The following is a 495783-nucleotide window of genomic DNA, read 5'->3' as shown; positions in this document are numbered from 1 at the left end:
TGACCTTTATTAATTGGAGAATTGTTCTGAAATCAACAAGATGAAAGTCAATAAAGATAAGTGCAAAGTACTACACTTAGAGAAAAAGAATCGAGTGCAAATATACAAAATGGGGAATAACTGGCCAGGCAGTAATACTATGGAAAAGGATCTGGAGGTTCTAGTGGATCACAAATTGAGTTTGAGCCAACAATGTGAAGCAGTTTAAAAAAAGGCTAATCATTCTGGGATGTATTAAGAGGAGTGTTATATGTAAGATGCAGGAGGTAATTGTTCCTCTCAGCACTGATGACAACCCCAAGGGGGCCACTTTGTCCCATTTTGGGCACCACATTTTAGGAAAGACATGGACAAAGCCAAGAGGAGAGTAACAAAAAAGAGAAAATGTTTAGAAACCCTGACATATGAGTAGGGTCTTACTAAATTCACGGCTGTGAAAAACACATCAAGGACTGTGAAATCTGGGTTTTTTGTGTCCTTTTACCCTATATTATAGGCATCATTTCTCAGACTGAGGGGGCATGACCTAAAAGGGGGTCACAAGGCTATTGTAGGGGGATCACGGTATTGCCACCCTTATTTCTGCACTGCCTTCAGAACTGGGCACCCACCCAGCAGCCACCACTGGCTAGCCGCCCAGCTCGGAAGGCAGCGCAGAAGGAAGGGTGGCAGTACCACAAGCCCTCCTATAATGGCACTTTTCATATTTATATTTTGCTGTTTTAAAATACATATTCATGCTTTGTTACAACACCATGAAATTTAAGATTTAAATATCTGAAACCATGAAATTCAAGATTTTTAAGATGCTATGATCGTGAAATTTGCTAAAAGGAACTGTGAATTTGGTAGGGCCATGCATATAAGGAAAGGTTAAAAAAACATGGACCTTTTTAGACTTGAGAAAAGAAAACTGAGAAGGGAGTGGGGGAGCTCAGTGTTCACAATTTACCAAGTGTTGTGGTAGATTCTCCATCACTGGGCATTTTAAAAGCAAGATTGCATGTTTTTTTTCTAAATGATATGCTCTAGTTCAAACAGGAATTAATTCAGGGAAATCCTATAGCTTTTGTGATTCAGGAGGTCAGACTAGACGAATACAGTGGTCCCTTCTGGGTTTATAATCTACAATTTTTTGTGGAAGCACTTGAGACATCTCTAATTAATTGAAATCTGTCTAACAAATGTAATGTTCATTAGCTAATCAAAGCATTACCAGTAGCATGTATTTTCCATTTTTTTTATTTTGAAGAAGGATGCCATCGCATTGACTAGCAGAAATTATGATGCTAAGATAAAAGACACATGTTTCACATACATAGCGGCCTGTTATCAATTTAAAGCTAATGGACAATATTATTCAATGCTGAGCCCTAACTATGTGTGAGATTGAACGAGCTGATGATAATCACAGAATCAGAAAAAAGGCTATGTGCTGCATTAGATGAATAACTCCATTAGCAATTTAATGTTAATGACTGAGCCTAATAAATATAACTCTCAGACAAAACTGTCCTTAAAAGAATATTCAGGTTGTGAATTGAACCCACAAATTTATGGAAGCTTGCAGTTAAGCCAAAAACCAGCTACAGCGCATGGTTATAATAGCTAACCTTAAGAGACTAGCCTGAAGGGCTTAGATAATGGAGGTTTGATACGTCTGCAGATTCACATTATAACCCTTGAGAAAAATGATCTATTTTACGCTGCATAGTGCTCTGGAAGGTCATTGAGTAAGAAGTAATTCTCAGCATCAATAAACTGTGAAATGTGTTTGCTTTTTTTAAAAAAAAAATTAATTACAGTTGGTATTTTGAAGCTGATGTAATGTTGGCCACCTTGCAGAAAAGTGATATTTGTGCTACTGGCCATATTGATGGAGACCAAGGTGCTGTTACCATTAGCTCCAGAGACCCAGGTCTAAGGCCATACCTTGACTCAGGGTCCTGAAGCAGTAGCACAAGAGAACCAGTTCCAAAAGGGATGTTTCTTTCTTCTCCCAGAACATGGTTCAGCTGGTTGACATTTCTTTCACATCCCCACCCTACTGTAGGGAGCTTTTTTCAGTTTGTTCTCAGCATGCAAGCGCCTCTTCTCCCAAATGCTGGCTGAGTGTGAGTCTCAGACAGTGCCAGAAGAGATTAGCCAGGAGGTCACACGAGATGACTGGGAATTAAACTGGTATATTCAGCATAATTCAAGGAAAGGGCATAAATTGTAACCATGCACTCTATCAAAGGGATGAGCCTCTACATGTTACGATTGTGTAAAATGTTGTGTCTACCACTCATAGCAGCAGTGACCAGAAACACCCCGTTTCGCTTCAGCTGCCCAGCAGCTGATTAAGCCCGATTTTCTCCAAGTCTCATACCTGCTGTCCACATTCCCGCACATCCCCATCTGCCTCTTCAGTCTACCTCCTGCTCCCCACTCTCCCCTAACCTCTTCACAGTTTCCAACCTATAGAGTACAGAGAGCAGCCATCTTGACTGAGGACAACCTGTGACCTCAGTCCCTTTGCAAGTAATGGGAGAGAACAGCCATTTTGTGTAAGGGCAAATGTTTGCAAGAATAGCCATTGGGACATCAGGAGAACCATTAAAAAGATCAATATACATCTGTGAGAGCAGGTATTTCCAAAGAACAGGTAGGGAAATAGGAGGGCAGGCAAAGGAAAAATATGGATACACAGTAATTTATTTCTTAATGATAAGGCTTGTTATAAAATATTATCCCTATATGTAAAATATCTTCCCCCCCCCACCCACACACACACTAAACTCCTTTTCCAGAGCAATTGCCCCACTACACAAGCCTTTCCCCACTAGCCTCATTCACCAACCCCAGTCTTCCTGAAAACCTTCCAGGCTCCCCCAAACAGCCACCCACCTCCTTGAGCACAGCCTCTCCTCCACATCAACCAGTGCATAGGCATCGCCTGCCTTAGGGATGCTTGGAATCTGCTAGGACCTTCTGCTTTTTGAATCATCATGTGGGATTCCAGGATCCAAACAGTTAAATGTTGCATGTTCCAATGCCATTACAAGGATCTGGAGACTGTGAAGGCCATGGCTGAGCTACGTGTCCCACTGATCTGCCATCTCCTAGTGCTATTTCTGGAAGCCAGACATCTAACCCCACCCATGTCTTTCTCCATATGAGGCTTAGGGCACGTCTTCTCTGACAACGTTTTAACCACCTCCATGAGGGGTGTAGCTACCAGCGCTGGGAGCACGGCTCCCAGCCCTGGGGCACTGTCTATACTGGCGTGTTACAGCGCTGAAACTTGCAGCGCTCAGGGGTGGATTTTTTTCATACCCCTGAACAAGAAAGCTGCAGCACTGTAAAGGGCCAGTGTAGACAAGCACTTAATATTTTACGTTAGCAATGCTTTGAGCTTGTGGGCTGCAGAAACATGCACAAGGCATTAAAGGGGCTTGTACACAGGTTGTCACATTGTGGAAACAAGATTTGCATTTTAGTTAATCCAGCCTGATGCCATTAATTGTCTTAATGGGAAATGAGTACACTTATAGCCGACGCTGTAGAAGGTCTCTGAAAGCATTCCAATCTTACATGAAGTATAAAATGTTTTCAGGATGCTGAAAAATGATTATCTATGAGTAATATATACTTGATATACATAATATTGATATTTGTGATGTGTAACTAGGAACATGGTAATGAAAAGTACTACTTACAGGACCAAACAGTTTTGCTCATGCAAACACAAGTATGGCATTTTAATATAATCTACTTAAGCATTTTATCACCATGCTTTTGGCTGATTAAATCAGTTTGTTATACTCTAGGACATAAAATCCTGCCTTCACGCACTCGAAACGTCTAATGTGAGCTGGGAGGGAGGGGTCAGTGTTCAGAATGAGTGTCAGTAGAAATTAGAGACCACTTAGAAGTCTGCCTAGCAAATCTGCTGCTTCATGCCAATTTTGTTAGGTTCACTGTGCTGTCAGGGCAGATAAGATTTTAAAGACGTTTACTGCTGAAGGTAATAGAGCCTGAAGATCCTGGAGAGTAAGAACTCCACTTTGTGACAGTCTACCCCTTCATTAGTCTTATACAAAAGGGAACAGCAGGAACGGTCTCCAAAAGGAAGTCTACAGTTTATCAGCAGCACCTAGAATGAAATACTGAAGCCACTTCCCAAATTTTCCCTGCAGGAATAGTAATTGCAGTGCCTTCACTTCCCAACATTTCTGATCATGAACAGCTTGTTCTGATCAGGTGTTTCCTAATTTTGGGGCCAGGCCTGACCTCCTTATTTAGGAAAAATTTTCATAGACTTCAATGGATATTTTAAATGGCTAAGGACTGCAGTACTTAACACATAACTACTTGCGGGATCGGGGGGGCAGGGGAGGGAATCTAGTTTTTGGAAGCCAAAAGAAATTAAGTACTCTGAAGTACTTCACCTAATGCAGAGTTCCAGAGTAGTCCCCGATTTTGACATCCTGTATGTACCCACACTGAATGCATCCGATGAAGTGAGCTGTAGCTCACGAAAGCTTATGCTCAAATAAATTTGTTAGTCTCCAAGGTGCCACAAGTCCTCCTTTTCTTTTTGCGAATACAGACTAACACGGCTGCTACTCTGAAACCTCGGAATAACTAGCTGTGTAGACAAACCCGAGTGGCCTATAGCGAACAACTTCCTTCATTCCTTTACCCTTTTCTTTCCAGCCCTCAACAGGCATTTAACATTGGCTGACATCTAGCCGGAGCTCATCATTAGTTCTTAGTAGACCTCGTAGTTTTTAATTTTACTTTTTTAAAGTAATTTCCCTTGTCTCATGTGTACAATATGCATGGAAAGTACAGAGCTGCACAGCTAGCACTGTTAAGACATGTAGGCAGGCCTATTCAGGCTCAGATAATGAAGGAGAATACATAGCCAAAGCTGAAAGAATTGAATTTTTATTCAGTGTTCGGGCTGAGGCTGGTTCCTATTTTTTTGGTCCAAACTACAAGCAGCCTTCGTGCGCAAAAATGTTCTAAACCTGAGAGCCCAGCTAATTGCATTAATGTGAACTTTGTCTATGTTCAGGAACAGGGTAATGTATCTTAAAGACACAGTTCATAGCATAGTGGGTTATTCATGCTTAATGAACCCAGCAAAGTAAAATGGTAGACATCACTCATGGCCCGCTATATATTTTTATTGGCCTGTTAAAATGTATAGTAAAATCATTTACTAAGGAATAAAGGCAGCAGGAGGTTGTGGTTAATGAGAGATTGTGAAATACACTTTGCATATAATGCGCCTTTTGATACTATGTTGTATTTTTCCTTTGGTTCTGAAAAACAACATAGTGGCAGGGAACATCACTATTATGCATATATATGTTGTCTTTCTATCCCATGCCCAGGAAGCTGATATCTTGGGATTCAGTGAAAGCTGTTTAACTTCTGTAAGAAAAAAAACCTGTCCAAGTCCTTCTGCACACTAATTAATTTTTCAGCCTTTGTATGACCTTTTTAGCTGTAAAAAACAAGTGAAGTTTTTAATTAATTTGGCTTTTCCTTGGACATTTTTGTAAAGACATGACATTTTCTTAAATATTTCTATCAGCCTTAGGTTGGAGATGCATGATGAGCCAGTGAGTAGGGCACTATAATAGGGCTGGGGAGACCCGGGTTCAAGTTTCTAATCCAATACAGACCTCCTGGGCAATTCACTTAGATTCTGTCTCTCATCTCCTCATTGAAGGCTAGCAGTACATTGGCGGCACATGACCAGGAGTTGTCGCCGTATTGAACCAATACTGTTCAATGTGTACATCAATGACCTGTCAGTGACTCTCTTGCACAAGTTTATATATGCTGATGACAGCTGCTGCAGCTACCCAGCTCAGTCCTTCTCAGAAATTGACAAGGTCTTGAATGCTTACATGAAGCTCGTGGTAGACTATTGTAGTTGATGGCTCCTGCAGCCAAGCTTTTCCTGTACTGTTTCTAGTGTATTTCACCTGCATAAAGCAAGCGCAAGCCACGAGTTAAATGTTTTCCTCAACAGCATGATCCATACTCGGTTTACCTCGGTGTGACATTGGATAGATCATTAATGTACTGCAACCACTTGAGTAAGACAGCAGCCAAAGTCAGCTCTCAAAACAACCAGCTCAGAAAATTGGCCGGTTCAACTTGGGGTGGGAGTGCCTGTACGCTGAGAACATCAGCCCTTGCCCTCTGCTATTCAACTGAAGAGTACTGTGCTCCTGTCTGGTGTTGCTCATCTCACACGAAGCTGGTCGATGTAGAGCTTAACAAAGTAATGTGTATTGTTACTGGGACCTTATGGGCAACTCCGTTGCTATGGCTACTAATACCTAGAGGCTATCTCATGGTGAATATGAAGCGGTGCTATGTTACTGTCATGCTGCTGGCCAAGGTCCATGAGAATAGTGACCTGCCATTGTACACAGGCCTCTTCAACCACCCACCAGCTCGCCTGTCTTCTAGACATCCTTGATGGTAATTTATGCCACGACAGGACATGATGGTGGAATCTGCTTAGTGCAATGAGTGGTCAGCAATGACGGTCATTAAGCACTCTCTTGTCATTGACCCACCATCTGTCCATCAAGGCACCTGTGATCATCTCTGAACCAGTTTTGAACAGGACAGGGCAACTGTGTCACCAATCTCTTTAAATGGGGATTTTTTTCTAATGACCCTCAGTGCAGCTGTGGTCAACATCAGACTATGTTGCATATCCTTGATGAGAGCCCACTGACTTATTCTGATGGCGGGCTACCGGCTCTCCACCTGGCTGATGATGATGTCATCAAATGGGCTGGGCACATTGTGCATAGATTGATATTGCCCATCAGTAAAATGGGGATAATAGCACTTCCCCACTTCCTGTGGGTGTTCTGTGGTTAAATACATTAAAGATTGTGAGTCACTCAGGTACTACAGTAATGGCGGCCCTAGAAGTACTACGACAGATAGATACTACAGTGATGGGCATTATAGAATTTAAGGCTTGATCTACACTACTAATATCAGTATAACTATGTCAGTATAATGCCCAGCCCTGACCGACGCCGTTATACCAGCCTAACTCCTGGTGTTGAGAGTGCTGTGCTGACAGGAGGCCTTCTCTTGTCAACTTAGCTACTGCTTCTCCATGAAGCTCTGCCATCTGCGTAGATAGCACCTTTACTAAGCCCTACAGCACCGCAGAAGCATCAGTGCAGCTGCAGCCCTGTAAGTGTACACAAGTCCTAAATATAATTTTTTCTTTATCTTCTCCATCATTTCCAGCAATCCACTGCTGCATGACAATCCCTCTTTTGATTCATGATGTTTATTCTTCCCGCTTTACCTTTTATCACAAATGACACAACAAGCGAACAATCTCAGCCAACCAAATGTAACAAAAATGAAGCAAAAGTGTTTTTAATCTTCTTTCTGAGGCTTGGGTTCTTGAGTCACACTCCTATTCATTTGTCAGCCATTCTCGATTCTGAAGACCTATCTATTTCATCCCACTGCTGCTCAGATTGCTGAGCCCCCAACATCAGTACTAATAGGATGGCAATGATAACGTACCAATGTCCCATCCCTGACATGTTTCACTTTGGGGACAGATGAATGGACTGAAAGTCTATATATTTGTTCTGAAGCAATAATATCTCTGGCCTGGAATGCTCTTACATTAAATATTGTCTGTGTTTGTTTAAAACACTAGATTTCAGTGTTTAATCAAACTTCAAAAGCTATTTATTGCTCCATATCAGTGAATACTATGCCTTAATTAACCACATCAACTTTGACTATCATTCTGGCAACCAATTTTATTGGAATCGATGTAAGTCGTGTCTTAACTGACAGGTCCTTAAGCACACATCATTTTTCTGTATGGAATTCTTTTGACAATAATCAGTTTCAATCAACTGTCTTTAACAAGGAAAACTGCAAATGTGAAATGAATTAATGTCCAATATTGTTTTCTTGCACAGCTACTTTTCATACCTACTCTCACCCCTGGAGGCAAACACTGGACCCCAGCTGTTAACTGCTATGTGGATTATTATTACAGCTGGGTGGGGAAATTGTATGCAGGGCCATGAATGTAGGGCTGGGTCAGGGGTTTAGGGTGTGGGAGGGAGTGTGGTGTGCAGGAAGGGGCTCAGGGCAAGGGGTTGGGGCGCAGGAGGGGTTCGAGGTGTGGGCTCTGGGGTGGCAGCAGTGTGCAGTGGGGCTAAGGCAGGCTCCTTGCCTGCCCTGGCCCCTTGCTGCTCCCAGAAGTGGCCAGCATGTCTGGCAGTGGCTCCAGGGGGTGGGGGTGGGGCAGGCAGCTCCACTGCACACTGCCCTCGAATGCGGGTACCACCCCTGAACCTCCCACTGGCTGAAGTTTCCCATTCCCGGCCAATGGAAGCTGCAGGGGGAGGTGTCTGCAGGCGAGGGCCACGCACAGAACCCTCTGCCCCCGCCTTCCTCAGGGGCCACAGGGGCGTGGTGCCAGCTGCTTCCAAGTGCAGCGCAGGGCCAGGGTAGGCAGGGAGCCTGCCTTAGCCGCACTGCGCCATGGGGCTGGCAATCCCACGGGCCTGATTGAAAGCTCTGATGGGATGGATCTGGCCTGCGGGCTGTAGTTTGCCCTCCCCTGTCCTAGTCTGTATGCATTACAATAAAGTCTGTAACTACATTATCTCATACTATTTTTTTTCCACAAGTTTCCCCAGGCTCCTCATCCAGTCTTAGTCCATTACCCACTGCCCAGCCAGTCCCAACCTCCCTCGCCTCCTCATCCAAACTATTTTCCCACCACCACTGGCCTCCAATCCTTCCCTTCCATTTCTCCCTCACCAACTCGCTCCTAGTCTCCTTACCCAGCCAGTCCCAGGCACTACTTCCCTGAATAATCATCCAGTTTCTGTCTTCCTCCCACTACTATCTCCCAGCCCCATCCTCACACACTTTCGAAAAGATATATGCAAATTGGAAAGAGAGTCCAAAGGAGAGCAAAAAAACTGTTAAAAGGTTTAGCATGTTTAGCCTTGAGAAAAGCAGAGTGAGGGAAGGAACCTTATAACACTCTACATATTTGTTAAGGGTTGTTATTAAGAGGACAGTGATCAATTTTTCTCCATGTCTACTGATGAGAGATTTACATTAGAGATCAGGAAAAACTGTCTAACTATAAGAATATTTATGGACTGGAATGAGTGTCCAAGGGAGGTTGTGGAATTCCTGTCACTGGATACTTTAAAGATCAGGTTGGATAAACACCTGTTTACTTGATCTTGTCTTGGCATACAGGGATGGAGTAGAGGACTTTTTGAGGTCCATTCCAACCCCACCTTTCTATGTTTCAATACCCCCCCCCACAAGGCTCCCTGTCCCAGTCTCAGCTAATTACTTCTGAGCAAGTGTCAACTCACTAAAACCCGGAGCTAGAAATCTCCCTGGTATGTGATGCCTCACCCCATGGAATTGGAGCAGTGATCTTCCATGTGATGCCTGATGCTTTGTGCTTCCAGCAGACTGCAACTATGCCGAGAAAGACTATGAAACCTTGCATCTCATCTGGGGAGTTAAGAAATTTCAACAGAATCTGTATGGTAGTAAGTTTACATTTGTGACAGATTGTAAACCATTGTCCATTTTAACCTCAAGAGGGGCATTCCAGAAATGGCCACTGCTCATGTTCAGAAATGGACTTTATTCTTGGCAGCCCATAAATAGGCCGTCAAATGTAAGGGAATGGCTCGACATTGTAATGCTGCTGAGTTATCCCGACCACCACTGTTGGGTACAAGTTCCACACAACAAGATGAACTTACAGCTGTTGAAAAGTTCTATGTGGAACAAACTGGCATACTTCCTGTTACTCAGAGGATACCAAAACAAACAACAAGCAAAAAAATACCTTAGTGGAGCCATTCATCCCCCAAAGTAATAAAATCACAGTTGCTCAAGGTTGTTTAATGTGGGGAATTTGTGCCATCATTCCTATGAAACTACAGGCAAGGATCCCGGAAGAGAAAAATACAGAACACCTTGGTGTAGTCAAGATGAAGACATTGGCTAGAGCAGGGGTGGCCAAACTGAGCCTGAGAAGGAGCCAGAATTTACCAATGTACATTGCCAAAGAGCCACAGTAAAACGTCAGCAGCCCCCCCCCCCCCCCCGCAGCACCTCCTGCCCACCAGCAGCTCCGCCGATCAGCGCCTCCTGCCTGCCGCAATCAGCTGTTTCTCATGTGCAAGAGGCTCTGGGGGGGAGAGGGGAGGAGTGAGGGCATGGCAGGCTCAGAAGAAGGGGCAGGGGCCTTGGGGGAAGGGATGGAGTGGGGGTTGAGCAGTGAGCACCATCCAGCACATTGGAAAGTTAGCATCTGTAGCTCCAGTCCTGGAGTCAGCGCTGTCAAGGTTCCTCCCCCACTCTGAACTCTAGGGTACAGATGTGGGGACCTGCATGAAAACCTCCTAAGCTTACTTTCACCAGCTTAGGTTAAAACTTCCCCAAGGTACAAATTAATTTTATCCCTTGTCCCTGGATCTCCACTGCCACCACCAAACTCTAACTGGGTTTACTGGGAAACGTAGTTTGGACACGTCTTTCCCCCCAGAATCCTCCCAACACTTGCACCCCATTTCCTGGGGAAGGTTTGGTAAAAATCCTCACCAATTTGCATAGGTGACCACAGACCCAAACCCTTGGATCTGAGAACAATGAAAAAGCATTCAGTTTTCTTACAAGAAGACTTTTAATAGAAGTAAAGAAATCCCCTCTGTAAAATCAGGATGGTAGATACCTTACAGGGTAATTAGATTCAAAACATAGAGAATCCCTCTAGGCAAAACCTTAAGTTACAAAAAAGACACACAGACAGGAATAGTCATTCTATTCAGCACAGTTCTTTTCTCAGCCATTTAAAGAAATCATAATCTAACACATACCTAGCTAGATTACTTACTAAAGTTCTAAGACTCCATTCCTGGTCTATCCCCGGCAAAAGCAGCATACATACAGAAACAGACCCTTTCTTTCTCTCCCTCCTCCCAGCTTTTGAAAGTATCTTGTCTCCTCATTGGTCATTTTGGTCAGGTGCCAGCGAGGTTACCTTTAGCTTCTTAACGCTTTACAGGTGAGAGGATTTTTCCTCTGGCCAGGAGGGATTTTAAAGGGGTTTACCCTTCCCTTTATATTTATGACAAGCGCCTATGCAAGAAGCCGCATCTTAACCTCTGAAGAGCCGCATATTAACCTCTGGAGCCACAGGTTGGCCACCCCTGGGCTAGAGAATATGTCGGGTGGCCAGGTATTGACCGATAGATTGAACTGTTAGTAAAGTGAGTGCAAAATATGACTCGCTTGGCACCACTTCACCTTTGGAACTGGCTGACTGCTCCCTAGATTTTGCAGGCCCATGATTGGGTATCAATTTTCTCGTAGTAGTGGGCAGATATTCCAAGTGGCCTGAACTTTTCTGCAGATCATCCATGACTAAGGCTACAATTTTGTCACGGAATTCGTGAATTCCAAACACCTCTGTGACTTCAGCCCCAGCGGCTGTGAGCTGCAGGGTCCCGCCGCCTCCTGCAATGGCAAGGAGCTGTGAGGTACCCCTGCCACCTGAGACAGTGGGCCCCCAAGCTCTGAGCTGGCATGGGCAGTAGAGGTACCCCGCAGCTTCCACCCACTGCAGGCAACGGGGATTCTGAATGAGTTCGTTTCAGTCTCAGTCTTCTTCTTCCTCCCACCCCTCCAGGTAGGGGGTGGGGCTGAAAGTTGTGAGGGGAAAACTCACATCCCCCCAAGCTGAAAGCTGTGGGCAGGAGAGTATGTATGGGGGGTGGGGGGAGTGGAAATATAAGGTTGTTCCTATAAACTGAAAGTTAGGGAAAGATGTCCTGTCAGCCCTCTTAAAAATTATGCCCAATTATACCCATCCCTCAAATAGAGGGCAAATCCACTGGAAAGAGCCATGTCTTGGCCATATTTATCACCCAGTGATGCCCAGAATGCCCCCTTTAAAGCTATCAGTAGACAGAGTAAGTTAGAGAAGCCTTTAGGCTACTGTAATTTTGTACTGGGGAGGGAGGATGCAGGCTGGGTATAGTACAGCCCCAGGATCCAGGACTTTCTAAAATCCAACTTTGTCTTCCTCCCCAGATTTGCACTGAGCAAATCTGACTGATTTATAGAAGTGTGCCCGGGGACCCACATACCTTATTTCATACCTGGCCTGCACCACCATGGCGGGGGGAAAGAGTCTATTTCATAGAGAACATTGAATGCATTGACCTATTTTCAACTGCTTTGTAAAATGTAAATGTGTCCTTAGTGTTTTCAGAGTGCCACACAGTGTGTTAATTCGGCACTGTGTGAACGTCAACAGCAGGAACCATGGGACTGCATAAACTCCACATGCTATTTGGCTAGTTCACTTTAGACCCAGTCCCCTGACAGGTGTAGAAGAAGATATATTTGTCTGTCCTGAGCATGGTTTGGTGTTCCTTACTGTAATGCCCTTTTGAGCCTAAACTACAATGGTATAGACTCAAGAGTGCTAGGATACACCTTCCAACTTCTACTTTACAAGGCACCCAGAGGGGAGGTACTTGCTTCCATACAATGTGCCCTCTGCCCTCTTACACTCTGCTAACCTTGATGTCTAATCAAGCATTGGAGTGAACTTTATAGTTCATTGAACTGGGGTCACATAAATTGTGAAGTAGTTTATTAATTGACCAGACAGGGCGTCGCTACATTAAACCCAGTATTCCCAGGGACCTCTTTGCCGCTCTGCAGCTCACCGCTTGTTTCCCCTGTTCTAGCAGGCTGCAGCATCTGTTGTGTGAGTACATAGCCATACTGTAAACTACTAAAGGGTTTTCTTTTTTGCTCAGCAGCCCAGCTGGAAATTTAAGATAATAGCCAAAATAATTAAGTAATACCCACAGCACAGCTCATACCAGTATTTTCTGTATGACCCATCTTCAAGGGGAGGTGTGTGAAAAGGAGACCGAAATATCAGAAAGCTGACAGCAGAGGCAGACATGAGAAGAATTATAGGCATTCAGCAGATATTAAAAGGACAATAACACACTGGCTTATGGCTATTTATTTTTTATGAGAGACTTTGGCAGTGTTTTGTCTGAAGTTTTGATGGCCATATGTTTTCCAGGGAGGCATAGCACTGTTTGTAAATGGCGCTGTAATTGAAATTGAATTTCATGAAGTCTATGTGAAATATGATAACACATTAAAATACATATCCTTTGGAGAGTTTTCTCAATGATTTTTGTTGCATTAAATCTGTTTACACATCAAATGACAAAATTACATTCTGTCTGTCTTCATTTCAGTCACACCCGTGCTTTTGTTTTCCAGAGAGTACACACGGCAAAGCACAGTGCTGTGCTGTACATAACACTTCCAACACTAACACTTCTTTTAGTAAAATGATGCCTCAGACTGGAATTGAGCTCATTTTTCCATCTGCTTAGCTATTTCAAGTCCTTTCTCTTCAATGCTTTAACTATATTAATGCATTGGGCCCAATCCATTGAAACTGATGAGAATTGACTTCAATAGGAGCAAGTGCAGGCCATGTCGATGTACACTAGCTGAGGATCTGGCCCCAGCATACGACACAGAACATGTTATGATGTGAGATTTATGTTAGATTGCATGTCTCAACTATTGTTCTAAAGACAGATTTTTCTTTAAATGGATGGGTGTTTTTTGTACGCAAATGTCATTGTTTTGTGTGAGAGTAAAGTGTGGTAAAGGAGTGGGGGGACTAATACTGGCTCTTTAAATGAACCCCTATGAATCTTCAAAATAAAAGTGAATGTGTTGCTGGGATAAAGAAACAGAACTTTACTCACAAAGATGTCTATCACTTCATCAGCTCTATTATCATCCTAGATGCATCCTAGGTTGGATGTGATGCTGGAGTGAGGAAGTAGAACACAAAAACTCATTTTTCAGGTACAACAAGCATAAGATATTTTGATATTTTTCTTTGTCCGTGTGGGGAGAATATCTAACTGACTACTGAATATTGGATTTGTCACTGAATTTAAGCCATCCTCGTCTCCCTGAATCTTATTTTTCTTTCACTTCTACAAGATTATCAACCATGTTATTAACTCCTCTCTCAGCAATATATAGTTTCTGTCTTTCAGGAGACTTTTTTTCCCCTCTGATTTAGAGAGATAAAACTTGCTGTAGTGGATTGGCTCGTTTGACCACCCAGGCTGGTAACCTGACTCCAACACAATGGCTGCTTCCCAAGGAGGGTGGCATCTTTGTCCCCTGCATAATGCACCTAGCCAATTATTCAGTGTTCTTCATTGTGTAGAGATAGAGGGAGCAATCCTTCCTTCCCCCTTCAGCATTCTGCTTATGCCCTGGAACATTGCCTGTATTATCGGAGCTTGTGCTGCGTAGCTGTGAATCCTTTTATTGATGATAAAATTATCAAATCGCTTTTAAAATCCAGCAGCAGCATGTGACTGTATCACCTCCTGTGTGAGTAAATACCAAAGAATGTCTACACAGTGTGTACAGCATTTACTCTCTGTCCTTGCCTTTCTCTGGTGCGTTTGTGTTTCAGTTTTTATTTCCAGTTGTTTTGACTGTGATTTATATAGGAAAACACAGTTCCCATATAGTGTATCCACACTGGGGGCTAAGGCTGACAGAGACACAAGGAGATCAAGTTGTGACATTCTGGTGATACAGTCCATGTTCTGAAAACAGAAATAAAAAAGTTAAACTCGTACCTAAGTGTATTAGAATTTGAGCCATGGATTCAGGGTGCTGGTGTGAAAAATGGAAGATAATGTCAGGAATCCTTCTTAAAATGTTCATTCTAGTTTTTAGAGACAGTAGTCCCCATCTTAAGTAGATGAAAATATTGTTCAAATAGAAGAACCTTTCAAAATGGACAGAACATTTAAGGTGTGACCATTATGAAAGATCATTACAGAAGTAATATGTTCACTGGCTTTTATTTAATGGATTGATTATTTAGGTAACCAACACACACACCTCCTGGGTGTGGTGTTCTGGCACCTCTAGTGGCACCGAGACCACTTAAAGAATCTGCCACAGCCTTAGCTAAGAGACCTGTCGCTTTTAGCTCATGCAGTAGAGGCTCATGCATTTAACTCCAGAGGTCCCAGGTTCGATCCCGCCCGCCGACAATCGGGGTCTCTCAGTGTTACATTTCAATATATACTGTGATAGAAAAAACATGATTAAAATATGAAATTTTACACAAACAAGTTTCCCTATTTACTCTCAATTCACCATACCTTTACAGCTGTAAAATTTAGAAATAAACTGAAGTCTCTCCTGCCCCTTTCCCCCCAGAGTCCTCTCTCCTCTGCTCAGATTCACAGAAATGTTCCCACTCCCTAAGGGGAGAAAACTCTGCCTATTTTGGACGAAGAGGGAGTGAATTCTAAGGGCAAGGGGCCCTAATGGAGATCATTCTGCCAGCAGTCCCCACTCTTTTACAGCTAAGGAACTACAGCTCAAGTCTGTGGTGGAAAAATTAACCACGCGTTGTGTTTGGATCAGAACAAAGCCTGAGGTCCTCTTTATTTAAGCATGCGCATACAGAGAGAGTAAGCCGGAGCTGCTCTGCCATGAACAGAAAATACAGGAGCTTATATAGCTGAAAACCACAATCTGTTAAGCACACTTCCTTCAACAGCATTTTCCTTATTTGGCATATAGTACAAGCTTCAACGGTAGCTTTGCCTTATTTGGAATATAGAAAAACAAGTTTTACCTGTTATTAACTCGTGCTTCCTTTGTGGTTAACGGTGTTTTCTAACTTCTAGTGGTTGTGGTTACATTTTTAAGCTGAACTGTTGCTATCTGCCTCTTAATGGAATTTTCCTCACCCTCTTCTTATGCTTTATACACACAGTTAGCTTGATCAAAGTTTTAGGCCTATTAGTTTAGGCCTACTAGATTTTTCTTCCACAAGTCCGACTGATGGGGCATGTGGCTGTATGTAATGGGGAGAGACGTTTTTCATTTGAGCATCTCAAAGCCCTCTTTGTAAAGGATGGCAAGTCTAACCGTTTACAGCTGGAGAAACTGAAGTACGAAGGGTAGGATTTTCAGAAATGCTTAAGTGACACAGGAGCACGTTGCAGTGAAATACAATGGGACTTGTACTCTTAATTCACGAAGGCACTTTTGAAAATTCCACTTAGTGAGTTTAAATGATTCGGCCAAAGCCACACATTGAGCCTGTGGTACAGCTGGGAACAAAACCTAGGTCATATGCTCCCCTAAAAAGCAGATAAAATGAAAGACTTGGAGTTAAAAATAATTAAATAGGACTGAAAGAAAGTTGGGGCAGGGGGGAGGAAAAAAGTGACCAGGAAACAGAAAGGAGAGAGATTCAGAAAAGCCTGTAGGGACTGAGCTGTTTTGAGACCAAGTAGGCAGGCAAATTGGTATTAATGGGGAATCACAATATCTGAATGCTGTGAAAGGAACTTTTGAACTGCCTCACCATGCTGAAATACAATTAATAATTTCATATAAAACATTAATAATATCTCCTCTTTTGCCCGAAGTATCAAATAATACATTAATAATTGCTGTGGCTGCATATATTCAGTGCAAAAAGTTATAGTATGTAAAAATCTTCTAGGTGAGGCAAATTATAATCCACATTTTGTCAAACCACATAATAACCCACAACGTGGATCATGGAATCATAGCATATCAGGGTTGGAAGGGACCTCAGGAGGTCATCTAGTCCACCCCCCTGCTCAAAGCAGGACCAATCCCCAATTAAATCATCCCAGCCAGGGCTTTGTCAAGCCTGACCTTAAAAACCTCAAAGGAAGGAGATTCCACCACCTCCCTAGGTAACCCATTCCAGTGCTTCACCATCCTCCTAGTGAAAAAGTTTTTCCTAATATCCAGCCTAAACCTCCCCCACTGCAACTTTTGACCATTACTCCTTGTTCTGTCATCTGCTACCACTGAGAACAGTCTAGATCCATCCTCTTTGGAACTCCCTTTCAGGTAGCTGAAAGCAGCTATCAAATCCCCCCTCATTCTTCTCTGCTGCAGACTAAACAAGTCCAGTTCCCTCAGCCTCTCCTCATAAGTCATGTGTTCCAGTCCCCTTATCATTTTTGTTGTCCTTGGCTGGACGCTTCCCAATTTTTCCACATCCTTCTTGTAGTGTGGGGCCCAAAACTGGACACAGTACTCCAGATGAGGCCTCACCAATGTCGAATAGAGGGAAATGATCACGTCCCTCGATCTGCTGGCAATGCCCCTACTTGTAAAGCCCAAAATGCCGTTAGCCTTCTTGGCAACAAGGGCACACTGTTGACTCATATCCAGCTTCTCATCCACTGTAACTCCTACGTTCTTTTCTGCAGAAAAGGATGTGCGCATATGCACACGCATACACACACAGAGTAAAATTAACCTTTATGGTCACCCTAGCCAGGCTCTGTACATGGATTCCTCACCTTCCTCTCCCCCCACAAACAAACACCAATCAATACTACTAGAAATAATAACCTGTGTATGTATGTGTACATAGGGACTATGGCCAAGGCATATTCCGCAACACTCTGGAACCTGAATGGTTCATGAAAAATCACCTTCTCCATATGTTTTAGGGGAGGTCACAATCATGGCAGAATATATCTGCTATGCACTTGCCCCTGTTGTGCACATGTTTTCTGTTTTTTCTGCAGTGCCTATTGACTATAGAATACACTTTTCCCCTTTTTATTTAAATAAAATTTTGTATATGGATAACTGAGCAAAGGTGGACACAACAAACTGGCTTGTTTGCTAGATCTCATTGAAACTGAACTAAAAATTAAGCCCAAAGATGAATGAAGTCCATGAGAACCAATAGGACTATTCACAGCAGTAAGCACTATGCTCAATGCTAAGAATTTGTAAGATCAGGTCCATAATGTGTCTTGCCCATGCTTTGGAGTAGGAAATAAGTCTTCAGTTGTGTTTATACAATACCTACCACAATGAGACCATCATCCTGGTTAGAGCCTGATAATTATTATTAAATCATAATGATCATATAGGATGTATTGTCTTGAGATTACGGCAAAAAAAGTGGGGGAGTTAGGACTTCTTCTGCTTTGTATTCTTAGCAAACCACAAACTCTTCAGGCCTCTGTGGGACTTCAGGGTTACTAATATTTGTCACTAAGCCCACTGGCCCAGATCCTCAAAAGGTATTTAGGGCCATTGAGAGTTAGGTGTCTAAATACCTTTGAGGTTCTGAGCCTCAGATACTACTGTGGAGAGTACCATAGACTTGCCTATAAATAAATGTGTCCTCAGAAAGTTTTAATTTGTCTAGCAATCTGGGAAATACTCAAGATATTATGTTTGAGCTATTAAATGAAGAAAAGTTAGGCTATTCAGAATTACTGTATTTTCCTGCAAAAAAACTGGTGTATGTTCATTAGGCTATGGTATTACATTGAATAGCCATATAACAGCTATATTGCCATTTTAGCAAATATGTATCTGGCAAATATAGATTAATTATTTATTGGGGTGATGGCAAATAGGCGGCTGGTTATTATTGATGTAATGCTGCGTAAATGTAGATGTTAATAAATTTTATAGTTCTGCTAAATGTTTGCCATGAATTGTAAATTAGCTGACGTTAAAATAGAAAAGGCTAATACATGAGTTTTTTTCTTGTAACTATGTATATTGCTTAACGTATTTATGACGTTATTTATCTTTCCATTTACAGAAAAAATAAAATATAAAGTACTGAAAGATTTCTAATTTTTCTTAAGGATAAATAAAAGTGGAAATGTTGATAGCTCTGATGACCGCATTAAGTCAAAATTAGTTTTATAATAATTGATACTGTTTTATATATAAGTATCTCTTAAGTTTAACAGATCTTTAAAGCTGAACTATAGTCAAAAGAAAATGCAGTGTGTAAAATAATATTAAATCTTTAATGGCATAATTATGTCTTATTAATGTAATTGTTTTATAGTTCAGATTAAAAAATTACAAGGACTGTTTTCCTTTTCATTATATGTTATAATGTGTTATGAATTTTCATAAATATTTTGGTTCTGATCCTGCTATTATGGAACGCAATGGGAGGTTTGCATATGACTCAGTGGAAGTAGGTTAAGCCCTTTTTTGTTGTTGTTTTTTAGTTGCAGTGATGATGAGCCTAGCCAGGCAACCTTCTTTGTCGAATTAGCCCTTGCTTAACTGAGGCAAGAAGGACTTTGCTACATTTTCCTGCTGCTCTTATATAGTGCTTTAAGGCTCATATTCTGTATTTTCTATGTTCTGCAAAGTTCTATTAACAGTCCATTTATGGCATTACTTACATATTTATTATTAATAATAATCCCTATACATAACCAACTGTGGTATGTGACCTATGCAGTGTCAAGCCACACTGACATGTTGCATAGACAATGTGTGAGATACTTCAAGATGTGGGAGTATTACTGTTAGGATATAGATATTCAGGCCTGTCTGTAAAGGCCTGTACTTTAAGAATTTAGGGGTATTCTTATCACTTGGCTAGTTCTAGAAGTATAAAAGAAAGAATCAAAATCACTGTCTGCTGGTGTAAGGGCCTTCTCTTACTGTGACAGTTTGAGGCCCTGTTCTTAGGCTAAGGCCTTTGGCTAAGCAGCAGAGGCAGCCATAAGCTAGGAAGCGACAGGTCACATCCTCACATTCCAAACTAGTCACATTGAAAGAAGGTGCTATTGGGCTGTCCTGAATACAGTCCTGTCCTGAATACAATCCTGTCCTGATAATGCCTATCACCTCCAGAGAAAGGGAAGTGCCTAGAAAATGTAAAAGGAAACAGCATCCTGTCTGGCAAGAACTCACTTATCAATACTGGGATGTGAAATCCTCACTTCTGTATTGTTTTGTCATTATAGTTCCTACTTTGCTATTGTTTGTCTGTATAATCTCTGTCTGGTTCTGTGATTGTTCCTGTCTGCTGTATAATTAATTTTGCTGGGTGTAAACTAATTAAGGTGGTGGGATATAATTGGTTACATAATCATGTTACAATATGTTAGGATTGGTTAGTTAAATTTCAGGAAAATGATTGGTTAAGGTATAGCTAAGCAGAACTCAAGTTTTACTATATAACCTGTAGTCAATGAGGAAGTGAGTGGGCCTTGGTGGGAGGGGGTGGGTGTGTGTGAGGGAGAGATGGGAACAGGGTATGGGGGTGGAGAAATTGGAACCATGTTTTGCTAAAGGGGGAAATGGGAACAGGGAATGAGGGTAAGGAAATTGGAACCATGTTTTGCTAAAGGGGGAAATGGGAACAGGGAATGGGAGTAAGGAAACTGGAATCCTGTTTGGTTAAAGGGAGAAATGGGAACAGGGACACAGGTGTAAGGCTCTGTGGTGTCAGAGCTGGGAAGGAGGATACTAAGGAAGGAAACTGGAATCATGCTTGCTGGAAGTTCACCCCAATAAACATCGAATTGTTTGCACCTTTGGACTTCGGGTATTGTTGCTCTCTGTTCATGCGAGAAGAACCAGGGAAGTAAGTGGGTGAAGGAATAGGCCCCTAACAATTACCACTTAGCAACCTAACAAAGGAAGACAATAGGGCATCAAGAAATATATGGTGTCATGTTTATTGTTTAATTGTACCTTTCCTTAGTCTGCCATATTAAATCAACAGTGAGAGGAGAAAGCAATTGTGTCTGCTTTGACCTCAGAGTCCATTCATTTAAATCTAAGTATGGGCAGAAGAGAACTGAGCATGTGAAAGGGGAATACAATTAAGTGTCTTTGTCAGCCTCAGTATTTGTCTCTCTGAATCTCTCTGTGGTTGTTTTTTAATCTAGCCATTGGCTTAGAAATACTTCACAACAATTTCTATAGGAATTGTAATGAATTTTACTGGAGCTTGATAATATGCATCACTGATCCAATAGATATTGTAAGTGACATTAGATCCAAAGGTCAAAGCATCCCTTAAAACTGCAAAACTTGTAGAGGGAGCAATTTTTCAAGGGAGTGATATGTGCAAGGTAGAAAGTATAACATGATATCCTCTTCCTCAGCCTGGATTGACTCTGCTATGAGATTTCAACCTTAGATTGCTTGTTGTGCTTAAAAAACTGGCGAAGCATGAGTTTAGCTTGTGGGAAATGCTGATGCAAAGGATACTCCACAAGAAAAATGATGGTTAGAAAATGTAATTTATCTTGACCTTCCATTCTACTAGTTGAAATAAAAATAAAAACAAAACAAATCACACAATGGATACAAAACTGAACAGACCAAGTAATCCAAATTGCGGTTGTTAATATAGTAACTGCTAAAGGTAACAAAAAAAATCTTTCAGAAGTGCAAGATTTTGTCATTTTGCTGAAGGACTTGTTCAGCTTTTTGCAGGGATTGGTGCAGTTATGTTGGAACAGGATATTAGAGAGACACGATGGGTGAGATAGTAGCTCTATGTAACTCAAAAGCTTGTTGTTTCATCAATAGAAATTGGTCCAATAAAATACATTACCTCACCTATCTTGTCTCACTAATTTTCAGCGACTGTAATTTTGTAATAAAAAATTCGATGTTTGGGGAAAAATAGATTTTGCATAATATAATATTAGTAGAAATTATTTTCATTTTTTTCTAATTTTAATTGAGATCGTTTTTTATTTGAACTTAAATATGCCCCTGCAGTCAGTCCCTGCTCAGCCCCAGACCCCCTGCCCCACTTCACCCCTTTCCCCAAGACCCTGCCACCATCCTACCTCTTCCCACCCTGTTCCACCCCTTCCCCCAAGTGTGCCCCGCCCTCTTTCTGCCCCTCCCTCCCCTCAGCGTCTTCTGCACACCGCTGAACAGCTGATCCCCAATGGATGGGAGGCGCTATGGGGCAGGAACAGATCGGCAGGGCCCACCGGTGGGTGCTGAGCACTCATTTTTTTCCCGTGGGTGCTCCAGCCCCGGTGCACCCACAGAGACAGCGCCTATGTCTGCGCTATTTGTCTATCAAATGCTTCAAAACTGTGCTAGTTCAGGAAACCCAGAAACTGAGAGTGACTGGAATTCAACCTGTCTAGTTTCACTGCCAAAGCTCAGTGAAATGCAAAAGATGAACAAACAGCATAAATGTTGAAAAATAAATATTATTTCACTTTTGGAAAGCTATGGTTGTATGAATAACAGAGGTGAGGGACTGTATTGTCATAGCTAGTGCCCATATAACATGCAATTCAAGTGCATTCATTCAAGCAAAAGGGAACATATTCATAAAAATCTGTGGGCCAGATTTTATGCTGCTGTAAAACCAGCAGTAATTCTGTTGAAGACATTGAGGCTGCACCAATGTAAAACCAGTGCAAGATCAGAATCAGATGCATTGTTACATGGCAAGGTAATACAGCAGTCTACACTTACACCCACATGCTCTCTCTATTTCTCTCCATTGTTGTTTTCACATAACACCTGTTGAGACAGGGAACCAGAAATTTTAAAATCCCAGTTGTGAATTTACTGACAGATCTTGGTAGGCATGGGGAACACAAGCACTATTCCTCTTAGAAAGCTGTTTAAACTTGACAATATAAAATATAAAGGTATTTAGTCCATTCCATTTCTTGGTCATCAGTAAGAGGAAATCTTCATGATATAATTTTAGTTTTATATAGTTCCAAAATGTTTACAGAAGACTGACTTCATCTTCCACGGAAATGTATTCACCTCTGGGGTGGAACACAGTAAGCCTTTAACAGCACAAAGCAGTTTATTCAGGAATGGAAGAGTAGATTACCCCGCTGAACCTGCCAAGGGACTTTAAGGAGACAGAATGTTGGAAATTGGCTAGAACACCAGGTTACTTCAATAGGGAAGAGAGTAAACTAGGCCTAGCCTCCCTTTTCTTACAAAAAAGTGGCATAAGATCTTTCATGATCACAAAAGTCGGAACCTCAATTTTACATTTTATTCAAAAGCCAGACCTCCATTATCAGTTTCTCAGGCATTGTGCTATAGCATTGTCTCAGTACTGACTGTGGGCAAATACACCATCTTTTACATTACCAATAGTGCTTGCTACAGCAACGGTTAGGGTTTTGGAGGTTTCCTGTCTCCTGATGTATCCCAAATCAGCTTAGCTTGTGAGCACTAATGAGATCACAACCCAGTGCAGTATGGTACAGGCAACATTGGCAATTGCCAATGCTGTTAATGAGAGTACTGTGGCTTTTGGCAAACCTTAAACAAAATATTAGCTTACATCACTGCTGCTGGAAACTAAAAATGTCCATTCAAAGCTGTTAATTACACAAACATATTCACAGTTCAATCTACAGTAATTGCAATTTTCCTTCAGCTACTGTGTCTATGTGTTAGCCTTTCTTGTTGGTGTGAGAGATAACAAATGTGTGAATGACATTTCAGCCCAGTAAGTGGTGCCATTTATAGTGCTATGTTAGTTCTTGCGGTCTACGGGATGTGTTGCTGCTCTTACATAAGGATCAAGCACCTCATTAAAACTATAGTATTGAATGCATGGCCTGGATTCTTGACTTCAAGATGATTTTTGCTATGTAATACATAAAGGATTAATGGATTTGAATCTCCAGTACCACCAAAAGCTGTGGCTTTTAAGACCCCAAAAGCAATCCTTTAGGCCCTGTTTATACTGGGTTCCTAGTTGATTTAGGGAATTGTGTTTAAGGTGTTTTGTTTTGGTGTTTCCAAGTCTTAGTCCTTGTATCAGTTTGCCAAAGGGGGCAGTTTAGCAGTCTAAGCAACAGACTCCATGGAAACAGCTTTGTGCCCTGGCAGGATTGACCTTAGCTCTTTTTTCAGCATTGTAGGTCAAATGTAGTTTACTGTGTGGAGATCTACCTGAGAAACTCAGGTCCTGTCAACTGCATACAGTACAAAGTTCTCATGGCACTTGCTGTATAAGAACAGGTTTGCCACAGTACCCTGGGCCAAGTTTCCTCCACCACACAGACATGTACTGTTGCACAGTGTCTGCTGCAAGATAAGAAGATTTCAGTGATTCCTCCATGTAAAGACTGGACCATGGCTAGCTCTGCCTGGGCGTGCAAAATGGAGGCGAGGGTATGAAGAACACAGTCTTGCTTCTTGGCTTCTCAGCACACAAAGATGACCTTGCGATGGTGTGGCCTGCTCCTTTTTGCATGTGCAGCCAGCTCCACAGGTAGGTGCAGAGGTGGTTTGGAACCTTCTCCCCCACCCTTTTTTGGCATAATTTGTGCTCCAAAAGGTACGGGGGGAAGTTGCTGAGGTCCCCTATCATGTGTAGGAACTATTATTGGCTCTGGCCTGTGTGTGGGATACACAAAAGTGGGGTGAAAAGGCTCTTCATACTTTCCATCCTGCACTAGGGTCAGAGACAATGTAGTCTAAAAGGTTTGTGAGTATGGCTGACATAAACCATTTCAAAATATTTGTCAGTCATTGGAAAATGTTTGCTGCATCTGTCCAGCTCTAAGCCATTCTCTGATACCATCAGGTGAATAAATTTTTTATCTGGATAGATTTGACAAGCCTCTTAACTATCCATATATCTGTATCTTGAAAGATTTCCACACACTAACACACTGAAGAGCTGCATCCAAGTCTCATTTATGGTTTTGGGTGCAATGTGACCATTTTGTGATCACTGAAACTGTTCATTGGCCCAAAGGTAGACATGTATAGGAGAGCTAAATTAACTAGACCAGTTGAGATTGATAAAACACCCTGAAAAAATTTATATAAAGATACCAATTGCATTTTGCATTATGCCAACAGTGGGATGAGGCCCTATCTATTATTAGTGTTCAAAAGTTACTGCAAAATGTGGCCTTTCTCTAAAGGGTTTTGGAGCCAGAAAAACATGTGAAACCAAAGGCCTATAGCCCTTTCTGAAGACGTTGCAATCATCCTTGTGCATTTAATCATTGTGTTCCAGTTGAATTTTCTGGGTGAGTACTTATCCAATAATCATTGTCAGAATTCACTGGAACGGTGGACAAGTGTTTGAAGACTCTTGGGAGGGAGCAAACAAATTTCATGCCTCTTGCACTTCCAGGCATTGGGTCAAGAGGACTTAATGAAAAAATGCATTGATGAAATATGTGAGTAAATCCCAGGCACTTAGAAGAGGGAAGAGATGAATAACAATATCACCCACACCAGTGACATCTCCTCAGAAAACAGCAGCTGTGTCACAATTGAAAAATCATGTGCAGGGTTTTATTGGTTTTCAAATAGTTGTGACATGCTAAACAGCAAATAAACATATCAAGTGAGGTTCAGAGACAAGTGGTACATATAATCATGGCTCAGGAGGTTACCACTTACATTTTGTACCTTACTACAAGAACACACAGGGCCAGCTTTTGTAAGCCGGGTGGGACAGCAGCACACACATCAATGTGCCGATGCTCCCGCAGAGCTTCCCACAGCAGGCCATTTTGTGTGTGACGGGTACATAGCTCTTACACATCTGTGGGAACAAATTTTCATTGGCATACAGGAGGGGCAGAACTACTGCTCCTTTCAGGCCATGGCTATGCTATGAGCGAGGGGTAGGATTCCCCTGCACACGTACACACTGAGAGCTAGTGCAAATATGTGTATGTGAGCAGGAGAATCGCACCGCTAAGCTTGTAGTGTGGATATAGCTGTACCCTCCAGCCAGTGTCAGCCTCTGCACACCAGTGGGGGCAGAATACGGTTGGGTCTTGTGCATGCTGCCATCCCACACTGGTGTGACCCTCTGGAGCATGCTGCTCCTGAGGCTGCATTAGGCTGACTGCCCCCGCACACAGGGAGTTGAAGTACTACCATTCCAATGGGTACGCCGTGGGGAAAGAGCTCCTTATGTTCTGCTCTTGCCTTGTGTGTCCACTCAAAGAGCAGCCACAATCTGACCACTTGACTGCTTCCTTAGTGAGTACACTTAGGGGAGTGACTTCCTGCGTCCTCTTCCCCACTTTGATGCTCACAAGCTGGGGCTGCCAGAATCTAGCTGTTCAGAACAACTGTTTAATGCTTGGGTGCCTCAAATTAACCCCCTGAATCTCGAGGGAGTAGGAAAAGTTTCTCCATAATCTTTATATTAAATTGGCTGTTTTATTAGGGCTCTGGGAAATGCCTTGAATCTCAGCTCATTGAGCGGGATGTAACCACAAGCACACAAACCATCTTTTTTTATTGTTTACCTCTACCCTATCTTATGTGTCTTCACTAAAAATGAACATAAAATGAAAGTATTCTATCTTCGTAACCTTTGATTTCACAAATGCACAGATGTGGCATGATCATTTTTCACATATTATCCACAAGGCACAGTCAGCCAAGTTCTGTTCTCTTTTGCGTGGGCGGCACTCCCACATGGATCAGCTGAGTTGCAAAGGTATTGCTGAGAGCAGAGTATGGGCCAGTGAATTTTCATCTTTGTTGAAATCAATGGCAGTTCTGTTTACAGGGTATTGCATTTACAGGTGTGTGGTTTTTTTCTCATAGCTGATGGCATATATCACATTAGTAGATGTGCAGGTGAATGAGCATCTGATGGTGTAGCTGAGTCCTATGATGGTGTTGCTAGAGTAGATATGGGGACAGAGTAGACAATGGGGTTTGTTACAGGGATTGGTTCTTGGGTTAGTGTTTCTGTGGTGTGCCTGCCTCCCAAGGCCTCTGAGAGTAGGGGATCCTTTTCCAGGATAGGTTGTAGATCACTGATGATGCGATGGAGAGGTTTTAGCTGGGGGCTGTATGTGATGGCCAGTGGTGTTCTGTTATTTTCCTTGTTGGGCCTGTCATGTGCCAGCAATGCTCCTCTGCCATGTACATTGGCCAAACCGGACAGTCTCCACCTAAAAGGATAAATGGACACAAATCAGACAGCACGAACGGTAACATACAAAAGCCAGTAGTAGAACACTCTAATCTCCCTGGACACTCAATAACAGATTTAAAAGTAGCCATCCTTCAACAAAAAACTTCAAAAAGAGTCTTCAAAGAAACCACTTAGTAGGCATCCTACTGAGTCGGGGAGCTCTCCGACTTCAGCATCTCACTTTCCTTTTTTACAGTTTTCCAGGCAAGGTGACATAAGGATGTTTGTACCTGAGAAACTTTGCTTTATTTGTGCTATGTGCTGGATAAAGAAGCCTAGCTGAAGGTGCAACATCCTCCCGGGGCTTGATGCTCCCCGCAAAGGAATAAGTAAGGGATGGAGAGGCAATTGAAAAGACTTCTGAACCACCACGTATCAGTACAATGAGATAGATCCAAATATGAATTTGACTAAATTTATCTGGCACCACAGTAAAACAAAGCCTTGAAATGTTAACACAGAACAAGTCTGTGGATTATGTCACTCACTTCTTTTTATAGCTTTAGAAGAGCACAACGATGAGGTGACTTATTTTATGGGGATAAACAAACTAGACAAAAAATAGAGAGAGGGCCAGATCACAGAGTTCAGATCAGGAGTTGTCAGACTGCCACAAAGCACAGGGAAGTTTCCACATCCCAAGTTCCAGTATAGGCCAATTACTGGATAACTTCAAGTACTTTGCTGACTGTCACTACAGCTGACCCCCTCTCTTCCTGGTGGCCTTTGTGCTGCTGGAGGGGCTTTGCCCATTGTGAAATAACTCTTGTTATGATTCTAGGTCTATAAAGGGAATAAACAAGAAAAACATACAAACCCCAGCCTTAGGATTACAAATGTACATAATATATAGAAATATACAATATATAGCACGAAACCCCCACCGCTGACAAATTGCACATAGGAAACAGATTACCTGTAAGTCATTTACTTTTGTGTACTTTTCATTGTTCATTTCTTTATGAAAATCTATTAAAAAAAGAGTCAGAAAAAATATACACTCTCCCAACCTTCCTCACCACACACATACTCCCCTGCCCCCCTCACCACAGACATATTAACTCACCAGCTTCCAGTCCCAGTCTTCTCTCCCTTTCAACCCCTAGTTCAGCCTCCTTGCCCAGCCAGCTACACTTCTTCTCCCCCCTCCAGTTCCAGTTTCACCAGACTCCTCCCAATCTATTGCTTTCTCTCCAATGTGGTCCAGTTCTTGTAACCTCCGCATTCAAACCAGACTGCTTCCTTCTCCATTCTACCCGGGTGCCAAAAGGAAGGAGCACTGGGAGCATTGGAGAGTGAGGCTCCATATTGTCTGTCCAGGCCCAGAGCAGCTGGAAGCAGCCATTACACAGAAAACCCTTCTGAGCCCCTGTAGCCATGGACTGGAAGCAGGGGACTGTGCGTCCTGAGTCCGGTCAGTACTAGGAGCTGTAAGAGAATGCTGTTCAAGTGAGGATGAAATTTTTGGAAATTCTTGCTGCTCAACTTGAAGAAGGATCTCAGCATGTGCAAAATGTAATTTTTCAGCTTCTTATAACTTGGCCAAATCTCTGAGATCTTTGAGCCATTAGTGATTATCTTTGAAAACTCTTGGAGGACAGGAGAGATCCCAAGGAATGAAAGTGAGCAAATCTAGTACTTATCTATAAAAAGGAGAATAAGAACAACCCAGGGAATTATAGGCCAGTCTGATTAACTTTGGTACCCAGAAAGATAATGGAGCAAATAATCCATTCCCAGCCAATGGGAGCCGCGTGAAGCCACAGGGATGTGGCATAGAGAGTATGTCTAGAAACTTTGCGAACAATACCAAGCTGGGAGGGGTTGCAAGTGCTTTGGAGGATAGGATTAAAATTCAAAATGATCTTGACAAACTAGAAAAATGGTCTAAAATAAAGAGGATGAAATTCAACAAGGTCAAATGCAAACTACTCCACTTAGGAAGTAATAATCAGTTACACAAATACAAACTGGGAAATGATTGCCTAGGAAGGAACACTGTAGAAGAGGATCTGAGGTTATAGTAGATCCTAAATGAAATATGAGCCAACGATGTCAAATTGTTTAAAAAAAAACAAACTTCATTTTGGGATGTATTAGCAAGAGTATTGTAAGCAAGACACAAGAAGAAAAGGAGTACTTGTGGCACCTTAGCGACTACCCAATTTATTTGAGCATAAGCTTTCGTGAGCAACAGCTCACTTCATGGGATGCATCCGATGAAGTGAGCTGTTGCTCATGAAAGCTTATGCTCAAATAAATTGGTTAGTCGCTAAGGTGCCACAAGTACTCCTTTTCTTTTTGCGAATACAGACTAACACGGCTGTTACTCTGAAACCTGTCATTATGCAAGACACAAGAAGTAATTCTTTCACTCTACTCAACCCTGATAAGGCCTCAGCTGGGTTACTGTGTCCAGTTCTGGGTGCCACATCTTCAGAAAGATGTGGGCAAACTGATGAAATGCCAGAGGAGAACAAAAAGAATGATTAAAAATCTAGAAACCATGACCTTTGAGTAAAGATTTAAAAAAATGGGTTTGTTCAGTCTGGACAAGAGAAGACTCAGGGCGAGACATGACAGTCTTCAAGTATGTACAAGGTTGTTATAAAGAGGAGAGCTGTAAACTATTCACCTTATTCATTGAGGACAGGACAAGAAGCAATGGGCTTAAGTTGCAGCAAGGGAGGTTTAGATTGGACATTAGGAAAAACTTCCTAACTGTCAGGGTAGTTAAGCACTGGAACAAATCACCTCGGGAGCTTGTGGAATCCCCGTCACTGGAGGTTTTTAAGAACAGGTTAGAGAAACACCTGTCAGGGATGGTGTAAATCCTACCGAGTCCTGCCTCAGTGCAAGGATCTGGACTAGATGACCTTGTAAGGTACCTTCCAATATTACATTTCTATGATTTTATGACAATTGGATGGATTTTCATGGGGTTAGCAAAAGGCACATTCATGACACAAAGGACTGCCAAATTTCAAAGTCTTGCTCCAAAGTATGAGGATGCAAGAGTTGTTCAGAGAAATGGTCACAAGCATTTTTTTATTTTTATTTTTTAAACATGGGAAAAAACAATTTATTTTCCCCTACCCTCATTCTTAAACAGCTAAACCATTTAAAATGTAATTTAAACAAAAAACAAAAACAAAAAAACCCACCTAACCAAACAATCAGCCTGCATCAAATATTTGCCATGTAAAATGTCAGCCAAAATTATTAAAGCTCGGCAAAGTTATACACAACTGAAAACATGGTTTTATAATGAGAAGTGTCAGGTAACCTTAATAATAGCAGTGCTATCAGCTGGCCTGTTATACAGGCATGACTTCATTTGTCATTGAATTTCAACCCCCACATGAAGCAACACACAGCATTTGGAGAGAATGTGAACAATACTTCATCCTTTTGAAATTAGAGGGGAATAAGAAAAGGGAAAACTAGAATTTGAACAAGACACCATCTAGTATTTGTTCCAAAGCATCATTTCTCTCACATACTTTTTCCAAAATATTTTCACATTATGCCATTTTATTTCATTTATCAACTGTCTCAACCACCTGTAAGAAGAACATAAGTCTACATAACATTAGTAATCTCTCATCATGCTTTTTATGTTAAAAAAAATCCTTTCAGATCAAATACTTTCTTACACCAAAATAGCTGTCACACTATGAAAGTAAGGATATTGGAAAAGTGCCAATGATGATTTCATCTGGGACAGTCTTCCTAGAATTTAATGAAGGATCTTAGAAATTTCAGCACACTTCATGAAAAGCAGTTTGAATAAACATAACAAAACTAGTTTTCTAAATCATTGAGCAAACTGTTAGTTTTACCACAGAATTTGATTCAAAAATATAAATCCCACTGTGGAATGCTTGTGACGTATATAGTACAATGTGATACAGGAATTAAAGTAAAAGGGAGGCTGGATGGAGCTGTGGTCCTCCTCTTCTGACAACAGTAGAGAGGAGTTTCCTTTCCTATCCCTGCCTTGCGGGAGCAGCACAATAACATCCCCCTTCTCTTTGGATGGTGTGCCAAGAGCTCCCCCTCCTGTGTAAATCCACTTTAAACCATTAGCAGTATATATCAATCATTTACATTACTCACTTCCTTGCTTTCATGCTGTTAAATTACAGGTGCAAAAATACTTCCACACAGCTCAAGTTCCAGCTTTCTCCACTTTGTTCACCAGAGACTTCACCCTGTCTGGAAGTCTATGCAATACACAGAGACACTGGGTGACTGGATAATATACTGCAAGTAAACATAGTCCTAAGAAGATGATCCCCATTAGAAAGTTGTTCAGGTACCTCTGGGAAACATTTGTCTCTTCCTTCAAAAGGCAGTGGTCGTGATCCTGTCTCAAATTACATGAAGGTCACATGATCCAACACACACCTATACTATGGTTTATTGAAGCTATTTGTTCTGACTGGGATCTTCAAAAACAGAGGAAGTAATAAACAAACATAACTAGTGCTTTCACACTTCTATTTATATAGGTTCGTCTACCATCCTCATCTCCACAGTATCTGAGCACCTTCCAGTAGCGAATTAACATTTGTCACATGTGATTTCTACTTTCTCAAATTACTAGATTTAATAATTGTTGACAGCAAAGCAGTTGTCATGGTGCCTCAATTTTCACTGTGCTACCCAGAAACCTAAACTCACACATCTGCCCATATTCTCAAATATTACAAGGAAATCCCTTATCATTTGTTTCATTCATCAATAAATACTAGTTTCTGTCTGTCTCTCTGTCCCCTATGATGTACCATGGTCATGTTTACCCTGTACCTCTTTCTCTCTTTTGCAAAGCATGCCAGCAGCATCTCAAACCCTTTTCCATTCATGTGGTATCTGAGCATCTGTGCATCCAGCTTTGGTTACACTGGATGCTTTCACATGATCTAAAGATTTCTCCCCTGCTGCTTCCCCAAGTCATTTTTGTGGCAGCCTTTGCAGTGCTTTAGCAGACAGTGAAATAGTTTTAAGTGCATACTCTGCACTCCAGCTGGGCCTCACTGACTATTCACAGGACAAGTTACATTCCCTTAGAGGTACAGAAATGATCAAGTGCACATTATCAAGTCCTTTGCCCATGCAGTTTGGTGGATATTTCTTTTCTGCTGAACACAGTTGGAATGGTGATGTCTAAGGGAGACACAGGAAAATGTGTCAGATGGGGAATGGGATGTCTGATCCTCCCAAACAATGTAAAATAAAATAATAATTAAAAAACAAAAACAAAAACAAACCCTGTGTGCAGGAACAAGAGATGTACCAAAAAATGTGCACCAATGAAGTGGCACTCTGCTGGCCCATGAAAAACATGTCACGCCACCACTGGGCATTCATGGGGAGGTAGAGTTTCTGCAGTGCATTAGATCCCTGGTAGAGTGAAGGGGGAGACTACAACTTCTGCAAAAGAAAAAGCAGATACAGCTGAGGGCATCAGCCACCCTTGGTCACAGGAGTTGATGTGGTTACCAGAACATGGTTTGATAGGCCCTGTATTCCACAGGCGTGGGAGCAGAATGGGTGGCAAGACTGGCCCCTGACAGGCTGGCAAAGTAGCTAACCAGACTGTGCTACTGACATAAAAATGAACACCACAAAGCTGTAATACACAGGCCACTAGGACCACTAGATCTGCTAGGGAGATAGCAAGCTTTGGTCCACACTGGTGCAGAAGCCTATCTTCCACAAATAATAGTAACCACATGGCTCGTTGGCCAGTGTAATCTGGGTTGTTTCAAGCTCTATAAATTACTGTATCCTACCACTGTCTCTAAAGGAACACTCCACTGTTTCTCTCTGTCCATCCCCATTTTCTGGGCAGCCGGTGTATTCTACTGCCCACACTGCATTGCATAGGCGCAACATCACAGCGCTGCTAGCTGTATAAACATACAATTGTAATGGGCAAGAGTATGTGTGCGCTGAGGTAGTTTTATACAACTATTATACTCCCATTTTACTGAACTTTATCTTATCTCTATGCTGAGCCACTGGCCAGAGTACTGTCTATGCAAAAAAAGTATTACACAGAGTTAAGCATCAGAGCTATGATATGCAAATCCCTAAATGTAGGCATTAATAACAGTTCCCAGTCAGCTTCAAAGGGGGATACAATTTCTTAGTAAACAAAACAACATAAAAAAGTGTGTTAAATAGCATTTGGAATACTTAGAATTTTTTTTTTAAACAAAACCAGTTAGGCAGCAAATTTACTGGTGGTCTTTATTCAGCTTTCTCCATTTTGCTGTGGTTACATATATTTCTGGGCAAGGGTTTGACACTTCTATACTTGGGTACACACATACAAACATGTTCCCCTTTGATCTCACTGGGGTAATTTCTCAGGCCCTGTAGCATTGCCTCAAAATGTGTGCATCACCTGGATTCCCCAGAGTCTAAAAAGAATGGCAACCTATTAATCCCTTCAAACACTCCAGAATCATCCAAGCAAAACAGTGCAAACATCCTTACAGCCAGCAGCAATTACATTCCCCAAGACAATAGCTGCCTATCTTGTAAGTTTCTAACAGCACTGGGAATCCATAGCCTGTATCCAAAGTGGTACAGGTATTGGGATGCAGCCTTCACAGCAGACATACCTTAACCTTACATTAATCAGCCACTGACTTCACAGGGCTGGCTCCAACGCACAAGTGCATAACCTTCTTGCCTCCCCACCTCCAAGCTCTGATTGGTTCAGCTTTCAGAAGGCAAATGTGTGGAACCGGCAAGATTGGTTGCCCTTAATGGAAATTTTCTGTACAGCTTCAGAAGCAGCTACCTAGAATGTCCAGTAATTATCATGCCCTACTTCTGGATGTTTCTGGGCTCTCTTAACTTAGGGCTAGATTCACAAGGGAGACTTGGGCATTGCATTCCCTGCTGCCTAGTGGAATTCATAATACCAAGTTAGGGTATGCCTACACTGCAATTAGACACCTGTGGCTGGGCCGTGCCAGCTGACTTGGGCTCACAGTGCTCAGACTCGCGGGACGGTTCAACTGTCGTGTTCGGGCTTGGGCTCCAGCCTGAGCTTTGGAATCCTCCCACCTCGCAGGGTCCTAGAGCCGAGGCCCCAGCCTGAGCCCTAACTTCTACACTGCAATTAAACAGACCCTGTGAGCCTGACTCAGCTGGCATGGCCCAGCTTTGGGTTTTTAATAGAAGCGTAGACATACCATAGAAAACTAGGCTTCCTATACAATGCGTTGGGAGAGCTAGGTGCCTAAAAAAAGGATATATAGAAGTCAGCATGCTGAGTGGAGAAATGCCTATGTTAGTCAGCAGGAAATGCCAAGGAGAGGGGTGTGGCTTAAGACTCTTCCCTCCAGGGACTTAGGCGCCTAATTGTGGATTGGAGGGAGGTGCAACAGAATTCACAGAAGTGAACCCTCTCTTGGAGTTAGGTACTTAAGACGGTAAGTCCTTTCTCAAGAAAAAACAAGGACGAGGAGCCTGAGCTTATAGCCTAGTGGCTAGATCACTCACTCTGCCTGATTCAGAGCAGGGTCTTGAAGCCAGGGCTCCCAACTCCAGAGTGAGAGCTTTAATCACTGGACTGTGGTCATTCTCACTTGTTCTGTGGCCTAATGAATATTTAGTTATTTCATACAAAGTGGAATGATTTCAGCAGGAGAGAATGACAGATCCCTACCTAGAATCTCCTAGTGGTTGTGGACTCACCTGGGGTAAATCCCACCTCTGAATCAAGTAGAGTGACGATTTGAACCTTTGTTGTCCATATCCTAGATGAGTGTTCTAACAACTGGGCTTTGAGGTATACGGGGGCACTTCCACTTCAGCTCTGAGGTGATCTTTGAGCACACCTACTAATTGGCCCCACAGGAGAAGGAAGCTGGGGAATGCCTAATTTGTGACTCCCTCAGAGTTGAAACTGCGCTTCTCTGCAATGTCAGGACTTTATGCATGCCCAGCATCAGAAATCTAGGTGCCTCGGGGACTTTGCTGGTAAAAACATAAGCACCTAGGGGCTTTACGTGCCTACAGAATTAGGTGACCGCTGAGCAGGAGTTTTGTGGATGACAGTGGTGCCTAAATGTTGGGCTTAGGCACCCACGGGGCAGTAGGTACCTAAATGTAGCTCCAAGTTGCTCTGTCTTGCTGTTTGCAAAGACATGGAGGATTCAACTAAAATCAATGTCTCCTTCCCTTCTCTCACTTTGTCTGCATGTTAAAAAAATCAAGTGCTGAAGTATAGGCATGTGGGTTGCAGACTGAAAACACAGTAAGAACTCCAGCTATTGAAGGGATGTGTACTCAAAGAAACTGAGGAAAGGGAACAAAAGTAGTCAAATTAGGATGGGCTTCTCTTTGAGTGGGGGCATGGCATTCCAGAGTGTCATTTTAAAAAGAGACATTTCAGGACTCTTAACAGGCTGAGGTAGCAGGTAATCATTTTGCTTAATTCATTTTTAGTTTCAGTATTTTAACACAACTAATGGCCCAATTGCTTCTGGCAAAACACAACTGTCAGTGCAGCTTCTGTATTCTGTTATTATTTCCAGTACACTGAAGCATCCAGCTGAGCATGAGACGTTGGCAGGATTTCTGCACCTCACACACAAACACATGAAGTTGGCACGGTTTTTGCATCTTGCGCACAAACCTAGCAGGGTTTCTTTGTTGCTCACCCTCTCATACACAGTTGGTCTGATCCTCATCTCATGGAAATCAGTGACAAAATTTCCACTGATTTTAACAAACCCAGGACCAGTAAGATTATAATTTCTGAAAAGTCTATTCACTCCTAAAAGAATAATTCTCTCATGACATTGCATACACAAATGAACAGATCAATGCAGTGACCCATTTTCCCCCCAGCAAACCAAACCTATGCAACTTTAGTGCAGCTAACTTCAAGAAAGACGTAAATTGTTCCCAAAGCAAAACATTCCTATTCAAGTCAACATTTGTGTTTGTACACTACGAGTCATTTTTTCCCTTTCTTTTCATAAAGTATTTTCTTTCCCTCTCTAAATTTCCCTTTTCCCCAATTGCATAGCACACCCATTGGCCATGCCAGTTGCTAGCATTTTAAAACTCCTCGAGACCAACATTTATTCATTCATTCATTTTACACCAGAAAACAAAGTTAACCTTTTGAGACGATCAGATGCATTTCCTGTTTACGTATTACTGCTCTGAGTAGCAGAGTGGGTGTAAAATTTAATAACCTAGAACTATAATCTGTATACTTGAGATTTTCAAAGGAACCAAAGGGGGCTAGTTTTCCAACTTCCAATGGCCTGCAATTCAGTGCTGGACGGTCTCCCACCCAGTGCAAAGCTGCAAACCTCTTCTCTTCAAAAGGGAGGATTCTGGGGAAAATCCACTAGGAGGATCTCTCAGAACTTCCAGCACGAGTTTTTCCTCACTTTTTTCTTTGTTTCCAACGGGGAGAGAACACCAAGGCCTTAGGGCCTGATTCAAAAGCAATTGACTTCACTGGAAAGATTCCCATTGACTTCAATGGGTTTTGGATTAGGCTATTTGTTGGTAATGCAGAATCTGGCTCCCTATCCCACAGCTAACAGGATTACAAAAGTAAAGGAAACTTGTTTATTTAAAATCATCAGATACTTCCAGGAAGCAGAGATGCAGCATAAGAAGGTGCAATTTTGAGAGTGATGTGTCTGATCATAAATACCACTTACAATAATACTGAAATGCTCTACTTTCCAGTGATTTCTAATGAGACCTGTGTTTTACAGCCCTAATCAGCCTCCTGAGGCTGTCAAAAAGGAAACTTCCTTGCAGACAATTAGAAAAAAAATAGTGGCCCCCTTTTTCTGTAAGTAGTGGTAGCATAGAGGAAGTGGGAGCGGCAGTGGGGGCGTTGACACTGACCCACAAGTGGACAATGGCCCACTGAGGTGAGTCAGGGAGTGGAGGTGGCACTCCTTCTCTGCCCCTCGGATGGGCAGGCCTGGAGCCCACCGCATGGGGCTGGCACGGGCCATTTGGCATCACTGTTCACCCCCGCCCCCCAGAATGTTCCGCCACACACCACTGGAGGGGGTGCCCCACAGGTTGAAAACCTCTGATATTGACTGTGTGGTGTGTGACATGAATTGGAATTGTGGTATTACCCTTTACTTAAACCCCCTCCCAACCTGCAGGGTCCTAGAGCCCAGGCGCCAGCCCCAGTCTGGAAGTCTAAAGAGCAATGAAAGAGCACCCCCAGCCCAAGCCCTGCGAGCCCAAGTCAGCTGGCACAGGCCAGCCGCAGGTGTCTAGTTGCTGTGTAGACATACACTAAGATTCTTCCACACAAATATCTGTGCAATTATTCTTTCCCTTCCCCCTTTCCTTGTCTCTCCCCTCCCCACTCAGTTGTAAAACTGACTACCGCTCACCACATGGCTGAGACTCCAGATTTTAAAAGATAACACGCAAGAAGAACCTTTTTGCATTGACCTTGTGCTTTGCCATGACATACACATTTTGTTTTGAAAACTACATTTTTCTGCGAGCAAAAATGTCTGAGATTGCAACAATACCTAGTATTTAACTGGCAGTTTCTTAGTTTCAATCCACAGAAAAATGTGCCTGAAGAGCTCTACTTAGGTTCCATTTAAGAAAAAAGTGAAGATGATTTTCTCTTTTAGTTCTCATGTGAAAAATCTGGATTTATTAACTCAAACAGTAATTGACTGCTGGCACCATTTCCTTAGGCCCTCGTTGGATTTAATTGGCCTCACTTATTCAAAGCATACACTATTTTAAAAAATGAAGGCAGTCAGTGCAGGCTGGTATCATACTGCCAACTTCAATTTCCTTTTTCAGAGACATTCACATAATATTCTGCCTACCAGGACTAGTGGGGGTATCATGTGGATGAAAAAATTACAGCTGATTTGGATCTATGCCTTCTGTATCTTCTGGCTTGTATAAAAAAAGGGTGAGGCTTTTGCTCTCTGTTTGGGCTTTTGATTGATCATAACTGACCTGTAGCATTTAATCTGAAATGCAAGTTTCTCCCTAAAGCTGTTTTGTGCGTATGTTGTGTTGTTTTCTAAACTGGTTAACAGCTCCATCTGTTTGGCAATCTTCATTTTCAAACATCATAATGTGAGAATTTCAGGAACAGTAAAAGGTCATTCAGGCCTTGCAGCTTTGTTCTGTGTATTTCTAGATTTTTTCTATCCTGCTTGTCTAGTCTCTTGTGCATTTTATTTTAATAAGTCTCTCATGCAGAACTTAATTATCTGCATCTGAAAATCCAAGCAGTCCCTTTTATAAAGCTTGAAAGGGCTTCTAAAAAAAACCAGAGGCCCATGTTTTTCTTAATTGCAGTGTGTTTTCTGTAGTAAAGATCAGAATATGGCCCAAAGTGTTTATAAGCAATTATTCTATGGTTTGTGGTGTTATTATTTCTTAAATAGTTACTCAACGCTGTGCAAATCAGACAGAGGCTTCTCCACTGTATGGTATTGCATGTCCGCTATTCCCAGTGTCTTCAGTGGGTGTTGAGGGTACACATAGTGTCCGCATGTAACCCTAAGCACTTTGTGTGTTCTGATTCCATCATCTGCATACTTTCAAAATGTATCAAACAGCTTAAATGTGAAATGATATGTTCAGTGATTTTGGTTTTATGGGGCTCAAGTTATCTGCTGGTGTAACTCTACTGAAATCAGTGAAGATATGCCAGCACTGAATCTGAATTGGTTTATTTCACATATGGCGACAAATTTATTGGATCTGCCTCAGGGATAAATTGCCTGAATAAATTTTTTTAAATGGTTACCTTGAGGTAATGTTTCCCTGTATAAACTCAGAAGGTATGAAACTATACTAAGTACCTGATTTCTAGTCTAAAGTTCTATCTGAAGTATCAAATCACGATTTTAGGACTTTTTGTCCCCTTACAGAATTTATATAGTTGCGACTATAAGAATAAGAAATGAGGCCTAAATGTGGGTGTGTGAGAAAGGATAAGCTTTCTTCATTTAAAAAAGATGGCTGCATTCCACATCTCTCTCATTTCAATTATGGTAAAATCTCAGATGTACACAGTGTAAGTGAAGTTAAAACTAGAGCTTAAAATTCTACAATTCTTTACTTAAAAGCCGATAACAGCATCTCTTCATCTGCTATCAGTTCATTATTGTGGTATAGTACTAGGTAGAGTACGGACGTGGATCACTTGCACTTAGAGCAGGTTGTTGCGAGAGCACAAGAATCAAAATCCATTTAACTGGATGAACATTACAGTACGGTCCACTGAGAAAGCAGGTGGGGTAACTTTTAAATTGATTTTCCAGAAACTAATTTGTAAGGAAGTGTGACATGGTTAAGGTGGGACCCGTCTGATGCAGGGCAAGTGCGTCTGCCACATGCCTAACTCCCTCAGCTCAAGTCCACACATCTGGGCTTAGCTATGGGGTAGAGTGGCCCAATGGCCAGAGTTTACAAAAAAGGCCCCACTCATTTGGGGTAGTACAGCCTAGCGGCCAGAGTCTATGAAACTTGCCCCTACTGTCGGGGCAGTGTGGCCCAATGGCCAGGGTCTATGGAAAATGCCCCGCTCATTCAGGGTAGTACAGCCTAGCAGCCAGAGTCTATGAAACTTGCCCCTGCTGTCCAGGCAGTGAGGCCCAATGGCTAGAGTCTATGCAAAATGCCCCGCTCGGTTGGAGTAGTATGGCCTAGCCACCGGAGTCCATGAAATTTGCCCCTACTTTCAGGGCAGTGTGGCCCAATGATGAGTGTTCATGGAGGCCGCTGGCAGGGGAGCAGGTGGCCCAGGTACGGGGGCCCAGGCCCACCCAACTCCACTGGGCCCTGACCCAGGGTCCTAGTAGCAGTGGTATGACCAGCTACAAGATCAGCAGGGAGTCCCAACGAAACACATTGAGCTTTCCCCGGTGGCAAATACCACTCCGACACCGCCCCTGGGTCACTTCCTACTGCAGTCTCGGGCATTGCAGTCCAGGAGGCATTGGGATCTCTTAGTTCCCCAGCACCGGCTGCTCTCTAGAGCTCCATGGGCTGCTGGAGTCCGAGGCTGTGGTCCACGTCTCCACTCCCCTCTGGCACAGGCTAGGGGCTGTCCTCAACATGAGCTCCTAGCACACATCTTTCACCACCAGTGTATCCTCCAGTCTGACCTGGATTGCTCTCCTTTATACTGGTACAGCTGGAGCATGCCCGGTAGGGAGATGGGGTCGTGGCTTCCTCAGCCCACAATGTGGCGTTAACCCCTTCCTGTCCAGTGTGGGGTGAGTGCACCCCATCACAGGAAGGCTTCTGAGGATTTGTAATATTTATGTTTGAAATATTTATTTATGCTTAAACATAGTTCAGGATCTGATATGATAAAACAACCCCCTAACTCTTAATTTAACAATTGAAATGGGTTATGTCTCTAGCATGTTCCACTGAGAAAACTTCTATCATTTCATTCCTCTGATGCTTTCATAACAAAAACAATGGTCAGACTGATGCCTTAAATGAGACTGCTCACGTGCATGTAAAGTTGTGTGTGTGTGTTTGTTTGCAGGACTGGGATCAAAATTGGTATTTAAGATTTTAAATTGGAAAATAGTCTGTCATCAGTAGGTTGCTAATTGACCCAATGAACACTCCACTTTGAGGTGGATACTTACGGCATCTTACTTGCAATCTATGTTTTGTGAAATCAGAATTTTTAGCAAAAGAAAACTCTTTAAAAGAATGTTGTTAGCTCTAGGATAATGAGGTCATGCAATCGACTGAAGAAGCAATGATCTTCAGCTGCCTTAGATAAAATAAGTTGGTGAGAGATAACATAGAGATCCACTAAACTTCTGGCATGCATGGTATTGATTAAGTTATGGTAAAGCTCTATGTATTACCAATCAGTGTTGGGATAAACAAACCTCAAACAGAATCTTATTTAACAATACTCAGATATAAATTTCTATTGGCTCTGGTTCACATAGACTGCAACGAAGTAGGCCTTTAAAATATAAAAGCTAATCTCTCTCCCCTTACCTTATCTCCATCCTAGTTCTTAGCTAACACACCTGAGATGATTTAACAGGCTTGCTGCATATATGTCAGAGGTATGATGAATAAATTATAGGCTGCATGAGACCTTTTTCCAGTAAGACTAGTGCTTAATGGTAATTACAACTCCCAATATCTCTATTTTTGTGGCACCGTAAATTCTGGTGAAAAGAAGGAAAGACTGCCTAAAATAATCTACCCTGTATATTTCCATGATTGCTGGTAACAAAATGAATAGTGTTAGTCACTCTGTTTAAATTATCTCTCTTTGGAGGCATTAGCTGGAGACATGAGTTATAGTTAAGGGTCTGTTTAGGACATTGTCCAATCCTAATATTTTTGTATAGAAGAAAATTACTCTGATGTGTCAATAAGAGAGAAGGTATATTTCAAACAATCATTTGAAATGGAAAAAGAAAGAAACAGCCTTACTGAAATTCACTGGCGTTTTCTGATTTGTGTAGCTCCTTAAGTCCTAGTCTCCTTTTTTTAACAGCATGTGTGCAAACAGTGGTCATATACGTTGTACTGATTAGCCTGACTGTTTGAAGGATTAGCTCAGTTTGATGCCTAGCCGTGAATGCAATTAAGAAAAGAGGACCATATGCTATAAAGGCCTTAGTTGGATAATGAGAGTGGTGAGATGTGAATAATGTGTGCCAAAGTCTCAGTAATGTGATAAATTTAGCAAATGGAGACAGTCAAATCTACAATTAATAAACTGAGGAGAAAAATAAACTTAGGCTTATTGGATATAGCTGCTATTATAGACATATCTAGAGAACATTTGTGGGTTAGTGGCACCATTGACAATCTTAGAAACCAACCCCAAATGACATGACAAAGAAGTACTTACAAGGGTTCCTTCATGCACAGAAAAAAATAGAGTATTGTCAAGTTCCTGGTTCTGTCCGATAGGCAAAAAATAATACTTTTATAGGTATGGATAATATATTTTAAAGTATGTACACACTGAACCAACACAGTTGCTAGTAAACTATAAGAATTATAAGCGTCTTTGAAAATGGTGTTGGGGGGGTAGGAGAGACAAAGCAATTTGGACTCTGCTCGCCATGTGTGTGCGTGGTGGTTTAGAACGTAGAAGTTTTGATGGTAGTGAGTGGGGGTGGCTCTTGAATATATATTGAAAATTATTTATGAAATGCATGGGGAGTGGTGCCTGATTATCAGATTAATTGGAAGAGCAGCCAAGGTGTTTGGAGGCCTATATGTCAGCGTATTGAAAGAATTGTACGGGGAAGATGGGCAGTATCTGACTATGTTATGCCTGATTCTGTTCTATTCTGTTCTGTTCTATTAAGCCCTGTTTCTGTTGCCACTGAAATCAATAGCAAAACTCCCATTGACATCAGTGGGAGCAGGCTCAAGCCCTTAGATTTGTTATAATTAAAATAAGGCTTTGCTGAAAACTGTCATTTAAATTGGGATTTTGCATCTGTGAAATCCTGACAGAACTGTTTCTGAAGAAACGAGGTGAGTCAGTCTGTCTTCTGATGCCTGCCACACTGCAGTTAGGGCCGATGGAAGACCTGGGGTCAAGTCCTTGCACCAACTGAGGCAGTGGGGATTCAAATCAGGCAGTGGGGATTCCCAGGTATGGGTTATGACAACTGGATATAATGGAGATGTACGTCAGCCACCCCACAAAATTCCTGACCTGCTGGCCCCCGGCTGTTTTTAGTGTGGGGCTTGATCTATTAGGCAGCCTCTGAAAATGCCTGCCAAATCAGGCCCTGTGGCAAGATAGATGGGGGAAGCCTAGTCTGAGACTCCTGCCAGAATTAAGTGTGAGCTAGAGTGCTGAGCAGCTCAGTGGCATCAGGATTTAGGTGGTTTTATGTATGCCCACTGATGCAAACTTAGGTATCTATGGGATTTTAGCAGTGGAAACTTTGAGTGTCTCTAGACTTGGAGCTGGAGGGGATTCCCAGCTGGTGTAGACATACTCGCAGTAGCTCTCATCAAGTTAGCATGCTAAAAATCATCGTGTAGCGGGGGTAGCATGGGCAATAACGAGCAGCAGCAGTATGAGCTAGCAGTGCCAAGTACAACCTCGTCTGAACCCCTGGACACATGCTCAGCACAGCTAGCCCTTGCTGCCGCTCGCTGTTACCCTTGCCACCCTGGCTCCAATACTATGTTTAGTACAGGTTTCAGAGTAACAGCCGTGTTAGTCTGTATTCGCAAAAAGAACAGGAGGACTTGTGGCACCTTAGAGACTAACCAATTTATTTGAGCATGAGCTTTCGTGAGCTACAGCATCCGATGAAGTGAGCTGTAGCTCACGAAAGCTCATGCTCAAATAAATTGGTTAGTCTCTAAGGTGCCACAAGTACTCCTTTTCTTTTTATGTTTAGTACATTAGCTTCATGAGACTTAGTGCGAGCATGTTTACACGAGCTGGGAATCACACCCCTATCTCCAACGGTAGACATAGCCTGAGGTGCACAGGGGAACTTTAGGCACCTTCAGGGTTAGGGAGCAGCTAAGCAGTGGTTTTGAGGATCTAGTGGCATCTAAATGTTGGCCTTATGTGCCTAAGATGCATTGCAGGTACAGCCACTCGACACTGCTGTAATAAACATAATAAATTTTTTAAAATGAACAATTTAACACATCAAACGGAGCAAGCATGTGCTGGAGCAGATTTTTAATAAAGTCCGATGTGATTTGTGTATAGCATTTGATAAAATATGACTCAAGCTGAGTTTAACGCTGATGGAGTTTTGGCCCCAAAAAAAAAGGGACAGGGATTTTTTTTTGTTGGAAAAAAACCTAAATATTTCATGTAGATGATTATGAAATGAATATTTGATTTCAAATTTTTGTTCTGAAATGTTTCATTTAGAAATTTAGCTAAATTTTAAAAACATCTCAAACCAAAATACTGGGGAAAAATTCATTTTGGGTTACACTCCATGTTTTCTTTGACCTGAAACAATTTGTTTTATTTCGATTTTTGTTTTTTTATTTCAGTGAGAAAAACTGGTAAAAATATCAGCTTCAGTTTGGACTGAACCAAGGTTTTTTTTCCTGAGTTTTTGGCTTGGCCCCTGAACCAGAAAAAGTCAATTCTTTGCACAGGTCTATAAACAATTTCCCCACAACTGAAAATGTAGGTTTCAGACAGGCTGGTGGAAATGTCATTGGTGATAGAAGGAGTAGGTGAGGGTTTGAAGTGGGGAAAATGAACAGTTCAGGTTAACCTGGTGAATTTGCACTCGTTTTTTCCAGGAAATTTCCCACTGTAGCACTATCGCAAGTGCAGTTCCATCAATAAGCGCACTGTTGGAATGCCAGCGTGGGCAGGGCACCAGAGCTTTACGGTCTTTTTTAAGTCCAGTTTCAGTGATGGGAAGATGTCCAGATGTTTACTTTAGCTCAACTTTGTCCATCTTTTGCATTTTGTCAATTATACCTGCTTTATCGTTTATTGTTATAAAAAATGAAAATGAAGAGAGAACCAAGAATAGTACATTGGAAGTTACTATCTCAGGAAGAAAATATTAGGGCTGTGTGCAGTCTTGTCTCATGAGCTTGAGAGCAAGTCCCAAAACATGTTTTCGTTATTCAGAAACTGAGCCGTTCACTTTAGTTTGTCAGGCATTTTGTTTCCTTTCAAAGGACAGAGCATATGACCAGTATTACTCAGGCAACCATTTCACTGCAGTGAACACACAGTTCTGGATGAGACAATGCCCAACATCAATATATAATTTAGTTTCCACTCAGTGCACAAGCTTTGACAGAAAGAGTAAGTGGAGCTGCTATTTGTTTCTGCTCAGTTGGGCTACCCACTATAATTGGCACTACTGACTGCACTCAAGAGGGTGTCATGGCCTCTTCCATCATGAAGAGATCCTTCCAGCCAGAAAAGATTTCCATAGGAGGATACAAGTTGTATTTTACATGTGAGAGCATTATTTTGAACCTGGTTGACAAACACCCAGGTATCAGCCATGGTGGTTATGTTCTATAGGTGCCCTAGCTCAACTAGCTAGTAAGAATTTACTGTAAATAAGTTAAGTTTCTTTTATCTTGTTCTATCTGTCTTAACACAAACACACACACACATTTATCAGCATTTGTTTTCATGGGTTCAAAAGCAATGCAAGTAATTTCTATTTGCTGTCTAATAACATGCCATTTTCCTTTGGATAACTAATTAGTTATCCTCAGTATTGCATTATGCAAGGTATATTCTATAGTGAGCATAAACAAGTGTAAGAGAATAGTCCAGAGTTTGAGGTAATGTTTATTTATTGGAGGTAAAACTGGCAAGTTTTGCAATATCACAACTGTTTGCCCCAGAGCTGAAGACCACTGCCCCTTCTTAATTCATTGTTTTGGGGGGAGGCAGGGTGGACAGGGAAAGATGGTGGTTTTTCTTTGTAACAGTCTATCAAGAGTTGGCAGTTTTTATACCATAGTGCAATATATAGGCCAAGAGGGGATGAAGGCTACTGTATCTCACATAATTATTGACTTGTCATGCATGCCATGACTATGACACAGGAAGTAGTAAACTGAAAACAGAATAAATAGAGAGCAACCATTGGCAAAAGCTTATGGAGCAAATCCTGCACTCACACAAATGTCCCACTGGGGTTTATAAGAGTTTTGTGCAAGTAAGATGGGCAGGATTTGACAATGGGTGTTGTCTCAACTATTTATTCACCCTCAAAAACTGACGGAATGAGACATTGCTAGGCAAATGCATCCCATAAATTAACCATGGTTTGGATCAGAAAACATTGGAGAGAAGCGTAAATGGCTCTGCAGTAAATTAATAGCTGTGGAAGTCAGGGAGAAGGATCTGGTAGGGGTGTAGGAGGAAAGGAGGAAAAATGGTGGTCAGAAAAGGGAGGAGACAAAACAAAAACTTCAAAAGAACTGTAGGGTTAACCCAGCTCTTATTTCAACAAAGCACAAGGACAGGAAGTTGTCCATGTAACTGGGTTCTCCCTGCTTAGGACTGCTTCTCCTTCAATACCTGCTCCTACCGATCTCTTGGTAACCTGCTCCTGCATATCTCAGTTTTGCCCTCAGGCTCTGACCTACTGGTATCTGACTTGTCCTGACTTCTGCTCCAACCACTAGGTCAGACCGTCTATGCCCCAGTCATGACATTATGAGAGCATCGGTAGAAGATATCTTACCTGATTATAAGCTATGGTTGTAGAGCTATTGGTCTTTATAACAATTCCTTAATAATTTATTTTAAAAAATCTATTTTTCATCTGTACAGACAGAGCTGCTTGCTCTAGAGCAGCCTAGAGTGATTGTCAAGGATCATCCAGGCCTCTGACAACTACCTCTATGCTATCATCCATGTGGGCATTAATGATACTGCGAGGTATGACCCTGGGCAGATGAGAAGTGACTACAGGTCTCTGGGAATAAGGGCGAAGGACTTGGGGATGCTGGCGGTGTTCTCTTTGATCCTTTGGCTTCCTTGACCATGGGCTGCTGTTCTGGGCTGCTGTTCCGGGAAGAAAGCCTGCCAAGCAGAGATGGGGTCCACCTATCAGGGACATATTTGGATACAGACTGGCTAATCTAGTGAGGAGGGCTTTAAATTAGGCTTGATGGGGGCAGGAGACAAAAGCCCACAGGTAAGTCAAAAACATGGAGACCTGGGAGAAGGGTCAGAATTATAGCAGGGATAAGGGAAAGAGAACATGGGGGGAAATCAAATCAGTATCTTAGATGTCTGTATACTAATGTGAGAAGTATGGGGAATAAACAGGAAGAACTAGAAATGATAGTTAATAAACATAACTATCACATAGTTGGCATCACAGAGACTTGGTGAGATAATACACATAACTGGAATATTGGTATAGACCGGTACAGCTTGCTCAGGAAGGACAGGCAGGGAAAAGGTGTTGCCTTATATATTAAAAATGTACATACTTGGACTGAGGTTGAGATGGAAATAGGAGACAGACTTGTTGAAAGTCTCTGGGTAAGGATAAAAGGGATAAAAAAAGTGATGTCATGGTAGGGGTCTACTACAGACCACCTAATCAGGAAGATGTGGATGAAGCTTTTTTTAGACAACTAACAAAATCATCCAAAGCAGAGGATTTGTTGGTGATGGGGGCCTTCAAGTACCCAAACATCTGTTGGGGAAATAATACGGCAGGGCATAGATTATCCAACAACTTCTTGGAATGTAACGGACACGTTTTTTTTATTTCAGAAGGTGGAGAAAGCTACTGGGGAGAAGCTGTTCTAGATTTGATTTTGACAAATAGGGAGGAACTGGTTGAGAATTGAAAGTGAGATGCAGTGTGAGTGAAAGTGATCATGAAATAGTAGAGTTCTTGATTCTAAGTAATGGTAGGAGGGAAAACAGCACAATAAAGAAAATGGATTTCAAGAAGGCTAACTTTAGCAGACTCAGGGAGATTGTAAATAAGATCCCACGGGATGCAAGTCTAAGGGGAAAAACAGTTCAAGAGATTTGGCAATTTTTCAAAGAGACATTATTAAGGGCACAAGAGCAAACTTTCCCACTGAACAGGAAAGGTAGGAAGTATGTCAAGAGATCACCCTGGCTTAACCAGGAGATGAATATAAACAAATAACACAAGTAAGTAGGGACAAAATTAGAAAGGTCAAAACACAAAACGAGATTAAACTAGCTAGAGACATAAAAGCTAAACAAGAAAACATTCTACAAATACACTAGAAGCAAGAGGAAGACTAAGGACAGGATAGATCTGTTACTCAGTGAGTAGGAAGGAACAATAACAGAAAATGTGGAAATGGCAGAAGTGCTAGATGACTTTTTTGTTTGAGTTTCCACCAAAAAGGTTAGTAGAAATTGGACATCTAACTTGTCAGTGAAAATGAGGTAGGATCAGTGGCTAAAATAGGAAAAGAACAATTTAAAAATTACTTAGGGCTTGTCTACGCTACCGCACGGGGTCGATCTAAGATACGCAACTTCAGCTACGTGAATAGCGTAGCTGAACTCAACATACTTAGATCTACTTACCACGGTGTCTTCACTGCGGTAAGTGAACAGCTGACGCTCTCCCATCAACTCCGCTTGTGCTTCTCGTTCTGCTGGAGTACCAGAGTCAACGGGAGGGCTCTCAGCGGTCAATTTATCAAGTCAGACTTGATGAATTGACCCTCTCACTGGCTCGATCACTGAGGCAATATCTGAGCCATTAGCGATTACCTTCGAAAAGTCAAGGAAGATGAGATTCCAGAGGACTGGAAACGGGCAAATATAATGCCAATCTATAAAAAGGGAAATAAGGACAACCCAAGGAATTACAAACCAGTCAGGTTAACTTCAGTGCCCAGAAAGATAATGGAGCAAATGATGTAGGCAATCAATTTGCAGACACCTACAGATAATAAGATGATAAGTAACAGTCAGCAAATCATGACAAACCAACCTAATAGCTTTCTTTGATAGGGAAACAAGCCTTGTGGATCAGGAGATGCGGTAGATGTGATATATCTTGACTTTAGTAAGGCTTTTGATATTGTCTCGCATTACCTTCTCATCAACAAACTAGGGAAATACAACCTCGATGGAACTACTATAATATGGGTGCATAACTGGTTGGAAAACCAATTCCAGAGTGCAGTTATCAGTGGTTCACAGTAAAGCTAAAACGGCATATTAAGTGGGGTCCCACAGGAATTAGTTCTGGGTCCAGTTCTGTTCAATATCTTCATCAATGATTTAGATAATGGCATAGAGAATACACTTATAAAGTTTGTGGATGATACCAAGCTAGGAGGGGGTTGCAAGTGGTTTGAAAGATAGGATTAAAATTCAAAATGATCTGCACAAACTGGAGAAATGGTCTAAAGTAAATAAGATGAAATTAAATAAGGACAAATGCAAAGTACTGCACTTAGGAAGGAACAATCAGTTGCACACATACAAAATGGGAAATGACTGCCTAGGAAGAAGTACTATGAAAAGGGATCTGTGGGTGATAGTAGATCACAAGCTAAATACAAGTCAACAGTGTAACACTGCTGCAAATAAAGCAAATATAATTCTGGAATGTATTAGCCGGAATGTTATAAGCAAGACACAAGAAGTAATTTTTTTGTTCTACTCCACGCTGATTAGGCCTCTACTGGAGTATTGTGTTCAGCTCTGGGTGCCACATTTCAGGAAGGATGTGGACAAATTGAAGAAAGTCCAGAAGAGAGCAACAAAAATGATTAAAGGTCTAGAAAACATGACCTATGAGGGAAGATTGAAAAAAATGGGTTTATTTAATCTGGAGAAGAGAAGAGCGAGGTGGGACACGATAACAGTTTTCAAGTGCATAAAAGGTTGTTACAAGGAGGAGGGAGAAAAATTGTTCTCCTTAACGTTTGAGGATAGGACAAGAAGCACTGGGCTTAAATTGCAGAAAGGATGGTTTAGGTTGGACATTAGGAAAAACTTCCTAGCTGTCAGGGTGGTTAAGCACCGGAATAAATTGGCTAGAAAGGTTGTGAAATCTCTGTCATTGGAGATTTTTAAGAGCAAATTAGACAAACATCTGTCAGGATATGTAGTCCTGCCATTAGTGCATAGGACTGGACTAGAAGACCCCTGAGGGCCCTTCCAGTCCTATAAGTCTATGATTCTATCTATAGATCCATTATTACTATTTATAAATGGAACCTTAATATAAATGTTTTCTGGGGCATGGGCTCCTGTTAATAAAGGTTTAACAGAGCAGCTGAGAACATTCAAAATCCAACATTTTGTGATAGCTGACCCTGGCCTTTAATCTACTTTCTTGAGAGTTCATCTCAAGTCCATGGTCTTTTTTTCCAGAAGAAAATATAACTATACCTGTATAGTTATACCTGTATAACTTCTGCGAAAACTCTTATTCCAGAAGAAGAATGCCTTTTTGCTAGTTTAGCATATGTCACTTCCAAAATGATTTAAGATAAACTGGAAAAAGCCACTCCTGTTCTGGAATAACAGTGTCCACAGAGGGAATCACACTGGTATACAATGTTCCCTGTAATATTTTACATCCATGTACGGAATGAATTTTGTTATGTGCACCAATATGGAGGTGATGTGTGGCGGGGGTGGGGCCGAGGGGTTTGGAGTGTGTGAGGGGGCTCAGGGCTGGGGCAGAGGGTTGGGGTCCGGGGGGGGTGAGGGCTCTGGCTGGGGGTGTGGGCACTGGAGTGGGGACAGGGATGAGGGATTTGGGGTGCGGGGGGGGGCACAGGGATGGGGAAGAGGGTTGGGATGCTGGGGGGTGAGGGCTCCAGCTGGGGGGAGGGCTCCAGCTTTGGGTGTGGTCACTGGGGTGGGGCCAGGGATGAGGGGGTTAGGGTGCTGGAGGGGGTTCAGGGCTGGGACAGAGGTTTGGGCTCCAGGGGGGTCAGGGCTCCGGCTGGGGGTGCGGGCTCTGGGGTGGGGCCGGGAATGAGGGGTTTGCAGTGCAGGCTGCCCCGGGGCTGCAGCGAGGAGAGGTCAGGGGCTGGGGGAGGGGCGCCCCTCCCTGCCGCAGCCCTGCACGCAACTTACCTTTCTCCTTCTCCAGTCCAGGCCCTTGTGGCTGAGCTCCTGCGCAGCCCTTGATAGCCTGCTGTGCGGCTGCGCAGCTTAGCTTAGCTGGTAGAGCTGTATAATTATTTCTGTAAAGTTCTTTCTGTAGACAAGCCCACAGATTCCCACCAAAGGAAATGTTTCTGCTTTACCTCTGAAGAATTGCATGTGTAGCTATTCTTTTGTCACTTTACTGTTTCTAAAACAATATGTTCAGGCTTGTTACCTTGACAAGTTTTGTCAAGGTAGCACATTGCTCTAATATGAAAGAACGCTCCTAATAGGACCAAAATGAAAATGGAGCATTACAACTAGGCAAGCTACACATACTTCTCACCCACACAATTACCTATCAATATTACTGCATCTCCTTGCCTTACATTCATTTCACAAATTCATGGATATTTTTGCAATGCTGGTTTAGTGATCAGTACAGAATCCCTCCCTTTTCTTCCTCTTTTGTTTTTGATGTAGTCATTAAATTTGGACACAGCCTGTCTCAGATAAATAATGTCATTGATGATATCATGAAACAGGGATCTTGTTTTAAACATGATTATAATTCTCTGGGTTTTTCAAAGGAGCCCAAAGATGTTAGGTGCCTAACACCCCTTGATTCGGTGCCCAAGTCCCTCAGGCTCCTTTGAAAAGTTCTGCCATTATTTATATAGTGACCCACGTTCTGCTAAATGACTTGCACACAAATATGAAGAAGGGATCTCTGCTGTCTTACATTTTGGGTCTGATCCAAAATCTTTTGAAGTCAGTGGGACTCTTCCTATTCATTTCAATGGGCTTTAGATTACTCACTTTATGAACATTTATATTTCATATTGACTAGTATGAAGTTCCCCTCAGACTTTCCTATAGAGGGTGCTGTATGAGTGGTGCAATTCCTCCACTTTCCTCAGGCTAACAACTTGATGTATGATGCACCAAATCATTGATCTACACACATAAAACTGATCTACACACATATACATAAAACATAAGCTCGTGAGGGTTTCAATTATGAAAGAAAACAATGTGAGATCAATTTCATGGAGACTAACATTTTTAAGACAGCAGCATTTTCTTAAAAGAACACATTGAACCATGACTACAGATCAGGAAGGAATAACGGAAATATCCATTTCAATACTAAATAGCCAAATGTTTGCATATCTGCCCTCCTCTGATCTAATTCTATTGTGAAAAAATAAACAACTTATCACCCCATATTGCCTCAAAGCTTAAAGCTGCTTATTTTTCCTCAGTTCCTCACACGCACATTGCTAGGGATAATCACCCTTGTTTTATAGAACGAACTTTGCAATACGTTGCTGCTGCTGTTTTATCAATACGATCTTGTACTCATAGCAGAGTGATTCAAGGGATGAAATGAAGAATATGAGAAGCTAATATCTGCCATTTCCCTTAGCCACACACAGATCTGCAAAAGGATACCCAAGTGATCCCTGCTTGGACTGACTCCACTAACTGTTCAATAGGAGTCAGATCCAAATCCTACCAAAATCAAAGGAAAGGCTGCCACTTCAATTAGCTCTGGATTGGGCCCTAGGAGAGTGTGTATATATATATATATATATATATATATATATATATATATATATATATATATATAAACAGGAAGATACTTCTGATGAAATTTGTATTTGTATTTAATTGGTATATTTGACAGATGTCATGATTCTAAGGAAAGGAAGAAGTGAAAGCAGCAGAATGAGGACAATGGAGTGTTTAAAAAACAGACTGATGAACTCAGAGAACTGGTAGGTAAGGTCCCATGGGAAGAAAATCTAAGGAAAAAGGAGTTCAGGAGAGCTGGCAGTTCCTCAATGAGAAATTATTGAAGGTACAACTGCAAACTATTCTGATGCAAAGAAAAGATAGGAAGAATAGTAAGACACCAACATAGCCCTATCAGGAGCTCTTTAATGACCTGAGAATCAAAAAGGAATCCTACAAAAAGTGGAAATACGGTCAAATTACTGAGGAGGAGTACAAAAGAACAGCACACGTATGTAGCGACAAAATCAGAAAGGCTAAGGCACAAAATGAGTTACATGACCTGGCAAGGGACAAAAGGCAATAAGAATAGGTTGTTTACATCAAGAGAAAAATGAAGGAAACTGTAGGTCCTCTACTGCAGAGGGAAGGAGAGTTATTAACTGATGACATCAGGAAAGCTTAGGTGTTAATGTGTTTTGCTTCAGTCTTCACTAAAAAGGTTAATGATGACCAGATACTCAACACAATTAATATTGATAACCAGGGAGAAGGAATGCAAGCCAAAATGGGGAAAGAACAGGTTAAAGAACATTTAAATAAGTTAGATGTATTAAAGTCATCAAGGCCTGATGAAATTAATCCTAGGATACTTAAAGAACTATCTGAAGCAATCTCAGAGACATTAACAATTATCTTTGAGTACTTCTGGGGGACAGGGAGGTCCCAGAGGACTGGGGAAGGGCAAACATAGTACTTATCTTTAAAAAGGGGAACAAGGAAGACCCAGGGAGTTATAAACCAGTCAGCCTAACTTCAATACCTGGAAAGATACTGGAGCAAATTATTAAACAATCAGTTTGTAAGCACTTGGAGGATAACGGGGTTATAAGGAACAATCAGCATGGATTTGTCAAGAACAAATCATGACAGACCAACTTAATTTCCTTCTCTGATAGGATTACTGACCTAGTGGATAGGGGTGGGGAATAAGCAGTAGACATGATATACCTTGATTTTAGTAAGGCATTTGACAACAGTTCTGTATGACATTTTTATAAGCAAATTCGGGAAATGTGGTCTAGATGAAATTACTATAAGGTCGATGCACAACTGGTTGAAATACTGTATACAAAGACAACGAGCAGTCTGGTGGCACTTTAAAGCTTAACAGATTTATTTGGCCACTGGAGGAAAGTCCAAGAGGCAGGTGGAAGGCTTCCCTCACCTCACAGCATATACACTGGAGAACACAAGTGGTCGAGAGCTCCATGTGCTGGCTGAGCACCACGGGGTTCACCCAGACCCTCCAATTGTAATCCAGGAGATCTCCGAGCCTGGTGGCACCATCCAAGACCAACTTCCTGTGCACTGAGAGGGACTCCACCACCTGCACACCAAAATGATGGTTGTGTATCAGGGGCTTGCCGGATCAGCTTCCAGGTCTGCTTTGTATGAAATATATCACAATTATACTACGGGGTAGATATGGGGGTTCCATGATGCTGCTTTGAGGTATAGAGTGACACACCTTACTCCACTGCCTCCAAGGACTCTGGTATGACCAGCAGCTCTTCTACCTCCATCCAAGGGGTTTCCGTGAGAACTCTCCAAGCTGCCGGTCTTCTGCCTCTGTCACACAGACACACACTGTCTCTGTGTCACACACACACTGTGTCAAACACACACACACACTGTCTCTGTGTCACACACCTCCCAACACATACTTGTTTTATTGTTGTTACTTCTTGGTAGTTCCTGCAATGAACATATATTCTCTGTAATTTTATTCTTTCAAAGCGTATTATTTTAGTATTTTGACTGGTCTGTGCATTTCATAATTTTTATTTCTCTTACACTTAAATTTACTTCTTTGAGTAGTGAGTTCTATAATGCCTAACCTGTCCTGGCTGGAGTAATTATCTTTATTCAACTTTTTAAAAATATATATTATATCTAGGTTTTTTGTTTCTACTGGTGGTGCACATCTACACATACCAAAATTTATTCTGCACATGGATGGAAAAAATTAGACGGAACATTGCCCCTGGCAGGCTCAGGGAGGGTGTTGAGCCAGTGCCAAAGTATCTGATGGAGGGGCACCTATTGAGCATCTGTGTCTAAGGGGAGGAGTGACCAAAGCTTAGGCTCAAGTAATTCTGGGGGGCAACAAATGATAAAACAGGGATGGGAATGACGGTCACAGGGTCAAAATCAGGGAGACAGAGGGGGGGACACACAGAAGAGAACCCCAGACGGCGCCCACTGCTCCTTCAAGGCATCCAAAGAGCCAACAGACATGGCCCAGAGAAACTCTGCCCAGATATGTGACCTGAGAGACGAGTGGAATTAGGCCCCCCCAGTTGCAGAGCACCTCCCCCTCCAACATCCTTCTCTTGGTATGGCGGACAGCCACCTTGGCCAGCACCAGCAAGAGGCTGACAAGGAGGTCTTGTGATTTCATGGGGCCACGGGTGGGGTGAGTGTATGTCAGGAGGTGTGGGGGAAAATGCAGTGAGCCTGCCCCCATCTAAAGGCCTCTCCCCGCAACCGAAGGCGGGGAGCTCCTAAATCCAGAGCCCAAATGAGTTTGCGGGACAACTAATGAAAAAAGACAGGGGCAGCTGAGCGAGGAGCTCCGGTTTAGTTGCAGGTTTGCCTCACACTTCACACTTGTGTAAGTGCACAAGTGAAGGCCCAGCTACAAATGTATCCCTAAGTGAGGAAAAGTTTTTAAAACATTTATTTAAAGGCCTTTGTCTTTTGGAGAAAATGTGAAAGTTGCCATTAGCTAAGTTTATTGTTGTTTATAACAGGAATTATAAAATGCATAACTATTGATGTGTATATTTGTTACCTGCTTGTCTGGAGATGTAGGATTTAAAGTACATTAATATAAATCTTCAAAACACTGCTTATGTCTTCTGTTTACTCATATAAGAAATTACATTCAAAATCCAGTAAATAAACACATCAAAATTCCTGCTGCAGAGATAATTCTTCAGCAATTTAGTCCTGTTTGCAAGGTGTCAAAAAGCATAGAGCTATTTTTCCCATATATTTGGATTTGGGTGGTAGAATAGCTGTAAGGATAACAACAATAACAACAACACTTGGCATTTCTGTAGTAGTTTTCATCCAAAGATCTCAAAGTGCTTTACAAGCATTAATTAATTAGACCTCAAAACTTTGGGGAGTTAATTACAAATTATCAGGCATAATCTCAAACTGTTTTCATTGTAAAAATGTGGTAATCTTTCCACAGGTAAACAAAATGTGCCAGTTTATAACATTGAGACATTTCCTTCCTCTATTTCATGTTGGGTGCTTAATTAGTTAAGCATTTGACTTTATCAAATTTTAAAGGAGAGTTAATAAAATGACTGCATCAGCAATTAATGTACAGTATTATGATTCCCTACATCTGCAGTGAGGTGATTTTTTTTTCATTTAACCATATCTAGAAATTCTGTAAAGAGTTTTTTAGATGTGCCTGTCAATATCTCAGAGCTCCAGAGAGCTTTAGATTTGTTATTGTTCCACTTTCGCTCATGTTTCATATGAGTGTTTTCCTCAGAGTACAGTATCTGAGCTAGATATAGCCTTTAGTTCTGGTGCACTTGACAGTGGGAAGAGGGGCAAAAGCTTCTTGCTCATACCCAAAGTGAATTATACCAGGGCACCACAGACCTTGCTCATACCTGTGTTGGCCCTGAAAATATAACTGCCAGAAAATGTTGTGTCTTAGATGGTAACAGTTGTGAGAAACAATGACAATTAATGTGATATTTTCAAACTGTGCATGAGACTATACAGTCAAGCATGGACAGGCAGTTCTTTGTTTATGTAGATTGAACTGTTCTCGTTTGATATTTTTAAAAGATGTTATTCTGGTCGTTAGTTAAACAGAACAAAAGAGACAGCCTGGCTCAAAAGGAATAGACTAAAAATTCACAGAGACAAGCAATGTAAGAAATACCATAACAGGAACCATACTATAGCCTCACCAACATTATAGTACAAGACTAGATATAATTCCCATATTGTCAAAGACCAGCAGTTGTAATTTTACCTTTATCTCATAAATCATAGTAGTAATCAAAAACCCCTTTATTTATGTAGGTTGTGTCTGTTGTTACAACTCAGTTATTGGTCTGCCTTTGATGTAAGATGAAACTAGATTATGTAATTATCTAAAGGTAAAGGAAGCTTTGTTGTCTTTTCATATGCTGCTTCTCGGGAATAAAAAAGAAATAATGATAGTCTTATTTGCATGGAAAACAACTTGTGAACATTCTGTTTTCTGAAAAAAAGTGCCAAATATTTTAGAATAAAAAATATGGTAGGCATGCAGGTTTATAGAGTACATGTTCAAAAGAAGAATGCAAAGCCAAGGGGAACAGTTCTACTTAATCCTTGAAGATGGGACATTAAAAATGAAGACCAATACTTTTGGTCTGTCAAGGGACGTGATTACCCAAAAGATGGCACCATCTGTGTGGGACTAAAAACAGAGGAGAACTTTTTTAAACTTTGTATTAGTAAAATTAATTGAAAGTCTCATGTTCCTATTGACTAGAGGTGGTGAGAAATGTGAAGTGGAAGTAATAAGCATTGAAACAATCAGTGCCAAAGCCTAGAGCAGTGAAAGGCTCATGGACTTTGTTAAAAAAAATCATGTCAAACCTCCCCAACCACCCGCCGAAAAAATCAACAACATTTAATGATAGGGGTGGGGAGAATTCCTTTACCAGTAAACTTACACAAAAAGAAAATATTTTAAGGATAGTTGAGAGAGCTAGGTGATAAAACTCTTGGTTTTATACTATTCCTTTAGTCAGGCAGGAAACAGAGCTAATTCAATGAACGTATGATTTTTTTCCCTGCAAGGTGCTAGTTCTATAAAGGGAATTAGCCTCTGCAACACAGCATTTTAATGCATAACTTTTCGATGCCTGCCACCCAGTGGATTTATTAGCTTTGTATTAGGCACCTAGGCTTCCTGTACAATACAGGGAGAGAAAGATGCTGTTTCATTTATGAAGTGTGAAGCTGAATGCAGTTTACGTTGAACAAGTGAAATTTTATTAAACCCTGTGGACTGCTCGGCCCATATGACGAAGTTGCTTCCAGCCTAACTCCCTGCCTTTCCTGTGTCTCGTCAATAACAATCCCTCTTGAGGAACATTGGCCCTCTAATTTCAGTTCCAGTCATCATGATACAGGTGCCTAAGAATGGGCTCCACATACAACAGAATGCTGAGTTGGGAGCTGTCCAAGTTAGGTAATGGGAAATGCTGTGGAGATGGGTGTGGCCTGAGCCTTAGCCCACAAAAAGTCTTAAGCATGTGGTTTGTGTAGTCGTGGCACAGCGCTGGGAGAGAGCGCTCACAGCGCTCTAAAAAATCACCTCCACAAGGGGAATAGCTCCCAGTGCTGGTGCACTGTCTACACTGCCACTTTACTGAAACTTGCAGTGCTCAGGGGGGTGTTTTATCACACCCCTGAGCGAGAATGTTGCAGTGCTATAAAGTGCCAGTGTAGACAAGCCCTAAATCTAGGCTGGAGAAAGGCTCCTATCTCTTCTTGGGATTCTCAGCCAGGAACCTTCTCCTGGACTTAAGTGCGTAAACCCTTCCCCCACTCCTCTCAAGAAATGCCAGGGGGAGGAGGAGGAGGAAGAGGAGGAGAATATAACCAAGGATCTCATTGTATTCTGCTGTCGTACAAATATGCAATCCCACTGAAATCAGCAGCATTGCACAAGTGAAAGCAAGAGGACAAATTCTATCCCAAAGTAAAATAGAAAATAGTATTGTTTATTTGTATATTTTTTTAAGAACTGTTACCAAACTAATGAGAGGAAGGGTGGTTGGCATGAATTCATTTTGATAAAGACTCTAAACATTTATTGGGCCAACAACTCAGAGGCATATACATAAGTTTAGTGCTATTGAAGGCATGATGAGAACAAAGCACTAGAAAGTCCTAGAAAAATTTGAACCCATAATGAGAGAACGAGATTGTTGTTTTGAGCTGTAAAATGTCCATATGCAAATAAACATGTTAGCTGCTCAGAAATTCTGCTTTTCAAATAAAGTAAGAAATTACATGGTAGGAAAAATTGTTGGCAATTACATTTCCAAAGAGCCACTGTGGAACAATATCAATCTGAAGAATTTCCTCAAAAACATTTATAAGAAATTGCAGCTCTGGAACAACATTCACCAGCACAAATGAAACCACATAAAATCCCAGATATGAATGCTTGATTGGCAGGCCTTTCCATTGGAAACATCAAGCAAATTAAAACTATCAGCACTTAGGGCATCAAAATCTGTAAAAGGAGGAGGAGCATCTGGGAGTCAGGAGATCTACAGTCTATTCCTGTAAAAGTGGATGCATCCGATGAAATGAGCTTTAGCTCACGAAAGCTTATGCTCAGATAAATTTGTTAGTCTCTAAGGTGCCAAAAGTACTCCTTTTCTTTTTGTGGATACAAACTAACATGGATGCTACTCTGAAAAGAGACCTGTGGCACCTTATAGACTAACAGACGTATTGGAGCATAAGCTTTCGTGGGTGTATACCCACTTCGTCAGATGCATGTAGTGGAAATTCCCAGAGGCAGGTATAAATATGCAAGCAAGAATCAGGCTAGGGATAACGGGGTTAGTTCAATCAGGGAGGATGAGGCCCTCTTCTAGCAGTTGAGGTGTGAACACCAAGGGGGGAAAAACTGCTTTTGTAGTTGGCAAGCCATTCACAGTCTTTGTTTAATCCTGAGCTGATGGTGTCAAATTTGCAAATGAACTAAAGCTCAGCAGTTTCTCTTTGAAGTCTGGTCCTGAAGTTTTTTTGTTGCAGGATGGCTACCTTTAAATCTGCTATTGTGTGTCCAGGAAGGTTGAAGTGTTCTCCTACAGGTTTTTGTATATTGCCATTCCTAATATCTGATTTGTGTCCATTTATCCTTTTACGTAGGGACTGTCCAGTTTGGCCGATGTACATAGCAGAGGGGCATTGCTGGCACATGATGGCGTGCAGGTGAATGAACCGGTGATGGTGTGGCTGATCTGGTTAGGTCCTGTGATGGTGTCGCTGGTGTAGATATGTGGGCAGAGTTGGCATCAAGGTTTGTTGCCTGGATTGGTTCCTGAGTTACAGTTACTATGGTGCGGTGTGTCATTGCTGGTGAGAATATGCTTCAGGTTGGCGGGTTGTCTGTTGGCGAGGACTGGCCTGCCTTCCAAGGCCTGTGAAAGTGAGGGATCATTGTCCAGGATGGATTGTAGATCACTGATGATGCATTGGAGAGGTTTTAGCTGAGTTCTGTATGTGATGGCCAGTGGAGGTCTGTTGGTTTCTTTCTTGGGCTTGTCTTTCAGCAGGAGGCTTCTGGTTACACGTCTGGCTCTGTTGATCTGTTTCCATATTTCCTCATGCGGGTATCATAGTTTTCAGAATGCTTGGTGAAGTTCTTGTAGGTGTCGGTCTCTGTCTGAGGGGTTGGAGTAAATGCAGTTGTACCTCAGCGCTTGGCTGTAGACAATGGATCATGTGGTGTGTCCGGGATGGAAGCTGGAGGCATGAAGGTAGGCATAATGGTTGGTGGGTTTTTGGTATAGGGTGGTGTTAACGTGACCATCACTTATTTGCACCGTTGTGTCTAGGAAGTGGACCACCTGTGTAGATTGGTCCAGGCTGAGGTTGATGGTGGGGTGGAAGCTGTTGAAATCGTGGTGGAATTCTTCCAGGGTTTCCTTCCCATGAGTCCAGATGATGAAGATGTCATCAGTCTATTCCTGAGTTCTCAAGAGGCCAGTTCTCTTACACTGGACAAATTACTTATCCTTTCTCTGCCTCTGATTCCCCATCTTTAAAATGAAGATAGTGACTCTTACGTACATCAGAGATATTATAACCATTAACTTGTTTATGTTTGTAGCACACTTTGAGGACTGTGGATGGAAGCTGCTATTGAGTTTAATATGTGTATTGCTACCAAAATTAAAATAAGCCAATATAATGAGCTGTTTGCTGTCAAACCTCTTAAATTCTTATGGGATCCAAGGCCAAGTCTACACTATAAACCTATATTGGTAAAACAACATTGCTCAGAGGTGTGAAAAATCCACACCCCTGAGCAAAGTAGTTATGCTGACCTAACCCCCTCCGTAGACAGCACTATGTTGAGGGGAGAACTTCTCCTGCCAGCATAGCTACCACCTCTTGGGGAGGTGGATTAACTACTCTGACAGGAGAAACTCTGCCATCAGTGTAGGAGTGTCTTCACTTAAGTGCTGCAGCTGTGCCAATGCATTTGTTTTTAAGTATAGGTTTACTCCAAGTCACCCTTCTCCAATCACTCAGAGGTAACCAAAATAAAAATTGTGCAATTATTGAATACACAGCAATTCAGATTCCACAAGAAGCCAAGTTCTCAGTTATGGGCAAAGAACTGAAATCTCATATTTGGACATTCAGATTGACATATAGTTAAATAAGTGACTGTTTTAGATGCATCTGTCTTTTTAAAGATAAAATATGGACCTCTTATCAAGGTGAAAATTGAACTAGTATTCACCAAGTGTCACACCTAATTTATTTGAAAGATGAAATTAATAGCAAAAGTTAAGTTTTAGATATCATAAAATATTACATTGACTGGAAATTGAGATATTTAATAGTGTAATGAATGATCTATTTATGACCAGATTTTCAAAGGTTTTTAGGCATTGCTATTCTATTTAGATGGCTAAGTCCCATTTTCAAAAGCAAATTAGGTACGTAAGAACGTAAAGTTTCACTGAAAGTCAATAGGACTTAGGCTCTTAAATGCCTACAAATAAGTTACTTCAAATGGAACCTAGCCAACTAAATCACTTGGGCCTTGCAATGCTGAGCAGAGCCATGCATAAATAACTTTTCAGATCTGGGCCCTAGTTACTAGGTAATAAATACAGAGCAACACCAGTAATTAAACTGTAATTTGTGTCAATGCTACTATCACATCTCCTAATAATTGTAATGATCCAAATAACTTGTGCATAACTATACATGAAAACAAAAAAAGGCTATCCAGTGGTAGAGAGAGTGATGCAGTGATCCAGTGGTAGAGAGAGTGATGCAGTGGAATAGGATGTAAGTAGGCCTTAAATAAAGGACAACAGGTCTGTGGGGTCCAGGGACTCCCTTGGGTCCCTGCTTCCAGTCCTTGATAGTGTCTTTCTCCCCATACCCTGGCAGACAACCAAGGTTCTTCAAGCAAGCAAACAAACAAAAAGTCCTCTCCCCTCTTACTTCCCTTATGAAAGAAGGGAGTCCGTAGGAAAACAGAGGCAAGGGTGGCTTGGATATCAGGTGGTCTTCCTGGGTCAGCCCTTTGGGCTTAGTCTAAAATCGGGGTTTACCTCCATTCCCTTCTCTGGGGGCATTCTGATTTGAGGCTGGATCATGGAGCTTTTACAGCCGTGAGGCCTGTTACTGTATCCCACTCAGCAACCCTGTCTCAGCTGTCTGAGGCAAGGCAGCCTTATTCCTGTTCTCCAACCCTTTCTGTGGCAGGGTTTCCTTTTTAAGATCCCCTGCCCCTCCTTCCAGACAGAACAAGAATTGCAGGTGCACCTCATTAGTGTTAAACAGGCCCAGAGAAGCTTGTTAGGCTTCTCTCCATCAGAGTAAGGGTGTGTCCCCTCACATGGTCATATCCCCAAGTAACAGAAAACATGACTCTCTGGTAAAAGACTGGTAACACAGAAATTAGGAGTTGCTAAACCACAATGGAATTTTTCCCACCTTTCTTTCTGACCCCATGAAATCCCCCTCTCCCGGTTCCATGGCTTCGGAACTGTGGCTACGTAGGAATACTACTGTCCATGTAATCATCCCTCTGCAGACTCACCAGAATATTCCTGCAGAAGAGGATGATGACACTCAGCAACACTTATACACGGCTTTATTTGGGGGAACCCCTTGCCATTTGGCATTGGGGAGACTCAGGGTATTGCTAAAAGAGAATTGCCTCCACCCAACTATCAAACCCCCCTGCTGGGCCCTCTTTGGACACGTGTGGATTCAAGACATAACATGAAAATCTGTTAAACCCCATTTTCCAACATGGAGCTCTGTAAAGATGCAAGAATAACTTTTTAAAAATCCCCCCAAAAAATGACACTGTTCCTTTAAAAGAAGATAAAACAGAAATAATACAACAGATTTTTTTTTAAAACAAAGCAGCAGCAGCTGTATTTCTAATGCTTGGGCCAAATTCCACCCTCATTATTTACTCCTGAACAAGCCCATTAACTTCAGTAGCATCATACCTGTATGACTGAGGGCAGACTTTAGCCCTGTTCAATTTAAAGATCTGAATGGCAACATAACAAATTACTGTTTTTCTCCTGTTTCCCAAAGTGAAGGGAAATACTGAGTGCTTGTTATTGTACAATGCTAGACAGTGGTAACTGAATCTGGATAATGGGAAATGTTATTTAATGATTTTTAGAGCCCTTTTTCCTGACAGGTCTCTTCTGAAATGTTTCCTGACAGGTCTCTAAAGAATAACAGAGAAAGAAAGTGGGTTGTGCTGATAATGTGATTGTATGGGAGGAAAGGTAATCGGTTGCTTTCACACAATCTGATGTGAACAAAATATGAGCTGTGCAAAATCTGCCCACACATAGTAATAAGAAAGATGCACAATAAGCACTCGGTGTGATTAATTATCTTAGTAAGTTTGTATCCAATTTAGCAGCGAAGACTGACACAGTCAGAATACTCTGTCTGTGCGGGGACCAGAACATAAGTATGAATGAAAGGGTCTGAAGTGTATTCTCGCAAACATTGCGTTTAATGCATTTGGTTTAGAATTTAAAGCGTTGGAGGTAATTTGTACACGTAGTGCCAATAGCAGTATGTACATGACTCCCATTATTGTTAATGGCGCATGTGTGTTTAATTCCCTGAGCGCTCTACTAAAAGTTTATTGAAATAGTTTGAAAAGTTGGCCAAAGTGCATATGCCTTAAGAAAACAGACTGCTATGGTTAGATTCACAAGGCAGACATAGTTGCCTAGCTACCCATTTAGATATCTAAATCCAGTGTTTAGGTGTCACTGGCATTCATAAAACCACTACTCAGCTGCTGCCTAACCCTATAGGTGCCTAAATTCCCACAGTGCCCAAGTTTCTACTGGTAAAGTCCACTAGGTGCCTAAGTTTATGCTGACAGGCATATGCAAAGCCACCTGCGACTTGACACTGCCGAGCAGCTCCCATAAGAGCAGAGCTGCAGAAAGCCACCTGTACTGATGCAGGGCTGGTGACATCCAATCCCTGCAGACACAAGGTGTGGGGAAGGCTGCAAGGTGTAGCAGAGGCCCCGGCCAGGTCTGCAAGCAGGAGGAAGGGGACGAGCCCCCGGCAGCCAGGGAGGCCACTGCATGTCTGAAGGGCTCCTGCCTGGGACAGAGCCATTCAACAACTAGGCTCATCCTCTTCCTCCTCACAGTCCTCGCTGGGGAGGTCTCTGCTATGCGGGGCCACAACCGCAACCTCCCTAGCACCTTGCATCCCAGTGTCTTCGCTCCCTCGGCCATGTTGGGAGTCCCCTGCAGCCCTGCTATTAGCACTGTCTTAACCCTAACCTCAACCTTGCCCCTCCTTAATTTTCAGCAACTGTAAAAATAAAAATAGTTAAAAATCTAAAAAAAATCTTAAAAATCAATCAAAATAGAAATAAAATTAAAAATAAAATTTGATATTAATTGTTGAAATTAGAAAAATAAAAATAAAAGTCTGCAGGATCTAAATATATCACCATAAATACACCATAATGTAATTTAGAAAATACTGGGTTTGGGGATAAAGGTAATAAGGGAACCCTCCTTCTGCTCCTCAACCTTTTGCAAGAAAAGGTTTAGGCTTCTAATTTCGGGAGGAGATACACAGCTGTGAATCCCAAGAGAAGTTAGGTGTCTTTCTCCGAACTGAACTTAAGTACCTCCTTTGAGGAAATGCATTTAGGCCACACCCCTCTCCTCAGCATTTCTTATTGGCTATCTTAGGCACCTCCCCACTCAGTTTGCAGACTTTTCTGGATCCAATTCTTAGGTGCCTCACTCTCTCCATGCGCTATATAGGCAGCCTGGGTGCCTAACTTGGATTCCGCTGGAAGGGCACCTAAACATTATTCGTTGCAATAATGTGTCTAAGTTCCCTTTGTGGATGTAGTGATATAAAAACATACCAGCATACATTACATACAGTATTGTTATACTGTATATACACTTGAGTTCATAAGTACAGAGCTAAAAAATATTTTACCACAAGTTTAGGAAGTATTTATAGCCCAGATTAGTTACAGCACATCAACCACAATTGGAAAGATATTTACTTTAAGTTTTGTGTATTTTAATAATAATAATTTATCAAATAGTTATGACACTTATGTATCTGATGAATAGTTTATTAAATTGGTGTAAGTGATCAAAAAACACTGCAAATGCATTCCCCTTAATGTTTCATGTTACATTAGAAATGGCCGACTAAACATATCTAAGCCATTTATGGTTCAAAGTGCAACCCTACAAATATATTTTTAGTAGGGCTGTCAATTAATCACACTTAACTCATGTGATTAACTCAAAAAAAGTAATCACGATTAAAAAAAATTAATCGTGATTAATCGCACTTATGACAATAGTAGACTAATTGAAATTTATTAAATATTTTTGGATGTTTTTCTACATTTTCAATATTGATTTCAATTACAACACAAAATACAAAGTGCACAGTGCTCACTTTATATTATTTTTATTACAAATATTTGCACTGTAAAAATGATGAAATAATATTTTTCAATTCACCTCATGCAAGTACTGAAGTGCAATCTCTTTATCGCGCAAGTGTAACTTACAAATGCAGATTTTGTTTTCATCGCATAACTGCACTCAAAAACAAAACAGTGTAAAACTTTAGAGCCTAAAAGTCCACTCAATCCTATTTCTTATTCTGCCAATTGCTAAGACAAACAAGCTTGTTTACATTGATGGGAGATACTGCTGCCTGCTTCTTATTTACATCACCTGAAAGTGAGAACAGGCATTCGCATAGCACTGTTGTAGCCAGCATTGCAAGGTATTTACATGCTAGATATGCTAAACATTCGTATGCCCCTTCCATGCTTTGGCCACCCTTCCAGAGGACATGCTTCCATGCTGATGATGCCTGTTAAAAAAATAATGTGTCAATTAAATTTGTGACTGTACTCCTTGGGGAAGAATTGTATGTCTCCTGCTCTGTTTTACCCACATTCTGCATATATTTCATGTTATAGCAGTCTCAGATGATGACCCAGCACATGTTCATTTTAAGAACACTTTCACAGCAGATTTGACAAAATGCAAAGAAGGTACCAATGTGAGATTTCTAAAAATAGCTACAGCACTCAACCCAAGGTTTAAGAATCTGAAGTGCCATCTGAAATCTGAGAGGGACGAGGTGTGGAACAGGCTTTTTGAAGTCTAAAAAGAGGAACACTCTGATGAGGAAACTACAGAACAAAATAAACTTCCCCACACTACTATCTGATAAAGAAACTGGAACCCAAGCATTTTTATAAGGGTCAAAAATTTTGTCTCATTTTAGTTTCCAACTCTGCTTTTCCACATTCCAACCTTGTCTGGTAATGCCAAAATCATCATATATTCAATAGGTTTAAACCTGAGGGTGCATTTATTTTGGTCAACTGAGGCAAAGAAGATTTTTTCATTTGTAATTGCCCACATAAATACTCCATTTCATAGATGAGATAGTCATTGTCAGAGTAACACCTATGCTAGAAGTTGTTTTCCTATATTATTTACATTTTAAATGTCCTTAAATATAACCTTTATCTCAACAGTTTCTATTATCTGCAGAGGAAAATCTGACTATGGGACACATTGAAAGATCATGGTGGAGCATTTCAATACCAGTCTCTGGCTCTGTTAAGCTCTAAATTATACCATTCTTGAATTAGCCACTGTCTATCTTCCATAGTTTTCCATTACATGGGGTCAGGCACAGGAAGAAATGGTTTGCTAAATCAGAAAAGAATACTAAATGACACAGCAGATAAATATGAACAGCGGTGCAGAAGATTTATTGAGTAACATGTTATATTGATAAATGATAACATTTATTTGCAATTTGAAGATGTGACCCAAATGACACTCATTAGCTTGTCTTGTGTAGAATGGATTCGTTTTGTAAATTTATTGTTTGTCTGACACTATTGGAAGAAGAGTATTTTATTTTTTAAAAATTCATTGGAAGCCTCATTTACTTTTGAGAAGATTATGTATTCTGCTCTTAATTGCATTCTGTTGCTTCCTCCTAAGTGTTATGGTGTGAAAGTCTCTTTACCAGATCAGGAGAATGTTTAGTATCTCACTGAAAGATGGTCAGTGATGGGATGGAAATAGAGAGTGCTTCTGTTGCCCACTGGGTCTCTTGGGAAAAAACTGGTAGTGAACTGGTATAGGAATTAGCCAGTCTCTCATAAATTAGCCTGCCTTACTTCTGTTTGTGGACCACAATGACACAACAGCTCAATCTCCCACAAAGGGACAGATTAAAGGCCTAATTCTAGAAGGTGTGAAGCACCCTCACATGTTATTAGCTTGAATGGGGGGCAAGGGTGCTCTGCAACAATGTAGGTGCCTAGCACCTTTCTGGATCCCTAATACCAAAGTGTAGTGGCCTGGAAGGCACAAAGAAACAGTGAGAAACCAGGCACCAGTGTTGGGTCTGAGCAACACCCTTTCTGAAAGAGTTCCATCGAATTTAAAATAAAACATTTTTCTGCAGGCTGGGTCTTTTTTTGTTGTTGTTGCTATTGTTGTTGTTGTTCTGAGGGGCAATCGATACAATTTAGTAGAAAATTATATCCCTGCTATATAATTCCAAGAGTTGGTTAAAAAAAACGTAGAGAAAGACCCCCCATTCTCCATTACATTTTACCAAGTGATTTAGATAACTGTTTGGGGGGAAATAATTTGCTCAAGAGAGGTGAGACTGAAAGTCTGTGTACAGCATTACAGGAGGAAGTCTTCATATTTGAGGGAGGAACAGTCTGTACAAGTGGCTGAATTTGGGAAGAAAGTGGGAACTGAAGTTTTTATGGGTATTGGCCTCATTTAATCTTAACCCATCCCTACTTCCCTCTCAGAAGCCAATACCAGGGTTTGAACTACTGGAGAGATAAGAGGTCCTCTTGTTTCTATAAATCTTTCATGTATTATATGCAGATGGATTAAGATGGGGAGTTTCTCTTTAGAAAGTTTATCATTTTGGGGCCCACTGTGGTTTCAAATAGGAACATTTCTCTTAAGAGTGACAGCATTTTCTATTTCCAGGACAAAGTACTGGTAAGCAGAGTGGGGAAAGCTGCTCAAAATGGTGCGAGAAACAGACTTGGTCCTGATGAGGAAATCAGTTCAGGAAAAATAAAAATCTGCTTGACTCTCTTTACCTGGTTATATAGAAAGCGGAAACAAACCTTTTGGAAAGCTCTGAAGCAGTTTAGTTGTTTTCCTTTCTCTGCATTTTTTTGTTTGCTTTTGCATGCCCTTCTGCACTTCCAAACTATGACCAAAACTAATTGTGTTGAAATACAGCTACACAGTGCCCTCTAGCTCCATGCTATGGCACTGATAGAGATTTGACTCAAATGAAAAAGAGAACTTCTTACTGTAATATAAGTGCTACTTTCTGCAATACCTATTAGAGGTGTTCCTTATAAAGTCTCCCAAACAAGCAATGGCTTGTCCTGACCCGCCTCAGCTTATGGGAACATTGCACAAATTTGTCTGATAGCAGCATAACCTATTCTGAATACAGGACAACATGGCTCTTTGTTAATATTACAAAAGGGTTTTGTGTGTGTGTGCATGTGCATTGGGTGATAAACGTTTTCTAGAGTAGATACAAAGGGAAAATTTGTTACACATACACACACACACACACACTATAAAATTGCATGTGTCAGCCTTTCTGTTTCGTGTTTTGATTGCCTAAACTTTGGGGGAAATCTCAACATTTTAATTGAGATTTTTAATTTCTTTCATAAGAGATTTTTATAATGTAAAGAAACAATTTCAGTCTATGTTCCATAATGGACATGGTCGAGTAGAACAAGTATTGCCTGATCAGAAAGTGTACTATTTCCTTATTGTGTGCTTCAGTTTTTCCACCACACAGAGGGGATCAACAATCCAGAAGACAGAGTGCTCATGATCAGTGGTACATTAAAAGATCAGTAGTACATGATCAGTGATACTGATCCATTTGCTAAAGGCAACAGATCTATTTACTTATCACCTTTTTACCACAGGAGACATTTCTGGCACAGTTATGGACAAATTATTAAATCTCCACCACCACCACCACCACCCCCAATAAAAAGCATGACATTAAAATGCTGTGTCTCAGCAAAACCTGCGGGGGAAGAGCTGCAACATACTTAAGCAAAATCATGAAGTCCATTTGTCAAGGTTCCTTCCCCACTCTGAATTCTAGGGTACAGAGGTACCCTGCATGAAAACCCCCCAAGCTTATTTTTACCAGCTTAGGTTAAAACTTCCCCAAGGTACAAACTATTTTACCTTTTGCCCCTGGACTTTATTGCTGCCACCACCGATGAAGTGAGCTGTAGCTCACGAAAGCTTATGCTCAAATAAATTGGTTAGTCTCTAAGGTGCCACAAGTACTCCTTTTCTTTTTGCGAATACAGACTAACACGGCTGTTACTCTGAAACCTGCCACCACCAAACGTCTAACAAATATATAACAGGGAAAGAGCCCACTTGGAAACGTCTTTCCCCCCAAAATCCTCCCTAACCCTACACCCCCTTTCCTGGGGAAGGCTTGATAAAAATCCTCACCAATTTGCATCGGTGAACACAGACTCAAACCCTTGGATCTTAAGAACAATGAAAAAGCAATCAGGTTCTTAAAAGAAGAATTTTAATTGAAGAAAAAGTAAAAGAATCACCTCTGTAAAATCAGGATGGTAAATACCTTACAGGGTAATCAGATTCAAAACATAGAGAATCCCTCTAGGCAAAACCTTACGTTACAAAAAGACACAAAAACAGGAATCTACATTCCATTCAGCACAGCTCATTTTATCAGCCATTTAAACAAAACAGAATCTAACGCATATCTAGCTAGATTACTTACTAAGTTCTAAGACTCCATTCCTGTTCTGTTCCCAGCAAAAGCATCACACAGACAGAGAGAACCTTTGTTTCTCCCCCCCTCCAGCTTTGAAAGTATCTTGTCTCCTCATTGGTCATTTTGGTCAGATGCCAGCGAGGTTATCCTAGCTTCTTAACCCTTTACAGGTGAAAGGGTTTTTCCTCTGGCCAAGAGGGATTTTAAAGGTGTTTACCCTTCCGTTTATATTTATGACACCATTAAAGAAGCATAGCCATAGAAAATAAGTTTGATTGAACCACAAGATGACTTTTTCCATGCCATCACTCCCAATGCCAGTGAAAACGCCACAGTTAAATTATTTGTCAGGCATCTTCAAGAAAAAGGGCAAAATATAATGGGCAAAATCCTGGTGCAGCTCCACAGACACACTAAATGATGTTTGTGCTACTCCACAGTGGGATTCCTGATTGTGCAAAGCCAGTTCTACGATACCCTCAACCCCTTTCAATGGAGAGGACATGTTGGGGAAGGAGGGGTTGTGACCAGACCATGCTGGCTTTGCAGTGGGGACCTGAGCAGTGAAACCCTCCCCAAATCTGCCTCCTGCTGTTCCATGGTCTAATTTGTGAAGCTCCTGATAGACTGAAAAATAGTCCATCAAAGCTGATGAGCAAAAACAATGCTTTTGCTTCAGAACTGAATTCTCTCCCCTTCCCATTCCCCTGATTTAAATTACCTTCTCTCTGCCAGGTCCTTCTTTGCTACCTCCTCCCTCCCTGCTATTTTCTCCTCTCCGGTCCCCATTTTCTCCCCAGTTCTGCCCTGGGTCCCACCTGTTCATTCTCTAATCCTAGCTAACTTTTATATTTCTCCAGAATCATATTTCTTTATGCAGCAGCTATTAAAGTCCTGGAGCTGGCTGGGGTGATTACCCTGCCGTAGGTATTGTATTAGCTAGCCTGAGTCTGCCCTCTGAGGTCCCTTGTCCACCTTCCTGTAAATCCTGGCATAGGAGATGTGCAAGGGCCATGTGTAAGGCCAAGGGCTGGAGGGAGTAGGGACACGCGCCCTAGCACCTCAGCAGCTCTGGCTAGCACCACCGCCTGCAGTCAGCTTCAATTGCACTCCTTGAATGCCTGAATTATGCCAGGGCAATTTTACCTTGTGCAGCAAGATGAAAACAGGAAGGCACAAAAGTGGTTTAAAGCTACCTTTGCCCCACCCCTTCCCCGGGCTTTGAGGTTTGTGCCAAACCTCTAAGGATGTCTATACTGAAATTAGACACCTGTGGCTGGCCTAGGCCAGCAGCCTCAGCCTCGCAGGGCTCAGGCTATGGAGCTGTTTAACTGCTCTAAGACCCCGTAAGGTGGGAGGGTCCCAGAGGCCAGGCGGCGGCCCAAGCCCGACAGCTACACGACAGTTAAGCTGTCGTGTAGCCCAAGCACCATGATCCTGAGTCAGCTAGCATGAGCCAGCTGTGGGTGCCTAATTTCAGGGTAGACATCCTTAGAGGTACGGCACAAAAGGGCACCTAACTCCTTTTTTGATTAAGTATCATAGATTTTAGAGTAACAGCTTTAATCTGGCACTAAATTTTCAGCAATGATTTATTTTCATTTGCTATTTTAAGTGTCTCAGTGTGCAAACAAATCAGTTCCTTCCCAGTTGGTGGAGGTAGAAAACGCTGTATGGCTTTGAATGAAAATGTAGACTTGCTCTTAACTATGGAGTTGCTACTTATGCCTCTGTAATACCATTATCCCTTTTGTTGTCAACACTTTAAATGTTCAAGGCAAATTAATGCCAATGTAACATTTTTAAATAAATGCTATTAGGGTTCAATTTTATGATCAGATTCTCAGAAATGCTTTGGTGCAAGGCTGGAAAATGTGGTTTTGTGTTCAAAAAGGAGATTCCAGCCAGATCTGAATAAAATCAAGCCAACAAATGCAAGTTTCCTAATGCTTATCACTTTTAGTTAGTGCCAGTCTGCCAGCATTAAAATTTGTCTATGATACTTTGTGTATTAAATGAACTTTTTCTGTTGAGAATCTCTGTTTTATATGAATACCAGTAGTACAAAGGAGGACTATTGCATCCCAACAAAGCACCTGCAGAGCATATACGAAATCACAACTTGGAACAAATGTTCCAAAGCGACACTTAATGCGTGTCCATTCTTGCCATAATACTGAATCTGAAGCTCCACCATTATCTATCCTGCAACTGCTTGACCTATTGCAGTGGTGTGGCTGCTCCTGGTCTTGGCTCCTTTATGTTGACTCTGCCACTTTCTGTTATGTATCTGCTTATTAATATCTTACCTCCACCAAAAAGGCAAATCAAAATGTGATAATTTTCACATCCATGGAAAATGGCCTCCTGCTTATTTCTCTTCCTTTCAAAGAGTACAGCTGAATATTTTTTTCTCTAATGCTAAACATGCAGGCTCAGTAATTAAATTAAAACCAAATGCAGCATTTTTACCTCTGCTTTCATTTTCTAAGTATGTTATCTACAGCATTCAGGAATGTGGAAAATAAGGGTATGGTGCTTACACTGAAAGCAGTAAGATTCATTTAATCACTAACACACAGATGACAGCAAATGTACAAAGTATTATTATTATTATTACTACAACACCACTGATGGGCCTGGTGCTTTACAGATGTGCCCTTTAAAAAAGGATACATTTTTTCACCAAAGAGTTCATAGCTCGTGCTCAAATCCTGAGATGTTTGCTAAGTATTTATTCAAACTTCCGTGGCTCCATGCTCTGTTCACCTTGAGGGGAGAGGGCTAAAGTAGCTTTAATCCACCTTTTCTCTGTCAATATCCTAGGGCCACTGAGTGATGGTCTAATCCTTAGGTGCACTTTAGAGCAAGTGCTTATGGGCCTAGGTGCTGTTCCACATCAGCAATTGCAGAAGTGTGGAAATTTCCCATTTTCCCTGGCCACACTTTCTACATCCCTTAGATGGCAAAGGAGCCTTTGTGGCAGCTCTACGTTAGCCAGCATTGCCCTAGACAGCGGGAATTCTCAGCCTGACAGAATTTTCAAGCTGGAGCAGTGCAAAGCAGCCTTACCAGACTGGAGCAGTTGGCCCAGTGAAAGCTGCAGGTATGCAGCACCTATCAGGATTTGGCCCTAAATTGGAGAAACCATAACTTTAAAATAATAGATTAAGCTCAAAAAGTAATATGGTATAAAAGCTAGACTACTATGTACAGTGTTGGTTCTTTAGGCAAGTTTCAGAACAATTCAGAGAAGGGCAGGAAAGTAGATTTATACTGAAAACTGTCACATGATGCAAAGGCTTAAAAGATTTTACATGTTTAGCCTGAAAAAAAAAAGGAAACTGGTAGATGATCTCTTTACTGTTTTCTAGAGGGAATATAAAAGGATCTGGACATGACCTGTTTTACCAACATAACTGGAATGTGTGAAAGTAGTGGAAAGATATAACCAATAATAAAGACCAGTGAAACCAGAATGAGAGGAACATGGAATTTATTAACAATATTCTTTGAAGATGGGCTGGAATATTATGTGTTTACATAGGAACTTTACATAGGAAATGCACAGAAATAGTTTGACAAATAATACAAGCTTAGTTATTAACAGTACAGATGAATGAGCAAGCATATTATCTTATAAGTGTTTATTATTTCTTAAGAACCGACATTGTGCTAAGCACATATATCAAGACAATTCTGGGGAGTTTATAATCTTTGCATAGATATACAAAAGCCTATATACTATGATGTATAAGAAACACCTTTGTACGGCCTAATTGACATGCTAGAAGGAAATGAGAAAGGAAAATGAATGACTATATAATGCATAGAATAAGAAGGGGAACAGAAGAGTGCAAAGGAGAAAGTGATACCAGACAGGTTGACTCAGTGCTGGTTCTCAGCTGATCCACCTCCAAACCAGGTCATGAGTAGCTACTATAGACTCATAGATGTAAAAAGTGAGGGTTTCTCTATAACCAGTTGTAACTTCTAGTTGGCATAACAATCTGAAAAAGGGCTCAAGGTCTGGCCGCAGGAATTCATATTTTATAGGTTTTTCAGTAAATTAAAAATGCCATTTATCATGAAGAAAAGTTTAGTCTAGTAGTCAGTGAATCAAAATAAAGAACACATTAAATAAAATGCTCACATTGGAAAGGAATTTAATAACCAGGGCACACGGCCACATAGCCTAAAAATTAGGAAATTAAGAGCAGCAAGGGAATCCTTTCAAGCAGAGCCATTTCACTCAGGATGGAAAACACACAGAGTAAGTTATCAAGTAAGGTCATAAAAGCCAATGGCATAAATGAATTTAAGAGACAGCTAGACATTTTTATGGAGAGAAGGGATTGAAGCATTCAGAGCCAGTGACAAATCAGGGAGATGGGGCTGAGATAAAATTAACGAGGACAGGCTTGCTTGCGGCCAAAGACATTTTGCTGTCCAGCAATGCCTTATGTCCTCTGTCATCACATCCTAATCTGATACTGACATCTGAAGGTAGCATGAAATCTAATACACCTCTCTTGGTATATTCAAAAAGAAAAGGACATCAAAATATTTTTTCACAGAGGGAAGAACTCAGTTTTGTCTATTCCCTTTTCAATACATGCACATAGTTCTAGTTGATGCTAACAAAACGCAGTTATTGAGTGCGCATTATGATGTGCATTAGGAACACTAAATGTTTGTCCCCAGTTGTTTTGAAATTCTCCAAAGAGCCCTATAAGGAGAGAAATAGCATTCAAACACATGGACTTCAGCTTTCATACAATCTTTTTCTTCTTCTTTTTCTCCCTCAAACCTTGGACAGGAATCTGAGAGATTCCCAAACCACTGCAATACTTCCCTGTGGTTATGTAGTAAGGGTAGCTGATTCAACTGGCCTGTGATCATTGAGATACTTCTATATGAAGATGCTATGCAAATGTAGTGGCAGATTGTGGCAGGATCCTTGAAGCACCAGCATCCAGACCCTGAGCTCACATGTACCCTAGGAATTTGTAACCATACAGCACTGGGCTACATGAATGTGATACCAGTGTTTTGGAAGCAGCAGATCAGGCCATGGGTTTGTCTTTGTTAGGATATAGATATTCAGGCCTATCTGTAAAGGCCTATACTCTAAGTGTATTCTTATCATTTAGCTAGTTATAGAGGTATAAAAGAAAAGAATCAAAATCACTGTCTGACTGTATAACGCCTTTTCTCACTGTGACAGTCTGAGGCCCTGTTCTTAGGCTAAGATCTTTGGCTAAGCAGCAGAGGCAGCCATAAGCTGGGAAGCGACCGGTCACATCCTCACATTCCAAACTAGTCACATTGAAATAAGGTGCTATTGGGCTGTTAGGAATACAATCCTGTCCTGATAATGCCTATCACCTCCAGAGAAAGGGAAGTGCCTAGAAAATGTAAAAGGAAGCTTAGTTTGATAGCATCCTGTCTGGCAAGAACTCATTTATCAATAGACACAGCTGGGAAACCCGTATGTCTTTATAGATGTAGTTGTGAAATCCTCATTTCTGTGTTGTTCTATCATTGTAGTCCCCACTTCCCTACTGTTTGCCTGTATAATCTCTGTCTGGTTCTGTGATTGTTTCTGTCTGCTGTATAATTAATTTTGCTGGGTGTAAACTAATTAAGGTGGTGGGATATAATTTGTTAAATAATCATGTTACAATATGTTAGGACTGGTTAGTTAAATTTCAGGAAAATGATTGGTTAAGGTATAGCTAAGCAGAACTCAAGTTTTACTATATAGTCTGCAGTCAATCGGGAGTAAAGGGGGGGAAATGAGAACAGGGAATGGGGGTGGGAAATTGGAATCATGTTTTGCTAAGGGGGGAATGGGAACAGGGACGCAGGTAAGGCTCTCTGGTGTCAGAGCTGGGAAGGGAGACACTAAGGAAGGAAACTGGAATCATGTTTGCTGGAATTTCACCCCAATAAACATTGAATTGTTTGCACCTTTGGACTTCAGTTATTGTTGCTCTCTGTTCATGCGAGAAAGACCAGGGAAGTAAGTGGGTGAATGAATAAGCCCCCTAACAGTCTTCATCAGTGGTGAAAGAACTGGTAAATGCTATGCTTTCTCTGCCTCAGAGCAAGCAGAGAGCTGTGTGCCAGGAAACTCGATATACCAAGTGAGAGGATGCAGGAAAGAAGCCCTAAAATTTGAGGAAGGTAGCATGTCACTGAGCTGGTTTTGAAAGTACAAAGGCCTTCAAGAATAGGCATCTTCTCCAGGAGGCTGAAGATGTCTCAGCTGGGAGAAGCTGAATTGTAATGCTACTGGTAGAAAGAGGCATTTCAGATTGAAAGGTTTCAGAGTAACAGCCGTGTTAGTCTGTATTCGTAAAAAGAAAAAAGAAAAGGAGTACTTGTGGCACCTTAGAGACTAACCAGTTTATTTGAGCATGAGCTTTCGTGAGCTACAGCTCACTTCATCGGATGCATAGCATATCGTGGAAACTGCAGAAGACATTATATACACACAGAGACCATGAAACAAAACTTCCTCCCACCCCACTGTCCTGCTGGTAACAGCTTATCTAAAGTGATCATCAGGGAGGGCCATTTCCAGCACAAATCCAGGTTTTCTCATCCTTCCCCCCCCCCCCCACAGACACACATACAAACTCACTCTCCTGCTGGTAATAGCCCATCCCTCTTTGAAACCTCTCTTTATAATGCGCATGATAATCAAGGTGGGTCATTTCCAGCACTAATCCAGGTTTTTCAATTTCAGATTGAAGAACTCTTCCATGCAGACATTCAACCACCAGATAGGTTTTTGTGATCTGTTTCTTTCTTTGGCTCCACCGTGTACCTCCGTGGCATTAGAGTAGAGAACACACTGCTTGACATTCCATTTCCCTTGCCCAGTCACAGACAGATGTCTCTAAGATCAGTGAGACAAGATACCAGTCAGTATGCTCCTAATTCTGACAAAACACCAAGAGCCAATAGTCTGCCAGTATGACTCTATTGACTCAAGCATTGTATAGTTGTGTTCCAGCTACCTCTTCTGTCCCTCCTTTCAATGAGTGGGAGAGGGAGGAAAGGACTTTCTAGCTCTGATCATGACCATATTGATAGGAGAAGGAAGAACCTATTAGGGATCGTGATTGGTTTCTGGAGTGGAGAGGGCAGACACCTCTTGATAAATGTTAAAGGCACCAAATCCAAACACCCCTTAATTCTACTGAGAATCTGTGCACATTCTCAGTCATGACAGTACTGGTGCTCCCAGAGTAATACTTTTTAGAGGGCGACCTCCTGGAAGTGATTAAAATAAGAGAGCAGCTTTCTGTTCATTTATATCAGGTATTTAAGGAGTATTGTCGTCAGCTGGGCAAGTGTATGTACATAAATTCCAGCCCACCGCTGATCTCAGGTTAGCGAATGGTGGTGTGCATGGATGGGAGTTGCTAAAGTGAGTTTTAAGATGCGTATTTTGTAGACAATCACTATTATTCTTAGATTCTGAAACTGTTGTGAGGCTAATAAAACTTAAAGCTTCTCCCTATTATTGACACGGTGGTTTTTTTTTTCTCTGCTTATGGATAAAGTAATCCATATACAAGCAGAAGCTACTTCCTGATTAGAATTTTTCTCCCTAATACATTGTATGTTTCTCTCTAAAAATATAATGGATCCCTCTCACTAGGTAGGCTTAAAAAGAATCTTAGAAAAAGCATTAATGTAAAGTTTCTGTATTGAGTGTATAATATAAAGTGTTTATTTTACTCTGAGATATATAAATGTTGATACAGTATGAACTTCTAGCTGTGGTACTGAAAACTAAACTCAAAACAATACTAATTTGAAAAGTGCCTGATGTGATTAGACTTGCACGGAGTGCAACAATAAAAAGAAAAAAGGACTTATTTTGTTTTCTCCTTTGCCATTTCCATAATAATTTGCATACTAAAATCTTACATCCATCAGAATCCCAGCATGTGACACACCTGTGTGCAGAACTTCACTTTTAAAAATAGAATGAAATAGACTGTTACGGGCCATCAGGTTCTGGGATCTCTGCAAGATCAATGTGCTTAGCTCCTGTGGAGGAGAAAGAGGTGGAAGTACCTCAATTTGCTCTTGTCTTAAACAACCACCTCTGACTGACCCAGGAACTTTATTGATAGATTCTGAAGGAAGCTGAGGTCAGCTCTGCTTGGGTGGAAAGATTAGTCACTGGAGTGGTATTTAACTAGCAGCATCATTAAGATACCTAAAGACAATGATAATAGCAGCATCATTGTTAAACATGTTTCAGAATCTGCCGTTAGAAAAATAACTGCATAAACTAAGCTCCCTTGAATTTAAACTCTCTAGTATATATTAAAAAAACAAGGCTGCACAGGCACAAATAAAAAACTGAAGACAAATCAAAGTTTGTCTGACATTTCCATGAACTTCTAACCACTCTTCAGTGTAGTAGTCATGGAGAATGAGCTTTTCAGAGGGCTTTAGAGAGAGCAAGAGAACAAAATTCTACTACAGTCGCACAATATGGTTTTTGTGATGCCATGATGCAACAGAATAAAATTGTGAATTCCAACGCTTAGAATGGTTGTCCTGCCCTAGTTGGATGTATAGAGAACATCTAGTATGATACAGAAAATGTTTCTGGGACAATTTTCTTTGTCTTGTCTCATGGTTGAGTGGAGAAATGCTTTGAAGGAAAGCAAGGAAAGTCAAAAGAAATATGGTCAGAGCAGAGGAAAGGGAGCTGGGAACACCTGATTTTCTAACCCCTGCTCTGATGACACTTCTTCCTTCTCTTGGCCTGGGACAATTCACTCTATTTGTAGGTACTCTGATTCCACAGATATGACAGTGGTGTAAATCCTAGATAGATTTCTCATATCCTCAGTTACCTCATATCCTCCATAAAAATGGAGCAAATAATAATAAGCTCCCACATAGGCAGTTTTATCAGGATTACTGAGTTAATGTGTGGAAAGCACTTTGAAGATGGGAAGCATTGTACAAATACTGCGATTAGGTATTATTATTAAATACAGATCTTATGTCTCTTAAACCAGCTGTCTCGGTTTTCTTATTTGCATTGCTGTTGTAGCAGGGTTCATCCCAGGATATTAGAGACAAGGTGAGTGAGATAATGTCTTTTATAGGACCAACTTCTGTTGATGAAAGAGACAAGTTTTCTAGCTTATAAAGAGTTCTTCTTTAAATCTGGGATCAGAGTGTCACGGTTAAATACAAAGTAGAACAGATTGTTTAGCATAAATAGTTAACACACATTGCAAGAGACGATTCAAGGTGAAGTAGACAGTTAACAACCCTGCAGTCATAGGATAAAAAAGGGGGTGGGTGGGTGGGTGGGAAGTGGGTTACAGATTGATGTAATAAGCCATAATTCCAGTGTCTTTATTAAGTCCATGATTTTAAGTGTCTAGCAAAATTATGAATTAAAGCTCCAAGGTATATCTTTTAAAGGAGTTAAACAGGTTTCCTTTGAGGATGAGACTGAGAGGTCAGATACAGAGTGATTGCTTTGTGAAAAGTGTTCACCCATGAGTGATGTGGTGTGTTTGTCTATCATTTTTCTGCGGGAGAATTTAAGGGTATCCTCAAATGTCTGTCCAAACAACTCTAAGAGAAACTCTACAACTACATCTCCTACAAACCCACCCCACAAACAAGGCAACCCAGGCAGACCCATCATATCTGTATTTTTATTGAAGGAATATCAGGACTCAGAGAAACCATCCTCAAACCACTCACCAAACAAAGGGCCAGCTTCCTCCAGGTCACAACTGACTTCCTCCACAAACTCCTCAACATTAACAATGTCCCTCAGAACACCATACTTGCCACCATGGATGTCATCTCTGTATACACCAACATCCCTCACAATAAAGGCATCGCTGCCTGCCTCAAATATCTACAAGGCAATGGACAACCCTCAGATATCCACCCCAAACACATTGCCAAACTCATCCATTTCATCCTCACTGATAACAATTTTTCATTCAGCAACAAACACTTTGTCAAAACCATGGAAACAGCCAAGGATACTAGGATGGCTCTTAATATGTGAACATCTTCATGGGCCACCTTAAGAATCATAGAATCATAGAATATCAGGGTTGGAAGGGACCTCAGGAGGTCATCTAGTCCAACCCCCTGCTCAAAGCAGGACCAATCCCCAATTAAGGAAGAATTTCTGGAACAATGCTCCACAAAACTAAAGCTATACTTGAGATACATTGATGATATTTTTCACCCACTGGACAGACAACCTAAACTCCCTCATACATTTACACCATAACCACCACTTGTCCGTTAAAATCTCTCTAGAACACTCCCACACTCACATCAACTTCCTGGACACCACAATCAATTTCAATATGGAACCCTACAGTCAACTATACGCAAGAAACCCACAGATCACCACTTACCTTCAAATATCCAGTAGCAACCCCAAACACACCAAGAAATCTGTTATCTACATCCAGGCACTCAGATAACACAGAACATGCTTTGGAAAAAAAATCCGAGATACACACCTTAACCCACCTTCACCAAACAAGGACACTTCACCAGAGACGTAGATCACATCATGGAATGAGCCACCCAAATACCCTGAAAGAATTAGCTTCAATATGGAAAACAAAAAACAAACCCTCTTATTGCACACCCCTAGTTGTCACCTACTACCTGCACTGGAATCTGTATGGGGTGTCCCTTAAAAAGTTACTTGATGGGGACCACATCCTGAAAAAAAGCTTTCCTGAACCCCCATTTCTGGCCTTCAAACAAACCCCTAACCTCTCCAAGTTCATCGTCAGACGTGAGCTCCCCAGAGACCAGGACCCACCAACTCAAAGTGGCACCAAATCCTGCCACAACAACAGATGCAAAACCTGTAGATATAACTCCACTGCTGTCATGGTCAATACACTCCACAGAAAACCTTTCAAGATTCATGGATCCTACATATGTCTATCACAGAGAGTGGTGTACCTTATCAGTGCACTAAATACTCCAATAACAGCTAGGTGGGTGAAATGAGACAATCACTACTCTCTCAGATAGAAAAATGATAAAAACCCAAAAACACTGTATCACACGTGGACAAACACATTTCACGAAGTGATCACTCCATATCTGACTTCTCAGTCCTAAACCTTAAAGGAAACTTGCACAGCACTTTCAAAGGACACGCCTAGGAACTTAAATTGATAACTTTACTAGACACTTAAAATCATGGATTTAATAAAGACACTGAATATATGTCTTATTAAACAATCTGTAACCCACTAACCTCCCTTTTTGTGCTATGACTGCTATTCACTGGCCACTTCACCTTGCATGGTCCATTGAAATATTTGTTAACTACTTATGCTAAAGAATGTGTTCCACCTTGTATTTAGTTGTGACACTGTGAGGGGCTTGTCTTCACGTTCAGCACCACTGTAGCGCTGTAGTGAAGATGCCACTAAGGTGACAGGAGAGCTTCTCCTGCCAGTGTAGTTAATCCACCTCCATGAGAGGCAGTAGCTATGTCGACGAGAGAAGCTCTTCTGTTGACATAGTGCTTTCTACACCAGGGGTTAGCTTGGTAAAACTATGTTGTTCAGGGGTGTGGATTTTTCACACCCCATAGCGATGTAGTTATACGGATAGAGATCTATAGTTTAGACCTGGCCTGAGTATCTTTTCCAAACCTAAAGACGAGCTCTGGGTACACTCGAAAGCTTGTCTCTTTCACCCACACAAATTGATCCAGTAATGATATTTCCTTACCCATCTTGTCTCCCTATTTTCTTACATTTATTTATTTATTTTTACATGGTGACACAGAAAAAGTCTGACTTAAATTTCTTGTTTTGTCATATCAGAATTAGCTCAGTTTTTTTCTTAACACTGAAAACTTCTGTTGACTAATCCCTGCCTTATGCAGAAGTGTTATTCTCACCAACATTTGCCAAGTTAATTTAGATCTTACTATCCCTAAGTGTATGTGATAACATTAAGAAAACATGTCAAAGAAGCTTACGCATCCAATTCCCAACCAACACTATCTGGAACATTGCCCATTGATCTCAAATCCTAGAAAAAAAACTCAAACTTGTATGTTCAAAAAACTCTTTTGTGCATCCACTAGTAATTTAAATGATATCTACATTGTGTATTCAGTAGAATAATACATCTGAAGTGGAGAACTCAAAGGACTTTGGAGAAATAGTAGTTATCCAGATGAAATGATTTAATAAATGCTTCTTTGGGAATTAAATATCCCTCCATCTACCTCCCTCAGTGGTCCAAAAGGTTTTTCATTCTGTGGGCCACCTTGTCAGAGAAAGATTCTTTCACTGATTTCCTCTCTTTTCAACACCCCAATTCCCATTTTCTTAGGTCCCAAGTCTTTCATTCTGTAGACTACAGAAAGGCTCCACAGATGACTGATGGTTCCTGAATGACAATTTGAAAATGGCTGACCTAGTTCTCAGAGGAAAGAAGGCAGCATCTGCCCAGGGAAGTGCCAGAGTGGGACAGGGTCAAATTCTGCTCTCAGTCAAACCAGTCATGAAGTTAATAGGGTTAGCTTGAATTTATCTGAAAGCAGAATTTGGCCCACAGTCTTCATTACATGTGGAAAATATATGCTGGCTGCTATGGACTTCACAGGGGAATTCATATTAAGATCCCTGAATACCTTAAAATAATCCTACTTTTCTTTTTTGTAATTAATAGAATAGAATTCCTTCCCCAGACCTTTTTAGCATGGGCAGCAGGTATAATAGGCCAGAGAAGGCTATGCCTTTCCTGGCTGGAGCCGCTGCTGCAGAACGCTGGGCTGGGGCTGTTCGGGCCACGGTGGAACAGGGTAGAGGGGCTTAGGGTTCCTGCTGCAGGGAGTGGGACCTTATGCGGATGGCGTGGGGCCCATGCTTTGGAGGAACTGGAAGTGATACTGTTAAAGATTTAACAGCTTGTATTGTCAGTATAATTTATCTTTTTAGATCCTAACTCAATAGTAAATATTTAACGCCTGATATGTTTAAGAAAATCTAAATTTACTGCTATAATTAATTTCCTTTGGTGTGGGGTGGAGAATGAGAAAAAAATTGAGGGAAATCTGGCACCAAAATGACTAAACAACTATATTGCTTTTGTTTCAAGTAAAACTACAGACGTGTTTTAATCACCTGGAAGATTGTGTGATGGTTTCCTGAAACAGTGATAATGATAGTCCGTGTGTAAATCATCATTACTTCTTGCAAAGGTGCCAAATGGTTTCTATTTTCTTTCCAACCAGAGACTGAGTAAAAGTGAACTCCAGCCAAATATCTAAAATTGTTTTCTTTGTACTAGCTTTAATACTTTAAATGTCTGTTTTTTTATCAGTCCTCTTTTTAATTTATTTAAAGGTTATACAGTAAAGGACTAATTGTGCCATATTTAAAGTATCTAATGGTGTTGATGACAGAAAAAAACCTGCAAAAAGTAAAGAGATGTTACAGCATAAATCAGAAAAGTGATTTAATATATGTAAATGAGGAAGGAAGGAAAAATATGCAAGGATTTCATTGAAACTTTATATTCTTAAAAGTAAAGACATCTGTGTGGGAGATTAAATCTTTTTATAAGATGTTTTGAATTGGATAGGATTCCTTATACCTTTTGTGACCTCTGAAAGCTGAAAAAGGATGCAGCTATAAAAAGATTTTTTTTTAAATAAGTAAAATTAAAAATTTAGGAATTGAAATCTTTTAACTGAATATTTAAGTTCTATATCACATACCTTGTTCATTTCCTGTATGCTAATTACTGTCTCCCTACCCCAGTCACCAAAACACAGGGTCTGAAACATGACAGACCTGTTCCACGTCCATTTTACGGGGAGGGGAAACACCATACAAACATGCTTTGTATCTGTGTGTGTACCAGTGCAATGCTGCAGTTACCTCTGGAGCATTGTCGATTCAGCCCCTATTTAGAGAAGGCCAGAGGTGCGGCCACTGTGTCTATGAACTATCAAACTCCCCACATACACAGCAGGGAGCAGGATTAGCACTATGCCGTGAAGGCTTCATGGGAATCCTATTCCCTAATGTTGTTTGGGGGGTGGGAGGGAATTCCAACACTAATGCACATACAACCTCCACATAGGTCCCTTCTACAGGATCTGTGCAGAGGGATGAGTATTTGACTAAGTATGTGTGTTGCCTCTATTCCTCTTAAATAAGTCAGCTTAACATCAGTTATCTTCAACTGATAATAATTGTTTCATTTTTGCAAGAAAAAATTTAGGAGTTATAAACTAAGCCCATAGGAAAGCAATATCCCTGATGCATGCAATATATGTTTTAATTTCTAGCTTGCATTTTAATTCAAAGAGTCAGTGGAAACATCTTGTCCTTTTTGTAACTGGATCATCATGTCAAAAATAAATAAATAAATAAAACGAATGTCCTCAGAGCCACAGCTGGATGTAAAATGATGTCTAACATAAAAGTGACAGTCACATCACTTGTTTTCATTTACCCTTCTGTACACTGAGAAATAAATATTTTGACAAGATAAAAACATGTAGCAAAAACAGTATATCTGCAGTATTTGGCTATCTTACTTTTTTCTTCCCTCTTGTTCATCTTTATCAAAGATTTGTGTGAAATATGGATGCTCTTCACTCTATTGTTGGATGTTAAAAGAAACATATGGTGCTTTTCAACAAAAGATTATTAGATTCCTTGTCTGCCTTCAGTGCTGTACTTTGCTAATATCCTTTAATGGAGTTTGCAGACAAAATAGGCAGAATAAGTGAACAATGACAGAAAGGCTTAAGAGGCTTTCAAGGTTCCTTCCCCACTCTGAACTCTAGGGTACAGATGTGGGGACCTGCATGAAAGACCCCCTACGCTTATTCTTACCAGCTTAGGTTAAAAACTTCCTCAAGGTACAAACTTTGCCTTGTCCTTGAACCCTATGCTGCCACCACCAAGTGTGTTAAACAAAGAACAGGGAAAAGCCCACTTGGAGACATCTTCCCCCAAAAATATCCCCCTAAGGCCTACACCCCCTTTCCTGGGGAAGGCTTGATAAAAATCCTCACCAATTTGCATAGGTGAACACAGACCCAAACCCTTGGATCTTAAGAACAATGAAAAAGCAATCAGGTTCTTAAAAGAAGAATTTTAATTAAAGAAAAAGTAAAAGAATCACCTCTGTAAAATCAGGCTGGTAAATACCTTACAGGGTAATCAGATTCAAAACACAGAGAATCCCTCTAGGCAAAACCTTAAGTTACAAAAAGACACAAAAACAGGAATATACACTCCATTCAGCACAGTTTATTTACCAGCCATTTGAACAAAAGGAAATCTAACACATTTCTAGCTAGATTACTTACTAACTTAACAGAAGTTCTGAAGAGCATTCCTGACCTGGTCCCGGCAAAAGCATCACACAGACAGACAGACCCTTTGCTCCTCCCGCCTCCAGCTTTGAAAGTATCTTGTCTCCTCATTGGTCATTTTGGTCAGGTGCCAGTGACGTTATCTTAGCTTCTTAACCCTTTACAGGTGAAGGGGTTTTGCCTCTGGCCAGGAGGGATTTTATAGTTCTGTATACAGAAAGCTGGTTACCCTTCCCTTTATATTTATGACAGAGGCCTTAACTAAAGGTTCTGAGCATTTTTCGTTTTATTTCCTGGAACACAGACACTGGCACACAGATCAAGTCAGTGGTCCATTCGGTCCAGTCTCCTATGCCCAACACTTTGGCAGTACCAGCTGCTTCAGAGGAAGGTGCGAAAATCTCCATAGTGAACAACTGTGGAATAACCTGCCCATAAGGAAAATTTCTTCCTAACCAATCTCACATAATGGTGCCTTATGACCACAGGCACAAGGGTTCATATTCCTTAAATTTTGCATCCTATCTAATGTAGCAGTGCCTGTTCTTGTTGTGATACTGGCAACCCAAGTGCCAGCTCTGGCCAAGGCCGTAGGCATTAGCTAAGAACAGACAAACTCATAGCTGGAAACCAAACCAGCTCACTGATTTGTTAATTTTGTTCAAAACAGATATTAGTCTTATTAAAATGTGTTTAGACTCTGTGAAATGCTTGTAAGTTGCTCCATGCATTAATCTCACTTGTAATGTCTGCATTCCGTGGTATAAGGAAATATGTAAATTTTGCTTTATAACTTTGAAAATGTTTGCTCTGAACTTGTAAACCTGGGCACAGGAATCATTCCCCTCTCCCCCACCCCATCCAAGAGAACTATCAAAAATTAAGTGGGCCATCATAAGACAAAACCTTTGTTAATTGCCCTACCCACCTAGGGAGAAGTACATGCAGAAGATCCCATCCCATCCGTTTGAATGCTGGAAGAGGAAAATAAAAATAGTTGACATGAAGATTTTTCATCTCTTTGCTATTTGAACTCTCACAGGGCCAGAAACATTAAATTAAGGCAGAGATCCCCAGGGGTTATCCCTGGATCTATCCTGAAAGGCATTTTCAATTGACAGATCATCACATCTGTGTCATTTTTAGGAATCATAGATGGTAACCCATTTGTGTGTATATGTTTGCTTGCTTTAATTTGTAAATAACTGACATTTCTTTTTCCTAGTTAATAAACCTTTAGACAGTTTATTACAGAATTGGCTCCAGGCATTGTCTTTGGTGTAAGATCTAGGCTACCAATTGGTATGGTGTAAGTGACTGGTCTCTTGGGACTGGAAGCAACCTAAATAGTTTGTGATTTTTGGTGTAAGTAACCATTTATCACTAAGTCCAGCTTGACGGGGTGGAAAGATCGACTGGAGAGTCTCAGGGGAATGTCTGTGACTCCCTCATAAGACTGTCATAGTGATCCAGGAGTTCACATTTGTCACTGGGTTGGTGAAATCTAATTACAGAGCATACTACCAGTTTGGGGTGTCTGCTGTGTTTTTGGCAGTCTGCCCTGTGGTCATGAGTCATACCAGACAGCATGACACTCATTGTCCATATAAATGTCTAACCCTTCATTTAACTCCTGGTATCTCTGATATCTTGTGGCAATGAGTTCCACAGGTTAATTATGCACTGTGCAAATAAAATCAATACAAATTTAAAAATCCATTTATTAGGTTTAAATTTTCTTTTGCGGAAGTGACAATATTGAAATAAAATACAAAAATATTTTAAAAGAAGGATTCCATCAGAAACCTGTTTGCCTGCTCCCAACTTGCCTACCTGGCACTCTGGATAGTGTGGGGCTTGGGAGCCTGGGCTCCTAGAGATTCCAGGCATCGCAGCCTGGACTCCCTGGCTCCCCGCCTGACCTTTTAGGTACACTGTCTTGGAGCCAGGGCTTCCAGGCTCTCCAGGTTGACCAGATTACTGCTTGGCAGGTTGCCAGGGCTCCAGGCAGCAAAAGGAGCCTCAAAAACATTCAATAAAGGACAAAATGACATGTTGTTTCAACTTTATTAAAAGAAAAATTTGGAATTTCCATTCCAGGTGAAAATTATAAATTTCAATTTTTTTTCCTATTTGGAACAAAGTTTTTGTTTGAAATTTTAGGATTTCCTGTGGAATGGGAATTCCAGTTTCCAGCCACTCTGTAGCTAACCTCACTGGCAACCTGCAACAAAACAGAGCCCCAAACAAATGACCCAATTCCACTGAACAACAAGCCTCTGCCTCTCCAAAGCCTCAAATAAATAGGTCAACACACGCAAGCAATTTGGGACCTAGGGTTGTGTGCCTTGGGGGTAGGGAGCAGTTTCCAAAGCTGAGGTCCCCTTATGGAAGACCCATATCTCTGAAATTGGGAGAGGCTTCAGCTTGAACACCTCCACCCATCACAGTTGTGTCAGTAAGCACTAGGTGAGAGGCATTCTCTCAAACAGGCAAGTACAAGCCGTAAAGGTCTTTATAAATCAAAACTAACACCTTAATTGCGACTTGGAAACCAGGCAGCCAGTGCATAGCCTGTGTCCTTTCTAATAAACATAACTCAGTAAGTGAGCTGCTGCATACTGCTCTGGTTTCAGTTTCCAGGATGACTTAAAGGTATGTCTACACTGCAGTCGAAGGTGTGAATGTAACTAAGGTAGGTGTACCCACTGCCACAAATGGCTGACACACATGCTCAATTGATGGGGAGATATAGTCCTTGACTTATCAACTGGTTGCTTTCCCAGACCTACCAATAGCACCTCGGTGTTATCTGAATTCGTTATTGATACAAATAGTGCACAATCACACTTCATATTATTCCAGTTATTCCTAGCCTAATTTAACTTTTAATAAGTGTTAAGAGATGCACGCTATCATATATTCTTAATCATTATGCTTGTGGTAGCTCATGTTTTCATTTCTGATTGTTTTATTAAATAAAACAAAATTTATAATCCAGAACAATAACCTCCCGGGCCTGATTTTTCAATAAGACAAGGACAAATTCTCTTTTCATATGTATGTTTTAACTTAGAAAAGTAAAAAGACATTGGCTATAAAGTTTTATGTGTTTTAATATTTTTATACAGACCCATAGCTATTACATTAAGACTGCATCTTGCTTTGAGTCATTTACTATTCTCTTATACTGTGATTTGAAGAATATGTGTGATGTTTTACTTCTTAAGGCCTTGTTCTTTATATAAATATTTGCTATAAGTCTTTGCTTAAAAACTCAGATTTTAATTATGCCCAACATCTATTTATAAGGCAAAACATGGTTGTCTTTGGAAAAATATATTTTATGAGCTGCTTATAGAGGACTTTTTCCTCAAGGACAGATATGTCAGCCACGGCATGGTTTGAAATCTCATCTTAATAACAAATGTGAGAATAAATATATGTTGTTAAAAAGAACTGAATTTATTCAAGAAAAAAATAAAGGGAAGAGTGAAATGATACCTAGTAATCTAGCCATAAAAAATTGGCTCATAAAATAGGCCCCATCACAATCTCACTTTTAGCCTAGTTAAAAACAAAAACAAACAAAAAAAACCCTCCAAGGACTAGGATTAGAAAACATGGTGGTAAAAACTCCTAAGGCCTGTCTATGCAATAGTTTCCATCATCAGTACTATTAGAGAAGCCGTATTGGTGCTGAATTACAGATCCCATTGTTACCAGGGTCAACAAAGCCTCCGAAATGAGGAAAGGGGCTAGAATAAAATGAAATCAAATGTAGTGACAAAGCCCTGTTGGAGAGTAATGTTAAACAACTGGTGAAGGAATACATTTCTGAAGGGAATAGTTTTCATGTAAACAAGACTAGGAGGAAGTCTGGGTTTGGCCTGAAAGGGAGCAGTGTGTCTAAGGGCTTCTCTACTCGGTTCCTTAGTCCACATCAGAGAGGTGTAAATTCTAGTGGCACTCTAACTAGCCCACATGGACACTCCTAGTGTGCACTAAAAGTTCCTTAGTGCACATTAATGTAGATCTGTTTCAAATGAGACTACATGAATGCACTAGCAGGGTCTGCACAGGTCAGTTTGTGTGTGACCTGCTAGTGTGCACTGACATCCTGGATCCCTATCCCTCCATGTCAGGTGCACCAAGATAGCAAGCAAGAGGGACAGTGTCTCACATGTACACCCAGTCGTGGTAGCCGATCCAGGTATGGGGCAAGCAGGCTCAGCCCAGCAGGATCCAAGTGTGGATGGGCTTAATGGCGGGGGTTGGGGGGAAGAGAATCTAGTTGTGGAGTGAGAGTGTTCTGTGTGGGGTTATCTGGGTGTGGGTGGCTCAGTGGGTGGTCTGGATACACCTGGGCTAATTAGGGGTTGGAGTGCAGGGGGAATGAGACTCTGCAGGTGGCGTCCAGGTAAAGGTGGTTGGGGCTCAGCAGAGGGGTCTGGATGTGGGGGGGATGGGGCTCAGTAGGGGGAGTCTGAGTGTGGGGGGGGCCTCATCGGGCAGGTCCAGGTGCTGTAGGAGTGTGGCTTAGTGGGGTAGGGGTCAGGGTGATCCAGGTGCAGGGGGGTGGGGCTTGTCAGGGTGGTGGTTTGAGTGCAGGGCACTCAGCAGGGGGATGGTCTGGGTGCAAAGGTGGGGGGACCGGATGCAGGGGGAAGGGCTCTGCAGGGGTCTGGATGCGGGGGCTGGGGTTCAGTGTGGCGGGGGCTGGGTGCAGGTGACTGGGGCTTGGCAGGGGGGACCAGGTGCAGAGGCTCCATTTGCAGGGGCTAAGGCTCAGCAGGGGGGTCTGGGTATTGGAGTCCAGATGCATGGGGTTGGGTGGACAAACAGTGACCCCCTCCCCCCACAGCTGAGGACTGATGGAGGCCGGAAGCAGGTGGGGTATGTGTATAGTGCTTCCTGCAGCTGGGGGAAGTTTCTGGGAGTGGGTCTGACCTTACCGCAGCTGCTCCTTGCAGGGGAAGAGCAAGTCCTGTCCTCTCCCACCCCCAGCTCACCCAGGACTAGTAACTGAATCCAGCATAGGGTAGGAGCCACCGGCTGGGGCATCCTCCTCTGCCCCCCCACCCCCGGCAATGATTTACTTCTTCACTTGCTGCTCCAGGAACCCGAAATGATGTGCCCATACTGCTGGGGAGGGATGTGTGAGTGCTCTTGTGGCTTCTCTTTGCTTCCCCCATCAGAAAGTAATTTTTCAGTGGAGAAGCAAAGAAATCTGTGAGGGACACGAATTCTGCGTACACGCAGTGGTGCAGAATTCCCCCAGGAATAAATTGCAGGGCTTTGTGTGGACAATCCTGTCCATCTGGTCTCCTTCATTTAGGATTGAAAATAGCAAGATCAGGGTTAAAACCTTTAAATGTGGTTTATTTAAAGAAGGGGGTAAATATATCAATTGAGAAGTAATTTATATCAATACTGTAGTTATGATTTTAACTGTCATAAAGAATGTCAGCACACGGTAATATGTTCAGTCAAGCACAAAGGATGGTATAATGTGGAAAGAATAGACAGTAGGGATGAACAAATTCAGAACAGATGTTGGAAGTAATTTTTAAATTAGGAAACATGGATAGAATAGCTTAACAAGTGAAGGTCTGAGGGTTGGTACAGTAGTACAATGTGAGATGCCATACTCCAAGAGAGACAGCTCCCTAATCTCATGCAAAGAGAGTTCCCTAAGATCACATGCCAACACAGAAAGAGAACAAACCAGAAAGGATGAAAAATGCCCATAAAAATGAATACCTGCAGAAATAAAGCCTAAAGCCTAGACTTATTGTTAATACGATTATTTATCTGGGGAAAAGACTCCAAAAGAAGGAAATATCTGTAATGAGGACCTTTTAAACTGGATAAGATATGTAATGCAAGCTGCTCTTTCCACTTGAACAGAGCAGAGCCCAGACTTCTTGAAGCCCAAGGAATGGGTATGTTTGCCAGCTACTCATGTGGAATACCTGACATACTGTGCTAGAAATAATTTACTACCTCTATTATTGTTGCCTCTAGTCACTGCCTGACCTAGACCTAGAGCTGAATGTGTTTACTCACCTAACATCCTCTCAAGCCATTTTTTCCCCAAAGGGAAGAAAGTTTACAGCAAAAGAGAATTAATGTGCATAAGTCATATAGAAAGATTACTACTTGGTGTAAATGCCAAGCTACAAATATTTGAAATGCCGGGTTGGCATGCACAATAGGTATTGTCATAGGCGCTGACTCCGTGGGTGCTCCGGGGCTGGAGCACTTATGGCAATAACCAGTGTTATAAAAATAGATGCACAAGAAATTATTCCCAAAATGGTGACGGAATTATATAGATCAATAAGAAGTACAGCTAGTTTCCAGTGTTTTAGGATTTAACTAAATTGCACATACATTATTTTTATGAATAAGGCTCTTTATTATATCAAGTACTTTTACTTCTTGTTCATATTATTTATTTCTCTCCAACAGAAGCTACTGAAGATCCAGATCTCTCTCTCCTATGAATTTGATGACCTCTTTCTCATTTGTCTGTTCTTCTTCTTTGCAAGCTCTTCCCATCTACCCCTCATCCTTTCCCAAGTTTGCTTCCTTCATTTCTTTACCTTTCTCCTCTTCACAATCCTCCAGTGAGCTTTAAGGAATTTTCTTCCTTTTTGTCTTTCTGTTTTCTACAACCTCACTTTACTTTCTCTGCCATTCTCTCACTCTCATTTTTCAATGCCCATTCTCTGCAGTCTCCTATGTAATCCTTTTTCTTCTCTTGGATCTCCCTCTACAAACCCCAGGCTTAAAGATGTTCTTCCCGCTAACCACCCTAGACTGAAAATAAATATTCACTAGACCACTTTCCTATGCTAAAACTATTCATCTGATGTAGTCACGGCTGGGTTATTATCCATTGTTTCCACACATACCACTATAATGATCTATGGAGGAACCATATCTCATTTTAGTACCAGTGTTTTGGAATATCTAAAGACGCTTCTTTCTCATAACAGGAAACTTTGATTGCTTCAGTTCTATTGGATCAAGTTTACTCTAACACATTCTCCCATGTCTATTTGTTTCTTTCCTGCAGTTTTTTTAGAGTACTATAGGCATTTTGATGAATGAACTGATGAATATAGTTTTATATAGTTCTCTGGGTAGATCTGACGTACGGTCAAACAGCCAGACTTGCAGTCTAGGAGAGTGCTAAGGGTCTGCTATAGACCCCTAGGGTCAACTCAGATATGGATAGAGATCTCTTTAATATTATTAGAAAGATAAATACTTTTGGAAATTGTGTCATAATGGGAGACTAATTTTCCAGATATAGATTGGAGAATAAATGCTATGAATACGGATAGGATTCTGTTATTCCTTAATACGATAGATGATAATTTTGTTCCTCAAATTGTGGTGCGGTAATGCAATTTTGGACTTGGACTTTGGTAAGTAGTGAGGACATCATAGAAGAGCTGGTCAGAGGAAATAACCTTGGATCGAGTGATCATGCATTGATCATACAGTTTAAATTAATTGGAAGGATAACTAAAACCAGATAATCAACTATGATTTTTTTTATTTCAAAAGGCCAGACCTTTTGAAATTAAGGGAACTAGTTAAACATCTTAAATCGTATTGAAATGTTTAAGGGTTTAAATGTGGAGGAGGCTTGGAATTTCTTCATATCAATTATGCAAAAATGTATGTGAAATTTGCACCCCAAGCAAGAGGAAAAAACTTGTAGGGAAGGGCTCCAGACCCAGCTGGATGAATAACCACCTCAAAAAAGGTTATTAGGAGTAAGCAGAGAGCCTATAGAGAATGGGAAAAGGGGCTGATCAACAAAGAAAGCTACAATATTATAGGTAGAGGTTAGAAAATGTAGGAATGAGGTGAGAATTGTTAAAAGTCAAGCTGAATTAGCTCTTTCCAAAAAAATTAAAATAAGAAGAGTTTTTTTAATTATATAAATACAAAGAGAATGAGGAAGGATGAGAATCAGCAGCTATGCAGTATGGATGGGAAGGAGATTAAAGATAACCTAGGTATGGCCCAAAAACTAAATGGATATTTTGCCTCTGTTCTCAATACAGATGATAATATGGAGCATATGCATTGTGGCAGTACAGCTGCTCGAAATGAGTGTTTAGAAATGGAAATTACCACATCTGAGGTGGAATTAAAACTTAAAGAGCTTAATGCGCTCATATTGGGGCAACTGGATAATTTCCATCCCAGAATACTGAAAGAACTGGCATATGAGCTTGTGAGGCCCCTAGCAAGGATTTAAATAAATTTATCTATTTGGGGGTAGTACCATATGACTAGAAAATAGCCAATGTCATATCTATATTTAAGGAAGGGAAAAAGGTGATCTGGGCAATTACAGCGCTATTGGTCTGACATTAGTAGTATGTAAGGCTTTAGAACAAATTATGAAGGAAGGAATAATTACCTTCTTTGAGGTAAATAGTAAAGGGGATATAATACAACATGCGTTTACCAAGGGTAGCTCATGCTAGACTAACCTGATTTCCTTCTTTGAGAAAATAATTGTTTTTTTAGACAAGGGAAGTGCAGTAGATCAAACATAGTTGGACTTAATTTCCCATGTGGTAGCATGTCAAATGCTTTATTAGCTAAATTAGGGATGATGGGGATCGGTACAAGAATTATAAAGTGGATAAGAAACTGGCTTAAAGGGAGAAGGCAATGGTTTGTGCTGAAAGGTAAATTATCAGACTGGAGGGAGGATATTAATGTAGTTCCTCCAGGATCAGGTTTGGGACCAATCTTATTTAATATTTTTATGAATGCCCTTGGCACAAAATGTTGGAGTGTGTTAATGCTACACAGTTGGGAGGCATCATCAATACAGAGGAGGATTGAAATATTAGACAGGAAAATTTGGATGACCTTGAAGACTAGAGTTAGAAATGGGAGGAAATCCGATAGTATAAAGTGCAAGGTCATTTACTTGGGGTCTAAGAAGAAGAATTTCTGCTACAAGTTGGAGCATCATCAGTTGGAAGCAACAGAGGAGGAGAGAGACCTGGGTGTATGGGTTGGTCACAGGATGACTATGAGCCACCAATGTGATGCAGCTGTGACAAAAGGCAAATACGATCCTAGGATGCATCAGGAGAGGCATTTCCCGGAGAGAGAGAGAGAGAGGCATTCATGCCATTCTACACGGCACTGGTAAAATCTCATTGGAATACTGTGTACAATTCTGGTGTACCGTGTTCCAGAAAGATTAATTGAAACTGGAACAGGTGCAGAGAAGAACTACTAGGATGATCAGGGAACTGGAAGGCCTATGTTAGGAGAGGAGATTGGAAGCAGTTGGCTTGATTAGCAAAAAAGAAGGCCTACAGGAGATCTGATTGCTCTCTAAAATTACATTGGGGAGATAAACACCAGGGAAGGTGAAGAGCTAAGAGACAATGCTGGCACAAGAACAAATGGGTATGAACTGGCCATAAACAAATTAAGGCTGGTAATTAGAACAAGGGTTCTAGCTGTGGAGGGGTGAAGTTCTGGAACAGCCCCCACTAGGAGTTGTGATAGCAATGAACTTAATTTTAAGAGAGCTGAACAAAGTTATGATGGGCTGTTTGTGATTATAGGGAGCAGGGCTTAGCAGCCCTGAGGCTCACTTCCAGCTTATGTCTTATGTTCCTAAAAGCTCATGATTCAGTGTTTCAGCCAGGCACCTGCAGGGGTCAGGAATGGATTCCTTCTGCCCCCTCCTCCCTGTATGCTGGTTTTGTTTTGTTTTTTAAATCTCCTTCCTCTGAATCATCAAAGATAGCAATGGCTGGAGATGGGGCATTGAATGCAGATGGGCTGGATTCCTTCTGCCCCCTCCTCCCTGTATGCTGGTTTGGTTTGGTTTTTTAAATCTCCTTCCTCTGAATCATCAAAGATAGCAATGGCTGGAGATGGGGCATTGGATGCGGATGGGCTGGACTCTGAGGTGGCACTGAGAATTCTCCTAGATGCTTGGCTGGCTTGTTCTTGCTCACATGCTCAGGGTCTAACTGATTGGCATATGTGGAGTTGGGATGGAATTATCCCCCAGGTCAGATTGGAAGTGATTTTGAGGGCAGGTTGCCTTCCTCTGCAGTGTGTGGGTGCAGGTTGTTTGTCAGCATTTTCTAGGTATATCTCACTTATTCCAGTGCCATTGCAGGGGCCTCAGGCACTGATGTACCTTGATTCCTCCTATTCTCTGCCTATGGCACATAATAATCTAGTCTCCTGTGGGCTAAAATACTTTGCTGGGCTTAGTGTGCAGGTGCTGAGTGGTGCTGGTGGCCTGTGATATACATGAGGTCAGACTGCATGATCTGGTGGTCCCTTCTGGCCTTAGATCTGATGACACCATTGTGTTACGATTCAGCCTTCCAAAAAATTGCTCATATTGAAAGATTCTCATCTATCCAGCTAAATGTGCCATATGCCTGTAAATGTTCAGAGTGCATATGCTCAGAAAGCATATAGATTGTGTAATAAAAGAGTAAAAATATGGGGCCAAATTCACTAGCCTACTCCATCCCATTTGTTCTAGAGATGCCCAACAAACTTGTATTACACTTTAGTTGGAAAGGGGGGATGTTAATTTTATTGTATCTGGTACACAGATTAAGTTCAATTTCCCTTCCACCCCCAACATTGATGCAATGAGCTGCAGTGGATTAAGTGCAAATTAGAGTCAAATTTAAGGTGTTGGTCTTTATCTTCATCGCGTTCAATGGCCTGGGCCCAAGATAACTAAAAGATCACATAAAGCTCTGGGATGAAAACTATGATTAACAATTCCTCTTCTCCCACACAATGTAACTTTCTTCAGTAAGAGTAAAGCTTATCTATGTACGAGACACAACTTTCTTGGGAGGCTAGCCCAGGACTGTGGAACAAACTCCTAAAGGAGCATCACAGACTTCACCACCTTCTGTTGCAAGGGGAAGGCGCACTGCTTCAACCTTACCATCTTTGACACAAACACAGAGTAGGGTGTATGTTATCACCCACCTCTCGAAAAACCCTACACAATTCTCCCTCTGGGGAGTGAATGAATGGAAGAACAAACCACACATGACAGACATTAGTCATGTGGCTTAATTCATTACTGGATGGAAACAAGTTATAAGGGCAGTATAAGAACCTATGCTTGTGTTAGCTGAGACCACTGGTCATGAGTGGGAGGCCACCCCCCAGACTAAGAGAGAGAGAACCTGTAAGGTAAGATAGCAGAGCAAACCCTATTAGGGGAGGACGCATTCAGTTGCAGTAGCGGGCTTGTATGGGAGTTTCCAGATGAAACTGCCTAAGAAACATGCTGAACCAGAGTGTGCCCTTGACACCTTTGCAACCCCTCTTCCCCAGTATTCATTGGCCACTCTTGGGGTGGTGCTGACTGGCTAAGGGCTTCATCGAGAGAAGGGAGTTGTGGGTGCATTATGCATCTATACCCTCAGGGCCCTATACCCTGGATTATGCCATCAGAATCAAGGGCAATCCAGCCCATAGTTTAGATAATACAGAAGAGTAACTGTGAAGTGGCTCAGCACAACTTTCGTAAAATGTAAAATGTGACTGTGCAATCCAACCAGCTGTTTTTTCTCAGTAGGAAGCTCTCAGTAGCAGAGTTCAACTTCTCTCAGAAGAACCAGTTATGATTCATTGATATGCACACATTAGAAAAAAAAAACCTCAGTCATAAATCCCAACTGTAGTCTATGATAGCAATCCTAGATTTAAAAATTTGACTCCTTGCTTGTCAGGGTGAGTAATCTGAAGTTCTACATTCACAACAATGACCCTGGGTTGGAATGTCTTGATATATTAGGTAGTGATTCCAAGAGTAATGCTGAATTATCTAACCTTTCAGCTAAGACAAATAAGTTGCTTTCTAACCATATTAGCAAACTGAAGAGTAGAGACTTATAACATGCATATTTTGATGTACCCCAAAAGTTGAGTGAGGGAGACACTACTCATGTATTCAAGTGGAGGATTTTAGAAGCCAAATGGTGATGGGATAGAAAGTACTTTCAGAATAACACAATGGAAGCATCTGGGACTGAAATGATTCACAATTGCCAGGTATCAGCACTGACAACTGGAGAGGTAAAGCAAGGATATTGGAAGGGGCAGAGAAGACATCTGAGATTTTGTGGAATGCGGTGTCTGGTTTTTTTTCCTCTCGGCTACTGTGTCTGGGGTTAAGCAGAAAACAAAAGAGGGTTCTGACAACAGTGAAACATACTGTGCCTCTGCCAAAGCAGAATCAGAGGAAACAAACTGTCCTGAAAAGATTTAGATCTGGCATTTGAATAAATTCTTGAAGCCTTCAACAAGCAGAACATTTGTTAGAGAAGATAAAGAACCTGAACTTGAGCTCTATCTCATACATGACCCACATATGTGGATCTTTTACTTCTTATTTCAGACAAAATCCTGTTTTGTAAGTGCCTCTGAGGGATTGAATTGCTTAGAGAATTCATGTTGATGCAGAATCCTTCACCTGTAAGTGATCAGAGGAAGCCCTAGGTTAGTAGTGTTACTCTTTGATGGCTATTTAATGACCTATGTGAAGGATGTTAGGACTGTTCACTTTCCTGTGGACACAGAATCATAGAAAAGTAAGACTGGGAGGGCTCAATAGGTCATCTAGTACAGTCCCCAGCACTGAGGTAGGGCTAAGTATTATCTAGACCATCCCTGACAGGGGTTTCTCTAACCTGTTCTTTAAAAACTCGAATGATGGAGATTCCACAACCCCCTTAAGTAATTTGTTCCAGGGCTTAACTACCCCTGTACTGAAGACGTTTTTCCTAAAGTCTAACCTAAACCATCAATAACTACTCCGTGAGTCCAGTTTTCCAGCCAGTTGCGCATCCACCTTATGGTAGGTTCATCTGGGCTATATTTCTCTAGCTTGTTTATGAGACGGTTGTGTGAGACAGTATCAAAAACCTTATGAAAGTTGAGGTATATCACATCTACTGCTTCTTCCCATCCACAAGGCTTGTTACCCTATCACAGTAGGATCGCTCTGGGGCTTAGGTACCAGAAGCCTAGAGTGAGGCAGCAACTCAGGCACGTAGGACCTTTTACTGGAATAACTTAAGGGTTGAGTAAATTTAAGTGCCTACAGGATTAGTCAGTAGCTGACTGGGATTTCTTGGATCGCAGTGGCACCTAAAAATGGGACTTTGGAGCCTACATCTGGGAGTAAGAAGCTAGGCCTGTGTCTCTCCAGGGAGAAAAAACCTCAAGCACATTTTTTTCTGGAAACTTCTATTTTTCCCCCACTGTCTTTATACTGGATCTTTCAACTTCTCAAGAGATTCATTGGAATGTAACATTGACACAGAAATCTGAGCAGATATTACTTGCAGGAAAAAAAAAGCCTTAACAGAAATCCTATATTTTTCAGACTCATTCTGGGCACAATTATAGAGTGTTCAGGCTCATGCTGGCCAACAAGTGCTCCTTCAGGCAGATATGTAAAATATTTGTAAATTATGTAGGGGGATATCTAATAGAAATACACTCATAATGAGGCTATTTATTACATGTAGTTTTAATTGGTGGTAACAGGCCTTTTCTGGGATTGCTTATGGCAAGTAAACTAAGTATAGGAGTTCCAACTTCTGGCATTTCCATTTCATTTCTTGCTTCATTAATTTCATTAACTTACAAATTGATGAATACATAGAATTAAAAAGTCATTTACTTTTAATATTTTTTTTAAAAAATCACTTTCTCCAAGTTTTCAAACCTTTTAATCTGTACTTTTAAGTTCTAGTTCTAATTGTTTTTTATCAGAGGCATAATTGAACTTGTCTGAATTGCATGTCAATGAGACTTGGTGTCAGAGAGCTAAACACAGTTTCTTTCACCAGATAAAATGCAATAGTTTCTTAAATGTTTGATATGCCAGTTTGCTTGCAGACGCAGACATTTAACTAAGTTTTTAGCATGTGTGAAATGAGGTGTTGGTGAAGGATGAGCAAGTGTGGATTTATATGGGGAAATCAAATCTGGGCATGGGGAAAAGGTTCCTTTTTTCCTTGTACAAGGACAGATTGCATGGAATTTATATTGTTTCCTATTTAATAGAGGTAGCCTTCATTCTGATGTTTTCCCACAACAGTGACAAATGGTGGCTAAGAAAAAATGGAGAGAATGTAATCAATCTTAACACCTTTACAATAGTTGAAAACAGATGAATAAAGACAGAAGAGAGGAAATAGTTTAAAATAATTATCTGTAGGGTAAGGAAATGGTAAGAGAAGAGTTAGGGAAAAGCTGTATTCTAGGCAGAGATAGAAACTGCTGTTCTGCCACCCCTGAATGCATGGAACACCTGCTGCCATAGACATGGGGGTGTTACATGTATGGAGAATAGAATATTGGAGTTGAACAAGACTGTGGGAGTCTGAGAACAAAACATCTGCTGGCAGTAAATTAGGAGGCTTTTCTTTTTCAAAAGTTCCAGGGTATCTATGTCTACTGTGTGGTGACAGCAGAAACTGCTGCAAATTGGGCTAAAACATACAGTTCAAGAGATGTCTGCAGTAAGTCAATTAACCACTACGCATATGGATTTTACGGAAAGAGGAAGCCCACCATGTCAGTAAAACTACGTCTGATGTACCTGAGTGAGATTTCATGGACACAATGAGATTTCATAAGCTACAAAAATTACAAATCAGAAACTTCAAATTTGTCTTCAGGAGTCAATTCCAAATGTTCATATTATGAATAAAAAATCAAAATAGGGATGGTCCTGATCCAACTCCACCAAAGTCAGTGGAAAGGCTCCCACTGTCTCCTGTAAGAATTGTATCAGAATCAAGAGTATACACACTTGTGCTGAAATAAGAGGAGCAGATGGAAACAAAGAGCTCATGAAGCTATGTGAATTCAGGGGGATCTGATTAGTAAAAGTGTATTTTGATATTCAGAGAGCCAATCTGTTTTTCATAGATTACTGAGTGGTTCCTATAGACTTATATTTTCAAGGCACTCTAACCAAACTTCCTTTTGTGTTTGCCTAAGTACCTGCACAGATACTTTTTGAGCGATACTGGTGGTAGATACTGGTATTTAGAAGCACAGGTATCAGGTCTTCAAAAGTGCACGGGCAGGTGTTTGCACTTGCAAAGTTGAGCTAAACCTTATGAAAATCAAGCCATATCTTTGTTATTTTAAAAGAGAATCTTCAACTGGTGTATTTTTTAAAGACAGTATCAAGTATTGTTTTAGTCTGAATTCAGTGTGTGTCTAACTAATGTGCTGCTGTACCAAGCACAGCAGGAATACCTAAGGATGAATTTTCAGTCTTAGCTGAGCGGATATTTTTTCATGGTTTTAATGCAGACACTTGGGCGGATATTTTTACGTGAGATCTAGGGATTTACCTGTGTAGTTCCCACTAAAGGCACACTTCCTACACAGTCAGTAATTTAAGGCCCCCCTTTTTTAACAAAAAGATATATCACAAAAACCACGTGACTGGAATTATTTTCATTCAGTAAAGCAAAGAAAACACCATGGATAATTTATATATTTTATATTTATGGAAACCTTCCCCTACAGCATTGGAAACCTAAACATTACACCACAGTACAATCAGTGAAACTATCAACAGACGCTAAAACTTTATAGCACAGATTATTGTGCTTTTTCAGTGTAGGTGCAATGGATAAAATATTACTGAAAATTATGTACAGTGGCAGGACCAAGCCATGTAGCGGAATTGTAATATTTTCTAGGGACACATTTTCAAACAGAATGGCGGTTAGGGGGCTACTGAGCTCTGAAAAGTAGAGGGCTGTTTGTGCATTCTGGTGAACGTTATTCTTCTAAAACTAACCTAGTGTCAGGGCTTCATAATACAATTTTTAGGCTTTTCGTATTGTCCTTTGAGGCTTACATTCTATAGCACTTGTACATTCCAGTATTACTTGCACTCCAGCCTCCCCACATCAGCCGCTTTCAACTGATGTTTCTTGGCTGGAGGAGGCCTGCCTGAATGCGACTCCTCTGTTTTCACTGATTCCCTCTTCATCCTTCACACCCTATAGCAGGATGGTTGCTACCCGCGTGCCCCCTTGTAGCCAGGGATTACTCACCAATGCCCACTCATCTAGCAATTAGTAGGCCCTCTGGCCCCCACTCCCAAACAGTCTCCAAACACACAATCCCCAACAGACTATGCTGTAAACTTTAAGCAAGCTAAAAGAAAAACCAGATAGACAGACAAGCTCACCTACTGACTCCAGTGGATGAATACATCCCATTACATTCATACTTAGCTCTGTTCTTCTACCACACCCAACGTTCTTCCTCTGCCAGTCTGCTACACCTGAAGCCCCCAGTCCCAGATCTTTCTGTCTGGAGCACAGCCTCTGGCACTGGCTTCCTTCTCCTTCAGTATCTCCCCTTGTTCGGGGGAAGAAGGCAATCTATCTAGGACACTCCTCCTGAAAGTTCTTCCCAGTTGGCTGGAAGAGAAAGGAACCGTGCCACACCCTACGCCACGGGGCTCCTAATTATGGGTCCTTAAAGGAATAGTGTCCTGTCATCCAACTTCTAATTCCCTGGGACTGCTTCCTCTACCAAGTCCTTTTCTGAGCCTTTGTTCATTTCAACACTGGGAACAGGGTCTTCTGCCCCCCTCCACCCATTCTTAAAGGGCCAGTACAACCCATTACACAACCTACTTTTAAGTTCTCCTCTTTCCTATCTCACCCCTTTGGCTATCCTGTGGAGCGGCGGTTCTCAACTGGGGGTCAGCAAGCTGGTTCAGGAGGTCCACCAAGCAGGGCTTGTGTTGGATTCGCTGAGGCCCAGAGCAGAAACCTGAAGCCTGAGCCCTTCCGTGTGGGGCTGAAGCCCATGCGACTTAGCTTTGCAGGGATCCCTCTGGCATGGGGCCAAGGACAACTGCCCTGCTTGCTACCCCCGAATGCTGGCCCTGGCTTTTATATGCAGAAAAACAGTGGTTGGGTACAACTAGGCCATGGAGGTATTCATAGCGGGGGGGAGGGGGAGGGGGGGCGCTCGGAAAGAAAAAGGTTGAGAATCCCTGCTGCGGAGATCTGTATGCCTGTTGCTGCTAGACTATTTTCAGACATGCCTATATCGAGCTCTCAAAATATTGCCGGTCAGATTTGCATTGCATTTACATAACCATGTAGGCTAATTTGCATGCTTATGATTATATAATTTGTGCAATCACTGACAGTGTGAAAACCATGCATTCTCTAGTCACTCTTCAAATTTCCTCAACTCTGTATCTACCCACCACCAGCTCCGTGCTGATTTCTGGCCTCATTCTAGCTCTTTTCCACTGTTCTGTCCCCATTTGCTCCCGACTCTCTACTTTTGTTTTTGCTCCTCAATAATCAGCCCACTGCTTTTTGCCTTCTCTCAGCTCTCATGCCCTGTGCTTCCCTCCATAGCTCTGTGTCCCTATTTCTATTCTCATGTTTTTGGTTTACACCGTATGTTTGCTTTCCAACTCTGCTGGTTATTTCTGGCCTCCCCCCTACCACTCTGTATCCTAGACCCCACTTCCCCAGCTGTTTCGCCTTCCCATTACTGGCTTCTCTCCTCTGCACCCCCTGTACAGGTCTCCTTCATGCTGTATTTGCCTCTCCCCCCAAGCTCTCTGTCCTTCCATTTCTGCCTTTCAGCTCTCTGCATTCCATCTCTCTGCCTCACTCCCATCTTCTATTTTCTTCTCCCATCTCTCTATCTCCATTTCTATTCAAGTCCTGGTCTCAGTCCTCTTCCTCCTCCCCTCCACCCCATAGGTTTTGAAAGTCTACAAGGGAAGACAGGCCCCAGGGAGGATAATCATCTTGCTGGTGCAGATCTCTCTTTTTCCAAGCTGGCTCTTCATAGGCTCACTTCTAGACCAAAAGGTGACAGTCCCCAACCAGAGGACTAATGGTCGTCAGGAGGGAAAACTCCTTAAAATACAGCACAAGTACAAACACATTTCTAATTTTCTGCCACAAAGCCAGTATCTCCACAGGGAGATCAGGAGCAGGAGATAACAGCATAAAGCCAGAGCCTCCAAGCAGAATCTAGAGCATGGACAGTTCTGGCTGTGTCCCGTTTGTGCTCCTTAGTAGGCTGTTGCACAGAGATACAGTGAGCACTGAGAGGAGGCCAAGTAACCTCTGCAACCCGCAGAGCCTCTGCAAGAGAGACCTTTGCTGATGAAAGGGGACAACTCTGTCACCTATGAGACCCCAGAGCAAGGAGAGAGCATAGTGGGATTTGGGTTTAGAATGGAAATCCATGACAGTTTCAGCAAAACTGGGGATTGTCAATTACAGATAAGACCAGGCCCTCATGAGTTTAGCAAATATCAGAAGTGTCTTTCAAATGGAACTTAAATTATAAACACCTGTTGTTTCCACTGTTGTTTCATGATTCTTCCTGAAATAGCAGAAATATTTATTTTAGAGGTTAATTATTCTTGAATATTTTTAAAGGGATATAAGGTATTTTCTTTTTCTCTTGTGATTTGGTGATTGAACCATAAAGACTAGCAAAGCAAACTGCACTGTAAGAATTGGGGGAAACAATTTAAAGCACAGAAAGAATGCCACATTAGATGTACTGGTATTCTTACATGAAAATCAGGCTACTAGCAAATTAAATTAACTTTTCTGCGTTGGAAGTAACTTGTGACTAACTCCTCCAGTTCTGCCTCTGAAATCTAAATGAGTTTCAAATGTGAAGTGGGATTATTTTTTACTTTAAAGAAACATTCTCTGATCTCAGGCATCTGGAATGGCTTCAATGGAGGAGGCAAAAATAATGCTGCATGGTAGCAAGATAGGATCCATTTAAAATATAACAACAGGCCAAATCCTGAAGTTCATACTCAGTTTTGACTCAATTAAAATTCTGCTTGTCTTAAATGAGGGTTTTGCTTGAGTAAAGCTGGAATAAATATTGAATTAAGACTCTAGTTATTTTTTGGCCCAATAAACATAAATTATAACTTTTATTCCATCAGGAAAATGAAGGTCCTAATCCAAAGCCCACAGTAGTCAATGAGCTTTCGACAGGACCCTAACTGAAGAGAACATCGAGGTTGCAAATTAGAGAACTCAGGAAACAGCCAAGTGTAGGCTACATATGCTACTTTAATTCCGTCTTTTTGTGTGTATGGGGGTCAGTTATGATGGCAGTTTTTCTCACCAGTCCCATAAACAACAGATCAAGACCACCAGCTCTTTCTAACTCAAAGAGAAGGTATAAATGGTCAGTTTTCAGCATGGCAAAAGGTTAACAGTAGGGAGCAAACAAGATTCTCTACTAGGACCCATGCTATTCAACTCATTTATTAAGGAGTGGAAAAGGGACTGAGCAATTATATTCTGTATATGTTCTTATAGTGCCCTCATCATTGCAGTATCCGAGTGCCTTCCATACACCCCAGGGAATTATGCACAGAAAAAAAATGCAAGCAAAAAATGCAAATTATGTAAAAATACAGTTACTTTGTTTACAGTTTAAATACAAGATAACACTACTAATGTAAAAAAACCAAGGAGTACTTGTGGCACCTTAGAGACTATCAAATTTGGGGGGGCATAAGCTTTCGTGGGCTAAAACCCACTTCATTGGATGCATGCAGTGGAAAATACAGTAGGAAGATATATATATACAGAGAACATGAAAAAATGGGTGTTGCCATACTAACTGTAACGAGACTAATCAATTAAGGTGGGCTGTTATCAGCAGGAGAAAAAAAACTTTTGTAGTGATAATCAGGATGGCCCATTTCAAACAGTTGACAAGCTGTGAGTAACAGTAGAGGAAAAAATTAGCATGGTGAAATAGTTTTTACTTTGTGTAATGACCCATCCACTCCCAGTCTTTATTCAAGCCTAATTTAATGGTGTCTACTAATGTAGCCTCTTTAGAAAGATATGGAGGCCAGCTTTCCTGAATTTTGTATTTATATAGTACATTTTATCACAAAAGCTATCAAAGTGCTTTATCATCAGTTAACAAAACATTTGGCGCTAAAGCGACCCAGCATGTGTGTTTGTGAAACTAAAAACTACTTGTTAAATAGTGACTACTTAAATGAAGAATACTTTTTATAATGAATTTGTACAAAACATTACTGTTTTTCTACAATTCCCCGCCAACCTCTTCTATCCCCAGCCAGTGTCCTTACCCAGTCCACTCCATCTGGAGCCAGACACCTCTTTCCTCTCCCCATTGCATTATCATTGCCCAGCCAGGTGCTCCCCCAGACAACCCCCATGCCCAGCCCAGCTGACTCAGCTGCCCCCTTTCCAGTTTCACTTGGAAGATGAGGGGACTCCCTGCTCCTATGAAGTCTGCTCTACCCTCCCAACCCAGCTGGCCAGGCTCCCTCAACAGGGATTGGACTCCTACCAGGGTGAGGAGGTGAGCAACACCCAGCTGGACCAAGCAGACTCTGTTCCTCCCTTTCTGCCACAGTATGGGGAGGGGAGAAGCTGTGTGCACCATGCCTGACAACTGGCCCTGTTCCCATTGGCCAGGGACTCTTCAAACTTCCTAGCAACCATTTTCTCATTGGCCAGCTACTTAGTGGGATGGCTTTGCCTATTCATCCACAGTGGCCAATCAGAAAACCGCAGGGGCAGAGGGGGAGGGTGGGCGACTAGTTTGCTCAGTTGGAAGTTATAGTCACAGTTTCCCCAGAGAGAAAGCCCCTCCTGTTCCAGAATAGCCATATTATACAATATTATGCACCTACTTGTAATGACACTAATTATGCATAAAATAATGTGGGCATTTAATTACATAACTCCTTGGGATGTACTTCCAGAAGTGACTCGTGTGTCATGTTGGTTTTTTCTCTCTCTAGTTCTCTCCCCACCAATGAGGTTGGCAAAATTTGTAAGTGACACAAAGGCTAGAATTTTCAAAAGCACCTAAATGGAAGTCAGTAGGGGACTTGTGCTCCGAAGTCATGTAGACATTTTTGAATTTCCCACCCGTTAGCTAGCATAGTCAAGACTAGAAAGAAAGAAAAAAAAATACTATGAAGAACTTCACAGAGACCTAAGAACAGAGTTGGCTGAAGAAAAGTTTTCATAATTTTTGAAAACTTTCAAAACTCAGGGTTTTTTTAAACAGCTTTAGAGCTAGTTGAAAATAAGAATTTTTTCATCATTTTTTGTGTGAAAAAAGCAGTGTCATGCTGTAATAGTGTAGCAAGGCATGCAACAGCTCATTTGTGTGCCTTAGGCAGTATGAAGTTGTGTCCTCCATGTGCCATGACCTTGTACATGTGGAACATGCAAGGTCACCCTGTGCAGAGGACACCATTTTGTTCTATAAAATGACATACTCCCTGGGAACCTGACAGAATTGTCTCACAGGCCATCAGCTTTCTGAACAGACCTGTAGTCTTAAAGATGCATGAGTCATACACCTTCCCTGACCACCTTCGCTGATGTTGGTAAAATGTCCCGGAGACCCACCAGTGCTTGCAATATCAGAAAAGTAGCCCTTTCTGTTGATGGCAAGGTGGTCTGGTGCCAAAATAGGGACATGTGTGCCATCTATTGCCTCACCGCAGTTTGGGAACCCCACTGCTGCAAATCCATCCACTATGCCCTGCACATTGCCCAGAGTCACAGTCCTTCGTAGCAGGATTTGATCAATGGCCCTGGACACTTGCATCACAGCAACCCCCACCCCCACTCAGTGGATTTCTCAACTCCAAAATGATTCCCTGCTGATCAGTAGCAATCTGGCATTGCAAGCTGCCACACAGTGATTGCCACTCACTTCTCCACCATCACTGCAGCTCTCATTTTGTTATCACTGCACCAGAGGGCTGGGGCGAGCTCCGCACATGGTTCCAGGAATGTAGCCTTGCACATCCGAAAGTTCAGCAGCCACTGCTCATCATCATCCCATATAACAATGTGATCCCACCAGTCAGTGCTTGTTTCTCGGGCCTTGAACCAGCACAAGAACCAACTTGAAATGTTTTTTTCCATGGCACACAGAAAGCCAGCCTGCAAGGAATTGTTATTTTCCTTGCGGCTCCTCTTGCGGCTCTAGAAATACTGCAGGATCAGGTGCAAGGGTTCACAATGCCCACCACAAAAGTGCAGAGCTATGCAGGATCCATGGCCTTGTGTATTGTGCAGAGCAGTGTGCCCCTGTTGCCAGGAAGGCTGTATTATAATGGGCTGTATTAGTAGGAGCACTGCCAGCAGATGGAGGGAAGTGATTATTCCCCTCTATTCGACACTGGTGGAGTACTGCATCTGGTTTTGGGGCCCCCGCTAGAGAAAGAATGTGGACAAATTGGAGAGAGTCCAGCGGAGGGCAATGAAAATTATCAGGGGTCTGGGGCACATGACTTACGAGGAGAGACTGAGGGAACTGTTAATGATCTGGAGGATGGCGTGGGTTGCACCCTCAGCAAGTTTGCAGATGACACTAAAATGAGAGTAGAGGTAGATACGCTGGACGGTAGGGATAGGATACAGAGGGACCTAGACAAATTAGAGGATTGGGCCAAAAGAAATCTGATGAGGTTCAACAAGGACAAGTGCAGAGTCCTGCACTTAGGATGGAAGAATCCCATGCACTGCTACAGACTAGGGACTGAATGGCTAGACAGCAGTTCTGCAGAAAAGGACCTAGGGGTTACAGTGGATGAGAAGCTGGATATGAGTCAACAGTGTATCCTTGTTGCCAAGAAGGCCAATGGCATTTTGGGAAGTATAAGTAGGGGCATTGCCAGCAGATCGAGGGATGTGATCGTTCCCCTCTATTCGACATTGGTGAGGCCTCATCTGGAGTACTGTGTCCAGTTTTGGGCCCCACACTACAAGAAGGATGTGGAAAAATTGGAAAGAGTCCAGTAGAGGGCAACAAAAATGATTAGGGGACTGGAACACATGATTTATGGGGCGAGGCTGAGGGAACTGGGATTGTTTGGTCTGCAGAAGAGAAGAATGAGGGGGGATTTGATAGCTGCTTTCAACTACCTGAAAGGGGGTTCCAAAGAGAATGGATCTAGACTGTTCTCAGTGGTAGCAGATGACAGAACGAGGAGTAATGGTCTCAAGTTGCAGTGGGGGAGGTTTAGGTTGAATATTAGGAAAAACTTTTTCACTAGGAGGATGGTGAAACACTGGAATGGGTTACCTAGGGAGGTGGTGGAATCTCCTTCCTTTGAAGTTTTTAAGGTCAGGCTTGACAAAGGCCTGGCTGGGATGATTTAGTTGGGAATTGGTCCTGCTTTGACCAGAGGGTTGGACTAGATGACCTCCTGAAGTCCCTTCCAACCCTGATATTCTATGATTTTATGAACTGGGCTTGTTTAGTCTGCAGAAGAGAAGAGTGAGGGGGGATTTGATAACAGCCTTCAACTACCTGAAGGGGGGGTTCCAAAGAGGATGGAGCTCGGCTGTTCTCAGTGGTGGCAGATGACAGAACAAGGAGCAATGGTCTCAAGTTGGGGAGGTCTAGGCTGGAATTAGGAAACACTATTTCACTAGAAGGGTAGTGAAGCACTGGAATGGGTTATCTAGGGAGGTGGTGAAATCTCCATCCTTAGAGGTTTTTAAGGACCGGCTTGACAAAGCCCTGGCTGGGATGATTTAGTTGGAGTTAGTCCTGCTTTGAGCAGGGGGTTGGACTAGATGACCTTCTGAGGTCTCTTCCAACCCTAATCCTCTATGATTCTGTGATTCTCACAGAGATGGCGGATGCAAGAGTTTGCAGGACTTTTGAAGAGGCACAAAACATTATGGGATGCAGATAAAATTATGGGCTTGAGAAAACTGCATCATGGTACATTGAAACCATGTTCCCAGTCACCTGTGTGTGACTCGTTTGCCCCATGAGGCATTACAAACCCTTCCCTTTGGAAATCCTGTTATTTCCTAGGCTAATACTTTTGAATGTCCTGCTATCATTATCATCATATGCATTCAGTCCTAAACAGGCACAGAGGTTTAAATGTTTTGGCAAGTGTTCCTCAGAGGCTACTGATGTGTGCTCTAGTGTGAGGTGCATTTACAGTATTCAACACATTTGCATCAAGGAAAGCATGTTCATGTTTCTTTAGCTGCCACTCCAGATGTCTCTTCAGTTGCTGGATCCTCTTCTGGAACATTATTCCTCATCACCAATAATGATTATGGATTTTCTCCCAGCAATTACTCTACTTTATTTTAAAAGGATATTTATTTAGTGTATGTCTAACACTGCAATTAAAAACCTGAGGCTGGCCTCGTGCCAGCTGACTTGCGCTCACTGGGCTCAGGCTAAGGGGCTGTTTAATTGCAGTGTAAACATTCGTGCTTGGGCTTTATCCTGAGCTCTGGGACCTTCCCATCTCTCCGGCTCCCAGAGCCTGGGCTCCAGCCTGAGCCTGAATGTCTACACTGCAATTAAACAGCCTGAGCTGTTTGCCTGAGCCTTGTGAGCCCAAATCAGCTGGCACAGGCCAGCTGCGGGTGTCTAATTGCAGTGTAGACATACCTATAGTGTTAAATATTCTTTATGTGGTCCAAGAGTGACATTGATACATACTTTTATTCTTTCTACTAATAATGAGAATTTTCCCCACTTATGATTTCTTCCTACAGCCCCCCTTGGTTCAAACTTCTGTTTTTGTTGCCTTATTAGGAGGGGTGAACTTACTGCATGCTTGGTTGCTTCTATTCCTTCTGTCCTTGTACAAGCCCTTTTGTTTCTGAGGTTAATACCAGTATCATTAAATCTTCTTTGATAAATGGCAGTGAAATCTCTTAAAAGTCTCAGGTTCTCAGTAACTTAAATCCTTTAACCTTTTTAATTTTAGTAGCTTTTGGATGGATTTGAACCAGTGACCTAGTGGTGAAAGTTTCTGTGTTCCATCATGATCATTTGTCTTTGTGATATTATCTTTACCAACTTTGGCCTGGATGGCATTTTCTGTTCCATAGGCCTGTGTGCATGAAGGTTAACTGTTAGGAATACTCTGTCGGCTGCTTTTCTCTCGTAAATGTAACTCACTAGAATCCAGCAATGATTTTTGACACATTCTTTCATTTATTAGCATCTAGAAAATTGATCTTCTCAAGAGCAAAGTACTGACTATGACCAGTTATAAAACAGGAAATTTAATGTTCTGGGATATGAAATTGAAGCCGAAAACCTAACAGCAGAACAAGGTTTGGCACGCCCCTCAGACTGATCCATCAAAAACAATCATGTCTTTTCTAAATCAGCAAAATTGCCAGTGGTGATGACTGAGTGAAAATGCTTCCTGTGTGAATAATATAAGTAACTCTTATTTAAAGTACTGTGCAGAAGTTGAAAGAAAAAAGAAAAAAAAACGTTCTTAGCTTTTTTCTCTCAGTCTGAAGGGATTGGGGGATTTTCTTATAATAAAAGAAAGATTAGGGAAAAGGGGCCATCTGATGGTACAGATTAAGTGATTTGTGAATTACTTAAAAAAATTATTCCACCTCCACTGAACAAGACATATACTGGTTCCTTTGCAATAAGAATTTTTGATATCATGCATCTTGGTGAAAAAATAAACATTTCAACTTCATTTTCAAATTATTTTTTACAATAAGCATTATTCAGGGAATGGATTTATTTCCTTTCTTGTTATATCTCAAAATAGTGGAAACACTAGAATTAGTAATAAAAGAAGCACGAGAATAGGTGAGGTTGAAAACCCTACAATTTAAGTTATTTAAGAGCTTGGCTTTAGTTTATTACTTACAATCTAACAATCTTCATGTGGAATCTAAAACCTTTAATTCCTTCTCTTGTAGAACTCCCTGAAGATGCACATCCCAGAAGACTTACAAACTACAGAAATTATAGAAGAAAAATAGACCATAGCAAGTGCCTTCACAAAAGCTCAGTTTTGTCAACTGTTTTGAATGTTTTTAAGATTTCATTTGAAAGGGAAGTTACACCAATGGGCACTAATTATTTTTTGAGGCTTTGTAACTGCCTCAGAGATATTTACAGTGTTACTGAGACCAGCAGCGTTGCTGCAAAGTCGTATGGGTATCAGACAGTTAATCTATCTGGATGATATGTTAATAGTGGCTCGATAACAGAAACGTCTTTCTATTCATTTGAGGATTCTGCAGCATGCTAGTGCTTCTTACATAGAAGTCTTAATGTCTGGCACTGAATTTGGTCATTTCTAACAAATATGCATTAGGTAATAAGACATTGTATTACCTGGTAAGGAGACAAAGCGTGAGATTCATGACGGTTTTATTAGCCTGGTAATGATTTGAAACATCTTCCACCCTTCTCTTCTCTCATTTGTATGATTTGCCCAGCCAAACTGGGTGATTGGAGAGTAATTCTGCTTTTAAATTCTTCAGAGTTTTCATTAGGCTGTAGGGGGCTTGGGGGATTCAGAAATCCCCACTGACTTCTGGTTTGTTTGTTTTTTAAACCAGGAAATATCTTTTCCAACTGGCTGCAGTGATAAATTATGTAAACTTTTTTTTTAAGAGACTCAAATACATCAAAAAAATAAGAACTTAAAGTTTTTGCTGTGGGGCTATGTACTATGTGTGACAGTAAAAATGAATTGGTTTTGATAACTACTGGTACACAGTAGTGAGCTGTGGGATTTTGTTTTATTTATATTATTAGAAATCTCTCATATAGCACCATAAATTTACAGAGTGCTACAAATGTAGAGTCATTTTCACCACTGGAATCTGGAACTCTATTGAACTGAACCCATTTACATCAAAGGTAATTTTGGCCCTATATTTTTCGTCTGGTATTATTTCATGTCATTCCCATAAGCTGTAGGCCAGCAAAGCACTTAAGCACATGCTTAAACTTTAAGTACATGAGTAATTCCAGTGAATTCAGTGGGGAAACTTGTATACCTAAAATTGTGCATATGCTCAAGAGCTTCACTTGTAGTTTGTAAAGCATTTTGAAATCCCACTTAGAACAACACTTCCTCAGCTCTCATCCCCTAGCGCCTCTCCTCTACTTGCGCTACATTGATGACATCTTCATCATCTGGACCCATGGAAAAAAAGCCCTTGAAAAATTCCACCAGGATTTCAACAATTTCCATCCTACTATCAACCTCAGCCTGGACCGGTCCACACAAGAGATCCACTTCCTGGACTCTATAATAAGTGCAAGTAAGCGATGGTCACATAAACACCACCCTATACTGGAAACCTACTGACCACTATGCCTACCTACATGCCTCCAGCTTTCATCCAGACCACACCACACGATCCATTGTCTACAGCAGGGCTGGCCAATCTGAGCCCAAGAAGGGGCCAGAATTTATTAGTGTACATTGTCAAAGAGCCACAGTAATACGTGAGCGGCCCCTCATCAGCTCCCTCCCACTGCCTCCCACCCATCGGCAGCCCTGCCAATCAGCACCTCCCCCTCCTCTCTGCACCTCCCGATCAGCTGTTTCATAGGGGGGAGGGGGAGGAGTGAGGGCACAGTGGCTCAGGGGATGGGGCAGGAAGGGGTAGAGTGGGGGCAGGGCCTGTGGCAGAGCCAGGAGTTGAGCAGTGAGCACCCCCCGGCACATTGGAAAGTTGGCACCTGTAGCTCCAGCCCCGGAGTCGGTGCCTATACAAGAAGCCGCATATTAACTTCTGAAGAGCCGCATGTGGCTCTGGAGCCACAGGTTGGCCAACCCTGGTCTACAGCCAAGCCTTAAGATACAACTGCGTTTGCTCCAATCTCTCAGACAGAGACAAACACCTACAGGATCTCTATCAAGCGTTCTTAAAACTACAAAACCCACCTGGTGAAGTGAAGAAACAGATTGACAGAGCCAGAAGGGTACCCAGAAGTCAGCTACTACAGGACAGGCCCAACAAACTACAGAACACCATCAACCATTACCTACAGCCCCCAACTAAAACCTCTCCAGCACATCATCAAGGATCTACAACCTATCCTGGAGGATGATCCCTCACTCTCACAGACCTTGGGAGACAGGCCAGTCCTCGCTTACAGACAGCCCCCCAACCTGAAGCAAATACTCACAAGCAACTACACACCACACAACAGAAACACTAACCCAGGAACCTATCCCTGCAACAAACTCTGTTGCCAACTCTGTCCGCATATCTGTTCAAGGGACACCATCATAGGACCTAACCATATCAGCCACACCATCAGGGTCTCATTGACCTGCACATCTACCAATGTGATATATGCCATCATGTGCCAGCAACGCCCCTCTGCCATATACATTGGCCAAACTGGACAGTCTCTACGCAAAAGAATAAATGGACACAAATCAGACATCAAGAATTGCAACATTCAAAAACCAGTAGGAGAGCACTTCAATCTCCCTGGACACTCAATAACAAACTTAAAAGTGGCCATTCTTCCACAAAAAAACGTCAAAAACAGACTTCAATAAGAAACTGCAGAACTGGAATTAATTTGCAAACTTGACACCATCAAATTAGGCCTGAATAAAGACTGGGAGTGGCTGGGTCACTACAAAAAGTAACTTTCCCTCTGTTAATACACACTCCTTCTTGTCAACTGTTGGGAATGGGCCACATCCACCCTGATTAATTGGCCTTGTTAGCACTGACCCCCCCCCCCGCACTTAGTAAGGCAACTCCCATCTTTTCATGTGCTGTATATTTATACCTGCCTACTGTATTTTTCAGTCCATGCATCTGATGAAGTGGGTTATAGCCCATGAAAGCTTATGCCCAAATAAATGTGTTAGTCTCTAAGGTGCCACAAGGACTCCTTGTTGTTTTCACTTAATAAAAGTATTTCTATAAAAGAAAAGTTTTGTTCTCTTAACCTTGGCTTTTAGTAATCTGTCTCCATATGCTGGCTGGGGAAAACTGTAACCCAAACATCTGGAGCAGTATAAAAGATTGTGAAGAAGGGGAAACTTCCCTTTCTTAGCACTAAAGAAACTGTTTTCTATTTATGAAGGAACAAAGGAATTGCCATGGTCATTTTTGTCCAACATCCCATCTTTGACAGTGCTGAGCACCAGATGCTTCAGAGGAAAGAAAGAACCCTGGAGTAGTCAGATGTATGAAAATTTGCCACTCTCATAGGTCTCATCCTGATCTCTAGTAATTAGAGATTGGCATAAGTCCTGAAGCAGAAGGTTTAATGTCCCTTCCAAAAATTTTGTTGTCATAAATTATAACTCTGGATATGCTTGATAACAGGAGTTATTTAAAAATGGATCAAGTATTTATATGGCCAAGTCTTGGCCACTATGACTTCCAAAGTAGTCTTCCCTAAAGAGTCTTTTTGGCCCAATTCACAACCCCATCAAAGTCATAAGTGAACTTCAGTTCGATCAGGTTGCTGACAGGGTGTTTGCTTTTAGAAAAATTTCACTTTGGCCATTCTCTATGTGCTGAGGCTACCGGTGAAACTTTTAAACATAGCTGAGCTCAACACCGAACAGTTCTTGTCTTGTGTTCTTATGTAGTTCCTTACAGCCAAGGGAAAAGGAAACTATAGGCAATAGTCTTATGGCATTACCATCTATTAAAAAGGACCATCTATTGCAAAGAACAATACCCCACACCTCTGCTTGTGCTATGAAAGGATGATCCTAGGAGTACAAGTGAAACAGAGTTGTAAAGGTTTTATAGTGTGAATTAATATTAAACTCTGTCCCTAGAGACTGGGTGTTTGTCTAAATCAGAAAAACAGCAACCAGAAGAAGCAGCCTGGGGAGCTCTAGGAATTGCTAGAGTGCACTAAGCTACAAACACTGATTGGAAGGGAAGACTAAGATGATCCTGGATGGATTTTGCTTGGATCTACCCAGTGGAAACTGGACCCTCATTTTTATAAACGCCAAGAAAAAGGCAATAAGGATCACAGTGAGGTATTTTCGGTAATGAAGAATGACAATAATGATGCCCCATTGCACTAAATGTTTAATGAGAACTTTTTTTTTGTAATGAAAACACAGTAGACTGGGGAAATTTAATTTAGGGAACTTTGTGCAGTAAGAAGCAAAAAAGCAATTCCTTATTTTTAACTACAACCTGCTAGTAGCTGTAAACTACAGGAAGGAAAAGCAAACTTGGATACTGCTTTGAGGACACAAGCCCACTAGGTTCGTAAAGACTAGTGCGCCAGTCTTCAAAGGGATCTACTAGCACAGACACTTACTGCTGCCTGGAGTTCCATTGACACCAATGCAAAGGGCCTGCCTTTGTGCATCCCTATGCAGGATCAGCTCTTCGAAGACGCAGTGTGGTCCGGTAGATAGGGCAGTAGAGTGGGGCCTAGAAAACCTGGGATCTACTCCTGGCTCCTGCTGTGACCTTGAGCGAATCATTTCCCCTCTCACCCTTTAAATTGCCTATTTAGAATGTAAGATTTCTTAGGCAGGTACTATCTTTTTCTAGGGGTTTACAGAATGCCTAGCATGATGAGGCCCTGATCTCTTTTGGGAACTTTAGGCTCCACCCTAGAACAAATAGAGCTGAATTTCCAAAGAGGGAGAGAAAAAGTCAGTTCACATAACACCTCTAGTTCTAGTTAGGCCTATTGTATATCTTGACCATGCCGTACCAGCGAGCTTGCCTACTTAGGGCCTGACCCAAGGCTCTTGGAGTTAAGAGGAGTTTTTCTGAGTATGTCAATGAGCTTGGATCTGGCATCTTAGGAAGATGGCTGAGAATAAAAATGCATTTGAAAACTCCATAGTGCTCTTGAGTCGTAGCAGACATGCTTAGTTTGGGGGACCTTGTCCTTCAATTTAAGGAGAAGTAATTCCCTGAATAACTGCTACAGAAATGTATTGCATGGTGTGTAAAATGACTTGGGTGAATTAGCATGTCTGAAAGCAAGGAAACTTAACTAGTATTCAGCAACGCATCTGATGGATAGTCCATATGTCCAGAGAAATAGGTAATTTATAGTATCACATTTTCTTTTGATCTGTCACTTGCTCTTTCTTGTCACAGTTATATTGCTTCAGAATGCACAAGGGAAGTCAGCAAAGTCTTTTTATTTTTAATTAGAATGTGCTAAATGGTAATAAAGTAATGTGAATACAGTGGAGACCTCTTAAATCCATAACAGTAAATCTATTGCTGCAACAGGTCCATCCTTTGATATTCATTTAAGAGGGTTTCACCTGAAGTGTAGCAGTGACATAAACTGATGCTAGGAGAGTCATGTATTTAAATAATTCAATAAAGCATCTGTTGTGAATTGTGATATGCCTTGTAATTTAATTGATGGAGGTTTGTTTTGTCCTGACATAAAATGCTTAGGTAAATGGCTTGATTAGCCAGTACTTTTAAAAAAAATATATGCACTCATCTAATATCTCATATTGTTCACATGCTGTTGGTCTTTATGCAAGAGGATTTTTTTAAAAATTTGCTCTTGAAAAATTACATTTTGCTCATTTGACAAACAATTTCTACTATTGCGGGAAGGGGAAGAATTTGAAGAATATATGTAATTCCATTTGTGTGTGTGCTGGGGAGTTGGATAAGTTAATGCAAAATAATATTTCACAGCACTGTGTGCTGCTGCATAGTAAAAGATATTATTGTTTAGGAGGCTAAAAGAGTTCTATGGTTCAGAGCATCAGAAAATGTATCTGTCACACACAGCGCCTTGATAGACTGTCCCCTTCTGGATACTACAGAATGCTGTGTTTGTAGACTACCTCACTGGGCCCTGTGTGCCTTAAGATTCCCTGGGACTGAGTAGGCCGCAGCACTATCTCTTCCTCGGCCTTCCTGGCACAATTCTTGGGCATAGGTGCTCTATTACCCCTTCATGGAAATGGGACCATGCAGTCCACCTGCTCTAGCTCCTCCAAGACTGGTGGTGACCCCTCAGACTCCCCAGTAGCTTATGCATATCTAGAACTCTAACATGTGGATGCTTTGGGTTTACAGTTTAACTCTGCAGGGGCACAGGATAGTGAAGCCAACAGAGACACAGACAGTTTGTATAGGATTCTAAAACAAAATACTCTTTACTTAGATAGCACGAGATAAACACATCTAGACAAAACGATAGAGACACTGTATGCCTTTCCTTGCCCACTACTCTGGAGCATTCTTTGGGCATAGGACAGAGTCCTCTAGGGTGTCCAGGATCCTTTCTCCTCCAATTCATGGTTTCATCCACAAATCATACAGTCTCTCTCTGCTCCATATCAGCTTGTTTCCTTTGACCTTGGCTGGTGCCACAGTTAAACAGGACCCTGCCCCCCACCCACTATAAAAGTATGCCCCTCTGCCTTGCCCAAAGTTTCCTTTCCATGCTATTGGGTTTATATGTCCCACCTCCACTTGGTTCCTTTGTTCTGCTATTGGATTTTTTACTTTCCACTCCCTGCAGAGAAGTTGGAGATATTAGTTCTCCTAGCTTCAGCCAGTCCATTGTCCCAAGACATTTCCACCTAAATAGGTGACCATTAAGTTCTAATGACCCACCACTGTACCTGGTGAGAGGGGAAAATTATACAGCCCTGACAGCAGATGGTTGACTCCACATTCACTGAGGCATTCCATGATACAGTGATTTCATATGAACTGGAGTTTATAGATCATAAGGCCAGGAGGGACCCCTGTGATCACCTCCGGCTTAACAGAGACACAGGACTTCCCTAAGGCATATCTTTCAGAAAAATGTCCAATCTTGATTTTAAAATTGCCTGTGATGCAGAATCCATCATAATCCTTGGTAAATTGTTGCAATGGTTAATTACCTTCACTGTTAAAAAATTGCACCTTATATCCAGTCTGAATTTGTTTAGCTTCAATTCCCAGAATGTTATACATCTAATTCTGGGTTAGCTCTTTGATAATATATCCAAGGGAGTCCAGTGCTTCATTAAAGGTGACCCGTAGTGCTGAGTGGTAACAGGCAGCCTGTTATTTTTCTTGTAATAGCTGTTCTTTTGGATTTTGTGTGGGTTCATCTGCTACTGTTGTACTGGAGCAAAGTGGCTTGCACAAGGATGCTTGGAGGGTGAATCAGTGGAATGTGGCCCATAGTATTTTTTTAAGTGGCAATTAAAGCCATAGTTTCAAATAACATTACTTTGTTTCATTTTTATGTCTATGTCAGTTTGTTTTATTTATTTCTTTTGTTTTGATCTCAGACTGCCGTAAGCTCAGCAAGTATATGATAGGCATTATAAAACTCCATCCCATTGTCAAGCAGAGTGATGTGCTAAAACACTGCTTATGTCACCAGTCCCTGTAGTAAGGACGTGACATTGTTACTGAGACTACCAGCCAGCATAAAAATGGGGCATGAATTCTTTTATCCAGACTGTGCTATTAAGCCACTGATTCCACTGAGTGGGAATAAACCTTGCAGTAGGACTCCCCCAAGGATTACAAAACGGCTCAGCCAGAACTCCTCTGAAAGAGTCCAGAGTGAATCATGCTCTTCCTCCCAAAACTAGACCAGCTGACTGGCATGAAAGGGAGTTGGGACTGTGACTACAGGTGCAGACTTTGTCATTTTCCTGGGGGGGTACTTGACCCCTGCTTCACCCCAGGCCCTGCCCCCACTCCACCCCTTCCCCCAAATCCCCACCCCTTCTCACCCCCACACCACCTCCTTCTCTGAGCGCACCCTGCCCCTCTTCCTCCCCCCGCAGCTGAACAGCCAATCGCCAGCAGGTCGGAGATGCTGGCGGGGCAGGAGCTGATTGGGGCCCACTGGTGTGCAGGAGGCAGTGGGGGGGGGAGGGGGAGAGAGGGAGGAGCTGATTGGCAGGGCTGCCAGGGGGTGCTGAGCACCCACTATTTTTTTTCCATGGGTGCTCCAGCTCCCTTATTGAAGGGGAATGCCACTGGTGGTGCTAGACTAGCACAGTACCAGGGGTGCATGTGGGAGGGAACGCTCATTGTACGTACCTCAAGGCACACTGTTCACATGCACAGGCCAAGCCATCATCTGACCCTTTGTGGGTTGTTACTACACTATCTCTGAGTGCTTCCAACAATCAATCATTTCTATTTTACAATCATTTTACACCATTGAAGACTTCAATGAAAACTACCATACCGATCGTTTAAAATGTCCCTAGCACCACCATTTCTGCTATATACTTTTTTAAAGCAAAGATACTAACACTGTATTTTTCTAATAAAGTAGTTCAATAAAAAATTTATCTGTTGTACAATAAATTTAGGCTTGATCCCAACCTTGGAATTTTATTTATTTAGGTGGCGAACAGTTTAAGGCCATCAGATAGGGAAGGGGGAAACGTAATGTTTTATAAACTGCTACCATTAAAAGCCAAAGAAGTATCTTTAAAAGCAGTCATCAAAGAGCCCCAAACAGCCACAGTTGCAGTCCACATATTTGCTTAACCATTAGGTACAATTATTCTGTTCTTTGTGTGACTTCATTAGTCTTCTTTAAAAAGTTGTATTGAATCTTTAGGCAATTAGAATGAATAACTATCCACATCCTGTATAGCAGGAATGTTAAAAGTGTCTATTCTAATTTATGGGCTGTTAAAATATCAGATTTTCAATCTAAAGTGTTAACAGTTCAATTTGAAATTTGCGACACTTTTTGCCGTTAAATAGGTCACAGTGGTATCTGAGACACTGCAGTATTTCCCTACATTCAGAAGAGACATTAAATTGTAGTATCTGGGAAGGTGTTGTGTGGAAACTGTGGGTAAGTGTTGAGTTTTTAATTACACCCCCTATAGGAGGATACGTTTTAAAATGTATTTGATGTGGAACTTTTTGTAGCATTTAAAATGTGCACTCTTCTGCTAGAGCACTGTAATTTGCAGATACCAAACACTTTCTATTACTTTTGCGTGAGCAGTTACCTGAGCAATATTTTAAATATTAATATTTTAGATGTTTAAAATGATGCAGTCGAAGTATATTCTAATTACAATACACATTTCTGAATACTGAATGGAATTTATGTAAATAGATGCAATAGATTTCAAACAGAGGTGTATAGGAATGCATACCACAATGTAGTGCAACCTTGGTTTATAATATTTGTTTAGCATAGTTTACAAATAACATACCATACAGAAAAAGAGAAAGATATCCTGACTGCTACAATGTAATACAGTATTAGAGTTAAGCCCTATGTAACAGCCAACTATCATTCATTATTTGATTTTCAAACTACTCCTAAACTGTACCTCTCAAACCCAATTCTTTAAAAACAACCTAGACCCATGAACCACATTCATTGCCATTTTAGTTCTCTGAGCACACATGTATAAATTACCTAATTGCAGAAACATAATATATTCCTAGAATGGATTGTTAGAGGAAGGATGAACTTGTGACTAAGGTACAGGTCTGAGAGACAGGAAATTTGGCTTCTGTTACTAAATCTGCTCCAAAGCTCCAGTGTGATTTTGAGTAAGTCATTTTATTTGCCTGTGTCTCCATTTCTGTAAAATGAGCAACACCTCTCTTCCCTCTCCTGTGTCATCCACCTCTCTACCTTGTCATCCAGTTGGAGACTGCTGCTGTTAGCAGTTGCCACAATGCTCCTTCTGGGCCCCTCCCCTGTTCCAAGAAGGCTTTGCTCCTCCCTTGACCCAATGTCCTTCCCGGTACAGGCTATTCTGGGGACACCGTATTCAGCCTCTGTGCTCTCTCTTGAACTTCAGCATGCAGAATGCCTTTTTGAAATGCCATATATTCACACATTAACTCACACCCAAATACTGTGAGTTTTTTCACTCTCTATATTCTATTCTTCTTATTCAAGAGAAGCAGAATCACTTTTTTGTGCTAGTTCAGGAGAATGGTTGGTACTGATTATACTAATCATGCTTATTAGGGTAGTTCCTAAGAGCCAACCAGGAATGGGGCCTCATTGTGCCAGGCACTGTACAAACACAGAAGATGGTCTCTGCCTCAGAAAGCTTACAAATGAAATAAATAAGAAAGCCATAGTTTAGGAAAGGGGATATAAACACAGAAGCAGAGCGAACATTGTAATGGCAGCAAACGTTAGTTTCATGATTTTGGTGGTGGGGATAAGCTAAATGGAAAAGAAACGTGAAGGAAGAAGTGTTTTAACTACTAGATGTTTTATAGGATATTCTGATATGGGTCTCCTTCAATCTCTCCAATGGAAGATGTTCAACTTTAATTAAATATTAATTGGGCCAGAGAAAGAATGTCTCTATAACCTAGTGGCTAGGGTACTCACCCCAGAGGTGACAGATCCCTGTTCAAATCCTCACTGGGTAGAGTGAGAGGTCCAACCACTAGGTTAAAGGTTATAAGGGAGATTCTCCTACCCCTGTTTGTGTAGATCCAGTTGGTCTCTGAACAGACCTACTGGATGGGGTCCCACGTGCAGGTTAGGTGGAGGAGTGGCAGTTTGCTAGCAGAGAGAGGTGCCTTCTTGCAACTCATCTTTAGGCACTGAGATGGGCAGGACTTAAGACACACGCCTCTCATTGGCATCTCTCAATGGCTAGTTTAGGTGGTTCCCTGCCTAGTGTGATGGCTTTGTGGAAAGCATTCTAGGATACTTATCTCCCCCGTTCATTGTATAGGGAGCATAGGTACCTAATTAAAGTTTTGGGGATTGCAGTGTTGTTCCTGTGATTTTCTAGGCACCTAAAAGTTAGGCATTGCAATGCTCAAGTCCCTTTGTGGATCCAGGCCCTAGCCTCTAGTTGCTAACTAACCCAGATATCTCAGTCATGAGTGCTGTGTAAGTATCTAAATAGATTAGAATAGCTATGCGGACACCTTGATGCTTACAAAACAGAATGTTTTAAAGAAATACAAAGAAACACATTAGCAATCTCCATATAAAAGGATAATTTAGCTGTGTGTACCTGAGTTACTTATCTCTCCCCTCAGAATACTCAGTCTCATCTGGCTGTCTAAAGAGCAAGGCTCTGAATTGCCACTGCTCGGTTCAGTACACTGGTTAAAATCCTCATTATGTCATCCAACATGGTGATGTCATTTTATGAAAGTACCAACCTTAGGGCAGAGAACACAGGAAAATCAACACCACAGAACAGGGCAGGATCATGCTTTTCACAAAACAGCTTGCACCATCAAACCACCAGATTTACCAGATGATCTGGAGATAGGCAAATACTTCAGTGATGGCAGCCACACGATGCTGATTGAACCCATTGCACTCTTCTCTAATAAACATGACTTTTCAATCCCAGCTGTGGTAATATAGTGATCGCTGCATGAGAACAGCTCATTACAACTGTGTGATACATCTAGATGTATCCTTCCTGACAAATGTCTCCAACATGACTTGTTAGCCACTTGATCATTGCAGAAGCTATTAGCGATTAAACTGTTAACCTTTTCAAAAATTAGAAGAGCACGAGTGTAACTGGAGGTACAATGGCTTCCTGAACACTAGAGCACACGGGTGAAAGATCATCCTACCGAGACATTGGTAATGGAGGTATTATTTATTTAGTACGTCTGAAGTGTATGTGAAAGATGGAGTCCCTGTCTGGAATGCCTCCTCCTTTCTGTGTGATTGCTTCAGCTAAGGTACAAAAATGGGAGAGAGAAAAAAATCTTCCAATATGCTGCAAAATATCAGGCAAGTTCCTAACAATGTAGTCTCATAGATGTAACACAGGACTAGAAGTCAGGAAACCTTCGGTTCAACCCTACTTCTTCCAGTTTTGGTTATAATCTGGGCTCAAATCCATAGTGACCAAGCAATCGTATCAGAATAAATCATCCTCCATAATTTGGGACATTCAGATTTGTGGTTTGTTTTTGGGTCCATTCATCAGAGACTATATACAATATTTAGTATATTTCTTCACTGAACAATATATGTAAAGATATAGCAGAAAATGCTCTCACAAGTTGACAAACCAGGGGTATAGGATATTATTCAGAAATTTACTGGTAAAGAACAAATCAGAACCACTTAGACTATGATACAAGAGGGGTCTTTGTTTACTGATAAAAATAATCTGTAGGATACAAGTGATAAATAATAATAAATAATCTGTAGGATACAAGGCAATAAATCCAAATTATATATAAAACAATGACAGAGTCCAACAATATTCACTACACTTTACCAAGTCTACAGTGAAAACATCCTCAGGACTGCTTGCCTGCTGTGACTGTCAGAATGCCCAGGTAAGAAATTACAGTTAGGATTTTAGTAAATTTATTATATTTTACACCTTGAGCCCTGCATCCCTTGGTGGTGAGGGGAAATCTTGGGAACAGAAGCTGGCTGATTCCTGCATGAAGAGAATCCCTGTCAACTGAGATAATCAGCTCCTCTGCAGCTGCTGAGGAGTCCAGATCCATCTCTGAACTGGAGGATCATTCACGGAGCTGTGAGTGCTCTGTCTTTTGGTTAGATGGTCAGGGAAAGTGTTTGGGAGATGCCCTCCCTTCCCCATTCCCTGAACTGCGTCTTCAAGTCAGGGGGTAAAGGCCTGCGGATTTTATTACCTACTGCCAATTAAACCTGTGGAGGGACTTACCATCTTATCCCACGTGAGTCTTTTTGTGCTGTATTGAACCCAGTCAGCCAAGTTGCTTTGCTGATTCAGAAGATATCATTGTCACAGATCATCAAGGGGCCTTTACAACGCATGCATACCAATGGGACACTAAATTTTACTCTTGCTCTATCAGGTCACATGACTGGGAAATTCAGTGGGCACCAGTGACCCTGAGAGTAGTGTTTTATCCTGTTATGTTATATTTACTTTGTTTAATATAATTACTCTGTTGAATATCTATTGTGTGTTTAAGTAATTTCTTGGGGATCTCCAACTATCTAGCAAGTAAGTCGGGGGTTACCTTGTGGTTAGAATTTTCCTTCCAAGCTGCCCTGGTTACCTTGCCAGGAAGTAGCGAGCGGAGTGGGGGCACCACCAACAAATTCATATAGGAAGAATATAAGGAAATTACACCCTCCTGGGCTGGAGGTGGGATCCAGATGAACGCAGGCCTGTCCATCAAAATCTGTAAGGAGAGTGGCTTTAAAGGAGGTAACTAGGTGGATGGTGCAATATAAAATTGAAGACACAGAATATTTGCAAAGTCTGACTTCCATTAAAGTTACATCTGTCACATTACTCAATATCTGTAAGTAATTCATGGTCTTCCGACAATAACTGGCAAAAGAACCATCTAAATGATTGTGTCCTAATTAATACTTTTTCCCCTCAAGTCAGATTTTTTTGTGTTAGGAATCATCCTATTAAAAAACTGCAAGGGTCTGTAGTTTGCCAATGAGGAAATTGAAATAGGGGAAACAAACAACGAAAATCCAGAGAGAGGGAGAGAGAAAGAGAGAAGCACAGAAAGAAACTAAAAACTATCCAGTCTAGAAACTGTGGTTTCTCTTCTCTCACTATTACTAAAATATCTTCCATAAAGACTCAGATTTTGTGAGAGAAAGGAGGGGGTACAGTTGATTCAGAGATAAAAGACCAGTTTCTCCCTTTACCAGGGAGGGCACTTGCACGCACTTCCTAGGTCTGAACTTGACCCAAAACAATCAGCGAAACAAAAGTTTTCTTACCCCTCCAACACCCAGTCCTCCTCCTTCTCTGTGTCTATAAAGGGAGCCGCTCAAATGTCTGGCTGGAAAATAGCACAACCACAACAACAAGTACTACTATTACTCAATCCGTATGGAGACTCCAGAGACTCTGGATGGAACCTGATGCCTGGGAACCCCACAATGGGGGTGTGTAAGCCAATATCAAGAATCACCAGCCAGTGAAGGAAAAATAACAGCCCCCACAATAATGCACATCACATGCCTTTACTTAAGGATTGCTTTATTTCCGGACATATCTTTCAAACCCAGATCAACTCAAACTACCAGGCAATAGCCACCCAAGACCTTTCCAGCTGGGTAGGCAGCTGGGAAGACAAAAACCAGTGTTTCCCTGTGACAGCCTCCTTTACCACTCCAGCTTTCCTTCACCTTTTATTACCCTGCTTAGCTCAGCCATGAACCCAGTAATCTGTTGCATGCCAGAGCATCTTTATCCCTGGTCACAGAGTGATTTACACTGAACAGAGACCTCTCATATCAGTATGTGTGTTCTGGGGTCAGGTCCACTATTTTCTTCCAATTATATATTTTATATATTCCCTTCAGATACTTCAGTCAAGTTCCCAGAAGTTTAGGAAAATATTTGGCCATGAAAAGAAGGGAGAGAAGGAAATGGTAGCTTATCCCCAAAGGAGTCTCTTTTCCTTTATAGTGACACGACCTTAACATAAATGAGGATGTTTACTAATTCAGCCTTCCCTCCCACCCACTGCATCTGTCTAGCTGGGCTAGTCCTGGGTTATAAGTATTGAACAACTCCTAGAAACATTATCAAAAAGGGAATATGGTGGAGGAAGGGAATGGGAAGGCCAGTTTTGTGGGATGAGGGATCTGAATATTATCAACACAACACCACTACACTGCTAAAAAGAACTGCCAGTATATTACCACCTGGCACCCTACATAGCTCCACCAACAAGACTTGGTGTAGTGGTGGGCAGAAACAGCTGCAATAGCTAGGAATATCCAACCCACGGTCTTTACCAAAGCTGTTCAAGCAGGATAAATCAGTTGAAGTTGCAAATATCTCAGGCATATCACTTCTCCTGAACGGAGACATAAATTTAGTACCATTCAGGAGTAAAATTATAAATAAGAGGACAATACTAAAACTATCAGCTACAAAATTACTTTAGTGTTGTGCATATTATTTTCCCAAGCATAAAGTCAGATACATTGAGAAAAAAATTCTATAAATATCCTAGGTAATAAAGAGTGGAATTAAAAAAATTCGGGCAAAATTACATTATGCTTATAGGTGTCATCAAAATATAAAAGGGAACATTAGTCTTCTAGAATTTAATTTTGTTAATTTACTGCTTTAAAATGCAAGTTGATACTCTACAATTTTAATCACCGCGCAAATAGGTACTTTTTATCTGAGGGTGCCGCCAGGTAATTTTGACAGTAATAATGAAACGACATTGAACTTTGTAAGTACCTTTGAAAAAAAGATAGAAACAAATAATCAGTTTACAGTTGCTGTTTCTGGAGCTGTGCCTAATTCAAAAGGTAGGTAGCAGTGTGGAACGGAACACAGCTAGGGTTCCTAGAGAGATTTCTCTGAATAAGGACTGAAGAAATGGACTTCTACTGTGTGATGCTGTATGATTTAAATATGACCATGTATAGAACTGTTGCTACCAATATGTAAGGGGTCAATGGAAAAGGTAAGATTTGCTAAGTAGGTTTATATCCATTTGTCATCACTGTATCTGAAGTTGTGAATATTGGCTATATAGATCTATATCCCAAATGTGTTTGTTCCTGGGGTAACACCCACCAGATAAAAATCTACTTTGAAGCCAGACAGCTTTGTGTTGATAGCGCATCAAAGGCAATTGACTCTCACAATGGACCATAGAAGAAACTCATTCTGCCCGGATGGCTCTTCCTGCAGATGCCAGTGGCTTGCCCCTGTGAGTCAGCAAGCAATGTAAATGCTGGAATGCCTAAGGAGACTGCATTTTTGACATCTGGTTAACCAGTGTGGTGAGACAGAAGTCTACTTTTGTTACAAGCTTGGTATATCTAATAATAGAATAACCACCAGTTTGGGGTGACTCTGCCCTATTTCTCAGCACTTTGTCCTGAATCCGATATTCTCAGCTGTGACCCACTGAGGCACAGCAACATACTGATTACCTGATGGTGCGATACATCCAAAGGTGATCCTGAATATGTTCCAGTTCCCTGAAGATGAAGACTGGAGGATTTCATATCCAAGCAAGTTTTGTGATATTTGGTGATATGAGGTTCATTTTAACTTGTTGAAACCACATATCTCTCTTCCCCAGTCCCCTGGGACTTAACGCTTGCCAACACTTTAGTGGCAATATACTTGCTAAGTCTTCAAGAACATCATTATGTGACCTGGTGGAACTCTTCTGAGCTCACTGGCAAGGAAGGAGATGCGGAGGTGAGTCCCACTGTGCCAGCTGGGGTCAAAAAAGGTGGCACCGTACAGCTGGGAATGGGAGAGTATGAGCAGAGAGCCAGAGCTCCCTCAGTCTCCTATTGTAGGCATGGGGGCAGGGGATGGGTGAAAGGGAGCTGTGAGGGAGCTGTAATAAGTGGGGGTGGAGGGTTAGAGAAAAGTCTCTATAAAGGCCAGTGCACTACATGACCTGGAGAAAAAATTCAGTATTACTATACCGCAGGTGCTCAGATAGTAGTGGTGGAATCCACATATATTGCTAGGAAGATATTGTTCTCTCTGCTCTGCATTTTATTAATTTGGTGTCCTTTTTCTCAATCTCAATTCTAAATTGCTTGTACCAAAACAAGACAGGCAGAGAGTAACTAAGGGCTTGTGAACACATCTCCACATGGAGATTTCCTTATTCAGGAATAAACAAGTTCACACATGGAGTTAAACAGCAATTTTAAACTTTAAATCCATTTTAAATTCACACCTTACTTTATTCTGGATTAATTTTCATGCGTAGACAAGCCCTAAACAGCCATCACTGATGGGATGTTGTTTCTGGGAAGTTCTGCCTTGGAAGATTTGTCAAGAAAGCACAGCTCACACTGTTCTGAGGAGTTCAAAATAAAGGCAGGTTCTACCAAAAATGTCTTTCTGCCAAGACACTGAAGTGTATTTGACCAGTTAGTGGAGTTCCCATCTGGGGCCTGTGATCATTGAACCTATGTTGATGTTCTATACCATGATACTGAATTGTATACTCTTGTTGTCTAAAGACAAAGCTGAGAAAGAGAAAAGCCACCATATGCTTTAGTTCCTAGAATGTGCTACATTTGTCTCAGCTGGAAGTTCCTCTTTGCATGTCTTACACAGAACATATGGGGCAACTGGACATCGTAATCCCAACATGTCTCTAATTATGATTAAAACAGAACCTTATATTTCATTTCTGAAGTTGGAATTGTGTTGCTAATTATTAGATAAAATGCAAAGATCATTTGATTTTGTTTAATATATATATTACATAGTTTAACTATATGCAGACAACTAATGTACAGAGGACAGGATATTTAAAATGCATTTTAGTTAACGTAATGGATTTTTCAGAAATAAATGTGTGCACAAAGTAACGTGTATAATTATTTCCCCATACAAATGGGTAGTCAAAAGAATTAGAACTCAAAAATATTATTTAGTCAATGCCATAGATGTTCATGACACTTTATAGACTTATAGGATGTCAGATCCCTGACCTTGGGAATTTACAAATTAGGGTCCTGCTCCCACTGAAATCAATAGCAAAACTCCCATTGACTACAAAGGGAGCAGGCCTGGGCTTAGACGAGAAACAACACAGAAAGGGAGTACAATAAAGAAAGGGAAGGAGATATGGGAAATGAGGGCTACAAAGGGTAAAACAGGATGTCAGAAAGAAGCTTATAGTCTGCTTCTGCTTCCACTGAAGTCAGTGGGAGTCTTGCCATCAGCAAAGGAAATAGAATTTTTCCCACATGCAAAGAGTTAAAGATTAAGCAAAGGAGATATGGTCTGTTCCAAAGAATGCTGTATTTCTTTTCACAGCACTGTTTTGCTGTACTTGTTTTCCCTAGCATTAAACATGGTGACAATATGTAGCGCTAGGATATTTAGTGCTAAGAGTGCATGAGTATGGCAGGCCCAAAACTAAAGAGATGCAGATAAACTTCTCTCAAATGGAACGGTCCCTGCACTCATCTCTACCATTTTGTGCCCTCCTTCCACACAGCCAGCAAAAAAATTCATTCTGTGTTAGTAGCCATAAATATATTAAATAAATAACTATTCCCCCCAATAGTTTGAGTCTCAAGAAACACATTTTTCTATGTTGTATCATAGCACCTTATAACTCCTGTTCTTACATTAATACGAACAGGGTCAATGCACTGTCTATTTATAGTGGTATAAACAATGGTGAAGGGCTCCCAGTAAGGCAAAGTTCGCTCCAGGAAATCTGCTGGCTCAGCAGCTCCATTTTGAGACTTGGGTGGCAGAGTTCCTATGGAGCCCCATAAGTTAAAGCTCCCTGTCCCAGGCCCAGCACGATAGAGACAGAACCCCCCCCCCAGTCCTGTCCTCCACAGGGTGAACCCTCCCCACCAAGGTGCAGTGCGTTTAGTAAGAAAAAGAATGTGTGCTTCATATCCCCAGAGCCACCTTTGCTGAGTTTTGTCCACAGTTCATTCAGATTGCTAGCAACCTCTATAATGCATTGTTAGACCTACTAATAAGAAATATATTCTGTACCCACCACCGAATTTCCCTCAAAATTATTTTTAAAAAAATATAGCATTAAACATTTAACAACTAGACCTGCCGGATTTTTTTATATATTATATCAAAAGAGACTACATACAGTAGTGTCAAAATAGTGACAAAATGGAAATATCTTCTTTGTCAGAAAACATGTACTAATTTTAACTTTCATTTTATATATGAGCCCATAAAATGTACAGAGGGAGAAATTAAATGTATAAAAAGATTTATAGGTGGATTAAAAAAAAAGCTTGCAGTTTCTTAGTTTCATACATCTTCATGAAAACTGTGATAAATCTCTGTAACCTAAATTGCTTACCTAAGTTCTACAGAAACAGCATAAACAGAGCAAGCAATTATCTGTAATAAACTTTTTCTTTAATACAGTGGGACTTATACCTTTGTAAGGCACATATATTAATTCATCTTGTGCTGTATCACACAGTCAGAGTTTGTATGCTAATCCCACACATTTCTTGCAGTCGTGCAGAAACTATTCTCTGAAGAAAGATAATCCAGTCATAAAACACTGAGGGAATGTATTCCGTAAAGCTCCAAGCTGTTCCTTTTGAATAATGCTGCTTTTCCCCCCAAGCATTCTCCAACTCTACAAAGTTCCTTCTTTAACCATGTCAACTGAATTGTTTCAAAATTCAGTTTTCACAATTCAATTTAGACATGGATTTAGCCAGTCAATGCTTTCTGGGTGTCAAACCAAGGATAGAAAATGATTTCTATGCTACATTTAAGAGCATTTGGTGCCTTTCACAGCAGCCACCCAGACATGTTCAAATCAAACCACCATGAACTGTGTTAAAGCAGAGATCTACAATGATTCATACTAAAAATGTTTGAAGGTGAGATTTTCAAAATTCTAACACCGGTCCCAATGAAGTCAGTGAAAGTTTAACCATTGACTTCAATATTGTGGTTATTTGTACAGTATTGCAATAATGCCCAAGATCTCAAATCATGAACTCAAATCAAATACAGAACAAAAAGATAGGCCCTACTCTAGGAGCTTTCAATCCAAGTAGTGAGAGCAGAGTTAGGCCAATACCAAACACCTTTCAAATTCCCACCCTAAAGGCCCAGAGAAGTTTTTTTGGCTGAAAATGATGGAGTCTCCCATTGAGCTATGGATTCTCCAACTGAGTTTGCTGAAACTCATTCTTTATAGACTGTGAACAAAATTCTGATCTCATCTGAGATCAAAATTTGGCATGGAAGGGCTTTTGAAACAACAACAATGGAGAGAATAAAAAGTAAGACATCAAGTTGAAGATGAATGTTACATAGATGTATGTGAACATAAATTATGATATTTTACACAATGAATGAATGGGAAAATACAGTACTAAAATGGCAATAAAAGAACCAAGAAAAAACCCCCACAAATAATTCAGAATAAAATACAGGCTGTATTCTCAAAAAACTGTGCTTAGAAATTACAAGAGTTTCAGAAGAATGGGAAGTTGTATAACGTGTACTGCAACATGTAGGAACTTTGGGCAGGCTCACTGGTGGAATACCAGTTTTATCCCTTACCTTTGGCAGTTAAAATGAGGAACACAATTTTACACGTACAAACATGGCACATGCCTACATCTGAGCACATAAATGGGGATTTGCGCACTCTGGTTGGATGTCTCACTACCTGAATTTCCATACATAAAGCTGGGTTGTGCACATGCAAAATTTCTATGCACAGTTTGAGGCCAAACTTGATAATTTAACATTAATGTTATAATCCCACTGACTCTGGCTGTACAAACAGACATTACAGTGGATGGTGTCAGAAATGGCATTGTCAACCGCCAAAAGGCAGGTCACAAAAAGGCACATTTTTGTAGTCACATCAGTAATTGCGAAGAGCTTTTACCCTCCACAAACCAGAACTTTACACTGGCCATTTAGATGACAATGATATAAACACATGCACATTACATGATAATAATAATAATTAATAATAATGTAATGTATTCTGAACTTAGCATTGGCTGTTATCACGATTCACATAAATTACACTGTAAATCTGCTCATGTAATATACAAAATGCTGCAGCAACTGTCTAATTGGAACAAGCCAATGCTTAATTTGTGCTGGGGCTTGCCAGGACTGAGCACCAGCACGTCTAGGCTTGGCAGTTCATAGCCCCAGCACCTTTGGGCTTGCCATGTCAGTTATAAAAGTAAAAAAAATTGCTTGAGCCCTGGAACCTCTTTCATTATAAATTAAGCACTGGAACAAGCCAAGTGTCCTGCCAGACAAACCAGTCTATACTAACTATAACAGTTTGTGGAGTTTTTTTAATGCCTCTGAATTTCAAGTCCATCTGCACCTAAAACCCAAAGGCAAAGGTTTATAGGACAAAATGCAAACCCAGTGAACTTTAGTGTTCCATTACAAAACTGATGAAACTGTGAGCGAGGTATTAAACACCCAAAACCAGCCGCACCATAAATAAGAATGTTAGAAACCACGGTACTACAAATACTGCCATAATCCCAGGGTTTGATCTGTGCTCCCAAATTTACACCCACTTCATCTATCAGAGAATCCAGGAACTGTATCTGGATTGATCTCTCTGCTAGCTGTGCTTTAGTTTTACTGTGTGACTGGGTCCATTTCTGGAACAATTTGGCTAAGTGAGAACACACCTCGTAGGGCCCCACAGCATCCCAGAACTTGTACCCTTGACATCTCAGATGAAAATGTTCTGCATTGAAACCAGAGCCTTACTAGTGTTAGATCATGAACGATCATAAAATAAAGCTTCATGTCAGTTATGGGGATCTCTTTGCACTGCATTCTGAGGCTCGGCCTTCCCATATTGCAATGTGGTATTGGGAAATTCTTGACGCACTCTGCTCACTGGTTACTTGTAATATGCGTACAGTCAACAAAGGGATCGTTATGACTCTGAATGCTTGAAACTACTCTCCACCGACCCCCCGCAAGCATTAAAAATAATGAGTCAGTGTTCAAAAAAAAAATCACAAGTGGCTTAAAATATTATATTTAAACAAAAAATCTGTTGTCTGCCTTTTGAGTTTTGAACCTTTAGGGAAAATCTCCCGCCCCCAATTTCAGTGATCGTTTTCAGGTTGAAAATTCCACTTTAAATGTATAAAGAATTTATACACAGCATGCAGGCCTCCCCTCTGAGTGCTGCAAGGGGAAAAATCTTTAAGCAACGGGAGGAGAAGGGGGGAGCATGCACAACAGTTATCCATACTGAGCTCTGCTCCCCTTCACACTTGTGAAGTCTCTACCACATCAGAATGGCAGAGATAGGGCTTCTGTGTTTTCTGAGACCAGATGGAGTCAACAGAGCCAGTAGTCCCTCCCCAACCTCATTTGAATTAGTTTTTCTCCTATCTGCACCATTTGGCAGAGGGAATTATGTGGCTTACACTGTAAAAGTTTTCCATTCAAAACTCCCTTTAATTTCAATTCCAATATCATGTATAACTTTTCTGCTGGGTGTTGTCAGCAGCACCAAGGGCGGAGTTCAACTAGCTAGGGGACACTCTTAAAACTAACAAACACCACTGCCTCAAGCTCCCTCCCAGGATTTCTGGGATCACTAAATGCCTTTCCTGGGCACTCAATTGGCAACACTTCCCCATCTGCAAGCCCTTAGTCTGCATATGAAACAAGGAAAACTTTCACAGCATCAACTTAGGAAAACACAGCAACAACATATCTGTGTGAATGAAAAATAAAACACCCCTCCATAGTAATTTTGGCAGTAGTCAATCAATTCTGTTCCGACATACCAGTGGGTATGTTCAATGTGCAAGTGTCCCTTTACCACATCACTACCCACTTCCCCAGCCCCTAAACCTCACTCACAGTTTGGTGTCAGCAGGTAGCGTAGTCCCAGAATCCTAAATGTACTGAGACAAGCCTGTTTCCAATCACTTCAGAAGCTCTCCCCAATCCTATACTGAGACTCCACCACCTACAGTGATTTCAGTTTTATTTGGTGGCTGGGTAGAAGAAACTTCACCAAATTTCACTCAGTTGCTGTCTTGTTCAGTTTCAAAGAGTTCTCTCTACAGTGCATCCCACTGAGGAATTACTTCTCATTGTCTCTGTGATGGTGCCCCCCATAAGGCTTTATGGAAATATGCTTATGAATATACATGACATAACTGCAATATGTTCTATGCTACATATGCCGTGTAACATATCTATGTAAAAGTTATGATCTATTAAATCTATTAATCCTATTTGTATACATTTATCATTTTTTTATTCAAAGTTATGAATATTGGCCGTGTACTGGCTTGATTTCTAAATAACCTTAGTAAAGCATTTGGTCAGTTCCTGGAGAAAGGAATTTGCAAAGTTAAGTGCCCAGTTAAGAAGCACTTAAGGAACAATGCATCTCGCAATACTCCAAGCCACATAAGAAGTCTCCCTGGAGACATTCAAGATACTATGTGGGCAATGGCTTCTGCTTGTAAAAACTGTGAGTCATGCATGGACATGTGACTTGCCCAGGTGACTCCAGAACTCCATCTTGGAGCTGGATTTTGCATCGGAGAGAGGAGGGGGTCTCCACCCACAAGAGAAAGTCTATTTAAGCCCATGGGAGACCCATCCATTTTGTCTTCAGCTGGCTAAGGAGATAGCCTCTCCACCCCCAAGAATACCTGAAAAAAACTGGAACAAAAGACAGTAATTACAGGGGGTGTGAGTGATTGCTGGACCCAGACTAGAAGGAGATTAGTCTGTAAAAGGAAGCTTACTGGAACTGGTGAGGTTTTGTCTGTATTCAGTTTTATTAGACATAGACTTGCAGGTTTTATTTTATTTTGCTTGGTAATTCACTCTGTTCTGTCTGTTACTACTTGGAACCACTTAAGTCCTACTTTCTGTATTTAATAAAATCAATTTTTACTTATTAATTAACCCAGAGTATGTATTAATACTTGGGGGGGGGCAAACAGCTGTGCATATCTCTCTATCAATGTTATAGAGGGTGAACAATTTATGAGTTTACCCTGTATACACTTTATACAGGGTAAAACGGATTTATTCAGGGTTTGGGCCCCATTGGGAGCTAGGCATCTGAGTGTCAAGGACAGGAACACTTCTGTAAGCTGCTTTCAGTTAAGCCTACATCTGTTAGGGGACGTGGTTCAGACCTGGGTCTGGGTTTGCAGCAGGCTAGTGGGTCTGGCTCAAACCAGGCAGGACACTGAAGTCCTAAGCTGACAAGGCAGGAAAGCAGGAGCAGAAGTAGTCTTGGCACATCAGGTGGCAAACCCCAAGGGGGTTTCTGTGAGCCAACCCGTCAGTCTCCAGTAAAGAGTCCTCTCAACAGTGCAAGATCTACAGTGAAGAAGCACAAGTAATATCTAATACTTTTGAGCCAAATCCTCTTCTGAGTTCAGGTCCACTACCCAATTGATCTGGAGTTTGTGTATAGTTATAGTGGGTCTAAAAGTGTCACTGGAGGAATTTTGGGTAGAAAGCTTATGCAAATGAAGCCCTGTTTTCATATTTCCCCTGTTCAGCAATAGTGGTGGCAGAGAGCTTCTTCCCCTTTGGAGCTTCTAGCGATTTGAAGTTCTGGGTAAATTGCTTATGAAGTAGGTCTGTGGCCATTCTTCCCTCTACTCACCAAGAGATGGGAGCAGAGAGTCTTTGGGCAAAGGGCTTATATGTGCCTAGCCATATATTTTTCCATTATGCTAAGAAACTTTTAAGATTCAGGAATCACCTTCATTTCACATTCAGACTTCTCACTAGGTAAGTATTCTTCTCTAATCAGAGCGAGAGAATTTATTAACAACTCCAGAAGAATGATATTTCCAGGTTTTATTTTTCAACTTTTGAAAGCTATGCCAAGTTACTGTTACTGTTTAAGAATTCCACGATCTGACCTGCACATACTCTATGAAAATGTTTCTCAAAGGTATAAATTAGTAAGCTTATCTGAGAATAGAAGTTACAACCCCATGTGTAAATATTTGATCATTTATCAGCACAAAAAGATAGGAAGAGAATAAAAATGTAGTGCTTTTCAAAGGAGATGTTTAAATGCAAACCCCTAACGTTTAAGATATATTTTCTTGTCAGTGTGCCAAAGCTAAATGCAGATTTTAATAGGATATACTGTATTTCACCAACAAGACATCTCTGAATTAAATGTTTCCTGAGTTTCACACTGGGGGAATAGGAAAAGCACAATGAAGACATTTCTATTGTCCCTATATCTTTCCAAAGGAATTGTAATCAGGATTAAGCAGGTAACCTAAGTGGTTGAAAAATATCAATATTACTGTAAATATTACATACAGGAAAATTACAAAGGGGTCCAAGGAAAGAATAAAGGAAATTTTAATCACTTTGGAGACTTGAAGGGAATGTAAAATTAAAGAAGTCTTAAAACTGCTCATGAACTTTCCCGGAGCTGAGATTTTCCCTTGATGAGTTTTCCAAGGAGAAAGAACCAGGAAGTTAGAATAAAGCAAGGTTGGCATGCATGATTTGAATTACATTTCATTAATCCAATTAATGATTAATTCCAGAAACTCTAATCCAAGATAAATCCCTTTATCACAGCAATGTTGACTAGGGCTGCAACCATTGAGGGTCTGTCAGCAAATCCATTGTAAACCCCTATTTTCTGAGTATATATCCACAGCACTTGCCATGCATGGTTGTAGCTTTAGAGATAACATATTATCAAAGAAGTGAGGTGGGGGGAAAGCCCCTTTTTGGCCAGTTTCACATTACCAAAGCATAAAAGACATTCTGAAGATTTTGAAGGACATTCTCAAATATACCATATACCTCAGCAACTCCATTCAAGAGCCCTAGAACATACCAGGTGCCACAACCATCCCCTACTCTCAGGTGCCCCAGTGGCTCTAGAAGCCACTCACCCAGTCACCCCCAGCTATCCTCCTTAACTCACCATCCAGCTACCTCACAGCACCAACCCATAGATACTAAATTTTGTGCACCTCTGTCTCCTACCACCACTAGAGCTTGGGGCAGGGTGTGTTGACCATAAGCTTAAGCGTGTATATAATTAGAATATTTAAATAAAACATCATTCATAGAGCTACACAAACCTTAGCACATATGTAGCGCCCCTGGTTTTTCACATGCACACTGTGACCCTAAGAACATCTAAATGCCAACCAGCAAAGGAGTTACAAGAATATCCCGATTCTAGTATGAACATTCTGGTTCAACAAATAATGGCATATGAGGTCTCAAATGAAAGCCAAAGTCACAGTGGTCATTGTTTCTGTTATGAAATGTATGTACAAATACAACGCAAGGAATTATGTAAGGATTCTGGAAATATGGTCTTAGTTCTGTATCACAGCAGGGATGGAGGACCATGATTTCCTGTCAGACAAGGGATGTTTATTCACCTGTCTCTGTTAGATGTAAATTAAGCATAACACAATGAATTCCAATTTATATACAAAATTATTGAAGGAAAACGAGCACTGGGAGAGTTTCACTGTCTCTGAACTTCAGGAGATGTAAGTAAAAGGCAAGGAATTTTTTTATTTGGCGTATGCAATCCAGTCAAGCCAATCCACAGCATTCTTATCAACAATGTTCAAGGCATGAAGACCTCCAGGAAGCTGAGTCATTTGGCAGTCCTCAACAACGTGTGTCATGGGTTGTGGCTGCTCCCATTGATATAGTGGACTGTCTCTAAAATACGACCAAAATTCTGCTGCAGCACAAATTTCATGTCCGGTATGAAACTGGTTGAGAAATCTCCATTGCCTTCATGGTAAATCAAACCTGGGTTGACGCTGAATGGGATCCAAGACAAGATAATTATTTGTCACTTTCTCTGTGGACTATGAAGCTCATCATGCGTCCTTACCATAAACCTCTCACCCAGTAAACTTATCCACAACAGGCATTGTGAGGGCAGATGACTATGTGGTGGATTAAACAAGTCTTTAATTAAAAATAGATGTGGCATATTATACCATTTCATCGCAAGCTTTGCTACACTCTCCTCTCTGTGACCACTGGGTGAAGCAATATTGTAGAAAACTGGTGACCATGTAATTAAGTTGTACATTGATCATCCTTGTGAGAGATGAGTGAGCCCATACTGAAGAGCAATACTCCACTGCTGAATAACAGAGTGCCAAGGCTGAAATGCGTAGCATCTGGGTGTTAGCACCCCATTTGGTTCCAGCCAGTTTTTCAAGCAATTGTGCATTTTGACTTTAGTCGGTGTCTTTGTAAGATGGTCAAGATATGGCAAGGAAGACACCCACTGCTCAAGGCTTATAATTTGGGGAATGTGGGGGGCAACACCACCATGAAGCGCAGTGCCTGCTGATGCCACTCCATGCCTGCCCGAGGCTTGCAGTTTGGGGGAGCGGATGCCATCCCCTACCCTCAAACTATACCCATATTAAAAAGTGGGGGGCATGGCCCCCAGCCCTCCTGGTTCTGGTGTTCGTGCCTCCTGGCTCCAGGCCCAGAGCTTGGGAGTTTAAGGGGCCTTGGGCTGGCTGTGGGGGGGGGAACCATAGCACACACCCCTGACTACTAGGCCCTGAGCAGTCACCCACCCATAAGACCAACCCCCAAAAAACATGATGACCCCCCTGTCATAAATATAAAGGGAAGGGTAAACATCTTTAAATCCCTCCTGGCCAGAGGAAAAACTTTTTCACCTGTAAAGGGTTAAGAAGCTAGGATAACCTCGCTGGCACCTGACCAAAATGACCAATGAGGAGACAAGATACTTTCAAAGCTGGAGGGGGGGAGAAACAAAGGTTCTCTCCGTCTGTGTGTTGCTTTTGCTGGGACCAGCCTGTAAAGGGCTAATAAGCAATCTAGTTAGATATGCATTAGATTCTGTTTTGTTTAAATGGCTGATAAAATAAGTTGTGCTGAATGGAATGTATAATCCTGTTTTTGTCTTTTTGTAACTTAAGGTTTTGCCTAGAGGGATTCTCTATGTTTTGAATCTGATTACCCTGTAAGGTATTTACCATCCTGATTTTACAGAGGTGATTCTTTTACTTTTTCTTCAATTAAAATTCTTCTTTTAAGAACCTGATTGCTTTTTCATTGTTCTTAAGATCCAAGGGTTTGGATCTGTGTTCACCTATGCAAATTGGTGAGGATTTTTATCAAGCCTTCCCCAGGAAAGGGGGTGTAGGGTTTGGGAGGATTTTGGGGGGAAAGACATTTCCAAGCAGGCTCTTTCCCTGTTATATATTTGTTAGACGCTTGGTGGTGGCAGCAATAAAGTCCAGGGGCAAAAGGTAAAATAGTTTGTATCTTGGGGAAGTTTTAACCTAAGCTGGTAAAAATAAGCTTAGGGGGGTTTTCATGCAGGTCCCCATATCTGTACCCTGGAGTTCAGAGTGGGGAAGGAAACTTGACAACTACTAACTGTAGTTTGTAACCTATCATTTAAATCAGTTTCTGTACCAAATGACCAGAGGATAGCTAATGTGATGCCAATTTTTAAAAAGGGCTCCAGAGTTGATCCTGGCAATTACAAGCCAGTAAGCCTGACGTCAGTACTGCACAAACTGGTTGAAACTATAGTAAAGAATAAAATTGTCAGACACATAGATGAACATAATTTGTTGGGGAATAGTCAACACGGTTTTTATAAAGGGAAATCATGCCTCACCAATCTAATAGCATTCTTTGAGGGGGTCAACAAGCATGTGGACAAGGGGGATCCAGTGGATATAGTGTATTTAGATTTTCAGTAAGCCTTTGACAAGGTCCCTCACCGAAGTCTCTTAAGCAATGTAAGCAATCATGGGATAAGAGGGAAGGTTCTCTCATGGATTGGTAACTGGTTAAAAGATAAGAAACAAAAGGTAGGAATAAATGGTCAATTTTCTGAATGGAGAGAGGTAAATAGTGGTGTCCCCCAGGGGTCTGTACTGGGCCCAGTCCTATTTAACATATTCATAAATTATCTGGAAAAAGGGGTAAACAGTGAGGTGGCAAAATTTGCAGATGATACAAAACAACTCAAGATAGATAAATCCCAGGCAGACTGCAAAGAGCTACAAAAAGATCTCTCAAAACTGGGTGACTGGGCAACAAAATGGTAGATGAAATTCAGTGCTGGTAAATGCAAAGTAATGCAAATTGGAAAAGTAATCCCAACTATACATATAAAATGATTGGGTCTAAATTAGCTGTTACCATTCAAGAAAGAGATCTTGGAGTCATTGTGGCTAGGGGTATGGAATGGCTGATCCATATTGTCTTCAAACCAAAGTGAATGATATTTTTTAAAAGTTCTATCCAACTATGCTAGGAGGTTAGTCCTAAGGATGTTGGTATCTAGTTTGTATCTACTAGTATCACCGAGCTATTTGATGAAGACACTTCAAAGGAAATATTCTAAAGAGAAGGGATTTATATTTTGAATCATTAAGTAATTTCTGAAGTATGATATATCATTTGTTTTTGCAAACCAACATTCTTACGTGAATGACCCTGTCATAAATATAAAGGGAAGGGTAAACCCCTTTAAAATCCCTCCTGGCCAGAGGAAAAATCCTCTCACCTGTAAAGGGTTAAGAAGCTAAAGGTAACCTCGCTGGCACCTGACCAAAATGACCAATGCGGAGACAAGATACTTTCAAAAGCTGGGTGGAGGGAGAAAAACAAAGGGTCTGTGTCTGTCTGTGTGATGCTTTTGTCGGAGACAGAACAGGAATGGAGTCTTAGAACTTAGTAAGTAATCTAGCTAGGTATGTGTTAGATTATGATTTCTTTAAATGGCTGAGAAAATATCTGTGCTGAATAGAATGAATATTCCTGTCTGTGTGTCTTTTTTGTAACTTAAGGTTTTGCCTAGAGGGATTCTCTATGTTTTGAATCTAATTACCCTGTAAGGTATCTACCATCCTGATTTTACAGAGGTGATTCCTTTTTACTTCTATTAAAAGTCGTCATGTAAGAAAACTGAATGCTTTTTCATTGTTCTAAGACCCAAGGGTTTGGGTGTGTGGCCACCTATGCAAATTGGTGAGGATTTTTACCAAACCTTCCCCAGGAAGTGGGGTGCAAGGGCTGGGAGGATTTTGGGGGGAAAGACATGTCCAAACTATGTTTTTTCAGGAACCCAGATAAATTTGGTGGTGGCAGTGAAAGTCCAGGGGCAAAGGGTAAAATAGTTTGTACCTTGGGGAAGTTTTAACCTAAGCTGGTAAGAGTAAGCTTAGGAGGTTTTCATGCAGGTCCCCACATCTGTACCCTAGAGTTCAGAGTGGGGAAGGAACCTCGACAGACTCTTAAGAGACTACAGGTGGAATTCTCAAAAGTACCTATATGACTTAGGAGGCTACATTTCATGGAAAGTCGATGGGTCTTGTGCTCATTACCATGTAAACTCTTTTAGAAATCCCACTGTAATATTTATCAAAGAAAAAAAGATCTTCCCTCACTAAACTATGGATGGCCCTGACTAATAATACATGAATGCCTACACACTCAGTTTCATCCATGATTTATTCTACAAAAATATGGTGAACACTTTATTTTTTGGTTTGTTGCAAAAGAATGAATGACTTGATGATGGCAGCTTTTCTGAAAGAAAATTATTTTAATCAGAATTTCATTTCAAAATGTACCTATGCATGGCAGACCTGATTGGTAACATTACATATTAGTTTGACTTCTCAGAAGGGATATTAGTTCAGCTGGCCCAAATGTAACAAAATTTAGTTCTTTCATACATCTATGTGTGAACTCCATAATTTTTAAGCAATATTTTCAAAGGTATTTTTCCACTTATTTTCTTTGTAAAACATCTGGTTCATAGACTGGTTCACCTGTATGTATACATGCTACATGTTTACAACATGATTTCCATCAAATACCACTGGATATTAATGAAAAATTTCCTGACAGCAAAATCTAGTACGCTACGTGCCATTCTTTCAAGGGAAGTCCAGTCTAGTTTAAAATGTCCCAGACAATGAGACAAGGCACTAGAAAACACTTAAGAAAACAATCCTACATTGGCAGAAAGATGGATGAGATGACTTATTAGGTGTTTTCTATCGCTAACGACTGTGGTTATATGCTAGATCAATGTCTGATGGCAATCAAATCTATAGCTAAACTCTCTTAATGATCTTTGAGTGCAGGATTTACTTACATACCTTGTCTCCTTACTGAATATTCTGGTGGATTTTTTTTATAGTGGAATGAGAAGTGGTATGGGTAGGCCTTCACTGATGTAGAAACAAAGTTAATAATTTTAGTTGAGGATTATTCATTTATTTATTCTTTACTTAGACTAAGGTTGTTAATATGGTATTGTATTTATCATTTCTAAAGAAAAATATCCTCTCCAGGACATGCCCCAGTCACCAAATAAAACCATATATGCATGCATATTCTGAAAAAGAAGCACCTGAATACGTGAAGGTAACCGAAGTCCAAAGTAATCTCTTCAAGTACTGACAAGTTTTGGTTCCCTGACCGCATTTGCCAGCCATGTTCTTCTGGGTTGTGAATTACTACTTTGAATGAAATGACTCAATTTAACTGGATGAAATAGAAGTTCCAGCTGTGAGGGAAGTCTGAAGCATAACACTCTTCCAACACAGCTAACTCCAAGTACAAGTTCATATTCTATCCCAGTTCAGGGTGTCTGGTTTAATGAGCCAGTGTTTGCATTCCAATAGAAGCTGTGCAAAGGACGGTTTTTTGCTTTAGTAATGTCATATTGAAGATGTTGGATGGAGTGTGCCTTCTGGTAGATGGTATGTAACCAATGCACTACAATATCAGTGTCTGACAATTTCTGGTAATGTCTCCAGACCAGATACAACACAATTATGAACTGGACCTTACCAACAGTCTTGCCATAATAGGCACCTTTATACTGAAAAAATGAAATGTGGCAGAACAAAGTTAAAAGTCTATATTGGACTTTTAAGTACAAGTTTTGAGCTAGATCCACAAATTGATTTAGGCACCTACCTGCCATACTAAGCCCCTAAATCTAAACTTTAGATCCATTAGCTGCTGTCCCCCATCAGCTGCTGCCCAGCCCTACAGGAACCTAAATTCGTTAGGTGCCTATGTTTCTGCCAATAAAGATCTTTAGGTGTCTAAAAATTTGTCATGGGCATGTACACAGATGTCTCAATCTAAGTGCCCAGGCACCTAAACCCCAGGAGGATCCTCAAACTAGGCAGTGCACTCCCTATCTCACACATCAGGCCTGATCCAGCAGGCGGTTCTCAAAGGCTGCCTAATAGATTGGGCTGGGTACAAAATGCCACCACCAGCAGAGGTGTCTCCCATATAACCTTTTGCCCATTGACTAGTGTATCCATCAAGGGTATGGGAGACTCAGGTTTAATTCCCTCTTTGCCTGATCTGAACTTAGAGCACTCTCCTGAGAGGTAAGTGACATAACCGTTGGGTTAGGTCTCTCTTAATCTCTTCTGTTGAAGCCATTCCATTTTCTATAAATAATTAAAGAGCCATTTGGAACAGGGACTTGAGTCTCAAATCTTAAATAAGTGCTCAGACTCTATCCCAGTGGCTAGTGTCCTGTTTTTGCTGGCCCAGGGACTATTTATTTGTTTATATAAAGTGAAAGGAGACAGAACCAGAAAGTGAAATTGACTGTAAGAGGTAGTGGAACTGATCATTCCGATTTCCTTGTCCAAAATTAACAAAATTCGAAAAGTAGACAAACAGTATAAGCAGCGTAAGCACTACTTATTCATAATTTAATAAACTGAAGGTGCTATTGGTAATGCAGATAAGGACATTTCAAAAATACCACATGACATCTTGATGGTGAAAATTGGTATTATGATTATTGAAAACATTACACATTCAAAAGGCCTCATTTGGCCTGTCTTTAAAAAAAAAAGTGAAAAAAAATTCTATGAGGGTCTCTCCCAGGGTTTAGAGGAGCTCTTTGTGGGGGTAGAGCAGAAATAAAAGAAGGCTTTAAGCTACTTGCTTGCTAACCAGTCATGGGTCTAGCCAACATACAGAAGTTGGAAGCTAAAGCAGCTTTTCTAGGTAGCTGCTCACAGCTAGCAGGAGCCATTCCAGCAGATGGGAATTAGTAGGGTACAGGAATGTCCTGATTACATATCCCTTTTGTGTGAGCCATTGTAGCTTCACCAGGACCACAAGTGGAGATGGCATAGGCTATCACCACTCTTTCTGCCACCTGAGGATTTCCCTCACTAGGATGAGAAGGGAAACCCTCACCACTAATGTCACCGGGTGGTCAGACATGGGAACAAGCAGATTGTCTTACTCCTGGTCATCCACCTTTTTCACTATAGCTCCATGCTGTGGTGGTCTGTCCCTTTTTTGTGACTCAGCCCTCCAGCCAGGTCACACATTCCAGTTCACTTCTTTTAGGGTATACAAAAAAGAAAGTCCAATAATGGGGAAATCTTCATATTTCTGCAAGGGCTTCAGGGTTTTTTCATTAGGTCAGGGACCTGGGGTCTGCACCTTTGTGCATTCAGGATCTCTCCAACTCTGTTCCCCACTAAGGAACAGCCTCCTATCATTGTCTCCTATTTAGGGGCTGGTAGAGAAGCCCAGGGCCATCCTCTCCACTGGATTCCAATCCAGGGTCCAATAAAGGGTAGCTAAGTCCTGAATTTTGGGTGCTATGCAGCTGCCTCCTTGAATCACTTTCTAGCAGAGTCCCTTTTTGCCTATAGGGTAAATCAAAGAACTGAATTAAAAAAAAATAAAGATTTCTGACCATCAAAAACAATCACCAGTCCCTTCTTTGCAGGCTTGGCCAGGACTTAATATTGCCAGGCCACAAGCAACAAGCGCTCTTGTGGTACTCCTTCCCAAAGAACACAGATCTGCTGCCTTCTACTCTCTGCACTCCTCTGAGATTCTCTGCTTCCATTTTAAAGCTCTACCTCCAACTTGTGCATATGTGGCAGGGCAAGGTCTCCTGAGTCCAGAGTTCTTCCTTGATCCCTTCTCCAGAGTGGGGTTTGTATACCCCCTCACAAGGGGTAAGGGGAATTCTCACAAGGCTGAGCTTTGCACTTCAGTATGTGGCCTATGCATACATCAGTTTCATTTCCCTCTCTGCCTCAGCCAACATTAGTAACAAAGCTGGTCAACCTTTATCATGCAAAACAGTTTAAAACAAAAAATGGCCTTAAAATTAAAAAAAAATGTTTTTGCAAAAATTTTCATTTTTTCCAAAGTGTATTTTGATTTTCAGAGCAATACAAGTTTTTTGGTTGTGATTCTCAGTTTGTTTCCTCCCAGCACCACTATCTTTTATTCTACTTTTTCCTTTCAAAATGGAGGGAGAAAAGAAGGTGGTGGGTGATGGAGAGGAGAAAGGAGAAAAAGTGGAGTGGGGGAAGAAAAACCAAAAAACTTTCCTTTTGAACATTTTTAGGAAACATTTTTACCACAGAAAATTTAAAGTACAAAGAAATGCCATTCCTTTTCAAAACCTGTAGAATGGAAGAATTAAAATTTTGCATTTTCAATCAGCTCTAATTAATAATGCAAATAAACAAACAAGGAGAACTCCATTCTTCCTTCCACCGCTTACTAACCTCATGGTTGCATGAAGAACAGTGTCTATTTCAATCTCACACCTGACAGATTACATGGCAATGGTCTTTGGAGCACAATATAACGCTAAAAACAAGTACTACGAAAGGTGTGATTTTACAATCTTCAAGTACCAAAACATAATATATTTTGTAAAATTAAGACAGATCAAAAATCTGCAATGAACAGTCAATGCTGTATGATTATATAGCAATATGTGTCCTTATGACATACCCACATGACAGGGACAACAGAAGCTCTCTAAAAGTGCAGGGGCCATCAGCACCCGAACTGTGCCCCCATCTCGCTATCCCTTCCCCCTGAGGCCACGCTCCTTCCCCTGAGGCTAGGCCCCTGCCCCTGAGGCCCCGCTCACTGCCTTTTCCCCCCAAGACCCTTCCCCCTACTCACTCCTCCCCGCTCCCCATCGCTCACTCTTACAGACAGTAAAAAGTGATAGGGCCATGGCCCCCTGACCCTCCCTGTTCTGGCCCCCCAGCCACATGATAGGTGGAATTCTATGCCCTGTGTTACACAGGAGGTTAGACTAGGTGATCATAATGCTCCTTTCTGGCCTTAAAATCTATGAAAAGTAGCCCAGTAGAGAGGATCTACACATGGCCCTCTGTACTACTAGAGATGTGCTTAAGTGTTGTAGGGAGCTTTGTGTGAGTCTTTTGCATTAGAGTGAATATAGATACTTACAGCCTCATTTTCTTCTCACAAAAATTTTAATTTACGATGGTGTAACACCATTAATTTCGGTGCCTGATTTACACTGATGTAAAGGAAGGGAGAATAAGGCCTTTAGTACATTAATTATTCTCCCACTAATACTGGTATAAGAGACAATTTCTTTCATATATACATAAGCAGTGATGCTTGAGCAAGTAACATGAACCAAAATTTTCACAGGTGGCCACTGTATGTTCCTCATTTTCTGGATGCCAGACTTGAGACTCCTAGGGTCTAATTTGCAGAAGTGCTGAGTACTCATAATTGAAACTGAGGTTAATAGGAGTTCTACTCTGAACATTAAAAAGTGCTACAAAATGCTAAGCACTGCAAAAAATCCAGGCCCAAGCATCTCAAACTGAGCACCCAAAATTAACTGACACTTTTGACACTTCTGGTCTTAATTTCTGTGCTTCAGTTCCCCATGTGTAAAATGGGAATAAAAATACCATCTCACCTCACAGTGGGGTAAAGGTAATTTAATTAATATTTGTAAAAATACAAAAATGCTACAGCAAGAGCACCATAAAAAAAATCCATTATGACATGAATACTTTTTTATTCAGTGCAGGGTTTGGCTGGTATGCTGTCAATAATGCATGGGCCACTGGCTGAATAATGAGGATAAAAATAATAGAAATATCAAGGAGCTACCTGTTCAGTAAGCAGTGTCCATCCTGTGCACTGACTCAGGAAGAGGTTCTAAGGAAAAACAATCACATACAGTTGAAGACTGTATCATAATGCACAAGGGGGGTAGGATTACATAGGCACCCAAAAATCTAGCATTTCCTAATTTTTGTGTGCTTGACTGTACAACCTTCATAATAACGTTCTTTTTGTGCATTGAAAAATCTGTAGCTCTTTTGCTTCAGGGTTTGTTCTCTCCCCCACCCCCTCGCGCCCCTGGCACAATCATTCCCTCTACCAGTAATTGAGGGCAGGATGCATTGATATGTGATGAGCCATCTTCAGCATAAATCTCTGTGGGTAGCACTTATTAATCACATTCTTGTGCAGAATAGTCGATAGTAATGGTGTAACTCTCGCCTAAGGATACCCATTATGTCTATGATCTTCTGCATTCCAGTATGAATAGTCAATCAAGTATCCTCTCCTCTGGCCAGCTATTGTGTACATATTTTCTCACTATTTTTTATTCTATTAGGGAATGGTTGGAATTTCTGATTGTAAGCAGTGACACAGTGCTTAAAAAAAATCACTGACTCCAATGCAGAGTGCAGCATTTAGAGAGTGTCAGCTTAAATAGTCTTCAGAGTGATAAGCAAACAAAGAAGAAATAAGATATCTGTCAGTCAAGGGAAAATGTTCAAAGTGGTGAGTTAGGTTTGAGTTATATGATGATCAGTGATTATTATGGGATTCTTCTGGCTAAAAGCCTATGTGCCTTGAAAATTGATCCTTTAAAAATTGATCTTTCCCATTCCTCTCACCGGTCTCTCTCTCTTCTCTCTTTTAGGTGAATCACACTATTACTTCAGGACCTAATCCTGCCCCTGCCTTCCATTCCCACTGACATCAATAGAACGGTTACTAGAGGGGCTCAGCTACTCACCGAATAGAGCCTTAGAACTTTCAAATTGAAAAAATTATTAAGTTGATTTTGATACAGTTGAACCCATGTAATCAAACAGCATAATGACCTTACATTCAGCTAGTGGCTTTCACTTAGAAGGATCCCAAAGCAATTTCTGAATTTAATTTTTAACTAAATATATAGCAAATCTCTTTGCCTATCTCTGGGAAGAAACAGAACTGCTTTCATGGAGCACAGCGCTGAAGAAGTGAAAATAGATATCCAAATGAAATCAGGTAGAATTTGACCATGACACCAAGGCTACAATACGTGGTGTTTGTCTTAGCCTGTTTACTCTTTGGAACCATTACATTTTTCCTTTATCCCTTTCTGTTAGAATTCAAATGACATTTTGGTACAAATGTACCTTAGATCACTTTGCTAATGATTTGGGAATCCTTTTAATTTTGTAAACGGCCAATACTTAAATAAGGACTTGATCCTGCAGACACTTAGGCACATGCTAAACCTTTTTCATGTGAGTAGTCTCATTGAAATCAACATCTAGACCACCATGTAAGGTTAGGCATATCTAAAAATATATGCATGATCAGGGCATACATTTTCTCTGATCATGAAAGGTGTTCACAGTGTTGCTTTATAAGGGGCTTAGCATTTAATGTCTTCTGGGGTTAGTTCTCACCAGCCGAACAGAATTAAAGCACCCACCTTTTCTTTAGGTTGTAACAGAATATAAAACAGACATTGATTTCTCTGCAGCAATGTATAACCAAGTTGAATGGTGCCCTATTATTACTTAATTCTTTGGGGTCAATATACCTTTGTCAAATTTCTTAACGTAAGTGAATATCTCTTATTACTGTATTCCTAAGCTGTCTAAAGATTTGTTTTAAGCCTGGTCTATGCTTGAAAGTTAGGTTGACATAGCTATGGGGTCAGGGGTGTGAACAAAATCATGCCCTTGAGCACCATAGTTAAGTCAACCTAACCCCCAATGTGGTTTCTTCTGTAGGCTAGCTGTTGCTGCTTGGCGAGGTGGATTACTATGCTGGTGGAAAAATACTTTCTGTTGCTGTAGGAAACGTATATACTTCAATGCCACAGCAGCACGGGGGCAGCGCTGTAGCTGTGCCAGTGTTGCATCTGTAGTGTAGACATGGCCTAGACAATAACTCAAATCATGATGTGACACTGAATCTAGATCTCAGTGCTAACATCGTGCTCCTACTGCATCCGATTTATCCTGTTGTGGTACCAGATCAGATCTGATAACACTGTTATAGACAGAAAGGGAGAGAAGAGAGCCAACTCTATCTCTGCTTTCTTTTTTTTGTACTAGTGATGGTGGAGAAGCAGTTACTAAGGCTAGTGCTGAAGGAAGGGGGAAGGTTCAATAACCATTAACATCTGACAATGTATTTGATACCTGATGTTTAGAAATTCATTTTTAAATGTCTCCCTCTGAATGTCCCCTTGACATCAGCTGCAGATTTTGGAGCACAGCTACTGGGGTGGGAGGAAAAGGGACCAGTCTGTGGACAAGGTGGGTGTGTGCTCCCCTAATGAGGAGAGTATGGGAGTATGGAAGATACATAACCTCTCCTCCAAATAAGGGATCATATGGGGAGAAGGTTGAGAGGATGTCCCCTCCTAGCAACAGCTACCATCAGTGTTGCAGAAAGTTTTGGTAATGGCCTCTCCACTGGGGCCAATACAGAGTTACAAAGACTAAAACAAGAAGTAGAACAGAACAGGGCATGCAAGTACTGTGCAGTATCTTTTTTAAAAATGTCAGCGGTAGATCTGTCCAGAGAAGGCTTAACAGAACCATAATCTGTCAGAATATGCAGCTCCACCTGTCACACTGTCTGGAGTGGTTCACAACCTCAGACTGTCAAGAAGCAGGGCACAGACTTCAGACTGGTGGTGTTCTATAATTAGATTTCATCAGTAACAAGTGTGAACTCCTAAAGCACCATAACAGATTTACCATGGAGTCACAGACAGTCTATCTTGCCACCCAGGCAAGCTGGACTTAGTGAAAGTTGGTTGCTGTATACCAAAGCTCTCAAAATATTCAGATTGCTCCAAGTCCCATGAGACCAGTCATTTACCCCAGGTCAATATGTACTTTAGATCTAACACCAAAAACAACGCTTGCAGACAATACTATACTAAGCTATCTAAGGATTTACTTAGAAAAGAAATGAGAGAGTTATTATAAGGTTAAAGGATGCAAACACCTATACACAAATGAGTTACAGTCTCTGGTTTTAAAAGGCAACAGAGTTGTAATAATCTGTCAACTCTGAAGGTCCTTTAGGGCTAACCCAGGTTGGCCCTGGGGATCTCTGTTTCTGTTTTGTAGCTCCAGCCCTGTGAAAATCCAAACAGCTAAAGAGAGATTAAACATTTTATTGCAGCTATTTTTATTTCCTTCTTCCAGAATTCAAACTGATGGGGTGAGCCCTTTTACATGTAGCCTCTTATTGATGTAAAAAGGGCAATTAAAGTCTTTGTATTGTGATGTCCCACAATGACCCATTTCGTTTTGATAAGCCTTCTTGATGGTCTGGAGGTGATCCGTCCTGACAGATTCACAGTTTCAGAGCTATCATTTTTTACAGTTATAAAGTAAAAACTTAAGTATTACTTTACAGCATGTGATAAAGAAATTGTAAGTGAGATTAATGCAGCAATGTACAAGTTTTTCATAAAATCTAAATGCTAAAACACATTGGGTATAGGACTTATAACAGCTTAACCATACCAACACACAGGAGAAACAGACTGGTTTCCAGCAAGGAATTTGTCAGTGCTTGGCTGAGACCTAAAGCCTTGGCAAGAGCTGGCAAACCACACCATCTAAATCAAAACACTTCACAAAATTGGGTCAATTTCACTGGAATTTTGTTTAGAAGAAAAAAGTTCAAACAAAATTGAAATGTCCTGTTTAGACATTTTCAAACAAAATATTCTGATTTTTCATTCTCAAATGACGTTTGCATTCATTTTTATTTTGTATTATATAATTGAACAGTCCCAGTCTTTTTTAATCTCTCCTCATATGGAAACTCTTCCATACACATAATGATTTTTGTTGCCCCTCTCTATACCTGTTCGATTTCTAATATCTCTTTTTTTGAGATGGGGCAACCATAACTGCAAGCAATATTCATTGCGTGGGTATACCATGTATTTATACAACAGCAGTATGATATTTTCTGTGTTATCTATCCCTTTCCTAATGGATCCCAACATTTTTGGCTTATTTGACTATCACTGCACATTGGATGACTCCAAGTTCTCTTTCTTGAGTTCTAACTGCTAATTTAGACCCCATCATTTTGTACATATATGGGATTATGTTTTTCAGTGTGCATTACTTTGCATTTATCAACACTGAAATTCATCTGCCATTTATTTTGTTGACCAGTCAGCCAGTTTTGTGAGATCTCTTTGTAACTTAGAAGTCTGCTTTGGACTTAACTATCTTGAGTAATTTTGTATCATCTGCAGACTTTGCCGTCTCACTGTTTACCCCTTTCTCCAGATCGTTTATGAATACGTTGAACAGTACTGGTCCCAGTACAGACGCTGGGGAACACTGTTATTTACCTCTCTCCATTCTGGAAACTGACCATTTATTCCTACTATTTGTTTCCTGTCTTTTAACCAGTTCCTGATACATGAGAGGACCTTCCCTCTTATCCCATGACTGCTTAGTTTGCTCAAGAGCATTTCATGAGGGACGTTGTCAAAGGTTTTCTGAAAGTCCAAGTACACTATTTCCACTGGATCACTGTTCTCCACATGGTTGTTGACCCCTTCAAAGAATTCTAATAGATTGGTGAGGTATGATTTCCTTTTACAAAAGCCATGTTGACCTTTCCATAAAAAATCATGTTCATCTATGTGTCTGATAATTCTGCTATTTACTATAGTTTCAATCAATTTGTGTGGTAATGAAGTTAAGCTTACCGGCCTGTAATTGCCAAGATTGCCTCTGGAGGCTTTTTTAAAAATTGGCTTCACTTTAGCTATCCTCCAGTCATCTGGTACAGAAGCTGATTTAAGTGACAGGTTACATATCACAGTTAATAGTTCTCGAATTTCATATTTAAATTCCTTCAGAACTCTTGGGTGAATGCCATCTGCTCCTGGTGACATTCTTGCAGAGAATTTTGACATTTTGGCGTTTTGCTCCTATTTGAAAAGAAGCCAGATTTTGAAAACCTGAAATCCATTGCAAAAAAACAACAACCCCACAACAACAAAAAACTTCCATCCTTTGCACAGCTCTAGCCATAAGCACGATGTATCATAGCACGCATTGTGTCTAAGTGCATTCCTGAATTAGGTGTGTATAAGACCATAGTGCTATGAGAGTGTGTTTAAGGGTCCTTCTGTGATATTAGATGCAGCCTTTATAGTAATCTTTTTCTGTTTGCCCCCAGAATAGCTCTGTTAGAATTCTTAAAAGTGTAAAGAGAGAGTCTTAAATTTTTAATAGTCATCTGCTTCTTGCATTTTATTAACCACTTATTTTAGGCAGCTACGAGAGAGCTTGGTAACACATAACACACAGCCAAAAATTGAAAGGATGCACTCTTTTACCTCATGAATTTATAGCTCATATAGAAGTTTTGTTTGTGATACAATATGCAAGTATTAGCTGAGGAAAAATGATATTCTGAAACTATGCTTTTGTAATTCACCTGTCTAGGAAATATAAATAGATGCTGCATCCAGTTTTCATTGAGGTCCTATGTTTCATCCAGTTTTCCAGCTGGCTTGAGTGAGGTAAAAGGAGGTCAAGTGATTGCCCAAAATTACACAGCTATTCAGTGGCTCAGCTGGCTACCAGGATTGGCTTTATCTGATAGACAACACAATCTCCTTAAACCACACAGCTTCCCACACAGCAGTGATAGAAAATGACAGTATAATTGCTGGCTATTTTTCCTTCTTCAAGCCTTATCACGCACTATTTAAACATTAATATTTTTTTTGCAAAATTCTGGGCTAAGTTTGCTAAATTGAGTTCTTAAACTGGACAAAGTACTATAAAGTGTCCATAGGGAATAATACTGCATTGACAAAGGAATGAACTAAAGGCCCAGTTCTGCTCCCTTAAAGTCAGTGGTAAAATTCTCATTTACCACAATGGGTTATACAGGATCAATCCAGAATGACCCAATGTAATAGGTCTTTTCTACCTTCAATTTATGTGGACTCTTCCTCAAACACTGTTAAGCCTCTGGTAATATTCTGGTGTGGAATATTAAGCCAAACCTGGTTTAACCTGCTTACACCACGATCACCAAAATGTCTGCAATCACAGTTAGTAGAGCTTAGGAGGAGCAAAAATTGACATGGGGGCGGCTCTAAGTTTTTAGAGGCTGACTTCACTTTGCAAGTGTGAATACTGGCACACTATGTAAATGCTAACGTGCACATACACTTTAAACTAGCACCAGCAGTATGCAAGAATTGCAATTTGCATCTTAGTTCTACTGGACGTAAACAATATGGATATCAAACACATGGATTTTTCTAGTGCATACCAACTCTCAGAGGGAATAGTGCTATCTACTAAATTACTATCACCACTTCTTGCTCTACCTTCATTTTTCTTGAAGGTCCAAGGAGTGATCCAATTTCTGATGAAAGTGCAGTTCAGGATGGGATGGCTCTGGGTCCCAGTGAATTCTATTCTGGAACTTTTTTGATATATACTCAACCCATGGTCTTCATAACTCCCCATAAGACTCTTCTTTGATTTAAGTAAAATGTTATGTGACATCCTAACACTGAAATAGCAACTGCCCCAGGGGGTAGGGAAGGTAAAAAAAAAATCATGGAGACACAAGGAAATATACATTCAAAAAGGGTGAAGATTGGCAGAGACCCTGGGAAGGTTTCACCTTGCTCTGTAGAATGGGGCACCCCGGGGCACTTGCAGGTTTGAACGAGTATAAATGGTGGATTCTCTGCAACCTGAAGTTTTTAAATCATGATTTGAGGACTGCAGTATCTCAGCCAGAGGTTAGGGATCTACTACAGGAATGGGTAGGTGAGGTTCTGTGACCTGCCATATGCAGGTCAGACTAGATTATTTTGATGGTCCCTTCTGACCTCAGAGTCTATGAGTCTAATTTGTGCTGAAAATAAATGTAAGTGAAAACATTGTTTTTATGTGTTAGCTTTAAGATTGTTGCTGTAATGGAGGATCATCATGGTAACTGAAATTAGGAATAGAATTACGATAATTGAAAACCTCTGTCATGATAGGTATTGTAAAGACCCTGGAGTTCTGGGACTGCTAAATAATACTATCAAACTCTGGGTAACTAGAAATACTTGGCAAAAATGGTTGAACATTTATTAGAATAAATCCTTAACTATTACTTTCTGATAATCCTGTCACACACACATGCTGTATTAAACCTTTAATTCTTTTGCAATTTTATGACTGTTTGATGGCAAAGTGGCACTTCAGCTGTTAAAACTTCCATGTCATTGCTTTAGAAACAGTTTGTCAAAAGAGCTGCACTTTGGGTTATTGGTATATCATTGTGTACAAGCTTCTCTCTTTCCTCCCATGCTCACGCAAACTACCTTTCAGGCAGGGATATGGGGAGTTGGTGTAGGAAGTGCAGCAGCTACCAAATCCCTTTTTTGAGCCTACTCTATGGGTGCTTTCTTACTGAGCAATGAAACCACTTCACTTTTGCTGTTTGGGAGATTCCCTTGTTCCCTTCATCCATTGGTGCTTTGAAAACAGGCTCCTGATCATCCTAATAGAAATTATTAAGAACAGAAGGCCACCTGCAAGACTAGAGAAATATAATTCAAAGACTCTTCTTGAAAAAGCTAGTACATATTGTAAAAAGAAAAGGAGTACCTGAGGCACCTTAGAGACTAACCAATTTATTTGAGCATAAGCTTTCGTGAGCTACAGCTTATGCTCAAATAAATTGGTTAGTCTCTAAGGTGCCACAAGTACTCCTTTTCTTTTTGCGAATACAGACTAACACGGCTGCTACTCTGAAAACAGTACATATTGTGTAATTGTCTGAAAATGAAATGATTTTGGTCTTTGTACAGTAAGAATGAAAAATTAGTAAATGGTTCCTGTTAGACCCTATTAGTGGAGAGAATTCACCATTTGACTAGTAAGAAGTTAAGTCAATGGGTCCAACACTTACTACTGGGTATTCCCATTGAAATTAGTGATCCAGTATTACTGCAATGCTGCTTGCTATTTATGTACCTTCTCAGCTCCTATACTACCAGCCACATGTTACTTTTGTTGTTTGTCTCACCACTGTTTTAACTCCACATTAAGAACCTTGTTTCTCTTGCAAAGAACATCTGCTGATATGAGAGGCATGCTTTTAATATGTTGATTTATCATTGTCAGATGCAGGGATTTAATGCTGGAATTTGAATATTCTATTTAAGGCACTTTTGTGATTACAGATGTTTTACATATAAATTACTTTATATACCCAAAAAATCTTTTGTATATTTTAAGGCAGCCTCATGCCCATGTGTTTTACATTTTAATATCTTACTCTGCATTGCTAAATGGATGTGAATTGCTTTCTGTTTAAAATGGCCGCATGTGTGAAATAGAGGATCTTCAACTGCTGCTGTTGTCAGAGGCAAGATTTTAGTATCTTGGTTATTTTTCAGTGAGCCATAATGTGTTACTGATTAGACATACCTATGGGTAATATTTATTACAAGAAGTGATATCAGGAGACTCAGGTAGTGATCTGCAGCTGCCACTCGAAGAAGCTGTAAAGCCAAAACCAACTTTCCACACATTTGCTCTAGCTCAGCTGGGTTAATTTCCTATAACATGCAATGCTGAGTAGTTGAAATAACACCACCATCTGCTGGCCATTCTGTCAGTGTACCAGACTCAGTAGGAAACAGAGAGGAAAGTGTGCCAAATTTCCAAGATGTCTTCTTTTGAATGTGTGGATACATTGTTTTCGCCAAACCCTACCTGCCTAATTCTTGTTCTTGACTAACAGTCTGTACTGATATGTTTATAGGCTGCTTTGTTATTCCTTATATAAGGCACATGATTAATAAAGGCTAGCTAGTAGGGGTGAGCTGGCAGGGGAGGAGAGTTAGAGGACAGCAGAGTCTTTCCTGTAGCAATTGTGCTCCATGAAAGATAGTACATTAATGCGATTCCCAATATGGCTGTTATTGTTTCTACTGATCCATTGCTAAAGCGAGAGTGTTTATCCACCTAAACCCTGGAAATGTCAAGGCCCAACTGTCAGAAATAGTGTATGACAAAGACCCAAAACGAGGGACAAAAATTATTCATACAGGAAACTTCAAAAGTTGCAGGATTTGTTGCTATAGTGTATATAGTTTTCTGTAATCTCAGTGTCATGATTATTTCTGACATAAGAAGATCAGATGTGTTTGGCTGTAGGTGGTTTTGTGATTAAAATGAATGATGTTCCCCAAAAGGAAGCACAACGGAGAAATATAGCTACTGAAGCCATGCAAGAATTCCCTCATGGATCCAAGAGTCACGAGAATGATTAAAGGATTGAAAACCATGACTTATAGTGATAGGCCAAATAGACTGATCTCTTTGAGTCAAACAAAGAGAAGGTTAAGGGATGATTTGATTATCATCAATAGGTATCTATATGGGGAACAAATATTTAATAGTGGGCTCTTCAATCTAACATGAAAAGGTATAAGAATATCCAATGGCTAGAATGAAGCTAGACAAATTCAGGCTGGAAATAAGACAAGTTTTTAATGGTGAGAGTTATTAGCCATTGGAACAATTTACCAAGGGATGTGGTGGATTCTCTATCAGACAATCTTAAAATCAAGATTGTATGTTTTTCTCAATGAGCTGCTGTAAAAATTATTTTGGTGAAGTCCCATGGCCTGTGTTATACAGGAGCTCAGACTAGATGATCACAATGTTCCCTTCTGGCCTTGGAATCTATGAAGGTGATAAAAGCAGCATATCGCCCCAACTACCCTCAGTTCCTTCTACAAATTCCAAGAACCGAAATAATGACCGTTAAGTTTCAATTTACATATGCTTTCCTGGGTATATCACAGCAGCTTGCTGTAGTGCACCCAATATAATATTCTTTTTGGGGAACACCACCACCAATAAAGCTATTTACGCAACAGTTTATTTCAGTGTATAACAGTTTTATATAAAGCCTGGGCTGCCCAATGCCTGTTTTAGAAAATCCAAACAACCCTGAATTTTGAAACCTTGAAAAATATCAGCAACAACAAGACTTTCTTGGAGGTGAAGGAAGAATTAATTATTTACGTGTTTCTCATTTACTTGTTTCTCATTAACTTTTTACCTACTGTTAACAGGAGGTTTTAAAAAGAATTCTTTTCTATCTGTGATCCAAGTTTACTACAGCCCTGTTTCCAGTTAGTATATTTAGCCATCCCTTAATTATTTGCAGTTAATCACAAATTGACATTTGCAAACTGTAAGCATCGCTGAAACACTGAAGGTATTCCAGAAATCCCTAACAAGTCATTTTGGTTCATTAGTCCTGGGTTCAATTCACAATTTGCCACTGATGTGTTGTATGACCCTGATCCAATGTATCTATTTTTCTTTCAAAAGGATATAAATGTCTTGAAATGTTTCAGGATCATGTATCACATGACGACTTACAGGCCAGATTCTGATACTCTTGAAAAGCCCCAGTGGGACTATCAGTGTGATTAAAGCTATCAGAATTTAGCCCACATTAACAACCTGGTGTTTTCTGTGCAGCTCATTTTAGGGAAATGTTCAAAGCTTTGCAATGACCAGTTTTTGTCCCTTATCCTCTTGGCTTGTTGTCCATCACGGGACACCAATGTGGACCTTTCATAGAAAATCCCCAGAGCAGGTGTGAGGGCCTGAGGTGTTGGTGGTCTGGCCTATTGGTCGTGGTTGGGCTGGTGTCACCAAGTCACAGCCCGTGCCAAGGTGGTAATCAGCATGCAGGGATCAGAGTAATCACGAGAGCTGGGATCAATAGGCAAGAGCCAGGGTCAAAGTCAGGCTGGGGTCAAAGAAATCAATGAGCAAGGTGAGGTCTAGAGCCGCAGCAAGCCAGAAGTCTGCACAATTGCCCAGACAACTTCCTGGGCCATCCTCCAGGGTTAAATAGTGAGCATGAGTCAATCAGAAGACCTCAGGTGCTGTTGTTCTGGACCCTTTGGCTGGTACTTTCTGCGGAGCCTAATCTCCGCAGTGCTCCCTGGATGTGACTGTACCTGGCTTCCCACTGTCAATCTGGGAATCTCAAATGTCCCAGGTTCCACAGACTTAGTCCCACAGAACCTTTCAAGTGGGCATTTTTCCATTATCTTGAAATGTAACCTTTCAGCTAAACCTTGGCTGAGTTTCTGGCAAGTCCCCTTCAACTAAAATGGTGCTAGGAAGGGAATTATGATTTAGACTGGAAATCTTATGAAGCCTTGAAGATTCACATTGTTTCAACACAAAACCAGGCAAAACTGAGCAGTTTCAGTTGTCCCTTTTTAAAATTTGAGTTCCTTCAAATGTAAAACTTAAAGTGAAACTCATGGGATGAAGTGTCATATTTGTAACAATATCCTCATTTGTTAGTAAAGAAATAAACCTGTCTGGAAATGAAAATTAGTTATCGTGAGACTGAGCCATTTACTAATATGAGTCCACCCTATCATACTGTCGGGTTCCTTCCCCACTCTGAACTCTTAGGTACAGATGTGGGGACCTGCATGAAAACCCCCTAAGCTTATTTTTACCAGCTTAGGTTAAAACTTCCCCAAGATACAAACTATTTTACCTTTTGCCCCTGGACTTTATTGCTGCCACCACCAAGCGTCTAACAAATATATAACAGGGAAAGAGCCTGCTTGGAAATGTCTTTCCCCCCAAAATCCTCCCAAACCCTACACCCCCTTTCCTGGGGAAGGCTTGATAAAAATTCTCACCAATTTGCATAGGTGAACACAGATCCAAACCCTTGGATCTTAAGAACAATGAAAAAGCAATCAGGTTCTTAAAAGAAGAATTTTAATTGAAGAAAAAGTAAAAGAATCACCTCTGTAAAATCAGGATGGTAAATACCTTACAGGGTAATCAGATTCAAAACATAGAGAATCCCTCTAAGCAAAACCTTAAGTTACAAAAAGACAAAAACAGGATTATACATTCCATTCAGCACAACTTATTTTATCAGCCATTTAAACAAAACAGAATCTAATGCATATCTAACTAGATTGCTTATTAGCCCTTTACAGGCTGGTCCCAGCAAAAGCAACACACAGACGGAGAGAACCTTTGTTTCTCCCCCCCTCCAGCTTTGAAAGTATCTTGTCTCCTCATTGGTCATTTTGGTCAGGTGCCAGCAAGGTTATCCTAGCTTCTTAACCCTTTACAGGTGAAAGGGTTTTTCCTCTGGCCAGGAGGGATTTTAAAGGTGTTTACCCTTCCCTTTATATTTATGACACATACTTTGAACAATTTTTAAGTTCATAAAAAAATTTATAAATTGACAGTCTATTAGAGATTCTATATTTAAATTTATCAGGAAAGTGATACCATATAACAAAAAGAATAAACCCTTTTAAAAAGTAAGTGCTGCCAATGATTCTCTGTATCAATAAATAAGCTCCATTAAATGGAATTAGCATTGGTTGCTATGCAGTAATAGGTAATCCTTTGTAGCTCTTGTGGCAACACTCTAGATCTTCCTAATGATTTTATGGGGCACGGAATGCATTTTACCCATTGTTTTTCGCATGGAATTCGGGTGACCATGAGATGACTATGTTGATCATGAACACAACTTTAAAGCCCCGGTACAACAGAATGAAAGGAAGTTATTCTGAAGCATCTGGTCTAAAACATTTTTAAATGGTTACTATTCACCAAAGAGATGCATATTTCTAGGTTTTTAAAAACACATATGGAAAGCAAACATGCTGTGTCAAATAACTCAGATACGTTCCTTTTCAAATGTTACTAGTTCCTGGGTAACATTTTCAAAAAGCACCAAAATGACTTAGGAGTCCAAGGCTCATTTTCAAAATTGACTTAGGCACTTTGGAGAGTAAGTCCCATTGCTTTTCAATGAGACTTAGGACCAGGTCTTCAAAGGTATTTAGGCATCTAATTTCCATTGATTTCATTAGGAGTTAGGTGTCTAAATACCTTTGAGAATCATGGTCTCATGCTTTTAGGCACCTATTCCTAGTTGACTTAAGTCCCCTTTCTAATCCTAACTGCCACTTTAGATGCCTAAGTGCAAAAGCTGGACACTAAGAACCGCAGCTTCAGCTGCTGCCTAACCCTTTATGTGCCTAAATTCCCTAGGTACCTAAGTTTTTGCTGATAGAGTCATGTAAGCTCTATATTTCTCCTAGTATGTATGCACACAACTACCTCAAAACTGACACCACTGATCAGCTCAGCACCTAACTCACATGTAAACCTATCTCATCTGCACAGCCTAATCTGGTAGGTGTGTTCAAAGGCCATTTTAGAACACATCTACTAGATTGGGCCCTGCACCACGTACAGGAAGTGGTACCTTCCTTTGACCCAATAGCCAGAACACTCATCCAAGATGTAGGAGATCCAGGTTTGAATACTCATGCTGCTTGAGAGGAGCAGGGGGACATGACTTTAGGTCTCCCACCTCCCAGGTGAGTGCCCTGACAACCAGGGCATGGGGTATTCTGGGGTGGAGCTGCCATAATCTCTCCTGTTGAAGCTGGTCCTCTTTGCATAAATTACTTAAAATAGTCATTGGACCAGAAAGAAAGTAAGAATGACTGTACAGTCCAGTGGTCAGGGTATTCACCTAGGCTGTAAAACAGATTCAGATCCCAGATCCTCCTCAAGTTGTGGTTTCTGCAGGGCCTGATCCAGTAGACATGCTCCAAGGAGAATGCCTAGCTTGAGGATCCTGCCAGGACTTAGGCATGCGCTTGGGCATGAGGACTTTGATGGCTGTGTGTGCCCACTGTCAGATTTTTAAGCACCTAGGGTATTCCATCAGTAGAAACTTTGACTCCTAGGGAATGTAGATGCATACAGGGGTAGGGGGCAGCTGAGTGGGGGTTTTGAGGATCTGCATTTTGGATTTATGTGTCTAAAATGGCTATTAGGATCCCTTGGTGGATCTAGCCCCGAGACTTCAAACTTGTAGTAATGCTTAGCATATATGTGTAAAGGAATTGCCATCATGAATCAGACTGTTGGATAATCTGGCCCAGCACTGGCTAGTACCAGACAGCTCAGGGCAAAGTTCAGGAAACTCCCTAATGACCAAACATGGCATAACTTGTTCATACAAGAAGTTCTAACTCACCCCAGGCAGTCAGTGGTTGGCTTATGCCTAGAAGAGTGTATATACATTATAAATGTTAATGCTATTTAAAATAATTGTATGTGTCCTTGTTATTCATGTAGATCCTCTTTCTAAACTTTTGCATATAATAAATTCATTGCTGTGTGAGGTTATCAAATATCATAGATTTAAGATAAATGACTAAAGGAAATTGCAGTGAAACAATTTACTGGAAACAGAAGAAAACCATGACTAGGTGATGAATGACTTCATTCTGTAGTCTTCAACCAATTATTTAACAAAGCATTTGCTACATTTGACTTCGGGCCAAGTAACAATGTAATCTGATATATACCAGCATAAAAAATGCATGGGTTGTAATGCATCAGAGGGCACACCACAAAAGCAAAGCATATTTTAAATAGGGTTACAAATCAGTTATGTTAATAATTTAACCTGTGTTATTTGGTGGATGCCACCAAACATAACAAAGTACTATACTACCATGAATCAGAAGCATCAGGCACCTTAGTGTGGTTGCCTGAATTAATTCTTTGGTGAGATTCCATTCTAGTAGTGATTGTGGGTTCGATACATGGGAGTAGCAAACAAGTTGGGTGGAAGCAAAACACCTTCCCTTTTTAATGGCCAGATGAAAGGGGTGTCTAGCAATCTTTTCTGTTGTAACATGGAGTCATGGCATAGAAAAAGTGTTGAGAAACACTGATCTAGAGGTTAGATCAGTGACCTATTGGTTAGAAATCCTGGGTTCTAAAATATCAGGTTCTGTGCAATGTCACATTGCCACTTCTCTGTGTCTGATAGGTCTAAAAATACCCACCTCAGTTACCTAAGATACTCCATTAATCAATGGAGTAAATCCTGCCAACCAGCCCTCCCGCACAGGCAAAGAAGAGGCAATAGGTGAGGATAAAAGAAGCTCTCAGAGAATGCACACTGATGTCCATATCCTCAAAGGTATTTAGGTCCCTAAATACCTTTGAGGATTTGGGCATATGTGCCAAAGAGTTGCTTATGGAGGGTTCCTTTTGTGACACCGGTAAAGCGCCTTTAGATAGGGTGATCAAGGCTGGGGGAACAGCCAATGAATCTGCAGTAACACCTGCACTGTGTGAGAACGCCCACATAGACTACAGAGACTGCTATAGTATTAAAGCTGCAATGGCGGACACCGATTGGCTTGGCTGCCACTCCACAGCCTACAGAAAGATTTTTTCATCCCTGCTGAGCAACTGCTACAGAATCTCCCTGAACTAAACCTGTTTACTTGGGCTTGACACAGGGCCCAGTATTTGCCCATTTCTTTTGTAAAGCATTTTGAAAACAGAAAAGGGGGGGGGGGGTGAGTAGAAAGCATTAGCACTAGCGCTAACAAATATTACATTAGTATGTTACACTAGTATGCATTAGTATGTTAAGAGATTCTAACTCAGCATTAAGTGGTTTCTCGTGGGTAGTTTATACAGTGCAGGTCTGTGTTGTTTTTATAATGGAATAATGTACATCTCATTCTAAACATGCACATTTTCATTCCTTTGATACCAAACCTACACAAAAGGATCTGGCCAGCTGAAGAAATTTAGTTGTACACCATCAGATCATTCAATTATAGGAATTGGAACAACATATGACTGTGATGGAACAATTATAAAAAATATCAAATAGCAAGACAATTAAATAGAGAGACATTACTGGAAGATACATAGGCCCCTTTTTGTTCAGATTGTGTCAGCTCCCAAAGAAAGACCATCTGAATGAGAACTTTTTTTTCCCATAGGTCTGGAAGGGTAACTTTAGGCATGGGATTCTATTTATAAAAGGATTTAGATGGACACTTCACTGTTATTGTTATACCCTGGTAGGTACAATGTGCCACTGCCTTAACCTTTTTTCATGGGCACTTAGGGAGTTGGGTACACTGATGAGCTGGAGGATGGATGGGGTTGAATTAGGGTTTGCGCTAGGGTATTAAATTAATTGGAGATTGCACAGAATTTCCTACTGGGTATTATTTTAAAGCCATGTGAGGCTTAAGTAGTGTGAAACTGATGCTATAAAATTTAAATATATAAATATGATGAAAGCCCCATGAAGAAAGAGGCATTCTTATGGTCATTCACAAAAAAAGGATGATGAATCCTTGTTTGAGATTTAACTGAAATCAGGGTGCCTGGACCGTATATTTATCATGTTAAGAACAATGTTAAAAAATAAAAACAACAAAAATGAAATTCTCTCCCATTGCAAAAGGTTTTCCTTGATCAAGCAGGCCCACTGAGTCATGGGTGACTAATGCCAATTCTTATGTCAGATTATAGTAATGCTACTAAAAAAACCCCAAAGGATAAAGAAAAATTGGCATTAAGAAATAGCGATAACAAGAGCAGCTGAATGTAGACAGGATTTAGGTTTGGTAAATATTAGAAGCCAAGGGCTTAATGCTTGATAAAAAATCTTCCCACAGTAAAAAATGGCAATAAAAGAGCTGACCCAGCTGAGGTCACAAAAATAGACAAGTTTGTTAAAAGAAAATGGACAAACCAAAGGCTAGAGGAAATGGAAAAGGTATTGTAAAAAGAAACTTGCCCTCAGAAAGATCTGTGAAAAATGTGGACAGAAATACAAACTGTTATTTAAGTGCCATCCATTGTCTGCTGATTCTAAAAAGCCTAATGGATTTGTAAAATAAAGTTATCATTCCTTTTTGTTTTATTTTTGGAATGGTTGCTTATTTTAGTAAAATTTTATTAAATAAATTATTGGAATTATAATAATGATTGTTCTAATAATTCCATTTCATTGTTTTCCTAGGGAACAGAGATCTCTCTCTTTTTTAAACCAACTGAGAGAATATATTTAAAATGCTTCTGCTGTTTTGAGAACCCAGTATTCTCACTTTTCAGAAATATCCTGTAATGAATCTAGCTCTAACTTCTGTGAAAGTTGAAAAAGTTTGGACTTATGAAGTGCCAGAAAATGCATTCCTTGAGTACATAAAATTCCTACAGAAGTGAATGAGAGTCTTACCTGAATATGGCTTTCAAGATCAGGCCCTAAGTAGCTCTGTCCTTTCAGAGTTCTCTTTTGGAATCTATACTATCTAAATTCTGTGGATTAGCTTCCCAGCAGGTAAAAAATCCATTGAAGTCAATGGAGCTAAACTGATAACTTCAGCTGTGAATATGGCCCTGTACCTACATGACTTATTTTGTTTCAATTATTTTTCAGGATGGACTAAATCAATGCTGTGCAGTTGATATTTAGTTTCACGTGTCCTTCCACTAACAGATGACTCTGTAGTTCATGGACTCATCTTATTAAAAGTACAGGATTGGGATTTTCAAAAGTGCCAAAGTGACTTATGAACAAAGGTCAGAATTATGCTCCCTAAGAAACACGGGTGTTTTTGAAAATTCCACCTCAGAGCTGGATGTCAGATAGTTTGCTGAGGATGGCCAATACAAAGACTGGTTTTAGATTATGATTGTTGGTTCAAATATACTCAGGGGTCATTATCAGGAATGCAAAGTCTATTTTTAGCAGATATAGCAATACCTAATAATTTAGCTGCCAGGTTACAGATCTATATTTGAGAATGAATTGGGTCTCCTACTTTCTCAGTCGGGGGAAACCTATACCACCAAAGTGTCATGTCTGATACCCAGCACACTCAATTAATGCATTCAGTTTTGCACTATGCTGAACCCTGCCACTGAGAACTTCATGTCAACAGCATGGATAAAACTTAAATCCTAACAGTACAAAAACCCTGTCCCTTAACACATGAAGTAAGGAGGATCGTCCATCCATAGCTAGAAGTATATGGCCTGTGACCTACATTTGAGAAGGTTCTATCCCAAACAATAGAGGGGAAGGGTACATCTATACACTAAACACGTTAATTATAGTATTTTCAACTACAAAAATGGATTAGAGCCAGATCCTGAGCTGCAATACAGCTCCTTTGCTCTCTGTAATCACTATTCACAGCCAAAGGAGAGAAGTTGAGAAAACGATGAGCACAATGATCCTCAACCTTAGACAAAGTCCCTGTGGGTGATGGCTGAGGTTCAGTAGCAATTGAGAGGTATGGAGACATTTGCATTCCTGTTGCTAGTGTTATATTTGTTCTGGGGATAAACTGAGGATTTAATTCACTGGTACTGTCAAGGTTACCTTTCAGAGACACTAAATTCACCCCCAAAAAAGCAATTCAGTTTCACAGAGCTGTAGTAATATATCACTTATGATATAGTACATGTGATTACCAATAACAAACTTTTAAAATCAGCAGTATAAAGAGACAGAAGAAAAAATGTTAACTTTTGAAATGGATCTCTGTCTTTTCCAAAGCCAGCTATGCTGTATGATGAGCAGGGCTTTGGAGTGGAGCCCGGAGCTGGAGCGCGGAGCAGCTCCGGAGCAGTGGAGCTGCAGGGTTTTGCCTGGAGCTGGAGCAGAGCCGGAGTAGAGCTCCAAAGCCCTGCTGATGAGGTTCCTAAATACAGCATAGGCTACAATGAGTTTCCATTAAAGGTTTAGAAAATGCACTTATTTTGCCATAAACTCTTTGCAGCTCATTTTCTATTTGTATATGTGACTTAATCCCTAGATGAACATCAATCACATCTGAAAAGAATAACACCTGTAACATTTTTCATTCTTGAGTGAACATATAAAATTAAAAGAATCTGGTCAGGAAAGTGACCTATACTGTGTATGCACATTGTCTAAAAGTTATTACCATTTGCTATATTTCACCCACTGCAGTTGAAGTTTTATTATTTATACTGTGTTATTATATATATTGAATTATTTATACTTAGTGCCTAAGAGGCGTGGGCACTGTTTAAACCCAGGAGAAGAGAGCACCTCATGCCAAACAGTTTAGGGTTAAATCCACTAAGGCAGTGGTTCTCAAAGCCAGTCCGCCGCTTGTTCAGGGAAAGCCCCTGGCGGGCCGGACCACTTTGTTTACCTGCCGCGTCTGCAGGTTCAGCTGATCGTGGCTCCCACTGGCCGCGGTTTGCTGCTCCAGACCAATGGGGGCTGCGGGAAGCGGCGCAGGCCAAGGGACTTGCTGGCCGCACTTCCCGCAGCCCCCATTGGCCTGGAGAGGTGAACTGCGGCCAGTGGGAGCCGCGATCGGCCGAACCTGTGGATGTGGCAGGTAAACAAAGTGGTCCGGCCTGCCAGGGGCTTTCCCTGAACAAGCGGCGGACCGGCTTTGAGAACCACTGTACTAAGGGACTCAAGTGTTGCAATGCCTAACTTTTAGGCAGCTTGCTACCCCAGTAGAATCCACAGCCCTTGGTTAGATGCCCAGGCTCCCTATGCAATGGATGGGGAGAGAGGCCCCTAAGAATGAGATCTATAAAAGGCTGCAAGCTGAATGAGCAGCCAACCAAGATAGCCAGTAGAAGATGGCAAGGAGAAGGGTGTGGCCGAAGACCTACCCTGTAAGGGCATTAGACACACAGGCCCAGGCTGGAGGGCGGTACCTATCTCCATTTCAGGCTCACAGCTGTGAACTCTTTCCTGGAGTGAGACATCTAAACCATTTCTTGCAAGAGAAGTGGTGGCAGCACAGGCCAAAAGCTACACAAAATGGGATGGGGAAGGGGATAAGCAGTATCCTTCATAGCGTTTAGCCTAGTGATTAGGGCACTCGCACAGGAAGTGGGAGAGCCTGGTTCAATTCACCCTTCTGCCAGATGAAGAGATGGGATTTGAACTTGCTTTGCCCACTTCTCAGGTGAGTGTCCTAATCTCTGAACTATAGAGTCACTCTTTCTCTTGAGCCTGTTCCACGTTATTTATTTTATACACAGTGGAATAGCTTCAGCAGGAGAAATTCCCACCCCAGAATATTCGAGAATCTAATGGTTAAGGCATTCACCTGACGGATGGGAAACTGAGCTCTCCATGGATGTGGGGGTACTTGCATGGATCCAACCACAGGATTGGGGCCTAAAGAGACAGAAAAAAAATAGGATGAAAGAATGTAGAATTTGTTTAGTTTTACTGTTCCAGAAAAATACTGACTGAAATAGTTCAGAACTAGTGCAAAACATTTCTACCTACACCAGTTACTCATACCAACACTGAGTGCTTCTGCACTGTCTTTTGGTCTGAAGGAAATCACTTCCAGGATGGCGACTTTGCTCATTGAGATGATCAAGTCTGTAATCTTTTGTGCAAGTACAATGGGCGTGGGGAAAGCACTATGCAAATGTTAGGTATACTATTTCCTTCACCCATCCTGTATCTCAGATTAAACTCTGATTTGTGCCCCAGTAGAGAGGTAATCTTTTCAGTACTTTTGATAAATCTATATCTGTATTACATAGAGTTAAACTTCTGATTGAACAAAACTGACAATAGCTAAAGGAAAAATACTAACTCTCTCTAAATGTACAACAGCTTACTTATAACCCCTGAAACAACTGAGAATATTGTCAATAACTTTTTAAAGATAACACTTTCAAGAGGATTTCCCCAAGTTTTAGCACTTGTTACTACCACAAGTTCAAATGCCAAATATAGTTAGGTGCACACACATACATACAATCCCATAGGGCTCTTTGAGAGGATTTACTCTTCTCAGTCTCTGTGGAATAGTGTCCAAACCCTGTGCAGGGTCACCAGCTCTTTAACATTGGGAAACAAGTGGTAGTCCCACAGTCTCATTTAAACTCCCCTTGAATCTTTGAAATGTCAGTCTGCAGTTTGCATAGCCAGCAACAAATTCTAGTCCTCTTTCTTCTCCAGTGCGTATAGGGAGGGAGCTTATACCATAAATCCAACAAGATGGCAAAGTCCCTAGAACACAATCCCTACCACAGAACCTTCCTGGCCTTATGTTGCTGCATTGATGAGCTCAGTCTGACTTCCCCTCCTCTAGAGTTCCCATAGGTTTCATGCTCAGGGTATGATACTGGGTGTGTCTTGCCAAGCTACTTGCCCACAATGGAAATCACCCATCTAGCTTCAACTGCTAATGAGCACATCCAGTGCCTGCCCCATCCAATTTCTGAATGATTCTGTCCCATCCAGCAGAGTCATCCTACCTAGCTCTGGTAAGTGTGAAGGCACACATAGTGCTCTAAAGCAAAAGCAAATACTGTGTCACCCCCTTCTTGTATTTATACCACTGAATGCTGAAATGCAAGCAAGTGGGTACATTCTACCCTACCTCAATGATTTACATCCTAGTACTCTTATGATGAGTATGACTGGCAATTATATCTTGTGTGTGTCTATCTGAAAGCTTATGCTCAAATAAACTGGTTAGTCTCTAAGGTGCCACAAGTACTCCTTTTCTTTTATCTGAATATTCAAGTAGTATCAAAAGGTACACACAGTAAGCAAGTATCATTTGTAGATCTTTAGTCCATACAACAGTAGGACTATAAAAACATAATCCCCAAATTTTGCATGTTGTCTTTTAACTCTGTGTGTTCTGTGAGGTTGTGACAGGGTTCACTCACCACTGCAGCACCTCCTGCTGGCTGTCTTAGGAATTCACTATGCTCATCAGTGCACCTCCTTCTGGTGATGTCTTGCTGCCATCACTTCTGCTCCAGGACCCACGTCACTCCCAGGACCACAGCATCCTCTTCAAGACACAGTCCACCAGCTGTGCCGCACTCTGTGTTCCCCCCTTCTGGGGGAATGTACTGCAGTCCGCTGTCCAGACACTTCCCTCAGTGGCAAATGTAGCCCATTCCTCAGTGGTGAGGCTGGGACCCAGGCCCACCCATTAGTCTGGATCCCAGCCCGGGGACTCTGTAGATGGCCACCACTTGCTGTGTCCCCTCCATCTCCTCAGTAGATTTTCGTGGGCCACTTCCCCATGGCCTGTGCATCTTCTTTGCCCTTACCTCATGGCCTTAGCCTGCAGATCCCTGCAGCCTGCCAGGAGCTGCTTTCAGCTCCCTGGGTCTCTTCCTGCAACACTGCTTTCTCCAGGGTGCTTGCTGCCTTCAACCTGGAAGGCAGCCCATCTACTTCCCTCAAGTTTCAGGGAGAGACGAAGCTGCTCTGCTCTGCAGTTCTTCTTATATGAGCGAGCCAGGCCCTGATTGGCTGCTCCTCGCAGCCACTCTCTAATTGGCTGTCTCCTGCGCAACCTCCCTAGGGCTCTATTAACCCCTTATGGGCAGAAGCCCCATCACAGAGGTCCAATAGGTATTTGTATTACAAGAAAGCAAATTCATCCCAGTTCCATTGGAGAACTCATGTTGTGAATTTACTGGTGCTTGTATCCCTTCACTTTGATATTCCTGAAATGAAGTATTGTGGTTTGGGTCAAATTCCTCTACTTGTGAATTTAGTTCTGATTATACAATGGAATCAGACAAGATTCACCCCCTCTGTTATCTACACTTGCATTACCTACTTGCTGTTGAGTTCTGCTTGCTGGAGTCTCTTCCCACAATTGTACCTCCATAGATTCAGCGGCATAAATTAATCCACAGGGATGTAGCGTCTCTTGGTGAAGATTTTGTCTGAGACCGTCTCCTGACACTGCCTGTACCTTGTAAACAGGTAATTCACCTTCCAATTGTTCTAGTGCCACATATACTAATGGTTCCCATCTATCTGCAATTTTCTGCTTTCCTCTGGGACTAAAGTTGCACATTATATGTTCCAGTTATATAGTATATATTATTACTTTGGCATCCCATCATCATTGCTTTGCCAACTGATTTTTCTCACTTTCCTTAATAGCTAAATCATATGCTTAGAAAAATCTGGGTCTCAGGTCCTTCACGGGTTGCTGAAGTGTTACCTCATATTGCCCTTGCTATTATATTCCAAGACACAGATCAATTGGTAGCAATGGCTGCCTTCCGAAAAATAGGAAGTGTGGGAACTTTCCTGTTGTATCATTATTAGTACAACCAATATGCATGAATGAGTAGTAGAATATATTTCCCCCAGTTGTTCTTATATGCTTCAAGAGTTCCTAACATTCTCAAAATTCTACAATTTCCTTGAAGATGGTATGGAGCAGTGCACAGTTTTACTCCTGTGTGATTTTACACAGCTCAGCAATCAGATCCAATTCAAAGTTTGCACCTTGATCACTGTGTATTTTTCTGGAAAAGCCATCGGGGTTGATAAAATTCTTCCACAATTCATTAGCCACAGTTCTAGGCATTTGGTCTTTTGTCAGATAGGCTTGTGCATACTTGGTAAAATGATCAATAATCACAAGAATATTCCTGATATCAGAGACATCCAGTTCTGTAGTTAAGAAATCAATGCGGACTAGTTCAAGTGGGCAAAAGCTTTAATATTCACAAGTTTGGCAGCCTTCTCAAATGTTGTCTTCCTCCTGAGACAGATCTGACATATATCCTGGCTGCTGGGGACATATGGGACCAATAAAATTGCTCTCTCTAGCCAATTTCAAGGTGCTCTTCATGCCCAGGTGACCCATACATTCCTCACCATATATCCCTTCTAAGGCTTGGTGTTGGTGAGCATAATGAATTACTCGCTGCCTCACATCAGCTCCTCTCCTTTCTGTGTTCCTCTACAAATCTCCATCCAACAGCTTTGGCCATTCTCATAAATAGCCACCTATTGTACCACTTCTTTTCTTCATCCTGACTGGGCCTATCGGTAGAATCCAGAAAATGAATCACATGTGCTATATATTTATCACATCATTTTCCTACGGAAGAGTTGATTTTGTGGAAACCACATTTTCTGTTGAAAAAAATATTCTGACTGAAAATTGCCCACCAGATCTAATGTGCACATTATGGAAAGAATACCTCCTTTACTTATGAAGATATACAGATTGCTCACAGACTATGTGATGGGAAAGCACCTGCATGATTGTAAATACTGAAGAATTGCAAACATGCAGTTAGCCGTTAGACACCTGAAATCCAGTCTGTAATAGGAGATACTGTATACCTCTGTTTTCTAATGATATTTCTTTAACTAAGCATGTAGATATGGACATGCCTCGGCTGAAGGTGTAGTTACTAGTGGCTGAGGAGTAAGAACCTCATCCTGCCACCCTTAGTCACATGAACCCTGTGACAGTTCAGGGCATCTGCACTTATATTTACTCTCTCTGGTCCAGGAAAGGCACCCACTCTAGGCTCCAGGCTCCTCAGCCACCACCTCTCCTGGGCAGAAACCCATCTCTCTCTCCTTTCTGACTGGGGTATTACCAGGGAGAATAGGTCTTTGCCTATACTGAGTTATTCTCCAACAGACTGCCTAAGCAGGCCTGCTTTGCTTATTTCCTCAGAGATGGTGGACAGTGTAATTTCCAACAGTCATAAATTACCACAAAGTTCTCTCTAAGCAAGCACTTTTATTCCTAAGGTAAAAGTATTACAGAGAGAACATATTAAAACAATAAAAGAACCTAAATACATGCTAATATGCGTACCAGAGATCACCTTCTAATTCCAACAGTGGCTCTGGTTAGTGATTAGTTCTTCAAACCCCACACAGGGGTTTTCCTATGGTCATCAGGTTATAATCGCTTTTGTTCAGAACTAGCCCCAAGTCTTATGAAGTCTCAGTGGACCATAAGACCTTCCAACCCTTCCCTAAAGATTGGGCCCCCTACTTTGACCAAAGGTCCTGTCCATTTTCTGGATCTGAAAGAAAGCCCTGAGACAGTTTTAACTTAGGCTATTTAACCAAAAATCCTTTCTTTGTCTGTTGGTCCCTGGAGAATCCAGTTTGAACCAGTATATGCGAACCTCTCTCCAGGTGGTGGTAGCTCTCTGGAGGTGTTACAACCTGAGCGAGTGTGCCTAACCACCCCTCACTGTTTCTGGTACCTGGAGGACTTGGTTTTCCATGCAATTACATACAGTCCCTCAACAGTACATTAATAATTGCATTTTTAATACAGTGAACTCCAAAAATACTTAACCTGATTCAGTAAGGTTTGTCCAGGAGATTGTCATATCTGTCACAAGCCCAGCTCAATTTTATTGGGACTGCATGTGATTAAGGATTCCCTGTTTGTTAAGTGTGGCAGATTCAGTCCCTGAGCTGTCACTCTTTGTATACTTTTAAACCAAAGTGAGGATTAGGTACACATTGGTTACTTAACACATTTATTCTTCAGAATCTGAACACCCATACATCAAAGGCAGCAATGTTGTGGCTCACCAGCTAATGAGGACCAGTGGACTGAAGAAAGTCAGCGTTTTGCTGTACAGAGAATCAGAAGCTGAAGTATACATGTGTTAAAGGGTTTAATACAGAAGTCGTTCTTTCTTCTCTTTGAAGCTGTGCAGAGAATTAGATCTTCCTCCTGGATTATGAACTACTGTTTTTAAAAGGGCAACTGTCCCTCACTTAAATGAAAAGCTGCATACTGCAACTTTCATCATTTTTGGACTCATGAAATTTAATGGACTTTTCTTAACTCAAAGGTTTGAAACACACTAGAAAAAACGGTCAACCATGACTACTTGTTTCATCTTTGGTTGTTGCCAGCATTGGATGCAAGAATAAATACTGTCCATTTAGAAATGTTGACTGATTTAGTCACTTTGAGGTTTGCTTTGCAGCCTTGAAATCATTTGTAAAAGGCAGATACAATAGCACAGATGCTGAATGGTGTGTTAAGTCTAAGAGAGATCTTTTGTTACATCTTCTGAGCAAATAAAATGAACTTTGTTAATTTAAACATGGAAATATTGTATTTTAGTTATAATGGGTACATTCAGCACATCTATATAGTATTGTTCTGTGTTTTAAAATTTCTATGGTAAATTAACTAGGATTTTAAAATTCAGCATAATTATTCTTGCTAATGCAAAAATCTCCAAAAGCCATAATATTTTCCCCAATGCTTTTCCCAATCTGCTCTCACAGGGTATGTCTAAACTTCAATTAAACACCTGCAACTGGCCCATGCCAGCTGACTCGGGCTCACAAGGCTCGTACTAAGGAGCTGTTTAGTTGCAGTTTAGACGTTCAGACAATCCATTGGGACTACTGTGAGGTTTTGCATTTTACAATGCAGTAATATTATTTCAAATGCAGTCAGAAACCATAATGGACATGATCAGGCCTAGTAGTAAAAGCCATGGCAGTTGGGCACAGTAGTAAAAGCCGTGGCAGTCAGGCCTACTGTTCCCTCTAAGCTGTGCGCGTGTGCACCTGCACACAGATCCTAAACCCCGCGCACATGGCGAAACACCACACGCACAAAAAATGAAATACTACATCGGAGCCAGGCCGAAATATCATTTACAGGCGACTTTTGACATTGTTTGCCCGCCATCTATCAACACAGCCAGATTCTACTAGCTGGCAGGGGGGGAAGGGAAAGGAGGTTAAATTTTCTTTTTCTAAGTATTTAAAAATGACATTTATAAAATAATATGGTGTAAAACTATCATCACAAATTGCAAAATAAAACTTTTTAAATGTATAAGCATTTTACTCGCTTGGGCGCATTTGCCTCATGGCGCACAAATTTGAACTCTGCTTCAAAAATTTGCACAGAAGAAATTTTTTGTGCACACGGCCTGTCAAAAATTAGAGGGAAGGCCCAATGGTTGGAGCCCGTGGTCAGAGCCAGAATCAGCGAGACTGGAGTGAGAGCAAGGTTGGAGCAGGACTAGGAACAAGGCTGGAACAAGAGCAAGGCTGGTGCACTCTAAAGCTTGGGGAGTCTGTTAACACTGTTGGACAGGAAAGAATTCCAAGCCATGGAGTGAGGAGCAGATTGAGCTGCTGTTCCTCCTGTGGGGCTCATATACCTGCCCTGGGAGTCACTTGACCAGCTGCGGATTGGCTGGAGCCCAGCACAGGAGTGACTCATCACCTTACAAGTGCTACTTTTAAAAGACTCGATCCTATTCCCATCAAAGCTAGAGATGAGATTCCCAACCCTATATTGGTCGAACCTTCTCAGACTCATTACAAAATATAAAACAGTTGGTTTGGTTTATTCTTTGAAATAAAATACTCTATCTTGATTTACTGAAATTAACCTGATTTGAACTAAGTGCAGATGTTTACAGTTTATACCAATAAGTAGACAGATGAGATCTTTCCAATAATTTGAAAGAACATATACAAAATAAACAAGCTTGACAGAAAGAGACAAGAAAAGAGAAAGGTATAGAAAATATTGACCAGTGGGTAGAAATATTACATATTCTATGCAGTATGTCACAAGTATTAGCGTACAGCATAAAATTTAATAGCAAATTCCTCATATTACAGACTAAGCTGCTAGTACTTTACTGGACGTGGAATAGATTGTCCCTGCTCGCAGAGTATATGTGGCACATTAGGACCATGCTGTAGCAACCCTGACATTTCAAATGAGACCAAGACTTAAGGTGCTTAAGAAAAAAAAGGATTCTTTTATTTTTAAGTAAAACTTGCCTCTAGTTTATGTTTATTTTACTTTCCTTGGTCTACACTAGGAGTTGAGGTCGAATTTAGCAGCGTTAAATCGATTTAACCCTGCACCCGTCCACACGACGAAGCCCTTTTTTTCGACTTAAAGGGCTCTTAAAATCGATTTCCTTACTCCACCCCCGACAAGGGGATTAGCGCTGAAATCGGCCTTGCTGGGTCGAATTTGGGGTACTGTGGACGCAATTAGCCGGTATTGGCCTGCGGGAGCTATCCCAGAGTGCTCCATTGTGACCGCTCTAGACAGCACTCTCAACTCAGATGCACTGGCCAGGTAGACAGGAAAAGGCCCACGAACTTTTGAATTTCAATTTCCTGTTTGGCTAGCGTGGCAAGCTGCAGATGACCATGCAGAGCTCATCAGCAGAGGTGACCATGATGGAGTCCCAGAATCACAAAAGAGCTCCAGCATGGACCGAACGGGAGGTACGGGATCTGATCGCTGTATGGGGAGAGGAATCCGTGCTATCAGAACTACGTTCCAGTTTTCGAAATGCCAAAACATTTGTCAAAATCTCCCAGGGCATGAAGGACAGAGGCCATAACAGGGACCCAAAGCAGTGCCGTGTGAAACTTAAGGAGCTGAGGCAAGCCTACCAGAAAACCAGAGAGGCGAATGGCCGCTCCAGGTCAGAGCCCAAAACGTGCCGCTTCTGTGTTGAGCTGCGTGCCATTTTAGGAGTTCAGCCACTACTACCCCAGCTGTGTTGTTTGACTCCTTCAATGGAGATGGAGGCAACACAGAAGCAGGTTTTGGGGACGAGGAAGATGATGATGATGAGGTTGTAGATAGCAAGCAAGTGGAGAAACCGGTTTTCCCGACAGCCAGGAACTGTTTCTTACCCTGGACCTGGAGCCACTACCCCCCAAACCCACCCCAGGCTGCCTCCTGGACCCTCCAGGTGGAGAAGGGACCTCTGGTGAGTGTACCTTTTAAAATACTATACATTGTTTAAAAGCAAGCATGTTTAACGATTAATTTGCCCTGGCATTCGTGGCTCTCCTGGATATACTCCCAAATCCTTTGCAAAAGGTTTCTGGGGAGGGCAGCCTTATTCCATCCACCATGGTAGGACACTTTACCACTCCAGGCCAGTAGCACGTACTCAGGAATCATTGTAGAACAAAGCATTGCCGTGTATGTTTGCTGGCATTCAAACAACATCCGTTCTTTATCTCTCTGTGTTATCCTCAGGAGAGTGATATCATTCATGGTCACCTGGTTGAAATAGGGGGCTTTTCTTAAGGGGACACTCAGAGGTGCCCATTCCTGCTGGGCTGTTTGCCTGTGGCTGAACAGAAATGTTCCCCGCTGTTAGCCATGTGGAAGGGGAAGGGGGGAGGGGCTAGCCACGCGTTGGGGGGAGGCAAAATGCGACCTTGGAACGAAAGCACATGTGCTATGTATGTAATGTTAACAGCAAGGTTTACCGTGAAAGAGTGTACCCATTGTTCTATAAAATGTGTGTCTTTTTAAATACCTCCACCAGCTGCATGTGTTTCAAGAATCACAGGATCTTCTCTTTCCCAGAGGCTAGCAAAGATTAGAAGGCAGAAAAAATGCACTCGCGATGAAATGTTCTCTGAGCTTATGCTGTCCTCCCACACTGACACTGCACAGATGAATGTGTGGAGGTAGACAATGTCAGAGTGCAGGAAAGCACAAAATGACCGGGAGGAGAGGTGGTGGACTGAAGAGAGTAAGTGGCAGGCTGAAGAGAGGGCTGAAGCTGAAAGGTGGCGGCAGCGTGATGAGAGGAGGCAGGATTCAATGCTGAGGCTGCTGGAGGATCAAACTAATATGCTCCAGCGTATGGTTGAGCTGCAGGAAAGGCAGCAGGAGCACAGACCGCCGCTACAGCCCCTGTGTAACCAACAGCACTCCTTCCCAAGTTCCATAGCCTCCTCACCCAGACGCCCAAGAATGCGGTGGGGGGGCCTCCTGCCACTCCACCCCAGAGGATTGCCCAAGCAACAGAAGGCTGGCATTCAACAAGTTTTAAACTTTTAAAGTGCTGTGTGGCCTTGTCCTTCCCTCCTCCACCACCCCTCCTGGTGCTTCTCTCCTCCACCACCCCTCCTGGGCTACCTTGGTAGTTATCCCCCTATTTGTGTGATGAATGAATAAAGAATGCATGACTGTGAAGCAACAATGACTTTATTGCCTCTGCAAGTGGTGATCGAAGGGAGGAGGGGAGGGTGGTTAGCTTACAGGGAAGTAGAGTGAACCAAGAGATGGGGGGTTTCATCAAGAACAAACAAACAGAACTTTCACACCATAGCCTGGCCAGTCATGAAACTAGTTTTCAAAGCTTCTCTGATGTGCACCGCACCCTCCTGTGCTCTTCTAACCGCCCTGGTGTCTGGCTGTGCGTAACCAGCAGCTAGGCAATTTGCCTCAACCTCCCACCCCGCCATAAACGTCTCCCCCTTACTCTCACAGATATTGTGGAGCGCACAGCAAGCAGTAATAACAGTGGGAATATTGGTTTCGCTGAGGTCTAACCGAGTCAGTAAACTGTGCCAGTGCGCTTTTAAACGTCCAAATGCACATTCTACCACCATTCTGCATTTGCTCAGCCTATAGTTGAACAGCTCCTGACTACTCTCCAGGCTGCCTGTGTACGGCTTCATAAGCCATGGCATTAAGGGGTAGGCTGGGTTCCCAAGGATAACTATAGGCATTTCAACATCCCCAGTGGTTATTTTCTGGTCTGGGAATAAAGTCCCTTCCTGCAGCTTTTGAAACAGACCAGAGTTCCTGAAGATGCGAGCGTCATGTACCTTTCCCAACCATCCCACGTTGATGTTGGTGAAATGTCCCTTGTGATCCACCAGTGCTTGCAGCACTATTGAAAAGTACCCCTTGTGGTTTATGTACTCGCCGGCTTGGTGCTCCGGTGCCAAGATAGGGCTATGGGTTCCGTCTGTGGCCCCACCACAGTTAGGGAATCCCATTGCAGCAAAGCCATCCACTGTGACCTGCACATTTCCCAGGGTCACTACCCTTGATATCAGCAGATCTTTGATTGCTTTGGCTACTTGCATCACAGCAGCCCCCACAGTAGATTTGCCCACTCCAAATTGATTCCCGACTGACCGATAGCTGTCTGGCGTTGCAAGCTTCCACAGGGCTATTGCCACTCGCTTCTCAACTGTGAGGGCTGCTCCCATGTTGGTATTCTTGTGCCTCAGGGCAGGGGAAAGCAAGTCAAAGTTCCATGAAAGTGCCCTTACGCATGCGAAAGTTTCGCAGCCACTGGGAATCGTCCCAGACCTACAACACTATGCGGTCCTACCAGTCTGTGCTTGTTTCCCGGGCCCAGAATCGGCATTCCACCACATGAGCCTGCCCCATTAGCACCATGATGCCCACATTGCCAGGTCCCGTGCTTTGAGGGAAGTCTATGTACATGTCTTCATCACTCTCGTCACCGCACTGACGTCGCCTACTCGCCCGGTATCGCTTTGCCAGGTTCTGGTGCTGCGTACACTGCGGGATAAGGCGTGTGGTGTTTAATGTGCTCCTAATTGCCAAAGTGACCTGAGTGGGCTTCACGGTTGCCGTGGTAGGCGTCTGCACATAAAAAAGGCGCGGAACGATTGTCTGCCATTGCCCTGACGGAGGGAGGGGCGACTGATGACATGGCTTACAGGGTTGGCTTACAGGGAATTAAAATCAACAAAGGGGGTGGCTTTGTGAGAAACTGAATGGCCACCTCAAGGATAGAACTCAAAACTGGGTTTAGTAGGCCGTTGATTTCACACAGGGAGGGAGGGAGGAGAAAATGAATACAAAACAAATCTGGTCTATTTCTTGTTTTGAGCCACTTCATCTATCTTTATACATCTTGCTGGCAGCAGACTGTGCAGTACGACCACTAGCCATCGTCATCTCCTGGGTGCTCAGCAGAAGACGGTGCAGTATGACTACCGGCCATCGTCTTCGGTTAGCTGCCGGTAGGACTCAATCGCCATGAAACGAAACAAGGGAAATGGCTGAGTCACTCCCACGTTTGCCCAGGCGCCCGGTTAAAAGAGCGCCCATGACTATGTCGACGACGGCTACCAGTCATACTGCACTGTCTGCTGCCAAAAGGCAATAAACTGCTGCTGTGTAGCAATGCAGTACCGCGTCTGCCAGCACCCAGGAGACATACGGTGATGGTTAGCTGAGCGGGCTCCATGCTTGCTGTGGTATGGCATCTGCACAGGTAACTCAAGAAAAAAGGTGCAAAACGATTGTCTGCCCTTGCTTTCATAGAGGGAGGGAGGGAACGGGGGCCTGACGATATGTACCCAGAACCACCAGCAACAATGTTTTAGCCCTATCAGGCACTGGGATTTCTACCCAGAATTCAAATGGGCGGTGGAGACTGCGGGAACTGTGGGATAGCCACCCACAGTGCAATGCTCCGGAAGTTGACGGTTGCCTCGGTACTGTGGACACAGTCCGCTGACTACATCCACTTAGAGCATGTGTGTGGAGACACACACAATTGACTGTATAAAAATGCTTTCTACAAAACCGACTTCTATAAATTTGACCTAGTTTTGTAGTGTAGACATACCCTTAGATAATGTTTCTGCTGATGGGATAATTTCATCAGATACTCATTTTTATAATGGGACGACAGTCCTAATGTTATAAGGAAAGCACCCCTAATGTTACACCATTGTACTTCAGTACTGTAGAAACTGAATGTAGGACATACACTCTAAGATAGTGGAAAACATTGAATGGTCACAATTTCAGTTCAGCTTTGGATAAATGAAACCTTAACCTCAAGGAACTCAAAGTTAAAAACAAAACATTTCCACTCTAACAGTATAATGGTTTTGCGTATTTGTCATATAAATGGTTTTGTAGTGCTGATGTTAATCATAACTTCAGTAACTTGCATTTCACATTTTCCCCTTTATGTCCTGCATAAGTAAGTGAATTTGGTTTGCAACCCTAATTTTCCCAGGGCCACCCCTTCCTGCTGAAAGTTAAAAGTCACAGATCCTGACAATGACTGTACAGACTGCTCCCACCCTCTGTGTGTGTGTGTTGTGTTACAGGGTGTGTAGAGCAGCTGGAGTGTAAGCAGCTGGAGTGTGGGCTGCAGTCTCTGGTGGCGTGTGTGTGTGTGTGTGTGTGTGTGTGTGTGTGTGTGTGTGTGTGTGTGTGTGTGTGTGTGTGTGTGTGTGTGTGTGTGTTAGCCATACATTTTATATATAGCTGAAGGGGTTCTCTCTCAGTTGAAAATACACTGAGCTCTCCTCAGAAGAGAGGGTTTTTTTGTTTGTTTTGTTTGTTTGTTTTTTTTACAAAAGAAGGCAGATTTAAACACAAAGGCAAGCTGATGTCTTTTCTTGCAAAGTTTAGTACTTCAAAAGTTAACTTCTGAAAAACTGCTGATGGATGGATAAAACATATCCTTGGACAACATGCAGCAGCCCTTATCTTTCCATCAGCATCTCCTACTTGTTGCTTACATCCTTTGGATTCCCTTGTTGCATCTTTGTACTGGGTCCGCTCCATTAGGTAAGGATTTTGGTACTTTTTAATTGTTTGACAGTGATTTGAGGGATACAGTGTTAATGAATGTTCTAAACTGAGACACGTAACCTGTTTATGTATACTTTTCAGCAACATCTACAGTGATAGAGATATAATTTTAAAGAGTATCCAAAATAGCGTGGAAATGGTATTAAAACAAACAATTAACAAGCTAATTTGAAAGTTCACATAGTGAAAGTGATGTTGTGGACCCTGAAGCATGCTTACCAGGCACAGTATTTACTATATATGTGGGATTAGGCATTTTTTTTTTGTTTTCATAGTACAAAAATAGAGAAAATACAATCCTTCTGAAAATGCTTACTCTGTATTAGAAAATGACACGTACTCATAACTCGTTCCATTAAAGGAAAATATGTAAAAAACCCCCAAAGCATAAATTAAGAAAAGTATTTAAAAACAGAATCCATTCCTCCAGGGAGAGAAGTTTGTGCCATATATCAGATAAATGTTATAGTTCAGTTAATTACACATATAACAATACACAGTTACATAGTGCCTGGCAACAGTGCTCATAAGTAAATTTTGATGTATTGTACATATTAAGTGCAAGCTTTGTTTAATGCTGGCATAATATTCCCAATAAGAGGTTACAGATTTTACATACTTTATTTATTCAGTTTTGTTCTAGTTAATCTAGTATAGTAATTAATCTACTGTAGCAATATAACTATGCAGTGAAAATCATGTCAGCCATTATTGAGCTAATAGTGTCTGTCAAACAGAGTATAAAATAATGGGAAAGCCTAGGGCTCAGAACCAAACACTGAGTGTAGTATGCATATCCCATGTGCAATACTTGGTAGCAATCGCCACTTGCTGGAAATATATCACAATATTTTATACAGTTTAATTCAGCTAGGGTTTTTGATGGTTTAAAAAAGTGATTATCAGCCAGTGATCATTAGCTGTATAAAGACAAAACAATTTAAAGCTCTCTTCATTTCAATATCAAAGGGTCACCTAGTAAGGTTTGCAGGACTAAACACAAAGTGAATGACCTTATCTTCTTTATCTTCAAACAATGCTGCTAGTTTCTAAAACCTTTTGAAGGGTTGCCAGTTTTATGGAGTGTAGCAGCTACTTACCTGATAGAAAAGGCTTTTTCATCAAGGGGAAATGACCTTTTAACTCCTGGTAACAAAGCAACTGCTTTTCCACTTTAGTTTTGTTATTGAAGGCAATATGCACAGGCGTACTTTTTAAACAGGGAATACAAACCAAAAATTAAAAAATTGTTTGCTGCATTTTAGAGGCAGAGGATCTTTTGTTTTTTGTTTTTCCCGTGAACTGCAAATAAATGAAATTGCTCAAAAAATTTTTTACATTTTCTGACAGATTGTGCTGTGACATTATAATATTAACAAAGCCATATGCTGTTTACTTTTATACTCTGAATGTAATAAAATTAATTCCATAAGGATTTTGCTGTGAATAAGGAAAGTCTGACCAAATAGCTCTCTGCAGCTGCCTCATTAAGAAAAATAAAAAGTCTGTTACGGAGCAAGGAAGATCTCTCTTTATCATTTTCTTCAGGAATGGAGAAGCCAGGAGTGATTAAAGATATACTCATTATTCTTGTGCTTTACATGGTCCCCTGTGATTGAGAAACATGAAAGGGTTACCTACAATGTTTGTAGCTGTGCTGTAGCAGTTTTTTTTTTAAATAAAGCACCAGATGCAATAATAAAAGCAACTCAGTGACTCATAGGGGTGGGAGGGTTGACACTACCCAGAGCTTGTCAAACTTTACTCAGATAAGACTCTGTAAGTCAGTTAAGCAAAAGAAAAAGAAACTGTTCTTAAAAATACCTCTAACAATTTAACCTTAAAATATCTAGGTATTTGTAGCATTGGCATCAAGATGAGGTTTTTTCCCCCCCTTTAGTTTTTTTCATGCAGTAGGGTGTTTGAAAAGTTTGGCAATGTTATATGAGCTTCTTGCAAAGTTACATACATGCACCAAAGTTCATGAAATAAGAGTTAAGTTGTGGCAAGTGAATTGTACAGTACCAAATATATATATTAATTACTTTAAAAAAATAAAAATAATGAGTCTTTAATGTGTATGGAGGCTGGGAGGAGAAAGAAAGGTATGGGAGAAATGAAGAGTAGGTGGAATGGAGAATTGGAATAGGAGAATAGGAAGTGCAGCAGGGAGAAGAAATTTGATTCGCAGAAGAAAGGAACAGTGGCACCACACCCTAAAGAAACAATTTATGAAGGCAAATGAGACCAATCTAGCATATGAAAAGCCACTTGTTCCCGACACTAATCCCACAGACTGTAGTCTTCCTCTCACGGAAACAGTGAAAACCAAACATAACAGTATGTAATCTGCACTATGTACAGTAACAACTAAAGCAACCCCAGTAGCCTATTTTGTGACCTTTTTTCTACTATTAGATAGGATGAGAATGTATAACCAGCTATATAATTTCATGCTTCTGGGCAAAAGCCAACTAATTTCTAACTGCTTGGAGCAAAGAAGAAAGTTTCCCCATGGGCACATCAGTTCATAATCATCCATTATGGAGTTTTTACATCTTTCTCTTAAACATCTGGTACTAGCCTTTGCTGGAGATAGGATACTGGACTGAGTAGAGCATTGGTCTGATCAGGTGTTACAGTTCCTAACCCCCCCGTGTTCCTGTTCTTACAATCAAATATTGTTTTACAGATCAGATTCTGCTCTCATTTTAAGCTGGTGTAAATGTAGCGTAACACCACTGATTTCAGTGGAATTAGTCCAGGTTACACCGTTACAGATGAGAATGTAATTTGACCTTTTGTAATTGTTATGGCAGAGCACAGTGTGTGACAGGGTTGGGCCAGATGGCTACAGGAGAGTAACAGAAGGCAGATATATTAGCCCCAGGTTAAGTAGGTCCCTTTTCCCTGGGTAAGGTAACAGGGAAGGTTTTTTTTTTTTTGCAGTTCCAGTGACTTTTATTTTAATGTTTCCTTGCTGCCTTTACATTGCATTAGTATAGTTTGTGTAGGTGATAATTACATTAAACAAAACAAAAGTACCAGAGCTAGTCTGTGAGCACTAAGCAGAAGTTCCCTGTACATTAAGAATACAGACACTTAGATAATCTAGCAGAATTATAAACACAAAAGGGCAAATAAATTACATGTCTAGGCATATGTGACAGGGTCGGGCCAGATGGCTACAGGAGAGTAACAGAAGGCAGATATATTAGCCCCAGGTTAAGTAGGTCCCTTTTCCCTGGGTAAGGTAACAGGGAAGGGTTTTTTTTTTTGTCAGTCCACTAATTTATTTTTATCTTGTTTTAAACAGAAACATTTTATAGTCTCTTTTATCATATGTTATTTTGTTGTGCTTGTATAATTCTTTTGAGGGTTTTTTTCACCAAAACAAAGGATACATTTTTAACATTCTGTTTGACACTATCCAGTGTCTTACTAAGATACCCAGTTCTTCATGATATTGTGACTTTTTCTAGTAACTGGTGTGACAGGGTTGGGCCAGATGGCTACAGGAGAGTAATAGAAGGCAGATATATTAGCCCCAGGCTAAATAGGTCCCTTTTCCCTGGGTAAGGTAACAGGGAAGGTTCCAGAACAATCAGGAACCTTCTGGAGACAAGACAGACAGGCTGATTAGAACACCTGCAGCCAATCAAGAAACTGCTAGAATCAATTAAGGCAGGCTAATCAGGGCACCTGGGTTTAAAAAGGAGCTCACTTCAGTTTGTGGTGCGCGTGTAAGGAGCTGGGAGTAAGAGGCACTAGGAGCTGAGAGTGAGAACGCATACTGTTGGAGGACTGAGGAGTACAAGCATTATCAGACACCAGGAGGAAGGTCCTATGGTGAGGATAAAGAAGGTGTTGGGAGGAGGCTATGGGGAAGTAGCCCAGGGAGTTGTAGCTGTCACACAGCTGTTCCAGGAGGCACTCTAGACAGCTGCATTCCACAGGGCCCTGGGCTGGAACCCAGAGTAGAGGGCGGGCCTGGGTTCACCCCAAACCTCCCAACTCCTGGTCAGACACAGGAGGAGTTGACCTGGACTCTGGGTTCACAAAAATGGCCAAACTAAGGGCTGCCGTGAAGCTCCAACATGAGCAAATCCGCCAATAAGCGCAAGACCCACCAAGGTAGAGGAGGAACTTTGTCACAGTGATGCCTATTGTTATGGTTGCAGAATGACTTCCATTTGCTGATAACTCTTGATATTTCCTTTCTGAAACTTGGCATGGTTGTTCACACTACAGTGTTGTTTTTTAAGTGCAGCTGTTTTTGAGAACGGAGAGTGAAAAAAATTACTTTTCCATTATAAAATATTGTGACATTTTTGAACAGCTTTAGAATGTCAGTGGGAGATGCTAGAAATTTGGCAGAGAGACAGTCCTTGACTCACAGGTGTGCCTTTTGAAGATCTCATGAAAATTTGTTGTGACCTGTGAGAGTTTTAGAGGTTTACAATATGTATTTGGTGCAAGAGCACTGGATTTTGCAATGTGATCACTTAATGGTCTGCCAATATTCTCTTGGTTCTGCATGGGTGTAGATAGCTGCTTAAGAATTTTGAACTATTTATTACTATATTACAGTAGTGATCCCAAACAAGATTAGGGCCTTGTAGTGAAATGGATGGAGCGGTGCTCCCTTGTTGACCTTCCTCTGCAGCTGTGGGTTTGCCCAGGGGAAGGAAGCACTGAGCCGCTATGTTGTATGCAGAAGGAGAATGGCTGAAGGGATAGATAAAACTCATAATTTGGAGGTTGGTGTCCTTCATGACATGCAGCCAAAGTAGCGGGGCATGGTCAGTAACTAAGGTGAAATGACTGCCCAGAAGATAGTATTGGAGTGAGTCCATGACCTACTTCACCACTAATGTCTCTCTTTTATGACTACAGAAGAGACCTTCTCCCTTGAGAAAAATTTTCAGCTAAGGTAGAGGAGATGTTCATCACCTTCCATCCCCTGAGATAAGGTGGCTCCTAATCCCGCATTGGAGGGATTGGTTTGTAGCAGGAATTCCCTGGTGAAGTTGAAACTGTACAAAACTGGTTCTCAGCAGAGATGGGGCTTAAGGGTTTAAAAGGTGTCTTGACAAGCATTGGTCCACTGGATCTTTTGGGGCTATTGTTTTTAAGGAGATCCCTACAAGGGGCCACAATAGTCAAGAAGCCGGGAATAAATTGTTGTTAGTATTATGACAGTCCTAAGAAGCTGTATACCTTTTTCTTTGGAGTTGGCATGGGGCATGACTGGAGGGCTGGACCTTATCCACCAAGGATCACACCTTCTCTTTCCCCAGGTAGATTCTCATTTTTGCCCAGGTGGCATTTAGTAGGGGTTTTCCATCAGGACAGCTGCCTTGAGGGACTGGAGTATGGCAGTTACTTGTTTTAGGTGGTTTTCCCAGGTTCGACTGTAGATTATGCTGTCATCCAGGTATGCAACAGCATAGCTATTATGGAGCCGGAGGACCTGGTCCATCAGTTGGTGGAACATGGTTGGGGCCTCATGTAATCCAAATGGCGTAGTCTGGAATTAAAAAGACCAAAATGGGTGGCAAAGGCCATTTTTCCTTGGGACTCAGGCATGAGGAGGATCTGCCATCAAATACCTGTTGGTCAGATCTAGGGTGGTAATGTACTCTGCCTCACCTAGACATCAAATAATTCATCAATGCATGGTATAGGGTACACATCAAATTTCAATATGGCATTTACTTTCCAGAAATCTATACAAAAATGAATAGTCCGATCAGGCTTAGGGATGGGCACTACTGAGCTTCTCTGTTCTCTAAATGACTCCTCAATTACTTGCAGCTCTAGCATCTACTGAAGTTCTTGCTTCTCTTATTCTCTGGGGAAGGGGGTCATGAATTTTCTCTGACTCATTGTCCGGGTTCAGTCTTAGAGTAATGAGAAATTAGAGGGTTCATCCAGATTGCATAGAAAACACCATGGAGAAGGGAGTAATCAACTGCTGGGCCTGGACCATTTGTTCTGGAGTGAGGTTGGTCCTGATTTTGACCATCCCAGGCTTTGAGGTTCCAGTAGTCTGTGGGCCCAATTCAGACTTTGGTGGCTAGGGGGCTATAAACAGGTCCTTTCAAGCCTTCCATGGCTTTAGAAGATTCATGAGGTAAATTTGTTGGAGTTTACATCTGTCTTCTGGACATTGTAATTCACAGGCCCCACTCGTCATATCACCTCATAAGGCCCCTGCCAGCAGGCAAACAACTTCAATTCCGCACTGGGAAGTAATAAGAGAAACCGATCCTCAGGTTGAACCCCCTGAAGGTGGGCCCTTTTATTAAAGGCTGCTTTCTGGGTGCTCTGGGCACATAGGAGAATAAGCTTAAAGCTTTGGGCCTCTCCTGAAGGTCAAGAATGTACTATACCACATTATCCATGCCAGGTGACTGTTCTTTCCACATTTCCCATATGAGGTCCAAAATCCCTTGTGGTTGTCTCCCATAATAATAGCTTTAATTGTAAAAAGTAAATGGTGGATTGTGACACTCCTTTCATTACAAACAGAAGGGGAGGGAGTAATTGGTTCCAATGTCAGATATTCATAGTGATAAACTTTCTTAGCATATTCTTTAGGGTCCCATTAAATCATTCCACCAGCTTGTCTGTTTGGGGATCGTAGACTGATGTTTGGAGGGTCTTTATTTTCAACAGTCAACATAGTTCCTTCATTGTCTGGGACATGTTTGTTCCCTGGTCTATTATAATGTGGAACCCCAGTCTAGGCAAAGATTTTCATCAGTTCAGAAACAACTGCTTTGGCATTCATAGAGCACAGGGATATGACCTTATGATAATGCTTGACATAGTCCGCAAGTACCAAAATGTACTGGTAACCTGCAGCACTCTTTTCAAGAGGGCCAATTATGTCCATCCCAATATGATTAAAGGGTATGCTCTCCAGTGGGAGGGGAACCAGTGACGTTTTCTCCATTGGCTGGGGTGCTGTGAACTAGCCCTCTGGGCAGCAGGCAAAAAAGTTGGGGATGTCCTTTTACATTCCAGGCCAAAAAAAAAAAAATCAGACTAGAATTTGAGCCAGACTAGAATTTTCTCCTTTCTGAGGTGCTTTATGAAATGTATGCTGTGGACCAACCACATGACCTTCTTCTGATGGGATCTGGACACGAGAAGCTGGTTTCAGATTTCCTCAGGCTGGCGGTCTCTCTCGAGGTGATAGGGATGATCACTCTGAATCTCAAAATGAGGGAAGACTTTAGCTTGTTGAGGTTCCACCATTTCCCCATTGAAAACTGCCACGTGGACATAGGCCTGGTTCAGCATGTCATCAGTTCTCTGTTCTTCAATTAAGTTGGAGAATTTTGTTAGGATTTCCGACTTGGGTAAGGAAAGGGTCTTCAAGTCAGAGTTTTCAGAGGATACTTTACACTGTATACTTTGTACAAAGATTACTACAACAGTATGTAGGGTATGCACACAGGTACATTCTGTCACAATATCCGTAGGGTTTCACATTCCCATGTATGCATTATAGAAGGATGGTACCTGGGGGTGATCCAAGATTGGGATCACAGAGGGACTACACCAGAGAATCCTGAATCTCTGAGACCCACCACTTCTGTCCCATTCACCTTTACAAAGCTAGTCAACGTCACAAGCTTTGGTTGTTGAGCTCAGGCTCCAGCAGTCCAGATTTTCCCAAACCTGCCCTCCATGAAGGGGTAATCTTGGGACCAGTGCCCAAGATGGCCACTTGAAAAAGTAAATGTCTGAGATTTTGCTGTTGCAATTGGGGAACTTCCCTAGGTCCCCAGAAGGTCCCATCTGCATGAGGTCCCCCTATTTTGGTTTCCATGGTTTTTTCCTTCTTAAGATCAGGTAGATTGGTGGTTTCTCAAACTGGGGCTGAGTCAACAGCTCCAGACCTTTTGTGCAGGAAATCCATGGTCCCCACAATCGATGGGGACTCCGGAGTTTGGGTGATGGGGGAAACAGAGGGGCACCCCTCAAGATGTCAGCCTTCATGGCCAGTTTTTTCATTTGGCTGTGACGTTCCTTTGACTCCATCTGGTCCACATGGTCCTTGGCCAGCAGATAGCTCTTCATTAGGTGACTGACATTTGCCATGGTCTTGGGTTCATGGCCTAGGACACAGTCCTTTCCCCTAGGGTGGGGAATATCTGGGTGAAGAATTCAAGTAGTCATCTTTGCCATCTGGGTTCCTGTCTTCATCTCAGGTCTGAGCCATCTCCAACATGAATTTCATAGCTTTTTGGCAATCATGCAGGACTGTGCTCTGAAAGGATACCATTCTTCCCAGAAATGTTGTGGAGTGTCTCTTATGAGATGTCCACAGTATCAAAGATGCTGCTGACCTGCATATAATTTCAGACAGTGACAAGGTCTAAAAGCAAGATTAGCTGTTTGCTCAATCCCAGTTAAGAATGGGGCCAGCAAAACTGCCTATTGTTCAAGGGGTCACTGAGCTGCAGGTGCCATTTGCCCCAAAGTTTCAAGGAAGGCCTTGTTGTCGGGCCTCCTCTTTGTATGCCTGACGAGAAAGGGGCTACTGCTGAATCAAGTTTTGCCAATACTGCTATAGTAGGCAGCCATAGTACAGTGATCACCTATTGTACTAGTTGCTGCTATTGGACCATTAGATCATGTATTAAATGGCTGCTGGTGGTTGGCTATTTGCTGGAAGATTTGTTGTTGCTGGTATTGAGTGTTCTGCTCAGCCATCCATTTTATCAGTGGATCGATAGCCATCCAGCTACGGGGAAAGAGAGACATTTGCTTTAGGGTATCCACCCCTTTTCTTTTCAAGGCCTGACTAGGTCCCTTCCACACGGACTAGGTTATACTTGCATTCTCAACCAAATCTGTAGTGGTTTGCCTAGAGCACAGCTCACCCTGGAGCTTCCTGATGCTCTGACATGGCCACAATTCTCCTGGCAGAAGTGGGGAGGGAGAGGAAGTCTGTTCACTAAGGCAGGCTTCAGCCCAACAGCTAATCGTCCCTTCAGTCTTACTCCCTTCTGGAATGGGGTGGGGTTGGAGGATCTCATCCCTGAAATGCTTTAAGACAAAAAACAAAGCCAACTCAATACTGGACTATTCCCAGTCTGCCAGTGGGGTGTCCCTGCCCTTTCCTTTCTCCTTAGTCCACAGGCAGTCTCTTAACTGAGTGTTGCTCTCTCCTGAGGTCTAACTACTCATCCCCAGTGGCTGCTCCGGCTAGTACGCCCATCTCTCTGCCAGTAAAGCTCGCTTCAGGCAGAGGCAGAGCTCCATCCTCATTCCTGAGCCAGGCTCTCTCCTTTTATTCTCCCTCCAGGCTTGGCATTGGCCACAGGTAGAGCAGGGTGGGGCTAGCTGGGCCCATAGACTCTCCTAACCCATTCTCTGCTGTTGTGAAGCCTCTTTGTCCCATCACAGGCTCCATTTTACTAAGTACTATTCATACTTAGCATAAGAGAGTATTTTGTTGTCCCTGTTATTGCTGCATTAGGTAAAATCATGCCTCAGTTTAAAAACACTGGCAAAACTCCCATTGACTTCAATGGAGCCAGGATTTACCCTTGTTTTTTCATACTTATCTTCAGAGCTGATCAAAAGCCTATTGAACTCCACAGGAATACTCCTGCTGGCTTTATTTGGCTTTGGATCTGTCTCTTTTCTATATCTTTCCTACCACATCACCTGGGTTGTTATCTATTCAGATTTCACAAATGAACCAAAGTCAAGCCTAGTCTGACCTTGAATGGAAGACTTCCAATGAAAACCAAGGATATTGTGAGAAGCATGTTTTATTCTTGATTGGGTTTGGTCTCTATTCCTTTAAAAATAAAGTGAGCTCTGACCCTTTGGGATGCAAAGCACTACTGACCATAGGTTTTATGTTGCCACCTGACAAAGCCCTACTAAAGCTCCCTCTTCTGGACACTTACCGTAGGGACTGGGCCATGGGTGGTGAGACCTAATGATTACAGCCAGGAGCCTGGAACCGAAGTGCTAAGCCAAAGATCAGAGCCAGAGTCAGGAGTCAAGCCAAAGGTTGTTCTGCTTCTGGGAAAATTCCACTCCTTTAAACCTCAGCCCCTTGGAGAAAAATTGGATAAAACTAGTTCTCCTAGCTTCAGCTAACCCATTGTCCTAAGGTGCTTCTGTTTGAATGGGCAACCATCAAGGTTTAATGACTCTCCCTTGTCCTTCATTTGGGAGATACGTGAGACAGCTCTGACAGCAGACAAGGGATTCCTCATATACTGAGACTTCAATGATACAACAATTTCATAAAATCCCAAAATTCATAAATTGTACATGTATTCCCTAAATTGTCACCTCACCCATCATAATATCATCTTTCAGACTAATTAGGTGGGTAACATCAACACTATAGTGGACTTCATGGATTCTGTCTTTTCTAGTTATCGAAGTTCTACTTGGGGTAGAGCTTCATTTGGACAGGGATGGGGCGGGGACAGGGAATATTGGGCTATTTAATTCTGGTTTTGCATAATTTTCTATAGATGATCAGACTTTAGATTTGTCTATTCTCCTTTACAGGTGCATTTAACTAGGAATGCCTTGTTTTTGGCTTAATGTAGCTGGGACATGATCCACAGTTTAAATGAAAGTTATTATCAACTCTAACTTGAGAGAATACATTACTGATTAAGTGAGTTAAGGTTCAGATCAAGTCCAAATTCAGCTGAATGTGAATATTGACCATGATCTCTTCATTGTGTGTGTTGCATTGTGTGGTTTGACTAATGCAAAGGCTATTTTTATTCATGGTGAAATGTGAGGAACTACATCAGGTGGAAGAATACTTATTATCTGTCCTTGAAACTGCAGTAAAACCACTTTTGTGCATGAAATTGTTTTTACGTTTTTTTGTTGTTTTTTATTTTTAAGATCTTTGTATGTTAAGCTCTTGGGAGATTTGTTTAATTACTATATACTCATTGCTACTTTCTGACACATATTACTGTGATTATTCTGACACCTATTATGCAGATTGCTGTATTCATAGTCCATGGCATCCATTGGGAACCATGAGGGAATACATTTAATATTGCAGGAAAAATTGATTGCCGCATATGTTCAAGAAAATATATGTACTGTATTCTTTCTGCTGTTTTTATATTAGTTGATCAATTGGTGAGTTTCTTACTCCCTTATTTTGTTCATATAGCAACTTCCATGAGTTGGATAGCAATTTATCCGCATGCTTCAATGGTATGATGCATCTCCCAGGGTGACAGGAGCATTTTACAACTCAGCTGTCTCTTGACAACTTGGAGTGTTGACAGTTTCAGAAAATGGTCCCTCATGTAGTGTCTTGTTAACATCTCATCAACTTAAAGGCTCCTGCTCTACTTCTCATGAACTAGAATATAAATAAGAGGTCAACTTATGTGCTACAAATGTTTATATTAGATAAGGACAGGATAACTGTAAGCTAGGTTATGGCGTAGTTTCTTCATTTTTGAAATGGCTGAAAACTTCAAATTTTACCTTGTGTATTCAGTATTTTCAGAAATCAAATATATGCCAAAATCTCAGGAAGATCACATGAATGTGACAGGAAGGGCAAGTACTGCTCTAAAATTAATACTGCTATAATGACTTTTAGTTGTAAATTGGGAAAGACAGCTGGGATCTGAAATAGACTCTTGCATTTAGAAGGAAATCCTGCACTATGCTACTCCTACTTATCCTACTCAGTTTAAGTGCCATGGACTATGAATGATTTGCTGGCCTTTGACCCATCAGAAAGACCATCCACAATATTCAGGAAAAATGTTGAACATGTTGTGAATGCGTCACTCTAACCTATATCCTGTGTATGGCACCCACTTTGGGTTTCTAATCATCTGTTATGGAAGTTTGCATCCCTGGGCATCCAGAGTACTATAGGAAGAAAAAAGAGAGAGTAAAGATACAGTCACATTCTTGCTTAATAACATAATAACTAAATTAAAGTTTAGTTAACAGCTAAAAGTATCTGGGAAATGCAAATCCATCATTAGTACCAAATCTCTCATCCCTTCTCTTGGTCAAATGAAGAAGTATCTGATTTACATTGATACTTTCAAAGATTTTCAGAAACACCTCATATTTGTGATATTCTGAACATCTCCCTTCGTCCTTGTCAGGGTTCCTTCCCCACTCTGAAGTCTAGGGTACAGATGTGGGGACCCACATGAAAGACCCCCTAAGCTTATTCTTACCAGCTTAGGTTAAAAACTTCCCTAAGGTACAAACTTTGCCTTGTCCTTGAACAGTATGCTGCCACCACCAAGCAATTTAAACAAAGAACAGGGAAAGAGACCACTTGGAGATGTCTTCCCCCGAAATATCCCCCCCCAAGGACTATACCCCCTTTCCTGGGGAAGGCTTGATAATATCCTCACCAATTGGTACAGGTGAACACAGACCCAAACCCTGGGATCTTAAGAACAATGAAAAAATCAATCAGGTTCTTAAAAAAAGAATTTTATTTAAAGAAAAGGTAAAAGAATCACCTCTGTAAAATTAGGATGGTAAATACTTTATGGGGTAATCAGATTCAAAACATAGAGAATCCCTCTAGGCAAAACCTTAAGTTACAAAAAGACACAAAAACTGGAATACACATTCCCCCCAGCACAGCAAATTTACAAGCCGAAAAACAAAGAAAACCTAATGCATTTTCTAGCTAGATTACTTACTAACTCTACAGGAGTTGGAGAGCTTGCTTCCTTGATCTGTTCCGGGCAAAGGTATCACACAGACAGACAACTCCCCCCCCCCCCCCAGATTTGAAAGTATCTTGTCCCCCCATTGGTCATTTCGGGTCAGGTGCCAGTAAGGTTACCTTAGCTTCTTAACCCTTTACAGATGAAAGGATTTTGCCTCTGGCCAGGAGGGATTTTATAGCACTGTATACAGAAAGGTGGTTACCCTTCCCCTTATATTTATGACAGTCCTGTGTTCCTCCAGTCACTTGTGCTATAACCAACTATGGTTGTTCTGTAAAAATTAGTTGACTGTGACACAACCTCCCTCCAAAAACATAACACAGATTATTTGATTCATCAGGACTACTTTATCATCAGTTCTGTTCTCTTCTTAATGGATTAGAAAAAAAAATTATCTTTTGTACTGTTCCATAACTGTTACTTGTTAAGATTAGCATGGGCAACAAAGACAGAGACAGGAAGAAGCCTAATTAATAATTTACTTCAATTTTGTAAGAAGAAAAAGGAAAATGTGAACAAGGCTGTTTATTTCCTAACCCAATGTATTGATGACACATCTTTCTTGTTTACTGTGTTGATATGTGGAGATTTCATTTTATAAATGCATAATAAGCAGCAATAAACCTAAAAGGTAAAAGAAAGCTTCTTGCTGGTTATGTCAGACTGGTCTTTTCTTTTCCGTTATGTAGCTTTCTTATAAATTATGCTCCCACCTATTTATCATAGAATATCAAGGTTGGAAGGGACCTCAGGAGGTCATCTAGTCCAACCCCCTGCTCAAAGCAGGACCAATCCCCAACAGATAAAGATCTATTTACTTTGGCTGAAATTTTCAAAATAAAATAGAAATAATACCTAGCTTTTCATCAGTAAATCTCAAAGTGGTTGTAGCAAAGCAACGGCTCACCAGTGCGACGCCTCCTGCTGGTCGTCCTGGGAATTAGCTCTCCAGTGTATGGAGTGCCCTCTGCAGGCCAATGTCTCGCTTGCTGCTGGCCCATGTCCCTCCTGGATGCCAGTGCCCTTTACCCTGGGGTTCTGCCCCAGCAGTACCCCCACACTCTGGGTCTCCCCTCCCAGGGGAACCCCCAACCCTCTAAACCCACCTTGACTCAGTGGCTACTGCCAGTCATCATCTAACCCCTGCTCACTGGGGCAGACTGCAGTGTAATGGCCACTCATCATTGGCAAGGGGTTAGGACCAGCTGCCTATTCCCAGGCTGCCCCTCTGCAGCCCCAGTACCTTTCTGGGCCTTTACCAAGCCCCTGCACTCCCTTCTTTGTCATTGTAATTCCCTTGCAGTGCAAATAGCTTTGACATTAATGGCCTCCACCTCTTCTTCCTTTTTCTCTTCTTGGTGACAATCAAAATTGACATTCTAGTTATGAAAATCATCCACAGGCTTCAGTTATTCCTACTACACCATATTCTCCATCCTTAATTAACATTTCTTGTTCAGTTTTCTGATTACCTATACTCCTTGCATGGGTGTGTAGTCACGTTAGCTCATTAATATACTTCTGACAATATTATTCATCTTCTGTTTCAAAACAACTCCATCTTCTGTCTTAGGGCTGAGCTTGCAGAGTGCCTACTGAGAATGCTAAGCAGCCTCATTAAATGGCAGAAAGAATTAGGATGGGGAGGGGGAGGACAGGAAATCCAGACCTGTTAAGCCTTTTGTAAATCAGAAAGATTCTAGATGCAGAAGCTTTCATAACACCAAACAACTCCAACTTAGGAAATCTTTTGCAGCTCAGAAAGATGCTACAGAAACCAGATGCATTATAGTGTTTGTAAATACAAACCTTGGTGGGGGAAAAAAACCCTTTATTTTCTACTTTTTTAAAGATCCTCACATCAGGGGGCTTTATTTTGTTTTCTTTAATGAGTCTGGGTAAGAAATTCTTCATTGGTGGCTAATTATGGTCTTTGTGAGGAATCTTTGGGTAATTGTTGGTCTTTGACCTATGGATCTTGGATTTAAATCCCTGCAGCTGTTCAGGGAGTGGAGGTTTGTTTGTTCCAGCTTCAGACAGAGGCCCTGATTTTGCAAAACGTTATGCATGTGCGTAACTTTTACATATGTGAATAGTCTCCTTGCCTTCATTGGAACTAGTCACATGCATGAAACTAGGCATTTGTGTGAGTATTTGCAAGATCGCCACCAGATAGTGTAGATGGCTGCACGTGTAGAGCATCCTAGAATGCATCAGTCTGTGGCATCACTAATACTATTAGTCTCATTCACTATTGGTACCAGTACTGCTATTGAATCATACGCATGGAAAGGGCTCGGAAAATGAGGGTGCTCACGTAGCATGTACAGTCCTGTACAAAGCTATCCATTGCCTTGGATTTTTTTTCTGAAATTGATTAGAAATTTGTTGATTCTAAGTCCAGAAGGGACTATTGTAATAATCTTTACAGCACAGAACATTGGACTTCCCTGAATTAATTGGTACTTTCACTCCAATGGCTACGTCAAACTAGAGGGCTTTTTGTTTTTAAGAAGAAATGAGTAGGTTAAAGGGGTGGGGGCATGGTAGAATCATAGAATCACAGAATATCAGGGTTGGAAGGGACCTCAGGAGGTCATCTAGTCCAACCCCCTGATCAAAGCAGGACCAATGCTCAACTAAATCATCCCAGCCAGGGCTTTGTCAAGCCTGATCTTAAAAACCTCAAAGGAAGGAGATTCCACCACCTCCCTAGGTAACGCATTCCAGTGTTTCACTACCCTCCTAGTGAAAAAGTTTTTCCTATTATCCAACATAAACCTCCCCCACTGCAACTTGAGACCATTACTCCTTGTTCTGTCATCTGCTACCACTGAGAACAGTCTAGATCCATCCTCTTTGGAACCTCCTTTCAGGTAGTTGAAAGCAGCTATCAAATCCCCCCTCATTCTTCTCTTCCGCAAACTAAACTATCCCAGTTCCCCAGCCTCTCCTCGTAAGTCATGTGTTCCAGGCCCCTAATCATTTTTGTTGCCCTCCGCTGGACTCTTTCCAATTTTTCCACACCCTTCTTGTAGTGTGGGGCCCAAAACTGGACACAGTACTCTAGATGAGGCCTCACCAATGTCGAATAGAGGGGAACGATCACATCCCTCGATCTGCTGGCAATGCCCCTACATATACATCCCCTGGTACTCCAGGGCAATAATGGCATTGCTTGTTTCTGAGTCACTGACAACTTATCTTGAATGGTTATTGATCAATGTTCTAACGGTTCAAGCACAAGATAGGATACTAGTTGGTGTCTGCTTCAGATCACCAAATCACACTATATAATAAGATGGCCAGTTCCTTAAGCACCTACCTATAATGTCCAGGGGAGGAAACTGTGTTACAAAGGAGCACTTCAATCTCAGTGACATATGCTGGAAGAATGGGGAAACAATTGTTGTTTCTGCCCATATGCACAGTATTAATCTGGGATTCATATAAGTTGAGTGAGCAGGGTTTGACCCTTCCCTCCAAGTCAGTACTGAAGCCATGACTGCTGAGGCTGCAGGATTTTAGATGAGGAGGAAGGACAAGATTCTGGTTACATATGGTCTTTTGTGCTGTTTTCAAGAGCATGGGTTTATTCCTGCCCATAATTTCGACTTCATTTCCTATCCTAAACCTTTCTTTAGTGTTGAAATGTGCTGTTAAACAGCTGCTGTGTTTTGATCCTTCCATATAGTTTGTGTGCATTCTTGCATCCATTGGTATGAAAGGCACTATATATATTCAAGATCAATGTCCTAAGGTTTTTCATTAACTTTAAAATATACACATTGAGAAAAAAGAAAAGGAGTACTTGTGGCACCTTAGAGACTAACCAATTTATTTGAGCATGAGCTTTCGTGAGCTACAGCTCAGTGAGTTGAAAGCTCACGAAAGCTCATGCTCAAATAAATTGGTTAGTCTCTAAGGTGCCACAAGTACTCCTTTTCTTTTTGCGAATACAGACTAACACGGCTGTTACTCTGAAACCTGACATTGAGAAAAAACACCTATGCCAGTTTTAGTTACCCTTTGGAAACAAGAAAGGACAAAGCACTGAAGAACATGCATTTACGTGGATGGTATGGGGAACCTAATAGACAACCTAATAGAGAACAAGTAGGTCTTTTCCATCTTTCATTTCAGAATAAATTAAGGCTAGCATCTCTGTAAAAAACTGACCTCTCCTAGGAAAGGTTATGCCTAGGAAAGGATATCCTCAAGCCTGGAGAAAATCCTGGAATAAGTAATTTTTTTAGTTTAATTTGTGCTGGTTAACTTGTTCTTACTTTTTAAAAGTCAAATTGGCCATTGATAGTGTATTCAAATGGAAATTTCGCTTTAGCTCAGTTCTAGGTATTAGTAATATAATAAAAGGAGAGAGACTATAGTTGATCTGTCTATACAGCTTAATCGTACTGGGTCAAATTCATCCTACGATAAATCCAGTTAGGTCACTGGAGTTACACTAGGGGTGAACTTGGTCCTTTCTCTGAAAGTGTATCAAAATATACTTTTTCATTCCCTGAGAAGATATCCTTTCACATATCCTTAGATACATCTCTTATCACCTCATTCAACATGTTTTATAAACTTTATAGGCAGAAATTTGGAACAAATTCTGAGAAATACCAGTCTATAATTCCATAAATTATAGACATCTCAAGTATGCAGTGAGTTCTCACAAAAAGAAATTCATGACTGTCCTGTTTTGGCCCAGCTGAAAAATTAAAATTCACAGATTGAAGTTGATACAGCAGCAGATGTTCTATTACTGATTACTGAACCAAAAGAGCTAAATGTCTTAGTTTTCCTTGAGCTAAAATTTCAAAGTCAAATTAAGAATTTAACAGTATAAGGCAATCCTGTCAGAACTAGAATATAGATAACAGCTATTCTGATTTTTTTTACACTGCCCTTATACAATATCATCATCTTAAGTACTGACCAATTCTTGACCATCTCTGGAAAAATTGCTTGTATTTTGATTTTTGAAAGCCAAATTGTCACCAAAGCTAGATACATTGAAAAGTAGGACATTTCGCTACTAAGAAAATTTGGGATTAAATAGACATCACTGCTCCTCCTCTCTGGTGACTCTTGCTGCTCTTTTCTGTGAGTGGAAAAGTGAAAACAAAAAGTATTCTGATGTCTGAACCCTAGATAATACTGCTGGAAGGTTTTATTAGTTTCACTTTGCTGCTAGCACGCAATGCAAGAAAGCAGAAAAAATATGCCAGCATTCTGTAAATATACAGAATATTCTGTAAAAAATATACCAATGTATATTTGTTCATTTGAAAACTTGGTGAGGCTGCAAAGGAATTATCAAACTAACATCACTAGAAATCAGAAAATTAGTAGCATAGAATAGCATATGTAGTTTCCTCAAGGTGTTGAAGCCTTTTAATTAATGTAGGGAACAAAGCACAACCACAGATTGATTGATTATTGCAATTGTAATATTATTTATTGGGGTGCAACATGCACTTGTCACAGATAACAGGTTCTTTTTCAGGTGGCTATTTAGAGTTAATTAAGAAGATAAAATTGATGAAACACACATAGAAACTTATGGGCTGTAGTTACCATAGATAAATAGAGTTGAAGTCATATGAAAACATACATAAGTATAAGAATAAGATAAATACAGCAGAGTGGTTTCCTGCATTGTTTATACTTACAAACTCGCTTTGCGCATACTTACAACAGTATGGAGACCATTTCAGTACAAAGACAGATGGAAAAATAAGTGAAGGGAGGCACTGATTCAGTTTATGCCATCTCCGGGACTGAACGCAGCTGAAAAGCGGAAACTACATTGGATTCCTTATACCCCTTCTTTATGTAAATTATCATATACACAAATATATTTTATCAATTTCTGGCTGTAACAAGATTAATACTTCCCATTAGCCATGCATGGCATTCTGCCTTTCCATAACTATGCCTTTAATCATGAATATTAATAAACCACATCACACATTTCTTAATAGTTCCTATCCGTTATCACAGTCCATCTGCCTAGTTAACAGATTGCTAAAGCCCCCCAAAACTCCCTTCTTGTGGAATGCTGTGGTGCACTGTACTTTTTGTGGTTACTTGGTTGTCTTTTGAAATGAAAGTGCAGAATTTGTGACCTGGAGTTGTCTGCTTGGGCCTACTAGCTTTTAGCTTAATTATGTGTGCTCTCTTACTTGGTGTTACAACTTTCATAACTTCCATTAAGCATGTTTAAGTAAAGGAATTATAAGTTACCCCAACCTATAAGCCCTCCAAGATCAAGTCAGGGGTCAATGGCCAATAGTGCTGACCAACTGCAATCATTCCTTTATGTTTCACATACCACTTCAAATTTACAATAACTCTGCAGAAGCTTCAAATTGAAACTTCTTGTCTTACCAATGTGTTTCTTTACTCTATCTTGCATTTGCTGTTTTGTTTTTACAGGGATGCTTGCAAGTTTCTGGCTGTTCCTATTGAGTTTTTGATGTCTCTTTAAAAAATAGCGTTGAAGTGTCTATAAGGAATGCCACAGACTTGCAAAAAGCTAAGAAATCAAGGTTAATTCAGGCTACAAACACTGAAACAGGGATAGAGTGGAATTAAGTTTTAGGGATCACTGCAAACAGCAATCATTCTGGTATATGGAACAAAAATTACTTTCAATATCCATTTCATACTGCTGCTTGTGTGTTTGCCCCTTGCTTACACTGACTAATGGGGCATTTAGTTGCAAGGATTAGTCTGTAGAACAATATGTAATTTCAAAATGGAGATTTTTCTTCTATACATATGTTCACTTTTTATCATATGCACTTTCTTGTATTAGTAAAGATTATGATTAACCAATCAATTGGAAGCCTTCAGCTAACAGTTGTCCTTTTCCTGAAACTGTACATCAGATGGGCCTGGTTGTATGAGAGTTCAGTAGCATGTATTAGGATTTTAAACCAATTTCATTCCACCTTTCTTTACTAATAATCGTAGCACTGAGAATGAGCTACATCTAATATTTCATTTTTTGCCCCATTCAAACATCTGATTTTTATACTAGTACCAAAAACATGCTGCTCGTGTCCTTAATACTAAGACATATTTTGTTCCATTCCATCCGTATACCTCCATTGATTTCAACAGGGTTGTACAAGGAAAACAGAATGTAGAATTTGGCATATTGTTTCACTTTCCCAGCCTCCCCTGATAATCTAAGGCTCAGAAATGAACATTTTAATTAAAATATTTGAGAATGGCATCACAGATATATGGAATTCATACTGCATATTGTCCCACCGCTTCCCCCAAATAAATTTATTGAGAAATACTTCTCATGATATGAATAGATAGATTGTTGAGGTGAGCAAAGAGGAGACAAGATAAATTCTGGAGTGATTATACCATACAGGAGAAATAACCTGAGTTTTTATGAAGCTGGTTTCTTTTATATTTCTGCAGTTGACCCAAACACACATTCTTTGGTTTTTAATCTTTCTTCTTTTTTTTTTAAGCGTGAGACAACTATTGCTTGCCTTACTTCCACAAAAAGTCAATTGGCCACATTCAAGTCAATAAGAATACGCACAGGAGAAAGGCAAGCAGAGTTTGCCCTTATAACAAGATGAATAAAATAGCAAAAATATGTTCTTTATCACCATAATTCACTCCTGTTTTGGTTGTTATGGTTTTCAATGAGCAAAACAATCCATCATACTTGAACTTCATGTACATCTCTGAAGCTAACAGCTAGCACAAGTCAATTTTTAATTAAGATATTTTTATAAAACCTACCATTTATTTTTTTCATTTGGGAATAGACTTTGAACAGCATGTCATCTACATAATTTATGTAAATTCAAGTGACCCTTAAATCAGAAATCTGACTGAATTTCACAGTGAAACATAAAAATAACCTGTGACATCACTGAGTACCCAGAATAGCTTGAAGTGTGATAAACAATGGAAAATTTCAGCATTGTTACAAGCCAGTGTAATCTTAACCTTTTAAATAAATTACCCATTCTATTTAGAATGCCTGTATAAGGTCATGGATTTGGAGCAGAAAGAAAACAGGTTTGACAGGTTAACTTATTTGTAATATAGATTAAAATATTTTAATCTAAAACATTCTAAAGACAGCAATCAACCCCCACTCCAAAATTATGGGTTTCAGCAGTGTCGCCCTCATTCTGGACTTGTCCTCCGTTAGGTCCCCATCCTGTTCCCACTGAAGTCAATGGCAAGACTCCTATTGGCATTAATGAAGGCAGTATCTGTGGGGAGGGGTGAAAGTAAGTTCCAGCTGTACGGAGGAGCTATTGGTTCGTCCTTGGCAGCATTAACTCCTAGTGGCAATTTCCAGTGGTTTAAGGAAAGCCTACTGTGTAAAGTGTCTACTCCCTAGCATTTCCTTGCAGAGTTACCATGGTGGTGGCTCCAGACTCACAAGGAGGGGAGAAGCATGTCACTGAGCCAGTGATCCCCTGCTTTAGGGTCCTGGGGGAGGGAGGAGTATGATCCCTTCATTTTACTATTCTTTGCTTTCCTGTGCATGCCTAAGCAGAGTCTCCCCTAGACTCCTCCTGTCTAACTAGGTAAAGTCCTTTTTATGTCTTTTCTTTAGCTGTCTGATGCCACTAGGCCTTAAAACCTCCCTCTTCTTCCCAGCTGTTCCTAATCTTTCCTCTCTCCTTCATGGCCATTTCAGTCCTCTCTAGTTGCTATCCATCCACACACACACAGCTGTCTAGGTCTTTCCTAATCTGCTGTGAACTATTCTTGTGTCCTCTTTGGCTGTGTGCATGGATATCATACACACATGTACGGATATTATGCTATTATGTTTTGAAGATGAAGGGAAGGAGAGTGGCATAAGGGAGGAGAATGGTCTTGTAGGTAAAACACAGGATTGAGAGTCAGGGGAGCTGTGTGTGAACTCAGACCAGTCACTTAACCTCTGTGCCTCAGTATTCCTGTATGTAAAATGGGGATAATATTATTACCTATATCACAGTCTAAATTTATTAATGCTTATAAAATACTTGGGGCTACAGACAGGTGTTACTGAAGTGCAAAGTATTATTGTTAGTCAGATTCCAAAATAATTTCTGGGCTTCTCTTCCTCTTTCTGACTGCAACAGACCCAGACCTGTCTAGCCTCCCTGTGTACCTGTGACTCTTCTTCCATCTCATAAGAATTTATATTGAAGACAAGCAGGGAACAGGAGACCTGTTTAGCATCATTAGAAACTTTGCTGGAGGTTTATTGCATTGTAGGGCAGTATAACATCCTGAGTTTAGGGATGGGGGCTGACCTGTTCTTGAAACCTGTTATTCTCTGCTAAACTGTGTGCAGTTCCCTGCTTCTTATCACTACTCCTGGCCTCTTGTCTGTTTGTCTGAGATGCTTCAATTCTCTCTTGTCTCAATATACACAGTAACATGTAAAGCTGATCTTTATTTAATTTATATTGCTAAAATTTCAGATTTTCTTCTCCATGTTAAAAAGGGAAAAAACAATTCACTAACAAATATACATCTCTCTTTATACTTCCCATAATAATCTCTGCACACGGTACCTATGACATTCCATAATAAGAAATAAGAGTTTTCATTACACATTCATAAAGTCCTCCAAAGACCAGGGAAAGAACAGTCTATAAGCATAATAAATCCAGTTTAATTTATTCATAGTAGGAGTCTATGGATCAGACTTTCTACACTCCAGAATATTTATTATAAGATGGTGAGTGAATAAATCCTAAACAATAATTCTGTGATTGATGTTAAAAACTATTATCAATTGTTATTTTAACAATTTATCAAAAAGTAAAATGTTAAACATATTAGGTGGCCTTTAGCCATTAAATCAAACCTGCCAGAAGTAATGGCGAGGCTACTAATGGCTAGAAAGAGAAAATATTTAAAAACTTTTAGAAGTTCCCCAGTCTCCTGAACCTTCCAGTTTAACTACCTCAACTGAAGTTGTGATGAGATATGTTTCTGAAATAAATGTGTGTATGTATGTGTGTGATTCTTATTAGCTCATTTCCATGTTCAATATCTGAAACATTACAAGGTGTTAAATCCTAAAATGGAATTGTGACGGCCAAGCAAAGATAACTGGAGGCATCCTGTCTGAGCAGGACATAAGGAGGTAGAATGCCTCAGGCAGGGCTAGGTCCTGACTAGATGTGATGGGAAGAAGCATGTGTGCGGGAAAACTCCCTGTGCCCACTTAGCCCCATTCCTAGGGCACCTCTGCAGGACCAGCCACCATTTTGTTCTTTGTTTATAAATTAAAGCTCACAGTAACCAGGAACATGCTACAGCTCTGGAAAATAAAGAGGACTGGCCTGATTTACTCTCACTTATGCTAACCTAAATCCAAGGTAGCTCCAATTACTTTGATTGATTATTAATGTTTGGCATAGCCCTACTATCATGAAGCTACCATTTCTATGTGAACAGGACTAAAACAGTTAGTAAATGACAACGCCCCAAAAAATATACAATAGACAGCCCCAAAGACCCTCAATTGCTGTGTCACATTCAGTGGAAGCTACTACAGACAAGAGACAAATGCACAGCAGGAAAAGAGGTTCTAACTCTCAGGTACAAAGGGGAAACTCAGTAAATATCAGTCTTTTAAGGTAATTACTATCCCCACTCTGCTACTTTTGAGCACCTTCCTATTTAAAACCTCTGTGGCACACTTTCATGAAAGAGAAATAGACCTGCAGAGCCTCACACAGTAAAGCAATGTAAACTCTAGGCCCACTTTTCATCCTCTCCTTCACAATTATAATTGCCTGGCACTGTTTGAGTAGTTTACGGCTGTAATCAGGCAAAACAGTACTTTCAAACTCTGGAAGTTATGTTCATATTTACAATAAATCTGCTGATTATGGAATGTAATCCTCAGTCCCATGCAGAGTGTGGGCCATGGGGAGATGATGGGCACAACACGCTGGAGAAGGAAATCCTTCTCCAGCACCAGTGTTATGTGATTATATAAATCGCTCAACACTTTTAGGAATTCCCAGGCCACTAATATTTTCATATGACTTGTCTTTCTGGCTGCCCATTTGATCCCTTGTGAAATATTCCAGAGATGTCAAGCCAGATGCAGACAGATCTGGTTCCTGGCTGAAAGAAGCTTGCAAAATTGATGTTGAATCTTTTTCACAGTCCTGGCTTTTTTTCTAGGCATACCAGAGATTCTTCCTTTCCCAAGGAGAGATAAAGTGTTGAACCTGACTGTTAAGAACAGATAGCAAGAGCGGTTAAAAACCAACCCAATAAATTACATACAGTGCCACTAAGATCCATTTATACTGACCTACTCCCTCACCTGCCTCTGCACTTTAGCAGAATATGACATATTCTTCTATGTATAACAATATATTTATATGGGACCAACTCTGATTTCATTCTTCATGATTGCAGGCGGCCTTGATTCAGTGGAAATATAGAAATAGTTCTGCTGCAGAAAAGGAGGCAGGACAGGATTTGAGGACCCAGCAGAGCTGTTCCACATTCCATGGATACCATGGAGCTCTTCTCCCTGGTATGCATGGAATGGGGTTAATGGATTCATAACTACGTGGATCCATTAGTCACATTGTCTAGTGTGGAGGGAACATGTACGATGGGCTGAAACCATTCTGCTGCAATTCTAAGGGTATGTCTACACTGGCAAGTTTCTGCACATTGCAAACGTTATACCACTTTTATTAAAGCGCTGGAATTAAACCGCTGTTGTATGCCCACACTGTGCTCCTTGTGATGGTGGAGCGCATTCATATTAGCAGCTCTTGCAATAGCAAAAAGAGCAGTGCATTGTGGTAGCTATCCCACTGTGCAACTGGCTGCAGGGTGCTTTGAGAAGAGTTTGCAATGCCTCATGGGGCAGGCACAGCATCACATGATGCAGGTTTCCCAATCCCATTGTTCCATGGGCATCCTGCTACATTGCCAGTTGCTTTTCAACTGAAGGGGGGAGGGGAGGGGCAGAGTGTGTGACAGGGAGTGTGTGTGTGTGTGTGTGTATGGAGGAGGGGGGAGGGACAGTGTGTTTTGGGGGACAGAGAGTGTGTCAGCATGCTTTCTTGTAAGTTCAGACAGCAGCAGGAAGCAACCAGTCTTGAGGTAGTGGGAGGGGAAAACCCCAACATCAGCCCCTGCTTCCTTCCCCAGCTCTCTGCACAGCAATCTCTCTCTCACAAACACACATGCCTGCCTCTGTGTTCAGAAGCACGAGCATTCCACATGAATGGTTTGCTTTGTGTCCCGGAGCAGATGAGCACAACACACAAGGGCTGTCAGAAACAGTGCTTTGAAAGGGGAGGGGTCAGCGGCGTATTATCGCCTAGGCCTAGGATGGCAAATTTGCAGGGGCGGCAAATTTATAATAGCAGCCAGAGGTGCCAACTTCCCCCGGCGCCAGTGAGTGCTTGCACCCCCCCACCCCTGGCCCAACTCCACCCCTTCCCTGCCCCCCATTCCAACCCCTTCCCAAAGTCCCCGCCCCAACTCTGCCCCCTCCCTCCCAGCTGCGAGAAGCCGTTTTGCGCACAAGTGCTGGCAGGGAGCGGGGACAAGCAGGACCCGGTGGTGACCTCAGGGGAGAAAGCGGAGTCAGATTTATTTTCTCCATGGGTGCTCCAGCCCCGGAGCACCCACGGAGTAGGCATCTATGGACGCTGCAATTCTACCAATCATAGCGCGTACTGAAACCACCAATGTCAGCGTGAATTTGTAAAAAAACTAAAAACAAGTTCATATGAGGGCGGCAATTATTTCAGGGCCTAGAAGCAGCAAAATCATTAATCCGCCACTGGGAGGAGTGCATGTTCAAAACAATGAGCTGAATTCAAAACAATGAGCAAAGCAGCCACGTAAGGGATTATGGGACACTTCCGGAGGCCAATGGATTGCTTTCTGAGCTGTACTGTGTTTACACTGCCAATACAGCGCTGGAGCCTATGCGCTTTAAGGCTTACGACTCTCGTCAAGGTGAGTTTTTTGCAACGCTGCAACTGAGGAGTTTCTGTGCACTAAGTGGTTCGGCAGTGTCTACACCTCGGGAGTTACACCGCAGAAAGCTGCTTTACTGTGCAGTAACTTGCCAGTGTAGACAAGGCCTCAGACCTGTGAGTGATTACCTACTTAACCCTAACCCCTGTAAAGATCCACAGAACACTACCTTGCTATTCATGCTGCATACTGGTACCATAGAGGTTGCAATCAAGAGAGTTTATAGTTTAATTCAGTCCACAGCTAGCATGTGCAATTAATGGAAGTTTTGAAAAAGTAATTTTCCCTGTATTGTTTTGTTTATGCATTTCAGATTAGGAAAGACACTTAAAACTAAAATGAACTGAAACTATTGAATCATAGGCCCTAATTCACTTTTGGAAATAGCCTATGGAGGTTTCAGTGGTATAAAGGCAGGTTTTTAGATCATTCAGATCAATTAGATCTGATGATAACGATGCTGGTTATATAAATCAAAGCAAGAAATCACAGATGGATGCAGCACCCATTTCATTTAGGTTACTTCTAAAAAGTGGTAATGACCAATAATGGAACAGCCAGACACCCAGGTGCAGCTTCTGGAAACGTACATTATAGAGCCTTGAGATCTGGTCTTGCAGCTGCCAACTTCGCCCTGTGAAGAGCATCAGCAGCTGGCTTCATGTCTAGGAAAAGAAAATGAAATATGCTGCATTTTCATGGCCATCAATCAGCAGACATAGTGCCAAGCAAGTTTTGTAATGATGCAATTGCCAATAGACTTTGCAAAAATATTCTTATGATAAGAAAAGTATCTAGGAAAAGCCTAATTGCTGTATTCAATTTGTGCTGTACACATTTAATGTAATGCAATATTACTTAGTAAACAACTTACTATGTACACCATGGGCCTAAGTCATGCCTTCCAGCCAGAAGCATCTCCACATGCGAAGGGACCCCCTATGGGCAGGTTTCCTCTGGCCCTTTGTGTGACCTCACTGATATCCCTTCCACTGGGAGCGGTGCTGGGGAGAGAAGGGAACTCACTTTCTCCTTGGCACCATCCTAGCAGGGCTTAATGATGCTTGCTCAGTTTTGACCACACTGGCTGATTAACCATTGGCACTGTGAAACTCCCAAAGTCCTCCTTGACTGGAAGAAAGTTTTGAGGGCACAAGACTTCATGATGAAAAATGAAGATGGGAATCCTCAGGGCTACACAATGGACACAGCAGAACAATTTGAGGGAAAAAAACTGTTAATGAAGCCAGTGATGTTTGCGGGCCTTTGTTTCATTTTCTGCAGAAACACTGAAAGCTCTCTGTTGTATCACAGTTCCTAAATGTTACATTTGTTCCAATGATTTGTCTGGATGTGCTGTCTTACATTTCCTCTACTGATCTCCTACACAGAGATGTCAAAATGGCAAGAGAATGACATGCCATAGGCAATCCTTTGTGAGAGCTGAATGAAAAAGGCCGATAATGAAAGTGACTTTATAAAGAATGCCAGATGACTGGTGACGCTGAACATCATTAAAAGTATACATGCAGGATTCCAATTCTATCATATCGTTTTAGATCACACTTTCCATGCTGGAGGAGAAAGTACCTTTGCCAGCTCACTGGAGAAAGCTTGGAGATGATTGAAGTAAAACAGCGGGAGGAGGCTGATATGATTAAGTCACATAGTCAACTGCCCATGTGTAACACAGTAATGGAGGTGAAAGTAGGGGCAAACTAAAATTAAGCTGGAAGGACATTAGAGACAATGGAACACAGATAAAGGACATGAGAGGATGCACATTGAGCTGACTTGCACAGCCTGCAGAGTGCAAAATTTAGATCCTTTATTTAGATGCCTTTTGTTCATAATGCAAACGATGACTATACTAACTAGTGACAGGAAAAAAAACATTCTGTTCGAGAACACACATGAAGAGAAGCATATATAATTAATCATACTTTCTAGGGCACAGAATTCAGAAGATAGCCAGGGACCAAAATCCTTAGCAGCCAGACTAGACAAGGAGAGTAGGGGTGGAACAACAACAAAAAAACAAAAAAACAAACATCAGTATAAGACCCGGGCCAGATCCTGACCCATCCTAAGTCCCTTTCCAACTTCTCCGACAGCAAAAGGGATCTTCAACCTGCCCTAAGTCACCAGATGAGAATTTCTCTGGTGTGTGTGGAGAAAATCTTGGTTGGTGTAGAGCCAGTTTATCTGACTTCATCGCTCCCTTCTGGGACTCCCAGCCCTTGGATATATCAAGGGCATGTGATGTGTTAGTCAGACTACTCTACTCCAGTGATCTCCACTGGTGTAATGGCCCTTAGGAAGCCATTACAAGCTTCTGCAACCTGCAGCAGCCCTAAGGCTGTTCTAAATCACATCGGGCCAAACTGGTCCATGACAACTTCCAGAAATGAGTTGGGGAGACAGAAAGGTTGAAGAAAGCTACCTTTGCAAACCACCTTCAAGTGGTTGCCTTGGCATGAGGATTTAGCCCACTGCAATGCACCCTATATTATGATTAATTTCTACAGTGCTGTAATTGTACACAAAACTGTGCAAGAACCAATTAGTCTCAAAGAGTTTACAGGACACAATAAAAACAATCCAGCACAACCTATGCAGTGCTCAGATACTACACTGGAGAGTGCTAGAAAGTCCTTTTAATACATTTCACCGCATGCAGCCTACTGTTTTCTCTCTCCATGGAGAAGGAACTACAAAAACCGTGAACAAAGTAAAGGATGTTCACAACACTGATTACAAAGCATAGACAAAGTAAATGCTAGGTATATGACCAGATTATGCTGTATTTTACAGAAGCTGACATAATGCTAACATGGGTATTTGTGAGTCATAGTTAATATTTATTACACACAAACACACACACAAAAATATGTTAACAAATATTATTAAGGTTGCAAAGTCAAACACTCAAAAGTTAGGAAATGACAGAATTAAGGATGCCTCTGCAACCACACAGACCTCTTCTACTTGAGCTAATGAACTAACTGATGGCAGTGATAGGATGTCATCCTCTATGTCAGTAGTCCCCAAACTTTTTATGTCATGCCTCCCTTACCCATAATGGAATTTGTCCGTGACTCCCCCCGCCCCTCGCCCGGGAGCTGGGTGGGAGCTGGGTGGGAGCTGGAGCTGGAGCTGGGGCTGGGAGAGGAGCTGCAGCCAGGGTCAGGGTCGGGAGCCAGGGGCCGAGGCCAGGGCCTGAGCTGTGGCTGGGGCCCAGCTGGGAGTGAAGCCATGGCCAGGACCAGGAGCAGAACCACACCACAGTTGGGGCCAGGAGCCAATGGCCGAGGCAGGGGCCAGAGCTGAAGATGGGGGCAGGACCAGAGCTGGGGGCAGAGTGGGGCTGGGTGGTGCTCCCTCCTCGCCGCCCCCGTAGGGGCTGGCCCGGCCCTGCCACACATCTCCTGAAACATTCCTCTGTGCTCCCGAAGGGGGGCATGCCCCAACATTTGGGGACCACTGCAAGTCTATGTGGATCAGCACTGAAAGGGAATGAGACAGTTTGCTGATGGGTTTCACAGGTATTTGCTGTGGCTCTAGAAAGGAGCATGCTTAATGGGCAGAGACTCTTCTGCCCATTTCCCCCAAGCTTGACCCCTTCTTCCGTGTCCCCTCCAACCTTTCCTTCTTCCCAACCTTTGGCTTTTTGTCTTCTCCCCTTCCCCGTCCCCCCACCCCCGCAAGTTCCAGTCTCCTTGCACAAGCAGTCCCACTTCCCCTCTATCCCCAGTTTTTCATCCAATATATGTCTCTCCCCAGTCCTGGCTTCCAGCTGCCTCCTCACCCTTGCTCATATTCCTGTTCCCACTGGCTCTCAGTTCCAATCTCCCTCTTTGGGCTCCTTGTCCAATCTCTGTCTCCCTCTGCCCCAAGTCTTCTTATCTCAATCCACTATCCTTGCCCCTCTACAGGTACACCTCTTGTCCTGTTCCCTTTGCATTTGAATCAGGTGCTTCATCCTCCATGCTGTCTGGACCCAGCAAGGAGTCTCTGAGAGCACAGGAGACAGGCTCCCTGCTTTTAGTTCAAGTGCCCAGACCTGGCACAGCTGACAGTAGCCCAAAGTTGCACTTGCAGGGAAAGTTCTGCTCAACCCTGAATTGGAACATGCTCAGTGCAGACAGAATCTTAAGGGGATCATCTGCTAAAATCAAAGCAATCTCCACTGAGCACGTTCAAACTGCAATTTTTCAAAGACTTGTAACCTGGGCACATTTGGGTAGATTTTCATGAGGATGGCAAATGGCATGACACAAACCCCAAACCCCTACCAAATCTCAAGTCCCTACTCAAAAGCATGGGGGTGTTGTAACTGTTCAAAGAAAAGTTGTCAGACCTTTTTAACATAGGCAAACATTGTATTTTTGCTTAGCTATGGTCTCAGAAATGACTGAACCATTTTGGCTGAAATTTTCCTGAAACATTCATCCTGAGGCAGACATCTTGCAAAATTTGGTAAAAGTCTAGCAAAATTATAAGCAACTGAAAAACAGGGTCATAGAATGGTATGTGTTTGGCAACCTTAACAATAGGCAGTGTTACCACTTACAAGTTCTTTTGTAACGACAAAAGCCCAATGCATACATACATACATATATATATATATATATATATATATTAGGGCTGTGAAATGATTAAAAAAATTAATTGCGATTAATCACACTGTTAAACTATAATAAAATACAATTTATTTAAATATATTTGAGGTTTTCTACATTTTCAAAGATATGGATTTCAATTACAACACAGAATACAAAGTGTACAGTGCTCACTTTATACTTATTTTTATTACAAGTATTTGCAAGGAAAAAAACAAAAGAAATAGTATTTTTCAATTCACCTAATTCAAGTACTGTAGTTCAATCTCTTCATCATGAAAGTTGAACTTACAAATGTAGATTTATGTACAAAAAACCCCTGCATTCAAAAATAAAACAATGTAAAACTTTAGACCCTACAAGTCCAATCAGTCCTACTTCTTGTTCAGCCAATCACTCAGACAAACAAGTTTGTTTACATTTGCAGACGACAATGCTGCCTGCTTCTTGTTTACAATGTCGCCTGAAAGTGAGAACAAGAGTTTGCATGGCACTGTTGTAGCCGGTGTCACAAGATATTTACATGCCAGATGCACTAAAGATTCATATGTCCCATGATGCTTCAACCACCATTCCAGAGGAAATGTGTCCATGCTGATGACAGGTTCTGCTCATAACGATCCAAAGCAGTGCAGACTGATGCATGTTCATTTTCATTGTCTGAGTCAGATGCCACCAGCAGAAGGTTGATTTTCCTTTTTCGTGGTTTGGGTTCTGTAATTTCTGCATCAGAGTGTTGCTCTTTTAACTCTTCTGAAAGCATGCTCCATACCTCATCCCCTCAGATTTTGGAAGGCACTTTAGATTCTTAAATCTTGCATTGAGTGCTATAGCTATCTTTTGAAATTTCACATTGGTATCTTCTTTACATTTTGTCAAATTGTAAGTGAAAGTGTTCTTAAAACAAACAACATGTGCTGGGTCATTGTCCGAGACTACTATAACATGAAATATATGGCAGAATGCCGGTAAAACAGAGTAGGAGACATACAATTCTCCCCCAAGGAGTTAAGTCACAAATTTAATTAATGCATTATTTTTTTAACGAGTTTCATCAGCATGGAAGCATGTCCTCTGGAATGGTGGCCGAAGTATGAAGAGGCATATGAATCTTTAACGCATCTGGCATGCGTTAAATATTTTGTGACACCAGCTACAACAGTGTCATGCGAATGCCTGTTCTCACACTCAGGTGACATTGTAATTAAGAAATGGGCAGCATTATCTCCCGTAAATGTAAACAAACTTGTATCTCTTAGCGATTGGCTGAACAAGAAGTAGGACTGAGTGGATTTGTAGGCTCTAAAGTTCTACATTGTTTTGGTTTTGAGTGCAGTTATGTAACAAAAAAACTACATTTGTAATTTGCAGTTTCATGATAAAGAGGTTGCACTACAGTATTTGTATGAGATTAATTGAAAAATACTATTTATTTTATCATTTTTACAGTGTAAATATTTGTAATAAAAATAATATAAAGTGAGCACTGTACACTTTGTATTCTGTGTTGTAATTGAAATCCATATATTTGAAAATGTAGAAGAACATCCAAAAATATTTAATACATTTACATTGGTATTCTATTGTTTAACAGTGCAATTAAAACTGCAATTAATAATGATTATTTGTTTTTGAGTTAGTCATGTGAGTTAACGGCAATTAATCGACAGCCCTAATATATAAAAATATATATAAATATATACTTAGTATGTTTGTAACTGTATTTTTACACAAAAATAAGGAAAATAAATGTATTTTCTTTTAAACAAGAACTAACACTCGAAAACATTGTTACTCATTTCAGGCACTTCATTCGTCATAACTCCTAACTGTTTCTAAAGCAAAATTTATGAGGAGGCTATTTGACAGTGTTACTAATTACTCATTTTCAGGTTGGATAAATTGAGTCAAACATCAAGACAACAACTGTTTCAAGAAATGTTACCTCTTCTTTACTACTTACATTTTCCTGTCTGAGAAAACATATGTAAGGTATAAAATTATATACATCTGCCTAAGCAAGAGAATATGCAGGGTGCCACTGAAATAAAACATAGACAGTAAGCAAGAAAAGTCAGAATACTAATTATCTCTTAGTTGTACTAGAGAATTTCTCTCTGAAAATCTTTGTAAGATCAGAGATCAGATTTTTGGATGGTTTGAATTTGTTGTCCAGCCATTTCCGCCCCCCCCCCTGCAGAATGTTAGAATTACTTAGATACAGTCCTAATGAGTAAAGCTACAGCTGTTCTAGGCTTTTCATGCTATTGCCTTAACACATTTATGTGTAATAACCTCGCTTTTCACTTTTATCAGCCAAAACCCATACTGGGAATTAACATAAGAGCATCTCACTATGTTCACCTTATACTCATTCCAGATACTTGCAGGCAAGTTTTCAAAAGACAACCCTAAATCAAACATACGCGCACACACACCCTGAGCCGATAATAGCATGAACAAACCCACAATGAGTAACTGTATGGGGCCACTCTCACAGAGGGACTCCATGCCCTTTCTTTGTAGGCAGCAATTAAGGCTTTAAGCAAAGACACAGGTTTACAGGAAACTTGTGTAGGCTCCTCAGGAAGATAAGTCCAGTATCAGGCTAACAAACACTAACGTTTAGATAAGAATGAATAGTAAAAACCTCACTCTTACATGCACAAATGCTATTCGGCTTGCAGAGAGCGGGAGCTAGTATAGGATGTGGGGTGTGTATTAAACTGTTGGACTCTGACCAGATCTCTCAACATTTCCTTGCTCCTGTCTGAGTGGAGGACCCAGATGCATCTGAGGAGAGCAAGGACAGACAGTCCCTTTCTTCCAATATATTTCTCTCTCTTCTCTTGCTTTAGAGTCTTATCTCTGGCCTGGAGTTTTCCCTGTGGTCCTCACCGACCGTGTAAAGGTGTCTTGGATTTCTGTGTTATCAGCTACTCTGACTGGGGCTTGCAGAGGATGATTCAGGAGCTCTGGATGAGATTTCTATTCTGCTGGAGTTCCCTTATCTCATCCTCTAACCTTAGAACTGCTTTTTCCCAGCCTTTATTCCTGCTAGAGGTGGTTGAAGAACGCAGAAAAATCTACCCAAAAAATTCAGCTACTCTATAAATGGGAAGAAAAGCAGCAAAACAATTTCACACAAAAAAAGTCAAGATTTCAGAAATTCTTGTTTAGCTGTACTTCCCATTCTCCTTGAAAAAGGGCCCTGGCTTCTGATTACTTTAAAAGTTCTCTGAGACCCTTCCCATCCTCCTTTTTGAAAGCAACTGGAACCAAACCCCATTGCTCCAGTGAGAAGGCTTTGGGTGGAAGGTACTGCAGTCACTATTGCAAGCATGACTTAATTTAAATAAACACCTCTCCGTAGCTTTCCTGGGAGAGACTGGCAATGCTCAAGATCTTTTCAATGGGAGGTTTAAATGGAAAGCTCAAAGATCAATTTTTCTGACACTCAGCACCCATTATGAATGAAGTGCCCAAATTTTGGAATCCTATAAATAGGTTGATGACTTTCAGGGGCTCTCTGATTAGAAGTCAATATTCAGTCCTGACATATCCTCTGTACTCAGAGACTCATAATGAATGTTTAACTAATATCACTATTCTAGTTCAATAGGAACATGGAAATTAATTGGGTCAGCCAATCACCTCATTATACATGTTTGTATTGTATTCGGCATACCAACACTTTTTAATGATTGAACTCTCTGATGGCAGGTTTGGCCCCATTTTTAATGTGGGCCAAATTCACATCAGGACTCATCACATCCACAGAGGAAGTAGTGACATGCGGAGATGGAAAGGTGGAAGGCAGTAGGCCATCACGACACATGAAGATGATACCTGTATTTGTTTTGCTATGGAAAGGATATATAAAAAAGTTTTCAGGTCACATTCACACCCACAGTCTTTTGATTTTATAGCGAGAGGACTCACTAATGCATCTGGTTGATCACTGTAACTGGGAGATAAATCAGAGTTTGACAACCTTGCCTTAGGTAGGGGACAGGAACTTGAAGAATCCATCCATCTACTCTAGAAAGGTAGTCAAGGGACTGAAGTGCTCTCATTGCCTCATGCTCTTGTGAAGACCCTGTGGCAATAATTTAGGGATGAGAAGGATCAGCATGACAGGTAGCAGGCTGACTCTCCTCTCAGCATTGCTGATGCCAAAAATGTCTCCATTTTCTTTGCACTGGGTGATCAAACTTGGGATAAACACCCTGGCAGGGCACACTTTATTCTACTTTATAGACTTATGGAGCTCTGTACATACTACTCACCGCATTGCCTTTTGGATGTCCTGAGGAGGAGGAGCTAGCGTCCAGTGGGTCATGCCATGAAGGATGAATGAGAGCAGAGGTATCTACAGGAGCTGCCAATCCTGCAGAAGAAGAGGGTAAAGGAATGTGAACAAAGGGCACAGGATACAGAGTTGTTCATATCTATAACTGAGTGGAAAGAGGAAAAGGCAGCTGATATAGGAATGGTGGCTGCATAGAGTGACTCAAAGAGTATAGAAGTCCTCTTACAAACCAGTTTCTTATGACTGTGTGGCTAGCATTTGCCAAAGAGTTAATGTTTGGTGCAGAATTTACCACAGTTTGATATTTTAAATATATCCCTTTACCTCTCTTGTGTGTGAATCTATGTAGAAATGTCTAGTCACCATTCTTTTTCACTTTGGCTTGATCTGTTCCATTACAAGGGTATTGTCTGAATTAAAAAATATTGTGGCAGAAACAATATAGCAAATTAGCATCTGGACTAAGGATTCCGTTTGTACCACAAGTCCCCACATGCTGGGCCAAATCTATTCTGTGTTGGATAACCCCATTCTTCCAGATTTACACTTCTGTAACACAGAGCAAAGTTTGGCCCACTGCTTCTGCTAAGAGCTTATTTACAGTATTATGATAATTCAGCATTGGGAGTGCATTTGCCGGGATTCTTAAGGGTAAACTTTCAGCGCAGTTTGCAGGGGTTTAGTCATTCAGATGCCATTAATATTAGTGAGTCATACTGCTGAATCTAGATTCATGGATTCCAACGCTACTAGGGACCACTGTGACCATCTAATCTGACCTCCCATATAACACAGGCCACAGAACTTCCCCAAAATAATTCCTAGAGCAGATCTTGTAGAAGAAACATCCAATCTAGATTTAAAAACTATCAGTGATGGAACATGCACCATAATGAAATTATCTTGAACCTTAGTCCTTTTTCCAATGCTAGTCTGTTATATTTGGGCCAAATCCTACTCTCAGTTAGTCCATGATGGAGTGTCTCTAATTTTATACTAGTATAACTAAGGACAGAATTTGGCTCCAGAGCTACAAAATTTAAGACATATTTAGCAGAGTTTTTCCGAATGAAGCTAAAGATAATTTTAAAAAACCTTTTTGCAATAACGTGATCAGAGATTCCCTTAGTTCTTGACACAAAATATTAGTTATTCTTTCACCTTAATCTTGAACATAACACAAAAAAATAATATAGTTGAACCTTTAGTAGAAACTGCAGCTAGAAGAGGTGGGTGTCAGCGGTTGAACGATAAAGGGAAAAAATGTGGCTGTTCTGAGTTACCATCATGATTCACATCCTGGCAGGCCTGCATGTTCAGTATTCTGGTGTTTATCAAGCAGAAACACAGAATTGTCCATGATGTGTTTTTGAGTAAAAGACAGTAAGTATTGTAGTGCACACCTCCATAGACAAAAGCAGATTTCTAGGACTGCTGAGACCAAGATATGCCAAACACACTCAGCTGCAGAATCAGTCTAGCCAATGCAAAAGAATCCAAACAAGAATACCACAGCACCAATGCTTTATGGGATACAAAACTGATCCAAACAGGCGTTGGGCAAGAGAAATCCTTGGCTGGCATTATAATACTATTTGAATGATCCTGTGACTCTGCTAGCTGATATTTGAATTTGTTGCAGAGATTCTGTATACTATTATCAACAAAAGAAAAGCATCTCTCTCTCAAGAGAAAGAATTAGATGCATAAATGATGATGAGCCACATTCTGCTCTTAATTATGACTGGTCAACTCGTCTGACTTCTCTTCCACTTGACATCTGTAAATTATCCAGGGTGTAACAGAAGGAAAAATCTGACTCTGTGTTGGGAAGCTTGTTCCTTCATATCATGGCTTCAACTGAATTTTAAATAATTTCAGGAAAAGAGAGTGCCATATAAGAGCTAGGTGTGAGATACTATCTATTGCAGTAATTTCACTGCAGCACTGCAATGAATCACCCATAAATTCCAAACATGTAATATGTAGAGCTTATACAGAACTATTCTTCAATTCTGGCAAAGGTACTCAGATTATCACAGCCAACAGACTGTTCAGCAAAGGAGCTGACACATTGCAAGAGACCATTCAAGGTGAAGTGCACAGTTAATACCTTGCAGAAGAAGAGCTCTGTGTAAGCTCAAAAGCTTGTCTCTCTCACCAACAGAAGTTGGTCTAATAAAAGATACTATCTCACCCACCTTTTCTCTCCAACATGGGACAAACATGGCTACAACAACACGGTGGGGGGGGGGAGACAGTTCAGTTTGACACCTAGGCTAAAAATGTTAATGGAATTCTCATTTTCACATATAGAAAGCCTGCCTAACTATGTAGAAGATTAAAAATAGAAAGCCCATAGCTGACCCTTAGGTCACTTCTGAATAAGTGTGAACAGGTTTACTTTTTGTACGGTATCGTGTGGCATAACACTGACAATATTCTTCATACCGTATTGTTAAAAATATCCTTACACGTCTGCCAAAGGCATCCACCCTACATAGAAATAGATAATATAACATCTATGTTAGTCAACCACACCCATATTCTAGCGATAATTTATATGCATTTAAAAGCAATTGTTACAAGAGGTATTTCCACTATTTTATCTTTTGAAATGATGGCTCGTGTGCAGCTTGTGTCCATGGGAACTGAACCTTCTCTGAACTGAATTAATGTCGGAAAATGAACAAACAAACAAACAAACAAACACAATAGCTTCAGGGGCCACCAAAGGTTAAGTTTTAACACATTGATCTATGCAGAATATTCGTAGAAATTGGAGGGATCAGTCTCCACAGAATCTCTATTCTAGGCAGTTCATGATACACTCTATAGAAATGCCCAACAACTGTAGCCCATCATGTTTCAGATAATCAAACTGACAAGTTCCAAAAAGCAGCTCTGCAGTGACTGCAAATTACAAATGAATAAAGCAGCAAATGATAAATTGATTGCCTATTGTTTCTTTGTGCACTAATTTGTGTTATGGCTTTCCAACCTTAAATTGTTTGATTAGATTTTTGTTTTTTAAACATACATTAAAAATGAAATGTCTATGGTAAACTGTGCATCAACTGTAACGAAGAATTGATCTCAATGTTTTTACAGCATTTTCTAGCCTGTATTCATGAAGATGAAAATACATTTATTAGCCCATTTCCAGAACTATGAACTGAGATTGTAAACCTGGCTTTATTTTTTTTCATTATATGAAAGATGGAAGAAAATTGTAAAATGTTTTGTGGGTGGACCATAATTCTACTTAGTTAAATTCTGTGTAACTCTGGCAATAATGTCACTATTTGTAATTTTGGATTATAATGTGCAGGTAAATTTTTATTGAATTATCTTGGTATTATAAAGAATTTAGTTCTGGCTGTTGTCTCCCCAGCTATCTAACATGGTTGGTTTTTGCGAACTGCTTTTGCTATGCAAAATGTAACTCCTGTGACAAAGTTCCTCCTCTGCCTTGGTGGGTCCTGCGCATATTGGCAGATTTGCTCGCCTCAGAGATTCACGGCGGCCCTCAGTGGCTCAAATCTGCCATTCATTCAACTAACATCGTCACTAGCCAGCATGGGGAAACGGAAGGAGAACAATCCCCGCAGTGTCTGCTGATCCACCTAGTGGGTCGGGGGACAGGCCAGGAACCTTCCCCTCTGGTGGGACCCACAGTCCAGGACTACTCCTTCTGTATCTAATAGGGAGTTGGGAGGATGGGGGAAACCTGGGCCCGCCCTCTACTCCAGGTTCCAGCCCAGGGCCCTGTGGTTCACAGCTGTCTACAGTGTTTCTTGTAACAGCTGTGTGACAGCTACAACTCCCTGGGCTACTTCCCCATGGCCTCCTCCCAACACCTTATTTATCCTCACCACAGGACCTTCCTCCTGATGACAGATAGCTTTTGTACTCCTCAGTCCTCCAGCAGCATGCCCTCTCACTCTCAGCTCCTTCCGCGCCCCTCACTGACTGAAGTGAGGTCCTTTTTAAATCAGGTTCCCTGATTAGCCTGCCTGTCTTAATGGATTCTAGCAGCTTCTTAATTGGCTCCAGGTGTCCTAATTAGCCTGCCTGCCTTAATTGGTTCCAGCAAGTTCCTGGTTGTTCTGGAACTGCCCCTGTTACCTTATTCAGGGGAAAGGGACCTGCTTAATCTGGAGCTAATATATCTGCCTTCTAACACTCTCCTGTAGCCATCTGGCCCAACCCTGTCACACTCTGTTTTAATGAGTTTTGTGAACAGGGCAAATTTTTTAAATTTATTGTTGTTGGGATGAGATGGTCAGAGCATGGGTATGAAAGATAACAGTATGTCTTGCTAGTAATGAAGAATACATTAGGATTCACTATGTCCAGCAGTAACAAAGGAAGCTATAGTAGGCATCAGTATCTCTGATAGTAAGAGCAACATTTCTGAGAATTCACATTTTCACCTACGCACTCCTGTAATAGGTCTATAATCTCTGGCTGAGTTACTAAAATCCTCAATTCTTGATTTAAAGACTTCAAGTTACAGAGAATTCATCATTTACTCTTGTTCAAACCAGCAAGTCACCTGTGCCCCATGCTGCAGAGGAAGGCAAAAAAAGCCCAGGGTCTCTGCCAATCAGACCTGGGGAAAAATTTCTTCCCAACACCAAATACGGTAAACAGTTAGACCCTGAGCATGTGAGCAAGCCCCACCAACCGGACACCAGGGAAAGAATTCTCTGAAGTAACTCAGCACCCTCTCAATCTAGTGTTCAATCTCCAGATATTTGCCAATAGCAGCTGTGGATGGGCGATATGCCATTGTATGCAATATCATCATACCATCCCCTTTCTACTGGAAATACCTCACCAGTTGCATCCAAGGATTACATTAGCCTTTTTCACGTCTGCATCATTCTGTCCCTGATCATTACACACTGTTACAGGTTGGTAATTTGATGGCTAGTAATGGGTTAACTCCTCAGTTTACAAAATGGTGTGTGGGATTTAAACTGAGCCACTTCATTGGCTTTAATGGCAGTAAAATCATTATGTTATGCTTTGAAAATATAAGGGGAAATCATTTCCTGTCTAGCCAGATAATTACATGGCCTTACATATTAAAACATACAGCTGCTTTATACATACAGTACATTTAAAAGAAGGGGTATCCCTCTAGTTACACAAGTTTGGAGTTCCACTAAGGCTGCTTAAATAAGTTGTTTTGATGTGGTAGTTACAGCACAGGGGACTGAAATATCTTTTGCAATGAATTGGTTCTGCCATGGCTACCACAGCAAGATAAAGTCACTTTAAGTAACCTCTGAGGTACATACTTGGAGCCATCCAGTGGAGATAGTGTGGTCTAAGTAAAGGACAGAGAGCTAGAAACACTTGAGTTCTAATCCCAGCTCTGCAACTGACATGTTTGATGGCCCAGGGCAAGTCACTTAATTTCTGTGTATCACAGATTTATACATATTAGAGATAGGCAAGACCTATAGGGCTAAATATTTAAAGATCTCAATTCAGTGTCCAGTTTTCTTAGTTGTGTTTTTACAGACAGCATAAATGTTCGGCACACATGTTAGAATTCAGATCTTCCAGATTGCTGGATGCAGTCAGATCCCTAAATACTAACATTTGTGTCCACCATTGTATCTGTAAAATGGAGGCCATTTTTTAAAAGATCCCTTAGGTCATTTAATTTATTTCCCTGACCGTATTCAGCGAACAGATATGTACAAACATTAACTCATATAAAAACATTGAATTCTCTTCAGTGGATTTCCAACCTTTTAAAATTTATTTTCTGTGAACATTTGTATGAGTTTTATTTTGTTTGAAAGAATATTTGTGGAAGAAGGCAAAAGTCTTTAAAATATTTATGCAAATATGTGTTTTCATATAAGATTTGTATTAGAAACGCTTGAATGGCCATCTTGAAATCTTTTTGATTATCCTTCTGTTTATGAAAGCTACAATCATCTAATCAGGGAGTAGAAACAATACCATGTGATCTAGGTGACCAATCTCACAATGTAAGAAATAGCAAGTATTCAAAACCTGGGTCAAAAAGTCAATAGTTCATGAATAACCAATAATAAATGCAAACAAATTTCAGCTTATTTGACAAACAATTTTAAATAATGAGCAAGGTTGTAAAAATCCAGATCTGTTCACAAATGACTCATGAATGAGGGGAAAAAGCTAAATGGGTTTCAAATTGTTTGCCCAGATGTACGGAGGACCAAATTCAACCCAATACATTTTGAAGCCATTTTTATTATAACATCATTTTATAAAACACATAAGGCTAGATTTTGCTCTCAGCTACATCAGTGTAAATAAGAAGAATTTGGCCTGTTACATTCTGCACAGTTGGTACTGATCAACATACATCTGCCTTTAATATGCAGCAGATGGGCTAACATTCATCTCTCACTATAACTGTGCTACCTTATTGCTGTGTACTGTACATGTATAATGGTGTCCTGCTGCATGCAAGGAATTATGCAAGTATTTTTCTTATTATGGTTACTAATCCTAAAAGATTACTACAGGTTAGCAGCTTTAAATCTAATGAGGACCTCAACTGAAACCGGTTGAACTCGATTCCCTTTGATATATATATATAAAAAAAAACACAGGCTTACAGCTAAAGTCATTGTAGATACTTGGAAACTTGTTATCTTCATAAATATTGTTGGTCCTTCTGATAAATTACTAAACATTTCTACAGTAATTAATCTACAGATTATTCTAAACCAAGAGAAAAAATAGCACCTTTTAGACAATGAACAGGACAAAATTCCATTACGTAAAACAAGTTAAAGTACTTATCCAGCAAACAAAGGTTTTGATTTGCTGCAGTTTCAGGTGTGAATATCTATAAGAGCCAGCAGATCTCATTCAAGAGTTAGACAGAGTGAGCTACTTTTCTATAACCAGAAGTATAAGACCCCCAAAGAAACATCATCCAGGCAGATTGAAACTGCTAATTAAATCTGTGACCATTTTGTTACTACCCTAATCATACAGAGTGTAATAAAGAGACTCATGTATTTGAATATTTAAAGTGAATTATGACCATAGGTACAGAAACTGCATCTTGCAAGTGCTGAAAAATCGACAAAGGATTGGTAACTAACAAGATTTCAAGAAAGCTATTACAATGAATGTTTTAATTCCATACTTGGGAGTACAGCTTTATTTTATCCTACTGGCCAGGCAGGCCTGTTGAGTACTTCCAGTCTATAGTCCTTTATTTTAATATTTTTAAAGCTATCTTCATATGATGTAACAGACAGCTAGAGTTTCTGCATCTACTACAGTATACTTAAGCAAAAGGAGAAGCATACTTGGGATAGAATCTATACAAGTTGTTACAACAGTCTATACTAGGCTGTTCTCAGTGGTGGCAGACAACAGAACAAGAAGCAACGGCCTCAAGTTGCAGTGGGGGAGGTCTAGGTTGGATATTAGGAAACAATATTTCATTAGGTGGGTGGTGAAGCTCTGGAATGGGATACCTAGGGTGGCTGGTGGAATCTCCATCCTTAGAGGTTTTTAAGGCCTGGCTTGACAAAGCCCTGGCTGGGGTGATTTAGTTGAGGTTGGTCCTGTTTTGAGCAGGGGGTTGGACTAGATGATCTCCTGAGGTCTCTTCCAACCCTAATATTCTCTGATTCTATGAAGTTTTTTTTTAGATAGAGCCATTTACAACCTGGTTCAAATGAAACTGGAAGTAAGGTTACTAGATTATAAAATTCTTATTGGATTGTAAATTAGTTGTGCAATGGACCATGTCTTTGCTGCTGGGGCACTGAAAATAACCTTCAGTCTAAAGATAGAGTGAACCAAACTTTTTTTTTTATTTCAAAATGGTGACAGAAGAGCATTCCCTGATGTACAAGGAACTTGTGGCTGCCCAAAATATTATTGCTCTGGCTACCTTGAAAAGCAGTGAATAATATCAGGGGGAAGAGGGGAGGAGAGGAAAACTTGTCCAGTAAAAAAGAATTGTTATATAGTCACCTTATATACTAATCTAAACCACATATAGAACTCAAGATATGGCTAATATTTGCTCACAGTTATAGCTAATTAGTGACACGTGCTTCAGAGAAGGGTATAGGAGCCTTTATGCTAGGCTAAGAAAAGCAGAAAACTTTGCTCATTTTTTAGTACTTCAAGGAGTGTATGGCACATGAAAGTGAAGAGCCTAGAACAGAAAACATTTGGTGCCTACCCATACTAAGACCATGGGGGGCGGTGGGGGAAGTGGAATGAAACAGTATATTATGATGACCCTCACAGGCCTATGTTAGTAAGTGGCTATGACCAGAGCAAACAGCTCTCGCAAACCTGATCCAGAACCAAATGCAGGACATTTATATTTAGGGAAAATTTTCAAAGGATCTAGACCCAGCTTTGATGTATGTGTATTCAAACACCTGCTTTTAACGGGCTAATTTCTGACCTTATATTGTCCTACCTTTTTTGATAAGAAGTCTACATGCACAGTTCATAGATTCCAACATTCACAAATGCACCTGTTTGTGCATGTAAAGTCTGTTAGTGTGTGTTGTGTACATAGACAAACAGAATACTTTTAGAAAATTTGGTTCGTAAAACCTGGGCAACAGCAGTGCTACTCAGGCTCCAGTTGGAATCATTATACCTTGATGTCATTCTTTTTCGTAAATCTAGTCAGTTGACAATAAGTAACCCATAGTATGAGCATAGATCATCCTCCAGAGGGCATTATATGTACAAGGAAGGTTGTATGAATTAGTCAGACTAACTGGGGAAATGTTGCCAAAGTTCAGCTTCCACCATGAGAGCAGTCTGGAAAAATGTTGAGTCTTGAATCTAGCCTGCATCCAAGCTTAGACCAGTCAGATCCTCAAAGGGACAAACCATGGACATCAAATTTCCATTTGAATAGAGTCGCAATGGGTTGTAAAATCGAAGCATGCAAGTTCTTTTTTGCTACTGCTGTCAAGGAAAGCACCATTTGCAAGGTGTATGTTTGGATGAGATTAGGAGGTAAGAAAGAACCTTTTCATTTTTGTCTCACTCTTTCATTCTGAGAGATGAGAACAAAGGAGACCAATCAATAACTATAATTATAATTTTCTTTCTATTGATTTCTCAAAAGTCCTTAAAGGCATCATCATTAACTTAAAGCTAACTTATGAAAATTTATGCGGTTTTAAATTCTCTCTTGACAAAGTAATAGTAAGTTATTTCTATATTCAAATGCTTAACATTTCTCATTCCATAGCCAGGCCAGAATAAGTGAAAATGACACTTGGTAAAAATTAATACAGTAATTGACACATTTTGGCTGTCTTGCTTTCTCTAAACTGGAAGAGAAGATACATACGACTATATTTTAAAAGCAGCAAAAGAATCAGGTTCCCCTGTTCCATTAAATGTCATGCTTTCTGTTTGCAATGCCAGCACATTTTCTTTATTTGTGCCCATTGTTTTATTTGTGTGTCACTTTAGGATTGACAAAAGGTGCCAGACAGACAATCCTAGAAACTGAAGTACTTTATTCATCCACAAAACAGATGTAGCACAGGCAGCTGCAGTGCAAGCTTTGCCAAGTTGGGTATGCTTCAACTCTCACCGAAGTCAATGGGAGTCTTTACACTAACTTTTACAGAAGTGGGTTTGAGCCCATTGTCCCTCCAATGTGCATAAACCCTGTCCTAGGAGAACAGACTCCACTCTGGTAGAGTGGAGGTAGTTCAATCTCAGTGCCCAGTCAAGCGTAGGCCTCTCTGAGACTGTCAACAAGGGGTGAATTAGTGCCAATTGTGGTGCAGATTTTTGGGATATGGGCATCGTGGAACAGGAAAGATTTTGCATAGGCCATCAAAAAGCCAAGACAATAATAGCTGACCTAAAATGGATTTGAAATGACAGTCTAGTAATAAAAGTGTCTGCCATTATCAAAATTTCAAGTAATCCTTAACAGTTGTTTTGGTGTGGTGAAAAAGAGGTCATTGGCATGCATAGAGTCACAGAAGATACATAGACAGAGGAAAAGGCCTTTAGCTCATCCAGCCCATCTTGCTACAAATGCAGAATGTTTCTTGACAGTACATTTTCAGTTGCTTTTTAAAGTATTTTTTAAAGTATGCCAACCAAAGAGGCTTCCACCACTTCCCTTGGGACACTATTCCATAGCTAAATACTATAGATCTCATGGGGGAAGTTGATAGCAACGAATATAACTCAGAAGTTAGGAATTGTACAAAAGTGATAAGGGAAGCAAAGGGACACAAGGAGAAACCTATGGCCAGAAGAGTTAGGGACAATAAGAAGGAGTTTAAGTATACTAGGAAGAAAAAGAATCCTAGCAATGGTATTGGTCCATTACAAGATGGAAATGGTGGGATTATTAGTTTAATGCAGAAAAGGCAGAAGTCTTTAAGAAATATTTCTGTTCTGTATTTGGGAAAAAGACAGATGATGCACTATTATCATATAACACTTTTTCCATTCCATTAGTATGACTGGAGGATGTAAAACAGCAGCTACCAAAGTTAGACGTTTTTAAAATCAGTAGGATTTGGATAAGTTCAAGATAAATCCAAGAGCTATAAAACAGGTGGCTGAGGGGCTTGCTGGACCATTCATGTTGATTTGCAATAAGTCTTGGAACACTGGGGAAGGAAAAATGGGACAATCTGGGTAGTTATAGGTGTGTCACTCTAACATCGATCTCAGGCAAGATAACAGAATGACTCATTGGGGACTTGATTAATAATGAATTAAAGGAGGGTAATATAATTAATGCCAATCAATATGATGTATGGAAAATAGATCCTGTCAAACCAATTTCTATTTTTCAATGAGATTGCATGTTTGGTTGATAAAGGTAATAGTGTTTACGTAATACACTTAGAGTTCTATAAGGTGTTTGACCTGGTACTGTGCAACAATTTGATTATAAAAACTAGAATCATATAAAATTAACATGGCACACATTAAATGGATTAAAAGATGGCTAACTGACAGGTCTCACAATTTAATTGTAAAAGGGGACACATCACTGAACGGGTGTATCTCTAGTGAGGTACCTCATGGATTGGTTCTTGGTGCTTATGCTATTTAACATTTTTATCAATGACCTGCAAGAAAACAAAGTCATCACTGATAAAGTTTGCAGATGACACAAAAAGTGGGGGAGTAGTAAATAGTGAAGAGGACTGGTGACTCATACAGAGTGATCTGGATTGCTTGATAAACTGAACACAAAAACAATGTGCATTTTAATACAAGTAAATTTAAAGAAACAAAGAATGAAGGGCATACTTAAAGGGGGGGGGCTCAGTGCTGGGAAACTGACTCTGAAAAAGATTGGGGGAGGTGATAATCAGCCAAACCTAAGCTCTCAGTGCAACACTGTGGACCAAGGGGATAATGCCATTGATGGATGAATAAACAGGGGAATCCTGAGTAGGAGAAGGGAGGTTATTTTATCTCTGTATATGGCACTGGTGCAACCATTGCTGGAACACTGTGTTGAGTTCTGTGCACAATTCAAGAGGGATCTTGATAAATTGGAGAGGCTTCAGAGAAGAAACAAGAATGATTAATGATTAGAAAACATGGCTTATAGTCATACATTTAAGGAGCTCAACCTATTTAGCTTAACAAAGAGAAGGTTAAGGAGTGACTTGATTTACATGGGGAACACATATTTGATAATGGCTCTTCAATTTGGTGGAGAAAGATATAAAATGATCCAATCGCTGAAAGTTGAAGCCAGACAAATTCAGAGTGGGAAAATAAAATGTAAATTTTCAATAGGAGAGCAATTAATGACTGGAACAATTTACCATGGGTTGTGGTGGATTCTCCATCACTCACAACTTTTAAAGCCAGATTGCATGTTTTTCTTAAAGATATGCTCTAAAAATCATTCTGGGGATGTTCTATGACTTATGTTATACAGGTCAAATTAGCTTATCAAAATGATCCCTTCTGGTCTTGAAATTTATACATCATTGTTCAAAATTTCTTCCGATATAACTTTATATTTTCCCTTCTTAATAGTATCCCATAGCACTTTTCAAATACAGCAGGTGATAACTGCAGTATTCCTGTCAGACATTGCTTCTGTCTCTCAGTAAAGCACATCTAAGGCTATGTGTGAGAGTTAGGCTTTTACATTTGCCTGAAGAATTCCTGCACTATCAATATTTAGCATACTACTTTTTAAAGTTCTCTTGGGGAATTCTGACTACAAAAGATGTTTCGTATAATCAATTCAATTCCTTCTAATCTACACGTTAAGAACAGAAATCAAACTGTAGATAACAGACCAAAGCACGAATAGGTAATTGCTTTGTCTGGAAGTAAAAATGGAACACAGCCGGCCTGTGGTTTGGCAACAGCATGTTTCATTACTTCATGGAAGACCCAGGGTGATAAGTGACCTTGTTCCCAGGCAAACAGAACTTTGGTGCATCATGAAAGTGATACGTTTGGGCTGTTGGAATGTTCCAGTCACAACCTTCTCACAGTGTTCCAGGCTAACTCATATGTGTAGACAAACTGATTAACCCACAATAAGGATTCATGTTCTTACATCCTGCCTGGTGGCAAGGAGCTGTGATAATGAGTGTGGAGTGGAAAAAATATCAGATTCCATTTGGGCAACTCACAGCATTGGGGGCCAGGTCCAGTGAGGGAGAAGCCATATTTGTCTTGGATACCTCACAGGGCGGTGATATGGACCATACCCAATATAAAAGGAAATAAGGACAACCCAGGGAATTATAGACCAGTCAGCTTAACTTCGGTGCCTGGAAAAATAATGGAGTAAATATTCAATTTGAAAGCACCTAGAAGAAACTAAGGCAATAAGTGACAGCCAGCATGGGATTGTCAAGAACAAATCAAGTCAAACCAACCCAACATAATAATCTTCTTTGACAGGGTAACAAGCCTGGATGGGGGGGAAGCAATAGATGTGATATATCTTGACTTTAGTAACACTTTTGGTAGTGTCTCACATGAACTTCTCATAGGCAAAGTAGGAAAATATAACCTAGATAACCTACTATAAAGTGGGTGCACAACTGGCTGGAGAACCATACCAAATGGTTCACAATTGAGATGGAAGGTCATATTGAGTGGGGTCCACAGGGAGCTGTCCTGGGTCTGGTTCTATTCAATATCTTCAAAAAAATTATTTTAACAATGATATAGAGAGTACACTTATAAATTTTGAAGACAGTACAAAGCTGGGGGGGGTTGAAAGCACTTTGGAGGACAGAATTAGAATTCAGAATGATCTTGACAAACTGGAGAAATGGTCTGAATTAAACAGCATGAAATTCAATTAGGACAAATGCAAAGTACTGTGCTGAGGAAGGAATGATCAATTACACAAATACAAAATGGGAAATGACTACCTGGAAAGGAGTACTGCAGAAAACCTGGGGTTATAGTAGATCCCAAACTAAATATGAATCAACAATGTAATACTTTTGAAAAAAAAAAAAGAGGACATAATTCTGGGATGTATTAGCAGGAGTGTTGTAAGCAAGACACAAGTAATTATTCCACTCTACTCAGCACTAATAAGGCCTCAACTGGAGTATTGTGTTCAGTTCTGGGCATCACATTTCAGGAAAGATTTGGACAAATTGGCAAAAGTCCAGTGGAGAGCAACAAAAATGATTAAAGGTCTTGAAAACATGACCCAGGAGGAAAGATTGGGAAGAAAAATGGCTTTGTTTAGTCTGGAGAATAGAAGACTGAGCAGTGACATAACAACAGTCTTGAAGCACATAAAAGGTTATAAAGAGGAGGGCAATAAATTGTTCTCCTTAGCCACTGGGGACAGGACAAGAAATAATGGGCTTAAATTGCAGCAAGGGAGATTTAAGTGAGACGATAGGAAAATCTTCCTCACTGTAAGAGTAGTTAAGCACTGGAACAAATTATCAAGAGAGGTTGTGGTATTGCTGACATTGGATGTTTTTAAGAACATGTTAGAGTAGACAAACACTTATCAGGGATGGTTAATAAACTTCAGATAATACTTAGTCCTGCCTCAGTGCAGGGGACTGTACTAGCTGACCTATCGAGGTACCTTCCAGTTCTACATTTCTATGATTCTATGAATATACAGTATGCCCAAAGAAGTGAACAGACTAAAATATATATATTGTATGAATGGTTGGTATATCATACCTACATCAATAACAGTCTCAAAACATTCAAAAATATATTTTTATCATTAGAGCTATAGAAAAAAATGTGGTTTTGATTGGCCCAATTTTTTCTCTAACTTCTGTGTACTAGAGCTGGTTGAATCATTCATTAAGTATAGATTATGCAACAAACAATCAGTTTTTCAGTCCCCTAGTTATCTCTTCATGGGTCATGATTTCTATATAGGTGCTCATTATACACACGTGTCCCATTAATATTGTATGTGAACACAATACGACTTGTTTAGGGCCTGGTCATTAGGAATACGAGTATGTGCTAATTGTGCCACATGATTGGTCACCTAGTGCACATTCTGTTAGCTCTGCTTCCTGATTGAATTACATAAACTTCATAAATAAGAGGACTCTTCTGTTTTTGAATTATCTGCAAACAGGTTGTGATTTGTACTTGTTTCTATGGAGTTTCTTTTTTTTAAATGGCATATTTTTTAAATGGCAATGAGAGCACACATGGGTTCAAATGTTCTCAAATATTTATTCACACGCATATTCACTACAATTTCTTGTGAATAAAATTTCTCTCACCAGAATGTTCACAATCATTAAATAAAGAGGGTCGCAAATACCTGTGAAAAAAGTCAATGAGTTTTATTCAAAAGAATATGGACAAATAGGGTTTTTGTTTTTTTGATGTAAATTCAGCTGGCTTTACCTGTTAGATCACAATAATACCCATCCCTGAAACATAGTATTAAAATTAGCATAAAAATTAACTGGAACATATTCTTCTCTTACCGTTGTGAATTTGGCCACTAATAGTTTGGAGAGAATTCCTCCTCATCATCTAGTTTCCTCTCTTTCTCCCAATAGTGTTTTTCCACGGAAGGTAAATAACATTAATGAAAAATTGATTTCATTGACAGACTCTGAAATCTTCAATTTTGTGTCATGTCTGAACAATGAAATATTGCTGCAAGGCATGGAGGTATTTAGTATTAAAACAGCTATGAAATAGAAAGTTAACAAGTTATTTATTTTAGTTCATTTAGAATTATGGCCTAATGCTCTAGATATTTTTGACCATATTAGAAAATTTTATGTAAATCACTATGTTCTTTTGTCTACAGGATTTATAGCCAATGTATGAGCCAAAGCAATAAGTCCTTACTGAGGCCTTAGATTCAATGGGCTAGATTCTGTGCTGTGATTCCTAACTAGTGCAGCATAGAAAGTGCAAGACATGAGGTTAAGCTACCTCTGCACCATCTGGATTCTCTCTGTAGTGGAGGACAGTATGACATAAGATAGATCAATCCCCAGGACAGCTGTCATTTTCAGCCGCCTGCCAACAGTTCCCAATGGGCTTCTCCACAACCCTAGAGGGCCACTCCCCCACCCTCCCTTGACGCATTCTCCTCTGCCACAGTCTCTGCCCTTGGCAGGACTAGTTTAAGGGTGGGTGTGCAAGGCAGTTGCCCTGGTGCCAACTTGGCCGGGCACATAATTCTCTGCTGACCAGCTTTCTTTCTTTTTTTTGTAAAGCTCATTTGCTCCAGTATGTTTGTATGTGTTTGTATCTGCCCTGGCTGGCAAAGCACCTAGGCCTGGCCCTGGTATGACCCCTATGCCAGGGGTTGAGCGTGGAGATAGCTCACGTGACCCTGCATAACTCCTGCACTGAAGGACTTCCCATTCAGGCTGTTGCATTCCCTTTATGGTCTCTTTATACTTCTGCAGCAGCATATAGGGGCTGGAACAATGTCCAGAACCTGCCTCGGATGGATTTTTTTTTTAAAGTAAGGATTGGGGGAAGGACTGCAAGCCTTGGCCCTATGGGCCTGATCCTACCAGGTGCTAAGCTTGCATACCCTGCTGGCTTCAATGAGATCTGAGGGAACTCATCACCTTGCAAGAGCAGGGCAGTTTGTATTTTTTATCCAAACATTAGAATCTCCAAATTTTTTTCTCCAGTAGGCACCAGAATCAAACCTGCCCCTTCCTCTGTGTCCAGTAAGGGCCATGCCTGCAGTGGAATCAGTATGTAGAAGGCATGATGCTATGCACCAGGCAAGCTCAGCCCCAAGGGGGTTCTTACTATGTTGCAGCAAGGAGAGGGTGGGAGAATGGCTGGGCGAAGGGAGGATAGGGAGTATGGATAGATAATTACATGGACGCAATGTCAAGGAACCTTCACTGCAATTAAGGAAAGGGGCAGTTACAGCCTGGGGTTCAGAGGAGGAGTGCAGTGGAAGTCCACAGTTCTCAGGCTGTGTGCAGAAAGATTTGGTCCCAAAAGTATATTAATGTTTTAGGGTTGTAACTTTAAAGAAATCCAAATCACAGAAAACCAAAGCACCTTGCTGAATGGGAACTACTGTCTTTTCACGTGTGTCAGAAATGCTTATTTTTCATTAATTGTTGTCAAATTAGCCAATTATTTCTCTGAGCGTTAGAATGTGCTTTCAAATATATTGTGTATCTAGCACTGTTTTGCCCAAAATAAATACAAATCTCAGCCTCACAGACCTTATTTCTTTTAGTGTTTCCTATCTGCTACCACCTATTGATATTATTTGACTGGCAGCTGCTATTCAAAGTAAACAAACAAGCTCCCAGCCTCCTAAGCCTTTGTCTGAGTAATCTGAAATTTACTGGGAGGGCAGATGGCAGAGAGAGTTCTAGCTCACCAAAGCTAACATACCATTGTAAATAAATACAAAATGAAGAATGCTTTATTTTTAAATTTGTACTGTCTTGCTCCAATTCCCTCTGCTGTATACCTCTTACCCCATCCTCTGCCAGCACTGCAGGGCCCTGCTCCTTTCCAAATAGAATCAGAGCATCAATCAGGAAGTAACGGGCCCCTTTGAGACTGTAACCTTTTCGTCACCGTCACTGAAAGAGAAATGAATGGCTACATGCAGCACAGTTGGGCTGGCTGTTAACACTAGGCTTCATGCAACAATCTTAAACCAATGGAAGTTGAGGCTGTTTGGAATTTGGGGCCAGATCTTGAGCCACCTGCTGGCAGTACTCTGCACAGCTGTGGAACAGGGAGCCTTAAACCATCTTTACCATCCTCCCTCTGGATATCTTAGACAAGCTACATGGCTTCTCAGATATGTCTACATCTGAGCTGGAAGGTTTGATTCCCAGCGTGTACAGAAATCCCCATGCAAGCTCTGCTCAAGCTAGCGCCATTGAAGCCAGATGGCTAAGGCAGAAGCAATGCAAAGGAATGGACTGATGTACAGTTAACACCACAGTAGTCTGTATCTACCTCAGAAAGCTGAGCCAACCTTGGAAAATCAAGGAAGTAAATAAACCTTCACCATGATGGTTCCTATGGCCAGATTCTCAGCTGGTGTAAATCAGCATAGCCTTCAATGAAGCTACAGAGATTTATAGCTGCTGAGGATATGGCCAGTGACCTAGAAGAAATAGGGAGAAGGAATCAGTGTTTGCCAAATGGAGAGTAAATACAATGGAAGTAAATAAAAAATTAAAATCTAAGATGGAATACTTGACAGCATCCTGGGGCACTTTTATTGTACCCTTCTTACTTCAGCCAATGCTAGAAGGGAACAAACTGTACAGTGGCCATGCCATCTTTCCCTTGGCCATTATGTCTCTAGATACGTCTATTTCCAGGAGCACTGTGGCAGGAACACAATTTTGTCAGCATACCCAGGACATTAAAATAGTGGTCCTGTAGCAGTTCACACATCTGACTTTCCTTGCACCAGTTTCTCCACCATTAGGTCTGGGCCTTTCCACCTATATAGTTTCAGCTGAGCATAACTAATTAACTGCACATCTACTGAGCAACTAAGGGTGAAATTCTGGTTTTATTGAAATCAATGGCAAAACTCCCACTGACTTCAATCGGGCTAGAATTTCACTCTAAAGTTTGGTCTACATTACATACTTACTTCAGTATAACTACATTGCTCAGGGGTGTAAAAAATCCACACCCATCAGTGATGTAGTTATACCGACCTGAACTCCCCCATGTAGACAGTGCTGGCAGGAGAGCTTCTCTCACTGACATAGCTACTGCCTCTCACAGAGGTGGACTTGTTAAGCTGACAGGAGAACTCTCTCCCATCAGCTGAGAACATCTTCACCAGATGCAGTGCAGCTGCACTAATGTAAATTTGTAGTGTAGACCTGCCCTAAGACTTTCTTTATAATGCTGACAGTGTTACTCAAACGCTCTTTTTTATTTAGCAGCCACAACATATATTGAGTTTTGTTTGCTTTGAATGTGCCAAAAAGAACCTTTTCTAGTGTCTTTTTGCAAGGAGCTGCTGTCACAAAATTGTTGGTTTTCAAAAAAAAGAAAAGCTTTAAAATCTAGTCAAGCAAACATCATTTTAATGTCTTTTTAGCAACACCTCTTTAAGTATTGATGGTAATAATGATTCAAGAAGAATCTTTTTATAGAGAGCTGAAAGACTAATATAAGTTCTAGTACTGTACATCATTTAATTCTTAATATGCACTGAAACTGGACAGGAAGAAAGCTGGCTACGTATTTTAAATCTTTATGGTCATAATGACGATGACCTCTTGGCTCCCCTGAAAAGTCAGCATCTTTTCATAAATCTGTAACACAATTATACTAATAGAGCTGTGAGATTAAATAAAATGTACAGTTGTCTCATACAAAAAGAAATATTTCTGTTTAAAGGCAATCTAGCCTGCCCCTGGGAGAATAACAACAATTCAGTACAGGACATGGACATTGACTTTTATTGTTCCCCACAGCAAAGGGGGACAATTGTTATATTGAGCACTTTCATCACAGTACACAAGCTTGACATCGCATCTGACTCTGTCACACATTAAAAAGAACAAAAGGGTCTTCATTTGACTAAAGTCAATACGGCAGCAGTCCCCTTCACACAGAGGCAAATAGTTTCCAGGTGAACTGCTTCAGTAAATAACAGGGTTGTTGTTTTGGGTTTGTTTTTTTAAACACTTCCAAACATAGTCTAATTATAAAGATTTTTTTCCTGTTAGAGAAGTGGTAATTAGCCTGTACCCTGACCTGCAATTTGCATGTGAGGAGTTACATGGACTGTCATAAGCTTCTAAAATGTATCATTTTTGCCTAGGAAAGTCAATAATTCAGTAACTACACAGTAAATGACTTGTGCTAGATTCTGCTCTGGCTTTCTCCAGATTCATATGGAGTCACTCCTGATTTGCACCAGTGTAAATGAGAGCAGAATAAAGCATTCTAACTGTGATAGAGTTGACAGCTGATCAGCTTGCCTTGGCACTTCTCCAGCCTGTAAGCTATAAGTATCCCGCAGTCAGAGGCTGTAAAACACATTCTGATCCTTAAAGAATAACACATTAAGAGACTGTGGTTGTTTGAATCATGCCTTCAGAAATGTCATGTGCTTTGGGGTGGGGGGGAGCATTCTTATCTTTGTCCAAATATACTCTCTTGAATTGAATTTGCTAACTTCCCTCTTGCCTTGTCCTACCGTGCCCCTCTGGGCTCCGAGGCTTCCCTCTCTGCCCTTTGAAAACTTCAATTGTGTTGAATTTCTTAATGTTAACATGCAAAACAGGATTTTCTAACCTACTGTAAACATAAAGATGTGAAGAATGAAAAATAATTAGCCAAGTCCTCAACATCTAATATATTTGCCTGGTTTTGAGAGAGTAGTTAGTCGTCAACAAGACCACAACATGTTTTGTGGATTTGTATTATTACTAACTCATTTTGAGCAGTTATTAATTACATTTAAACAGAATATTCTTCTTGTTATTATTGAAAAGCTGGGTATTATTAATGACATTTAAAATGATATCACAGGACTGCTACAGTAATTCTGTGTGTAGAATAATATTTAAACTTCATTTACATGTAGAATCTTTTGTTTTTCATTTCAAAGGGAGGTAATTAGAATAGGCAACGGGGAATTGTGAAATCTTAGTTCTGTTCCCAGGACTACTTCTGATACATTGTGTGATGCTGGGCAAGTCATTTAAGCTCTCTATGCTTCAGTTTCCCCTTGCATAAAAAAGGATAGTAAAGCACTTTGAGTTCTTGGGATGGAAGTTGCAAGGTACTATTCTTCACAAAAGCAAGGCATAAACTCCTGCTACACTGAGATTACTATGTATACAGCAATACTACCATTAACTATTTTCTGCATAATTTCTCTCTCTCTCTCTCTCTCTCTCTCTCTCTCTTTTTTTTATTAATTCTTTGTCAGGAATTTAGAAATACAACAGATTTCCAAGAGAGTCCTGCTTCAAGTTAGGCATCTAAATAAAGAGCTCAGCACCTCCTATTGAGAACAAGGCAACCTATTGTGGTTCTGTGAGATAGTGGGCCTCAGTCTGCCCGTTGAATACAAGGCAAACTGCTGAGAGCGAAGATTGAAAATCTGACTAATTTCTGTAGGTGTAACTGTGGGCAGGTGGGAAGCCATGGGCATCCCACACAGCAGGCAGAAGGGATTAAAGCCTCTGTCTGGGATTAGGCCCTTTCCTCTTCTTAGTCTCAGGAAATTCACTGAGTTTGGTGATGGCCCATTCCACAGGGGAGCCCCACAGTCTCCAGACCCCTTCTTCATCAGTTTTCCCCATCAATTTTCAGAGTGGTATATTTCATAAAATACAGTGTAACAAGTACAAAGGGCCTGCACCTTGTGTATTCATTTTCATGAGTACAAATTCAATGCTAAATAGGTGTAAAATACTACAATTCTGAGACTCAGGCCCAATATATACCCAGAGTTCAATTCCTTCTGTAGTACAGCAATGTTAATGTAAAGTTTTGGGCTCCCATTGAGACATTCATCTTGAAGGTACAACAAACCAATGTGACATAGGTACAAAAAGGCATTTTAATAGGTACTGTCACAACTTGATCTTATAATACAAACATGAGTAAACAATCCAGAAAAGGGTCTATGTAAGGCACAGAAGCTCTTTGAGCTGTTAGCAGGCTATTAAGCTCAGGGTAAAATTCACCCTTGTGCACAAGGCTGACCCAAGGCCTATGCACTACTTAAGATAACTTAACCCCCTTTTGCAAAGGACAGTTTTAATGCAATGCAGTCCCAGGACTGGCTGCACATCCACACAAAGGAATTCTGAAGAAAGCAGGACTAGACATAACTATTTGGACAGTATGTTCCAGCAGTCACTGTAAAATGGTTCTTACCCTTCTAGGGAAAAAGGTTGGGGCATTACAAAATTTAAAAAAATACCATTATTTTAATTTAATTGAAACTTTGCATTGATATGGTTCTGGCCTTTGATGGGTTAAGTGCCCTATAAGCTGTGATAATGGCTCTGTAATGCTCCATTTGCTTGTGTACCATTGCTTTACCATCGACAGGATAAAAATAATCTTTAAAAATATTAATGTAAGTAGATTGACTTTTACCTTCTGAGTATCTTGTCAACAAAATAAAAATGATAAATCTGCTTCAGTGTCTCTGGAGCAATATTAAAACAGGGTTATGATCTGAAAAGTGACATTTGAGAAATGATATAGTGGGGATTTCATATAAAATACCCCTTGTTTATAAAGACAACTACTGCCAGCCCTACACATAAAAGCTTGGATGTGAACATCCTGCTATGTTCTCTCTGCCTTTTACATCATCACTAGTAATTACAGATTACTGCTGTGAGAAGTTCGCTGACAGTTCTGTTGAAAAAGAGGCATGAAGCCGACTAGAGACCCATTCATTCTTCTACAGCTGTATTGACTCTACAGTACTAATATGGTCAAATTTGTTTTTTTCTGTAAAGAAAGCAGATAGGATTCAGGGAAACAGACAGAAAGCTGAGTAAAAAGGTGCATTTTTTTTCTAATCACACATTAATTTTCTGACTACAAACACCTGGAAAATAAATAAAATCACTAGAAGTCATCAAACCATTGCTTAACAAGAAACCACAGGATACTAAGACTCAGGAGAACAATAAAACAAGGAAGAGGGATAGACAAAATGACCTTCCATCTGTAACAGTGTTGATTCAACATGCTGACAATGCCTGAGTTTCCAAGGAACAATTTTCATACAATTTTTGCATGTTTTGAACTTCTAGCAGTAAGAGGGAGTTGTATCAGTGCTAGATAACTAAATTATTTTCAAGGCTTTACAGTGTTAAATGTTTTTATGTCTTTAAGTATTTAAGAAGGTGTACTTTATTTATTATACAATATAAGAGTCCCCAGTTATTTGGGGGGGAAGGGGAAACCAAAACCAAGTAAACCAAAGAAAATAAAATCTTTGAAAAATATATTCTTTAACCAAAGACATGAGAAAGTATCACAGTGTAACTTTCAGCATAAATGCTTTCAAATAAATTCTACCTTAGCTTTCATTCTGAATATAACAAGTTGTTTTCAGGCTATTTATTCTTTATTAATTCTTTGCAAACTCTTCATATTTTATTTTTCTTGGTATAAATAAAACTAGTTCATGATCTAGAACAGGGGTAGGAAACCTATGGCACACGTGCCAAAGGCGGCATGCGAGCTACTTTTTAAGTGGCACTCACACTGCCCGGATCCTGGCCACCGGTTCGGGGGGCTCTGCATTTTAATTTAATTTTAAATGAAGCTTCTTAAACATTTTTAAAACCTTATTTACTTTACATACAACAATAGTTTAGTTATATATTATAGACTTATAGAAAGAGACCTTACAAAAACGTTAAAATGTATCACTGGCATGCAAAGCCTTAAATTAGAGTGAATAAATGAAGACTCGGCACACGACTTCTGAAAGGTTGCCGACCCCGATCTAGAATGATAAATATTGAAAAGTTTGAGAATGATGTTCCATATTTTAGTGCTAGGGGATATCTCTTTATATGAAACTAAAAATAATCATAAACACTGTACTTAAGTTAAAAATAAATCAAAAAATTGTATGATCAGATTACCAAATCTGGAACCTCAGATCAACCTCTCTTTCCCTTTTGAATTTTGGGGAGGGGAGGGGAGACTCGACTCCAGCTATGTCTATACTGCTCTGCAGTTCAGAGTATGGGGGTTTGAACAGCAGTGCACACTAAAGTGCAGTGTTGTAGCCCCCCTCATGTGGACACTGCAGGCATGAACTAAAAGGTTTCTAGTTCATGTTTAGTCCTCTTCAAACAGGACTGACTCTACATTAATGTGAACTAGGAACCTTTTAGTTTGTGCCTGCAGTGTCCACACAGGGAAGTTTCAGTGCATCATTTTGATGCTAACTGCTATTCACACCCAAACTTCAGGGCAGTGTAGGCAAGCCCTCAGATGCCAGTCTCTAGAACCAAACACAAGTTGGATGCAAAACAAGAAGGGCTTTATTTTCTGCTTCTGTTTCAAATGTGGTCAAAATCTTGTGAGATTTCAGCCCAAGATGGCACACATCCTATAACTAAAGGTCCTGAGATTTTAGAGTTGACAAATCCAAACTTGAGCCATAGCCATAATTTGGCATTGAATCCTAGCCTGAACCTACTCTGGATTTGAACACCGGCTCCTTAGCCCATCTTCAGCAGTTATTAATGATGAGAAACTGAAATGGATATTTTGTAACCCTCATTCTTTTTACCCTTTCTTTAGCTCCGGAATGCTTTCCAGAAGGACACCAGATTCTGCACAATCCCTACCGCAGCACCAATTTTGATTCATTGGAATTACAGCAAACAGCAATTCAGGAGCTGGTTTGTGATCACTCACTGCCACAAGGGTGGTATCGTTTCATGATCAACAATAGGCCTGCAGAAATGCCAACAAAATGTGTAGAAGTTAGTAAAATTAAGAACTAAACATCTGTGTACTTTAATAAATCCAGTAGGTGCAACTTCTCCTTTCTGTTACGTCTGTAAAACCTAGGGTTGCCAATTTTGGTTGGACATATTCTTGGGGGTTTCATCACTACATAATCTGGAGACTCCAGGACAATCCTGGAAGCTCAACAACCCTAGTAAAACTCTTTAAGAGAAGGTAACCAAAAGGTTATAATGGGGTTGCGTGGCTCTAACTGACAGGAGGATTTTGCCCTCACGGTTTGTATGGTCATCCCCCCAAAGTACTTCTTAGAGGTTAGTCTATTCCAAGTAATTCTGGTCTCCACACTACTGGAATGAATTTGAAGGGCCTGATTCCGTTCGCGCTTACACAAGTGTAAATCAGGAGTAACTCCACATGAAGGCAATGGAGTTATATCCATTGAAAAACAGTGTAATTGACAAATAACAGAGAGAAACAAAATGCAAATGTTTTTAATTAGTATTGTTGCCACTGTGTATTACTTAGTCTCATAAGTGGGTTAGTTGCTTTCTAGAAAAAAAACTAGTTGTTTCACATGTGACTCTGTAGAAAAGGATAAGAAAATTGATATGGAGTTAATACGTACAATATTGAAACCTAGAAAACAGAATGTATGGGCCAAATTCAGACTTTCTGTACCACGGGTGCTCTGCCAGATTAACTCCATTGTGTCCTTATCAAGCCATCAAATACCAATAGTTTACTGAGGACCATTGTATGAGATTAGAATAGTTTCCAATGCATTAGCAAACAAAGAGTCTATTCTGTAGAAGAATAGATTAATTGCTTATTGTAAAGCACTTTGAAGATGAAAAACTCAACATAAAGTCCCTTTTTAAAAATATTTTATACCACTCTACATACAAAACATTTATGAAGTTAGAAAACAACATCATACAGTCACAGTAAGAGCAACTGCTAACTGTGCATGCTTAGTCAAGACAAAGAAAAGTGATTTCCATAATTTTACATTATATAGAATGTTAAATCATACTTGTCGCTTTTATGGGGTTCCTAGGATTATTAATACTGTATAAATTTAAGTATAAAATATACATTTGCTTCTGTTAGTCAATCATGGAAGAAATTGTTCAAAAAGTCATCTTTTGTTTATCCAGGTTGTTCTGTATATGTGCAATTATTCTATAATATATGTTGTCTTTACAATTCAGTAATTTTCAGTATTTGGTAGTACTCATCTGCACAATGTATCTTTAGCAATACATCCTTTGTTTCTTTAGCCTCCCCTCCTTCAACTCCTTTATTCCAGTTTGTAGGGTTTTATCATTTGTTTAGTTTCTTATCTTGTAATGTAATTCTTACCATTGGTTCCTTAAGTCTTATCTGAATGGTAGGAAATACCTGTTTCATCCTGTTGATGAAGGATTATACCTGTTATATGTCACCACTGGAAGAATGTGCTTCTTTTAGATCTTCACCTTCTAATTCTTGTCCTCTACATTCTATTCCACTTAATTAAATCACCATTTAATTTGGTTTTCCATTTAATTTGAGCAGAACCTCTGGAACAAAATAATTTGTATTAATAATAGCTCAGCTTCCACCCATTAATAAGCACTTATTATTGGATATTTCAATCACAGGCTGCAGTGAGCTGATTTTAATTAATGAGGCAGGGACAAAATTCTAAACAGATAGAAGGGAAAAAGCATTCAGATGTGATCCATGTTCTAGTAAAAGATTGCTACAGAGGGCTAAGAGCATAATTCAGACATTCCTGTTGATATCATAAGTGCTGCCTTGTATTATGTAAATGTGACATGCACCAAGGTGATATCAGGTGGATACAATTAACTGTTTATCAATTGATACAATGAACTCACTAATTCTAAGCAATATTAGGCATGAATTCAGGTTTTATCTCATGCAGTTCAACTGAACTCAAATGGGATTTAAATGATAACAAAGAAATCAAGGGCTTGCCTCATTAAAGCACTTAAGCACATGAGAACAATGGTCCCACTGGGAAACCTGAACTCACCATTTAGGTGCATAATGGGAGGCTGAGCTCTTTTAAAAATCTGGCTGTTTATTTAGGTGCCTGACTGGGAGATGTTTGTTAAGCTCTTTTGAAACTCTTACTGAATGTTTCTATAAACACTAATGTAGGTGTAGCCATTTCCGAATATTGTTCCATGACCATATAAAAAACTCTTTGTCAGGGGATATCAGAACCAAGCAACTCAGACATATTTAGGAAAAAAATAAACTTACAGTAGGGGAGAAAGCTTCAGATTTCAGCCCTGACACTGATGAGTCATATACAACTTCTGTATTGAGACTATTGTCTCTTGCTTACTAATTAAACAAATGAAGAAAGTAAACAAACTGAAAAAGCAAAAAAATAAATAAAAGTGAGAACTCCCCTATGTAGAGGAATTCAAATGTGGAGTATATCCCTGGTCCAGCATTACTTAGATCCAGGTGTTGCCCACAAACACATTCCTCCAATAGCAAAATACTTTTGATTGAAACAGCTTTCCAATTTAGACATTGCCTCTTGAATTTCCCTAGGGGATAAAGGGCGATACTGACCTTGTTACCTCTGTGTTCTCTGAGGGTGCTAACCAATTACAGACACCCCAACGTGTACTTTGAGCCTTCACTTAGGCACAATGCTGAGTTGCCTCCAACAGCCAATTCAAGCGGGCACACAACACAAACTTGCAAATGTCTGTGCCCCAAGGAGTCCAGGCTGCTGCTAACAGATGCAAGCAACAGTTCCTTCTGAAAGTACTGCCAAATTCACTGCACAAGGGAAAAAACCACAAAGGAAGAGAGGCATTCACTACTCCTAGAATTACTCCATAGTACTGGAGGGGTGGAGAGGAATGCAAGAACAATTGTCAGTGCCAATCATGACAAAATGACCTTCACAGAAAGCACTAAAGTAGCATCCAAATTAAAAGATCCTAGAAAATTAAAACAAACAAATTAAAAAAAAATAAAGTACAGGCCTAATGTAGAATAATAAAGGGAAAGCATAAATGGGATAATGAAACAGGCTTCCTAATAAAAATTATAAAAAGTGTATGCAAGCAAGCCACCAGAAAGGAACAAATACAAAACAAAGATAACAGAGCATCACCTGCTAACATTATGAAGGATTCTCAATAAACACAGACATTATATCCCATTAGAAGAGCAATTCGTGAATTATAGGCTGTTTTGAGAAGCAATGAACATGAATGACATTTGACTAGCAAACCTTGCAACACTAGCCCACAATGAACACTGAGGCCCATCATATGTAGTCAGAATTGTGGCTCCTCCTGTCCGTTTACAGATAGGAAAAAAAGAACATAGATTATACTTTTCCTAAAGGTTGCAGAGCACAAACTAACAATTTGATTCTCCAAATGATGACTGAGTCTGGGGCCAGTAACAATATTTTTGATACATCGCAGATTCGTCATTGCTTCTCAAAAGAGCCCTAATGTTTGCAGCTTAGAGTTATTATAAACAAACAAGACACAAAATTTAGAACTACCACCACTAACATACATTCTGTGTGGTAAGGGGGAGCCAGATTTCTTCAGCACGAGGACTCATATGTATTGTTAATGGACTATCTCCAAGAATTATTGTACTCCCTTAAACTGGCTTAGACGAGCAGGGTCACTGATGTCCAGATCTTTCCAAATGATTCATAGTCAGAATATCTTGTCCGTCAGCGGTTTCTATCAATATACCAGCACCTGTTCAACCATCTTATCTGTCCTGATGATTTGGGGAAGTTCAGTGTTGGGGTTTGTGTCACTTTTCCTTTAAGAGACTACTGGCAATGTCTAGTCATAATCATACTCAAATCCCTACCTTAGATCCTCCTGTGCTGCTGACACGTTAGGCAGTTCCGTTCCTCCATTGATTACAGACACTCACTAGTTGTGACACTTCTTCCCAGATGATGGTAGCACATTCAATATCCTCTGTCACTGTTTTCCACTAGTTCTTCCTTAGCCTTCCTCACTTTCTCATTCTTCTCTTGGGTATCCTGTTCAGTATTTGCTTAGCATGTCTCCCAACCACCTAAGCCTTCTTTCTCCGATGATATTTTCTAAGGTCCGCTCTGTCATCTCCCTTACTCTCACATTTATTATTTTGTTTTTTCCACGAACTGTGTAGAATCTTCCTCAGCCATCTGTGATGGGCAGCACCACTGGCAGTCTGCCTCCCCCGTGCCCCCTCATGGCCTAGGATCACACTACTGGCAGTCTGCCTCCCCCGTGCCCCCTCATGGCCTAGGATCACACTACTGGCAGTCTGCCTCCCCCGTGTCCCCTCATAGCCTAGGATCACACTACTGGCAGTCTGCCTCCCCCGTACCCCCTCATGGCCTAGGATCACACTACTGGCAGTCTGTCTCCCCCGTGCCCCCTCATGGCATAGGATCACATTACAGGCAGTCTGCCTCCCCCGTGCCCCCTCATGGCCTAGGATCACACTACTGGCAGTCTGCCTAAGTTCCCCCCCTTGGACTGTTCAAGAAACTCAAAAACAATTTTGTCCATTCCCATCCCTTCTCAGGTTGTGCTTTATTACATTAATAAACACTCCAAATAAAGTATTCTAGTTCATCCAAAAGTCCACACAAAGGTTGCTCTTCCTCCTCCCAGGCCTTCCTGCTTGGGGCCTCTCCTGCTTTGGCAAACCACTCCGAGGTCTTACCTGGCTTGAGTCTCAGGCCAGGTCTACACTACAGATCTGTATCAGTATAACTACATGGGTCGGGGTACCCCTGAGAGACGTACTTATACAGACCTAACCCCCCCGTGTAGACAGCTGTATGTCAACGGGAGAGCTTCTCCTGTCAACACAGCTAACATCTCTCGGGGAGGTGGATTAACTACGCTGACAGGAGAAGCTCTCATGTCAGTGTAGGAGTGTCTTCACTTAAGCACCGCTGCAGCGCAGCTGCGCAGATGCAGCATGTTAACTGTAGACCTACCCTCAGTCTTGATTCTCTGTTAGATCCTGCTCATTCCTAGTGAGACCTTTGGGTGAGCTAGAGTTCACTTCATTGCCCTTCTCCAGTGCCTAAAAAAACTTGCAACTCCCATAGAAAAGCAGCTGGACACCCAAAATTCAGTCTCTAAGGATTTTCAGTAAGGATTTCACAGGGTCAAAGGAACAAAAGGAACTTAATTCTTAAGCACCAACTTTATAAAATCTTATGATAAAGAAACATAAATAATAACAACTTAATTTTTACAACATAACATGGCTACTTTATCATCCACAGATTATCTTCCCAGGTATACATAAACATAAATAAAGAAAACAGATTAAATCTAAGCAGGTCAGTCCGCACAGAAACACAGTGAGAAGGAACTCAGAGTTCCCAAAAGCTGAGTCTCCGTTAGAGTCTTTGATCACTAAATCTATACAGTTGGCTGAGTCAAAAGCAACATCTTCCCTCCACTTGCGTGTAGGAATCTTAAACTGGAATCCCTGCAGACTCTTCCTCTGCTGAAATCATGGTTAGCCAGTCAGCTGATTAACCAGCCACTCCATCAATTATATAGATTTTTTTTTTAAAAAAAAACCCTGCTGCAAAATGCTTCAGAGTTAGGGAAAACAGCCTGCTTTCTGCTCCTGGGCTCAGCTTCTCCCAGCCCATACACAGCCTTTTGTAAAGCAGCTGCCCTGGCTACTTGCCCTCATGGAGTCCAGCTACAGCAGTGGTCCTCAAACTTTTGCACTGGTGACCCCTTTCACACAGCAAGCCTCTGAGTATGACCCCCCTTATAAATTAAATCCACAATTTTTATATTAAACACTATTATAAATGCTGGAAGCAAAGCAGGGTTTGGGGGTGGAGGCTGACAACTCGCAGCCCCAGTGTAATAACCTTGTGACCCCCTGGGGGGTCATGACCCCCAGTTTGAGAACCCCTAAGCTACAGGGAACCTATTGAGCATACCCAAAACTACCACACCCAATTCGAGAAACTTCCAGATGTGGAGTGCTAATTGTACACCTGCCTAACAACAATGACCCAGACACAACTCACTTCTACCCACCCACCCTCAACAGATCTCTTAAAAAGATATCTCCTGATTAGGAACCTAGGTTACACTAGCAGAGTCTAACTCAGAGGTGGGCAAACTACAGACCACGGGCCAGCCCATGGGATCCTCCTACCCGGCCCTTGAGCTCCTGGCCAGGGAGGCTAGCCCCCGGCCCCTCCCCTGCTGTCCCTGCTCCCCTGCAGCCTGTTTGCCATGGTGGCGGGGCTGCAAGCTCCTGCCAGGCAGCTCGGCTGCGAGAGCCCCCAGGGTGTAGTGTATTAAATTGCTTCCCATAGGAATGTGCTACTTATGGAGCACCAGGACTGGCCGTCATAAATAGTACACCATAAGTAGCACATTCTTAAGGGGAGCAATTTAATACACTACACCTGAAGGCTGTGCCTTCCCAAACAGCCTGGCCCCCACCCCCTATTCACCCTCTCCCAATTTCTGCCCCCTGACTGCCCCCCTCAGAACTCCGAACCCATCCAACCCCTCCAGCTCCTTGTCCCCTGACTGCCCTCTCCCACCCCAACTGCCCCCCGGGACCCCACCCCCTATCCAACCCCCCCCCAGCTCCCTGTCCCCTGACTGCCCTGACCCCTATCCACACCCCCACCCCCGACAGGCCCCCCGGGACTCCCACACCTATCCAACCACCCCCTGCTCCCTGTCCCCTGACTGCCCCCCCAGGACCTCCTGCCCCTTACCCAATTCACCCTGTTCCCCGCCCCCTTACCATGCTGCTCAGTGCACTAGGACGGGCAGACGTAAGTAGTACACCATAAGTACCACATTCCTATGGGGAGCAATTTAATACACTACACCTGCCCTCCATACAGTTTTGGAACCCCGATGGGCCTTGGGCCAAAAAGTTTGCCCACCCCTGATCTAACTGCTGAGAATTCTCCCCTTCATTGAAGCCTTTTGATGTTCTTTTGGGGAAATCACCCTGATCTCTCCCAGGTGTGAAATCACAGGTTGGCTAAGGGGTCCTTAAGGGGCAAGCCACCCTGTTACAGGAAGCCTCCAATTCCTTTTTTTAGTAGTCATTTAATATTATTTTCAGTATTGAGTTTTTTAGAATTTCCATCTTCTAAATCAGCATACAAAGTCATTCCAGAATTTGGCAAAATAGTCACCACCTGTGGAGACATTTTAAATTCTAGTACAGAAATTGGAGAGCTTTCCTCACACAAGACTGAAAATATTTCCTCAATGACTAGGTTTTCTGCATCACAAAATAAACTCCTAAATATTAGGCATAGGCACTAGTCATTGGTGTGAAATAAAACTAAGCCGGGGTTTCTGTTTGTTCTCAGATTCACTTGAAGTCCCACCCTCTCCTGATTAACCTCTTCTAGTAGTTTTTGTGAAGAAAATCAAAATGCTCAGTTATTCTCTATTTTTCTTTTGTTTTGTTAATCCAACACCTCCCTGGATTACAATTTTTAAAAATTTGTGTATTATTTCCTAATTCTCTTTCTTGCACACATACCAACCTCAGATACCAATACTGTATCATAATGACAGATGTGAACCAGAGGTTTCGTCCTTCGTTTTTGTTTCTCAGGAATACACAAAGCATCTTTCATAAACCAGAATTTTCACCTTTATTGTATAAAAGCAAATTCTTACATACAAGATTAAGTAATAAGTACTAGTGGCCAGGAATATTCAACTGATTTTATGATGCCTCAGATTGAAATAGGTAAATTTATTTACTAAAAATTATTATGAAAATACATCTGAAAGCAAAGCCAAAGCAAAGGTTTTGTGGATAAAAGATACAATATCACAGTGATGTAACCACCATGCAGTTGTGTACCAAAGAGCCATCTATCTCCGACTAAATAAAAAATGTGTTTCTCACACATGGCACACTTATTTTTAATAGCATACTTTCAGTGAATTCCCCAAGCGACAGAACCAATCAAACTTAACTTCTTTGTACAGTGATTGAACATTGCTAGGTTCTTTATAAATAAGAGCAGTCGATTGTCCAAATCGCTAGTAAATGGAAAGAGACACCACTGGATGAAGCAACAGTAAAGTCGCATTCCATTGTTACTGGCAATGGGGAAATTAATTTACTTTTTTTTTTATTTAGGATTTTTGAACTGAATAATTTAAAAGATTAGTGGTTGCCTAATTATGAATTAAAATTATTTAATAATACTTATTTACCTCATAGAGTTATAGGACAATTAATTAGATAATGTTGGTAAAGTGCTAAACATTGTTACTGAGCTGAAAAAATGAGAGGTGCTGAGCACTGACAACTCCCATTGAAGTCCATGATGTCAAGACCTTCAGTGGATTTGGCCGTCTGTGTTATCGATTCCCAACGGCATCATTTTGAGAGGTTATTGTTGACATACTCCAAGCTTCCTAGCTGCATTAGAGAAGTTTTCATTGATGTAAATTGCACCACTGCAAAATCCCTAATGCAGATGCATTGCACTAATGTAAATTGGGAGTTATACCAATGTGGTTTACTCCAATAATTTATTGCATTAAGTTTCACCACTGCAAGCCCCAGTAAATATTTGAAAGTTGATTAATCAAATGCAGGTGATCTACTATGAAGACATTAATCAAAAATACACCTGTTCTTGGTTCATTGTCTAGTATATTACTGAAAATTATATAGCCAACTGAGAGGATTCCAGTAAACTCACAGTAATCTTCACCCCAGCTCCTAACAGGGCAGCTGGGGATTTTCCAGTTGTAAGCACCCAGTGGAATCTATAAACCCTGAGTTAGGCACCTACGCTCTCTTTACAGTGCATGGGGAGAGAGAGATGCCTAAGAATGAAATCCATAAAATCCAGCACATTAGACAAGGAGCCACCATGTAAGCTAGCCAATAGCAGATGCCAACTTTGTGAGTGTTGTGTCCCCTCTCATGGACATCGGCCCAGGCTGGAGTGAGGTGCTTAAGCTGTTTCTTTCAACAACAGTGGTGGCACATGCCTAACTCCATATGAATCAGCAGGAGAGTGGGGAGAAGGAGGAGGCCTCCCTTATATTGCAGGATTGGGGCCTAAGGCTGTAAGCCGCCAATCCACAAAAGTACTTGGGTACCTAACTCCCACTTTAGGCATCTAAGTCTAACATTTAGATGCCACTGAGATCCTCAAAAACTCCCACTCAACTCCCGCCTGATTCTGGAGAAGTGTAAAGTCCCTCATTTCTGACATTAAAGTAACCAAGGCACCTACCTTTCTGCCACTAGGCATGCACATTGATGGCTGGCACCTATTTCATACCTAAGCCCTGGCAGCTTCATCAAAGTAGGCATTCCTTTCCTATCTTTCCTGTTGGGCCTGGTCTGGCAGGCACTCTCAGAGCATACCTAATGCCACACAAAATAACTGGGGGTGGGAAAAGAAAAGAAGAGGCAATAGACTTCCTTATAATCTCTAGCTCAGTGGTTAGGGTAGTCATCTGGGATGTGGGTGACCCTAGTTCAATTCCCCCCTGCTCCTTTGATGAGGAGAAGGGATTTGACCTTAGGTTTCCCACATCTCTCAAGTAACATGACCTACTCGCTGGACTATTCTGGTGTGAGAATCTCACTTGTTGAAGGAGTGCCACTGTGTACAAATAATTAAATATGCACTGGGCCAGAAAGTGAGACTGGAATGCTATCTTCACCTGGTTTGAGGATCACACTAGGGTTTGAGCATGAGATAGGCATCTAGGACCCTAGATTGAGGCAGTGTGTGCCTCAATTCAATGTCCAGAAGCAGAAATTAGGTGTGTAGGGGAATTTTACAGTTAAAATGTAGGTGAATTAGGCAGCAGCTGAGCAGGGATTTTAAGGATTTCAGTGGTGCCTACATTCTGGACTTAGGTACTTGAAGTTGGAGTTGGGCCTTACTCTGCCCATATGTACGATCCAGTCACAGTTTGTTAGAATAACCAGTCTTCTTGAATTCTGGTTTTGATCATGTGTAAAATGAGTCTATAGTTTCATCCCAGTTCCCAATTTGTGCACGTCACAAAAATAGCAAACCATTTAGCTCAATTGTGTTTGACTTACAGTCTCCACTCAGGAGAAGCCCAGGGGTGTTGCAAGACAGAATTGTGCTATAACAAAAAGCTTACCCACATGATAACTTGCTTAGGTTACTGTTATAGTTCCCACACTTTCTTGAGAATTAATTTTACTCACAAAGTTATAGTAAAGAAAAAGATAGAAAAATAAGATGCTATTTTATAATTTTGGTGTTTGATTTTCCTACAAGTGAGTTGTGGAGACAGACTCCTTTTCTATATGGATCACATTTCATCTGTTGTTTTTTAAACATCCAGAAGATTAAATGACTTGCCCAAGGTCAGGCTGCCAAGAAAATGAGCCAGGCCAGTGCCTTAACCACAGGACTATCCTTCCATAGTGGAGCACCAGTGACATATTGTGGCCAGTTATACTTAAACATGTAAAAATGAATTTATATGGCAGATCTTCAAATAATTCATTCTAATGTGTTTAAACAACAGAAGATATTCTAGGGAAAATCACTAGAATATGACCTAAACTTAATATATTGTATGTATGTATCACTATCATTTGACACAACAATATTTATCTGAGTTAAATTATCTAATTATTATAACAAGATCAATAGTATTTTTTCAGTGACAACACAGTTAGTAAACCGTAGCAACACTGTAGCTTGTAGTAACCCTACATGATCAGTGTTTTCAGTGTTGTGAACACTTTCTGCAACAGCATCCTTCCTAGCCTCCAAACAGTCCTCATTATCTGACAAGCTAGAGTAAGTGCAAACGCGACATGTTAGTTGGATCATGAGTCTACCTCAGGGGATGACTGAAGATCCTGGCGATGGGCTCCTAATCGGTTGTATGGCTGCTGCTAAGGTAAAAAAAAAAAAAGAGGAGGGAAAACTGCTGCTATGCGTGCTGTTCCCATTTTGCATTCCACTGGCTGTAGGTTTACCGATTTCGGCTTGTTCTTCTTACACTCTTTTTTTACAGTGGGCCACAGTTCATTGTCCTTGCCCTTGTGTTGTAACTGAAAACACGTTACCATAGAGTCCTTAGAGCTTGACAGAGATAATGCTTTTCCTGAGACACAGACTTTAGGCTTATAGTAGTACTTTGCACTCCTTATCTAGCACCTTTTATTCACGATCTTTACCATATAAATAATATAATAGCTTTAAAATATTCTTTAAACTTCACAACAGCTCTTTCTAGTTGATGCTAGTTCTTACACTGTACTTATCTCTGTGGTATCTCTGCACTTGTGAGGTAGATAAATAATTGCATTCATTTTAAACTTAGGAAAAGAAAATCTAAAGGCCCAGCCTCACCACCTTTCATCACATTAGTAATATCATTGAAGTCAATGGCTAGCTTGCATGAGTAAGAGGAAGATCAAGACCTAAGGCCCAGATCCTCAAAGGCAGTGGTGAGCTGGAGCTGGTTCTCACTGGTTCGCTAGAACTGGTTGTTAAATTTAGAAGCCCTTTTAGAACCGGTTGTTCCACGAGGGACAACCGATTCTAAAAGGGCTTCTAAATTTAACCAGCCAAAAGTGGCGCCTTAGGTGCCGACTCCATTGGTGCTCCAGCCCTGGACCACCCAAGGGGAAAATTTGGTGGCCCCGCCCCATCCCCGGCCCCAGCTCACCTCCTCCCCTGAACGCACCGCCCCGCTCTGCTTCTCCACCCCACCCCACTGGCTTCCCGCAAATCAGCTGTTCGCGCGGGAAGCCGGGGCAGGCTGAGAAGCAGGCCGCGGCTTCCCGCTCAGCCGGGGAAGGGGGCAAAGAAGCAGAGCGGGGCAGCGCATTCAGCAGAGGAGGCGGAGCGGAGATGGAGGTGAGGTGATCTGGGGCCGGGCGCGGGGTGGGGAGCTGCCGGTGGGTGCTCTGCACCCACCAAATTTTCCCCGTGGGTGCTCCAGCTCCGAATCACCCAGGGAGTCAGCGCCTAAGGCACCACCTTTGATGTGATCAGTGGGGGAGTGGCTGCTCCCCCTGCTTCCCCCGTAGCTATACTCCCCTGCCCCTAGGAGCGAGAGGGACCTGCCGGATGCTTCCTGGGAGCTGCCCCAGGTAAGCACCTCCGGGACTCCCCACCTCGCCCCCCGGCAGGTGCCTCTGGCTCTTAGGGGTGGGGTGGGCACCCACTACGGTGGCCCACGAGACCCTCCTGCCTGGTTCTGGGGGCAGTCAGGGGACAGGGAAGGGGGGTGGATGGGGCAGGGGTCCGGGGGAGGGGGGTCAAGGAACGCGGGTGGTTGGATGGGGCAGGAGTCCCTGGGGGGCGGGGGTGGGCAACGACGCCCTCGTGGGGTAAGGAGGGAACCCGTTGTTAAGATTTTGGCAGCTCATCACTGCTCAAAGGTATTTATGCACGTAAGTGTCTTAGCAAGGTCATGAAGCGAGTACAACTTTGCTGTCTGAAGCATGATGATTAGAACTGGAAACAAAGGAAAATGAAACTATGCTATATAGCAGGCCACTTTTTTCCTAACCATTTTTCTTCCAGCACTCATGAAGCCTTCCTTTCCCTGGCTATGCCTTCTTGGCTGTGTGACTGCCAGTTAGGATTCAGTAGGCAAAAATGTATTGAAGTGAGAATAATTTATCCTTTGACCTCAAACCTCACCGTACTGTCATGCATAAGTTCCACTTTTGCTACAAAAGAGCTGTTTTTGCTTAAGCAGGAACTAGAAAATCTGCACCAGTGGAAAATGACTTTCTAAAAATCATGTTTCAACCCTGGTATAAAGCCCCAAATCACGGTTTCACTTTACATGGAACTTCATATAACTCTCAGATTAAAGTAGAATTGTTCTCCATCCCTGACTTGGGAAATACAAAGTAAAGAGAAACTCTCACTTGCACAGAATGTAACTGATGAATTATTTTAAAAATACCATTTGGTAATAATTTGAAATATCCAGAAAACAAAAATCTTCACATTCATACTTTAAGATCTTATTCTGCTGACAGGCTGAGCCAATGCCAGTTTTGGCTCTGAACTCATTGGGTTACTTAGGGTAAGCAGCCTCAGGCTTCACGAACTTCACAACAAACTTAAGGTTCAGCTGGGTATAATATGGCATTCTATAGGTGCCACTTTTCACTCTGAGTCCACACAAAGCCAATGTCTTCACATAATATCCTTTTGATGGGATATAAAATTGAGTTCATGACCTTGTCTCATTAGAGATCTCATAGCATTTGCCACATGTGTACCAATATCGAACCTAATGTCCCAGGAAATGCAAATATATGTGAGTATATACTGCCTACCTAAATTACCTTTTCTGTTTCAGTATGAAATGTTTTTTCTTCCCTTCCAATCCAAAATTGTGTGTAATATCACTGTGCATAATTAAAACAACTACCATACTCTACCTCCAAAATAGACAGAGAAACTTTTGTTTAAACACAATTCTGATCAACTGCATGTGCTACTAGCAAGCAAAGGGGAATTTCCTTGAACTCCTAATAGAGAAAAAAGATCGCACTCCCCCTGCAAGTCAATAAAATTTACATGACTTTGACTGTATAGTTTGTAAAGTGCTTGTGGATCCTTTGGGATAAAAAGTGGCATAAAAATGTAAGCTGTTAATAAGAAATGTGATCATCAATATGGTACAGTTTGCACCTATATTTTCTGTGATAGGAACATTAGAAAGAGATCAGTTACATAGACCATACATGGACTTCAGTCCTCCATGGAAATTTCTAGATCTTTGAGATGGTTGAAAGACCTGGACTCCCTTTTGTGTTTGTCATTTGTAAAACATACATAGGCAAGACTCACCAGTGGGGGAATCGAAATAGATTGTCCCAGCTACAGGTTTCTTCACATCCTTGTTTTCAGAACTTGCTCTGTTTCCAAAAACACAACATCACAGAATTCAAACAACTGGGTACTAACCTCCTGAGGCCTTTCCAGATCCTACCAGCTGGGAGTGGGGGAGGACACCACTTACCTTTTAGGATCCCTTCCTAATACAGAACAACCCATACTAGGGCTTCCCTGATTCTAGATCTCTTTTGTCTGCTGCCTCTGCTTAAAAGGAAAGAAATCTTATGACTGGCTTTCTGTATGTCACATGCTTGCTCAGTCATGTGCTTGTAACTACAGCTCTTGCTTTTAAAGGAGTTTAACAGGAATACTTTGCTGTGTGCATGTGCCCACCTCCCTCCAAGGTCTAGTGCCCTATAACAACATATGTTTTGTAATTGGCCATATTCATGTTTTCAGGTCCTAGTTAATGTACTCAAACTACACACAGAAAGCTCAAAGTCAATACACAAGAAATGGAAGACACCTTATACTGTATACAAACCACCCTTCAGCCTAAAGGAAAGAACTCAGGCACAATGGAGGCTGCAGGGAGGCAGCAGAAGTTAGAGCAGCAGCAACTTCTGCTGCTGTAGAAAGTGGGCCCACAACTTATGGCAGTGGGGGGAGAAGACATAGTAGAGTTGTGCTCCATCATGCCCCTGATACACCCCACAGCTCTCCCTCGGTGTGCCCATCCTGCCTTTTGCGTTGGGGGTGGAGTGTCAGCTGGCACGGGCAGCATATGCACCACAAAATTAATTTAGCAGACCAGAGAACCCTCTTTTCTGACTCCATTTAAAACACTATCATTCTCTTTCAAGTAAACATACACAGAAATGCTTTAGTAAATGTGTTGGTGCTTACTAGAGACAAGGTGGGCCAAGTAATATCTTTTATTGGCCCAACTTCTGATCGTGAGAAAGACAAGCTTTCAGGCAATACAGAACTCTTCTGAAGAGAAAAAGCTCAAAAGTTTGTCTCTCCCACCAATTTTGGTCCAATAAAAGATATTACGTCCCACACCTTCTCCCACACCTTGTCTCTCTAACATCCTGGGACCGACACAGCTTCACCAATACTGCATACAACTGAAGCATACGGACCAACATCAGCTTTAGAGATGATCCCTATCTAACCTCATCTTCCCTCTCAATGAAATACAAATTAGTGTCCCAAATTTTTGTAAATTCCTGTTTTGAATGATTTGATAATCCTGTTTTTAAACAATTACACACAAAATGCTAACACAAGCAATGACCGAATATATTGCAGGTTGCTATAAATTATTTCTTTTATGTTTATCCTCAGATGAATAAATGTGGCACACAAGCTCCAGTGTGGCTTTCACTAAAATCTGAATCTCTCCCACTTCCTGGGAGAAAAAAGCAGCTAATGGCTTGTGCTACCTGGCAATTCTTCTTTGGAAGCATCAAAGACTGTTGTTTGTTCCGGATACCTATCTCAGTTAGAAACTGTGGAGAATTCTTTGTTTATCTCTTGCAACCTACTCAAGGATGCATGGGCTATTGTGCAGAAGGTAGGTTTAGTAAGGTTTATCAATAACATGGTATGTGCCTCTCTTGCTACGTGTTCAAAGGTCCTGGTATTGTAATGCACATCTTAGTGACCTTACAAATCAAGCATTGCTCCTAGTAAGATGCAGACTGTGTAGCGAATAAATCTGCAGCACTCCAATGTGTTCCTGAGGAATAGCTGTTATTACCAGTTCTAAATGTAATCTGGTGTATAGTACTGAAGTGCACTTAGCTTGCTTACAGTTCACACATAAACTTTACTACTGTCTTTGTCTCCATTTTGGTTTGAAGTGGTGAAGCTGGCATTTTTTTTTTTATTATTTTTTTTATTTTTTTGGTTTCTGTTTCTTTGCAGGTAGTGTATCTAAGACTTGCTCTTATCTTAAGTAATCCAGTATTCCAAAAAAGATAAGTCTGGAGACCTGAAAAGAAAAGAAAAGAAAACTCTGATAAGATAACAGCTTTTCATGACATTTATGTAACGACTCTAGTTAGAAATAATTTCCAGCCTACTACAAGAGCTCTAACCTCTGTTCTAGGAAACAACGGAATAGCAGAAAGCAATTGCTCACGCACTTACACCTTCTGAACTTTTAAAGTGTTCAGGTGCATATAGATCCAGATAGAAACGGTTCTCCTTTCTCAAAGGGAAAGTACCTTTATACTTTCATTTCAGCATTTTTTTGCACATTAGCTCTCATGAACATGACACATTGAGAAACTAGGATTACCACCTTATGGTTAGGCACAATATAAAGACATCTCTCTTGGTTTTTTTATGATGATGATGAGAAAATATTCCAAATGGAATTTTCTAAATGAAATGAAAAATGTTGTATCCTTTAGAAAAACATTTTATTAATAATGTTCATATTTTTATTTTTTCCAGTTTTTTTTAAGGGGGAAAAAAGTAGAAAATGGGAGAAAAAATGCTCACTCTCATTTTTTAAAAAAAACAACAACTTATTCCAACTTTTTCCACTCAGGAGAAAGTAGTTTTGTTTTCTCACTTTCAGCAACTCTTTTTTTACCTTACCACTGGAAAAAGGAGAGGAGGGTATAAAAAAAACTGAGATAAAGCAGGATTTCTCCCTCTATTTTGAAAAGAAAATTTTTAAGAATAAAGATTAAAAACTTATGGTTGAAGTTTTCTGAAAAATGAAAAATTATGTCAAAAGTAATTTTTAATAATTTAAGAGCCATTCCCCGTCTCAAAAAAAATCAAGCACTCTTACCAGCTAACTCAATTTGCTAGCCTTCCTGTTAAACTGTCACCAGCAATGGCAAACCATCGTCATTGCCTGGGAGAATTAACCCAGCTTTCCAGTTGGGATGGAGGGAAGTTTGCCCTATTCTCCTTTCCCTCTAGGTTGCAGGTTTTGCACTTCATTCCTCTACACACTACAGTAGCAGTCCTGTATTTCAGCCATTCTCATGTGTCTGGATTCATGATTAATACACTGCCTTCACACAGGGAGACTCACAAGGTCACTAATCAGAGATCCTGAAGTCAACAAGCCCAGCTGTGTGGGAGATACATGAATAACACTCTCACACTGTAGGTGACAGTTCATTGCAAACACAGAAAAAGATCCAAAAGACTGGATAAGGAGTAATAAAAACTGAACAGGTGGTAACCGTAATTCAGGCTTTGCCATGGAGGGAACAAATGGAGGGGGAAAAACCCACTCTATGTGTCAAAAATTCTTTCTGAGGAAGAGTTGTAGAGCTAATGACTCTCCTGCCAAACACTATATAAACTATTCAGTACTTTCCACATTCAGCATGAAAAACTCAGAAACTCCATGTGTTTGGACCTTCTTAAGTTCAGGAAGTGGACATGGCTGGGAAAGGTATGTGTGTGAGTAGAGAGGCTTATCCTGCTCTCACCCTCCCATGGGTTGGTTTCCTAAACTCAAACCCTTGTATCATTATCTGCAGGAAGTCATGATCTGAGCCACACTTTGAGGCAGCTTCCCTTAGTTCATAAATGGACTAGCCTCTAGCTACTGACTCCCTATTTTAAGAAATTGCTGTTCCCTTTTCTACCTCATGTTTTTTGTCCTAACCAGATGTTAACATTCCGATTCTTCATTCTGATATAACTCTTTCATGTTTTAATCTCTTGGGCTCAGTCACAGGGTTTGGGGTGCAATCCAGGCCAGTAAAGGGTTACATCACCACTTGCCTTGCAACCCTGGATGCCTTACAATGCTTTGCTGCTGTAGCTTCCAACCTGGGATGCTCACTATCAGCCTACTAGCATGCAGGTCACACCCTGAGTGTCTATGTGCTATTATGTTTTAACATCTGTGGCCTTAATATATAAAACTCTTAATACATAAAACAGTCCTGGTTCAGCAGCTCTGACCCCAGTAGCCTGTCTACAGCTCCCCAGCCCCATGTTGGCTTCCACCAGCCTTGATTACTGCTTGCAGGGTGACCCCAACATACTCCTATGACTCAATTTTCCCAAAACCATGTATGCTGTAATGTGGCCACCAGCTTGCCACATTAACTGGAGTTAACAGTCCCTTTAATTCAAACATGGCACGTGTGGTTTATATTAATAGTAAAACAAATTAATTAACAAAAGTGGATTTTAAGTGAGTTAAATCTAAGAGATAAAGTTAGAAAGGGTTACAAGCAAATGAAAGTGAAAATGCGCACCTAAAATCTAAAACTTAATCGAGCAAGGTACAGGCTTTCTTCAAGATCTTTTTTCTCACCTATACGCAGTTCCCAGAGACATCAATACCCTCCCCCCTATCACCCCAGTTGAAGAAGCCATCTTTTTCAGCTTCCAAGAGCTCTGTTCCCTTGTGTCTGTCTAGGGATAGGTGCCAAGGGTGGCTCCCATTTTTGCTTATATCTTCCAAAGTTCAATGACTTTGTTTCAAGAGGCAGGATGACCTGATGCTGTTTTTCCCACCCCCCTGCATGTAAATGGGGCTTCAATTGTTTTGATTCCACCATGCTTAATTTACATAGGAGACAGATAAATAGCTGATTTCATTCCTATCTGGTATGGAACCTGTTTCTCCCTATTTAACCACAAATATAAAAACATATCATTAAGTGTCCATATTTCCTCATATAATGTTAATACATACATTTCACAATGATATCAATCACCAGTGTACCCTTAGCTTTCAGAAAACCCCTCACTCTGTACATTTTTATAATACAGTAATATTGTATACAATCAGTTGATTCAATTGCTTATCACTTGAGGTTCAGCCTGCCCCTCCCGCACATCATTATAGACCAGTAAATCTTTGAAATGGATTCTTCTCAAGGTTACCTCTCAAAGGCAAGCTATGAGAAAGGCAACATGGAGTCTGGTAGTTAAAGATGTTCCATGCTTTTTCTTCCCCCACTTTTTAGCTTAATAGCTTTTCTTTGCCTAATATGTAAAAGTGGACTTACATTGTCTTTGTCTAAAGATTGGGCTGGTCAGAGCATCAAATACACATTCCTTTGTCTAAGGCAGACCAGTTTATGAACTCCCCCGACATGCCTGGTTTAAACACACTTTAATCATAATTCTAGCGTATCTCCATAACTGTTAATACCCACAGTGTACGTACATCATACAAGAATACTAATGATCGGTGACTTATTAGGTTTCAAATAATACCTCACAAGGCATATTTTGTACAAAGATTGTTACAGTAGTTGGTATGGTGTGAATACAGGGGGGTTAATGTCACAGGCTCCCAAAACATTCCTCCAAAAAGTTCCTTAATTTAGTCCCTTCAAAATATCTGAAATAGTTCTGTGTTCCATTTGAACCCAGGCCTCTAGCAATGGAAGGATAATGTATTGACTCCCAGTATTATACTTTTTGTTTCCACTCTTAACATAAGGTTTACAGGCAAGGTTTTAGACTCAAATTATTTACTGAAGCATATAGAAGGCAAAATATCTTTTAGAACAGAGGTAATTATCCAGAGTATAGTGGGAGTGAGCCAGTGTGGGCACCAACATGTTCCACATTATTCTATCTATTGGTAGAGTGCCAAATACATCTTAGAATAACATAGAAGTGTTCTTCATTATATGGGGCTATGAGTTAGGTGTTCTTTGAGGGCCAGTGGGGAAGAAGTATTTATATACCAACTCATCTCTGTAGTATAGTAAATTCACACACCATTTCTTTAGCTGTTGCAGAGTTGAAACCAAAGGCCTGTGTTCCTGGAGAATCTGAAGTTGAAGGTATTTGCCAGGGTAATTAAATAAAATTAACTAATAGCAAATGTATGATTTGTATTCAGACATATTCTTTTCATATACAGAACAAACTTACAGGTAAAATAAAGAACTGTAAGAGCAATTGTTAATTATTTTTAGATTAGCTACATTCTTTATTTTCACTATAGTAAAAATACTATTTTTCTTCCTATTTATATCAAAATAATGGAATTGAAAGAAAATAGCAATGCAATATTATTGGCACATTTAGTTATGTTCATTACTACTTGATGAAAGAGGAGTTATGCTATTTATCCCTTTTCTCTCCAGGAAAACTCCCAAACCTGACTTTACAACCAGTAATTACTCCTGAGGTTGTGAGAGCCAGTGTCCATCTCAAATGTACTTATCATCATCCAGCCTCAAATCAGCCTTTGCAGTACGTGGTGGTTTGGTCACGCCTTTCCACATCCAGCATGAAAGAACAGATTCATCGTGACACAACTCTGCAGACATTCTCCTACATGGAGATGGATGGAGTTAATTTCAGATTGGGAGATACGGTAATGCTTTCCTGAACTCAGCAAACAAGGTCAAACATTCAGAGGAACTGAATCCTCTTGTAGAATTTTTGTTCAGCGTTTATTAACTGTATTCCCCACTGGCAGCACTTACACCTAATGTAAGAGAAGTTGCTTAAATGGGATTGCATTTTAAAGCAGGATTATTAAATACTATTTGTCAAGGTCAGAACCTCTAACATCTCTATTAGATGCTATTCATATAAATATACTATACTTCCACCATACTTATTTTCTTCACATTTTCATTAATGATATGTGATGGGGTATACTAGAGTTACCATATTTGAACATTCAAAAAAGAGGACTCTCCATGGGAGGGAAGGGGAGTATTTGCTCGTGCCCCCCCGAGCCCCTGGCCCCGCCCCAACTCCACCCCTTCCCCACCCCCATTCCAACCCCTTCCCCAAAATTCCCACCCCAACTCCACCCCCCTCCCTGCCCCATTGGACCCCTACCCCAAATCCCTGCCCTGGCCCCACCTCCTCCCCTGCGTGCACAGCGTTCCCTCTCCCCACACTCCCTCCCAACCGTGCAAAATGGCTGTTTCGCAGCGCAAGCGCTGGGAGCTAGGGGGGAAAAGTGGGCACTCTCTCGAGTGATCAGCATTCACTTTCTTTCTCGAATGATCAACATTCACTCTCTTTCTTGAATGATCAGTTCTTCTTTGGGGAAAAATAATAATGGCAAAATCCCGGACGTTTTTAGATATTTAAAAATTCCTCCTGGATGGCGATTTAAGAACCAAAAAGCCGGACATGTCCGGGAAAATACGGACGTATGGTAACCCTAGGTATACCAAACACCATACTGGGCTTGAAGGGGTTAAAGGACAATGCTGGGTCCAGGTAGCCCCAGACTCCCAGGCCTGTAGAGCATGCTCCATCTGGAGGAGCAGGTTAAAAGGAGCTTAGAAGCCCAGGCAAATGGGAGAGAGTGAACGGATTGGAGGGAAGACAGGCCTTTGCCTGAAAAGTCACATGGAAGGTTGAAAGTGGGATGGGACCGTGAGGCCAACGGGCAGTGCTTTTTCCAAACCCCTCACCCTTTTTGAGAACTGGCAGTCCCTGTGGGGCTCTGATCATCTGAACTTTGTTCAGCTCATGGTTATTTGGACTGTACAGGACCATGCCCTGAGCTGAAATAGATCAGAGGTAGGAAGTAGTCCAAAGCAGCAGACTTTGATCTTCCACATGAAGGAAGTGATTGTGAATAACAGAGACTTGGTGGGATAACTCACATGACTGAAGTACTGTCATGGATGGATATAATCTGTTCAGGAAAGATAGGCAAGGCAGAAAAGGTGGGGGAGTTGCATTGTATGTAAGAGAGCAGTATGACTGCTCAGAGCTCCAGTATGAAACTGCAGAAAAACCTGTGAGTCTCTGAATTAAGTTTAGAAGTGTGAGCAACAAGGGTGATGTCGTGGTGGGAGTCTGCTATAGACCACCAGACCAGGGGGATAAGATGAACGAGGCTTTCTTCAGGCAACTTACAGAAGTTAATAGATCACAGGCCCTGGTTCTCATGGGGGACTTCAATCACCCTGATATCTGCTGGGAGATTAATACAGCGGTGCACAGACAATCCAGGAAGTTTTTGGAAAGTGTAGGGGACAATTTCCTGGTGCAAGTGCTGGAGGAACCAACTAGAGGCAGAGCTCTTCTTGACCTGCTGTTCACAAACAGGGAAGAATTAGTAGGAGAAGCAAAAGTGGATGGGGACCTGCGAGGCAGTGAGCATGAGATGGTCAAGTTCAGGATCCTGACACAAGGAAGAAAGGAAAGCATCAGAATACGGACCCTGGACTTCAGAAAAGCAGACTTTGCCTCCCTCAGAGACTTGATGGGCAGGATCCCCTGGGAGAATAACATGAGGGGGAAAGGAGTCCAGGAGAGCTGGCTGTATTTTAAAAAATCCTTATTGAAGTTGCAGGAACAAACCATCCCAATGTATAGAAAAAATGGCAGATATGGTAGGCGACCAGCTTGGCTTAACAGTGAAATCCTTGCTGATCTTAAACACAAAAAAGAAGCTTACAAGAAGTGGAAGATTGGACAAATGACCAGGGAGGAGTATAAAAATATTGCTCAGGCATGCAGGAGTGAAATCAGGAAGGCCAAATCACACTTGGAGTTGCAGCTAGCAAGGGATGTTAAGAGTAACAAGAAGGGTTTCTTGAGGTATGTTAGCAACAAGAAGAAGGTCAAGGAAAGTGTGGGCCCCTTACTGAATGGGGGAGGCAACCTAGTGACAGAGGGTGTGGAAAAAGCTAATGTACTGAATGCTTTTCCATTTCTCATCCCTGGGTGATAGTTTACCACAAAGTCAAAGTGAGTGAAGAAGAGGGACCAGCAGAGCTGGTGTTGGTTAAGGTGTCTAGCAGTCCAGAGGTAGTCCAGATTCTCGTGGTCCGTCAGGACTTGGACTGGGAATCAGGCTCCTTCTTGGCACAGCTTCTTGAAAGCTACGTTTATAGCTAGTAGTGCCTTGTCCCAAATATATTTTTTCCGGTAGGGTTAGCTTCTGAGAATAAAAGGCACAAGGATGGAGTTCGTTGTGGGACTTGTGTGTTGAAACAATACAGTACCTATGGCAAAATCTGAGACATCAGCCTCAGTTGTAAATAGCTTGGTGGGTGAATCAGGATGGATGCCAAGGTGAATGACCTCTTCAATTAATCAAAGGCTGACTAATCCTCTATGGACAAGAGAACCCAGCCCCCCTTTTGTACGCACACCATTATGGGAGTAACCATGCTAGGGAATCCTTTTACAAATTGCCTATAGAAATTGGTGAACCTGGAGAATTACTGCATCCCATGTACATCCTGGGGTATGATTCAGTCAGATATTATTGCCACCTTGTGCAGGTCCATAGTAAATCCCTCAGGCGAGATGATATAGCCCAAGAATTCTACTGTGGCTTTATTAAACTTGTGGTGGTTTTGGCAGTGTGTCTCCAAGAAAGTGCACATGTGATGATTGTGGATAGCCTGACTTTAAGAGAAAATTAGGATGTCATCCATGTAAATAATAACAAATGGATCCAACATGTCCCTAAAGATGGCATTTATGAAATGCTGGAAGGTTGCCAGGCTGTTGCACAACCCAAACTGCATGACCAACTACTCAAAGTGATCACACCTGGTATGGAAGGTGAATGGACTATAAGGTGGATAGAAAGCTGGCTAGATCATCGGGCTCAATGGGTAGTGATCAATGGCTCCATGTCTAGATGGCAGCCGGTATCAAATGGAGTGCCCCAAGGGTCGATCCTGGGGCTGGTTTTGTTCAATATTTTCATTAATGATCTGGAGGATGGCGTTGATTGCAGATGACACAAGTTTGCAGATGACACTAAACTGGGAGGAGTGGTAGATATGCTGGAGGGTAGGGATAGGATACAGAGTGACCTAAACAAATTAGAGGATTGGGCCAAAAGAAATCTGATGAGGTTCAACAAGGACAAGTGTAGAGTCCAATGCACTGCTACAGACTAGGGACCGAGTGGCTAGGCAGCAGTTCTGCAGAAAAGGACCTACAGTGGACGAGAAGCTGGATATGAGTCAACAGTGTGCCCTTGTTGCCAAGAATGCTAACAGCATTTTGGGCTGTATAAGTAGGAACATTGCCAGCAGATCAAGGGACGTGATCATTGCCCTCTATTTGGCATTGGTGAGGCCTCATCTGGAGTACTGTGTCCAGTTTTGGGCCCCACACTACAAGAAGGATGTGAAAAAATTGGAAAGAGTCCAGCAGAGGGCAACAAAAATGATTAGGGGGCTGGAGCACATGACTAATGAGGAGAGGCTGAGGGGACTGGGATTATTTAGTCTGCAGAAGAGAAGAGTGAGGGGGGATTTGATAGCTGCTTTCAACTACCTGAGAGGTGGTTCCAGAGAGGATGGATCTAGACTGTTCTCAGTGGTAGCAGATGACAGAACAAGGAGTAATGGTCTCAAGTTTCAGTGGGGGAGATTTAGGTTGGATATGAGGAAAAACTTTTTCACTAGGAGGGTGGTGAAGCACTGGAATGGGTTACCTGGGGAGGTGGTGGAATCTCCTTCCTGAGAGGTTTTTAAGATCAGGCTTAACAAAGCCCTGGCTGGGATGATTTAGTTGGGGATTGGTCCTGCTTTGATCAGGGGGTTGGACTAGATGACCTCCTGAGGTCCCTTCCAACCCTGATATTCTATGATTCTATGACTCAGCTGGTGATGCTTCCCACAGGGCCCTTGGGTGGGCCTTGCTGAAGAGGGAGGGCCCAGTTCCCCCTGCCATGCTCTGCTTGACACCTAGGCCTGAGATGGGCTGAGACTGATGCCTCCATTCTAGGGGCAGAGGTAGGCATCTCTTTTGGGGTGAGTTTTCCTGCTTCTAGTACTGCCCTGGATTTGAGGGGTGTGTATACCCCAGAATGTGATCAAGCTAATTTCAACCATATTGCGTGCATTCAGCCACCCTGAATTAATGAAATAGAACACCACATAGTTAAGGGTTAATTTGGAGACAGGCTTTCAGAAGCAAGGTCAAAACTAGCTACAGTTTCTGCTAATCAGAATGGGAGAAGGGGATAAACAAGTAAACAATTGAGACTAAAAACCTTGGTGGTTGGAAAAACCTTGAGTCTAGATGCCTCTGATGTTAAAAGTTTATTGAAAGTTAGAAAAGTAAAGATACAGTCGGGTCATAATGACATATGTGTTTTGTAGAAGTTATATAAAAGATTATTAGCTAATAGAGTGTACTTTGGAGCAGTCCTCTGAAGCCATCTTGAGAGACTTTTTCCTGACACCCTATCTTCCTGGTGGGTGAGCAACTGGCCACTGTAAACCTGCTGTTAATTACTCAACACCATTCCAGATGTTAGGTAAATATCTGGGATGTTCTAAACCTATTGCTTATGTTTGTGTCTGCTTAAATCTAATAAACTGCAGTTTTAGATAGAGCATGCTTACTTGCATGAATCTTATCAGACAGAAGTGCTGTGTTCCTGTTGATTTATTCCTAACACTGCCTGGAGTGAAATCATTAAGTTGCCCCTGTTGGGGGTTCTGAAAACTCAGGGTAACACTAGAACTAGTGTACTTAATTCCTTAAGTACCGACATTAAAAAGCTTGAATATATGATGTATATATTGCAGGTCAAATGCCATAAAGTTGGCACAACCTGCGGGGCCGGGGGAGACAGAGAAAACTGCTCCAACTTTTACTCAGTATTTTTTCCACCTAACAGCAGAATGAACTTGCGGTAAAGGCACAGACACCTATATGCACATCCAGTTCAAGCATTGAGTAATTTCTATACTGATGGACAGACCCATAATAATATCTTTTCACAAAAAAGAATATTAAAGAATATGAAATTTTAAAGTATATGGAGGTTTATTTCATGGCCTTTTTCATGGTGTTCTGCCTTTCTGAGACTGATTCCTTGGTTCATTTGTATGCTGAAAGATGGAGTTCATTACAGAACAATCTTTGAGCAATACATTTAATGGCTTACATACCAACCCTGGTCTAGTTCCAACAACAACAACAACAAAAACAGAAACAAAAGCACCACAACCAGACACCAGTGCAAGACATGAAAAAATTGATGTGTATATAAATTAATGGCCTTCCACAGCACAAAAATCAGACTTTAAAAGTTAAATTAGGTTTATAACTGTTATAAACAAAGAACCATTAGTGATGCTAAATAGTACTGAAAGAATAAACACTGCCAGCTATAATAGCCCCATATTAAATATAGCTTGTAAACAGCCTTGGTGTTTTGAATCTTTTCTTGAATAAGAATTCACATTAAGAAATATGAATGTGTTTATTTAAATTCTTATAAAGGTGAGTCATTTATAACCGTGGTTAAATCTAGACACTTTTGCTAGTTTCTTCTCATAATTATGCTACCTGCATTTGAGTCAGACAAACTAATTCTGCCAGACTTCATGGGGAGCTTGTGTTACAGAGAGATATCTATTGTAATCAAAATAATTTCACTTGCAATCAATTCAATCCAGATGTAAACAATCCTGGATGGGGAGAAGCAGTTCTGTTAACTAGTAGTGTCACCTAGCTGTTATGAGACAATTTTTTTATATTAAAAGTTGTTTTCAAAAGCCCTTCTGTCCTTTGCTGAAACACAGATGTTTAATTTAGCAAATTTAGACTGAGATGTTCAGTTCACTGCTAGAACTTTTTTTAAAGCTTTTCATGGCCTATTTGAGTAATTATAATTATCCACAAATTGTCATCGGTGAAATCAGGCAATGACGCGTTAGCTGTAACAGGGATTTTAGTCTAAAATATTTCACATAATAAAGAGTTTAAAAAGCACTTTACCACGTTTGCTGTTCCACCTTGGGTTCCTAATAATAGTTATGAAGGGCCTAATTCTCCTTTCACTTGCACTGGTGTAAATCAGGGGCAAATCCATGGATCAGTAGAGTTACACTAGGTTAAGTCTGGCGAAAGTGAGAAGAGAATCAGGCCAGAAGGGCCAGAGTCAACCCTGTAAGCACAGGGGAAAGCAGTTTGCAAACCCCTGCACCCATGGAGGCTACATAATACAAGGGATTCTGCGGGGTCAGGTTATCTTTAAACTAAGGCCAGCGCCTTGCAGATAGAGGCTGTGCAAGAGAGGGGCTGATAAGTCAGATGCATCCTTTCACTGGCTTTTCCCTGCCCCTTCTGCAATCCAGAGCAGGAGTCCTAAGGACTACATTCTACCCTCAGAAGTAAGTGAGGTTGCATGAGTTTAAATGAGGGTAGAATTTACTCCAAATGGGCCAAATTAAGACCCAGTGTATCAGGTATAACTCTACTAAAATCACTTGGTTCTGCTTATTCCATTTTTCATCCACTTACACATGGTTTAAATTCAGCACTAATGTTTTTACAGATGAATTTTAGGAGTTGCTTTATTTATAATCTTTATCCGAAATCTGGATCTTCTCCTTTCATTCCTTGATATAATATAGTCAAAAGTAAAGATTTTTGTTTCTCTTATGTGATTGATATCTACACTACTTTTCATTCATCATAATGTCTCCTGATAATATAAGGCGTATAACAGACTATCCATCAATATGTTTCAATATACATTGAAATGATTTAATAGCTTTAATAGGCCCTTAAAGAGTAATTCAGACTTACTGGGCCAATGATGTTTGAACTTTTATTGACGTCTCTATAGTCTAAACAGCCAAAGATAGTTCTTCAAAATGCTCATGTGTGCATTTCCCTCCCCCCTCGCCAACACACACACACACACACTTTGGGCTCTGATTTTGTTATTTCAGACAGTATGATGCCAGCATAATGTTAGTGAAACGATTGTAACACTGACTATATCTATAATACGCTGCTGTTGCTACATAAACACTGAAAGAAGCCCATTCCATCTGATTTGAAAATCCTAGCAGTCCCAAGTCTTATTTATACAATATTGACAGAGGTCAATCCAGTCCTAGAGGCACAGGCATTTGTAAATTATGGTAGGCAGAGTGTGTGTAATGAGTTATGCTAAGAAAGGGGGGGGAGCAGATTTGCTCAGCGCAGCAATTGTGAAATTTCATCTGGTGAGAAAGCAGTTGTCACCATCTATAAACTATAATATGCATTTTAAAATAAAATGTTTAAATAAAACTGGCCTTTCCAAGCTGGTTGCTGACACATAAACCGTTTGTGACACCAGAAATATAGAACCTAGTGCAAAAGAATGTAATCTAGTATCTATCCTGCTTTAACATACGAAGGAGAACAGTTTAACTTCCACTCAAAGTAGGGAAGGAGGTTTTTCTCTTCTTTAATTACCACCTTCTCTAAGTATGTGATTTGACATAAATGTTAAAATCTTTCTAGTAGGAGCCTGCAGACATTCTTAAAATACATTTTCAAATGCCTTCTCCAGACTTTGAGTTGGGTGGTTGGCAGAACACGGTGATCAGCCCACTGCTACTTCCCAGCAGAAAATCATCACTACTAGGTCTAAAGGGGGAAATCTGTGGGCAAAGAAGGATATGTCGTCCACAAAGGAGGTGATCCTCTATTGGTTTGGATCAGATTCCAAACTTTGAAACCTTTGAAATTTCCCATCACTAGGTGTATGTGAAGGTCTGCTACACAGAGGCTGTTTTCCTGTGCACTTTTGCCTGCAGTTTGGCAGTTTGAAGTTTGGTAGAGACTGTGGTTTTATATATAGGTTAGCTTTGATGAGGCTAGCTTACATCATGCTTTCCCATGTATTTTTGCTATGTTAATGCTAGAATTTGCATGGTGTAACATTTCACCTCATCAGGTGTCAGATCCTACTACTGCCTCAATTTCTTTCCTTCTGTAGCCAAACAAGCTACAACTGGTGCTTTGTGTTTATTCTTCCCTTCAGGGTCTGGTTCATTAAAATAACTCAAAGCTAGACTCTCCCTTGGCAGTCCATTACACCCTCCTGGAATCTTAATTCCCTCTAAGAGGTTTTGCTCTTGTCCCTCACTGCAGATAGACTTTTCCCTCTGGATCCCCTTGAGGTGCCTCCCTGCTGGTCCCTCTCCTCTTTGCCCTCGTATCCTGGCACCAGGTACCCACTCTTCCTTTCCCCAGTCTTTTGTAACCCCTGGTCCCTCCGTCTCTAATGAAGCAGGCTCCCGCTTAAAAGGATGCTGCAATCAACATGGTGCATCATTACCTTACCTAAGCACTGACCCAAACCCAAATGCATAAACTGGGATTATTTGTAGTTATTGTCTGCACATCCTAAAACTCAGTATTGCTTGGGCACACTCCAGGCAGACATTGGTATGGGGTACAATATTCAAACTCACTTAAGTGTCTTAGATGCCTAAATTCCATTTTAAAAAGTGACTTAGGCACTTAGGGTGAGATTTTCAAAGGCATTTAGATGTCTAAAAGTAGAGATGGGCACCTAGTGGGATTTTTAAAAGCTTCCAAGCAGGATATATCGCTAATTCCCCTTGAAATCAATGAGACAGACACCTAAGGGATTACGTCCTCCTGATAAGATAGATGGGGGAACACCTAATTTGAGACTCTTGCTTTGGAGCATCTGGGCCTTTGGATTGAGCTAGGGCTCTGAGCAGCTCATTAGCTGAGGGGCAGTGTGTGACCCAAAGACCTCTTCATGTCAACTGGCAGAGGGCACAGGGGTACATAGAGTAACAGGAATCCCTGGGTTCACCAAAAGAGGTCATGTAAGGTCTCTACTGAAAGCACATGTCACACTGGTCTTCTTAATCATTGTGCCTAGAAGGCAATGCTTGTATTGCCAGAGGCTGGTAGAGTCAGGGAGCTGATCCACTGCAGGCACAGAGAAGACTTCCTCATGCTAAAGGCAGGTGGTAGCAAGGTGCCACGTAACACTGGGTACCCCTTGGAAGTGTCACATGGTGTCAGGACTTAGGCACTTTTGTGCATATCCACTGGTGCAAATTTAGGTACTAGGTGATTTAGGCACCTACTGGGTTAGCTGAGTGACAGTTTTAAGAATGTCAGTGGGGCCGAGATGTTGGATTTCACAAATAATGAAAAAGCTGATAAGAGTTTCAATTGATAAAGAATTAAACTATAGGAATGTAATTAATGCCAATTAACATGGTTTTACAGAAAATAGGTCTTGGTAAACAAATCAGCTTTTATTCTTTGATGAGATTATAACTTTGGTTGATAAAGGTAACTGTGTAGATGTAATATACTTAGGCTTTTGTAAGACATATGCTTTAGTACTGCATGACATTCTGATTAAAAATTAGAACCAGATAATACCAATAAAGCACATGTTAAAAGGATTAAGGACTGGCTAACTGAGAGATCTCAAAGTAGTTATCAAAGGGAAATCATTGAATATGGGAATTTCTATTGGGATTCTGCAAAGATTGATACTATTCAACATTTTCATCAGTGATCTGGAAATAAATATAAAACCATTGCTGATAAAATTTGGCAGAGTGGTAAATAACTATGAGACTAGGGCAGCCATACAGAGAGATATGAATAGCTTGGTAGCCTGGGCACATTCATATAAAATGCATTTTACTACAGCCAAATGCAAAGTTACACATGTAGGAACAAGGAACGCAGGTCATACGTATAGAATGTGGGACTGTACATTTCTGGAAATGTGATTCTTAAAAGGATTATGGGTCATAATGGAAAAGCAACTCACAACATGCAAAGCTGTGGCAAAAAGGGTGAATGCAATCATTGGAAGTATAAAAGAGGGAGCAGTGAGTAGGAGCAGGAAGTGATTTTACCTCTGTATATGGCATTTGTGAGTCCTATACTGGGATACTGTATACAGTTTTGGTTCCCAGCATTTAAAAAGGATGTTAAAAAACTGGAGGGTTTTTTATGATTCCTGGGCTGGAGTAAACATTTTAGGGTGAGAGACTTAAAGAGCTCAATCTCTAGTCTAGCAAAAAGAAGACTGAGAGGTGACTTGATTACAGTGTATGAGTTCCTTCACACAAAGAAAATACAAGATACTAAAGGACTTTTTGATCTTTCGGGTAAAGGTATAACAAATTCCAATGGCTGGAAGCTGAAGCCAGACTAGTTCAAATTAAAAATAAGGCACAAATATCTAACTTTGAGGGTGACTAATCATTGGAACAAACTACCCAGGGAAGTGGTGGATTCTCCATCTCTTGATGTCTTTAGTCAAACAAGTTATTGAACTCAAATCGGGGTAACTGAATGAATTTTAATGATCTGTAATATATAGGAGATCAGACTAGGTCCCTTCTAGCCTTAAACTCTATGAATCTATGAGAGTTTGTCATGCAAGGTGCTGAGGAAAAAAACTGTCAATAACTGGAACTAGGCCTATTTAGAGATTAATGCTCTATATACCATGACCAATTCCCAAAGCCATCCAGGTCCCCCGCTCCAACATTAAAGGTCGAATTCAGCCTTCGGTTGAATACACTGCTCCCATTGATTTCAAAATGAAGCAGACGTGAATCTGAAGAAGTCAGTGGGAATTGCACCTGAGGGCAGAAGTCAGCTCTAACTTGAAAAGAATTTTTTTTTAAAAATCACCCTTTTTGTTTTATTGTTTTCTACCTAACAGTGGATTTTGCCCTAAAGAAATAATTTCATATACATAGATGCAAGGAAACAAACCACAACCTGAAGCAATTGGATTATGGTGTCTGAAGTCCCCTTCACAGATTGTTATTGCTTTAAAAGGGATGAAGACAAAATAGAATTTTATTTAAAAACATGTGAGGACTTTGTGAAAAATACCATCTCACCTGTCACTGTTGTCAGCAAGGTGCCATCAGTGTTGTTGTTATCTCTTTGCTTTAAATGATATGTTGATATGAAAAAATATTGCTGATTCCTGAGCTGGAGAAGAAGAGCTGGTATTTGGCTGAAGGCAAAAAAACTCTGAAGTATAATAATAATTATGTGGCAAACTGTTAACCTGTAGCTCAGTGGCCAATGAACATATCTGATGATTATGAAGAGATGTGTACACCTACTAGATAAAGAAGAAACTAAAGAGGGGGGGGAAAACAATAAAAAAAGACAGAAATAAAATGTAATACTAGAACAAGTTCAGTGTCTATATATTTCAATTTGCAAATAGTGTACTAATCTTCACAAGTCCTATTGCTCTTACCCAATACATGGGAGGTGCCCTACTATTCAAGGTATTCTACTTTTTGCTTGCCAAAAATAGATGACCATATACAAGTGTGGGATGATATTTTAATGGTATTTTAAATATAGCTATGTATCATTTCTATATTTTAAGTGTAATGTTTTATGTGCAGAATGTATCCTAAAAGCATACCTTCTTAGAGGACTGATATTTAGACATTCGGTCACCCTTTCTAGCATACTCAGAGGAGGATGCTCCCCAGCCGGTAAGCCAGAATCTTTAGCCAGGTTATTTTAATATTAACGTGATCCTGAATAAATAGTGTACGATATGGTATGTTAATGTTCTATGCTAAATTTGCTTTAATAAAAAGTTTCTAAATAAACAAATAAGTCACTTTGTTCTGCAACAGAGAAAATATATTTTGGGAACAGGAAACAAGACTGGGTTACTGATGCATTTTCAAAGATGCTTGTCATCTTACTTATAATCTGTCTTGGAATCCTTTGATAGATCCACCCCCTGCTTTCTTTTTCAGCCTCCTAGTGAGCAATCCTGACAGCTTTAATTGTCTCTCTCTTCTTGACAGGGATTCTCAAAGTGGTGTTTTCAAATGGAAGTCACTGTGTGAACATTCTTGGATAAAACTGTTGAAGCAAAAAGTGCAAAACAGCTCAGCAAGTTTTATCATAGTCTGTGTAAATATTATATCTGCAATGCAACTCCATTGGATACGCGCACTGAGATGTGTAATGGAATCATTTTTTTCACTTCGGGGGAGGGGCAAGAAGGAACAGATATTTTCTGACTTACTTCTTTTTTTCTGCTGCCACTGATTTGTCGGCTCTTGATTTTTGAGAAGACTCCCTCCATCAGCACTGGTGAGGGGAACAGCAGCAATTACCCTCTGCCATGCAAGAAAAAGATCTTTCTTAAAACTTCATAGATTGAATGTGGGCCATTAGGGAATGATAATGTCTTGAGGGATAATAAATCCCTAGTGATAACAAGGAACTAAATTGTACAACACACTTCTTTTATTATGGTGCTCTAGAGAGAAACTGTCTAAATACCCAGATGTTGAGGAACTGTGACTTTAGAGTAGCAGATGATTACTTACTTCTGTTGTTAGAAAGGGGCAAACCTGAGGTAAGATGAAAAGGATTCTGTCTGTTCAAAATAAGGAAGAATACTGGTTCCCCTCACCAACCGGAGGTGGTATGGTAGATGGTCTGTCAATAAGAAAATCTGAAAGAAAAAGGAAGATGCTGGAGAGCACACTAAAATGGCCTTGAGAAAAAGAGTGTCTGAGAAGGAATTGGGAATAATCCACTTGGATTTAGAGGGAAGAGTAAATGAAATACTTAATTCTTCAGGTTCAAGGATCTAGGTGAGAGCCTTGCAGCACTTGAAATATTTCTAATATTCTGAATGGGAACAAATAACTTAGGATGCTTACTCATAATACCAAATAAGCTAGGTGAGCCTAGCTCCCCCTGTCGGGTTACTGTTGAAACTCTGGAATTGATTTAGTGGGTCACAATCTGTTATTGCATTGATGAGGAGTAACCAGAAATTAATAACTACAGTCTAGTATTCTGTTGAAGTTTGTTTTAAGGAGTATTTGTATTGTGTAATCTTGTGCTCAAAGGAACGAGGTGTGCAGTTTTGGTTTTCTGAAACAAGAAACCATTTATAAAAAAAAAAAAAAAAAAAAAAAAAGGATAGTCGATAGTGTGCAGCCTCAGCAGAGAAAAAGGTTGCCTGACTGTCCTAGGAATAAAACATAATTGGCCTGATAGATTGTGCTTTTTAAAAGATAAACCTTGTTGACATGTCTTTATCATTTAGATACTTTTATAATACACCAAGCAAAATGGAGCACACAGCTTCTCATGATTAGTACTTGAGACAACACGTAAAGAGGGTGTCACAGTTCCTGAGGTAACTGTACCTCTGACCCTCTCCTGGACTCTGTAAGGGAACCCCACTTAAGTCTCAGGCCTCTAGCCATCACCTTTCTTGGGGCAGGATCCCGCAACCCTCTCCCTCCAGACTGGGGAATTAGGCCACAGACTCCTGCAGATGGCCTCACAAGGTCTGACTAGTTCAGCACGTACAATCCTGTTGTTTCAAGGGCAATGACAGGGTTCACCAGTAACCAACCAGCTTCCATATAGCAAAGTACTAGCCATCCAGAACAAAATCATCACAGAAAAAACATGTCATAAAAACAATAAACAGCTTGTACACATGTCTAGTTTAGCTAGGGTGACCATATGTCCCATTTTTATAGGGACAGTCCCATTTTTTGGGACTTTCTTATATAGGCGCCTATTACCCCCAACCCCCTGTCCTGTTTTTTCACAGTTGCTATCTGGTCACCCTAAGTTTAGCAGATAGTTACCCATCTTCCACACAGAGACCTGGGTAGGGTTTAAAGTACTTCAGATCCTTTCTGCAGGGCCTGTCTCTCTTGATCACAGTCTCATGTCATTTCTGTTTTGAAGGTGAGTGACCCCTCTCCCACATATATGATCTCAAGTCCTTCGCATTCTTAGGCATCTTGAATGGTCAACCCAGGATATGGTATTTCCCCAAGGGGTAAAGCGTCAAAAGGACTTGTGTCCTGCTTCCTTTTTCAGGATTGGGGATTTGCATTAATTACACCCCACTGACTTTAGTACCTGCAGGAAACATCTTTTAGCTCACCCATTGAGCCAGGAATACAAGCCACAGCATCTATATAACATTTATAGTATAGATAAAATAGTCTTTGAATATTCCATGTTTCCAAAGCATGTCATAAAGGGCTTTAATGATGCTGAGACTATTTCTGAGGGTGGATGATTGTGAGGCCGGTCCAACATAAAATATAGCCTAAAAAATATGGACTAAAAGGAGGCTATGAGAGCCAGTGGCTAGGGCAATGGTCTGCAAACTAGGCTCTATTCCTCTCCCTATCACTGGACTACAGTGTGACCTTCTACAAGCTGTTTCAGCTTCTGAATCAGCCTTCCTCTAAGGCGATGATAATATTCACCTTTATAACATACTTGGAGATCTGAAAGTGCTATGTAAGTGTTAAGTGCTATTCATCTCTGAGACTGGGACCTTAAACTCTTTCTTTTTAAAATAAATGGATCAAAAATCCTCAGGGTTTTAACTTTAACTCCTCAGAGTTTACAAATATGAATCAAACAACAACTCCTAAAAAAAAGTCAGTTCTAGAGGTAAAAACAGCCACCATCAAGATAACCAGTGAAGATGCATAACTATGTTTCCCTTCCACTTTATTTCAAGTAAAGCTATTTATTTATTACAGGTCTTTTGCACTGTCACCGCTTTTATGAGGGACTCTCCTGATCAGCAGTCATTGCCTGAAGAGAGCGATGGATTCTATGCAGGGATTAAGGTAATGCAGATGTCCTTGATTTACTGCACTTATCCAGCATGTCACTGAAGAATATTTGAATATTAACCAACATACTCTGGAACACAATATGCAAGAAAATAGGACTTGATGATCATAATTAATGTAGCTTCTACACACCCAGTGAGAAAATGTCCTAATAAATTACGTGCCATTCTATAAGCCTTTCTAAAGCATTCACGGTACTGTCTAGGTGCTGACACTGTCAGAACATAAAAAATATGCAAAAGTGCTCCATGCACCCTCTAGCACATGTCCAGATGCATTCCAGTGACTATGTACAAGATTAGGAGTGCCAGAGCTATGTGAAGTGGATCTAATCTACCTGGATTTCAGAAAAGCATTTGATATAATTCTACTTGGAACTTATTAGTTAAATTGGAGTAAATGGTGATTAATATGAGAATCAAAAATGTGGGTAAGGAACTGGATAAAGGGGAAACCACAATGGGTCATGCTGAAACATGAACTATCAGGCTGCAGGGAGGTTACTGGTGGAGTTCCTCAGGGATTGGTCTTGAGACCAATCTTCATTAACATTTTCTTTAATGACCTTGGCACAAAAAAGTGGCAGTGCACTAATAAAATTTGCAGATGACACTAAATTGAGAAGTATTGCCAATACAAAGGAGGATTGTAACATAAGACAGGAAGATTTGGCTGACCTTGAAAACTGGAGTAATGGAAATGGGACAACATTTAATAGTGTGAAGTGCAGGGTCATGCGCTTTGGGACTAAACAAGAATTTTTGCTGTAAACTGGAGACTTATCAGTTGGAAGAGAAAGACTTGGGGGTATTGGTTCATCACCAGATGACTATGAGCCGCCAGTATGATGTGGTCACTGGTGAGACCTCATCTGGACTACTGTGTGCAATCCTGGTCTCCCATGTTTAAGAAAGATGAATTCAAAGTGGAACAGGTGCAGAGAAGAGCTACTGGGATGATCAGAAGAAAGGAGAACCTACTTTATGAGAGGAGACTTAAGGAGGTTGGCTTGTTTCGCCTCACAAAATGAAGGTTGAGTGGAGATATGATTGCTCTCCAGAAATACATAAGAAGGCTAAACACCAGGGAGTGAAAGAAGTTATTTACATTAAGGGCCAATGTTGGCACAAAGCCAAATTAATACACACTGGCCACCAACAAGTTTAAGCTTTAAATTAGACTAAGATTTCTAACCATCAGAGGAGTAAAGTTCTGGAACAGCCTTCCATGAGGAGTAGTGGGGGCAAAACATCTCACTTGTTTTAAAACTGAGTTTATGGAGGGGATGGTATGATTAGGTAGCCTACAATGGCATATGGTCCATCTGTAATGGCTGTTAGCAAATGTCTCCAACGGCTGGCGATGGGACACTAGATGGGGAGGGCTCTGAGTTACTACAGAGAATTCTTTCCCAAGTGTCTGGCTAGTGGGGCTTGCCAGCAAACTCATGATCTAATAGATCACCAAATTTGGGGCTAGAAGGAGTTTTCCCCTAGATCAGATTGACAGAGACGATTGGTTTTTCTTTGTTTGTTTGTTTTTGCCTTCTTCTGCATCATGGGGCATGACTCACTTGCTGGTTTGAAATAGAAGAAATGATGGATTCTCTGTAACTTGAAGTCTTTAAGTTAAGATTTGATGACTTAAGTAACTCAGCCAGAGGTTATGGGTCTATTACAGGTGTGCGTGGGTGAGGTTCTGTGGTCTGTAATGTGCAGGAGCTCAGACTAGATGATTATGGTGGTCTCTTCTGGCCTCAAAGTCTATGAATTTAAGTCGGAATATCACTGCATTCAGACCATAAGGATGAGGAGAGAAAAATGAAGTACTAATGAACACCTGGATAAGGTCAAGGGAAAAGACTGAAAAATCATGCTTATGGGTAGACTGCCTTACGTGATTATTTAATATTGGAAGGTAATTAGATACCACTTTGATGGCTGCAGTATAGAATGATAGAGAATGGATTCGGTAGTTGTTTCCAAACAAAATATTGTTTTCACATCATTTTGTGTTCAGTTTTGAATGCTCTTTGGTCCAGTGGCCATGTCTTGTAGTACTAGTGTAGTATTCACATTATTCTCTAGGATTTACCTATACTAAATACAGAGAATACTGCAAGTACCCTGTTAATGTTATTTAGTTATCAAAGGCAAAATAGGAGTATTTTTATGAGCAACCACCGTATAAAGATCCAGATCTGCCTCTAGATAAATGTGCACAGTTCCCCCTGAAGTCAATAGGAGCTGATCTAGTGTAACCAAAAGCAGAATTCAACCCACAGGTTATCACAAAACATACTTGGATCCATAGTAGTGAAAAGCATTGTCCTGTATAAATGAAATACATAATTATGCAGAGCCAGAGTGTCTCTTGGGCTACACACCCATGCAGGGGCATTAAAGGGAGATAGCCCCAGCTCATATGTATGCACTATCCAGACTTTGGGTTCAGATGGACAAGGGTAAGAGTGCTGCGTACTAGCTACTTTCCCACCAGAGCAGATGAGCAAGGAGGGAGTGGGGAGTGGCTGGAGTCTTGGCTTTGCTCTGGAATGCACAAGACAGCAGAGCTATGCTGGCATAGAAGGAGAAATAATCTGCTTCACGTATGAGCCACTAATCGATTATTTTCCCCTGGTGCAAGAACAGGGAACAAGGAGGGAATTGCACTTAACTGCCCTGCTCCTGGGGCAGTGTGCCAGTGTGCCACCTCATACGCTTGTATAGGGCTTGTGGTACTGTCACTCTCTAGCCTATGATCAGTGAAAATATACGTCTCAATGCATTGTAATTAGTTCTTTTTTTAAAGTGATACTGAAAAAAAATGATTCCATGCTATCCTATTGTTGTCAGGACTTTTTTTTTAAAAAAAAAAGATTCTTTTCAGACCAGGAAATAAGAAACTGTTACAGACTACTGATGACAACTGCAAATAGTTTCCTAATTTCTGAACATACTGTAAAAGCTTAAAAAGCAATTTTACCTTTTGAAATTAGAGACAATGATTACTTTATCATGAATTTGTAAGTTTTTTTTTAAAAAGAAAAAAAAATCATTTTTTATGTTTCAGAAATATCCATTTTGCCTTATTTTTCTGTCATAATTATCTAAGATTGATCATCTATTTTACTTCCAGTTTACACCAGAGTCACTACAAATTGCAGAGGATGACAAAGAACATGTTTTGACCATTTTAAGTACTGTACCTATTATCTGCCAAGGTCAAGGTGACATCTGTAAAATTACTTTACAGCTGAAAACTGAAGATTCTGGTAAGAGATTTGTACATTGTATTTAATTCATTGTGACTACTTACTTTTTGCAACTTATATGGTACAATGAGTTTAAAGGAAAATTATAACATTTAGATAACATTAAATAGTTGAAAAAACTAAATAGCTTGTTAGCTTGTAAAACAAAGTAGATGAAAAAATCACTCATGGTTTGTTGCCGGTACATTAAGCAATTTCAATAATAGCTACATCATAGTTCATTGTGATTTATTAGAGAAATAATGATAAAGAAAAGGATTTTTTTAAACATTTAGGGTTATAAAATAGCATTGCAAGGTTCTGCATTCTGAATGTTTCTTAACCAGAGTGACACTCAGAACAATCTCATCACTTATTGATGGTCACTCAGAACATCATCATCAGATAATTCAAGAGCTGGATCAATAATAAATAAATAAATAATTGAACGGATTTTGTATCTTTTTCTGCATAAATTGTGATTTTATTGATGTTAGAAACATATGGTTAGGTCCAGTCAGTATCCCAAAGAACCTACGCTATAAAACCTCAGTTCTACAAAGAAATAAGCACATGTAACTTTACACACTTGAGGAGTCCAACTGACTTCAGTGGGGCTATTCATCTATGTAACGTTATACACATGTTTAAGTCTTTTCACCATCAGGACCTCAAAGACTTTTGGACAGAGAAGAAAATCATGAAACATTACAGATATTGTTTTGTATCCCATATAACCTAATTTTCCCAGTAACAGTGCATACCCCAAGAAGGGTGTAGAAGTTAGGAATTTAGTAGTTTTTCCCTTTTAAAAATATCAAGAATTAGTACATTACATTACATTCCTTTTCTAGAAAATGAAAATACAATGGGGTTTTTTTTGGTGGTTTGATTTCTGGTTTTCACTTGTTTGGGGCTTTTTGGTGGACTGGAACACGATAGAGACAAGGTGGGTGAGGTAATATCTTTTGTTGGACCAATTTCTGTTGGTGAAAGAGACAATCTTTCAAGCTCCACAGAGCTTGTCTCTCTCATATCCTGGGACCAACATGGCAACAACAACACTGGATTAATTTTTGTGACATACTATTGATTACTTTCTAAGTTGTTTGCTTGGGAATGTTAGCAAATTTTATCTAAAGAAACATTTTGCCATCTTAATCAGCAAATATTTTTCCCAAGGCCGAAGTGATGTAATTCTGCTCACATCCAGAAATTATGGCTATTCATTGTCCATTTTCATCACCTAACAACCAAATTTTCTATCAAGGGACTGATTCTGCTGCCCTCCAGTGTATGCTGTTCCCTTGAAGTCAATGGGAGTTGCTTTTGGGGACAGGATCACAATATCAGGCCCACCAGAGCATTTGTCCACCTGTTAAATGTAGTATCTCATTTTAAAAACTCAAGGCAAAACAACATACAAGCTCTGGATTTTTTTTTCTTCAAAATAACAGAAAGTGTGACTTTTGCTATGTGCTGGTTTTACCACTGGTGAGAATTTTTTAAACAACCCCTGCTCCACGGGTGAAATCCTGGACCCACTGAAATCAATGGCAAAGTACCCTTAGACTTTAATGAGGCCAGGATTTCACCCCAAATCTTTGCCACTGACGTATACATTATATAGAACTTCTCCGAAAACAAAACAAAAAATCAATAATCCTCTGCTGAGGTTCAGTCTACCACCCCACTCTTTCTTCTCATTCTTTTTTAATCTCCCTGATGTTCAGAAACATGCATTTAAATGAGCTGAAATCCCTCCACTTTTCTTCCCAATCCTCAGCACATGCACAGACAACAAAGGGGATAAAAAGGCATTCAAAATGAGAACATAACTCAGTGATCTAAGATGAACTGTACCTGTGGTTTCAGCAGCTGTTAGCTTCCATACATGGAGTGGTTTGAATTTGCACGTGACTTAGTGGTTCACTGATCTGCATATTCCTCTTGGTGGCCTGGCTGTGTCAGCCTACCAAGTGAGCATTCTTTAAACTCACAGGGTCAGATTTGTAAAGGTATTTAGGTGTGTAAATATGCAGATAGGCACCTAGTGGAATTTTCAAAAGCACCAGAGCAGGTTAGGCACCTTTGAAAATCTGGCTGATGACAAATTTATGAGCAGCGAGCTAACAAGACTGCAGAAGCTATTCTGCCAAAGTTAGCATCTAATACAAACTTGCTTGGCAGGAGCCCACTCCCTTTCCACTGCATGTTTTATCAGTCTCTTAATATTCTAAGGGAGACTGACCGAGAAAGTTTCCAGAAGTAGATTTATTTTCAATGTGTTAATGAACTTGACAAGTTGGTGCTGAGAGGTACAGAGATGGAGATACAACTGTACCAATTAAAGAGCCTTGGAAAGAAGCTGTTACAGAAGTGGCAAGTTTCTGTCCCTTTTAATCATCTAATTTATGTAGTTTAAACTAATAACCAACTATTGCCCTTGATTGGTCCACCCTGAAGCTGTTTGTCTATGTGCCACTGGGCCACATATATTCAACTGAGATGCTAAATGTCTATAAACATCTTCTGCTTTATGTATGCATATGCACTGTGCAAGAATGTTTATTCAATGCTTTAGTTGCATTTGTTTTTTGTTTGAAAGAAAGCTACAGCCTTTTAAATACTGTAAGATTTAAATTGGCCACACTCCTACACATTGGAAATAAAGGCTATTTTAGTTTTTATTCATTTATGCTAAAAGAAATTAAAGGACAAACTCCATGTTGAGTTGAGTCCATTTAACACCACTGTTGTGTTAATTATATAGGTAATAAGCATTGAGAAAGCCAATTAAAAGCATAGAAATATGTCTCTACGTTTAGATAATATAATGAATCCGAGGACACAACAGAGCTGTTGTGCTGCTTGTTTTATGTGTACCACTGTTACTTCAACAAGATTATTTTGTTTGATTTTAAACTTTTGCTCTGTGAGCAAACCTCACATGGTTACAAGAGCAATAACTATCCTTTGTGGAAAGCTTCTGTTTAATTGGCTAAAAAAACTTGAAAATTATCCATAACTTTGCTATACAATTGTAAGCCGGCCTTTAAGGATTTGATATCAGAGATGCCTCTCTATGCCATAGTTCAATTTGTATAGAATCTATGGGTTTAATCTCAGTTATATTGTATAGGTCTTTTCTATAATGCTGATTTTTTGGAAATGCTGGTTTTTTGGAAATACTTTTGAATATTTTATGCCTTCTGAATATAAATTAAGAAGCAAATCCATGAATTATGAATAATTGTTTTGTTTTTACCAAATTAATCCATTCCCAACATTTCTTGTCATACTGTAGGTGTTGGCTCAGACTGTGGAAACTGGGTGAAATCCTGGCCCCGCTGAAGTCAATGGCAAATTTTCTGTTGACTTCAATAGGGCCACGATATCCCCTTGTGTGTTCAAAGAAACCATTGGCCTTTTCAATGGATCACTTTGGGCTCAGGAACATCCTGGATGGCTCAGTTTTTTGTCCCTTAGAGGCAGCAACCCTGTCTCAGACCAGTTCTTAGTGGATAAGCGTGCACATGAAAAAACACCAATAGATGGCACTAACAGGACCCCAGATTTGTGACCTTAAAAATGGAGGTTAATGACTGAAAAGGCATGGAGACAGCTACCCTCTCACCCATAGAGGAGGTCATTTAGGTAAGAGCTGAAGCACAGTGGCAGAGCTGCATGAGTAATCTTACAATGTCATTGCCTCGCCAGCTCTGTGAGTAGCCAGATTCAGTCCCCAGCTCTCCAGCACTTTTCTATCTACGTTACATGCTTGTCTAGCTCCCATTCCCTTAGTACCCAAGCAGCTCTTAATCTTTGAATGTATTTATCCTCACAATCTGACTGTAAGGTAGAGAAGTGCTATTATCTCCAATTTATAGATGGAGAATTGAGGCACTTGCCCACAGTCCCACAGGAAGTCTGTGGCAGAGCAGGAAGTTGAACCTAGGTCTCTCAAGTCTTAGACTAGGACCCTAACCACTGCACCATCCTATCTCTCAGGCATAAACTGAATAATTTTGTAAGTACCTTGGCAAGCGCATCTTCCTGAAACATAGTTTTATTCCTTGTCATGAGAATTATCCATCTTCATCCCATGGGCTCTTCCCCATATGGATAAGAGGGTCACTTGCTAAGATATTTGCATCTGTGAATACAAAGGCATGCAACTGGGTCTTCATAAAAACATCTATTGGGAGAAGAAATGCAGTGACCATTTGCATAGCGATATCAGATCAAGTTAAATCATAACAACAGTTTTCACACAAAACCCACGTGGTTTCGATTAATGTGTGTGTCTGAAAGTAGAACATTTATGTCTGACAGTAAAGAAGGTGGGGACAACCGGGTAATATCTTTTCTCAGGCTCAATGTTCCTGTACATTTTAGATAACCTATTATTGGGGCCCCCAAACATAGCCCTTTCAGCATGCCAGGTGGATCTCCTGCATATGCCCTGTACAGAAGGCAGTTGTGCAAGAGCCTCTCTCACTGTGACAGCTGTGACAGACTTTGCCCAGGATGGAGACCGCATCAGCTATATCAGAGCGGAGCCAGTCACAAGGAGCGAACTACTCTGGAGAGCTTATGCGCCAAAGGATGTAAAGGTTGGTTGCACAAATAATGTGGAAAACATGGCAAACTTCAGTGGGAGTTTTGCTATGAAGGGAGACGGGGGAAAAGGCAATAAGTCTTAGCTGTATAAACTTCCTCATTGTGAGCACATTAACCCCGCACAGTGACTTAATATGCCAAAGAAATCAATATGTGGAGTGTTTTGCTTTAACAGGTTTGTTTTGATTATCAGCCAGGACATTAGTAGGGCCAACAGCTGGATTCTACACACAGTCACATTTGTATGTGTGTGTGTTTTGGGAGGAGGGAGGGTTGGTTTGGAACTATCAATTCTTTAGGAGGAAAAGAAAACACTCAGGGGAAGAAATTCCAAAAGAGCGCATAACCCACACTGAAATTGTGGTTCGTAGAGCGAAGCAAAGGCAATGCTTCTCTGCAAGAACGCTTCTGTTGGTTATGATTCCCCACTGAACAACAGAATAAATACAGGGTTGGAGAGTGGCCTGGTAATTTGAGAAGGGGACTGAGAGTCAGGACTCTGGTGTTCTATTTTCAGCTCTGCCAGTAATTATGAGGTCTCTAATGAGGCACTTAACCTCTCTGTATCTCTATTTATCCATGTACAAAATGGGCATTATTAATATAATGAGAATTAATTAATGAGCCAAATCCTGCTTCCTTCACTTACATTTACTTCAGTAGGCCTGTTCAAGTGAGTGAGGCACACACGATTTGTCTCATTGTTTGTGGCCCGGTGATTCTCAGATGAGAGCTCTGATAGAAGTCCACAGTTATATTATGATGTGATAGACTAAAAGGACCACAGTGCCAGAACATACATATCACTCAGCTAAAGTTCACAAAGAGGTGACAAAACCAGTGTAGCGCATTTTTAGGAATAGAAGACATACTCCTGATTAATGAACTATATGGTCCTGATTTATGTGCATCATTTACCTGAAGACCCAAAGAGTGACACTGATTCTATTCTCACTTACCCTGACTGTACAATGGTATTACCTCAATGATTTCAGTGGTGTTTCGCCTGATTTACACTGGAGGAAATGAGGTGAAAATTAGATCCACAGTACTGTATTTGTATCTTTAAAACGTATAATGACAAACGTGTATACATTTCCTTTCTTCCTCAATATAGTCTTTTTCTTAAATATTTTAAATATTGTCCTTATGATGATAAAGGCAACTTTAATCTAGTTCAACACAAATGCAATGCAGTTAGCTCAATGCTATCAAACATATTAATTTTTGATGGCATTCATGTTTCTATTAAAACATGAGAACGGAGCAAATGTAAAGTTGAATTAACTATTTTAAAAATAAATTAAATTTGATCCCAGTAAAGCAGGCTTTATCCATAGAAAGAACAAAAAACCATCCCACTTTACTGTTGATGTTTTGCAAGCAATTAGAGGCATTAATGTGAAACACCTCTGCCAGCATAGCCAAGAAAAATTTCAGGATGATATATTAAAATCAAAATAGTCTTTGGATACTGCAGGCTTCCTAATAAATCTCAAAATTTACCTGGAAATGGAATGGCTGAAGCGTGCAGAACGATTTGAGAGAAATTCAGGTCCCCACTAACCTAGGAAGCAAATATACTGCACTCTTTGCATTCATTCAGTAATTAAAAGAGCTGGAGTGAAAGAAAGAGAGAGAGAGAGTTGGGATGTGGTGATAGTGTTAATAGAGAAAATCCTTTTACATCATTTTTGGTAGATACAACTATATTTGAGTTCAGGCCAAAACATTTTTCACTGAGGACTTCACTTCTGCATTCCTCAAGGAGTGAACTCTAACACCCGCGGGTGGCCAGCGTACAAGAGGTGTCAGAGTGGTGTCACTACAAGGCTGTTGATGTGTATACAAAAGTACAAACTCTTCATTTGAGGTGCTCATCTCCATGACAGAAGCCCGCCTTCTCCCATTCATCCATTATTTTAAATCACCCCTATTCCTAAAGACTACATGATGATCGATTCCACATGGCTGCACAATGACAAAGGGAGGAGCAAGGACCCCTCCACCTTTTCCCCCTGCTTCACACCCCATGTCACAACTATTTGAATTGCATTTCTGGGTGCCTGATGGAGTGCAGAGTGTGCACCTAAGATGCATCCCTCTGGGAGCAGATAGTCAGAGCAAGCAAAGAGTAAACGGCCATGGCCAGAGAATGGGGGTAGGCTGGCTGCATGTATGGGAGCATGTTGCATCCCATAAAGGGGTGTCACAAATGGCTCATCCTTCCCCCAGTGCAAATGGGGCCCTTTGCACTACAACTTACTATAGGCTGTGTGCAAATAGCACACTGATTCTACATTATCAAGATGAGAACTAGATATTACATTATGCAATATACCTTCACCAAGAGGCACCTTTTGGGCAGCAATAGTCTTGTCTCTTTGTCCAGTGGATGAGCGATGCAAAGGACCTCTACAGGGAGCAGGTGTAGCAAGTGCCACAAGTAAGTGTGTTCCCCCACAGCATCATTGGAGGCATTGGGTATTCTCCTAGTTTTTGCAGGCATAATATCTCCAGGGGTTCCTGACTCCTCATGTCATTTCTGCTCCCAGGTGGCTGAAATTCTTAGGGGTTATTGCTGATCTAACTTAAGATAGTTTTACACTGCTGTAACTGAGAGAAGCCTTAGTACAGCCCTTTATCCTTCACCCAATTTTGATGGCTCCCACAACCTTGAAGTCAAGGGAGACTGCACCAATTCCTTGACACCAAAGGGGTTTACTCTGGATTTACAATGTAACTGATCTTAGAACCTGGTCCACAGTCTGCATCACAAATTAATTAAATATTCAAAATACGGATTAAGGTCAAACCTATGGACCTGTAGTAGTACAGGCTACAAATCATGCTAATTATCCATAATTAAGCCATACCTTAGGCTTTAAAATTATTGTGATTTAATGAGTGTTCTACATTCTTGGTAATTTCTAGGTGGGGTTCTGTGTCTTAATGGGAACTTTAGTAGGAAAAGATTCTCTTTTACCAAACAGGGTAAAGAAATACAATAAATTGAGGTAGGTGAAATAATAGTACATCCAGCTCCCAGGCAGTATGTGATTAAACTCAAATTGTTTAAAAAGGAAGTCTGTTCTATTGTGCATCATGTTTTATAAGTCAGATTTCAGTTTGTACTTGTCACTTGAATGCTACACATAAAGTTTTGTGAGGGAAAATAATGAAGAGAAACTGCTGCATAGGTTGTATTCATTACACATTTTATATTAACCAGGTCACAGTTCAAGACCTCCCAACAGGGAACTGCTACTCTTTCACTGATCCACACATTATCACATTTGATGGAAGGTGAGTATTCTTTCTACCTTGAAATAATTTCGCTTGATTGTTGTAGTTTTCAGTTCCTGAATGCAGCATATGGTGTTCCATCAGAATACCCTATGAGTGTTATAATAGTTTGTTATTAGTGATTGATACAGTGCTTTGGAGAAAAATCATGGTTCTTTCCCAAAAGTCTAAATTCGTGTTTAAAAAAATGATGTGAGTTATTTATTTTGAAGTTAAAATGTTTCTTAGATTTACTAGTTTTTGTCAAAAACAAAGTGTTAAATTCTGCAACCCTTGATTGAGCAAAACTCCCATTAATGACTCCAGGAGTTCTGCCTGATTCAAATATTTGCTTGATTAAGGACTACAGAATTAGAATCAGATCCTCTCAGATTGTCTCCCAGATTTCCAGTTTCTGTTAGTAAGCCTGCTACTAGTCAGGGTCATAATGGTATACCTTAAGCATCAGAAGAGACTCAGCAAGTCTGGTGTCTCACCTGCTGAACTCCAATGGTCCCAATTTCAAATACTACATGCTCTGTAGGTTGCAGTACACTCTAGTCAGGATACCGACTTTGAAAATGGGCCCCAGCAGAAAAGCTGACACAGATGGTGGAACTCCTTATGCCATTTTACGGGTAGGTATAGTAATTCACAGAGACATACAAGGAAGAATTAAAAGCTAGTATGCATGAATATTTATATATGTTCACTGAATACCTGGAATTATCTACACTCTGAGCTATTAACTGAGTTTAGAAAATAATGTATACAGTATATTTTCTACATTCACTGATAGTTAAGAAATGAAGTGAATTAAGTTAACTGTGTTTTTCAAACACTGCAAAGCCCACATTCCTTTTCTAGCACTATGGGCCAGATCCTCCACTCAAGTAAATTGATTTAGCTTGATTGACTTCAGTGGAGTTCTGTGGTTTACTCTACCAGAAGACTTGGCCCTACAAGTTTGGACTTCTAAATACCGACTAAGTTTAGGTCATCTCAGCACCAGTCAGATTTCCAAACAAGTTTTTCACTATCCCACTGTTATTTTTCATAACCAGATAACTCAAAAATTGCCAAAAAGAATAAACTTTGACAACATCAAATAATTTCACTTCTAAGCTTGGAATGAGAAATGTCCTCCCAATAGGCAATTCTGAGGAAGTCATAAGCCAGAGAGAACAGAATCATAGACCGGAAGTGCCTTCTCAGCTATCTAGCACAACATTATATCAGAGAGTGAGAGAGCCTATAAGACATTTTATTTTATTCAATAATCCACTTATTAATTAATGTTATTAGGCCAACATTTGCTACAAGTTACACCTGTGCTATCCCATTATTGATTGCAAGTAGGGATGTTTCTTAGAAATGTTACAAATAATAGATCTGAAGTTACCATTGGAGGTTGATAAGGAATGTTCGTATATGGCAAGTTCTCCTTCAGAATACAGAATCTTGCAATGGAAAAGGCCCAGCAGGTCATCTCAACCATCCTACCTACTACTCCAGACACTGCAGGATTTCTTCCTTTTGGATCGTCACTAATGTTTTATCCAGTCTAGTTTTAAATGAGCCAAGTAATGGGGCTTCTGCTAGCTCTCTCAGGAGATTTATTCCACAGACTAATACATCTCACTTTCAGGAACTTCTTGATATTCAGCCAAGTTTCCTACTCCTAATTTCACCATCCCATCACTCCTAGTTATAGTCTCTTCTATTATTGTAAATAATTCCTCTCTTTCAAATATGATTATGTTCCCCCTTGCCCTATTAGTCATCAGTTATCCAAGCATTCTATCTATATATTCCACAATGTTAATCTTTCAAATTCTAATATATGTGATGAACTGGTTTTAAAGCTACCCTGCATCTAAGGAATATTGGGTATGCAATCCTTGCTTGTACCTTGCTAGAGGCCTACAGCTGACAGATAAATGTTGAGGCAAATTTTGATCATCCCCTTATGATCATAAAAAAGCACATGTGAGAAAAAGTTGTGTTTGAATGGAGATGTGCATCTTGCACGGCACTGGGACCCTGCAGAGAGAGGGCACAGAAAGCTTGGTGGGCAGGCAAATCAGAGCAAAATCCACAAACGTGCACCACAATACTAATATATCATCAGGAGGTGGCCTAAGGACTGTTGCAGAAAGTATTACACACTGCTCAGTGTGGAAATAGGGAGGGGAAAATAATCTAACAGATGCTATTGCTAGCCAATAGAAAAAAACAAGCTGAGGGGGTGAGTGAAACAGCAGAATAATAGCTTTTGAAGGCCAGGAACTACAGTGATTTTAAGCAGTCAGTAGACACTAGGAACTAGGGCAAGAATGTTACCCTGGAACGACAGCAGGAAGTGAGACACTTAAGGGCTGTCACACAGAAACAATGTAAACACACATTAGCAAGTCATGGATAGATAAAGAGGATGAAGAATTTAAAAGACAGACAATCAACTCTTCCTCAGGTATTGATATCAGACCAGTAAAGCCCTGTAACCCAAGCAAATACATTCTTCCTACCCTTGTGCCTAGAACCCCACCAGCCTAAGGTCAGGGTAGCAGATCCCATTGGCCCAGCACCTTCCAGAGAATGCTGGTGTGGAGAAGGGTGGTCAGCTGCCGCCTTGTCACCTTTCCACCAGCTCTCCACGGGACACCATGAAGGGTTGTCTGAGAGATTGAGACCTAGGAGGGGAGACAGGAGCTGGAGATAGGCAACTTTTTTCAGTGATGAGTGAGATTTTCCCCATACTTTCTTATATTTAACCCTTTCCCACCAGAAAAAGTTGGGGGAAGTAAAAAATGGTAGAGAAGTAGGGGAAAACCAGACCCAAAACCAAAAGTGAACATGTCTTGTTTCCAAAAATCAAAAGAAAAAACATTGAAATGAAAAAAATCATTTAAATATTCGGTTGAAAATTATCTTTTTATTTTGAATTAATCAGTTAGGACACTGAAATACATAATTTAAATCCACTTTTTTCCATGGAAAATGTCAATTTTGACAAAATGCATTTTCCATTGGGAAATTTTCAGTCAAAAACTTTGAGCAGCTCTAGTGAACAGAGTTTATTTTATGACTTTTTATTTTTTTATTAAAATAAACTTCTCCTAGTGAGTAACAACCACTCAGCAGCTTGTAATCTGTCTACCTCATGCACATTCCATCTGGGTTAGCATAATGTGAGGCTATTAATTACATAATTAAAATACCTACCTTATCCTTGGGACAATAGTTCCCCCTTTCTGAACGCCTACCTCAAGGAATGCATATTACATAAAAAACAGTTTGTCATGTCCTTTTAGTAATACATTTCTATAGAAACATCTACCTCATAATTCTTTTGACCGAAGGGAGAGACTAATAGTCGGAGGGCAAAGTGTCATATTTTACAGTACAACAGTTTGAGTGTGTTGATGCATAGAAGTGCAATGACATTAATTATACTGGCTAAAGCTCGGAAAGAGCACTTCCTTTTATAGCAAAATGCCTTTTAAATGAAACAAATTTGCAAGCCTGGCAAAGAGAAAGTATAGGCTTCATTATTAGTTATGATGCATTATAAATATAAAAGCCTTTCACATCATAAATTGTAGATTCTTAAAAGTGAATTATCAGTTTCAAGCTAAGTACTAAGATAACTCTTTTATGGCCATATCTAAAACACCTAAGACTGCTCGCTGGTAATTTATATATAATTAGTGTTATTTTTCATTTCACCTTATAAAGGAGAATTTTGAGATTTCTGGAGCATGTAAATTAAATCTATGCATCAGTATTCTTTAGGGGTGAAATTCACCATTTCCTGAACAGAATAACTTGTGCAGGGAGGTAAATTTAAAGCTCTATGCCTGAGGATGGAGGGAATGGAATTTGCCAGTCCAACTGGGATAATAATGCAACCCTTCCATAGCTACTGTTCTAGCCCATCAGCAACTTGGTCGGTTTGCTGGGATTTCACCTAAGCATGGAGCCAATAGTTCCTGAGCCTACCCACAACAGCCTCCTTCACACTGAGCAGAGCCAATGTACAGACCCCCTTGTGCAGCTGTTCCGCTTTGCAGCTGCATCATGGGGGCCTGCCTTCCTCTGGATTAATTTCATCCTGCAACATGGAAGTCCCAGGCTGCAAGAAAAATTCTTTGTCTTGATGCCCACAAGTCAAGGAAAGTCATAGATCTTGGCTCTGTGGGAAACCGTCCTGTTGCAAATGCCTATTTAAAAGCAAAAAGCCTCTCTTCTATGATCACAAGCTACAGATCTCCAGGGAGGATGAGAACTCTATAAGAGAGTTCTCCACCTCTCATGCTCCTCAGAATCTGCAGGTTGACTACATTTCCCCTCACATCGAACTACAGGGTTGTGAATAGCAGCATCCACCAAAGTGCTGTGCTGTAAATCCCCCTGGACACCTTGGATGTGAACTAAAAGGTTCCTAGTTCACCTTAATATAATCCCATTTGAAGAAGACTATGTTAAAGTGAACTAGGAATCTTTTAGTTTGCACCTGCAGCGTCTGCACAGAGGAGTAGTTACAAGGCAGCTCTTCGGTGCATACTGAGGTCCAAACTGTCGGGCAATGTAATCAAGTCAAGAGTTTTGCTTTCTTCAAAGGCCCCACACCTATAATGCACAGCAGAGTAACTGGAAGTTCATTTAACCCTGGGATGGAGTAACTATCTTACAAAAACATGGGTGAGGTAATGGGTATGTTCAGTTTCTCATCTGCTTTGCTTTTATTAAACGTAGCAAGAGCAAAGGGCTCTTATTCATATCCGAGCTTTTAGGGGAGTGGGAATATTAAAACTTGAGGGACTTTACCATATACACTGACCTATTCATCTAGGAAAAGCCATTGATGGCACCTCTATTCTCCTACTCAGTGCTGCCATGATTACTTTAGAACTGAATAGCCTTAGGCTTGGAGGAATTAGATTTTTATCGATAAATGTTGGTAAAATGTTGGTCAATCTCACTGTACACATACTAAACAACAAAAAATATTTCCATTGATAATAATTGAAATGTACAGATAGGCAGAGTAAAAAAAATGCTGCTTGAACACTAATTAAAGTTTTATTTAAGGATATTTATTTTGTATATTTTGACATGTGAAGTTGACAGTTTGTGTTTTCACAGTTATAAAGCCTTAACACTTTGAATCTCAACATCTACTGTCATTAAATAATTATTTTTTGACCTCCCCATAATTTCCCACAACTCTGAAAATGTAAAGAGATTAAAATACAAAAAATGCTTACCAATAAACATTGATATTATCATGAAAATGATAAAACAATAAAAATTGAATTCCATGAAGCCTAACTATCCAGTACATGGTGTTATCCACATCCAATTTGGGATGTGGAGCCATATGCCACTAACGAATCACAACTCATTGTTCTGATCCACTTTATTCTGTCTGCTTTATCTTGACCTAAATTGGACTCTGGTAGCTCCAAGGACTTGAGTGAAGTGAGACCAGGGATGAATCTGGCCCAGGAGGGTCATGCAAATCAACTGAGCCTCTTTTTCCTTTATAAAATGCTTGCTACAAAAAATAAAATGTGAATGTATTCTGGATCCCAAGTATATCCTTCATTTTCCCTCTGACTAACACTTCATAGGACACAGACTAACATAAAACAGCTCTCACTGGCAAGGACAGCAGTCCTACGGATAAGTGAACAGATTAATCGTAAATGGTGCCTTTCAGTGGCTGATGTTTTGGGAGCAGTAGTAATGAAATAAATTAAATCAGAAGATGGAAGAGACAAGGAGGGGGAGCCTCATGGGAAAAGTGAATGAGTGCTGGAGTGTCCTTGGGATTGGGTTGTATAGCAACAGTAAAGTACAGTATAACAGCATAGTGATAGATAAGTGTATGGCGGGAGGTGTGGGGGAGGGGGTTAAGGTTATTCTTCTGATTTAAGATTTCCACATTTGGGGCAAATATAAAAAAAAGCATATAGTAAAATCTTTTCCTACTGTTTAGCGGTATTTAATTTTCCACTGCTGCCTATATGACTGTCATGACATTTTTCTGAGTGTCACAAAAGCGTATCTGTTTAGGTTCAATTTTGCATTCAAGTAATTCAGTGCCAGCTTAAGAATGAAGACATTTTGCAAGTCTGACATTTTACATGATCTATGGCATGACCTAACTGAAGGACTCCCACTGACTTCAATAAGAGTTGGATTGGGCTCCCATAGTCTATACACATTAATATGAATGAGCAGTTCCATTTCTGTGAAAGACAGTTATGTACCTGTGTTAAGAGAGTCTTATGTATTTAAACGATAGACCAGCAGAGTTCAGATGCAGCCACTCTCATGCACCCCCTACTTCTTTCATGACCACCCTCCTTCAAAATGCCTGCACTGAAAAAGGACTATTTGAAGGAAGTTTTGGAAGATGATTCTCAGAGTTTTCCATCTCCTTATCTCCCTCCTGTGGATATATCCATAGGAGCATATCGTTTGACATTACAAGGGATTATATGAAGTTTTTTTAATGCTCCCTTTAGTTTTAATCAGTATTTTGCCCCAGTTCTTGAATAGCGTGCTCAGAATTTATGTACCTGATTAGTAAATAGGATGAGACAAGCCCATCAAAAGTGTTATCTCATTACAGCCAACTTCGCTGAGTTTTTCAAGACGGAGTAAAATCAAATTTTATGACAATAAACAAACAGTTAAACTCTATTTTCTTGCTTTATTCCAAACTACATACGTTTCTACAGAATGTGCTTCTCTATAAGGGGCAGGGGAGGTGAGGGAGAACTGTAAAGGGAATAGGGCTCTTTCTGAAGCAGTACTTTACAAAAAAACTCCTGATCTTTATTTTCATTGAACTTTCCTGGCATAATATAGAAAATTCCAACATGAAAAATAATAATTTATTTTCTATTAATTGTAGATTCCTAAAAATCTGTTTTAAAATGAAACATAGCTGTTTAAAAGGAAGGTGTTACCAAGCACTGCTTTCTAAAGGTGGATAGCAATTGATCCACTCAAAGAAGTCCCTCACAGTTTCCGTAAAATGCATAGCCACTGTTTCCTCCAGTTGTCAGAGCAATATACGGGACAAGAGCAAGAAGTAATTACAATGTGAGAAAACATAGGCATTTGGAAATACAAGAGAATCCACTTGTAGGTCCTAATCCTGCAGTCCTTACTCAAGCAAAATTCAGACTGGTGTCTGTGGGAAATTTGCCAGAATAACACTGACTGACTAACAACTGCAAAATTAGTTCCACAGTGAATTCAGACAGACTGAAACTCCATTTTTAGAAGAGCACCATGAAAGTTCCAAATTACTCAACACAATGCAGTGTGCCAAATGCAAATCCAGTTATAGTAAAACTTATGCTTATAGTGAAGTCCTTCTAAGGGGGTGGGAAATGACTTCACTTTAACAGGGTTCCAGGAGAGTCCTAACTTTTCATATGAAATGTTCACCTAGCCCCAATCAGCCTTGTAAAAGTTAGTGATTAGTCACAGAAGTTGTAATTTGAGCACTGATTTTGCTGTGAAGAATGCCATGCTGTAGAGCATCCAGTTACAACCAAAATGTATTTATTAAGTCCTGGAGGCAGGGATTATTTCCTATTTGCTTTTCTCAAATGTTTATCTTTTTCATCCATGCCTGTTGCCATAGCAGCAGCTCTTAGACAGCTAACAGCTCTCACATGAATTCTTATCCATTTCCAGCTAATAACTGCAATGGTATTAGCTTGTGTATGGTGATGAATATATGCTTCCCCGTGTGTTAATTTTCTTTCTCCTCCAAGGCCAGCCATCATGCTGGCCTAATGAAAGAGTGTGGCTGTTGGAGTATAAACACACAGTTATGATAGGTGTACACCCGGGGTCTGAAAATCCTGTTTTTGTTTGTTTGTTGTTTAGGCGTTACGACAATTATAAAATTGGAACCTTTCTTTTGTGCAAGAGCCTGGCCCGTGTGTTTGAGGTACATGTACGACAGTGGGACTGTGGAAGCCGCCAGTATGCTGTTGCCTGCAACTGCGGTGTAGCTGCCTGGGAGGGTAATGACATCATCTTGCTAGACATGTGTAATGGTCAGTTTCAGGAAACCAGACCTCAGCTGTCCATTAAGAGCATTGGCGCATCACCTCAACGTGTCAAAATCGTGAAGTCCTACGGAGGGAAAAAAATTACCGTAGGTGGACTTTTTTTTTAAATGTTGCTTTGACTTTAACTATATATTTCTGAATTAAGTAACTACTACACATACACCTATAGCCATAAGAGTGCTTACAGTGAAAGTCACAGTTATTGAGAAAACCAGACTGAGGGAAAGTGCTGGCTAACGTGTTAATATAACCAAACATAAAACAAAACATGAAACTAACAAGAGTGGATGGGCGTTACTTTCAAAGACATAGCCAAGAGTCATATGAATATTATTTGTTGTTTGTATTATGGTAGTGTCTAGCAGTCCCACGGGCACCCACTGTGCTAGGCACTGTACAATTATATAACAAAGAGACGGCCCTGAAAAACTTGTAATCTAAGTATAAGATGAAAGATCACACAATGAAGATGGTTCTGCAGCACATCTGCTTTAGTACAAATTATTTACTTAGAAAGCACTACTGTGCTTTCCAGTTTGCACTTTGTATCTCTCATCCACACTGAAGATCTCTAGTCCAGGTGTTCCTTGAAATCACTGGACAAACAAGTGCAGACTGCACTAAAGAGATCCAAGCTGAGAATTTTGTCCTAAAATTTCAACATCAAGATTTATTACTAGAAAATATTCTGGGTAAGAAAGGGGCCATAAGGAGCCAAAACAATGTTAGGGTGGGGGTGGGGGTTCTGAGCTTTGGCTCTCATCATCTTCTTCTCCCTTGGAATAGATCTTGATAACATAGTTATTTAAAGTTTCCTAATTGCAGAAAGGAAGCAAAAGCAGGAAAATACCTTTCATTTCACCTTACAACTGAATACAGTATAATTACAGTTTTATTACTAGAATAATCTTTACTAGCAATATTCAAAATATATTCAAAATGTTAATCACTTTCTTTGAATTTGGAGTTATAAGGCCACATTTTGTCCTAATTTAACTTCATGTAAACCCCACTGATTCCACTGGGGTTTATATCCAACTGAGTTTCTGTGGGACATGAGTGAGGGGAAAATCTAGTCCAACCAGTGCAGAACACTGAAGTAGCAGATAGTGTCCTGATAGCAGAGATTTTAAACACAAACTCCTTTTTGAAGGAAAGTGTGTAATTAGAAGACAGTTGGCATGTGTTAGTTGAACATGGCAAAATTTTTCAGCCAAAACTTTTTTCCACCCAAAAAATGCAGATTTGGGTCAACCAAAACATTTCACAGATTCATGTCAAATTCGCCAAATTGTTTTAGTTAAAACAGAAATCTGAACTCAAAATGTTTGGTTTCAACATGTTCAAAATGAACTGTTATCATCTGAAATGACCCTGCATTTCAAACTTTACTTCAGTTTAATTAAAATTGTTTTGTAAATCTTGAAAATGAAACATTTCATTTATCCTCAAACAAAATGTTTTATTCAACCTGACATATTTTATTTATTTATTTTTACTTTTTGGTTGGTAGAAAAAAAATGTAAAAAATCATTTTAGACTGACCTGAAAGATTTTTTTTTGTTTTGAACGGCCAGCAAACACTTAAAAATCAGTTACTCACACAGATCTATGTTAGTTTCAAAAAGGTAACTGAGGTAACTATAGCTCTGTTTCAATTAGCAGCTGTCCTGGCCTACAAATTAAATTAAAAATTAAGGAAATACAAACTTATAAGCAAGATTCAAGGATAGTGAATCATTTCACCATTCACTTGTGTAACACTACAGAAATTTGCTTCTTAAAATATACTTGCTTTTTAAATTTCTTATCTATGAAAGTAAGAAACTAATAGGCTAAATCCTGCTTTCCTTACTCAGGGGGACTAACATCCAAACAGAACTGAGCCTAGCACATGGGCACTATGCAGACACCCTCACATGATTCTGTAGCTTATATTAGCCTTGATGTGCATTATCCCATGTGTAACCGGGGGGAATAGTCCCGCTATTGTGGGGAACTTTCCTGGCTTCTCTACTACCCTGGTGAAGTGGGCTAGTGAAAGGATCTGAGTCCTCGCTCCCACTTCCTTTACCCAGTGGCCTCCCTGCCCTTGAGGACTCCCCTTCCACTCTCCTGTCTGGCAGAGTCCTCGTAACCCCAACAAGGCTGGGCCCAGGATTCCTGGCGGGCTCCACCCCCAACCCTGCTGTGGTCACTGAGGACAGGGGCTAGGGTGTCCCCACTCTGGGGTACTCTCTCTGCACTGGGCACTTCTCTGACCCACTGACCATTACATACAATTTAAAGCAAATGCAAGTTATTTAATCAACAATTAATTTTAAAAAGAATAAGAAAAAATGGGAAAGGTTAAAGGAAACACATCAACCCGCTCTGTGGCAGGGAACTTCACAAACAGTGTCTCTGGAGTGTCAGGGCAGTTCACAGTCTGTTCCTTGTAAGTCCCAGGCCTTCTTCTCAGGCCCTGGCTGTGCTGCAGGGATGCTGTGGGTTGGACACTTGCTCTGGTGGTGGCCACACGCTCTCAGGCTCTAAGTGTTAGGACCCTTCTTCCCAGTGTCGCCCCCACCCTGTCAGGGTTACGATCCAAGCCTGGCCTGCAGAGCCTCTTGGCTGAGGCGTCTCCCTGTGCTGGGCCTGCTGCCCAGGGTCCCCCTCACTCTCCCCAGCTGCTCACCACACCCAGCTCCAGACTGCTCCAGCCCCAGCTGCACCACTCTGTCTCTGCACTGCTGCTGCTCTGCCTCCAGCTCCCTGGGCTGCTTCTTTGGCCCCTCTGGCTCTGGTTGCTGCAGCTCTGCTCCCAGGACAGGTCTGCCCTGCAGGCTGCTTCTGTGACTCTGCACTGACCTGCTTCCTGGGCTGCTTCTCTGGCCCCTCGGGCTCTGGTTGCTGCAGCTCTGCTCCCAGGGCAAGTCTGCTCTCTCTGGGCTGTGCCTCTGGCTTTGGGGCTGCAGCTCTGCTCCCAGGACAGGGTCTGCTCTCTCTGGACTGTGCCTCTGCCTTTGGAGCTGCAGCTCTGCTCCCAGGACAGGGTCTGCTCTCTCTGGGCTGCTTTTCTGCTCTCTCTGGATCTGGCACAGCTCTGCTCCCCAGCTTAGCTTGGGCCCCTGCTTTCCCCTTAGCTCGGCCCCACTCTGTCTGACCCAGGCAAATCCAGCTCACACAGGGGACGGGACCTCCCTGGCCTCCTGACTCCCTGATTAGCCTGCTCGCCCTGTCATTCAGGCTGACCTGGAGCATTGGCCTCTCCCCATTGTTCCTGGGGGCTGTCAGTCTCAGGGTCCTGATTCCCTATCGACCCTTCCCCCTTTTTAATACTGGGAGCTAGCAACTAAAACACCCCCACTGACTGTTAGTAAGAGGGCAGCAGTCCCCTTGCACATGCTATGCTCTGGTAGCTCCTCCTCCTCCTCCTGTGTCACTGAAGTCAGTGGAAGTTCTGCCACTGATTTCAGGGGAGAACTATGAGGGTGTCACATGAGCCAAATTGTGTGCTGGTTGTGTGACACGGACTAATTTCCCTCAGGGGCTAAGGTCAAAATTTTCAACAGTGGGTACTGATTTGGGGTTGAAGTGCTTTTTGGCTTGAAGTGCATTGAGTTTCAGAAGTGCTAAGCAACCACAGCTCCAACTGAAATCAATGGGGGCTGCAAGTTCTCAGCATGTCTGGAAAATTCAACAGTTTTCAAGAGGGAAGAAAGCTATTTTCCATACTTAACAATTTATCGAAAAGAAACAATTTCCCAGGCAAAAACACAGGGGTGGTCTTATCATGGTGACAGCTTCAAAAATTAGCTGGTAACTTACCAATGGGAAAACGTCAGTGAATGTAATTATTAATTTAAAAAAGGAAGGCGCTTGTGTGGGTTTATATTTATATGATGCTATCAGATATTAGTACCAAAAACTCTGAAAGCATCACTGTAAATAAAACCGACAGCATCATTGTAAAATAAATGTTTACAGAGTGTCTAAGTGGCATTAAATTACCAACTGCATAGCCAACTTCCTGCTTTGATTTTTTTTGCGGGGGAGGGAACACACTTTTTTTATTACAGAAGAAACTTGCTAATGGATTAAATTCACTGGGTTTTTTCTGCCTCTTCAGATCATCTTCCCTTCAGGAGCATTTGTTCGAGCTGATGTAAGTGAGTGGGGAATGAGTTTGACAGTCAGGGCGCCAAGCATCGATTTTAACAGCACCAGAGGTTTGTGTGGCATCTTTGATGGGAACAGTCATAATGACTTCCATAACACCAGCGGGAGTCCTTTACTATCACACCAGAGTAACATGCCTGAGGAAGACTTCATAGAAGAGTGGAGGTACAGAGCTAAAGGATTCCAAACCTAAAAGTCATACTGTAACATCGTTTAAAGGGGTGTCTATACATTTACTTCATTACATGGTCTTTTAATGACCTGAAAAAGAGCTCTGCCTAATCTGTCAAAGGAGGGCTAGAGGTCCATTATCACCACAAACACAACGAAAGCTTATTTTTCAGTCTGTACACTACACATAAGAAGCTCTTTTACTGAGAGAGACGTTTTATATTCACGAGAGATATCATGTTAACAGCTGTGTTAAGATCCCACTCAGCTGTTAAAAAACGCAGTTCTCACCCACTCTGAAAAATGTAGATAACTGACAATAGGGATTAATTAAGTGTTTGGTATTTCCCTTGTTCTTTTATTCCTGAAAACTAATTACAACATGTGACTATACAATTAAATATTACATTTTGACAAAGAGTGGCAATAAATGTAGCATGCTAAAACTTAATGTCTATTCAGTTAAAGATAATGGGACATTTGAAACTCTTGCTTTCTAAGAGAGAGAGTCTGGAACATGGATTCTGATCCCTTTCCATATCAGGGACTTCCATTGCCCCATATTTTAATTCCCGAATCCAAACATAGCCTTATAGTTCTGGGTCCAGGTCATTTCAAAACCAGAATGGAACTATTCTGCAGTGTTTGATTGGTTGGTAATTAACTATTTTCAGGGCAGCCGCTATTACAAAATTTGGTCCAAAATAAAAATATGATGAAGACCTCTGTCCTTGTGAGGTGCCCACCAGGAGAAATATTGCAAGATCAGCTGATGACATGAGATTTCCATCCTTTGGGACTGGAAGAACAGCAGGGCTGGCTCTAGGCACCAGCTAAGGAAGCTGGTGCCGGGGGCGGAAAATCAGAAGGGACGGCGCTCCGGCCGTTCTTGGGGCAGCAATCCTTCCTTGGCGGCCCTTCGGCAGCGGCACTTTGCTTTATTTTTTTCTTCTTCAGCAGCACTTTGGCAGCAGCTTTTTTATTTTTTCTTCTTCGGCGGCCGCTTTTTGTTGTTGTTGTTGTTTGTTTCGCTGCTTGGGGCGGCAAGAACAGTTCATGAAATGTGGCACAGTTGAATCTGAACCCAAACCCTAACGCTTATTTCTGCCTCAGATCTGAACCCTAGTCTAACTAATCCTGATTCTGCATCCTGTCAGTGCATCCAGCACCCATCTGTGTTGTAACTAAAAAAGACTTCAGAGCTATTGACTTTTAGGAAATGAACATGCAATTAAACTGTATTCAACTTACATAAAATCAGCTGAAGCCATTAATCATCCTAATTTAGTTGATGAGTATTTTGAGCTGTAGTTGTGAGCAGCACATACAAGACTCAAAGTTAGAGGCACTCAGTTTCCTTTATATTAATCCATGGAATAGTGGCTAAATCCCCTGGGTTTAATCTTTTGGGGACTTATCCATTTCCTAGATGTAGATGTGGGTCCTGGGGGGTTACTTAGGTGGAAGGAAGGATGATTTTCAGACTACAAGAACGGGAAATCTGGGACTCCTGGCAGGAGTCATAGATTCATAGATACTAAGTTCAGAAGGGACCATTATGATCATCTAGTCTGACCTCCTGCACAACGCAGGCCACAGAATTTCACCCACCCACTCCTGTGAAAAACCTATTCCCAGCATTCCCAGCTTTCCTCCTTTCTTGTGGGAACTTGTCTATCTCTCTTGGGTTGTAGCTCCAACATGAACCACTAGTCCCTGTTACTGGATGCCAACCCACTCCTCAGAACAAAATGGCAACAGGCTGGCAAGAGGTGGGTAAGCTATCTATAGCTAAGAGAGTGACTGGAGAATTTGTAGTAGCTCTGTGTGGGGGTCCAGCAGCCAATGGAAGACACAGTATTCAGGGGGAACTTTACATTCTTTGTCCACTTGGAATGGAGAAGAACTTTCCAGCACTTGTCAGGGACTAGGACGAGACCTTGTTGTGCTCAAGAAAGGCAGGTGAAACTCCTTTTGGGGGAGAGGGACTGGTGACAAATATAACTTTTGCTGTAGACCCTAAGCAAATAAAAATAAGGACTCTAAGAATCAAGGCCATAATCCAAAACCAACTAAAGTCAATGGAAAGACTCACATTATCTTTAAAGAACATTGGATCAGGCCTTATAATACACCCACAGAAAAATTGCAAAACAGGGAGTAAAACCTGTATGCTGATTTCCCTGCTCTTGTTTTTAATTTAATTTTAGACAACAAATTAGTACTTTAGACTTTAGGTCTCTCCAGCACCTGAAGCTAGTTGGATCATTCACCACCTGGCAATTCAGTTCTCTCCCGGGCTGCAACTTCTTTAAAAAAGCTGCAAGGCTCAGGGTGGCACAGAGCTCTTTAAACAGCAACTTTTCCAAATGGCAACTTTACACATAAAATTGCATCCAACCCTCCAAGCCTTTAAAAGAGCATCCTTACCAATAAGGAATAGAAGTTCTATGACATGCAATTCCCATAGCAGCTCCTGATCGGAGAGCAGCAAACATGCTCTTTCCTTTTAGTTTCAAGAGTAACACTGAATAATTTTTCTGAGAAAATGTTGAGTTGTGCCTAAACTTTTCACTTTTCCCTGAGGAAAATTACAATGAAACATTTAGTTTCATTTCAGGTAAACCCAAATTGAAACATTTCATTGAGTTTTGATTTGACATTAATCTCTGAATCTGTTGGAGCTTCTGTGCATGGAAGTTGCAGTTCGGGTCTCTCAGGCCTCCTTTCTCTCCTTTGGGTCAGTCTCCCTGATCAGACTAAATCTCCCATAGTGAACCATGGTCATAGGACTCCCAAATGACTCTTCAAGCTTTCAGCCAGAGGGAGATATACCATTATATATCATTAGAGATGTAGTCTTGCCTGTACTGGGGAATGGGACATGAGACACCCAAATTACAACTTCCATGAGGCACCGCAGTGGATCAGATGGATGCAGAGAATAATGTAGACTCAAACAGAAACAAAACAGTTTATTTCAGATTGACAACCAAATTAAATTTTGAAATGGAACATTCTGACATATCTTAATAAAAATTATTGAACTTGTCATTTGCATTAAAGTTTCAATAGTTCAACATTACATCCTGAATCAGGATGAAATCAAATGTCAAAATATCAGAATTTCCTACTGGATGAAAATTCCATTTTTCTTTTAGCTCTAGAAATAATTGCCTTTGAGTTTAAGGTTCCTGTGAGCACCTCTAAAAATTCTGCTGCATTAGTTAGGTTAGGTGTCTTTAAAACTCAGATGATATTAGGACTCTTTCCTCTTAGTCAGCCTCACTTGTGGGTGATGCTTCAATGCAGCACAAGGGAAGGTGTCTGGCAAGCATCCAGTTGGAAGTTAAAGCTCTCATTGCCCTTTTCAAAAAGAACAATAAGTAATTTCAACATCCCCTCTCTCAAGGAAACACATGCTATTGTCTTAGACTGTATGAAAGCTAATGTTGAGTGCATAATGGCTGTTATATTTACCAGTTCAGTCAGAGCAGTAACGCAACATCTAGCTCAGTGTCATTAATTTGAAAATTTCTAGGATTATGAAAACCTCAAATCAAATTGTGTTCTGTTGTATCTGCTCATTTTGCAAAATATTTAATAGAATGCCAAACTCATATATCATACCTAGAAGGGGACCTCTTGAATAGCCAATAACGGTTCCCTTTTCCTCTGTCACTCTGATAACTTCGTAAAAATTTTAGTATTGTATTAGTGTCTATATAATCATTCTATTGTATGTACTGCTTTCAATGGATGAACTGGATAAGATAACCCTGTCCCCACAGCAATACCAGACCTCTTTTGAGATTCCGAAATTTTGGTGCACTCTTTTTTATTTTCCTGAACTTCTAGGTTTAGCCTGGGTCGGGAAGCAGAATTACCAAAATACTTCAAGAAATTTTGTTTCTCTCATATTTCAAGTCCAACAAAAGATTGGGGCAGGAACTGTATCTTACAAAACTATAAAGCTCCAAGAACTCTCCTGATGCTGTATAAATAACATCACAAGAAATTCTGTTCTCATGAGACTTACAGGCAAACTTTAATTATGGTTGCTTATTCAAACTGAAACTCTCTAGAAGTACCCCCTCATTACTGCTGGACTAAATTAAGGAAGGAATGTAATTAGTTTTGTCTTATGTGATGCCACATCTTTGTGATCAATAAGATATAGTTGTGTGTGTCAATGACAGGAAAGTTCAAATAAAAGTTGTTCCCTTACATTATAATAATGAAATATAGCACACCACACAAATGTTTTTGAAAGGAGTAACATTTTTAAAAGGCAGAAATATGAATGCACTAAATCAGAAATTAGAGCAGGGAGTGCTAAATTAATACAAGGGTTTAAAATGAACTTTTTGAGCTATATTCATCCTTAGTGTAATTCCCCTGGCTTCAGTTGAGTTATATAGGAATATATCAGACATCTTATGTAAAAAAATGATAATATGCATTTTCTGAAAAAGTGTCCTTTAAAATAATTCTGTAAATTGAAGTCATGCAAGTAGGCACTGATCCAGCAAAGCACTTAAGCACATGCTAGCGAATAGCCCCATTGCCATCCATGGACTGCATAGTGCAATTCAGGAAGGGTCATGCAAAGGTGGCTGTAAAACCACTGAAACTATTCACATGCTTAAAGTAAAGAACACGCTTAAATGTTTTGCTGGATTGGGACCCTATGTCCCGAGACTTCAGAAAAGAAAGTTGATTTAATGCTGTGGACCAGTTTGTTGAAAGCTGTTTATTTTTTTCCCCAATCTCTTTATTTTTATTTCTTTAATCAGAATACCCCCAGGGAAGAGTTTATTTGACAAGACTCCACCAATCTCTGAAGGGGAGAAAAGGAAAAATTACTGCAGATGTCAGAAGGAGCACACTCTATCTCTGCACTCTGTAACTACACCAAATGCCTTTCAGAGGTCTTTTCCACAATCTCTAGGCTGCCATTATGATAATGTGGATTATACTTCTGCAATCCCACATCTAGATGTTACATCAGAATATGTCACTCGCTTAGAAATAGAATCTACTTTAAGAAGTGATGGGAAATTGTTGGCCAAAGCATTTGATCAAAGATATCTGCCTAAATCAGCCAAAAAGCGAGATAGCCACGATAGCAGATTAAAACAATACGCACAAAAAGTTTCCTTGAAAAATCAAAAAAACAACAGTTTTATTAACTCTACTAAACCAGAAGAAGTGCTAGATAGAGCAAAAAGGCAAGAAGACTATTCTGAATACTTACCTTTTTATCCATTTCAAAATGAGAGTCAAAAGGACTTGGAAAGCTTTGCATATTTTTTCCCAGAGGATTACTTTGAAGGGATTCAGCCGAAAGTTCAGTCAATATGGCCTACTCCAGGTGGCCTAACCTCAACCAAAGCCTTGGAGATCTGTCAGCAGGTTCTTGCTAATTCTACTATTGGCTCCATCTGTAAAGACATCCTTGGGAGACAGCTGGATAAGGCAATTGATATGTGCCTTTTAGATCTGCAACTCAAGGATGACCTGGCGTGGGGAGGTGCAATGATAGCGTTTTTGGAAAATGAGTGTGAAAGAAAAGTGCTAGAAAATAGAACTAAGCTGTTTCATACAGCAAATGGGCTACTTGCCACTCACGAGGAAATACTCACAGCTCTCAGGTGTCCCAATTTCTGTAATGGCAACGGGCAGTGCACAGAGTGGGGGTGCCGATGCTTTGAAGACCACAGTTCCTATGACTGTAGCATTGCCAAGAGTGAGTAAAACATTCTGTTTGTTCCTATTCTGCCCATCTTCTTATGGTATTAGAGTTATTAGGTGAAACATCTGTACAGAGTTGTTTGCTCTTCAAATAGCTTTACCAGTAAGTTATTTGATGAATTAGTAATCAGTGCTTTGACCTTGAAAAGCTGAACAAAATATCTTGTTGGCTGGTCTTTCGCTTTTTTACCTCAGTAACATTTTAAAAATGGATTTTAGAAGCCCCTTAACAAATTGGTTTTACAGAAGTGATTTTCTTTACATCTGATCTGTCACCTGCACACTGACAAACACACTGCTGCCAAGAATGAGGGTCCTCCTAATACTGTGGTCGATACACAGGCTAGCACTGCATAGATGGCTCTTTCTTCTTTACTATTAGAAAATAAAATTTGTAAATGAATTTCAAATGTTACAGTAATCCAAAGCAGCGAGAGGAATAAGTAATGTTTGCAAAGTTAAATGACCATGTAACTGGCTATGGGATCAATTTTAGCCTCAGATATGTTCATAGGGCTTATATAGACGTTGCTTGGTGTTAACATGCATCTGTGGACATAATTTGGCCCAAAGGTCCTGATTACACAAACATTTATGCACATACTTACATTCAGGCACATAAGTAGCCCCTTGAAGTTTATGGGTTTGATTCTCATTTAACCTCAGGCCTCTCAGTGTAAATGAGGAACCATTGTGCCAATGTGACTACTTACAGTGCTTGAAGATACGCATGTGCATAAATGTTTGCAAGATAGAGTTATACGTTGGAAATTTAAGCTCCGATTCAGCAGTTTGTTCAAGCACATGCTTAAACTTAGGAATGCAAGATTTAAGCGCATAAGTACATTTATGAATAAGGATGAGAAGACTCATGTGCTTCAAGTTAAGCACGTGCTTAAGTGTTTTGACTTAATGTAATGCAAACATGAAAACTTTTTTTTATTTGTGGAAATGCTGGGCTAATAATATTTACACAGTAGTTTACTGAACAACTTTTGCTTGTTTAAGCAGAGGGTTTTTTCAGTTATTTACCCAGCTGATACAATATTAATACATTATTATGTTTGGTGCATAATTTATTTGCTGAATTTTACAAAGTTTTCCTGACCAACTGTTTCATGTCTTTTTCTATTTTGCCCAGCTTCAATCTATGTGGGGAAATTCTTTTGAACAGATTTTTTCCTGTGGATAAATTTCAAGAGAGAGAGAGGGAGGTTTTTAGAAGTCCCTTCTGGTTTTTCAGTCAGCAGTGCTACCTATCAAGTAATAAATGATGGTAGCGGTTATATATGGCTTTATTTGGCAACATTGCTTTGACTGCTAACAAGCAACAGACTAGAGAAAAGAGCCTGAGACAGCACAGAATGGCAAAAATTGAAAACAAAAATGCACATCAGTTGCTGCAAATACAAACTGATAGACATCCCTGTGTATTGACTGTTTGATTTGCAGCTCAATCAAACTCCAGAGGGTGTTTTCTCAATAATTCCTCCCTTTGGGGACTTTAGTTTATTACTCTAATAAGTTCAAAACACTACAAATCTTCCATCTAGCCTTCCTAGTTGTCCCACGCCCTTGATGCAGGATTCATAGTCCTGTTGCTGCAAAGGCACGCTCCTCCTCCTCCTCCTTGCAGGTTCTCCCCCAGACCTTCCACCTTGAAGTTCAGTTTCTCAGCCTAGGCCTCCTCATTGGCTCTTCACTAGCTTTTCTTAAATAAAAGTCTGCACTCCCTGAAGTTTTTCCCCAAATGTCGACAGGCTACCCTTTTATCTTCCAGAAGGTCTGTTTCTTAGTCACATGCCCCCCCCCCCCCATCACATGCGCCTTGTACTCGGTCCTGGGTTAAACTTGGCACAGTTTGGAAAATGTAAATCTCATATCCAATTTGCTACTGAACATGAATTCACTATCCTAGGTATAAAATTAACATTCATATCATCATCGGTGTTTCTAAAAAAAAAACCCACAGAAGGACATTTTCTGTTACCACTTTCCCAGGCACCTTTCTCAGAATTTCATCACATTTCATTTAAAAAGAAACACACTCAAGCTCTTTCAGTTCAACCATGTATACTTTATATTCTGCCAACCTAAATACCTTCTGCAGTTTCAGTTGGATATAGGATTCTTCTTACCTGTTAACACCACACTGCAACAAAACACAGCTCCTGTGTTCCTTGCAAAAGGTGGACTGAAGTGGATGATGTGATCCGTATATATTGCATATGTGTAAGGAAGAATGGCCACACTGGGTCAGACAAATGGTCCATCTAGCCCAGCATCCTCTTCTCTGTAAGTGGCCAATGTCAGATACTTCGGAAAGAATGAACAGAACAGAGCAATTATCAAGTGATCCATCTCCAGTCACAGCACCTGGCAGTCATAGGCTTAGGGACACCCAGAGCACGGGGTTGCACCCCTGATCATCTTGACTAATAGCCATTGATGGACTTACCCTCCATGAACTTATCTAGTTCTTTTTTGAGCTCCGTTATAGGTTTGACCATCACAACATCCCTTAGCAATGGGTTCCACAGCTTTACTATGCGCTGTGTGAAGAAGTACTTCTTTTTATTTGTTTTAAGCCTGCTGCCTATTAATCTCATTGTGTGACCCCTCGTTCTTGTGTTATGTGAAGGAGTAAATAATACTTCCTTATTCACTTTCTCCACACCACTCCTGATTTTATAGACCTCTATCATATCCCCCTTTAGTCATCTTGTTTCCAAGATGAACAGTGCCAGTTTTTTTAATTTCTCAGCATATGGAAGCTGTTTCATACCCTTAATCATTTTTGTTGTCCTTCTCTGTACTTTTTAAAATATAATATATGTTTTTGAGATAAAGCTACCAGAACTGTACCCAGTATTCAAGGTATGGGCATACCATGGATTTATATAATGGCATTATCATATTTTCTGTCTTATTATCTATCCATTTCCTAATGGTTCCTAACATTCTGTTAGCTTTTTTGACTGCTGCTGCACATTAAGCAGATATTTTCAGAGAACTATCCATAATGACTGCAAGATCTCTTTCTTGAGTGGTAACAGCTAATTTAGACCCCATCATTGTGTGTGGATAGTTGGGATTACGTTTTCCATTGTGCATTACTTTACTTTTATCAACATTGAATTTCATTTGCAATTTTCTTGCCCACTTACCCCAGTTTTGTGAGATCCCTTTGTAACTTTTCACAGCCAGCTTTGGATTTAACTATCTTGAATCATTTTGTATCACCTGCAAACTTGCCACCTCACTGTTTACCCCTTTTTCCAGATCATTTATGACTATGTTGAACAGCATATACCCCTGGAGGACCCTCAGATCCCTGGGGAACCCACTATTTACCTCTCTCCATTCTGAAAACCGACCATTTATTCCTACTCTTTGTTTCTTGTCTTATTGGTCCATGAGAGGACCTTCCCTCTTATCCTATGATTGCTGACTTTGCTTAAGAGCCTTTGGCGAGGGGCCTTGTCAAATACTTTCTGAAAATCCAAATATACCATATCCACTGAATCATCCTTCTCCACAAGTTTGTTGACCCCCTCTAAGAATTCTAATAGATTGGTGAGGCATGATTTCCCTTTACACCAGCCATGTTGACCCCTCCCCCAATAAATCATGTCCATCTATGTATCTGATCATTCTGTTCTTTAGTATAGTAAATAGTGCTTCCTTCTGCAACCTCCTCCACTGTACATTTCTCATTTGCAACTAAGGGTATGTCTATACTACCCGCCGGATGGGCAGGCAGCGATCGATCCAGCAGGGGTGGATTTATCGCATCTAGTCTAGACGTGATAAATCAACTCCCAAGCACTCTCCCATCGACTCCTGTACTCCACCGGCACGAGAGGCACAGGCACAGTCGATGGGGAAGCAGCAGCAGTCGACTCACCATGGTGAAGACACCGCAGTGAGTAGATCTAAGTACATCGACTTCAGCTACGTTATTCCCAGTGTAGACCAGGCCTAAGAGCCTGGATCATATTTTTTACCTAATTAACATTTATAAAGTCCTTTGAAATCCATGGACAAAAACAACTATAGAAGTGCAAAGTACATTTTTTATACAAGAAATTGTCTAAAACATTTTATTGCAGGCATCCATCTTGGGGTGCTTTATAGTTACACAAGCTAGAGAGGGCAAAGGAAAGACACAAAAATGGAGGAGAATCAAACTAAAAAGGAGTAAATATCGCCAAAGTGAGTCACTACTGCACATTTTTCTTTGAAAAAAGAAAAATCCTTAACAAATGAAAACAAGCAGATGCAGCTGACCTGGAGAACCTTTAACATTTGCTTTTTCCATTTTCCACAATACCAGTGAGATTACACATGCTGCCTTCTGAGAAACAGCAAGCAGTTTCTTTGGACTTAAAGCAACAGTCGCCCACAAAATACCGATATACCCAATCCATAGACATCCAATAGCTACTCACATCAACAGAAAAAAAGTTAAAAACAAACAGCTACACAACACGGTCTTACTAGGTGTGGTCAAACTATTAATTGCAAATAACTTATCTTAAAAATTTAGCATTTTTTTTTCATTTGTGAATTGCTTGCCAGCAGATTGATTTTAGACCCTACTCGTGCAATTTGATTCATATGGACCATCCCTGGTCCCCTGTGAAGCCTTTTTGAAGGGTTTTAATGCCTGAATATTTACAAATACTGTATACACAGGGTATACACAAACATGACTGAACCAAGAGCTGTTTCATATTTAAAAATCTGTTCACCCACTGGTTGGCAGTATTCTGTATGCTCCTAGCTATTCTTACAACCTGAAACTAAAGCTGGTTGAAATTTTTCATTCAAAACTTTTTTATATATTTATTTAATTTATTTATTTTTAAACAAAAATGGCTTTTTTTCTTTTTGGGGGGGGGGGTCAAAATGAAAATTTCTATGGGGAGTGCTCATTTGCCATTCACTTTTTATTTTCATTGAAAAACTGAAACTCTCAATTTTTTTAGTTTTTGATTGCCAAAAACCAAATATATATCTCTATATAGAGATATATAGATGTCAGCTGAAGATGTGTAGTCTGGGACCACCAAAAGCAAAAAAAATATTTAAAGCCTGAAAAATGTAGGTTTTCAGCCAACATTTTTTGGGAGGGGAGAGTTTGTTGAAGAAAAGAGAGACATTTTCAGTTTCTCAATGAATATCTTTGAAGAAACATTTTGGCAAAAATAAAAATTTTTATTTTCATTTCAGTTTTTCACAGCGACAGAAAATATTTCTCGATCAGTTCTACCTTAAACATAACTCTAGTTATAGCAAGCAACTAAAATTGGTCATGTAGCACAGCTTGTGAAGTAGTTCACAGAATTCATGTCTGTTTTCACACACACAGTTTTCTGGAACATTTACCTTTGGGGTTGTGAATGTCTATATTTGGTCTCTTCCCAAAAGTGATTTAAAGAACATGTTGACAAAGTCCTTTGGGCTTTTTCAGTTATGGGATGAGTACAAGGAATATATGTTTTTGCTAGTGCTGAATCAGACTACAGAAAAATGGCTCATACTGTAGTTTGAAGTTTTGCATAAAGATAGTCCTTTTTGAGGACTGAAATCTTTGTTTGGGTTGAGGAACATACTGCTGAAAATTACTTCTGAACATGTTCAGTGGCCACTGCTAAGACTTTGAGAAAAGTTAGAAAAGTTTGAGAAATCATTAGAAAAGACTAATGATTAAGGAAATCTTAATTTTTGCATTTCCTAAATTTTGAGTGCTTTGCAACCTTAATAATGTTCTTTTCATGTAGTTTTGTTTGTGTGTAACATATACATATTGCATTCAGTCTTACTCCCACTGAACTCGGTGTCAAAAACACAATTACATCGATAGCAAGATTTGGCTATAATTGTTATTAAAAGCAATGGGAGCAAGTTTGGGCCCCCAATTATCCACAACAAAAGACTGTTAAACCCTTTGCTTCACTGTTTCTGTTTTCTTCAAATATAGCTGGTATATGAGTTTTCAGGAAGATTTAAAGTTTGAAGAGGTAGGAACAAACTGATTTTTAGCTACAGGGAATAAAAGAAATATTAGATAAATGTCAAAAGTCAAATCAGTGTAATATTTTAATGACTTAACTCATGTTTCCCATTGTGCAGAACTTTTCTCCTTTGTCTTCAGACGAATTCTATAATTTTTCAGGCTTAATTAATTTTTAAGCCAAATTTATAGGGAAGAAAAAATGGGCCTTTGCAATGGAAGTTGGTTGCAATCTTAAATATGTAGAGGCTACTTCATCTCCACAATATTCATAGATTACAAGGCCAGAAGGAACAAATGTGATCATCTAGTCAGACCTCCTCTTGATGCAGGTTATAGGACTTCCTGGAATTAATTTCTGTTTGAACTAGAGCATTGGTTGATAAAGATAATAGCACTGAAGTAATCTATTTGGACTTCTTTAAGGTGTTTCACTTGCTACCACACATTTTGATTAAAAACCCTAGAAAAATATAAAATTAACATGGTACACATTACATGGAATAAAAGCTGGCTATTTGATAGGTCTCAAAATGTAATTATAAATAGGGAATCATCATTGAGTGAGTGTGTTTCTAGTGGGGTCAGTCCTGCAAGGATCTGTTTTAGGCTATATGCTATTTAACATTTTTATCAATAACCTAGAGGAAAATAAAGTCATCACTGATAAAGTTTGCAGATTGCATAAAAATTGGGGAAGTGGAAAATAACGAAGAGGACAGGTCACTAATATAGAGTGATCTAGATCACTTTGTAAACTTGGTGGAAACAAACAATATGCATTTTAATACAGCTGAATGTACTAAATACATACATCTAGGAACAAAGAATGTAGGTTATGCTTACAGGATGGTGGATTCTATCCGGGATGCAGTAACTCTGAAAAAAGTCAGAGGGATGGATATGGATAATCAGCTCCCACTGACATTTATACTGTGGCCAAAAGAGATAATGCCATCCTGAGATGCAAACAGGGGAATCTTGAATAAGAGGAGAGAGGTTATTTTACCTCTGTATGTGGCACTGGTACAACTGCTGCTGAAATACTGTGTCCAATTCTGGTCTTATTCAAGAAGGATGTTGATAAATTGGAGAAAGTTCAGAGAAAAGCCACAAGAATGATTAAAAGGATTAGAAACCCTGCCTTATAGCAATAGACGTAAGGAGCTCAATCTATCCAGCTCAACAAAGAGAAGGTTAAGGGCTGAATTAATTACAGTCTATAAGAACCTACATGGGCAACAAATATTTAATAATGGACTGTTCAGTCAAGCAGACAAAGTTATAAACTAATCCAATGGCTGGAAGATGAAGGTAGACACATTCAGACTGGAAATAAGGTGTAAATTTTTAACAGGGAGAGTAATTAACCATTGGAACAATTTACCAAGAGTTTTGGTGGATTCTCCATCACTGATAATTTTAAAATCACAATTGGATGTTTGTTCTAAAATAAATGGTCTAGAATTTGTTTTGGGGAACTTCCATGGCCCGTGTCATACAGGAGGACAGACTAAATGATCATGATGGTCCCTTCTGGGTTTGCAATCTATGAACCTATGAAATTAATGTGTTTAGTATAAACGTGCCAAAGTTAATGTTGTTTGAACCTTAACTTTTACAGTCACTGACTTTATGATTTAATCTATACTTGCTTAACATTGCAGCAACACAGAGCTTTTTTTTTTTTTTTTTTTTTTACATTTAATGGACAAAAATGTTAAGAGAAGATTGTGTTTGTCATAAAACTAGGCTTGGAAGGATTTGAATTTTTATCAGTAAACATCAGTATATGTGAGTTTCACTGTGCACACACAAACTAATGAAAGAGTATATCCATTGATAATAATTGAAATTTACAGATAGGCCAAATGATGAAATGCTGCTTGAGCACTTATTAGAGTTTGATTTAAGGCTATTTGCTTTGAATATTTTGACATGAGGCTAACAATTTATGTTTTAATTATTATGAAGCTTTAGCTTTTTGAATCTCATCATCTACTACTGCCATTAAATAATTGTCTGACCACCCCCAAAATTTCCTGCAACTGTGAAAATTTAAATCAATAAAAATAGAAAAAAATGCATAAAAATTAACATTGCTATTATCCATCAAAATTATTTAAAAAATAAAAATTAAATTCTGCCAAGCCTGCATTAAACCTATTCACAGATATGAGTGCTATAGTGTCACACAGTAAAGGGAGCAATTTAAACAGCAATGCTGTGTTTGTTAAACAGCAGTTAAAATATTATCTTCAGTTCTCAGAACTGAGTATCTCTCTATCTTTTTATCTCAACTCTTCTAAGATATCAAGGGTGAACTCCTGGCCCCGCAGAAGTCAATGGGAATTTTCAGTGGAAAAATCCCAATGACATCAGTAGGGTCAGGCTTTCGCACCAGAAAACACTCCTGGTAGCAAAGAACTAAAATACCCCCACACCAGTAAAGATGTATATGCCAATAAAAACAGTATCAACCAACTGACTTGCAGGTCACGCATGCCTAATTCTAGCTTGTACAGGAACACTTGTACAGTCACTCATGGACAAGGACAAACAGCATAAGCCTCAGATTTCAATACACTCGTTTAGAGAATAAAAGGTGTAGAAGTTAAGGAAGAGGAAAGAATGGAATGGGGTTTCTGTAGGAGAAAGTACAAAGTTGCCTCACGCTTGCTTTAAGAGGTGCAAGACCCAAGATACAATAAAGTGTATGTTGCTATTGAACAGAGATTGTCCGCTGTGATGCTTAGTTAAATTCCACTCTCTGGAAGAAGTTACCAAAGGAGGAAAGGTACATGAATAATGAAGCAGAAGAAGAGTCCTTGTTCTGAACATGTCTGTACCCATAAGCTGCAGAACAAAGTATAGTATAACTTTCTCAAACCAGAATTTGCATGCATGTCTTAAAATTGTCACAACAGCAAAGAGAATAATACCAGGAGCATGTTTGAAATTTCTTGTCTCACACTCACCAAAATCCTACCCTTAGGATTGTACATGACAATGTGTTTCTGACATTGGAAATGTATATCCCTGAAGGGTATAGGAAAATAAGGTGTGCATATAGTATTTTTAAGGAATGAAAATACAACCCAGAACACATTTCAAATAATTCAGCATTTAAGCATATTTGAATTCACGAGAGGTGAATGTTTCTTGTAGATTTACTCCTCATGTAATGTTGATTTCAACAAGGAGCTGTCCAGGTGGCCAGAGTTATAATTATCCTCAAATGAAAACTGCAATTTAGAGTTGAAAGGCACCTCTGAAATTTGGCATTGCTCCAGAATCTTAGACTTTCTTAATGCTGCTTCACATTTAATAAAAACTCCCAACACCTGTAGACGGTGCTTAAAATGTCATTACCACCTGTAATTAAATGGAGAATCCAATTACCATGGTTAACAAATCAGGTTGGCGCCTCCAATTTCTATACATTGACCACATTGACTATAAAAAATTCCATAACCAGTAAAGTACACATAGATGGATATTATATGCAGCTTGTATAAAGCTCTCTAGAGCAATTACAAAATAAAAGGTAATGAGGAATAATAAGGACAAATCAGTTTAACTGAGGTAATGACACTTTAAGAGCTCTGGTTGCAAGTTTCAATTCAAATGTGGAAAGTTCTGGAAAAAAAATTCCAGCCATCAAAGCAAAAGAAAATAAACTTCTTAAAACATATTACAGGACGACACGAAGCTAATGCTAAACCACCGTATTTAGGAATGTATCATTCTCATAGGAAGGTGAGGGAGCCATGTGTTTAAACCCTTGTATGCTGAGATGTGAATATGCCTCTTGATTTCAGCATTTCTGCTAAGAAGCTGTTTGGATCTAGCTGAATTTTTAGAGCTCTGAATCACAGCCAAACAGGTCCCCTGTAGCCACTTATAATAGCAGTTACATGAGTTACGCTGTATTATTTTTAAAATAATTCTATTGACCATTTTGAATTTTATCATACTGATTTTGGCCCAAATCTTGTTCTTTTACTGCAGCTGTAATTAGAGAATATTAATGAAAAACAAAAGCTATATTATATAATGCTAGGGGACTGAGTTAAAGCTACTGAAGTGGAAAACTTTGGAATGAAGGCTTCCCACGATCTTGTAGCACAGATGGCATATGAGATCTGTTAAGCCCTTCTGACTCCTCTGGCCCAAGATGGAGTACAAAGATAGCCAAGGGTGGAATATCATGGGGAATGAAGTTTAAAGCTGACCCTAAACATTATTTTGCTCTCATTGTTTATGTTATAGAACAAAACAGAAGGGAAAATTAAAAGGGAAGATTGAAAATGCTTTGAGTCCTAAGGGGAAGGGTGCTATCTTCAGTTTTTATTAGTTAAAAAAAACTGCTGTTGAGATTTTATATGAGAACATATTGACTTTGAAATAAATATGGTGCTTTCACTGCTATCAGCTCCATGGTCCTTAATCTCCAGATCATGACGGGCTGTGGAAATTATTTAAGGGCCATTAGTCTGTCAAGCAAATACATACTTTTTGGCACATTTAATATGTGGTTTATAGACATGATAGATCACAACAGCTTTGAGTAGGCCATTATGGTGCATTGGGTCGTGGACATTCTCTATGCATAAATTAGGCTATCTACTGCATACCAAACACTGAATGGAAAAACAGTTAATTTTTCAAACTTGGTTTACATTGATTTTTATACAGAAAGGCAATAGCTGCTCATGGAGTCTCATCTCTCTCTCATTGGCCCAGACTCTGCCACCCATACTTGTGTTAGGTAGTACTTTATTCTACTAGTAGCCCCATGGAAATCAGTAGAACAACCTGCAGAGCAAGGTGCTACTCAATGAAGATAAATGGGGTAGATTCTGGTCCTTTGAAATTAGCATCAATTCTGCCAGTGACTTCAGTGGGACTATGATTAGACACTTGATGAACACAGTAGGGTATTTTATAGGACAGTGCTGGCTTTTAGTAGGGAATAGTCATCTGAAATCACAAAACATCCCTCACATATATCAAATGAATCCAATTTTTAGAAGTTAGAATTAAATTACTATAGAAAAACCAAAACCAAAACACCTTCTCTTGGGGTAATTTTGGAAATCACCTTATATACCTGTGTGTAGGTTGAAATACATTTTTAACGGGACAAGTTATAGCAATCTATCAAAAATAGTCTTTTAAAAGAAATGCTGACATATCCTTAAGTATAGTGGAGATAGTGGACGTCACAGTGATTACCATTTAAGCCTTGTTGGCCAAAAGACTGAAACACTGCAATTATTAAACGGGCATTATTCTTTTGGAAGATTTCTTTCTTTTAAATCTAAGACCATGGACTTGAGTCTCTTCTCCTTTACACCCACATAATTTCATTGACTTCATATGAGTTAGGGCTGATTTTCACTAGCATACATGAGAAAATATCAGGCCTTTTGTCTTAAAAATATTCATTTCTTTTTCCCAAAGTCCCTCTTCATGTTATTGACTCCACTTTTCCATTCCATCATTCTGATTTTTCTTTCTTATTTAGCTGATTGTAAATGTTTGAATGTTTCCTGTGACTGTCCAGTATAATAGATGCTCCCATACTTCCTCCAAACACACACAAAGATGGCAAGTGAGGTAGAGTTGTTTATGTACTAGGAGCTAACACCCTCTTATTCCATCATATTCCTGTTCCTTTACTACTAATTTTTGAAACCCCAGGAGCATGGTATGCAGGTTTCCCATGTACAGTATGTAGCTGTTTAACATGCTGCTGCCACTCCGCTAGGATCAGGGTTTTTTGGTAGAGCTTAAATGTATTAAAAATACATTCTTACTTCCTTCAAGCTGATATTCCTAGTGTCTCCAAAGGAGTATGGCCTATGCACTGAGATAACTCTATTTTGCAGACGAGGCTGTGTAAAGTCTGTAAATGGAAACTTTTATGTTGAGGGTCAAAATCTCAACTTAATAAATTTTTCCCAGCCTACATGAGTATCTCAGAAAACAGATGTGGATGGAATATGAAAATGTATATCAAACATTGCAAAAATATTGGAATTTGTTAACTGTTTGGTTATTGCTTTGGTATATTTTTCAGTTACATCAAATAATGTTTTAATATGGATATTAAGTATTTTTTCAGATTTATCTGCAAGTTGCTTTTAGCACTATTAATTCCTTCCTCCCAGCTTGCACACACAGCCATATAAAGGCCCAATACTGCCCACTCTTAAGAACATAACTTTATTCATTTGAGTGGGCTCATTGACATCAGTGGGACCTTTCATCTGAATAAAATTACTTAATGGGCATGTCCAGAAGTGGGCCCTGAACACCTACAGAAAGATGCTTTTCTAGGATGCAGAACAAAGTGTTCAAACAAACACAATGAACAACTTTTATCAAGGAGGAACCCAGGCCTGGATGTCACTAGAGGTAACATTTTCAAAAGTCCCTTTTGAAAACAGAACTTAGGTGCTTTTGAAAAATGTACCCCAGATGCTTTTATACTTAGCAAACCAATGCTGCAATAGGACCATATTTCGGGAAATCACCACCATAGCATATACAAACCTCATGAAAAACTAAAATAAAACATTTTTGAACTAATTCTTACAGGTTTTGCTACTGAGATACTCTGATGTATGTTAAAGGCAAGAGATTTCCACAGCCACATAAAGCAGACTTCTAACTAAGAGTTTTGTAAGTGATTCTTAAGGGTTAACAAGCCTGGTTTAGTTTTGAAGTCTTTTTCTTTCCATAGCAATTTTAGTTTAAAATTTTTATAGTGATAATGTAATAAACACACATTTGAAAAGACAAACATCAATATCATCCTCAATCTATTGTTTTAACTCCCAATTCTTTCCATCCAAAGCACAAACCTGGCTGAGTTAGAGTGGGGTTATTAGCTTGATAGTTAAAAAGTCAATAGAAACTGAATTTTAAAAGGATATCAAATTCTTATCAGAGGGTACGTGGAAGGTTGCATGCTCAGTGATCCATATTGTTCCCTGAAGATCAGATCAGGGAGATTAGTCTTTTCTGCTGATTAGTTTATTTGCTTTAATGCAAAGCAGTGAAAGCAATTCAGTGAAGCATGTGGCTAAACAAGACCATTTTCTGAGTTATGGAGAATTCAATACTACAAAACTTCATAAAATGGGAAGTCTGACAACAGCCAGAACATTCAAATGTAAGTGTATAATTCTTTATACTGTGCTGCTTGAAGGCATTACAGGAAGCTTCAGACTTAAATCTTGCAAAACCAAAACCAAATGAAATGGGAAACCTTAGTTTCCTTACAGGATAGTTCATGAACACCCATAAAAAGCTTGTTCAATTTTGAATAGTAAACATGTTCATAAGAACCAAAGCTCATTTACAATTTGCAAACAGAAAAAACAAGGCAACATTCACCTACTAAAATACTCACTATGGACAATTCATCCTGCTCTGCTGTGGACATATAGGCCCTGATCCTGCAGACACTCATGTAGGTAAGTAACTTCACATAAGTAGCCCCTTAGAGTTCAATGTGACTAGTCACATGCCTAAAGATACTGACCAGGAGCCTAATCCAAAGTCCCATTAACTCTACAGGGCCTTGGATCAGATCCTACAAAGAAAGTTCTGACATACAGAAGTGGGCCAGTACCCACTGATTCCAGTGGCTACTGTTACACTAAGAAGCATAATTGTTTACAGCATTGGGACCATAGTCTTTTTTATTTTATTACTGCTCACCGGCATGATATAGGAACCTATGCTTAGGTACATATTTGAATGCCAACTCATACACAGATGTCAAAAATATTCAAATGAGACCTCCAAATCCAAAGTCCTGTTTCCTTCGCACATCATGACACTTTTGTGAAGAAAAGAGGATTTTCCTCTTAAATTTCCTGCACACTAATTGTTGTGCCACTTACGGCACAGCAGCTGGTTGGCATCCTACCACCAGAAATGGCTTCATTTCCATAGTGTACACATCTATAGTTTGTGAAGCACTTTGGAACACTTTGCATTGAATTACGTTGTGTTTTTGCTTCTCCTTTTTGCTATCAGTCAAGTTCATAGAACAGTATTGGCCTATACATTTGAAAAACAAATCTGTACATAAGCAGAATTTGGAAGAGAAGGATTTGAAATGCACTAGATTTCTTTTCCATTTGTCTTTCACACAGTTAGACATAAATTATCATCACATAACTAGATCACAGTTTTCATAAATGGATGCCAAAAATTAGACTCCTAACTCCATGATTAGGTACTAAGGTGATCCCAAGTGGAGCTGGTAGAAAAAATTCAAATGTTGACATATGCTTCTAAAAAACAAAACAAAGACAAAAAACACCAAGGATAATTTAAAAAAAAAACATATTCATCAAAAATTCATCCCATTTTCAACCACCTGGAATCGTTAGACCTACAAATCCAGGTAGAAGATACCATAAATATATATGGGAACATGCTTACCTGACTTCAGATCAATATTAAGAAATTATGGAATGGGTGGTCTGGAGGTGAAGTAAATACTAGATGTGTCAAGTTGACTGTGTAAGACATTTGAGAGTTTAGCATGGCTGGATAATTCTGGTTTGGCCCTGACATATATAGTTATATATATATATATATATATATAGTATATATATATACTATATATATATATATATTTGAGATAGTTGAGATGTGCACAGGATGTGAGCAAACCTTATAGAAACAGAGCAGAGCTTGCTTTACGGCAAACTACACGTCTACTTTAGGGGGCACCCTGGGAGTAGCCACATGTATTCCCGTACAGGAAATGGCTATATAAGTATATTCCTTTCTCCCACTCCTATATGGTTATAACCTAATATGATTTTTAAGCTCTATAAAGCTTTCAGATCGGAAATAATGGAAATAACACAATGTTAGCTACAACAGTACTAGCGGACACTGCTACTATCATGAAATACACAATGAAGTGGGTTTTTTGTTTTTTTTAATGCACTAACCATAGAAGAAAGCAATTGATCAAAAATGTTCACCACCTCTGACTAATAGTTTTGTATCTTACACGGCTACTCAACCAGCTGATGAGTGCCAATAAGCTTTACATTCTTTTTGTAAATACAGCATTTGTGCCCAACAGTACTTTTAATGCCACTGCAATAAAACCTTTAACAAAAAGAGGTTAAAAGGATTTCAAAAGCACAGGAGAAGCCTTTTACAATTTTCTATATTTGCTGTGCTTTCTCCCCTCCTCAAAAAATAAGTGACATGCAGCTATTCTACCTGAGCTGTGATCTGATGGGATCACAACATTTAAGCATCATTAGTCCCTATCAGATCTTTGATAGGAGAGCCTTCAAGGGAAAGGCAGGTGCTATAGGAGGTCCTATTGTCAATTCAGTTTGTGGAATTCTGTCCCTTGAATCAGAGCCAATGTACCATTATACTATAATATTAGGTAATACTGTGCTTCTGAAGGAGCTGTCTTAGATATACTGTAGCTCAAACCAAAGTTATGGGCTAGATACAGGAAATGGTGAAATTCTAAGGCCTCCGTTATGCAGGAGGTCAGACTACTTGATCATAATGGTCCCTTTTGGCCTAAAAAATCTATGAATCTTTACTGATGAAACATGAAACTGGTATCCTGACCTTTTGTAGTCATGATAGATGACAGACAAGTGCTCAGATACTGTGCTGATGGGGGTTGACACTTAGATCTATCCCATGGCACTTTTTGCAAGAGTAGAGGTATTAACTTCAGCATGCTGGCTAAATTTCTATTTGGGCATTGCATTCTGACTACCTAAAAGTGCCCAGATATACAACAACAGTATAGAAGAGAAATGAAGAACAACTTTAAAATTACAAGGGAAATGTACATCCGAGAAAAGGTTAATACCTGGGTTGGACTTTAACTCAATATGCTAACAATTTAAATATTCTCTTTCTGTATATTCTTTGGACAGTGATTCCACCATAGCATAAGGAAGCCCTAAAAACAATAAAACTCAGTAGTTCTGTCTTGCTACCCACCTGAGGATCATAAAGCACTTTACAAACATAAATGAGTGAAATTCCACCTGGTGCAGAGGGACAGCAAGGACTATGCAGCATTTAAAAGTATGTCTACACACCAACAAGACACCCACAGCTGGCCTGTGCTAACCAGCTCAGATTCATGGGGCTCGGGCTATAGGGCTGTTTCATTACTGTGAAAACTTCTGGCTCGGGCTGGAGCCTGAGCTCTAGGAGTCTGTGGGGTGGGAGGGTCCCAGAGCTTGGGCTCCAGCCTGAGTCCAGAAGTCTACACAGGAATGAAACTAGCACCACAGCCCAAGTCCCGGGAGTCCAAGTTGGCTGGCACAGGCCAGCCGTGGGTTTTAATTTGCTGTGTAGATATACCCTCTGTCCCAGATAAGCCTTCAAAATAGGGTTTAAGTAAGACTTTATGTGACGCCCAGGCCTAATTCTGGCTGTCTGCAGAGTTAAGTTTCACCCATTAATGACTTAACCCTCACCGTCACAACATGCCTGTGAGGTCGGTTAGTATTATTATATACACAGCTCCTTTAAAAGTGATATCTCTTAGCTAACTGATTAAATGAGTTGCAGAAAACTCATTGATATCAGCCTAGCAGCACTGTGTGTTCAATAGGATTACTATCTAACTAGAGGTTCATCCCCTTCGATGCTGATTGCTGCAGCTACCCTTGTACGGCTGTGCTATTTGTATGTGATGTTTCAAAGCAGATATACGAGGTATGTGAGCTATGAATACAAGGGAAAGTGTTTTTTTTTAAAAGCAGGGCAACAGTAAAAACAATTTGATAAAAATGAACTGAGTTTAATGCTTCTCTCTAAAGTTCTGTGTTTATTTCACCCTTTCAGAGAACACTCTGGAGATCACAGACTTAGAGAACAGGGGTCTCTGTGATATACGAGTTTCTGATTGTAACAGGATCCGGGTGTTTGGCTTCAGCTTCAGAGACTCTCCTGATCTGCACTGTGAGGTCACCAGATTGATTGTAAGCAATGTACCATGGGAGCGCAAAGTCAATCAGCAATACAGTAGAACTATTTACGTGCTTACATTTGTAAAAGCACCTAATCCTGTAAGGATCAGTGGCCCAGATCATAGAATCATAGTACTGAATACTGACTGATTTCAATAAATTGATTTCAATAGGAATTAGGTATCTAATTTAGGATCTGGGCCTGAGTCCCCTCCTATCCAATTGTCATTACCAGGTGCAGAACACCTTCAACTCCAGGTGCAAGCATATACATTGTAAGCAACGGTAACTGAAGCCAATCTAACATGATTGGGTCATAAGTGAGCCAAAGCAGTATATTCTCACCATTCTTTTTTTCTGCAAGCTTTGTTTAGCTCTTTTTTGGCTCAGCTATACCCGCATTCAACGAGGCCTAAAATCACAGTATTATTTCTCATTTTGTGCATCTGGAATCTGTATGCATGGCTGTATTTCTAAATGTATTTGAATGTGAAATATAATATTTAAATCATAGTTAAAGAAGGCTTCCCTGATATAGTGCCAGGATAGATTATTTTTCAAAATGAAGCTGTTCCCATCAAAAGATTAGGGGGCAAACCCTGCGCATTTACCCACACAAGTGGCCTGTTGAAGTCAGAAAGGGCTATACCCTGTTCCAAGAATAGCCAGGAGGAGGCAGTGGGCACTCTGCAATGGTTACAGCGCAGTTCTAAAGTTGCTATTGCAGTTCTGAAGCCTGTTGTAGTGTCCACTGCTCCTTGGAGGTATTGGCTGCTGGATTTCAAGTAGGTCCTACTCTTCTGACGGGCCTCACGCCTGCCAAGTCCCATCACTTAGGTGTCTCAGATGGAGGCAGGCTACATAGCACACAGTGAATGGGGACTCCTGCTTGAGCTGGTTTCCCTTGTGTAGCAGAACCATCTTGATTCTGCTTTTTCTGGGGCCCTCTGCAGCCTTGGAGGGGGAGGTGAGATTTGCTGCTAAAGGCTAAATTCTTTACATTATTAATTAGAAATATAAATATGTGCTGACAACTGGAATTCATTTGTATCTGGCTTCTGCCTGCATACATTTTCTTCTGTAGCATCTCAATGGCAACTGGATATCAAGAGAACAAGAACCCACAAAAGCAGATTTTCTCAGCTCTACGGCTGTTGACTGCCAGATTCCTGTTCTGAACAGCACAGAAACAGAGGCTGCGCGCTTCATGGCTGATGATGAACCATTCGCAAGGTGGCAAGTGAAAGTAGGAATTTTTTATATTACTAAAAGACAATTAATGAGAATATCAGTTTTTCTGGTAATTAAAATGCAGAGTAAAATATTATTCTCACCAATCATTAAATGTATATAGAAATATATACCTTTCATACCATTCAGGAAAAAACAAAGCAAAACAAAGTCACAATATTGTGGACATATTTTAAAGGCAAGGATAAGGTGCAAATTCCAATCACTGTTCCTGGTAGTCATCTAAGATTGATGCACTAGTCTAATCAATTGTTAATCACTAGTATTTCACTTCTGGAGACCCAGGTTCAAAATTCTGATAAGATCACAAGTAAAAAGGAATCTTGTCTCATCCTGTTGTATTGTATATTTTACTGTACATCACAAGACCACTGTACAGACTGGTATAATTGACAGTCTTTTCTGAGGTGAGTGCCAGGATTAGCACTGTACAAGCAACGATGCATCAGATGAGGACTGAAGTGCACTGGCAGAGCTATAGGAGAAAGCTTTCAGAGCACCTGCTCACACTGTGCCTGGCTCTGCTGTGATTTCAGCCCCTCACTTTAATCAGCCTTAAATATTTACAGAAAATCAGTACCCTGGTGACCCTGTACCTGCTGCTTCTACTCGGGTAGTCTCACCCCTCCAACAGGACAATTATTAACTATTATATTTTATGGAAAATACACGTGCATCTCTCTCACACACACATTCTAGCTTTGTATTTTTCCACAAAACGCAATTTTGTCAAGGTTGAAAATCTGAGATAAAAAACAACTAAACAAACTGTAGCTGGAAAAATCAGGGAGACTCTAGGAGCAATTGTAGATGTGCTTTGAAAATCATTATTATACCTCGAATGTCAACAGCAAACATTTAATAAACTAGCTACAATCCATTATCACTGCTTTCATTGCAACACAGTGCTTTGGTAACTGTCTGTAATATGGACATACTAGTTGCATGCTAAAATCCATGCTGCCCTGGTCAATGGGAGAAGTCCAGGGATGTGGAGGCCCTTAGACTCTGTATCTATACTCCTGCCCTCTATTAATAACTAGATAGATAGATAGATAGATAGATAACCTGTGCTTCAGATCTTAAACCAGTCTCGATTGGAAATCAGGATGAGACCTATGTAGGGGGCAAGAGTACCCCACATCTGACTACTGGAGGATTCTTATACCTTCCTCTGAAGCACCTGGTATTGTCCACAGGATACTGGACTAGATGGACTTTGATGCACTATGGCATTTCCTATATTTGTAGGTCCAGGTTTCCCAAGATCTAAGGAGATGCTACACCCTCTGCTTGTTATGTGGGTTGTGAGGGGAAACACTGCCCACTAATGGAATAATTTGGAGGAACTGAACTTCCTGGATCCTGTGTGGCAGGCTTTTCCTTGCGAGGGTATAATTAGTAGCTCTGTATAAATAAGAGCTCTGTATAACCTCTAAATAAAGGGCACTTTTCACTAGGCTGATTAATTAGGTTGATAGTTTTATACCTTATGCTTACTGTGTATTATGGTTCATTTTGTTTTCTGGTGCCACACACATTCATAGTTGGGTTGTGCAGCTTCTTTATTTTTCCCTTCCAAAGTTTCCATAGAATGTTTCTCTTCTTGAACTACAGTTCAAGGAAATCTGTCTCTGAGCACTCTTCACCTACCCAGCCTTTGAGGGCAATCCTCTTAGAAATAGCCGGTTCATGGCTACCTGGTGAATACAAAATTAAACCCTTATGTGCCAAATGTATCCAGCTGCATGAATATTATATTCCCCACACTGGTTGTTTGGTGGGTGGGTTATGAAGGAAGCACCCAGACTATAGTTTTAAAAGCCTTAGTAGAGCTGTGCAGAAAATGAATATTGTGTTTCACAGAGGATTTTGAAATTTTTTTTCATTCCTGTTCAGAACAAAAGTCAAAAATATTGAAATTCTCCTAGAAAGAAAATTAAAAAAAAAAGTTCCATTTCAACAAAGCTGATTTAATATTATAATATATAATAGAAAACAAAAAATGAAACAAAAAGTAATTTTAAAAGGAAAAACTAGATTGTTTCACTCCAAAAATATTGAAATGGGATGTTGTCAGAACTTTTTTTTTTTTGCCCTTTTTCCCTCAGAAACAAAATTTCAGTGAAATTTAGCAGAGCATTTTGCTTTCAATGTAACTGCGTTTTCCAACCAGCTCGACCTCTCCGTGCTCTTTCATTTTATCTCCTCTCCTATTCATGTTTCAGGTTTTGCTTATTTCTCCCATGCCTATGCTGCTGGATGTAGATTAGACAATATCAGGTGCAACATCAGTCAGTTAGTTTAGAATAATTTGTGCAGTTATCAAAACACAAACACCTGTTTAGAGAATGAGATCAGAAATGAGGCTAGCCAAAGCAGAATGCAGCAATCACCTCCATCAGCACTAGTTCAGTTTTGGAGGCTTTCTTGGTATGCACATATTATTTGAATGGAAGACCAATGAACTCCAAAACAGGTGTGCCAAGGATTGGCTACATAGCTTGTGAAGCCCACATTGCTGCCAACTTCAGTGGTGCAATAATATTGCTAGTGATGAACATAAACTGAATCTCCCGCCTGTCTACCTAAAGGGCCTTGCCAGAGATTGATCTGGGTGGCGTTCCATCTGCCAGGAGGCTACGTCAGCCCCTTCTTTTGGCATTTGCCATCATGATGACGATGAGTTAGGCCATCCACCTACATGTGGGCTGGGGGAAAAGTGGGAGGAGGTTGGAGGGTAACTGTCAGATTTGGAAAGCATGCTCTTTCTCTGATTTATTAATATTGTTAGAGCTATGTGAAAAGTTGAAACAATTATCTAAAAAAATACAACAAATTAGAAACTGAATTAGGATTCACCAGGTTGGGTTGGTTTTTCGCACATTTTGTTTTTTCATTCACAAACTCTTGTACAAGCCAAATGTTGTTGTACTTATGATTATGAATAATGCAAACAACATTTTGATCCATGATGAATTAAATTCATTTCAAGCAGCAGAAACAGACTTCCTGACTCACCCAGTCATTTTTCTAAAAGCCCTGCTGTTTCTTTGAAGTTGATACAGAAACTGAGTCATGGTTTTCACTGACTTTCAATGAGACTTAGGCTCCTAAGCACCCAAGTTGCTTTTGAAATTGAACTTGAGCCCCTACGTCACATAGGCACTTTTACAAATGCCCTCCAATATCACTAAGTGACCAATTACAAAATGACAACAATGAATAATGAAACAAACTGTTCAAAAAACCCCACAGACTGAAAGTTATAATGTGTTAAAAATTAAAAATATTGAGCAATCTGGAAAATTATAGTTTGTTCAGAGCACAATTAACAAACAGAAAAATGAGTCCTGTGAATTATTCCTTATATAGAGTTTGCTCTATTCTAATCTTTACCATTATTGATGTTTATTATCATGTGTACTAGTGCTGACAAAACACACACCTTGAGGGTACTGGTAAAGGAATGAAATTAAAGTTAAAATGTATTAAGAATGGTCTTTTCTTAATGGAGATCTTGCCTGCAAACAAGCAAAATCTTATAATAGAAAAAAAAATTGAAGTTTTTTTCTGCCATTGAATTAAAAAATAAAGTCTTCCTTTTTTAAAGCTCTTTTCCAATTTGTGCCAATACATATCACTTCTACTGAATATGATGTTCAGGAGGGAGTTAAGTTCTTTTTAAAACTGTAACAATACATTTTCATTTCAATTTAATTTAATGTTTCTTTTCCTTCTTTTCCAGAATTTCAAATTATAAAAGCCCACGATTACAATAATTTTTCTAGTTAGATTGGTTTGTGTGGAAGTGAGTGTGTTCAACGAGTAATGTATTGTCAGCTGAGGACAATTGCAGGCTATATTGTGGGAATATTCACTTTATCATGTTCCAAAGGAACTTTTGTTATTCTTTCTGAACTTGTGATAATTGAGGCTCTGTGTATTATTTATTCATTCATTAATTTTGCTTTATATTCATTCAATGTTTTTTGCATGACTGGATTATAAATAACATTCCCCTTCTGTGAACTGAAATACCTTATTAGCCGATGAAAGTACTTTTTTGCTCTGGGTCCAGTGGCTCCTAGCAAAGCACAAAATGTTACTGAATAGGAGACATGTTTTTGCATCCTGCCTCTGAATTAAGTATATGTCAACAGCCTTTCAGTTTTAGCAAACTCCTTACGCACTCCATTTTTAAACTTGATTAAGGTATTATATATCTCCAGGATATTCATAAAGAAGGGCCTCTTTGCTGTCTTGCCAGTGTACTATGTGCTTTGCTAGTTCAGTGAATGTTCACTGGATACTTTCTGGAATGTTTTTGCTTGCTAATGTTCCATACCTCTCAAGTGTCTCTCATTTTGAGAAATCTCTCACTTTAGTCCCAAAGTTAACTTTGTTCCACATGAATCTGTTTTTATTGTCAAAAATTATTTATATCAGAAATAAGGAATCATGAAATCTGGGTTATAGAAACAGTCATTCACTTAATGGCATGAACCTGACAGTGTTTAAAGTTACCTGCATTAATCATTATTTTGTGTCCCTCATTTTGTGGATCACCTACATTATCTCCGATATCTGGGCTTTGGCAGGTTGAGAGGTATGGGCTACTCACAATTTCAGACTAAAATCTGCAGTTCTAAAAGCTTTACTGCCTCTGGTGGTTGAATATGGGTTGCATTGCTACTGAGAACAAATGGCTGGCTGTTACTGAGCAGAATTACAGGTTGTCGAGAGTCTGTGCTGTGACGCTACCGATGATGCAAGAAAACCAAAGATGGACTCTGAATAGGAACAATAGTGATTGTGAGTAAAGTGATGGTGAGGAAATCCTATGAATCCACTTAAACAATTTTAATATATTAATTGATTGCCCCGGGAATGTGACCCTTACCCACCCATCCCCCACCTCCTCACACACACATATACACACACAAACTGCTCTTGGTATTTGCTTTTCATTATGGAGAAAGGGTGGCAAACAGTCCAAGGTAGGATGTACTGTTGAAAAAATACAAGTGTTTTGTCTACTGAAAATATATTAAGTAACACTTCAAAGCATGGCTATTTGACAAAGCTAACAGCTATCACAAAACTTCATATCTGAGCCAAAAGATCTTTTGGTTATTAATAATGGTTTCCAGTTTGCAACATCAAGCAATTTGTCAGCTTGTAGGGAAGTAAGTCACAAGTGGTTTAATTTATCTTGTTGGCAGGTATCCAGTTCAAGGGTGCAATGGTTATGTGCTCCGAAATGAGCAGACAGTATCCATATGGAACCTTATTACTTAGAATGATGATTTTTGTATCGTTTAGATTACTAATGATGGCTTCCAGTACAGCAATTCCAAAGTTCTGACCCTGTACGATGGAGCCTGCCAGGTCTGTGAATTCCATCCAACTGGACTTTGTAAGTTAAAGGTAATTTTAAAGAGTGTAAAGGTTTAATACAAATCATTCATCTTTTCCTTAACTCTGACTCACTTTTGTCTAATGTGTGCTTTAACAGTCTTGGAAGAGGAAAAACTGTTTTATGGGTCATCTGGATAGCTAAGTATTGTGTCCTCTTTCTGAAAATGGTCACACCGTTATGTGATTTGAACAGTTTCTATGTGACATAAATAGTTGATGGATTACATTTGCTGCACTTTACAAGGGATCTTGCTAATTATGACATTTCCAAAAGCCCATGGTTGTTGATATCTGTAAATTGGAAATATTTATACAAGTGAACAGAACTAGGGAGAACCAGAAGTGCTGGGGTCATTCCTGATAGACAGGACTCCCTCATGCTGAAAGGATTTCTAACCAACCTCCTCTTGGGAAGAATCTTTGCTAGGAAGATTTCCAATTTCTCAGTGGGAGGTAGGCTATTATCTGTCCTCACTTCAATCTTGTAGGGATATTGTAACTACAAGTCATAACAACTCTATATCCATTCCCTCCAGCAGCAGTAGGTATATCAGGGTGTGTGCTATGCATTTTTCTCATATAGAGACACCCTTGAGATAACTTAAAACATCTTTGCTTGCATTAAATATCTGTAAGTGCAGATATAGAGTAATATGACAGATTCAAAACGGTAATCAAAGTCTAGTGCTACATTTTAAATTGCCAGTACACCGCGGAAGTGGTGAGAAAGCAGTCTATCCTTTTGTTTTCCTGTGTGCTCTACTAAATTACCTATTAAATGACCCCCTTCAAAAACCTTCTCCCCTTTTTCAGAGGATCCCGATGAATAATTTTTCAATACAGTTTTAAAACATCTTTTTGGAGGCTAAAATATTTCACTGTCCTAATCCATCTTTTCAGTTCTGATATAAAAATAAATACAATATAGGCATCAATCTTCCCTTTGTATAAAATAAGTTTCACACAGGTACATCCTCTTCTTACTTCATTTGCCTTGTTCTCATTAACATTAATCAGAGAATAATGTCTTCAGAGTTGCACTGAAAATTGCTCTTGAAACACCATATCACTTACCACAATAAAATGGCAATTCCTACCTTTCAGTTTAAGTCAGTAACATAAAATAATTAAAGGGTCCAGTCCTGAACAAAATCACTTCAATTTTTGATTAAAAAAAAAAAGAATTAAAGCAGATACATTACAATCAAAACATACTGTAAATTATACCACTCCTTAAATATATGCACTGTTGTAGCTGTGTCAGTTCCAGAATATTATAGAGATAAGGTGGGTAAGGTAATATATTTTATTGGGCCAACTTCTGTTGGTGAGAAAGACAAGCTTTCCAGCTACACAGAGCTCTTCTTCAGGTCTGGGAAAGGTTTCAGAGTAGCAGCCATGTTAGTCTGTATCCGCAAAAAAACCAGGAGTACTTGTACTCAGAGGGTCACAACTAAATACAAAATCAAAGGATAGTTTAGCATAAGTAGTTTTTGTCTTTTCGCATTTTCCTGTGTGAGTTCATTCGAGAGCCTAGTGGTTGGTTTCACTCACATATTTGTTGATGAACTCACACAGGAGAAGGATAAAAGGTCAAAACACCAAAACACCTGTCGGTGAACACTTTTCACAAAGCGATCACTCTATATCTGACCTATCAGTGCTCATCCTCAAAGGAAACTGCACAACACTTTCAAAAGACAAGCCTGGGAGCTTAAATTCGTCACTTTGCTAGGCACTAAAAATCATGGTCTTAACAAAGACACTGTATTTATGGCTTATTACAACAATCTACAACCCACTAGCCCCCCTTTGTCCTCTGACAACGGGGGTGTTAATGGGCCACTTCACCTTGAATGGTCCCAGGATTAGAATATGTGCTACTTATGCTAAACTATCTGTTTGATCTTGTATTTAGCTGTGACCCTCTGAGTACCTTTCCCAGACCTGAAGAGCTCTGTGTAGCTGGAATGCTTGTCTCTCTCACCAACAGAAGTTGATCCAGTAAAAGACATTACTTCACCAACCTTGTCACTGTTTCTTCAAGTTTTTTTCCTCATTCTTGTGTTTTTCAAATTCTGAAGTATGTACATTTCCTCAAGATTCATGCCTCCCCCAGATTATAATAATTTCTACTGTAAAATTCTCCACAAGACTGTTTGAATTTGGCTATAAAATGCATTAAACCACATTCTAATTACCCCTGCTATAATATTTCTTTATAACACCTAAATTGCTTTTAGGAAAGGCGTTTCAGTGAGTGAATATTTTATACAAGGCCATTTCACATTTTGTGTTCCTTTTCTATGGAGCCCATTCATCACCACATTATCACATCAGAAAAGTACTCTCATTTTTTACCAGAACCAAGTCTAATTCCTCTGAAAACAACAATATAATGAAGTCTTCTTATCCTCCAAATTATAATGGCCAAGATCCAGGTCTTTCTTTTTTAGGGTACTGCATGAAAATCCTTTCAGTTCTTTTATTTTACAGAATATTCACAAATTACTATAATGTAATATATTATGTAGTATATTTTGTAAGGATTCTGAGAAATTAAAAAAAGATCCTTAGAAAAGACAGGATTCAGTATATGAACCAATCAGAGAGTAATCCCATTGTCTTCTATGGGACTATTCGTGTGTCAGGTAGAATATGGCCTTATGTCTGAATTTGGAACCTTATGCTGGTAATACGCTTAGTGAAGAAAATGGGATTAACCTGAATAAGGACTGAAGGACTGGGCTCTAATATTTGAGCGATGTCAAAAAGTAAAATGATTAAACTTTAAAGAGACAAAGTCTAGTTTGAAATGAATGCTTCAGGAATAACTCCACAATAAAATTGGTGGTTTGGATTCAGTGACTATAAAACTCAGAGATTTAGGGCTACATTCAAAAAGGGGTTTTAGGCATTCCAATGCTAAGCAGTATAATGCCTAACTTTTATGCACTTTGCTGCCTAGTGAATTCTCAGTCCCGAGTTAGGGTTCCAGGCTCCCTATACAACGCATGGGGAGAGTTAGAAGCCAACACCTAAAGTGGGAAGCCACCAAAGGCTAGCCAGAAGGCTGTGCTGAGGAGAGGAGTGTGACCAATGCCCCTCCCCTCAAAGGGAGTTAGGTGCCTAACTCTACGTGGGATGAAAGTACCTCCCACCACTCGGGATTCACAGCTGTCAACCATCTCCTGGAGTTAGGTGTAAGCCAGATCAATCTTTTCTCACAAAAAAAAAATGAGGAGGAGAAGGAGTTGGTGGAGGAGGAATTCATGGATCAGGAATCAGGGCCTGCAGCAAAGCCAGTCTCAGGGCTACCTAACAAGCGCTGCTGACCTGTAGTAGGCTGCCTGATTGGCTACACTGTCTGATTAATTGGAAGAGTCAGTAAAGCAGCTCTTAAGCCCAGCAGCAGCAGCAGCATTTCAGTAGCTCCTCGAAGCATTTGTTTATGACTGTTATAGCTCCTGAGCCTGCTGGTTCCCTGCCTTGGATCCAGCCCTGCCCTGGCCTTGCCTTGCTCCAGGTAACCTGGCTATGCCACAGCTCTGATTCCTGACTTTCGTTCTGATCCTTGATTCTGGTATCTGGCCTCTGACTCGGATTCTGACCCTCAGCTCCAATTCCTGGCTACCGACTCCGGCTCCAACCACTGGGCCTGATTCGTATTCCAACTACTAGGCATGTCTATGTCTCTGACAGTTTGAGCAACCCAGAACCCACCAACAATAAGGAAACTACAGCTGATATGGTGAGTATGGATCCTACAAAGGCCAATATCTCTTTGATGGAGATATACACCTACACACCTTTCAGACCCAGGTTGCCACCCCGTAGGCACAGAATGAGGTAATGCAAGCTCAAGCCAATTCGCCTTCAGGTCTAACCCTTGCTCCCCATAAGGCCAAGCTCCCTCTGCCTGACAAGTTCTGTGGTGATCATGACAAATTTTGTGGGTTCCTAAATCAGTGTTGGCTCCTATTTCTGCTATTCTTGCAGTCATACCGCTCTGACCAAGCCCGAGTAGGATTGATTATCAGCCTACTTACCAGGGAGGCCCTGGCTTTGGGCATCTCCACTCCAGGAAAAATCAAGACTAATTCTGGGACAATTCAAGGACTTTGTTCAAGCTATGATGATGATCTTTGGTGACCCAAGTTGCAAGCGTATGGTCGAAGCCACACTTCAGGTGTTGCAGTAGGGACACCAGATAGTTCCTAAATATGCATCAGAGTTCCAATGCTTGGTACTAGACACCGAATGGAATGAAGTCACACAGAGTTTTCATTTCCAGCTCAGCCTAAACAATTATATTAAAGATGAACTGACGTGGGTGGAATCCCCATCTGGCCTGGATGCCTAGTCAGTCTGTGCATCAAGATCGACAACTGCTTGACTGAATAACACCAAGAAAATGGATGGTCCTCCCAGCTCTCGCCAGTCCCACCAGCTCCAGCCCTCCCCTTCCCAATAGTCCACAGCAACACTTGTCCTCCAGTACCTTGGTGATGGCCAATCAGAGTTCAACACAACTCTGACTCCGTCTCTGGCTCTGGCACCCAGAGATGCCTGACACCAGTTTAGAGGCTGTCATAAATATAAAGGGAAGGGTAAACACCTTTAAATCCCTCCTGGCCAAAGGAAAAACCCTTTCACCTGTAAAGGGTTAAGAAGCTAGGATAACCTCGCTGGCACCTGACCAAAATGACCAATGAGGAGACAAGATACTTTCAAAGCTGGAGGGGGGGAGAAACACAGGTTCTCTCGGTCTGTGTGTTGCTTTTGCCGGGACCAGAGCAGGAATGCAGGTCAGAACTCCTGTAAAGGGCTAATAAGAAATCTAGTTAGATATGCGTTAGTTTCTGTTTTGTTTAAATGGCTGATAAAATAAGTTGTGCTGAATGGAATGTATATTCCTGTTTTTGTGTCTTTTTGTAACTTAAGGTTTTGCCTAGAGGGATTCTCTATGTTTTGAATCGGATTACCCTGTAAGGTATTTACCATCCTGATTTTACAGAGGTGATTCTTTTACTTTTTCTTCAATTAAAATTCTTCTTTTAAGAACCTGATTGCTTTTTCATTGTTCTTAAGATCCAAGGGTTTGGGTGTGTGTTCACCTATGCAAATTGGTGAGGATTTTTATCAAGCCTTCCCCAGGAAAGGGGGTGTAGGGTTTGGGAGGATTTGGGGGGGAAAGACGTTTCCAAGCAGGCTCTTTCCCTGTTATATATTTGTTAGACGCTTGGTGGTGGCAGCAATAATGTCCAGGGGCAAAAGGTAAAATAGTTTGTACCTTGGGGAAGTTTTAACCTAAGCTGGTAAAAATAAGCTTAGGAGGTTTTTCATGCAGGTCCGCACATCTGTACACTAGATTTCAGAGTGGGGAAGGAACCTTGACAGAGGCACTCGTGGACTCAGGTGCCTCAGGCAATTTCATGGACCTGGAGTTTGCCCAAGCACATAAGAGTCCCACCAAACGCAAGGACTCCCATGAATTAGTGGAGTCCATACACACGTTACTTCTTTCATCAGGACCCTCGCCCATGTAACAATGCTGGTTCTGGTGGGACACAACTGAGAGTGCCAATTCAGGACAAATTGCTTAAAGCAGGGCAGTTACAGCCCAAGGCTGGGGTTTTTCCACCTCTAAGGGAAACCAAACCAACCAGACAGAGAGGACTTTGGTTTTACCCCACTAGCTAACCACAAGTCACACAAGCAATTCCCTTAGACACTCCAGTTTCCCAGTATCACCACCAGTGCCACTCGTTATGGGGACAAATGGTTATGAAAACCAATACGCCAGTAAAAGAAGAGGTTCTCTCAATCCCAAAGGACCAAGCCCCAGACCTAGGTCAATATACAAATCAGATCTTACCCACAAATCACGCTATTGCCAATCCTTTAGAATCTAAAATCTAAAGGTTTATTCATAAAAGGAAAAAGATATAGATGAGAGCAAGAATTGGTTAAATGGAATAAATTACATACAGTAATGGCAAAGTTCTTAGTTCAGGCTTGTAGCAGTGATATAATAAACTGCAGGTTCAAATCAAGTCTCTGGAGTACATCCACAGCTGGAATGGGTCATCAGTCCTTTGTGTAGAGCTTCAGTTTGTAGCAAAGTCCCTCCAGAGGTAAGAAGCAGGATTGAAGACAAGATGGAGGAGCTGCAGCAGTCTTTTATCAGGTGGCCTCTCTTTCTTTGTTCCAAAGACACATGGCAAGAAAAAACCTTAGAGTTCTGTCCATAGGCATGATCCTGCATACCTTGCTGAGTCACAAGGTGTATCCACCTTCTTTCAATGGGTCAGTTGTATAGCTGATGGTCCTTAATGGGCCATCAAGCAGGCTAGGCAGAGCTGACACCAACTTGCCTGAGGTGTTCCCCAGAAACATAGTGCAAGTTTGAAATACAGACAGTAAAGAGCCAATATTCATAACTTCAACTACAAAAATGATACATATATACAGATAGCATAATTATAACCAGCCAATCATAACCTTCCCATAGACACCTCACACAACAACTTCTGTACAATATTTTCTGAAAATATATAACAGTGGTTGCAACAGTGATCTCTATGGTTACAGATTCTGTCAATAACATCACAGCCCACCACATGGCTCCCTTAGAGGGAACTACCCTTTGAGGCCCCAAGAACTTCTCCAATTTGGGCTAAGTTGTGCACTGCATCCACCAGTTGTCCTTGGACTCCCTGCTAGCTCATTGCCCACAACCCATCCATCCCCTGGTGGTCAGGCACGGTATGCTCTGACTCCCTATTTCGCCAACAATCCTGTTTTTATTGTGCCAACCTGGAACCAGCAACTCTTTTGGAGCTTACTTGGTCCTCCACAGAATTCAGAGATGTGAAGAGAAAATCCAAAGGTGACCCCGGCACCTCCCATGACCTCCCCAATGGCTCCGGGATTTCCTATTAAATATCAACACCTTGTTGGCATGTTTAACAAAAAGAAAAATGACACCCAACCACCACATTGCAGCTACACCTGCCCCAGCAATCTCCATCTGGGAGTAGAGTTTCTCTTTGGGTGCATTTAATCCCTCTCCAAAACTGAACCACAGCCCCCCCCCGAGATATCTCGAGGAAAAACCTGCAAAAGGAGTTCATTCACCCCTCCACATCCCCCCAGTGATGGCCTTAATCTTCTTTGTGGTGAAGAAAGCTCCCTCCATCCTGGTGTGGACTACTGATCTCTGAACAAGATTACAATTTAAAAATTACCCTTTACCACTCATTAATGAGCTGTTGAAAGACTTTGCTCCATCAAGGACTTCACAAAGTTGCATCTCTGCAGAGCCTGGTGCAGATCTGGGAAGGAAATGAATGGAAAACCACATTTCATACCAGGTGTGATCACTTTGAGTAGTTGGTCATGCAGTTTGGGTTGTGCAACAGCCTGGCAACCTTCCAGTATTTAATAAATTTGTTATTATTTACATGGATGACATCCTAATTTTCTCTTAAAGTCAGGCCATCCACAGTCATCACATGTTCACATTCTTGGAGACACACTGCCAAGCCACCACAAGTTTGATAAAGGCACAGTAGAATTCTTGGGCTATATCATCTCACCTGAAGGACTTACCATGGACCTGCACAAGGTGGCAATAATATCTGACTGAATCATACCCCAGGATGTACATGGGGTGCAGTAATTCTTCAGGTTCGCCAATTTCTACAGGCAATTTGTAAAAGGATTCCCTTGCATGGTTACACCCATAATGGTGTGCGTAGAAAAGGGGGGCTGGGTTGCCTGGTCCATCGAGGATTAGTCAGCCTTTGATTAATTGAAGAGGTCATTCACCTCGGCATCCATCCTGATTCATCCACCAAGCCATTTACAACTGAGGCTGATGTCTCAAATTTTGCTATAGGTGCTGTATTGTTTCAACACGCAAGCCCCACAACCAACTCCATCCTTGTGCCTTTTATTCTCAGAAGCTAACCCTATCGGAAAAAATTATATTTGGGACAAGGAGATACTAGCTATAAATGTAGCTTTCGAGGAGCAGTGCCACCTCCAAGAAGGAGCCTGATTCCCAGTCCAAGTCCTGATGGACCACTAGAATCTGGACTACCTCTGGACTGCTAGACACCTTAACCAACACCAGATCTGCTCGTCCCTCTTCTTCACTCATTTGACTTTGTGGTAAACTATCATGCAGGGATGAGAAATGGAAAAGCAGATGCCCTATCCCACAAAGACAAATATCTTGAACCTGGTGAAGATCCCTCTACCACCATGCTCAAGGTGTCCAACTTTGTCAATCAGATGATCAACAGCAGTCTTACATCCACCATCCACTCTCTGATAACTCCTTCATAACCCAGATCCACCAGACACTGAACGCTGCAGGTACCCAACCCAACTTCAAGTTCCTATTTTAGAATAGCCTCCTCAGTCACAAGGGTTGCACTTACATTCCAGAGGGACTAACTAGGCTTCAGGTATTGAAACGATGCCTCCATTTGCCACTTGTGGACCATTTTGGTCAATTCAAGACCTGGCATCCGGTCTCAAGAAGCTTCTGGTGGCCACTACTATATCAATAGACTTCATTAACTGCCATGATCCCAGGACATTCAGTAATCCTGGTTGCCATCGACCTTCTAACAAAGATGGCCCACTTCATCCTATGCTGTACTGTTCCTACCACACAGGAGACAGCTTGGCTTCTCCTGGAAAATGTTGTCTGCCACCAAAGTTTACCGACAGGCATTATATCACGCTTGGGACCCCAGTTCATCTCCTGATTATGGCAGGAATTTCTCAGACTCCTTGGCATCAAATTCCTCCTATCACATTGTCCACCTATCACCCGCAGACTAATTGGCAAGCAGAGAGAGTCAATCAAATCTTGGCACAGTGTCTTCACTGTTTTCTGAGTTATTACAAGAACAACTGGCTTCCCCTGCTGTGCTCTGCTGAATTCGCATGTAACAATAAATTCCATGCCTTAACCCAACATAGCCCATTCTTTACAAACTATGGCTTTCACCCCTAGTTCCGCACAGACATACCTGTAAGTCATCCAGTACCAATCACTGCAGATTTAGCCTCCCATGTATACAAGTTCACCAGCAGATCAGGGGAACACTTGTAGTTTGCCAAAGAAGCCTATAAACACCATGGGGACCAAGACCGTCAGGCTGCTCAAATCTCGGCATAGGAGACAAGATGTGGCGCTCTGCCCAGGATCTTAAATCGAGCCACCCATGCACCAAACTATCAAAACCTGGGCTCTTTCAGGATTATACAACGAATAAACTCAAAAAGAAAAGGAGTACTAGTGGCACCTTAGAGACTAACCAATTTATTTGAGCATAAGCTTTCATGAGCTACAGCTCACTTCATCAGATGCATTCAGTGGAAAATACAGTGAGGAGATTTATATACACACAGAACATGAAAAAATGGGTGTTATCATACACACTGTAAGGAGAGTGATCACTTAAGATGAGCTATTACCAGCAGGAGAGCGGGGGGGGGGGGAGAAAACCTTTTGTAGTGATAATCAAGGTGGGCCATTTCCAGCAGTTAACAGGAACGTCCGAGGAGCAGTGGGGGGTGGGGGAAATAAACATGGGGAAATAGTTTTACTTTGTGTAATGACACATCCACTCCCAGTCTCTATTCAAGCCTAAGTTAATTGTATCCAGTTTGCAAATTAATTCCAATTCAGCAGTCTCTCGTTGGAGTCTGTTTTTGAAGTCTTTTTGTTCTAATATTGCGACCTTTCGGTCTGAAATCGAGTGACCAGACAGATTGAAGTGTTCTCTGACTGGTTTATGAATGTTATAATTCTTGACATCTGATTTGTGTCCATTTATTCTTTTACGTAGAGACTGTCCAGTTTGACCGCATTGCCATGTACATTGGACAAACTGGACAGTCTCTACGTAAAAGAATAAATGGACACAAATCAGATGTCAAGAATTATAACATTCATAAACCAGTCAGAGAACATCCATGTCCTGGACTTACTGTTAGAACTCCATCAGTAATACTCTGAGAAACTGGGCCCTGAGGAGGCGCTCTTGAAGGGGAGGTACTGTCAGGATTCAGTGCCTGCAGCAGAGCCAGTCTCCAGGCAAACATAATGAGGGCAGCTGGCCTCTAGTAGGCTGCTTGACTGGCTACTCCATCTGATTGGTGGAAAGAGTCCGCTGACCAGTTCTTAAACCCAGCAACAGCAGCTTGGTGGTTGTCAAGGGTGTGATAGCTCCTCCTTGTTCTCTGCCCTGCTCCTGCCATGAACGCAACCTTGCCTTACTCCTGGTAATGTAACTCTGATTCCTGACTTCGGCTCTGGCATCTGTGATCCTCAGCTCTGGCATCTGACCTCTGGCTCCAATTCTGACCCTCAGCTCTGATCCTGACTTCAGCTTTGACCCTTGGCTCTGGTATCTGGCCTTTGATTCTGGCTCTGATGCTGACCTTCTATTCCTGGCTGCCAACTCCTGCTTCAACCACTGGGCATGACTGCCCAGGTCCCAGTCTCTGACGCTGGGTCTCCCAAGTGAGTGCCTTCACCACTGGAATATTGTGGGGTGGAGCTTCCTCAGCTTTTCTTACTGAAGCTGCTACAGTTGCATGGAATAATCAATGCTCCCTGGGCCAGAGAAAGAGTGAGACTATATAACCCAGTGATTAGAGCACTTACCTGGGATGTGGGAGAGTCAGGTTTCAATCCCTACTTCAATGACTAATTATTTATACTAAGTGGAACTGCTTCATCAGGAGATATTGAGGGAGATACACCCCAAAAGGATAGGGTTTTGTCTGAAACATATCCAATAACCAGTGCACATAGTCACTATGGAAATTCAACATATGCCCTATATAGAGATGAAGTCCACATCCAATTGACTAAAATTAATGATGTTCACTGGGACTTAGGCTCCTAAGTGACTTAGGTGCATTTGAAAATGTTACTTTTGGTTAAAATAATGTCATGGAAACCTAAAAAATAAAATGTTTCCTTACTACATTTTTATTTCATTCTGTACTGGGTTGTTATTGCCATTGAATTTTATTATTATTATTTCAAAAGGAATGGACAGAAGCACTTAATTTTTTAAAAAACGGAGTAAAATTCCAGAACGTCAAAGTTTTTAGAAAGTGCCCCTTAAGTGTTTTTATGGAGCTTATTTTCTGAGTGTCACCACATAATCATCATATTAGCAAGCCACAGCTGGTGGTAATAATCACATACAGTACATACACATTTCTAGGAAAAAAGCTGTGTTCTATCAAATTTGTCCATGACAGTGACATTGCAAGTTGCCTAAGATAAGACAGACACAGCTACTAGGATCTTGCACTGAAACTGGAAAACTCTTTGATGTTTCAGCAATGTAAAGATGCACTTGTATTCTCCCTGGGGGACAAAGTGCTAGCATTTAAATTGTTTTTCTCTATTCCTAGAGAAACAGTAGCTCATGCTTATCTCAAGCAATTACTAACTGCTAATTTCTGTCATTTTTCTGGTCTTTTTCTTTTTAATTTATTTATTTATTTGGCAGGAAGAGACTTGTAACATAGATGGACTATGCTACAGTGAAGGAGATTCAAGCCCTACTACTCCATGTCTTCTCTGTGAACCTGACATTTCGAAATTCACGTGGTCTATTAATGAAAGTAAGACAGATTTTTGTAAGATTTACAGGCATTTTGGTAAGAATGCAGTATTACATTCATTAAGTTTTAAACTGGGGCCTGATTCTGCAATCTGTGTGCATTGCCTTCAGTGGGTGTTTTGTGTGCACAACGAATACAGGATTGTGATTGTGTATATGTGCTACACATATATATGCAAGTTTCTAGGTTGAAACCTGGCAAAACTTCACAGAACTTTTTTAAAAAAAAAAAAGCCAAATAAACAACCCCCTGAAAACAGGATTTTAGGAACTATCCACACAGCAAACACTTGAGATTTATCATTTCTGCAACACTGAAAACTGTTAGCCCAAGGGGCTGCTGGTCCCAAAGACACCCATGCTACTCTCAAGAGTACAGGCTTTAAAGAGAAACCACTCAAGGAAAACAATGTATTTGAAACACCAATGGAAGCAGATTATTTTGGGGTTTTAAAATGGGCTATAGGCTAAATTCTTGTAGGTGTTGCACAAAGGTATCTAGGAGAAATCCAACAATCTGAAAGTGGAGCAAAGGGCAGAAAACATCCACCCTTATTCCTCTCCACAAAACCTACAGGTGCCCCTCTGAGGCCCCCATGACAGAAGTCATGGTGAAGGCTTTTGAGGCAACTCCTAGGGATTAAGGCCTGCAGTCTACATTTTTGTGTATATACCCAAAAACTTGATATAGCCATTACCCAGAAACCCCTTGTGCGGATTATTCATGCTCCTAACAGCAATGATTGTCATGGGTTTATGTTCATGGTCACACATGTGCGTGCACAGCATTATTATTGAACTGTTGTTGCAATAGATATATGCATTGGTTGCGGAGAGCAATTACATGTAGACCTAGCATTTGATTCTGTGTTGGTCTTCTGTAAACTTGGTCATGTTGTAATGCAAAGGGTCCACCTGAACCAGAATATTGGGGGGGGGGGGGGACAGACTAAACAAATCATACTATATGTTATCATGTAGAGGATGGCTGAGGGATACCTGTAAATGCAATGGGATCATCTAGAGAACAGCATAAGATTTACATTTGGATTTCTGATGCCCTAAAGTATTGGAATTGGGATTTTGGTTTAAGCTTTAGTAAAGATAGGAGTCCTTTGTGAATCTGGACACAGATCCTTGTTCAACCACCCCAAGTTTCAGTAGTCCCAAGGTCCATGATTGGGACTCAGTCCCATGTCCAGAATTGCTGAGACACCTAGAGAAAGTAAATAGAGTGATATTTTATATTCATATATTTGGATAGAATGAAACCCTCCATGTAAATCAAAAACAGTCCTCTTTACAGTCTGTTTCAGGAACACCTCATTTCGTGTGCCTCTGTTTTTGTTACTTCCTCTTGTAACTCTCCATCCAATTAACATCTTTTGTGTTTATCTGCAGCTGCATACCCATTGAGCATGCCATTGATTGCTTCTGGCATAACCTTTATGGGCTTAGTTGTTTTGAGTGTTTGTGACATAAAAGATAAATGAATAATAGATAGAAGCTTTCAGCAGTTATGCCATGACAGTCTGCTGGACAAGCAACTTAGGTTTGATAGCACAGCAAAGACAAGTGGAGAATCCTATTTAAATAATTGCATAATGTAAGACATGCTTTGGAAAGCAAAGGCTGAAAAATTGATACTCAAGAATAAAAGGATAGTGCTGATTCTGCTCCATATGCTGTTTACCAAAATTTATTGCAAAGATGCATCCAGTTCTTATGAGAGATATAGATTTAAAATACCAGACTATGAAATGAAATTAATCTTCATATATATGAGAGGGTTACTCAAAGCTAAACATACCTATGAATGAATTCCTTTATGACATGATTCTTTTAAACATAAAAAAATGTAAACTTGTACTGGTGTTTAAAAGAGAGAAAGGATGGGTTTGAGTTGAAGACACTGAACTAGGACTCTGGAGGTCAGGTCAAATGCCCAGCTTTGCTACAGACTTGCTGTGTTATCTCAGGCAAGTGAATTAACTTCTCTATGTCTCAGCATACAATTTTTATAGTTGGGATAATAATTCCTTTCTCCCACCCTTTGTCTTATCTATTTCAATTGTAAGATCTTAGGGGTAGGGTCTGTCTCTTATTTTGTGTTTGTACAGTGCCTAGCTACAGGGGGCTTTAATTTTGATTAAGGCATCTAGTCACTACTGAAGTACAATAATAATGTATATGAGATCAAATTGTGATACCTTTAATCATGTTGACAAGCACCTTATTCCTCAAGATACCCATTGAAATCCATGGAACTACTCAAGGAGCAAGGTAGTACTGAAGTCATGAGTTAATGGTATCAGAAACGGTTCAATGGGCTGGTTATTTAATTTATAATACTTTTTCTCAAAGTTGCCTGTTCAATTCATTTGTCATTCATCAATTTGGCAATTAGATTACTTAAATTTAAAATATGAATTACATATGCTGTAAGTATACACATATATTTGTATGTAGTTATAATTTTTCTTGTCTTCAATGCCTATAATACACCACTGGAAACAAACAAGTTTCAAATTCAAATACAGTCAACTAGTATGCAAAGAAATCCTCCTTAACCACACATTCACAGATGTATACAAGGCATGTAGACATAGAGATCTATTGTATACTCAATATGCAATTTTTCTTACAATAGACAAAAATATTAAAAATCCCTGAAAATAATTAAACCTCATAAATCAAGGTGATATTTGACTGATGAAGTGAAGGGACAGTATCCTCTACAGAACTCTGAAATGCTATTGCATTCATTTTGTTGTAACTGATCTTTCCTCTTCCAGGTAAAGAGGATTTGTTTCAATTTATTTCCTTTGTGCTCCTTATAAGGTAGATCCAACCACGTGGGCAATATTCACTCATCCCTTGAAAAAGGTTTGCATTTGCAAATCACAGCATCAGGCTTACAAGAGCTTGCAGCGTTGCTTTCTGAATTTGTTACTTTAAACCTCTTACTATAATATCCTGTCCTGCATGTTTTCACAAGTAATACAAATGTGTTGTCATTTTCTGATTTCTACATTCTCAGTCTAGCAGTGTGTGTAATTCCATGGACAAGTAAATGGTCAAAAGGTAAGGGAGGTGTCATTTGACACATAAAAATGTATGTATAGAATTATAATTTCAGTGATGTCATCCTCTGTGGTGTGGTGGGAGGGACTCACTGCCTCCCCCCAGTTCCAGGTCCCATGGTTGATGGAAATTTTGATAATACAGTGTCATCAGAAACAGATCAAGTTGGGTATCATTTAAAGCCCTTTCTCCCAGGAGCAGATGGTATGAAACATAACAAACACAGAACAATTATGTAGATATATATTCAAGAAAATGTGTAAAATATAATTTAAAAATTGGTTTTTAACAGTCATGTCAAAATGCAGCCCTCACAAAGTTAAACTGTGAGCCTTGATCGACAAGTGTGCTATCAGTTAATGCTCAGAACATGATACCTGATCATTTTTTAGTGTTTCAGATTACTGTATATGGAAGGAGTGCTTCAAAGCGATTTGCCATCATCAGCAAAAGAGAATTGGTTCAGTGGTAAAGATGATCAGCTTTGTTTATTATGCCAAAAGAATTGTAATGAGGCACTGGTTAAGACATCAGCAACCAGCCAGAAATTTCTGGAATCCATCCACAAATGGCATGCACATAGTTACATGACATACATTACACAACTTAATTAGTTACAATCCCAAAGTAATTTATCACAGAATTTTTGTTTTTACTTTGGTCTTGATCATTTTTAGGCATCAATGGGGAGATGAAATGTACTGACTAGGAACTGAATCTTTGGAGAATATGACCACGGAGGACCTGGTTACACACAACTCTCAGTGGCACTTTACATGCTATAAGAAGTACACCCATAATCTGAATCTGGCAAGATTGGAGAGGAAAACAGCAAGCACCAGGAAACATTTGAAGACGATGGGACAAGTGTCAGTTGTGGGCAAAACTCACTTTATACTAGGTCCCATGGTGTGCATTTTGGGAAGACACCTACATCTTCTGCAGTAAGCCAGAAGCCTGAAGGCACCCATTAAGCACAGTTTCAACATGTGAGACAGATGAGAAACTGTATGAAGCTGTCACTTCTAGTGAGACAACCCTAGAACTTCATCAAATTTTGAATGAATCATTCACTGTAGCTGGATGACTTTCTCAGTAGTAACCAAGCAGCATTTTAGGTGCTGTTTAATGCCAAGAAAGGGCAATTTTAAAGCTACAAAATGAGATTACTCACACTGGCAACACATTTGCATATGACAGAACTGAGCTTATTAATATGATGAAAGCAGTCTTCTGTGATGAGATAGCTAAATATGTCAGATGAATGGATATCTTGGGTAATGAATAAACGAAGCCTCCAAAACCCAAATAATTATCAAAGACTCCATCAATCTATGGGCATCAATCAAGAAGAACAGACTTAAACTGGGCTCTAGTGCAAAGAAGAAAGTCAGACTGAAGGTGTCAGGGATTATTACAGAGCTAATCACAGATAGGTCATTGTTTGCTTTTCGTGTCCAGATCTCAGCATGATGTTGATCTACATGAGACTTGGGAGAATATGAGTTTTCGGTGGTTGCATGATTGATGTTCAAATATGACGGAACAATGCACATAACAGACAAAAAGCAAACTAATAAACATCTCACATGATCTTCCTAAGCCAGTACCTACTGACAACATGACGGGTACTTTATGTCAGCAGAGGCCTTTCAGCATGGATGGTATGCCTGAGTACAAGCTCTCAACAAACCAGAAACTGTTAACGCCTGCTGAGATTTGGCTGAATACTTCATTAGGATGCCACAGAGAAAATACTGGACCGATGACATAGTCACCTCGTGTTTGACATGCAGGCAGAGGAATCAATTAAAAATATTACCAGAAAGAAGAGACTCCTGGTATTTTACCTGTCCAGTATAAAATCATTGGCTCCTCAAACATATCCAATGTCACACTGAAGAAACTACTCTCTCATACTCACAGGAAGGTCGAGTTAACTGCACACCTTGCAGGAATTGCTCAAAGAATTTCATTGTTGCGTGGCATAATGAAGCTGCTGCCTAGCACTTTTCCTTGGAGTTTCTTCGTAGTTCCCATGAGGAGGCTGACACTAAAATTATCTTGCCATCAATGCCAGAGAGAGTGGTGCTACTAAACTCTGGATTTTTTTGCACAAGTCACAGATGTTCTAGTGCTCTCTGTGAGATGCTCCCAAGACTTCAGCTTTTGTGCCTGCTGCTGGGGAGCAGAACCTTTTATATACCTCAGGGATGTGTTCCTATCACTCGGATCATTAAAAGCTACCACACTGCCAAGTTTCCACACCCTTTCAGGATATGACCACTACTGGAAGGCTGGTTGGAAAGACCAAACTGTCTTACTGGAAGGCAGTTGATTCAGCCTCCAATGCCTCTTTCCTCACTCTGAAGGTGCACAGAATGGCTGAGACAGTTCCTGATGAGGTCATAAATGAACCGGAGGCATTTATATGCCAAGCTTACCATTTGAAGACCAGCATTCCAACACTTGCAGAGCAATGTTGGTGGATGTTTTCCAAGAAGTAGACAGACAGCAAAAAATTGCCATGACAGGGGATGCATTTATACCTGCTATCAAGAGAGCAAATTATCAAGCAAGGGAGAGGCTCTGGAATGATCAAGCACATCCAAAACTACCCTTCCCTATCGAGCACAGATGGGTCTTGGAGGACGGACTGATCACACCTGTTATGTGTGAAATACCATGCGCTCCCGAATCAATCCTTCAGCTAATCAAACGCTCCTGTGCAAAGACCAGATGCTCATGACCCTGCAAATGTTTGGCCAGCTGCCTGCCTTGTACAAAGATGTGTGCATCTGGCTGAGACGAGGATCAGCATGATGTGTCTAGCTATGATGCCCTAAACTCAGATGACACTGCTGATGACTTTGATGAATAAATGTTTTCAGTCCTGCATGTCAAGGCTAACTTCCCTAGGATTACCAAAGATCAATGTCTTTTTTATGTAAGCAATGCATCTCTGTGTTAAAATATAATTAAATAAACATTGATTTTTAAACATTGTCTTGAATATATATCTACATAATTGTTCTAGATATGTCATATTTGCCACTATGTTTGTAGGAGAAAGGGCTTACGAATGATACCCAACTCAACCCATTTCCAATGACACTGTATTATTAAAATTTCCACAAACTGGAGGATCTACAACTGGAAGCCCGGGGGGGTAATGAGTCCCCTCCTCACCATGCCACAGAGGATGACACCATTTTTATGAATCAAATAACACCTCCCTTACCTTTCTATCACTAACTTGCCCACAGAATGAGATTTTACTACTTTGAACTCCCAGACTATGCTATAGTGCTGAGCTTCACTCCAATAGTCACTAAAGCTCAACAACCTCACTAATCCACATACTTTATAACACACACATTAAACACACACAAATCCCACTTATTAGTATCAATGTATGGCTGATTGCTTCAGGGAGCTCTCATATTTCTAAGACTTCATTATATATATTACCAAATATACAAGTGCTATTATTAGGAGCACCTGGATGTTCCAGCCAAGATTTGGGCCCCATTGTGATAAGTCCTGTCCGATGCATAGTTAGAAACAGGGGGATCACATTATAAATAGAGCTGCATGAGCCATACATACAGAAACAGCTGGCTGAAGTTTCAGTACTTTCAGGTCTTTGCCCCTATTAGAATTACAGTTACCACTTCAGGTAAGAGATGGGGAAAGGGAAACAGTGGACGGGTATAATTCCATATTGAGACTGCTCCCATATGTCCGACGAATCACAAAAATGATGAAGGTTCCATATGAGTGATGAACCAGTTAGAATGGAGGAGATTTGCTTTCTGATGGAGTACAGCACTTTGTTATCTCTGACATCTACTTTACTCTTATCATCAGCTTTAGTTCACTTAGTCTATTTACCATATTACTTAAAAAAATCTGCCCTGTGAATATTTAAATTGCAGAAGTCTGAATGTACATAATCGTTGTCTCGTTTCTGCTTTTTAGACAATCTACCTCCTGTGTTCCAAGTCCCTTCCAGCCAGCTGCTGACGTTTATTGGTGAGAATTTTGTTTACCAGTTAATAGCAGTGGATCCTGAAGGATCGGCAGTGCTATTCATCTTAGAGGCTGGGCCACAGGATGCCACGCTGTCTCCTGCTGGCCTTCTTATCTGGAAAGTCGATTTGGAAGAACCGCAGATCTTTGAATTCTCTGTGTCAGATGAATGCAATGCACAAAGCAGATACTCTGTTGAGGTAGGAGGGGAACGTTAAGGGAAAAAAACTGTTTATCATGCTATTGGTTTAGTGCAGTTTCCATTATGGCTAATAATTTGTTACTGTCTTAAAAACTGAGACTTCAGCTATTTCTTAGTAAGTGCATATAATCCAGTATGGCAGTAATGATCAATTAATCAAATAAATATCTCTGAGAGCATAGAACCAATATATACAATGAACAGGAGCAGGTTCTATTGATTGCTATTTGAAAGAACACTCTTGCACAGCCTCTTAATAGTTCATTAATCGGCTTTAACATTCACAGTCTGCATTTGGATCTTTGAAAAAAGCACATAACATAAAAGACCAAGTTTTAGCTCTAAAGGGGAGATTATAACTCATTCTCAATTATATCTTTAGAGGGTACCTTGCTCTTATGTCATTACTCCACTTTTGGTTTCTCGTACATTGCTTTGTCTTTATTGTAAGGTGCTACATTAATCCTGTGATAGCATGAGCTAATGAGATGAATGAGGTGGGGTGCAGACTCTTAATATTAGAGCAGTTTTGCTAATAATGGATAAGTGTTGGAGATGCTAATGAGACTCACATGCCTAACAAAGTTTTAGCCAAAATAATCATCTGTAGAGTTCTTAAAGAAATGGGGAAACTATAACTTAGTTATCAGAGAGGTAGCCGTGTTAGTCTGGATCTGTAAAAACAGCAAAGAGTCCTGTGGCACCTTATAGACTAACAGACGTATTGGTTGTTACTGTGATGGGTGTATTAGAAATGTATAGCTAGATTTTATAGAGAGAATGTTTCTTTATTAAAATTCTTTGAAATCTTGTCTTTGCAAGTACACAGCATAACTGCACTTGAAGCTGTTCTCTTTACTTGGAATAGAGACTATCTAGGGAATGCATGCCTGCAAAGACATTTGTTAAAGAATTAGTGGTTAACACTAAAGGCAGGCAAGCAGTTTAAAAGATTATTTATTTCTTCATTCAAAACTAAGGAACTAAGGAATTCTGCCCTCAGATACTCAATAACAATTGCTATTGTAGCCAACAGGAATTTTGTTTGCATATTTGAGGTTAGACTGTGCCCCTAAATGATGGAAACTAAAATCCAGCTTTCAATAGTATAAATAAAAAGCCTTCACTGTGAGATTAGCTCTATGGAAATAGTACATTGGTTAGAAGGAAGTTTTTATTAGTAATGGATGGGAAACAGATTTCAAAAAAAATGTGCATCCCAAATTGGGATGAAAGTCAAAATCTCAAAAATTTTCACTCATTTACAAAACAACAACAAACATCAAAATATCTTGTTATATTAATTTCTATATGTTTTATTTTCATTACAGCCTTTCCTTCTTTTTAACCTTGTTTTATTATAAATTAAGTCAAATTCCTAGATGCAAAGTTGTTTTTAATGAAAAATGTCATTAAATGCTTTAAAAATGTCAAAATTGGACATTGACAATTTTGAAATTTTTTGCAACATTTTTTTCAAGTCAAAAAATTCATCAAAACCAATGCTTTCCAGCAAACAGTTTAGATTTCAACAAATCAGCATTTTTCATCAAAAGAAGTGTTGTTGACATGTTCCTGACAACTCTACTTTTTATAATGATGTATCATGAGTTTGCATTTCAAGTCAAACCTTAAAAGGTAGCTAGATGCACCTTTCCTCTGTGATTATTCAATAGGAGAAACATATTTATGACTCCCTTTTGCCTTCTCCAGGTTTTAGTGAAGCCTTGCAGCTGCATGAATGGTGGATCATGTGTTACCAATATTAACTTCCCTCCAGGAATTGGTGAATATCTCTGCATATGCCCCAGTGGATTTGATGGGAACTTTTGCCAAAAAAATATAAATGACTGCAAACCAAACTCATGTGGGAGTGGCATTTGCGTGAACAGTGTAGATAGCTACACTTGTAAATGTCCAGCTGGTTTAAAAGGTAACACATCACTGCTTCTAACTCCTATTTGATCTGATAAGGAGCGTGGGGTTTTCAAACGCAGTGTAGGATGTCCACAAACATCTGTCAAGTGGGCTGCATGAATCCTCTCTCTGCTGCCATCACTCCCTTTCTTAGCTTAAGGCATGTGGACAGCCATTGGTTGTCGGTGCTGAGGGAATCAAGCAACTGAAAGCTCCAGCCCATTGAAATCAGAGTGGAGCCTGTGGTGTTATGAACTGTTCTGACCTCAGCTCATCTCCTTCAAACTCCCGCTCCGTCATCCAAGCAGGAGAGCTGGGAAGCCCAGAACAGGCAGGTGGTCATCTTTATGGGCTTCTGGGGCTGCACTAAGCTGAACCAAGGAGCACTGTCCGAGAAGGAGCAGAAAGGGGGCAGAACTGAAAATGGGTAATAGAAAGGCGACTGGAAAGGAGATGACTGATGTTGGGAGAGAGCGAAGAAGAGCTGAAAAGATAGAGAGATTGAGAGGTTTATTGTTGTAGCAGAACCACACTACCCTACCTGAAGCTTCATTAGTCATCGGGCCTTCGTCAGGTGTAACACTTCTGGGGTTCCCAGACGTCTTGCTGGTACAGTGTACTCTTCTCTGCTTGGCTAGCCATCTCTTCTGACCCCCATGTAGGACATACAGAGCCATTGTCTCACCTCTTCCTGGTCACCTTTTTGGGTATCTGCTGCTGCAGAGAGTGATAAACAAGCAGCAACGCACATTCATGACAGCACAAGCACTGCAACTGTGGATGGCTCTCATGCAGATGGCATAAAGGAGAAAGACATATTTGACCTTTCATTTACCAGGAGCAAGAGACTGTGGGGGCAGGGTGAGACTGAAAGCACATGAGGGAAGGAATGAGAGAATGCAATGCAGGGACAGACACAGATGGGAAGCTGCAGGAAATGCAATGAAAGGAAAGAATGAGGTAAAAGACTGAAACATGGAAAGAGATAGTATAAGCATCAAACAAACAGTGTAGGCTAAAGGACAGACATAGCTGAACCTCCTACAAAGGATTTAGGCCTTTGGTTTTGATTTGCAGTGAATAGTTCAATCACTTGTACAAGTGAGCAGGTAGATGCAGGAGGAATTTCCATCTCTAGCTGTTATAAAGCAGATCTTCACCTGGTATAAATTGTTACAGTTTGATTAAAGCCAACAAAGTACAGAGATCTACACCCGCTGCGAATCAGGCCTGGTGACTCTTTATGATCCTATGATCTCTTTTTCTGTTTTAAGTGGTTTTGCTGTTACAGTAATTTTGGGCATGGGCATAATTCTACACTCTTTGAGAGGATACTTAAATAAACCCTGGAGTGTTTGCTGACAAACCAAAGTGGTCTCAGAGGAGTATTTACAATACAAAATAGTACGTGTACCAAAATTGCTAAAATTACTTATCTCAGATGATATGCCTCTGTCATTTTCATTTTAAAGTATAAGTTAGAGAAAGATAAAACTAAGCCAGCCAGCTACACCACATAACTTTCTGTTGCTCATAAAAAGATTCACGTCAGTTGCTTACTCTGGCTAATTGGAAATATTGAGATGTTGTTGAAAAACTAGAGTGTGAAAGCACATGAGAAACCTTACAAAGAGATTAAACAAAATGGACAGTACACATTGTATTGGGAATGCACTTTACAGAAGTTCTTATTGTTTTGATATTTTGCCTGTCATACCAGGAACTTTCTTCAAGAATGTTAATATACGGTGCAAGCCAATTTCAAGAATAGAAAAAGAACTAGAGAAATGTGAAAAAATTGAATTTAAATGTTTGCACCAGATAAGAAACCTTGTTGAATGAAGTCACTTATTTATTGGTAGAATAACTACAACACCACAGTGGCAGCAAAAGCTTCCTCCAATATAGCTCACCCCTGTTCTCACCAAGTCTTCAAATACTTATTCCCTTGCATCTCCCCTGATGCTACTAATATGATAGCCATTTATAGCTCTGGAACAATACCACTCAGGTGCCTCTGTGTTTCACAAAGTCTGCTGAATCAGCCATCAAAGAGTAACAACTTTCAGTTGCTGTCAAACCATGCCAGATTAAAATCTGTTGTCTAGTGATGAAAGGTCATTGCCATTCTTGAGCCCGTGTCTCCTGGAACTAAACCACGTGTCAATGTGGATACTCACAAGTTCCGTACTGAAAGTTACACTCCACTTTCAAAAATTGAAACAATCAAGTTCAGATATAAAACACACCCTAATGAAATAGTAGTGGCTGCTGTACACTAGAAAACTGCTGCCCTAGTGTTGGAAAGGTGACTAAAAGTGGGGTCAGAATGCCCAGATGCACAGTAGGCCCATGGAAAAACCTGACTTCAGTTTAGGAGGGAGGAATATCCATTTTCAGCCAAAGCCAGCCAACAGATTTTACTAAACCCGTCTGAAAACCGAAGAACAGTCATGCAAACCCACAACCTCTCTTTCAGCAATTCCCTCCCTGCTCCTGCTTGTTTTCTTCTAAGCAACTGACAACTGTAAAGTTGCAGCAGGAATGAAGAAAGATGTTTCTTACTGAGACATGACAACTGATATTTTGGAGGCTGAAAAACAGCCTAGGATTCCCTTTGCTGGCACACAAAGAAAGCACACACATATTCATGCTATAACCCAGGATCTTCTTTCTCAGCTTCCTTTGTAGCAAACTATGCACTAGCAAATAAGATCCTGGGGGGCATCTCAGCCCCCTTCCGCTTCCCTCCCCACCCCTCCACCCATGCTGTTAAAGCTCTGTCAAAGCACTTCACCAGGCTACATACATTGTACAAACTCCGGTGTTTTAGTTGGAAACTGGCATTCTCACTGCAAGTTCTGGAGTAGGGAACAGGGAGGGGGAAGTAATATGCCAACTCCTTAAATAAAATAAATGGGATTGCAAAAAAGTGGGGGCTAAAATGGTGGGGGCAATCCAATAGGCAAGTCAGCAATACTGTATATTGATCAGTATTAGGTTACGCCTCATCTAATATCTTCATTAATGTTCAAGAAGATGGAGTAAATGACATGTTAATGAAATTCACCAATGACCCAAAATGTAGAAGGATACATGAACAGCAGTGAGGAGTGAGAAAGGGCTTAGAGAAAGTTAAAAACATGGGCAGAAAGTAAATTAAATGAGACGTGGAAAAATGCAAGCCAATGTATTTGGGGAGAGCAAATTCAGATAGTAAGTGAGAGAAAGAAATCTTGAAAGAAACCTGCTATGTAAGACTGAGTATGGAAAAGAAATTTAGAAAGGGAAAGTGTAGGATGAATATCTAAAATATACCCTAAGAGTGAAGCTGACTGGAATCTTCTATTTGGCTGGAGAATATAGTCTCCCAAGGAGAGTGTGAGAAACCTCATTACTAGGGACTTTTAAAACTGGGTTTGATAAAACATTCAGAAACATAGTATAGGGAACAATTCTTCACTGGGCCCAGGGAGATGGACTAATTGACTGTGGGCCTGATTCTGATTTCATTTTCACCGGCATTAATCAGGAGTAACTCTAGTGAAGTCAATGAGCCTGATTCTCCACTGAGTTGCACCAGTTTTATCCCGCTGCACTCATTCATGTGGAGAGTCAGACCTATTGGTGTTATATTAGTATATGAGAATAAAGACCTATGAGTCCACGTGAACCAGCTTGTCTTCAGAACCAGCTTGCTGCTTAAAAATCCGTATGGGATATTTTCAGTCTCATTTAAAGAACACTTTGCTTCTACTTATATTTTGTTGGGACAATGGATAAACAGCAGATTGAAGAATAGCTAACACTTAATAATATGTTATTATTATGACTATAAAGCCATGGATGTATGATTCATGTCTGTTGAAGGACACACCAGGTTTCACTGATCACATTTTTTTCTTGGACATTTATATGCAATATACATTATTTTTGCTGTATTTTCCTGACCAAAAAATACTTAAAAAAACAAACAAACAAAGCAACAACAAAATAAAGAAATAATTGAGTAAAACAGAAATGCATCTCAATGTTTTAATAGCAGGTGAAAAATTATAAGCAAATGAAGCTTAAAACCAGCTGGGAGGTAGATGATTTTACTTCAGGGCAGGTTCTGTGACAACAATATAAGCTCATCCTTGATGTTGTGTTTATGTCTCAATTCCCCAGAAAGCCATCAATAATCTAATGAGAAGGCAATGCTATCATGCTCAAGTGACAACACCATTTTAGCAACAAATCTTTACAAAGGATAGTGAACAGGTAGTAGAAGCAAAATGTTAACTCTTTTGAGAGTTTCCCAAATGCCACTTCTAGAGAAGAAACTTACTAAATACAGGATGCATTGTTAAGTAGCTGTGATCCAAGTGAATTATATCCCTGCATTCCTGAGCGTGACATCAGAGTCTCAGGGTTTGTCTACACTACCACTTAAATCAATGCAACTTACATCGCTCAGGGTGTGAAAAAGCCACTCCCCTGAGTGATGCAAGTTACGTCAACTTAAAGCGGAGTCCACACTGTGCTATGTCAGTGGGAAATGCTCTCCAGCCAACATAGCTTCCGCCTCTCATTGAGATGGAGTAATTATGCGAATGGGAGAGCGCTCTCCCATCAGCATAGCATGTCTTCACTAGATGCGCTACAGCGGCACAGCTGCATTGGTGCAGCTGTGCCAATGTAGTGCGGTAGCGTAGACTAGCCTTCAGTGAGCGTGGAAGTGAGAATGGGAATAGACATGGGCAGGAGCTTCTGAAAAGTCTGGGGAAAGTGCCTTCTATCTATCTCAATTCACATCACAAATATTAATTCATTTCCCTTCAACACCAATATTGTCCTCGCTCTACTGATGACAAAACCAAAAAACCTCAATATCCACTGACTGGGAATAGAACCCAGGTATCTAGAATCCAACCTCAAGTGCAGTAACTTAATTACAAAACCACCATGGATCGATCTATGAAATGAATAGTCCCTTAATTATTTTTAGAAGCCTTTTCTAATTTTATACTATTTCTCCAGTAATGGAACAAACTTTAGTTTCTCTTACACTACATAATACTCCCAGAATCCCTCAGTGATATTATAGCCTTATAATTCAAAATGATCGGTTACTTATTCTTCAGTATATTTAATAGGATCACACTCAAGAGTTTGGTCCCGCATCCCTCAGTGGGTCATTTCTCTGTAAATACAAGGAGACGGATATTTCCCTTCTCAGAGTTTCGTTGTTTTTTCTCTCTCAAGAGATGGGGGAGCACGGTTTGCACAACAATAGCAGCACTTTCAGCCTCCACATCTGTAGAGGGACCCATCTGAGGCCAGCATAATCTGTCCAGAGCCCTTGTTGCTATTATTTGTGTTGTAGCCCTGCCCAGAGGCACCAATCAGAATTGAGGCCCAACTGTTCTAGTGACCCTACACACACAGTAATACACAGTCCCTGTCCCAAACACCTTTCAGTGATACCACTTCTTCTGCTTCCCCACCACCCCTAGGCCATGGTATGCTACAAACTTTCTGGATACTCCACCTGAACCTTAGCTACCTTGTCCGTATGCCCCTGAGATGGTCAGGTGCTATTTTAAGCCCAATGCCATTACCAGTGATATTAACATATCATCTTTACGTTATTATTAAAGTAAAATACATTTTTAAAGTCTGATTCAACTTTTCATTTACATTGTTTGCCTTTTGCAATTTTCTCAACACAGATTACTCAGGATCACTTTGTTTATTGGATGGTCAGTTTAACTAGATGGTCAGTTTCCTTTTTAGGTTCCCCTGAACTGGTCCAGTGCTGTAAATTTGGGGATGTAAAGACTGCAGAGAATGCAAGACGCACACTCTATTTGAGTTTTACAGTCGTTTATTATTTTAGAACACTTAAACTCTGCCCCAAATTTGCTTTGAGCATGTCCCTTTAAATTACATTATAAGAACAGAGCATGAAAATTTCCAAAAACCATCTGGTTGTTTTGTAAGATTTGTTCCAAGCAAACCCTATCGGGTTGACAAGCAACAAGCTGTTAATAATATGGCTCAAATAGAAAACAACAGCACAATACATCAGAACATGGCTCTCAACATGCTAAAGTCCAAATGGTGACACTGAATTTTTAAATAAATGGCAAAGATCTCAGATAAATGACATAAAAAGAAAAAAAAAGAAAAAGTAGAGACAAAAGCTTCAAATGAAGCTTCATTTTCTTAAAATGTCTAAAGTTTTCCACGCAGTCTCAAGTTCAACAGTTCTGATGCAAAAAACTGACAGTAATAATAAACAGTGAGATAACAGCAGATTTAAGTGAGACTGGGGAATTTGGCTCTAAAATGAGTGATGTACCCTGTAATGAGTTTTCAAGAGTCTACCTGAACATTTCAGCTGAGGAATAAACACAGATCCTTCCTTCTTATTAACCTCTCCTTTGTTTTTGCCACAGGGCTTACTTGTCAGGAAGATGTGAACGAATGTGAAGAGAATCTTTGTTTTCCTGGAGTGTCTTGCATAAACACCTTTGGATCTTATATATGTGGAACTTGCCCCAGTGGAATGGGGGGGGATGGTAAATCTTGCAGATGTAAGTGTTTTGCATGATTTACTTATATAGACAGACAAAAATTAGGGTCCAATTCTGTTTACACTGAAGTTAATGGGAGTCTTGCCACTCACTTTAATGGGAGTAAGGTCAGGCCTTTAAATACACAGATCAGGCTACTATTATATTACCAATTTGACTATTCTCATATTGGGCTCTGTTAGCTGTGGGTTTTTCTGGTGTTTGAAATCTTTGTTTTAATGCACAGCCCTCCAGCATATCCATGATTACACGGACAGTACTTGGAAAATAATCTGCCTACCCATTGCCATGGCGTTTGGTCCCTGGATCTGAGTATGTGTGGTTCCCTCCCCGCTCCTCTAGCCTACTCCACAACGGTTTCCTCCATTGAAGCCATATTGGGATGAATGCAGAGCCACCTCCATGGTGCACATCGGTTGTGGAGTCATCTATAGAAGATTGCTCTGTTCCCATACTAAGGGATAGTGTGGAGCCAGGGCCAGCTCCAGGCACCAGCGTTCCAAGCAGGTGCCTGGGGCGGCAATCTTAAAGGAGCGGCATCGTTAGGGCGGCATGGGTTTTTTCACCGTGGCGGCATTTTGGCGTCAGCTTGTATCTTCACAGTCCCGTGGCGGAAATTCGGCGGCAGCTCCCTTCTTCAGGCAGCAATTCGGCACGCTGCTTGTGGCGGCAAAAAGTGTAGAGCCGGCCCTGTGTGGAGCTGAAGTGGCGAGAAGGCACTTGTGCAAGCCCTTTGCACATAAGTGAATTTCACCTGTATGTCTGCTGAGTGTTTGCATACTGGATGCTATCTTCAGTTGTGCTGCTGGATTTATGCTTGGCACAACTGGAAGGATACAGAGGAAGGCAAAGGTGGCTCTATGTTCCTGGGAGCAGCCAGGAGCTACACCAGCCCCAATTAAAGCAGCCTTGAACCAGCTAGAACATTCTCCTAGAGACAATTAAGCCCTCTGTGGACCAGTGGAGTACACTGGGCTTCACTGCCTCCTCCAGCACTGGAAAGCCACAGCTCCCAGCTGGGCATACAGCTAGGACAAGGAGAGGTTTTATAGAAACTCAGGATTACCCCATGTTGAGAAATCCTCATCAGCCTCCTTGGAGTGGCTTAAGGTCATTTTGTGCAGCTCCAGTAGTGCAAAGGAACCGTCCCAGGTGCAAAGAATCTGATCTACTCTGTCTCTTTACTTTTTTCATTTGTGCATTGTGGCAGGGCGCTGCTGGGGAAGCCTCAATCAGCTCCTGCCACTCCAGCCCCAATAAAAAGAATATTTTTGGGGGGGAAATAAATCAACAATTGAAATTCGTTTGTAAGTGTTTCCAAAAATTTCAAGCAGTATGAGACAGACTTGCCAAGACACCTACTCTTTCTTTTGTTGATTATGAAAGAAAGCTGCTGGGTATTTCTGTACACGTCTATAATAGAGGAATGTTGAAATCAATGAGCTGTATTGTCAGGCCTATTGACTCTTCCTTCAGTGAAATTTACACTTTTCTCGGACATAAATGTTTGCTATACATTATTACTCCATCAATTTGAGTAATTCCAATGCTGCCGCTGTGTCTGCTTTTTTTTGTTGCGTTTTTGGTGTTAATTTGATTAATTGTGTGAGGGGGAAGAGATTACATTAAAAAACAAACTTTTTTCAGTTTACATTAAAAAACCTTGGAACAAAAAAATAGGTATTCATTTGCATTCTCATTCAGTTCTTCCAGTCATGTGACAATTTTAAAGAATCAGAGTCACTTTCCTCTAGCACAGAGCAAGGAGCTTTATTGGAAAACATATTATCTCTGTCTCTGCTTCACTGTAGAGTCTCTGCCTAGAACTTCACATAGCTCTTCCAGGCTTCCATCTATAGATTGAGCTTGCACACACACACTTCCCTGATCAAGCTAGCTAATATGAATCCAGATGGACTTTACTGTCCCTAACTCATTCAGGTAGTTTCCCTAATGTGTTCAGGAAATTAATATTTTTAAAAGTCTCTAATGATCAGTCCTTTCATTTTACATCTCTGTGCACGGTGTACAGGAGTATCCAATGTGCGCAGCTGTAGAATCAGCCGACAGACTTTTACTACATAGCTTGCAGCTGTCCTCGTTTTCATATAGAAGTAGGGGCAGAGAGATTATAGGTCCCAGCATTCAATCTAGATCTGAGAAGCCGGGCCACATTACACACCGGGACTTGTGGACCCCTTGACAGCTACATCTCTATGACCACTATGCATATTGGGTGTTTTTCTCATTTAAGCAAAGTTTGGGTAATTTGGGCTTAGTATATATTTTCTTATAATTTTTGTACTTAAGTCCTGATGACTTTCAGCAGCTGACTCATCTGCTTTGCTTGCATTTGTTTTATGGTTGGCTTCTAGGATAAACAAATGTGGGGGTTACTTGATTTGCTGTTACTGTTGGTTTTTATCATCAATCACAGCTAAGCTCTAACACCTTACTACCCTGACCTCCATGCTTTCCTATCACAGATGAGGCCACTGCTGACATTACAGAAGATTTCATTACTGATAATAATAATGCCAAAGGTGAATTGAACAAGATAGAGGGTGAATGGCCAATGCAACCCTTAGAGGCAAAGAAAGCTCCTGCAATTAAGAGTGTTAACGGTAGTGACACACATGGTAAGTATGTAAAGTTATGCTATACCATGACATTTCTTTTCAGATTTGCAGTTTATGTACCAAGACTTCATACATTTTACATCCTTATAATCACAAATAACTGTTTCCAGCACATCACAATAGGACAGAGCCAAATGCAAAAAACAGAGAACACAGAAATGTTGCATTATTACTAGAAAATGTGACATAGGTACGGGAACTATTAGTGCGGATAAGATTCATGGTGGATCTTTCAGTTTGGTGGCCAAACCAAAACACACTAAATATAAAAATAAAAATTGTTTTGGGTCAAGCAAAACATTTTGTTCAACCCAAAACAATTTTTCACCCTTTTTTAGTTTAACTTTGCTCTCAGAGTTTTCTTTTTTCTATTTTTTTTTAAGAAATCTAGCTAAATTTCACAATGAAATGTTGTTTCTATATGTAAAGTTGAAATGTTTTATTTTAAAAACATCAAAACACTTAGACTTAAAAAAAAAATTCCTGAGAAAACCGTTCACCAAATTCAACCCAAGTTTGGGAATAGTTTTGGTTGACTCAAAACTGTATTATACAGTGAATAAACTATTCATCCAAAAAACTTTCTCCAGCTCTGGATGGGTTAGCACTGAAATCTCTATTCATGCCTATCTGAGGGACTCCACTTTTGCTGGCATAAAAAAATAGACAAAGGCACTGACATCTAATAGGAAGTTATCCTAGTCATGGGCTGCCAGGAGTCTTCTCCTGGAGTCCATGTCCAGCCCCAGAGTTATGCAGGAGCTTCAGTCATGCAAGAAATATGGCTCAAAGCATATATTAAGAACCTATTGTGGATTTTTTTTGCCACAGCCTATAATTGGAGGGGGAATATACATCTCCCAAAATCTTTGTGCCTTCAGCAGACATAATGCCACCAGGAGCAGCAAGCGTACACTACAATGGACACTGCTCCACCCTTAACATGGGGAATCCTTCACTCCCCTTATGCTGGCATGAGCCTGCAGTTTGGTCCGCACCACTTTGGGACTTATAGTACACTCAAGAAGCAGAAAGATGAGGTCTGTGACTGGCTGTTGTTCAGGGGTTCATGTGGGGGAACTGTTTTTTGTGTCCTCTGACCCTTTTGTGTAGTTGTACAGTGGTAGCCACTATCCAAAGTAAGTCTACACATTGCATTAAAACCACATAAATCCATACATATTTCAGTTTACTTTGTACTAGTTCTTTTGCAACCAATGTGCAGAATTAACACTGAAAATATTTGAGTGTCATAATCTAGACCCCACTGAAGACAGTTTAAAAAGAAATACAACCACCATTCAGACTTTATACATCCTTTGTTATCTCTGTTCTAGGCCAGATAACTGCATATTGCCAGGTAACCTCTACTATTATTTAACTATGTACAAAATTAAATGAATTTAAAGAGTCTTGTGTCACATAACGGACTTTCCTGGGCAATTTCTAGATCAGAACCATATGCAGAACTCTACAATATATTTCTAAAGGTAATGTATTACCTTTGCCAAAATATGGTTTGCCAAATAGATTCCAGTGATTTTTAAAATATGGGATATCTGAATAATGCAGTTTCTTACCCTGTTAATCTTTCACTTATGCTGAAAATTACAATTTCTATTCTGTCCATGATAAATGCCAAGCAACTCTGAGTAATAAACTTTAAAACACGTAATTAGAGGACTAATAAATCTTGCTTTAATAAGAAACAGATGTTCTGATACATTGTGCCTTCAGGACATTCTTATGTTTGGCATAAGATTTGGGAAACATTCAATGTTAATTATATTTTAAAAGAATAAAAGTAGTGTAAAGCCTTGGCTGGGCTTATATAGTCACTGTTTCACTTTTAATAAAGATTTAATTTAATAAAGAAAAGTTCTTGGATACTCTTTTAGGTGTCAGAGCTGCTGTACGACCTATTACTACCTGTGCCAATAGGCCATGCTTCCCTGGGGTCTTATGTGTTGATCGTAAACCTCCTGATATTGGGTACATTTGTGGTCGGTGTCCATCAGGCTTTTTTGGAAATGGACGAATCTGTACACAAACTCCTAGACCAGGTACTTTTTGGGGTTTTAAAAATCTTTTTTGAGGTAAGGTTATGAGAAAATGTAAGCTGTGGTGGTGTAATACTATGATATACCATATCTCTTTTTTATGTATAATGCTGAATCAGTCAAAACTTTTGAACAATAATTGACAGAGTAGCTAGAAAAGTCTCACAGCCAGAAATATTTGACTCTTTCTGAGTGGAGATAACCCAGACTCAGCAGGCTGTCTACAACAGTAACAGTTTTGTGGTGAAGGACTTCATGGGTGCCATGATAAAGAAGAATCACCCCACCTTCATTTCTAACACAGTGCCGCAAGCATAAAATTTGTGCTATTATCAGTCAGAACAGCACAATTTGTGCCAATAGCACCCTACCCTCCTTCCTACCTGCTTCATTGGTTACAAGACATGCATATGTCAAGGTGACCTGTAAGGGAGGAGGTAAGTAAGGATGCGTGTATCAATAGCCGGGGTCAAAAGATAATTAAAATGTCCAAACAATCTTTCAGTGTGTGTTCCATAAGCTGAACAGTTTTCTTCCTTGCGGAGTTCTGAAACTCAGTTGTTCTTGGAGGGTGGGTCATTTGAAGAGGTTCTCTGCTGTGATGAAAGCAAAGATGGACCCTAACCTAAAACAGGAGGAAACAATAGTGCATGTGACCTCGCAAAGGGTTCAACCCACCAACCATCCATCATTAGATCTTGCTTTCTAATCTTAATGAAATTTACAAAATCCTCTCTAATCTCTAAGAACAGTGAGGATACTTTTTCCTTTCGTATTGCTTCCTGCCCAGCATGTGTTTAAAGAAGTCGTGTTTCACTGAGGATTTTTTTAAATTGTGTTAAGTCTTCAAATTGGACTCTCCTGATTTTCAAGCTACCCTTCAAGCCTCATTCTGGGAAACCACATTTCTGTTACAAATCAATGAGCATGTCTTGTGTGATATTTTAGTGAACATTGTCAAGAAGGAAGCAAATTTGCCAATTAGTGTAGGCGTCATCCAACCACTTTGAACTGCATATTGATTTTAGCCAGTTTTCTGAATTTACAGGTAACAAGAACAAAACCAAACATCTTTCCTCTTTTCTAGCAATGAGTATGTAAGTATGGCGGTATGTTACTAAGTTTGTCAGAGTCACAAAGTCAGGTATTGATTGTTCTATAACTTGATGAGGCCCTGAATGCAGATGAGCAAAAAAATAAATAATTGTGCATATAAATAAACTAACCTTTGCATTGTTGCACAGAAGTTCACCTTGCTGTGCTAATGAAATGTTAGGATACATAGTCTATGCCCTTAAGGTCATTCAAATGCCATTGCAAAGGACATACATTCTACAGTCTAGGTATTGAATTGATATTGGTACAAGATATTGATAGGGTAAATCAGATACGCTTCTTGCATTGTACTTATAGAATTACTAATTGAAGAAGTTGTGTGTCTTCTAAAATGAACACTTATCGAGGAGGTACAGTTTATTATGATTCATGCATGCAATTCACAGCTCCAAGGAAGATTAATTCTAAAACTAAAACGCTTCTTTTAAAAGCAATTTTTATGTCAGAGATTGAATAAACCTGGGGGGAAAAACCTTTAGGATTCTTTGGTAAATAGGATCAGCCTGAGTATTTTTTTTTTTGGACGGGGGGGAAAGGGTTGCAAGATGATTCCTTGGATACGTCCAAACTTTAAACTGGCCCGTTTTATGTAAACCATTTGTGAGAGAGTCTTTACTTCTCTCCTCAGCCTCCTGCTCCAGAAGAGGAGCCCACTTGCTTGTTCCTTTCCATTTTAGCAGTCAGAATATCTTTTATAATGTTGACCTACAGTTCTAGCCTTTTTCATTGCAAATGCGCGTGCCTGAAGTAGGTATTTATGTCAAAGTGGCCTGATTTTTCAAAGATTGTGTTGAATTCCATCAGAGCTGCGAGTGCTCAATCGTTTGTTCATAATTCCAGGGATTTCACAGAGTTGTGTGTATTTCTCGTGCGCACTGGAGAAAGGTAAATATGTTTGCCTTTGCAGACCACATGAACCACTACTTCATTCCTTTGTGTTTTTGTTGTATCATTTATCTAGATTTTATTGTCAACCCAAGTGCCCTTGTATAGCTCTACAAACATGTATATTTCAAGGTAAGAAGAAAGCAGTTTGCTTTAGTATATAGGAGAAAAAAGGAAATAGCTACAGCAGCTCAGCTGAGGATAATAGACGTCAAACAATTAGTTTGTATTTGTGTCTTAATTTATATCCGGAATGCAAAGCTTAACTTTCTTGCGCAAATGCTCTGTGATTTAAGCAGATGTGCCATATAGTACTTGATGTTTAAAAGACACAAAAGCTTTCAATTACATTTATGTACATTTATGGATTATGATTATTATGAAATCCCCGTTTGAATAACAGCTTCTCTTCCTTGTAACTAGTGCTGTCATTCATTCAACAAAACATACAAAATCCTCTCCGAGTTGCTAAAGCGCTTGAGGGGGTATTGAGATTTTGTACCAGTTGTTTCCAGGGCCAGAAATTTTAATCTAAAGCTCTTTTTGCTAATTCCCATTTTCATCTTTTGCTGGACGGTTTTGACTTGTATTATATTCAATTGTCATGATTTAAGGATTAAGGGATAAATATGTTTTGATACAGAAATTGCAGAATTGCCCATCTTTACTAAAATGCCTTTGTACATTAGCTGAGGCGAAAAGATGCTATTTCATGCCTTCAGAAAATTGTGTCTTAAAACAGTCTCTGATGAGAAGACACATATTCATGTCTTTCCATTGTGATTTATAAATACCAAAGTGCCATTTACTGACCACTGATTTGTGGTAGGAGTTAATCTAATGATGTACTCAAGTTATAGTTAATTCCTCGGCCACAGATCAGTTTCTGAGCTGCATACAGGCCTAAATCTGCTCTCACTTGCACATTTTTATAATGGTTTACACCTTTAGTTTTATATGTCGTTTACACCTACTAGATTTCAAGGCAGTAATTCTTGATTTATATCACTTATATATAGTCATGCCCCGTCTCAGAAATTGTATGAGGTTTCATGCACTTGGCAAAGTTTATTGCTTTTTTTAAAAAGGAATCTCCGTTTTCTGTTTTTAGGCAAAAAACAAAACAAGCCCCTATTTACCCCAAAATAAACAAATTGGCAACCTAGGATTTTTTATTTAGTAGTAGTATCAATATTCCTTTTTTTTTTTTTTTTGCTAGCAGTGTGATGAAAAGGAAAGCCTAAGGCATTTAGTCCTATTCACTACTGCTAGTCACTGTTTTCTGCTTTGGATAAAATATCTGTCACTCCTTTGGTTGGGAGAGGGGGACATATTAAATGAAAACATACAGTATCACAGGTCATAATACTGGCATTCTTGGCTTCACAAATAAGACAGCTGACGTCCTAATGTGAGGTAGTGGTGGCATTATTGGTATTGCATGTTGCAGTAACAGTGCTAGACAGATGCTCCCGGTGTTTGTTTAGTCTGGTTTAATCAGTCAGAGTCACAGCAGCCCTCATCTATCTGCACTTATTCCCCTGATACACGGGGGGAAATTGTGTCACAATGGTTTAGTGACCTGCTCAAATTCATACAGCATAATGAGTGAGAAAACTGGGATTAGAATTCTGAAGTCCCTAGCTGCCTGTGCCATGCTCCATCTTTTAGACCCTTTGCACATTATGCTTAGGGTTTGCCATTTTGCTAAATTCAACCCATGGGACAAATTTATGCACCACAATCTTTTGGATTGTGTTGACACATAAGGGAATGGGACAACATGGTAACAGAAGCATTGTAACATTGCATCAAAAACGTCACAGTAGGATGGCATTTAATGGAAATGATTGTGAAGGACTCACAGAGCATTCAGTGTGGGATGCAGGATAACCCCAACAGTATCAAGAAGATTCTGGAATTGCTGGGGTGGGTGACAACTCTGTGCCATCAGTGCGTAACTACTTGCAGCTAAAAGCCATCTCCTATTCAGTTGTTAGGAAACTGAAAGATCTGATAGCGTTTCCATTTTTCTCCTTCTTAGTAATACTCACTAAAATACTAGCTATTTCCAAAAGATTATCAAAGGAAGCTTCTATAGTATATTCTATGACCCAGATATACCACCCTAAAGTATACACAGTGGGAAGAATATGTTTATATAATTTAAAAGAAAAATGGTTTCCAGCTTTGCCTATCCATATACTCTATCAGTTAAGTGCTTCCAGTCCAGATGATATATTTTGCAAATGATGTAACTCAGCAATAGGAGACCAATGAAGCCCAAGTCATAAAACCACCAGGGAAAGGACAAAGCTATATGCCATGAATAATATTTACATTCAATCAGAACATCAAGTATAGATTACATTCCTTTCCTACCAAGACCATGCCATTTTTTTGCTTAAGCAATCACAGTGCCATCATGATTCTTAAGCGGTAATAATAACAACTCAGCCTCCAAACAAATAATCTATAGAGGGCAGAGGCCTTGTAGTTTGTTACAGTGACAGAACTGAGAGCCAGATTATTTTCTTTTTTACATTTTCAAGCCCCTTTAATCATATAGTAGTAATATCAGGCAGCTTTTTAAAGGGAAAAGTTCCTGTTTTCATAAATATGGTAGAGTTGCAGTTTTGTTAAAGACACTTAAAATTACAGATAATTCATATTGGGCCCTATTGAAGTCAAACAGGAGTTTTGCTATTAAAGAAGAAATAAGAACAGCACAGGAATTGTTAAAGAGAAAGAGGTTATAAACATAATACGGATGGGTAGGGCTTAATGTGAAATACCTAGATTCTCTGGAACCACAGTATGTTAGCAGGGGCAAAGTAGGCCTTCACGTCCAAGGTTTACATTGGCTTCCATGCAGCTTACTGTGGGTGATATTTTTTAGAATGAAACCCTAAAAATCAATGTCCTGTCTGCTGTTGTCATTATCACAAGGCATTTTTCATTAGAACAGGGGTTTGCCCCACTACCCTTAACCAAAGTTACTAAGGGCCAGGCTGTGAATGCCCACTCACACTGGTGAGCAGTTATTCACAACCATAGTTCCATTCACATCAGTGGATCTACTCATGGAGTGACATAATATTCAATGCAGATAAATGCATCAGAATCTGGAATAAATCCGTACATTTCTGTAGACAGATTTACTATATTTTAATAGTGATATAATTACTATACACAGCTTACAAAACACTATTGGATCTTTGTGGATGAAAGGAGATATATGCACATAAAGTATTATGAGGATAATTTCAATTATTAGAGTGTTGGGGATTTTTTTTTAATTATTTAGGAAAAAGCGAGGGTCTAGGAGACTCTCAGAAGCTCTCACTAAGAAACATGCTCCGAGCCTACTAGTCTATCGTGTGACTGCTGACAAATCACTTGGAATCTAGATTATTTAAGAGTAACACTAAGAGGTTCTATTTACTGAATTACTGTATTTATTTGTATGGTCTTAGAAACCTAAGATCTGACACACCAAACCCAACTATTGGTTCACTAAGTTTGAGGTCCTTCCTTCAGTAGCGACCAATACATAATGCTTCAAAGGAAAGGCAAAAAGTCCCCATTATGCCTGATCAATTTTTTCTCTCCACTTACTTTTATCTAAAAACAGAATGAGAGAGATTTGGCTCCCATTTGCTTGTCATTTTGGTATCAAATCTCCAAGAGGCCCCAACTTGTTTCACCATGGACATTCCTGCAGCTTTGAAAATAATAAAATCCTTTGTATCCTCCCAGAGCCTAAGAAGAGAAAGGATTACATATAATACAACTACTCTTTGGAGTGAACCTGGAAGATGCTCTTTCTTGCCCATCTTATTATTCCCTTTCAAGTAGAAAAATATAAGCACTTTCTTAAAAGGATGATATCAGAATAGACTATGTCAGTGTCAGGGATGCTGTCAGTAGGTTTCTAAATGCAGGAGTAGCTTTCACAATGAAGTGTATATTTAATATAATAGTGAATTATAGCTACATGTCCCTCTTTGAAAAATCCTTGCATTTGGGAAAAGAGGCTATTTAGATATATGGCAAACTTCAAATTCAGCACTAATGTTATCAGATATTTATATCTTTCTCAAATGGGATTTAGGGTTGTCTGGCACCAGTTTTGGATCCGGAATCTGTAGTATTTCTTTCGGTACAGCAAATTGATAAGCTGTTGCTAAGAGTTAACATGCTAATACTGTCCATAAGTAAAAATGTCTTGTGCTTCATTTGGTAGACGGGTTGCCAGTTAATTCTAGCTAAAAACTCCATAAAAGTTTCAGTATGTACTCAGAAAAGCTATTATCTAAAATGTTCTTTTTTTTAAAGATGGTTGTCCAGATTTATTCAATTGAAAGTGATTGTGAAATTTTGGGAAATTATATAAAGGAAAAATCTCACTGAGGGCATTTAGATGTGCTCAGGTGATATTAAAAGACAATCTTATTAGTCTTCAACAAGACACAGTTCAGATAATTTCTGGGCTTTCATATGTAAAGTAACTTATTTTTATGTATTTACCACTCAAAACAATGTAATTGTAATTTAAGGCCATTTACTACTTGAATAAAGTGAAAGGAGAACTTCAGTAAAATATTCAAATTCAAACCATTTTTCCTTTGAAGAAACATTATGAATTTCCTCTATACTCTGCTATTAAAGTTCTGAGGCAGTCTGTATGGAAACAGACAGGGACACTGCAGACAGGATCTGGGTTGATCTAAGCCACTAAGAATATATATCAACCTGTCTAAGCCAAGAGAAAGAGTTTGAAGGCCCATGAGGCATCAGATAAGAGTGCCATTTTTATTAATATTTCAGACACTCATGATATCAAGCAGAAGTAGAATATATTGCTATCTCCAGAATACAAAATACAATTTTGTTTTTTATACAGTCTCTCTTGGAAACTCTATCCTGACATTCTTTACATAGTTGCTAAAGTAATACAATTAGAGAGTTAAATAATAAATAGCAGACATTATATGTTGAGATTTGAAATGTGGTGAAGTGATGATAAAGCAGAGAGAGATACTGGACAGGAACTGCACAAGAAAAGACTCTTGTCCCAACTGTAGTAAGGTACACATAGAGAAGGCTATAACAAAGGAGCAGAGAAGGAGAAGGTCACTGTGAGAGTGGCTGGAGCATATCCAAGGGGAGTTTTGAAGTCAAAGAATACATCTTTAAACTGGATCTTGAAATAAACCAGAAAGGAAACCAGTAGAGCTGTTTGAGGAGAGGGAAAAAGTTATATATCCAACCAGACTAAAATATGTGGTAAATGAGTGGCGGACAAACATTGTAGGGTTCAGAGGTTTGGTTTGAGAAACATATCTATATCTCTCTGGTCTGGAATTATAACTGAAAAAAGCTTTTAATATTTCTTATACTGATTTTCATCAGAAATTTGATCTGTAAAGACCCAGCCTGTGGCTGAAAACTTAGAAAAAAAATTAAAAATAAAACTTCTGAGTCTTAAATAAAGGAACAAACCAAATTATATGTCTTTAAGGCCCACTTCTTCTGCAAAGTTGTGTGTGTGTTGACTTCCTCCTTGACACTCCCTCTTCATCTTGTTTGCCAAACACAGAATGATGAGGTCTTTGCTCTGAAGAGTTAACTATCAAACTCCAACAAGTATGATGCATGGGAAAATAGATCAGATGCACAGTTATATTAATGGCACTATATAAATAATTAGTACAAAATCTTTATTCCTGTTCCATTCATAATTTTGTCTACCTCAGTAGAGTTTAACTCATAGGGCCTTACCCTCCTCTAGCTTATGCAGGCATAAATGGAAGTAACTCCAAGGAAGTAAATGAAGCAACACTAGTGTGAAATGGGTATAAATTAGGGCAGCATCTTGCCCCTAATTTGTCTGCATTACTACATTCCCTGAGTCACAGAATTGTGCTTTCTGTTGCATATTTTTTGTTCTATATTGTCTTTTTCATAATGAAGTGGTTAGAAATAAGGTGACTATTTCTAGGGTGTTGTTTTGAGACTCCTCGAGTATTAAAGGGATCAGTGAGAAATAAATTCCATTCCCTCTCATATCAAACAGTTGCAAAAATTTTCTCCAACCTTCATTCAGTATCTTCATTGATATGTTTGCCTTAAATGACTTAAGCTCTCAAATTCTTAGATCTCATTTTATTTAAGTGCATCAATAAATGGATTAAAATGTCAAAGAGTCCTATTGAAAATCCTATAAATATACTGAACTGTTCATTATGGGAGATAAATAAGGCCATTAATATAACATGAGTAAATAGATTGTCTCCTCATAACATAACCTTTCTCTTATAAAAAACACAAGATTTCAGCATTACTCACTTTGCAATGATTAAGTCTTCAGCCTCCATCCCAATTTTCTTCTGATATAAGTTCTAGGAAATAGCATTAGTACATTTGCTGAACAGCCTTGCTGTACCAGACTCTGCTGAGCAATCATCCCAAGGTGAGGAGACAGCACATTGCTCTCAAAATTAGGGCTGGCCAGAAAATGACTATTCCTTTTCACCAAAAATGTTGAGGTTTCAAAATCTGTTTTTATTCCAATGTGGATTGAAAATGAAATCTTTCGACATTTTTTGTGAGGGGGGAAAAAGTCTATGCAAGACCCTCACTCTAGAACAGCCAGGGGTTAGGGACACGGTCCTATAGTCTGGGAGGCCCACATTTGAGTCTTTGCTCATCCTAATTCAGAGCAGGAACTTGACCCTGGGTCTCCCACATCTTAGGTAAGTGCCCTAATCTACAGTCAGTCTTTTGGAGATGAATAATTAACTACTCAGGGGACCAGAGGGAGAGACTAATGCTGTAGCTTAGCAGATAGCCTACTTTTTGGGGGTCAAGCCGAGTAGGAACTTGAACCTAGATCACCCTAGATGAGTGTCCAAACCTCCAGGCCGTTTCTTTAAAACCCTTGGTTTTGATGGGAAAAAAACCTTTAGTCAAATTTTTTTGACCAGGTCTGGTCAAAATAACTCCTTTGGCAAATAAATGGAGAAATCTGGATGGGGGGAAAGCTGCAAAAACCCAAAGGTCCTTAAAAAAGGAGTGGGGAAAAGTCAGTGGAAAAGGAGGAATATTGGAGTTTTCTTTCTTTCTCACTCAGCACCCCCTACAGGATCAGGCCCAACAGTTAATGCCGGTACTGAGGCAAAATGGCTGTATTCCCAAATTAAATGAAGTCCAGTATAAACAGCTATAGTACCTCATCTTTCAATATCTACCTGTCTGTCCAGTCACTATGGTATCAAGTTGCTAGTATGTGCTTCACTATGACTAAGCCCCCTTGTTTTCAGTTTAAACTAATTTTCCCTGAAAAAAATCCTGGCTTTTACAAAGCAGTATTCTCTTTTTTTCCCAGTTTTCACCCTACTTTTGTTTTATTAGGAAAAGACAAAACATTGCATGAGATATATGTATTATGATAATACATTAGTCTGTATGTATATGCAAAGCTGCCTGTTGAAGTAAGGCTATGTACAAGTCTAGAAGAAAAACACAATAAACAAACAGGCATGCACACAAGCTCTGAAGTATGAGCGCATCTGAATGTTCTGATGAATCTCACACCCACCATGTACACATTTCAAGCTGCTAGGAGATAACGGTTTAAAGATCTGACACACTAAAATCGAAAGAAAATGAAAATCTATATGAGAACACAATGGAAGTATTCAAGTATTCAAAAGTTGAAAAACAAAAAACAAAAAAAGCAAAAACAGGAGAAGACGATGGAGTGTACATGCTGCAAATGGTATGGCCCCATTATTAAATGTAAATATTTATAGGCTAATAGTTCTAAGTCTACAACAGTAAAACAGAGTTTTCAGTAAACTGAAAAGTTTTATTTGGGGATTAGAGAGATATTGTTTTCTTAAACTCAGAGGTAGCATGTTTTGAGTTCTGGATGCAAACCACATTGAATTCCGTTCATCAAAGCATTACCCTACTGAATACTTTTTTCCCTGTTCTTCCATCCACCAAAATAAACCCAGATATTTACCCAGAAAAGTTATTAATAGTTTTTTCCACTGATTTTCACCAGTTTTTGTTGTTGCAGTAATGAACACTGATAAATTCCCGGGAAAAATTAAATAAAATAAAAACCACAAACGAAGGGCCCTAACCATGGCCCAAATATTGTGTCTGTTTGTATGGGTACAGTAAGGCCAAAAGCAGTGGAAGGGGAGCATTTCTGCCCATCCCCCTCTCCCCCAAAAAATGGATTTTACATGACCCTGAATGCTACAAAGATAACCTTCTTCTGGCTCTCCACACTATGGACGAGCCTATAATTTTCTGTCCTCACTAGCTATTGTCTCATATATGTGACCCTGTTAAGAAAGGTCCAGTCAGGAGATTGTTGGCTCATTTAATTGCCTCTCTGCTCTGGGTCTCTGGGGTGAACCCTGGGTGAAATCCTGTCTCTTCTGAAATCGCAGAATAGCAAAACTCATAAGGTCTGTCTACACAGTCCATGGAAGCAAGACTCTCAGCCCGGGTTGACAGACAGGGGTTTGCACTCACGTTCTAGAAATAGTCTACACAGTAGACAGCACTTTGAAGTTGTCACTTGGGCTCCGAAGCCCACTTCCCTCCCTAGACTTCAAAGCCTGAGCTGCAACTTCAAAGGGCCATCTGCACGGGTATTCTCATAGCGCTAGCGCAAACCCCTCTAGTCGACCCAAACTAGGAGGCTGGCTTGCACAGGCCATGTAGACCTACCCATGTTGACTTTAATGGAGACAGGATTTCACCCCCTTGTCTGTGCTGGAAGGTATTTAAATAATTAGCACTGGAGATTCCACTATATCCAGAGTTTTGAGATGCTTATTGTATCCCTTTGCTTACCTACATGTTTACCACACATGCCTCTCTGGGCTCTCCGTTTCTGCCTGCTCCACAACATGATTCTATCTCAGTGTTATGTCCAGTAGTCCCCCCTTCCTTATAAAATAAAGCAATTCTAATACAAATACTTGAGTGTGCGTTTACAATTTGTTATTCAGGACTGTGAACATTCAAGCTTGCAATATTTCTCTTTAAATATTTGTGAATAAAATTCAGTCACTTAAATGTTCACAGAAAATGAATCTGGAGGAGGGGGGAAATACAAGCCTAGATGAAGCAGATTCATTTTTTAAATTTGAGAGACTGCTGTACTCTGAATACACAGATCTTTTCGCAGATATTAACGTCAGAGCTGGCTGGAGATCCCAGTTTTTCCTTTACAAATGCTTTGTGGCAGAGCTGTGCAATTTTCTATTTCATATGCACAAAACAAATTTGTACTGCAAAGTTCTGCATGGTTTTGTAGAATTGTGTATGTACCGCTGCCGATGTTCTGAGAGATGTGGCCACATTTAACAAACAAAACACTTAAACGCTAAAATGGAGAATGGAACTGTTGTAAAAAAAAAGCAGTTGGAGAATATCGACACCTTAGAATATTCATTATTGTTCATGATTCCATGTTGGGCACTGGGGAAGAGAATTTACAGAGGCAGCCTAACACCAACATCACCATCTAAGTCAAGAGAAACTTTTCTATGAGGATAAGCTATGCCTGTAGGGAAAGGAAAACTAGATGTCCACTCTTTTATTTTGTTGTAAATAAATTAGTGAGTGAACTTAATGATCACAGAAGTGATGGACTGATAACATTAATTTCAATGAGGCATAGTATGGCAGGCTTCCACTCACATGTCTGCCACTGCATCTCTTTTACCACTTGTAAATTACATCCCTGGGTACCACTTAGGCCCAGAATGCCAGTTCATCCAAAATCCATTTTGTGATGTGGGAAAACAGTTACAAGGATGAGAACAAACACATTTTAAAAGACAATGTAAACTTTTTTAAAAATAAGGTGAATATTAATACCTCTCTATTTTCATATTTTTAAAAGCGGTGATTGATTAAAAAAGAAGCAGCTCATGCTAACTATGCTTTAAATTAGGGCAAAGAGTTCATTTTTTATTGCACAGTGTTTAACTTTCCACCTTTGACATTAAGACAAAAGACAAAAGAGAATCTGAATCCTCAAATGGAAACTATTATCTAAACGTACATTCCCATCCCAATCTTAACTGAGGATGTGCTCATTTCTCATTTAACCTGAAAACAGGTCCTTTCTAAGGCTTGGGGGCTCAAGATCATATGTTGATTAGTGGGGAGGTTTTTTTGGAGGGAGGGATTGAGGGTTCCCAGCTAGGGGGATTGGGACTTGTTGCTTTTTATGGGAAGACAGCAAGAGGCTACAGCAACTGAAAAAGCAATCTAGACACTTGTCTAGATGGGGGTACAATTCTGAAGAATTTGACAGCAGGGAGGGGAGAGTCAAGGGTGTGTGTACAGATGATGGTTGTAGGAGGTGTTCATTGATGAGAGGAAGGGGGGTTTCACCACAGTGTTGTTATGGAAACAAATGATAGTAGAAAGGTTCCCCAGTTGGGGGGCAGGTTGGGACCAGGGGAAATGGAAAGATGAGATCACTCTTTTTCAGAATATTGTGAAATTTCTCTCTTGCTTTCTCCTCTTCTACCAAACATGGCGTCACAGTGTTCCTCTCTCACTGGGCAAATTTTAAAAAGTATGAATGCAGAGAGGGAGAGAGCTAAATAGAATGATCCCTTATACTTTGGTAACAAGATTCCTTAGACCAACGTAATTTTTCTGCTCTCTCTTGACACTTTAAATGAGATGTATGTGCTTGTAGGTGTTTCAAATTTTAAAGGATGAACCACACAGTATAATATGTCAGAAAAACGTTTCTCTGAAGACATTTTTCTGAATGAGAAATGTGCTACACAGAATGTATTACTAAATGTTAATGGCTCTAAAGATATACAAACTGTAAATGTATTAAATTGTGTTAATAATAAGGTGAATTCTTAAATTATCTACTGCATTGTGAAACAGTTGTATGCTAACAGGATGCAAAGGTGAAATAATACTCTGCATTGCCAGAGAATGTCATAGCCAATTCTTGAGCTGGAGAGTAGTGCTTCATCACTTTTATGTGTTTAGTCAGGTCTCAGGACATAGTGAGGGCTAGATTAAGGCATAGGCACTATCGGACCATGCGTTAGGCTACAGATCTTGGTGTCATGTGATTGCATCAGAATGTATGCTTTTTTAAAAAAAGAAACAAACATTTCTAGCTCTCATCATGTGAAGAAAAGCTTGAAAATGAGACCCAGATATAAACAAAGCAACAATAACTGAGTCTGCAGGTAGCCTGGAGCAATAGCTTGGAGTGGTGTGAACTGCTCTGTAGATCTCAATAAAATGTTCACTCCAAGACCCATTGTTCTGTGCCACCCTTACCAACACCATTCCAAAAGAGGACTGTATGTGTGGCAGGAGGGGAAGAGTGCAGTGCGCCAGGTCCACCCACCCACCTGTCAAGCAGGCACACTCCAGCTGCTATGTTGTGGGGCCTGCTGCCAACCCTGCCTCTTTATATGTAGGGCCCTTTGTTTTCAGATTTTATTTTATTTTTCTCAGGAATATATCGGTGTTTATTACCACCACAACAAAAACAGGTGAAAATCAGTTCAAAAAACAATAATTTTTCTGGGTAAATATTGGGGTATATTTTGGTGGACGGAAAGCCAGGGGAAAAAAGTATTCAGTTGATTAATGCTTTGAATTTCAATCATCAATGTAGTTTGCTGCAGAACTAAAAAAGAACTCAAATCTTAATGCCACCTCTGAGTTTAACAGTGTAACTCTAATCCCCAAATATAACTCTTCATTTGAATAAACAGTTTACTGTTCTAGACTTAAAACCATTAGCCTATAAGTATTTACATTCAATAATTGGGCCACACCATTTGCAGCACATACATTCAACTTCATCCTTTTCTCCTGTTTTTGTTTTTTTAAAACTTTTGAATACTTCCTTGTGTTCTGAAACAGATTTTCATTTTCTTCCAGTTTTAGTGTGTCAGATCTTTAAACCGTTATCTCCTAACAGATTGAAATATATACCCGGTGGGCATGAGATTCCTCAGTATGTTCAGATGCACGCACTTCAGAGCTTGCATGTGTGCCTGTTTGTTCATTGTGTGTATCTTCTAGACTTTATGCATAGATTTTATACATAGCCTTACTTCAACAGGCAGCTTTGCATATAGAAAGACAGACTAATGCATTATCATAATACATATATCTCATGCAATGTATTGTATTTGCCTAATAAAACAAGTTATTTTTATCTATTTGAATGATACAAAAGTAGGGTGAAAAATCAGGAAAAAAATGAATAATACTTTTTGTAAAACTCAGGAATTTTTGGTAAAAATCGGTTTAAACTGAAAACAGAGGGCTTATTTATATGGGAGAAGGATCCACTGCTGCCTGCCTTAGGGGGAAATGAGAGAAGGGAGTCCCATGCTGCTGATGTTTTGGGGGATGAGGTGGCAGGTTCTACACCAGACGCCTATGTTTTGATGTGTCTGTGGCCCCATTTGGCCTTAATCTGGCCTTGGACTTGGCATGCTTTTGAAAGCCTGCCAAGGCACAGAAGACAGACAAGAAACTCAGAAGACGACAAATGCATTAGACTTGTTTTCTTCTGGTTTTCAGTGTCTGTTTCTTTCCCTGGAATTTGGCAGCATTGGAGTATCTCTGATCCATTTTCTTGTATCTGAGACCAATTGTGTTCACAGGCTCATACAGACCCTTTATTACTTTGAGAATGGGCATGATTTTCTTCTTTTTGACTACAGCTGTGCAATATTTGGCTGGAAACTGCAGTTCACATCAGAAAGAAAATCAGAATTTGCTGTGTCTTCTCAGCACTGTCATGATGGACTTTAGGTCGAATGTTGTGGGTCAGGTTGGGCCTCCTCTCTGGCTCTTACATACTGCTCCAATACAAAGTAGCTGGAAAGCTGTCTTAACTGAGTGTCTGGGGATTTCCAGTGTAGAGAAAATCCCATAGAGGGGAATCCCCAGGTTGCATAGTTCAAAAGTAGCATGTTGAGAGTGGGGTGGGGGTTAAATGTTCAGTCTCTGAGATCTTGACCCGGCCATTCAGATCCCAATCTTCACCAGATAGAGAAGAAGAATAAAAATCGATAATCTCAGAGCTTGATTCACCACTATGTTACTCCAGTTTGAAATTAATGGAGTTAACAGCAGCATAAAACTGGAACAGTGTAGTGGTGTATCAGCCCTCGTTCTCTTATCTGTGCCTATAAAAAAAATAAACTCAATCATTTCACCACTGCATATCTCCTAGTTAATGTAGGTGGAAAGGCTGGCAGTGAGTAAAAATGTATTTTTGTACCATAATATAACCTTGAGTACTTTGGCCTGTCATTTTGGTGTTATTTTCATCCATGCCAATATGTAATCATACACTGGCATCACAGAGAAAACTAGATTCATCCAATCACACTCTACATTGAAAATAGGTTATACATTATAAGATATTGATCGACTGTATGGAAAATAAATTGAAGTACACCGGATTGAAGAAAGCTGCTGACTACAGACAACTGAGTCTGCAATCTCTTAGAATGCTTCTTTGTTGTCTATTTAGATACTAGAAAAATTGCCCAATAAAAATTACTGGCTCTGCCAGAAAAGTTCTATCATGATCTCGTCTTAACTAGCTTGCACTGGACCATATTAGTGAAAACTTGCTGCAGTGCTGGGGATGGATAATGGGATACTGAGACTGTCACCTTTCAGTCGCATTTGAATTGAGTCCAAAATTCAATTCAAAATAAATATTTTATAGCTTTATGGTGGCCTATGGAAAACGGCTATCAGAGATCTTAATTCAGTAACTACCATAGTGAGCAGATGTTCACCCCCCAATATTACGACCACGGTTAGCTCAATTGCCACCTTTGTTGGCATTCTGACCAGAGAGGCCAAAGGCTGAATGGTCATAGAAACACTCAGACCTAGAGGGGGGGCTTCCCTCCTCCCAGATGTGCAGCTTGGAGCACATTAGCCAGGTCTTAGTTGGAAGATTACACTGCATCTATTGTACCTGATCAGGAGGCAAATGGAAGATTTCCATTTCTAGTTTGCCAGGCTGATCCCTTTGGTAGTTACTAACATTCATGTAGGATAAAACTGATTTGATTCCACTGTGATGGCTGGAGCTCAAAGCTATTATTAGTGTTCATTTCAGAAATTTGTCAAAGTGGCGATTCAGGCCTCCACTGTCACTCCTGTCACTTCTTGATCCCTGAATTGGATTTTCTAGAAGCAGTACTTCTTGTCTGTGACTGGTAATTATCTCTGGGGATATTTCTTTCATCTTTCTTTCTCTCATTCATTTTTAAAAATCCCTTTACTTCTCCTATTTTCTCTTTTTCTCTGTTATCTCTGAATTCTTCTTCTCTCATTTCCTCTCTCTGCCCGTTTTTCTACACTCTTCTGATCATTTGTCAATCTTCTATTGTGCAGTACAATACTTATATTTATTTACTGCTGTTGTCTGTTGCTTGAATCACTAGCAGCGTCCAACTCTGGTGCAATGCCCCATTGTGTTCCAGGAAAGAAAAAAACACATCATCATCAGCTGAGACAAGGATATGGTTTACTAGTTCAATGAACTCTGCTTTGGGAGCCAGGAACTACTGTGTTCTAGTCCTTGCTCTGATTCTAACTCTCTTTCACTGTTGTCAAGCCACTTAATCTCTGTACTTCCGTTTTTTCATTGGTCAGCTCTGGTAATACCACCAACCTCAGAAGGAGCGTTGTAAAGTTTATTGCTATTTATGTAGTCCTTAAACATCTATATAAAAAGTGTTGAGTAATTATGCGAGGATTGTATGCCTAGGGCACAGTCCCACAGGCTGAAATGAGCCCTGTGCCATGGAGTGAGCATGCCAGAACTTGTTAAAAATAGCTTCTTCATTCATTAGACACAGCATATGGCAATTAATATTTCTGAAAGAATTGATTCAAACTACTTGTCTTCACTTTCAACACCTTTCACAGCCCATCTCCTCCTCATCTATCATCTCATACAACTACTGAAAGGTCTATCCCAACTCCCACTCTGCCAATGGTGCCAGTCTTTATCATCCACTTGTTATATTTTCAAACAAGCACCTTTGTGCTTTCTCCCATGCTGCTCCTTCTTGGAAGGAGCTCCCCATAAACATCCCTAAAGCCACCATATTGTCCTCTTTTGAATCCCTCCTTAAAAAACCCTCCTTTGCCAGGATGCCTACAAAAACTTGATAGTGCTAGTGTGTCAAAAGCACTGCCCATCATGCTAACTATACTGTCTCATCATTTCCTGCTGCTCCACCTCTCTGTGTCCATCTGTTGTCTCTCATTTTACACTTAGACTGTATACTCTTCAGGGCAGAGTCTTTTTACTAAGTGTTTGTACAGTGCCCAGCACCGTGAGGCCCTGATTCACAACTGGGCTCCTGGGTGATACCGCAATCCAAACAACAAACAATAATAGACTCAGTTATTCGGGACTTATTATAATGTCTCTTCCTCTGTATAGTGGATTTCATTCTTCCATGTTGATGATACCCTGTTATTTATTAAGATGATGCGTCATTGTTCCTTTTGTGGATTTAGACCAGTAGATTTACTAATACATATCTTCCTTTAACTCTAGTGTCAAGATCTTCCTACAGTCGTACAGATACTGCTGAGAGAGGTAATATAGATACTAAAGGCTCCTACCAAGAAAAAGTTGTCATAAAGTCAAGAAATATTGATTCTAAACTTTCCCAGGCTCAAATCCCAAGACTAGAACACGCTTACCTTATGATAAGAAACCCAACAGTCACTGATATTCAATCACTTACTTTGAAAAGGAGGGTTTCCCAGCCTCAGGCATCAGATACAAGGAATACTGATCCAGATTCCTCACTACTTCAAAGAGCATCTTCCCATAATAAAGTAAAAATAAAAAATTCTACACATGATCTACTTCTGCTCCAGGAACCTAGCCCCAAAGCAGCAACTGTCAGAATGACAACCCAGATCCCCTCCGATTATAAGCTAAATGTTAGATCGCATGCAGCTGGGACTATTTCTCCCTATCATGGGAAGAACACAAGTTTATTAGTTACAAGGCCACATGCTGTTCGACGCATCCAGCCAACATTTGACTTTTCCCCTGGAAAATGGTCCAGTAGGATTGCAACTACAAAGACTAAACCAGCCCATGCTTTTAAAACAGAGCAGCCAAAGACATCTGCTTTGACAGCACCACTAACCTCCTCATTCCATCTGAGAGCTCCTTTTTCGGGTATGGCTCCCCAAAGTGCTAACTTCCCAGTACTTCCCAGAACTTTTGCTCAAGCAAGGATTCCAGAACAGAGAACTGCAATCAGAAAGTCAAGTGCCTCAAGAGTGGATCATTTGGCACTATCAAAAATTATTAACAGGATGCTGCATCCAAACAAGAAAATCACATGTGCTAATACGCCGTGTTTTAACAGAGTGCAGTGTGAGCCAGCCAAAGATGGAGGATTTAAATGTGGCCATTGTCCCTCTGGATACAATGGTGATGGAATTACATGTCAAGGTAAGAGAAAAAAGAAATTGCTGAATACCCTTCAATATTTTCAATGCTAATTGTTGTGCAAAATGATTTTTTTATTATAAGTTTGCAGGGTTTGTCAGTTGGGATCACAATTTTTTTCAATTTTTTCAAAAGCCTGGTTTTCTTTTAAAATAATGAACAAGCTTGTTTTATAGCTCAGAACAAACAGCTTTTTTCCCTAAATTTAATGGTATTTTTATTTTGCCAATGTGTAATCAATAGAAACAGCGCACCTGATTTTGATTGCACTTACCATGACAAGGCAGGAGTCATGCTTTTGAAGTCAATGGAATTACAATCATGCAAGATTGGTGTAAGAAACATCTGAATTAGGCTCCAGAAGTCTACACAAACTTCATATGCCAAGGACAATTTAGGTTCTGCTAAACAACAAAGTTTCTGCTACTTTGAAAAGCAATTTTAAATCCCATCACTAGTATTCTGAATAGACCTTATCACCTGACATGCATAGTTCCAGAAGTGTATTCATAATCTATTGACTCATTTATTAGACATCTTAAAGAACCTTAGAGAAACAATGGTATTATATACTGTTTAAAAGGAGTGAATTCCCTTACCTATCATTAAATCCTCTGTTGAAATCCCTTAGAAAAGCCGATACAGTAACTAGCCTTGCATTGCTAAGATTAATAGGCAAAAATGTTTGCGTTGTCTGTTTAATTCCCTTTTACACACACATTCTCATGTTATGCACACACAAACAATGGGCCAGATTCTGCCTCCCACTAAGTTTGTTTTTCACTGTTCTGAGAGTGCACAGCAGCATTCAAGCTGGCTTTACTGGCTTCCTCGGCCTTCCCACAATATGGTGAAATCCCCAGGTGGGGTACAGCAGGTGTAGCCAGCTCTGTGCCATGCAGCAAACTGTTCCCAGCACTGGGGGAGGCATATTGGAATCTACCCAGGAAAGGGGGCCACATCGGGGCACAATAACCTCCAGCTGAACTGGCCCAGGAAGGGTACACAGGCATAAGGCAGTGCAGTCCTGAGGCTGCCCTATCTTGCCCCAGGGACAGGAGAGATACCCAGAAGCCTCAGGACCATGGCACTCCCAGAGCCATACTTAGTGCAGAATGGCTGGTTCCCAAATTCTGGCCTTACAGAGACACACACATCTTCTTTGTATATAAGCATGGTTAGCAAGCAGATGGTTATTTTTCTTCAAAAATATATCTTAGCTGCCATTCCTTAGCTCCCTCCCTTCACCTTGGATCACTAGACTTACTGAAAATCCCTCTATAGAGTCCTTAAGATGAAATCCTTTATTACCAACATTATTCTCTGTCTGAGTTTGATACAATACACAAACAGCCTTTATTTTTCTCTTGCTGCTAACCATGTCACCTGACAAAATAACAAGTCTGTGTCTTCTGTGAGTCTGCTCCATCAAAAGTTTCACTGTGCACCTGCCTGGAACAGGACCAAAAATGCCTCCATTGCTGGATCTGCCTGAGGAACATCTATTGTACCCCCAGCTGTTGATGTTTCTTTCCATGTCAAAAGCAGCAGACTCATCCTGACAGGGGGTGGAAAGATGATGAAAATTCCTTGCATTAAGGACTGCCATCATCTCTGCTAAAACGCCTGACAGTCTAGCCAGGACGGTACTGATTTCCCCTGAAACAATAGTACCCTTTAAGAACAGACAACAAAACCGAGCAGATGATCAAAGCGCGAATGAGTCCAAGCTTTTTGAAATCTTTACGCTTGGATGCAGCATCTCCGGTATTGTGATCTAACAATGAGTGAAACTGCTGACAGCCTCAAACCGTCTGCTGAGAGCTGCCACCATCTTATTTCATAATGGAATTCGTCTAGATAAAGGAAGCAGCCCATCTGTAGCAAGGTTTGATACCTGTGGTGCTTAAGAAATATGACTTGTGCTTAATAGTAATGGCTGAAAATATTCCAAGATAATATATACTGCACTAAGTGATGTTTATTTTGTGTGACAGAATCCAGACTTTTTTTTTTAATGAGTGCTCAAAATTAGGCCTAGGGGAACTGGTTTGGGGCAAATAAGAATCAGCCCAGAGTTTAATATTTCTCCTGAACCAAACCAAACTTTTTGGGGTTTTTTTTATTTTCTTTCCTCATTTAGGACAAAGACTTTTCTTCTCTGACTCTAAACATAGTTGTGACTCCCTCCTCCTTTGAGATCCTTCATTAAGAGACTCTTCCCTCCAAATAACTCTCCTACTTTTGAATGTGCCAGGAAGATTTTTCAATGATCTTAGCTCAGATTTAGGTACCTAAATGAAGTGGCCAGATTTTCCAAAAGTGCTGCAGCTCTGATGGAGAACACTCCCTTCAGCAGCTCCCTGACAGTGCAAGTGGGAGCAGGACTATCGTCTTGCCTTCACCCTGCTCTTTCTGGTACCACCAGCTCTGCAGGCAGAGCGAGAGTCCCCACCCCCAACTCTCCTGCACCCTCTCGCACTAGCTCAGCCCTCTCCAGGTGAGCTGAGAGGAGGGTCCTTCCCCATCTCTTTCACTACAGCACCATCCTTTTTTTTATTCCTAAATGCTCAGTTTGTAAAGGGCTTCGTCCTTTCTGAGTGGAAGGCACTCACATTGTTATTTTTTAGTAGTTCAGTGTTAAAATGAGATAGTGGGGACCTATAGCACATCATGGAGAAAGAACCTCTTGAAGGGTTGAGAAGGAGAGCGCTACAGTCAACTGCAGAGTTACAGAAAGGAAACAGGAGGGCCAGGGGCCTATTGAGGTTTGTGCACGTGTACACAAATGAGTGTGTTTGCTTGTGCTAACAGACCAACCTACGTTGTGAAGTGAGGGAGGGAAACTTAAAAAAGAATCAGGATCAGCATCAAGTGCCCTTAGAGGATGTGTCCACACAGCAAAGCAAAACCCACGGCTGGCCCATGCCAGCCAACTCGGGCTGCAGGGCTGTTTCATCGCCATGTAGACTTCCAGGCTCAAGCTGAAGCCCGGGCTCTAGGACCCTGTGGAGTGGGAGGATCCCAGAGCTTGGGCTCCAGTCCAAGCCCGGAAGTCAACACAGCAATGAAACAGCATCACAGCCTGAGCCCTGCAAGTTCAGCTCAGGCTGGCGGGCACAGGCCAGCCATGAGTTTTCCTTTGCTGTGTAGACATACCCTTAAAGGACAAGTACCAAATTGCCAATAAATGATAGTGGTACACATTCAGCAGGCTTGTGGCACACTGCTCATCACTGACCAAGTGTGTTAAAGACATTCTACAATGTTTACAGAGCTGTTATTTTTCAGTACCTCTTTTTAAACCACATCTATAGAATCAGAGAAACAACAGATGAAATTAGTTCATCTAAGCCATACCTAGCCAAAACAGGATTCTTGTTCAGAATATATTTTTGCATGTTTTGTCCAGTACATTTTAACTTTAACGTTCCACATATCCTTACAGACTGGTGCTCTGAAATGTTCACTGTGATGATTTTTAAATCATAATGAAATATGTTATTTATGTTCTTGATTCCATTTCCCAATGTAGTAAAGTGATGTAAGCCTGTAACTTTAAAGGCATTTTAACTACTAAAATATTGAAGGAAATGCTGTTCCTCCCCTGGGGTTAGGTTTATTTAACAGGGTGTGTACAGACAGTAGTAAGTGACTAGGAGTAGCTGTTTACGTTATATAGGATTCTTTAGGGTACCCGGGGATGGAGCTTGTACTGTAATTTTCTATCCCAGGCGGATCATTTCAACATTGGAAATGAGGTCAACAGAACATTCTGTTCTGGTATTTTGTTGTGCTTGTTATTGGCAGATGTAAAACTTTAGAATCAAGAACAACATAGAATTCAAGCCAAATGCATGGCTCAACTCTTTATTCTCTACCCCCACGCATGTTCAAGGTAGAGGTACTGACAGATAACAATCCTTGCAGTAGAGACAGGTAGGAAGTTGATCTCTGTGGAATGCAGGCTATTTCCTGAAACTATATTGCCTTAGGAGCAGTTTGAAGGATTTTTTTGTTCTAATCCCTCTTGAAATGGGAACAAAAGTTTCCTGTAGAAAATAAAACCTATGTGGAATAGATATTCTCCTGAACACATGATGTCTCTAGAGTTGTGCAGACTATGCTGGTCTTACAATATACCTGGGTCGGGGGAGTAACTAGAACCAGTGCACTAATAGTCACCATTAAGGATGGCCACTTGTCAAGGGGGAAAACTCACAGCTTTGTCGTTACCAAATTAATAATAATTATAATTTGTTTTAATGGGAAAGGAAAAGCCACTGGAAATGGAATTCTGATGGCAGATAGTCACAACTGATTAAATTGGGCAAAAATTCAAATAAATTTTTTTCTTGACATTAGTCTGAGATGCCATTCTGCACAAAAATCCAGAAATACAGCCTAACTAGAACTGTTATTGCATTGTCTGCATTTTTAGTCATGAAATAAAAGTCTATTTTCTATTTATTTCCCAACCTGAAAGTCATTCTTATTACTTTCCTATTTGCTATGATGGGAAATTATTTTGGGAACAGTGATCAGAGCTGCCATACCATTGAAATCTAATAGCTCTTTTAATTGTCCTGATATGTTTATGAAATACAGCCCTCTGCAAAAGGCCAGCACATAGCCTAGACATTGTTTTGCTTGGTAGTGCACATACTTTTTGCCAGCCTTCTGCAGAGGGGCATGTGTCACTCTGAAAGTTTAACAGTTTACACTAGATACACTCTTTGGCTCAATTTTGTGCTCAAAAGTACACAAGTAACCAAGAGTAGAATCTGTCCATTACTATCTAACTTGGTGATCATTTTTATATGTTTTATTGGTTCCTGTAACTTTTATTTAGTTACTTTATTAGCTGTTCGTCAAAATCCATGTGGAAGGAATATGGCATGTACAGCTCCCAACACATGCCCCTGTAAGATTGGATACACTGGCTACAACTGCTCTATAGGTAAAAAGTGACTTAGATGTCATTGTATAATCTATATCTTCTTCAGCTGAGTCTTCTACTTTCCACATAGATGTGACTAAAGGGAAAAAAAGACAGTTGCTTAGGGCCGGTTTTACAAAGGTACTTATGCACCTAAAAATGCAGGATTTTGTGGGATTTACAAAAATATCTAGGTGAATTAGGTGCATAATTCTCACGGACTTCTGTAAATCTGGCCTCTAGCCACCAACCATAGTTTGGGGTATGAAAAGGATGAAATATTTACTCAAGGTGATTCTTGCACACGCATACAGTGGTTGAGGTGGTATTTGAATCTGGGACAGAAAAGAATATTTTTCCAGGGTATATTAGAAAGGACTATATGCCAATGGGGGTTTCAGCCTTCTCATGGGGATCATCAGTATGATTAGCTGAATACTCTCCCCTCCCCAAGTATTCCATTCCCTGTGATTGTGTGTAGGAGGTCTTGAGCATTGGTGGACCTCAGTCCTTTCTATCTGTTGTCTGGGGCCCAATCCAAGATGTGTATTAGCTCACTATGATACTTTGTCTTAATGAAGCTATCTTTTTTTTTTTTAAGATTAATGCTTTTATTGTTGCTTATTTGATAAAATGTGCTAGATGCTGATAAATACTTTTTACAAACAGAAATTAATAAAATACTCTTCTTAAATGCATTTTATCCTGACCAAACACAAACATACTGTACTAGGAACACTGAGTTTGATTCAACACACATTGAAGTCAGTGGGATTCTTTCCATTTACTGTCATGGGAACTACCATGGCAAACAGACTGCCAATCTAAAAGACTATCCTTGTCACTTATACATTTTTGTTATACACCTTTACTGTATCTTCTTTCTCTATGTGCCCTAAATTCAAATAAAAGCTTCAATCCATTTTTATTCAAATGGAAAATTGTGGTGTTGGATGCTGCCCAGATAACCCATTTTTCCCCTGTGCATATTCAAACCTTATCTCTACCTATTGGAGGCTTGTTCTATTCATCTGTGTTGGAAGATAAATAATTTTACAATTGTTACAGTAACAGTTTCTAGTGATATCTGTTCTGATGTTGCTTAGTTCTCTCAAATGCTGAAACAGAATAGCACATAAGTGAAATCAAACATGAAGCCTTGATTTACTGGAAAGTATGCAGGACTCAAGTCATAGTATGTACAGGCTGCATATCCATTACCTAGATTTCAAGTAAGAAGTCTATATCATTTCAGCGATTTGTAGAACTGTCTCAAAATGTGTACAGCCCCTGTTATTTGCAGGTATTCCAAAGGGGATAGTGGCAAGACCTGTAAAAATGATATGATCGTATTTTAAAATAAAAATTAAACACAATGAAAGTACTTTCAGAGGTGAGGGTTGTGGCAGATTTTTTCCTTTTAAAAAAAATCTGATGTTTATAGAAAACACTAACAACATCTCAACTTCTCATCTTTGGGTTTTAAATTATAAATATTATATAAATTTGACAGAAAGATTGACTATTTGTCACAATCGTTCTCTCCTTATTGAAATTTTATGCCATCCAAAAAGGTTTTAAACAAAAAAATCACTGTAATACTTTTGTACAATTTATAAAATATTTGTGGAAAATTGTGTGTCATAATATAGAGGAAATATGTTTTAGAAAAGAATTTAAAACACACAGTATATTTCTATTCCTGAGGGAATGGCCCAGTAGATGCATTTCTTTTACTATGTGATAGCGCATGCTCTCTCTCTGCAGCTAATGTACTGTTTTCACCTTCTGCTTCTCTCCAGCAGCAGAATTTCTTTACCCTATATTTAATATTCAAATGTCACAATAAGTGTAAAATGTTTTGACATCACAAACAGCATGTTTTTTCCACAGTTCAAATACATCTTAAAATGTGGAAAGGGCAGGAGGAAGGAAGTCCACTGAAGTGGACATAATTACTTGATGTCTTGCATGCAAAATACACAGTGAAAGAAGAAATAATACATCTGAATGTCACTTAGTTTAAATTGCCTGGCATTGTACTTGGTCACACAAGTTTTATGAAATAAAGCATATGGTCATGTACTTTAAAATCATGGTGCATTGCTGCCTGTCTTTAGACACCTGTGTGTCCAGAAAAGTGCATAGTGTTAGAACACTGTTCATTCCTGATTAATAAAGAAAATCTTGTATGTAAATGCTGTCCCTGTGTTGCAGTCTTTCAAATGCACATGCAGACAATAGATTGACTAATGCAAGGGCTCCTAGTTTCCAAGCTATAAGACTCCCATTGACTTCCATAAGCTTTGGATCAGGTTGTTACAGTCCAGAGATATGGGTTGCTGTAGTTACTTAACATAATTTAGGATCGATGCCAAATATCTTTTCTTTATAAATATCCATTATTTCCCTCGTCTGCTTCCACCAAGTATAGTTACATTCAGTAGAACAAGTTACTCTAGAATCATGAAAATCCTGCAGTATGAGACACCATGAGTTACTCCAGTAACTATCATAGGTGAATGTATTAGTTCAGATAAAGTATGGGAAAGATTTATTTGCTAAACTTAAACTAAAGCTACATACACCTCTTCAGATGTTTGAGAAAAGTTTGACTCTCCCCCTCCCACCCACCCACCCCAGACCCCTTTTCATGCACCTCCGCACTTCCTGATTTCAGTCAGGACTGGAACTGCAAATGTTGACACCAATGGAGTTGGGCCCTCTTACATCATCACTGAATTTAGCTTCATGTCACAGTTTACATGCATAGTATGTCCCCAAAGCAAATCAGCTAAGCTCTCCAGTCTTACGGATTTCAAATTCATAAAACTATATTAATGCAGTATTGAAGACTGCATAGTTAAAAATCAAAAGAAATCAGGAAATGTAAATATTAAGGTTGCCATTTCCAACTATATAACTAATTCATCTGAGCAAAATGTAAACCCTATATCTTTGACTTACTGTAGCTATGCAAATAAACAAAAATGCACTTCATAAATATAAACAATTTCCTAAATAGCCTGTTGAGAGACTTGTTAAAGGTTTTTGAAAGTCCAAATAAATTATGTCAACCACTTCTTCTTTATCAATTCTTTTTTGTAACATGCTCAAAAGAATTCTAATAGAGTAGAGACACTTTATTTTCCTTTACAGAAGTCTGGTTTATAACTATCATGACATGCACTATAAAGAGAATTAGCTATTCATTGTTTGTTAACTGCCATTCCTTATCTCCTATTTTAAAAGTTCCAGTAATCCATTCAGGCAGCAAAAACAAGACTATGATTTAGATGACCAATCACAATCCTAAACTGAAAAAATTATCTAGTTATTTAGTGAATAGTTACAATTGATAAATATACATGCAGAAATCAGGACAGTCCATGTACCATTTGCAAATGGAACAAGGACACATTTGTTGTTTAATATATTGGTACTTGGCCATACACCTAGTTCTTCATAAAATCCATGTACTGGCAGTGGAACTGGCTTCATTATGTTAAAACTGATGCTAAGTATTTGCTTATTGATATGCCTTTTTATATCTGTGCTATAAATCTAAGGCATTATCATTTTTCAGCAGTTCTCTAAAGATCTATTGATCTTAGAAATTTGGAATTAAATTTTCCCCAGTTTATCACACCCATGAGCCTCTGTAGATTTCTTTATGTTTAGGAATTGGTGTTTCAAGAAGTGCTTTTATTTTATCTGGGTCAGCAATTAATCCATCTTTGTTCAACATTTTTCCAGTACAGATACAGTAAACAAAAAATGCACCAAGATTTATGTATTTCACACACTAAATGCATAATTTGTCTACGTCTTTCATTGTGTTTAAGGACTTTAGACCAAATTAAATAATCATCCAGTACAACTTCAACATCAAAGATATGCATTGAAATACCTCAGGAGCAGAACTAATACCAAATGGCATTCATTTAAATTGTTAGTGTCAAAGTGGTTTATTAAAAGTCACTTCCTTAGAGTATGCCTTCTCTAATTTTAATTACAAAAATACACATCCTGCATCTGACACAGAATATTTTTTGCTTCCGAGCACTTCGTTGCAACTTAAAAAGTTTTGAGAGGATAATGTTCACATTATGGCTTTATGTAAATCATGTGACTCCCTGCAACTTGTGGACCCATCTATACTTTATTTAGCCTTCCAAATGCACAGGGGGAGTGTGTGTAACTTTTCAATACCTAGTTCACTTTATTTCATGTTATATATTTTTACTTGTCATCTAGATCAGAAACTAGGGCCACCGCTTGTTCAGGCAAAGCCCCTGGCGGGCTGGGCTGGTTTGTTTACCTGCTGCATCCGCAGGTTTGACCGATCACGGCTCCCAGTGGCAGCGGTTCACTGCTCCAGGCCAATGGGGGCTGCAGGAAGGGCGGCCAGCACATCCCTCAGCCCGCGCCGCTTCCCGCAAGCCCCATTGGCTTGAAGCGGCGAACCACGGCCAGTAGGAGCCATGATCAGCCGAACCTGCGGACGCGGCAGGTAAACAAACCAGCCTGGCCCGCCAGGGGCTTTCCCTGGACAAGCGGTGGCCCTAGTTTGAGAACCACTGAGCTAGATCACAGCAGTTAATGATTTGTTGGTCTTCATGTGCTATTCTCTATCCAGATATCTCAGGTCTAGGAAATCATCTCAAATGTCTCTCACTATGTTTCGGTCTACTTTTTATGTAACTGTGTGGTGTGTACACCCAACATTTTAAAAATAACTTGGTGGCATAATTTTTCAGACCCAGCATAAGTGGCAGATGTCCATTTATCTTTTGAAAAGGTATTATCAAGTGTTACTGGTTTTAAGAACAAGTTGTAATAGTTACTTTCCCTGCTAGTAGTCCTTTATTCTCTGAATGTGGAAGAAGCTTTGTTTTAGATTTAGGTAGTTATATATTATATAACATTGGAATAACATTGCATTATCTTCATATCCATTTTAACAGATACAACTCTGTCATTCATGTTTAGATTTGTGGACCAAGCTGCTGTTTCTTTTGTACCCTGTGTACTTACAGAATGATCTAAACCACTGCCTTGCTGTTTGCCAAGCATGTGGCTACATTCATTTTTAATTGTGTGGCGTATTTCCTCTTGGATTAAATTCATCCCTCAAAAGCAGTGGGTCCCCAAACTGTGGGGCAGCCCCCCTAAGGGGGCACAGAGGAACATTTAGGTGGGGGAGGAGGGCAGGCCAGCCCCCACAGAGGGTGGGGGGGAAGCGCTACCCAGCCCCGCTCTGCCCCCAACTTCCCTCTGGCCCCAGCCCTGGTCCCAGACACAGCCTCAGGCCATGGCCCCACTCCCAGCTGCAACATCTGGCTCTGTCTGCGGCTTTGCTCCCAGCCACAGCCTCAGCTCTGGCCCTGGCCTTAGCTCCTGGTCCTGGCTCTGGCCTTGGTCCTGGCTCCTGGCCCCGGTCCTGGCTCCTGGCCCCAGCTACGGCTGGGTGGGGAGTGGGCGGATAGATCCATTACGAGAAGGTGAGGCGCGACAGAAAAAGTTTGGGGACCATTACTCTAAAGAATGCGTGAGTGGGAACTAAGTGGTACATAGGCCTTGTGCTGGTCCTCTGTACAGGGGTGAACTTCCCCACTAGCATATCGAAATTTTGGATTTCAGGAAACTTTTTAAATCCTATTTTGGATTCCTCTCATTTCTAGCTTTTCCCTTTGAAATCGTGCCATGTTTAGTAGCAGCTTATTTTGTACAGAGTCACTGGGAGCCTGAATCTACATGTCAAAGTTTCAAGGAGTTTCCTGCAGCATTCTGTTTCTGACTATTCTGTATTCCACATATAAGCCTCAATTTTATTGAATCACATAGTTCCCTAAACTCACGTTTACTATTTAAACTGGCTCATAATAGCCTTCATTTCAAATAAAAACCCACTGCCTCGCACAAATGATGTTTTTCTGGAGTTGCAGTACCTCCCAAGTTTATCTATGATTTGTGCCATATGCTTCCTCCTCTTCTTCCTTGGGTAGAAAGCCATGGTATACTACAATATCACATCCTGTAGAGAAATTTATTGCCTATGGTTTAGTTGCTTTCTCTGCAGACCCCACATTGCTGATTAAACATTCAAAAACTGTTGCTTAAATGGATAGCATTTTGCTACAACATTTCCTTGCAAAGCCATTGGACTTGGAGGAAGTAATTACTCCTTCTTTGGTTCAGTACAACTCTGATGCCATGTAATGTTTACTGAGCATTCGCAAGCCAAGAAGAAATACCAAAGACTTTTTAATATTAACTGTACAAGCAGCCTGTTCACACCAAGTCTTCTAAAACATTTGAAAATATCGAGTTCAAAATGTGCATGCTCAGAGGCTTAACACAGGAATCAATATGCTGTGGCAGTGGTCACTCCCATACTAATATTATATCATATTTGCATTGTTACTCCCGTCTTATCAAGGTGATGCCAGGGTTTTCCCACATAATGGTATTGTAAGCAGCCACTTTGTAGAGGAATATTTAAAAATAATAATGCTGTTGTAGGAAATGAAAAAGTAGTGAGTATTGGACTCATAAATGCATAGAGCTGTGCTCAGTCTATTCTGTAGCATTAAGTTGTGTTCCTTTCTTTGCTTGTCTACTTGTGATTTGTATAGTGTTGTGTGATCCACCTTGTGAGCATGGAGGAACCTGTGTGTCTCAGAATAGCTGTTCCTGCGCTTATGGATTTGTTGGTCCTAGATGTGAAACAAGTATGTATAAGTCAATTTAGTCTTTCACCCCCATTTTGGCACTTGCAGAAAATTATAAAACACAAAAAGCCTATATTTTCCCTCAAAATTATGATTGAATACAGCAAGAAAATTGAAGTAAAATATATTTAATGCACTGGCTAAACCATTTCTTGGAATATGTTTTCCAAAAGTACATTTATGTTATGTAAAAATAGGCACATCTGTATCCACATTTGTTACATAAAAGCACCTATGGTCAAAAAAGCTTTATTTACAGTAACGATTGTGAAATGCAAGGTTGTGTGAGTGAATACAGTAATACTAAGTTTTGAGAATACAAACAGGCAAGCTTAGCCATTAAGATTCATGTCATTGTGCAAAACAAGTTACAAAATAGGTTCAACATATAGAACATCAGGGTGGGGGGGCGGAAGTCAGCCTTCAAAACACTCTATATTAGTTGAATCGCAAAACATATATTATAGTTTCATAACTGCAGTCCTTGCATCTGATTTAAATATCAGGTTGCCTTGACAGGAAAATAATTTTAGCTCTGCAGCAGAATAGTTGAGATACATAAAAGTTAAGAATTTTAGATGCAAGACTTTGTCAAAAACGTGAAGGATTAAAAAAAACCCAAAGGGACAAATTCTGCTCGCAATTTTACCAGCATAAATCCAGAGTAACTCTTAGTTGCTGCTGGATTTGTACCAGTATTACTGATAGCAGAATCTGACCCTAATCCTTTTCATGTTTAAATTTACTCTTGAAATCAATTGTTTATTTTGCAGTGATATGCAATAGACATTGTCATAATGGTGGGAAATGTGTAACACCAGATGAGTGCAAATGCAAAACTGGATGGAGCAGTCCTTCTTGTGAAACAGGTAAACATTTAGAAAGCATTGGTGTCTCGTGCATTCATTTCTCTACCTGAAACCCATGTGATTTGCCCAAAATGCTGATCATACTGGGAATTACTAAAGGAATTAATATAAAAAAAGAAATGAGGAGCTAGTACTGATCATGTAAGTGTAAAAGAAGAAAATGCCTTTAGTGATGGAGAATGCACATTTTGATTTTGTAGGTGATTGTTTCATAAGCCATGGTAGCCTCTCATCCAAACTATAGTTTCATATTTTCCCAGCCTTATACAGCTGCATTTAATTTAATCTGAAATATCCCAGTGACCCTTAATTTCTTTAGACGCTTAGCACTTGCGATAATGTAATTCTTATGAAACAAACTATTACTGTAACATACTGAAAGACAAAAGAGATAGAGAGGGAAAGCTATTTTGAACAGCCACTATACTTTGAAAAAGTATAAACTTTAAAAATCTTGGGCAAGATACAAAAGTCAAAGCAAATGAATTGTGCAAATCATGGATAGACATCTGAAATAAACTATTAAAGTATATCCACAGGATCCCCAGATGCTTTACAGCTATGCTAAGGCATCACTGAAATCCAGCCACTGCTGGGACAACCAATACACTACACAGCAGACCTGCTAGACAAATGGGACATTTTTGCTAGCATTGGAGAAAACCTCTGTTCAAATGAAATGTGCTAGGATATCTTTCAGATTTATGCAGAAGCAAAGAGAACCCAACTCCTAATATTTTAAAATTAAAAGAATGAGAGTAATTGATTTTGATTGAATTTCTATTTATATCCAGCTATCTGTAGCCCTGTTTGCCTAAATGGTGGAATCTGTGTACGCCCAAATACCTGTGCTTGTCCTTATGGCTTCTATGGACCCCAGTGCCAAACTGGTAAGAAAGTTCAATATATCACATGGATAGTAGATTCAGGCTTTAATGGATATGGTAAATGATAAAGTCTATTTAAATGATTACCTGACTTTATGCAGTACGTATTATACCCAGAAATTTGTTTTGTCAACTCCATCCATGCCATTTTCCTGTTATAGTACATTGGAAATCTGCATAGAAGTTTTTTTTTTCAAGGAGTTGATGTTGGACTAAATATTTATGTATTGCTGAGAACTAAACAATTCATCTGAAATTAATTAGAGCAAGTCATGACAAAATTAACATCTAATTAATAACTTTAAAATATAGCTCTGCTCTGACAAGTATTTATGTTTTTCAAAAAAAGGGATCATCATCTTACTCTCTAGTGAGTTTGGTTTAGAGCAAGGTGCGTCTCAAACCAAAAATTACAAATATTTCTGTGACATTTAACAAACAAAAACCTTTTTTCTGCACATCAAGAATACTTTGTTCCATTTTGAAAGTTGCTAGATAGACATTTTCTGCAGACAGCAGCAGAGTGCAACTTTTGCTAATAGGCAGAGATCATAGGCCATTGATGCTGCAATTAGTGGATCAATAGTTAAAACTTCTCTCTTATCTCCTTCCTTTGACAAAGACCTGAGCGCACCAAGATATATGCTTGTGTGCTTCCATTAGTTGTCATGATACATATAGAGTTCTGTAGGGTTACACAAAAATGCATCTTTCAAGCACGCTAAAGTTCTTAAAAGGGTCAAAAATCTCATCTCCTCAAGGATGGCCTCTGCCTTAGGGAGTTAAAATGATGAGCACCCATAAAATTACTATGGTTCTAGCACCTATTGATTTCCCAAATAATTCACACTGGAGAGCATTGGAACTGCTTGTGGTTTGGTTCTAGTTTGCAGGGATAGGGGAGGTATGTAGCATCCTGCTACAGCAAAGCTTGTCTCCCCCCACCCCCACCCCCTGACCCAGTACATTCTCCCAGACTTACAGAAAGAAAGACAAGATTCAAGGGCTTATTTAGGCTGCTGCGTTATTAACTTAACTCATCTGGGAACTATCCAGCAGTAATTCATACAGTGCAGGTCATGATTCCTTCCATACTTGTTTCCAAATATTTGAGGGCTGCTATCAGCGCTCCACTCCTCCAAACCTGGTCTCAGGCCCTTGCTTTGACCTAATCACCCTCCCCTCATTTGAAAGTTAAGGAGCTGGGGAAAGGGCGTTGTCTCCTCACTGTATGAGACATATACAGCCCCAACCCTATTCTCCAGTTTCTTTAGGGGATGCCTTCCCTCAATCCACTTCCAACTCTGGTTTACCAGGGAACCAGACCTCCTATGCAACAAGCACCAGACACCTGCCACAAGAAGGTGCCACCAATTACCTTGGTTGCCTCCTGCCACCCACAATCAAATTCCCAGATAGCTAACAATTCCCTCCTTAACAAGAGCCAAAAATATATCCTCTCCACCATCAGAGAGGTTGTCCCTGATCCAGGCATGAAAGAGGACTCCATCTGAAGGGATAGGGCACATATACCCTCCCGCAGTTGCACCCATGGACAATTGCTTACCTTAGCCTCTCCTCCAGCTACCACCTCAGGTGATGCTTCCTTCTCTGCCCCCAATCAAAGGAGGCCAGGACCTTTAATGGAACCTGACACCTTTGTTCCCAGTGACCAGAGAATGCCCCACTCCCATTGAGATTACAGAGGTTGCATTTCCAACAGAATTGCCACTCTTAACTGGGAGAGTAACTGGAATGAGTTAAACAACTCTCTTGCATTGAGTTATCTTGTTTTTCAAAGGACAGTGGCACATTTACAGGGTTTGATTTCAATCCAATTTTTAAAAATGTTGAAATCATGATGCTAAATTGACCTAAAGTTCTTCTCTTTCACTTTGTTAGCTCTTTGCCATCCTCCTTGTAAGAATGGTGGCCACTGTGTGAGAAATAATGTGTGCACCTGTCCTGAGGGTTACGCTGGAAGAAGGTGTCAGAAAAGTAAGCTATATAATTTCCCTTTTTCTTTCCAAACATCTTCTGCTTCAGAAATGTGTTTTTGTCTAGGGATGTATTTCCCTCCCATGCATGTTAAATAGAACATTTAACTTGTATTAATGCTCTAATCTTCGATTTTTATACCATGGCACGTATATCAGTAGCCTATGTACAAAAGACAGAGCATCCCATTTCCCAAGCTTTGCTTGCATTCAGTACCGATAGGTTAATGAAAATACCATTATGTCAAGCAAACATTAGGAGTAAGTGTTTTGCTGGAGTCCTATCTCTAAATTTAAATGCAGTTAGATTGAGTCGTACAGTCAGTATTCTGAGATGACTTAATTATTTTTCATTAAATTTACTGCAAGAGAAAATTAAAGCTAAAGCCATAGCAGCTGATTGGGATCCCTAAAAATGTCAAAACACCATTCCTTCTAGCTTAATTAATATAGTTGGTTAATAACGCTTTTTGCTTTTCCTTTTGCTCCTATCACTTTCAAATGTCTCTTCAACTCCACACAGCTATTCATGTTTGAGGCTTTTATTCTTAAGGGGTAATTTGTTATTTTGGCATTTTTACTGATTCTACTGCACTTTCCAGCATCTGTCATCCAAGGAGCTTAAGGTAGGTAGGTGAAAACTTATTTTTTTTCCCCTTAACCAGGTTGAAATTGGCAAAATGAGAACTGTGAAAACAACTGCTTTTGGCAGGAAGAACTTGTAAATTTTCAGAGCACGTTATTTTTCACACACACAGGGACAAAAAGCCAGTGAAAAATTCCTTCCAGCAACAACAGCTCTCTCAGTCCCCATACTGCAGCTTTCCTTCCCTTCAGCTGAGAGAATCGTGATGCACAGTTCCTGCCTGGCTGCAAAATATACAATTGAATAGTCTATTCTGGCAGAAACAAGCTGGAGGGAAGATTGGCGTGGGGGGATATCTTATGTTCGGCATCTTGTTTTTGAGGTCAGAGTACATTAGAAAAGTGCTGTTTCTAGCTTAAAGTACGCTACCATTGCTCAAGACAGATCAGCAGAAAAACAGTTGATAATGATTGCAGCTTTAGGGAAGCCTTTTCCTAAGTTGTCTAGCTGCTACCAGCCCACACAATAGTTTCTTTCCACTTAAGCTCTTTTCAAGAAGTGTACAAAGTTTTGCTGCCTACCTGGCTAGCCACTAATTAGTGTAACAAAATTTTCAGTGACTACCAAAATATTCTTGTCCCGTTTTAGCCAGATAAAATCCATTCCTCCATTCCACTCCAGTAACCAGCAATTAACTGTCTGTTTTATTTGGTTTAATATCCTCTGAGATTGAATTAAGGACATTCATTGTCTATGAGGAATACAGAGATAAGTACAAGGAATTATTTCCATAGCTACATGCTGCTGAATGGTCACTGATTGCTAACGGGATTCACATTTAGTGTGGTTTTTTTCCCATTTAGACAGGTCTGCACACCATTTTATAAATACGTTATTTATAATAGTTCAATAAAGTGGTGTTACAAATACATATGGACCTATGGGTTGGTCACATATTCTTTGTAGCGAGTATTCAACTATTTGAGCCATCTGACTGGTCACCTAAGACACATGGTATGCTTACTGTTCCCTGACTGAATGTCCTAACTGTCAAAAGCAGGAGGAGTATCTGGAGAAGTAAGCCCCCAACCACTTGACCAAAGGACTTTTAGACTCCAGCCAAATATGGGATGCCAGCAGTGAGCTCCTGGCCCCCTCCTCCAACAAAGAATCATCTGCTTGGGAGAACTTCTGTCATTTCAAAAAGAAAAGGAGTACTTGTGGCACCTTAGAGACTAACAAATTTATTTGAGCATAAGCTTTCGTGAGCTACAGCTCGCTTCATCGGATGCATTCAGTGGAAAATATAGTGGGGAAAGACTAACAAATTTATTTGAGCATAAGCTTTCATGAGCTACAGCTCACTTCATCGGATGCATTCAGTGGAAAATACAGTGGGGCTCCCCACTGTATTTTCCACTGAATGCATCCGATGAAGTGAGCTGTAGCTCACGAAAGCTTATGCTCAAATAAATTTGTTAGTCTCTAAGGTGCCACAAGTACTCCTTTTCTTTTTGCGAATACAGACTAACACGGCTGCTACTCTGAAATCTGTCATTTCAGTGACTCAAAGTGGCTATTTAATTGGAGGTGCTGTATGGGAAGGTGGGACTAAGAATATGGAGTGGGGTTGAATAGAAAAGGGAAAGATCACATTACAAACATGGAGATAAATATTTGGTGGGGAGGGTTTTCTAACGCTTTGGCAGGCTTTTCTGTGTGCCTCTGAGATGAGGATATAATCCATCTGTGCCTTGGGTGAGGATTTTTTATTTCTTTCAGGATTTATTACTTGCTATAGTAATTGCACAGAGCCAGTGGATATCCTCACACAAAGAATGAAGGGAAAGGAATAACTATATGGCAATAGAAAGGCTGTAATGAGTTACTAGAAAATAAGTTAATTGAGGGGTTAGCGATATAACAATTCCCAACTGCAGACTATCAAGACCTACATGCATGTCAGTTTCAAGTCAATTGTGCAAGGTGAGAGAATTGCCTGCTTGCTGGCTTAAATGCCATCAGTTCTTTTGGAATGTGTGAGAACACATTGATTGGTGCTAAAACAGTTCAACCAAAATTCGGAATTATGACATCAGCAGAATTTTTAAGAGAAAACCATCCATTGGATGTCACGCTATCAGGTCCTTTTAATTATGCCTTACAGCCTTAATATAAACTAACAGAATTACATTAAACTCTTCCAGACTATTAGTGTTTTCCCCCCAAGTTCTCAGGGTAGATCTATTCCTAGGACTTTATTCTTTCTCTTACACTGGTGCAAATCAGGAATAGTTCCATTAGAATTAAACTAGTGTCACACTAGTCTGAAAAGGATATCCTACCCTTAGTCTGTGTGTAGTGAGTAACTACCTGGGATATTCTAAGAGGAAATATTATTTGTATCAGTTGAAACATGTCAGTGTCCAGCAAGATGAATATACAGTAGGGTTCTAAATCAAATTATTTAAATGGCAGCTTGAAGGAGTTCTCTGCTGATTAGATAACCACCATCTCCCAAATGAACAAACTCTAAGGCTGGCAGCTAAGATGTTTATTAACCCAGTGTACCATCGTTACCCAGATCCTGAAATATTGCCACTGAAATTTTAAATTAAACAGTCAAAATGTAAATGTAAGATAAGAAAAAGCTGCAAAAAGATGCTAAAACAAATTAAATGAGATGGAATGTAAATTAAATTGTTTCATTTCCGCTTTCTTCTGCCTTTCCCTTTTCTAGTGCTCAGTAAAGCTCCCCTCACACACACACACACACTTTCTCACTCTCTCTCTCTTCATAACTGAAAGAAGATGGGGAAGTCAGTATTCTTGTGATGTTAACAAGGGTCTTGCTGGTCTTCAGAGAAGAAAGGTTGGAGGCAAAGATGAAAATGAGTCCAAACAGTGTTGCGTTGAGAACACTTTCCATCAGGGCACCTCCACACCCTGTTTGGGTGCTTTGGGGCATTTTTCCTTTTCTTGTCAATATTTCAGGTGAAGGACTGAGAAGGAAGTGGCCTTATTTATTGCTGGCAGCTTCACATTTTCAGTAAAAGGGGAGAATGAGAGGAGAGGGAACATAGCAGCCAATCAGAGTGGACATATTTGCAAACTGAATACAAGTTTATTTATGGCTTGAGTAGTTACCTAATTTATTATTTCACTTCCAGTGTTCTACACCTTTGCATTCCTAAATGAGTCTGCCTGACAGCTACCATTTTGTTAGACAGAGAGGATGCACCATGCCTCCGTCATTCCGACCTTTTCTTTCTTTTTTCCTTACTTTAAAAGGAAAGACATTCAAGTTGTAAGTGTATGTTTGTTCTTTGTCTAAGCAGACAACAGCTATGTAAATCACACAGTTCTCATTGGCTGAAAGCTGAATACAGGGATTTGCACCTGTGTTTACTGACAACCGCACAGTGATTATGCAAACCAGACACCCACAAACAGAGTGAGGAAATGTCAGACCTGACAACAAAATGTACAGTTATGGATCAGTAACTGTAGCAACTTTGTATTCTCACTGGGTGAGAATTCCATTCTGTACAATCAGTCTTACTCAGTATAAAGAGGCAAACACTGGCAGTTCCTTTAAATAAAATATCTTTCGTGATCGGCTTTACATCAAACACACTTACAGCTGCTTCAGTAATAAAGAAAAGCAACTCATGGTTTGTTCTATTTCCCTTTAAGGAAAGTGCCAAGTAAAAACAATCTTGGAACTTCACTTTCTTCCTGGGGGCTTTAAACACACTATTCATATTGACACCTTACAGAAATTAACAGTAATGAAAATGTTGTAGAATTCCAGATATTTATTACCTATGTTTTGGATGGCTTACTTTAAAAATAATGCTAACGTAATTAAAACCAATAAAAGGCTTGATCCTCTATTTTTTCTTTAAAGAGAGATTTCCATTTATCCTTTTTAAGCTACCCTCTAACTTACCTCTGGCATTTTCCTTTCTGAACCAAAAATCTGGACACAGCTCCCTCTGGAGCTCATCAGCAAGTGAAATTCATGTGAGAACAACACAACATTCTTCCACCCCTACGCTGGGAACTCCAAACAAATTAGCAACCCAAACTCTAATATCTCTCTTAGCAGTATATCATGTTGCCACTTGTCAAATCTAGATAGCTAGTTGGACAGACAGGTTTTAAAAAATAGAGACACCCCAAAATTCTGCACATTTCTAATTCTTCTATGAAGTCTGGTAGAAAAATTGGGGCTCAACTCTGCAAACCCATAACATCACATGAGTCATCACACTGAAGTTGGGGTTTTGCACATTTGGGTCCCAATCTTTGTAGACAACTTTTTCTTCACTCTAATAGTTCCTGCAGGCAGGATTTATTTTCAGAACACTGCATACAATATAACTCAGTCTTATTCTTCCAGCTTTGCTTTCCTCCCCTCTGGATACCATGAGGATGTTGCTAGTCTGAGAGCTAGAGGCAAACTAATTTGGAAATGTGAACATGTGGGTTTGTGAAATAGCCTTTTGCTAACCACTGTAATATTGTGTAAATCACTCATTTATTGTATCCCATCCTTTCCATGTGGGCTTCTGTAAATTAGAGCCTTCTAGATTGTAGAAGCAGGTAGTTTACCAAATTATACCTGCACCAAGTCATCTTTTTGACAATTTGTAATATATTGTCAGGAATATCTCCATTCATTAGGCACAACCGATTGAACACTGTATCACTGGGATAGAGGAAAAGGAAATGGAGGTCTCAAGTTGTGACTCCTCCTACATGCCCATGCAGGAGAGTAAATTAGCATACGGTACCACCTTACTCCTTTTTCCCAGATACTCATATCATGGGGCATAGCACAAGAGGGAGAACAATCTCTGCAGTGCTGCTAGTCTCCCTTCCCACACAGGAGGGAGGGGAACAATCATTGCCACTGATGCGTGGAGGGGAGCCAGATATAGGATTCCCCGGAGCAAAGAAGAAAACGGGGACAACATTGCATCTGAAGCTCACAATCTTGTTCCTGTCTGCTCCTGGGGCAGCAATACTATGTGCTGCTCCTTATTCACGGTGTGTGGCAAAGCCCTTTTTAAAAGACAACATTCTCTTCTCAGATGTACAGATGTGGTGGTTTACATTGACTTTAATAGGAATTCTGAGCATCTATGGGAGGAAGTTGTCCCTTAATCTGTATATATCAATGTGTGCAAGAATCCATCTGGGTAGGAGTTAAAGTATGTACTCAAAAGTGGGCCAAAGTCCTTACTCAGTGTTTACTCATTCCATGGGCAAAACATCTATTGGCTTCTATGTGAATTTTACTTGAGAAAGGACTCTAGAATTTGATCCAATGTTTGTAAATAAAACCAGCAAACCCAATTGCCTAAACAAGACAGTGTCTGCACTCTGCTTACTTTTTGAAGGCTATGATCAGCTTTAATTGCCAGCTGTCACCAGTTACCACACAGCTCTTTCTAACCAAGCACATTTATTCTTAAAGTGAAAGCATAACAGAGAAAACATATTAAAGACAATAATAGTTCCTATACTCATGCTGTAAGCCTACCAGAGGTCAAGATTGCCTGTATTTTCTTTTTCTTTGCACAGAAGAAGATAAATTGAGTTGCAGCAAGCATCAACAAAGGCTTAGCCCACTCACAGCAATGAAAACATGTCTAACTGACTGGTCATAATGTACACACAGACGCTGCAAAACCAATCAACAGAGGAAAACATAAATGTATAAGAGAATCTGCTGTCACCTCTTATTCATGCATGACAAGAAAGCTGCTGAGCAAAACAAATAATATACACATTTCCACAATGCCTCAATGACTTAATGAAATATAAAGTCTACAATGAAGGGAAAATTTCTCCAAACCCAAAACTTCTAAAAAAATGGGAATAAAATCTGTGCAGAGAATACACCTTGATATTCCACATATTATGCATTAAAAGGCTGCAAAGACAGAATAAGTATTACTGTATTCTACTTAAGATATAGTGATGCAATGACACTGAAGTCAATGCAATTTGCAACAGTATAAGTATGATTTTTTTTGGCCATAACCTTTATCGTTGGCAGCTCCTAGTGGAATAATCCATTTTAAATCAATAGATGTATAATTTACACACGTGCACCTGCACGTACACACACTATGTGTATAGTGCCTTTCGTTCTGAAGGATCGCGTAACACAACATAAACTACATACATATAGGCAGCCCATTACCACCGAAATGAAAATACCTCGAGGGAAACTGCCAGCTCGTAAGCAGACAATTAGTACACTAAAGAATAAGGGACATGGAATGTTAGGGGAAAATCCCCTACCCCTATTAAAATGACCATGGGATCATTAATATCCGGGAAGAGCAGACAAGACCAAGGTGTAAGTTCTTATTCAAGAGCTGTGCACACAGTAAGCTACCTGGAAATCAACTTATCTGCCTCAGAAGGAGACTGCTAGAGACGGAGCACAGTCAACCTTGCCAGGTAACAAACTACAATTACTCATCTGACAACGTTGATGAATATGCAACAGGCTTTCAATATATTATATATTGACATGAATGTCATTTCTCTTCCTGGTCCATTGCATCACCTTGGTCATTCAGTATCTCATTATCTTTCCCATTTTTAATAGCCCAGTACTGTAGGTAGGGATGGTCTCCTAGTTCAATATCTCTAAAATTATCAGTAAATATATTTGGATATGTTCCAGAACTAAAGGCATAATACAACTAAAGGAAAGCTCCAGGGTCACACAGCTGTTCATTTACTTTATGTTTTTCTAATCCATAATGTTTGTATTTCAAATAATCATATTTATATAGGCACACATCAGTCTGGCGCTAGCACCAGCTAGGTAACTCACATCACCACAGCGGTGTAGAAGGATGAGAATATTATGGATGCAAACAACTGTCACCACACCCATCCCAATTACATTTGCAGCTGCTTCTGTGTCTTGTAGCAATTTGTTCTCCTGGAGTGCATCCCTTAGAGCTTTCCACAAGATTATTTTTACCATATGGAAAGATTATTTATTGAGAAAGTGGTTAGCAGCTCTGTCAGGAAGACATGCAAGGCTAGAGCTAGCGATGCACAGTCCTCACAAGGGTTTGATTTGGATAAGCATCCAAAAGTTTGGATGCTCATCTGAATGGTATGACCATGTTGGGTCCGTAAAAGGAAATCTTTATGACACAAAAAAAGTGTTCTTAGCAAGATGTGTGTGGTTTTACATACATATTGTGGCCCGCCCATCCCAAGGTAGAACCGAGTTTGTTGTTTTACATTATTTAGGCATAAAATTAGTTATCTTGTTTACAAAGCCAAATCAATGTGCATAAAAAAGCTCAGCAACACATACATCTAAAACTTAAGAGTCGTGCAAAACTAGAGCTATGCTACCCTTCAGAGGAATAAAAGGACAAAAGTCCTCAGTGTCCCAAATCCATAACATGTTCTTGGAGCGCTGTGTGCATTGGGACCTTCATAGAGGCAGATATATTGTTACATCTGTCTACCTAGTGATCTGCTGAGCATCAATTGGTATACCCACTGAAGGGCAGAATGAAAACTTTTACCGGAACTGGACTTCAGTTAGTGTCAGGACAGTAAATCCAAAACAATGACATGATGGCCAAAGCACACTAGTTTTGGCAGATTCAAAGGCGAAAATGGCATGCAGCCAGCTCAAGGCTGTATTTGGAGTATGGAAGCATCCAGTCAAGGTTTTCCTCACTGCAATCAGAAAAATGCTTCATTTGGGCAGCTTACCTAAGACGCATATCACATCTAGTGAGACTTTGAGCCAGATCCCCAGCTGCTCAATGGAGCCATGCCAACTTACCCCAATCAGAGGTTTGGCCCTTCAGTTCCTCTCATAGGGAAAAGGACACTGCTATTTCTGTGAAATTCAAGCAGCATCACTAAGATATTCTTGTTACCAGAATAGACACTCTCTCCAGTTTTTCTGGTAACAGGTAATACATGTGATACTCGTACCCAAAGAACTCAAAGTTCCAGTTTTAACACTGATCCCCACCACATTCAAATATGTTGGTTTCATTTCCCCCCGCCCCCCCCCCAACACACTTGAGTTCTTTGCTTCCATCTGCATTTCTTGACAAGACTAGTCTGTGACATCAGAGTTATTTTTGAAGCTGTCCCACACGACGTAGTCTTACTGTCATGCCTCTCCTGTTCTCACTCCTTGTTTTTGTGAATGCTGTCGCAAATCAAGATAAAAACTAAGCAGAAATGGAGAAACATTAAAATCATGTGCATGTGCAAGAGGCTATACTTTGACCAGTCAAACCCCCTGCTCTCCAAAACAATAGAAAAGTAACGAGAAAGATAAAACTGTACTAGGATTTCCTAAAAAAGCCACCTGAAAACCAAATTGACAGTTTTAAGGAACTGTCACTGTTTGCAGATTTATAAATCATGGAGGGGGGGTTGTTTTTTTTTTAAAAAAGCAGATTTATGACTTTGATTTAAAGGAATTATTTTAAGTGTGCATCTCAGAATGGGTGTTGTCCTCCCCCTTCCCACTTACATTCATTCTTCTGTAAGCATCACCTGTAAGCTATATCCTGACACATTTGCTTGGCCTGCCAGAATAGATGTTATTGCTTGGGATTACTTTCTGCCTTCCATCTAGAATGTATCATTCAGGCCAATTTTCTCAGCCTCTGCAGGGCAAAGAAACCCAAAGCTGTCTTGAAAAGCATATCTCCCAGTCAGCGCAGCTGTGCAGGGCTCTGTCTCCTTATCACCAGCTTGATTCGGGATGGGTGATGACAGTGATTATTGTACTAGAGCTAAATAGGCTCTGCATGATCATTTTCAGGAAAAGCTAGTGCACAGTCCTTCAGTTGCTGCAGTGTGCTCCGAAAACATCCTAGATTTAAAGGGTTTGTCATTGTCAAGATTTCAGGCAACTGATTTAATATTGTCTCTGTCATAACTAAACTCTAGTTTCCTAGGGTAGCTTTAAAGTCTGGGCTATTTGAGCAATACTGTAACCCATCAGAAGGGGATATAAACAATGAAGGGGGTACAAGGTATAATGGGGTGAATGAATCAGAAGTTCTCAGCCTGCTGTGTTAGGTTCAGCATGAAGAGTTTTCTGTTTGCTCCTTCAGATTCTAAGGGCAACAATTGGTTTCTATTACTAACTTCAAATTGATCAGGAATTATTAGTTATCACTGACTAATACTGTGACTGTTTGAACAGAGAGATATTCTGGGTTACTTATATCATCTGCAGCTGTAGGAAAGCATGCCCTGTGCTTAACTTTGCCTCAGGGCTCCTTTGGCTTTGCTTGGTAGTGTTACATTTTAAGGGAGCTGCTTTTGAGGTTGAGATTTAAAAAGGGATAGTGGAAGTTGTTGTTGGTAAGTATATACAGTCAGCGGGCACTAATGCTGCAGGAGAGGAATAGCTGTTACAGGGAACAGAGTTCCTGTGTATCATCTTGCTTGTTCTGGCAACCTGTGACTACACAGGAGAAAGAATTGTATACATCAGTGTGACGGTGTGAGCATTGTCGATGTCTATTATTTTAATTCCTACATTTACGTTTCTTGCTCCACTAAAATCACTCTTCACCTGAGATGTTGCATGTGATCATCCCTTTTTCCAAACCTGGATCATCAGCTCCAAAAAAGGGTTTATCTTAGGGTGACCAGATGTCCCGATTTTATAGGGACAGTCCCAATATTTGGGGCTTTTTCTTATATAGGCACCTATTACACCGCACCCCCTGTCCTGATTTTTCACATTTGCAATCTGGTCACCCTAGTTTATCTTAACCTTAGTAAACCTAACTTTCCATAAAGTAAAGAACATGGCAGTGGGTTTTTAGTTCTGATAACAGTGCCCTGCGTTGCCAGCAAGTTGTCTCATATCAGATTCGTTATAGGATTTAGAGTGGTAGCCATGTTAGTCTGAATCAGCAAAAAGAACGAAGCGTACTTGTGGCACCTTAGAGACTAACACATTTATTTGAGCATAAGCTTTCGTGGTCTAAAACCCACTTCATGCGATTCATGCAGTGGAAAATACAGTAGGAAGATATATACACACACAGAGAACATGAAGAAATGGGTGTTGCCAAACCCACTATAATGAGAGTGATCAATTAAGATGAGCTATTATCAGCAGGAGAAAAAAACCTTTTGTAGTGATAATCAGGATGGCCCATTTCCAACAGTTCACAAGAAGGTGAGAGTAACAGTGTGTGTGTGTGGGGAGGGGGGGAATTAGCATGGGGAAATAGTTTTACTTTGTGTAATCACTCCCAGTCTTTATTCAAGCCTATTTAATTGTGTCCAGTTTGCAAATTAATTCCAATTCAACAGTCTCTCATTGGAGTCTGTTTTTGAAGTTGTTTGTTGTAATATTGCGACTTTTAGGTCTGTAATCGAGTGACCAGGGAGATTGAAGTGTTCTCCAACTTGTTTTTGAATGTTATAATTCTTGACGTCTGATTTGTGTCCATTTATTCTTTTACATAGAGACTGTCTGGTTTGGCCAAGGTACATGGCAGAGGGGCATTGCTGGCACATGATGGCATATATCACACTGGTAGATGTGCAGGTGAACGAGCCTCTGATAGTGTGGCTGATGTGATTAGGTCCTATGATGGTGTCCCCTGAATAGATATGTGGACAGAGTTGGCAAAGGGCTTTGTTGCAAGGATAGGTTCCTGGGTTAGTGTTTTTGTTGTGTGGTGTGTGGTTGCTGGCGAGTATTTGCTTCAGGTTGGGGGACTATCTGTAAGCAAGGACTGGCCTGTCTCCCAAGATCTGTGAGAGTGACGGATTGTCCTTCAGGATAGGTTGTAGATCCATGATGAACCTCTCCAGCGCATCATATTTTGAAATTGGCGCTCTTCCACAGAGGCCGTGGGGTGGGACTAAGAAAGATCAAAACTAGTTAAAATTAATAAATGTAGAATTCTGCCTAATGGGCATGAAAATGGAATTCTAGTTAAGAAAGTTAAGGGAAGGGAAAGTGAGGCAGAAGTGTCAGTGGAAGGGGGGAAAAGGAAAGAAAGTTATCTTCATTTACATACAGATTCCTTGTGAGATTGCTATCAATGAGAGAGAGAGAGAGAGAGCACAAGCACACATGAACATAAAGTTAGAAGGGCTCTAGCCCTTCAGAATATGTTTGGCCCTGAACCTTCAGCCTTTACTCAAATTGAACTCCCACTGACCTAATTTACACCTGAACTCCCTTGGATTCCAGCTGTTGCCTACGTAAGGAGTGGAAGGTCTGGCAGGAGGAAAAAAACCCAACCTGAGAGCTTATTGTTGTATTCTCATTGCAAAGTAAGGAAATAGTTATCAATTAATTTTTAAGAAACCCAAAGGAGGTATATATTGGAATAAAACATGGACACATAACATCTAAGACAAGTAACCTACTCTAGAAACTACCTGCTAAAGTGTGATTCTTGTTATATGGTGAGAAGAAAAAGTAGTTAGTAAATTGAATCATGGAGCATTCACTTTTGACAAAGCCCTGCTTAAATGCTTTCTACAACGCTTTTGTTACCACCTCTTTCGTGGCTTTGGGGGGGGGGGGGTTACAAGTGGGGGGGGGAATGTTTTCAAGGGCCTGTGATATCTAGAAATTGCAAGGTGTGACTGTCTGCTGGGGTTCCCAGAATATGTGATCCACTGTGATCCTCTCAGCCTCAGTAACAATCCATCTTGTCTGCCTTGCCAGCAAACTCTTCAAGACTCTGCCAGTCCAAATCATGCCTAGCAAGTAACAATCAGTGAACACCAGTTCATCAGTGACATCCTTCTTTGCTTCACTCAGCCCCTCTTACTGTAAAACCCACAATACCTTATCAAGTTCACTGCTCCTTTAAAGAGACAATACGCAGCAACTTATGAACATAACTGGGGTTGACAAACCCTCCACTTCAGTCAAAGCCCTGAGTTAGTTTATGGTAAAAGTAAAACAAGTTTATTAACAAAAGGACATAGGTTTAAGTGATACCAAGAATAAGAAATAAGGATAGAAATGGTTACAAACAAACAGAAGTAAAAATATCCTTCTAAGAATAAAACTCGTCTTAACAAACTAGAGTCTTTTGTTCAAAGCAGTTTTTCTCACCGTAGTCTTTCTTCCAGCCTTACTGGTAAGACCTTTAGCCAGGACCCAAGATACAGAGCTCAAAACGCTTGGTTTCTTGAACTCCTTAGGTGAAGGATAATTCACAGGCTTACCTGGCCCCTTCTTCATAGTCCAGTAAACCTTTGAAATGTTTTCCTCTGAGCCATGTCCCCAGATAAAGTACCTTTCCCTTGCTGGGTGTAGACACCAGGCTGCCTGATGTAAATTCCATGCTCATTCCTCTCCTACTGGTGATTTTTACAATGCAAATGATCTTCCTGCAATCTCCAATACCCATTGTGTTTGGCCACTCTGGTTTGATTTATATAGGAGAGCAGGCAGGATCACAGTCCTTTGTCTAGGGAGGGGCGATTTATGCCCTGCCTGACACACATTTTAAGAACAGTTTTCTGTACATATTTGTACTTTTCCATACATCCCCCGTAAATGCACCACACAATAATATTAATGACCAACATACTATCGGTTTGCATTGGATACCTTGCATGACACCTTTTAGATTCAGATTCTGACAACAGAGAGTTAGGTACACTGGACTAGTCACTGCTGAAACTCACTGCTGGACACCAGCGAGCCCCTTGCCTTCTGGCATAGGGATGCTCTTAGGGTCACATGAGTACAGATGATCTAACTTTTATAGATGGCCCCAAACCAAACCCTCGATCTCATTGCTGTAAACTTTGGGGGAAAAGTTTAGTGTCCTGGAATCAAAAATACAGATTTTGCTCTTTGTAGCAAGCTAAATGCCACCAAATTAGGGTGGGGGGTGAAACCCAGAGTCAGATTTTGAGGTCCTCTCTACTAAATTCTAAACCTCTAAAATATTTTATAATTAAATTATAATACAGTACAAGAACTTAGGTTACAAGTCTGCTACAGGAGAGACATGAAACAAACAACACACATATACACCAAAGGAATTAAGTTTTTGTTGTCATTGCATCCTGAACTCACCCTGGTTATGACTAGCAGTTACAACAACTGTTACTTTACCAGGAGTGCTGACTCATTGTTAGCCTTAGCCCGTGGTTTACCGTGCCCTCTCGAAATGACCAGGGACAATGACTGTAGTACAAGACAGAGAGGGTGGAGGAAAAGGAAAGAGAAGAGGGACAGTTTAAGGGCTTGGTCCCTGGAAGTCCCTACCACTTTGAATTTTACCTCGCCAACAGAGTAAAAATCAGCTTATCTGAGAGCAGATCCCTGTGCTGAAAGACCCTTAGCACAGAGTAATATCAAAGACTAGGAGGCAACTGAGATCAGTGCAGAAGCACAAAGAGAAGACTGCTAGTATGGCTGCATCTGCAAACAAGCGTAAGAAATAGACCGAGTGACCAGGTAGGAAGAGCCATTGAAGCAGTGTGCCTGGTTTAGGGTCCCAGAGACATAGGTAGCATTAGCTTCCCAAACGATCAGAAAATACCAGAGGCAGGCCTGAGAGGATGTTATCCTTCTATTGCATGATGAATTACTGGCGTTTTGGACACTAATTTCTTGTAAACAGTTGCAATATTCTTGCTTGGAGAGTTTTTGCATGACTTCATCCTCGACCAGAGACTGTAAAGATTCCTGTTCTTTGTAGCCATTTGAGTGGTTTATTTGTAACCCATTAGATGGCAAGACCATTGCACAGGACATGCCAAAGCACTTGCTGTACCACAAAATGGAATGTATCATTTGCACAAGGTCTCAAAGTGTGTTGTTATACAATGGTCAGCATATGATCACAGCATTAATATCTAAATCAAACACAGCATTTGCAAAATTCTGTGTAGTAGCAGCAGGTTGAAATGCCATGTGATTTAGACGTTATAGAGTTCAGCTGAAATGATTCTAGTAGTTGGAAAACTCCACAGTTTTTAAAAAAGGGTCAGAATTATACAGTTTATCCTGATTGGTGGCAAGATAAAGATGTGTCTTTATCACATGCATAAATTTAGTGAAAAACTAAATATTTGAACTTGTTGTGCAACAATTTTGCCATATTTCAAAACAGATGGGAATACAGCCTCATCTTGTCTTTAGTCTTGATTGATAAAATACTAAAAAGTTTTCCTGAAATTGTCTGAAGTTAATCTATTTTCTTCAAGTCCTTTCTGAACTGATGAATGTCTGAGAACATGTTTTTCAATCAAGAGGTGAAAGCTTTCACAAGAATTTGGCAACCAACAGTAATAAGTGGTACTGGTCTGTCTGCAGCTGCCACAGAAGATTTCTTGTTTGCTTTTTCAAGAATCATTGTAATTAATGCCTCTCTCATTTCTCCGTTGAGGCAGTTCTTACTGAAGGCTCCCTGAAAGGTTTTTTGCACAACGGAGCTCAGCAAATTTTACAAGGATTTATCGAAGATAGCAAGCCCCAGAGTTTAAAACTTTCACATCCAAATTACCTTTTTGTTTTTAATTACAACAACTTAACCTTACGAAATGATGTAAATACATCCTGAAGTAAAGTCTGCCTGAATATGTACCATCAACCATGCTCCTCATTTAATATGTAACTGCAGGTATCTGTGATCCCATGTGCATGAATGGAGGGAAATGTATAAGCCCAGATGTCTGTGACTGCCCATCTGGTTGGAGGGGCAAGCGGTGCAATAAACGTAAGTATCTCTGCCTCCCAGCAAACACAATATTGTGTAGTACATAGGCCAGTCAGAATGACTTGTAATCATTTTTAATATTAGAAAAGAATATAGTGAATAGACCTTGTTTTGCTACTTCAGCATTTTACAAAGAAAAACAGTTGTATGTACAGTTTTATGTACAAAATGATATAAACATTTGATGTTTACAGAAAAAGAAAGGTGGGGGGAACCAAGGGGTTCTATCTCATGCAGCTGTCTATTATGCATATTTTTATGGAAACTCATTTTTATGGTATTAAACTTGAAGTATTGATTTTAGGTCATACCAGCAACACATATTTTGTTATATTTTACAGAGAAATGTCATATATTTCAAAATACAGGACTATTTAAAGCCTGTAGTAAAGCCTTCCAAACTGATATACTTTCAAGGTCATCAGATGCATTCCAGTGCATAATTCTGAGACTGATGTATTCTTACACTAAGCCTACCACATCTCACTGCAGTTTACATAAAAATGCAATTAAAAAAATCACCTTATCTTAAAATGTTTCAGGGAATATTTTCTCTTACATAGTTATTCATTACCATGATGTTGGCGGATAAGCTGAATAAATTTAAGATCAAGATGACACTGTGTGGGAGATGGATTAATGTATTGCCTTTTTCACCCTAGGAGTACTGGTGATGAATAAGGCTTGGGAATCAGCACAATGTTAATTTCAGTGCTGTTCCTAAAGTATAATATTGATCATTTCTCCTCAGTGTATATTTACATATACAGTACATACACACACAGAATCATAATGTATTATATATACTGTGTATACACATACATATAAAATAATCCCAGTGACAAACACCATTTAAACTGTGTTGTGATGTAAATGAACATCACACCCTATTTATTTGGAACATCTGATATGGGTGTACCATATATCACACAGAAAAGAGTACCTTAATTTGTTGGTGCCAGGGTACTTGACCTAGTTCTTGATGTTACCAGCAGCCACTCACTTTGAGAGAACTCTTTCTGGGGGGGAGGTAATATCACAGAAATTCAAAATGCTAATTATGGTATCTTGTGAAGAAGATTCATTAAATTCTTTGAGATTCCACCATTTTGAAAATAACTATGTGAAGCAATTGCCAGCATGTTACTCTCTAAAACAGCTCATGCACATGAGTACGTTCATGGATCTTCTCATTTGCCCGCTTTTCATGTTGGTTTTTTCAGGTGTTTGTCTGCAGGAGTGTCTGAATGGTGGAGAATGTGTAGGCCCCAGTGTCTGTGCATGCTCTGAAGGATGGATAGGAATGCTGTGTCAGACTCGTAAGTGCTTCTTTCATTAAAACACTATGATAGCCATCCTTATAAACTGCATATATTTTCCATATATGCAGTGCAGTTGTAACCGTGTCAATCCCAGGATATTAGAGACACAGGTGGGTGAGGTAATATCTTTGATTGGACCAACTTCTGTTGGGGAGAGAGAAAAGCTTCTGAGCCACACAGAGCTCTTCTTCAGGTCTGTGTAAATTCATCTCTCTCACCTACAGAAGTTGGTCCAATCAAAGATATTACCTCACCTGCCTTGTCTCTCTTATATCCTCCATGATATTTATGTGACTTGAATAACGTGATGATAAAACACTTAGGATTTAATTCTGCCTCCCTTACTCTCATTGAGTAGTCCCTTATTCCATGTGTAGAACAATTGTTTTCAGTGGGACTACTTGACTCAATTTAAGGGCTTTCGTATATGGTAGAGTAATGCACCCTACAGAAGCGTGATTTCTAAAGAGCACTAATATGTTGCATGTTAATTGATCGATGCAGACACTTCTGGTACACACTAGAGGTTCTCTAGTGCACTTTAACAGAATACTGTTTGAAACAGAATTATTGTATGCGCACAGGCAGGGTCTACATGCAATTACAATATAAACACATGAGTGTGCTTTAGAAATCATACCCCCGGAGGGTGAATTATCCCACCATGTGTACAAGCCCTGAATAGGGGAAAGAGAATTAGGCCTTAATTTACTTGAATGGATACTATTTTAAAAGGTAGGAAAATCTTCACATTTTCAAAATGCCAACATGAATACTTTTAAAATAACCCCTTACTATATTTGTAACCCAAATGCTGCAGCACTGTGCAAACCCGCAAGCCAGCAGAGTTTCCATGTGCAAAGAGACTGAACAGTGTGGCCCGAGGGGAAGAACATTGGTTATTTTAAATGTGTCCCTTGGATTCATGCATGTGGCTAACATCACAATGGAAAGGCAGTAAACATTTGGGGATATAAGTAAAGTGTCACTCCTTCTCTCCTTTTCCACTGGCAGTGCATAATTATGTCTTGCAATCTTTCTGGCCCAGTTACATCTCATCAGTTGTATAACTGACTCTGACCCAAACATATATTAGTTCACATTTTTTAATGTTTTAAATTATTTACTAATTAATGACTCATACCTAGTCCAGTTCATCCCTCCCCCCATCACCACCACCAAAGGCAGGTTCTTCACTGGGAAAGACTATCAAGACTCAATATTTGTATCAGTTTCTGCTGCTTTACACGGTTATCCACAATGCAGAGTCTAGGCACATTTCTGTTTATTTCGTCAGGCCTTTTGAAGGCAGCGCCAAACCTGTTTGTTTGACATTCACTCTGTTTTTACTATTTCCTCCAGTGTTTTCACAGCACCTGACAATTTAATCAGCTTTTTGTCCAGAAAAGCAACTGGCTGAAACGTCTAGGTCTCACAGCAAATCTGAATAATGACTGAGTATGGAATTTTGCTTTTTTAAAAAAAAAAAAAAAAAAAAAGACTATAGTGGGAGAGCAGATGTTTGGGTCTTAGAGTGTTGCTCTCGAGTATTCAGTGGTGCAGCAAAGACGAGGCAGTGGAACCATAAGTCATATTCCTTACAGATGTTAAGTATAAAAAAAAAAAAGTTTTTCCCATGGAAATAACCCAGTAAAGTATGTCTGGATTTTTGCATTTTGAATACAGTTTTCTTCACTAATATCCAGGAGTCTATACAAAATTATGTACATGCCCAAGTGTTATGAGCTTCCTGAGGCAGCTCACCTATAGGACTGCCCACTGTGGTGGCTGCAGGCACTGACAGGCAGATTACTAATGGTGCTACCGAGGCCTGGGTCCAGTCACAGGTTACCACTCGATCCTTTGTTATCACACTAGTGTTACTCTAGCCTGCTCCCTATCACCAATCAGCCCACACACATGCTAGGCCAAATCCATCTGTGGTGTGACTCTGTTGAAACTAATTAAATAATATCAAGGATGCATTGGGCTCTGTACAGCCTCTCCTACACAAAAGTGCTTTGATCAAGCCTTTCAAACTCAAACCTGCAAGCTTTCTAAACGGCCTGCTTCACCCTTGGAGAGCCTGTATACCTTTCTGCTTAGACACACAAGGTCAAATCCTGCTCTTATTTGTAGCAGAATTTCAGTGGATCCACTCCATACTTGCACCACTGTAAGCAAGCACAGATTTTCGCCCACAGCCTTAAAAGTCAGAGTAGCATTTTCACAGTGCACTGTAAGATAATTAGTAGCCAGCAGACATACAAGAGCACATTTTTGTAAGTTAATATCAGTACATGTTTCCAAACAATTTCAGCTTTATGAAAGACAATTTCCACTCCCCAAGTCACAATCCAGATCACTTTTACTGGCAACCATCAACATGTTTGTTTTACCTTTATTCCACTGGTCATAAATTTAATTTCTTGGAATGACCGGCTAAGCTTCAGTCTGAATTCAGCATTGGGTAAGTCAGTCGGCCACCCCCAGAGATGAAAATACAAAGCCAGGAGTCATCCATAGACAGAAGAACTACAGCCCATATTTCTCCATAAACCAAATAGCCTCATCCACCTGTGGTACCAGAGGGAATGACAAGAACCTCACATATGCTCGGGAGGCTTCAGTGAGCAGTTATCCCCTGGGATTTCTCAGAAAGAAGGACTCCACTCCTTGACACCTCCACCTACTAACTAACAACACTTCATGGTCATTGGTAGTGAAGGGCAGCTGACAAATCTGGAAGAATCACCAGGGCCATCTGATTTTACTCCATCACCAGAAAGAAATCACTGACCAACATGACCACTGTGGTGTCTGTATCTCAGAGAGGCCTAAACTCCAATTGACTGTGGTCAAGGAGAGCTTTAGGATCCAGATGTAGCTACATTGCTATGGAGCTCTCAGTTTCCTCAAACTCGGAAATTTAAGATATGGATTTCTTCAACTTTGGGGGCTAATAATTACTTTAAATAATTAAAAACTGTAATGATACAAAATCCCCCTGCTGGCTTTTGCCTGACAAGGTGAACATGGATCTATATTGAAAGCTGCACCCCAGAGTTCCTCCAGCATTTCAGTAAGCACCACTAGCCGAAACGCCACTGACGAGGTTTTGTGCTTATCCTCCCCAGTCACAGTTCCTCTGCATTGAGGATTATTAGCTCAGTGTAAATATGAATCGTCTTTTTCTGCAAAGTATATTGAAAATGCTTCACTGAGAGCAACACTTGACTCTGCAACCAGATATAAATCTCACAGATTAATAATCAGGTTGTACATCATGTGGAACAGTTGTGCTGATTGCCACTTTTGAGATGCTGTGATACAAAGAAACCTTCCTTTGCTACTTGTACAATTAATAGCATAGAATTTAGAAACTCTTGATGCTGTAGTGTGTTAAACTCAGAATCAGACTTCTGTGACCAGTGTGCTAGCACCTTCCCTCCACCTGTCACTGGCTATCAGCATATTATCAAAACTGACAAGGATACAGCCTAGGATGAGAACATTTAGGAGACATTGTTTCAACAGTCATGGACAGAGCACAATAGCCCCATTCTACTAGGCTTTAAATGAAGTTGGTTGGCAGACCAGTGTACTTCCCCACTCGTCTTAACTGAAGAGAATAGCTTCTGAGGAAGGATCAATAAAATAGGTTTTTCACTCCAGCAAATAAGGTCCATGGTGGTTTACACATTGCCCTGTATATGCAGTATGATCTTGATGGTATGAGGAATTAATGGTCAGATTTCACACCTTATTGCAAATGCAGGGAAATGATCTTACAAAAGAGTGAAATGTTATTCATAATTAAGGCTGAATCTACACTGAAATATATTTTATCTGTCTCCTGCCCCTGACTTTTGATTACTTCAGTGCAAATGTTCTAAAAATTCTATAACAAACTTTAAAAATATATAAAACACATCACTGAGGCTGTGGCAGTTTCCATGGCAGCAGAGTTTCCTATCAATTTTGTTTAAAGTTGAGGCCCCTATTAACCTCCCTCTACCTGGTTCCTCCCTGCACTCTCCTTTGTGCATGTGTGCGCAAACACACACCCCTCTCTTCGAGCCATCGTGGGATCGTCAAACCAAAACAACAAAGACTAAAATCCTATAATTTAACCTGCTCTTGAAAATATATGCCTGAATGGAACCCTAAGGAAGTCAGTGGAGTTTTACCTAGGCATAGCAGTCTGTCAATGTGGATCAGACTGTAGGATTGGGGTATAATTCCAATAAATTATAAAGTAGAAGGTTATACTCATGAAGGATCCTCATTATTAAAATTCATGCTGGTTATCTGCAGTTCTAAAATTATTGAACACATACTGGTGTCTGATTTGCCCTTCAGAATATGTTCTCTTTATTTGCATGGTATAAGTGTCAAGCTGATAGCCTCATAATTTCCTGAGCATTCTTGTTCTTTCCCTTTCTCTGAATAGTGTCTCAGACATGCTTGCCTCCAGATTTTCTCTGTAACCCTTTCAGTCCTTTTGAAAAAAAAAAAAAAAAAGATTCTCAATGAAGATTTGTGGCACCTTAGAGACTAACAAATTTATGTGAGCATAAGCTTTCATGAGCTACAGCTCACTTCTTCAGATGCATGTAGAAAATACAGTGGGAGATATTATATACACAGAGAACATGAAACAATGGGTGTTACCATACACACTGTAACAAGAGTGATCAAGTAAGGTGAGCTATTACCAGCAGGAGAGCGGGGTAGGGAGGGGAAACCTTTTGTAGTGATAATCACACAACAAAAACACACCAAACAACAAAAACCCAGGAACCTATCCTTGCAATAAAGCCCATTGCCAACTCTGTCCACATACCTATTCAGGGGACACCATCATAGGGCCTAATCACATCAGCCACACTATCAGAGGCTTGTTCACCTGCACATCTACCAATATGATATATGCCATCACATGCCAGCAATGCCCCTCTGCCATGTACATTGGCCAAACTGGACAGTCTCTACATAAAAGAATAAATGGACACAAATCAGACGTCAAGAATTATAACATTTAAAAACCAGTCAGAGAACACTTCAATCTCTTTGGTCACTCGATTACAGACCTAAAAGTGGCAATTCTTCAACAAAAAAAACTTCAAAAACAGACTCCAACGAGAGACTGCTGAATTGGAATTAATTTGGAAACTGGATACAATTAACTTAGGCTTGAATAGAGACTGGGAGTGGATGTGTCATTACACAAAGTAAAACTATTTCCCCATGTTTATTTCACTCCTCCCCCTCCCCCACTGTTCCTCACACGTTCTTGTCAACTGCTGGAAATGGCCCACCCTGATTATCACTCCAAAAGGTTTTCTCCTCCCTCACCCCCCGCTCCCCTGCTGGTAATAGCTCACCTTACCTGATCACTCTCGTTACAGTGTGAACGGTAACACCCATTGTTTCATGTTCTCTGTGTATATGAAATCTCCCCACTGTATTTTCCACTGAATGCATCTGATGAAGTGAGCTGTAGCTCACGAAAGCTTATGCTCAAATAAATTTGTTAGTCTCTAAGGTGCCACAAGTACTCCTTTTCTTTTTGTGGATACAGACTAACACGGCTGCTACTCTGAAACCTGTCAGTGAAGATTGTCATTTGCATGCAAATTACGGCTATGTTCTTTTAACATTCAGGGATAAATCCCTTATTGTAGTGAGCATTTATTGATTATAATTTTAACATAAGCTTGTCTTATTAAACAACTTTCCTTGCTGAGTCTGTACAGGATAATGCATACAGAGCCTATGTCATTTTTAGTATTTAATGGCTTAGAGTCCCTTGTAAATACATTTATGAAATATTCATTTGGACTTCAGCTATGTTATTATCCTCTCTGATTTCAATTCCAATTGTCTTCTGAATTTTTATAAAACCTTTTCCCTAACTGAGCTCTTTTTTTCACAGCACTGGGAGCTGGGGGAGGGCAGGTGTTTCCATTTCAGATTTTTTTTTCTAGTTTTTCCTTTTTGGCATCATCTGAGACTCAAAAAATTAGTCAAAGAAAGGCCTGCTAGATCATCTAATTCCTGCCCCTGCCCTTGTAGAATTGTTCACTAGGATACGTCTCCTTGTGCCTTGTCTAGTCTGATTACACATATCCCATGTAATGAGGTTTTATCACTCCCCACTATTCCACAGCCTGTGTTACTAATCACATTACACCTAGTAACACCATAAATAGTTTCTCTCCCTGTGTAAGACAAAAACTCACTGAGTGGTACTAACGGGAGAGAGTAAAGAGTGCAAGGAAACTCTTGCCCTAATTAGTGTACTAACAAGGAGAGATACCAACTCTGTACCCCCCACCCACCCCCGGAGCACTGCGCTGCAGAGCAAACGTCCATTTCTGACACTCTTCACTCCCAAAGGCATGCTATCTGCGGTCTGGGGGCCTGGACAGGTCTCTGTGTGCTTATGCTATGCACAGTAACATATGCCAAGGCGAAGAGCAGGTACTAAGGGTGAATGTACACTGCTCTCTTTGAAGAAGGATGATTCCCCACCTCACTATACTGTATAGCTCTCACTTGAAGAGCAAGGGTTTGCCTTTGGTGTTTATATTTTTTGGTTTAAACATCTGTAGATTGCCATCATGTCTCCTTCTCCATTTCACCAACCCCACACATCGTGCCTTAGCCAACCTATACAAATCTTTTAATCCTTTTCATAAGGCAAACCCACCAATCCCCAAACCACTTTAGTTGCTGTGACAACGCTGTAAATTTGCCAATTTATTTCCAGTGGTGGACAGAAGGCAACAAGTTCCAGGCATAAGAATGGCATAAGGAACCATTATTCAGAAATGTCATCTGTCTCCCCCATTGTCTACCAGAGCTGCTTGTGACAACTCTCATTGTTTGCAAGTGGATATGATTTTGTATCTAAGACTCTGATATCATGAGCTCCAGAAGTTTCACCTGTGGCTTCAGGTCTGAACTAGCTTTATTCCATACAAATCAAATTGGTTTAGCATATTTGTATAAGTAGGCCAAACAGTTTTCCATGAAAGCTTTAACATGCCCAGCACTTTTGAAAATCAGGCCACTCACGTGGATGTCTAAATATGGATTTTTGGAGCCTAACTCTAAGTACTAATGTTTAAAAGGCACTAGACTCTCCAGAACAACAGGTTGGAATTCCAGAAGTATTTACTTGGCCCTTTGACTTTGAGGTAGATACACTTGACTTTCACAGTGTCCTGTGCAATAAACTTTAGGATGAGATATTAAAGTGCACTAACTCTGAGATTTGACTATAAAAATGGAGTATCTCACTAAGCTACTATGATGAGGGGGATGGTATTACAACCTAGATAGAGGGATATTTTTATTTTACTTCTATTTGACAGTGTGTGGTTAATGACTTTCCATAGGCCTCTGCCAGACAGAATCATGAAAATACACTTAAAAGTATCCACCAGTTGATTCACGTCTGATTGGTTTGAAAGCCATTCAGCTCTACTCCCAGTAATGGCTGTGCTAGGACAGAACATTTTGGCAATATTTGATAGAAAGTTTAACTCCTGAGATCTAATTAAAATAACAACATGACATGTGTGTTCTTCTTGGATTGGGTCCTTATGAAGTGGTTGTTTTCTTCTTTCCTTGCCAAAACAATGTCATAGGAGCACAAGCTGCTAACTAGGATGAGAAACAGGCTAGAAATCAGGTAATTCTTACTTTAAACAAAGAGGAAGAGACTGTTTTATTAGTTGAATATATTTAAATAGGTTGCACTATAAGTGAACTGATGTGCTCTTAAAACTTCATACCAACAACACTTTTCTAATTTGGCTTACATTTTAAACTTAGAATGGGTTGCAAGTAGTTGTTTCTGCAAGAGCAGGAAATTTGTCCTTAAGTCCTGGTTTCCAAAATTATCCAGTATGCAATTCGCTAAATTGTACAATCTTGTTGTTTTTCCCCTTGTGATATCATAGTCTTTGGGATTGTATATTTAACATTCTTCCATCTCAAGTCAAAAAAGGAGCTTTTTAAAGCTGCTATTTTTCCTTCTATTGGAACAAAAGAAAAATCATTTTTGCCCCCAACCCTTCCTCCCACCCAAATTCAGAAGCTGGATCAAAATTCACATTGTCACAGCATGGGGTGGGGGGTGGGGGAGGAAGAATAGCCAGGGTATTCCTAATCTAATTATGATTCTTATGACAAGGGTATTTTTAACTAATTTGATCTTTTATTTTATTTGTAGCTCTTTGTGAGAAGTGTCTATTTGGAAGCAGGTGTATAAGACCAAATGTATGTGCCTGTAGAAGTGGATATACTGGTTTAACCTGTAGAAAGAAGGTAACATGCAAATTCAAAAATATTGAATTCTCCTAGTAAGATGGGGAGAATAATTCAATCTAACTGAAGTATTTTACATAGTTTTATGAGAAAAATGTTCATTTATAGCTTTAACTTTATGAAAGGGGTGAATAACGTTATTAAAATATTTTAAAGAAAGCTTGATTTTTATATTCAAGAGCTGGGGAAAGTCAAGATATTTTCAACTGCTAAATAATGACAACTGAGAAAATATGATAGTATATTCATATATACTGTATTCTATACTAAAAATTAGATTTTAACCTCAGAATTACCATTAACTATGCATTTTGACAGTTACATTAGCATACTAAAAGACAGCTTCTATTTTGGCATTAAAATCAGAAGCTACAGATAAAATGAATGAGGTTCATTGTAATTTTCTAGATACATAAAATCTATTAAACTGGTCAGCTGTGGTTTAGGAGAATATGCTTTGCATTTTCTAAAATGCTTTATTTCATATCCCACTTCGACTTTTCATATGAAGTCAAGATAACTGAAAGCAATTGTCTGCATCAAAGGGATTTCTGTTAGCACAGCAAGAGATGCCCTTTTTGGTGTATCAAACAAGGATTATCAGGTTTGTTTCAGAACATCACTATAGTTCGTGAATGTCCAGTACGATATGCCACTTCACAAGCAAAATGGAACTTTGTTGCAATTCATAGTCGAGAACAATAAAATACTGTGCATGCATTTTTCATATGAGTGAACCACAGCACAATAAGTAAGTGTGGGAAGAAAGAGAAGCTACTATAATTGTTTCCATACTGTACATGTTTACAAGAGCCAGGCCACCTACAATACCTGTTAGCCCTGTGGGGATCCTCAATAATGCAGGAGAACCCAAAAAAGGAGACATGCACATACCCCTTTTGAAATGTGTGAAATTTCATGATCCATCCTGCAAGAATATAGAATTAGACTCAGACACTTTAAGGTCAGAAGGGACCATCATGATCATCTAGTCTGACCTCCAGCACCTGGCAGGCCACAGAACCTCACCCATCCACTCCTGTAACAGACCCCAATCTCTGGCTAGTTTAAAGACTTCAAGTTAAAGAGAGGTTTCAGAGTACCAGCCGTGTTAGTCTGTATCCGTAAAAAGAAAAGGAGTACTTGTGGCACCCTAGAAACTAACAAATTTATTAGAGCAAAAGCTTTCGTGAGCTACAGCTCACTTCATCGGATGCAACAAGTTAAAGAGAATCCACCATTTACCCTAGTTTAAACCTGCAAGTGACCTGTGCCCCATGCCACAGAGGAAAACGAAAACCACCCAGGGTCTCTGCCAATAGTTGCACTATGACAATGCATTGTCCTGATCAAAAGATGGAAATCTTGTAAATGAAAGGGGCTTAGGTGGCTTTTCCCTACCTCTATTATCTAATAGCTTCATTGCAGCCCAACATCCTAAAGTCAGCGCTAATAATGCCTGGTGCATTGGAGTCTGGTTTCAGAGCATATGTCAGGAAACCAAAATAGTCAAAATCCAAATAGACCTTTTCCTCCAATATCCAACTTCATTCACATTGTTAGTAATAAACTGGTTTATAAGCATAGGTGGGAAGAAATGTTGCACATAAATATTCAGAGTCTTGTGCTTTGCTTCATTTTCATTATGAACTTTTGGATAACAGAACCAATACAATAGTGGTGGCATATAAAATCTGTCACAAAATCCTGATTAAATTGCTACTGGACAGCCTCTTCACACAGCACCAGCTGCATGAGGAGGCTCCTGGTGACTATACCTCTGCATCTAACTGAATCTCTGCCCATCTCTCTCTTTGTGCCTAGTACAGAAGGAATAAGAAATGTAAGGTAATCACTAGGCAGTCAATTTAGAAGATTGACTTCCCTCACTTAAAACTAATTGCCAGTCCAATTGTCCATTAGAAGTAGTCTCAGAAAAGGTTAAAACTAATGCTACATTTTAGTAGTTCTTTTCCAGAGCCTGGGTAAGAAACTGTCTTGAAGACAGAGATGGAGTGCAAGAGGAGAGACATCTCTGTATAATAATTGGTAGGAGATGCTCCTTTCCACAAGCAAAAAGGAATCTTAGGAGACTCTTATTTAGACAGGGATGAAGACTAGGATAATCTAAATTTCTGAGACCACGTTGCGTTCTCTTTCTCCATGGTATTCTTAGCTACAGCTCCCTCTTGTGCTGTCAGCATTCCTAAAGAATCATCTACACTTCATGAAATTTAGCATATTATGTTGCCAAGTGAATTGCAATTCATTTTTCTAACATTTTTGGTTTACTTTGTTTTGGAGTTCTGTTAAAAGCAACTTGCCAAAATAATGGCAAGGAATAATGAATTTGCTAGCACAATTATCACTCATACCTTTTTGTATCTTTTCAATTTGAATCTTGCAAATAGTCAATGCAGATAATTTAGCATGACGACAAGTGTTCCTGCTAGCTTTTAAAAATCAAAGCAGCCATCAGGATAGGCTTGATTATGGGTAGCAGAGGTGATCCCAACAAAATAATCAAAGTATAGAGATCTTTGTGGTTAGAACCACACTTTAGCAAAATGTAAGAGTAACAGTGAAACAAAAAGAAAAGGAGTACTTGTGGCACTTTAGAGACTAACAAATTTATTTGAGCATAAGCTTTCGTGAGCTACAGCTCACTTCATGGGATGCATTCAGTAGAAAAATTCGTTGTTAGTCTCTAAGGTGCCACTAGTACTCCTTTTCTTTTTGCGGATACAGACTAACACGGCTGCTACTCTGAAACCAGTGAAACAAAAGTAATCCCTAGCCAATCGTACATTGTTACATATGAAAGTTTTACTGAAAAATGGCAGCTTACACTAGCTGTGTCAGATGTCTTATTTGTAGTGTACCTCGTGGCTTCCAAATCCTCCCCCTCATGGTTTTTTTAAACATTTTCTGTATTTTCCACAGTATGCATCCGATGAAGTGAGCTGTAGCTCACGAAAGCTTATGCTCAAAAAAATTGGCTAGTCTCTAAGGTGCCACAAGTACTCCTTTTCTTTTGCGAATACAGACTAACATGGCTGTTACTCTGAAACCTTAAATAGGTACATAACTAATCAACAGAAGCTACCTACACTGTTCTGTTTGGCCATAAATGGTACATGACTCCACACTGAGAAGTATCCAGCTCCATACTGCAGTTTCCAGTTACCTTCTACTAACGTTTTTATATTAAACTGTACTCACATGTCTCAAATGCCTATACATTTATTATAAAGGGACTTAGATGCTCAGTATTCTAGCCCACGGCAGAAAATAATGATAATTAAAAAGAAAAGCCTGAAGTCAGACATTGCTTAATGCTTGAATTCACCTGTAAATCTACATGAATAGCAAGCGGCCATTCAGTCTCTAAAAAGGAATCCAGTGAATATTATTCCAAAGATTCAATATGCTATCGATTTCAGTACAAGCCTGAAAATACAAGAGAACAAGTTTTTGGTATTTTAAAACTACTTTGTTGGAGTCAGTGAAAAACATACTGAATGGCAATAATATTTGTTTCAGTTTATATATATATATATATATATATATATACACACACACACACACACCATTATTAAACCCCACTTTTCATGCTTGTAACTGAGTAACTCTCCATTATACACCGGTTGGAGTATACAAGTCAGAAAAGGGATAAAGCAGAGTTTTTTAAAAATGAAATACTCAAAAATACTTGACAAATAAAAAGGAAGCAATATATGTGAAAAAAGAAACGTTTAATGTATGTGCTATTCTATTACAAATATACTGTATGTGCTAGACTATATGCTAGTCAGTTACAAGGGAATTTGTAAGAGTAATTACCCTGCTATTTAAAAACAAGTTACCATAGCAATCTCATCATACATACAGTTGCTCCATAAAGTAGATGCTGAAGAGTATCTGAAGAAATATGCTGTTGAGACAAAGCAAAAGCCTATGAAGGACTGGAGGGTGAGAAAGATTGAAAGAATTCTCTTTTTAAATTTTAAAATTTTCAAAAGGGTGAATGTTTAATTTTTAAATTTTCAAAAAGGTTAATTTTATTCCATCCCTGGACAACTGCCCAACTTCTTCCACAAATGGAGGGATGCATCTTCCCTTATGCTTCTTCCTTAAAGTCTATGTGGGACCAGTATAGCACTACTGATATGGAAACTAATGCATGTGTCTGCCATCTATCAAAAATCACTCCAACCTGGCAGAAGTAAACAGATTTTATCAACATTCTTATTTTAGCTGTTTTGACTTCAGCTGCCATAATCTCACAGAAAGTGTTCCTGATGCGATTGCAAAGATAATTGTGTAATAAGAATACCTAGCACTTTTGCACTCCTTAGTAAATATTGCAACTTCAATGACTTTTTTTAAGGAGCATAGGACCCTTGTAGCATGTTACACTTAAATATTCCACCTGGATTTATTTTTTAATATCTCACCTCATGCAGCCATCCTATAAGATCCTGTAAAGTAGTATTTCCCTAAAGCTATGGAAATTTCTTCATGTAAGAACTAAATCCCACTCCAATTAAAGATAGGCCGAGGTGAAAATATTTTTTGGACATGCAGAGTAAAACAACTAGTGACCAGGCTCCCAGCTCTATGGAGAATGGCTCTCTTGTGAGGAGTGGGCAGGTTCCCATGCTGGTGTACATGCAGGAGGAGCCCACTCTGTCTGGCAGAGGGATGGATGGTCAAGCCCTTTTCTCTGGCATGTGGAGAGCGAGCCTGCCTCACAATGGCTCTTACTATGGAGCTCAACTCTCAAAAATGGGGCCTGTGCTTTGGAACATGAGCTTCTAGTATGAATTTAGGGATGTTTTCAGGAAGGAGGCAAGCAGCAGGGCCTCCTGTTCCATGAGGCTGGGCCAAGCAGACTCTCCATCCAGCCCACTGGCTCTTGTAAGAGCCTGGCACGCTGTCACGTGCAAGTGGGTCTTCCCTCTTCTTGCCCCACCCACTTCCTGGCCCTGGAGATGCCAGGGGCATTTGCCTGCTGACGTGGGCTGGTAGATTGGGAAGACTGAGTCCCCTCTAGCCCTAGCCACCTACTACCTATGCAACTAAACCTACCTAAATTCAAGCAGACACTTGTGGAAATCATCTTTGCTGTAATTTAAAACAAAAAGCATATCATGCACTATTCATAAATAAACCACAGCAAACCAATATCACTATTGGAACCTAAGGAACAGTATTTTAGAATCAAACATGATATGATGCTAACAACGTAAACGTGATCAAATAGAGAGAGATACAGCAAGATGAAGGAGCACCTTTCCTCCTGTCCTGAGTAATAAATTAATGTCAAAATCTTGATGTGCTGTGTAATGTGGACTTCCATAAAACTGTCCTTTCAAAATGGGTACTTGAATGTATGCATTAGCATAAAGTAAAGCTTTTCACATTATCTATTATCTTGTTTTGGGATCAAGACTATTCACTCAAGTACTTAAACTAAGATGCTGTTCACGGACAACCTCTGCAGCGTGAAAACAGGATAAGTGCCCTGAAATACCTGCGGGCCAGGAGCCAACAATCTCCATGCGTTATGTGGAAATGGCACATTGGTTTTGTACACATGCCTGCTTTAGAAGAAGGAAATTGAATTCCGGCTCCATAAGTGTCAAGTGCCACTGCAAATAAGAGAGCCTAAGCCACACCATTTTAGCAATATAGCTATTTCCCTATTGAAGTGATGGAGAAGAAATCAACCTAGCTAGATGATATCACTTTATGTGCATGCTTTGGAAACTGTTCCATTCATCACTTCATTGCTTAATCCCTTTCAGAATCATGTTCTTCATTACTTGTGTATTACTGAGTTTAATAAACTCTTTTGCTCCTTGGGTCAAATTGTGAAAAATGTGGATAGTGGGTTTGCCATAATTACATAAAAAATTCTGAAGGAAATAAGACAGCTACAACAAATCATTTGGACATTTTCATATTAAACTTGTTTCGTGACACCACATGCACAAGGCTGTTTCTTACATAGTCCCTTAAGCAGATGAATACTCATTTCTGTTTTGCAGATCCCAATAGAATGAAGATAACATAGCAGAAGGACAATGAAGACAATCATTTGGATGCTAGTAATCTGGCACTGTGCACGTTTTTCTTCTGGGCTGGCTGAAGATGCAGTGTGAAGAAATTGCTAATGCTCTCCCTCCTGCGTCATATGGTCGTGATGAGGAATAATTGATTCCAGAGCATATACCAAGAGATTTACTTACTTTTGCAAAGTTATGTGGTGTGGCAATGCTCAAATCCATATTTCTATAGCTGTAGTGTCACTACCTCAAGTACTTGCTTCCTGCAAGAGCCAAATTTTACAATGAAATGTGGATCATTATAGAAAAGACACTTTCGTTTGTGTTATTTTGTTGTTGTTAAAGTGCGGAAGTAATCAATTGCCTCATTCTTTTTATATTTTTCAATCAGATTGTTTATTCACTTTCCTGAGAAGAATTAATAATTTAGAGATTGCTTTTACTGAAAAAATGTTATTACCGTGAGTACAGGAGAGGAGGTCATAGTAATGTTGAATTGCTTTCTTGAACTTGCTCCAGATTGTAATATCACCTAGATAAACATAGCTAACTGGGGGCTTGCGAAGCAAAGGAATGGGTAACTGCCCAATAATTGCCAAAAAAGTGCCAGCATCTATTTGAGATATTGGACTTTGTTTCCTCCTGTACTCAGAATAGGAGGTAACTTTGTAGTATCTGTTGGAATGTTGATTTTTAGACTTCACTAGGCTCCCCTCCCCAACCTTAACATTTCCCAATTTTGCTCCACCAGTGAAGCTCCTCCAGTGGTAGATGTGCTAATATAGATAACGCTCCAGGTGCCCACAGCTAATTTAGAAGCATTTAGATACCTTAAGATGCAGATAGGCAGCTAATGGGATTTTCTAAAGCACCCAAGGAGTTAGATGCTGAGGCACTTTTGAAAATCCTACTAGGAACCTAAATACCTTTAAAACTCCAGCCCTGTGCCATCACATGGAATTAGACAAGAAAGTGGTTAAAATGCCAACAGCTGCCTAGCTCTCTCTATTTTAGCACTGCCAACATTACTAACACTGGTGGAAGCAATGGCCAGAAACAAGGACACAGATGCTCAGGCTATACGTTTGCTTGCAAAAATAGTTTAAAAATGTAAACTATGACAGTCTCAGGTACTGTACAATAACTCTGAGGATGAAATTGGGATACCCCACACTCGCTCTTCAAGTCTTGGTAGAATAATCAGATATACGGTCGAGCAGGATCTAGGTGCTTGACAGAGTTGTACATGGGAATTTTGATGTTGCCTTCTTCACCTAATAGTGACTTTAATGGTTGTACTCATCTGAGAAAATATTTTGATCCCTTTGTTTTTCTTACAGCAGTAAATAGATCTGATCTGTGGGTATTTTATATAAAAACACTGAAGGAATAAACAAGATTTTTGACTGTAATCTTGTAAAATTTAAAATATAGCATGTGTGTGTCCTCCAACATTACAGACTAGATGTTTACTGCTTGGAAATTCTGCTGGCATTGTAACCCTGCAGAAAGATTCCCCCTAATCCCTACTGGCCACTTAGGGGTAGCATATATTTGTTTCTTTCTACACCATCTATTGTATATATAAAAGTGCATTTAAACATGGCCATACTCCATTTTTCAAATAAATGGTCTTCTATTCCTTACCTTTCTACAATATTTGTATTCAGTTATTATGAAATACTGATGTAAACAGTTTTGCATGCGGAATGCAAAAGATGACTAAACGGACATGAGCATTAAAAGTTTTCTATTAGATATACAGAGATGAATAATGGTGTCAGACTCACTAACAGTCTGCACCATTAATGGAGGTATTAAAAAAGGCAGCGGGGAAGAATCTTAGCTCCACGATGAGCTAGATTCATAGTTAGGTGGTGCTAATCTCAGCTTAAGCTTTGAGAGTTCACTTCCACCGTGCCAGGAAGACATTGTTCCAAAGGCAGCATGTTGGCACCAGAGGGTATCTACAAGATTAAATTGAGGGTGGCAATTATGCCTTTTTTCCAGCTATCGCCCTAATCAATAAGAGACGGATTTCCATTACCTTGCCTCCATAAGATCTATGATAGACAGTGCTAATGAACAGAAAGTCCTTGCCAAGATTGGATTTGGCAGCCTAAAACAGATTGCAATGCCTCAGTGCATCTCAATGCATTTTTAGAAGAGGCTACTTAAGACCATGTACATCTTCATTTATCTACAGAATAGGAGAAATTGAGCAGTTAGCAGAAGAGACTCTTTGCGTCTCCAGCACCAGCTTGTGCAGAATCATGAAGCACGTACAATTGGTGGTAGGTAGCACAGCCCATGCAGTTCATTAACTAGCTCTTTCACCACTAAACCATAGGCTGAGCTGATGTGTAGATTACCAGTCTATACCTTTTTCATTTCAAAATCATTGACACATGGTGTTTCTGAAAGGAAGTATGCTCCCCAGAACAGCTGTTGACTGAAACTGACATGATTCTTATCAATTTCACTGCCAATCACCACTGAACAGCAGCCATGAAACTGACAAGAAGCATTTCAATATCACAGCTGCCTTGGCTTCCAGGGTATATGGTTCAGGGGCAGCGCAGCCCTGCAGACTGCCAGGGACCCAAGGGCTTCCAGCCTCCCAGGTCCACTACATAGCCAAGCTGCCCAACCCTCCAGTCCATCTCCCTGCCAATGCAGGATCTTACTATTCCAAACCTTGTCCTCTACATATACACCACTCTGTGCTTATTGTCATCCCAGGCTTTACCGTGTCCAGATTGGACTATAAGTAATGCAAGGCAGGGACAGGCACTGTATAAATAATTTACTTTTTAGCATATCATCTTGATACCTTCCAATACTTTGCATGTTGTGGAGACTGCCTTCAAAATCATTTTAAAACCACAGCATATAAAGTCCAAATAAAATACATCATTCATAACTGTCTTGTGTGGGAATAATTAAACAATAGAACCATTAGTTAGTTGTTTTTTACTCATCATTAATCATCTATCGGTGGGCTGCATTAGGAGTTCTAATTCACTCTCAAATCCTATATATCCATTTATCTGGATGTCTCAACTCTTCAGACCCCTAGCTCAGTGGTTCTCAAACTTTTGTATTGGTGACCCCTTTCACATAGCAAGCCTCTAAGTGCGACCCCCACCCCTTATAAATTAAAAACACTTTTTTACATTTAAACACTACTATAAATGCTGGAGGCAAAGTGGGGTTTGGGGTGGAGGCTGACAGTTCGCGAACCTCCATGTAATAACCTTGCCACCCTCTCAGGGGTCCTGACCCCAGTTTGAGAACCCCTGGCCTAGCTAGTTTCCCTATAACTTCTCAATATTGTAGTTGTAAAAAAAAAATCCAATTTTGGGGGGAAGAGGGGCAGCAGTAAGAGAGAGAGGAGTTAATCTTCTTTGTCCCATGTCTCTATCATTATTCTCAACTAAAACTTTAAAATAGTCTCTCAGACACACACACACACACACACACACAAAGTTGTCCAAACTATTTTTGTGTTAGCAACAAATTAATTCAGAATCTCTGAGAAAAGAAATATTCAATGGGGAGAAAAATAAAGCAAAATCTTAGTGGAGAAATATGAACATGCTAGCTGGTATATCAGAAGGAAAGATATTACCACTATTACCTACCATTTATATTTTAGCCTTTTTAGAATTAAGAAATTCAATAAGTATTGAAATAAGCAATTCTACTCCCAGTAGAAAGTGCTAGGAATTCAGATACAGCATTTGAATATTTTTAGAATAAACTGAATCATGCTCCTGAAAAGCGCCATATTGAAAGGTTGCAGACAGAATTCCACTGTTTATCCATAGACCAGGTACAGCATGGGCAATGCAATTGGGGGCACTAATACTGTCCTAGCAAGACCATCCATAGCGGTGAGAGGTATAATCCAGTCTCCCTGCTCATTTAATTCTTGGTCTTCCTGTTGAAAACCTACTCTACATGGATCATTGGAAAGCTAACAGATGATGAATTAAAAATGAGTACAGACTTGGGCTGGTTTCAAACCGATGACCTATAGAAAGGTTCTGTGCCAATACTCTAAGCCACAACACATCCCAAATTAAAGATGCTTAACTATACACAAGTTATACAGAAAGCTATTTTAGATTTAGATTATTTAGCTACTAACACAGAAAAGCAGGTTTTTCCTTACTAAGTTAATTCTCTATTGGCCTGATCCTGTACCATTACGTTCAATGAATTTTTTGCCATTAATATCAATCGGAGCAGGACCAGGGCCATTATAATACCTGTAGTGTGCATAATACAGTATGTACTTTTAAGACTACAGCTAACCCTTTGGGATACTAGTTTGAACTCAGTAGTTTTATATGTTGTACACAGTTATCACTTCCAACATCAGTTATTATTTGTATTGCATTAATACCTAGGAGCGCCAGCCATGGACCAGAACACCACTGTGCAAGGTGCTGTACAAAACACAGAACACAAAAAATATGTTTTGAAAAGAGGCCATTTTTATTTTAAAAATCTGAAGTGAAAAATTTAGACCAGCTCTATTCTGTATGTTTAACTCTGTTATGCCTTGACCCTGCACCGATTGAAGTCAATGGGAGTTTTGCAATGAATTGCAATGGGACAGGATCAAGACCTTATTTTGTTTCCTATTGAGGACTTGTGTCAATAATTCAAACCATGCATTTCATTAGCACCTTTGCTATAATAATATCATCTCCCAGCAGCTGAACAACTGCTGTGAATAGTTTGCCAGTATAATCCAGAGAGTTTTGCTCAATTTGCCTTAGGGCCTCAGGGGGAAAGAAACTTGCCAGTGGGCTGCACTTATTCTCTGCTTTTTTCTCCCCGTGAAGCAGCTTTCAGAATGCATTATCCATGATAGATTTGTCAGATTGTTAGCGCCCTAGAAGTGTGTCAGGTGCAAGGCAGATTTGTCATAATAGCATGGTGGAACTAGACTAGCTGATACAAAAGCACTGTGTTGCACCTATATTCTATAGTAGGTTTCTGCTACTGATAGCTGCATTTTAATGTTAGGAATACACCTGTTATTCAAGACAAGAACATCCATGTATTCATGACCACCAAGCTCGATGATTTTAAATCTTATTTAGGAATTAAATTTCAGGTGCCTGAAAAAGCTCCTACTAATTCAAGATGCAGCAGCCCATCTGTTTAGCAACACAGATCACTGTCATCACATCACCCTGGAACCCTACTTTAAAAAAAGAAGGGAGGGGAAGAGAGAGCGGGGGGGGGGGGGTAATAAAATAAAAAAGAAGCCTTTATCTTTCCTTGCAAACTTTGGTAAATTCTAGTCAGTCCAGTAGCCTCTCTGTGCTGGGAGAGACAACCTGCTAACTGCAGTTTTTCTGTCTGTGAGAAACTCACCTCACTGCTGGCAACCCACTCAACCCCTCCTATCTGCCTAGTCTAGTATGCTTAAGGCTTTAATATCTTAAATAGCAAACTTTAGCAGCCCAGTTGGCATCAGGCTGCCAGTATTTCCTACTTAAAAGCTTCCCTATTGTTTCCCCAAGGACCCTTGGTATTGTCTATGATAGAACCTTATTCTTGTCGTCATTTCATTTCCTGTTGGTTTCCTCCTTACAGCTTCCTTTGATTTCAATCTATGCAGCCAGGTAGGATAATAGCACACAGGTAAATGGAGGACCACATGCTATTTATGAAAAATACATCTAACTCCCTGATTCTCCACAAAGAGAAAAGATGGGGATGATATGAGGTACTGTGTAGATTGAATCATGAGTTTAAGTGCAAGAATAAACAAATGAACTCTCCCTGGGAGAGAGAATGGACATTCAACAAGGATAAATTCTTATGTGCATAAACTGCATAAATATATGATTAAATAATACTGAATATTTAGTTAAGTCTGATCCCACACCATTCTGTAACATCCATTTAGGAAACTTATTTCAACTTCTTGATTTGCACTGGGATTTTTTGTTACTACGAGACAACTGGAGGTGTTTGTTTCTTCACTTTCTAAACCAAGGTAATTATTTTGGGCCAGATTAGGCTTGCAGTTACCCCAATGTAAATCCAGAGTAACTCCATTGTTTTTAGGGGTGAAGTTTATGATTTACACCAGCTGAGATCACCATCTGCCCTGTTCTGGACCAGGATTTGCTATTTGTGAAATGATTATAAGAATATTTTTGGGTACATGATCAGATACGGCTCTCAAATGCGTAGTGATTGCTCCTTACACAGTCGCCAGAGCAGTCAAGCCAGTAACTGTAACAAGCACTAAATCCCCTTAAATACAAACAACTGTAATTGATGACCCATTCAAATTGGTATGAGGACTGAATGTGTGATACAAATAAATGCATTAATTGGTATGTTTTTATTTGAATACCTGATCATTAAATATACCTACTGTTTATTTCACATCTGGCTAGCCATGCTTTGGGGTCAAATTCTTTTATTATACCTATGTAAATCCAGACTAAATTCAGGGCAGTTATACTAGATTTACATTGAGGTAACCAAGAAGAGAAATTGACCCTTGTGTGATAAGAAAAAACACAATGTGCACGTTACTTTTCGCTGACTTTTAGTTCCTCTGTTCTTCAACCAAACCAGTCTGATGAAAAAGCCACCAGAAGCAGAGAAATTCCTCCCATCTCCAGATCAGTTCCGACACAAATCAAATTGCAATTTAAAGCATCCCAGAGATAGGACTGCACGGAGCCATATTGTTGGATTTCTTAGTATTAGCTGCAATGTAGGAGGACACAACTAGGCTCGGATTCTGCATCAGATTGTCTATTGTAGACGCACCACTCAGCTCAGAGCCCCACTAAAATCAGTAGAGGCTCTGCATGGGTGCAGCGGTCCATGCTACAAGATCTGATTGCAGGACCAGAGCCCTAGAGTCAGACACTGTTCTCAGAAGTAGTTATGCCACTGACTCCAAAGGGAACAGGATTGACACTCTAGTATGGGCCTACTTCCATTTCTATAATAGCCATGTTCTTGAATAACTGGGAGCAACAGGTCAGCTTCAATTATTCAACAATGCAAAGCAATTTTGGGAAAAATATAGCAGTTCTGCCTAATGAATTCATCCTTGTTTTTCAGAGCTTCAGTGTTCAGCTGACAACTGTAAGAACACATTTTAAAAATCACCTTACAAAATATATCTGGAAAAACCGTAAGTGAAACTACTGGAGTATATTTTGAAAATGTCTGCAGATGTCACAGCAATACGTTTTCCATAGCTCCAACATGATTTCTAAGATGTAACTAAAAGGATGAACACATATCTGGCACCCTGCCTACCCTATGTGGAGGGGATACTGATGAAGACATGGTGCTAATTCTGGACGATATACTTTATTGTCAATTCCTGTTTCAAACTGAAATTTGAAACAAATGCCACACTTTCAGCTCATCTTAAGTGATCACTCTCCTTACAGTGTGTAAGTGAAGTGAGCTGTAGCTCACGAAAGCTTATGCTCAAATAAATTGGTTAGTCTCTAAAGGTGCCACAAGTCCTCCTTTTCTAAATACCACACTATATTTCTCCTTTTTTTATTTTTATTTTTTTAAAATATTCATGGCAGGAAACCATTTTAAATCAGAGCGGGTTTTGAGCCTGTAAAAAAAAAATGTATTTGAGGTCAAATATCATTTACAATGTTTAATATTTTATTTTTAAGAGTGATGACATTATAGTTCATAAAATATTTATGGGGAGATGTAATATTCTCATTTTCTAAGGAATGGAACTACCCAGACACAAAAGTCCTCATCGAAGTGGCTGTAGAAATTAACCCAACTTGTTTTTTCTTGTCATCAAAACGTAGATTAAAGCCTTCAGTCTGGTCAAACCTCCTCTCAGTAAGGACTGCATGTTTACATTTTTATATAATACGGGGCATTCAAATATCATGGAAATCGCTTAATAACGAAGCTTTGTTAAGGCATCTCAGTGCAAGTTAATTTGACAGTAGGACATTATATTCCATGGAAACAATAGCTTGTGTTAACAACTCTAGGGGAGACCTAATAGGGAATTTCCTAAGATTTTACAAGGAACATCAAAGGGCAGACAAGAGAGACTCTGCTTGCCTGCTGCTTCAATCTCAGCCACCGGCTGCTGGTAGGAGAATTCACCAAAATTAAAATGGAAGGCCAGACCCTCAGCTGGTATAAATCATCATAACTCCACTAAAGTCAGTTTTCATCAGCTGTGGGTATAGCCCTCATGGTAACATATAAAGCCCTTTAACCAACTGGCTCTATGTATTTTTATTGAGCTTTGACACCCTTTGTTTCATTGCATTTTCTTAAGTCAGCAGGTATGGGAACAGAACAAGTACAAGTTGGGTCTTTTCTTCAGACAGGTCACGTCTCTAGACTATCTCACCTTGAGCTTAGAAGTGCAAGAGAGGAGGATGGACGTGGGCAAGTTCTGACTCTCAAAAAAAAGGGAAAGACTCCACAAACAAGGGAAGTATCTTCTGAGAACAGAGTTCTTTGCATAGGGCTAGATTATGAAGTTACAATCTAGCCTAGGTGACAGCACATGGGCATGCTGCCACCACAGCTGATCATAGACTCCACTGTGACTTACTCACAATTCCTCCTTTCCTCTCCCCTTGCTCCGCAAATCATTCCATGGAGAAGGTACACACCTCACATCTGCCAGGCCCGCTACTCCGGCTGGGGAGGGGCAAGACATGAAGGGTGTGGGGCAGGAGCAGAGTCAAAGTGTCGCCCTGCGTAATTGCTTATGGGGGATAATTAGTCAAGTAACCTTTTTTACCAGTCCCCCCTCCCCACCAGCAATAGAGGTCACAGTGTGGGGAGCCCTTACTTGGCTGAACAAGGGGAGGATCTTATGCCAATCTAGTCCATAATGGTCTGAAATCTACGAGCAAATAAGAAATGCAAAATACAGTAAATCGACAGCCTAGGTCACACATTGTAGGGGGAGCCGGTAGTGACCCCTATATATAGATTGCCTAACACTTTCTATTATAAAGGATTCTTGCAACCTTTTTTTTGAGAAGTATTACCACCACCATTGTTTGCAGCAGGAAGCAATCCCTCAGGTTAGATGAGTGCCTTTTCTGTCTCCTGTGAAATTCCAATCAGGTTTAGCAGTATTGTAAAGTCTTAAAAATCACTATTGCCCTTCTCTCACTTGCATTCTGCAGTAAGATTGAAGCAGCCTGCTAAAAAGAACTGAGCATTTTAAAGGACCAGTCCCACAAGCAGATGACACTGCACTAGGAACATTTGGGAGCTGCTACAGCAGCTGGAGAAAGGTTCTCAGGGGAAGCTCAGCTTGGCTTTCTTCCTATCTTCCCTCCCACCTATCTCCCCACGTTTACTACATGCGGCTGCATTCCCCCAATTCCTAGGTACAGGAGAAAGAGAGATCACAGAGCTAAGCTGCCCCCATAAGCCCAGACCTGGCATATGATTCCAGTTTCTCATACTCCCTCAGGGGCCACATGAAGCAGGAACTTAACCTCCTGGGGTTTAAGAGGGGCAGAAAAGCCATGCTCTGCTTCAAAATCCCACACACCAAGAACATGGCCCTAGCAGCCTTATCCCCCCTCTTGGGGCAGGACCCCAACAACATTCTCGGGTGGGGAAGAGATATCTGGGACAGGTTCCCTCCCCCCCACAGCCACAATATGAATTGTCAGCAGCCCATCCCTCCTCCTGGGATAACAGCCATCTCCTGCTACCAGCTACCGTAGTTAGTCCTATAGCTCAAGTAGTAAAAGTCAGTGCTGAAAATTCAGGGTTCAAACCCTATGATGAACCATGATGGAAGACTGAATTTTACTATGTAAAACTGTAATACTTTTACCTTTGTACTTTAAAAAAAACCTAGGAAATTATACACAAAAACTATTGTAGGCAAATGTAATTTATGTTGCAATGTCAAAGTTGGAAATTAGGAAATGCCAGATTTGCAATTATCCATGCAAGCTTAATTCTGCCCCATTTTATATATATATATATATATATATATATATATATATATATATATATATATACACACACACACACACATTTTCATTATGACACAGTCTAATTACATCATCACATTTTTCCCCCACAAGACCTCTCACTTGTTCAGAGCACAGGATAGACATACAAGGGAGCTGAATTAAGATTTGACAGGCAAATGTAAACCTGCCCTTTACCAGCTTTCAAGTGCTTGACTTTGCATTCTTAATACAGGCTTTTTTGTATATAGTTTGAGGGGTTTGTGTCATTATATTATACACACACACCCCACCTTACATTTGACTCAGTAGCTGATTGTCCCTCTCCCACCTCATTGTTTCTCCATTTTGATAGATTCTCTTCTTCCTCATTCACAAAAGCCCAAGCTTCCTCCAAAATTCACCAAAAGTATCAACTCAGCACCACATTGTCCAAATTCAGATTAGAAGTGAGCCAATCCCTCCCAAAGAAGATTTTTTTGGGAATGTGGCAGAGGAGCCATCTATGCGCACCCCTCACAGTATGGCACAACACTTCATCAGCACTGTCTCAGTTTCCGCAGTGGAGCCTTCAGCACCCTTCATTTATAGACATGACTTAGGCCTTCAGCCCAGTCAGAGAGAGTTCAACCCCTTACAGGGGAGCAGAATCCCCAAGTCAAAGTCCAACATGAACACAAACCAAAAGAATCTTTGGCCCTGCTGGGCTCTGCTTTCAGACCCATCTTTCAGGCAGACCCCAGCTACTGCAGCTATACCCACCACCAGGGTCCTCATAACCAAGTCAAACTAACAGTCAGACCCACCCTCCCCAGAGGGTAGGCTCTGGCAAACTAGAGTCTTTAGTCAACACCTGACCCCAATTAGGCTTCCCACAGGTAGTGGAAACTGCCCATCTGCTCTCCTTCCCAGTCAGCCCCCAGCTGAGCTGTGGTCCCTCTTTTTAGCCTCCCCTTGCAGGCCTGACGTGGAGCATAGGTGAAACAAGGTGGGGCTGACTGGGGTCACTGCAGCTTATTAACCCTTCCTAGCCAGTATGGAGTTCATATACCCTATCACTGAAGACATGTAATAAGATCTACAAACAAGATACAAAATGCTACCAAGCTTTCTACTTTTGCATGCTCTCCACCTACCAATGCATCTGAATTTACACATCAACCACCCCCTAAAAATTATCCTCTTCCTGCTTGGCTGCAGGATGGAGGAGTTTTCTTCTATCCCAGAAATGTTTCCTGCCCTCACAGCTTCCTGAGTGCTGAGCAGACCTTCCTTTCTCTAAGCCACATGCCTTCTCTGACTACTAATAATCAAAAATGCAACCTACCCTTGCTATAAGATTAAAAAAGACTGTAGAAAATTACCTGTGCATGGAGAGATTGGGGGATAAGAGTGAGGAAAACATGTCTCCAATAGTGTTAGGTAAAGACTGGCATGAACTTGAAAGCCTGCAGGTTGCATTTAAAAAATAAAAATGGAGAGGATGTTATATTTGGAGCACATCAGAGTAATAGAACGCCATGCATTTATCTTTTGCATTTTTAGTGCTGCTGTCAACTCCACACAAACTGGACTTGTTAGCTTTTAATGGGTTTTGCAGACCATCAGCTGTCTTGACCACTTTCGAGGCATGAAGTTATCACAAGCATGGCTTTTTTAATTAGCTGGGATGCTCAATAGATTTTTTTTCCTTTAAAAATCAATTATACAATTGCCACAGCCAATTCCTGGGCGACAAAGAAAATCCTTATTAGTGGGGAATTTTATGATGTTTGTAAACCATGCAACTTTTACAATCTTCTAAATTCAGCATCTTATATTAAAATGTTACATAAGAGCCAAACTGTATCTAAACCAACCCTTTGGGGGCGTATGGGGGTGAGGTGCTCCTATAATACCACACTGAGCACCTAGGGGACTGCCCCTGGATTTACAGCAGCAATGGCGGCAGAAGTTCAGGACTCTGCTTTCCAGATGGCCCAGGACCAAGGGTGGAGATAAAACTGGCTAGCAACACGACCAAAACCATAAAGCCAGAACTCAGAGACAAAGCATTTGACTTTACTTTTGGTTTTGGCTATGTTTGGAGTGTAGCAGGGAGAGAAGCATCATAGCCAGGGAAGGCCCTTCCACATTCCTACCCAAAGGAATCCTTTGGGGATTTCTGGACCATTGAACATGATCCTCACAGCAGAAATCAGAAACCCAGGAGGCTCAGGAGAGTCGTGGTCAGGCTACCAAGAGCCAGCCTCTCTGCACATTGGAATCCAGACCAGAGAGCCATAAGGATCTTACCATCCTTAGTGCAGATACTTTGTAAGAACACTTTGTTGGTTTATTTTTCTCTTTTGTTTTAAGCCAGCCACTGACTTCAGCCCGGCACCACACATCAAAGACTGAGGCCTTGTCTACACTGCCACGTACAGCGCTGAAACGTTCTTCCCTCCGGAGTGTGAAAAAACACCCCCCTGTGTGCTGCAAGTTTCAGCGCTGTAAAGTGGCAGTGAAGATGGTGCTACAGCGCCGGGAGCTCTTCCCCTGGCGGAGGTGGTTTGATTACAGCGCTGGGAGAGCTCTCTCCCAGCGCCGGCGCCGTGACTACACAGACGTGTTAAAGCACTGCCGCTCACGTTGGCTGTGTAGACATACCCTGAGGCTATTTCCCTGTGCTGGGAGGGAGCACAGAGTCGTTTGCACTGGCTGTGAATGTTGGGAGGGGTAGAGTTTATGTATTGTTCTTTTCATCTTTTTATTATCCCAATCCCCTTTTCCACTGTCCCTTACTCTGCATTCCCCACACCTAATAAAGCCCCCGTTACAGTTTTATTACTCTGAGAATTGTGATAACTATTTTATTTTTGTGTGCTCTGACCGACTCTCCTCTGTTTGAGATGGTGTTAAATATTTTCCCTAAGATCAAATCTTGGTGTTCTCCACTCCAGAAGGTGTTTCCTTGGGTGGAGACACCAGGCACCCTTATAGTAAACCCAGAACCCTAACCCTGAGGAGAAAAGGGAGAAGGCTGCAGCCATGCTTCAGGGTTGGGGTTACATACATAAAAGCTGATTGTATCAGAAATTCTAGAAGAGATGTCAGTGAAAACTTTTTAATATAAATAGTTCACATTATTTTTCAGTTGTTACCAGCAAAACACAGAACTGACTGTGAATGCTGCCATTACAAGAGACTTAGCACTTGATGGCCAGTTGACATGACTGGATAAAATTCAGTGCTGCTTGGGTGTGATGATTCCAGTCACAATAGTTGAATTGTTTAATTTAGTAAAGTAACAAGACTTATTTTCCTCTTACTTTCTATGTTGGTTTATCCAGGTTAGTTCAGTCTAGTATAAAATCCTTGGACTGGCACTTAACCTTCAGTAGACACATACTCCGGCTGTAACAAATTAATTGTCTTCACCTCAGGAAGCATGCTGGCCCATTTTTAGTGGTAACCTTTAGTTACCTAAGGTACAGCTGTAAAGTACTACCTGGTGTCTACAAGCACCCCTGCTCTCTAATAGTTGTTGGTCCTCAGAATACAATAGAAGTCTGACTATCTGAACTGTGTGAAATATTCACATTGAATCTCACACCAGCTTTCCCCTAGCATGGATTTTAGGTCCAACACATTCCATTAGCACAATCAGAAGATACCAACAGAGCTATAAAATTCATCAGCTCTTCACAACCTCCTCTCCCCCCCGCCCCCTTATAGTACCCAGGGAGTGGAATATCTATCCCCATTGTGAAAATAAGACCGTATTGTACAGTAATAGTCCACAATGCTGCAAAATCAGTATTCTAGAGCTTATATGTTTGTTTTCTGAAACAGCAGGAGGCAGGAGAAAAAAGGAGGTATTCTTCTTGCTTTAAGTTTTCCCACCGTGGGGAACACTGGTGGCAGCAATCTGAAGGCTGCTGCCTGAGAAAGCTCCAGTAGAATTTATACACTGCTCCATCAATTCCCCTCCCACGTCTAAAACTTTCATCACATCATCATGTCGGAGTCAAATTTATGGGGCAAATTTGTGGAAATGTGTATGTTGTAAACATAACAGAAGGCATTGTATACTGTTGCATGAACGCCTGAGGGTGCGTAGCTGAAATTACAGCAAATAAGCAGTGCTAAATTGTATTAATGGTGCAGTGTTACCAGGCAGTAGCGCTGTTATTAATGCACACCATGACTACAAATAGTATGCACATTTTCTTCCTACATGGTCTGATTTTGATAAACCTGTATTCTGAGCACAAACAAATGAGAAAATACAAATAAACTTAATTTTACTAAGGTTGTATTATTTTATTATGGAATCTCAGTTTTTTGCAGATAAACCAACTATGAAAATTTATTATGGCTACTGCCACTTAAGAAAAAAGTAAGTTATTTTCTAACCACTGTGGGGAAAGCAATAACAATTATGAACAATCCCTTTAAGGTAAAAAATGGATTTTCCATAAGCTGTCATATCTTTCTGGCTGTTATATTAATTTTCTCTTTACTGCAGTCACTAACTTTACCAATAACATCTTTTCAGCATTCTTATGCAACAAGCTAAGTAATATTACATGTAGCCCAATATTTCACTTTAATAACCATTTATTTTTGAGAGATCAGGCTCTTAAAACTCCGCTGAAGTAAGCTGTCTCTTGTGAAATACTCTTAAGTGTGATACATTATTCTGTTTGGCCTTCGGTACACAGATTTTGTCACACAATAGTAATCTTTTAGCCACAAAAAGCTAATTTGACCAATGAGTTACAATTAAAAGTCACTTAGCCTGCTACCTAACTTGTTTTCCTCCTGGAAGTTACAGTATTTTAAGATTAGAATCCACTGTGAGTTTTGTTTATCAAGAGGTATATAATATGGATAAGACTCATTCATTTTAAAGGGAGATAATAGGACTCGATAAGAAATGTTGCTCTGAGATGGGCCCATTTAGTTCCAATATTATGGAACTCACTTAGAAAGCCATTCTCAGCCAAGGGCTTGGGAATGGGAGGCAAGAAACCTAGGTCCTAGTCCAAGGTCTGACGCTGACTGCCTCAGTTACCTCATCTATGAGAAGCATGTGTTGTTATTTTCCCTCTTTGTAAAGTATTATTGATCCCAAGTGCCCCCTCCCACAGGAAAATCCACTGGAAGGGATTAATGGAGAGCAAATCCCCACGAGGTTTTCCTTAGAGATTTTGCCCATAGTGTATCAGATGAATGGGGTTTTCCCCACCTATAAACTCATGGAATCCAACAGGACTATTACAAAACTCTAAGGAAGAGCGGGACGTCGGGTCCTTCCCTGCAGAGGCTCTATGTCTCTGCAGCAGTTCTGGCCATTTGTGGCTTTCCTTGCCTGTCTAGTTACTTAGATAACCCTCATCACCCTCATATTTGGTTGTCTTACAAACATTAAAAGACAACAATAATTAAGCCTCCAGGTTCCTGGGACCCCTTCAAGATGATTTTGTGCCCTTTGTTCAGATGGTCCCCATGAGTTTTTTAGCATATAGTAAATCCTTAATGAAAGGCTTATGGAGTGACATTGCCTCTATGGCATTCCTTCAAGTATCTGCTTATAATAAAGTGGGTTTTATTTTTTCAGTTTCACTATAATAGCACTGTAACGGGGTCCCCAGGCTGCAACATAGACTGTGGGATCACTGAGCCCTCCAAACCCACCAATCTGGGCTGCCTCTCACACGGTGATGCCGATGTCAAGCTACAAGCCTCTGACAGGCACTGCACTTACATAGACTTCAGGCAGGGACACACCCAATTGAGTTACAGGACTGATCTCCCCACTCATGAACCATCAATAGGGAGGCTTCAGCCAATTTCCCCCAGCTCCCCAGCCTTGCACCCCAGAACTATACTGTCTTGCACTGGTCAGAAGCTCGGCCAGTATAAGCTCATTACCTAGCTCATCACTCCCTCAATGTGGAGTGGATGTACACTAGCCTTTGTTGACTGAGGTGAGCTTTCCCAAGCACTTCACCCAAAACACAGTGTTTTAGGTAAAATATAAAACAGATGTATTAACTACAAAAAGATAGATTTTCAGTGATTATAAGTAGCAGGCATAGAGATCAAAGTTGGTTACTTAAGAAACAAAAATAAATCCACAGCCTAAATTTTAACTTAAACAGACTAAGCAAGATTTGCATCAAGCAATGTCTCCATTTCATATGTGACTTCTGTAAGGAGTCCCTGGGATAGTGGATTCTTTTCTTGAGGGGCCATCAACGTCAGTCTGGCCCTCCTTTGTTGTAACTGAAAGGCTCATTGTAGGTGTTCCCAACCTCACAACGTATTTCAGTAACACAGAGAGCAATACTTCATAACTTCACATATAATGATAGCACATACAGGATATTAATGTTCAACAGATCGCACCTTTAAAAATGTTACCTCACAAGGTATACTTTGTACCAAACATATCAATTATAAGATGGTAGTGAATATGGGGGTTCCAGCGTACTTCTTTGAGGTACAGAGTGTCACAAGCAGAAATTTCTGCTCGGCCACATCCCTTGATGGGAAAATGTATAAAAAGTCATCCTTTCTTAAAATTTCAACCTATGCCTCCAGAAGACAGTGGCAGCTTCTCTCCTGCTCTGATAAATCAAAGGAGATAAATGTTGCATCCCAAGGGGATTATCCCTTAACACCCACTAGGTGTTGCATTTTTAGGAGAATTAGCTCTGTGGTATCAATTTACACTGAGAAAAATTGACTCCAAATTCCAATTGGTTTTAAAACAGCTAGATCCAAACCTCAGATTCCAGATTCCATGGGTATATATATACGCTGCAATAAAACACCTACGGCTGGCCAATGTCAGCTGACTTGGGCTTGCTAGGCTTGGGCTGTAGGGCTATACAATTTGCAGTTGAGACGTTTGAGCTTGGGCTGGAGCCTGGGCTCTCAGCCACAGCCATGGGTATTTTTATTGCAGTGTATATATATACCCTTAGACATACCCTAAGAGGCCTGAATAGCAGGCGGCCAGTCTATGATTTGGCTCTAACTAGATTTTTAACTGATTTATCTGAACCAATTTGAATATTGGGGGAAATTTATATGAGTGTATAAGTGTATATGAGGCCTCACAGTAGACTACAATTTCACTGTAAGCAGCTCAAAGCATCATTAAAAGCAGAGTAAAAGCAATGTTAAACACCCTGATTCTTGGGGGATTTTCACCACACTTCACTATTTTCAGTATCTCTGCATAGAAAATCACAAAGTGCGAATTTTTGTAAAACACCATTCATATGAAAGTATCAGTATTCTGTGTATCATATGAAAGTATCACAGCATTCACGGCCAATTACAGTCTAAGAAAATCATGTAGGACACAGTATATTAGACAGCCAACACACTAGAACACCAAGGCCAAGTTTAAAAAATGACTGAAGATGGGTAAATAAATAGGGATGACCCTGAAATAGCAGAATGTAATTAAAATCCCGATAGGCCAGGAAGAGGAGAATTGTTTCCATGTGACTTCCCTTCCCATTTCATTCTATCTTTTTGCAGTTCTCTAATAAATACTGCACAGTGCAAACTTCCACCTTCTAAAGGGATTTTATTTTGCAAGTATTTCACAAATGGTACTTTTGTAATTTTATTTACGATTATCCAGGAAATGCCAGCAGAAAGCAGCTGCCTACAGGCCAGACTTAATAACGGAGTAGTTTGTTAAAAGACTTTTTTCTTGATGTCAAGAATGAAGGAGAGGACATTTTAGGGCATGTTTTTCTATATTTCAGTGCAGATTCCTATAGATTCAGACTTTTGGGAAGTTGAATGGAGAGGTTTTGTGGAGAGACAAAACTGTCGATTGCCTAGCTTCAAGGAACACTACATTCCACATTGTGTGGTCCTGTCTGAATTTTGCATTGATTTTCTCTGCCTATTGATCACTCAGAGAAACAGTTAATTCATTATAAACATTTTTCACACCATCAGGACAGATGCTGCTGCATTACCATATACAATTGTAAGCTGTGTTTCATATATTAAATTTCCAAACCAAATAGAATTGGCAATTTTTTGGTCTTACTTTCCTGATCTTAGTAGGTTTAAAAATCTGATTAACCTTGCATTAATGGTGCTTGGGGGGTGCATGAGATCACACGTTTATAGCCATTATTATAGCCAGTGCTCCAAGGGGCTGGAAGGCACTCAAGTACCAGCCAAGAAAATGGCTGGTAAGGGAGAAAGGGGAGCTCTGTGACACCATTTTTCTCTCCAAACCATTAAGCCCCCTCTCCCTCCAGCTGATACAGCCTGGATTCCACAGGTTTTGGAGGTTGTGATGGGTGGGGAGGGTCACCTTTACAAATAACAGGTCTACGTGCATCATCTCTAGAGGAACTCCAGGGATATTCCTAATGTAGTTAATATTGATGGGTCAGCATTACCTCTTGAGGGATCCTAATTCATGCAAGCAAATAACCTCAGGCCTTGTCATGGCTAGGAAAAAAAGATGTCTTCTTGACTCTAGTTAGCTGACTCAAGATAAAATCTTAGTGAAGATAAGCTATATGTTGTTTTCACAGAAGATAGCCGTGAAACCATTGTCTCTGGAGTCCATGATTTTTAATGTCTAGCAGAAATAAGAATTTAACTTCTCAGGCTCATCTTTTGAAGGTGTTGTGACCCATGAACAGGTTGGCATATTGGAGAGCATCCTAGTATCCATGGCTGTTCTCATGGTTTGGACAAAGTGTTTGCTGTGGAATGTAAAATTGTTATGGGTGAGGATGAAATGGATGAGTCTGGCAATGTGTTTGGGATGGATATCTGAGGGTTGTCCATTGCCTTATAGAAATTTGAGGCAGGCAGCTATGTTGTCATTGTGAGGGATGCTTGTGTATTGGAAAATGACATCCAGGTTAGAGAGGATGGTGTTCTGAGGGAAGATGTAAATATTGCGGAGTTTGGGGAGGAAGTCAGTAGTGTCCTGGAGGAAGCTGACCCTTTGTGCGTGAGTGGTTTGAGGATGGTTTCTATGAGTCCTGACCATGGCCAGATATGATCAGTCTGCCTGGATTCCCTTGTTTGTGTATTTTGGAAAGCATTTAGAATGTTCCTGGGGTGGGTTTGTGGGGAATAAGTTTGTAGACTCAGTTGTTCGAGGAAGGATTTCAGGATATCCTTAAATTCCTGTGTGAATTGTGGTGCGGAGTTCTTTATAGTAGTTGGTCCCGGAGTGTTGTCAGTTGGCCTTATTAACGTAGTCATCATGGTTGAGGACTACAATGGCATCCCCTCTGTGGTTAGATTTCAGGGACTGTATGGATGCCCTCTTGGCAATGGAGAGATTATGGTGAATGTGATGTTTGTTAAAGATTTCGCGGTCAGTTTTTTTCCTGAAGCAAATTAGTGTAATGATCAGGAGTGTGGTTTCGTCCACACTGTGCTGTTCAGTCAGATTATTCTTTTTTCTTAGGAATGTCAGTGGGAACATGGTAATTATGAGTGGTGTCATTCTTCTTGTGAAAGAATTCTTTGAGGCGGAGATGGCATCCTACACATTCCTATCCGACTCCCTCAGGGAACGGATGGGTAGGATCCCCTGGGGGACTATCATGAAGGGGAAGGGAGTCCAGGAGAGCTGGCTGTATTTCAAGGAATCCCTGTTGAGGTTACAGGGACAAACCATCCCGATGAGTCGAAAGAATAGTAAACATGGCAAGCGACCAGCTTGGCTTAATGGTGAAATCCTAGCGGATCTTAAACATAAAAAAGAAGCTTACAAGAAGTGGAAGGTTGGACATATGACCAGGGAAGAGTATAAAAATATTGCTCGGGCATGTAGGAAAGATATCAGGAGGGCCAAATCGCACCTGGAGCTGCAGCTAGCAAGAGATGTCAAGAGTAACAAGAAGGGTTTCTTCAGGTATGTTGGCAACAAGAAGAAAGCCAAGGAAAGTGTGGGCCCCTTACTGAATGAGGGAGGCAACCTAGTGACAGAGGATGTGGAAAAAGCTAATGTACTCAATGCTTTTTTTGCCTCTGTTTTCACTAACAAGGTCAGCTCCCAGACTGCTGCGCTGGGCATCACAGAATGGGGAAGAGATGGCCAGCCCTCTGTGGAGATAGAGGTGGTTAGGGACTATTTAGAAAAGCTGGACGTGCACAAGTCCATGGGGCCGGACGAGTTACATCCGAGAGTGCTGAAGGAATTGGCGGCTGTGATTGCAGAGCCCTTGGCCATTATCTTTGAAAACTCGTGGCGAACGGGGGAAGTCCCGGATGACTGGAAAAAGGCTAATGTAGTGCCAATCTTTAAAAAAGGGAAGAAGGAGGATCCTGGGAACTACAGGCCAGTCAGCCTCACCTCAGTCCCTGGAAAAATCATGGAGCAGGTCCTCAAAGAATCAATCCTGAAGCACTTACATGAGAGGAAAGTGATCAGGAACAGTCAGCATGGATTCACCAAGGGAAGGTCATGCCTGACTAATCTAATCGCCTTTTATGATGAGATTACTGGTTCTGTGGATGAAGGGAAAGCAGTGGATGTATTGTTTCTTGACTTTAGCAAAGCTTTTGACACTGTCTCCCACAGTATTCTTGTCAGCAAGTTAAGGAAGTATGGGCTAGATGAATGCACTATAAGGTGGGTAGAAAGCTGGCTAGATTGTCGGGCTCAACGGGTAGTGATAAATGGCTCCATGTCTAGTTGGCAGCCGGTGTCAAGTGGAGTGCCCCAGGGGTCGGTCCTGGGGCCGGTTTTGTTCAATATCTTCATAAATGATCTGGAGGATGGTGTGGATTGCACTCTCAGCAAATTTGCAGATGATACTAAACTGGGAGGAGTGGTAGATACGCTGGAGGGGAGGGATAGGATACAGAAGGACCTAGACAAATTGGAGGATTGGGCCAAAAGAAATCTGATGAGGTTCAATAAGGATAAGTGCAGGGTCCTGCACTTAGGATGGAAGAATCCAATGCACCGCTACAGACTAGGGACCGAATGGCTAGGCAGCAGTTCTGCGGAAAAGGACCTAGGGGTGACAGTGGACGAGAAGCTGGATATGAGTCAACAGTGTGCCCTTGTTGCCAAGAAGGCCAATGGCATTTTGGGATGTATAAGTAGGGGCATAGCGAGCAGATCGAGGGACGTGATCGTTCCCCTCTATTCGACACTGGTGAGGCCTCATCTGGAGTACTGTGTCCAGTTTTGGGCCCCACACTACAAGAAGGATGTGGATAAATTGGAGAGAGTCCAGCGAAGGGCAACAAAAATGATTAGGGGTCTAGAGCACATGACTTATGAGGAGAGGCTGAGGGAGCTGGGATTGTTTAGTCTGCAGAAGAGAAGAATGAGGGGGGATTTGATAGCTGCTTTCAACTACCTGAAAGGGGGTTCCAAAGAGGATGGCTCTAGACTGTTCTCAATGGTAGCAGATGACAGAACGAGGAGTAATGGTCTCAAGTTGCAATGGGGGAGGTTTAGATTGGATATTAGGAAAAACTTTTTCACTAAGAGGGTGGTGAAACACTGGAATGCGTTACCTAGGGAGGTGGTAGAATCTCCTTCCTTAGAGGTTTTTAAGGTCAGGCTTGACAAAGCCCTGGCTGGGATGATTTAACTGGGAATTGGTCCTGCTTCGAGCAGGGGGTTGGACTAGATGACCTTCTGGGGTCCCTTCCAACCCTGATATTCTATGATTCTATGATTCTATCACAACATGTGGTACACCTCATCCAGTACACTCAATGCCCCAACAACAGTTAGGTGGGTGAAAGCAGACAATCGTTATGCTCTCAAATGAACTCACACAGAAGTTTTCTCTCTAATATCCTCGGACTGACATGGCTACAACTATATTGCATATAACTCAAGAACACACCTTTTCCCCCCCTAGTCAAAACAGGGCTTTAAAGTTTGCATTAGAGAGCATGAAAGGGCTCCATTCCCTCCACACCCAGCATTTTGTAGTAGCCAGTCATGGACTTGAAAAACATGCTGTAACTAAAGATTTCTTCCCTTACATTCACTGTGCTTCACAGCATTTTTGCATAGAAAAGCCCCTATACTTAGGCTTTGCTTCCTGGAGCCCTATGTTTGATAGTAAGATACTGTGTTTTGGGGGAAGCATGTTTATATTTCCTGGAAACATTCTGTGCCTAGCCATGTTCTTGTTCTCTTGTATTAATTACTACCTGTTATTCAGCTTGTCATCAGTAGAAAGGGTGATTTCTCTTTCCGTTACAGTGATTCAACAGTCACCAGACCTTATCAATATATAATAAGGTGGTGCCAACTGTTCACGTTACCAGATGGCCTTTCTGGCTTGTCACCCAGACGGACTTTTTGATTATGTTGTTAATTCATTTCCATTTTCTAATCATTTTAATAGTTCTAGTGCTATATCTTCAACTACTTCTCTTAGCAGAATGCATTTATTATTTCAACTATTTTTCTCTTAAGAAAAGGAGAACTTGTGGCACCTTAGAGACTAACAAATTTATTATGCCACAAGTACTCCTTTTCTTTTTACAGATACAGACTAACGCGGCTGCTACTCTGAAACCTGTCTCTTAAGAATGTCTGCCAAGTATATACTTAAGTTAGACTAGCAAAATCAAAGTTACATTTTAATGCTCAGGAGAAAAGCCTAGCAAAAACTTGGAAAAACAAAAACTTTAGATTTTATTATATCCATCGGGCTTTAGGGTTCACCTTAGATTTACTAGTATCCATGGAGACCTTTTAAATACAGTAAAATGTCTACCCTAGGTAAGATTGCCAGCACTTTAGAACAAAGGTTTTGTAAGTAGTGGTTTATAATGCAAGCAGGATTTGGAAAGTACATTTTTTCTTGTCTTGAAGATAAGACTTATTAAGATGGCATGCCCCCTTGGAGGCAATAACATTTTCTTCAATGCTTCAAGCTTGCAATAATACTTTTTCTTGTAAGAAAGGCAAAAGTAGTTTTTTAACCTAGATGAGATTGATGCTATCTGACCAAATATTGTTCTAGCAGGATATGGATTTAAAGCCAGAACAACTTTCATCCCTGTAAGCACAGAAATCATCACTGCCAATATAAATTGTCAATTTTCACTTGACAATTAGATTTAAAATTTGTGTTTTTTCACTCTGTTCTTTATCCCTTAAAAAAATATATAGTATTTGCTATTTTGGCACTATATTACAATGAATCATAACATCGAGTAAACTAGAAAGATATGAAAGACCTATTAAATCATCTAGTCCATCTCCTTGTCAAAGCAATTTTGCTCCCAAAAATAAATTTTCTACAGTGCCCTCTGTGAAAAGTCTTCAACCACTACTCAAAGGACTGTCACTGTTACTGAGCTAAGGGCACTTCTGACCCCTCCTGGTCTCTTTGAATGCATCCCCTTCTCTCACTTCTCTCAGGATGGAACCATGCGATTCTCCCACTCTCAGACTCTCTAACTTATGTCTAGCACCTGCAGGTCTGTTCCTTCCAGAAGCAATGACCATGGTAAACAGTGACCAGACAGCCTTCATAGAGCAAAGTATTTAATTAGAACAAAAACATTTAAGAAAAAACAGGTTTTAAAACAATAAAACAGACCATACGCATGTTTAGTCTACCAGGTGTCTATCCACATGGGGACCTGGTAAGTCTAAGCTTCCTATAGACCCCTCCTGGCAGAGTCCGTTCCCTTAACTCTCAAACTGTTTTGTCCCCCGTTTCAGGGAGAGTCTCACTTAAAAGCTGCGTGGTCATTTTGATCAACCTCCCCTGCCCACTTTTCTTAAGACCCTTTTGAACTGTTTATAGCCCTTTGATCTCTTAGTTCCCAGCATAGGCAGAACAGCTGTGTTACTTCAGGCTGGGGTCTGGAACTATGCTACTGTCATGGAATTGCCTTCCTCTCTCTCTCTCTCTCACACACACACACACACACACACACACACACATATTAAGCCAGAAAGTCTCATAACTCAATACACAACAACTTCACCTCACTGCCCAGGTCACATAATTGTATGCACATAATTGTATCCACCTTTTCATGTTCTCTGTATGTATATATATCTTCTTACTATATGCTCCATTTCTATGCATCCGATGAAGTGGGCTGTAGCCCACAAAAGCTTATGCTCAAATACATTTGTTAGTCTCTAAGGTGCCATAAGTACTCCTGTTCTTTTTGTATACACTTTGTAGCTCTCAGTAGTCTTCTATCACCCTGCAATTCCATGACCAACATAGGGACATCTTGCTGGATTTCATAGAAGTCAGCCTAATTTTTCCCTTACTTAATTATATCCCATTATTCCTAGTACCAATCTCATTAATTCTCTGTCATTGTTTATATTTGTAGATAACCATCATATGCCCACCACTTCGCTTAGTAGTTACACCATTCTGTATGCATTTAACTCTTAGTTATTCCTGATGAGTCAAATCCTACAGTTCCCTGATCACTTTTGCTGCTGTTCATTAGTTTGTTAATAGCTTTGCAGAATATAGGCCTTGATCCTGCTTTTATTCAAGTTAATAGCAAATGGGTAAAATGCCCTGCAGGTTTGTAAGGGGAGGAAGGACTCTCCTCCTCCTTCCTGTTCAGGCTGCTTGGACTTCAGTTCTGGGCCATGACTCAGACCCAGTCCCCAGAACTGGCTGTTTACAGGGTAAGGCGAGTAAGCTGTACTCCTAAAAGCAGTGAAGTAATTTAGGGCTTGTCTGTCCAAACACTCTGTTTGCAGCAAGCTGGGGTGTAAATCTACCCCACTCTAGCCTGCAACACATTAAGTGTCTGTGTAGACTCTGCTGCCATACACCAAAAGTTCTCTAGTGTGCTTTGATCTACTCTCATTGCAAAACAGCATAGATCAAAGCGCACTAGGGAACTTATAGTGCATGGCTGAAAGGTCCACATGGACTGTTAGTGCGTGACAGGTTAGTCTGGGGTAGATTTACACCCTCGCTTGCAGGCAACTTAAGTTCAGATAGACAAACCCTTATTCTGCCAAAGAAGTGGAGGAGCAAAGGAGCAATTGGAGAATTGTGACTGAAAACATCAGAATTCCTTCCTGATGTGCCCTCCCTTAACACAAGGCTATGTCTAAATGCTCAGTCTACCCCAAAGTGGGTTTCTAATGGGAGCAGAACTTCCTAGAACTGAACACTGTATTCCAGGAATGGATGCTCCACCGCTGACTAGAGAATGATTATTTCCCTGCAATGTTATTCAACTACATAGCAGCTCAAAATTGCTGGTCCTTTTCTGCTACCATTTCATATTAAAAGCATGTCTAGTTTTCTGTCAATTGTCATATCCCACCATAGTTATCTTTCAGGATTACTGCCTTCCAGGTTTCCCCTTCCCATTGGTGCTCTATATTTTCTATTGTTTTTCCCTAGAATTATTAGCCAGTAATTTTACAGCAGAATCTCAATTTAGGATTTTTGCCCATGTTTCTAATAGGTCTAGGTCTTTCTATTAATCTCTTACATAAGAGGAGGTTCTTCAAGCTGTGCAGTGTGCAGGCGTGCCATGTGCCTGAGTCTGGAAGCATTTCTTAGCCGTGTCCGTTGACTATGGGTTTCCTTGTGCTCCTAGCTGAGGGCATAAGAGGTAGTGTGTGTCAACGCTCTCCAGTCTCCCTCTTACTGTAATGGAATCTAGTCCAAAGCAGAGGAGATGGAGGGTGGGTAGTGGAATACAGATAGGGATGACACATCTCAAAGAACCTCCCATTACAGGTAAGTTACTTCCTCCTCTTCTTTGAGTGATGGTTCTTATGTGTATTCCACATGCCAGTGATTCGCGAGCAGTGCTCAGCATGGAGGTGGGTGTGAGGATGCCAAGAGAAGTGGGGTCTGCAGTATGGCCTGGCCCACGTCGGCATCCGTAGCTGCTGCTTGGGCAATGGCATAGTGTGATGTGAATGTGTGGATGGAGCACCACATTGCTGCACAACAGATGTCTTGCCAAGCCAAATCCACCAGTGAGACTGATGTGGTGGCTTGTACTCATGTAGAGTGATCCATGATTCTAACAGATGGGCGTGGGTTGGGTTGGTTGTAGCATTCGCAGATGCACCTGAGACCCTCTTGGAGATCTGTTGGGATGAGAGGGCTTGACCCTTGGACCATTTGGCAATGGCCAAAAATAGTTTTGGTGATGTGCGAAAGGGTCAAGTCTGTGGATGTAGAATGCCAGTGCCTGGCATACGTCAAGGGAGTGCAAGGCTCTGTCATTAGGGGAAGTGTGTGGTATGGGGTGGAGAACCAGCAGGCAGATGCACTCAGTTAGGTGGAACTCAGACACCACTTTTGGGAAGAATTTAGGGTGCAGCCGTAAGGACACCTTGTCCTTGAAGAATATTGTGTAGTGAGCGTCTGCCCTCATGGCCATGAGTTCACTTTCTCATCTGGCCAAGTTAATGGCTACTAAGAAAGTCACTTTCATTGAGAGGTGAGAAAAGGAGTGTGTTGTTACCAGCTCAAAGTGTGGCTTCATGAGGGCAGAGAGAACAAGATTAAGATGCCATGGTGGTGTAGGCTTTGGTGCTGGTGGAAAGGTGTTGAGTAAACCTTTCATGAAGAGGATGGTGGTGGAGTACGTAAACACCAATGCACCATCCATGAGAGGGAGAAAGGCACTGAGTGCTGTGAGGTGCACTTGAATAGAAGTGAGGGCCAAGCCCGACATCTTGAGAGCGAGGAAGTAGTCGAGGCTGACTGGAAAAGACACAATGCTCAGTGAATGGCAGTGGCAGCGGGCCCATGCTGTGAAGCCTCTCTATTTAGCTTGGTAGCAGGCTCTGGTGGATTCTCTCCTGCTTTGGTAAGGATTTGTTGAGCTGGAGTAGAGCATGCACGGTCTAACCTTGACACCCATCCAAATACCAGGCTGAGATGTGAAGAGGGCCCAGATTGAGATGATGGAGCCTCCCCCAGTCTTGTGTGAGCAGATTTGGGAGTGTGCAGCAGCATTGTGATATGCGGTTGGAGAGTCTGAAGAGGTTTGTGAACCAGAACTGATGGGGTCATGAGTATGACAGTGGCTCTGTCCTGGTAAATCTTGCATAGCACCTGCGGCAGGAGAGGAATGGGGGAAAAGACAGTGAAGCTCACCTATCTCATTGCCTTGAGAGCCCTCCCTCAGTGCTCCTCTCAAGCAATAGAAGGGGACTTTCTGTCCTTGTGAGTAGCAAAGAGGTCCCATCAGGGGGTGCCCCACTTGTTGAAAAGGTACAGAAGCATAGTGTCATGTTGCTCCCACTCGTGATTGAAGTTCAGAGTCCTGCTGAGCATGTTGGCCAGGGAATTCTGGGTGCCAGGTAGGTTGGCAGCTTGAAGTATCATGTGGTTCTTGATGCACCAGTTCCAAAGCCAGACCCACTCGGAGCAGCCTGGGTCTCATCACTTCCTCCATCTGGTATTTATGAAAGTGAAGATGGCAAACTTCCCGGGTCTGGGACAGGAAGGATTTGCTAATGGTGCCGTGAGCTCTGACGTGTGCCTTGTCACGGCAGTAGAGGCACCACTGGTGCTCATCACTCACAGAGATGAGGCGCCAGCAGGAAACAGCTTTTGAAGCCTGGAATCTGGGCCACAGTTCCTGAGGGGGGGATGACAGAGGAGGAAATACAGTCCCTGACCAGGGAAAGAAGGAGAACTATACTCACTATACTAACTTAGATAACTTACACTAAAAAAAAACTGGGGAGGCATTGACCCCCCACTACTTCTTATACCCTCAGCTGGGAGCATGAGGAGATGCACTATGCAGGTGTGGGTCAACAGACTTGCTAAGAAACACTTCCAGACTCAGGTGCATGGCACACATGCACACCCACGTGTGGAATACAGGTAGGAACTATCACTCGAAGAACTACTGATATTTGCAAGTCCTTCAATTTAGTATTCTTTGTGAATCTTATTAACACATTGTTTACACCCTCCTCCAGGGTGTCGCTGAAAATATGATATAGGATTGCCCTTGTCACCCACCCCTAGGGTGACCAGATGTCCCGATTTTATAGGGACAGTCCCGATTTTTGGGTCGTTTTCTTATATAGGCTCCTATTACCCCCCTCCCCCAGTCCCAATTTTTCACATTTGCTGTCTGGTCACCCTACCCACCCCGAGATACTCCATTAGATGTTTCCACCATATATCACTATCCTTTGGTCATTGTATTTAGCATACATTCAGTTCACATAATGTTCCTCTCCAATTCAATATAAACTAATGTTACAGTCAGATTTTGTGACATGCAATATCAAATGCTTATAATCAAGCATATTTACGAAGTTCCCCACTAAATTTGTACTTCAATTAAAAAAAATCCCTTCCAAATGTATTTTATTAATTCATGGTACCTTTTGCTCATGCTTCTATTTTTTCAAGAGTATTTCCCCCTTAATAGTTACTTTATTAATTTACTAGCGCTAGAAAGTATAGGATGGTAACTGCCGGGCTCTTTCCTTTTTTGAAAAAACAGTACTAGGTTTGTTTTTCCTCAGTCTTTCAGAACCTTTCTGGTCTTCTCCCATACAGAAGTGTCTATGCTGCGATATGTTCAGGGTAGTACGTATATGGAGTATACATTCCACCTCTGAACAAACAAAACCTTTCATTCAGCATCAGATGCAGGCATATGATTTTACAAAAGTTCCATTAATGCTAAAAGTAACATTAAATAAAATGTATTGTTGTTCTTCATCATCTTATTTTCACTTACAGTTTACCTACTTTAACCTCACTTTGCAATGTCCTCTCTGAGTTATTGAAAAATTACTGTAATTACAATATAAAGCAATAATTTTCCTTTGCCTGGAAACTTCTCATTTTATGTGCAGTGTTCCTTAAATTTCAAAGAACATAGATTGTCCATAAGTTTTTTTTAGAAGTCAAACAAATCTAATAATCATGATTTATTCAAATCAAGAAAACAGAAGTCCAGAACAAATAAATATGACATGCCTTCATTGCTGAAATCATATAACATTGCAATAAAGGGTTATACAAAACTTAGTGCATATTCTCACTGAGTTCGTCCCCCAGGGCACCGTCTAGGCCCTGTCTGAGTCTCTGGTCTGCGACGTACGGGTGTTCCACAACACCAGTCCGGTCGTAAGAGCCTCAGCCCTTTCCAAAGTATCAACAAATACAAAAATTAATGAATTCAAATAGATTGTCCCACAGGTGTGGTAAAGCTCTCTTCCTTCAGAGGGCTTCTGTTAAGGCAGCTAGGCTCACAGGCTAACATAGTCCTGTCAAAGATGGATCAGCATCAGGCCCTCCCTTCCTTCAGGCAGTGGTTGCCTGAGGGGTTCTTGCCTTCAGCCTGCCTTCTCTCCATGAGCAGAAGAACAGAGGTCTGCTCTCCTCTCTGGTCTGCCACCAGCAGTGCTGTGCTTTAAGCTCCTTCCTCCAAGTCTGACATCTGTCACAGGTGTGGACAGGGCCAACTGAGCCCACAACAGCTCATTAACACTGTGTTGCCCACTGTGGGGTTTGTATACCCCATTGTAAGCAAACTGAAGGCAGGACTGTGATATTTATGCTGGTACTACCTTATACCACAAGAAGTCCCACTGAAGTCAATGGAGTTGATTATGGAATTCATTTGATACATATTCATAAGTACACATTCATTGTGAGAAACGATATCACAACCTGGTCCTGAGTAGTTAGCCAAGACATCTTGAGATACATTTTCAGAGCATCTGTGCATGCACAAATCACATGCAATTTGTGGCATGTGTACAGTACTTCCTATAAACAATTCTCTTGCACAGTTCAGGGTAGTTACCCAATGGGAAAAAAATGTAAAAATGTTTAATAGCTACTAAGCCAGTTCATAAATATGTTACAATATCTACTCCTGTTTGAATCTTCCATCTGAGAAATATTGTACGGTACCTAAGACACAACAGTGAAATGCAAGGTAGAACAAATAAATACTCAGGGATAAATGTTTTCAGCTTCCAAAAAATGATTTTGTATCAATTACTAGCATAGGTCACCTTCAACTTTTGTATTACAGAAAGCCCTTATTTTTATGCATAGTTCTATCTGACAAAAGGGTTCATATTTTCCTTTAGGATAAAAAACAAATGGTAGTGAAACTCCTGAAAGTCCCTTAGCTCATTCATTATGTTGAGAGACCCAGAGTATTAGTGCAGGAAACAAAGAGTTCACAGAAGAAACTGAAGGCTGTTATGGTTGATATATACCATTAGAATGTCCCTCATCTTCCCAATGTTACAGCTAGGAGGGAGACATGGATCCTTGAACAGACCTCTATGTTCACCGGCCTTTGATTGATTAGATCTTTTTTTAGAAAAAACAAAAACAAAATGAGAAATACCAATCTGCTGTTGCAAATGGATTAAATGGCATGCTCACATTTTTTCAAATTGTAGTTACATGTTCAAAATAGCTGTGCAGTCCTGAGGTCTATTTAAAATAATTTGCATCTTTCTGTATAAATGGTTTTGAGAGAGAGAGAGAGAGAGAGAGAGAGAGAGAGAGAGATCTCAGAAGTTACTTTAAAAGCAAGTCTCCTTGGTTGCTCTGTCCTAAAAACCTTTTCTGTGTTTGCTGTAAGAAAGATCAATGTTAATTTTACAAAGTCTTTGAGTTAATGTATTTTAAAATGTAATGCTATTATTTCAAAAAAAAATCAGTCATGTGTTAATATTTTAAAGGTTAACTTTGTGAACCTTTGTATTTCTCACTTCCAGCCGGGAGTAGAAGAGGAAAGCCTAATAAACAAACTAACACTTCCATCCAAGGCTCTCAAAGAGATTTACAAACATTGAGTAAGTCAGTATCATAACACCTCTGTGACGTGGGTAACTTATCAGCCTTTTTTGACAGATGGCTGAACTGAAAGAGAGAGGATAAGGGGGAAACCCTGACCCTATTGAAGTCAATGGGAGTTCTGCCATTGACTTCAATGGGGCCGGAATTTCACCTTAAGTGACTGCCTAATGTCACACAGGTGATCTGTGTTTGAATCATTAGACAACAGTCCCAGTCTGTCAAAAAGTTTTTATTTCCAGTACTAGCAAACCAAAGAAGCCCTAGAAATCCTGGGTCAATGCATTGTCCAACCACCTTCAAAACTCAAAGGGTTCAGATAATTTTGGGTAAGAAACCAAACCGAATCCAGCCTTTGGACTTTCTCCACCAACTGATTATCATAAGGTCCATTGTGACAACTATTGCAAAAACCTAATCTCAATCCACCAACTGCTGCATCTGAGCCAATGGAATCCTTTACGTTTTAGGTTCCTTTCCTGCTTGTTCAAGCTGGTATTCCAAACTGTCTGTCGCACTAGCAGAGCTGCTACTATGTACTTCTTAAAATAACCTCCTTCAATAGTACCACCAAACATAATTCAGTACAAGTGCCTTTTGGGTTGTGTATGAGAGCTGCACAATGCATATGGCTGTATCGGGTAGCATCATTGCTCATATGGGAATGACAGAGTCACCAAGACAAATAGCAGGAAGTAATCTCCATTCACTTTTCATGCCAAAACTCAAGCTGATTTCTCCTTGCAAGCTACATTTTTCAAAAATAATCTGTTAATATAATCAGTTACTTCAGCATTCCTTGTTGCTGGGCAGATAGGTAGTGTACAGGCAATAAAATGCTTGTCCTACCAAAGAGCAGCCCCCCATGTTCAGCAATGAATGAAGCTTCCACAGTGGTTTTAATTATTTCTATTTTAAAATATTCTCTCTCCTACCAGAAGAAAACTACTAATGTTCTATTTGGGTAAATCATTGTGCCAAGAAACATGCATCATAATCATTCAACCTTCAGTAGAATAATTGAATGTGGGGGGTTTTCATCATAGCTATGTAAGGGATCCGGATATATTTCTTAACAGCAGTAAAGTAACTCCAGGGAGTACAGTTAACATGATTATCATCAGACAATTACTGTCTAGCTACTGAAAGATAGGAGACCTGGAGCTGTATCACTTGTATCATAACACCTACAGTAAGAAGTTTGATTATCACTTAACACCTGCCTGTTTATCCTATTTTACTGCTTACCTTTATGGAATACAATGTGATAAAGGGAGAAGAGCTTGTCTCTTTCACCAACAGAAGTCTGTCCAATAAAAGATATTACCTCGTCCATGTTGTCTCTCCCATATCCTGGGACCAACACAGCTACAGCAACATTGCAAACATCTATTATACTTGAATTATTTATTTATTAACTGTCTTGCAAGACTAGAGGTCACCAAAATACTTCTCTTGTGTTTTTATTAATATAATTATATGAATTGTGAACAGAGTTTGTGTGCCAAAACTCTCAGGCTAAATACACCCATCTGTGGGGAATTCTGCAACTGAATTTTACTTCTTAGACCCATATTTATTCAAAAAGTCATCAAATACAGAGTTAAAGGGCCCTGCCTTCCTGTAGGTTGGTTGCACAAACCAGCCCTAAAGCTGGGTTAACTGGCCATTAAAAGTTTATTCAGGTGGTACAGCTCCACCAGAACAGTTTGTATGCCACTGCCTCCTCCTCCCACATCACCTTCCCCTGCCCACGGGGGCCTGGGCAGCTACATGAGGAGTAGGCACAGCAAATCCCTCTGTCAGAATGACATCTCAGTTCCATAGGCTGCTTCACTTTACACCAGATGGCTTCACGATACAGGGGATGCAATAGTAACTTGAGACACAAACACCTCCGTTCCATAGCAGAATCTGGGCCAAGGTTGAAAAATTGACTTTTATTCTGCATTTGCTGATGTTTATTTTCTGAAATTCAATGTACCTTACTAATCCCTTCATCCCTACTGTTTTCTGTTTAGTATTCATAGGGAGACCAATAATCCACCTCGTCCAACATGATGAAACTGCTAGCCCTTTATAGTGGACAATTATGCAATACCATGCCAGTTTGGAAGTTTCTTCCATATGCCAAGTTGTTAGTGGTTGGCTTATGTCCTGAAACATAAGGTACAATATCCCATATACTTTTTTATTCTAATTAATATCACTGTAGGTGACTATTATCCTCTGTTAAATCTATTAAATTATCTCATCATTTTCTAAAAATCTTACTAAGCTCTTTGCTCCATTACATGTTGTGGCAATGGGTTCCACAGAGTAATCAAGTTAGGTGAAAAAAAACCTCCTAGAGTTAAATTTTTTCCAGAGATTAATGGTGAGGGGATGGCAGATATGGTAGAATAACAGCAATAGTGTTGCATCAGGAAGCAAAAAAGCTAGAGTAGCAAGGGAAGGCGAAGAACAGTAAGGGGGTGTCGGGGATTGGAAGCAAGAGAAGAACCGGAGAGACAAATGACCAAACAACTTGCTATTTTTCTCCTCCCTTGCTGATAAAAGGGTTGCAGCAACAAGGGAGTTTATATTGCAGTTTCTTATTCAGCATTAAGCTGGCAGGTCAGATTCAAATGATTCATGGAGGTTTTTTCACAGTAAATTCATTTGCTGTATATTAGGCTTCATTCCTAGCAATAGTTTAACACTCTTCTCAGTGTTGGCTGGAAGCAGTGGCTCGAGATGTGTTTACAGTGATTTTAAAGCTAAAAGGCAGGCTTGCCACTCTCAGTGACCTCCAAAGTGAGTAGAATTGCAAACAATAAATACTGAATTTAATTCAGTACCCAGTATGCTGTTAATATTCCACATGCGTGATCTGTGAGCAGGACAGGGATGTGAAAAGAACTGAATATGCATGAGTGGAGTTCTCTAATCCTAAGTTCAAAAGGTAAAATATTATTTTCACATTGACAATAACATGTAGCTCATTTAGATCCAAGAGTATTTTGGGTTTCTTCCAAGTACGGTGGCCAGACGGTGATGTGCAAAAAACTCATTAGAAACTGTAAACCAAACGAAGAACCACTGTTCTTTGTCAGCTCTAGTAATCCTTAGGATGCTATTGGCCAAGATCACATGACTCATTAGCTATAGCAGGTATAACACAGCAAGCTCTGTGTGAACAACCAACTTGAACAAATGGGTCACCTTATGATGGTTATCTTATACTTTTTCCACCACCTACTGTTTGTTGCTCTCATCCATTGTGTCTTGTCTTCTATGTAGACTGTAAGGCAATGTTGTGTCTTGTCTTGTCTTGATACTTGAAAAGGTGGTGGTGTCAAACCAACCTTAAATGAAAATTATTGATCTTGTGGACAGATTGACTTGACTGATATGGAGTCTCAAAAGTTCAAGGCACAGGCAATGGTATTCCAGGACCATTGGCTCAAGTTTTGTATGTTTAAATATAGTTTGTAAACCCTCCAAGCAGGGGATGTTACAATACCACTAGAATCCTTGGAATTCAGCAAACTACCAGACAATTAATTGGGTCCAGTGTGTGACCAAGTGAGTTAAACAGCTTGGATAAGGGGACAGGCAAACAGAGACAACCCAGTACCTGCCGATTGTGGGAGGGGGAAGGCAGAATGGGGGCAGTGACTTCAGCAGATGTCACTGGCCATGCTGAGTCCATGTGAGCATGCTCAGTACAAGCCAAGCAGCAAATCTGGGGTTGGGGAGGCACGTGACCCTGCGTTCCCGCTATGTGTTGCTTCTGTAGGCAAACCTCAGCCTAAATCCTACCTATGCTCAACAGCAATTGATCCCACATTATTAGGGCTACAATTGTGTCACGGAAGTCATGGATTCAGTAACTTCCAGAGACCTCCATGACTTGAGCCTGCGGCGCCTGGGAGCTGCAGGGTCCCCCCATTGCCCACGGTGGCTGGGAGCTGCCGGTAGTGGCCAGGGCGCCCCAGGAGCTGGGAGCCGCTGCGGGCAGCGAGGACACCATGGAGGGGTGGCAGGGGTGCCCCGCAGCTGGGAGCCATGGGCTGGGCTACTCAGGGGAAGTGCAGGTGCCCTGAACTATGGCACAGAGCGCACATTGTCAGCCTCTGTATCCTCTGCATGAGGGAAGGGCATTGGAGATAATGTGTAAGGCTAAGATTTTTGTCACACATATTTTTAGTAAAAGTCATGGATAGGTCACGGGCTTCCGTGAAGTTTTTTTATTGCCCATGACCTGTCCGTGATTTTTACTAAAAACACCTGCACTTCCCCTGAGTAGCCCAGCAAGGGCCCCACTCAGGCTTCCAGATCCCCACTTTTTTGGGTGCTAACCCTGCATCTCACTCCCTTCTGACTGAGATAGTTCCAGTTTGCACAGTTCCCTGCCTTCACTGTGTTATTCCCAGCAGAGACAGGCTGCCCAAGCACACCTGCTTGCTTTCTCCTCAGAGGCAATTAATAGTAATTGTTACAGTTACACAATGCCACACAGCACTGTCTATGCAAGCCTAATTTATTTTTTAAGGTAAAAGCTCTTCAGAGAAGCAATTAAAAACTAATAAAAGAACCTAAACACATGCTAATAAGCTTACCAAACACCATCCCAGCTCTAACATGGGCTCTGGCAGAAGCATGTCCTTCAGCACCCCACTCAGTGGGTTTCCTTTGTGGTCACAAATTCATCATAGCTTCAGCTCAGAACAAGCCCACTCATAACATAGTTAGTCCATCCTTGATACAGTTAAGGGATCTCTGATCTGGAGTTTCTAGAGCAAGTCATTAGTAGATAATGGGATTTCCTCACCAGGGCATAGCTTCAAAGGGTGGATTCAAAGTGGGCCATTTGCATTCCACTCTACCCCCAGCTAAGTCCTAGGGACCCACTTCCGAAAAGTTCTTTGAAGTTCCTAATACCTTCCCGAGACTGAATATATACATACAATTCCATAATAACACAAACAATTGCAAAGGACCCCCGAAGATATTAAACCTAATTCAACAAAGTTCAACCTAATTCCATAAAGTTCATTCAGGATATTGCAGGAAATTGTCAGTCTGTCACACGCTGTCTGTGTAAGAATTAAGCCACCCTTTGTTCTAAAACCACCAGGAATGGTGACAGCGATCTCCGAGACCCGCACTCAAATTTACCCTAGGAACTGACCACTCTGCCAAGTCTGTTGGCATAGGCACCAACTCCATGAGTGCTCCAGGGCTGGAGCACCCATGGGAAAAAAAAACAGTGGGTGCTCAGCACCCATCGGTGGGCCCCATCAATCAGCTCCTCCCTCTCTCCCTAGCACCTCCCACCCGCTGCTGATCAGCTGTTCTGCGACAGGAAGGAGGCGCTGGGGGAGGGAGAAGAGTGGGGGTAGGAAGAGGCGGGGTGAGGGTGGGGCACACTTGCAGGAGGGAGCAGAACAGGACAGGAAGAGGCGGGGCAGAGATGGGGCTTTGGGGGAAGGGGTGGAGTAGGGGCAGGGCCTGGGGCAAAGCAGGAGCCGAGCACCCCCCGGGTCAATCAAAGTTGGCGTCTGTGTCTGTTGGCAATAGCCATTGACTTCAAGCAATAATACATTTTAAACAAACATGCCTTTCATATCGTGCCTAATGACCAAAACTTCAGACGGCTGTGGGGATGTCAAAAACCTACTAAACACTATGCCAATCTTGACCAGAGAGATCTCCCTTCCGGACCCAACCATCCCCAAAAAATCCAGCCCAGCATATCTGGAAATGCAGTGAGAAAACTACAATTAATTCACATGGGCAGGCCAGAGCAGCTCAGAGACAGAGTGCTGCACTGCCAGAAGCTGGGACTGGACGATGGGGAATGGATCACTCAATAATTATCCTGTTCTGTTCATTCCCTCTGAAGCACACAGCACTGGCCACTTGTGAAAAACAGGGTACTGGACTAGATGGACCATTGGTCTGAGCTAGTATGGCCATTCTTGGGTTCTTGATGTTCTTATGATGAACTTTTATATCCTTGGAGGGGCAGACAAGCCAATCAATTTAACATGCCTCACCCACACTGGCCAATCACTGCCAGCAGGTGAAGTGTGAACCCTTCCTTTCCCTTTCCGCAACACATGGAGAAAGAAGGAGAAGAAAGGAGGGACCTCCCTTGCTTCCATAGGACCCAGGGTTGGCCACTCCCCACTCTGCTGGTCAAACACCCCATCTCAATGCATTGGAGGACGCATGTCAATAACCTCCCTACTGCAAAGTAATCTTTCTTTTGTCAATCACCCTGCTTGTCTTACAGTGCCCACTCAACCTTAAAAATTGCAGCACAGATCAGTAAAATTTTGAGATACCATGGATTCATGCTGTTCCTTATGCAAATCCCCCAAACACACCATCGGTGCTCCATTATGTTCATCTTTTACCCTGTTAAGCGTTGCAAAAATATATGTAAAGTTCATACTCGCATATTACTAGACTGTAAAACCCCATTTCCTATCAAAGGGTCAGTTTCCAGTACACATTAACATCTACCACCATAGATTCTACCAAAATAATACATAGTTTAACTGCTACTCAGTATAGTTAAGATAGTTGAAAAATACAAATTTGCAAGCCATACTTTCATCAGCACCAAACAGCTTTATCTTTTCATTTCTGCCATACAACTATTTTAATATAAAAAATTATATAAAGACTTTTATGGCAACCACTGTATACTTTATGTTGTGATCTGTTTTATGTAGTGTTGCTGTGTGTTAAACAACTAGCAAATTTCATGCCAGAGATAGCTACATTTTACTGGTAGATGAATTTCTGTAGTTATAACTGTAACTATATTCATACACAGATATATAGGCCTGACTTTCCAATGTAAATCAGGAGTAACTCCATTAAAGTAGGTTTCAGAGTAGCAGCCGTGTTAGTCTGTATCCGCAAAAAGAAAAGAAGTACTTGTGGATTTGTTAGTCTCTAAGGTGCCACAAGTACTCCTTTTCTTTTTCCATTAAAGTAGAGTGGTATAAGTAAAAGGAGAATCAGGGCTACAGTTTGTAAAATCATGAAGCTCCTTGTGGGTACAACATGTTATATTTATGTAAGCCATTATCATTTGAAAATAATTAACATGTACATTAGTTTACGTCGGTTTCTGCTAATTTCTTGTTCGCCTACCTCACCTGCACATTGTACAGATATTCTGAAGATAATTTTCTACAGGAAATTACAAATATATTTTGAGTCCATGTTTTGCACTATCTTTCTATTTGTTATTACCCTGTGGTCAAAGATACATTATTTTAAATGATCTTACACTGAATTTCATTTTCCATCTGTTTTCATGAGTAGTTGTTGTTCTTTGTACAGTTATAACTTTTCAATACAAGCTTTTCTGGAGAATAGCTGATTGCAATCAGGTTCTATCCAATGCATTCAACCTCCCGTAAAAAGCACCTTTGTAAACATTATATTTTTGTATTATAATTTCAGCACATGCCAAGAAGTGTTTCCACAGTTGTAAGCAGTCTGTATATGGTATATAATATGCCTCCGTCCTTTTCTATATAGATAAAAACTCCTTTCAAGTTGAGTTTATCCTTTTTATAGACCACAATATTTATCATCCTGTTTCATCAACTGGGAGGATGCAAAGCACCCAGGTCTATTACCATAACTGCATGATGATCAAAAAGCTTTCTATCCCACAGTTTTATTCTTCTGAAACTTCATATGCTCTAAATGTAGAGGTTTAAGCTCTCTGATGTAGAGGTGTGTTGTTAAAGCCCCTGTGGTTGTGTAGCTTAACAGCAGGTGTACATAAAAGGGAGCACTGAGAGTGTGTTGGGGGATTTGCAGAGTAAGGAACAGTGTGAATACAGAGTCTGGTATCTCAAAATTTTACTGATATGTGCCACAGTTTTTGTTACCTACGCTGCTCTGATTTCTTTCTTTTTCATTTTCCATCAGTACGTTTGCACATTTTCATTTAGTCTAAAATGAGGAAGTTTAAAAGTACTTGAACTCTAGACAGGAAAAGTGAGATGAGATTCATACTATATTTATTGGAATGCACTGTATTTTCTCATACACTGTACTCAGACTGATGAAGTAATTACTTCCTAGCTTCAAGATACCAATGTAGTTAACTGATAAAAATTGAACTGGAATCTATTGTCTGTTCACATCAGAAAACTACCTCTTTTTTTGGTCAGTAAAATTGAAAATGCAGTGTTGTGAGGCAGGTCTATCAAAAACATTTGTGAAGACTGAAGTGAGGCTCCTTTGCGTGGGGGAGGGGTGAATGGGCAACTTGGCCTTGCAGTTCTGGATCAGGTGCCATTCAGAAGACATTTTTAAGTTCGGGAGGAAGTTCCAATCACGGGGCCCTTAGAATAGTGTGCTGTGATAAGTGATATCCAACTTATTTAACTATATGTCATAAAATGTCCATCCATTAATTCAAATGACAATTCAAACAGCAGCATCTGAATTTGTAATGACATATTGGGGTATATCAGAAGTTGGAAGACAATTGTGTCAGTATAGTCTCTCTGGGATATATTGTGAGCACTAAACTAGCACTTATGCAACGAAAAGCCGCCAAGTAATTTTGTTCTATATTATTAAACACTTATGCTGTGGTAGCACTGGGAGGCCAATCAGGTTGGGGGCCTGTTGTGCTAGGTGACATATAACTATATAGTAAGTGACCATCCCCAAAGGGCTTACCATCTAGAAGACAAGAAATAATAGATGATGAAACAACAAAAGAGTCAGGGTGAGGGTTGGGAAGGCACAATAAATGAAAATAGAACAACCTACAAAATCTAAATTAAAAGAAAGGTAGAAATCCAGCAGAAAAAGACAATGTGATCATCCTAATGAACAATGGTGCCACAAAACACAAATACAACAGCTGAGAAGATTAACATGGCAAGGGCAATCTTGCCTTTGGCATTCTCTAACTTTTCAGTGCTTCTCTTTGTCATTTAATGTTCTTTTAATGTAAATTTGTTTGGATGTTCCTAGATCTTTTAAATGAAAAAAAATGTCACAATAAAATTCCTTCTTGTAGAACTCTCTGGTGAACAACAGCAGAATGGCATGTCCTGCACGAGATGCATATTCAGGCCCCAATTCATCAAAGTACTTTAAATTTGTACCTAACCCTAACTTTAACCATGTAAGTAGTCCCACTGAAGTCAATGCAACCTTTTGCTTCCATTGTCCTCTCTGTCGAACCTAGAACCTTTGATAATAAACATTGTTTTCACTATAAATATATCTCAGTGCTATGGTATTCTACAAGGAGCTGATCCTGAGCTGACTCATTCAAGCTTGTGTATGCCCTGTTTTCTTGAGGACAGCAGACCAGGTGTTTCTGTGAGAGTTCAGTGGAGAAGAGGCTGGACATTACAGGGAAACACTTCAAAGGAGCTCAGGGATTCGGGTGCACCTATTGTTAACCTGCAAGGCAAAGTAAGGGCTGGCATAGCCCAGAGAAGAGTGTCTGGGTGGCTAACAGGCTGCTGGTGTCAGGGAGCTGACACCCAGTTAAGCATAACAAGTCTCCCTCTTGCTGGAGGCAGGGGAATAACAAGGTGACTATCAGGCCTGGGTACCCCAAGAACCATCACAGTCCCCAGCTGTGTCAAGCAAGGTGCCATCCTATATAAATGTATCAATACTTTGGCAGACAATTTCATGATTTGCTTTCCATCATCATCATTCTCATGAGTAAAACTCAACTGTTTGAATGTTTGCAGGAAGCAAACCCCAAAGAAGTGTGAGCATAGCCAAAGTGAATTTGCATTTAAATTCAAGCTGCCACTCACGGAAAAATGCAGTAGTATTCACTCAGCTCTACTCATTTCTCTTATGACTTTTATCACATTCTGTATTCTTAATTATGAAGATGTGCCTAATAATTAAATATTGCAGGCTGTTGCATATGAATGATTGTCTACTAGTATTTTATCAAAAAGTATAATTGGAAGCGCACTTTGTGAGGAAAATCTGGTTTTGCAGCTGTTTATGCCTGTGGATATATTTACCTTACATCTCTGATGAAATTTGTAAATGCAGGTGTTGTTTGATTATCCTGCACATTTAACATAATTCATATTGACTTGCAAATGTGTACATTTAATCAACATGTGAAATTCCATTTAGTTCTTTTTCTGCTATTTGTATATTGGGTGGGCGGGAAGTATTTCAGATCTCACCGTATTTCTTTTGCAGGCAAGGAGGAAGGGAGAAATATATGGTGACTGCTTCATGGTACATTGGAGGGGAGAACCATATTTAAGACTAGAATACCTTGTGGGAGGCTATTCAGCAGAAAAGATCATCAACAGCCAGGCCACTCAGTAAAGGCAAATGTCATTGCATCACCCCGAATAAGCCAGTTTTGTTGCATCCAATAGGTCTATGCAGCCATGGGCGTACTAGCCATGCCTCCCTCTCTTCCTTGGGCTGCCCTGTAATTCCCCACCATGCTGATTTATTTGGGATTGGCACAGAGCCTGGCTCTGCCATGTGTAGTACTGCACAACCACTTATTCTGTGCAGCTGAACCACTGCAGTTCTACTGCAATGAGTGGCCTTACATTAATTTCGTATAAACTGTTACTCCACGGAGTCACCGTAGAAATAAGAACAGAGAAGAATTAAGAAAGGATCAACTTGTTTTTATGGAGGTCTTCCATGTAAGTGTACCGCATACACAGCGCTTAAAAATATAACTCCTTTTATCTTAACTCTGAAGTATAACAGTCCTGTTTCAGATTTTGTACCTCCTAGATTTCTGTATTACGTTTTGGGAGACATGGTATTCGTGAAAGCCCATATGTCTGCACATGTGCATTTAACATTTAATATTAGATAAAGAGAGCAAACTGTTTAATAGGGTTTAAACCTTGCTACTTTAATATGTATAAAGCTGTGGGCACAAGGTAGTGCCAAATGATTTAGCTCAGGAATGAGGAAATGATTTTTTTTAAAAAAGATTCTTCTTATCACAATATATAAGCAATTGCATCCATTTGACATTCATGGCACATGATACTAATGGAAACTGGGAAGGGTCATGAAGATCATATTTGTAATCAACTTGTGTGTCTTCAGGATTAAGGTGTGTGAGAGTTTCATCAAACTGCTGAAAAGGCTATAAGCTTTTTAGGGCAGGGACTGTCTGTAACATGTCTGTACAGCACCTCTTACAATGGGGTCTATAGGCATTCCTGTGATAATAAATAATACAAGACAGTTTGCACATAAAGGCTATTTTGTATGATTTTAGGGAATGATAGAGAAAAAACACCTTTTCATTTTACATGGTTTAGCAAATTTCCCAATATGAGAAAAATGGCTTTAATATGAGGGGAAACAGGAAAAAGGACAGTCTGATGGTCCATGCAAGTGAAAAGAAGAGAAACAGGAGAACAGATATGCCCTCAGACCAGCGAGCAGCAAGAGGGGCACACTTTGCTAATAAATGTTTTGCAGGCCCAAATTTGGATACTCCAGAGAAAGAGTTTTACTGATTAAAACTATATAGGAACAGAGGAGATTGCTCAAAAAAGAGGATTTGAAAATAAAATGTAAGAAAAGAATAAATGTATCATTTGAGGAAATACTGGATTCTCTCAAAATCTTGAAACCTCTCTTCATAGTTTTCCTAGGGTCAAATGTTGTCTTCATAATCTGATATACAAGTTCTGTGGGAGCTGTACAAATTAATACAAGGGCAGAATCTGACACTTAGGGCTTGTCTCCTCTACAGGGGATAAGTCGACCTAAGTTACGCTACTCCAGATACATGAATACCGTAGCTGGAGTCGATGTAGCTTAGGTCGACTTACCGCGGTGTCTTCACCGTGCTGCATTGATGGACGCTCTCTGGTTGAGTTCCCTTAGGGCTTGTCTACACTACTGCATTGGGTCGATCTAAGATATGCAACTTCAGCTACGTGAATAGCATAGCTGAAGTCAACGTACTTAGATCTACTTACTGCGGTGTCTTCACTGCGGTAAGTCGACAACTGACTCTCTCCCATCGATTCCGCTTGTGCTTCTCGTTCTGGTGGAGTACCAGAGTCGACGGGAGAGCACTCAGCGGTCCGTTTATCACATTTATACTAGACACGATAAATTGACCCCTGCTGGATTGATCGCTGCCCGCCAATTCAGCGGGTAGTGTAGACAAGCCCTTATTCTTCTCGGAGAGCTGGAGTACCAGGGTCGACCAGAGAGCGCTCTGCCGTCAATCAATCCCTGCTGAAGGAGAACATCATTTTTCGTTCACAGATTAAGTTTAAGCATAAAAATCATCTGGCAGTTAAGCACCTGACAGTTACAGTCACAAGCCTCGATTCAGCAAAGAACTTCAGCATGTGCTACATGGGGACACCAACAAGTGAGCTACACCAGGGATGGTCAACTGAGCTACACCAGGGATGAATCTGCACCATTATCTTTTTATAGACATGCTAGAGAGAGGGAGGTTGGAAAGAAAAAGGAAGCTATTTGTTGCCCCAGGCATGGTAAAGTTTGTTGTTCAGCTCATTTAATTTAAGTACTTAACTTTCAATGGTTCGCTTACTGGAACACATTACTAAAAACATTTTGCTGTGGTTTCATTATACATTTCCCATCACTTTTCACAAAAGTGTTATTTAAGTGCATCTGACCATTGAAGGTTTCTGGTGAATTTCTGGTACTCAGGTGCAGGTGGATTTCTGTAGGAATATCTTCTGAGTTCTGGTGAATTTTTATACCAATATCTTAAATGATTAGAGACAAAGTTTTCAGGCAATTTTTTAACACTTGGAATCCTGGGAGACTAAAAAAATCCACTTAATGTTACATTCTGTCTGTCTTTATCTGATGACATTGCATCACAAAAGCATAAAAGAGCATATCAAACCCACTACCACCATAACATTAAAAAAACACATATCTGGAAGAACCTCTAGTCTAAAGGAGGGTGGTGAAACACTGGAATGTGTTACCTAGGGAGGTGGTAGAATCTCCTTCCTTAGAAGTTTTTAAGGTCAGGCTTGACAAAGCCCTGGCTGGGATGATTTAGTTGGGGATTGGTCCTGCTTTGAGCACGGGGTTGGACTAGATGACCTCCTGAGGTCCCTTCCAACCCTGATATTCTATGATTCTATGAAAGGTTCAGTATTTAGGATCAGTAAAGGATAACATTCTAATCTTTCGACAGACCTATGTAGGCTCCCACCCACACCTCTTGGGCATCTCCCTCTTCTTATCCTTTGTTTGCTCCACCAGCTACCATGTCTCTTCTCCTGTGCCTCCTCCCCTACTAGCTCCCCAGGATGCATAGGAGACCCCAGCCAGAGGCCAAAAACTTGGAGATACCCTGGTAACATCAGGAGTCTTAGCAAGTAAATTATTATTAGAGATGATTGGAAATCTGAATTTCCACCCCATGGGGAATCCTGCTATTTTGACATTTCTTTTTGTCCCAAATTGGGACAAAGTCAAAATATCAGAACTTTCTGTGGAATAAGCCATGATGCACCATGGCAGCTCAGTCAGAGCAGAGACCATGCAGAATCATGGGAAATGTAGTCCAGCCAGGGAGCTCAAACCATTTGGGAGAATGGGGACATAAGGCACCACAGCAGTTCTGATACACAGAGATTAATGTTGGATGGAGCCATCTCCAATATGTTTCAATTTGGGTAAAACCGACCCAAAACTAAATGTTTTATTTCAATTTTCCCATGTCAAAAACTTTTGGCAAAAAATTTCAATGGAAAATTCCCAACAAGCTCTAACTATGGCTGTAGCGTGAAAGCAATCCTAGCCCTTGTGGGAGATAAAACCCAAATCATCTCTCTCCTCTATTACAATGAATGTAGTTTTCCATTACAGGCCCGTCTCTTCTCTTCCTCTGGAAGACTGCTTTTCTTTTACTACTGGACATACAGAGTGATATTAAAAGCAAGATGGCCATTGTTTTAATTGCTGGTGCTGACTGCTTTTGGCTTGTGCCCACTATGTCCTTCAGCTCCTACAGAACCACATGCTGATCTGTAATTTACATTTCTATCTGTACAGAATCTTCTCTTTGCACTGTTCATCTAGTACAGAAATTTTAGCCACAGCATGGTCATAATAGGATCAAGAGCATAGCTACCAACTGGCCAAACGCATGATATGATGGCCCTTATCAATTACTGACATTTGGTAACAGAAGTTGAAGTCCTTCATGTGCAATTTCCTTTTGATGTTGGTATGGACAAGCTCTCATGTGATGTAGGGTTTGATAGACTGCATCAAATTACCAGTGACTTCAGACAGTGGAGTTAATTCACCCACTGACTTAATCCAGAATGGAGGTCCCATGAAGTCATCCTGGGGTGGGGGGAAGGTGCCAACAATCCCTGTTCTATGAAGAGGGGCAGCCTACAGACACCCACAATAAATGCAAAAGCAGCTGGCACTCACAGGGGAGGGAACCCTTGGGACTGTACTAACTCAGCACACCCACTCAACTGGCACTTGCCTAATACTACTTTCCTAAAGGAAAGAGCAGAACAACTCAGGAGCGACATGGTCTACCCCAGCTTGGGAACTTCAGCGAAGTCTCCTTGGTGATATTTTTGAAAACTAGTGACAGTTCTAATAGATCTAAGAGAATCAGCCTGGATACCTGACCTTCCTTGGTTGCTAAAAGGAGGCATCGGCCAGATCACATCTACCATAAACCAAGGAGTATCCATCAATTCTCATGGGAGACTATTCCACTGTTTAGCAGGCATGCTGTCAAGAAGTTTCCCTGTGAAATTCAATATGCCATTATCTCTTATGCATCATTTTTTTTCATGCAGAATTTTAGTTCTTAGAAGAAAAACATTGTTTCCCCTTTGGGATGGGAAATATAGTAATTGTACTTTCTGTGGATTGTCATTTTGGAGAAACTTTTGGGAGGGAGATAAATGTGTGTCTGAAAAAAAGTTACAGCCTGAAAGCTACTTAGCTAATTAATCTGTTCCGCATCCCAAACCCCACTTATGAAAGAGTATTAAAGCTGGAGTTGGTTAATGGGTAAAGTCTACACCAAGGTACTCTAATTCCTGTTAGGGGTACTGGAAGAATAAAGGGGTTAACTTCACAAAATAAGTTAGAACAAGCCATTTTAGTACTTAAATGTGCTCAAAAATTCAATAGGATTTCTTCTGATTCTAGAAAGTTTGACATAAAATAGAGAAAAAAATAATGTTTTGAACAGATTTTCTATTTAATAAGCAAGTTAGTGTCTGATTTTTAAAAAAATAAAGGTCCCTTTCCTACATCATGCATGTGTATAAATTTATCATGTTTGTGCAAACTGTGAATCTGTGTGTGCTTAAGGCTAGACAGGTGCCTATCTAACCTTAATCATGGGCAAGATCCCCCAATCTGTGCATGCACGTGCTACACATACACTGTAAAATGCACATGTAAAAGTCCCTCTGGTCTTTTAAAAAAATTCCAAAGCCTCAACTTCTCCTTCCTATATTATCAGCACACCCACTCTTAATATTAATCATCAATGAACAGATCAGTCACATTATTAATTTAGAACATTTGAGGAAATTATCCAAATAATCTTTTGTATATGTATAGTAGACTACAAATGGACATAGAATTTCATTTACAATTATTTATATACAAAATATAGTTCTCTACACAAAAGGTGTATGCAACAGTTTGTGTGTTAGTAGATATTATTTCTGATCTGAAACATTTGAGGGCAAAGTACAGAGATGCAGTAGCGACAGTTTGTAACATGGTTTGGTCTTGCCTTTGTAGTCATCTGCTGAGTTATGCCAGAGGCAAATATGGTCCAACAAACGCTACCTTATCCATAATCATACTTTAGAAAGACATGGGCACTCATACATATTAACCAGTGGAAACTCAAAAAGGCTAAGTCTGATGCTGGGCTGAAGTGACATGAAAGTCTGATGCTGAGCTGAAGTGACATGCGAGTAAAGATCTCCTTGAGCAACAAGAAAAAAAGTGAAACTCTTTAAAAAAGGTAATCGTAATACAATAAAGCAAATAATAAAATATGCACACCTTCCCCACTTGTGTGTATGGACAGTGGAATATTGGTGATTGACCAAAAAAAAAAAAAAGCCCAACTCTCTCTCCAAACCATGGCAACAGCATTATAATCCCTCCTCCCAGCCCAAGAATTCTTATTTTAATATATTCAGAGGAGAAAATATGCATAATGGGCCATAAGTAATATAACCTGCTTAGGTTTCAGAGTAGGAGCCGTGTTAGTCTGTATCCGCAAAAAGAAAAGGAGGACTTGTGGCACCTTAGAGACTAACAAATTTATTTGAGCATAAGCTTTCGTGAGCTAGAGCTCACTTCATCGGACGCATTCAGTGGAAAATACAGTAGGGGGATTTTATATACATAGAGAACATGAAACAAGGGGTGTTACCATACACACTGTAATGAGAGTGATCACTTGAGGTGAGCTATTACTAGCAGGAGAGCGGGGGGGCAGGGGAACCTTTTGTAGTGATAATCAAGGTGGGCCATTTCCAGCAGCTGACAAGAATGTCTGAGGAACAGTAAGGCGGTGGGGGGGGAGAATAAACATGGGGAAATAGTTTATAACCTGCTTAGTTATTTTATATATGATATATACACACACACACCATACTGTAGCAGTGAATACTTAGTACAGAGCTTGCCATTAAAATCTCTATAGCTTTGCTTTTATAAGTAGATGCTACTGTTGAATTAAAGGTGCCAATATACTATATAATCCTGCTACTCCTTCTTCCAACTCCAGTGGCCTTGTGCTAACTGGTGTGTCACCCCTCTCCTGAGTAGTAGCAGAATTCCAGGGCCTTGCAGGTTAGCTTCCCTGTAAGGAGAGCTCAGTGATGCAGTCTCGGTATAGTCTAGGTCAACGTTTCTCAAACTGGGATCTGCGGGCCCCGCTGATCAACTCCTCCCCTTCCCTCCTCCCAACACCTCCTGCATGCCGGGAAACAGCTGTTCAGCAGTGCGCAGGAGGCACTGGGAGGGAGAGGGAAGAGAGGAGACGGGGCATGCTTGGGGGACGGGGCAGAATCATGTCTGGGGCCACTGGCCCCGCGGTTCAACTCCTCCCTTCCTCCCCCCAGTGCCTCCTTGAGTAACAAAACTAACAATAATTAGGGTGGCAGGTACATACAGTAAACCTCAGAGTTACTAACACGAGAGTTACGAACTGACAGGTCAACCACACACCTCATTTGGAACCAGAAGTACACAATAAGGCAGCAGTAGAGACAAAAAAAGGGAAATATTGGACTATACTATGTTAAACATAAACTACTAATAAAATAAAGGGAAAGCAGCATTTTTCTTCTGCATAGTAAAGTTTCAAAGCTATATTAAGTCAATGTTCAGTTTTAAACTTTTGAAAGAATGACCATAATGTTTTGTTCAGAGTTACAAATATTTCAGAGTTATGAACAACCTTCTTTCCTGAGATGGTCAAAACTGAGGTTCCAAAGTATGTAATTTTGATGGATAATATTATTTCTTATTTAAACAATTTTCACCATTGTGCAAAGTTATGGGTTTTAAGCATTTTGTTTTTAGATTTTTATTGATTTAAATTTTCACAGTTGTGGGAAATTACTGAGAGTCAAAAAAGTAGGTGGGTCAGACAATTAATTACAGTACATGTTGAGGTTCAAAAAGTTAAAGCTTTATAACCATTAAAACACAAACTTTCAAAATCATAAGTCAAAATTTAACCTTATATCAAACTCTAAGATCTCAAGCAGCATCTTTCTTACTTTGCCCACCTGTAAATTTTGATTATCTTCGATGGAAATGTTTCTTCCATCAGTTTGTGTGCATACAGTAAAATTGACATTTATTGACATTTACGAATAAAAATCTAATCCTTCCGATCCTAAAGATAACACACAGCATGTCTTCTCAAGACTGAATATTTGCCTGCATGCTAAGAAAAAGAACTTGGTAAATACATGTAACTTTACCACCTAGTGACACCCCCTATCCAGCTCTTCTGCTGCCTCTGAGGCAATGAGCCCTGGATTCACTGGAACTGCAAAAATTCCACTATGCAAAGAATTTGAGTAACTTGCACAATTATAATGTGGATTGACTGCCCTCTGCAAGAAAAAAGAAGGAACACAATGGCCATAGAGAAACTATGAATCCTAGCAGGGGAGTGGATTCTTTCTTTCCCTCTGGATCCCTCTGGTCCTCCTTAATGGACTGCTTTATTCAAGCTGTCGGGTGATGGGAACAGAATTTGAAATTTTCTGTCTGAAGACTCAGGGAAGCAGCACTGCATTGGTTGATATCTGGAAGGTCATCTTCACAAGTAAAAGAGAGAAACTTTTTCTTAAACAAAAAGTGGGGATGGATTGGAATAGGCACCATTTGACATGGGAGGAGGGTTAGATCAAAACAAATGAAAACAAACTGCACAAAATATAAGAAATATCAAAAATTAGAGCAAGAGGCCCTAGATTCATACCATAACGTGGACTTTCCATAGTATATATTTTCAGTGGCACTGCCTATAGTCTAGCTTGTGGTTCTGTAAACTTAAAAAGATTTGGAGATATTTGTATGTCCTTCTGACTAAGCAATATTGGTAGGTATCAGAAATAGCATCACCTAGTTCAGAAAATGACCATACGATCAGCACCATTTTATTTTTACTTAGAGTCTCTTTATCAAACTTAAATTAGTTTTCCTCCAAAAAATTCCTTAGGAGAAATGCCATTGTGGAGTTCCATGTTGGTGTGTCTCAATGATTTCGTATAAGTGTGATGAGTTTACAAGTAAAAAAAAAATTCTTTTCTACCACAACTGAGGTTGCTTCTTATAAAGGTTGAGACAAAATTGTACCCAAAGGCCCCAATCCTATAAAGACTTAAACACATGATTAAGTTAAACATGTGAATAATCCCATTGAACTCATTCGAACCAAAGCCTCTTTACCACAGCATTCAGTTGAGTCTATCTGGTTGTGCTCATTGTTCAGCAATGTAGCCAATCAATTTGATGATTTTTGCCTGAAATGTTGGAATGACGTGTAAACACAAACTCACACAAAATTCAGGTACTTAGACATTTCTATGTAAGACACAGGAAAAGACACATGATGAAGCACAAGATGGGAAAGGGGTTAGAGAAGGAAGAATGAACACAAGGGAAACAAATTAAGGACCAATACATGCTAAGCCTTGTCTACAATACCGCGATAAGTCAACCTAAGTTACGCTACTCCAGCTACATAATGTAGCTGGAGTCAATTTAGCTTAGGTCGACTTACTGCAGTGTCTACACCACGCTGGGTCGATGGGAGACACTCTCCCATGGACTTACCTTAATCTTCTCTTTCCGGTGGCCTACTGGAGTCGACCAGAGAGCGCTCTGCAGTCGATATTGCTGGTCTTCACTAGGCCCACTAAATCGACCCCCGCTGCATCGATCACAGCAGCGTTGATCCCAGGTAAGTGTAGACATGGCCTTAGTTACTATTGTGAAAAGAAAAGGAGTACTTGTGGCACCTTAGAGACTAACCAATTTATTTGAGCATAAGCTTTCGTGAGCTACAGCTCACTTCATCGGATGCTCACGAAAGCTTATGCTCAAATAAATGTGTTAGTCTCTAAGGTGCCACAAGTCCTCCTTTTCTTTTTGCGGATACAGACTAACACGGCTGCTACTCTGAAACCTTACTATTGTGAGTAATTCCATTGAAGTCAATGGAATTTATCATGGTAGTGAGCACTCTGACCAATAGTATTTGCAGAATGAGACATTAAGCTTATTTTTATTATATATACACATTTCAGTGCAAGTTATTCTGCTTCAATTTCTCACATTTCAAAATGGTATATGGGATGGAAGGAAACCTAACCATCATTTTAATATTTCCCTTTTCACTCTAGTCTTCCTGTACCTGCTTTCCCTGCACACTTCGAGATAACACCCAGGGATACAGAAAACAAGGTTTTCATGAAGTACAATAAGAACTACAAGATCAGGTTTCTAGTCCTTGAAGTCATTAAAATCTCACACTTGATAAAAACAGGGTTTAGATTTAAAATGATTGGCTTGCACTCTGTAATTTACTGCATTACCCAGTCACTATTCTTTTAGTCATTTGGAGAGGTTAGACTTGTGGTCTAAGTCACTGCTTCTCCCTATCAGCATAAATTCTCACACTCTTGCAGTGGTTCTTTGCAGACTTTAAAAGAGTACATGGCCTTGAGTACGAGAGTTTTAAGACTGAGGAAAAGTGCACTTGAAGACTTCATAGCCCATTACAAGAGAGATCCCATTGACCCTGTTTATAAGAACTCACTGAAATGATTTTCAGCCCAGGCTGATAAATTTACCGGAGCTTTTAAACTTCTTTCACGACCTTCTACAAACAGTTTATATTTCCTGCACTATATGGGATGTCAGCAAATTAACAGCAAACTTTCTACAATAATATTAAATTCTTTCTCCCAATCAGGAAAGGATACATACTAGTCTCCAGGTGATAAAAATATTTTGATGGCGTTGGGCCCTAAACTTTTTAAAATATTTCATAGATTTCTTTCAAAAATATTAATTCCTAGAAGATTTTTTAATGCTCTTCCTTAGCTGTCCACAAAGCAATATTCACAGCTCCACCAGAAAGCTCCAATAATTGGTCTGACAATTAAAATAAATACCAAGCTGCTGAGAGAAGATTACCCAGGTCCAGTAATTTGCAGTTCTATTTAGCAGGAAAGGATGCTTAAGGGCATTACACAAATAGCATAAAATGTGCTGTATAATGGTAGTGACATTTTCAGCCACCATTATTGTAAAAGGAAACCAAATACGTATTGTCAACCAGCATACCTGCTACTGCCTGCATTTTAAAAGCATACGTTCAAAGAAGCCACATCAAAATTGTTCCAAAAGATTTGATTGAGGCCACATCTTTCTTTACATTAATAAGTTTAAAGCAATGAATAAACCCTGAAACTCTGACACACGCTTCTTTATACTTAGCTAACATGGACAGTTTGGAACACTTAGATCCTTATGATACAAGCGAAGGTCACAAAAAGATATGAAAACTCCATTCGTGGGCTGGATCCTGTAGTCCCACTCATGCACATCTCCCCACTGGAGTGCGAGTCGGAACTATCCCCTTTGGTTTCAGAGTAGCAGCCATGTTAGTCTGTATCCGCAAAAAGAAACAAAGTACTTGTGGCACCTTAGAGACTAACAAATTTATTTGAGCATAAACTTTCGTGAGTGAAGTGAGCTGTAGCTCACGAAAGCTTATGCTCAAATAAATTTGTTAGTCTCTAAGGTGCCACAAGTACTCCTTTTCTTTTATCCCCTTTGGGAATCCCTGTAGAATTGACTGCTCTACCCATTAAAGAGAAATCCTAATGACAAACCTCAGAGATTAAAGCAAATTAATGGAAGGCTGAGGACAAAGTAAGAACAAAATTCTAACCAAAAATTTTAATCTTGGACCCTTCCCTGCCTCTGTGCCAGATCAGGATCAGAACTTCCTCAGAGTTCAGAAGAGTGAGGGTTAGGATCCATGGTTTTAGTTCAGGCCAATCTCTATGCCTGACGTGTAGAGAAACAAAATACATTTACTAGAGCCCAAAAGTGTGTTATAGAAACATCGCCAAGGATTCAGACCAAGTGGAAGGGTCAGAAATGCTTTTGCATTTACTGTTTCATGTGCATATGCTCACCTGCTGAATCATTCTGAATTTTGTGTTGGCAGATCATTGGTGATGTTTTTGTAATACCCTCAGTACTCAGGCTAGGGTGTCCCCACTCTGGGGTACTCTCTCTGCACTGGGCACTTCTCTGACCCACTGACCATTACATACAATTTAAAGCAAATGCAAGTTATTTAATCAACAATTAATTTTAAAAATAATAAGGAAAAATGGGAAAGGTTAAAGGAAACACATCACCCCGCTCTGTGGCAGGGAACTTCACAAACAGTGTCTCTGGAATGTCAGGGCAGTTCACAGTCTGTTCCTTGTAAGTCCCAGGCTTTCTTCTCAGGCCCTGGCTGTGCTGTAGGGATGCTGTGGGTTGGACACTTGCTCTGGTGGTGGCCACACGCTCTCAGGCTCTAAGTGGTAGGACCCTTCTTCCCAGTGTCGCCCTCGCCCTGTCGGGGTTATGATCCAAGCCTAGCCTGCAGAGCCTCTTGGCTGAGGCATCTGCCTGTGCTGGGCCTGCTGCCCAGGGTCCCCCTCGCTCTCCCCAGCTGCTCACCGCACCCAGCTCCAGACTGCTCCAGCCCCAGCTGCACCACTCTGTCTCAGCACTGCTGCTCTGCCTCTAACTCCCTGGGCTGTTTCTTTGGCCCTTCTGCCTCTGGTTGCTACAGCTCTGCTCCCAGGCAGGTCTGCTCTGCAGGCTGCTTCTGTGATTCTGCTCCCAGCACTGACCTGCTTCCTGGGCTGCTTTTCTGGCCCCTCAGGCTCTGGTTGCTGCAGCTCTGCTCCCAGGACAGGGTCTGCTCTCTCTGGGCTGCTTTTCTGGTCCCTCTGGATCTGCCACAGCTCTGCTCCCCAGCTTAGCTTGGGCCCCTGCTTTCTCCTTAGCTCGGCCCCACTCTGTCTGACCCAGGCAAATCCAGCTCACAATGGGCCGGGACCTCCCTGGCCTCCTGACTCCCTGATTAGCCTGCCCGCCCTGTCATTTAGGCTGACCTGGAGCATTGGCCTCTCCCCATTGTTCCTGGGGGCTGTCAGTCTCAGGGTCCTGATTCCCCATCGACCCTTCCCCTTTTTAATACTGGGAGCTAGCAACTAAAACACCCCCACTGAATGTTAGTAAGGGGGCAACAGTCCCCTTACATAAGGAAGAGCCCGCCAAGCGCCTGAGACAAAGAGTGCTCAGGGCCATCTCAGAGCATCTGCCTACGCCATCCAGTATCCCATCTCCAGCCAGGACCATATCTGATGCTTCAGAGGAAGGAGACGAAAGCAAAAAAACCAAAACACACACACCTCAAACAAACACCAGAATACACTAGGGTTAAAACACACACACACACACCCCTCTTCCTGACCCCTACAGGTTAGCTGACTGAAGCCCTGGAGCGAGAAATGTCAGAAACTTAAGATTTGAATCAGAAGGGACCCAGAGGGCTGCGGAGCCCAGCCTCTCACTAACTCATGCAACCCCATCATACAATCCCACTCCTAAATTTATCAAGCTCTATCTTAAAACTAATTAGGTTTTTTGCCCCCACGACTCCTATTAGGAGGCTGTTCCAGAACCTCATCCCACTCATTGTTAGAAACCTTCATTTAACTTCTAGCCAGAATTTATTCATAGCCAGTTTATATCCATTTGTTCTTGTGTCAACATTGTCCTTTAGCTTAAACAGCTCTTCACCCTCCCTGGTATTACCTCCCTCCCCCGGCACTCCCAATTTATCTACAGAGAGCAATCATATCTCCTCCCAGCTTTTATCTTGTTAGGCTAAACAAAGCAAACTCCTTTAATCTCCTCTTGTGAAGTTGTCCCGCCATTCTCCTGATCATCCTAGCAGCTCTCTGCACCTGCTCCAGTTTGAACATAGGTGACCAGAACTGTATTCCAAATGAGGCCTGATCAGTGACCTGTACAATGGCATCAATAGTTCCCTATCTCTACCTAGCCGGATATATTCTAGGGTAGCATTTAGCTTGTTCTCAGCCACATCATATTGCTGGTTCATAGTCATCCTGTGATTGACCCACATACCCAGGTTCTTTTCCTCTGTTGTTTCCAAACTGATGAGCCCCCAGCTCATAGCAGAATCCTAGTTATTAGTCCCTGAGTGTATAACTTTGCACTTCACACTATTAAATTGTAATTAATTGCCATTTCTGCTAAAACATGGGGTGACATCAGACACATACAAATAATTGAAAAGCATGACAACTCTCTGCTGTGTTTTAGGTATAAGCTTAAAAGGGTACTAGAACAAGGTGAGCTGCCCTCTAATAGCCCAGGGAGTATGGGGTCAGGAACAGCTGATCCTGCTCAAGAAAGAAGCCAGCAGGCAGGTGCTAGGAATCAGCTGACCAGTACCTCATGAGTGGCCCACAATCTCAGCTGGACAGTCTGAAAGAGGGCCCAGCTCCATGGGGAGTGGGAGCAGGCTTTTCTGTAACCAGAGCAGGAGGCTCCTGGCAAGTGGGCCCTGTGGGAAATCCCCTTCTCCCCTCCCCCCTCCTTCCATAGTTCCAGGAAGATCCCACTTAGTAGCTACTGGAGACTAGATGACCTCAGTCTGAACCCTTCACCAGCTAGTTGTTTATGTTACTTTTGCACATTTAATTTATTTATTTTGGAAAGATGATAAACAGAGCCTTGAAGAAAGGGACAGAAACTAAGCTGGGTATGGCTGATTACTTTTCCCGAGTTGATGATTAGGGCCACTGGCCTACCGGTACCATTAGGTTCTCCAGTAAAATCCTGAACTCAGGTCTCGCAGGCTGGAAAAGAGAATTTCTAATATTTTGCAGTTAACATGTGTGTGCTTACAATTTCAGTCAAATGACAAGAGATTTTTCTCTTTATTTGCAAGAGGTGAAATCTCTGCTTGAGTTTCTTGGCATGCAGAGGTGTGTGAATGCTCCACTAACACTTTGGAGGATGCAGCCTGTTGCCTCCAGTATGGCTTGTTAGCCGCTCAAGCCCTGCTTCTCCGTTGCCTCTTTAGGGGCCGATTTGTGACCCTGGAAGTCAGAAGAGGTGCTATGAGGGAGCAATCTTGTGTTTTTCTGAGAGCAGGGACTGAGACGGTCCTTCTCTTACCCAGGAGGGGAAAACGCTGCCCTTTCTCCTTTTTCCCACCCAATCACCAAGCATTTCAGTTTACCCAGAAAGATATTTTTTAACTATTCTATATTCTTCTTGTGACATCTTATTAGCTTCCACCTGAAGCATGCATACAGTGCAAGTCTGTCACAATTTCATGAGGTAATAAACCAGTCTGGGTTTTCAGGTTGAGTGAGGGTTATTTTGTTTAATTCTAACCTTGATTCACCATGGGTGTTGTATTTTTCTGTGAAATTTAGGCCAGGGTTTAAAAATTAATTGCCCTGGCCTAACACCAGAGACGGACAGAACTTAAGGAATTCTACATAACAGTTATGGGTAGGAAAGAATAAAATACCCAGTTCAAACTGCAGGGGGAATTTAGGCAGGCAGAATGTCATTACCCAAAATGGAATTTGACTAGAATTCATTGGACCTATGCCTTTACTTTTGCAAACAGTGCCATGGGTTCTTATCATCCTCATCTTAGATTCAACATTTAACTTGCACAGTTTTCATACACGTTAGAAGTCTCTATCAATTAAAATCTACTTCAAACTGCAGTCCTTTTGAGCCACTCCATTATCATTTTACCTGCTCATTACTGAAAATGTGATATCCACATCTTAATTCACTATTCAAATACATATTCTACTGAGTTCTTGCTCATTTTTAGTTATCTGCTCTCCAGGAGAGCCCCCTGAGAATGTTAACCTCCACTGTGAAAACTCTATCATAATAGATAACTGCCGCATTACCACCTCATAATCTAGATCAGATTATTATATTATGACTGGGTGTTAATATAATTAGACATAGGTCTATTCTGAATGCAACACAAACAACTCCTACTTTAGGACATTACTAAATGCATCTCATCTTTGAATGCATCACTTGCTGGAGAACAAAGGTGTGCTAGAGTGAGCATGGTAGAGAAAAGGCAAAGATAAACCGATTTGTGCAATGGACAGAAGCTCAGTAATGGGAGCATTAATATATATGGATGTCATGGGCCAAAGTGCAAGTCTGCCTCTTTTCTTATACTCCTAAACCCCACCAGCAGCATCCCACGCACACCATTTACTAAATAAATAAATAAATGTAAAACCTTGTGAATTTATCCCAATCCTACTGCAAGCAATGGAGTTCCCACCCTAATCTGGAGAGAGTATACATACCTTGGATATGGTCTAAAATTTATTAGTTTCTTGAAGTCTTTTATAACAAGACAAAAAGCTCACCTTAAGCTTTCTCTGAGCACTGTTCCTAGGGTGGTAGTTTTTTGTTTGTTTTTGCAGAATCTCTCTATCACATCCCAGAGTTCCCTCTGTTCCAAACAGACACTTCAACATTTTATTGTTCTTAAAGCTAATAGGCCCTACAGGAGTTAACAGAAATAATTCTGCATCTCCAGACAGGGGTCAACAGCCTGAAAACATGATGGCTCAATAATCTTACATCTATAGGCAAGTCCTAGAACCTGTCATCCTGTTACATCCAACTGTAAAATTTACTTCAATCCTCTAACTTTTGGTCCATTTTTCAATATTTTAAATTGTTGGGAAAGCTTTAGAGTTACTGTAAGTGACTATCAAGTACGACATCAAATATTCATTGAATAATTATTTTTATTTGACTATTGATGCAAAACCAAGTTATCAGAAACAAAAGTTTAATTTTTATATTATCAATTAGATGCTAGTTCTCTTTCTGTGAAATAACTTTGTGTGATCATACCCCCACTTTAAAAAGTGAAATTTGTCTAGAGGCTGACGTGGTAGCAAATACATGCTTAAAGTCTGCCAGATAACTGTACTGTATGTGCATGCCACTGCCAATCCATCTGCAGAACACATCACCTGCTTGCTTAACAGTTACTAGGAGAAGTAATGGAGAAAGTGAGCATCACAGTGAAGAATAAGGGGCCTGATCCTGTGAGCACTTATTTGAGTAATCCTTACTTCAGTTCCACTGAAGTTACTGGAAATGTTTGCATGAGATGGAATCATTCACATAGGTAAGTGTTCGCAGGATCAGACCCTTGTGTTTAAATTTGAGTTCAGTCCTTTGCTTATGTACCTTTCTGTATCTCTCTCTGACAAGCTATGATACGGACCTAAATATAAAGGAAAGAGTTGGGTATATTCGAAACCTGCATGAGCCCTGACCATGCAAACACTAGTGTGTTTAACTCTAAGCATGATCATAAGTATTTGCAAGGTCAGAGTCTTACGTTGGAATCTGTGTTAGCTAACCAGATTACTTTTCTAATTTAGCCTACTTTATACATATTTTATATTCATCTTTGTGCATTTCAGATTCATTTGGATGCTGTCAGAATCCTCTGTTGTTCCAGCTGCAAGAAGAAATTCCTGCAGGAATTTTAGAAAAATTAAAACCAGACTTGAAGAAATATTCCAACTGCCAATTAAACATTGTGAAAAGGTAGATTAATCTCCGTGGACCTCACAGTTGCCAAAGTCATTGTTTAATGTGTTTAGATATAAAGCTAAAATAAATTTGATAACAGCAATAAGGCAGCTCCAACAGCATACTTATCATGAAATAATTACATCCCAAGGGAGTTAGAGGTAATCAGCTACACTCTGTCTAAGTACACCTTGGGGCGGGGGGGGGGGGTGAGGGGGCTGGAGGTGCTTATCTTGCCATAACACCAACCCCCACCGTATCTCATTGCTTAAACATGGTCTGATAAAATACGAGAGTTTTTAAGTTATTGTAGCTCTGTGTGTGTTTGCCCCTTCCCAATCAGAATGATAAAGTCAGTCTCCCTCTCCCCACCCCAATTTTGTATTTAAAAATAAAACCCTGCTGGAAATTCAGAAAAACATTCAGCATAAGAATATGTTTAGTGTTCAGATTATGCCATAAATCATAAAAATTAGGAAATTCAAACTTAGCTTGGCAGGTTGTCCTGATTTCATGCTGCTGTGACTTCAATTTGGGTCACAATTTTAATATTATTTAAAGATATATTTCAACTTCATGTATTTATGAATTGTCAAAATGAAAGGAAATATTGAAGAGATTTTCACAGGAGATTATGTACCTAAATGCCCATAAATAAATAAATAGTACTGTGTGGTTTATAAATAAATAAAACCTAATAAAATTCTAATCTCTAAAGGATAGGAAACAATTAAGCTTGATTAAGTATGCTTATTTATACTATGAATAATAATCTCTGCAAGTTTTGTTACTGTTATTTGTGAATGCTGACAATGTGTTAGGTAAATATGAAATCTAATAAAATGTACAAAACAAACGAAGAACTCCCCTCTGATATCTCAGAAGGTATAGGAAGATGGTGCCTAGATTGATACTGTTATTTATTTTTCCATTTTCTGAAAGCTGTGTGCTGAGATTGCCAGCAAATGTAATTTTTGATGATGGAATGTACAATTTACCATACCATATCACTGATCTATCAAGTCCCATATCCTGCCTTCAATAATGGTAGATACCTGATGTTTCAGAGTGAGTACGTTTTCACCTACAGGTAAATGTGTGATCAAAATTAAATGGGCCTAAGAACATAAGAACAGCCATACCAGGTCAAACCAGTGGTCATTCTAGGCCAGTACCCTGTCTGACAGTGGCCAGTGCCAGATGCTTCAGAGGGAATGAACAGAACAGGGCAATTCTGAGTGATCCCTGTCATCTAGTCCCAGCTTCTGGCAGTTGGAAACTGTTCTCTCTTTTACACAGATTGAAACTGGTGAAACTTTGTTGACTTAAAATGAATCATTCCTGGCTTATACCAGTGTAAGTGACAGGAGAATAGGTCACATGTATGTAAGCATTTAAAGAATTGCTCCAGCATCCCATGGAACAAGTAGAGTCCTCGAAAAATTGCTTCTGTTGGGGCAAAGTCAACATCATTGACTGAAACCTCAGGTGGAAACTTTGTTAATGGAAAGTTAGTTTTCAGTCCACTAGATGGGGATGAGTTGGCCCCAAGAAAGTAGCCTTGGTATCAGATGATTACTAGAGACTGTGTGTAAAAATGAATTAATGCTCGTTTAACTCCCAGTGAATAAGGCTCAGGTCCACAAACATACTTAAATGCCTAACTCCTAGACTTAGGCACATAAGTCCCATTTTTAGGCACTAGCTAAAACCCCTGCTTGGCAGCCAGCTAACTCCGTAGGTGCATAAACTCACTTGGCACCGCATTTTTGGCAGTAAAAGTTCCCTAGGCACCTACAGAGTGATTCTCGCTCTCGCTTCCCCAGTTAATATTTAATTATTTAATTAAATAATTAATGTGGAACAACTTCCATAGGAGAGATTGAGGGAAGCCCCACATCAGAATATCCCATACTCTAGTGTCTTGGACACTCACCTTGTTCAAATCTCTTCTCATCAGGCAGCAGGGGACCTAGAACCACAGAGATAAATGCCTCCTCCCGCCTGGGCTTTGGTACCTATTTCAGAGTGGCAGGGTTTAGAACACACCACTCTATTGGGCATTTCCCATTGGCTAGCTTAGGTGGGGGGGGGGCCCACCTAGCACACTGGCTTTTATGAATCGCCCTCTAAGGTGCCTGTCTCTCCCCATTCATTGTGTAGGGAGCCTAGACACCTAACTCAGGCTGTGTGCATACAGCCCAAGTCTCTTCATCACAGAATGCACCATCACAATTAGAATTCTGGTTGGCAGTCTAAGCGCTCAGCTCTAAACCAATAATAAATGTAGTCTGGGTACCTAATTCAAAGCTGTAGACTCCTAGAAGCATAAACATGAACAGTAATCTACAAATGAAAAAGAGAGATTTATTGCGAGCAGCTGGAATACAGAAAAAGGCCTAGACAGGCCAAAACATGGACTTTATCAAGGCTGGATTTCTGGCTTTCTATTTAGAGCTCTAAAAGACAATTATAGTGTTCAATTCAGCAATTCTAGAATTGAATTAGGTAGACTACAAAGGGAACTTGACTGACCCCCCCCCCAAGTACCAAATGCTTTAAAATAACCATTTCACTTTGAATTCAAAAACAGAGGGAAATTCCAATGGCAATTTTTCTAAATGCATTCCGGGATATTAAACTCCGAACTGGATAACGATAACAATTTGAATGACATGCACTATGGAAGTTTAACGATCTGAATACAGTTTCAAACAAAAAAATAACCAAGTATCACAACCTCCCTTTGAGGTCGGATTATTATCCCCAACTGTCAGACAAGGGACCAGAGGCACAGACAGGTTAAGAGACAAGTCTTGACCCCATCCGTCCACTGCCAAGCCAGGAGCAGAATCCAGCTCTCCTGACTCCTAATTCAGTACTGTAAGCACAAGACTTTTTCCTCATGAGCCATTGGCAAAAGTAGTCTTTTTGATAGCTATTTTCACTATAAGAATTTCCAACGCAGAATACTGGTACCCCATTATCCAAATATTGAAAGTAGTTTTAAAGAATAAAACTGTCTTGATTAATCAAGCCACCTCCTGTTACAGCACCCTTTCAGGCTTTCAGACTCCTATTTTTCCACCCACGTCCTAAACATTTGAAGGAAGGAACAATGCTTCACGTTTGAAAAACAATCAAAACTGAAATCAAAAGAACAAATGCCACCCCTCAGTTTGTTCTCAGCCACCCACTAGTCAAAGGGAAGAAAGCCTCTAAAACAGTAGCAGATAATTTGTTTAAAGCCTGCATCACAGAGGCTTACAGAACGTAAGATATAACTATTCCTAAATCCTTTACAGCACATTTGACCAAATCAATGGGCTTCAGAGGAGAATTTTTTTTAATTCTGAAAATTATTTCTCCTTAGTACAATCACTGCTGTTTAAATCTCACACTAGGACTGGCATTTTTTACTTGCCTGATCATTTTTCTCCTAGTAGTCATGTCTGTCGATCCATATAAGGGTATGTCTACACTGCAATTAAAAACCCTGCAAGATGGGAGGGTCCCAGTGCTCTACACCACAATTAAACAACCCCTTAGCCCTCGTCAGCTGACACGGTCAGCCCCCCATCCCCCTGCCCCTGTTACAGCACCCCTGCAGCTGGGCATGGTCCAGCTGGAGGAGGGGCTTAAAAGGGAGTTTCTTTAGCACAGCAGAGTGGTGGCAAAAAGAGACAGACCTGCACTGATTGCTATGGAGGGAGTATCCCCAGGAGGAGGACTGCTGCACAAAACCAGGATTCCCAGCCTTCAGAGGCCTGTGGTCCAAGATGCAAGGGACAACCACAAACCATGACGTGCCCAGAAGTAGGAAGAGACCCAGGCAGGTAGCAGATGCCTTCCCTACAGTGCCCAATAGGGCTCGTAGGTTGGAACCCACTGGAGTGGGAGGGATGGTGCCATGAACTCTTACCACTACGCAGAGCTGATGCCACAGACTATTACTGCTAGGCAGGGGCCCACCCCCACTCCACTTGTAGAGAATGGGCGCATTACAGCCCAGTCTTGCTGAAGGTCATACGGAAGGCCTACAGAAAAGCCAAGGAAAATAAAAGGCGAAGTGACATGGATGTGGATAAGCTGCTGAAGTGGGTGGTGGATAGCCAACAACAGGCACTCCAGCAGAATCAGTTCCTACAACAGCTGACCCCACAACACCAGTAACAAAAAGCTAAAGAGCAGCAGCAATTCATCTGAGAGCTAACCACCCAACACCAAGGACAGCAAGATCACCTGGCCCACTATAACCCCCAAGAGCTGCTGCTAACCCAGGGTCAGGGCCCTTTGGGAGGATCCCAAAGCCAAGGATACTGGTCAAACTGATGAAGACAGGCCCAGAGGATGACCCCAAAGCCTTCTTGGTAAGATTTAATCATGTGGCTGCTATGGTGGACCAGGCTCTTGGCCCCAAACCTGACGGACTGGCCCAGGTACCCTCTAGGGCACTAGACCCTGTGGATTCCCAATACTACCATAAAGGTCAAGATGGCCATTTTATACTGTTTCAAATCTCCCCAGAGATGTACCATCAGCACTTCTGAAGAGAAAGATATTCACCAAGGGCCTGCCCCCATTATTGCTGGCATTGGCTAAACCTGGACAGGTGAACGGGGTGCAGGTAACAGAGGATATTGTGCTTGAGCAATTTATCAGCATTCTCCTGATTGAGGGACGGGTGTGGGTAGAGACACACCAACCAGACACTTTGGAATGGTAGACGTCGTGGAAAGTTACCTGGCAGCTGAATGGGCACTCTTTTAGACCCCCTCTCCCCCACCAAAAGTGGGAGTCCTGAGGCTAGGCCATCACTGAACGTGGAAGGCTGAGCATGGTGGAGGGAATGGGACACAGGAGACCGTCAGATGGAATGAGGCCCAAGTCCCTTCCACAGCAGAGACTAGGAGGCTGAGCAAGAACATTACAGGACCCAGAAGCCTAGGGAGCTGGGGAGCATGGAAATGAAGGGAGGACAAAATGGCAGCCCTACTGACAGGCAATTGCTTTGAGTGTCAGCAGTGTAATCACTTTTGACACGATTGCTCCTTTATGGATTATGGCTATGGGCAAGCCTGGACAGCCATCCCAATGCCTGCAAATGGAGGCTAGCCAAAATGATAGTCCCAGTGAGGCTCTACAGACCTGAAGTGATGGATTTAAAAGATTCAGGGTGCAGACAGACCCTCATAAGGGAAAGCTGGTTGAAGCCCACAGGGCACCAAACCACCATAATCTTCTTGCAGTGGGTGTATGAAGACATCCACACAGGCCCTGCAAAGGAGATACAGCTGACAGTGGGGCACCACACCGAGACTCTCAGTGTGAAGATGGTGGCCTCTCTCGCCTACCCAGTGGCCATAGGCCACGACTGGAAGTACTTCGGTGAAATCTTGCAAACACAGGAGAGGGACCCAAGCACAGAGAATAAGCATGCCTCTGAGGTCAGGGAAGAAGCTGGGTCTGTGGAGCTGGCTGATGTAGGAGTGAGAGAAGACCTGGGGGAGAGAACGTCAATGTGCAGAAGAGCCCCTGAGGGAGCAGAAGAACAAGCAAGTTCAAGACCACTTGGATACCAAATGGCTGACCCAATACAGTTATTTCAAAGGGAACAGAAGGAATAATGTTTGTACACCTTAGGATGGGTGTACAAACATCTGCCCATTATCAATGGCGGGGGAGGGGTAATTGACCAACAGAAGCTAGAACAATGGCCACCCTTCAAGAAGAAAGAGGTTGACCACCAGACTAATGATGTTTGGGCTCAACTCCTGATACTCTGGCCCTTTCAGAGGGCATTACTTTGATTCACACATTTAGTACCTTGCACCAGCCACCTGGGATTAGAGAAAACCTTTGAGAGAATTACCAGACAGTTTTATCAGCCGGGATCTACGAAGAGGTAAGAGATTACTGCATGTCCTGCCCAGACTGCCAGTTGATAAGACCCAAGAGCTCTCCCCAATACCATGCTGGTAGTAGACACTGCCTTGAGAGAAATCTGCATGGATTTGATAGAACCTCTAGAGAAGAGCACAAACGGACACCAACACATATTGGTGATTATGCAAGGTCATTCTGCTTTGCTTTACACCATAGCTATGGAATTTGTGAAGATTTTTGTGAGGGTAGGGATCCTCAAGGAAATAACAGAGCAGGGGACAACTTCATGTCACAACAGATTAAGAACTTGTAAGTTACTGAAAATCAAATTGCTGAGAATGTCTGTTTATCATCCCCAAACACATAGGCAAGTCGAACACTTCAACAGGACCCTGAAGGAGATGCTGAGAAAGTCTGTGGCTGAAGATCCTCGCTATTGGGATCACTTATTACCACCCTTTGTATTTGCAGTGTGCCAGGGTCTCCAGGTCTCAATGAGGTACTCACCCTTTGAGTTGTTATATGGGAGACAACCCTAGAGATTCTAGACCTAGTTCAAGAAACCTCAGAGGAGCGAAAGCCCGGGGCACCAAGGTAGTACAGTACGTTCTCCAGCTATGAGAGAAGCTGAAGAAACTAGGAGCTTTCACAAAGGAAAAGCTCTTAAGGTCCACAGAGTTGTCTCTGAGACACGCCCCCCCCTTACACAGTCTCAGAGCCCAGGCTCCAGCCCAAGCTCAGATATCTATACTGCAAGTTTTAGGCCGGCAGCCCGAGCCTGAGTCAGCTGACCCATCCAGCCACAGCTGTGCTGCAGATCTTTTACTGCATTGCAAACATATCCTTAAAGGCCCAAAAGTGTCAAGAGCAAGCCTATAAATAGGGGCACCCACCCATGTGAATTCTCAGCAACAGAGTACTGCTGTCATTGCCCAGCTCAGAGTCACAATTAATGGGTAGGTGGCAAAGACCCTTCGAGTTGGCATGCTAGATGGGAATGGTGGATTATGAGATCTGGCAGCCCAAGGAGACCCAGATTTACCACATAAACCTTCTGAAGACCTTGTGAGACATGAGAGATTATTCAAAACACTCTTCTCCTTCCCCTCCCCTCCTCCCAATCCAGAACTGGCTCCTTCGGCTCCATTAAGACCCAAACACATTCCCTAGGGAGATGAGTCCCAGCCACCCCACTAGACTCAGATCACAGTCTGGATGATTTGTCTCTGCATCATGATGGAGCCAAGATGAAAGGACCATGAGAGTAGAAGATTTGAAATGCTGTACATTGGGAGCTGCAGGTAATGCTGGAGCTCAGCATGGCAAAGGAACCTCATAGTTGGTGGCAGATCCCTTTTGTCTTCGTGCCCAAGGCGGATGGACAACTCTGATTTGCATTGTCTTTAAGAAAGTGAATGCAATATCCATATTTGACGTATATCCCATGGCGCAAGTCGACAAGTTGTTGGCGCAGTTAGGGGCTGCAAAATATATGTTAACCTTAGATCTGAGCAAGGGATCCTGGCAGATCCCTTAACATAGGATCTCAAGGACAAAATGGCCTTTGCAAACCTTTCGGCCTATACCGTATCAAGACCATGCCCTTCGGCCTTCCTGGGGCTGTGGCCACCTTCCAACGGCTGCTGGACACAATCTTGCAACCACACAGCCAGTATGTGGCTGTCTACACAGATTATATAATCATTTACAGTTGTGACTGGGAGAAACAATGGACCCTCGAAGAAATCAGCCTCACAGTGAACCCAGCCAACTGCCAGTTAGGGTTCCATATGATAAATGCACCTGGGATATACCATCAGAAGGGGCAAACTTAGGCCTCTGATTGGGAAGGCCTTGACCGATTGCCCTATTTTGCTGACAAAAGAAACAAGTTAGACAATGTTTGGGTCTGGCTCACTACTATAGATGATTCACACCCAGCTTTGACACAATAGCAGCACTCCTCACTGACTTAGTAAGGAATTCCAGCCGCAAGAAGGTCACCTGATCTGAGGTCTAGAACAGAGCCTTCAGGACCTTGAAAGACCTTTTGAGCAAATAACTAGTCCTCTTCTATCCTGACTTCACACGACAGTTCGTACTCCATACAGATGTGGGGCTGGGAGGGTGCTGTCCCAAGATTATGATGGGGAAAAGCATCCAATACTCTATATCAGCTGGAAACTATTTCTCCATGAGAGGGCCTAGTCGACTATAGAGTAGGAGGTCTTGGGGATCAACTGGGACATAGAAGCATTGAGTTATTACTGTCTGTGAAACCTCTTCCTGTTGATGACTGACTATGCACTCCTCCATTGGCTAAATTCTATGAAAGACACCCAGCCCTGGGTTATGAGGTGCCTTATGGCTTTACAACCCCATGCCTTCCAGTTGGCCCACAGGCCAGGCGACAAACACCAGAATGCAGATTTCTTTTCCAGGGACAGGGGACTTCAAGGCTAGGACTCAGAAATCCCCAATGTCAAATGTAGTGGGGGGAGGGAGGCGTGTGTGATGGGATGGATAAACCCCACACTGGAGAGATAGGGGTGTAGAAACAACTGTGGGCTTGGGAAGCCCCACAGCCAACAGGCCAGCTGGGTGTGCTTAAAAAGAGAGTATCTTCAGCACAGCAGGCAGAGAGCAATGGACCTGCACTTATTGCTATGGAGGGGTTACACCAGGAAAGTGTCCACAGCAGGAGGACTGCTGCACAAAGCTGGGACTCCCAGCCTGCAGAGGTCCATGGGCCAGGTTGCAAGGGACAACTACAAGCCAAACAGGGACAGAGCAGTTGAAAGACATCCATGGGAGAACATTAGCAGGAATGAAGGTAGCGGACGCCTTCCTTATGGTACCCAAGAGGAACCCTGGGTCTAGAGTTACCAAGTTTGGTTGGACATATTCCTGGAGGTTTCATGACATGACAATCTTTAATTAAAGATTAATCTTTAATTCCTGAAAACTCTCCAGGATTGTCCTGGAGAGTTGGGAAACCTACCTTGCTCCGTGTTTGCCTTGGGCATAGCACAATGGAGTCCTGGTCCCTGACTAGGGTTCCTAAGCACTATGGTAATACAAATAACTAATGATAGCAGCAGCTGAGGATCAGAGCCAGTGGGCCAGATTCTCTTCCAAATTACGCTGATGCAAGTAAGAGAAGAATCAAGCTCAGAGAATATTCATGGTAGAACGGAAAGACAGCTAACAGGGGAAAAAATATGTAAGATTATCTGTCAGATGTGGATTGCCCCATATGCCCCTATTTTAAATCTGTTTCTAGGTCTGCATGATTTTTTTATATTCTGTTTGGAATGAGATATTTTGAATGTTACATAGTATCAGAACTTCACTTGCAGGTTATTACCGTTCGTTAGATGGTGTTTTACATTTAGAAAATAATAGAGCTCCCAAGAGTGAGAAATCATAGGCTCTTGTTACTCAAAAATTCCCCCCCAAATTCCACAAATTATAAGCCACAGTCATGCTTTTCTTCTTTCTATTTCATTTTACCAGGGTCCCATCCTAGCTCTTTCCTCCCTATCCCCCTCAAAAATAATACAAGTGGCTCTGGGGGGAAAAGCACTGCTATTAAAATTTCTTCAGGGTTCCAAATGAACTTAATAAGTTCTCATGATGCTTCTTATAAAACTTTCAAAAATATTAAAGTAATTTTGTTTTCTCCAGTGGTAAAAAGCAATCTAGGTAACTTGTAAGATACATCATCAATACTAAAAGTGTTCTGTTAACAGTGAAAAGGAATTCACAAGAGAAAACAATTTATTCACTTTGATGCTTTTGAATATTTTCATATGTGACTGAACTTCAAGATTTTTGCCTGTACATTTATATTTTGGTTTCACCTCAAATGCCACTTGAATTATGTTCAGCCTATATATTCCAACCCACTTTTAATTTCGAATTATACTGCACCTTTCAGTGTTCCTATAATTGAGCATAAATTGCAGTTTTATATTTTTGCCCCGAAACCCAAGCAGACTTCATGCATTAACAGGGTCTCCAATCAAGAGTTTGGGCTGTGAGAGAGACACAGACAGACAGAGAGTGGGTGAGTGTAAAAAGTTTATAAGTGAAGGGTTGTTATTTGACTATGTAAATTGAATTTTCACGTCATTCTTGTCATTAACTTAATATCTGAACTGCAAGGTTAGGGAATATTTATGCCAATTCAGTCTATTGTATCCAATGGAAGCAGAATCAATTTCCTATTTCAGCTAGACTTTTAAGGAACTTTAAAAGGGTAAAATATTTATGGTTTGAATTTTTAAGATCATATTGCTCTTAGGAATCGCTATAGACTGATTTAAACAAATAAGATAAATAAAAATATTAAAAGAACATAAGTAGTAACAGAAGATTTCAATTTTCACACTAACCGGGACACTAGTCATAGGAAGAATAAAATGAACAATTCGTTTGTTGAGTGATTTTTTATTAACAAAACAGCTAAAACCGATGATATTCTGTTGAACATCTAAGAAATATTGATCACGATATAGAGACTGATCCTGCAAGTTATTCCATTTGCCTGGATGCATGACAAGTAGATTCTCTTCTGGTTCAACAAGCGGGTGGTAGTGGACATTGTGAATAAGAAGGTGGCTATGACTCAGCTGTCTTGTAGTCATCAGCCAAACTACAGTAGCTCAGCCAGCCCCAGCAAGGGATTTCTTTCTGCATGGAACCAAAGGAACTGACAAACCATCATCTTGAATTTGCCAGGTATACATAGTGTTTTGAAATTGTACACATCTATATGCAAGGACTGAAAAACAAAAAGACCTGAGGCAGCCAAATGCTTATTCACAATGTGCACTGCTCAGGGCTGGCCCGAGAACAAATAGCGCCCCAGTGTTAACCCTTAACAGAAAAATGTCGCCAAACCTTCCAACAAGAAGGAGGCTCAAAATGGAGGGCAAACAACAACTACTGAAAAAACAAGATGGCTAAGTGAGGGACAACATGGTAAGAACAAAAATTCCCTTACATCAGGAGAACAGCAGTTTCGGCGCTCTGTTTGTTAAACTTTTGAATAGCTTATTTTTATTGCATTTGTAGCCCATTTCATGACTTTGATGTACGATTTAGCCACAATTACACAGTAAAACAAGGTTCACAATATCGCAGCTGGGCTTTCACTTCATTCTTTATCTCCCTGACTGGCGACTCCCTGCCCTTTATATACCTGCGAGGTCATGGCTGACACCATTCTAAGAGGTTCAAGGAAAATGTAGTTCTCAGAATGTTTCCACGAGATATTACAAAGATCCAGAACATTCTAGGAGGCTAGTGAAAACTGAATCCACATTTGGAATACCTGAAACATTTTACTTCAAGCATTCTATTTTCCCTTTTGTTGCTAACATCAAAAACAGCACCCGAAGCAGCGGTCACCTGGGTCGCCTGCCCCTAAATCTGGCCATGCCACTACTAACTGTGTGTTGGACCAGAAAAGGATCTGCTTTTCATGCATCCAGCCACCCCTAAAATACCACAGTGACCACGAAACGAAAAAATTCCAAGGTGAAGTCCTTGCTGGTGCACTTGCATAGAATATACCCTGCCTCCCAACCAGGTACATCAGTATACAGAAGCACTCCTACACCTGGACAACAATACTTTCAGCCCCCTATTATTTGATAAAATATTTGATTCTTCACCTTTTATACTCTACACCATAAAACTCTAGCACTCTGTATCAAAAGCATATGATTCTAGACTATTATTAAATCTAACCTAAAATCTTATTTTGCTGTGTTTCCACATGTTTGTTTTTACTTTTTTGGACTATTTTTTGTTGATGCTCTCTTAAGCACTTACAATGCATGTACTTACCTAAAACAGACTTACTGGACAAAACAAGAGATGCACAAAATGTTGAATTAGGAAAATATTTTCAAGTAAAGACAGCACAAAAGGACAGTGTCAGAGATCCGAGAGGAAGGATGAATTTACAGTTAAGTCACTGTAATTGGATTTCAGGAGATGTAGCTCCAGTTTTTTGACTCTGCCAATGACATCTTATCTAACCTTAGGCAAATCATTTCATTTGTGTGTCCCTAAGTTCCCCCATCTGTAAAATAGAGAGAATATTCTGACCAAATTTCCCTCACCTTTTGTATGCCTTTCCTAGTTAGATTTCAAAATCTTTGGGACAGAGATTGCCTTTTACTATATGCATATACAGAATTCAGTACAATGGAACCCCAATATCTGTTAGGGCCCTCTAGGCACTAGTATAATGCATTAATAGTTATTATTACTATAGACAATGAAGCCCGAAAGAATAGGTTACTAGGCATTTGTATTGTTTTATTTTTGTCATCCTCTATGAAATACAAAGAATACACCATAATAAGACCTACTTTTTCAGTGACGGGGAAGAAATGCTTAATGAAATAAAGGTTACATTAGAAAAGGTGATTAAAAATAAGGAAATATAAAGGCTGACCAAAAAAACAAAAGAGGTTAACAAGATCTGTCCAGAACTCTAATCAAAATGACAAAAAGAAATAAGGAGCTTTAACATTACATAACTGAGTTGATAAACAAGACAATATCTAATGTGCAACCCAGAAATGGGGAACTAGGGAAAATTCTAATCTACATAAAAGCTTCACTTCAGCACTGGTGAATATACCTCAAAAGCATAAATCTGGAGAATAAATTTCATTAAGGATATAGGAATAGATGTGCAAGAGGACAGTCATTCCCAAGAAACTTCGTACAATTTTCTTTTCCAGGAAATTTTATCAAAGGAAGAATTTCTAGTTTTGCTTACCAACAGTTCTCACTTGTAACACTGTGGAAACTGAACTGCCAAATTATTATACAAAGGATTTATAGAAATGGAGAAGGTGCGGCAGAGGGAAAACAGTGAACTGAGTAGCCTAGTGATTTAGTAGAGAAATAAGGCTGATATTCTTTAAGAAGAAATCAAGTGGCGACCACTTTGAAGCATAACAAAAGTTCTAAAGGGAACACAGAAGAAAAATGCAACAATGGTACATGAGCTGCTAGGACATTCAGTAAAAAAATGAGCAGGCAATTTAGGTTAAGAAAGGCCATGGCAATAAAGGATTTTAGACAGAATATTTTCTCCCCAACAGTATAAAATGTATAGAATAAAATAAAAGAGTATGAACTAGCATTATACAGCATACACATTTTAAGAAGAGCTAGAGAATACTGGGAGAAAATGGAGACAAGAAGAAACAATTTCTAATTAAAATAAAGACAAATATAGCCACTACATGTGGTTTCCTCATTCTAGGTTCATACTTCCTAAGTTCTTAAATCAGTACAGTGAATGGTTTTCATGGCATCAGCAAGGAGATGGTTCTTTGTAGTGGAAACACAGAATGCATTTATATCAGACATTCACATATACTTATAAGTAAGTGTGCAGGCTTCCACTACAAACCAGCTGAAAACCACCATTCAGTTATGCTAAAGGCATAGCAGTCTTTCCTCTAATCTCTTTAATGTATACAGTAGCTTTCCTTGAATTACAGTACAGCTTGATTTTCAGCACCATGTTAGTCTCTTTTCAGAGCTTTAACACTGCATTTTCTAATAAACCAATTATTCAATACATGGCAAAAATAGCGAGAAATGACCATTATAGTTAATGTTGCAAAATTGTTTCCATTATAATGTGAACTTTCATTCACTCATAACTTTTTGAAAATTCACCCCTGTGGTTGAACTTTTCCATGCTTGGTTTCCACTCCATGGCATTTTGAGGAAAAGTTTTAAGAAAATCCATTTACCAATCTTTGGGTAATAAAAAGGTGAACTAAACAATTACTATCCTGCTTTAAAAAAATATTCTGACCACTTTTATTTACCAAAGGAAAGAATTCAAAATGTATAGGAAATCACAATCCAGTTAACCTACAGTAGCCTAAATATCCACATCATATTTACTTATATATGTTGATTATTTCAAAGTTTCGCATATCAAAATTTGAGGCTGAAGCACTGGCGGTAACTGCTTTTGAATTTGAAAAAGATCCATGATCAATGGAGATATAGATATAGATATAGATATAGATTTGTAACTAGTGCTTCTGGCACTGGCATTGTGGATTGAATTCCTTGTGTTGCTCAGACGCTAAATTAGTCTAAAATTGCTTTAGTTTGATCAGTGT

General features: G+C 40.5%; 1 protein-coding gene across 1 annotated transcript; it reads left to right on the top strand.

The window, feature by feature from the left end:
• Positions 1-179226: 179226 nt before the first annotated feature.
• Positions 179227-425180, top strand: LOC141995842 (von Willebrand factor D and EGF domain-containing protein-like). The gene is made up of 30 exons (XM_074967290.1): positions 179227-179429; positions 237935-238119; positions 253326-253554; positions 257726-257782; positions 258044-258309; positions 273275-273364; positions 276509-276644; positions 281022-281239; positions 284479-284552; positions 292449-292722; positions 296748-296962; positions 301765-302717; positions 319617-319753; positions 320826-320987; positions 326318-326422; positions 337969-338083; positions 345148-345398; positions 347114-347333; positions 353761-353898; positions 356385-356537; positions 358436-358600; positions 376239-377156; positions 388731-388826; positions 389600-389695; positions 390490-390585; positions 392485-392580; positions 407823-407918; positions 409142-409237; positions 417486-417580; positions 423634-425180. The coding sequence occupies exons 1-30, from the start codon at positions 179333-179335 to the stop codon at positions 423646-423648; spliced, it is 5844 nt and encodes a 1947-aa protein (XP_074823391.1). The 5' UTR covers positions 179227-179332; the 3' UTR covers positions 423649-425180.
• The last annotated feature ends 70603 nt before the right edge of the window (positions 425181-495783 follow it).

Source organism: Natator depressus, chromosome 11 (genome assembly GCF_965152275.1).
Source record: "Natator depressus isolate rNatDep1 chromosome 11, rNatDep2.hap1, whole genome shotgun sequence".
NCBI classification, from domain to species: Eukaryota; Metazoa; Chordata; order Testudines; family Cheloniidae; genus Natator; species Natator depressus.
Note: the sequence above shows the minus strand (reverse complement) of the source record. Positions and strands in the feature narration are given on the sequence as shown.

Bases quoted from the DNA above. Each gene is read 5' to 3' on its own strand.
- LOC141995842 (XM_074967290.1), top strand. From the start codon at position 179,333: ATGCAGCAGCCCTTATCTTTCCATCAGCATCTCCTACTTGTTGCTTAC. The intron at 356,538-358,435 runs GTAAGTATGTAA...ATACTCTTTTAG, and splicing joins TAACGGTAGTGACACACATG to GTGTCAGAGCTGCTGTACGA. The intron at 377,157-388,730 runs GTAAGAGAAAAA...TGATTTGTATAG, and splicing joins TGATGGAATTACATGTCAAG to TGTTGTGTGATCCACCTTGT.